The 576,716-nt window shown below is 39.6% G+C and overlaps 1 protein-coding gene, 1 long non-coding RNA gene and 1 pseudogene across 2 annotated transcripts; all 3 read right to left on the bottom strand.

The window, feature by feature from the left end:
* Window positions 1-70,452: 70,452 nt before the first annotated feature.
* On the bottom strand, window positions 70,453-366,215 carry LOC118782284 (annotated as a pseudogene).
* Window positions 109,659-112,167, bottom strand: LOC118781725. The gene is made up of 3 exons (XR_005005119.1): window positions 112,083-112,167; window positions 110,295-110,351; window positions 109,659-109,709 (listed from the first exon to the last, which is right to left on the bottom strand). It is a non-coding gene; the product is annotated as an uncharacterized LOC118781725 (long non-coding RNA).
* Window positions 366,216-442,248: 76,033 nt separating the features above from the next.
* Window positions 442,249-492,161, bottom strand: LOC118782155 (TOX high mobility group box family member 3-like). Its single transcript, XM_036535438.1, has 7 exons — window positions 492,060-492,161; window positions 460,144-460,209; window positions 454,163-454,417; window positions 443,976-444,239; window positions 443,472-443,699; window positions 443,236-443,316; window positions 442,249-443,028 (listed from the first exon to the last, which is right to left on the bottom strand). The coding sequence occupies exons 1-7, from the start codon at window positions 492,159-492,161 to the stop codon at window positions 442,249-442,251; spliced, it is 1,776 nt and encodes a 591-aa protein (XP_036391331.1).
* Window positions 492,162-576,716: the final 84,555 nt, after the last annotated feature.

Here is a 576,716-nt window from a genome sequence, read left to right on the forward strand (position 1 = left end):
CACACAAGCAATGCATACATACACTACTTACTCACTACATTGTAACTTAGCAATTCTTAGCTTGAACCTATTTTAACAATTTAAACCTATTTCAGTAACATTGTTTTAACATTCTCATTGTATAAAATTTAATACATTCAAGTCAATCCCACATGTAAATCCAAAGTAATTCATGTATTATCTTTTTAAAATGAAAACTGAAAATTATCTACAATAGCACTTCATTCACTTGGATGAAGGTAGTTAAAGATAACCTAATTTTTTAAAGACTCTAACTTCAAAATAACACACAACGCCAACGGAATTATGGCTCGACAGGCCCCTAAGCTTTACCATTTAACTCTGAACAGAAAAACAAGCTTACACACCACTTCCTCTGCTTATTGTGTAAGTATGTCAGTGCTGCTCTTACTTACATTGTTATGTTTCTCAGCCTTCTAAAGAACTCTGATCTTTAGGACTTCCAGTCTACCTGCTAAATTCCACCAGAAGAATCTGTTATACAGAGCCAACCGACACGACACCCACAACTGTGACAGGTAACAGAAACGGAAAACACCCTCTTTCACACTATTCGTACTACAGGGATGAAATGCCACAGCAAAGCAGAACAATCACAGAACACCACAAGCTCAACCAATAAAAAAACTTCTTTTCCCTCCTCTTTTTCTTCCTGAAGACATGCAGGAAATCTCCACTTAATTCAACAAACATTTTCTTCAACTCAGGAACTAAGACAGACTTTTAACAGCTTTTTAGAGTGTGTGTGTGTGTGTGTCTGAGTGTGTATTTGCGTGAGTGCATGTTAGTGTTTTGTATTGGAGCAAGCTGGGCTGGAGTGAGAGTGAGTTGGGCCTGTTGACAGGCTGCAGCGCCATCTACTGGTGTCCGGAGTGACTGGAAAGAGGGACAGCAGAGAGTGAGAGAGAGAGAGAGAGTAGGAAGACGTAGATAGAGAGATCAGGCTCCCCAAAAAGTGAGTCATCCCCTTGCCATTTTTCCCACCTATGACATCACACACCCTGTACCTCCTCATTTAAACTGGGACGTGTTCCTCTCACGCTGCACACATTCCTGCTTAGGTCTCCATCACTGTGCTCCCCATACGAAGCTGGCAGTTAGTGAGAGAAGAAAATGACCTTAGTTTTTGTCTTAGCCCCATTTCCTGTAGAGGATTCTATGGACTTTTAATAATGACTTACCAGTAATCAAGCTGATTGCACATTCATCACTGTGATTGGTTTCTTTTTTTACTGAAGAGGGGAAGTGTGTTTTCCTTGGGAAATGAAATATTTAAAAACCTGTTCCTGTGCCCTCTGACTGGACACTGCAGCACACAGCTGAATAAACAGGACCAAAGGCAGGTACCAGGGTGGCTTGGTACACAAATATAACTCCCCTATGAAAAATTATTAAAAATCTGCTTACTTGGGAATAGAGCTCTGGTAATAATATAGTACAATTACAGATAAGATGTGGAATGGCCAAATGCAACATGATGGGAGCGTACAGTAATTCTACTCCTCTGTTCCTTGTGTTGCATGGGACAGCTTCCAGTTTGGCCAACACAGTACTTACTGTACCAGCAGGCGAATAAACAATTACCAACACCCAGTTGTGAAATATAGTATTGGAACTCTCAGGACTCTCTTGCATGTGTTAATAAATCAGCCATCCTTTTTTATGTTCCGTTCATTATTTTCTTAGCAGACACCTTTATCCAGGACAACATAGCTCACATTTGACATATCACACATTTACACAGCTGGATATTAACAGAGGCAATTCAGGGTAAGTGCCTTGCTCAAGGGTACTAAAGCACGACCCAGCCTTACAACACACACATCTAACCTACAACCTTGCTGTGAAATATTCAGTTCAACCTACAACCTTGTGATAACGTGATCAGCTAACCACGACCCCACACATTTGTCCAAAAAATAGCAGTTCCTGAGTGTGTTCTAATTTTAATGTGAAAGAAAATCTGGAAGTGTTCATTATTGGAAATGAGCCTTTTAAGCTTGTTTTTTTTATACAGAATCATACATTACAGCAATACTGTACCACAAAAACATAATTCAGCAAAAAAAACAAATGGGTAACAATTAAAGAAAAATGTGAAATACGCATTGTCCATCAATGCATCCATTTCATAACTGAATTCCATATCCATACTTGAGCATATGTGCTCAAAGTATTGTTGGCCATGTGTATATATTTTTGTAATGCGTGGGAAAATGCCACATATCCCGGCAGCTCTCTCAAAATCTGCCACAGAGAGCTGCAGCCCAGCTGTTTCTCTCTGTGACTATTTCTGCAGTCTATCACAGATGGCAGGAGATCCTGTACTGCTCAGTGGAGCCACAGCCATGGAGTCCTCCTCCAAGTTTAGCACTCTCAGTGTGAAGAGACCAGGAATAATAATGGTGTGAAGAATCCCCTCCAGCCCTCTTGTGTAAGCCTCCAGCCCACGCCGTACTGTTAGAGAACCTCTAGGAGACTTAAGGTCTTCCATCGTGAGCATTTATACCACCTGACAACTTCAAAGCCTGTTATAAGGACTTTTTTTTTTTTTTTTTTGAAGATGATCAGGCCAAGTCTAATCTTAAATGAAAAGGGGCTTTATACGAATATTGTTGGGAATCGATATCTCCTTCAGAGCGAGGAATGGAAGAAAAAAACCTATTAAAAAGTCATTGGGGTATTTCCTCAGAGTAGAAAGAGTTTAAAAAGTTTAACATTTTTGTGGGATTCCAGCAGTTTCATAAAATATGGGGACCAAGACACATTTTATAAAAACAAAACAATATTTGGAATTATTCTATCGACAATCACAGTTGCTTACGAGATGCAAGCAGCAATCGGTTTCTTCATCTCGTCCACCTATGTAATTGAGGATGAATTCAGGAATAAATCTGAAGAAGAATATAAAAAAATATATAAAACAACACTGAAAATACACCGATCGAAATGTAAATGTTAATTCCTGCAATGAAGCTGAGGACTGCAAAAAGGTTTCACAGCTGGGACACTCTGGAGTTCTGTTTTTGACTCATACTCCCTTAAAGACTTTACACCTAAAAACAGTTATTAATATCGAAATGCATTTAACTGCTAATGACAAATCATTTTTTAGAGCCATATGTTCCCACAGTCACACCTTTGCTAAATATACTGGAATCATTTATATTCACAATAAAGGTGCAAAATGTGTTCATGAGGGAGGCAGGCATTCAGAAAAACTTGCCAAACCAATTTTGGTTCACAGCTCTGCTTCACACAGGTAGCTACTCCAATGTTTTTCGTCCCTTCAAAGCCCTGGTTTCGTAAATAGCAAGAAGACAGGACCTGAAAGTCCAATGAGGAGCTTATACCCTCTGACCTAATATAATGAGCAGTTCATTACTGTAAATACTACAGTGGATAATAATGGGATTATTAATGGATAACAGAAGAACAAAGAGTACAGTAGCAGGTAGTTAGATTTGATGGCCATCGCTGATGCAGTGACAGACTACAGTGTCCCCTTGATCTAGATGTGTGGTGTAATAGTGTTACACTGCAACAAACACCAGTGGACATTAGAAATGGAAACTGGCTGCAGTTATCACTTACTGACTGTTTATAAGTTTCACATTGAATGTATTATTTGTGCCCAATCAAAGTCTTCTGGCACCTCTCTCCTAGCCTTCGCTAAATGACAGTTCAGCTCTAATGCACCCATATTGCTCCTATAAGTTTGAATTGATTTATATCGCTGCAAAGCATCCCCAGGCATCAAGGGAGAACCATTGGAACCCAATACCAATTATATGTTTGTTTGGGGGCAAACAGTCACTCAGGACATTGGATCAATGGAGACATCAAAGGTCAAAGCAATACATTTCTTCTAAAAACTTAGGAGTGCTGCTTGATGGCATACCATCAACAGAGTCGGTGCTCACTGAAATCGTTTCAAAAAGCTTTATTTGAAGAAAAAATATAAATGGCAGAGAGCATTCTGCTTCAGGTCAATGTGGAATGTTTCCTTGTATGGGTCCATATACACTCCACGCAGAGTCCCGTATGGTCACTACACACCCATAATGTATATAAATAAACATTATTTCAAAACTATGCACTGCTAAAAAGACCCCTCCTACTACTGACACCCAAGCTGAGGTGAATGGGAGGCTTTAAGTTGAGGGGTTACTGGCCTACCTATAAAGAGATCACACTCCAAACCCTTTCTGTAAGATTTCCTGTAATCTTCCCATTATGGCTTGTGAAGCTGTCATTAATATGCAGATTTGATTTTAAGCCATATTAATCACCCTGGCCTGAAATCCAAAATGAAACCAAAACCATGCCTGTAATGAGGGCTTCCTTTTGCAAGCAAGCTTTATAGATCATCACTTTTTTATCTTTCTTTCTGCAAGTGTCTCCAAGGACCATTTGAATCCATATTAATTTCCTCTGGCAGTTATGTACCAGACTATGTACTGGGCTATTTCAGATTTAATCTGTCAGTAATTTAGTAATGTGTAAACTAATTATGCACAGATATTAATGTAATTGGTTCTGGGAGCTGTAAAAAAAAATCAATGTGTTTGCAGAGAATGCATTAAATTGAATTGAGTTATTATAATCATGTGCCAAACGCTGATTATGTTATGAAACTAAAAGTAGATGTCAGCCACAGGTCAATACAGCAGCCTCCTGGCTCCATAAAATCCATTCTGCGTTATTCAATAATGCAGTGGGGGGGCCCTTGCACTCACTTCAGTGTGCTTGCTTTCTTAAGGGAAGCTTTAATACATTTCTCCCGTAAAATCCCTCATAACCTTTTGTTAACCCTAACTTAAGAGCAAACAGGATTGACAGTTTTTCACGTAAACAGCAGATTTATATTTTGATCTCCCTCTAAGGGATAGTAAAGTAAAAATAAGTAAAATAAGTCTAAAAGGAAAGAGAAGGCTTGTATTTGGTCCATTTCCTATTGACTAAAGATATTGCTTCTCATTGGTGGTTTACTGTATTACGAGTGAGAGAAAATCAACTATCATCTTTATTGACATGCTTTAATGCCTTTGATAATGTATCTGTCCATCCATTATATATTTTTAAATGCCAACTGACAGCAATTTGGTCAATACACCATGACAGTCAATCGGGCACCTGTTTTGAGGTGGCCAATACGTAATACACAGATCACTTGCCCCAGCACATCATAGGCACTGACACCCCCTGGGACAATGAAAGGTAGAGAGCTGACAGTATTCATAAATCTATATTTGCACTTAAAGACCAGGGTGAAAGCCATCACTGCAGGAAAGCACTCATTGATTCACAACACTGGGTAGGATCAAGATGGATGGCAGATATTCACACAGTTTAGAGATGATGCATTCTCAGCACAGGCAGAAACAACAGGAGAGGAACTCACAAGTTCTAGTGTTTCAATCAGAAGGCTGCTCAGTCCTGAGTCAGCCCCTGGAATGTTGCACACTCATTTTGTTGTACACTCTCAAACCTAAAGAGTAGGTGTGTGAATTTTAGCAACTAATACCAATGTGAAAAAACAAAAGTCATTTACTTGTCCTGTCTGAGTTGACTGCCTTTTGGGGTATGTAACAAAGAACCAAAGATCATCAGGTAAACATTTTTGCATGAGAGGAATGGATTTAAAGGTCATTGAAAGTATCTCAGGCATAGTGAATGTAAAAAAAAAATCCATGCCTCATGTACAGCAGCATTATGGGGGAAGCAGGAAACGGGTTGATACAGGCCCTGGTTTGGCTCGGCTTTCCACCTCACACAGCTTGAATCACTCACTGGGGAAGTTGCTGTCTTTTGACAGGCTCTGATATTATTTCAGATTATGAGACAGCTCTGATTAATATGACGCACGTGGAGTGGTGGGGACCACACAGGCACTAGAGCACATCCGTCTTTTAGAGCTGCAGGGCATTCTCCCAGGCTCTTACCTGGACTGGTCAGCAAAGAGAGGCACTAGAGCAGGTTTTATGGTACTCCAGTCCTGCATAGTCATAACTCCCCCAGTGGCACACCAGGTACCACATGCTGCTCCAGCTGCCACCACTTCCTAACAAACTATCTTGTTGTCTTTCCCAGACCACGCAGCAAGCACCAAAAAATACAGACTAATAAAGTGAACTAATAAAGGAAGTATTACAGATATTATTAAGATTAGTCTATGAAAGTTCATGTTTAAAAATTACTATTATTATTTTAATTTTGAGAGGTCTTCCCTGTCGATTCATTGTGCTATTTGTGGAAGCAAACAGATGTGTAACATTGATGTGTGTATAATGAGTCTCGTATTAGCGCTGCTTCTCTGGGAGCAATTACAGCTGTCAAGTAAGTTGTGTGTTATGATTTATAGCCTTTGTTGACAATGTTTAAAAAGGGAGATGAATTTCAAAACATAATTTTGCTGTGTATATAAATAAGCAGAGATTAAGCTGAGCGCTAATCTGCGGAAAATTATTTAACATTCACCCCAAATTGTTTAATATTCAAATAACAGTAACTACAGTTTCCATCTTTGCTGCAAATTGCAGCAGTTTTAAACACACAGCAATACATCTCAATTTTAAACATTTCACTTAATTCGGATGTGAAAATTGGGGATGCAAACACAATGCTCAGTGTACATAAACATATTCACTCGAGAGTACCTCTGTATGCCCACAGAAAAATTGATCAAAATGCTAAATTTGATTTTAAGTAATTTTGGAAATGTGGACGTCCTGAAAAGGTTTCTTGCTATGACGTCCATGCTGTTATATGCATATGTAGGCCTAATACAATTAAATTTTGATTTTGAGACACCAACACAACGGTATAGTTGATAGAATCAAACCAAAGGCAGATTAATTTCATCACTAACTGAAAGAAAAGAAAAACTTCTAGAATCAGAACATACCAAGATGCTTTCTTTCTTTTTTGTTCTATCAATATTTTTCCAAACAAAGACAAACATATGTACACTGTCTGTCTCTTTCTCTTCAATACTTTTTAAGGCACGTCTAGCCAACGTGAGAGTCAATGAAAGTCGATTGATGCCAGTATCCTACAGGGGCGCCATTAAGATGAGACTGTGAATTCTATACTGTGAACAAGGAGTGTATCTTCTTCTCATGGGCTCCCAGAATGGATTTTTGTTTCAACTGGTACTCCAAACTTTTTTCTCCCCCCATCTTCCACTCTCTCTCTTTTAAAAGACTTCTTTGTTCTTTGCTTATGGCTCCGGCTGTCAAATAAACCACTAATGTGGCTTTTCATTAATTATGAATGCAATGATTTTCTCCCCCCTTGTACAACCTTCATTTGTGCAAAGAAGACAAAATGTATGTGTCCTGAACAGGGGAATGGCCTTTCATTATACCTTTTACAAATTCATACCCAGATGTCATTATTTAAGCAAACATGACGCCTGATAAATGTAGAGAGCCCATCTGCTGTGATTAAGTGCTGTAATGAACTTGAGTTCCCAGGAAGGGAACAATGACCATTTTCTCATCTAGGCAGTCAAACTGTACCAACTTGAAACCTCACACTATCTGAAACTGGTGTCTTTGGCAGGGGTTGCACTATTATCAACTCCGTCACATGGCAATACGCTGCAAGTTTACAGGATGAGAAAGATCCTCACTCTCACACTGCACAGCCTAAATCTCCCCTGTTTGACAAATTGCTCCTACTACAGATGCCTTGTCTGGGAAAGCTTGATCAAGCTTTGAAGTCTGAAGGTCACCTAAAGGCTAGCATTTGAAGTCAGTGCTGGGCTATTCTAGGCTGATTTCCTTGGCATTGGGCAGAGAAAAAGAGATTCTGTGAATGTGGGGTTTTGTGTTCTAGGCAGTGAGATATGTTCAAGCCAGGTGATGGATATGGGTAAGGGAAACAGTCTGGTATACAGTTATCAATGTCCAAAGAATAACTTCATTTACTGCTGTGATATAAAAGCACCTGTAATGCCACCCTACAATTTAGGACTCCAAATGTGACCCGCACGCTCACATGTTATTTCATCCCTTGCATTAATACAGTAACACTCTGTACAAAGAGTACGAGGAGTATAAGCTCTGGCCACCCAGCTAACTCCACCACATTCCTTTTACCAGAGGCAACAGTTCAGGCAACATTCAACCCATGTGAATTGTTGTTTGTTCATGACAGCACTGGCCATGAAGAGAGCGACGGTGGAGCACTGCAATCAAAGGCAGGCAACGAGAGAAATCGATCTTAGTTTTGCACTCATCTTGGAAATTATTCCCCTGGATAATTATCTTTCAACCCTGCTCTCCCTGCAACACTTTCAACACTTTGACACGTAAACTGATGTGGAGGAAAAACGCTTGGAAACACCTGAAGCTGTTACTGACAGCTGGGGTGCTGCAGAGGAAACTGGGACTGCGGATGGCCACACCTTCAGTTCACACCATCATGACCCTCCCGCGCCTTTGCTGTTGCGTTCGGAGAAACTTTCAAACGTGCTCTTCCTCACACTAAACTCATTAAAGCTCCAAAGCTGAAGTGAAAGAGGATGGGGTGGTTAATGAGAGGAGGAAAATATTGTCCCTGTGACTCACTCTTTCCAAATTATTGCTTCAATCTCAAACAGTTTCTCCCCGTTCCATTTTGTGTTTAAGTTGTTGAGTTGTGGACCTACAGGATACATGTAGAAACAAAGCGAAACATTTTTTTACACATGTCAGCTGTGTTACACTAAACAAACCCACAGATTTGATAGGACACACAACAAATATATTAACCAAGGCAAGAGGGACAGACAGAGCCAGAGGTAAACTTGATCATCCAGGAGGGAGACTGAGGTCCAGAGGAGTGTCGCCCCAGTGCAGACCTCATGGCACAAAGGGCTAAGTTTACCCCCATGCGCTGGACTGGAGTTTCAGGCGCTGTCAGAAGGAGCCTTGCTATTGATCGGGCTGGAGAGCTATGAAGCTGCCATTAAAACTGCTGCAATAGAACTATACTGGTATTGATTGATGAGGCCAGCCCTGTTAATATTATATATGGAGGAGGACTACATTGCTCCCTAGAAGAAAGCCCCCCGTAATAAGTGGTAATTGATGGCAAGTGAGGCATGGCTTCCCCCTACTGACCCCGGACCAGTGAAAGTCAGATGGATTACATCTAACACAGTTATGATTGATATTATCAGATTACATAACTTGTTACATAGGGTGTGTGGGCCTTTTCAAGTGGATGTATTGATTTTTGATTAGGATGGTATTCAACACATCACAGAAAAAGCCAGGAAAATACATGCTGTAGGCAATGATGCAGTTCATGCTTTCTAAGGGAATCTTTTAGATTTCTTGCTGCTGCTGAAAGAGTTTGCCATAGCAAAATACCTTATATACAGTACAACTGAGGTTTTTACAGAATATAGAAATATATGGTGTATTGTATTCTGTATCTCTCTCAATACATAAGGATCCAGTGGATCCATCTTTTTTTTTTAATTTCAGGAAAAAAAATGTCAGGCTAATTAATTGTTTAGTATTCACAATTTCAACTTGTGTCTTCATACTTTCAACTATCTTTTGTGTGTTTTTTGTCATACAGGTTTGTCTTAAGCAATGCATGAGTTGCTGTATGTACATTTACATTTATTCATGATTTTTGAAATGTGTATTCAATTGCATTTTGCATGTAGCAGTATACTTACTATATAATTCCTGCCATACTGGTGATATATATACTGCTGCTAGGGATAAGCATTGCCACAAGTACTGTCGTAATATGCACAAACTATTATTGCTGTTTTCAGCCACCCACCTTGTATTGGCACTAGTGTGCAATACAAGAATTGATTAGTAATATTCTCTTTTTACTGCTGGTGTGTTTACAGTGTTGCTGTAATAAAGCTGCTGTCAATAATAGTGTACTTGTTTTAATGTCTTAGGTTTTCAGTTATTTTTACATGTTTGCAAGTACATTTATGTGCATTTTCCCCCTTGGTTGTGTTTAGAGTTGGTGTATGGTTCCTGATACCTGTCTTAATGATCAGGTTTCAGTCTACTGTCTCAACCTAACTTTAGGATTGTGATTACTGGGCCTAACTCACTGTGCATTTCATATGGTTAGCACCAGCAGTAGCATTTTGTTAGTCTCTATGTCTATACAATAAAATGGTGCAGCAAATATATTCAATAATTTTCCATCAACATAGACCAAACTGAAAGGCAGACTATCATCACTATCAATGTAGTTTGTGAAGATTGCAGTATAGCATAGTGGTTAAGGAGGAGGACTCATAACTACAATGTTGCTGGTTCAAGTCCCCAAGGGGTCAATGCTGCTGTACTCTTGGGTAAGGTGCTTAACACACAATTCCCTGAGTAAATATCCCACTGTATAAATGGATAACATTGCAAAAACATGTAACTGATGTAAGTCTGCTAAATGCCAATAATGTAATTTAAAAGTTTTTGCAACTGAAAACACTGCAGGTAGGACCAAACACAGCTCCTGGTTGGTAAAGCAGGTTGGATGGAAGTGGCAGTCTATGATATTGTTGTTTTTCATTTTTTATGCAAACATTCACACTTAAAGACTTGGACAAGAAGCAGCATTTAACCGCCAGTTGTCCCACTTTGCCCACTCTTCTAGTGTTCAGTTCTTTGTCAATGTTAATTTTCTTTCTCTAGTGTTCAGTTACACTTCTGCCTCCACCTTCTTGACATAAGCTGCAGCTGTAGAATTTTGAGCACCAGACCACCATGATGGGCACTGGCCATTAGTGTGTCATTTCCTCTTCCTTTTATCTCACTGAAAAGTGACCCTAAATTTGACCTCTCTATCAAAACATCCTTTGTTTAGACACCGTAGAAAAACAGTTATCAACTGTACAGAGCAGACTGATCAAATCCCAATGTCAAGAACTGCACTGATTTCAGAGCTGTCTGTGTTTTCTCTCCCTCTCAACAAGGTGCATTAAATCAGAACTGAGAGAAGGGCTCTTGCTTTCACCTGGTTTGTTTAGTTTGCTTTCAATTGCACAGTCAGTTCTTTGTCCATTAAGAGCAGCATTGGATTTAAATACAGTAAACACAACAAAATGACCCTGTGAAAATAACACGACAGCTCCTACAGTATAACGTGTCTACAATGGCTTCACTGTTGCATGACTAACTTCATGGCTTCAAAAACCTGCAAAATAGCTGTACACAGATGGGTTGTATCCAGAAGGACTCAATGACTTTTTGTGAGTCAGACTTAATTCTGATTCAGGCTGTCCTGGTAGATGAAATTAAAAAATGTATGAAAAACATATTACGGGCTCCCTTGGGACTGAAACTGTTTGTACATTTACAAGGTGTTAAAGAGTAGATTTGGAAAGTGGCTCAGTGAGTATACGTCTCAGGACCGGCGTGATTAATGTCTCCACATGACTTTTCTGACACCTTTGGGCTAATGGCTCCTTATTTTAGAGCGCCTAAATTTCATTTAATTTCATTTAAGAATTTGGTGGTGTGATATTAGTTTTTTTATGAGCACAATATTTAGTCTGCACAGCAGCTGTTTCATATGGAAAATTGTTAGGAGCATGCAGGAGAACAAGTATGCTACACATGCTGAAAGGGACTTAATTTACATATCTTATGATGGTCACTGAATGAAAATAGCATGAAGGTGTTGATATGTATGCGGTTTTGTATGAACCCGGCCATAAAGAAAGGCGCAAAGTTTTAGTTAGATGTTGCAGTGTTACACCTGATTCAAAGTGCAACCAAGCATAAAACTTTTAAGATCTTCAGGGTGCTTGATGCTATGGCAGAATACTACTAGGCACCATAAATCAGATAAATTACAACTAAACACACAAATCTACTCAATATTCTCATTTTGGAACAAAAAAATGTACCTGTGCTTTGTGAACTGAAAATCTTCTGATAGTATGACAGACAACTGTAAAATAGATTCATAATTTTCAATATGCACAATAATAAAATCCACAATAATAAAAATGACATTTAACCTATTCTATTTGAAGTCTGAATATTAGAGTATTTTAGCAAGTAAGGATACTTTAATACCCACCTATACTCAGGCTGCAGAAGTGTGTCCTTGGTGATTATATAATATTCTATAAAATACCACCAGATTTTAGCATAACAAGAATGTTTGTGGATGTTTGTGGTTTTTGTTTATCACTCAAACTTAGTCAACACAATTTTATTATATTGGTTCCTGTGCAGCATTTTTTCTCTAAAAATGAACAGTGAAAAAACACACAATTCTGACAATGACATAAACAGTGAGTTTTATTTGGACCATTTGGCCATTTTCTCTCTAGTTTTAGATTCATCTTGATCTAGGGTCTAGCCATCAGGTAAAAACAATTTATAATGCAATATGATCCCAGTCATAGCTGTTAGAAGGCAATCTGCTCCTTTAGTTCTTCATTTCTATCATACTGCTAGTTTTTTCATAGACCAAAGAAATTATCCCATACACAGAGTAGTATATGAATGGAGCACAAGGAGTTCAATGCCATATGTAAAGGCCTAAAAATAAGAAACAGTGAACAAATAATATCTAAAAATGACTTACCAGGTGACAGGTAAGTGCAATTTTCAATATTGGCAATAAAGTAAATGAAACCGAATTCTAGATAAAAAAAAAAGTGTTCTGAAAGCCCGTCATAAAAATCCTTGCAGAACAAACATACCTTTGTGGTCTTACAGTATTTAGCTTTAGTATTTAGTATTACTTGAGTACTCTTCCATAAGTTGTCTATGGGGATGCATTTCATGTAGTGTATGTTTTCATAAGTACAGGACTGCAATGATTTTAGACATTCCAGGGGTTATGTTCAGATCATAATGCCTCACAAATCAACTGATATGGATTATGTGCTACTACAATCAATAGCCCCTGGATGAGAGTCATGATTTTTAGCTTTCAGATGGACTCAAGACCTTAATTTGTAACACAGCTATAAACAAATTATATCTGAATTCATTTCACTTTTCTAGTGAAATAGGAGAAAAATGGCAGGGAGTTACTGAAGAAACACACTAGTGCAACATCCAAGGCAGCAGCTGTTTTATACTTCACAAGGAGGAGGAAGGTTGTAAGCCTATTATTGTATTTGCATTAAAAGACAAACGATGAAGTCATGTTGTTTTTTTCTACCTGTAAAAAAACAAAATACGACTACAAAAAATAAGCATGTAAGTCCGAAATGGCAGCAGATTCAGATTCAGCTCAGTTTACAAAACTTATTGAAAGAGATGAAGGGGTTAATGAAATGGTGGACTGAGAAAAAAGAGCACCAGGCTAAATAGAAGTAGTTACGTCTAAATAAATATGTGCTCAGTGTTCACTTTTGCAGAGATGTCAGGAAGAGTGCAGCAGGGCTGAGAGAGCTAATACAAACTGCACAGCAGCCAAACGTCACAGGGAAACACAGGCCTGTTCACAGCAGGACAGCCACACATGATTTATTGCCTCCAATTAAGAGGTGGATGGCAGGTTTCATGGATTCATGTGGTCCACCCCCTTAAAGATCATCTCTCAAGGCCACTCTGGATAGTCTAAGCCTCTGTGTCAACAACAACAAAAAACATTTCGGCAAGAGAAGATTCTTTCTGCTGCGCAGAAGAGGTGGCCATGTGTCTAAGCACCCCCATATAAAAAAAAAAAAAAGATTTGAAATAACACAAACACTTTCATGTTATCATATGCAATGGGCCCTTGTGTATTTGAGCACACCCCCTCCCCCTCAATATCCTGCTCAGTTCTTTCTAATATGGACTCTCTACAACTCCTAAGCCTAAGACACACAGCTACCATTGCTTCACTAGAATAACATTTGAAGCAAAACATTACATATCGCTTGCTTGCATTCAACTGGAAACTTAAGCTAATACAATAAACACACTGGAACCTACAGTCTGCTCCAAGATCAAGATGTACAGTAAAGTAGACAGCATTGGTCTGTGTCAGGCAGTGTCATTAATTTTTATGTATGTATAAAATATTTATTATAAATATTAGTCTCCCTACACAATTTTGTCAAATACATACAATAAGAAAAACAATGATTACAAGCTTTAATGTACCACTCCGACCTCATTCCTGTCATCCTTCAAGAACATAAATCCTTACTGTCAATGCCTTCTACTGCCATTCCATTGAATCATCGTCAATACCCATACAGTATCATGATGACAGCTGTGAATTTACTAAATGGCCATTCTTCATCTTGTTAATTTCTCATTCTTCACTGATGTTTATTCATGCCTGGCAGGAGCCATGCGCCGACATTTGGGGAAAAAATACCAGACCAAAGGAACAAATCAATCCACAAAGTTTTGAATCTGCCCCACCATCAGACTCAGTGGGTGATTAAGGCCTGGCACACATCTCTGTTGGGGGAAAATCTGACAGCAATTAAATACAAACCACGTTTGTACTTGGCAAGGAGAAGCTGTTGTATTCTAAACCCAGACAGACTATGGCAGGACGTGGCGGTGCTGTTAAAATGAGGGAGGATGCGTAAACAGCTGTATACGGTGGGGGTTTATGCTACATGCCATGTTCCTTGCTCCCCAGCCTTTTGTAGTCCTGGGCGGCAATACCGCAGCTCTGGCGCTTCTGCCAAACTCTGCTCACATGGCATGCACATGATTGCATGCATTACGCAGGCAGGAGACATGCTGTAGCCGCACGTTTACCATCATCACAACACATCCTACAGCCTGTGAGGGTCAAGCACTGCTGGACACTGAGGGTCAGCAGTCCTGTTTTGAAGACTCCATGTTTGTTTTCCTTCATTTAATGAGACATTTCTGTTGCAGAGCTAAGTGTCATATGGCCTGATGTCAGGGCATGTTTTGGTAATCTGAAAGCAAAACAAAAAGCCCTTCAAAAACAAGATGTGGTTTGTATTAAAATAAAGACAGAGGCTCATTTGCATAATCTTTTAAAGAGCTAGACAGATGATCTCTGGCCACAAAGCAGTTGCAGAAACACTGGGAAAATGTGCTTATATGTATTTATATCTTTATAGGTCCCATCAGTACTATATGAGAACAAGACCACCTGCAATCTGGGAATGATTACACAGGGTCATGGGATAGCCTACATGTAAATCCTGAGTCACTTCAGATGAAATTGGGTGTAAAGATCCCATTTCCTCTCATCGATAAACTAAAACACCTGCACAGAGGATTGGATATGATCTGTCCTGACTTTCCGTCCCCTTGACATGCCAGAATCATTGCTGTCAGAATTCTTAATCAACTTAAAATGTGAGAAGTAAACAAATTACTAGCTGAAAACCTTGTGTTCTGCAAATGTTTCAGGTCGTATTTCTCTCAGCTAGGAATATGCCTAGGATTATGTGATGTTAATGTACTGTATTGCCAAAAGTAGAATTTAGAAAATAAACAGCACATTTAATGTAATCATACCCATTTAGAATACACCATTCTTACCGCCTTCTTTCCCCTGGTTTAATATAGATTGCAGCGGGTAGACTTGTTTCACTTCATTTTACTAAATGTGATCTCATGGAAGAAAGTGAGTCATGTTATTGTAAACTCTGTTTTAACACAAATCAGCACAACATATAAATGACTAAAACCTTAATGATAAAACAGTTCTTGCAGGTGTGGTGCAGTGAGCCTAATGCTGGGCCGTGACACAGGAAAAGACACAGGAAGAATCATACCTTTGCTTCAGCTCAACACACAGAAACCATACTGTACTGTGCAGAGCAGTCCGCACTTTACCATCTTTGCCTGCACCAAATAAGTGACAGCAGTGCTAAATTACAGATATTTTGCAGTGGTCTCTGTCATGCCACAGATATGGCCCCAAGTCACAAATCTATCAACAAGCAGCACAATGATGGAGCTGGATGCAAAGCACCATATTTCACCCCAGCAAAAAACACTGGAGTGATATTGTAGACAGTGTGTAATTTAGATGAAATGGTGCAAAACTGAATATGTGGGGAGAATTTTGTTTATAAAGGCAGCACCAATGCCTTTCAAGGGAGGAGGGCCCTGTGAGCTGGCTGCACAAGACACATTCTTTCACCCTTATGAGAAAACACACACTGACTGTTCCCCCTTCCAAACAACTAAAAAGTCCGATTCACACAATTTAGTGTAAAATCTTTATTTTTTCTTGTCAAACTCATGAAAAAGATTAAAGAACATCTAAGAATGATGGAACTCATCTGATGTAATTTCACCATTATTGTTTATTTTAAAATGGAAAGAAAGTTTAGGTATTCAACATCCTTTTATCCCTTATTTTTCTTATATATAAACTCTGCAATTAGTTTATGCAATCAAGCACATGTATTACAATTATTTTTACTAATGAAAGGTATAAATGTTTACCATATACCCTGATTCTATCATATTTTCACTAACAGTCTTGTCCATGCAGTACTACAGGTGTTTTAAAATCATTGTAATGATACAGCACCTGCCATCAGCGGCCCTGTTGCCAGAACACAATCGCCACCATGATCCCCAGATAAGATAGGACTTCCCCTTTATCACACCTACAAGAGCCAGCATGACTGCCCTAATTCTTGAAGCACACAGATCACTCACATCAGTTTTGGACATGCCTGTGGTCTGGAAAGAGAAATGCAGAAATATCCACATGGAAGAGAATAAAGCTTCTGCTGCTGCTGCTTTAAACCAACACAGATTTAGCACCGTTTTCTGTTCTGTGCCTACATTGTGTTGTCAATTATATTCAGCACAATTAAACTGAAAAAATACTACCCACATGTTTTTTATGGGTATTGGCCTGCTTGGCTTCTGGAGTTAAATAGCATTTGAAATCCCTCTATTAATCTAATTAAATTCCCCTCCAAAATATAAGCTTGTACATTGCTAAAAAAAAAAAAAAAAAAACACTGACATCTACTGTATTAAATGGGCAATACACAAAACTGAAACACCTGCCTGTATCTCTATAGTGAGGCTATACTGTGAATAAAAACTGTGCTTATGGCATTTTGCTATAGCAGAATGGTGAATGTGGTTGCAACTTACTTGGGGCTGGAGAAATAAATGAAACACCAAACAATATGTGAATATTTATAAATTTATAAGGACTTGGTCTGTAGAGCAGCTTCAATTCTTCTTGGAATGCTGTTATAAAAATTTCAGTTTTTTTCTAGGTGGATATTGCCCACTCTTCAAGAAGGTAAGATACTCTTTTTCTACTTTATATGGGGTAATTATTATCTTGGAACATAGGAACATCTTTTTGAAACAATTTTAGCACCAGTGGAATCTTTTCTGAGGCAACCAGGGTGCACTCAATAGCATCCAATGACTCCACAAGATAGCTATGCCCTATGCCATCACAGATGCACCACCATGTTTGATTTGAAACAGGCAATGTGGGTTGCTTTTTCATTACACCAGATTATTCAATGTTGAGCATTGAGCCATTGGGACCATTGGGAAGCTCACAACATGCCATTTCTTGTTGTGAATGAGTCAGAGAGGTGTAGACTTTTTTGTTTGGTAAATTTTAATGCAGTTTTCCTTGTTTAGAGAATGCATTATGATTTTGACACTGCTTGATACGTTCAATTATTTTTGTTTCAGTAAGTGATACACCTGCAGTTTGGGCACCAACTGCCTGACCACTTTCAAAATCTGTTAGATCTGTTTTAGAAACATATGAACATACATGTTGATTTTAACAGAATTATATCATAAATGTGTTTCAAGTTATTATTGACATTTTCATTTGTTGTTTGCTTTATTTTGTCTATCCCATATGATTAATTAATTTGAAACTTTTTTATCAGTAAATACATACACTATATGGACAAAAGTATTTGGCCACACCTGTTTTTCAGGGTTGGAAACCAGAAGTGTGGGAACAGAGACCATGGAAACAGAGTAGTGTAAGAGTAGACATATGACCCATCATGCATTATAGCTGTGACAGTTTATTGTTTGTGTAAGAGCCATATCAATAATGCACATTTTAGAAATAGCTGAATCTCAACTCATAACGTTCTGACAGATGTGCCACAGTGAAGCACAAGACCAGACCAGCTTACATTGGCCATATATATATACACAATGAGGTTATCTAGCACTAACATCTGTACCTCAAAAGGGATTTATTTCATATTTCATATGAACTGAATCAGAGCAAACTTGGTACAATTATTTATGTACAATTAAAACAGAATTGATGTCACAAGACTCACAATGTGGCACCCATTTTTGACCTTATATAATATATTTCAAAGCTTATTAAACTGTGAGAAGCTTGCAATGTTCTCTATTTCACTTGATGTTGCTGACCAGACAATATTTCCACTGACCGATCTGCAACCTTCTTAATTTTTTCCCAGTCTTTTTTTAATGTTGTAGTTATGTAATATGCACTCTCTTTCCTACAGTTCTACAACTGATTTTTGTATTTTTACAAAATTTTCTATAATTTTATGATGTCAGCTGAAGACAGCATTCCAGAGATTCCAACCAGCCACAGCAGATTACTGTGCCTGTTAATTTGGCGAAGTACCATATTAAATACTGCCAGGCCTCAAGTGCCAGACAGGTATATTAGGGCCTAATTTAATTTACATTACACTCTGCCATATTGAAATTATACATGCGATCCTAGAGTTAACACATATTTAAACCTGTTATTCCTTTGTCAGGTCTGTGCTTTCGTGGAGGTGGTGAGAAAAGAAGCAGATGTCAGAATTCCATATATCAGAGGTGTCCCCCCTCCCTGCCTGGGGAATGAGGCAGATGAGCACACCCTGTCCTCAGATTAATCGCTCCCCTCAGCCCGACAGCTGTGATTCATGAGCCCAGCCATACACCACCAGCAGCTCTGGAATGTCTGATAAAATTATATTAATTCTGCAAATTAATGAGATTAATGAATTTATATAGCTTGAAAGAGGGAACAACTTTTTTTGCCTGACTCTGAAATAATAACATACAGGTAATTAAAGTGCATCTATCAATCTGAACCAGACAATGTAATCATTAAGTCATTAATAATAGCTGTTCGCTTTGTCACAATTTACAGGGACATCACCATGAAGAATATCTTTGCTTTTAGTCTAATATTTGAAGTAAATGTTTTGTCACATTGAATAAAATAAAAATGCCTTCATGTTTCAGCCCCCCCGATGATTTCACCCATTTTATGCACGTTTTCTAGTAGAATGCAATTCCAAAGTCCGAGAACTACTGTTTGTGGCTGACATCTCAGAAGCATCCATCTGAAGAGAACCGTAAGTGACAAGAAAACTGCAATCTAAGCCATCACCACATATTTACAGAACTTGCCCATGGCAAAAATACAATGTAGTGAATTTTGTAAAAAGAGAACAAAGGTCAAGAAGCATGTTGAATGTTGAATGGAAAGTGCCTTGTTTTCCACTTGGTTCCATGAAGTGATGTGTGGTTTTCAACCAGAATAAATTCAGATTAAAGCAGGGAATGTGTTTTTCCTCTGTTAACACATTATAAAAATAAATCTAATGGTAGAAGCCATAGTAAAAAAAAAAACTCAAAGTTTTATTGAGTTACAGTAATAATGGCAATTTAGAAGATACAAGAAAATTGACAATAAATCTTGAGGTTTATGTTAGATACCCCTTTTATGTGCATTTCTTCTTCATATTCTACAATATTGCCAAATTTCAGTATCCATGTTTAAGTATCAGTGAATCACAACATCCTGTGTCAACATCATCATCTGAGACATTTCATTTCAGGAACATACTACCTTCACTTTGATGAGACTTGTAAGTTATCACTTATCATACCAAATATCACCAGAACTTGTTGACAAGGGAATTGGAGTGCAATACTTGTGGTCAAGCGTAGGTTTTTGTGTGTGTTTGCCTGTTGCGTTTTAAAAAGCTCATATAGTGCCGCATTACCTCAGACATTTAGAGCAGTAAGAACCTGGTACCTGGCCACTGCCTTGGCCCATTGCTTGCCCATTTCCTGCTGGGTCCTCCTGTGTCATGCAGCCACACTAGTAGGACAGCCACCCACCCTAGCACATATGGCTTTTCTGAAATAAACAGTTTTGCTGTGGCATCTGTGTTGGTGTGGATTTCCAAAACAAGAATGATTATGAAGACAGAATGAGTAAGTTATTTTTTCTTCCGTCATGACAGTTACGAAATATAAGCTCTGGTTCCACTGATTCACATCTGGCCTAATTGTTGGCAGTGTTAGAGGATATGGTTCCTGGTGCTTCCTCATTAATGGTTTTGGTGGGATGGTAATTTCAACACACGTGTAATGTCCCCCAGCTGTCCAAACATCACAATTTAACCCCCTCTCCTCTAACCTCTACTCTACCTGATGATGACAGTCATCAACTTTCAACATCCTTCAGCATCCAGGAAACACTTTGAGATTTTTAACCTTATGCAATAAATTATGTCAACCTCCTCCTTGGGTATTTCTGCCATTGCCCTCAATTGCAGCATTGCACTCATCAGCATAAGTTAGTTTCAAATGTTATTGTATATTCAGCTTGTCATTTATATATTTGACTGAGCTGAGTTTACTGAACCATATCGGCAGTATGCAATTAGCCAGCTACCATTCCACCTTTGTGTAATAAGCTACATTCAAATAAACTAACAGAACTTTAAAAACATAAAAATGGATATGTATTATGCATTTTCATGCTTTGGTGCCATGAATTTATTCTGTAGTTGACTGTCCAAGATTATGATAGTTACTGTTGCAAGGAAATGTATTGACTGAACTTGGTTCTCAATTGTAAAACTGATCCACAAGTTATACGCTGCAATATGCTGAATGCAGCACACTTTAATTTCTACATAGCCATTTAAGTTAAAGAGTCATTCTCTAAGGGCGCTTCTCTTAGGGAATTTTTATTAATTGCCATAATATGTATCAGGCCTGACAACATGTCTGGTGACAAAAGTGTTCAGAAACTAAGTCAATGTATGCACAAAGTTTAAGCAATAAAAAGCAGTGGTGGTATCACCTGCTGAATCAGCACATAGTGGTCATTTCTCTTTCCATAGGGGAAGAGAGGTTAAAACGGACAATGGTCTTCTATGGCCTGTGCATCATCATTTTGTAAAGTACACTGTTGTGATGTATGTAGGGCAGGCTAAAAAGACAGGCCTAACACACACCAAAGCAACAGAACAACAAGCTGAATGAGCACAGTGATACTATACTTCTCTAATTTCACCACAGTCTCCTTTCTGTCTAGTATATGGAATTACTACAGTAATTACCCAAGTCACCCTTTCCACTGGTTTAAGAAGAAACTACCATGACAAGCGGGACAACACACAAATTTTGTCCTATAAAAGCTGTGCTTTCCTGAAAATGTACAGAAAAGGAATTCATACAAACATCTCTGTCCAAAGTGAAATACGACAAGAGGGAAGTAACATTTAAATATTGAATATTTAAGTCTAAAAAGGTCAGTAGTCATAGTCCTTTGATCAATATGTTCTGCCAGCATTACCTGCCTGTTATTCTCTAAGTAACACAGGTTATTCTTTAAGATGTCTTAATTACCAAATTTTTGTTTTTGCTTTAAAGGGACAAGCGGTATGAACATTCAGCATTGCTTTTCATTAGGTATTTTACACAAACAAGCAACTGAATGAGCTGTGATAGCACCCTCCCTAAATCCTTTCAGTGAGAGGATCTTACTCTGTAAGAGCTGATCTGAAGGAGTTCATCTAAACAGTTCAATTTGTATCTGGGTGGCAGATTTAAGGGTAACGTGTATTTTTTAAAAATGTGGAAATCATCCAACCCTATCATCAATGTTATGCACTTTATGTGCAGAGCCCTTGTTATCACCGTAATACATCTTTGTAATGATTATTAAATGTCATGTTTGAATGCAGCATGTCCAGTTTAATGGTTATTCCACCGTTTATCAATGGATTAAAGCATGTTCGGGTAGTTAAGTATAACATTCCATTGATTCAGCAGCCACCATGAATAGCTAACCAGCTGCCAGAGTTTCTGTAGGTGCGGTTAAGTTGACAATACTGTGGATTCTTGACTATCTCACACTTAATCTTCATACTTACCACTTTGGTTTAGGTGTACACATTATTTCTTTATCATTTATTTGGCTGTCATTCTTATAGAGAGTTATTTAATAATATTCCCATGAGCTAATATTCCCATGAGGGTATTTTACATTAAATACATCATAGCAGACATTTTAACAACAATATCCACACAAAATGCAGTTGTATCATTAAGAAATGATTCACAAATAGCCATCTTTTCAAAATGGGCAAACCACAGAACAAAAACCATTACATAAAAATGAATCATACAGGAATTCAGAATCAAGGTAAATTATAAGTTGCATGACTCATCAAGTATTAGTAAAGAGGGGCTTTTATTCAGCTTGTGTTCCAAGAAGACAATAAGAATGGACCTTGATGTTAGATAAGTATGCAGGTTCATTGTAGTAAAAGTGCTAAACACCATCAATAAAAGCAATACAAAAGACAGCATTATAGGTGCAGACAGACCCATCCATTTTATACTTTATTAGCCTTTGATCTCTGCTTCAGCCCCAAAACACTGTTCATTTATACCCTGAGGCCAATTCCCTAAGGGATTGCCAGGATGGAGGTCGAAGTATAATGCTGGCTGACAGAGAGAAGAGGCAAACCCGCACTCAGCCCCTTAATGGGCTTCAGATATGACAATACAGCAAGACAAGTCAGTCTTGTAGTTTGCCAGCCAGTCTGCAAATCCAATTATCATGTGTCAAAATAATGGAGGACTTCAGAGACCCTATGTCCATTACTGCAACTTCATCAATGAGGGGGATAAGGGGGATTTCAGCATTGTATGAACACCAGCTATAAGCAATCTAAGACCAAGCTATCACCTATTAGTGGTTACAATGTGGCTAAATACATAGACATGTGATTATTCTTAATTGCCATTTGAAAGTTGCATTTAAACTGTACAACCATGTTGTGTTTGTCACCTAATGCCCTACAACCAGATCAAGAACAATTATTTTGTGTTCAAACTACTTAGGGCAGGAAAAATAAGTGACAATCACAAAGAGAGAGCAGGTGTTTGAGATTTTTAATAACATCTAAAAACCCATGGCAGTAAAGATTATGCACAAGCCTGTTATTGATTTTGGAAACTATGTGACTCAGGCAAAATGAGGAGGTAGTGAGGGCAGGTTTTAGCCGTCAGGTTTCTGGATCAATCAACATGTCAGAACTAGAACTGAATTCAGTTTCTATTTGACAAAATCCTTTTTTATTTTGGTACCATAAAAGGTGGTAAGAATGACTTTATGGTACTGAATAAAGCTGACAGTGATGTTAAAAGAAATATGTAAACATGCCATTCTCTGCTGATTTATGCAGTTCCTGACATGCCATGATGGTTTTTCATTATGTCTCCTCAGAAAACTATCACAATGTTACCTAAACCCCATATTCCATTATTATTTTAAACTGCCTTAATAAATTGTTGTATATGATTACTTTTAGAACTGTGCATGTATCTGAAAAGAGGGGCACAGTGTACACCAGAGGCAGAGTCCCAATATGCTGGATTAGGATCAGATTTTCCTTACCGACTTACTGAACAAAAAGGCTGATCTTGCCAGTTTTTAAGAACTTGCTCTACCTTCCCCTGCAGTTCAGAGGAGGAACTGAGGAACCGAGCCTGTCCAAATGAAAAATATATGTTACAGATATGTCTTATTTAGCACATTTTAAGTATTCTGTCAGATTTTACTGTATATTTCAAGATACACTATCAAGTACTTTGTTGTATTCCCAAATCTAGGTATAACAGTAACAAATGCAAAAGTCACCTTTGCACACTCACAATTTGTTTTTTTTTTTTTTGGTAGTTTGACATCATAATTTACTGCACATGAGCTGTAAATTCAGATTTTTCAGCATTCTCTTTATTTTACTTGACTGTCTGATACTCATTCCTTGACCACATTAAAAGAGTAAGGAAATATATGAACTCTTTCCGGTCATTCAACCATGAACACAGTCACCAGAATTCCACCTGTATTTTACATTAAATTTATCTCTGTGTCATTGGATTTCATCATGTTCCTTGGAAAAAAATACTATATTGTTACGCCAAAGTTAATGTCAATGTCATTTGTGAGGCTGTCAACAGGACATTGTATTTTCACAACTGCAAAATTATCACCAAACATTAAACTGTTGATAAACTGTTCATAAAATGTATAAAAAGGACATTAAATATTTTACTATGACACTTGCTCTGAGTGTAAAAAAACAAGGTAAATATTCAGATGTTCAGATTAAACTATAATATTTCAAACATTTTTAAGCAAGTAAATTCTGTACAGTTTTTATATTTAGCTTTTATTTGAACAGGGGTATGAATAACAGGGGTATGAATAAATACAGCAGTCTGCTGTACAAGCATATCAGGTTGGATTTTCTAATGGATACACATCTGACTATTTTAATGACAGAAAAAATATGACAATATGTCCACATAATCTAATAGGCTACATCAAGAGAATTGATTAGAACTCTAGTCTTCAAACCATCAGCAAAAAATAAACCTGAGGATTATGATTTGCTACAGAGGACATGTCTTTGGTAAGACTTTTTTTCCTTTCAAGTTAATTATTGTTAGCTTGATTAGCTTACTCACCTGCATGTTGCATTTAATAATGTATAGGTAATTCATGTCCCTATATGTAGTTTTCCAAAGCCTATTGTGCCTTGATGCTTTAGCATATCATTGTCATTTTATAATACAAGGCAAGTCGTATTTTGGTCTGCCTAAAGACAAACTGCATATTCATAAAACAATGAAAGAAATGGCTCAAACTATGGGTAGAAAAAACATTGCATCTTCTCACTTGTCTGAAGATTCCTGTGCAAATTTGATTTCCCAAATAATGAATCAGTGTCTAAAACCCTTTAGGATTATTTAATTGCAGAAGGAAATTATGAGCATCCACATATTGTTTCTTTATGTAAACTTGACTTTGGGTTAGTCAACAGTTCCTGCTTCTCTTCTTAATCATCTTCTCAGCTAATCTGATCAGATTTTCTGTTAGGATCACAAAACAGGATTGGCAGTCTTTTGAGATTGCCCCAGAAATAATAAAAACACACTATTACATATCATCTGTTGTCAACATTGTGAGGAAATACTCCTAATATCTGGCCAGACTGATACATGATCAGTTGACTGAGTTGAGAGCTTCAAGGAAACTGGAAGTACAATTTGCACATGGATGCATATGCACATGGACATGCATTTGACCAGTTCTTATTCATTATTATTATCCTGTCACAGCCAGTGTTTACATACTCACGGAATTTCTATAAAATCTCACAAGCTTTCTTACTTAAGATGATTAGAAATCTGCTTTCAACCAAGAATGTAAGATAAAAAATCCCTCCTAACCCAATGAAGCCAATTAAAGTCCCTCGGTTGTCTGTGTTAAACCTATCATTGGCTGAGGAGAGCACTAAGGGAAAAAAATAAATATGTGTGAAACTTAAGAGTATTCATTTATTTAACTCTCGCTGGAAAAATGACTCTTGAAAATTGATTACACCAAAAAATCCCTTCAGCTACTTGAGTTTAAAAAATGAATCAACAAAGTTATTCTAATGCAACTAGAAAAATGCATTAGACACATTTCCTTTAGCGAATGGAACTGATGAATGAATTGTCACATTGTAATGTAAGAATAATCAATTTGAAAATCCTTATGACAATTAAGAGAGTGAGATAGAGCTTGAAAGCAGGGTGCTTTGTCAGCTTTGATTTGGATTAAACTTGTTCTAATGGGATCATTTTTCTCACAAAAGGTATTCTTTTAAAGCAGAGCAATCAGTTATTATGAATTATGCATGCATTGAATTAAGGTGTAATATCATTAATTTGTCTCATTAATCCCACCCACCCCCCACCCCCCTTCCAAAATCAGTGTTCACAATGAATGGAGCTGCCTTTGCACCGGTGTAAGATTTTGCACATCCCATCTTTGAAAGAATATTGTTTTTTTTTTTGAAATATTTCATTGATGCATTAGTGTCAAGACATCCTATTTCCATTTCTCAGAGAGGAGTGGTCAGATTCAGGTGACAGCCATATGGATGTGCAAATACAGAGCTAAAACAATCACTTAGCTATGACATCATTACTTTCAGGTTATTAATCTCCCTTTTTGACTGGCTTTCATGATGATCTTTCTTGCTTGCTTTTGAACTATGTTAGCCAAAAATAACCATTAAGGAGATGGATGGGGGACATTTTAAAGCCTGATGTGTTTACTTTAAAACAAAAAAAAACACAGTGAAGAGTGGGCAGATTATCATGGGTAAATTTACAGTGGGAGCTGTTGCTTGAATTTGTTGCGCAAGATGCACTCTATAATGGATGCTGCTGACAAAACCAAGAATATACCAGACAATGAAATGAGTTGTCTTGTTAATCATAGTGGTAGCAAGTTTGTACTGAGGGTCCTCCACTAAGGATATGGGATGGTAAGGACACAGCTCATTAGCATTAGTTTCATTGAATGTCCTAATCTGAGATATAGGGGTGAGTACATGGGCATTACATACTCAGAGGAGGTTGCTTCCTAGCATGTTTCCATAGTTAAAAGCCTTCAGCTTAGGTGTCTGGCCAAACAGGAAAAAGATGCCAAAAGATGTATTAATCTTGTAAAGATGTGGCTTTAGGGAACTCAAATAATTATGTAAATGAAGAAGAGTCAGTTACATGTGTTTATGTCAGAGTTTGCACAAGTTGATAATGTGGCAGCATTACAATGTGACAGGGAAAGACGGTCACAGCACAGGGAGCACTGGCCTGCTATGCATCTCATCAGTCAGGGGTGAATGAGGGTCGGGGGGGGGTTGGCTGACACAACTGTGAGCATAGCCTAACAGGGGGCATGAAGGCCTGTTCTGTCTGGACATGTGGGTGGCTGTTGGTATGCCCAGTCATGTCTCTTTGGCCAGATGGCACATAGCCGTGTTTGTTCATAGCTCACTACTGGAGAAAAAGCAAATAGTTGTGAATATTCTGTACATACAGAAACAAGCAGAAAAGGTATAAAAGATATCAATGCTACCTACTTACAAAAATGATCATACATAAGATAAAGACTTTGATAAGTTAAAGATTTTGAGAGTTATTCAGTCATATTCATAAGGCAAATGCATAACAGCAAGCAATATACCTTAGTAATATAGTAATATATCTGTAGTAGAACCGCCTTCCTCAGTCAATGGCCAATGTAAGCTGGTCTGGTCTTGTGCTTCACTGTGGCACATCTGTCAGAATGTTATGAGTTGAGATTCAGCCATTTCTAAAACGTGCATTATTGATATGGCTCTTACGCAAACAATAAACTTGGAATTTTATGAAGTAGAAGAATCTAACACAAACTGACTTAAAACTTATGAAAATCAAGTTAAAAGCCAAGAAAAATATATGATGTTATCTATCACAGAGGAAAAAAAAATACACAGTTCAGATTTGGAAGTGTTGTTGAACAGAATAATTAAAACCCCTACTAGCTGCTGAACCACTCTTGTTTGTGAAGGGCCAAGGAGGCAGGTGAGTTCTGCCCTTATTACCAATGTCAGCGATTCGATTAAGCACAGGGAAGCAAATGATTCCAATGAACTAATGATTAATCAGGCAGGTCTATTTACTAATGTAGCAGAATGCATTAGAAACATAAGTTAATGGTGACAGGGCATCAATTCACATACAAATGAACCAAGTTTGCATTGGATGCTTATTGACCGATGCAAAAAAAAAGAATTACCAAAGGTAATGTATTTATAAACCTCCAAGAGAAAAGAGATATGGTCTCCAAGAAAATTGCAGTTTTACTTTGATTCACTCTCCTGCAGGTTTAACTGTCTAAGTAGACAGAGTTACAAAGCAGACTTTTAAAACAAATACTAAGTCGGATAACACATTAAAAATGTAATTCGGGAAATTTTTTCATACCTAGATAATTTCTGGTTGTTGTCTCTACAGTATAAAAGATCACAGCTGTTTGATCAGTCCCAGCCCCAGCTGATACTGTATGTATTCATGCTTGCTTAAATGGATACATTGTGCAGGGTGGAAAGTTTCCAGGCTCAGATGAGACTCCTGAGACTGGTACTCGCAGAGATGTACTGTTTTACTTCTCTGTTAAAATATTGTAGTCAGAAATCAGCTATACCTGAAACGTGAACTTTGCTTTTATTGGGAGATTAAATGACCATAACAAGCAATAACAGACAATGGCCTCCATGGAATACTACTGCACAGTTTGTGTTTAAATTCAGCACTTGGGCTGAATGACAATTGCATTTTTTGTAGCTTGCTGGACAGAACCTTTTTTGTCATTTTTAGTGATCACCAAAGTATTAAATGTTTTTTCAGCATCAAGCGAGTAGAAAGAAAAACTAATTTAGATTTGTTGGTCATAAGGATACACTTCAAAGTAGGGAGACTGAACAGTCCCTTATTATTGTACTAGACAGTGAAAGAATGAAGATAATATCACAGATGTTCTGTTTCTTATTACTAGCTTTTTCAAGTCTTGGGCTCCCTCTGTCCTCCTTGTTCAAGCTTCTGGTTAGTAACAGGAAGTGTTCACATTGTCATGCTAGCAATGGATGCTCTGTTTTCACTCCCCTTGGATCTAGATCACTCCCCTTCAACAATGTTCAGAATGAGTTAGCAAAGTACCTAAAGCTTCAGCAATGGCAGAGGCAGAAATTTCAACATGAAGCACACAGAATTAACTATGTGTTCATAGCAAACAGAATTCATTGATTTAATTCAATGAATGTCATGTATCATATGATGAAATTCTGAAACAGAAACAATTATTACACTGCTAACAGACACAATGATCTTACTGTGTGCAGAGTCATCTGTATGACCATTATCAAGCAAAGCAGGTTTCAGAGGAGTGGCAGCACTGTGACGGTTCTAAGACATTTCTGCTGGTGCGGCACAGCCTCCTGAGAGATGCTCTAAAACTCTCCTGCTCAGTGGATGAAAGCCTGAGATTTAATCCTTGCTTTGTTCTGGTACACAGATAAACATGAAAGCCTCTTGGTTCTTCCCCTTGAGCTATGGCGCAGTGTCGGACCTGAAATGCACTCTTATTAATAATGCTGCACTCTTAACTATGAGCTTTAATCATGGGGAAATATTTTGGAATTTGACAAGGGTCTCTCCACCCCTCCCTCTCCTGGTCCCAGTGGTAATGACAGTTTTGCTGGTATGTCGAATACTATCTAGTAAGTGATTTTTTTGTGGGGGGAAAAAAGAGAAAGCGCTGGTTGTATTTGATGTTTCGATCCAAGATTGATCTCGGAGGACGGGCTGGTATTCTGAAAGTAGGATTATTGGCTTCTGTGGCTTTCCTCAGATGTGGAAGATCTTTGAACAGTGTCTTGTAAAGTGTGCTACTTCCAGGCTGTCTGTGAACTGCTTATGAACTCATAAAAGAGTACCTGTCTCCATATTAATGAGGCATCTACTTGAAGTAACTAGCTTCCCACACATTGTCACTGTGAGAACAGCTACTGCTTTCTTGGAAGCAGGAAACCAAACACTCAATCAGTGCAATGCCAAATTCTCCTAATTTCAATTCTGAAAGGCAAACACTCACTGAGGTGTTTACGTCTGTGCAGGGTTAAACATTAGCCATTGCCTCACCACCCAGGGCAGGTGAAAGACATGTTTAGATCAGGTAAAACTGGTCAGTGACAAGTGATGATTCAGAGAAAAATTAAAATTTCAGTTCTCAAAATTCTAAACTTTTGTTTGCCCACCATCAGGCAAGTGCATCAGCAGTTGTGTGTTTTTTGTGTAAAAAAGATCATGGTGGGTCACATTGTGTCCTGTGACCAATAGCTCTTGACCAATGAATAGCTACCTGTGATAGTGAAATTGGACTACATTGACCTCTTAGTGTCAGAGTACTAGAAGGCAGGCAGTTTTTTCTACCTTGAATGCATTTCACAGCAGCTCACAGGCTTGTCCTCCATCCTCTACTGGGTCATAAGAGAAAACACTGTCTGTTAAAGTTTATGGATTAGTAATAAGTGAAAGTTTTGATCAAATGATGGAACAGCAGTGAAGCCTACTATTGTGTTCCAGAACTCCTTTTTGACATTGAGGCCGACTGACTTACAGAAAGTTACAGGTGTAACAAGCCACCAAGTTGATTTCATGACTAGCTTCTTATTATGACTTAGTCAGCTCAGCTGGTTATTATCTATCTAGCCAGTTAGTATATAGCTAAACAGCTGGGGAACTAGCTAGCCAGGTAGCTAGCCATGTATTATATCTAGCCAACGATTATTTTATTTCACAGATCATTTTCAGATCACTTTCAGTGAGACAAGTTTAACCAACTTATATTCACATACAGTCAGTCTGGGGTCAGACACTGCTTATTGAGGCACCTAATACAGTTTCCAATGATGTACAACTTCGAACCTGGATTTTGTTCAAATATAAAAACAACTAAAACAGTGTTACTGCCCAATCTGACTTGACTGATTTACAACATTGAAAATCATTAACAATATGTAATCTGGCCAGCAAAACAATACCTGTCTGGCCAGCAAATGTAACCTCCATCACTTATATTATCTACACACCAGTAAATTACCTTTTCAGGAAATATGTCTATCCTCAGGGAGGACATTGTCTGTGAGAAATATTTCCAAAACAGTTAAATTCCTCAATAAATCTAGAATTTAAAAAATTGGGTCTTTTTTAAGTCCATTAAGCCAAAATGTCAACACAAAATACAGACAAGGCAATTAATAAAATGGGCTTGTTAATACATAACATAGACAAACACTAGCAGAGTAAGCTATAATAACTAAAACATTAAACTACTTCATTAGATGCATGCCTGTCCACACAATTCTAACACGAGCAAACTTAACATAACTATTTGGTTAATCTCATATGAACTGCCATAAGGTATAAAAATTATTATTATATTATACACCATGTTTGTGTAAAAGACAACCACCTCCCATATGCCGCTACCGCCTCCTCCCCGCAAGTACAAACCCAAACCACGCACAAATAAAAATAACAAAACAAAACTGACTATCAAAACAAACGTAAAAGTAGGCCAATTAAAACCAGTCCGTAAACCAGCCAACTTCAGCTGGTTTGTCACATTAAGCTAAAACAATTCGGTAAAACAAAAGCTAAAATTTACAATAAGGTTCGCACAGGTAGCCACACTCGGGACAAATAGGACAACCACCGCAGACCGCAGGGCCAATATACACACAATAGGACACAAAGGGCAACAGGCAGTACATGCAACACTTGGGGGGGCGGCGGGGGGGGGGGGGACCTAACACAAGGAAGCCATGAACATAGGCCACCCTGTGCGACATACAGTAACATACACTACATGGTAAAACAAATTTAAAACATAATAAAAGCACAATGACAATACAGCAGCCAGCAATGTCCTTCATTCACCACGAAGGCGGATATTATTAGCCAGGCAGCACCGCTCAGTCTATGTACACCTATAAAACAGACAGCCATCAGATCTGCACCAAGTGTAAGTTGCATGCATGTGCACAGTTTAAAACCTACCTCCAAGACAGCAAGGAAGTTACACATCACGCAGAACACATCACAGGAACAGCAAAAGGTAAGGCTTTTTTTCTGCTACCACCCATACGGTGTATTTATAGCCACTCACCTTGACTGATTTGTGTGATGGCAAACCAGGTAACAGCTACGTTGTCAGCCCTGCCTAGCATGCTAATTAGCTTGTGTGTGCCAGCACATTATATTAGCAATCCTGCTGCACAATGTTATACATTATGGTTATTTTTTTGGATGGCTACTACTTAGATCTGTAAGGATGACCATCCATCAGATGTACTGGAGAGTACATATTCACAGAAGGCAAGTCACAGAAAGGAGAAGAACATGTAGAATGTCCACTCCTAGGATCAGTTGCAACAACAAATATTGGGATTCTCTTGGCACACACAAGGTGAGGTAGATAAGAGACAGAGTTGTCTTGGAACACAAGAGACAGGTTTGCAGGGAGGCAGCCTGCACTGGGATGGGGGGTGCCTGGCAGATGCAGTAGCTTCCCATTCAATTGAGTCCAGTGGCATATTGGCAATCAGGCAAGTTGGTCACAGGTTCAGTGGAGGACAAGCAGTTTAGAAAGGCATGACAGGGAAGTTGTAAAGCAAGTGTGTCTGTCATCAAGAAAAGAATCACCTTCCAGAGCAGGTAGTGAGGTGAAGTGGTGGTGTAGCTGTTTTGGGGGGGGGGGGGGGGGGGTTTCTGATAGCTCTACAAGAGGATCCCTCCTTGCCCTCCAGAGCAAGTACTACAGGGAAATAAACAGCAAGTACTACAAGTAGCAGGTGTTAGGGTGCAACTCAGTAGAGCAGAGATGCATTCTGAAGAGGTGGGTCTTCAGTCTGCATCAAAAGATGGCCAGTGATTCCTCTGTCCTGACCCCTGTGGGGATTTATTTCCTTTGCTGAGTGGCCAGTACAGACAGGGATCATATTTGAGAGGAGTGATCCTGTTGGGACGGGACAGTGAGTTACTCTGTGGATGCAGAGCGTAGCCATCTTGGCGGAGTGTAGGGTTTGAAAACTGAATGTAGCTACGCGGGGATTGTCCCATTTACTGTCCTGTATGCCAGCACCAAGGTTTTGAACTTGATGCAAGTAAAAACAGGAAGCCAATGAAGTGAGGTGAGGAAGGGAGTGACTTGACTATGTTTAGGGAGATTGTAGACAAGTCATGCAACTTTTGATGGTTTGATGGTACAGGCAGGAAGACAAGCAAACATGGAGTTACAGTTGTTCAGGTTCAGGGCCTGAATTAGGAGCTCCCTTGAATATGTAGTGAGGTAGGGGCAGATCCTTCGAATGTTGTACAAAAAGAATTTGCACGAGGACAGTTGGCTATCAATCATTATACCAAGGCTTTTGATGGTGCTATTGGTGTCTAGCCTGAGGGAGAGCTCTTGAAACAGGGAGGACTTGGATGGGATGAAAAGCATCTCAGATTTTGCCAGGTTCAGCTTTAGGTGGTGGTCCGTCATTTCCTGTGAAATGTCGTTCAGGCAAACTGAGATGTGTGCAGGAACCTGTGCGTCAGGTGGTGGAAAAGACCGGAAAAGCTGCATGTCATCAGCATACAGTAGAAGTGGCATGAAAAGCCATGGGAAGAGATGACAGAGCCAAGAGATTGCATGTAAAGAGAGAAGAGAGGGGGCTAAAGTACAGAGCCTTGAGGGACACCCGTTGACAGTCTGTGAGGTGTAGACAACCCACCATTCCAGGGCAACCTGAAAGAGCATTTAGGGAGGTAGGATTCAAAGAAGAACAGAATCCGTGATCTCCAACATAGCCAGGGTACACAGAAATAGATTGTGGTCCACTATGTCAAACTCTACAGAAAGGTCCAGAAGAATCAAAACCACAGAGTGGTATGATGCTCTGACTGATTGAGTAATAGAGAATGACCAGCCCTGAAGCTAGACTGGAAGGGGTCATTGTTCCAGGAGAGAAAGGAGGAAAGCTGGTTAGCCACAGCTCATTCAAGTGTTTTAGACAGAAAGAGAATGAAGAGGCCAGTCGATAGTTCTACACAGCAGATGGGTGCAACTTCCACCCTTTACTCCTGCCACTTTTTCTGTGCAGCGACCATGCAGCTAGCATACAGCCCACTTCCCCCTTGAAGGCCGCTCTTCGACTCTCTTTACATCTCATTTTTGATCTCATTGGCTGACACTCCCAGTGCTGTACCCCCTGCTGGTCAGAGTTCACAGATACAAACTTGCCTTTTAACAGAACTGTTCAAATTAAAGTCATACCAGAAACACATGCATGTGTCACCAACCACTACAACCCAGGAATCCCAGGGCACACACGACAACAAATTTTATTACAAATTCATTTATACCACTTAGACGAGGGTAGCCAGAGGGGAGTCACTGGCGTTCAGTAGCTCTGGTCCAAACAGGGTCTATATGAAGTATGTATATAAAGTTTAGTTTTCTAAGAAAGCGCATGTACTTTCTTGGAAAACTAAACTTTTTTAACGTTAATAACAAAATTCTCATTCTATTTTATGTCTTTTATTGAGAGTATTCTTTGTTATTGTATTGTTTGCTGGTATGGACATTCCAAAATCACTCATAAGAACAAATTGGGAAAAATTGTTAAGATCTGTGGAAAAAACATGGGGCTGCAGCAGGCTGACCTGTATCATCTGTACCTGACCAGGCTGACTGAGAAGGCAGACAAGGTCTGCATGGATACATCACATCCACTTTCAGCAGAGTTCCAGCTACTCCCTTCTGGTCGGAGGTATAGATACCCCAATATCAGAACCAACCGAGCAAAAAACTCATTTATTCCCATGGCAATAACTCAATTAAACAAGATATGGTAGCCATGGGAGTCTGGGGCAAAACATGGAGTAGGGGGGATGCATTTTATGCACTAAATGTCTACCTTGATTGTGATGGTATGTATGATGGCTGCTATGGACTGTTATTTTGGATTGTTGTCTTTTTTATTTGATGTTTATAATGTGTCTATATGTTTTGTGCTGTACCACAAATTGCCTCTCGAAGGACATTAAAGTTTTCTATCTATCTATCTATCTATCTATCTATCTATATATCAGTATAACCCCAAACCACACTACTCCAGATCAAAGAGAGGACTGCAAGATTAGGACAAATCACGCAGTTAATCACAAAAGCCTTACACAGCACACAACTATCACAGTGTGCAATTCAAGCAAGCAAGAAAACCCTATACCAACCAAGAGCCACTTCAGTCATATCGGCCCTCAAAATGGTAGCACCAGGACAACACCAGGGAAGGATGATGGACAAATAACTACTAAAAGATAATAAAAAAGGAAGAAAAAAATGATAATAAGAAGAAAAGGGAAAAAAATTGTCTGTTTGGTCGGGGTCCCTCCTGACCAAAAAAAAAAAAAAGAGTTTTAGTCCCACCAGGGCTACTAAGTGACTCTCCAACTCACGGAAACAAGAGTCTGTCCAGATTTTTATTTTGACGTGCAATGGCGCTGCTGCTCTGCGACTGTCAGCAACAAAAACAAACGTGTGAATAGGCTACAGTGTACAGCCACAATATAAACATCCACACAAGAATGAAGGGGATCACCGTTCCTTTAGTTCGGTTTGAGAGCACTGGCCACACAGTCATCACCTTCTTGTCATTCTCCCGTCGCAGCTGCACAGTAACAGCCTCGGTAGCAACACTCCGCTGTTGTTAGCCAGCATAGCCTACCCTTGAACGGGCTGGAAGAAGTCTCTTATCTTTCCTTGCAGAGTTTCGTCGGTAGCCGGGTCATGGCAAGCAGGAAACAAGACAGGACTAGTCAGCTCTTGATGGTGGCCTGTTCCTCCCAGAGGGTTTTTTTTCACTGCACCCTCAGGTGAACCCCTTTATTTCCCCGTCTCCCCTCTACCAATTGTCAGCTTGACCAACCCCCCAGCGCAGTAATATTATTCAGCCAAATACCCACACTTGTCCGCGCTCATCCCCTTAAGTGGGTAATCGTAGGGAGGACCTGACTGAACACAACCAAACAGAACATCAGAAACACAGGACAACCACAGCACAGCCCAGAACAAAGCCCATTCGAATCGCATGCAGGACAATAAAAAAAAATGTCGCACACCACATGATATTGTCCCCGCACAACACATGCTCTGAGCATTCCAGGAATTGAATGAAGACTGATGAGAATAAAATTGGTTTCAACTGCAAATATGTGTCCATATACTCTACAGTTCACTGCACACTAGATCAGCCAACTCACCCTGGCTAATTAGCTACCCTGCTAGTTAACTAGCCAGCTAGCCAGGATGGCTACCATTATATTTTCTCTTACAAAAGGCAGAGTTTGCACCATGTTTATATTTCTTGTGTGAGCTGAAACAGTGTGATGTAGGCAGGTCAGGCTAATTGGATGGTGACAGAAGCTCAAAGTGGAGCCTGGCAAGAGACTTAAGCCCTCCAGTTGGAACCAGACATCCCCTTGCTCATGTCTCATAAACTGAAAGAGGATGGGGTGAGTGCAGTGACAATTGTTAAGCCACCATTACAGAAAATAATTCAGTAACATTAATCTGTTTAAGTAGAGCTTGTATAATTATGTAAAACAGAACCTAGAAAGCCATGACAACCCCAGGACGGTTCCAATAATTTTCTACATGGGGTGAATAAATTGAAATTACATGAATTGAAATAAATTGCAATTTCATTAGCCAATGAAATGGCCATTTTAATAACTAGAAAAAAACACAAACAAAATGGTACTGTCATTCTCTAATTCACAAAATTATGAGAAAGTCCTTTACATCCCAATCTCCAAAGAAAATTTTGCACTTTGCAATATAAAATTAATCATAGTAATTGTTCACTAAACAAATAACATTTGGAACAAAATGGCCTCAGACACATCCTAAGTCTTGGCTTTTACTATCAAACCAGTGCATCATTAAGCACTAGAGAAACATACAGTACTCTGAATTCCTTCCTGATCCAGCTAAGGAGTTTTAGATGCTATCTAAGTAATTGAAGAGCTCATAAGCTCCAGTCTTAAGGCATGAAAGTGTTGGAACACTCCATGGAAGTGACAGAATGCTCAGTGTGAAGTATAAATGTCTCAGTATCTTGTTGCTATAGAGAATCTTTGCTAGTTTTTTGAGTTTGAGCAAAGGGAGGGTAAAGGCTGAAGATTTATTCAAATAAATTGAATTTCAATAAACCGACTTGGAGTGCAGTAAATAAACAGCTGGCTTGAAACATATGCATATGCCTTGTGTTTTATGGGGGTGGCGGTTAACTTGTGATAGTGCCAGTCGCGGAGCGGGTGGTATAGCTGAACTGTAATTGATAATGTAAGGGCAGATGGGGGGGGGGGGAGTGCCATGGCCGTGGGCTCTCCAGGGAGCAGCCAGGAATCAAAGCAGATGGTCCAATTGCCCTTTATTTATGTGTTGCTGCAAACGACTCCACCCGTGGTATGATGGATCATTATAGCCTGCTGTGCATAAACACCAATATGCTTTTTAATCTGGATAGCAATGCACAAAAAAGCAGAGAGAAAAAGTAAAATATCTCATAGCTCGCTGACAAGCTGTATACAATATCCTGACTTGAAAAGCTTTATGAAAGGCAATTCCATTTCCAGCACCCCTCCCTCTCTTGCCAAAATTTAATGATGATGCTTTTTAAGTTCAACATTCAGAGGCTTATACTTTCAATATTAACTGCCATTGTAAGTGAACTGAAAAGACAGGGCCCCTGCCAAAAGTGGTAGACAGCAACAGCTTTAAAGGTGATTAAAGGGTTCAGAGTCATTGGCAAAATAAGTTATTGGAGATCAACTCATTGTTAATCAGTAAGTGGGAATGAGAAGGAAATGACATTTCATGGAGCCTGTCAACATAAGCTTTTATAAGGGCAATTTTTGGTCAAATGTCATCACTGACCTTCACAGCAGTCTAACATCAGAATCAGCATTTTTTTTTTTCAAAACATGAAAGGCTGTATTTCACAAACTTTTAACAGCAGTTGCTGTTTGATAGGCTATTTTATTCTGCTGTCTCATTTTATTTCACACACACCTACCCACCCACACAACCCCAAAACACACAGAGGTCATGGGTGAAAGTGGTTAGTTGTCAAGTTACAGTGATCAATGTGGCCTAATGTAATAGACATCCTCACAGGGTTAATACTGCTGGGCTGGACACAGACAGATTGGTTAATATGGTCCCCTTCTCTCTATTCGGGTTAACTCTATTAATGCCACCCAGGTCCACTTCCTCCATATTTACCAGACCACTTTTACCTCTACACACAGTTATTGGATTCTTAATGTGAAAGCACTGAAGTGTAGGCAATCCATCTGCCTGAAATGACTAAAATGCTGTTTTGGGGTTCTCATAAAGGCACTTCAATGCTAACCAAATTTCCAAAGTAAGATTAATGTTATCAGTGAACTAAAGTGTTGTGTATTGTCTATTGGTGGACAGAACTACCAAAAATGTGTTTATTAACAAACTAGCAATGTGTTTAACCTTACAAGAAACTTGTAGAAAAAAACACACCCAAACCACAGAATGTGGAATGTGAAACAGACACCCTTATTTCCCCTTCATATATTTAGCATTCCAGAGTGAGGGTGGTGATTATTAATATTTGCTTTTCATTTTCAAGTGCAGTACTGCCCTATGTAGGAGTGTGCAGGGGTATGTATGGACAGCGCTTTCATGACCCCTACACAGGATATTTGACTAGGAAAAATGGTGTGTGACCTGTTAATTAATTTGTATTTGCACATAAATTAATGAAGCAGTTCTGTAAGGCAATTACATTTATGTGAAGCTAAGAATAAAGTCAGATGTCTTCTCCAATCCCTGCATGTTTGGAAAATATACAATTAGCAAGCATTTAAAGGCCTTTTATGTTCATTTTTCCTCCAAAATAATCTATAGCTATAGGGCTGATACTGGGTCTATGAGAGTACTGATGTGTCTTAGGTACCTCTGCAGATCAGTTGTGATAAGTATGAATGAAGCAACAGTGAGCAGTTGAAGGGCTGCATAGATAAAGGGATCCTTCTGCCTCACATATAAGATCCAGATGAACAGTTGGCTACACTGATTGTCACAATGATCTCGGGTTTTCTAAGGAAATGGTAAGGACTGATGTCACGTCTTTCATATGTTTAATTCACATATGAACATGAGAACATCTATAAGTGTCATACATGTCGTGTGTACTCTAATAAAACACATGGAAAGAAGTGTCTGGCTCATAGACAAGACAGGTATGTATGTGTTCTCAGAAGAGCAGTACAAGATTCAGACCTGCTGCTACTTGGCAAAATGGACATTAACATTTTATTCAATGAACTGATGCATCCCACAGACTGTCGGTTGTTTATCAGTCAGCCTCCTGGTTACAGTTGTTTGTTTGTGTGTGTGTGTGTGTGTGTGTGTGTGTGTGTGCAGGTGTGTGTTTGTGTGTGACTGTGAGTGCCAAAGTGCAGACCTATGTGTTTGTGTGTGTGTGTGTGTGTGTGTGTATGTGTGTGTGTGTGTGTGTGTCTACACCCACAATGCTGACACTCTTATGTCTACCTGAGACAGCCCTACTATCCCTTGCATGACAAGCCTCAGTCCAAAAACTGACACATTTACTGGTAATGCAGGTTTACTGCTCACCAATAAGCAGCATGTCTACTGTAGTGTGTATTTGTCTGGGTGCTTGTTCAGTGTCTTTCAGTGTTCTTCTGATGCAAACAGGAAGCTTACTTTAAGCCAAGGGCAAAATAATTACGAAGCATTTGCATACAAACTACAACACATAAAGAACCAGGTAAATATTGGATATCCAGGAAAAGAAAACTGATGATTATTATAAACTTGGAGTTCGTCTGCGTGATATCCCAAGTGTTTGTGTGGTGTAATGTCAAAATGGAAATATTCATTCTGTCATACAGGACTACAGGAAGTGCCCTCACATCACATAAGAGGTTCATCTGCAGCTGATGTTCAGAGCTGAATGTTTCAAAGCATGTCTCCCTCATGACACCCAATATTTTGTCAGTTTTTAAATTTACACTTGAGCAGGAAAAGAAAAACAGGCAAACTTGCATGAAATTGGCAGGTGCTCAGCAACTACAACTCGCAGGAGATGAGAGCTATTCATTTGTGGAAATGTAGACACAGTCTTTAAGGATAAATCTGTTCACATTTTAAATCAATTCTTTAGAAGTTGATAGTTCCACTACCCTTGAGGCTTTGATTTCATTCATATACAGTGTAGTCCACATTTTTACACATCCTAATAAATTCTACAAATCATTGTAATATAGAAGAAAGAATAAAAACAGACAACACATTTCCTGATAAAGAGTTTGAATTTTATTTCAATGTTACTTTTAAATAATAATTCTACCACAAATGTGCCTAATTTATATGTAGGATCTGACATGTTTAAAATATTGATTTGGAATATATCCTCTCCTTCTTCATAGTAGGAGTGAAAGAGTCAAAATATCATTCGCCCAGGAATCAAAATCCCAAGATTCCAACCCATAGGGGTCCTACAGATTTAGGACTGAGTAAGCCCTTTGAAGATGGGATCAGGAAATGCAATATAACACCAAACAGGGAGATGGAACAGCATACCCATTAATACATTTTTCTGAATTTTCATTAATCCAAAATGTAAAAACAAGAGCAGCCCTGGTGAAAAAAAGAAAAAAAAAACATACAAATGAAAGAAAGATGGAAAGACCCTGTAAAAAAAAACGTACAATGTTTCTGATTTTGAATAATGTTGTTAATTTTACACTTCAAAGTCTCAAGTGATTCTGCTGAAATGATGCCTGCTCACAATTTTGGTAAAAATTAAAAACTAAAAAGAGGCTCTGGAAGCAATTTGTGATGGTGAAGCCAAGTTTTTCCTTCTCAGAAAGTTATTGTAACTATTGACCTTTCCAGTGTTTGAATGGCATTTCCAAGCATTCAGAGCTGCCGCTGCTGTTCTCAAACGGAACCTATTAATCCAGTACGTCAGTGTTGTTTCAGGCATTCTCTCCAGATGAAAACCTTTAAATTATTACTGTAAATTCCAACTGGAAAGATGATTAGTACAAGAAATATTATACTTATTTTTTTGTGCTAGTCCACCCCATACACACTTGTGATTTTAAAGAATATTTAAAAGTATTTATAACCTTGTGTGGGCACTTACACAATATATATTTGACATACAGTACTACTGGAATTACTATGAGACTCAATATATGAATAATATTTATTGTATTTAGAATTCATTTTTGATTAATCAGTTGACAGATGTTTTGCTGGAGAGCTTTGTTTATTGATGTATAAGATCAAGCTCACTAAATAAATAAAAAACTATAATGTAGATAGATCAAGTGGCTCTTTGATCATGAAGATCATGCCTTGCTCCCAAAACCTGGTTTAAAAAGATAACATAATCCAGTTTCTTTGACTCTATATATTTAGGCTTTCAGACAGAATGAAGAAGAAAAAACAACTGTCAAAGTGCTGGATTTATTCACCCTTAAATATGAGTGCTATTCCCCTATCTATTACTCTGCTTCCCTCTTGTGGTACAACTGAACATTGTATGCAGGTTTCAAAATCAGACCGTGCTTTGTCCAAAAGACAGTCATTTCCCCCAAAGAACTCTTTTCTGCAAGTCACTAAAATATGAATTCTTATTAAGGATATATTGGCATCTTTCTTTAGAACAACAAATGTATATCATGTGTTCTTTCTACCAGTGTTTGTGAGATAAAGATGAGCTGGTCATACAACATACTTTCTTTGATAAATATGGCCTATAATTCAGTCTATATTATTAGAAATATAGAAAAAAATGGACATTCTGCTTAAAAAATTAAGAATGTTATACATTAATAATGACATTGCACAAAGCAAATTCATATTGTTTACAAATACTCAATAGTCAGTAAGGTCACACTTATTCACATCCCTGTGTGCTTAGTAAATAGTAGTATTTTGTAAATCCTCTTCTGACATTGATTACACTGACAACATGTTTCCTGCATTTTTTATGAGATTCTGACACTTTTGAGTGGGATAATTTACCATATCCCCTGGCAAAATTGCTTTAGGCTTTTCAGATATTTTAGTTTTAGTTTGTGACCTCCTTTCTAGAGTTCAGGCCACAAAGGTTTGACTGGACTGACATCTGGGGATCATATGAGAACATTTATTGTGTGCTTAGTTAACCATATATTTGTAGATTTGGATACTTTCTATCATGGTCATGTTGGAATCATTTTAACCAAGTTTGAGTATCTTGGCAGAAGGCTTTTTCCCAAAATGCCTAAACCTGTTTTGGTACATGCTGGAGTCCATAATTCCAACATAGATCATCATAGATGCCTACAGCCCCAAAATAATCACAGGAATTGTCTAACCAGGTCATTACATATATAGACTAACCTACACCACCCTCAATTAACAGGTAAGGGCCCTGAAAGCAGATAACCTGCACTAGAGTTGGAACACCTCAGTGACAGTGCATGGATGACAGACACAGACTGAAATTTGCCAATTGTATTTAAACATCAACGGTGCAGACATTGGGGGCGATAGCCTGGACTGGCTATGCTGAGATGCTGAGATGACCTACAGTTTCTGCCAACGTGTTACGATTTAAGTGCAGTTATTTCCACACTAAAAAGTGACAACCACAAAGACAAAGTGAATCACACTGGGTAGTATCTACAAAAGAGGCTTTGCGCTATTCTCAGTACTATGCTATTAGCCGTCACCACAACCCACAACAAGCAAATCAACCCAATTAGTCAGCACTACAGAAGGGAGACACCTCCACACCATTCAGCCAGACCAGACCTCCCCAAGACAAGCTAGCAAAGTAAACACAAGGTAAAGCAGTTATTCCAATGACCCAGTCAAGCAGCCCAAATTAGAGTCACAGTAGCCTAAGCAAATTCATATTTAAAAGAATGCAGAATCCATATTAAAATGAGCCCAACACATACAGAAGTTATGAGACTATGTGCACGTAGAGTGAACCAGCTACACAGCACGCGGTGCTGGACAACGCAGAACAGGGAAGCCACCAATGCAATAGAAAATTACCTAAGAACTGATAAAATCACTAGCCAACAGCGAGAACGTCGCTGATCGAGATGATATTCCAAGTCTCAATCAACCAAATTCAATGCTGTAGCACTGAATACAATACTGCATGGAAGACCAATGTGCAACCGCAACCTGCTTGCTCTGGAGCTGATTCCGCCTCACTTATTTCCTAATTCCCCTTTAAAAAGACGCCAAGTTCAGTTTTTGCCATTTCCTGTGATTAGCTAGTATGTAACAGGTATGGAAGTCATGTCATCACTCAGCTTAGCAACTAGAATGTGAAACAACCTGATAAAAGGCAAATCCACGTGGTAGAGCCGCATCTGACAGATAAATTTTAATACACGCATAATTTAAAATGGCATTTGAACATAACGCTGCCCGCTACTACCCTGATACAATTGTACCCATATACATATGTAGCGTAGCAGAGCTAAAATTAATAGCTTGTGTGAGTCCTGTGTAAAGCCAATAGCTTAGCAGGTAGCAGAGAGTTTTCAGCAGTAACGTCTCCCCCTGAGACTTAGCTAGCATTGTTGCTGATGGAAATGGGGTAAATTGCCTTTAGCTCACCTGGTAATGATACTGGCCATTATAATTTAGTTGTGTGATGAGAACTAAGATTCAAATCTCACTTGCCGAGGTGCCAACCTCTTTCACGTTCATTAAGCACACATTGGACTGGTAGTCTATTTTATGTTTGGGTCCTGTGTTTTTATACTTTAGTTATACAATTAGTTTTATACTTCAGAATCTTAAAGGGAGTGGTGTCATTTGAGTGTTGCCTTTATCTTAGCGATGGAATCCTATGGGTTTACATGACTTCAAATCAAATTTCAAATGAACTCAAATGAAACCAAACTGTCAAGCTATTTTTAGAGTATTACACTCAAGCCTCATGTTGATTCACTCACTGGCAATACCCTGGTCATTTCACTGCTGTTCCTCTTGAGACTCCAGCATCACACTCTTCTTCTATGTCCCTGTACAGGAAGTAGAATAAGAGTGCAGCTAGGCAGTTTTTAAGGCCTGCCTAGCTGCCTCATAATAGTGTGAAAATGTGCAATGTGTAGTAAGTATATTTTGTATCCTTGAATAGTTACATACAGATGAAGAGTCATTTTAGCATAACCACTCCCAGTCTGTTTGTCCCTTCCCCTCAGACACAGACCCAGACCACCTCTATCACAAGTACCGGCATCTGCACCCGGCACTCGGTAGCAGCTATCTCTCTCAGCTCTCCAGTCTCAGCAATCAGGTAAATTCCACATTAACACTTAGGAAACAGCCCATTAATATTTCACTAGTTTTCTGTCATGCCTGTTTGTGCAATATATCAATGCCTGGTCGTTCCTTTGAAAGTCATACATTAAAACTATTTTCAAAATATTTCATTGTCAGACTATGGCAGCCTCATTATTTATTAAGATAAGAGGAAAGATGTACAGGAGCAGTTGGCGGCTCAGTTTGCTTTAAAAGCCTCCCACCACCCCCTTACTCCAAGTTCCTTTTAACTTGCAAGGCTGTATGAATGCTGCCACACAAAATTGCCACACATTAGTACCAAGAAAACAACATATGTCTATGATATAATTTACCTTACCTTGGCACTTAGCACATGCTCTTATCCAGAGTAACTTACAGTTTTTTCACAATGTTATCTGTTTGTATAGCTGGATATTTACTGAGGTAATTGTGGGTTAAGTACTTTGTCCAAGCATACAGCAGCAGTGCCCCAGTAAGGAACTGAACCAACAACCTTTTAGTCTTTTAGTCACAAGCCCTGCTCCTTAACCACTACACTACACTGCCATCCTCAACTCAATATATAATGACTCTAATGCTGCATTCCAGGCTTCTTTAGAGAGATGTCTGTGCTTTCAATCAGGCATGCTGACTTCTTATTGATAAATTATATTTATTCTGATTCATGTATACCTTTGAAGTTAACATTAATATCAGTGGAGGAAAATGTATTTGGCGTATTTGTCAGTGTAACAGAAAACTGCAATACTATCAATTTACTTTTCAGAATATTTGAAGCCAAAAAATTTAACACTGGTGCAAAATTACATTGTCACAATGTTAAGAATGCTAATCAGCTCCTGTGTATTTCATGGTTATTGGTGGCACCAAAATATGAACAAAATTTTTCTTGAGTAATTTCTCAAGACATTGGGTTGAGATGGACAGCAATTGTGTAATGACAATCAGAGCTGTTATGACCTTATTTGTGATGCCTATGGCTGATAGCAAATATAACCTAATCAATACAAAATATTTAATTACACATCAGAGATACTGCAATAAAAACATTATTTGAATGTCATATGACTCATTTAATATGTTAAGCAAAAGGGTATCAACCAGTCTACATATCTATTTAAATGAAAGTGTATCATAGGATCCAATACAGCTTTAAATGACAGGTAAAACATAACTGTTGATTGTCTGATTCTCTTAGTTAATATGACATTTTGTCTAACTATAATTAAAAAAAACAGAGAAAATAATCCTTTTAGGTTAAAGTTGAGAGAGGATGCAGATGCAGATATTCAACGTTATCACTAACTGTGTAACTCTGAAGGTCAGTTTGTGGTTAGAGGAAATATATCTGGCACCCATTTCCTCAAATGTCACAAACTGCAGCCAGACAGCTTAAATAAAGTGCTCTTGTCCTAGTGACAAGTCAATCTGAGGGAATTTGCTGACCTTTGCAGGTAGTGAGATTTTATCTGCAGAAGAGTAATGGATATGGCTGAGAGACACCCCTGCTCAAGTCTATCCCGGTGTCAGACATGGGGGAAAAAATTAAGCAGAGAGTCATGTGTCATTTATATACTGCATACCACAACAGAAAACAAAAAGACGGCTAAACAACACTCCAGTCTGTGTAATGGAGCAATCTGATGCTCATTTCCTGTTACCGTCTTCTGGTTTTCAACTATATGCCTGTGAAAGCATGTTTCTAACAGCTTTCAGTGCTAACAGTCTGAAACAAGTCTGAAACACCTGTAAACATTTTAATTGTTATTTTCCAATTGCCATAAAGAAGTGACATTTCTATGTTATTGTGTGCATGGCCTTAACTAAGGTTTTCAAACATATTACATATTAATAAAACACATCAGACCATTTAGCAAGGATGAAATATGTTACTTCACCACTAACATATTTTTTCCTCATTAGCTTCATTGTTTTTTCCACACCAACCTGATGGAGCCTCTCCCTGTAGAGGACAATAGGTCAGCAGGGTTGCAGAGACAAATGCCCTAGCAAAGGGATCTACTGTAAGCCATTACCTCCACAAACCGTCTTCTCTGCACAGTATGTCTCCTGCACTGACATACTGTATTCATGTAATTTTCACTGTTTTCATTTCCATTGCCAGCAATATGCAACTGCATTAATTAATGCATCATTAGACAAAATAATTGTTTCTAATTGTTTTCAAAATTTCTAAATATTTTGTAATTAACTATTAAAAATGAATTTGAATTTTGAAAAAAAAAAAAAAACACCCTGTTCAGGGTTGGTGAATTGCCAGTTACACCGTAGCATAGCAAACCCAGTCAAACCTGACCCTGCTGTCTCTGTGGGCCATGATGTTTTCACTTCTTGTTCCAAATTGTAGTGAGCTGGAATTCCACATAAGTGGACATTTGAAAAGTAATGGCAAATAAAAGACTTTCAATGTCATGTACTCATTTAGTCACCAGACATTTACATTTGAGGGACACAAATGAATGTCATTAAAATATTTTCACACCTTTACAACCATGAAAGAAACTTTGAGAATCAAAATGATTTGATTGTGAATGTATACAACCAGATAAATGTACACCATCCAGTCAGTGAACTGCAGTATATAAGAGTTGAGGGTCCTTTTGGCTATTGAATAATAATGTGTCAAAACAATTCTACAGTGCATTTGAATTTAATAGTGGTAATTTAATTTTAAATAACATTTAGTTCCGTAATAGACTATAATGCTCTAAATACATATTTTTTTTTACAATTTGCTTTAGTCACCTGTCTTGGAGCAAAAGAGGAAGAAAAATGCAATTCTGGGTCCTCTACAATATGTCTATCTGGTGGTTTTAGGGCTAGATTATAGCTAATTTAAATAAGTGGTTGGCATAGTTTTAATCACAAGGTCTTTTGCAATTTTATTACCATGTTGTATGAACTTAATGTCTCCAGCATGCTTCCATGCCTGAGCTCAATTATAAGAAGGAAAGAAAACCTTGTCCCCGCTTTGCAGCACAGGAAATTTGACTGGGCTCCGTCTTTTCAGCTCTGCTGCTATTTATGAAATATCCACTGTATACATGCATCATTTCTGTTCCATTGTAAGGATCCTCAGAAATACTATTAGTGTGGCACCACCTAGAGGTTGGACTCTGACACTCGTTACTTAAATCAAAACGTTATACATCTTCAACTCTTGCCCCCAATACATTTAGGTAATCCTTGATGCACTTTCAATTTAATGAGGCCACAACTATAAATCAGTCTGACACATACTCAGCTACAGACATAACCGTGTGATAAAGCCTTGTATTGGTTTCATCAAATTTTTTAGTGGTAGTTTGAATTTGTCTTAACTGATTTACAGCAGCTCTAACAAATATGACATACTATAATATGCAGTGGATGGTTCCTATATATATGGATGATTCCTGGAGCTGTATCAATACTCTTTTACTCCAGATCTAAAAAAGGATAAAAATCTTCAGTACAAATGAAATATTTATAGTACTCTAAAGGAGAACAGATTCTTCCAAGCAAAACATATGGGCCATTGTAATTAAACAAATGTCCATAAACAACGCAAAGAGATGACAATGAATGGATTTACGTTTACAAAATGGGATATATTTTTCAGCACAATCTTGAGATCTTGAGGTGAATACTTTCATAAACCTTACTTAGGTTTGCCAAGGTTTGCATGAGCCAAAAAAAGAGAGACAGGTAAAGTATGTGGTTTCTTACGTTTTTCAAACAGACCATTAACTAAACTCCATTATCAGCACTCACACTCCAACTATTAGTCATCACCGAGCAGATGACAGGCTCAGAAATACAACATTTGTTATTATCTGGTGATGAATGGTGAGGCACCTTAATGGCCATACATCAACCGTGCAGCTGCAGAACAAGATATCACAGCCACTGGCGTGGGAAATCATAACTTAATATTCCAAACTCACCACCTCTGTCATCGTCTGCCCTGAAATTTCAAAGTGAACATTTTCATTTCCAACTTTCAACTTATTTACTTCCCTTTACCTGTTCATCTAAACATGTAAGATATGTTGAACCATAACTCATTGTGCAAGGTGCATAATTCCCTCTTTCTTAATTAGGTAATACATCAGATGTCACATGTGTATTAAAAATTAAATGTCACATTAATGGCACAATAACACAGGAGATCAGCCAGTACAAGTAAGAAGTTCCTTTCTTGGTTCATTCCAAGAGATTAAAGCAGTAAAGAAAATTATCATTCAGTACTGTGAAAAGTGTGGAATTTGTACCAGAGCTACACAATCAGACAGGCAGTCAGTGCATACACAGACCTGGGTGTACAACAGCAAAGACGCCAACCCTACTGTAGCTGATGTCAAACCTGTTAAATAAATAACAGGGTGGGTTTATTGGGGTTTGCCATGGCTTGTGTAAAACACAAATACTTATTTATATCTCAAAGGGTCTGCTGTTCTTCCTGTAAGACTTATTTGAAATGTAACTATAAGTACTTGTATTTTGCAATAATAATATTATTAATTATTATTATTATTTAAACTCTAAGAACATCACAAAAATAGAAAGAGGTGTAATGTATGTGTGGGGAAAAAATACAAATACAAAACATCAATGTAAAAACAGTAGACAGCAATTAGTCTATTAGTACCTCTAAAATTCATACTGCAGAGGAGGGAATACACACATTTATTTTCACGTGCAGTAATCAATCCACATAATCAGTATTATTACATTTTTGTCACCCAGGTGGTGGAATTGTGATGAACAGGTATGACGAAAAGTCTGATTTAGGTGAAAAACTTTGACAGAAATGGTTTCTAAACATGCTTTAATAAAATTCTGTGAATATGAATACATAAAGAAGAACAGCATTCGAATTTGAATCAACTTTGTGCAATTTCACTGAAATTAAATAAAGATCACATGAAATAAAACCACACCATTATACTATAAACTAATTCAAATGGATTCCATAACTACATGGAATTAAGAATTAAATATTTTTTTAATCAGGCACAATAGCTTTGTGCTCCCTTGGCTGACAAGGTATCCTACACTGAAACTTTATCCTTGTCCTCCCTGCAGAGAATCAATGGAAACAATGCACTTTTCTCTCATCTGACTTTGCTAATTTTCCTTTCTACACCATTAAAAAACAAGCTAACAGATTTCTCTGCTGGGAGTTTGATTGGAACATCATTGGCAGCTCTCCGTGAGAAGGGGCGGACTGCCACCAAGCTTCTCTGAAAATCCAGTTGGATTGTTTGGACAAACCCTTCGCTCTTTCACCAATGTGCTGCCAAACAAGAGAAAACTGACTGCAACAGTGCCATCTAGACGTCCAAGGGAAAGAAATACATGAAACTTGGGTGGAGGAAAAAAAAGAAAGGAAAAACCTCCAAAGCAAATAGACGGCTTCCTTCCGCGGCCTACGGTAACACATCCATCTCTGTCTTTTTGCCAAATTTGATTTTAAATATTTACAATGCCATATATCTTGTGCGAAGCAAATTATCACTGAAGTGCTATTGTCTATGAGACATGGAGTAAGAAGGATAGAGGCTTTAAAGGAAGCATCAATGTTTTATTTGGTAAAATGTATGACCATCAGGTGTACAACTGCAGCTGTTTTTTTTTTTTCACTGATCAAGCTGACCAAGCAGTGTGCATCTTTTCTATCTAAAGTTATGACACTGCTGTTTTTACTCATTTGCAACTTTTATTGTTTTATTGTTATGTTTTTTTTTGTTTTTTTTTTTGTCAACTGTCACTACTTTCCCTGAATACAGAATAAATCTAATTTGAGTTGCTTTTTGTGCTCTGAAAAATACAGATGGTCTGGTTTTCAAAAATTGTGTGAGAATAATCATTTTGTATTTGAATAAGTTGAACATGCTTTACCAATTTCTTCCTTTAATTGTGAATGGACTCATGATATGGCTAGATTGTTAACATCCTTTATTTCCCCAGGAAATCTCATTCGGATTAATATCTCTTTTCCAAGGAAAACCTGGCCTGGAGGGCTCAACTCAGCTATGTACACAGAAACATGTTAAGAAAAGCAATATTACAACTGACAAAACAGCAACAGTACAACAAACACAAAAGATCAGATACAGTATCTGGAACAATGTAAATGTACACCAGAAAATATACATACATAGATGTAACGTTGCTCAAGCAAATGACTTAAACATTGACAACTCTGTTCTATAAAGGACTTTTATTTGCTTTGTACATCATACTATGCTAACAGATAGGTAAGAACAAACTATTTAAATAGCATGAGCTGGCCATTCAGCCCATGTTGGCTCATCGGCTTGAAATACCTTGCATGGTTAAAACGTATTAATCCCATTTAAGGTTTAAATGACTTCCATCAAATCCCCGGAGGCTGCTTCTGATGAGAGTAAAGAGATTAACTGCTTTGGGGCTCTTTTATTAATCATCTGTTGAAGGTCAGGGGCAAGTCTCTTTGCCCATCTCTGTACTTTTCCTTGCCAGGGCTTCCATACCTATAGAGTAATGACCAAAGCAAAACAAACAAGCATGTTTGAATTAAGTAGTCATGTACCACTGATATATGAGGTCCGTTGATTTACAGTCTTTGCTTTTTGCTATATACACCTATATATATACACACATCCCATTGGCATTCTACTGGTTTATTGAAATGTCTACTTCCAGTCAGGATTAATTCTATTACAGTACATCATTTTCATATTGTATATACTCACAGTTTTGGCAAGCCTTCTGCAGACACCTCTCTATAAAATATTCTTTCCTTACACTGCAAATATAATGAATCTTACAATGGTCTTGTTTTAGTAAATTTATGCCACCAACTTGCACCTGGATCAACTTGCATCTGGTTCTGGCCACCCTAATTTCTTTTTTTTTATTTTTTTTTAATACCCAGGATAACCTTTCTAAATATAATTAGTAAATATATTCCTCTGGGAGTTTAAAGGGATTTGATCTACCACTGACAAATGGTTAAAACATTAAAACTCTTGAAAAAATGTTTGAAAAAATTACCATGAATCAAAAACCCCACATCAATGGATCAAGGCTCAGACAGTCTCCAAAACATATCTTTTTTCTTTGTTGGGAAGTTTTCTCCGAAGCAGAGATTGATTGTGCATATAAGAGTAGTGATTTGAAATGCAAAAGCTGATGATCCCCTCTCAGAGGTCAGCATTTTGATGGAGTGAGGATGGATTAGTGGCTTTTGCTGACACTTTTGATTACATAAATCTGAGGAATTTTAAGGATCCAAATTTAGCTCCTATGATCCCGTGTACTTGGCAGGTGTTTCTCTTTGTTACAGACCAAATTCATCGTGTCTGGCCTTGACAATGGCCTGCCATGAAGAAATACTTTCTGTTGTCAAATTTGTGTTGTAACAAATTAGGCTATGTACCACTAGAACACATTCCTTAGTGACACATTTGTTAGGGGTGGTAACTGGTATACACATTTTTTTTGATTGCATGTTTTTATTGGTATGTATGTGTATCAGGCATGATGCTCTCTCTCTCTCTGGTTTTATTTCTGTTTGCCACTGAGTAACACGCTGTTGCAAGTAAGTAGCTGTCCGGAGCTTTGTTTTATAACTGTATTGCTTCCCCCAACTAGCATTCTTCCCCATGGTGTGGGTGGTAAATTTATTTTAAAACTAAGTGTTTTTAAGGATTAACTGTGGTAAATTGCAGATGTATTTACCACAGTATTAGTCAGAGCCGGCCCGTGGCATAGGCGGTATAGGCGAATGCTAGGGGCGCTGTCCATCCATAGGGGCGCCCCAAATGAGGGAAGAAAAAAAATTCTAATTTTTTAACTTTTTATAAATAGTATTTTAACAGTATTATTTCAAAATATTACAAAAAAAGCCGACAACAACATAACTACATAGCATATTTTCTGAGTTGCCTGCTGCATCACCCCAGTGCATCACCCGTATGTTAGGTTGCACATGAGAGGTATAAATTCAGGCCAGCACGTGGTATTGTTTACAGACACAGCAGCTGACAGACTTGTAGTTGGAACGGAATAAGCAAAATAAGTGAAATGAGCAACACCGAAGAAAAAGCAGTGCCCAGGACCAGCTCGAAGGACAAAGACATCGGCAACAAGAAAGGTCACTCAACTTCAGTAGTTTGGAGATATTTTGGCTATTTACAATCCGACAAAAACAGAGCAGTGTGCCCTGAAAACTATACCGAAGACATGTGCCATCAAAGACAGGCAACACCACAAACCTGTTTCATCATTTCAAACAATATCATCCATTAGAACACGCAGAAAGTACGAAATTACAGTCCCCAACCGAGTGTTGTTAGTGGACCCTCGACAAGCACCAGGCCAGCACCCAGTGCAACTACCCAGCAGCAAACGATCGTATGAGCATTTTCCAGCACCGTGCCTTACGACAAAAAAAAAAAAAACAAAAAGACACAAATACATCACAAATGCAATTGCATATTGCACTGAAAAAAAATGCTTCCCATTAGCACTGTCGAAAATGAGGGATTCAAGAATCTTATCAGCTGTCACATGGCAGCTTTAAAACCTGAGACTGTAGACAGACTTGTCTTTCTTCCCTGTAACTTGTAGGATAATGGCTTTGCTTGTTTAAAACTTGTACAGAAGATACTGACCACAGTTGAGATTTTTCTTTTGTCTATTTATTTTATTTACATTGTCAGCTAAAACTATTCTCTATTTATTGTTTTATTTATTGACATTATCCTTTAACACTTTTAAACTTTGCAGTCTGAGTCATCTTACATGCCTGCTGTATCACACTAATTTTTCTATTAAGATATTTATTTTGTTGAGGAAAAAGGACTGTAAAAGGATTTTACTTAATTTTACTCATGCATATTTTGATGCTGAAAAAGATTTTATCATTATAATTGTTTTGAATGTTCTACCTCAGATTTGTGAAATGTTCCACTGTTTGGCAAGTGTTTGTCATGTTCTGACCATAAAGAATGGTTTAAAGCCACAGCCCCAACTGTGGTGGTGGAATTGGCTGCAATGCAAGGGGCACCAGCTAAAATCTTGCCTAGAACACCAAATTGGTCTGGGCCAGCTCTGGTATTAGTAGTATCAGAAGAGTGCATTTCATCAGTTGTGACTGTCAAGTTGAACCTTAAATGGACAAATTATCTGCAAACAAAACTGATTAAAACTAGTGGAGAAATTATAAAGAAGAAAGGAAAAGAAATAATAAGCAACAATGAAAGTAAAAATTCAAGAGCACTATGGCCTAGCACTGAACAAGTTTAGCCATCTCCGGCTTCTGTATGTTTCGGCTACAGTCACAATTCTCCATGAATGGGAAAACAACAGTGGAAAAAGGGCCATGAACTTCCCATGTAAATAAGTGGTGGATTAGTAACAAGGGAGATAATAAACTCACCACAGATCGCAGGTCTGGTCACGGCCAAAAGCAGTGGATTGTTGAAGCAAGGAAATCAATAACTTGATAATATTCATAGAAATACCACAGAAAAAAGTTCAGTGTCTGTGTGGAAAAAGTGGCTGTGCACGTAAGAAATGCGTGCTTGTGGAGAATAGCATTGTAAACGAGAATGTGTCAACTCGTTGCTTAACTGCAAATATGCTACTGGTACGGTAAATTATCTTGATAATGTTTATAAGTACTGTGTTAAAGTACTATGCTATATTAAACACGTTTATGACGAATGTTACAACATCAGTAGCATGCTAATTAGCCATGCTAGCTAGTTCCATTGTTAAAATATCATAGCTCTATCTTCATTGTATTAGCCTAGCCTAGATGTTGTATGCTATATGGAGCATGAGTTAGGTCAGGCTACTGATATGAACATTGTTTAAATGGGAATAATTTCGCTTGCATTTGCAGTAGGATTATCTTGTTTAAATGTAAAATAATTGTTAGTTAGAATTTCATGGATATTTGTTGTGCTTGATATCTACGTTATTGTAATTTTGTTATTTTTCCTTTTAAGGTTATCAATCTAAACGACAACTAACGCTAACGCTAAACTAAACAAACTGAAACTAAAGCTAAAACAACTACCAATGCCACAAGTATTGTCTGCAACTGTTACCCCTGTTGCTGAAGTTATTAATAAAAGAACACAAAAATAAGACTAGGGCTACATCATTCAAGAGTTGATCCATGTGTCGTTTGTAGTCAAGGAAGGCCTTTTTCAAGTTTGGTTAGGAGTTACCCCAGATAACTCGACAGTTGATAACCAAAGGTGTGACAGCATGGACAAGAAGATCAAAGGCTCCAGAAGGTCCAGGACAAGAAAAGGCTTGACGCAAAGGGAAAGTAGTTACGTATATGTCTGCATCAAGATTCTGGTGATAAAAGGTATCAGTAAATTAATTAATTGGACAATAAATAAATAAATAAATAAATAAATAGATAAATAAAAAGAAAAGCCTTGACAGCAAGATGGAAGAGGAGGCCTTGGGCAAAACAGTGGACCATCTTAAGAAGGAGAGGACCACTGCAAAGAGCAACTTCACCAAGCAGGCCAACTTTGTCAGCAGAAGGGCAAACAGCATGGATGAGTCTGGGCTCAGTTCACAAGGCTCTCTGGCAATGCAAGGAAGGTTGTGGAAGCCAATGATGACTACAGGGCTGGATTGCTGGCCAAGATTGAGGTTAAAGCCAAGGATGGAGGCAAGGTGGTGCTAGTGAGGCAACAGGAGGCTGACCTTGAGAAGACTGTCGGTGACTGTGAGGCAAGACTCAACGAGATGAGAGAGATTGTCCAAGCCAACCTATGGACAAGGTACGGGCAAGCCGAGTTGATGGCAACAGTCTTTGAAGCCAAAGAAGCCTGTGAACACACATCAGCATTACCTAGCGATAGCGTCAACCTCGAAGGCTATGAGGTGCAACTGGCTTTCCAGGAAAAGCTCATCAAGGAGGCAGAGAATTGCAGAGGATGCACAGGCTACAGCTGCAATAGGTATGAGAGCAGAACTGAATGCAGCAATGCCGACTGCGCAGATCACACCAATTGTGAAGATCAAACCAACCAGTCTGCCCAAGTTCAGTGGCAGCAAGGGAGATTTCTATCGCTGGACAACAGACTGGGAAAGCCTGCAGTGACAGGGTGAGCCAACCGGATCAGCTGAGGTAAAGAAGATCCTCCTAAGAACTAGAATCCTAAAGAACTCCTTGACAGCTTGGATGACAAGATCACCAAGGACCTCAGGCTGTCTACCTATAACACAACCAAGGATGTTTTCAGAGAGCTGGGGAACTGGTACAGTAATAACTCAGCGATTGAAATTGTTGAAGAGCCAGAGAAGATTTCTGCTGTGAAGGGTAATCAGCTGAGAAAGGTGACAGATCTAATCCAAATTGTAGAGAGGGCCCTGGCGGACCTTACATATCTCGGAAACGTGGGTCGCCGCCGGAGAAGACGTGGGTCGCCGCCGGAGCCGCCAGCCCCCGCAGGAGTGACGCGGGGGCCTTGTCTGGAGTTTATTTAATTTTTTTTGTTTTTTTGGGACGTAGGCGAAGCCCGGCATCGTGGCACAGGCTGAGCTACGTCCCCCCTTATACTTTCGTTTTCGTTTTGTACGTCTTGTGTGGTGTGCGTGTGCGTGCGTGTGAGGAGCCTCCCCCGCAGCGGCAGCACTCCCCCCCCGGTGGTGAAATTGAGCAGTCCTCTCTCTCCCGGTGTCCAGGTGGGCAGGGACGCCAGATCATGGGGTGTTTGCAGTGAGGTTAAGTGTGTGTGTGTGTGGGGATTCCTTTTTTTCTTTTTTTGGTGTGTGCGGTTGGGTAGCGTTCCCGCCTGCCTGTAGGGCAGACAGGGGTGGACAGAAGTATAGGGGGAGGGGCTTCGCTGGGAGAGGGATAGCGGCGTCTCAAATTTTATGAATTGTTTTGTTAAAATTGTGTTTTTTAATCTAATAAAATAAAGAGTTGCTATCTTACTCACCCTGTCCTGGCGTTCTTGTGGCGGGCGGATCCCTAGGAGAGTGAACTGGTTGGGCATTGTGTCACTCCTGACACAAAGAAATATGATCTGGAAGACAGGTGCATTGTGTGTGGAGTTCAGAAGCATAGGGACAGAATCTTCTTCTGCAGGAGGTTCAAAGAGCTAAATCTGTCTGAGAAGAAAGCCTCTGTAAAAATGCTGGGGGCATGCAAAAAGTGCCTAGGGTGTCATGGGGATGATGACAACTGTAGAGACACCTGTGCAAAAACAGAGACTGCAAAAAGGGAGGCTCCTCAGATCACCATTACTTTCTTTGTCCGAAAACGAAAACCAAAAGTGGCAATGAGGACAAGGCTAGAAAAGACAGCAGAAATGAATGATCTTCTCCTGAAAGGTCCAGATGTCCTGAACCCAATCAGGGTTGTCCTTCTCAGGTTCAGAAGAGGAGTATATGCAGCCCTAGGAGACATCAGTTTTCAAATTGATCTGACTCAAAAATAAAGCTTTGCCATTTGCAACAAACAAAAACTTGTCCAGCAAATTTCTCTCTATTGTTGCCTTGGCAAGTATTTTCAAAACAGTATAACAAGGATTTTTGAGTTGCAATTACGGCAGACATATTTTCCTTGATGGAAACCCTGTAGATTGTACAGTCTAGGCTATTTGTCAGTGAATAAATTCTACAACTCCTCAACACCTAAGCCAAGTTCCCATGTCTTGCTTGCCACCTGCTGATTAAAGTGAAGGGGGTTAGCCCCGAAGTTAGCGTCAACTTCGGTGCTGGAGCAGAACACAAAGTCTCCCCTGTGTTTCTCAACTAATGTTACAGTCTGGACGCTGAAGCAGGAAAAAAAATTTTGTACTGCATGTTTCCCTGTTCTCAACAACGTATTTGAAGCAATACAGAAATAAATGTTTTAAAATGATGTATGGAGCAACAGTTACGTCTGTTGTTGGGATTGATGACAGTGACGGAGTACTAATTCTCTTGAGCTTGTGTTCGCTGGCAGTACATTACCTTGCGCTGGCTAGCTAGCTAAATCATTGTAGCTGCCCAGAATAGAGCGAACCGTTACATCGGTTGCTCACAGTGTGAACGCAGGGTCATGTTCATGGAGCCAGCTTGAGATGATGCATGCTTTGCGACAAAGTACATTATCCTGTATCCATTTTAAAAAGTTTTGTGGCATTCAAATGGTGCTGAACTGGTAGTGGCCTAGTGAATACTAACAAAATATGACAAATGACCAGTGAGCGTAGGCCTAAATGTTGACTTTTCAGGCCTTCAACATTGTAAATAAATGTCCATTAGCCATTGTTACAAACTCCCAGTTCGACATTTAGTTATACATATACAAAATATTTTGATATTGTAATTATTATATTTTTAAAAAATAAATATGTGTCAATTAACCAATAAAAATGTTGATTTTTGCAAAAGGAAACCAAGTAACTGTTCACTATAAGAGACTCTGCAAGCTTTTCCTTTTTCTCTTTAATAGAACACTTAAAATTATTTTCCTTATCTGATTACTTGATTAATCATCAGGATAATCTGTAGAATACTCGATTATGAAAACAATTGATAGTTGTGTGGCAGGCGAACATTTCACAAATCTGAAGTAGAACATTCAAATCAATTATAATGATAAAATCGTTTCAACATCAAAATATGCATGAGTTAAATTAAGTAAATTCCTCTTTCTGTCCTCTTTCCTCACCAAAATAAATATCTTCATGGAAAAATTAAGTGCTGCAGTGTGATACAGCACACATGTAAGATGACTCAGACTGCGAAGTTTAAAAGTGTTTTAAAGGATAATGTCAATAAATAAAACAATAAATAGACATAGAAATCTTAATTCTGGTCAGCATGCCAAACCTTTTGTACAGACGGTTTGAAGCATTTTGTAAGTGTTTTAGCTGACAATGTAAACAAAATAAATAGACAAAAAAAATCACAACTGTGGTCAGTATCTTCTGTACAAGTTTTAAACAAGCAAAGCCATTATCCTACAAGTTACAGGGAAGAAAGACAAGTCTGTCTACAGTCTCAGGTTTTAAGGCTGCCCTGTAACAGCTAAAAAGCTTCTTGAATCCCTCATTTTCAACAGTGCTAATGGGAAGCATGTCTTTTGCATTGGAATATGCAATTGCATTTGTGATGTATTTGTGTCTTTTTGTTTTTTTGTTGTAAGGCACGGTGCTGGAAAATGTTCATACGATCGTTTGCTGCTGGGTAGTCACACTGGGTGCTGGCCTGGTGCTTGTTGAGGGTCCACTAACAACATTCATTTGGGACTGTAATTTCGTACTTTCTGCGTGTTCTAACAGGTGATATTGTTTGAAATGATGAAACAGGTTTGTGGTGTTGCCCGTTTTTGATGGCACGTGTCTTCAGCATAGTTTGCAGTGTACACTGCTCTGTTTTTTGTCAGATTGTAAATAGCCAAAATATCTCCAAACTATTGAAGTTGAGTGACCTTTCTTGTCGACCATGTCTTCACCCTTCGAGCTGGTCATGGACACTGCTTTTTCTTCGGTGTTGTTCATTTCTCTTATTTTGCTTATTCCATTCCAACTACAAGTCTGTCAGCCACCGCATAAACAATACCACGCGCTGGCCTGCGTTTATACCTCTCACCGTGCAACCTAACTTGTGCAATGCATGCCTCTGTTCCTGCGACATGATTGGCAGTTCGTGATTCATTTCTGTGCATGCTATCTAAGCATGGAAAGTAATTATATCGAACATTTATCGGACATTTGTTATATCTCTCTCGAGGAAAATTATATCGCGATAATTATTGTTATCGTTTTATCGCCCGGCCATACTTACAACTATTAATTACAAAAGGTGATAGAAAAGAAAAGCATTTTAAGTGACTATAACAAGAAGGGCTAACATTTGCTAACTAGACTAAGATGCCAATAAAAATGTATGCCTGGCTTCTTGAGGCAGACAGTGGATGGTTCGTGCAGCACACTTAAAAGAAAAAGTGTATTTCTCAAAATTATGTTGTAGGTTATGCCCCAAACACCTGAATAGTCTTTCCAACTTTCCCTACGAAGTTAAGGTGGGAGTAACTGACAGTCATTTTAAGCATGTAAGTCCTCTTTGCCTCTGAAATAGAGATTCTCGAAATTTGTGGAAGTGTCAGTTGCCAGTTCACAAGAGATGCATATCCAGTGTTTGAACTGTTCAAGTTGATTGTTAATGCTAAAGTAAAACTTAAGTGTACGTACATGCTTGCATATGCAGTCATTTTAAGCATGCAAGTCCCCTTTGCCTGAAAAAGAAATTTGTGGAATTGTGAGATGGCAGTTCACAAGAGGCACTGGATTTTTATTTTTTGTTTTGTTTTATTCTTAAATTCTTTGACTTAATGTGCTGAAACGGTTGAGGCCCAGTAGGATTTATCACACTGATGTCATTTGATGCATTTGAAAAATGCACATGTTCTGCAACATAACCCAAATTAAGGACATTTCTTGACACAATTAATAAACATCTAGCAAAGCTGCCTTAATCAGAGAATGGTGTCTCATTACATTGATGAGCAATTCACAATGGGCTTTATTCATGTCTTTGTATGTGATTGTAGATGCTAGTACAACAGTGTACTTGTGGAAGTGTCAGTTGCCAGTTCACAAGAGGCACACAACCAACTGTTCAAGTACAGTATTAGTAAAACTTAAGTGTGCGTACAATTTTTAAGGCGAGAGTCTACAGATGAATAGGGGAAAATTTTTTAACTAAAAGGTATCACCATGAAACTTTGCCAGTTGATTACTTTCATTATTATAATTTTTTGTATTGCAAGTTTTCCAGAAATTCACTTTTAAATATGCAAATTAGGCAATATCTCATTAATCAGAAAAATCTCAAAAAATGTCATAAATATGTCAATATCTCATAGATCAGAAAATACTATGTACAGGAATTAAAAATGCATTTTCGGCATGTTTTTAAGAACAAAATGTGTACTAAATCAGAAAATAAGAAATGTATAAACAAATTCTTCTGTAATATCCTCAAGAATACTGTTATGAATGAATATGTAAAGTTTGCTTAATATAAGCGCTCTAGAAGTTGAGATTTTTGGTTCAGAGCATGGAAAAAAAAACTAATTTTGAGAAAATGGCCGTTGAAGATATATTGTGAATTCTTATATTCAACAAGTAGTATTTAATGATTATAGCAACAACAACCCATTCAATGATACCCCTTAACTGCTCATCAAACAACTAAATATATCTAAATTGTATACTTGTATTATTATATTAACTACAACTAAGGATCATAGGCACAGGACCTTCAAATTACTGCGTAGCCCTTTTGTGCTGTACCTGTCTATCACATGTTCTCATGCTGAACTGCGTTATCTTTGTTCTATCCCCCCAATTAATTTGCCATGCCTGCCCCATATGTAAGACCTTCTTTTAATTCCTGCTGGTGTCTTTTGAGCTTTTTAATTGTATCAGAGGACTTTCTCTTATGCTTGGCACCCGCGGCAGTGACAGCTTCGGCTTTTGCAATTCTCTGATCATCCTCATCTGTAATTGCATCAACTATGATGGCAGTGCTCTCAAGCCACAACTTCTCCATCATTGCTGCCATTGCAGAGGGACCCTCATTGAAAGTGGCAATAGCCATGCTGGCTGCAGCCTCAACCCTGCCTTTGCCTACAAACACAGTATTTGGACATCTAGACCATATAACTGAATTCAGACATTCATTTGCATTTTGGGTGCCCCCATGTTGCATTTTCTGTCACAGGCTGTCACATTCTGTGGTAGATGGGCAAAGATTTTTTGCCAGCCTCACGAGATAAAAAGGTCCCTGAATGTTCTTTGTGACTACCTGGATTTCCATCATTCTACATTCTACAGCTCTCAGGTACCAACACCAGGACAATTTGCACCTCGTATGGAGTGGATTTTCATCAGTTGACATTGAGTGGAGGAGACCACCCCATATCACTGCTTTCATTTTTTCAAGAGACCCCTGGTTGTCAATTATTGGCCCTCTGCAGTAGTTCTGTATTTTTACATTTAAAGGCAGTAAGCTTTCCCACCCCTTTGCCACCCAATTTTCCATCTGCACTAAGTTTCCATAGTGCCGTTCCCATGCGCTTGTGAGCATGGTTGATGCATTCTAATTTCGTAATTTCAAAACCTGGATATGGATTCAAAGTAACAACCCCCTTATATGCTGAACTGACACCATCAGAGAGCATTTCAGTGTAGCGTAAGTGGTGGCGATGAACTGATTGAGCCCATATTCATCTAGCTGCCTCCTGCTCCATTGCTTTACTTGAACCAAGGAGGTTCTTAGCACAATCATCATGGGATTGTTTCCAGTTGTTGTACTCTTCCTGTGTGATCCTATTCTCTCTCCTTGCACTGTCTTTCAATACACGAGTGACAATATGAAGACAAAACTTCAAAGTCAATTACCAGACCTGTAAGGATGTCAATACACACACCAATGCCATAATTTGATGTGAAGCCCCTCTTCTGCCATGTCCCATCAAAAGAAACACTGATGTTTATGACTGCAGCTTTATTCTCTCTCAGAATTTCTGCTCCCTGGTCCTTTCCATTGACTCCAGTCCTCTCTCTATTTCTGCCACTAAGACAAATTGTGCACTGTGTCAAAATGATGTATCGATGTCAATATCACCAACTGTTCAATTAATCTGTTAACAAATCAAGTTGTATTGATACAGCATAATTTTGATTTTAGCGGTGGAAACAAAGCAGTGCACTCTATCAAAACAGCGACGGTGCTGAATTCTAGTAAGGATTCTAAAGAAACATTCCGAGACAATAGCTTATTTTTAATCACTATGTTTAGCCTTACTTATAAAATCATTAGCTAACGTTCGTAGTGATATTGGAAGCTTGGAAATCAGTAACTTTCCCATCAAGGATATATGGATAGATAACTTAGTAGCTAGTAAGATGGATTTTTAACCAGGAAATGAATTTAACTATAGCTTTGTAGATTATCTTGTCCAACGTTAATTTGTTATTAACTAATGTTAATTAAATAAGTTATTCATTCAAATATCAATCATCAGTTATTATTTATAAACATTTATTTCACGCTGCTCCAAAAAACAGAATCTAGGGAAAACACTGTATTCCACTATGTATATTATATGTATATATAAATTAATATTACATCCCAAAATAAATTAGATGCTCTGTCTATGCTACTAAAAGGAAAAGTATACGGTATCAATACAACAAACAGGCATTGACATTAATTAAGCAGAATTCACTGAATTCATGAAATTATTATTCTGTCACGGAACTTCAGTTCATTATACAGCACAAATATGCATGCAGTAAAAAGATCGTATTGCATTGCCTGACACTTACTTAAAGCTGTTCATTTCTCAGATCTCTGTACTACACCTGTCACTTTCCTGTCGTGACTCTGATATGTCTTTAGGTAGAGTGATGGAATGCCTAAAACTTTACTGATCTTCCTTAGGACGGCATATCCCAGTCCTAACTCATGTGCCAACAGGACCATTCTAACATTAGCATCAAAAGCTACATTGCCCCTGGCTGACTCCTGAAGACTAAAATTGACAAGTCTGCCCGAGAGTCACGAGGGGTTAGTGCATCAAGGCGCAAAATTCAAGAAATGGGGAAAGCTCAGGGGGATGACAATGATGGACCAGCCACACAACAGTGGCTTATAATGCACATGTCCTGTTTAAATGAGCTGCTGGATGGATTGCTCTGTCCAAGTTGCATGGAAGACGTCTACATATAAATACAGAGCTACAAAACCAAGGGTTTTGTAGCAGTCTTCTGTTAGAATGTATTTTTTGCATAGAAGCAAAATAACCAAAAATCTGAAAATTGATGAGTGGAAGCAAAAACTTTTTGCCTACCGTGTCTCGCCTTAACTGGTCTAGTTCATTGTGGTTAGTGCTCATGTAAAACAATGTATGGGTACACTTGCACAGCCATTATTTTCAGTATGTATATCCTCTGCCTCTGAAGAAGAAATTTGTGGCATTATCAGTATCTAGAGAAGTAACGAGACAAATAAACAAGGTTTCAGCTAACTTTCACTTGTGTGCTCTTTATTTTATTTATTCATTTATTTATTGAGCATTCCTTAAATGCAATTACAGCATAATTAGATGAACAAGTGGTTGGCAGAACACTTGTATAAACTTGTAAACCTTAGTAAAGTCAACAACAGTAGTCAAAAGTTGACAAATCTCAAAAATCTCTTGCATCATGTTGCCTTGATAATTTGAGTTTTCTCAACATTTCCTTTTTACACTGTATGATCTGAGCAGCCTCATCACACCTGCCAAGAAGAAGGGGACCATCCTTGTCAGAAAAGCATTTCGGGAGGCAGGGTGAACCGCCTGAACCGAGACACGTGGAACAAGCTGCTCTCTGAAAGCCTCAGGGAAGCCATCAAGTTGCTGAAAGAGTACTTGCAGCTAGGTCAGATCAAGTTCTATAGGGGGTCTCACACCAGCTGGCTGGAGGGGAAGACCATAGGGAATCACATTCTCAGATGAAAGTGTCAAAACCTACGGAGCAGTGATGTACCTTAGGTGGTATATCTAAAGTGAAAGGCCTTGAGGCAGGAGGTAAATCTGACTTGAATCACCTCATTCTTGACCAGGGTACCTCTGGGAATGAGCAGAGAACAAGGCTGAGAGAGGCTTTGTCAGGGAGAACACCTGATGGCTTAGTAGTAAAGAATCTAGTGGAATTGAACACGTTCAGCAGTTTGACCAGACTGGTCAGGGCAATCGCCTGGTGCGGTGAGTTGCTAAGAAGTGGCTGAAGATGAAAGGCCAGGCCACAGGATTGACAAAGTGGGGGGGCGATGCCTTCAGAGAAAAAAGCCAAAGAAGCTGTGCTGATGGGAAGAGAGTGTGAAGATGCTCTCAGAGATCTCTTCCTTGCAGCCCAGGGGGGTGTGAGTTTTCCTGACTTTTTCTCAGCAGGTTAGCAGTATACAAAGACAAGGACTCTGGAATTTTGGTTTGTGGAGGTAGAATTAAGATCTTTAATGAGGACAAAACTGCAGTTCCAATCATACCGTATGAGGCATGGATATCTACATTGTTAGCCTTGGAAGCCCACAAAGTAAATCATGAAGGAGTAGCAGGAACCTTTGTCACAATGAAGAAAAAATCTTGGGTGATAAAAGGCCAGGGATGAGCCAAGAAAATAGTAGACAGCTGTGTGATCTGCAGAAAGGCTAGGATGAGACAGTGCCAGCAGATCGTGGGTGACCTTCCGTCCGAGCGGGCTGTAACCGCTGTAACCGCTGCGCCAAAATCAAGGACCTGTTTGTAATCAAGGACCTGTTTGGCCCTTACAAAGTGAAAGACGAAGTAAGGAAGAGGGTAAGACTCAAAGTCTGGGTAATTGTCTACTGTTGCATGGCGTCGAGAGCCATACACACCGATGTTGTCAGCTGAGGGATTTATGCTGGTTTATCAGAGATTTACAGCTTTAAGGGGACACCCCAGGAAGTTGTGGTCAGATCCAGCATCAAACTTTGTAGGGGCCAAGTCTGTCAATTTCAGACCTTCCTCTACATGGCAGCCAAGCTGGCCAATGAAAGGCCCATTGATGCTAAGAGGATTGTGTGGGGTACATCAGTCTCAACTCTCTCCTACTTGGACGGGCAGGGCCAAGACGGGACTCAGGAAGCTTCGAGTTCGAAGGCTACCCATACAAATGATTAAGAGTCATCCAGCATTGCTACGATACGCCTGACAGCGCTACTGATTGAAATACTTTCATAATACCACGTCTGTTTTATTCGTAGGGCTGGGCAATAAAACAATAACAAAAAAGCGTAGACCATGAACCAATAGGAGAAGTTGGAATGACTATGGAACAGCAACATAGTGCACGAAGGTTCTGGGGTGACTTCCAGGGAGGGCCAATGCTGAAGGTCTCCAAGGTCACCCACTGTCCTGTAATAGCCCCCAAGATTACCCCCATAGCAGTGTCTTACAATGGCCTATATACAATGTTTATGACCTAGGGTAACCCCCCAGCATTAGTTAGGCATAGACATCATATTACTTTTCAGTAGTAGTGCTTAATGCATACAATATTTTCCACTATACAAAGTATAATAGAATACATATTATTTAAGGCTAACATATTAGATTGTCTGGTTTCCTTATACACTTCCAGACCTCCACATGTACAGTAAAGATAAAGTAAATAGCTAATGTAATATATCAATAACTTCAGTTAATATGTCAATAACTGTGGTTAAAGCTAACATCTGTTGGCAATGCTTATGATGTTTGCTGGCAATAGCTTATTTCCACTATGTAACAAGCTTACATAGTGGGGGCGGGGGGGGGGGGGGGGGGGGTGAAAGTGGCAAAACTCATAATTTACATAAGGGGTATACACTTTATCAAAAATTTTCCACCACATGATACAATAACATCCATCTACAAATTACAAATGAATGATATGTCCACCCTGTGATGTGCATGTCCACCCTGTCGGGTTTAAGTTGCCGAACAGGGTGGACACTTTGAGCTTCAGTTAGCATATTAGCTTACAGCAAACGGTGACTAGCTAACTAGCTAGTCTGGTTGTTGAAGAGAATTTGGTATAGTTAAACTTACATATTTTGACAATATTGTATTCTAATCACTTCCAGCATATTTTATGCCGACAGGGTGGACATGTTAAGCTTTGGCAGAGCAAGTAAGCAAACTTGTACAAAGAAAATGTGTCAAAAGGAAAGTCAGCTACTCACTCACCTCAGCTGTTGAATTTCCTGCCACTGAAGAGAGAAAAAAACTGTTGTTGTGATGTCACTAGAGTGGATGGCCTTTTCTTAAAGGGGTAGATTACCCAATATAACAGGGTGGAGAAATCATTTAAGGGACGCACACAAACACTTCTCTTTTATTATTTATTATTTATTATTATTTAAAATTAAAATGATATGATTTTATTACCAAATGATAAATGCACTTAAATTGAGTAATATCTTATTTAACAGAATAATAATATGAAAACAAAAATTTAAAATTTTATGATTTGACTATATTTTACTCACATTGAAATTGAATGAGCAGTACATGGGACATAGCAAATAGCATACATCCTCTTATACAAAACTGAAAAAAATCTACAAAAAGGATTCTAAATAGCCAAGTAATGCCCAGCGATGGTGCCCAGTAGCCCCCTCTCAAGGTCAAAAAACTTGAGATTGTGTAGGCCTTCTCTTGTCTGGTTGACATTTGAACTGTTGCATAAAAGGACCACAGCATCTTGTTAAGACCCTCAGCATTTAATGATTGAAAATCGTGTTTCTTGTTGTTTTCGACTACCCAGTTTCTTAAAACCCTAATTGCCCATGTTGTTGATTTCTTTCATTTCATCTTCACTGATGGTTTTATGCCTTTTGTTGCATGTTTCCACTTGTTCCCTAATTTTTATTTTGACAGACGTACCTCCTTTTTGGACTGTCCAGTATGTTGGTTTTCATCCAAGTCTGAAAGTCTCCATTCTTGCCAAAAAGGTGCGATGGTGGCGATGTCACTTTGTTGATGCTGTAGATATGTTGTTGCTGTTAACTGTAACGTTATCTAATGTTATTACAATGTTGCCGTTATGTTCGGTTGTAAATGGAATCTTCAGTAAAGTTGAATGAGCTTGCATATTCATTTCGAACGGTGATAAGGCCACTTTCACTGGAACTACTTCATAGCCGTGCATTATTACCGTGCATTTACTGGGAAATAATGCACACCCCTCCAGCCAATCAGAAATGAGTATTTAACCAAGCCATGGTATGTCACAGTAATAACGATCAATTTGACCCAACGTTCTCAGAATATTCAGCAATTTTATTTGCTAACGTTTCAACTTGTTTGTGGTTTTAATCTCCACCATGACATTCACTAACCTACTTCTTCTTCTCCTTTTCCTATCACTGGCGGGCGTGGTGGACTACCTGGAGTGTGTAACATCATGACTTTATAAAGAATACTGGACATTAAACCTGTTTAAATAAAGCCATTTGAACCTGTAATTGTTTGTCCCATTTCTAACAGACAAGTTTGCAAAATCTAACGTTAGAAGGCTAAATTGATTTCAGACAGAAATGTATCAGGTGACTCTTCTGAGTACACAGACTACAGCGATGCAGATTATATTCCAAACTAGGATGGCAGCACCTCAGATAATAGTGGGCCTCTATACCCCATTTCCAAAAGACCCTTGATAAATAAAAGATTTCCATCTTTCTCCGAGAAAAGTACTGAGACAAATGTATTCGACAGTCCTTCCATTACCATCCCAGCATCATCGCAGAGCACAGTACAGCAGAAAAGGGTGTATGACAAAAAGCAATACTGCCTTTTTTGTGGAAAGCCTTTCTATAAAATTGCAAGACACCTTCAGGCAGTGCATCATAATGAAGCAGATGTTGTAAAGGCAACAGTGTTTCGAAAAAACTCGAAAGAGAGAGAAAAGAGTGCAACCAAATCTCCTTAGAAAACGCAGCAACTTTGCTCACAATGCAGACATTGTCAGAAAAGGATCAGGGCAAATGGTTACCTGTTATCGGCCAAGTTGGAGAAGGTCTGCACAAGATTTCATACATTGTATTCATTGCCAGGGTCTCTATGCAAAGAACACTTTATGGAAGCATGTGAAGAACTGACAACTAAATCCAAAAGATAACTATGGATCTCAAGGTGGAAGAAAATATGTCCATTCCCGGTGTGCTTTTTCGATGCCAGTAAGACTTGACATTAGCAAAGGCTTAAAGGATATCCTGTGTCACATAACTTACAATGAGGTCTCATTTATTGTTAAGAATGACAAAAGCATTATGTAGTTGGGCGAGCATTTATTCAACAGGATGGGCTGATGAAAACAAACATGACTACATCAGGCAGAAGCTGAGAGAAGTTGCCAGACTTCTTCAGGCAGCAAGAAAGACCACTCCATTACATAGGATGGAAGACTTCATAATTCCTTCAAACTTTCCACATGTCATATCAGCAGCGAAGACCGTGGCTGGCTACAATGCACAGACAAATTCTTATGGCACACCATCGTTGGCACTCAAACTTGGCCACTCTCTTAAAAAAATCTGCAGTATTGTTGAGACCAATGCCATAATTGATGGAGATCGTAGTTTTGCAGATTCTGCAGGGAATTTCAGGAAGGTCCATCAGGCCAGATGGAATGAATATATCCCTGCAGGGGCTATAACCACTCTGAAAGAGGCAAAGTGGAACACACCACAGTTACTACCCATCACCCAGGATGTGAAGTTGTTGCACTTACATTTGGAAAAGAAACAACAGGAAATGCAGAGTATGCTTAGGATGTGCCCCTCTAGAGATGCTCATTCTGATCTGGCCAAGGTCACGCTTGGGAAGTATCCAAAATGCATGTGAGTGCATTTGTGTCAAGTGATCAGACAGAGCTACATGAAGACATAGCCATCTGCCTGTCTGAGCTGGAGAGAAAGCTGTGTCAGCATTTTACATGTGTTGAAATCAGGGGAAAAAGAGGAAGAAAGGTTCCAGTCCTACTCAGACCAGCAATGGTGTCTGCTATGGAGCTGCTCGTGGAAACACGTGAAAAGCGTGGAGTTTTATGCCAAAATCCCTTCATGTTTGTCCGGCCAGGGCCATCATCTGCTCACAGAGGGACAGATTGTATTCACAAATTTGGAGAGGAATATGGTGTCAAACATCCTTTGTCCTTTATCCTCTACGAAGCTCAGAAAACACATTGCCACCATGTCAAAGGTCTTAAACCTTGACTAAAATGAAGCTAACTAGTTAGCTGACTTCCTAGGGCATGACATTCATGTCCACAGAGAATACTATCGCCTGGTTTACACCTGGGCAGATAAATTTCAACGCAAAACTGGCAGTTGCAAACTGCGTTACCTTTAGTAAATCCAACGGAATATCTAATCAACCACACTTATCATATTCCCTCCTATTATTTGCACGATCCGCCCATAAATGCATATGCAAAAAGCACTGTGCGGTGACACAGCATATGCACTTCAGATAACAGGCAAACTGTGATTAGGCCATTGCATCCATTTGCTAAATACAATGCATGTTGCAAAGAGCAGAATGTGCTTGAAAGGACACGCAAAAGGCATAGTAAATTTGGCCCTAGGTGTTTGAAATAACACTGTTTCTTTAAGATCTGTGTTTATGACTGTCAGTGCTCCGCCTCCTTAGCTGTTGTGTTTTTGTTTTCCTTGCCCATGTGCTTTTGTTTTCCTTGTGTTTTAGTCCTGCCCCGCTCCCCGCCCGGTCTCCGCCCGCCTGAATGCCTGCACACCTGCTTCCCATCCCCTCGTCAGCCCTGCCCTATATCTTCCCTGCTTTTCCCTGTCCTGTTGCTAGTTCTTCACAGTGTGTTTCTCCTGTTTCAGCCCCGCCGTTTGCGTTTTGCTTCGGTCTGCGTTATTCCTCGTTTTCGACTGTCAGGAGTGACACAATGCCCAACCAGTTCGCCCTCCTAGGGATCCGCCCGCCACAAGAACGCCAGGACAAGGTGAGTAGGATAGCAACTCTTTATTTTTTTTAGGTTAAAAAACACAAATTTAACAAAACAATTCATAACATTTGAGACGCCGCTATCCCTCTCCCTGCGAAGCCCCTCCCCCTATCCTTCTGTCCACCCCTGTCTGCCCTCCTCGGCTACAAGCAGGCGGGAACGCTACCCAACCGCACACACCAAAAAAAAGGAAAAAAAAGGAATCCCCACACACACACACACACACACACACACACACACACTTAGCCTCACTACAAACACCCCATGATCTGGCGTCCCCGCCCACCTGGACACCGGGAGAGAGAGGACTGCTCAATTTCACCACCGGGGGGGAGTGCTGCCGCTGCGGGGGAGGCTCCTCACACGCACGCACGCACACGCACGCACACGCACATCACACAAAACGAACAAAATGAAAACGAAACTATAAGGGGGGACGTAGCTCAGCCCGCGCCACGATGCCGGGCTTCGCCTACGTCCCAAAAAAACAAAAAAAATTAAATAAACTCCAGACAAGGCCCCCGCGTCACTCCCATGGGGGCTGGCGGCTCTGGCGGCGACCCACGTCTTCTCCCCGGTAGTAACTCCGCCGGCTCCGCGGGATCACACTGAGGGAGACACAGAGCGGCAGCCGGTCAGCCCTCCCTCTCCATCCCATGCTGGTGACTCACGCACCCTCTTGAGGTTCCGCAGTGCCACCTCCCTTCCAGCTAGGGGATCCACCTCCCCAGCATGCGCTTCCACGGGGCGGGGGCTCTCTTCGACCCTGGCTGCGTCCGGAACCAAGTGATGTTTTCCCCGCTCCCTCAGGGATTCGCCGCTGGAGCTCCTTCGGTCACCGCTCTTCTGAGGCCGCCTAAGACACACAAACACACTCGGCCCAGCACACCAAAGCAAAAAAAAGAAAGAAAATTTAGGCAAACAAAGTAAACTCAAAACCCGCTCTAGGTCGCGACTCCCAGAGCTCAAACTAAACGCAAAGAAAAAAAAAACAGCAAACCAAAAAACATACCCTAAACTCGGCCGTGCCGGCACGTTCAAAGGAAAAAAAGAAAAATCAAAAAACCCAACTTCACACTAAAACCCCATGTGACAACCTCCGTTCGCGTCTCTCTAGTGCTACTCCCACTCACCTGCACCAACACCCGGTCACCAGGCAGCAAGGGGAGGTCCCGGACTCGCCGATCATACCTCTCCTTGTCCCGGCCCTGCTGGCGCCGCACCCCCTCCAGCACCCGCTGGTACACCCGTAGCAGGGTCTGATGGTGATCCTTCACCCATCCCTCCAGGGTCCATCGTCGCTCGGGGGGCGGCACGTTGAGGGCCAGGTCCACAGGCAACCGGGCGTGGCGCCCTGTCAGGACAAAATGCGGGGCATACCCTGTGCTGCTATGGACCGAGTTGTTATAGGCCTGCAACAGGGCCGGCAGGCGCTCCGGCCAACGGGACTGCTCATCCTCTCGCAGTGAGCCTAGGAGAGACAGCAGTGTCTGATTAAACCGCTCGCAGGCCCCATTGCCCTGGGGATGGTAGGGGGTGGTACGGATCTTTGTACATCCATACAGCTCACAGAAAGCCGCGACCATGGAGGACTCGAACGCCGCCCCCCCGGTCAGAGAGGAGTCGCTCAGGGCAGCCCCAGTGCTGTGTCACCGCACCCCACAGTGCCTTGACCGTGGTCGTCGCCGACTGGTCCCTGACAGGCACCGCCCACCTGTACTTTGAGAAAAAATCCGTCAGCACGAGCAGGTAGGGGTACGGGTCGCCCGGGCGCCCCAGCGCAAGATAGTCCATGGCCACCACCTCTAAGGGGTAGGAGGTGGAAAGAGGGACAAGGGGGGCCCAATCTGCCGTCCAACGCCGCACATCCGCCCCCAGACCCGGCCAGTAAAACCGCTGGCTTAAGGCAGCCTCCAGCTTGTTGGCACACAAGTGACCCAGGGCCTGATGGTACCGCTGCCAGACACCCTGGGCCTCGCCCCGGGGCACCAGCACCTGCCACAACGGCTCTCCAGCAGCCCCGTCCTGCACCCGGCGGCAGAGGACCCCCCCTCGTAAATGGAGCCGCTCCCATTCCCTCCACCACCTACCTTCCTCGGGTGAGGCCTTCCTCCGCTCTTCCCGCCGAGGGGGCTCCCCGCTCTCAAGCCGCGCCGCCAGAGCCCGCAGATGTTCATCCCTCCGCTGTAAGGACGCCCAGTCCCACGCACCCTCAGCTGCGGCATCCAAAGCCACCTGCGCCACAACCCCCTCCTCCCCAGGCAACCGAGACAGGGTGTCCGCATTAGCATTGCGGGATCCAGGGCGGTACTTTACCTCCAGATCATAACTTGCTAACTGTGCCACCCACCGCTGCTCAGTCGCCCCGAGGCGCGCCGTTCCTAGGTGTACTAAGGGGTTGTAGTCGGTGAAGACCGTGACCTTAGTGCCCCAGAGATAATCCTTAAATTTCTCGGTCACGGCCCACTTCAGCGCCAGCAGCTCCAGCTTGAAGGCGCTGTAGTTCTGGTCATTCCTCTCCGCGGGGTGCAGGCTCCGGCTGGCATAGGCAATCACCCTCTCCTTACCCTCCTGGACCTGCGACAACACAGCCCCCAGCCCGTCCATACTGGCATCCGTATATACCCGGAAAGGCAACGAGAAGTCAGCATAGGCTAAGACTGGGGCGGAGAGCAGGGCAGCCTTCAACTCCTCGAAGGCACGCTGGCACTCGGGGCCCCACTCCACCCGCTGTGTGCGCCTACCCCGAGCTGCCGTACCCACCAGCAACCGATGCAGGGGAGCCGCGATCTTGGCGAAAGCGGGGATGAACCGCCGATAGTAGCCGGCAAACCTGAGAAACGCCCTTACCTGTCGCACAGTCTCAGGGGCCGGCCAGTCCCGCACTGCAGCCGTTTTTTCCGGATCCGTGGCTACCCCCGCCTGACTGACGATGTGCCCCAGATATCGCACCTCCTTCCTCAGCAGCTTGCACTTCTGAGGCTGGAGCTTGAGCCCAAAGCGCCCCAGGCGCTCAAACACCACCTCCAAGTGCCTCAGGTGGGTGGAAAAATCTGGGGAAAAAACTACAACATCATCAAGGTATATCAGCAGAGAGTCATGCAGCAGGTCACCCAAGCACCGCTGCATGAGGCGTTGGAAGATGGCCGGGGCATTACATAGCCCAAACGCCCTCCGCTCAAACTGATATAAGCCAACGGGGGTAGCAAACGCGGTCTTCTCACGGTCCCGTGGATCCACCGCCACCTGCCAATACCCACTGGCCAGGTCGAGGGTAGAATACCACTCTGCCCGCTTCATCCCCGCTAATGACTCCTCGATGCGGGGCAGAGGGTGGGCGTCCTTGTGGGTAACGGCATTCAGGCGGCGGTAATCAACACATAACCGCCACGCGCCGTCCTCCTTTTTCACAAGGACCACGGGGGCTGTCCAGGAACTGGAACTCTCGGTGATCACCCCACTCTCTAGCATCCCCTGCAACAGAACCCGCAGCTCGGGATAAAGGCCAGGGGGAAAAGGGCGATACCTCTCACGGCTGGGTGGAGCATTACCGGTCGGGATGCGGTGATACACCGCATCGGTACACCCAAAGTCCTCCTCGTGGGCTGCGAACACCCCCGCCCACTTCTGCAGCAGCTCCTGTGCCTGACGGTGCTGCTCCCCCGTGAGTCCCTCCAGCTCCGGCGGGGGCAGTGGACTCCCCACCCCCAACGGCACCTGGACGGTCCCCACAGTCACCTCTACCTCCCCGGGGCGGGGGCTCCGCAGCACCACATCGCACTCACCCTGAATCTGCGAGAGGTCAAGACAAGAAAGGGTTGCCAAGGGGCGTCATCGGCGTAAGGTCAAGGGATGGGGGTGCACGTTCATCACACGGAGGGGAACCTTGCCCCCCCGTGGCCGAACGACGGCCCGGGCCACCTGCCACTCACCACCTTCCTCGAGCCCCTCCAACAGGCAGGGCAGGCCCTCCAGGTGTTCACCTCCCTCCACGCGGACCCACTGCACCACCTCGGAGCCAGCCGGCACTTCAGTGTCGTCGCTCCGACCCAGCCGCAGCGTTCCACGTTTCGGGGAGAGGGCCTGCACCTGGGCCCGGCGGCACAGGGCAAAAGCCCGCTCCCAGGCCCGCCGAGCACGGCCCTGCTGAGAGGCAGAAAAGGTTAGGGCACCAGGCTGTACACCCCTCATCACCTCTTCCCAACACTGGGAGATAATGTTCATCCCCAACAGGACGCTATCTGACCCTAAACAATGGTCCTCTACTACAATAACGCCCTTATCAGGGATGCGGACCCCCCCGACTACAAAATCGAAAACCACATACCCCACAAAGGGTATGTCTAGCCCATTGGCTGCCCGCAGGGACAACCACTGCAGAGCACCCGTGTCCCGCTCGGGAAGGCCCCCAAACCACTTCCTGAAAAACCCCTCACTCATCAGGGTGACCTGTGAGCCCGTGTTCAAAAGACACGGCACCTTAACCCCACCTACCTCCACCTCCACCTGGGGGCATGGCCCCAGGACCGCTATACGCTCAGGGCAGTCTTCGCCAGTACCCCCTTGTACCCCGCCCGCGTGCCCTACCGCGGACGGGGTTGGGAGTTTAACGGCGCACGCTGGAGACAGTGGCGCTGCACATGCCTGGCCTGCCCACATGCAACACAAATGGGCTGGCCATCAGCGTCCCACTGAAACCGCGCCGGCCCCCGACCCTGCCTGGCGGGGCGACGGCTCTCCGGGCCACGGGCCTGGGGCTCCCGTTCCTCTACGGGCGGGGTGGCTGGAGCCTGCGGCCACTGCTGTCGAAGCTCCGCGATCAGTGCTTTGCCCAGTGCGGCCACCTGTTCTTGGAGCTCCTGCCGCATTTCAGCCCGCACCTCGTCCTTCCAGCGCTCCAAGTCCCCTGCCTGGAGCGGAACAGCCAGCAGCCGAGGTTCCTGCGAACGAGAAGCACAGCACATTGCCCCGTGCCCCCCCGGAACTCCAGCTCAAGCTCGCGGGCCTCACGACCCACCTGCTGGAAAGTGAGCGCGGGCTGCCGCCTCACCTGCCTCTGCAGTTCCTGTTTAAGGGGGCCCCTCCGTAGGCCAAGCAGAAACTGGTCCCGCAACACCAGGCTGTCACCATCCACCGCCGGCTCCCGGGCCCGCCATTTGGCGTGCACCTCCCGTAGCTGAAGGAGGTACCCATCCAAACTCTCCTCCCGCTCCTGCGCACACTGGAAGAAGTCCTGGCGAACCACGGGTAGCGGTGTGGGGTGGGCAAACAGCTCCTCCAGCATGGCCCACAGAAGGGCGACCGTGTTGCGCTGCTCCACCGGCACGAGCAGCACCTCCCGGCGGGCACGTCCCTCCAGGGCCCCCATCAGAAAGTCAACCCTTTGTTCCTCTGTGAGCCCTTGTGCCCGGAGCATAGCCTGAACCTGTGCCCGCCACTCCCCATGTCTGACTGCGCCTTCTTCCCCAGAGAACTTAGGGACCCAGGGCGCGCACATAAACCAGGGGACGGGGACACCACCCGGCGGAAACGCCGCACCTGCTCCTCCCCGCTCATCCATTCTTGTGACAAGGCAGATCCTGCCGACTTACGCCAATGTTGTTAGTGTCAGGAGTGACACAATGCCCAACCAGTTCGCCCTCCTAGGGATCCGCCCGCCACAAGAACGCCAGGACAAGGTGAGTAGGATAGCAACTCTTTATTTTTTTTAGGTTAAAAAACACAATTTAACAAAACAATTCATAACATTTGAGACGCCGCTATCCCTCTCCCTGCGAAGCCCCTCCCCCTATCCCCTGTCTGCCCTCCCCGGCTACAAGCAGGCGGGAACGCTACCCAACCGCACACACCAAAAAAAGGAAAAAAAAAGGAATCCCCACACACACACACACACACACACACACACACACTTAGCCTCACTACAAACACCCCGTGATCTGGCGTCCCCGCCCACCTGGACACCGGGAGAGAGAGGACTGCTCAATTTCACCACCCGGGGGGAGTGCTGCCGTTGCGGGGGAGGCTCCTCACACGCATGCACACGCACACCACACAAAACGAACAAAATGAAAACGAAAGTATAAGGGGGGACGTAGCTCAGCCCGCGCCACGATGCCGGGCTTCGCCTACGTCCCAAAAAAACAAAAAAAATTAAATAAACTCCAGACAAGGCCCCCGCGTCACTCCCATGGGGGCTGGCGGCTCTGGCGGCGACCCACGTCTTCTCCCCAGTAGTAACTCCGCCGGCTCCGCGGGATCACACTGAGGGAGACACAGAGCGGCAGCCGGTCAGCCCTCCCTCTCCATCCCGTACTGGTGACTCACGCACCCTCTTGAGGTTCCGTAGTGCCACCTCCCTTCCAGCTAGGGGATCCACCTCCCCAGCATGCGCTTCCACGGGATGGGGGCTCTCTTCGACCCTGGCTGCGTCCGGAACCAAGTGATGTTTTCCCCGCTCCCTCAGGGATTCGCCGCTGGAGCTCCTTCGGTCACCGCTCTTCTGAGGCCGCCTAAGACACACAAACACACTCGGCCCAGCACACCAAAGCAAAAAAAAGAAAGAAAATTTAGGCAAACAAATCAAACTCAAAACCCGCTCTGGGTCGCGACTCCCAGAGCTCAAACTAAACGCAAAGAAAAAAAAACAGCAAACCAAAAAACAAACCCTAAACTCGGCCGTGCCGGCACGTTCAAAGGAAAAAAAGAAAAATCAAAAAACCCAACTTCACACTAAAACCCCGTGTGACAACCTCCGTTCGCGTCTCTCTAGTGCTACTCCCACTCACCTGCCTAAATAGTCCTGGCGAAATCACTACGGACAGGCAACAGGTGCGGAGCACACACCAGGCAGCGAACACCGTCATTAGCCAATAATGCAGCCCTGCTGCACGCCCGAGCCTCCTTGCGCTCCCAGGGAGTGCAGCGCGATCATGTCAGGAGAAACTCCTGACACGACCCTGCTCGTATCCTGACCTCGTTTTTGCCTGCCACCTTGCCACGTTCGCCTGATTGCCTGCCTGTCCGGTTCCCGACCCTGCCTGCTCCGGTTTCCAATCCTCATTCTGTCCATGGACTGCCTTCTGGTTTTTGACCCTGCCCGTTTCTGATTAGCGATCTGCCTGACTATTTCGTTAAAGACGCTTGGAACCCGAAGCTGCCTTGGTTCGCGCCTGAGTCCTTGCCTGAGCCTTGTCAATGACAAACTCATTAAAAATGATAAACTCTACAGCCATATCCAGAACATTGCCCTTAAGTTCAAACAATGCAAACTCAGTGGCGTATTATTCTTACATGTTTAGTAACTAAGGTGAAAGTTTTTGACAACTGATATTCAGATTCAGATTTGAAAAGTTAATGATAACCTAATAATGTGTGTGTTGAATATTATTTGTCTTTATCAGAAAAAATGTATCCATTAAGTGATGACCCAACATTAAGTGCTGAAGAAGAGGAGCATTTTACTGCGAGCACTGCTGCTCTTTCAGAAGAACATGTAGAGGATGACATGCCAGGTCCATCAAAGATTTCTTCTGCTGATACTGTGATGCATTTTAATCAAGGGGAATGTAATATCACATATCTTTTCAGCAAGGAATGTTTAGTCTTGGAGAAGCCATGGAGAATATTTTTTGTAACCATATGTTACAGGACAGAGGGGCTGTGGTCAATTCCATTTCAGATTAATTGAAATTTAAAGGAGAGTTTAACAAAAAATCAACGCGTAAATATGCGATTCCTTATTGTGAAGACAGTTTGGAGGCATATAGTCAACTTTTCCCATGTGCTCTGTAGCTGGAAAACAAATTAGAGGTGTGTTAAGTGTTCACATGACTCTGTGATTTAAGATACGGGAATGAATGCAGCCCTCATTACAAAAGGGGAATTGTAAAATCTGAGAGCTGTGGAAAAAATGAAGCTTACTGCCAAATGAGTTGAACCCGACAGGGTCACTCTTCTCAGTCATGATCCCTGTCTGTACTGGTCCTTCAGTGCTAGAATGAACTCCCCACGGGGGTTAGGACAGCAGAGTCACTGGCCATCTTCCAATGCAGACTGACCCACCTCTTCAGACTGAATCTCGGTTCCACTTCTATCCCCACCCCCTAATACCTGCTACTTCTTGCATTCAATGTTAATTTTATGTGTAGTATTATGATGTGTTATGAATTTGTATTCTAGGACCTGTTGTATCGTAGTATACTTGGCTTTTGTCAGAGTGCACAAGTTAACCTGTGTTAGGGCTTGAATACTGTTATGTTCACATTCACTGGCCTGGCCTGACATTTGTTGCTTGTTTGAATTGAATGCATACACTTATGTTCTATTGTGATGGAAGTCGCTCTGGATAAGAGTGTCTGCTAAATGCATGCAGTGTAAAATCAGCTTTTCTATGTATTGGCATGGGGATTGTTGATGATATCTCATTGTATTGGCCAAGAGCAAATAAATTTGGATTTGGATTTGGATTTCTTTTTTGTGATTTATTTGGATGTCCTTCTGCGTGCTTCTGAGGCCTGGTGGTCAGTGTCTGCTTGCCTGTGATACTGCATAGGATGGCTGTTTACAGGATTGTGTTCTATGTAGCTGGGCTGTAGTGTTACCTGTAAACCAAATAAACTGTTATTTCTGCCAATCGGCTCCCCTGATTGTGTGAATCGTGCAACTTTCAGTATACTGCATATTCCCATGCAGGCGAATGAGCCTGTAACTCAAGGGTCCCTCTCCTAACAGAGTATGGTGTAGTCTGGCTATATTAAGAAAACATCCTGTTTTTCTCTGCCAGTACACATATGTTAAATATAAAATCAAAATAAATCACAGAAAAAACCTATAACTTTCATGTATGGGCTACATATGCATACAGTGCCCTCCATATCCAGTTAACCCATGACAGAACATTAACAGAACATTAATACATTTAAATCTGTTTTTTCCTGCACAACTCTTCCTCACACAAAAGGGTCAGTGTGAAAGTCTTGCAACACAGCCTCTATCATGTGTAAATACGGCATTCTTATTAGACAGGCAAAGAGCTGTGAAAATACACAGATTTCACATTCACATTTTATACTGAGTTTTCAATAAAGTTTTAACCCTTTCGCACGTAAGTTAATTTATGCTATGTAGTGCACCTGCTATGTTACATGGTTTGTTATATTTTCATTAGCGTTATTAAGGTTCTCATAGATTTTACCGCCACATTTGCTATATTTTTTAACATTAAATCGCTGTTTCCTCAAAGCTAAAACTGGCTAGAATTTTTCCAATCTAATCACACTGGTGTGACCGTACATGTGAAAGGGTTAAGCTGAGGGGAGTTTGGGAAGGAATATAAGGTGGCAGGCTTTGGAAACGCAGTTGACAATTACCAGGATGACAGTGTTACCTTGGGAGAGTGGGAGATCTGTGATAAAGTCCACTGAGATGTGGGACCAGGGTAAAAAGGGTATGGGGAGTGGATGGAGCAGGACTTGAAGATAAGGTCCTTGTTTTGGGCACAGGTGGAATAGGCTGCCAGAAAGAATAGGATGTACTTCTCCACCACCTTCTCCTTCTCCACCAGCTTTGCCTCTGAATGAGCTCCAAGATCTTAGTCACTCCTGGGTGCCCCATGAGGTGTAATGACTGTCCCCACTGCAACACCTGAGACCTGACGGACTTGGGGTCAAAGAAGCAGCCTGGTGGGCTGTTACCTGGCCCTGCCTCCCTTAGTTGCACCTTCCTCATGGTAGTTTCAATACCCCAGCACACTGGAGCTACAATTCCGGATCTTAGGAGGATGAGTTCTGAAGTCTTGACCCAATCTGGGGGGTCAAATTGCCTGGAGAGAGCATCAGGCTTCTTGGAATATGGGCAATATGAGAGGACAAAGTCAAAACGATTGAAGAAGAGCGGCCACCTTGTTTGCTGAGAGTTGAGCCGCTTAGCCTCCTGGATGTAAGGCAGGTTCTTGTAGTCTATTCAGACAAGGAATGGATGTTTGGGTCCTTCCAACCAGTGTCTCCATTCCTCCAAAGCCACCTTAACTGTCAACAATTCCCAGTTACATATTTGCCCTCTGCATATTTGCCAAGTGCAAGTATGCAACTTGTTGTCCTTGCTTGACCTTTGGGACAGGACTGCTCTAACCCCCATATCTTAGGCATCTAACTCCACAATGAACAGAACCTCAGGGTCTGGGAGCACCAGGACAGGGCATGAAGAGAATCGCTGCTTGAGATTGTTGAATGCTTTCTCCGACCAGCTGAACCTAGTGGATGACCCCCAAGTCATCAGAGGAGAAGCAAAGGAACTAAAGTTCCAGATGAATTTCCTGTAAAAACTGGCAAACTCCAGGAAGTTCTGTATTTGCTTGATGGATGTAGGAACTAGCTAATTGCTTACTGTTTCGTTTTTGTTGGGGTCCATCTAGATGCTGTTCAGATGATGAAAGCTTGGAAAGGAACTGTTGAGACATGGCACACACTTTTCCAATTTGACAAAAAGGTGGTTTCTGAGGAGATGATGCAGGACTTTTCTCACATATTGGGCATATTACTGAAGGGATTTTGAGAATATAACAATGTCATCAAGGTAGACAAACATAAAGCAGTTCCACATGTCCTGAAGAACATCAATTATGACAGCTTTGAACACAGCTGGAGAATTGACCAATCCAAAGGGCATTATCAAATGCTTATAGTGATCAGTGGGAATGCTGAAGGCCACTCGTCTCCTTCGCAAATTTGGATGATGATGTAGGTGTAGCAGATATTCAAGTTTGTAAATATGGTCACCCACTGAAGCAGCAGACATCAGGGAGGGGGTAACGGTTTTTAACTGTAATTTTGTTCAAACCCCTATAGTCAATGCAAGGGCAGAGACCCACATCCTTCTTACCCACAAAGAAGAAACCAGCTCCAGCAGATGTAGAGGGACCCATGCAGCTCATGGCTATGGCTTCATGGATGTACTCATCCATAGCAGCTGTTTCAGGAGCAGACAGAGAGGATTCTTCCTTGAGGGGGGGCAGGTACGAGGCAGTAGGTCGATGGCACTGTCATGGCATGATAGGGGCAGAGGCAGAGGTAGATGGAGGCAGAGATGTAGCATGCTTCTTCCTCAAAGTCAAAGTCAAAGTCAACTTTATTGTCAATTCTCCAATATGCACAGGACATACGGAGGATTGAAATTGCGTTTCTCTCAGGCCCACGGTGACAATACAACAGTTCGACATAACACAATGACACTGAGAGACAAGAACAAAAACAAGAATTTTCACAGAAAACAAGCTACAAATATTAACAGTAAGGGCATCCAGGCACATGGTAGGTTTATAAATATGAAAAATAAATATAAAAAAAACTACATATTCCACAGGAATATGATGTAGACTGTTTTTATAAGTAAAGTGACTGTGCAGATCTGTGTGAGTTTGCGTGTGAGCAGATGGCTGAGAGAGGGAAGAGAGTTCAACTTCCTAACAGCCTGGTGATTGAAGCTGTCCCTCAACCTTGAGGTACGGGCCTGGAGGCTTCTGAATCTCCTCCCCGATGGGAGGGGACTGAAGAGCTTCCTGAAGACTTTCTGAAGGTCAGTGTACTCAGCAGGCACTCAGGACAACTTAGGAGAGACAGGTGATTCAGGAGGCTGTGGGCATAGCAGGGAGACTCCAACTCAGTCAACATTCCACTGGACTAGTGAAAATGCAGATTGTGGTGGACTAACCAGGGGTACTTCAGAATCAGTGGAAGCTCTGAGTGAAGTAGGTGCAGAGGTGCAGTGTATTTACATACCTGTCCAGAACCCAGGGGTTTTTCCATCCAAAGTGGTTATGGTATATGGTTGGTGAAGGTTAGCCAGAGAGATGCTGAGGTGTTTAGCTATTGTGCCTGTTGTGCCAGAGTCCACAAAGCATTAAGGATGTGCCCTTCTTCAGGGAAGTTGTCAGCAGAACCCCAGAAACAGCAGACTCGGGAGCCATGATTAGCCTTGTCACAGGCCTCCAGTCCCTGAATGAGATCTGACATTTTTTCTGACTTTTTTTTAGATTTCTGACATTTTAGATTGGCAACATGTACGCAGAGGTATTGAAAAGGTCGACCTTTTTACCAAGGTTTTATATTCTCTGAAGAATCTGTTAAGCTTTCATAGATAAAGTGAGTGTCTTGTGATTGTGTTCAGTCATAAGGACTAACAAATCTGTGAGAAAACAACCAGATAGGGAGGAAACTTCACAGTGGAAAAAATCATGCTGCCCATTTAAAAAAATATGTAGGTCAGTAAGTAAAGTCTGAATCTCAAAAACTAGAAGATGCACAAATAATGCGTACAAAAAAAAATTCTGGGCCCTTAAGTATTACTGGAAAATTTTATGGTATAGAGCACTAGTTTTACCATACATGGTACTCAAAGATACAGTAGGCAGAAGTTCTACTGTTGACCAGATGATTGGGAAAGTCTGTATCAGGCCTACTGGACACTTAAAGTTAATACCTTGCAATACAATTCAGTTTTTTAGAGAAAAATTGCCTGTGGGGACAAAGACACTCTGTCAACAGCAGGATAGCTTCAGATAACTGCAGAAAATGGGTTACTGAAACAATGCTTATGTGGCCGAACACTATGAAAGTAATATATAACAAGACACCACACCAAACTACGCCACCTAAGGACTTACACCTTAAGATTTGTAACCATCAATTCGAGTGGAGAGGCTCCCCAGCACGCAGACAAGTTGTATGAGAATGAGACAGAGACGTGTATTCCAGTTGACTGGGCAATTTTATTAAATAAATGACAAGAATTCTGAAAGAAGAATATGTCATTAATAACAAGCCTTTATTATAAAAATAGATCCTATAGATAAAAACACTTTAGCTAAGGACATGGCAAAGAATGGAAATCGCAAGACCAGGGTACTGGCTGTCATAAATAAAAAAAACAAGCCAATGCACTAGAATGTAAATATGGGCCAATGAATGCAGTTACCTGGAGGGGTGGAGGCCAGCTCATCAAACTCACTCCAAGTGTCCCAGTACCTAGGATTACACACTACAAACACACACACAGCAAGCCGTAGTATAATGTGAAGGTGCTTGTAAATATTACGCCTAGTTCACCTCATGCAGTGCAGGGAGAAGGGAACCACCATCCAGTAACCCAAACACCAGCGCAGCTAACTGTCTCCTGCTGGTAAAAGCGAGAAAGTTAGAAATTATGATGAATACCTATGGAGCTGAATATTTAAGCAAGGTGACAAGCCAGTACCCGGAAGCTGAGAGCCAGGAGGAAAAGAGTCCCCCAAATACAGCTGGCAGCAGCTAAAGCATTGCCCAATCAACACCTCTGTTAATATTAACCTAAACATTAACTAAACAACTAAAATACAACAAACAAAAACACAATAGCGAGAAAAAAATGAACTCAAGAGGAAATAAAAAGATCGCATCTACCAGATGCGACAAAGCCCACCATGGGGGCCGCCGAGTGGCCACACAACCACAAAAAAAAAAATACAAAGAAACAAAAAAACAAATACAAGAAAAAGTAAACGAGCACAAAACTTATAATCAGGCAAAACAGCAATGGCAGACACCTGTGAATACGAGCACACGGTTAACGTAAGATGGCCATAATCTTAATTATGGGGCTAATAATTAAGCCATATATTCAGTTTTACCGGGGGTTAATGGCCGACGCATCATACCTCCGTTCCAGCATTCAAGTAGGCACGCACTAACCCGTAGCCCTCATACGCTGCATCAATCTATAAAAGTAATTTATAGATTAAAAAAACGAGCGTAGGCAATCGACATATTTAAACAATGAAAAGACTTTAAATACCGTTGTCACCGTTTCTGATGCATTCCTAAGAAGCCAAGCATGGAAGGGGGGAGAACCGGTAACTGTTTGGGGATACAATACACCATGAATATTATTTCAAAGAAATGTTAAACTAAACTGAAACATCAAATAAGACCAACCTTTCTGCAGTCCTCGTCTATTCCCGCAGATAGAGAGTGGAGTGGAGTGAACGTATCCCGAATAAGCCGAGTCTTCCTTGTTTTAACCTCGCAGACGCTAGGTTAATTGCGGGAACAGAAACAGCTGTAAGAAGGGGGGACTTGCGCTTCCGGTAAACTACGGTGGCCAAAGAGAGACACTTGTCCAAGAAGTGCTGCCACTAGCTGGTTACATTCTACCCCCCCCATCTGAATCGACGTCCCGTCGATGTTTCTACCACGACTCATGCAAAATAAAACAAAACAATACATGGGGGCGAAAAGGAAACGGGATGCTAACACCAAGGTCTAAACACTAGCAAAGGTGTTGTACTAGAGCCAGGTACCCGGGAGGCGGCAGCCCCAATACCCAAACTCACCACTGAAACTGGGAGACGATGTGGGTTGGTATTTTGGCCCGGCTGTTGGGCGATAACTCCTACGTAGAGCCCCTATGCTGGTAGAGGGTATAGCCTGGCTGCAGGTGGAAGATGTACTTGGTCCAGCAATGCATTCGATGTTATTAATGGCAGAATCAGACTCCAGCTTGGGGGGCGAAGGGGGCCTAGAAGGTGAGGGAGGTAAGGGTAGTCCTGGATATTGTGTAGCTGGCACTGAAACCACGACCCCAGGAACGGTGTCCTCTTCCTCTACGGGGTGATGGGCTTCCTGTGGCGATCCCTGTGGCCCCTCAGCCACTTAGGTTATGGTGATTTAGATGTGGAGAAACGTAATTTCCTACAGCCAGAGGTGGACTTTCTTGGTCATCAGATATCTGCAGATGGTATAAGTAGAGGCCCATACAAAATAGCTGCAGTTCGACAGTGGAACATTTCCAGCACAGTCAATGAGCTGAGGTCATTGTTAGGTTTCTGTAGCTATAACTGTCAGTACTGCGGCTTTGTAGCCAGTTTGTTTTTGTTTTTCCGGCCATGTGCTTTTGTTTTCTGTGCTCTCATTTGCCTGCCCTGCCCCTTGTTTCTCCACCTGTGGCTTGATTGTTCATCTGTTTTCTTTGCCCGCTTGTTCACCTGTGTCTTGTTTCCTTGTTAGCATGTGCATTTATAACCCGTCTTTTCCTAGCTCGTTGCCAGTTCGTCCCAGTTATTCTGTGTGGCAACCAGCAATCTACTGTCTCGCTGTTCTGCCTGCCTGCCTTTTTTTTGATCTTGCCTGTTCCTGACCACAAGTTTTTGGATTTGATTCTGTACCATCTTGTTCTGCCTGCCTGCCTGTTTTTGATCTTGCCTGTTTCCCGACAACAAGTTTTTGGATTTGTTTCTGTACCGTCTGCTGCGCTTTCCTGGTTTTTGACATCTTGAGTCTGTTTGGACCCCGTTCTCTGGATTCTCCCTGAGGATTTAAATAAAACCCTTGTGCATCCTCCAGCCCTGTCTGTGCCTGAGTCCCCTGCCTGAGCCCTGACAATAACAGAAAGTTCATAGAAGCCTTCTTCCAGTTGGCTGTCCTTCTTGTGATGTCGTTAATTCTCCTCTCAGAGAAAACAATACTGCCAGATCAAAGCAGCTTTTTAGCTGGTTTAGCTGGCTTTCAAAATGCCCTCCAGCAGTAAAAAGAGAAACTAACCAGAGCCCCTATATTAAGTTATGCTGACTTCGACCTTCATTGCTGAAACCAATGCAAATAGTCTCGTCTTAGGTGATGTCCTCCCCCAAGCAGCAATGGGACAGAAAAAGAGTGATTGGATATAGTTGGAGAAAACATCACTATAATGAAAAGATTGATAACAATTTTAGCAGCATGATGTTTGAGCCCATTGCCCTAAAGTAGGATTTTTCAGAGAAATGTAGAGGTTATCCTCTGACATACAAGTTCACTGTGACAACAGCAAACAACATTTTGAGATGCTTTGAGCAGACAATCAGCAGAGATTTGACACCTCACACCTGTGCAGGACGCTCAACTTACTTCTTTATGGAGTCAGTCCACACCTGTCTGTCACTGCTTTGCTAAATCAAGAGCAATTGCTGGATAAAAAACATGATTGGTTGGTTGTGCATCAAGAGTGTCTGAAAGAAGCACATGCCAGAGTAAGAGTGTATGCTCGACAAAATGTAGCAGAAAGAGTCTCACGGCAAAAAAAAAAAAAAACGAAATGTTCTGATCACCTGCCAGTGTAGGTCAGTTAGATGACTCATGATACTGATTGTTGGGCAAAAACAAGATACAAAGTGCATAGGGACCTACTGTGTCCTAGGTGGTAGATGTGCAGGGTACTACACGTAGAGTTGAACCAGTGGAAGGTGGCCAAATTAAAAGAGTAAATGGGGTTGACTTGTATGAGTCCTGTCTCAGTCCCGAGACTGGCAAGAAACCAGTCCCTCTTTTGTTTCCCCTTTTACCGTTTGTACTAAGTCTGTCAGAATCCTCAGATCCTGGGTTTGTGGTGCTTAACATGGTAATATTTCCTGGAGTGAGTTAGGAAGTCAGCACAGAGAGCTAATAGAAACCACTAACTTTGATGTTCAAGATATTAATGAACAAGAGGTGATTACTGAACCACTCAGTACTGCACCTGTATGTGGTGAACCTGTTGCAGACATCTCTGTCAGTAAGTGTGTAAAGATTAACTGATTTGCAATTATTCTGTTGGCACCACTCAAATTGCTGGCATAGACATCAAGGGACAGAATTCAAATTGTTCAGTGAAACTTTTTTTTTCTCAGAATACTGTACATGTTATGTATTTTGAAAATCAGCACAAGAATCAACTCCTTCAAAATGCAAACTCATCCTTAAAAATACAGAAAATAACACAAAAATACAGAAAGAGATATGTTTTTTAAAATACAGGAAACGAAGGAGAACGTAAAGCACGTCTAGCATATATTATAATGGTCTGCAATTTTCAGGCAAAGGGTGTCACCAATCTCTATACAAAAGCTCATTACATTCTGTGAAAGATTCTGAATAGAAACATTTTTCATGAAACCATCCATGATTGTTATGTTGTCAGAAAGAGAATCCAAAACAGTGTGCAATGAAGAAAATGGGCTAGGAGTCTGAAACCCAAAAACACAAAGAATATGCCATGAGAGACGTTTTAAATCTGCAAGAACAAACGGCATTGTCTGGGTACACATTTCTCAAAAACTACTAAATGATGTTGAGTGAATGAATCTGGATTTCATGGTAGTTACTTTGGGCTTGAATCTGTGTTTCAGCATTCATCACAGCTGCCGGCTTACTGCTGTGTTTGATGACAAACATACGCAGCTCTGTGAAACATGAAAGAGGAGGTTGCCTGAATTCAGTGCTCCCTCTGGTGGATATTTCGGTGTAATGCAATGATAAAATACAGTTAGAAATTCACATCCAAGCAAGGAACAGTATACTGTGTAAACGGCAATCAATAGACTTTACATTGGATGCGACAGAGTATAGAAGATTACTGCAAGCAATTCTGCAAATAGGTAATGTTATTTGATAGAGCAAAAAAGATACTTTAACCTCAGACTTAAACCATGATAATATATGCTGCACATAATTAACGTACTCCTTTTTCATGTGTTTATTAAAACATATCTTTTAATGTATTTTTTCTCTATGTATTTCTATGTTTTTACAAGGTGAATTTGCATTTTGTGGGCAGCAAATTACATTACATTACATTACATGTATTTATTTGGCAGATTCTTTATCCAAAGTGACTTACAAGTGAGGTACAGTACAACACAAGCGAAAAACCATATGTAGTCAACAATATTAGAAGCGCTGCATGACCAGGTTTCAATGGTTGACCAGGCCAGGTGCAAACTAGTAGGTAAAGCTAACAAGTGTGTTAAACCATTAGATTACTTTTTTATATAAAAATATTTTATAGTTTAGTTGGAGACAGATTGTGACATGAGAAGTTCCTTTAGGGGGGTAGTGTTTCAGGTGCTCATGTGAAAGCGGAAAAGCTGTGTCTTCAGATGTTTCTTGAAGAAAGAGAGGGACTTGGCAGAACAGATGAAGTGTGGAAGTTCATTCCACCATTGGGGGACAACAGCGGAGAAGGTCCTGGATAGAGAGTTTACGCTGCAATGCGACAGGACCACCAAACACCGTTCGGTAGCAGAACGTAGCGGTCAGGAGGTTACATAGGGCCGTAGTAGTGAGTTCGCGTAGGTAGATGCAGTTTTGTTGGTTGCCCTGCATGCAAGCATCAAGGCCTTGAACATGATGTGGGCAGCTACAGTGGAGCAGAACCAAGAGAGGTATAACATGAACACTTCTTGGTTGGTTTCCTTCCACAAAGGAAAAAGAGAAAATAATATGTAACCCCCACAAGGTCACTAAGAGTATAGCAGGTGTAAACATTCAATTTAATTGAATAAAGAAAGGGAGGAGGCTTGTGTATAAAAAAATAAATCACTTTAATTTCTGATATTTCAGGTTAAGGGGTGTGCATTCATGTAATTATTTATTTTTATCATTAAAAAATGCAGAGCTTATGGATCAAAACTGTAATGAAGTATACAAAAAAAGGTAATAAATGTAAATAAAAGTCATAAACAGGTCAGCTGTGGCTATACTAACCCGGTGGAGAGACTAAGGGCTGCACCAGAAGTACACCCTACAATAAGGCAACCTTGATGGGAATTCACTACACACTAAATAGGAGCCAAATCACAAAGGCTGTTCGCTACACACCAAACAGGAGCCAAATCACAGAGGCTATTCACTACACACCAAGAAGGAGCCAAAGCCCAAAGGCTGTTCACTACACACCAAACAGGAGCCTAATCATGAAGGCTGGTTCACTACACACCAAGCAGGAGCCATAGGCTACTTAATTAATCTAAGCTTTACACAGCACAGCACACCAAGAAGGTACAGAAACCCAATCTACTTCCCCATGGAAAAGTTCCCAGCCACAGCTACGACCAAAGAAAAGAAAAGAAAATAAGAAAACAAAACCAACAAAATGAAAGATTGGAGGTGGTTTCACAATGAGATTTCCTTGAGGCTACAGGCCCAGCTAGCAGGCACAGTAAAAGTTAGTAGTAGGCCTGTGTAGCCTCCTAAGTTGAGCACTGACTACAAAATAATGATAGGGAAAACAGTGGCTACATAAACATTCTTAATGTTTGTAGTTTGCCTTTGTTTCCTGATCAGGCAGGCACACGGGAATCGTTGATAACCTCTGTAAACTTCAGTTTCAAACAAACGTTGCTCTAAAGTGATGTCCTCCGCTCCAAGTTTCCTCAAGTGAAATTTCAAATCGCTAGGTCTTAAAACTCAACGGGCCCACAACCCGGTCTCAGTTATCCGTTTTTCTCACCGCCAGCACAGCGAACTTGTGCAGATGCTATTCATTCGGCGTTTACCGCCTGAATGAAATTTAAAACAACAAAAGAGAGCCGTGTGCTGCGAACTACCGGTGTCGCGTCATGTCACATGACCACCGTGAGACTACCTGAGATTTAAAGTGAACGTGACCCCCGCCACATAATGATAAAAGAAACACAGTGTTACACATACCAGACTTACAAAAACGAGAACATATGCAACTCAGCCCCAAATACACCAATGAAACAACACAAGGCCTTCACTAATCAAGTTACAAAACATTACACATGTAATCACAGCTAAAATCAATGAAGGAGCACCAAACAAATGAAGCTGTGTAACACAACACCATACAGAAATCATTGGAGTACTGTTGTCGTGTGGTGTGTTTCATTTTTTTTCATTTTTGTCCTGCTTGTGGTTATGGCAGTCTACATTGAGTGCGCTGCTTTGGTGTGACAGGATGAGCTATGTGGCTTTTGTGAATAACTGCATGATTTGTCCTGTTCTATGGAGTGTTCTCTTTGACCTAGAGTGGTGGAGTTTGGGGTTAAAGTGATTTAGAGACCCTAGTCAGACCAGAGCTACTGAACGCCAGCTACTCTCCTGACTACCCTCCTCTGAGTTGTGTATATGAATTTGCAATAAAGATCCATTTTATGGTAATCTGGTCTCTGTGTTGTGGTGTGTGCCCTGGGATTCCTGGGTTAAGCCGTAGTGGTTGGCGACATCCCTTTTTACAGGCGTAGTAGGCAGGATTCCAGTAGTAGGGCAGACAATGCAGACAACCCACCTCCCAGACCAGAAGCAGTTACAGTGAATGCAGTATTGATACCATGGTTTATGGGGGGGCAAATGCTTGAGTGGCCAACAAAGAATAGACTGTTCTGAGTGCATGTCCAGATCGCTATACCCACCAGTCGTGACACTGTGGATAAAATCTTTACCTTGCTGAAAAGCCTATATGGGGGGACTGAGTCAGTAGGACAACTAAGGGCCCAGTTTTTCTAGTGCAGGCACGGGGCAGAAGAAGGGGTGGGGGCTTTCGCACTTCGTTTCTGTGAATTGCACCATCTGAGGGCGACAATGAGATGTTACGGGCACAATTCTCCATGGGCCTGAGACTGGGGCCTGTACATCAGGAGCATTGGTGCAGGCGTACAACAATACCATCCACATTAGTACTGGTTTAATCCCCCATTTTGTAGTTTTTGGCAGGCATGCCCAGCTCCCCATGATTTGTGTGCAGTTGTCTGACCCCCCAGGAGCGGGGCACTTTAGAAGGGTGGATCTGTCAATGTTATCAGACTTTGACTGCAGCCTACCAGCAGGTCGAGGCTTGCACACAGCAGAGGCAGGTCTGGGACCAGTCCCGCTATAACAAGGGGGGCTGGGCTGTCCCCCTGTTGCCTTGGTTAATGAGTGCTAATCCGGAACGTCCGTCGTTGGGCCTGTGAGAAGCTGGAGCCAAGGTGGGTCCCCACACCTTTTGTAGTTTTCTCACAGGTGCGGCCTGGGCAACATGTGTACCACGTCCGTCCATAGGGGAGGGAAGTACCTATCCACACCTTGCATAGGAATAACCTGCGTTCCTGCCCTGCGTGTTTCCAGGATCCCCCTGCCTCTACAGAAAGTGAAGCTGCCCCTGAACCAGAGAGGATAATAGAGGATAGTAGTAAATTTGTTGTGTTAATATAATAATCCAAAATAAAAATTAGGGGTGTGCATCACGCATACATGGGCTACGATACGATTCAGGGACGATACATTTTAATACAATTCGGTGTGATGCGATATGATGCAATCTGATACAGTTCTTAACATTTGTTTAATGTAGACATTTATTTTCCATTATTAATTAAAATAAGCCAATTCTATAAAAATGACATTGCTTACCTTTAAATAGATATGCTTCATAAAAGACCAGGGAATCCCAAGTATTTAACGTTAGCTGTTTAAGTTACTTGAGTCTGTGTATCAAAATTGCAAGTACTGTTTGTACTTAGCTTGCTAACATGTTTTTTTAATGGTTCAAACGTGGCATTGGTTGGCAGACAGGTAGCTATCCACATTATTTTTAGAGTTAATGGGATGGCATCACTCAACATTATTTTTTGGAATTAAAATGTTGTATTGCTGACTACATAACTACAATGTTTTATAAAGCATGGCATTGGTTACCAGTTAACATTATATACATTTGGTTGTATAATTAAAACGATCGTATTACTAGCTACTTATTTTACTTTTCCATCTCCTTCACAACGTATACATTCCAAGATTTGATCATGATATAAAAACATCACAAATTCTAACTTAACCTTCAAATAATAGACAGTTAATATAGCAAGCTATAACTGTAATGGCCTAGCTACAGTGTTTCTCAATCCTACCCCTGGAGCCCCCCTGTCCTGCATATCTTTTATCTATCCTTGCTCCAAACATGCTCTTGATTAAATCAGGTGTGCTCAGCTAATCAAAAGTGCCATGATGAGTTCAGTCAGGTAGGTAGAGCAGGGAAAGATGGAAAACGAAATACCTTTAGATGAAACTGTGTGGAAGGAGGAATGGGGTGGTCCAATATTGTTTTCTCATGGTTTAAAAAACTCAAGGGGGGTCATGACCTTGTTTAAAAATAATTTCAAAATCACTTCTCAGGCTTCAGAAATAGATTCTGAAGGAAGATGGATCATTTTAAACACAATTATTGAAGACAAGCAAGTCTGTTTGATTAACTTATATGGCCCAAACTTCTTTGAGCTAATTTATAACATAAGGGCTGCAAAATTTGCAAATGATTATTATATAATGGTTGGAGATTATAACATAGTTCAAAATACTCTAATGGATTGTAAAGGAAATAACTCAATCAATTACTACCTGCATGCTTCTACAGAAATTACATCTATAATGGACACAATGGACCTGATAGACATTTGGAGATTAAAAAACCCAAAATCACAAAGGTATACATGGAGAAGACAAAACCAGGGAAGTCATATAGATTATTTCCTTATTTCATTTTCTTTGATATCCAAAGTAAAAAAGGTTTTAATTGAAGACAAAATAAGATCTGATCATCAACTTGTAACACTCCATTTAGAAATGACTGAATATCCACGGGGTCGTGGGTATAGGAAATTCAACCAAAATTTACTAGAGGATCAGATATTTGTAGAAAGAACAGAGGAATTTATCTCAGAGTTTTTCTTACATATCATAGGATCAGCAGACCCTCTTGCTGTTTGGGACACATTTAAAAGCGCTTTTAGAGGACACTCAATCAATTTTGCCTCACAAAGACAGAAAAAGTTTAGGTTAAATGAACTAAAAATTAAAAAAGAGATTGAAATGCTTACATCACTTGTGGACAGCTCAAAAGCAAATCAGGATGTGTTTGACAAACTGGACCAGAAACAAAGAGAATTTGAACAACTAATATATGACAAGTCAAGTATTATGTATTACAAAAATAAAGCAAAATGGATGGAGAGGGGGAAAAAATATAATAAATTCTTTTTAAACCTTCAACAGAGAAATAATGCAAAGAAAAATATACAAAAATGAGATAAGAATGATTCAAAAATTATCACTACACCAGTTGATATTTTGAATGAAGTAGAGAAATATTTTAGAGATTTTTTCATTTAAGTCCTTACCTGTACCATTAAATGAAGTCACTTGTAAATTATTTTTTCCTCATACTCATGTTAAAATATCTGATGAACAGAAAGAATCATGTGAAGGCCTAATTACAGATAATGAGCTTTACCAATTAGAGCTGGGGAAAATAATCGCTTTTACGATGCATCGCGATAAGAAAAGTGAAAGAATGCATCGATGCAGAAAAAGAAAATAATCGAGTCTTAAAAACAGTAATTAACCCTTTCATGCGTACGGTCACACCGCTGTGATTAGTGTGGTGCCTATCCTCCGGGTTTGGGCCAGAGGGACCAAGGGCCTTCCTCCACACTTCGGTGCCTTCTGGAAATAAATAAGAGTTCTTACAGAGTCTAATGTAATTAAGGTTTTGGTTTATTGCATATGACGATCAGTCATATACAGCAAACCGGGTTGGTCCGCGGAGCAACAGGTTACAATGCATTCGCAAGCATATCCCCAAGCATTCTGCCCTCCCCTCAACCTGCATCCATCCTTTATGCCTTTTCTCACTCCTCCTATCTCGGACCCCAACTTCCACCTCCTCCCAGGCTCCTCCTTCAAGATCACCCCATCTTCCATTTGATACACCATTATTTAATTTTTAAACTGTTACATTTTCCCCGCCTAGAAAATCCCATAAACACCATAGTCATCAATTGTATATTATTCTTAAACATAACACTTCTGAAATTTCCCATTATTTCCACTCCACACCTATATGATTTTTAAACAAAATTAAATAATACAGAGTTCGTTTTATTTTTAAGCATATATGCCTGGAATATCACCATTATTTCCAGGCCCACATTTAAATAATAAAAAGGGTTAAATAACTCAGTTAGCCAGACAGCGGTGCAGCAGACTGTAAGAAGGCACACAGATATCTATGTGCCATAAGCTACAAGGTTAGGCCTTAAAACAAAGGGTTAATGTAAGAACTAGGCCCCATCTGGACACGGCCCAGGAGATGGGCCACGGGAACAAGACAAAGAAGAACTAAACCCTGCAAAGGGGGGCCGTTAGCTCAGCACTACTATAATGGGCAACTGTGACAAATTGCAGTAAATCCACATACAGTTTGCAAGCATTTGTCAGTAGATGTCAGCTAGGCCAAAGCAGGCAATCAGCTGTTATTTTCTAGCTGTATGACTCCTAAAAGAAAATATAAAACTAAAATGGGATGCATATGTTAAAAGGGGCAAAAACAGGCTGATATGCGGTAGGGGCATGTCAGGGGGAGGAGATACAATAAGCGAAGGTGGCATGACTATGAGTCAGAGGAAAAAGATACAATAAGCGTAGACCGTAAACCAATAGGAGAAGTGAAGGGAGAGAAGATACAATAAGCGTAGACTATGAACCAATAGGAGAAGTGAAGGGTGAGAAAATACAATAAGCGTAGACTATGAACCAATAGAAGTGAAGGGAGAGAAGATACAATAAGCGTAGACTATGAACCAACAGAAGTGAAGGGAGAGAAGATACAATAAGCGTAGACTATGAACCAATAGGAGAGGATGGCATGACTATGAAACAACAACACAGCGCACAAAGGTTACATTTGTCATGTGATTATAGGACAATATGATGGTATCCTCCTTGGGGACAGAGGCTACCCCTGCTTACCCTGTCTAATGACCCCCTACCCTGACCCTGAGCCTGGAGCACAGTGCCGCTACAACCTGGGCCACTGCAGGACAAGAGCCAGGCTGTAGATGACCATTGGCATCCTCAAGGCCTGCTTCCAGTGCCTGTGTGGGCTCAGGGTCACTCCAGAGAGGGCGTGTGACATCATTGTCGTAACTGTGGTGTTACACAATATTGCCACAATAAGAGGAGAAAGATGCTCTCCTGCAGTTGTAGACCAAGATGATGCACCCCCCTGCCACCTTCCTGACAACCGAGATGGCCGGACTGTGAGGGACACAATTTGCAACAACCACTTCAACTAAGTGCAACATCACCCCAACTGCAGTTTTGTTTAAAAATTCATTTATTTTATTGTGCATTCTCAATGAATAGAGCAGTTTCATTTCCTCTTTATGTCCTGCAAATGAAAATGAAAGACCAAGCTTTAATTTATTAACACCATACACACCAATAGAAAAATAAAATCATTTTATAAACCCACCTTTAACTTGTGCTCCAGTAATTCAATTTCACGTTTTGTTTTTTTTTTTAATTTGAAGCTGTATGTGGTCCATCTGGAGGTCAAATTTTTTAATCTGCTTCTCTAGATGGACTTCATATAGATCTTTTACTGGCATCTGGGAAGAGAGACGACATTTTGTTAGAGGAGGTTATAGTGTTCTTGTTTTATGATTTCAGTTAGACACATGGGTGATAGACATATGAAAAGCCATTCTTACTGTGCTAAGATGTTCTCTGGAGTTGGATGGGGATTCCTCCACAGGGGAAGGGGAACAGCCAGCCATGGTCTGACAGGACAATGACAAGCAAGATTCTAATCTGTGACCAAATTAAAAGTTACCCCTCTCAGAATTTAAGGTATACCTCCACAGGCCTCTCTGTAAATGCTGAGAGAGTCTCATCATCTTCATCCTAAAACACAAAATGTTTTAAATATAGGCTACTTGAAATGTATGCATCAGGCAAAATCCGTTGAAAATGAGCCACTTACTGATGGTGGAATGTCCAGAAGATTGAGGACTCCTTCAGTCACTGGAGATTAAGGTGGTTACATGTGTTAATCAGTGATAAGCCTTTATTCAAATATGATAAACCTACCATTTATATAGGCGCTTGTGTGTTGGGGAGTAGTTGGCTCTGATGAGCTACCCCCTGAAATGCCATCCATACATGGCCTTTCTGCGTTCTGTCAGACTGCCAGCTCTTCAGCCGGGGTGAAAGGTAGTGGGGGGGGGGGGCTCCACCCGCTTTATGGGCCTCCACCTTCTTCCTGTTGGCTACAAAGTGAAACTCAACTGTAATGCCTAGGCCTACATTTACAACTGAGGAAACAAATTAGCAATAAAGCAAATGAAATATTACCTGATTGAATTATGTTTTTGTACTTGACCTTTACCTGCTGCCAAGCGCGTTTCACACCACTGGGGTTACATCTGATTCAAAAACATAAAATGCATTCAGTATTAATAGTGTACAATGCAGGCAAAATTGCATCCAAATTCTCAAAAGTTACTTTAAATATTGAATGCAACATAACTACTTTACACAACTTGATAATTTTACGCATTAACTCTGTCAGCAATTTTTTGCCACGCCATCTCCCTTTCCTTTGCTGCTGTCATCGTATTGCTTCTCTTTATGAATATTTGCCAGTAGTCTTGGTATGCTGTCATTATTACTTCTTGCTCTGCTGCCGCAAAAAACATTGCACGTGGTTTCTCCCTGTCAGAATCCATCATTTATCACATCTTCAGTGTTCGACTGATGATGGCTTTTAAAGTTCGCCGCGAACGCACACAATTCAGACTCTGCCTATCCGAGATTGAGTGAACTTAATGTCCGGAATTGGAATCATCCGTTCTGGAACCAAAAATTCAGCATGTGTGGCATTTCACTAACTCAAGTCCAAATTCGAGTTTAAGTTTTTCGATTTTTCCAACCGGCTTTCTAGAACGCACCCCTGGTAGATTCTGATTTTGAATCAAAATCTCCAGAGGACAGACAAGCCAGCTGGAAATGGGCAGCAGTGTAGCACAGTGGTTAAGAACTCTGGATAAGAACATCTGCTAAATGCCAATAATGTAATGTAATGTAATAATGGAAATGGACAAGGTGTTCGCATGAGGTCAAGCTAGTAAAGAAGCTAGAGGCAGACTTTCTTGCTACAATACGTTCTGCAAAGACATTGGCACTACACAAGAAGGAGGATCTGAAGAAGAAGAAAGCTCACAAAGCCTTGACTGTTCTGGAGAGTTGTCATGGTGGTCCCATGACACCAAGCAATTTGGATGATTCATCTAAACTGAGTGAGAAGCAGCTTTTAGCTGAAATCTAAAACTAACGATTGCCCCAGACTTTCGACAGATGAGACGTGTCAAAACAGCAGAGGGAAAGTTCAAGACGGAGAAATTCAGAATGGCGGAACTTCGAACTTCCATAAGAAATGCTTTGAAGTCAGAGGACAATTTCACAAGTGGTATTGACAATCTATTGATTAATGATGCACTGACAAGGAGATAATTTTGTTGCAAATCCTGCTTTTCTGTAGCATGTTCACATTGTAATAATGGTGAAATTACCCACTTTTTACACATTTCAGGCAATAGACATGCTTGAATTGTTCTAATTCCTATATTTTTGAATTCAGCAACCTGAAAAACCTATAAAAAGATGTAGGACTGGACCCGAATATTCAACTATCCAGATATCTGTTTGTTGGGTAGGTATTCGGTTTTCTATTTGGGATTTGGATTTTTTTTTTTTTGCTAAACAAAATACATTTTGTCAGCACATTCTTGTACTATATTTATACTTTTTAAACTGCACTGTTACAATGTGGAAATATATACCATCTCAGCTTGGGCGCCTGACATCCCTCTCACTCACAGCAGTGAACGTCACGGTGATGCGACAGTAGCCTCGAACAGAGGGCATAATGGTTTCGACCGACCCCTAGCTAAGTTTGTCACCCTGGAAGAATGATAGCTGCAGTGATACCATGCTTCTCTCTGCTTCTGGAGGGGCATGAGGCCATTTTTGAATATTGTGGCTCTGTCAGCAGAGACAGCGATCGCCTAGTTCCTATTGGGGCTCGAACAGAGGGCGTAATGGTTTCGACCGACCCCTAGCTAAGTTTGTCACCCTGGGAGGATAGTAGCTGCAATGATTCCATGCTTCTCTCTGCTTCCAGTGGGGCATGAGACCATTTTTAAATACTGTGGTTCCGTAAGCAGTGACAGCGATGAGTGTATAGGGTTGAGTGCAGAGGACAAATTTAGTTTCAAATCATAAATTGGTGGGGGCTAGTATGCTGTTTCTGCGCTTCTGTTTCACAGCGGTTTGTCAGGCGCGCTTTGTTGTCTCTGTTTTGGAGCCTGTTATTATGAGAATTTATGTAGGTCTATAATTTATCCATGATAAGAAAATTGTCACAAGCTGTTATTATGTCACAAAAAGTGCATTGATAGGACCTCGTTCAACCAAACCCATCAGGATTACAAACATGCACAAAACACACCAAAGCTTTTAGAAAATGATTTTTATTAACAAACAACAATACAGCCATGCGTCGCTTAACAGCCACGATACGTTCTGTGATTTGGACGTTGTGCCAACACCATACTATATACAGTATATGGTAGGCCTATACTATGTCCTGTACTATTATACGCCTGGCAGCGCAATCGCTTTATTTCCATGAGGCATGAGATACATGTGTTGCATGCGGGAAGTGTTGCCTTCACTACGGTTATGTCTGCTACGTCCCGTTCTGCAATCGGGTTTTTAAACTTTATTACAACCTTATGGGACTACGGACATTTATACGAATAGACATTGTCCGAATGGATGTTAAGCGGCGCATGACTGTACAAACAATAAAACTGCAGAATAACAGAATCTTTAAAAATTAATACCTTTAATTAAACCGAAAGACACGTGTTATGCTGTCCTCTCAGCCGAGAAGGGAGAAATGTTCTTCCCGAATCATGCTCAGCACCCCCCCCCCCCCCAATGCTACGATTCACTGTTGATTACCACCAAAGCTCCGGAGCTCAAAAAATAGTATTCGGGACAGCCCTAAAAAGATGTATTACAAGGAACAGTGGTAAATTTGTAAAGAAATTTCCTTAAATTTCCACACCCAGCATCATCCTCTGACCATCAATGGTGCAGCTGTGGAGAGGGTGAGCAGCACCAAGTTTCTGGGTGTGCACATAACAGAGGACCTCTCCTGGTCAAACAACACCACATCACTGGCCAAGAAAGCTCAGCAACGCCTCTACTTCCTCCGCAAACTGATGAGAGCCAGATCCCCAGTTCCCATCATGTGCTTCTTCTACCGTGGCACAATTGAGAGCATCCTTACCAGCTGCATCACTGTGTGGTTTGGAAGCTGCACCACTGCTAACAGGAGAAACCTGCAGCGCATAGTGGATGCAGCAGGAAAGATCTCTGGTACCTCACTCCCCTCCCTCCTGGACATCTACAACACACGCCTAGCCGGTAAAGCACAGAGCATTGCTGGTAACCCCATTCATCCATCGCACACGCTCTTCAGTCCCCTTCCATCAGGGAGGAGATTCAGATGCCTCCAGGCCCATACCTCAAGGTTGAGGGACAGCTTCAACCACCAGGCTGTTAGGAAGTTGAACTCTCTTCCCTCCCTCAGCCATTTGCTCCAACACAGAATTGAACTTTGAACCCCCCCCCATACTGAAGCCTGGACTATTCTCCACCCATTCTTACTCCCAACATTAATCACACACAAACTCACACAGATCTGCACAGTCACTTTACTTATATAACAGTCTACATCATATCCTGTGGAATTTATATTTATATTTTTATATTTCTAAACCTACCATGTGCCTTGATGCCCTTGCTGTAAATATTTGTAGCTTGTTCTGTCTCTAATATCACACATTTTATTTATGTCTGTGTTATTGAGCCATTTGTGTTTATTGTATATCTGTGAAAATTCTTGTTCTTGTCTTTCAGTGTCACTGTGTTATGTCAAACTGTTGTATTGTCACCGTGGGCCTGAGAGAAATGCAATTTCAATCCTCCGTATGTCCTGTGTGTAGAGGGGCCGGGGCAATGATTAGAGCTTTGTGTCGACTACGCCACCTACTGGAGGTCTGATCTCTATGTAGGAAATAAGCCTGGTAGGAACTAACCACCGGTTACCAAATACAACCAGCTTCCTGTATAATCCACACCAAGGCACACAGGTTCGTGCAAGGATGAAGCAGAGACAGGGTTCTATTAAAATTGTATACACTCTTTATTTTGATTGATCTGATGGTTACACTTTCATTAGTGGGGCTAAACACCCAGTTAGACACAGAGGAATATCGTACCGATAGCGGATACCGAAGACACAAAATAAACTAGGATGAACAGGAGCGGAGCTTACCAGAGGGAGACCTTGTCTGGAAGGAGGGTCAGAAGGACCACACGTGGCTACACACACACACACTGCACTGCACACCCCGGTGACACTACACTGCAAATGATGGTGGAGCAAAGACACAAATACCCACCACCAGGTGTCAAGCCTCCCTACTGGATGTCCCCAGTCCTGCCAGGAAAGAAAAGAAAGACACAATAATAAGACAACATAAGAAAAAGGGCCCCACCAGTTAGGTCTGAGCCCACAGGGCTGATCAAATAGCAATTATGGACACAGGTAATAACACCAGTACAAATCACAACACATAACACTTCCCCAACGGGCACAACAAGGCGCCTTAACCAATCCTGGAATGTGTGAAAAGTCAAGGTGAAACACACGGGCCCAGGAGGGCAGACTAGTCACAGATGGGGCCTAGCAACAGACGCAAGACACCCAAACCGAAAATAAACAACAGAAAACAACAACCAAGACAGCTAACAAGGAAGATTATGTTTACAATACAATACAATACAATACAATACAATACCACAGTAGATCATTCCTCATGCTACCCACCAGGAAACCCCATACCCGATATCCATACGCACACCACACGCACGAGCATGCACCCCACACCAACACGGAGCACGTCTACACACACCCAGCACCCTCAACACTAACTCAACACAATCACCTGCACGCACACACGCACCAACACACACGATCACACGTTACCACTCAGATGCTCCGGCCACCCTCGTATGGTGCCGCCGCGATAGAGCATTCGCTGAATAAGAGTCATAAAACGAAAAGAATTACTGAAGACAAAACAGCAGCCGGTGACCAAAATGCGGCCTTGATCTTGTGCACTTCCGGTAAGCGACCCACCACGGCCAAAGACGAAGAGAGGTGAACTCCCGTTGCTAAGTACTGACACCGCAACACAGCAAAGCAGCCTAAGTAAAGCAGATAGCAGTAGTTTAGACAAGCAGGTTAAGAATCGCTGACGATAATTCTAAAACACAGAATGGCTACGTACCGGTAACTTAAACAAGGACACGCACACACCGATTGAGTGGTACCCCAAATACGGCACACTGCGAATCACGATAAGGGCAATATTCCAAGTGTTTGGCCCTAAAACAAAGGCAGAAGTTAGCAACCCTAATCTGGCATACATAAAATCACAGCGTCAAGCAAGCGTTGACCAACATACCTTCACGGTTGAGACGTGGGCACCCAACTACTGCTCAACAACGATAGCGACTGGAGCATAAGACGCAAAATGCCAAATTGAGCAGAATTCAAATCGCCTACCTGGCTGCAAGCTAGATGCCGGGCTTTTAAAGGAATCCCACGGCAAACAATTAGCATGACTAGTGTCGCATATCGTGACGTCAGTCGATGGGATGCCACACTGCCGCTGTTGCTTCTGCTTAAAGGTACAGGCACTCCGTTACAATCTACCCCCCGCTTCTTTTATCGTCGGCCCGACGATACAGCTCACGCTTCCCAAAGTTGAACAAAGTGTGGACCCATCGAACATGGATTCGTCAGAGGTCACTGGTCCGCACTCCGCAATGGTTAAGCGATGGGGGTTGGAATGCTGACCTGCTGTGACCCGGGCGGTGCGGCGCTGAGGGTGCTCCCTATCGCCAGAGCAGGGCGCTACTGGCTGAACGCCTATGGATTCGACAGCCAATTCGCTGGGGGGAGGATCCCGGTTACTCATATCCGGGCCCGCAGAGCCCCGCAGCGGTTCATCTTGGGGTGTTTCAGCCATGGCTGGAGTAGGATGATCAGTACTAAATACTTGCTCCCCAAGGAGAACATCTTCCTCGCTAGACAACTCCCCTGGATCGCCCAGGGGCGGTTCCTCCAGTGGAGTTAGCCCCGGGGACCTGTTATAGACCTGCGGCCCCAACACCCTTTTCAACATGCTACGATGCACATGTTTCGGCCAACTCGCATCATTAGCAGGGACAATCGTGTACACGGCCCCACCTTCCAACGGGGCCCGCAGAACTGTGTGCACCACCGGATTCCACTGGTCCTGAATTTTATTACGACCCCGCACCCCGAGGTCACGCACATACACCAACTGCCCTACTTTTAAGGCTGAGCCCCGCACCCGTGAGTCATGTTTGTCTTTGCGATATTCTGCCGCAGCTGCAAGACGCTCCCTGGCCCCATCAAAGGCTACCTGGAGCCGGGTCTGGTGCTCCTGGACCCAATCGCACACCCGGCCCCCAACCGGCTCACGAACCCGCCCAAGGAGGAAGTCCACTGGCAGCTGGGGCTCCTGCCCAAACATCAGGAGATGAGGAGATTCTCCTGTGGCCTGGTGAGGGGTGGTGTTATAACAGAAAACCACATGCGGCAAACAAGTTGCCCAGTCCCTCTTACGGGAGGCAGGCAAGGTGCGCAGTAAATTGTGCAGCGTGCGGTTAAACCGCTCGCACTGGCCATTCCCCGCCGGATGGTACGGTGTTGTTCGAGATTTCCGGACACCGTACATAACACAAAGCTGTTGGATCAGGATACTCTCAAAGCAGCGCCCCTGGACGGAATGAAGCCGGCTAGGGATCCCGAAGCGGTAAAACCGGGCCACAGTTGGGGCCCGCTGGTCACGTGTGGGGACTGCAATGGAGTACTTACTAAAAACATCGGTAATTACCAGTACATTTTCTAACCCCCTCGTAGTTGGCTCCAGAGTAGTAAAATCCACCGCCACCATTTCATTGGGTCGCGATGCCACCAGGTGACCCATGAACGTGGAGGCAGGGGGCCCAATTTCCTTAGCCACCTGACACCTAGGGCATTCCTCACACCATTTGCGCACCTCAGAAAACATTCGTGGCCAGTAGCATCGTTGTCGCACCAATTCGAGGGTTCGATTAACCCCTTGGTGACCATGCTGCTGATGGAGTTGTTGCAAGACTTCTGACCGTAAAGAGGCTGGCAAAATCAGCTGACGACATTCTTCACTCCTGTTGGGGTGAAGAACGCGTCGATAAAGCACTCCCTCACTTTCGATTAACCGGTCCCACTGACGCAACAAACCGAGCACCAGGGACGGAAGTTTTTCCCTTTCCTCGCGAGTTGGTCGCCTCTGGTCCTTCCAAAAGACCAGAGCTGCCCGAATCACGGGATCGTTTTCTTGTAAGGCGCGCAAGTCAGGGGGGGCATGAGCCGGCAACACCGAGACTACCAGTTGGGTCGCCCTAATGCTGTCCCCGGGGGCTGTGACCTGCTGCAGCAGTCCAGGGACTGCCGTCCCTGGAGCCAGGTCCTGCACCCCCTCTGTGTCGGGTTGATACTGCCGCGACAGGGCATCAGCATTGAGGTTTGACTTCCCTGATCGATACTTTAATTCAAAGTCAAAAGACGCCAACTGGGCTGCCCATCGGTGCTCTACGGCCCCTAGCTTTGCAGATGAGAGGTGGCTCAAAGGGTTGTTGTCAGTGTACACCACACACTTCTGTCCCAGCAAATACTCCCTGAATTTCTCCGTGATGGCCCATTTAAGTGCCAGAAATTCCAATTTCATAGAGCTATAGTTGCTCATATTTCGTTCCGTTGGTCTAAGAGCCCTACTGGCATATGCTATAGGCCGTACCCTCCCGTTCTCCTCCTGTGAAAGCACCGCCCCAAGACCACTATGGCTCGCATCTACTTCCAGGATGAACAGCCGGCTAAAATCGGCTACATGTGCATATTGGAGAATTGACAATAAAGTTGACTTTGACTTTGAAAAAAGTCAACTTTTTGCCGCCATTTTGAAAAACTCCTGAACACTGAACCAGTTCAAGAATATATTTTAGGTCCAAGAAATTGTCCAGATTTGTGCTGGAAATCCAGGAAATTGACCACCACATTAAGTTTCCGCAAGATATAACTAGGGCTGCCCCCTAATGCGCTCTATGCACGGAACAGTTCCGGGTTTGCTTATACCGGCAGACCAACTTCCTGTTTACGTTTCCACTACACTGACTGACACCGACCACAAACATCGGCAGACATGGCTGAGTTCTACAGTTGCTGTCTTCAAGACCTACCTCCGCTAACAGTTAACGACATGGAGCAACTTGTGAGAAAGTCATGTGCCACTCCCTCCAGCAAGCAGGAAAAAGGATTTAAAATCTACATCTAAATAAATAAAAGTAAATGTAAATGTAAATATATTGACAACTACGAGGGTAAGTTAAAATGTCAGCCTACATAGTTTCACGTTAACCTAGCAACTAACGTTAGATAAGGTTAGCTATTTAATTCGATTAGCAACAGGCTGCTGTATTAAAACCGACTGACCGGCAGTAAACTATTCAATTGTATTCTGATTTTGTGTCATTTATCTTTCAACAAGCTGTCAAGACTATGGAAAAAGTTTAGGCTACAGTTTCAAATTGTTTGTTCATTTTCCTCCCTCACAGTGTCAATGAAAAACAAGGTGACAGGAGAAGTCAGCATGAGGCTAGTCTGTCATAGATCCATGAGGAAAAATGAAAAGCTACACGACTTGAGAGTAGGGTCAATGTTAGGGTAATGGTTAAGCAAACTAATAGGCTAAGTTCATAACTGATGAGATGATAAGTACTGCATCTAAATATTATGTGCCCTGTCTTTGTGTACTGTCTACTGTGAAAATGAATGGCTAGACTAACATTTTGTGTAACATTTTGTATATAGGCTAGGATACAGTATGATTTTATCTGTTATTTTCCCCCATGTGAACACTTCAGCTGTTAAGCAGTATTTCTCATCTAAGCTTCTACTTCTTCCTAGATGGTGTTAAAACACTCAAAGCCTGTTATTTTGGTGAGCTCCCAGTGTTCCTGTGTGGCAGGGACTGCCTTATGCAATCATTTGGTTGCACTGCTTTACTAGACCGTGCACTACTCCCAGCAAAATATTCCTGCTGTACCCCCAGTGCACAGCTGCACAGATACTGAGCAGGTCTGGCATAAACCAAGGACACTGGAAAGTTACTGATCATGTGAGTTGTACTATATCTATGCATATGTAGCTATTGTGATGCTATGTCAAACATGTCTCTCCTGTCAGGGTATCAATCCAGGCCCGGTGGGAGAAATGGCGATTCGCAAGCCCATAAAAAAGCCCAGTCACTGTGTGAGGTGAGATACATTACCTTTGCCTTATATCTCATTGTAGTTTCACTGGTATTGTGGCAGCAATGCAGTGTAGTGGTTTTCATTTTTTTCTTTCACTGTTAATATTTTTTCAGAAGTTCTCTCTACAACGCCCTGGAGGGGGACATGCCAGATATTACAATGTTGCAAGTCTCAGAGGTGTACAAGGACTTCACTCCATCAGCTGCACCTTTGGTGACAACAATGCGCATGTCAGCTGCAGTCCCATTAGTTCAGTCTGCTTTTGGGGCTGTCCAGGCAGGGAGTGCGTTGTCATTTCAGCTTAAACCACCAGCAGTGCGGGAAATCATCAACATCCCAAATCCCCCTGCCCACCCTCCCCTTCCCATCCAAAGCTATAGGCTCGAATCATCCATGTGTGCCTGTGTTTTATCAGAGCAGGAACTACTACATCTCAAGTCTCTAGAAGTGTCATTCAACATGGCTCACAGGATAGAAGCCACAACAAGGGAACAGAGTTCATGTCAAGAATGGCATCTCTTGAGAAAGATGCGAGTGACATCTACGCGCTTCCACAAGGCATGCCATGTTCGCGGGCATACGTCAGCAGAAAATCTGGCTGACAGAATGTTCAGGGGAACTGTCCAGACCAAGGACATGAGGAGAGGTATCGATATGGAGCCAGTTGCAGTTAAAGAGTACTGCAGTCTTAAAAATGTGAATTATTCACCTTGTGGGTTTATTGTGCATCCTGATGCTCCATGGCTGGGTTGCTATCCCGATGGAGTCATCTTTGATCCGTCTGAGAACCCATCATTTGGTCTCCTTGAAATCAAATGCCCCAATATCCAGAGCTATGTGGATTGTCCCTATGTTAAAATGTCAGGTGGTGTGTTAAAATTTTGGAGGCAGCACAAGTATTATTGGCAAGTTCAGGGCCCGATGCTGTTGACAGGCTTAGATTGGTGTGACTTTGTTGTCTGTGCCCAGGAGGACATGCTAATCGAGCGAATATACAAAGATGTTGAGGTTATACACACCATTAGAGAGAAAGCAGATCATTTTTTTTTACCACTACATACCGAGGTGTTCGCGTTAGGTCACTCAATTGGCCACGGACAACTGGTGGTCCATCAAATTACTGTAGTTGGGCTACAAGAGATTGATTAGCCAACTTTGTAAGGTCTTTATTTATTTTCAATTTCATAATTTAACTTAGCTTCTGCAGCTGTGATGGAATGTTATCAGTCACAATGTCACTTTGTCACAATACAATGCATGTATTGAAATGTATGCTGGATTTGGCCAGATTCAATGTTGGAATGAATTTCAAGGTTTATATTTATTTATTCATATTTATTTATTTATAAGGAAATTCTGTATCTTACTGTTTGTTAATCTGAGTTGTGAATAAAGACAGCAGATTTTGAGAACTGAAATTGTGAGTTTGGGAATTTCTGGTGTAGCAAAAGCAGGTGAGATGTTGGATTTTAGATAAAAATGTTTTTTTATTAACTAACAGACAAAGAAAAATGTAAGCAGGGTCCAAGTCAGGTATCAGTTATGTAAAAAATCCCAGATGAGACAAGGGCAACAAGATCCATTGGTCCATAAAAAGAAAATTCAAGAGTGCACAAAACATAATATTTACAACAGTATATATACAGTATTTGGATTAGCCAAATCTTTGGGAAATCTGCACATTCGCCTTATTCACCTGTCAAACCACAACAAGGCTGAGGTGTATGCTGATGTGATCACTGGTATGTGACACTGTAACATGAACGTGGGTTTGTTCGTAAATGCCATCTGTATGTTTGAAAGAACTTCCGGGTTTTTGTACACCTCAGTCTTGTTTTGATTGGCAAAAAGGCACCAGGTCACAATGTCATGTGCCAGTTCTCACGTCAGTGTACATCTCAGCCTTGTTGTGGTTTAACGGGTGAATAAGGCAAACAGAAAAGGATGAGAGTGTTTAGATTTATTGGCTCCATGCCTTGACAAGTGGTCCATTCTGGTAGTTCACAAGCAAGCATGACACTGTAAACAATTGATTTATGCTACCAGCAACTGACAAGGGGATGACTGTATCAAACAACTTATGCTCCTTCACCCGACGGATAATCCGTTCAACATGAACCCTGAGCCTGGCCACAGACTTTGTGTGACTGACATCCTGAGCATTTGTGTGCCCTTGTTCAGGAAAGCAGGACGGTGGATTCTGCATGGTACCAGGTTATCAATGAGGAAACCTTTATCAACCATTATGGCCATGTCAGGAGTAAGAAGTTTGATGATTCCTGACTGCTTGAACAGCTCCCGGTCACTAATAGACCCCACGTAGAGTGCAGACACAAATGTTACTGCACCATGAGGTGCCATTCCAATCAAAGCCTTGAAGGTGCAGTGAGATTTGTAGTTAGAAAAAACCTCACTCTGTAATAGCAGAGAGGAGGGTGTTTGGCAGCGGACCTCAGTGTAATCCAGGACAACCTGTGTGTCTCTGAAATTCTCAAATTCCTCTGGCAGGTAGGCTCATGTATAAAAACAGAAATAAGTGCATAAAACAAAAGACAAATGTCTGCACGTTTACAATATTAATCTGTAATTCTACAGAACTATCATATTTTTAAAAGATCATTGGACAGTGGAAAAAACAAGCATAGTTCATCAAAATACATAAAAAATAGCTACATTTAAGACCAATCCATCTAAATTAAAAGTATTTAATTATTTTATAAAACTGCCCTGTCTAAAATATTGATTTGTAATGTACAATAACTAAGAAATAATGCATAAAAACAGCAGAAAGTCAATAAAAACAAAGACAAATGTCTACATTTACAGCACTAATCTGTAATTTTACAGAACTATTTTTTTTTAAGTTCACTGGACAGTGGAAAAAACAAGCATAGTACATCAAAATACATCAAAAATAGTTACATTTAAGGCCAATCTCTGTAAATTAGAGGTATTTAGTAGTTGCTCTATGAAACTGTCCCGTCTACCTACAGTTATTTCCTGTAAGACTGTGGTTTCTCCGAGTAAAAAAAACTGCAACACAACATATAAACACAGAATATGTACTTTTAATCAAAATGGAATTTCTGTACATTTACAGTATTAGTCAGTCATTTTAGAGAATTGTAATGTTCAAGAAATTTTCATTGGACAATGGAAACGAAGCACTGTGTGTCAAAATACATGAACAATAGCTACATTCAAACACAATCTCTTTAAATGTACAGTATTATACAGTTATGTTAAGGAATTTCCTATAATATCTACATTAATCCCTTTTAAAAATAAAGGTTTTACTATGTTCAAAACAAGCAAACCGTGTATAAATAATAAGTACCTTCAATGAAACAGAAAGGTCTGTAAATGTATGGAATTAAACTGCCATTTTAGTAAAAAAATGTGAAAACATATTTATTGTTAAAAATGGTAATGTGACAGTGGAAAAACAAGCATAGTATGTCAGAACAAATGAAAAATATCTTCATTAAAAGGCGTTCACTGTAAATGTAAGGTATTTAGCAGTTATTTTATACAATTATCCGATAAAGAGTTGTATTGCCAAAATCTTGGTTTATACGTGTAAAGGGAAACAAAGAAATACATAAAAGGAATAATTCAATATTTTGAACCCTGGGCCTAACTGACATGATTTTGGTCATGATTGCTATTAGTAGAAAGCAGAACTTCGCTTGCTCCCTGCTACGCCCATCCAGCAATGCCAGGAAGCCCCCTCCTACTCTACTGTACTGGCATATGGGACAGTCTTTGAAAACTATGATCAATGTTTTTCAAGCTTACAGTATAATCATACTGTACTGAGTTTGTTATCTTGAAAACAAACTACACAGACACACACACATATATATAATAATAATACATATATATATGTAGACTCTTGTATGTACAAGAGTCACACCAGCTTGGACGTCGCCCGGTCTAACAAGGTTTGCGTCAGGTGACACAACTTGATGAGAAATGGGCTACAAGAACAAGACAATCATGGACAACAGCTGAGAACACCGGACTGCTGGAATGCTACTACACAAGCAACCCCAATGAGAGGGGTTACATGGGGAGGATGTGGGACCTATAGATACTTTCCAACTTCTACACTAACACCAAAACAACTAGTTGCTTGGAACATGCCCCAAGGTCAAAATGGGATACACCTTCAAAGGTGGTTGAGAACGACCAAGCAAAGATCCTGTGGGACGTCAAGATACAGACTGAAAAACTGGTAATGGCTAACCAACCGGACACAGTAGTGGTGGACAAACAAGAGAACAAGGCTGCAGTGATAGATGTAGCAATCCCAAGTGATAGCAACATCAGGAACACGGAACACAAGAATCTAGAGAAATATCAAGGGCTGAAAGAAGAGTTAGAAAAGATGTGGAAGGTGAAGACAACAGTGGTTCCTGTGGTGATTGGAGCCCTCGGTGCAGTGACCCCCAAACTGGGAGAATGACTCCAACAGATCCCAGGAACAACATCCGAGATCTCTGTCCAGAAGAGTGCAGTCCTAGGAACAGCTGAGATACTGCGACAGGCCTTAAACTCCCAGGCCTCTAGTAGAGGACCCGAGCTTGAGGGAAAAAAGTGTATATGTGTATATACACATATACATACATATACATGTACATACATATACGTATGTACATACATACATATATACATGTATCAGGACATAATAAAAATCATCTGGTCCTTAGCAGGTCTTAAATACAACCTCAGATGAACAACACATGACATATTATACCGTGTCATTATTTATTTAACAAAAACTAGGCCAAATGGAGAAGCCATGTGTAAAAAACTAAGTACACCCTTACTGCTTCCATAGGCTCTCACAGCCCTGTCTGTGTGGAGGAAAGCAGAGGAGTCTGTGTTGGCCAGACACACAGGTGCAGAGCAATATACTGGTGTGGACGAGGACAGCCGGAAAACGTGTTTAGCCACCTAAAAGAAGACCCATCTAAAAAAAAAAAAAATCATATCAGTTTAAGTGTACGCTATACTTGGAATACTGTCAGCGCTCCACCTTGTAGTTACACAGCCCTTTCTTATGGCACCACATTTTCTCAACCATAGCGCCCTATTCTTACGCATAAGCACCACTCTGCCTTCTGCGCACTGTATTATGCTGCAGATCAGCTGTTTGGGTGAGAAAGATCTGACTGAAATCAAAATTATATAACAAAATAGTAGGGACAGTTAATATTGATATGTACTTTCACTATCTGTGTACTGCAATAATTTGGAAAGGAGATGCCTTTATATACATATTATCAGTAGATGGTGATATGTTTATTATTCTTACCAGTCAGGAACAGGTAAAGTTGCACACTACAACATCAGACGTTATAGGCTATCGTCAGCACAGTACACCAGTGGCTGTATATGTGATTCCAGCTAAGTTTGCCTATACAAATAGCTAACAGAGTTAGTCTGCGTTGATAAGGTAAACATAGCCTACAAAGCTTCGGTTGTTTAATAATCAGTCCTTGTCCATCTTTGACTATGCCAAAATCAGATTAAAAACAGTCTACTCTTTCCAAACCTGGACTGCCATGGTTGTCTGCTGTAGATCTCCACAAGCACAGTTTTTCCACTTGACCTGAAATCACAAAATAAATATTTTGAAATACTCTGTATTACATTCACACACACCAGCATATGTTCTACAGACACAATGCAAAACCTCAGCCAATTCTAATGATGGTTGAAAAGTAAGGGGTTTAGTACTAGCAAACATCTCCTTCGTGCTTATGACTATGTCTGGAAGCTGAGCAGGAAAGGCTAACAGTAATCTTACATTTTTTTGGCTGCTATGTAACATTAACTAAATTTATAGGAAGCAACGTTAATTACTTGACTTAGCTGCATGATATTAATACCTACTTGTCCAGTGTTAGGAGCATCAGGTACAAGCTTAGACTAAACCGGTGCACAAATTTGTCTTGTGCACATATACATCTTGATAGTTAAATTATATATCTATTTTACTGGCCACTTGCATATGTGTGAGCATCAGTGGGCCCCCCACCACCCAGTTCCCCCATAGAAGAGCCCTGGAGCTCCTCTACCAAAGCCCCAGAAAGTTAAATTGCCCACAGGCAGGATGTAGCCTATGTCACTCAGCCTGGAAACCACACCAATCAGCAAGCTCACGTTTATTCGCTCTCACAGATGGTTCTGGCCCCCCTCCCGTTCAGACAGATTCCCATCCATCCTGAGAAAAGTCAGGCCGATCACAATCATTCATTTAAAATGGGGTGGGTTTGATACGATGAATGACAAGAAATGTCAAATGAAACAAAATATAGAAGAAACACCGAATTATAAATATAAATTGATAATAAATGTGTCATCTCTTTTTTGTAAACGATCTCTTCATACGTTTATAATTCAATGAGCCTTAAGCCCCTGCATTCAGGTGGTTTCCAGTACTATGTATTATAACACACTAGAACAAGATGAAGAATAAAATAAAATAGAATATATAAAATAAAAAAACTCTTTCCAAACCTACAAAACACTTTGAATCCCCATCTCATGTGGCATGCACATTATTTACAACATATTTGAGAAATATACATTTTTTTTGTTTTATATGGTCTAAAAATTGCTCAGTGCTTCTTTAAGCTCATATTTCACTTTTACAGAATGTGTTATAACCAGATTTTTAATACCAAATACGATTAATTAGGTTATGTAGGTAATAGATATCCTAACCAGCACTCTAGTCCGGAAGATAGCAGTAATGCACCATAAAGTTGCTAACCCCCATAAAACTTCGTAAGAAGATGACAAACCTTTATGTGGCCTAGTGCAAGTTCAGTTGGACTGTTTTAGCACCAAAGTTATCTTTTCCTAACTCTTCATGAATTCTCCTTTCTGTCTTTCCTTGACCTCAAGACATTTCCCATCAAGGTTAACGAAAGTAGTAAGTAATTACGACAAAATTTTTTTTAAGTATTCCCTTAAAGCAGTATTTCACTTTAGTAGTACATGTCAAGTGTAAGCGTTATAACTCCATCTAAGTGCATCTTTAGAGATGCACCGATCGGTTGGTGGGTGACCGGAAATGGTTTTCAGCTTGATCGGCCATGACTGGTGGTCAGTCTCAGATATATCCGATTCTGTGCCGGTCTACAAATCTACACGCATGAGCCGCAAGACACAGACAGTAAAGGCTCTGTGCAGATTCTCTCCAGTTACATGGATGCAAGGGTCTGCATCGGTCTGGCATTCCATGTCACAACTGTTCTACTTAGGATTGATAATGGGGCAAATGCAACAAATGTGAAAATCATCTTAGGATACATTCAATGAGGACAATACATACTGTGTGTGGGAAACTTGTCAGATGACTTCATACTGCCTGTTCACCGTCACCTGGCTGCTGGGGCCTCCTTACATACCCCCTGATTATCCATCTGTGGAGAAATAGGCATTTGTTTAGACAATCCATTCAAACCTTTTGGCATTTTCCATTCGTGACAGACAGAAATGTTCACTTCTAATTTGAAAGTTGCTTTTTTTTCTTATCACATGTTACAGATAGGACCTAGGCCATGCTAAGATGGAAAACAATATAAATCTATTCAAATCTGTAATTAAAATTAATTAAGATACAAGACAAACTAAGCTAAACAGTTAGACTACATACAGACAGCTTTTGTTTTAGCTTGTTTGAAATAATTCGCTCTCAGCCTTGCTGTGCTTATGAAAACACAGCAGCGGTGGACGACAGACTGCAAACAGAGCAGACTGAAATACGGCTTTTCTACATGTTTACATGTTTATGCTTGTTGAACAGGTGTATTGATAAAGTACTGACTTTTTTAGGTTTTATTGCACTTACAGTAAGGAATGTACTTGGAGGAGCTCCTCTCTGCTCTCCCAGCCCCTCGGGGATGACAGCTCTGAAACAGAGAGCAGGGGAGAATCTTCAGGGTGATAATACATTACACCAAAACGTTAAAAAGCACCGATAAAAGAACCGGTAACGTCAGAGCTTATCACTACTACAGTCTTTAATAATTTAGCCCCAGGGCCCGTTTAATACCGGGTTTTGGTGTCCATCCCTACATTAATCATAGAAATCCCACCGCAACCCATATATCATCAGCATTAATTTGCTTAACAAGAGCAATTTGGAAATGAAGATAATTGGCTTAACTGTGTTTTGGACATTGACGATTTGCCTTATTAGACTTGCCATTAACTTTAAGGTAACACAGCTATTTTACAAGCTAAGGATAGCTAACACAACAGTAGCTAGTAAGCATGCTAACATTAGCTTCAAGACTGTAAACTTGTCAACAGAAAAGTGCAGCCTCACGGTATGACACGTTTAAAATATCGTTCACATGCGTTATCTGAGACACTTACCTCAACCGGTGACCATCTGACATCTCCGCTGTGGCTTTGTCAAGGGCTACTATGTGTTGTAGGCGCGTAGCAAGCTCGCTGAAAGAGCTCGTCATTTTTTCTCACCTAATTCAAATTGGATTGGACGGACACCCCTAACGCTAACCCCTACCATTTGTCATTCTTCAAACCTGTCAACCTCTGTCAACGATTATGACACACCCAACGTTGGTCGTGGTGGGCGGGTCGAAGCAGACTGAAACTTGTGATCTTACGGTGAATGTCCCAGAACAAGAAAAAGGAGATAAGTCACGCGGGTTGTTCCAGAATCCCGCTTTCGCTAATATTCCTCTGCCCGCACAGCTCAATCGATAACAGACTTGCGCAAGCTCTGCATCCACAGAATAGCAAAGTGTCGACCGGGCTCAGTCACATGTGGTCAACACGGTGGGCAACCAACCTCTTTTAGCTTTAGTCATTTCATGGGAGATTGTATGTTTGGTGACAGTGAGTCGAACTTCAAGTAATTTTACTGTCTCTCCCATGTGCGCTAGCTCGCTACTGGTCAATAGCGTGCCTGCAGCTAGCTAAGTTAGCTAACTTCCCTGAAGTTAGTAGCCTAATTTTAGCAAACTAGACAACCTTAACTTCTTGCTTTATAAAACTGTGCTGTTGCGTCAGTGTTATCTGCATGCAATTTACATGCAACACATGTTCTATCTATAATAAATGTCTCTTTAACAACATATTGCTAGATTTTCATTGGCGTCTTTCCCTAACTTGTTTTCTTTCTTTCATTCAACAGCCGCACCGGTCCTACCATCATTTGCTTATAAGATACAAGTTAACAGGTTTGTGAAAGAATATCTTGTTTCTAAAAAATTGTACATAGTTTCTAGAGCCTTAAGCTCTGTTGTGTTCAAGTCTCTGTTAAGTCTTGTAAGTGTTCTATAGCTCACAGTCGTTACTCTAATGTGAAATGGCAGTTTTCCTCTCTCCACAGAATATACTAGGAAAGAGTATTTCCACAGGAACTCCTCATATGTGCACCACTACCTATTCACCTAGGGACAGGTATGCACAGTACATCCCTCTCAAAGACACTTTGATAGCTATATTAAAAGATCCTGTGGTGTGGCAGGAAAATGTGTGAAACTCAAAATGTCCCTCCCACTGACGTGTTAACTGATGTGTGTGATGGATCTGTTGTCAAAACCAATGCTTTGTGTATGCAGCCAGGTATAAGTTTAAAGCTCATTTTATACCAGGATGCTTTTGAGGTAGTCAACCCTCTCGGCTCAGCAAAGAAAAAGCACAAGCTAGTGGGGGTGTACTTCACACTTGCCAACTTTGAGCCATTCTATCGGTCAAGTGTCAATCACCTGCAGCTGTTGCTTTTGTACACAGAGCAAGATTTAAAATACTTTGGGCCTGAGAAAATGTTTTCAAGGATGCTGTCAGACATGAGAGAGCTGGAAGAAAATGGTCTAGTCACTTCTTCAGGTCATACTGTACGGGCAACAGTCTTGTGCATTGTAGGTGACAACTTGGCATCCCACTACATTGGTGGTTACGCTGAAAAGTTTAGCACTTCTTCTCACTGTTGTAGGTACTGCTAGGTACCCAGAGAGGAAATTGACAATCTGAGCGTCAGGTCTCCAGTGAGGACAGTTGAGAATTACAAAGAGGAAGTGCAGCTACTACAAGAGAGTGAGGCAACAACTGTAAATGGAGTAAAGTTTGACTCACTTTTCAATGGTCTTCAGTATTTTCATGTATGTCAGCCAGGCCTTCCACCATGCATAGGCCATGACTTCTTTGAAGGAGTGGTTGCCTATGACCTTTCCATTTACATACAGTACTTTGTGAAAGTAAAGAAATGGATGACTTACCGGCAACTCAACCAGCAAATCAAACAGTTCAAGTACCTGGGTTCTGATGCTAGTTCAGTTCCTTCAGAAGTCAGTGAACGTGGAATTAAGATTGGTGGGCAGGCAGCTAAGAATTGGTGTTTGCTGAGACTTCTTCCCATTATTATTGGGGACAGAATCAAAGACACCCATGACCAGGTATAGCAGCTGGTGATAATGCTAAAGGAAGTAGTTGAGTTAGTCTGTGCTCCCAAGATCTCTGCTGTCCAGGTTAGTTTCCTCCATGTCCACATTCAAGAATATCTTGAAACAAGGAAGCATCTATTTCCCTCTGACAAACTAAAACTAAAACATCACTACCTCCTCCACTACCCATCATTGATCATGAGGCCTGGCCCACTCATTCGCTTGTGGACTTTGAGGTTTGAGAGCAAGCACTCATACTTCAAACGATGTGTGAGGAGGACACAGAACTTTAAAAATGTTTGTCAGATTCGTGCAAACCATCACCAGCTACTTCAGTCCTACATGAACTCCAGCTCCTTCTTTCCTCCAGTTTTGCAAGTGCAAGCCTCCTCCCCTTACCATGCTGAGCTATACAGCAGTAAGGTACGCAATGGTGTTGAGGCGAGCTTGGTCACACCTGACTTTGTGTCCCCAGAGGTGCGCTTTCAGGGAACTCTCTATAGCAGGCATGTCCAAAGTCCGGCCCGGGGGCCAAATGCGGCCCGTGTTCAAATTTCCACTGGCCCGCAGCCTCTGTCATAAAATCAATAATATGCAGCCCGCCAGCACTGTTGACCACAGTATAAAATACACGCGTACAAAAACATGAAAAACATGTCATGAAAAGATGACATGAAACTACCATGGAATAAAGTCACTGGGATTATTACGGATGGCGCACCTGCCATGGCTGGCGAGCAAAGTGGATTATCAACCCTAGTCTGTAACAAAGTCAGCGAAGAAGGAGGAAAAGCTATAAAACTCCACTGTATTATTCATCAACAAGTTCTCTGTGCCAAACATCTGAAATATGATCATGTTATGAAACCGGTGATAAAGGCTATTAATTATATTCGCTCCAAAGCCCTGTGCCACCGCCAGTTTCAACAGTTTCTACTCGACATCCAGGCTGAATACGGAGATGTTGTGTATTACAACGACGTAAGATGGCTCAGTCGGGGGTCTGCACTGCAGCACTTCTACTCTCTTAGGGAGGAAATCGGACAATTCTAGGCAAAAAAGGGACAACCAATGCCAGAACTATCTGATCCTGTTTGGCTGTCTGATTTTGGATTTTTAGTTGACATAACACGACATCTGAACGCGCTGAACACGAGCCATCAGGGGCAAAATGCAGTGGTAAGCCAACTGTATTCACACATCAAAGCCTTTGGGACCAAGCTGCTACTTTTCCAAAGGGAGCTGTCACAAACGCAGCCCAATACCATCGCTGCAGGAAATAATGACCAGTTTTCCACAGAATAATATCAGTGCGCAAATGAGGAGGTATGCAACAGACATCTCATCTCTGGCTGAGGAGTTTCAACAGCGCTTTCGGGATTTTGCAGCTATTGAAAAGGAGATCACGCTTTTTTCCTCTCCTTTCTCCGTGGACCCTGATGATGCTCCAGGCCACCTGCAGCTGGAGCTCATCGAGCTGCAGTGTGACGCCGAGTGTCACAGTTGGCACCAACAGCTCCCTCTTGTCAACTTTTACCGCCAGCTGGATAAAGGCAGGTTCCAAGAGATTCGAACATTTGCTAAGAAAATGCTGAGCTTGTTTGGCTCGACATACTTGTGCGAGAAGACATTCTCGGTTATGAACATTAACAAGAACCGCATGAGGACGAGACTAAGTGACTCCACCTGCGTGACATCTTGCGCATCAAAACCACTGACTTTGAGCCATACCTGGCCTATATACTGCAGTCAAGATCTCGGTATCACCCTTCACATTAGTGCAGGCAAGTTATTTGTTTAGTCTTCTGAGGTGAATGAAAATCTATGAATTCTAAAATCTCAGAGAATTGATTTTTTTGTGATGACCAAAGCCACAGTTTTGAATGTACACTGAGTCATTTCAATCCATGTATCATTTGTTCTTTTGTTTTTCAATTGACAATCAAAGCGGGTCCCGGGTCTCTGAACCTAGATATGTTTAATCTTTCCGAAAGTTTTTTTTCCAGACAGACTTTTTCTTCATTTTATGTGGTCTTCAAATATGAAAGGCAGAGTGATTTTGGTAAAACCTTGTTTAGATTTATTTGTGTTCTGTGTGAAGAAATGAAAAGTATGCCATTTGCAATAAAAATTTCATAAAATAGTTAATTTGTAGTTAATGTTAATGGTTCAAAGAATGTCAGGCTGAATGGTCGGCCCCCACACATTTTCACCTCACCAAATCTGGCCCTCTTTGCAAAATGTTTGGACACCCCTGCTCTATAGAAAGGGCTGCTTTCTATGCCTTAAAAATGATGAGTCTGTAGAATTTGGACAACTTGAGCTTTTTTTGGTGAAAAACAACAAAGATGTGTATTTTCTTGTGACGCCACACTCATCATCTTACATGCCAGAGTATGGGCTCCATAAAGTTGGAGAAGCTGCAAGGGATGTGCTTTGCATTAATGCTAATCGGTGTCTGGATTTTTATCCACTGGCTGCATACAGTCTGTTTGCAATGAAAGTAATATCCCTGAAGCATAGTGTGTTGGATGTGTAACTATGTTTCCATTTCACTGATCATTTATTTCCCTTTTCTAGCCATGGATGACATAGCCACTCTTATTAAAGAAGCACTACCAATATGTAGCACATTAGCTACATTGCAACCCATTTTGGATGCCCTCCAAGACCTTGGGGTGGAAACGGTTGATGACATGAAGCTTGTCCAGGTAGATGACCTTGCAGGCGTGCTCAAACCCATTCAACCAAGGAGGCTTCTTGCACATGTAAAACGTAAGTCAAGGCCCAATCCATAATATGAGTATGTTGCCACCAGTGGCATTGTTGGGCTACTACATCATTGGAATGAAAACATATTTCACTTCCAAATTGATAAGCCTGAGCTCTGTAATGATTGACAAAATGTGTCAGCAAGTCACCAGCTTCAAATAGGCCTATGATTTGAACCTTTGAATGTATTTTTGATTGCATTGTTTGTAAATATTGACACAAAGGGCCTGTATTTGAATAGAAGTGATATCTATGTATTCCATCCACAATTTCTACAAAGTGATGTATTTACACATGCAAAAATGAATCCCTGTTAAAGGATGACATTGATCTTTTTAAGTGAATGTGGCTCTGTGCTTTTTAGGTGTCTTCTCAGCTCAGACTGATACAGCTTCAAGCCACTTAAACACGGCAGAGGAGCCAAGCTCACCCCAAACTCTTGAAACAGCACCCCAGGTTACTACAAGCCCAAGCACACCCTCTACTTCTCGAAGCTCAGTTGGAAGCCTCATCTCCTCTCCATCTGATACTGACAGCTCTAGTTCCACTACACAACTGGGCAATGACTGGCACTACAAATTTCAAGTCCCTTGGCACATGCTGCCAGCTGTTTTGAGGAAGAAATTAGGTAATCAGGAGCGGCCAACAGCCAGGGAAAGGAGGGAAATGATTTGCATAATTGCATTTGAAATCCTTGCCATTTGCAATAAACCAGCAAAGAGGCACCTAAATGAAGTTGCACGGAAGATGGTCCTAGCATATCCAAAGTCTTTGAAAGACATGATAGAAGATTTAGTTGTTGGAAGTGGCCATGATTCTTTAACAAAACAACTTCAGTGTAGAGTTGATAACTATAGGTGAAATGAGACGCTGTTTAAGCAGGGCGCCACTCCAGATGACAGCAGCACTATTCCAGAAAATAAGAAGCAATGGAAAGACTCCTATGGCTGTATTCAGTGGGAGGCTGGGCCTGTGAATGTGAAAGAACAGATGAAGAAGAAAAAAGACATGCAAGAAATAATCTTGGATAATGAGAGGAAAAAAAAATAGAACAGTTAATCTCAGACACCTTTGTATCTCAGAGAAATGACATAAGGTCTGGTAAGGACACACAGGACCAAAAAAAGGTCAACCGCAACTGCCTGATACATTGTGCTCGTAATGACCGCGTCAAGAATCGTTTGAGTTCACCAACTCAAGTCAAGTTCCCATCAAACTGTGCTCAGGATACGTGCATGGCTTTATCAACATTCCAAGCACAGCATTGGTGCGTTCTTGGAGTATTTGCCACAGACAAGTGGCTTACATGCCTGGCAGACGTCACAAGTTTTGTTCCCTGAACATCTTCCGATTTGGCATTGTCTCCTTTTCGCAGGCGGAGAAGGAGTTTCAGGCATAAGTCGCTTACGTGCTGTTGCCCCCGTTGTCTTTGCCATTTTCTGGTGTGCACATAGCTCTTTAGCCAGCTCGAGAATAATTTTTGATTACAGCATATTACCGTGGTGATCTGTCCCAGTTTAAAGTGAATTGGACTTGCGGCAAAGCCTGCGTTAAGTCCCAAGTTTTCTTGTTTCCTTTTGGTAAAATGGTAGATGAGAAATGATGCATTGCATTGCAAACAACACTCTATATAAATCATAATTTTCATCAAATGTTAAGCAACCAGAGAGATTGTCATATGTATTGACATATAATAGATTGTGTAAAATAAATAACTAACCATTTTATGATATGACAGTGTTGTTTTTTCACTTGAAGCCTCTACTGTATGTACAACCTGTGTGGCTACTGTATTTTGCTTAATTTTTATTGTAGTGATGGAGTTCTACAACAGTGTTCCTATGCCATTTAGTAGGTTTATTCAATAATTTGACATTTACTGTTGAGGAAGCAGATTGTCTTTGTCTTGTGTGCAAGTTTATTACACCCCAGTGATTCGTTGCATCGATTACACCGATATTTTTGGCAGACCTTGTAAGCATGCTCCTTTTCAATCAATGACATATGAACACTATTAAAGCAGAGGTATTAAAAGCCAAAATCACTCTTTAACATGAGCATTTGCATGTGTGTATGTATTTGCATATAATTCCTAGTATTTACTTTAAAGTGCATAAAGTCCTAGATGGTTTGCTCTTACAGTATCCAGAGGGTTCATATAGTCACTATGAAGTCCGGTATGCAATATTAACTTTCAAAACTTTCTAGAGTTTCCAAACTTTCTATATTAATCAGTAAGGTTAAATGGACAAACATCATGCATCTAGTTTGTGCTGGGATAAAAGGATAAAAGTGGAATTTGCAAGGTTTAGTATAGGTTTATTTAGCATAAATCTATGATTAACTTTGTAGTTATTGTACTCCACAACAAGTCAGATACTCTCTAAAATCAGGAATACCAGCTCTACTGGGTGTCTAGAGAGCAGTTTGCTCATAAGCAAAAATTTTCAGTCTCTCATAGACCATATTTCTTTCTCTCATTCATGCAGTTTCAGTCTCTTTTGTGCATTTGCTGAGTCTGTCTCAACATCTCGCAGATAAACCTTCCACTTCCTTTCTCATATCCTCACTTTCTCAAAAACTTGGCACAAATATTTAAAGCTATGTATGCAGGGACCCAGTGCTGCCCCTCACTTTCTCAACTAACCTCTTCCAAAATCAACTCCCCAGGACTATCGCACATGGTGGCACAGATATTTTGCTAACTTCACTGGATGAAAATTCCTCTGGCTAGGACCAACCTGTAAAGGAAAGATTCAGTTTTTTGTTTGTTTGTTTTGTCAGTATTTGTATGAAGTATGTCTCCAATCAAGGTAGTGACTTGCTCATCTGCTTTTCACGTAGGTTATTTGGAAATTAGATTTTTGCTTTATGGTTTAGTTGAACGGTGCCTTGTGCAACTTTGGATACAGTGAACTAGATTTTCAAATATACTAAGAATTCCACCACCTTTATATCAGCCTTCTTCCATAATGCCTCCCTGATTCCTCCAAACCAGGTTGATGCATATATTTGACTTCTGATGACCATATTTGACTTTTTTATCAAAGTGGTTGACATCAAGGAGGTTTCCACATAGAAACAGCACTTGAAACTAGCAACCAGTACACATGCCCTTACCTGTCTCCCCTGCGGTCCCTTATGTATCTTTTCTTTGAAATTGTTTAGATTGGTATGTTATTCTGTGTTGATGTTTTGTTGATATCTGTCCTACAGGTGCATTTTTAAGATCAATCCTGACAAGGGCTCCAAAGTAGAGCATTAAGAAAAGAATAAGAGCAATGCGGTGAACCCGAATGTCCTGACCCTTATTACCCGCATTTTGGAGTTTGAGTGGACTTGTTAATGGGTAAGTTGCTTTTGGTCACTTTGCATGGATTAAAGCTCTTAGTCAACATGACTGATTTCAGTCATTTTGAACTTAGTTTTTCAAGGCAGATGTTTTTGTTGAGCAGAAATACAGATGCAGAAAGGTGTTTCTGAGTTGACTCTTCTGGATGTGTGCAAAATGCACTACCAAATTGAACAGTGATTTGTGATTGGTCAAAATAGAAGTGGTTCCAGAGGATGTCTTTCCCCTTCCTCTTCTCTGTACTCCATAGCCAGCTGTCTCTGGAATATTCAAAGATTTTAGAAGAAAGAGGCTAGCTTGCAAGACTATTTTGAACCTACAGAGGGCTTTTTTGAGAACAGTGTAGATTTACAAAAATATTTGAGGCCAAATTCAAAATATGTCTCAGTTATGCAGTCCAGCCAACAATAGATAGGTGAACTGAAAAAACAGGAGTTGTGAAAAGGAACACTGGTGGTTTCTTAATTACTCAACCTTTGTATTATTAAATAGGCATCATTATATCAGTCTGTCAGTGTAGTCCATAGCAATGAAGTGAGCAGTAGGTGATAATGTAGGATACAGACTGAAATATAGTATATACTACTATCATTTATTCTAACTTATTCTAGCAAGCATCTAACATCCTTCACAGTACCCATTTGAATTCAATTAACATGGCTCTGTAGCACAATGCCATCAAAATGTCACAAGCATGATACAATGAAGTTTGTTTATTATGCATCGTTTATTTATTGTTAAAGTTTTACTCAGTATATCAACTTCTATATTGAGTAAAAAGGGACATTATGAAGGGAAAAAATAATTGGCATACATTACTAGACAATATACAGAAGATAACAGATGATCAATAGAAACTGTATCCACCCATCTTGGGAAGACGAATCTCTAACATCTTTCAACAAATATATGTTCTCTAGCTCCAAGGATGATAACGTGCATGGTACAACTGCTTACTGACAACATAACTTTAAAACACATACACAGTAAACTCCCAGCACCACCCTGTGTCAACATATGACACTGATAGTAAACTTGATTATCATATGTACTAAAAGTGAACTTGGAAAACTGGTTTATCACAATTGTTAATCAGTGCAAAAGCATTCGAATTTGCTCTGGGATACTGTGATTAATTGCAAGCCAAATATAAATCCAGTAATTAATCTGTTTATGGCTCACCTGTACATTTTAGGGAAATATTTGTAATCACCACACATTTCTGTAAGTTCAGTTTCTTCAATATCTAGAAAAAATAATAAAATATATACTGTAAGATAATATATTTTAATTGTCTTTCTACAGTAACTTACAGTAAATTACTTTTGTGTCTGTACAAGTACTATTAATTACTTAAAACATAAATTCACTTTAATCACACGTTTAATGACCTGCAATTTTAATGAAAACACTCTGAATGACTACTTATTTCTGTAATTTTACATACATTTTTGTTATTAGCATGTCACATTTTATGTAAAATTACACTGTTAGTCTGTAAAAATACAATAAATTGCCATTTAAAAACATAATATTGATGTCATCTTAAATTATGGTTAATTACCTGTAATTTTAAGGGTAAAACTTAAAATTATGGCAAATATCTGTAAATCCACAGGCATTTCCTTGATTTATGGAAAAAAAGGGAAAAATCTGTAAAAAAATTACTGAATATTTCCAGTAAATTCAACCTCAAACATGACTTATCATCTGAAACATATAGGGGAGAGCCGGTACAAAACTAACACGGGACGAAAGTAACACAGCGATTTTCTCTGAGCCCATACAAGTCTGATATGCCTGACTGCATCAGCATGTACGGCATGCAACACTTGCCAGAACCCTGAAAAATTGCATGGAGTGGTGTAGTTGTGAACTTCAGGTTGGACAGTAACCTCTTTAATATCAGGAGGCTCCAAGCAACCACCAAACTTTCTCTCTGAGGACAGTAGCATAAACAAGGAGGTCGACAGCAGAATAAACAAAGCATCAGCTGCGTTTGGAAGACTTCGGCACCGGGTCTTCCAAAACAAAACCTCCACATCAGTAAAAAGGTCTCTGTCTATCAAGCCATCTGTATCACCACCCTCCCCTACAGCTGTGAAACTTGGGTCACTTACAGTCGACACATTAAGTGTCTGGAACAATTTCATATACGCTGCCTACAGCGCATCCTCGGCATCACCTGGTGGGATCGTGTACCTCATTCTGAGATACTCAGAAGAACAAACTCCCACAGCATTGAAGCCATGATCACCCAACATCAGCTACGATGGCTGGGGCACATTGTAAGAACGACTCCAACCCGGCTGCCCCACAGAGTGCTGTACGGCCAGCTAAATCTTGGGCGACGCTCTGCCGGAGGGCAGAAGAAGCGCTATAAAGACCAGCTAAGGATCACCTTGCAGAAATGTAAAATCAGACCTGGGGACCTGGAAGACCTTGCTACTGACCGCAACACCTGGCGGCAACTGTGCCTGGAGGGGACCCAAGTGTTAGAGGAGGAAAGGATAGACAGGAAACAGCAGAAGAGGTTCAGGGGAGGCACAGCCACAGTTGCCCCAAACACCTCATACACATGCCACATTTGCAATAGAACCTGTGGATCCAGGATAGGACTTTTCAGCCACCAAAAAACTCACCAATAAAGACGTGGACGTCATCATCGGATACGATGGACAACCGCAAGCAAAGCAAGCAAGTGTCTGTGTGTGTCAGATGTGTGTATTTGTCTGTAAGAGAAAGGGGGTGGTGGTGAGAGAGATTGGTGATTTTGCAGAATGTCTTTATCTGGGATTTTGCAACCTTATGTTATGGCTGTCGCATCTAAATAATTTCATTTCTGAAAAATCACATTTTTCTGTCAAACAAACAATTACAGGTTCAAAGGGCTTTATTTAAATGTTTAACCGAAACAGGTTTAATATCCAGAATGTAACTTCTATATAAAGTCATTATGTTACACGCTCCGGTACAGTAGGTGGCAGCATGCACCTTTAACGTTGTTTTGTAGTCCGCAAGTAAAATTGAAGAAGACAAAGATACCTCACCAGCCTGTTACACTGGTTCAAGTTCTGCTGCAGAGTCAGGTGACGCAATTTTCTCTTGGTTGCAAGCATGTGTGAATTCGAAGGGCTGTTGTTGAGAACTGGGAAAGTTTGTAATCAGTTCGACAGACATTTTTCACCTGTTACTTTTTTTTCCCACTCGAGGAGCTGTTTGTGAGCAGTGAAAAACGTTGTTTTAACAGTTTGATGGGACATTTTTCACCTGTTAGCCAACTTAGCTACCATTCTCACTCGAGGGGATGTTTGTGAGCAGTGAAAAACGTTGTTTTAACAGTTTGACGGGACATTTTTCACCTGTTAGCTAGCTTCTTTTCTGCCTTGCATGAACCGGGCCCAACAGGCACCGTTTGGCACACACTGCCCCGCATTGAACCCCTGCCTGGCATCACACGAGGCGCCGCGAACGAGTGTCCCAAGAGGCAGGCCACACACCGCGCATCCAGTGGAGGAGAGAGGAGGGCGATGGGACGACTGCTGTACCAAGGTCTACTGAATCTGGTGAGTGCCATTAAGTTAACGTTAGCAACCACATTGTATTTTGAGATGGCTAATGATATACCTCGATATACCTCACCCGCCCACTACACTGGTTAGCTGCTGCAGAGTCAGGTGATACAATTTTCTCGTGGTTGCAAATGTGTGTGAATTCGAGGGGCTGTTGGTGAAAACTGGGAAAGTTTGTTTTAACCAGTTTGACAGACATTTTTCACCTGTTACTTTTTTCCACTCGAGGGGCTGTTTGTGAGCAGTGGAAACTTTGTTTTAACGTTAACCAGTTCAACAGACATTTTACATCTGTTAGCTAACTTAGCTACCTTTCTCACTCAAGGGGCTGTTTGTGAGCAGTGAAAAATGATGTTTTAACCAGTTGACAACTGGTTAACAACTGACATTTTTCACCTGTTACTTTTTTTATCCTTTTTTTCCCCCACTCAAGGGGCTGTTTGTTAATTATTTTTTCCCTTAATTAAACGCTGGCAAAATGGTTAATTTTATGCATGTGACAAAGCAATGACGTTGTAATGTTAAATGTCCAGGTGACTCGACCATATTAACTACCATAACGTAACATTACTTTGCTAATCAGAAGGGAACATTAGCTAAACGTAGAGTCATATGGCCTTAACGTTACCCAATTTCAAGTAACAGTCTCAAAATACAGAATAAATGCAAAATACAGGTACATTGTTTTGGTAAACTAGCTTAACTTAAATTCCTTGTCTCTTATTTGTTTTTATTGTGTTGCAGATCACAGGAAGAGATCCTTTGGAAGTGTAAGTATTGCCCTCTTAGCTGTGAAAAGAGAGAGAGCACAGCTATTTAAACATTATAGGCTAAAACATGGAAGTTATGCAAGAACAGAACCATTTCCTTGTTTACATCAGAATTGTCTATGTACATTTAAATCACTCAATGCACTATGTTACGGCCAACCATGCAATAAAACCCAGCACGTTGTTGCAAGGAAAACGAAACCAGTATTTATTAAATCATTCAAAGGTAGTGGATTTAACAGAAAACCTAACCAAGGAAAACAGAACCAGACCAAAGAAAAACCGTAACCCTGGCAGGGAGGTAAAGGGGTTCCTCGCACCTACCCACAGTGCGACCCCAGGGCTGTGGATGGCAGGAGCACCCCACTGTTCCTGATGGGCGGCTGTGCGTTCAAAGATCGCCAGGTCCCATTCCATACCGTAAAGAAAATAAAAACATACCACTACACTTATGAATAACTGAAACAAGAACAAAGGGGAACACAGAAAATCCAGAAGAAATTACAGTGGAGCTGGAGTGGTGCATCCGCCTTGAGAGAGACGACAGCTCTCTGCCACTATCATTTAAACTTTTGGCTCTGCCCACCTCGCTGCATCCACCTGTCACCTAGCGTCTGCAAAACAGGGAGGAGACAGGAGCAAAGGGGAGCGGTGCATAACACACTAAAACGTACACTTATCCCGCCTTCACACCAAAACTCCAGATCAGCAACCAAGCGTAGATGTACCAGTTTACCAAGTTTTGCTGTCTGTCATGCGAGTTTGCTGAGTCTTGTGTTGAGACTGACTACTTTATTCACCTGCATACTGCACACTTAAAAGTAAACCATAAAGTCAGGTGCCCTTATAAAGACTGTAACTTTGAAAGCAGTATCTACTCCACTTTCAAAGCACACAAGAGTAAAGTACACAAAGAACAGAACTGGAAGAGGTTCAAGTCAGAAATCAACTGGTGATCATGTAAGCCATGACAGTGATGCTGCACAAGAGCAAATGTCACATGCTGATGATATGGAGGGATTAGAAGAGGTGAGTGAAGAAGCCAGTGAGAATGATCTTTGCGATTTAGAAAAACAGCTTGAGCACAACTTAGCATCTCTTCTGTCAAAGATTGGAATATATTGGGCTTGGAATATAAAATATAATGTTAAATTATACGATTGAACTATAGATTGTCAGTGTGTGTATGCCCAAAGAATCCTTTCTTATGCTATTGCAACAAATGATTTTCTATCTCCACTGAGCTATGGCTAACGTTACCCATCATAGCTCAATACTAGCTAGCGAGCTAACGTAGCATAAACTTCCATCTCCACTGAACTATGGCTAACGTTACCCATCACAGCTACATTATGCTAGCTAGCTAACATGATTCACTTAAGATGTGGTGGTATTGTTTTTTGTTAGTCTTGATTTGGTATGATGTTATACTGTCGTAGATTACAATTGATAGATGGGACAACGGGCGTTCAATTGGACAAGGATAAAATGTGTTTTCAGCCAAGTGTAACTTAGCCAAAATGTATATCAAAGCAACCAGCAAAGCACTAGTGGATTTTGTAAAATTCAGCGTTTAAAATTTCTTTTCTTCTCATGCAGCATGCCTTCAGCTTATATGGTGCAGTTATCAAAACCAGACCATTTCATTTTCTGATAGATAACATGTAAAATCTTTTTACAGGAAATGGATGAAGATTACAGAAATGATTTGGATGACGACAGTGACAAAGTGGACAGTGGAAGTGAGTCTGAATACTTACCATCTGGAGAGAATTCTGGTTCAGAGAGCACTGATCAGCGAAGGTCACCTAAAAGAAGTGCTCCTATCCAAATGATAAATGATGATGAAGAAAACGCAGAAAACAAAGAGGGTACGTCTGATGATGTTACAGTAAAACTCTGCATGAAGAAAGAGGGGGGAGGAAGGAAGTGGGACAAAAAAACTTTGCATTTACTGTGGGAAGGGACAGAGCAAATTAGCAAGACACCTAGAAAGGAAACACTATAAAGAAATCAAAGTAGTACACGCTTTAGCCAAACCAAAGGGATCAAAAGAATGGCGTAAAATATTTGATAATCTTTGGAACAAAGGGAATTACCACCACAATCATGAGGCAATGAGATGTGGGAAAGGTCAAATTGTAACAGTGAGGCAGCCAAGCGAAAAGACCAACTGCAAAGACTACCTCCCATGCCAACATTGTTTAGGGTTTTTTAAGAAAAAGGAATTGTGGAAGCATGATGCAGTTTGCACACACAAAGCTCAGAAGGATGAGAATGAGAACTCAAGAAAGAGGAAGAGGGTCCAAGCGGTATCATCCAGATGCATCCCAATTGCTGCTGGTGTGTCTGAAGGATGCAGAGACATCATACAAAACATGCATGTTGATGAGTTCTCATTCCATGTGAGGTCAGAGCCCCTTATTTGCAAATTTGGGGACATGATGTTTGAGAAACATGGGCATTATAAAACACAACATGGCTACATTAGCCAAAAAATTAGGGAGTTGGGGAGGTTTATGCTGGCCGTGAAGGCATTAGATCCTAGTGTAAAGCATCTAGTTGATGTTTGTGTGCCAATGTTATTCAAGCTAGCCATATTGGCAGCAAAGCAAGCAAGTGGATTTAATCAGTTCAAAAAGAATTACGACACTCCATCGCTTGCTTGCAAACTAGGATATAGCCTGAAGAGAGTTTGTGAGATAGCTGTTGGTGAGAGTCTCATGAACGATGATACTGAGGCATGTAAAAAGGCACAAAACTTCATCAAGTTACTTGACTCTGACTGGAACACATATGTCTCAAGGCGTGCAAGGACCAATCTTGAGGTGAATAAGTGGAATTAGACAGATGCCCTCCCTTTAACTGAGGATGTAGTGATGCAGCAGCGGTATCTCAAAGATTTGGAGAACAAATCTAAAGCACAGCTCACTGACCACCCAGATTATTTGGCATGGAATAGTCTTGCTGAAAGTGTCTTAGCCCAGATCATCGTATTTAACTGGAGTTGTCAGGGTGAGGCTGCAAAGCTTTCAGTTGAAACGTACCAGAAAAGAAGCACCACTCCCCTGAATTCTAACGTCCTGCAAAGTTTGTCTAAGCTTGAACAAGATCTCAGTGAGAAATTCACAAGATTGGAGATTCGCGGTAAGAAGGGCCGTAAAGTACCTGTTCTCCTCACTGACAGAATGTGCTCATCTGTGGAATTGCTTATACAGTACAGGTAAAGAGTTGGAGTGCCTGCAGCCAATCCATACATATTTGCCACTAAAGATGAAGATGGCTATATTAAAGGATCAGATTGCCTTCGAAAATGTGCAAAAGCTTCTCATGCCAAGTTCCCAGAACTTCTTACATCAACTAAGTTGAGAAAACAAGTGGCTACTTTGTGTCAAATCATGAATTTGAAGAAAAATGAAATGGACCAAGTAGCCAAGTTTCTTGCTCATGATATACGCATCCATAGGGAGTACTACAGACTGTCTGAAAACACACTTCAACTCATCAAAATGAGCAAACTGCTCCTGGCAGTTGAGCTTCTGCTGGTCACAACTACTTGTGTTGGAGCTGCCAGACATATCCATTGACTGAGAATCTGCCACAAGCACGTCTTTCACCACCTGTAAATTTAATTAGCCATGTAGGGTAACTCTCAGACAAAATGCACAAATCCATCTTCATTGCAAATACAAACTATCAAGTACACTTGATTGATTGATGAAGATTGTTTGAAAGCTGTCTACACAGTCATAAAGCTGCAATCAGTTCTCAGAACTATTCCTCATCAGCATATCTGACAAACCATGTTCAATACACTGGAGAGTTCACCGTAAACATGCTAAAGCATGAGTACTAAAATCAAACTCATTGCACTCACAAATAGTAAACTATCATTTTTTCTTCTCAGGTGAAGTGTGCATATTAGCTATACAGTTCCTATGTCTTTCTGCTTTAATAGGTACACTGCTAACATAGACCCCAAACATTGAATAGCCTATGCCCATTAAATAAAGAAATTAAATCAATTATTTCAAACATGCTTTTATTGAACAAATTGCACATGAACACCCAACCAATTAAACAGATCATTCATTTAAATTCATTTAAATTATAGTTCATTACAACTATAAGAAATTAAAGTTTAATTTCCCCTGCTCCCTTTAAAATATTTTCTTCTAAACAAGAGGTGCCCAAATTCTTTCCTACGAATGGCCAAAAATTAATCTGGATGGAGGGCTGTGTGCCAATTGATGTTATGTGATATTACATTACATTAAAATGATTTTTATAGAAAATTGACATTCTAAATCTAAAAATTTCAAAATAATAAACACACTACTTTAATCTGCTTAACAGTAATTTTATTAATTTGCAGGGATGATTGTCAAAAACATAAAACATCCATATGCTTCTTTTTGGGAGCATAAACATATTTAAAAGGAAAGACACCTTTCTGACAGAAAGTGCATGCAACTCAAGGTGCTTTTTTTATAAAAATTAAGTTGAAACAGCTGTATTGTCCACCTTTGTAATCAGAGTGGAAATTTGACTTCAACTTGAAAAATTGACAAAAATATGAAGTTAAACATCATAGTGACAACACTGAATAACAAATCAATATCGGATATTAAGTTTACATTGAGTAACGTTTAAGGTACACCATCACAAAATGCCCCCATATGTTAGCTAATGAGCCACAATATCAAAACGTATCAACGAAAATTAGCTTCTCATTCACTGGGTCACTCGGAGCGATTTGGTAATTTCGTTTTATAGTAACGTTGGCTAACTAATAACACCAACAGATCAGAAACACAACAGAATCCACTAACCCGGCTTCCTTTGGCATAAATATTTTGCCTAACTGGTAGTGATTTCACACTGACTTGTGTGACTGAAATGGCAATGGTTTGGTTTCCTTACTGAGATCGCGTAGGCTCGATAGGTGATCACGTCAGAGATCGTAGCTAGCTAGTAGGAATAGGAATTCCCTACAGACCTTAAGCATTACCTTCTCCCTTTGAAGGTATGAATCAATTAAATCCAATGTGATAAAAATGTCTGTGTTTTCAGTTGTCTTGCCATAAGCTTGAACTGCCAATGTGACCTCATTGTTAAACTTAGTGATATATTTTAGACATCAAGAGAGCAACTTCCATTTGGCTGGTATAAACTTAGCTAGCTATGTTAGCTGACTATGGCTCTTTATCAGTATTTGTGTTAGTGGTAATTTATAAAATTCATCTGAGCAGTCTTTATATATGTTATTTTTTCGAATGACAGTAGCTAAATTTCATTTAATCGAACGTTAGTTACTTAAAACGTGAATGCCAGTAAATTCTTCTGTGATTCGCTTGTTCTGTCGATCACAGTAACTGTCATTATGGTGACTTTTTGAGTATGAAAACTGGGATGATTAAAATTTTCAGTGAGTGTAAGAAGAGGATATTAAAGTTAGGAGTAGCAAAGCCAATTCTTAACATCCTGCTATACCGAGATCAGCAGCACAGCGTGGAGAGAATGGATGTCTCAAATCAAGGTAAGCAAAGTTTTTTTTTTATTATTTTATTTTAAATCATGCCAGGTGTCTGTCACAAACAAAAATATAAGATGTTTAAATTAGCCCCTTTGCTGTCCAACCAGGCCCAGAGCTAGCTATCTAGCTAGCTAGGTACCTGAGTCAGTAACGTCTCTGCTTGCTCGCTAGCTAGCTAGCAAGTTAGCTGCCTGAATACCATTTCTTCTGAAATTATAAAAGATTGTATGTGGAGGTAACATTACGTAGCTAGCTATATCAGACGTCAAGCGTGACGAACGCAGTTATAATTAGGATCTGTGGAGGCCATGTCAGGTCCAACTCTTATCAAGTTGCTCACACAAGTTTAAATAAAACTTATCATATGTTAATAATTTAGCTACTTGGTTAACCAGCTAGCAAGGAATAGCCCAGCAAAGGATAATTTAATGTAGTTCAGCAGACTGCTTAACAGTTGGTCCGTGTGTTATGTCATCAAGATGGTAACTGTCAGCTGCCCTTAATAAACAATGCAGAAGGCGTGGAGGCAAAAGCCCTGGAGATTTGTACGCATAGTCACCTGCTTGATAGAATAAGACATTCAATGTCTCTCTCACTCAAATTTACAATGCATATTGCTTGGGACAGTAACTCAATCCTTCTAACTCATCTGCTTACCCTTGAAAATCTGCAGAATATGTATATTAAAGATTTTCCACAGCTCTTTTTATGAGAGTATATCAGTGTGTTTACAGTAATAGTAATAATGTAAAATGTAACCTGAAACCATTTGTTTGCCTGAACGCAACAGGATTAAAACGGAGGACACGGTTTAGACCAGAAAAGGATGCCAGACATTATCCCCATATATTTCTGACACTGCTCCACAGTAAATATTTCTAATGTTTATTTGATTCAATGACAGATAAACTTGCCTCAATTCTGTGGATGCACAGTAGATCCATTCAGTCACTCAGTAGACATTGATAGACCATTCTCTTTATTGCTTAAATGCGCCAATTGTTATGCAAAATGTATTGCAGCTAGCATGGAAAACTGGTTGAGGATGCAAGTAAAAAGGAATGTGAAAGTGGATAGTTTATTTTGACCTTTCTGATCCCCGATAGTCTCATGAGTGATGTTGTCTAGCTTTATGACCTGGTGGAGGAAATTGCTCTGGCTTGGGCCTCATGACATCATTTGATACCACTATGTAGTAGTGTATGCTTAATTGTGATTTGTTTCACACATTCATCTTAAATGTCTGGCTTGCCACAGCTTTCAAGAAAAAAAAGAGATTGAAGGTTGCTTCAAGTCATACAACGTTTGCACTTGTAATTGTTTCGTATTGCATTAAAAATAGAAAATAAAAATATTTGATCTATAAGCTCCAATAGGTTTTTCCTGATATGTGGTGGTTGAACTCGGAACACCTACTGGAAAAATTACATGGAATGCAGTGGCTACAATGTCTTTTACAATAACATTACATTGACAAGCTCTGCTGTACAGGGAAGCTGCACAGATTTATCTACACTGTACTGTACTATTGTGTTGTGCCTTTCTTGTAATTTGTTATATTAAATTATAATTTATATATTCATGAATTAAACATGAATGGTTGTACATTTTTTTTGTGTTTGTGTACCCATGTTATACCTCTGACCATCCCACCCTAAAGATTTTTGTTCAACTATTTATATACACCCACATGATGTGACAGGTGTGGTCTGCCTGATTTCTTATGTATTAATTCTTCAATATCACTCACACAGACCTGATGAAGACCCACTAGGAAAGATTTCTGCCCCATTGAAACCCATTATAACATTTTATTTTCAGAAGTAAAAAATAAGCATGATCTGATTACATTTGTGTGTATACATTGCAATGAAAAGATTTATTGGAAATATTCAGGCCCAAGATTGGTAACATACATCATAATTCTTGCAAAAAATATTATTCAAATTATTTACTTTTTGAGCTTTTCCTATATCAGCATTTATTTTATTTGATACCTAGGACATATTTCACTCCTTGCTTTCAGATGGGCCTTGCTCCAAACCTGTTGTCTTTGTCCTTGTTAATCAACTGGCAGAATTTTACATATGACATGGGGCTGCACAGTGGTCAGTTTTGAACACATATAGCTAGTTTATGATGACAGTATATTCAAATTGATGCTCAATCAGAAAATATGCTTTTAATCCATAGGACGAGGTGTTCTCAACAGACACATTTTACAAGGACGAATTTGTACTTGAATACCGAGATTTGACAGAAAGAGCAACTTCAGTGCAAAAATCTTACAGTCCAAGCAGTGTTTACATATTTGATTTCTGTTGGAATGGGAAGACGTGGTGGTAAGCATTTTAATTGAAATTAATCTTGGCAAACTGTGAAAATAAGTCAGTTCTGTTATTTCTAAACAAGATCTTATTTTGCTTATTAGAGCGTTCATTTTACCCACCACCTTATCCCTGAACTGTTCATTATTTGGCATTGTATAATTGTTTAATTATTTGTAATTTAGTTAGTTTAAATGTGTAGAGGATCTTCATTCGTTCTTCTTTTGTCTCCGTTTCCGTCATGTTAAATAGATCTACCAATAATTAGTTCAACTCAAACAATTCGGATGTGTTAATTATACTGAATTGTTTAACAGTCAAGTCCACTGTTTATCCTTAGACCAGGATAATTGGTTACAGTTATATACAGGTGTGTGGTCACAGTGAGACTGATTTCAGCGAGCCATTTTGTGTTTGCTGAGGCTGTTCAAGCTGGTTCTTGTGTTTGTTGGTTTTAAAACAAATAAGTAAATTTTTCTCAGAGTTTTTAAGTGTATGTTTGTGAGAAGCATTCAGCCAGCTTCATCACATTTTATTATGATATATATTTTTTAATTTTTCTTATATTACTATTATTTGTACAGATATTTCAGTGTACATTATGCTCAGGAACTTTTGATAAATGAAGCCCTGTAAGTGGTGATGATACAATATCTGTTCATTCATACATGTATTTTTCCCTCTCTCTTTCCCCCTTAATGTGTATAGCATTGATGCCACAAATGAAGATGGATCATTTGGCAGGCTAGCTCATGACGATCACGAAGAACCAAACTGTAAAATGAAGAGAGCAAATATTGAGGGCAAACCACACCTTTGCCTTTTTGCATCAAGGGACATTGGCCCAGGAGAAGAAATAACTTATGATTATGGAGACTCCTATTGGCCTTGGAGAGAGGTTTGTGTATAGTTACTTAGATAAGAGATTGCAAGTATCTCAGTCAGGCATAGCACTAGCAGCCAAGGTCTTGATACAGCACATACACTATGTGAATTTTATGGACTTCAGGGGGAAGACACCAACCTTCAAACAGAGTTGAGAGTCTTCCATGCGTCGTACAAGTGTCCCAAGAAGACAGTCAAGGCTATGCTTGAAATATTCAAGGAAAACAATGCTCACATCATATTCCCCACACTGTTCAAACTCATTAAAATATATGCCACTCTACCCGTCTCCACTGCAACAGTAGAACGTTCTTTCTCAAAGCTGAAGCTGGTAAAAACAAGGCTCCGAAATCAGTGTGGTCAAGAGTGGCTGTCTGACCTCCTCCTGCTGGCCATAGAGAAGGACATAGCAATCGACAAAAACGAGGTTCGGAAGATTTTTGTTGAAATGGCCCCTAATAGGCGGCTTCTCCTTTGAAGCTTTGCATTCTCAATATGTAAATTTGGAGAAACTTATCAGTGACTTGATAGGATATTGTTTTCAATTATGTTTCAATTAGTAGTAGTTAGGGCGATTGAGTGCTGTATGTCAGTGGTTTACTTATTTGTATCAATATATTAATAAAGACCCTGTGCTTCATATAGCCTTAGCATAGCTATAGCATTGTTTTTTTTTCCCGAGGCGGGGGGGGTGCCCTTTCTTCAGGTCAGAGCAACTGCCCCTCAAAATTCCTGTGCACGTCCCTGCTTATAATTAATATTTGGTAAAGCCTCCTCAGGAGAGGATAACGGCACTAAGCCTCTTCCTGTGATGTCTAACTGGGTTGGAGAAATGTTTTTGAGGGAGCTTGGACCATTTCTTCATGCATTTCTTCATATTCTTAGGTTCATGCTTGTGGACTCCCCTCTTAAATTCAGTTTTTCCAACAGCTCAAGTCCAGAGACTAAGCTTGCCATTGCAAAACATTCATTTTGTGCTACAGCCATTTCTGTGTTTTTGATGTATGTCTGGGGTCATTGTCTTGTTGAAAGATCCATTTACAACCAGGTCTCAACTTCCTGGCAACCAGGCTATGGGCTAAAATATCCTGGTACTTAGCAAAACTAATTATTTCATTGATCTTAAGATCCCCGGGACCAAACAGCACCAAAGCATCAATGATCCACCACCTTATTTTATTGTGGTTATCTTGTGCTTTTCCTTGTATGCAGTCATCTGTCAAGCATGCCAATGGTGTGCATGTTATATATATTTTCATATCAGTTTCCTGATTTTTGTAGGTCAACAATCATCTTTCTCTTGAGGGAAAGCTCTTTGGTTTTCCCTATGGTGATGGATGACAAAGGGATTTTACCAACTAAAAAAATGTATAGAATTTTATTGCAGATGGCACTGTTTGGTTTTAAGTATTCCTTAGGGGTGCCAATTGACCACTGTTTTTGCAAAAAAAAAAACTATTACCCAAACAGGTTTTTTTTAAATATATTTTAAGAATGAAGTGTTTGAGCAGAAGAATTGGATCATTATGTGCATTTTATACAACCATTTTTGCTCATTTTAATCAAGGGTACCAATGATTCTGGAGTTTACTGTATTAATTCAACTGCTTGTTTTTTTTAAAGATTCTGCTGTTTTGGGTCACAATGTAGTTTGACACTGCTGTTGAAAGCCATTGACGTATTACCAGATGTTGATCTTTGTCTCTAAATCTGATTTGCATTATATCAAGGCAAACAACTAACAAGCCTCCATTCCTGTCATTCAAGATTACAGTTAAATTAAGTTTTGTTGTTTTCCTTAATGTGTATGCAACTTTCTTTGAAAAGTGAAAAAATACTGTTCCCTTCAAATAAGGTAATCACCAGAGTTAAAGGCAATTGAAATCTAACTTCTCCTTGTGTACCCCTGCAGTGGTTTGTACATGAACTATTTGTGATTTATGAAAGCAAATAGCCTAATTGATACATGTTTTGCGACAGGAAGCTTGTAGACAGCCATGATAATTAAGACAATTCTAGGTTGATAATTCTTTGACTGAGATACCTGCCCAAACATTACAATGTAATCATATATACATATAATAATGTAAGAGAATCTGGTTTTATCACCTTCCACAATTTTCTCTAATTTCAAACATTTTTCTGCTTTTAGTCTGTTCCAGAGTATGGCATAAACACTGTTTTTACAAACTATAAGAAACTGTTAACGCTAAGTTTGTCTTGTCGCATGCCAGGTTTACTGATAGGTAGATATACATAAACATTTGCAAGTATTTGTATTGCAAGTTAATCGAATATCTGGACATTTTTAATTACATACAGCTGACTTGATATTACTTGTGTATATATAGCACAAGTCAGATATTAGTTATATATGATTGCTACAAGGAAATGGGACAGTCTTCCCTTCCCCTGCAAAGAGGTGCAAATCACTCAATATGAATGTGTACCTCCCCTATTTTTAGTTGAATCAGCCCCTGTAAGAACAAGTTGCTGATCATGCATCCCTCATTTCAGGAAAGGACTGAATCCAGTTCTGATGAAGACCCTTCATCAGGTGAGGAATACATACCTGAAAGTGAAAATGAGGAAAGCAATGTCTCTGAAAGTCACTCAGCATGTTGCTCAGATGGAGACCACATACTTTCCACCAATGTACAAATGAAAAGGTTTCCAGACTTGGAGAAAACAGCGAAGATTAAGGGCAGCTCTGATGAAAATCCAGCATACTGCAAAAAAAATGATTGCTATGTTTGCGGCAAACCAGGCAAAAATTTCAAGACACCTTATGCAGCATACAAAAGAGGAGGCAGAAATTTCCCGAGCATTTTCTCTTCCAAAGCATTCAAGGCAGCGACAAAGTTTGCTAAATAAACTTTGAAACAGAGGTAATCACCTGCATAATGTGGAGGTCTTAAACAGTGGGATTGGATCACTGAAGGTAAAAAGAAGATCAAAGAACATACAAGGCCAGAAATATGTTCATTGTCTCTTTTGTAAAGGTTCCTTTGTTCACACCAAGCTCTGGAGACACATGTGCAGATGCCCTTTCAATGATAGACTGCACCACCAAGAAACTGGAAAGACTAAAGTTTTGGGTTTGGTATCTCTTGCAGAGCATCCACACTCCCTCCACAAACCATTTCTCAAGAAGTTTGGAAAATGATTGGTAAGATGAAACAGGATGCAATTGCATCTGTAGTGAGAAGTGACTTCTGCATTTTGCAGATGGCACAATCTCTTTACAACAGACACAAAGTTGACGCAACAAAATTTGAGTACATAAGACAAAAGCTGCGGGAAATGGGGAGGCTTTTGTTGGTCCTAGGGAAAAAAGGAGCGTTATAAAGCTTAGAAGAAGCTGTTAAGTCAAGCAATTTCTATAAAGTAGTGGAGGCAGTCAAAGAAGTGTCTGGGTATGATGGGTATCACATGGGTAGCCTTGCACTAAAGTTGGGATATTCACTAAAAATATCTGTGATATAGCGAATTGCAGGGCCCTCATTGCTGAAGATGCTACGCTTGCAAAATCCATGTTTGCATTTAAAGAGCTTTACAATGCAAAGTGGGCAGAACTTGTCTCACATACTGCTCTTCATACTTTAAATGTAGCTAAATACAACAAATCATCTACTTTACCTTTTACTAGAGATGTTCAACTCCTCAACCAGCATCTTGAGAAGATGGCAAATGCAGCATTTCAGAGTCTGACAAATAACCCATCTGAGAAGAGCTATGCTACCCTGACAAAGGCAACACTGACACGTATAGCTGTCTTTAGTCGAAGGCATGCTGGTGAGGTATCAAAAATGAACCTTATGGCTTTACAAAACCGAAACCAGAGAGAGCTACATCCAGATGTTGCGGTCGGCCTGTCTCAGTTTGTAACGTGTTTATAAAGTGTTTATTCAATGACGAATAGGTCTACATGAAGTTTGAACCATAAGACGGGCAAAGGTGAAACAAATAGGCAGACGACTCGGTCTGCCTATCATTATAGTAAAGGCTAATGTGAGTAACTTAGACAACAGGCGAATTGCTCCTAAACTGGCAGCATGTCACATTCAGTGACAAACGCAATAATGATTGACATAATGATGTTGTCTTTAAGAAACGTTCAAAATGGCCTCATCTGAAGTATCCCTTCAGGGTACAGTTCATCATGTAATGTGAACACTGTTCACATAACATTATTGGTTGTTTAAACAAGCTAACTAGCACAATCTGAACGGTATCAAGAGTAAGTAGCCTAGGACACAAGCCAAAACATTTCAAATCAACTTTGGGAATGCAAGCCTAGCCTACACCCCCTATTATTTATTTAATAGCCTACTGTTAGTCTGAAATAGCGTTTGTCTCAACAAAGTTTATTCATTACCTGGTTTGGTCTGGCAAATACAAAGACTATTCTTGTGTTTCATATTCTAATAGGTTACTAGGTTATGCTAATAAGTGTCCATTAAGCTACTAGCTATGCAAATCAATATGACAACTATTGCCTGAGTAGGCTATAGTTACGTTGTGATAGTAGATAGCCTCATTTTTGTGAGCTTTTTAGAGCCAGCTATCAACACACAGATAAAAGGTGTAATGTGACAATACAATGCGTAAAGTCTTCAAGTGCGGGCTGGGGTGAAAATAAGCATAGGCTATAGGCCTATGACATCTTTCAAAAATGTCTAATAAAGCAAAGAAAATCTCTGTGCGTGGAGTTAAGTCCCTTAATCCCCTGATCAACCCTGGTTGAGGCATATTCACTTTGGCCTGTACAAAAACATTCAGTCAAATTTATTTTTTTAGTGTAGGCTGAAATCCCTGCATACACCTAAACAAGTATTTCTACTGTTGTCATATTCTCAAATATTGTCATTATGAAATATGTGTTTACAGACAACCACCATTACAATGAATGCCACAATGGAGGAGGACTCCCATCATTTCCTCTTGCCAAAGAGTCAGGTGGATGATGCTATTAATCAACACAACACCCCTGATCAGGTACGTTCATATTCATCATTTCTGGAGGGGGATAATCCCAGTTTAAGAAAATTCTGCAAATATTCCTTCTGCCTGCACACTTCACACAGGTAGTACCACTAATTAGCTGACTTAAGAGTTGTGCTAATTATGATCAGCTGGTTTACCAAATGTTTAGAACAAATATTCAGCACGAATTTAACTTTCTGAACCCGGGATGTCCACCTCTGATCATTTCACATGTAATTCCTCAGCCTCTCTTTGTTTTACTGTTTGATTTTTGTCTAATTTAAAGCAGTTAAATGGAGGAAGGAACTGTATTATCAAGGAAATCTGGTTCATCATCACTTCATTCTGGACACTTACGTCGTCCCCACAGCGCAATTTCACACACTTTCTAAACACAAGTTGTGAGTGAAAGCTTGTTGTTGACACAGTTGGTCCCCACAAGGAACTGTAGAATTGTGTGTTAAATGTCCCCACAAAGATTGTTCAAGATGCTTGAATGTAGTTAGAACTTGGTTCTGGAAGTAGCATTTAGGTAGCATATTACTGTCAATTTGAATTTTCCTCACTGACGTCTTAAGAGATACTGTGTGAAGAAGTGGTCAATCTTTATTGTGGATATGTAATGTAGTATTAATATAAATCTGATGAGTTATTTCCACTGTTGTCATATTCACAAATGTTGTCACTATGAAATATGCGTTTACAGACAACCACCATTACAGCGAATGCCATGATGGTTGAGGACTCCCATCCTTGATATGATGGATGTTTCTGAATCAATGAGTTCCCCTGACTATGAAACCACAACATCAGATAAAATAACCTCTGACAGCCACAACCATACATCTCAGGCGACTACAGAAGAACTACGCTGTTCAAGCCAAATCATAAATGATGGCATAGTTGTTAGTGCATACCAAAAGAGAGGTGGCAAAAGAGTGCACAGCAAGAGACATTACTGCTTGTGAAATGGGAAGGCTAATTTGTAACACTCGAAGGGTCACCAAATTAAGAAAAATGGAAGATCTCATGAATCCAAACAACTATATGGAGGCTGTCAAAGCGGTCAGGGTTATATGTGGCACGCAATAAAATGAGAAGAAGTGGAGAATCCTCTGACATAAAAGACACATGCCCCTTTTACAATGAACTGGACAATATTCTGTGTGGAAGCACCTGTGCCAACCCTAAAAATGTCATTTAAGGGGGAAGTGTTGACCAGCAGAGTGATGAAGGTATGGTAACGCTAGTTATCTCTCTCTCTCCCTCTCTTAATGTAATTAAACTACTTTCATTGTCATGAAGTACAATTGATTATGACAAAGATTTTGTGATCAAGGATGATGGGAAAAATAATAAATGAACAGCAGTAAGCAAGTAATAACAGTAGGGTAATAATAATACATAACAGTTCCCTCAACCCACCTTTTTCCCTCTCACTCACTCACTCTTTCTCTCTCTCTCCCACACACACACACACACACACCTTCTCTTATAAGGTTGTATTTGTTAATGATAATGCAGAAGCAGGCCTATTGTATTGTATTACAGTATCATTTAACTTTCTACTTCACAGAAATGGAGAGCAGTGTTGGTGAGTCGAGCAACAATGATCCCGAAGACAGTGAAGATGGAGAAGGGGCAGCAAGCACTTTACTTCAGATCCTCCAGGTGAAGTGAGGCGCAAACCACCTGCTACATCCAAAGCCATCACTGGTAGTCCTAAAGCTAGCACTGCCACGAAGATCATTGTGAAGGAGTTAACCACCCTAATATTATCAGTGATAGAGCTACAGTGGTGAGAGCATGAGCTGTTCATTCTCAAGGAAGACGAACGTCTTTGCAGAGAGATGGAATTAGAGTGAGAGCGCTATAAGCTCCAAATGGAAATGGAAGAAAGAAGGCGACAAGCTCAGGCGGAGAGTGACCAGGCCATGATGTGCATGATCACCCAAGTAATGACCACTGTTGCGCACAGTCCTCCAGCCTTTCATGCACCACCTTACCCTAACCAGTCTCTCGCAGCTATGTACCATAAGAACCATCATTTCACAGTCTTTCCCGATGTAAGCATCGATGACTCACAAGTAAAAAAAAATGTGACCAAACAATTTTTGTCCTTTTATGAACAATGCACTTTTTTATTTTTGGCTCTTTGCTCAAAACATTTTTAGTGTATCGCCTGACTTGTGCCCACGTGCCTATTTGCTGTTTACTGTTAATGATGAAGTAACTCTGGCAACTCTGTATTGGTAGCAGAAGTTAAAATACCTACGTTGGTTTACTTTTTACATTACAATGTAGCAATAAAGTACATTAAAACAAGGTTTTGAAAGGTGTATGTTTCTTCTATCCAATACAGTAGTAGACAAAACAACTGCACAGAACTGCATGACCTGAACTATAGGAATGTTATAATCCTTTTCTGGACCCATGGCAGCAGTTGATATGCTGCATCAGCAGCAGGGAAAAGTCTTCCAGACTGGCCTCTCTGGAAAAGTGTAGAGTTTGCAAACACTCACACATCATGTACTTTTCCAGACCAACCTACATTTATGTCACAAAACTGCAGTTTATGGTCAACTACAGTCTGCAGTATTACTGAATATTGGCCCTTACAATTGTAATAATCTGCTTTGTTGACATGTGGGGCTATAATAGGCACATGTGTGCCATAAATAGCCCCTGCACACTGAAGAAAACCCCATCTACCCCTGAATCCATTAACAATGCCCCTCAAAGCAGTCCCTCTTAAGACTTTGATGATCATGCAGGCAGTGGAGAGGCCTATACCAAACAGGTGTGAGATGGAATGGTATACTATGTTAGTGGAGAGCCTCCATAACGCAACAGCAACGCGGTGCTCCACTGTCAAAGGTATCCTGTACCGAGTTCTGTGCCGCTCAAGGTAAGGTCTCAACTGCTGGCAGAGGTAGAGGAATGTGTCCCCGCCAGTTCTGAAATTCCGACGCCAGTCAGTGTCAGTCCAGGCACTTGTGGTCTCCCACCAAATATGAGACCTTGGTTTTGTCCAGCATGATCTGTTATCATAGAATCAGCATGTGAGTCAAACTTAATTGTCAAGTTAATAAGCCTGTTTGACTCAAACACCATCACCGAAAAGAGCTAATGTTTGAAGCATAGTTTTTACACTTCTGTTAATTTGTTTTACCATTAGGATGTTGATAGTGGTAGTATAAGAATTAGCTAGGTATGCATTTCTGAATTAACTTTTATATGTAATGCCTACCTTTCAGGTGAAAGCTAAAGTGTCACAAGTGTTGCTCGTAGCATCGGATGTTGCCCGATCAGTTTGTCATGTCGTGCAAAATTCTTCTCCTCCATGCCTGTCTCCTTTGCAGTCTCCTCAGTCACTTTTTGTGTTCAAATGTACAATCTATGTACAATGTACAATGATCTGAACAATTCTACTCTGGTTTTCCCTGTCTGTGGGCTAATTTAACCAAATACCACAGGAATGTGGATAGGACAAGTATAGCAGCAGCCATCTTGTTCCAAGTGAAAGCTACCCATAATCCAAAGCAGCAAAGGTCTGAGTTCAAAACTATGCACATAAGATGGGGGTAAATGCACTGTGGTAACTGAAACATATTAAATGTTACATAAATTACATTAGATGGATGTTACATCTTAAATGTTACAATGTTAGAATTGCTGTGTTAGTGTAATTGCATTCTTTACTGTTTGCTATTTGCAGAAACACTAAAAAGGTCAGTGTGTTCAATCTTATGCTGCGCTTACTAAATGTTTTCGTGTTTTGTTTTAACAATGCTGTTATCACTTTGCCTTGTATTTCTCTTCTGTGCAACGATGATTTTTAGTGAATTAAATAAACATGGATACATTCCTGGTGCCTCTCTCTTTGTATAAAACACAGGGTTGAGTTTTTCAGTGCATCTTTGTTCAAGAGCCTCCCAGAATTTTCTCTTGTAAAAATCCCCAATTTCATTTTAATGGACTAAGGTTACATCAGGAACCTCATCTTATTTACTATATTCCTTTTTCAGAAATTTCTGAACATTTTTCACTTTTTGCCGGTACATTTTGGGTAAGAAACTCTTATAAATAGGTCCGTCACCAATGCCAATCCTCAACTGAAGCAATTATTAAATGATGCAAAATTTTGATTTCTTTTGAGATGCATATCTCTTGAGATACAACAATGAATATTCATTACTGGCTGCATGCTAGTAAAATAATGAAGTCAGGTTATTTTAAAATTTTTCACTGTTATCAGGTATGACGTTTTTGGTGGGGAAAAAATAATTTATTCATTAAAAAATGCATTTAAGATAGTTTTAAGGAATAAAACTTATTGTAATATGTGCAATACAGAAATTTAAAATGACCAATATTTCAAGCCAACGAGATGCAGCAGCGAAACTTGGTGTTCCTCAAGCTACTTTGCGTAGTCTACTTAAACAACGAGAAACAGTCCTGGCTGCTAATGATGGAGGCAGAAAACGAATGCGCACGGGGAAAGCACCTGTGGTTGAAGCTGCTCTCGTCAAGTGGCTGAATATTTTACAAATAAGTTTGCTTTCACTCTGCTACCACTTTGTCATTGATAGCCTACAGTTTATTTTCAGTTCTGTTAAAAATTGAGAAATGAACTGAAACCCCGGGCAAGCCATGTTTTAGCCTGTATTTGCACTACTGACGTTACTGTATTTTATAAACCGCACAATGTTTTAGGCTATAGTCTAATTGTAATCTGAAGTACAATAAGCTATATTTTATATACAGTACTGTACTGTATTATAGTGTATTTGAATTATACACAGTTAAGTAAGTTAATTTTTACAGTACTGTATTTTGAAAAGTGTTTGAAACAGCTGTACTGTATTTTGAAAGAGTCAATAAAATTCAGTGAAGAGCGACACTGTTAGTTCCATTACTATATGTTCATGTAATACATATACAAATGTCAATTAGATGGTAATCTGTATGCACTATATATATAGTTGCACTATATATACAGCACTATATATGCAGTAAATATATAATTGCCGCGTAAGTTAAAAATGGTCTCACTTCCCTCCGGAAGCAGAGAAGCTTAGCAGCACATAACTAGCATCCTCACAGGGTGATAAACCTTGCTAGGGGTCGGTTGAAACCATTAAGCCCTCTGTTCAAGTCCCAAAGCACGAGCTTGGCGATCGCGGGTTGTCTTGTTTTATTTCCCACTGCCGCCTCTGCCTCCAGAGCCACGTTATTTATTTTCTCACGCCCCCTCCAGAAGCAGAGAAAAGCTTAGCAGCACATAGCTACCATCGTTCCTGGGTGCAAAACCTAGCTAGGGGGTCGGTCGAAACCATTAGGACCTCCGTTGGAGTCCCAAAACATGAGCTTGGCGATCATAGGCTGTCTTGTTTCATTTAAAATCGCATTCTCTCCTTACGGGGCCACGTTATTTAAAAATGGTCTCACGCCCCTCCAGAAGCAGAGAAAAGTTTAGCAACACACAGCTAGCATCCTCCCAGAGTGAGAAACTTAGCTATATATTTTACCCCTCTTCGCATCGCTGGTGCTTTCCAAGCATTGCACATAGCAATTTTGTTATCCGTTTCAGATACTTTGAAATACTTCCATACAGCTGACATGTTGAAGCGTGTTGCTGGCACTCACAATAAACATTCAGCGTCATCACGTGTGCATAGACTATGCGGCATAGTTAACGCATCACCTTATCAGCCAGGCACCTCAGCAGAAATTTTCGTATCTGCCGATGCCGATAATTAACTTCTTAAGTTTTTATCGGCCGATACCGATATCATCGTGTGTCCCTATTTTAAATACTTGAAAGCTACATGCCACTGTTGTTCTTTTTTTAATGTTAATGGTCAATTCATTTTATTTATTATATCTGTTTTTTATTCCATATTTTTTAATGTCTTAGCCGGGTACTACAACTGAAATGCTGTGCCATCATAAAAAGTTGATTGTTTGTAATTAAGCACAGTATTGTTTGTTTTAAGTACTTGAAGGCTACATGCCACTGTTCTTTTTTGTAACGTTAATAGTTGTTTTTGTATTTATTACTTGAAGGTAGGGGTGCAACGAATAATAGACGTAGTCGACTAAAATCGATGACCAAATTAGTTGCTAACTTATTTGTCAATTAGTTGGTGACGTCATTGGGTGTGTTTCTCGTGCTGACTCGGAATGCTCAGACATGTAGCTTAAGCTATGTACTTTGCTTTACTGGAGTGAACAATAGAGATGGCAACACCTTCACGACCAAAGACCTCAAAAGTGTGAGCACATTTCACTCTTAACCCTGTCTCACGTCACTTATTTTATGCTATGTAACGCGCGTGTTATGTTATATGGTTCATTATGTTATATATGCTATATTTTTTATTTTAAATAGCTGCTTCCTCACAGCTAAAATTAGCTAGCACTTTTCCAATCTCATGTTCTAATCACAGCGGTGCTAGCATACGTGCTAAACGGCTAATCACACTGGTATGACCATATGCGCGAAAGGGTTAATTCTGCAAAAAAGGTTGTGATCTACAGTATTTGCAAACCTGACCTTGTCTGGCATGGGAGCACACCAGTTATGCTCAAGCATCTGAAGAGGTGGCACGCTGGCTCTCTGGATGATGAAGACTCGTCTCATTAAGTTAGTTAGCTAGCTAGCATAGCTAATATTAATGTTAAAAGTTACTTCACGTTATTAGCTGTAATGTTTTCTATTTTGAAATACATTTTCTCTTGATCAATAAATTATTAATGAGGCTGAATATTTGTGTGGGCTATTTTTGTCCCCCCCCAAACTAGTTCCCCAATAAAACAGGCCTGTGGTATATAAATTAATTCCTCTAAAAGAGTAAAAACATTATTTGTAGTCATGTCACAACAATAAAATAAAAGTTTAATTTGGAAACGGAATATTGTTCTCCCTGATCACGTTTTGTGAGCGTGCCACTAATGACTGGATCATTATCAACAAACACACAAGCACAATCAACTTGAACCTAAGCCTTAAAACATGGACCCACCCCCCAGAAAAAGAAAAAAAGAAGATACAGACATTAGATCGTTTTTTGGAGTAAAGCCTATTGTAAGTATGGTAGATGATAGTGATAGGCATGTGTGGATTTATTTAGCAACCAGTTTCACGTTAGTCATCTTTTGAATAATTTGGCAGCAGCGACTGTAGCCTAGGCTATTAGCTAGCTAGTTTCTGTGGGCTACTGTTGAAACTACTGTACATTAAATAAAATTTGATTTCAGGATATGTTGAATTCCTGTTAAATGATGACCACAAGCATAGTAAACCCATTTAATGGGTTTTTATTTCCTAAGATAACTCAGGGCTCCTGCTCGTTGACACAGCTGAGGTAAAGTTAGTATCAGATAGCTAGCTAGTAATACCGGTGGGAGAATTATGTGCTTATGTAACCTGCACATTCAAAGTATCACAGCTCAATAAGCTATGCTGACAACCAGGGACCAATTTCTGTATCAACTGTTGCGTTAGCTTGCTGGGCACTAAAATGAATGTAAATGGATAACCTAAATGTCTAGACTGAATAGTTGGCTGTAAACTGACAAAACAGTAGGACTAACCCATAGTCACAGACATAGCTATTTATTTTTACACAACAAAATCTGAAACTGATGAAGCTCTGGTGTTAAGACAGATCAGCTACCCGGACAGTAAACAGTTGTGTAGATTTGTAAAAATGTTTTGTACAATAAAATTGAACCTTCTTGTTTCAAGCCATCCTAATATTGTTTAATTCTTCTATCAACATATATGCTTCTTTAAGGACTGGGATTATGTATATAGACATAAAATTCATAGCAAGTTGTGCCCCCCCCCCCCCCAATATCAAACTCTCTCCTACGCCCTTGGTTGAACATACAGTGTAGCAAATAATAACCTATTATTCACAACGATCCTGTTCACATTCCAAATGTGCCCTAACTTTACAATGTTAAACCAGATCCCGTCTGCTATTTAGAAATTCTCTGCTTCAGCACTGCATCGTTGTCATGCAGACATTTATGGCTGGAGATAGTGTTGCTGCCGAGTGCACAAGTTTAGAGAACACTGGAGAATTTGACACTTTCTAAATCGCAAAAGATTTCTATAACTCGTGTCTAGGCGTGCATAGCCAATGTGGTTTGCATTCAAATTAATTCGAATGAGTTATGGGTTTGTTGGCTCTTGTAATGCTACCATGGATGGCTTTCTTCAAAGGAAGCAGACTTGTACTCCCCAGCAAGCAACTGCCCTCACTGAATTAGTCGTAGTAATCATTCATTAAAATATGTATTTTTCAATGAAGTTCTTATCTTTATTGTCTTTATTGTTACTTAGCTTATGCCTAAAACAACCTCAAGTTAAATATAACAGTCGATAAATAAGAGCCATTGAGTAGCCTAATTGTGCAATACATAATCCGAATAGTCGATTATCCATTTCAATAATTGACAGATTATTCAACTATCAAAATAGTCATTAGTTTCAGCCCTACTTGAAGGCTATGTAGCAGAGCTGAAGTGAATAGCTCATGTGAGTCCTGCGTGAAGTCTGTGGGGTAGCGGGTAGCAGGTAGCCGAGCAGCTGCAGCCACTATGTCAATCCCCGAGACCTGGTTACCTAGCGTTGTTGCCCCTAGGCTAGTGGCAATTTGCCTTTAGCTCAACTGACAACGATGCTGGCCGTAAGGGGTTGGCAGTGAGAACTCCAGCTCGAAACTCGCTCACTAACTGACCCATGTAACATCTAATTGAACACAACGCAGATCCCACCGGTTACATTGGTGCTGTGACCCGGACCACTGGCTAAAGCACATCCTGGCCGCCACTGGTCACTGAGGAGTCAGATGAGGTCAAAGGGGGCTGAGTGTAGCAGAGCTGAAGTTAATAGCTTGTGTGAGTCCTGGGAGCGAGCAGTGAGAACCCCAGTTCGAAACTCGTTCGCTCGCTGACCCCCGTAACATCTAATTAAACACAAAGCAAAATTCCACCCATTACATCCACATGGCACTGTTATTTTTTTATAATGTTCAAATGATTTTAATAAAGGAGTGTATGTGGAAGTACATGGGATTTATTGTTTTGTTTTTGTTTTTTTACTGTGGTATCGAATTGGGTGTCGAGAAATGTGGAATTTCACTGGTATTGGTATCGACCACTAAATTTCTGTTATCGTGACATGCCTAATACGAGGTATGACATATGAAGTTTGAACTCAATTTTGTCACCTTGGTACACAGTTGTGTGATGAAGTGAAAAGTAGGGGAGAGCCGGGACAAAAGTAACACTTTTCAGATAAACGTCTGAAAGATAACGTTACAGACAGAAACTAATTTTCATTGTGATCAACAACTCTCATGCGTCTTCTATCAATACCAGGTGCTATTTTGTACAAATGCAGAACAACTTCGGTATAATTTGACTTTGAACGGAAGTTGCGCATAGTTACTTTTGACCCCGTCAGTCGGGATGGTAATGCAAGTAACGCAATGGTATAAACTTGAATTGTTTATATTATTCTTGTTTTTATTAAATATGTCTGACAATGTCCTTGTTAATATGCAATTGCAAACATATTATGTCCTTTATCTTAATAAAAAATTATTACATTTCATTTTTAGAACATAGGGTATAACAATCAATGATGCGCATTTGGTGTTTTCTTCCCCAGACCTATGTAGATCAGCCCATTAACACATCGCATTTCCTTAAATTCCTGCTTCGAATCATATTGAGTGATTTACAGTTAAATATAATTTATTTTAAGATGAGGTCAACCAATCACTTCCTGTCTCATCTTTATATTTGTCACTGAGATGTCACTGAGATCAGTCATCGATAGGCAAGTAGGCTAACTTGTTTTAACTTGTAAGTTATTGTAATAATCAACATCATTAATATTACTTCAAATGCAACAAGTGGTGAGAGTAGCCAGACATCGCTCACTAATAATAAAATCTATCAATAACTTAAGGCAGCACATGGTCGCCAGCTGCTTACAATTAAGCTAATCAGCCAAACGATGCAAAACAGAGTTTAAAAACATAAGATATGTTTTAATGTGAAAAACATCAGCCTCTAAACACAATATATGTCAAGAAAAAAGTCATATCGACATATGATGGTTACTGTCAAAAACAACTGACTAAACAGATGGAAGACTAAGACAAGATTAGCCGTGACAATGACTAGGCCTACTCGTCTCACAAATAATACAACAGTATAACAGCGTGTAACTGTGTAAAAATGTAAAAACAGTGTATAACAGTTTAAAAATAACATTTCATTTGCTGTATTACTAGCAATTTCTCTTTTTTATTCATTGTCACAGTTGTGACAGATATAGTGCTCTGAACCCTCAGTGCATGCCTCATGGGACCAGTGCAGACAAAAGAGACACTGCACCCACACTTCCCCAGGCAAGGATGAGCTGAATGTCTCCCCACACACAAGACATTCCTTATCCTGGGAAATTGTTAGTGCAGTGGTTTGAGAAGAGCAGAGCCTCTCTGGAGATCTGGATGGCTTCTGGCCCCTTCGTCCCTGTTCGTCCTCTAAAGCCGCCTCCATGGGAGTGTCGATGAGGATTGCTGTTGACCTGCAACATTCAATGTAAGAATAATGATTGTCAACATTTATTTAAATTTACAGGCACAGTTATCAACTTGCTTTTATATAACTACACTCATGTGCACTGAATTCCACATTGTTTTCTACCATTAAATCCAAAAAATGAGACAAAGCAAGAAAAGAAAGACATGGCAAAAACCAAACTCTACTCACCTCTTTTTGCCTCTTCTCTTTGTGTCCTTTCTAGGACCAGCCTTTGGAAAGGGACGGACAACTTCCGGACAGAGGGACTGGAGTTTTCACAGTCTTTGTGTCCCTGGGTGGCTGTGGTGGGTCCGCTTGCAGGCTCCCGTGGGATCTCGAGCGGACCATAAGATAAAGCTGGCCCATCAGGGATGGCAGACACCGGTGAGGGTGCAGGACGGTCTGTAAGAGAAGTCTGCCTCCGTAAAAATATCTGGGTTCAAGGGCCAGATGCCAGTGCACTCAAAGCCAGATATAATGTTGGTTGATGTTGCCACTGGAGGCAGAGCTTTGGCGACAAGGCTTGGAATGTTATAAATGGTGAGCGTTTTTCCAGGGTGTGTTCTCATCCAATTGTCTGCTGCACTGTTCTTCTGCTGCACAGCGCTTCAGTGGACCGAAGACGCTCGTATCTAGCAGCTGGAGACGATGGGAGCAGTGGGGTGGGAAAGATAGGAGGACTATGCCGTGTGACTTACAGAAGTCGACTGCTGCCACGGAAAGGTGTGACGGGTGGTTGTCCAGGAGGAGCAGCACCTTAGACTCTGGGGTCACACAGGTGTGTCTGGCAAAGTGCTGCAGAAAGGCCACAAAGTCTGCCTCCTGCATCCACCCTGAGCTGTTGGCAGAACCAGCAGAGCTGACACAACCACCATTCAGGAAGTGGTCCTGGAACTTCTTCCTGGGGAAGATGAAGTATGGGGGAACACAGCTGCCTTGTGCATTCCCGGCGAACGCAATGGTGACTAATGTCCCCCTCTCCCCAGAGGTCACCGCACTGACCTGGCGCTGCCGCTTGGTGGCAATTATTTTATCAGGGACTTGGACAGTAGTGGTACCTGAAAAGGAATTAAGAACTTTGAATGTGTGTGGGTGTGTATATAGTAGGTGTATATAGTTAGATGTGTGTGTATATAGTTATATATTTATGTATTTCATTGTTTTACTATCTGTATGTATATAGTTATATATTGCAGGATTTGTAGTTTAGTAGTTCTTGTATTTTGTACACTACTGAATTTGTCTTTATGTATTAAATCATTGAATCGCTGTAGCTTTTTAGTTTTAATGAAATGTAAATTTTACCTGTCTCATCCATATTCCAAATGTCCTTTGCCTCAAAATTGTAGCAGGTAAGGACTCCTGTAAGTTGTTAAAAAAAAAGCAGTCACATTTGTCTTAATGAAGCTGGTGCGACGGGACATGCTGGTGGTTTGAGGTCGGCAAATGGACAGGGTGGTGTTGCGTTCAAGGAAGGAGGTGAGCCAATCCTTCCCAGCCATCTGGGTTCTATCCCATGAAGTGGGATACTTGCAGCCAAAACTGCAGGCAAGTTCATATGCAAACTTGCGCACCTAAAATGGTACAAAATTAAGTGAGCATGTTTATGAACTTCACATGACTACACGTGAATTTAAAATAGTTTTTAGTATGAGTGAGTAGTGTAAGTGAGCTGCATCAATTTGCAATGATGTATGTAGGCCTATATATACGTATTTATACATTTAAATAAATAAATGAATAAATCCAAATATATTTTTGTATTTAAATGTACATATTAATGTAATGAATTTTTGTGTAGTGTAGTCTAGCCTACATGTTGGGTTTTTTTGTTTTTGCTACACTGACCTCCTTGGGAGTCAGGCCAAAATAGATCTCAGCTGCCCTCTTAATCTATGCCTGAATCCTGCTCTCCTGGTCCACCGTGAAGACCGTATTGTGGGGCCTGTATCCTGGTGGTCTACTCTGCAGCCTACTGGTCTCTGCCCTCCTCCTGCAGTATCTATACAAAGTCACATGGCATATGCCATGTGCCTTTGCTGCAAATCTGATACTGACGTTTTGGTGAGAAACGTCAAAAAACACCCTTTCATAAACTTCTGGGTCAACCAGACTTCTCGCTGTCGTTCTCACCCTGATTCTTGGCATATTCTGTTGGTGCAATATGACATACACATGTTTTAATAAATGTTATAACACACACAGTGTGCCCGCATTAGCAGCGGGGCGAAAGAAACGCTCGTTGTTACTGTAGAGCAGGGGTGTCAAACTCAATTGCACAGGGGGTCAAAACTCAAACCACACTTTAGGTCGCGGGCCGAACAGGATAAACATTTATTGAATACACTAAAACTGAATGTTTTTTGAACATAAATATGAATAAAAACAGACAGGAATATTATTACAGAATAAATAAACTTAAACTTTAAATAACTCAAAATACTTTGCTCTCCATAAAAATATCTCCTGTCAAAATTATACAAATTCAAAATATGAAAAAAATGGAAATATAAATAAAATTTGTGCTTTTCACCAAAAGTTAAAATAACAAATCAAAACATTCAGTTTTCTTTGCTCATGCCATTTTGTCAGAGCTGGATGCTTGGCATCTTTTTTTGGCAACAAGTTCGTTTAGGTTTGGTGTGAGGTCCTGTGTTGTGGAGATTCTCAGGATGGATTGGCGATCTCCTCTGCCACAATGAAACTTGCTTTCACAGCGGCTTCACTTTGGGATTTTGCTCTGGTGAAAAACGTCTGCTGGAACGTCATATTCTTCTTTAATTCTTCTACTTTCTATATCTTCTGCTCTGCATTCAGGTTTTTTAGCTTATCCTGATGTTTTGTCTAGTAGTGCCGTTTTACATTATATTCCTTAATTACGGCCACATTAGCCCCACAAAGAAGACACACGGGTTTACCGGCAATGTCAGTAAACATATACTCAGCTTCCCATCGGTTTTGAAAGGCTCTGTTTTCAGAATCAACTTTTCTCTTGGCCATTGTGAGGGGCTAGTATCGCGTAGCGTACAGCAACAGACACTTAGCTAACTTGATTGACGCGGGAATGTTTCAAGGTAGCCTTGCGTCCGACAAGGCAGCTGAACCGCTGCATTGTGGGATCTGTAGTTTGAGTGATATCGGCGCTTCATATAGCCGGGCCTTTATAGTAAATCTATATAAAATGATTTCGAGGGCCGGATAAAATTGTACGCCGGGCCGGATGTGGCCCGCGGGCCTTGAGTTTGACACATATGCTGTAGAGGAACGAAAGAAACAGCTGTTACAATCGTCCCGACAATGACTGCTGACAGTTAAACGTGACTTGCTTCTACACTGAAAAACTCACTGACATGGCAAACTTCAGGATGTGTTAAAGTACTAATTAATCTGTCAAATGACCATGACTATGACACATGAAACAATGAACACAACTTGTCATTCAAAAAAAAAATACCGCTTGAGTAAATTTACTTACCGTGATCGAAAACAGCTTCGCGGGTATAACTCCTCGAAATTAGACGTATCCACTCGATTTTTCGCGGGTCTGGTAAGTGTTGCGTGCTGTACGTGCTGACGCAGTCAGGCATATCAGACTTGTGTGGGCTCGGAGAAAATCGCTGTGTTACTTTCGTCCCGGCTCTACCTTATGTTATCAAGGAAATCTGTCAACCCAATGCTCTCAACAAACATGCCAAATTAGGCAACCCACTAAATGCAAAATAGTGCTATTAATCCCCACAAAGGGAAGGAAAAAAACAATAGGTTAAGTGGTCAGGTTGCAATGAACACCGATTACAATGCAAAACACATTAAATACACAGTCAAAAGCAGTTCAGCAAGTCTCTATTAAAGTTAAAAAGCTTGCAAAAAGACGTTGGCGCCCATTACGTTGGTGCACAGGAGAAAATTAGTTCGTGCTATTCCCAATAGCGAATGAAATTCAATAGAAACGAAATAAAAGCCCACTCAGGCTGTTACAGTCATGTTCATCCAGGGGGATGAAAAGTCAGTGTAGGCTACTCACAGGTTCAGCAGATACGTGGCGAGCAGGATGAGGCTTAATTCTTGTAGTAGCAGGCAGTATCCAGACGATATGAGCCTTTAACGTGCGCGCTGTTCTTCCAAACGCGGCTTCGCTAGTTCGTTTTCACTCAGTCTGATATTTTCTTGCAATAAAGAAAGTTCGAAACATGACAATTATACTTGCATTAACTATGCTACAGCACTCGGTATTTCGCGAATGAAGAAAAAAACACGAAGATGATTCGCTTGCTATCACACCTAAAAGACCTCAGACAAAACAGAAACAAACAGAACAAAACCCTCTGGAGCATATCACTACAGAACTAATTAATATTTGGGCCAGTATATTAGCTATATGAGTCTCCAAAATGTTAAACTAAACCTCCGATAGCAAATTCACCAGTTTAACATCTCAACTCTGTCACCATGAATTTCATGGCGCGACCTCCTTATGCGTAGCAGTGCAGGGGGCAGTAGATTCTAGATTAACACATCCCAAATTGTAATTGGCCTAATACACGTCACTACTTCTAAATTTACACAGGATTGGTTACAAAATAAAGTTTTTTTTTCTTTATTTACAGATTCCAGCAGGAAACATGCATTATTACTAAACGGAAAAAAGAAAGGAATTATGGTAATTGTAGTAATTTTCAGTATACATAGTATATGGTGTTAATATCAAATAACATATTATTAGTATTGGAAAGGTATTAATAAAATAAATCCTCTCCTAAAGGGCCTTACATAAAGAATAGATGTTCTATTAGAATCGACACGCTATATCAGTTTCTTGCAAGCAAGTTTTCCGGTAGGCTATCCAAGCAATATCTCATCCAGCGTGAAAAAGACACTTTAACCTTTAACGACAAACTTGCATTTTAAGAACACCGAATGACGTGCTGATTTCCAAAACACCCAAGATGTACAGTACGTTGAGATGGAGTCTTTCCCTTTGAAGTTGTGCCAATCCCAGCAATGTGAAGTAGGCTATGCCATGGAGGTCTTTAATTCATAAATAAGAGTAGGCTATGTAAGACAATTATATTCAAGCATGTGGGAATGAATGAAATGTATTATATGCTTTTGCCAAGGTTAGTTAACGGAGGAACAACTCTCAATTACATTAACTAAATACTTAGTATTTTAAAACAAAAGATTGACATCCATTTAATCCATTATTTGCAATTACGTGTTGAAGAAACATACGCTCATTTACAACAGACCACTGGAGTCGTTAGGTCCGATCATTCAGGGCTATAGCCCAGAATATTTTAAACCTAATCCCGAATATTTTCACCCTGAAAAAGATGGTGTATATCAAAACAACTGATAGACTGTGTCAGAGGGGAATTTGACTTACAGCGTCCGAAGTGTTTATGTATTATAAAGGTAGATTATAACCTCCCCAACCTCCCGATGCCGATCTCCCTTCAAAAATAAAAAAAGACAAGTCCCTGGCAAACAAAATAGTTTCTTCTATAAAAAAAAAAACCTTGGCATACCTGGGTAAGGTTACAATACGGTATACCGTCACAGAGCTGGCCCGTGGCATAGCAAATATAACAAATATAACAAATGTTCGATATAATTAATTTCCATGCTTAGATAACGTGCACAGAAATGACTCACGAACTGCCAATCATGTCTCAGGAATAGAGGTATGCATTGCCTAGCTTGGTTGCTCTGAGAGGTATACATTCTGGCCAGCAGGTAGCGTTGACAGGCTTGTAGCTGGAGCGGAATAAGAAAAATAAGATAAATGAGCGACACATATGGCGTCAGATTTATGTCAAAAGTCGCCAGCGCAGAAAACATGCTGGCGCACAAAGCAGCCACCACACAAGAGAGAGTTTTTCTGCTTGGCGAGTGCTGAAGAGCATAGGCACTAGGATCTTTTGGCTCCGTTCCTTTTCGAGAGCCATTCAAAAGAACGACTCATTGTTCTTCTTTTTTTTAAAACTAGGCTGCTAGGTTATCTGCTTAATAATCATATCATATAATGATATGACTAATAGGGTAAGATTTGGATCAGATTTAAGCTTAGACATCCCACCAATATAATTTCTTTTCGCATGTGTGGACTAGGTTTAGAAGCACTAAATTAGGCCTACTCCTATTGCCAGACTTAATGATCATGCATCAATGATCTGCATTGTAAACATTACACAAGGTGATGCCATATCTCTCTGTTTTGTCAGTGAATTTACTACTTTGAATTTACCCTCTGTATGAAATGTCTTACGTAAATAAAGTTGCCTTGCCTTGCCTTGAATGCAATTCATGCAACACTTAATATTAGAAAACTTTTTATCGGCACAATAAAAAACAAGTATAATTGACAAAAAAGATTTACTTACTTATAAACAATAACATAACACAATAAAACAAGACTCCAACTGCCCTGAAATGTGAGGCAGAGAAAAAAATCTATTTTTTCTCACAGAAAAATGTATAACTTGTAAAGTATAAACTGTTTATTTACCTTTCAACTATAAGTCACCTTAATGCTTTTACTAGGTCAACATTTTAAAGCAAATATCCTACATTATTGTTTATCCAACACCTAGTACAGATAGTAGGTACTTTGTTATCCAACACCCACTGATACTTTTTTCCTTTGTGTAAAGAAACCTGATTCAAATCTGAGGCTTGCTACATCTCTCAGCCAGCCAAACTACTACTCAAGCAGCATGCTTTATGCCATCATCTATGGCAAAGTGAAAGCAAGTTCCTTCACTTTTGCAGGCTTAATGCGATTTTCCCTCTCTGATTTGTCCAGTCTTGGAGAATACTCTCTCTGATGGAACTGACGTTGCCACAATGCAAAGCCTTACCACCATGAGCTTGGTGAGCCTGGGTTACACGGTAGCCCGACTGTCCCACCACTTGAGAGGGTCTGAGGATTTTGGAAGAAGGGGCTCCTCTAGGTAAGACCGCACCTCCATGACATTTGTTGTGGGATTCCTTATTGACACTGCACCAGCTACCCGCTCATAGAAATGGCTCCAAACATCTGATCCTTGTGCAGCACTGCCTGCTCATTCCTGTTGACCTGGTTGCTGGCTGAGTTCGCTGCTGTGTGTGACTCTTCCTGCTGCAATGGGTATTCTCTGGAAAGCCTCATCTGCAGCTCTGGCATCCCCAAATGCCACCTTTTTGAATCTTGGGTCAAGCGCAGCAGCATCTCCAAGGGTGTGGTTATATTCCATTCTATGGAATGTACCTGCCATGTTTGCACATAGAGAGTTCACCAAATCTGATGCTTCTTGTGTTTTTACACTTCTCTGGTAGTTGGCTGTGACTCTCTGCAGTCCCTTGGCCAGCAATATTACCTTTGAGGCAGTCACGTAGCTATTGGGAAGAAAAACAGGGAATATTACTATACATAGTGAGACAATTATTATAAAGTGTTACCAACAATGACACACTATACTACACTGGTATCTATATCATATTATATAATACAAATAAACGTCTCAAACATGGGCTCAAACATTCATAATCTGTTATCAGATATTTTTGCATGCATGCTATAGAAAGCTACAGCTGACCACCTGTTAACTATGGAATAACATACCGTTGTGCACTGATTTCCACAGTGACTTCTTGAAAGGGCTCCAGGATAGTGCACACCTCCTGCAGTATGCTCCATTGTTCTTGGGACAAAAGGCTGACTGATGCATTTGTGATGGCCAGGGTGGAGATAATGGCATCCTTAGATTGCAGAAAACACTTCAACATATCATATGTAGAATTCCATCTTGTGATGCAGTCCTGTTTGGGTCGTAACTTTGCCATCCCCATTTGGATCTGAGCGGCCGTCAGTTTTTCTGCACCCAGTGTGCTCCTGTGAAAGTATTCCACTACCTCTTTCACTTTATCTAGAATGTGTTTTAGGCCGTTGAGGGCATCTCAATTGGCAATCAGATTGATGGTATGTGCCAGGCATGGAAGGCGGGTCCATTTTGTGATTTGTATAGCCTTCGTAATGTTAGCAGCATTGTCAGTTATGCAGCAAACCACTTTCCAATCTTTTGCAACATTGAGAAGCTTTTAGGCCAGGTTTTCTGCTGTGTGCCAGTCACTAAATTCAAAACAGTCCAATAGGCAGGAGGACATGTGGAAATCTTCCATTAAGTGGCATGTTACTGCCATAAATGTCGTTGTAGCCCTTGATGTCCAACAATCTGTGGTTAAGTAAACTGCTGACACTTTAAACACCCTTTCCTTCAGTAATGGTGCTTCTCTCTGATAAATGTTTGAAACTGTCTGGGATACTGTCTTCCTTGATGGAAGAGTGTAGGAAGGGTTGAGAGGGTTGCAGTATCGCTTGAATCCTTTGTCGTCTACGATTTTGAATGGCTGGAAGTCAATGGCAATCATTTTAGCAAGCTCTTCATCTATCTTCCCCTGTCTCAATTGGTTTATGACAGGTGCTGCATAATCGTGGAGAGATGTCTGTCTTGTTTTAGGTCTTGTGCCTTTATGAGAGCCTGGTTCTTGGCCAGACAATGATGTAGGCCTATGTAGCAGGATGGATGTGGTATTCCTGTTCGTTCTATTTAAGTGGCACTGCTCTGCTTTCTTAACCACGCCGCAATTACCAGCCAATCGTTATACGTGGGTACTCCTATATAAGGAAAGGTAACTTGTCTAGGTTCACACTCGATGTCAAGTGCACGCCCCGTTTCCTGTCTACCTGATTTCCGCCTTGGTCGCAGGTATTGGAGTTTTATCCGCGTTTCTCTGCTTCCGTTGTTTATCGTTTACTCTTGTTATATTGGCTGCTTATGATTTCGCAGGTCCTTTTATGGTGGATCTCCCCTGGAAGCTACCTATTTACAGATCATTGCTGGTATGTGCCCCTATTTCCCTTGTGATGTTCCCTTATGTTGCACGTAGTAAACCAAGTGTTTTGTTATAGGTAACCGCGGTTAGTAGCCGAGTAAGCGTAATGGGCTCTCCCCTTCCCTGAGCAAGTAGACGCCGCCTGATCGGTATGTAGCGTATTATGGCGCTAGTTTTAATTTCTTTATCATCTTTGTTTTTAAGCCTGACGTTTTATGTATTACAGGGACTATAGGCCGGGGTTGGTGTCTCGTAACGACTGGGGAATTACGAGTGCTACTGTGGCTCCCGCTGCAAGAACGCTGCTGCTTTGCCTACAGCTAACGTCCATATAGCTGGCTTCGTTTTTTAGCTGCTTGTGCTTCAGACCGTTGGTTTGAAACCCTTTTTTTCCTTCGTGGTGTTAGTTGCTTGCTACCCCCGTGGGTCTGTGCAGTTGCATGCATGTGAGGGTGCAGTGCGAGTGGGGCTTATTCCTTTTAATTATCTCCTCCCCTCGCTAATGTGTAAATTGCTTGTTTGACCATCTTGGCAATTGATATTACTCTGTGTAGTGTGCCTTTGTTTTTTTGTTATCTCTTTTTTGTATTTAATTTCATCTCTGGCAGGAGGCCATTTTACTACAGTTGCTGAGAGCCAGTGTCACTGTTTCAGCCCTTGGCCTACGCCAGTCTTTCTGGTTTTCTTTTCTTTTATTTTGTGTTGCACCACTGGCAGGAGGCCTTTAGTTTTATAGCTGCTGATAACCAGTGTTTATTGTTTCAGCATTTGGCCAACTGCAGTTTCGGTGCGCTGGTTGTTACGTGTTGCCCCATTCATTGTATGCATTCTTTTCCCTGTTTTGCAGAAGCTGAGAGCCTAAAGTGGGGGGCGGGCTGGTTTCTTTGGTGGCGGTATCCCCCTTTCCTGTGTGCCGTCTTCACCTGTACATCGTTGGGTTGACCCTTCACCATTGTGTGTGTGGATGTGTGGGCACGTGTGATTTGGGGTGGCTTCTCTTTGGGATACCTCCCTTCCCCTAGCTAGCCTGCCCCTCCACCGGTAAGCCTCAGCTCTCAGGATTAACCCTGTCCCTCTGTGATCTATGGTGGATTGTGTCACTGAAGGCCTTTTTTTTATTATTATCGCTTAATTTCTTCTGTTAATAAAAGATCATTCATAGATGGAACCACGTCTCTTGCTTATTAGTATACGGACCTGAGTGCCTTTTTGGTTAATGGGGCTGATTTAGGTAAATATTTCCTTGGGTGAAATTCCCAGGGTGGTGTAGTCGGATCCTTTACACGGGTTAGTGCCCTATAATACTACCGCTTGCCACACCTAGTGCTAGTTTCAGAGGTAGATGCATGGGTGTCACTGTTAGCTGTTAGTGACAGTGGATGACTGACTTGTACTTGAGATGGTAGTGGTTTCAGCTGAAGCACTGGCGCAGTCGTTATCCCCATATGTAAATTATGAGTGTTGCCACTTTCACCCCCCCCCCCGGAGAAAAGCGGAGCTTGACTTGGTACGATTAAGCTCGTTACATGGTGGAAATAAGTTATTTCCAGCAAACATCATAAGCATTGCCAACAGATGTTAGCTTTTGATTTTAACCACAGTTATTGACATATTAACTGAAGTTATTGGTATATTACTTTATCTTTACTGTACCTGTGGAGGTCTGGAAATGTATAAGGAAACCAGACAATCTAATATGTTAGCCTTAAATAATATGTATTTTATTATACTTTGTATTGTGGAAAATATTGTAAGCATTAAGCACTACTACTGAAAAGTAATATGATGTGATTCTATGCCTAAGTAATGCTGGGGGGTTACCCTAATGTAATGCATGTAGGCCATTGTAAGACACTGCTAGGGGAGTAATCTTGGGGGCTATTACAGGACAGTGGGTGACCTTGGAGAAGGAACACTGCCTTCAGCATTGGCCCTCCCTGGAAGTCACCCCAGTACCTTTGTGCACTATGTTGCTGTTCCATAGTCATGCCACCTTCTCCTATTGGTTCATGGTCTATGCTTATTGTATCTTCTCTCCGTTCACTTCTCCTATTGGTTTACGGTCTACGCTTATTGAATGTTCTCTCCCTTCACTTCTCCTATTGGTTTATGGTCTGCGTTTATTGTATCTTTTTTCTCTGGTTTCATAGTCATGCCACTTTCTCATATTGTTTTACAGTCACGCTTATTGTATCTTCTTCCTCTGACTCATAGTCATGCCACCTTCGCTTATTGTATCTCCTCCCCCTGACATGCCCCTACAGCGTGTCAGCATGTTTTTGCCTCCTTTTAACATATGCATCCCATTTTAGTTTTATATTTTCTTTTAGGAGTCATACAGCTAGAAAATAACAGCTGATTGCCTGCTTTGGCCTAGTTGACATCTACTGACAAATGCTTGCGAACTGTATGTGGATTTACTGCAGTTTGTCATAGTTGCCCATCATAGTAGTGCTGAGCCAACGGCCCCCCTTCGCGGGGTTTCATTCTTCTTTGTCTTGCTCTTGCGACCCATCTCCTGGGCCGTGTCCAGACGGGGCCTAGTTCTTACACAAACCCTTTGTTTTAAGGTCTTACTTTGTAGCTTATGGCACATAGATACCTGTGTGCCTTTTTACAGTCTGCAGCACCGCGGTCTGACTAACTGAGTTACTTAACCTTTTTTATTATTTAAACGTGGGCCTGGAAATAATGGTAATATTCCAGGCGAAAATGCTGTGTATTATTTGATTGTGTTTAAAAATCATATAGGTGTGGAATGGAAATAATGGGAAATTTCAGAAGTGTTATGTTTAAAAATAATATACAATTAATGACTATGGAGTTTATGGGACTTTCCAGGCAGGGTAAATGTAACAGCTTAAAAATTAAATAATGGTGTATTAAAATGGAAAATGGGATGATCTTGAAGGAGGAGCCTGGGAGGAGTTGGAAATTGTGGTCTGGGATCGGGGGAGTGAGAAAAGGCATAAAGGATGGATGTAGGCTGAGGGGAGGGCAGAGTGATTGGGGAGTGTTTGTGAATGTATACACACCGCATATATACCTGTTGCTCCGCGGACCAACCCGGTTTACTGTATGTGATTGATCACCATATGCAATAAACCAAACAAGCATGATTACATCAGACTCTGTGAGGACGGCATCAAAATGTGGAGGAAGACCCTCGGTCTATTTGGCTCAGACCAGGGGGATATCCACCACACTGCCACCTCAATAGGCAGTTCTTGCTGTCCCAAAAAAATAGCACAATAAATGATTAATTTGAAAATTTCTCTATTCTTGCATACCTTTTTCGTTGTGAAAACTCTTCACTCTTCTCATTTGTTCACTCAACTGTAAATCCACTCTTGTCCTACCAAAGGTTTGCAAATGAATAGCAGCAATAATGTGCCTTTCTGAACACTGATATTTGTTGGGAGATTTGGTGAGGGAGCTCAAATTGCAATAGCCATTGCTGTGCCATGTCCCCCTCTCTGAGTTGAATAGCAAACAGTCCCAGCAAAACAACTTTTGCAACTCTGTGCTAGCTGTTAGCCATTTGAAGCGATTATAATTAGCCTCACTAAAATGCGTTGTGAATCCTTTGCCTGGTTGCTGGAGTCTCAACTTTAGTTTTAGTCTCCCCCTGTTAACAATTTCAAGCTTCTCAGCGAAATTTCTTTGAGTAAATGGTATACTTAAACTACTGACAAAATCAGTTTCTGTTGCCATCTCTACAACATCAGGCATTTTTTTTACATTTGCTAAAACTGCTAGCTAATGACTTCGCTTTAGCCTGCACAAGCCTCTGATTGGTCAATAAAAACATGATCACAGGGTCCGCTACAGAATATTGCATACCCCGTCCCCACACAAGGCATTTTGATTGGTTGGTTTTACTGTCATGCTTGACTTTATTGGCACTGTATTGTACAACAAGGGTACTCTGTTGGGCTTAGAGAATCCCCTGTGCTGAGTGAGACCAATGAGACACTGCTATATTATCAGCCATCAGGTGTGGTTGTTAGCCTTCACAGTTCATTCGAACAGTATATGCAAAAATTTTATTAGAAATATAAAAAATAACTTATAGAAGTAATACAGTTCACAATTTTTGTACTTTTATGTAGCCCGGTAGACTCAATCACAGCACACAAATATCTTTAGGGTTCTTTATTTTGAAACTGCCCTATTTGTAGGTACAGCGGCCAATTTAGAGAGGTTCTGAGACTTGTTTTGAAATAAAAACAAAATAAACAGCTATCAAGTGCTGTGTGCAATTTGTTATAAAAAAAAAAGAAAAAGGAACTAAAATGTATTTTCACCCCTAGCACAGAAGCTATTATACATAAGACTCCATTCACTCAAACAGAAAAAAAAAACTAATCAACTCGTCTCGTGTGCTTTTCCCCACAGCGCGGTGACATAACCTCAAGTAGGCTTCTAGAACTCTAACTTTATTGTAATCTAGCTTTCAGAAAGGCACTTGTTAAAATAAAACATATTTTTGGATAAACAAATCTCCTCAAGAACTGAACCTGCTTGGCTTTACCTTGGAATGGCTACAAGAATATAACAATGAGCTAAACAGTGAAATAAAATACAGTACTGGCCTCTGTGACATGCACACAGAGGATATGTTAACAACCACTAGCATGGCGATTGTACACATGTCCACATTTTAACAAGTTGAACAGTATTTGTTACGGCTACTAGCACACAGACACGGGAACATGTGTCTTCCACCTAAGCAACTGCAATAACAATGGATTCATGCTTCTTATGCTGACAAAACTAAACGTTGCATTCACAGTTTTACACAAAAGTAAGAACCCAAATGGCAGCTAGCCCACCGTAGCTTAACAGTTTCATGTCTCATAAAACAACACTGTGAGTGTCAGATATTTAACACTGTTAAAGACTTAAAATATTAGCACTATCCAAAGTGTAATTTTAACTCAGTGAGAATTATATAAACATTGGGATTTTGGTAATTTTAGTACTATATGAGTTGAATTAACACTGAGGTTTTTGCAGTGTAGCTAGCTAAGTAGCCTATCCTAAACCCCACCAGAAACGCTCCTGTCAACGATAGTAAAACTGTCAAAAATAAATGCAAAATGATATTTTTTAATATTTCAATTTTAAATTATATATATGAGAAAATGTCACTATGATCTAGTTTTCAAGCAAGAGCCCTTCACTGTATAATTGTCATTTAATTTTTCTGACTCCAAATTTTGTCCAGGCAACCAATCATAAATCGGAATAGTTTGAAATCGTTGAGCTAGCCAATGATATTGACACCAGGGGGGGGCAGAAAAAAGTGATACGCCTACAAGATTCCAAAGGGGGATAACTGTTCTAACAGATATACACATGGTTCTGGCCAGAACAATGACCAGTCATTTGCATGGGCAATGCTAAAATTTATGTAGGCAATGCCCACCTCTGGGGCTGGCCGTGACTGGGACGCAGTCAACTTCTCTGCCCACCATTTGGTCTGAACACCTAACAAGCCAGAAAGAAAATGGCGTGTTTAAAGGCTATCTCCAGATTGAAATGTCGTCCTCCGATCACTAGGTGTATTCAGTATGCCCATAAGTGTATTGAATCTTGCATGGGAAAACAGGGAAAACGTAATATGTAAAAGTGAAATATATAAACACCAATTGCTTTGCACTATACACTTTAATGATGAAGGCTGAGCAGAGTCTTCACATTAAATAAAGGTGTCAGGGAATCCAGCTGAGCTGTATCAATGCTTCTGTGTACATACTTCAGATGAAAAATATAGTTATCAAAATCATTGTTCGTTTAAAAAAGGAAACACGGCTGTGAGGTGTTTGCTAAAAAGTTTATGTTGCAATGTTCATCAGAGAAATACCATGGGGATATCATATGCATTCCCACAGAGAGTGAGTATTTATTTATTTATTTATTTATTTGCAGAATTGATTGATAATATCTGTGTCTCCGGACTACGTAGGCCTACTTACCTGGCAAAGCTGTCACACACGCTTGCAAACTCACATCTATTGTGCAATCGGCTGCCCTGTCTATTCCAAATTCCACATCCCATTTAACTAATATGGAGCACCGTTGTCAAGAAGACAACTAAGTTGTGTCTCCCTCCAGTGGACATTCTGGAGTAATGCCCAATTTAAAAACGTATCGAACGTCGCATCCAAGCAAGGCAAAGAAACCTCTGCAAATCTAGTGAATAGATTTTCAGTAAGAATCCACATGTTATAGCAGGTTCTTGCAAACAAGTTTTCCGTTATCCAAGCAACGATATCTCATCCAGCCTGAAAAAGATATTGTAACCTTTAAAGATTAACTTGCATTTTGAGAATACCGAATGTCCTGCTCATTTCAAAACACCTAATACGAACTACTGTACGTTGAGATGGAGTCTTTCTCATTGAAGTTGTGCCAATCCCAGCAAGGTGGAGTATGTCACGGAGGTGTTGAATTCATATTATAAGTGCACTAATGACAGTCTTTTCAAGTATGTGTCAATGAATATAATGTAATATGTGCTTCTGTCAAGGTTACTTAACGGAAGAACAACTCTCAATTAAATTAAATACATACGACGTAGCCTAATTATATTTTAAAACAAAAGACCGACATCCCTGTCATCCATTATTTGCAATTACGTGTTGAAGATACAGACGCTCATTCACATCAGACCTGTACTACCTGGTAAATGGAAACAATGGGTGAGGTTATCGTGGATAGGGTACGCCCTTACGCTTTTACATTTAAGACCATTTGTGCCTGAGTTCAGTAGCCTAATGTACGTAAGGCATGGTCTCTCTCCACTTCACCCACGAAACTGTTTTCAAACTCTTGTCGCCAACTCAGATAGTTATACGTAACCAGTCTCACTGAGCTCCTTACAGCAGCAGCATACACGCGATCACTGGAGCTCAGATGTGTTTAATCTGGATTGACTAATATAACACAATAGATACACCGTCGGTCACCTCCAGCCCCGCGTTCCTCTGATCACTGAAGTGCCTGCAGATTCCATATTCCAAGCAAAGTAAACGAACAGAAAGATATGACCGTGTTCTTTTGGTTCGGTTCCATTTCATCAATTCATACAAGCTCTTCATTGTTATAAAGCGTATCTTCGCCTGCATGAAAAAACGATTAACCAAATATTATCGGAGCTGCCTACAGCGCCCATATTCCCATTCCATGCATTTCAAGATATAAAGAATGCCATAGTTTTGATTTTACTCTTTCATAGCTTGTCAATGAATATGAGATCAACATTTTTACAAAGTGTGACCACCGCATATTTAACAATACTTAACATTCTTCTATAAAAAACCATGGCATACCTGGGTAAGGTTACATTACGGTATACACCATCACTTATAGCTTGCACAACTTCACTAGCTCCGCAACATGAAATACTGTAAAACTAAGGATCCCACATAGCGAGAATGCCACCAGTGAAACAGTAGCTAATCTCACAAGATCGTAATTATCTGAAATACGGTAGGCTGCTATGATAGCTACTATAGCCAATCTAGCAGTAAACTGAAACATTCATTCACTTAATCAAAACAGGCAGGTAACGTGATGTATTCGACGTTAGTGCGTTACTTTATGTTCCACGCCGTGTATTAGACCGTTTTGATCACAATTAACAACTGAATATAACACTGAAACTTTGCACTGGGGCGCAGACAACTTCTTTGCCCACCATTTTGTCTGAACACCTAACAAGCCGGAGAGAAAATGGCGTCTTTAAAGGCTATCTCCAGATTGAAATGTTGTCCTCTGACCGCTAGGTGTATTCACTATGTCCGTAAGTGTATTGAATCTTGCATGGGAAAATAGAGAAAAGGTAATACGCAAAACTGAAAAAATATAAACGCCAATTGCTTTGCACTATACGCTTTAATTATGAAGTCTGAGCAGAGTCTTCACGTTAAATAAAGGTGTCGGGGAATCAATCGGCTGCCCTGTCTATTCCAAATTACACCTTCCAATTAACTAATATGGAGCACCGTTGTCAAGAAGACAACTAAGTTATTTTGACCATCTCCTTTTTCACATGACAACTCCAAAGTACAGCGCATTGCCACTTTCTTCTTTACTGTTGGATTTGCAACACAGCTCTTGTCATCAAATCAAACCTTCAATCTTCCAGTAAGGCCGACCAGTTTTTTCACCACATTGAAGATACACTTCACAGTAAAACACAGTCTCGGCTTGATATCTTGAAGTATTTTTCACATATGCGGAGGCTGGGCAAATGACGAGCTCCCTCCAGTGGACATTCTGGAGTAATGCCCAATTTAAAAACGTATCGAAAGTCGCATCCAAGCAAGGCAATGAAACCTCTGCAAATCTAGTAAATCGATTTTCAGTAAGAATCCACATGCTATAGCAGTTTCTTGCAAGTAAGTTTTCCGTTATCCAAGCAACGATAGGCTATCTCATCCAGCGTGAAAAAGATATTTTAACCTTTAAAGATGAACTTGCATTTTGAGAATACCGAATGTCCTGCTGATTTCAAAACACCGAATACGAACTACTGTGCGTTGAGATGGAGTCTTTCTCATTGAAGTTGTGCCAATCCCAGCAAGGTGAAGTATGTCACGGAGGTGTTGAAGTCATAGGCTATTGTAAGAGTAATAAAGACAGTATATTCAAGCATGTGTGAATGAATTGTAACGTAATATGTTCTTCTGCCAAGGTTACTTAATGGAAGAACAGCTCTCAATCATATTAACTAAATACGACGTTGCCTAATTATATTTTAAAACAAAAGACCGACATCCCTGTTATCCATTATTTGCAATTACGTGCTGAAGAAACACGCTCATTCACATCAGACCGATAGACTACTATCTGGCAGGTGGAGACAATGGGCGGGGTTATCGAGGATATAGTACGTCCTTACTCTTTTACATTTAGCCTTAGACAGTTTGTGCCTGAGTTCAGTGATGGACGTAAGGCGTGATCTCTCTCCACTTCATCCACGAGACTGTGTTCAAAGTCTTGTCGCCAACAGAGATAGTTATATGTAACCATTCTCATTGAGCTCCTCACAGTAGCAGCACACACGCCATCACTGGAGCTCAGAGGTGTTTAATCGAGATTGTCTAGTATGACACACAATACACTGTCCGCCTTCCTCCGACCAAGTAACTGAAGTGCCTGCAGATTCCATATTCCAAGCACAGTAAACGATCAGAGATATGACCGTGTTCTTTTGGTTCGGTTCCATTTCATCAATTCATACAAGCTCTTCATTGTTATAAAGCGTATCTTCGCCTGCATAACAAAATAATAAACCAAATATTATCGGAGCTGCCTACAGCGCCCATATTCCCATTCCACGCATTTCAAGATATAAAGGATGCGATAGTTTAGATTTTGGCTCTTTCACATCTTGTCAATGCATATGAGATCAACATTTTTACAAAGTGTGACCACCGCATATTTAACAATACTTAACATTCTTCTATAAAAAACCATGGCATACCTGGGTAAGGTTACATTACGGTATACACCGTCACTTATAGCTTGCACAACTTCACTAGCTCCGCAACATGAAATACTGTAAAACTAAGGATCCCACATAGCGAGAATGCCACCAGTGAAACAGTAGCTAATCTCACAAGATCGTAAATATCTGAAATACTACCGGCTGCTATGATAGCTACTATAGCCAATCTAGCAGTAAACTGAAACATTCATTCACTTAATCAAAACAGGCAGGTAACGTGGTGTATTCGATGTTAGTGCGTTACTTTATGTTCCACGCTGTGTATTAGACAGTTTTGATCACAATTAACAACTGAATATAACACTGAAACTTTGTACTGGGGCGCAGACAACTTCTTTGCCCACCATTTTGTCTGAATACCTAACAAGCCGGAGAGAAAATGGCGTCTTTAAAGGCTATCTCCGGATTGAAATGTCGTCCTCTGACCGCTAGGTGTATTCTCTATGCCCGTAAGTGTATTGAATCGTGCATGGGAAAATAGCCTATAGAAAACGTAATATGCAAAACTGAAAAATATAAACATTAATTGCTTTGAACTGTACGCTTTGATGATGATGTCTTCACATTAAATAGCCTAAAGGTGTCAGGGAATCCAGTTGAGCTTTATCAATGCTTCTGTGTACATACTTCAGATGAAAAATATAGTTATCTTATTCATTGTTCGTTTAAAAAAGGAAACAAGGCTGTGAGGTGTTTGCTACAAAGTTTATGTTGCATTGTTCATCAGTTAGAGAAATAGCATGGGGATATCATCTGCATTCCCACAGTCTGATTATTTATTTATTTATTTATTTATTTATTTATTTGCTGAATTGATTGATAATATTTCTGTCTCCGGACTTAGGTACCTATCTGGCAAAGCTGTCACACACGCTTGCAAACTCACATCTATTGTACAATCGGCTGCCCTGTCTATTCCAAATTACACCTCCCATTTAACTAATATGGAGCACCGTTGTCAAGAAGACAACTAAGTCATTTTGCCCATTTCCTTTTTCACATGACAACTCCAAAGTACAGCGCATTGCCACTTTCTTCTTTACTGTTGGATTTGCAACACATCTCTTGTCATCAAATCAAACCTTCAATCTTCCAGTAAGGCCGACCAGTTTTTTTCACCACATTGAAGATACACTTCACAGTAAAACACAGTCTCGGCTTGATATCTTGAAGTATTTTTCGCATATGCGGAGGCTGTATAAATGACGAGCTCCCTCCAGTGGATATTCTGAAGTAATGCCTTTTTAAAAAACAAAGTCGCATCCGAGCAATGAAAAGAAAACTCTGCAAAATCTAGTGAATGCATTTTCTAATAGCATAGACACGCTGGGGGAATTAAATGTAAGCTATTTTGCCAGTATCCAAGCAATGGCATTTGATCGAGCATGACAAAGATACCTTAACTTTTAAAGATTGCATGTTGAGAACAACGAATGACGTGCTGATTTCCAAAGCACTTAATATGTATAGGAGGTTGAGATCGAGTCTATCTCTTTGAAGTTGTGCGAATCCCAGCAATGTGAAGTATGTCACGGAAGTGTTGAATTCATATTATAAGAGCATTAATGACAGTATTGTCAAGTATGTGTCAATGAATGTAATATAATATGTACTTCTGCCAAGGTTGCTTAACGGAAGAACAACTCTGCAATTAACTAAAAGAAGAAATTGTATTTTTTTTTTTTTTTAAAGACAGATATCCATTTTATCCAATATTTGCAATTACGTGTTGAAGAAACAGACGCTCATTCACATCAGACCTGTACTACCTGGTAAATGGAGACAATGGGTGGGGTTATCGTGGATAGGGTACGCCCTTACGCTTTTACATTTAAGACCATTTGTGCCTGAGTTCAGTAGCCTAATGTACGTAAGGCATGGTCTCTCTCCACTTCACCCACGAAACTGTTTTCAAACTCTTGTCGCCAACTCGGATAGTTATACGTAACCAGTCTCACTGAGCTCCTTACAGCAGTAGCATACACGCGATCACTGGAGCTCAGATGTGTTTAATCTGGATTGACTAATATAACACAATAGATACACCGTCGGTCACCTCCAGCCCCGCGTTCCTCTGATCACTGAAGTGCCTGCAGATTCCATATTCCAAGCAAAGTAAACGAACAGAAAGATATGACCGTGTTCTTTTGGTTCGGTTCCATTTCATCAATTCATACAAGCTCTTCATTGTTATAAAGTGTATCTTCGCCTGTAGGCCTATAACAACAATAATAAACCAAATATTGTCGGAGCTGCCTACAGCGCCCATATTCCCATTCCACGCATTTCAAGATATAAAGGATGTGGTAGTTTAGATTTTGGCTCTTTCACATCTTGTCAATGCATATGAGATCAACATTTTTACAAAGTGTGACCACCGCATATTTAACAATTTACTTAACATTCTTCTATAAAAACCCTTTGCATACCTGGGTAAGGTTACATTACGGTATACACCGTCACTTATATCTTGCACAACTTCACTAGCTCTGCAACATGAAATACTGTAAAACTAAGGATCCCACATAGCGAGAATGCCACCGGCGTAACAGTAGCTAATCTCACAAGATCGTAATTATCTGAAATAGCCTACAGTAGGCTGCCATTATAGCTACTATAGCCAATCTAGCAGTAAACTGAAACATTCATTCACTTAATCAAAACAGGCAGGTAACGTGATGTATTCGACGTTAGTGCGTTACTTTATGTTCCACGCCGTGTATTAGACAGTTTTGATCACAATTAACAACTGAATATAACACTGAAACTTTGTACTGGGGCGCAGACAACTTCTTTGCCCACCATTTTGTCTGAACACCTAACAAGCCGGAGAGAAAATGGCGTCTTTAAAGGCTATCTCCAGATTGAAATGTTGTCCTCTGACCGCTAGGTGTATTCACTATGTCCGTAAGTGTATTGAATCTTGCATGGGAAAATAGAGAAAAGGTAATACGCAAAACTGAAAAAATATAAACGCCAACTGCTTTGCACTATACGCTTTAATTATGAAGGCTGAGCAGGTGTCTTCACGTTAAATAAAGGTGTCGGGAATCAATCGGCTGCCCTGTCTATTCCAAATTACACCTTCCAATTAACTAATATGGAGCACCGTTGTCAAGAAGACAACTAAGTTATTTTGCCCATCTCCTTTTTCACATGACAACTCCAAAGTACAGCGCATTGCCACTTTCTTCTTTACTGTTGGATTTGCAACACAGCTCTTGTCATTGAATAAAACCTTCAATCTTCCAGTAAGGCCGACCAGTTTTTTCACCACATTGAAGATACACTTCACAGTAAAACACAGTCTCGGCTTGATATCTTGAAGTATTTTTCACATATGCGGAGGCTGGGCAAATGACGAGCTCCCTCCAGTGGACATTCTGGAGTAATGCCCAATTTAAAAACGTATCGAAAGTCGCATCCAAGCAAGGCAAAGAAACCTCTGCAAATCTAGTGAATCGATTTTCAGTAAGAATCCACATGCTATAGCAGTTTCTTGCAAGTAAGTTTTCCGTTATCCAAGCAACGATAGGCTATCTCATCCAGCGTGAAAAAGATATTTTAACCTTTAAAGATGAACTTGCATTTTGAGAATACCGAATGTCCTGCTGATTTCAAAACACCGAATACGAACTACTGTACGTTGAGATGGAGTCTTTCTCATTGAAGTTGTGCCAATCCCAGCAAGGTGAAGTATGTCACGGAGGTGTTGAAGTCATAGGCTATTGTAAGAGTAATAAAGACAGTATATTCAAGCATGTGTGAATGAATTGTAACGTAATATGTTCTTCTGCCAAGGTTACTTAATGGAAGAACAGCTCTCAATCATATTAACTAAATACGACGTTGCCTAATTATATTTTAAAACAAAAGACCGACATCCCTGTTATCCATTATTTGCAATTACGTGTTGAAGAAACAGACGCTCATTCACATCAGACCGATAGACTACTATCTGTCAGGTGGAGACAATGGGCGGAGTTATCGAGGATAGAGTACGTCCTTACTCTTTTACATTTAGCCTTAGACAGTTTGTGCCTGAGTTCAGTGATGGACGTAAGGCGTGATCTCTCTCCACTTCATCCACGAGACTGTGTTCAAAGTCTTGTCGCCAACAGAGATAGTTATATGTAACCATTCTCATTGAGCTCCTCACAGTAGCAGCACACACGCCATCACTGGAGCTCAGAGGTGTTTAATCTAGATTGTCTAGTATAACACACAATACACTGTCCGCCTTCCTCCGACCAAGTAACTGAAGTGCCTGCAGATTCCATATTCCAAGCACAGTAAACGATCAGAGATATGACCGTGTTCTTTTGGTTCGGTTCCATTTCATCAATTCATACAAGCTCTTCATTGTTATAAAGCGTATCTTCGCCTGCATAACAAAATAATAAACCAAATATTATCGGAGCTGCCTACAGCGCCCATATTCCCATTCCACGCATTTCAAGATATAAAGGATGCGATAGTTTAGATTTTGGCTCTTTCACATCTTGTCAATGCATATGAGATCAACATTTTTACAAAGTGTGACCACCGCATATTTAACAATACTTAACATTCTTCTATAAAAAACCATGGCATACCTGGGTAAGGTTACATTACGGTATACACCGTCACTTATAGCTTGCACAACTTCACTAGCTCCGCAACATGAAATACTGTAAAACTAAGGATCCCACATAGCGAGAATGCCACCAGTGAAACAGTAGCTAATCTCACAAGATCGTAAATATCTGAAATACTACCGGCTGCTATGATAGCTACTATAGCCAATCTAGCAGTAAACTGAAACATTCATTCACTTAATCAAAACAGGCAGGTAACGTGGTGTATTCGATGTTAGTGCGTTACTTTATGTTCCACGCTGTGTATTAGACAGTTTTGATCACAATTAACAACTGAATATAACACTGAAACTTTGTACTGGGGCGCAGACAACTTCTTTGCCCACCATTTTGTCTGAACACCTAACAAGCCGGAGAGAAAATGGCGTCTTTAAAGGCTATCTCCGGATTGAAATGTCGTCCTCTGACCGCTAGGTGTATTCATTATGCCCGTAAGTGTACTGAATCGTGCATGGGAAAATAGCCTATAGAAAACGTAATATGCAAAACTGAAAAATATAAACATTAATTGCTTTGAACTGTACGCTTTGATGATGATGTCTTCACATTAAATAGCCTAAAGGTGTCAGGGAATCCAGTTGAGCTTTATCAATGCTTCTGTGTACATACTTCAGATGAAAAATATAGTTATCTTATTCGTTGTTCGTTTAAAAAAGGAAACAAGGCTGTGAGGTGTTTGCTACAAAGTTTATGTTGCATTGTTCATCAGTTAGAGAAATAGCATGGGGATATCATCTGCATTCCCACAGTCTGATTATTTATTTATTTATTTATTTATTTATTTATTTGCTGAATTGATTGATAATATTTCTGTCTCCGGACTTAGGTACCTATCTGGCAAAGCTGTCACACACGCTTGCAAACTCACATCTATTGTACAATAGGCTGCCCTGTCTATTCCAAATTACACCTCCCATTTAACTAATATGGAGCACCGTTGTCAAGAAGACAACTAAGTCATTTTGCCCATTTCCTTTTTCACATGACAACTCCAAAGTACAGCGCATTGCCACTTTCTTCTTTACTGTTGGATTTGCAACACATCTCTTGTCATCAAATCAAACCTTCAATCTTCCAGTAAGGCCGACCAGTTTTTTTCACCACATTGAAGATACACTTCACAGTAAAACACAGTCTCGGCTTGATATCTTGAAGTATTTTTCGCATATGCGGAGGCTGTATAAATGACGAGCTCCCTCCAGTGGATATTCTGAAGTAATGCCTTTTTAAAAAACAAAGTCGCATCCGAGCAATGAAAAGAAAACTCTGCAAAATCTAGTGAATGCATTTTCTAATAGCATAGACACGCTGGGGGAATTAAATGTAAGCTATTTTGCCAGTATCCAAGCAATGGCATTTGATCGAGCATGACAAAGATACCTTAACTTTTAAAGATTGCATGTTGAGAACAACGAATGACGTGCTGATTTCCAAAGCACTTAATATGTATAGGAGGTTGAGATCGAGTCTATCTCTTTGAAGTTGTGCGAATCCCAGCAATGTGAAGTATGTCACGGAAGTGTTGAATTCATATTATAAGAGCATTAATGACAGTATTGTCAAGTATGTGTCAATGAATGTAATATAATATGTACTTCTGCCAAGGTTGCTTAACGGAAGAACAACTCTGCAATTAACTAAAAGAAGAAATTGTATTTTTTTTTTTTTTAAAGACAGATATCCATTTTATCCAATATTTGCAATTACGTGTTGAAGAAACAGACGCTCATTCACATCAGACCTGTACTACCTGGTAAATGGAGACAATGGGTGGGGTTATCGTGGATAGGGTACGCCCTTACGCTTTTACATTTAAGACCATTTGTGCCTGAGTTCAGTAGCCTAATGTACGTAAGGCATGGTCTCTCTCCACTTCACCCACGAAACTGTTTTCAAACTCTTGTCGCCAACTCGGATAGTTATACGTAACCAGTCTCACTGAGCTCCTTACAGCAGCAGCATACACGCGATCACTGGAGCTCAGATATGTTTAATCTGGATTGACTAATGTAACACAATAGATACACCGTCGTTCACTTCCAGCTCCGCGGTCCTCTGATTACTGAAGTGCCTGCAGAATCCATATTCCAAGCAAAGTAAACGAACAGAAAGACAGGACCGTGTTGTTTTGGTTCGGTTCCATTTCATCAATTCATACAAGCTCTTCATTGTTATAAAGTGTATCTTCGCCTGTAGGCCTATAACAAAAATAATAAACCAAATATTGTCGGAGCTGCCTACAGCGCCCATATTCCCATTCCACGCATTTCAAGATATAAAGGATGTGGTAGTTTAGATTTTGGCTCTTTCACATCTTGTCAATGCATATGAGATCAACATTTTTACAAAGTGTGACCACCGCATATTTAACAATTTACTTAACATTCTTCTATAAAACCCTTTGCATACCTGGGTAAGGTTACATTACGGTATACACCGTCACTTATATCTTGCACAACTTCACTAGCTCTGCAACATGAAATACTGTAAAACTAAGGATCCCACATAGCGAGAATGCCACCGGCGTAACAGTAGCTAATCTCACAAGATCGTAATTATCTGAAATAGCCTACAGTAGGCTGCCATTATAGCTACTATAGCCAATCTAGCAGTAAACTGAAACATTCATTCACTTAATCAAAACAGGCAGGTAACGTGATGTATTCGACGTTAGTGCGTTACTTTATGTTCCACGCCGTGTATTAGACAGTTTTGATCACAATTAACAACTGAATATAACACTGAAACTTTGTACTGGGGCGCAGACAACTTCTTTGCCCACCATTTTGTCTGAACACCTAACAAGCCGGAGAGAAAATGGCGTCTTTAAAGGCTATCTCCAGATTGAAATGTTGTCCTCTGACCGCTAGGTGTATTCACTATGTCCGTAAGTGTATTGAATCTTGCATGGGAAAATAGAGAAAAGGTAATACGCAAAACTGAAAAAATATAAACGCCAACTGCTTTGCACTATACGCTTTAATTATGAAGGCTGAGCAGAGTCTTCACGTTAAATAAAGGTGTCGGGAATCAATCGGCTGCCCTGTCTATTCCAAATTACACCTTCCAATTAACTAATATGGAGCACCGTTGTCAAGAAGACAACTAAGTTATTTTGACCATCTCCTTTTTCACATGACAACTCCAAAGTACAGCGCATTGCCACTTTCTTCTTTACTGTTGGATTTGCAACACAGCTCTTGTCATCGAATAAAACCTTCAATCTTCCAGTAAGGCCGACCAGTTTTTTCACCACATTGAAGATACACTTCACAGTAAAACACAGTCTCGGCTTGATATCTTGAAGTATTTTTCACATATGCGGAGGCTGGGCAAATGACGAGCTCCCTCCAGTGGACATTCTGGAGTAATGCCCAATTTAAAAACGTATCGAAAGTCGCATCCAAGCAGGGCAATGAAACCTCTGCAAATCTAGTGAATCGATTTTCAGTAAGAATCCACATGCTATAGCAGTTTCTTGCAAGTAAGTTTTCCGTTATCCAAGCAACGATAGGCTATCTCATCCAGCGTGAAAAAGATATTTTAACCTTTAAAGATGAACTTGCATTTTGAGAATACCGAATGTCCTGCTGATTTCAAAACACCGAATACGAACTACTGTACGTTGAGATGGAGTCTTTCTCATTGAAGTTGTGCCAATCCCAGCAAGGTGAAGTATGTCACGGAGGTGTTGAAGTCATAGGCTATTGTAAGAGTAATAAAGACAGTATATTCAAGCATGTGTGAATGAATTGTAACGTAATATGTTCTTCTGCCAAGGTTACTTAACGGAAGAACAGCTCTCAATCATATTAACTAAATACGACGTTGCCTAATTATATTTTAAAACAAAAGACCGACATCCCTGTTATCCATTATTTGCAATTACGTGCTGAAGAAACACGCTCATTCACATCAGACCGATAGACTACTATCTGTCAGGTGGAGACAATGGGCGGAGTTATCGAGGATAGAGTACGTCCTTACTCTTTTACATTTAGCCTTAGACAGTTTGTGCCTGAGTTCAGTGATGGACGTAAGGCGTGATCTCTCTCCACTTCATCCACGAGACTGTGTTCAAAGTCTTGTCGCCAACAGAGATAGTTATATGTAACCATTCTCATTGAGCTCCTCACAGTAGCAGCACACACGCCATCACTGGAGCTCAGAGGTGTTTAATCTAGATTGTCTAGTATAACACACAATACACTGTCCGCCTTCCTCCGACCAAGTAACTGAAGTGCCTGCAGATTCCATATTCCAAGCACAGTAAACGATCAGAGATATGACCGTGTTCTTTTGGTTCGGTTCCATTTCATCAATTCATACAAGCTCTTCATTGTTATAAAGCGTATCTTCACCTGCATAACAAAATAATAAACCAAATATTATCGGAGCTGCCTACAGCGCCCATATTCCCATTCCACGCATTTCAAGATATAAAGGATGCGATAGTTTAGATTTTGGCTCTTTCACATCTTGTCAATGCATATGAGATAAACATTTTTACAAAGTGTGACCAACGCCTATTTAACAATACTTAACATTCTTCTATAAAAAACCATTGGCATACCTGGGTAAGGTTACATTACGGTATACACCGTCACTTATAGCTTGCACAACTTCACTAGCTCCGCAACATGAAATACTGTAAACTAAGGATCCCACATAGCGAGAATGCCACCAGGTGAAACAGTAGCTAATCTCACAAGATCGTAAATATCTGAAATACTACCGGCTGCTATGATAGCTACTATAGCCAATCTAGCAGTAAACTGAAACATTCATTCACTTAATCAAAACAGGCAGGTAACGTGATGTATTCGATGTTAGTGCGTTACTTTATGTTCCACGCTGTGTATTAGACAGTTTTGATCACAATTAACAACTGAATATAACACTGAAACTTTGTCCTGGGGCGCAGACAACTTCTTTGCCCACCATTTTGTCTGAACACCTAACAAGCCGGAGAGAAAATGGCGTCTTTAAAGGCTATCTCCAGATTGAAATGTTGTCCTCTGACCGCTAGGTGTATTCATTATGCCCGTAAGTGTACTGAATAGTGCATGGGAAAATAGCCTATAGAAAACGTAATATGCAAAACTGAAAAATATAAACATTAATTGCTTTGAACTGTACGCTTTGATGATGATGTCTTCACATTAAATAGCCTAAAGGTGTCAGGGAATCCAGTTGAGCTTTATCAATGCTTCTGTGTACATACTTCAGATGAAAAATATAGTTATCTTATTCAGTTGTTCGTTTAAAAAAGGAAACAAGGCTGTGAGGTGTTTGCTACAAAGTTTATGTTGCATTGTTCATCAGTTAGAGAAATAGCATGGGGATATCATCTGCATTCCCACAGTCTGATTATTTATTTATTTATTTATTTATTTATTTATTTATTTGCTGAATTGATTGATAATATTTCTGTCTCCGGACTTAGGTACCTATCTGGCAAAGCTGTCACACACGCTTGCAAACTCACATCTATTGTACAATAGGCTGCCCTGTCTATTCCAAATTACACCTCCCATTTAACTAATATGGAGCACCGTTGTCAAGAAGACAACTAAGTCATTTTGCCCATTTCCTTTTTCACATGACAACTCCAAAGTACAGCGCATTGCCACTTTCTTCTTTACTGTTGGATTTGCAACACATCTCTTGTCATCAAATCAAACCTTCAATCTTCCAGTAAGGCCGACCAGTTTTTTTCACCACATTGAAGATACACTTCACAGTAAAACACAGTCTCGGCTTGATATCTTGAAGTATTTTTCGCATATGCGGAGGCTGTATAAATGACGAGCTCCCTCCAGTGGATATTCTGAAGTAATGCCTTTTTAAAAAACAAAGTCGCATCCGAGCAATGAAAAGAAAACTCTGCAAAATCTAGTGAATGCATTTTCTAATAGCATAGACACGCTGGGGGAATTAAATGTAAGCTATTTTGCCAGTATCCAAGCAATGGCATTTGATCGAGCATGACAAAGATACCTTAACTTTTAAAGATTGCATGTTGAGAACAACGAATGACGTGCTGATTTCCAAAGCACTTAATATGTATAGGAGGTTGAGATCGAGTCTATCTCTTTGAAGTTGTGCGAATCCCAGCAATGTGAAGTATGTCACGGAAGTGTTGAATTCATATTATAAGAGCATTAATGACAGTATTGTCAAGTATGTGTCAATGAATGTAATATAATATGTACTTCTGCCAAGGTTGCTTAACGGAAGAACAACTCTGCAATTAACTAAAAGAAGAAATTGTATTTTTTTTTTTTTTAAAGACAGATATCCATTTTATCCAATATTTGCAATTACGTGTTGAAGAAACAGACGCTCATTCACATCAGACCTGTACTACCTGGTAAATGGAGACAATGGGTGGGGTTATCGTGGATAGGGTACGCCCTTACGCTTTTACATTTAAGACCATTTGTGCCTGAGTTCAGTAGCCTAATGTACGTAAGGCATGGTCTCTCTCCACTTCACCCACGAAACTGTTTTCAAACTCTTGTCGCCAACTCGGATAGTTATACGTAACCAGTCTCACTGAGCTCCTTACAGCAGCAGCATACACGCGATCACTGGAGCTCAGATGTGTTTAATCTGGATTGACTAATATAACACAATAGATACACCGTCGGTCACCTCCAGCCCCGCGTTCCTCTGATCACTGAAGTGCCTGCAGATTCCATATTCCAAGCAAAGTAAACGAACAGAAAGACAGGACCGTGTTGTTTTGGTTCGGTTCCATTTCATCAATTCATACAAGCTCTTCATTGTTATAAAGTGTATCTTCGCCTGTAGGCCTATAACAAAAATAATAAACCAAATATTGTCGGAGCTGCCTACAGCGCCCATATTCCCATTCCACGCATTTCAAGATATAAAGGATGTGGTAGTTTAGATTTTGGCTCTTTCACATCTTGTCAATGCATATGAGATCAACATTTTTACAAAGTGTGACCACCGCATATTTAACAATTTACTTAACATTCTTCTATAAAACCCTTTGCATACCTGGGTAAGGTTACATTACGGTATACACCGTCACTTATATCTTGCACAACTTCACTAGCTCTGCAACATGAAATACTGTAAAACTAAGGATCCCACATAGCGAGAATGCCACCGGCGTAACAGTAGCTAATCTCACAAGATCGTAATTATCTGAAATAGCCTACAGTAGGCTGCCATTATAGCTACTATAGCCAATCTAGCAGTAAACTGAAACATTCATTCACTTAATCAAAACAGGCAGGTAACGTGATGTATTCGACGTTAGTGCGTTACTTTATGTTCCACGCCGTGTATTAGACAGTTTTGATCACAATTAACAACTGAATATAACACTGAAACTTTGTACTGGGGCGCAGACAACTTCTTTGCCCACCATTTTGTCTGAACACCTAACAAGCCGGAGAGAAAATGGCGTCTTTAAAGGCTATCTCCAGATTGAAATGTTGTCCTCTGACCGCTAGGTGTATTCACTATGTCCGTAAGTGTATTGAATCTTGCATGGGAAAATAGAGAAAAGGTAATACGCAAAACTGAAAAAATATAAACGCCAACTGCTTTGCACTATACGCTTTAATTATGAAGGCTGAGCAGGTGTCTTCACGTTAAATAAAGGTGTCGGGAATCAATCGGCTGCCCTGTCTATTCCAAATTACACCTTCCAATTAACTAATATGGAGCACCGTTGTCAAGAAGACAACTAAGTTATTTTGCCCATCTCCTTTTTCACATGACAACTCCAAAGTACAGCGCATTGCCACTTTCTTCTTTACTGTTGGATTTGCAACACAGCTCTTGTCATTGAATAAAACCTTCAATCTTCCAGTAAGGCCGACCAGTTTTTTCACCACATTGAAGATACACTTCACAGTAAAACACAGTCTCGGCTTGATATCTTGAAGTATTTTTCACATATGCGGAGGCTGGGCAAATGACGAGCTCCCTCCAGTGGACATTCTGGAGTAATGCCCAATTTAAAAACGTATCGAAAGTCGCATCCAAGCAAGGCAAAGAAACCTCTGCAAATCTAGTGAATCGATTTTCAGTAAGAATCCACATGCTATAGCAGTTTCTTGCAAGTAAGTTTTCCGTTATCCAAGCAACGATAGGCTATCTCATCCAGCGTGAAAAAGATATTTTAACCTTTAAAGATGAACTTGCATTTTGAGAATACCGAATGTCCTGCTGATTTCAAAACACCGAATACGAACTACTGTACGTTGAGATGGAGTCTTTCTCATTGAAGTTGTGCCAATCCCAGCAAGGTGAAGTATGTCACGGAGGTGTTGAAGTCATAGGCTATTGTAAGAGTAATAAAGACAGTATATTCAAGCATGTGTGAATGAATTGTAACGTAATATGTTCTTCTGCCAAGGTTACTTAATGGAAGAACAGCTCTCAATCATATTAACTAAATACGACGTTGCCTAATTATATTTTAAAACAAAAGACCGACATCCCTGTTATCCATTATTTGCAATTACGTGTTGAAGAAACAGACGCTCATTCACATCAGACCGATAGACTACTATCTGTCAGGTGGAGACAATGGGCGGAGTTATCGAGGATAGAGTACGTCCTTACTCTTTTACATTTAGCCTTAGACAGTTTGTGCCTGAGTTCAGTGATGGACGTAAGGCGTGATCTCTCTCCACTTCATCCACGAGACTGTGTTCAAAGTCTTGTCGCCAACAGAGATAGTTATATGTAACCATTCTCATTGAGCTCCTCACAGTAGCAGCACACACGCCATCACTGGAGCTCAGAGGTGTTTAATCTAGATTGTCTAGTATAACACACAATACACTGTCCGCCTTCCTCCGACCAAGTAACTGAAGTGCCTGCAGATTCCATATTCCAAGCACAGTAAACGATCAGAGATATGACCGTGTTCTTTTGGTTCGGTTCCATTTCATCAATTCATACAAGCTCTTCATTGTTATAAAGCGTATCTTCGCCTGCATAACAAAATAATAAACCAAATATTATCGGAGCTGCCTACAGCGCCCATATTCCCATTCCACGCATTTCAAGATATAAAGGATGCGATAGTTTAGATTTTGGCTCTTTCACATCTTGTCAATGCATATGAGATCAACATTTTTACAAAGTGTGACCACCGCATATTTAACAATACTTAACATTCTTCTATAAAAAACCATGGCATACCTGGGTAAGGTTACATTACGGTATACACCGTCACTTATAGCTTGCACAACTTCACTAGCTCCGCAACATGAAATACTGTAAAACTAAGGATCCCACATAGCGAGAATGCCACCAGTGAAACAGTAGCTAATCTCACAAGATCGTAAATATCTGAAATACTACCGGCTGCTATGATAGCTACTATAGCCAATCTAGCAGTAAACTGAAACATTCATTCACTTAATCAAAACAGGCAGGTAACGTGGTGTATTCGATGTTAGTGCGTTACTTTATGTTCCACGCTGTGTATTAGACAGTTTTGATCACAATTAACAACTGAATATAACACTGAAACTTTGTACTGGGGCGCAGACAACTTCTTTGCCCACCATTTTGTCTGAACACCTAACAAGCCGGAGAGAAAATGGCGTCTTTAAAGGCTATCTCCGGATTGAAATGTCGTCCTCTGACCGCTAGGTGTATTCATTATGCCCGTAAGTGTACTGAATCGTGCATGGGAAAATAGCCTATAGAAAACGTAATATGCAAAACTGAAAAATATAAACATTAATTGCTTTGAACTGTACGCTTTGATGATGATGTCTTCACATTAAATAGCCTAAAGGTGTCAGGGAATCCAGTTGAGCTTTATCAATGCTTCTGTGTACATACTTCAGATGAAAAATATAGTTATCTTATTCGTTGTTCGTTTAAAAAAGGAAACAAGGCTGTGAGGTGTTTGCTACAAAGTTTATGTTGCATTGTTCATCAGTTAGAGAAATAGCATGGGGATATCATCTGCATTCCCACAGTCTGATTATTTATTTATTTATTTATTTATTTATTTATTTATTTGCTGAATTGATTGATAATATTTCTGTCTCCGGACTTAGGTACCTATCTGGCAAAGCTGTCACACACGCTTGCAAACTCACATCTATTGTACAATAGGCTGCCCTGTCTATTCCAAATTACACCTCCCATTTAACTAATATGGAGCACCGTTGTCAAGAAGACAACTAAGTTATTTTGACCATCTCCTTTTTCACATGACAACTCCAAAGTACAGCGCATTGCCACTTTCTTCTTTACTGTTGGATTTGCAACACAGCTCTTGTCATCGAATAAAACCTTCAATCTTCCAGTAAGGCCGACCAGTTTTTTTCACCACATTGAAGATACACTTCACAGTAAAACACAGTCTCGGCTTGATATCTTGAAGTATTTTTCACATATGCGGAGGCTGGGCAAATGACGAGCTCCCTCCAGTGGACATTCTGGAGTAATGCCCAATTTAAAAACGTATCGAAAGTCGCATCCAAGCAGGGCAATGAAACCTCTGCAAATCTAGTGAATCGATTTTCAGTAAGAATCCACATGCTATAGCAGTTTCTTGCAAGTAAGTTTTCCGTTATCCAAGCAACGATAGGCTATCTCATCCAGCGTGAAAAAGATATTTTAACCTTTAAAGATGAACTTGCATTTTGAGAATACCGAATGTCCTGCTGATTTCAAAACACCGAATACGAACTACTGTACGTTGAGATGGAGTCTTTCTCATTGAAGTTGTGCCAATCCCAGCAAGGTGAAGTATGTCACGGAAGTGTTGAATTCATATTATAAGAGCATTAATGACAGTATTGTCAAGTATGTGTCAATGAATGTAATATAATATGTACTTCTGCCAAGGTTGCTTAACGGAAGAACAACTCTGCAATTAACTAAAAGAAGAAATTGTATTTTTTTTTTTTTAAAGACAGATATCCATTTTATCCAATATTTGCAATTACGTGTTGAAGAAACAGACGCTCATTCACATCAGACCTGTACTACCTGGTAAATGGAGACAATGGGTGGGGTTATCGTGGATAGGGTACGCCCTTACGCTTTTACATTTAAGACCATTTGTGCCTGAGTTCAGTAGCCTAATGTACGTAAGGCATGGTCTCTCTCCACTTCACCCACGAAACTGTTTTCAAACTCTTGTCGCCAACTCGGATAGTTATACGTAACCAGTCTCACTGAGCTCCTTACAGCAGCAGCATACACGCGATCACTGGAGCTCAGATGTGTTTAATCTAGGATTGACTAAGTATAACACAATAGATACACCGTCGTCACCTTCCAGCTCCGCGTTCCTCTGATAACTGAAGTGCCTGCAGATTCCATATTCCAAGCAAAGTAAACGAACAGAAGATATGACCGTGTTCTTTTGGTTCGGTTCCATTTCATCAATTCATACAAGCTCTTCATTGTTATAAAGTGTATCTTCGCCTGTAGGCCTATAACAAAATAATAAACCAAATATTGTCGGAGCTGCCTACAGCGCCCATATTCCCATTCCACGCATTTCAAGATATAAAGGATGTGGTAGTTTAGATTTTGGCTCTTTCACATCTTGTCAATGCATATGAGATCAACATTTTTACAAAGTGTGACCACCGCATATTTAACAATTACTTAACATTCTTCTATAAAACCCTTTGCATACCTGGGTAAGGTTACATTACGGTATACACCGTCACTTATAGCTTGCACAACTTCACTAGCTCCGCAACATGAAATACTGTAAAACTAAGGATCCCACATAGCGAGAATGCCACCAGTGAAACAGTAGCTAATCTCACAAGATCGTAAATATCTGAAATAGCCTACAGTAGGCTGCTATTATAGCTACTATAGCCAATCTAGCAGTAAACTGAAACATTCATTCACTTAATCAAAACAGGCAGGTAACGTGATGTATTCGATGTTAGTGCGTTACTTTATGTTCCACGCCGTGTATTAGACAGTTTTGATCACAATTAACAACTGAATATAACACTGAAACTTTGTACTGGGGCGCAGACAACTTCTTTGCCCACCATTTTGTCTGAACACCTAACAAGCCGGAGAGAAAATGGCGTCTTTAAAGGCTATCTCCAGATTGAAATGTTGTCCTCTGACCGCTAGGTGTATTCTCTATGCCCGTAAGTGTATTGAATCTTGCATGGGAAAATAGAAAAAAGGTAATACGCAAAACTGAAAAAATATAAACGCCAATTGCTTTGCACTATACGCTTTAATTATGAAGGCTGAGCAGAGTCTTCACGTTAAATAAAGGTGTCGGGAATCAATCGGCTGCCCTGTCTATTCCAAATTACACCTTCCAATGAACTAATATGGAGCACCGTTGTCAAGAAGACAACTAAGTTATTTTGCCCATCTCCTTTTTCACATGACAACTCCAAAGTACAGCGCATTGCCACTTTCTTCTTTACTGTTGGATTTGCAACACAGCTCTTGTCATCAAATCAAACCTTCAATCTTCCAGTAAGGCCGACCAGTTTTTTTCACCACATTGAAGATACACTTCACAGTAAAACACAGTCTCGGCTTGATATCTTGAAGTATTTTTCGCATATGCGGAGGCTGGGCAAATGACGAGCTCCCTCCAGTGGACATTCTGGAGTAATGCCCAATTTAAAAACGTATCGAAAGTCGCATCCAAGCAGGGCAATGAAACCTCTGCAAATCTAGTGAATCGATTTTCAGTAAGAATCCACATGCTATAGCAGTTTCTTGCAAGTAAGTTTTCCGTTATCCAAGCAACGATAGGCTATCTCATCCAGCGTGAAAAAGATATTTTAACCTTTAAAGATGAACTTGCATTTTGAGAATACCGAATGTCCTGCTGATTTCAAAACACCGAATACGAACTACTGTACGTTGAGATGGAGTCTTTCTCATTGAAGTTGTGCCAATCCCAGCAAGGTGAAGTATGTCACGGAGGTGTTGAAGTCATAGGCTATTGTAAGAGTAATAAAGACAGTATATTCAAGCATGTGTGAATGAATTGTAACGTAATATGTTCTTCTGCCAAGGTTACTTAACGGAAGAACAGCTCTCAATCATATTAACTAAATACGACGTTGCCTAATTATATTTTAAAACAAAAGACCGACATCCCTGTTATCCATTATTTGCAATTACGTGCTGAAGAAACACGCTCATTCACATCAGACCGATAGACTACTATCTGTCAGGTGGAGACAATGGGCGGAGTTATCGAGGATAGAGTACGTCCTTACTCTTTTACATTTAGCCTTAGACAGTTTGTGCCTGAGTTCAGTGATGGACGTAAGGCGTGATCTCTCTCCACTTCATCCACGAGACTGTGTTCAAAGTCTTGTCGCCAACAGAGATAGTTATATGTAACCATTCTCATTGAGCTCCTCACAGTAGCAGCACACACGCCATCACTGGAGCTCAGAGGTGTTTAATCTAGATTGTCTAGTATAACACACAATACACTGTCCGCCTTCCTCCGACCAAGTAACTGAAGTGCCTGCAGATTCCATATTCCAAGCACAGTAAACGATCAGAGATATGACCGTGTTCTTTTGGTTCGGTTCCATTTCATCAATTCATACAAGCTCTTCATTGTTATAAAGCGTATCTTCACCTGCATAACAAAATAATAAACCAAATATTATCGGAGCTGCCTACAGCGCCCATATTCCCATTCCACGCATTTCAAGATATAAAGGATGCGATAGTTTAGATTTTGGCTCTTTCACATCTTGTCAATGCATATGAGATAAACATTTTTACAAAGTGTGACCAACGCCTATTTAACAATACTTAACATTCTTCTATAAAAAACCTTGGCATACCTGGGTAAAGTTACATTACGGTATACACCGTCACTTATAGCTTGCACAACTTCACTAGCTCCGCAACATGAAATACTTTTAAACTAAGGATCCCACATAGCGAGAATGCCACCGGTGAAACAGTAGCTAATCTCACAAGATCGTAAATATCTGAAATACTACCGGCTGCTATGATAGCTACTATAGCCAATCTAGCAGTAAACTGAAACATTCATTCACTTAATCAAAACAGGCAGGTAACGTGATGTATTCGATGTTAGTGCGTTACTTTATGTTCCACGCTGTGTATTAGACAGTTTTGATCACAATTAACAACTGAATATAACACTGAAACTTTGTCCTGGGGCGCAGACAACTTCTTTGCCCACCATTTTGTCTGAACACCTAACAAGCCGGAGAGAAAATGGCGTCTTTAAAGGCTATCTCCAGATTGAAATGTTGTCCTCTGACCGCTAGGTGTATTCATTATGCCCGTAAGTGTACTGAATAGTGCATGGGAAAATAGCCTATAGAAAACGTAATATGCAAAACTGAAAAATATAAACATTAATTGCTTTGAACTGTACGCTTTGATGATGATGTCTTCACATTAAATAGCCTAAAGGTGTCAGGGAATCCAGTTGAGCTTTATCAATGCTTCTGTGTACATACTTCAGATGAAAAATATAGTTATCTTATTCATTGTTCGTTTAAAAAAGGAAACAAGGCTGTGAGGTGTTTGCTACAAAGTTTATGTTGCATTGTTCATCAGTTAGAGAAATAGCATGGGGATATCATCTGCATTCCCACAGTCTGATTATTTATTTATTTATTTGCTGAATTGATTGATAATATTTCTGTCTCCGGACTTAGGTACCTATCTGGCAAAGCTGTCACACACGCTTGCAAACTCACATCTATTGTACAATCGGCTGCCCTGTTGTGGTGGAAAATTTTTGATAAAGTTTATACCCCATATGTAAATTATGAGTATTGCCACTTTCACCCGCCCCCCAGAGAAAAGCGGAGCTTGACGTGGTACGATTAAGCTTGTTACATGGTGGAAATAAGTTATTGCCAGCAAACATCATAAGCATTGCCAACAGATGTTAGCTTTTGATTTTAACCACAGTTATTGACATATTAACTGAAGTTATTGATATATTACATTAGATATTTATTTTATCTTTACTGTACATGTGGAGGTCTGGAAGTGTATAAGGAAACCAGACAATCTAATATGTTAGCCTTAAATAATATGTATTCTATTATACTTCGTATGGTGGAAAATATTGTTTGCATTAAGCACTACTACTGAAAAGTAATATGATGTGATTCTATGCCTAAATAATGCTGGGGGTTACCCTAGGTCATAAACATTGCATGTAGGCCATTGTAAGACACCGCTAGGGGGGTAATCTTGGGGGCTATTACAGGACAGTGGGTGACCTTGGAGAAGGAACACTGCCTTCAGCATTGTCCCTCCCTGGAAGTCACCCCAGAACCTTTGTGCGCTATGTTGTTGTTTCATAGTCATGCCTTCTCTTCTCCTATTGGTTCCTAGTCTACGCTTACTGTATCTTTTTTCCCTTCTCTTCTCCTATTGGTTCCTAGTCTACGCTTATTGTATCTTTTTTCCCTTCTCTTCTCCTATTGGTTTACGGTCTACGCTTATTGTATCTTTTTCCTCTGACTCATAGTCATGCCACCTTCGCTTAATGTATCTCCTCCCCTTGACATGCCCCTACAGCATGTCAGCCTGTTTTTGCCCCTTTAACATATGCATCCCATTTTAGTTTTATATTTTCTTTTATGAGTTATACAGCTAGAAAATAACAGCTGATTGCCTGCATTGGCCTAGCTGACATCTACTGACAAAATGCTTGCAAACTATATGTGGATTTACTGCAATTTGTCATAGTTGCCCATCATAGTAGTGCTGAGCTAATGGCCCCCCTTTGCAGGGTTTAGTTCTTCTGGCCCATCTCCTGGGCCGTGTCCAGACGGGGCCTAGTTCTTACATTAACCCTTTGTTTTAAGGCCTAACCTTGTAGCTTATGGCACATAGATATCTGTGTGCCTTTTTTACAGTCTGCAGCACCGCTGTCTGGCTAACTGAGTTATTTGACCCTTGAATAAATACAAATAATGGTGATATTCCAGGCATATATATGCTTAAAAATAAAATGAACTCTGTATTAAAATGGAAAGTGGGATGATCTTGAAGGAGGAGCCTGGGAGGAGTTGGAAGGATAGGAGGAGTGAGAGAAGGCATAAAGGATGGATGTAGGCTGAGGGGAAGAGGAAGTGATTGGGAAGTGATTGGGGAAGTGATGGAGGAAGTGATTGGGGAGTGTTTGTGAATGTATACACACCGCATATACACCTGTTGCTCCGCGGACCAACCCGGTTTACTGTATGTGATTGATCACCATATGCAATAAACCAAACAACCATGATTACATCAGACTCTGTGAGGACTTATTATTTTCTGGAAGGCATCAAAATGTGGAGGAAGACCCTCGGTCCATTTGGCCCAGACCAGGGGGATATCCACCACATTAATTGGCGACCACGAAGGGACAGGCTCGGGGCGGCCGAACGCCTGGATGGACGTGCTGATTCTCGGTGCAACAGCGGCCGCAAATAAAAAGTAAGCAGCGCTTTCTTCCAAAGTCTGCTAGTTTGTTGTATCCGAGAGCAGTGTCTCCACCCAGGCCAAGGCAGTGCTCGCCTCTCCTCAAAAGAACCTGAAGCAAAAGAAAACCTACTTTTATGGTAAGAGAAGTTAAAAACTAAATCTGTTAAATTGTTAAAAACTGGTGACCTAAATGTATATTAAGAGAAATTTAAAACTAAATTTGTAAATTGTTAAAAACTGGTGAAAAGAGTCTGATGTAATATTGTGTGCATGAGTAGCGTGGTGAAAGGGTATGTGAGAAGGCATGCTTGAGTGGGAGCTAACAGAAAAAACAGTGTGTTGGTTTATTGCCTGTGTTGCCTTTGTAGGGGGTTTGGTTTATTTGTTATTGAGGCATCTCAGGCAAAAGTAAGGGATAGAACGGTAGAAGGGTGCACTGGTGCAGTTGTTAAAATGATCAGAGGAGTTGGTGTTCTATGTGAACTCAAAGGAGTTGGTGTTCTATGTGAACTAAAAGGAGTTGGTGTTCTATGTGAACTCAAAGGGGTTGGTGTTCTATGTGAGCAATACAAATTTTGGCAACTGTTTTGGGGTACTCTGAAGGGTGTTTTGGTGTGAAGTCCTGTGGATATCGCTCTCTCTCTGTGTTATGGTAACTGCCTTCTCTGTGTAAGGGAGGTGTATCAGGATGTGACAGCCTTTCCCTGTGTAAGGGAGGTGTATCAGGATGTGACATTGTCTTTCCCTGTGTAAGGAAGTGTATCAGGACGTGGTGTTGTCTTTCCCTGTGTAAGGAAGTGTATCAGAGTGGGGTAAAAGTGAAATATATCAGAGGGAGAGGTCTGAATGGGCAGGCATTGTGTGTGTGCATGAAGTGTTAAAGAGAATAAAGAGTAAAAAGAAGTAAAGAGTAAAAAGAAATAAAGAGTAAAAAGAAGTAAAGAGTAAAAAGAAGTAAAGAGTAAAGAGAATAAAGAGTAAAAAGAAGTAAAGAGTAAAAAGAAGTAAAGAGTAAAGAGAATAAAGAGTAAAAAGAAGTAAAGAGTAAAAAACAAAAGACAAAAAAAACGGGCAAATAAAAATAAAGAGCAAAGAATAAAGAGTAAAAAGAAGTAAAGAGTAAAGAGAATAAAGAGTAAAAAGAAGTAAAGAGTAAAAAACAAAAGACAAAAAAAACGGGCAAATAAAAATAAAGAGCAAAGAATAAGAGTAATATTGGCCAAAAGTAGCGTATGAGTGTGCCGGCAATTGTATGAATGGGTATGATTGAAGAATGAATGAGGAGACTTTGTTGTGTTGTCTGTCATATGTGTTAACTCAGCTGAGCAATTGGGCACTTGAAAACAAAAGACAGGAACCTGCATGGATTTGGAGTCATAATTCAAATATAGAAGTGCATGCATGGGAGTATTTTGAAATTGGAAATATCTTAATAATAAAATTAAGGGTTGAATTTGATCTAGATCTAGAAGTGTCGCTGAAGGTAGCGATGAGGAGAGCACACAGAGTAGACAGGAGACGTGTGATTAGGAGAACAATAAAGGTTGTAAAAATTTGTGTGGGGGATAGTGTAATTTGGAAAACCCATGGGAAAGAAGCAGAAAGGGAACTGAGCTTACTGTCAACGGGTTATCCCAGCAAATTCTCATTTGAAACAGATAGTATACTGTTAAATACTGATTCTGTTTCCCTAGGTAATGCAATGGCAGATGAAGCTGCAAAAGTGGCCGCAACCACTCCAGCCTCCCCACAGATGGTGTCTTTTCCTGAACCGCTTAACCCCTTTTCTCTTAATGATCTTTCCGTTTTGCAGACGGCAGCCGAGGAACGAGAAAAGACCTTGAGATGAAAGGACTGCATCTGAGATGAGGGCCATAAATTTTGGCCCAAAAGGGCAAACCTGTTTTGCCGCGCGCTGCGTTTTCTTTCCTTGCTAGGTTTCGGCATGATCAGGACCATGTGTTAAAAGGGGGGTTTGTGTATAATATTGTAAATATGCATTGGTATGCATTAGGGTTTTTAAAATATTCTGAAAATTTCTTCTTATGATGTATGATATGTGTGACTAACAATGTGGGAAAGGGCATTTTTGTACCTTTGTTGGTTCATCTAAGACTTGAGGGGCCTTTTGAACATTTAATGATGGACTTTATTGAGGTGACACCATGCCAGGGTAACCGTTATTGTTTGGTGATAGTAGACATGTTTTCTAAGCGGGCAGAATGTTTTCCACGTAAAAGAGCTACAGCTTAGTCTGTGGCTAAAGCACTGATGAGAGAAATCATACCCAGATGGGGCCTGCCCACAAAGTTGATAAGTGACAATAGCTTGCATTTTGTAAATACAGTCATACAGAGCCTTTCTGAAAGCCTTTAAATTGATTTGAAAGCCCACTGTGCTTCCCACCTGGCCAGTGGATGTACAGTGGAGCAGGCAAAACTAAACTTTGAAAATTAAAACTTACTCAGCTGATGGCAGAAACTGGACTGATTTAAGTGTTGCCTTTAGCACTGGTGTGCATGCGTGGGCAGCCCCATCGGATCACTGGGTTAGTGCTACATGAAGTTCCTACAGGAAGACCGATGCGCATGATAAATACCCCTTTTTCCCAGAACAGGTAAACGCAGACTGGACTGGATGACAAGATGGTACAGTATTGTAGTGCACTTAATGGTGTTTTGAATTAGGCTGGGTTGCTGACGTGGCTGGGGCCATAACAGGTGTTGCTGACAACCCTGACGGCTGTCTGGGTGGCTGAGAGAGATGCCTGGATACATGCTACTCACTGCAGGAAAGTCAGCTGTGAGGGGGCCACCTCGACAGACCCCCCTGAGAAGCAGTGAAAGGATGGGACCCTGGAGCCATGCGACAGGATTCCTGGTTGGGGCCCTCCTCCTATGGGCAATGCGAGCAGCGTCAGTCCAACGGCAGGACTTAAATAATAGCCGCTCAGTCCAACGGTGGGACTCTAAAGATAACCGCACAGTGATGAGTGCCCAGCCAACGGCACCACCGCAGGGTCGGAGTAGTACCCCAGAAGCAGATGAACCGAGGTGCACGGGCCTACTAAATGCAAACACACACACACACACACACACACACACACACACACTGACTATGCTAAGTGGGAGAGAAGAGCCTTGAAGTCTCAATGTATATACTCACACACGGAAAATGACTGGTGGAACTGGTATAATCTGACTGCTTGAACATATCCTACAGTGAAAGACTCATGTGATGTGTGCACTTAGGTGCCTTATTCAGCTCAGCAACTCTGACCTATGGCAGATGGTTAAATACACACACATTTTTTCCTGCACCGCTGCTGAGAAAAATCATGACCAGCAACGGCTGAGTGATGTGCTAGGAACTTCTCCTCTGTCCATTGGTCCAACGCCCCGGTGAGGACTTGGAGGAAAAGAAGATGTCACTCTGCGAAAGCTGTCTTGCGTGATTTAATATTGTTTTGCCTAGATTTAATGTTTAATACAATTACTCGGGTGATTTTACTACTGTGATTTGAAATGTGATTGATCAAAACTGATTACACCGTGGTTGGTCCCATTACTGATGTAACCATGCTTAGCAGGTGATTTATTTGATGTATTTTAGTATGTTTTTTGATAGGATTACAGTGTATGCAGGTCGGCCCACATCAAGCCTCGTTGAGTGGTACTGATGGCCATGATTTGCCCTGTTGCTGTTGTCCTGGGGGCCTCAGGTGGATGATGGCCAAGAGCCTGATGGCGGGGCGACAATTGCATCTGATATCCATGTGGAGGGGGGCCACATGACATTGTACAACATACTCTTTTAAGACACGGGGGCCATGCCCTGGCGGCACACAGCGGTAAAGCCTGCATCTGGCCTTGGTACTCCTGGGGGTCCTGGGTGACGACTGCTGGGCAAATTGGTTTACTGGTGGCCTATGTAAGTGGCAGGAAGGCCGATTAGGGAGCCTGCCTAGTTGTTTAACCCACTGGGGGTTGATTGGGGCTGACTATGTTTATGTTTTCATATCTGACTGACTATATTTCAGGTTCTTATATCTGACTAAGTGTTATGTGCATTATGCCTTACTGACAATGATTTCTGTTTATTGATCTTATATGATTTAGCTTGTAATAACTCTTATTGATGATGATATTGTGTAGGGACAGGTACACAGTGTGGTTTTTACCCGCGCCCCGCAGGGACGGGATGTTTTCCATGATGTGTTGCTTAGGGATAGTTTAATGGTGTGACTTATAAGTCACAAAGGGGGGAATGTGGTGGAAAATTTTTGATAAAGTGTATACCCCATATGTAAATTATGAGTATTGCCACTTTCACCCGCCCCCCAGAGAAAAGCGGAGCTTGACGTGGTACGATTAAGCTTGTTACATGGTGGAAATAAGTTATTGCCAGCAAACATCATAAGCATTGCCAACAGATGTTAGCTTTTGATTTTAACCACAGTTATTGACATATTAACTGAAGTTATTGATATATTACATTAGATATTTATTTTATCTTTACTGTACATGTGGAGGTCTGGAAGTGTATAAGGAAACCAGACAATCTAATATGTTAGCCTTAAATAATATGTATTCTATTATACTTCGTATGGTGGAAAATATTGTTTGCATTAAGCACTACTACTGAAAAGTAATATGATGTGATTCTATGCCTAAATAATGCTGGGGGTTACCCTAGGTCATAAACATTGCATGTAGGCCATTGTAAGACACCGCTAGGGGGGTAATCTTGGGGGCTATTACAGTGGGTGACCTTGGAGAAGGAACACTGCCTTCAGCATTGTCCCTCCCTGGAAGTCACCCCAGAACCTTTGTGCGCTATGTTGTTGTTTCATAGTCATGCCTTCTCTTCTCCTATTGGTTCCTAGTCTACGCTTACTGTATCTTTTTTCCCTTCTCTTCTCCTATTGGTTCCTAGTCTACGCTTATTGTATCTTTTTTCCCTTCTCTTCTCCTATTGGTTTACGGTCTACGCTTATTGTATCTTTTTCCTCTGACTCATAGTCATGCCACCTTCGCTTAATGTATCTCCTCCCCTTGACATGCCCCTACAGCATGTCAGCCTGTTTTTGCCCCTTTAACATATGCATCCCATTTTAGTTTTATATTTTCTTTTATGAGTTATACAGCTAGAAAATAACAGCTGATTGCCTGCATTGGCCTAGCTGACATCTACTGACAAAATGCTTGCAAACTATATGTGGATTTACTGCAATTTGTCATAGTTGCCCATCATAGTAGTGCTGAGCTAATGGCCCCCCTTTGCAGGGTTTAGTTCTTCTGGCCCATCTCCTGGGCCGTGTCCAGACGGGGCCTAGTTCTTACATTAACCCTTTGTTTTAAGGCCTAACCTTGTAGCTTATGGCACATAGATATCTGTGTGCCTTTTTTACAGTCTGCAGCACCGCTGTCTGGCTAACTGAGTTATTTGACCCTTGAATAAATACAAATAATGGTGATATTCCAGGCATATATATGCTTAAAAATAAAATGAACTCTGTATTAAAATGGAAAGTGGGATGATCTTGAAGGAGGAGCCTGGGAGGAGTTGGAAGGATAGGAGGAGTGAGAGAAGGCATAAAGGATGGATGTAGGCTGAGGGGAAGAGGAAGTGATTGGGAAGTGATTGGGGAAGTGATGGAGGAAGTGATTGGGGAGTGTTTGTGAATGTATACACACCGCATATACACCTGTTGCTCCGCGGACCAACCCGGTTTACTGTATGTGATTGATCACCATATGCAATAAACCAAACAACCATGATTACATCAGACTCTGTGAGGACTTATTATTTTCTGGAAGGCATCAAAATGTGGAGGAAGACCCTCTGTCCATTTGGCCCAGACCAGGGGGATATCCACCACACTGTCTATTCCAAATTACACCTCCCATTTAACTAATATGGAGCACCGTTGTCAAGAAGACAACTAAGTCATTTTGCCCATCTCCTTTTTCACATGACAACTCCAAAGTACAGCGCATTGCCACTTTCTTCTTTACTGTTGGATTTGCAACACAGCTCTTGTCATCAAATCAAACCTTCAATCTTCCAGTAAGGCCGACCAGTTTTTTTCACCACATTGAAGATACACTTCACAGTAAAACACAGTCTCGGCTTGATATCTTGAAGTATTTTTCGCATATGCGGAGGCTGTATAAATGACGAGCTCCCTCCAGTGGATATTCTGAAGTAATGCCTTTTTAAAAAACAAAGTCGCATCCGAGCAATGAAAAGAAAACTCTGCAAAATCTAGTGAATGCATTTTCTAATAGCATAGACACGCTGGGGGAATTAAATGTAAGCTATTTTGCCAGTATCCAAGCAATGGCATTTGATCGAGCATGACAAAGATACGTTAACTTTTAAAGATTGCATGTTGAGAACAACGAATGACGTGCTGATTTCCAAAGCACTTAATATGTATAGGAGGTTGAGATCGAGTCTATCTCTTTGAAGTTGTGCGAATCCCAGCAATGTGAAGTATGTCACGGAAGTGTTGAATTCATATTATAAGAGCATTAATGACAGTATTGTCAAGTATGTGTCAATGAATGTAATATAATATGTACTTCTGCCAAGGTTGCTTAACGGAAGAACAACTCTGCAATTAACTAAAAGAAGAAATTGTATTTTATTTTTTTTTAAAGACAGATATCCATTTTATCCAATATTTGCAATTACGTGTTGAAGAAACAGACGCTCATTCACATCAGACCTGTACTACCTGGTAAATGGAGACAATGGGTGGGGTTATCGTGGATAGGGTACGCCCTTACGCTTTTACATTTAAGACCATTTGTGCCTGAGTTCAGTAGCCTAATGTACGTAAGGCATGGTCTCTCTCCACTTCACCCACGAAACTGTTTTCAAACTCTTGTCGCCAACTCGGATAGTTATACGTAACCAGTCTCACTGAGCTCCTTACAGCAGCAGCATACACGCGATCACTGGAGCTCAGATATGTTTAATCTGGATTGACTAATGTAACACAATAGATACACCGTCGTTCACTTCCAGCTCCGCGGTCCTCTGATTACTGAAGTGCCTGCAGAATCCATATTCCAAGCAAAGTAAACGAACAGAAAGACAGGACCGTGTTGTTTTGGTTCGGTTTCATTTCATCAATTCATACAAGCTCTTCATTGTTATAAAGTGTATCTTCGCCTGTAGGCCTATAACAAAAATAATAAACCAAATATTGTCGGAGCTGCCTACAGCGCCCATATTCCCATTCCACGCATTTCAAGATATAAAGGATGTGGTAGTTTAGATTTTGGCTCTTTCACATCTTGTCAATGCATATGAGATCAACATTTTTACAAAGTGTGACCACCGCATATTTAACAATTTACTTAACATTCTTCTATAAAACCCTTTGCATACCTGGGTAAGGTTACATTACGGTATACACCGTCACTTATATCTTGCACAACTTCACTAGCTCTGCAACATGAAATACTGTAAAACTAAGGATCCCACATAGCGAGAATGCCACCGGCGTAACAGTAGCTAATCTCACAAGATCGTAATTATCTGAAATAGCCTACAGTAGGCTGCCATTATAGCTACTATAGCCAATCTAGCAGTAAACTGAAACATTCATTCACTTAATCAAAACAGGCAGGTAACGTGATGTATTCGACGTTAGTGCGTTACTTTATGTTCCACGCCGTGTATTAGACAGTTTTGATCACAATTAACAACTGAATATAACACTGAAACTTTGTACTGGGGCGCAGACAACTTCTTTGCCCACCATTTTGTCTGAACACCTAACAAGCCGGAGAGAAAATGGCGTCTTTAAAGGCTATCTCCAGATTGAAATGTTGTCCTCTGACCGCTAGGTGTATTCACTATGTCCGTAAGTGTATTGAATCTTGCATGGGAAAATAGAGAAAAGGTAATACGCAAAACTGAAAAAATATAAACGCCAACTGCTTTGCACTATACGCTTTAATTATGAAGGCTGAGCAGGTGTCTTCACGTTAAATAAAGGTGTCGGGAATCAATCGGCTGCCCTGTCTATTCCAAATTACACCTTCCAATTAACTAATATGGAGCACCGTTGTCAAGAAGACAACTAAGTTATTTTGACCATCTCCTTTTTCACATGACAACTCCAAAGTACAGCGCATTGCCACTTTCTTCTTTACTGTTGGATTTGCAACACAGCTCTTGTCATTGAATAAAACCTTCAATCTTCCAGTAAGGCCGACCAGTTTTTTCACCACATTGAAGATACACTTCACAGTAAAACACAGTCTCGGCTTGATATCTTGAAGTATTTTTCACATATGCGGAGGCTGGGCAAATGACGAGCTCCCTCCAGTGGACATTCTGGAGTAATGCCCAATTTAAAAACGTATCGAAAGTCGCATCCAAGCAAGGCAAAGAAACCTCTGCAAATCTAGTGAATCGATTTTCAGTAAGAATCCACATGCTATAGCAGTTTCTTGCAAGTAAGTTTTCCGTTATCCAAGCAACGATAGGCTATCTCATCCAGCGTGAAAAAGATATTTTAACCTTTAAAGATGAACTTGCATTTTGAGAATACCGAATGTCCTGCTGATTTCAAAACACCGAATACGAACTACTGTACGTTGAGATGGAGTCTTTCTCATTGAAGTTGTGCCAATCCCAGCAAGGTGAAGTATGTCACGGAGGTGTTGAAGTCATAGGCTATTGTAAGAGTAATAAAGACAGTATATTCAAGCATGTGTGAATGAATTGTAACGTAATATGTTCTTCTGCCAAGGTTACTTAATGGAAGAACAGCTCTCAATCATATTAACTAAATACGACGTTGCCTAATTATATTTTAAAACAAAAGACCGACATCCCTGTTATCCATTATTTGCAATTACGTGTTGAAGAAACAGACGCTCATTCACATCAGACCGATAGACTACTATCTGTCAGGTGGAGACAATGGGCGGAGTTATCGAGGATAGAGTACGTCCTTACTCTTTTACATTTAGCCTTAGACAGTTTGTGCCTGAGTTCAGTGATGGACGTAAGGCGTGATCTCTCTCCACTTCATCCACGAGACTGTGTTCAAAGTCTTGTCGCCAACAGAGATAGTTATATGTAACCATTCTCATTGAGCTCCTCACAGTAGCAGCACACACGCCATCACTGGAGCTCAGAGGTGTTTAATCTAGATTGTCTAGTATAACACACAATACACTGTCCGCCTTCCTCCGACCAAGTAACTGAAGTGCCTGCAGATTCCATATTCCAAGCACAGTAAACGATCAGAGATATGACCGTGTTCTTTTGGTTCGGTTCCATTTCATCAATTCATACAAGCTCTTCATTGTTATAAAGCGTATCTTCGCCTGCATAACAAAATAATAAACCAAATATTATCGGAGCTGCCTACAGCGCCCATATTCCCATTCCACGCATTTCAAGATATAAAGGATGCGATAGTTTAGATTTTGGCTCTTTCACATCTTGTCAATGCATATGAGATCAACATTTTTACAAAGTGTGACCACCGCATATTTAACAATACTTAACATTCTTCTATAAAAAACCATGGCATACCTGGGTAAGGTTACATTACGGTATACACCGTCACTTATAGCTTGCACAACTTCACTAGCTCCGCAACATGAAATACTGTAAAACTAAGGATCCCACATAGCGAGAATGCCACCAGTGAAACAGTAGCTAATCTCACAAGATCGTAAATATCTGAAATACTACCGGCTGCTATGATAGCTACTATAGCCAATCTAGCAGTAAACTGAAACATTCATTCACTTAATCAAAACAGGCAGGTAACGTGGTGTATTCGATGTTAGTGCGTTACTTTATGTTCCACGCTGTGTATTAGACAGTTTTGATCACAATTAACAACTGAATATAACACTGAAACTTTGTACTGGGGCGCAGACAACTTCTTTGCCCACCATTTTGTCTGAACACCTAACAAGCCGGAGAGAAAATGGCGTCTTTAAAGGCTATCTCCGGATTGAAATGTCGTCCTCTGACCGCTAGGTGTATTCATTATGCCCGTAAGTGTACTGAATCGTGCATGGGAAAATAGCCTATAGAAAACGTAATATGCAAAACTGAAAAATATAAACATTAATTGCTTTGAACTGTACGCTTTGATGATGATGTCTTCACATTAAATAGCCTAAAGGTGTCAGGGAATCCAGTTGAGCTTTATCAATGCTTCTGTGTACATACTTCAGATGAAAAATATAGTTATCTTATTCGTTGTTCGTTTAAAAAAGGAAACATGGCTGTGAGGTGTTTGCTACAAAGTTTATGTTGCATTGTTCATCAGTTAGAGAAATAGCATGGGGATATCATCTGCATTCCCACAGTCTGATTATTTATTTATTTATTTGCTGAATTGATTGATAATATTTCTGTCTCCGGACTTAGGTACCTATCTGGCAAAGCTGTCACACACGCTTGCAAACTCACATCTATTGTACAATCGGCTGCCCTGTCTATTCCAAATTACACCTCCCATTTAACTAATATGGAGCACCGTTGTCAAGAAGACAACTAAGTCATTTTGCCCATTTCCTTTTTCACATGACAACTCCAAAGTACAGCGCATTGCCACTTTCTTCTTTACTGTTGGATTTGCAACACATCTCTTGTCATCAAATCAAACCTTCAATCTTCCAGTAAGGCCGACCAGTTTTTTTCACCACATTGAAGATACACTTCACAGTAAAACACAGTCTCGGCTTGATATCTTGAAGTATTTTTCGCATATGCGGAGGCTGTATAAATGACGAGCTCCCTCCAGTGGATATTCTGAAGTAATGCCTTTTTAAAAAACAAAGTCGCATCCGAGCAATGAAAAGAAAACTCTGCAAAATCTAGTGAATGCATTTTCTAATAGCATAGACACGCTGGGGGAATTAAATGCAAGCTATTTTGCCAGTATCCAAGCAATGGCATTTGATCGAGCATGACAAAGATACGTTAACTTTTAAAGATTGCATGTTGAGAACAACGAATGACGTGCTGATTTCCAAAGTACTTAATATGTATAGGAGGTTGAGATCGAGTCTATCTCTTTGAAGTTGTGCGAATCCCAGCAATGTGAAATATGTCACGGAAGTGTTGAATTCATATTATAAGAGCATTAATGACAGTATTGTCAAGTATGTGTCAATGAATGTAATATAATATGTACTTCTGCCAAGGTTGCTTAACGGAAGAACAACTCTGCAATTAACTAAAAGAAGATATTGTATTTTTTTTTTTTTTTTTAAAGACAGATATCCATTTTATCCAATATTTGCAATTACGTGTTGAAGAAACAGACGCTCATTCACATCAGACCTGTACTACCTGGTAAATGGAGACAATGGGTGGGGTTATCGTGGATAGGGTACGCCCTTACGCTTTTACATTTAAAACCATTTGTGCCTGAGTTCAGTAGCCTAATGTACGTAAGGCATGGTCTCTCTCCACTTCACCCACGAGACTGTTTTCAAACTCTTGTCGCCAACTCGGATAGTTATACGTAACCAGTCTCACTGAGCTCCTTACAGCAGCAGCATACACGCGATCACTGGAGCTCAGATATGTTTAATCTGGATTGACTAATGTAACACAATAGATACACCGTCGTTCACTTCCAGCTCCGCGGTCCTCTGATTACTGAAGTGTCTGCAGAATCCATATTCCAAGCAAAGTAAACGAACAGAAAGACAGGACCGTGTTGTTTTGGTTCGGTTCCATTTCATCAATTCATACAAGCTCTTCATTGTTATAAAGTGTATCTTCGCCTGTAGGCCTAAAACAAAAATAATAAACCAAATATTATCGGAGCTGCCTACAGCGCCCATATTCCCATTCCACGCATTTCAAGATATAAAGGATGTGATAGTTTAGATTTTGGCTCTTTCACATCTTGTCAATGCATATGAGATCAACATTTTTACAAAGTGTGACCACCGCATATTTAACAATTTACTTAACATTCTTCTATAAAACCCTTTGCATACCTGGGTAAGGTTACATTACGGTATACACCGTCACTTATATCTTGCACAACTTCACTAGCTCGGCAGCACGAAATACTGTAAAACTACGGATCCCACATAGCGAGAATGCCACCGGTGAAACAGTAGCTAATCTCACAAGATCGTAAATATCTGAAATAGCCTACAGTAGGCTGCTATTATAGCTACTATAGCCAATCTAGCAGTAAACTGAAACATTCATTCACTTAATCAAAACAGGCAGGTAACGTGATGTATTCGATGTTAGTGCATTACTTTATGTTCCACGTCGTGTATTAGACAGTTTTGATCACAATTAAGAACTGAATATAACACTGAAACTTTGTACTGGGGCGCAGACAACTTCTTTGCCCACCATTTTGTCTGAACACCTAACAAGCCGGAGAGAAAATGGCGTCTTTAAAGGCTATCTCCAGATTGAAATGTTGTCCTCTGACCGCTAGGTGTATTCTCTATGCCCGTAAGTGTATTGAATCTTGCATGGGAAAATAGAGAAAAGGTAATACGCAAAACTGAACAAATATAAACGCCAATTGCTTTGCACTATACGCTTTAATTATGAAGGCTGAGCAGAGTCTTCACGTTAAATAAAGGTGTCGGGGAATCAATCGGCTGCCCTGTCTATTCCAAATTACACCTTCCAATTAACTAATATGGAGCACCGTTGTCAAGAAGACAACTAAGTTATTTTGACCATCTCCTTTTTCACATGACAACTCCAAAGTACAGCGCATTGCCACTTTCTTCTTTACTGTTGGATTTGCAACACAGCTCTTGTCATCGAATAAAACCTTCAATCTTCCAGTAAGGCCGACCAGTTTTTTCACCACATTGAAGATACACTTCACAGTAAAACACAGTCTCGGCTTGATATCTTGAAGTATTTTTCACATATGCGGAGGCTGGGCAAATGACGAGCTCCCTCCAGTGGACATTCTAGAGTAATGCCCAATTTAAAAACGTATCGAAAGTCGAATCCAAGCAAGGCAAAGAAACCTCTGCAAATCTAGTGAATCGATTTTCAGTAAGAATCCACATGCTATAGCAGTTTCTTGCAAGCAAGTTTTCCGTTATCCAAGCAACGATAGGCTATCTCATCCAGCGTGAAAAAGATATTTTAACCTTTAAAGATGAACTTGCATTTTGAGAATACCGAATGTCCTGCTGATTTCAAAACACCGAATACGAACTACTGTACGTTGAGATGGAGTCTTTCTCATTGAAGTTGTGCCAGTCCCAGCAAGGTGAAGTATGTCACGGAGGTGTTGAAGTCATAGGCTATTGTAAGAGTAATAAAGACAGTATATTCAAGCATGTGTGAATGAATTGTAACGTAATATATTCTTCTGCCAAGGTTACTTAACGGAAGAACAGCTCTCAATCATATTAACTAAATACGACGTTGCCTAATTATATTTTAAAACAAAAGACCGACATCCCTGTTATCCATTATTTGCAATTACGTGTTGAAGAAACAGACGCTCATTCAAATCAGACCGATAGACTACTATCTGGCAGGTGGAGACAATGGGCGGAGTTATCGAGGATAGAGTACGTCCTTACTCTTTTACATTTAGCCTTAGACAGTTTGTGCCTGAGTTCAGTGATGGACGTAAGGCGTGATCTCTCTCCACTTCATCCACGAGACTGTGTTCAAAGTCTTGTCGCCAACAGAGATAGTTATATGTAACCATTCTCATTGAGCTCCGCACAGTAGCAGCACACACGCCATCACTGGAGCTCAGAGGTGTTTAATCTAGATTGTCTAGTATAACACACAATACACTGTCCGCCTTCCTCCGACCAAGTAACTGAAGTGCCTGCAGATTCCATATTCCAAGCACAGTAAACGATCAGAGATATGACCGTGTTCTTTTGGTTCGGTTCCATTTCATCAATTCATACAAGCTCTTCATTGTTATAAAGCGTATCTTCACCTGCATAACAAAATAATAAACCAAATATTATCGGAGCTGCCTACAGCGTCCATATTCCCATTCCACGCATTTCAAGATATAAAGGATGCGATAGTTTAGATTTTGGCTCTTTCACATCTTGTCAATGCATATGAGATAAACATTTTTACAAAGTGTGACCAACGCCTATTTAACAATACTTAACATTCTTCTATAAAAAACCTTGGCATACCTGGGTAAAGTTACATTACGGTATACACCGTCACTTATAGCTTGCACAACTTCACTAGCTCCGCAACATGAAATACTTTTAAACTAAGGATCCCACATAGCGAGAATGCCACCGGTGAAACAGTAGCTAATCTCACAAGATCATAAATATCTGAAATACTACCGGCTGCTATGATAGCTACTATAGCCAATCTAGCAGTAAACTGAAACATTCATTCACTTAATCAAAACAGGCAGGTAACGTGATGTATTCGATGTTAGTGCGTTACTTTATGTTCCACGCTGTGTATTAGACAGTTTTGATCACAATTAACAACTGAATATAACACTGAAACTTTGTCCTGGGGCGCAGACAACTTCTTTGCCCACCATTTTGTCTGAACACCTAACAAGCCGGAGAGAAAATGGCGTCTTTAAAGGCTATCTCCGGATTGAAATGTCGTCCTCTGACCGCTAGGTGTATTCATTATGCCCGTAAGTGTACTGAATCGTGCATGGGAAAATAGCCTATAGAAAACGTAATATGCAAAACTGAAAAATATAAACATTAATTGCTTTGAACTGTACGCTTTGATGATGAAGGCTGGGCAGAGTCTTCACATTAAATAGCCTCAAGATGTCAGGGAATCCAGTTGAGCTTTATCAATGCTTCTGTGTACATACTTCAGATGAAAAATATAGTTATCTAATTCGTTGTTCGTTTAAAAAAGGAAACAAGGCTTTGAGGTGTTTGCTACAAAGTTTATGTTGCATTGTTCATCAGTTAGAGAAATAGCATGGGGATATCATCTGCATTCCCACAGTCTGATTATTTATTTATTTATTTGCTGAATTGATTGATAATATTTCTGTCTCCGGACTTAGGTACCTATCTGGCAAAGCTGTCACACACGCTTGCAAACTCACATCTATTGTTCAATCGGCTTCCCTGTCTATTCCAAATTACACCTCCCATTTAACTAATATGGAGCACCGTTGTCAAGAAGACAACTAAGTCATTTTGCTCATTTCCTTTTTCACATGACAACTCCAAAGTACAGCGCATTGCCACTTTCTTCTTTACTGTTGGATTTGCAACACAGCTCTTGTCATCAAATCAAACCTTCAATCTTCCAGTAAGGCCGACCAGTTTTTTTCACCACATTGAAGATACACTTCACAGTAAAACACAGTCTCGGCTTGATATCTTGAAGTATTTTTCGCATCTGCGGAGGCTGTATAAATGACGAGCTCCCTCCAGTGGATATTCTGAAGTAATGCCTTTTTAAAAAACAAAGTCGCATCCGAGCAATGAAAAGAAAACTCTGCAAAATCTAGTGAATGCATTTTCTAATAGTATAGACACGCTGGGGGACTTAAATGTAAGCTATTTTGCCAGTATCCAAGCAATGGCATTTGATCGAGCATGACAAAGATACGTTAACCTTTAAAGATTGCATGTTGAGAACAACAAATGACGTGCTGATTTCCAAAGCACTTAATATGTATAGGAGGTTGAGATCGAGTCTATCTCTTTGAAGTTGTGCGAATCCCAGCAATGTGAAGTATGTCACGGAAGTGTTGAATTCATATTATAAGAGCATTAATGACAGTATTGTCAAGTATGTGTCAATGAATGTAATATAATATGTACTTCTGCCAAGGTTGCTTAACGGAAGAACAACTCTGCAATTAACTAAAAGAAGAAATTGTATTTTTTTTTTTAAAGACAGATATCCATTTTATCCAATATTTGCAATTACGTGTTGAAGAAACAGACGCTCATTCACATCAGACCTGTACTACCTGGTAAATGGAGACAATGGGTGGGGTTATCGTGGATAGGGTACGCCCTTACGCTTTTACATTTAAAACCATTTGTGCCTGAGTTCAGTAGCCTAATGTACGTAAGGCATGGTCTCTCTCCACTTCACCCACGAGACTGTTTTCAAACTCTTGTCGCCAACACAGATAGTTATACGTAACCAGTCTCACTGAGCTCCTTACAGCAGCAGCATACACGCGATCACTGGAGCTCAGATATGTTTAATCTGGATTGACTAATGTAACACAATAGATACACCGTCGATCACTTCCAGCTCCGCGGTCCTCTGATCACTGAAGTGCCTGCAGAATCCATATTCCAAGCACAGTAAACGATCAGAGATATGACCGTGTTCTTTTGGTTCGGTTCCATTTCATCAATTCATACAAGCTCTTCATTGTTATAAAGCGTATCTTCGCCTGCATGAAAAAACGATTAACCAAATATTATCGGAGCTGCCTACAGCGCCCATATTCCCATTCCACGCATTTCAAGATATAAAGGATGTGATAGTTTAGATTTTGGCTCTTTCACATCTTGTCAATGCATATGAGATCAACATTTTTACAAAGTGTGACCACCGCATATTTAACAATTTACTTAACATTCTTCTATAAAACCCTTTGCATACCTGGGTAAGGTTACATTACGGTATACACCGTCACTTATATCTTGCACAACTTCACTAGCTCGGCAGCACGAAATACTGTAAAACTACGGATCCCACATAGCGAGAATGCCACCGGTGAAACAGTAGCTAATCTCACAAGATCGTAAATATCTGAAATAGCCTACAGTAGGTTGCTATTATAGCTACTATAGCCAATCTAGCAGTAAACTGAAACATTCATTCACTTAATCAAAACAGGCAGGTAACGTGATGTATTCGATGTCAGTGAATTACTTTATGTTCCACGCCGTGTATTAGACAGTTTTGATCACAATCAACAACTGAATATAACACTGAAACTTTGTACTGGGGCGCAGACAACTTCTTTGCCCACCATTTTGTCTGAACACCTAACAAGCCGGAGAGAAAATGGCGTCTTTAAAGGCTATCTCCAGATTGAAATGTTGTCCTCTGACCGCTAGGTGTATTCTCTGTGCCCGTAAGTGTATTGAATCTTGCATGGGAAAATAGAGAAAAGGTAATACGCAAAACTGAAAAAATATAAACGCCAATTGCTTTGCACTATACGCTTTAATTATGAAGGCTGAGCAGAGTCTTCACGTTAAATAAAGGTGTCGGGGAATCAATCGGCTGCCCTGTCTATTCCAAATTACACCTTCCAATTAACTAATATGGAGCACCGTTGTCAAGAAGACAACTAAGTTATTTTGCCCATCTCCTTTTTCACATGACAACTCCAAAGTACAGCGCATTGCCACTTTCTTCTTTACTGTTGGATTTGCAACACAGCTCTTGTCATCGAATAAAACCTTCAATCTTCCAGTAAGGCCGACCAGTTTTTTCACCACATTGAAGATACACTTCACAGTAAAACACAGTCTCGGCTTGATATCTTGAAGTATTTTTCACATATGCGGAGGCTGGGCAAATGACGAGCTCCCTCCAGTGGACATTCTGGAGTAATGCCCAATTTAAAAACGTATCGAAAGTCGCATCCAAGCAAGGCAATGAAACCTCTGCAAATCTAGATGAATCGATTTTCAGTAAGAATCCACATGCTATAGCAGTTTCTTGCAAGCAAATTTTCCGTTATCCAAGCAACGATAGGCTATCTCATCCAGCGTGAAAAAGATATTTTAACCTTTAAAGATGAACTTGCATTTTGAGAATACCGAATGTCCTGCTGATTTCAAAACACCGAATACGAACTAATGTACTTTGAGATGGAGTCTTTCTCATTGAAGTTGTGCCAGTCCCAGCAAGGTGAAGTATGTCACGGAGGTGTTGAAGTCATAGGCTATTGTAAGAGTAATAAAGACAGTATATTCAAGCATGTGTGAATGAATTGTCACGTAATATATTCTTCTGCCAAGGTTACTTAACGGAAGAACAGCTCTCAATAATATTAACTAAATACGACGTTGCCTAATTATATTTTAAAACAAAAGACCGACATCCCTGTTATCCATTATTTGCAATTACGTGTTGAAGAAACAGACGCTCATTCAAATCAGACCGATAGACTACTATCTGGCAGGTGGAGACAATGGGCGGAGTTATCGAGGATAGAGTGCGTCCTTACTCTTTTACATTTAGCCTTAGACAGCTTGTGCCTGAGTTCAGTGATGGACGTAAGGCGTGATCTCTCTCCACTTCATCCACGAGACTGTGTTCAAAGTCTTGTCGCCAACAGAGATGGTTATATGTAACCATTCTCATTGAGCTCCTCACAGTAGCAGCACACACGCCATCACTGGAGCTCAGATGCGTTTAATCTGGATTGCCTAATATAACACATTACACCGTGGAATGCCTGCACATTCAATATTCCAATCCCATTGATTGAACAAAAAGATAGGATCGTGTGATTTTGGTTCGGTCCCATTTTATGAAGGGCTACGAGCTCTCATTTTTGTGAAGTGTCAGCTTGCCTGTGTAACAAAATAGTTCACTAAATATTGTTGGCACTGCCAACAGCATCCATATCCCCGTTCCAGTACAATAAGATGCGATCGTGTACTTTTGGCTCTTTCCCGTTTTGCCAATGCCTATGAGTTGTAGGGTACATTTTTACATTGTCACCGCCCCACATTTAACAAAAGAATTAACATTCGTCTGTAAAACACTTTGGCACACCTGCGGAAGGTTACATTACGGTGTCAGGGTCATTAAGTTTACGCAGTATTTCTAGGTCGGCAACAAATACTGTAAAAGTAAGCATCTGGCATAGCTAGCATGCCGTGGACGAAACAGTAGCTAACGTAGCAGCAGCTTGACTGTCTGCAGTGTACGATAGCTATGATAGCTACAATAGCCAAACTAGCAGTAAACTGAAATATTCATGAACTTCATCAAAACACGCAGGTAACGTGTCGCACTCCACGTTAGCGCAGCGCTTTATGTTCCAGGCCTTGTATTAGACACCTTTGGACACAATTAACAGCTAAATATAACACTGAAACTTTGTACTAGTGCGGAGACAACTTTTCTGCCCACCATTTTGTGTGAACACCTAACGGGACTGGGAGAAGATGGCGTCTTTAAAGGCTATGACTACCCTTAAATTTCGCTCACTGACCGCTAGGTGTATTCCCTGTGCGTTTAACGGTATGATATGTGGCATGGATAATGTAGAAAACGTATAATAAAATCAGTAATACAAACTTCATCTGTTTTATCCTATATACGTTAACTATCAAAGCTGAGGATATTTTTCTCAGAAACTAAAGCCGTTCTGGAATGGAAATGAGCCTTTGGAATACTTCTGCAAACACGCGTCATATGAATTATATCAGTATAGGAATTTTGTGTTATGAAGTTAAGAAAAAAAAAAAAAACAACGCTAAATATTTATGTTATTCCACAGTGTTCATCAGATAGAAAAATAATACACCCGTGACGAATTGCATTTTCCACAGACTTTATTCATTTATTTAATTATTTGTTCTACTTATTCATTCATTTTTCTAGTTCGTTTGACTGATTGATATTGTTTGTCTCTGCAGATTTCGCTAGCTATCTGGCGAAGTTGTCGGAGACGCTCCACAACTGCTGTAACACACTTCTACTGCACAATAGGCTGCCGTGTCCTGTCTGGAGAAACACCCCCCTTTAAACAATAAGGAACAGTCTTGTCCAAAATCCGACTAAATCATGATGCCGATCTCCATTCTAAAACGACAACACCAAAGTACACTGCATTAATATATATCCATATATTATTATTATATTATTTATTATTTATTTTTTTTGCAAGCAACTTCCCATGCTACAAGTACAACCCACGATCTTCACTACCGATTCACTGATCCTAGGAAAATAACAGCGTTTAGTGTGGGACAGAAAGCGAGTTGTTTTACACAACATTGTACGACAGGCGACATTACTGAAGGTGTGCGTGCATGGATCAACACAGGGTGCCTTTTAGGGCAGACACACTAGTCGCACCGATTGAATTAATTATAAAATATCCAGTAATCAATGCACGCATTCCAATGATACATTTCCTCGACTTTCTGTGACTCCACATTTCAAACCTTAAGAATATGATGCCATGTCTGACTAAAGTAAACGTTCACCACTTTATTGATAATTCAATCACATCTACTGAAATGTCCCTTGAGCATTTTAACCGCACGTAGCCTGTCCAATTTAGGATGTCCTTTTTACACATGATGGCTCATTGTGGTGCAAGTCTTATTTGATCTTTTTTTTTCGTGTCAGGAAGGGTTGTTTTCTTTGCTCTGCAGGCTACACATGCATCATGGTTGGATTTGCAGCAAACAATATGGATGCTTTTCACTGCTTCAGTTTCTAATTCCAGTGAAATTAGTTGTTACACTGCACTCAAGATTGCATTTAAACATTCCTTTGATTTTCCAGCACACTCTGTCTGTGTTCCAGTAAAAACTACCACTATATCACCAATACTGAACAGTCAAGCACAGTCTCCGTTTGATGCCTTAGAGGATTTTTCAGAAATTACGGAGGCTGTGTGAATAAGGAGCTCCCTCCAGTGGACAACTTTGTGTAATTCCGTTATTAAATACATCTTGAAAATCACATCCAAGCAAGGAAAAGAAAACTCTGCTGTGTGAATAGATTAGAATCGACAGACTATAGGAATTCACTGCGAGCGATTTTTGCCATTATCCAAGCAATTTTATTTGCTTGAGAATGAAGAAGATACTTTAACCTTTAAAGATGAAATTGCATTTGGAGGGCAACGCGTGTCGTAATGATTTCCAAAACACCTCATTTGTACAGTACGTTGAGAAGGAGTCTTTCTCTTTGAAGCTGTGCCAATGCCACCAATTTGATGGATGTCACGGAGGTGTTGAAGTCATATTGCAGGACTAGCCTATAAAAATACTGTATGTTCAAGTAAGTTAGAATGAATGTAATACAAAGTAGCCTATGTTTGTTTGTTTAAGGTTGTTTAAAGGAATAACGACTCTCAATTAAATTACTTAAATACGAGGAAATTCTGCTTTCTAAAATCAGTGCACTAATTTCATCCATTATTTGCAGCTCCGTGTTGAAGATTCAGAACCCCATAACGTACCTGCTTGCGGGCACGTGGAGAAGGTGGGCGGGGTTATCGAGGATTGAGAAGGTCCTTATTACTTTACATGTTAAGACACTTTGTGTCTGAGTGCAGTACTGGAAGGTCATAACGTGTGAACTCTCTCCACTTGCCACTCACCTGTCTGTGTTCAAAGTTCAAACTCTTACTGCGAACGAACATATATATGCTGGACCTGTCTCAGTCCGCTCGTCAAGGTAGCAGCAGACACGCGGTCACTGGAGCTCAGATGCGTTTAATCTGGATTGCCTAATATAACACATTACACCGTGGAATGCCTGTACATTCAATATTCCAATCCCATTGATTGAACAAAAAGATAGGATCGTGTGATTTTGGTTCGGTCCCATTTTATGAAGGGCTACGAGCTCTCATTTTTGTGAAGTGTCAGCTTGCCTGTGTAACAAAATAGTTCACTAAATATTGTTGGCACTGCCAACAGCATCCATATCCCCGTTCCAGTACAATAAGATGCGATCGTGTACTTTTGGCTCTTTCCCGTTTTGCCAATGCCTATGAGTTGTAGGGTACATTTTTACATTGTCACCGCCCCACATTTAACAAAAGAATTAACATTCGTCTGTAAAACACTTTGGCACACCTGCGGAAGGTTACATTACGGTGTCAGGGTCATTAAGTTTACGCAGTATTTCTAGGTCGGCAACAAATACTGTAAAAGTAAGCATCTGGCATAGCTAGCATGCCGTGGACGAAACAGTAGCTAACGTAGCAGCAGCTTGACTGTCTGCAGTGTACGATAGCTATGATAGCTACAATAGCCAAACTAGCAGTAAACTGAAATATTCATGAACTTCATCAAAACACGCAGGTAACGTGTCGCACTCCACGTTAGCCCAGCGCTTTGTGTTCCAGGCCTTGTATTAGACACCTTTGGACACAATTAACAGCTAAATATAACACTGAAACTTTGTACTAGTGCGGAGACAACTTTTCTGCCCACCATTTTGTGTGAACACCTAACGGGACTGGGAGAAGATGGCGTCTTTAAAGGCTATGACTACCCTTAAATTTCGCTCACTGACCGCTAGGTGTATTCCCTGTGCGTTTAACGGTATGATATGTGGCATGGATAATGTAGAAAACGTATAATAAAATCAGTAATACAAACTTCATCTGTTTTATCCTATATACGTTAACTATCAAAGCTGAGGATATTTTTCTCAGAAACTAAAGCCGTTCTGGAATGGAAATGAGCCTTTGGAATACTTCTGCAAACACGCGTCATATGAATTATATCAGTATAGGAATTTTGTGTTATGAAGTTAAGAAAAAAAAAAAAAACAACGCTAAATATTTATGTTATTCCACAGTGTTCATCAGATAGAAAAATAATACACCCGTGACGAATTGCATTTTCCACAGACTTTATTCATTTATTTAATTATTTGTTCTACTTATTCATTCATTTTTCTAGTTCGTTTGACTGATTGATATTGTTTGTCTCTGCAGATTTCGCTAGCTATCTGGCGAAGTTGTCGGAGACGCTCCACAACTGCTGTAACACACTTCTACTGCACAATAGGCTGCCGTGTCCTGTCTGGAGAAACACCCCCCTTTAAACAATAAGGAACAGTCTTGTCCAAAATCCGACTAAATCATGATGCCGATCTCCATTCTAAAACGACAACACCAAAGTACACTGCATTAATATATATCCATATATTATTATTATATTATTTATTATTTATTTTTTTTGCAAGCAACTTCCCATGCTACAAGTACAACCCACGATCTTCACTACCGATTCACTGATCCTAGGAAAATAACAGCGTTTAGTGTGGGACAGAAAGCGAGTTGTTTTACACAACATTGTACGACAGGCGACATTACTGAAGGTGTGCGTGCATGGATCAACACAGGGTGCCTTTTAGGGCAGACACACTAGTCGCACCGATTGAATTCATTATAAAATATCCAGTAATCAATGCACGCATTCCAATGATACATTTCCTCGACTTTCTGTGACTCCACATTTCAAACCTTAAGAATATGATGCCATGTCTGACTAAAGTAAACGTTCACCACTTTATTGATAATTCAATCACATCTACTGAAATGTCCCTTGTGCATTTTAACCGCACGTAGCCTGTCCAATTTAGGATGTCCTTTTTACACATGATGGCTCATTGTGGTGCAAGTCTTATTTGATCTTTTTTTTTTCGTGTCAGGAAGGGTTGTTTTCTTTGCTCTGCAGGCTACACATGCATCATGGTTGGATTTGCAGCAAACAATATGGATGCTTTTCACTGCTTCAGTTTCTAATTCCAGTGAAATTAGTTGTTACACTGCACTCAAGATTGCATTTAAACATTCCTTTGATTTTCCAGCACACTCTGTCTGTGTTCCAGTAAAAACTACCACTATATCACCAATACTGAACAGTCAAGCACAATCTCCGTTTGATGCCTTAGAGGATTTTTCAGAAATTACGGAGGCTGTGTGAATAAGGAGCTCCCTCCAGTGGATAACTTTGTGTAATTCCGTTATTAAATACATCTTGAAAATCACATCCAAGCAAGGAAAAGAAAACTCTGCTGTGTGAATAGATTAGAATCGACAGACTATAGGAATTCACTGCGTGCGATTTTGCCATTATCCAAGCAATTTTATTTGCTTGAGACTGAAGAAGATACTTTAACCTTTAAAGATGAAATTGCATTTGGAGGGCAACGCGTGTCGTAATGATTTCCAAAACACCTCATTTGTACAGTACGTTGAGAAGGAGTCTTTCTCTTTGAAGCTGTGCCAATGCCACCAATTTGATGGATGTCACGGAGGTGTTGAAGTCATATTGCAGGACTAGCCTATAAAAATACTGTATGTTCAAGTAAGTTAGAATGAATGTAATACAAAGTAGCCTATGTTTGTTTGTTTAATGTTGTTTAAAGGAATAACGACTCTCAATTAAATTACTTAAATACGAGGAAATTCTGCTTTCTAAAATCAGTGCACCCATTTCATCCATTATTTGCAGCTCCGTGTTGAAGATTCAGAACCCCATAACGTACCTGCTTGCGGGCACGTGGAGAAGGTGGGCGGGGTTATCGAGGATTGAGAAGGTCCTTATTACTTTACATGTTAAGACACTTTGTGTCTGAGTGCAGTACTGGAAGGTCATAACGTGTGAACTCTCTCCACTTGCCATTCACCTGTCTGTGTTCAAAGTTCAAACTCTTACTGCGAACGAACATATATATGCTGGACCTGTCTCAGTCCGCTCGTCAAGGTAGCAGCAGACACGCGGTCACTGGAGCTCAGATGCGTTTAATCTGGATTGCCTAATATAACACATTACACCGTGGAATGCCTGCACATTCAATATTCCAATCCCATTGATTGAACAAAAAGATAGGATCGTGTGATTTTGGTTCGGTCCCATTTTATGAAGGGCTACGAGCTCTCATTTTTGTGAAGTGTCAGCTTGCCTGTGTAACAAAATAGTTCACTAAATATTGTTGGCACTGCCAACAGCATCCATATCCCCGTTCCAGTACAATAAGATGCGATCGTGTACTTTTGGCTCTTTCCCGTTTTGCCAATGCCTATGAGTTGTAGGGTACATTTTTACATTGTCACCGCCCCACATTTAACAAAAGAATTAACATTCGTCTGTAAAACACTTTGGCACACCTGCGGAAGGTTACATTACGGTGTCAGGGTCATTAAGTTTACGCAGTATTTCTAGGTCGGCAACAAATACTGTAAAAGTAAGCATCTGGCATAGCTAGCATGCCGTGGACGAAACAGTAGCTAACGTAGCAGCAGCTTGACTGTCTGCAGTGTACGATAGCTATGATAGCTACAATAGCCAAACTAGCAGTAAACTGAAATATTCATGAACTTCATCAAAACACGCAGGTAACGTGTCGCACTCCACGTTAGCCCAGCGCTTTGTGTTCCAGGCCTTGTATTAGACACCTTTGGACACAATTAACAGCTAAATATAACACTGAAACTTTGTACTAGTGCGGAGACAACTTTTCTGCCCACCATTTTGTGTGAACACCTAACGGGACTGGGAGAAGATGGCGTCTTTAAAGGCTATGACTACCCTTAAATTTCGCTCACTGACCGCTAGGTGTATTCCCTGTGCGTTTAACGGTATGATATGTGGCATGGATAATGTAGAAAACGTATAATAAAATCAGTAATACAAACTTCATCTGTTTTATCCTATATACGTTAACTATCAAAGCTGAGGATATTTTTCTCAGAAACTAAAGCCGTTCTGGAATGGAAATGAGCCTTTGGAATACTTCTGCAAACACGCGTCATATGAATTATATCAGTATAGGAATTTTGTGTTATGAAGTTAAGAAAAAAAAAAAAAACAACGCTAAATATTTATGTTATTCCACAGTGTTCATCAGATAGAAAAATAATACACCCGTGACGAATTGCATTTTCCACAGACTTTATTCATTTATTTAATTATTTGTTCTACTTATTCATTCATTTTTCTAGTTCGTTTGACTGATTGATATTGTTTGTCTCTGCAGATTTCGCTAGCTATCTGGCGAAGTTGTCGGAGACGCTCCACAACTGCTGTAACACACTTCTACTGCACAATAGGCTGCCGTGTCCTGTCTGGAGAAACACCCCCCTTTAAACAATAAGGAACAGTCTTGTCCAAAATCCGACTAAATCATGATGCCGATCTCCATTCTAAAACGACAACACCAAAGTACACTGCATTAATATATATCCATATATTATTATTATATTATTTATTATTTATTTTTTTTGCAAGCAACTTCCCATGCTACAAGTACAACCCACGATCTTCACTACCGATTCACTGATCCTAGGAAAATAACAGCGTTTAGTGTGGGACAGAAAGCGAGTTGTTTTACACAACATTGTACGACAGGCGACATTACTGAAGGTGTGCGTGCATGGATCAACACAGGGTGCCTTTTAGGGCAGACACACTAGTCGCACCGATTGAATTAATTATAAAATATCCAGTAATCAATGCACGCATTCCAATGATACATTTCCTCGACTTTCTGTGACTCCACATTTCAAACCTTAAGAATATGATGCCATGTCTGACTAAAGTAAACGTTCACCACTTTATTGATAATTCAATCACATCTACTGAAATGTCCCTTGTGCATTTTAACCGCACGTAGCCTGTCCAATTTAGGATGTCCTTTTTACACATGATGGCTCATTGTGGTGCAAGTCTTATTTGATCTTTTTTTTTTCGTGTCAGGAAGGGTTGTTTTCTTTGCTCTGCAGGCTACACATGCATCATGGTTGGATTTGCAGCAAACAATATGGATGCTTTTCACTGCTTCAGTTTCTAATTCCAGTGAAATTAGTTGTTACACTGCACTCAAGATTGCATTTAAACATTCCTTTGATTTTCCAGCACACTCTGTCTGTGTTCCAGTAAAAACTACCACTATATCACCAATACTGAACAGTCAAGCACAGTCTCCGTTTGATGCCTTAGAGGATTTTTCAGAAATTACGGAGGCTGTGTGAATAAGGAGCTCCCTCCAGTGGACAACTTTGTGTAATTCCGTTATTAAATACATCTTGAAAATCACATCCAAGCAAGGAAAAGAAAACTCTGCTGTGTGAATAGATTAGAATCGACAGACTATAGGAATTCACTGCGAGCGATTTTGCCATTATCCAAGCAATTTTATTTGCTTGAGAATGAAGAAGATACTTTAACCTTTAAAGATGAAATTGCATTTGGAGGGCAACGCGTGTCGTAATGATTTCCAAAACACCTCATTTGTACAGTACGTTGAGAAGGAGTCTTTCTCTTTGAAGCTGTGCCAATGCCACCAATTTGATGGATGTCACGGAGGTGTTGAAGTCATATTGCAGGACTAGCCTATAAAAATACTGTATGTTCAAGTAAGTTAGAATGAATGTAATACAAAGTAGCCTATGTTTGTTTGTTTAAGGTTGTTTAAAGGAATAACGACTCTCAATTAAATTACTTAAATACGAGGAAATTCTGCTTTCTAAAATCAGTGCACTAATTTCATCCATTATTTGCAGCTCCGTGTTGAAGAATCAGAACCCCATAACGTACCTGCTTGCGGGCACGTGGAGAAGGTGGGCGGGGTTATCGAGGATTGAGAAGGTCCTTATTACTTTACATGTTAAGACACTTTGTGTCTGAGTGCAGTACTGGAAGGTCATAACGTGTGAACTCTCTCCACTTGCCATTCACCTGTCTGTGTTCAAAGTTCAAACTCTTACTGCGAACGAACATATATATGCTGGACCTGTCTCAGTCCGCTCGTCAAGGTAGCAGCAGACACGCGGTCACTGGAGCTCAGATGCGTTTAATCTGGATTGCCTAATATAACACATTACACCGTGGAATGCCTGCACATTCAATATTCCATTCCCATTGATTGAACAAAAAGATAGGATCGTGTGATTTTGGTTCGGTCCCATTTTATGAAGGGCTACGAGCTCTCATTTTTGTGAAGTGTCAGCTTGCCTGTGTAACAAAATAGTTCACTAAATATTGTTGGCACTGCCAACAGCATCCATATCCCCGTTCCAGTACAATAAGATGCGATCGTGTACTTTTGGCTCTTTCCCGTTTTGCCAATGCCTATGAGTTGTAGGGTACATTTTTACATTGTCACCGCCCCACATTTAACAAAAGAATTAACATTCGTCTGTAAAACACTTTGGCACACCTGCGGAAGGTTACATTACGGTGTCAGGGTCATTAAGTTTACGCAGTATTTCTAGGTCGGCAACAAATACTGTAAAAGTAAGCATCTGGCATAGCTAGCATGCCGTGGACGAAACAGTAGCTAACGTAGCAGCAGCTTGACTGTCTGCAGTGTACGATAGCTATGATAGCTACAATAGCCAAACTAGCAGTAAACTGAAATATTCATGAACTTCATCAAAACACGCAGGTAACGTGTCGCACTCCACGTTAGCCCAGCGCTTTGTGTTCCAGGCCTTGTATTAGACACCTTTGGACACAATTAACAGCTAAATATAACACTGAAACTTTGTACTAGTGCGGAGACAACTTTTCTGCCCACCATTTTGTGTGAACACCTAACGGGACTGGGAGAAGATGGCGTCTTTAAAGGCTATGACTACCCTTAAATTTCGCTCACTGACCGCTAGGTGTATTCCCTGTGCGTTTAACGGTATGATATGTGGCATGGATAATGTAGAAAACGTATAATAAAATCAGTAATACAAACTTCATCTGTTTTATCCTATATACGTTAACTATCAAAGCTGAGGATATTTTTCTCAGAAACTAAAGCCGTTCTGGAATGGAAATGAGCCTTTGGAATACTTCTGCAAACACGCGTCATATGAATTATATCAGTATAGGAATTTTGTGTTATGAAGTTAAGAAAAAAAAAAAAACAACGCTAAATATTTATGTTATTCCACAGTGTTCATCAGATAGAAAAATAATACACCCGTGACGAATTGCATTTTCCACAGACTTTATTCATTTATTTAATTATTTGTTCTACTTATTCATTCATTTTTCTAGTTCGTTTGACTGATTGATATTGTTTGTCTCTGCAGATTTCGCTAGCTATCTGGCGAAGTTGTCGGAGACGCTCCACAACTGCTGTAACACACTTCTACTGCACAATAGGCTGCCGTGTCCTGTCTGGAGAAACACCCCCCTTTAAACAATAAGGAACAGTCTTGTCCAAAATCCGACTAAATCATGATGCCGATCTCCATTCTAAAACGACAACACCAAAGTACACTGCATTAATATATATCCATATATTATTATTATATTATTTATTATTTATTTTTTTTGCAAGCAACTTCCCATGCTACAAGTACAACCCACGATCTTCACTACCGATTCACTGATCCTAGGAAAATAACAGCGTTTAGTGTGGGACAGAAAGCGAGTTGTTTTACACAACATTGTACGACAGGCGACATTACTGAAGGTGTGCGTGCATGGATCAACACAGGGATGCCTTTTAGGGCAGACACACTAGTCGCACCGATTGAATTTATTATAAAATATCCAGTAATCAATGCACGCATTCCAATGATACATTTCCTCGACTTTCTGTGACTCCACATTTCAAACCTTAAGAATATGATGCCATGTCTGACTAAAGTAAACGTTCACCACTTTATTGATAATTCAATCACATCTACTGAAATGTCCCTTGTGCATTTTAACCGCACGTAGCCTGTCCAATTTAGGATGTCCTTTTTACACATGATGGCTCATTGTGGTGCAAGTCTTATTTGATCTTTTTTTTTTCGTGTCAGGAAGGGTTGTTTTCTTTGCTCTGCAGGCTACACATGCATCATGGTTGGATTTGCAGCAAACAATATGGATGCTTTTCACTGCTTCAGTTTCTAATTCCAGTGAAATTAGTTGTTACACTGCACTCAAGATTGCATTTAAACATTCCTTTGATTTTCCAGCACACTCTGTCTGTGTTCCAGTAAAAACTACCACTATATCACCAATACTGAACAGTCAAGCACAGTCTCCGTTTGATGCCTTAGAGGATTTTTCAGAAATTACGGAGGCTGTGTGAATAAGGAGCTCCCTCCAGTGGACAACTTTGTGTAATTCCGTTATTAAATACATCTTGAAAATCACATCCAAGCAAGGAAAAGAAAACTCTGCTGTGTGAATAGATTAGAATCGACAGACTATAGGAATTCACTGCGAGCGATTTTGCCATTATCCAAGCAATTTTATTTGCTTGAGAATGAAGAAGATACTTTAACCTTTAAAGATGAAATTGCATTTGGAGGGCAACGCGTGTCGTAATGATTTCCAAAACACCTCATTTGTACAGTACGTTGAGAAGGAGTCTTTCTCTTTGAAGCTGTGCCAATGCCACCAATTTGATGGATGTCACGGAGGTGTTGAAGTCATATTGCAGGACTAGCCTATAAAAATACTGTATGTTCAAGTAAGTTAGAATGAATGTAATACAAAGTAGCCTATGTTTGTTTGTTTAAGGTTGTTTAAAGGAATAACGACTCTCAATTAAATTACTTAAATACGAGGAAATTCTGCTTTCTAAAATCAGTGCACTAATTTCATCCATTATTTGCAGCTCCGTGTTGAAGAATCAGAACCCCATAACGTACCTGCTTGCGGGCACGTGGAGAAGGTGGGCGGGGTTATCGAGGATTGAGAAGGTCCTTATTACTTTACATGTTAAGACACTTTGTGTCTGAGTGCAGTACTGGAAGGTCATAACGTGTGAACTCTCTCCACTTGCCATTCACCTGTCTGTGTTCAAAGTTCAAACTCTTACTGCGAACGAACATATATATGCTGGACCTGTCTCAGTCCGCTCGTCAAGGTAGCAGCAGACACGCGGTCACTGGAGCTCAGATGCGTTTAATCTGGATTGCCTAATATAACACATTACACCGTGGAATGCCTGCACATTCAATATTCCATTCCCATTGATTGAACAAAAAGATAGGATCGTGTGATTTTGGTTCGGTCCCATTTTATGAAGGGCTACGAGCTCTCATTTTTGTGAAGTGTCAGCTTGCCTGTGTAACAAAATAGTTCACTAAATATTGTTGGCACTGCCAACAGCATCCATATCCCCGTTCCAGTACAATAAGATGCGATCGTGTACTTTTGGCTCTTTCCCGTTTTGCCAATGCCTATGAGTTGTAGGGTACATTTTTACATTGTCACCGCCCCACATTTAACAAAAGAATTAACATTCGTCTGTAAAACACTTTGGCACACCTGCGGAAGGTTACATTACGGTGTCAGGGTCATTAAGTTTACGCAGTATTTCTAGGTCGGCAACAAATACTGTAAAAGTAAGCATCTGGCATAGCTAGCATGCCGTGGACGAAACAGTAGCTAACGTAGCAGCAGCTTGACTGTCTGCAGTGTACGATAGCTATGATAGCTACAATAGCCAAACTAGCAGTAAACTGAAATATTCATGAACTTCATCAAAACACGCAGGTAACGTGTCGCACTCCACGTTAGCCCAGCGCTTTGTGTTCCAGGCCTTGTATTAGACACCTTTGGACACAATTAACAGCTAAATATAACACTGAAACTTTGTACTAGTGCGGAGACAACTTTTCTGCCCACCATTTTGTGTGAACACCTAACGGGACTGGGAGAAGATGGCGTCTTTAAAGGCTATGACTACCCTTAAATTTCGCTCACTGACCGCTAGGTGTATTCCCTGTGCGTTTAACGGTATGATATGTGGCATGGATAATGTAGAAAACGTATAATAAAATCAGTAATACAAACTTCATCTGTTTTATCCTATATACGTTAACTATCAAAGCTGAGGATATTTTTCTCAGAAACTAAAGCCGTTCTGGAATGGAAATGAGCCTTTGGAATACTTCTGCAAACACGCGTCATATGAATTATATCAGTATAGGAATTTTGTGTTATGAAGTTAAGAAAAAAAAAAAAACAACGCTAAATATTTATGTTATTCCACAGTGTTCATCAGATAGAAAAATAATACACCCGTGACGAATTGCATTTTCCACAGACTTTATTCATTTATTTAATTATTTGTTCTACTTATTCATTCATTTTTCTAGTTCGTTTGACTGATTGATATTGTTTGTCTCTGCAGATTTCGCTAGCTATCTGGCGAAGTTGTCGGAGACGCTCCACAACTGCTGTAACACACTTCTACTGCACAATAGGCTGCCGTGTCCTGTCTGGAGAAACACCCCCCTTTAAACAATAAGGAACAGTCTTGTCCAAAATCCGACTAAATCATGATGCCGATCTCCATTCTAAAACGACAACACCAAAGTACACTGCATTAATATATATCCATATATTATTATTATATTATTTATTATTTATTTTTTTTGCAAGCAACTTCCCATGCTACAAGTACAACCCACGATCTTCACTACCGATTCACTGATCCTAGGAAAATAACAGCGTTTAGTGTGGGACAGAAAGCGAGTTGTTTTACACAACATTGTACGACAGGCGACATTACTGAAGGTGTGCGTGCATGGATCAACACAGGATGCCTTTTAGGGCAGACACACTAGTCGCACCGATTGAATTTATTATAAAATATCCAGTAATCAATGCACGCATTCCAATGATACATTTCCTCGACTTTCTGTGACTCCACATTTCAAACCTTAAGAATATGATGCCATGTCTGACTAAAGTAAACGTTCACCACTTTATTGATAATTCAATCACATCTACTGAAATGTCCCTTGTGCATTTTAACCGCACGTAGCCTGTCCAATTTAGGATGTCCTTTTTACACATGATGGCTCATTGTGGTGCAAGTCTTATTTGATCTTTTTTTTTTCGTGTCAGGAAGGGTTGTTTTCTTTGCTCTGCAGGCTACACATGCATCATGGTTGGATTTGCAGCAAACAATATGGATGCTTTTCACTGCTTCAGTTTCTAATTCCAGTGAAATTAGTTGTTACACTGCACTCAAGATTGCATTTAAACATTCCTTTGATTTTCCAGCACACTCTGTCTGTGTTCCAGTAAAAACTACCACTATATCACCAATACTGAACAGTCAAGCACAGTCTCCGTTTGATGCCTTAGAGGATTTTTCAGAAATTACGGAGGCTGTGTGAATAAGGAGCTCCCTCCAGTGGACAACTTTGTGTAATTCCGTTATTAAATACATCTTGAAAATCACATCCAAGCAAGGAAAAGAAAACTCTGCTGTGTGAATAGATTAGAATCGACAGACTATAGGAATTCACTGCGAGCGATTTTGCCATTATCCAAGCAATTTTATTTGCTTGAGAATGAAGAAGATACTTTAACCTTTAAAGATGAAATTGCATTTGGAGGGCAACGCGTGTCGTAATGATTTCCAAAACACCTCATTTGTACAGTACGTTGAGAAGGAGTCTTTCTCTTTGAAGCTGTGCCAATGCCACCAATTTGATGGATGTCACGGAGGTGTTGAAGTCATATTGCAGGACTAGCCTATAAAAATACTGTATGTTCAAGTAAGTTAGAATGAATGTAATACAAAGTAGCCTGTTTGTTTGTTTAAGGTTGTTTAAAGGAATAACGACTCTCAATTAAATTACTTAAATACGAGGAAATTCTGCTTTCTAAAATCAGTGCACTAATTTCATCCATTATTTGCAGCTCCGTGTTGAAGAATCAGAACCCCATAACGTACCTGCTTGCGGGCACGTGGAGAAGGTGGGCGGGGTTATCGAGGATTGAGAAGGTCCTTATTACTTTACATGTTAAGACACTTTGTGTCTGAGTGCAGTACTGGAAGGTCATAACGTGTGAACTCTCTCCACTTGCCATTCACCTGTCTGTGTTCAAAGTTCAAACTCTTACTGCGAACGAACATATATATGCTGGACCTGTCTCAGTCCGCTCGTCAAGGTAGCAGCAGACACGCGGTCACTGGAGCTCAGATGCGTTTAATCTGGATTGCCTAATATAACACATTACACCGTGGAATGCCTGCACATTCAATATTCCAATCCCATTGATTGAACAAAAAGATAGGATCGTGTGATTTTGGTTCGGTCCCATTTTATGAAGGGCTACGAGCTCTCATTTTTGTGAAGTGTCAGCTTGCCTGTGTAACAAAATAATTCACTAAATATTGTTGGCACTGCCAACAGCATCCATATCCCCGTTCCAGTACAATAAGATGCGATCGTGTACTTTTGGCTCTTTCCCGTTTTGCCAATGCCTATGAGTTGTAGGGTACATTTTTACATTGTCACCACCCCACATTTAACAAAAGAATTAACATTCGTCTGTAAAACACTTTGGCACACCTGCGGAAGGTTACATTACGGTGTTAGGGTCATTAAGTTTACGCAGCATTTCTAGGTCGGCAACAAATACTGTAAAAGTAAGCATCTGACATAGCTAGCATGCCGTGGACGAAACAGTAGCTAACGTAGCAGCAGCTTGACTGTCTGCAGTGTACGATAGCTATGATAGCTACAATAGCCAAACTAGCAGTAAACTGAAATATTCATGAACTTCATCAAAACACGCAGGTAACGTGTCGCACTCCACCTTAGCGCAGCGCTTTATGTTCCAGGCCTTGTATTAGACACCTTTGGACACAATTAACAGCTAAATATAACACTGAAACTTTGTACTAGTGCGGAGACAACTTTTCTGCCCACCATTTTGTGTGAACACCTAACGGGACTGGGAGAAGATGGCGTCTTTAAAGGCTATGACTACCCTTAAATTTCGCTCACTGACCGCTAGGTGTATTCCCTGTGCGTTTAATGGTATGATATGTGGCATGGATAATGTAGAAAACGTATAATAAAATCAGTAATACAAATTTCATCTGTTTTATCCTATATACGTTAACTATCAAAGCTGAGGATATTTTTCTCAGAAACTAAAGCCGTTCTGGAATGGAAATGAGCCTTTGGAATACTTCTGCAAACAGGCGTCATATGAATTATATCAGTATAGGAATTTTGTGTTATGAAGTTAAGAAAAAAAAAAAACAACGCTAAATATTTATGTTATTCCACAGTGTTCATCAGATAGAAAAATAATACACCCGTGACGAATTGCATTTTTCACAGACTTTATTCATTTATTTAATTATTTGTTCTACTTATTCATTCATTTTTCTAGTTCGTTTGACTGATTGATATTGTTTGTCTCTGCAGATTTCGCTAGCTATCTGGCGAAGTTGTCGGAGACGCTCCACAACTGCTGTAACACACTTCTACTGCACAATAGGCTGCCGTGTCCTGTATGGAGAAACACCCCCGTTTAAACAATAAGGAACAGTCTTGTCCAAAATCCGACTAAATCATGATGCCGATCTCCATTCTAAAACGACAACACCAAAGTTCCCTGCATTAATATGTATATACATTTTTGTTTATTTACGTTTTTACTTTTGTTTTTGCAAGTTGCTTCCCATGTTTCAAATATAGCAGTTAGTGTCACTTTTAAATAGGCTACCATTTTAAATTATGTGCGTATTAAAATGTATCTGTCGGATGCAGCTGTATAATGTGGATTTGCGTCTTGTCAGGTTGTTTCTCTTTCTGTTGCCAAGTGATGAGTGATGATGTGATTTCCATACTTGTTACAGATTAGCTAATATCACCTTGGCGTCCTTTTAAAAAAGGGATTGGAAAATGTGTGAGGTCGAATCAGCTCCAGAGCAAGCGGGTTGCGGTTACACATTGTGCATCCATGCGGTATTGTATTCAGTGTTACAGAATTGAATGTTGTCAATTGAGACTTGAATTATCATTTCGTTCACCAACATCTCGATGTTGGCTAGTGGTTTTATCTATTTGTAGGTAACGTTCTACCGCGTTGGTGGCTTCCCTGTTCTGCGTTGTGCAGACAGCGCTGCGTGCTGTGGAACTGGTTCACTCTACATGCACGTAGGTTTATATTAAAAAAATCTCTCATTTTTACATGGATGCTGCATGCTTTTAAACATGGAATTGTTTGGGATACGGGGACTCTAACTTGGGCTGTTTCACTGGGTTAACGGAATACCTGTTTTTACCTTATATATTTATAGGCCTACTTTTTTTACTTGTCTTGGGGAGGTCTGGTCTGGCTAAATGTTGTAGCGGTGTCTGCCTTTTGTATTGCGGTGACGGCTAATAGCGTAGTACTGAACCTAATGCAAGGCTTCTCTTGTAGGTATTTCCTGTGTGATTCACTTTGTCTTCGTGATTGTCACCTTTTAGTGTGGAAACAATTGCACTTAAATCGCAATCTTTTGGCAGAAACTGTTGGGCATTTCAGTATTGTCAGCCAGTCCAGCACCCCCCCCCCCCCCCCCCCCCCCCCCATCCACCCCAAAGTCTGTATTTATATTGTAAATAAAATTTTCAAATCTCAGTCTGTGTTCTGTCATCTAGGCACTGTCACTGAGGTCCAGGATATCTGCTTTCAACCCTGGTGCAGGATATCTGCTTTCAGGGCCCTCACCTGACTGAGGGTGGCGTAGTTTAGCTCCTACATTGTACGGCCTGGTTACACAAATACAACCTCAAATAAGACCTACCAGTATATCATAAAGTATACTTTGAAGAAACAGTGAACAGTCATACACAGTCTCTCGGGTTTTATTGCTGCAGAATTTTCCAGACCGATTGAGGTGACATTAGGGAAGACCTCCATCCATTGGACTTTTTGGTGTAAGCCGTGATGAAATATTTTCCAAATTCACATCCAAGGGAAAGTATCTGTTGCAAACATCATTTTAAGACATACTTTTTTCTTAGTTGTTTTCTGTCTTCAAAAGGTGAGATTGCATGTTGAGGGCACAGAATCTAGTGCTAATTACCAATATACCTATCACGAGCAGTCTTTTTAGAAAAAGATGTGCCATTGAGTTCAGTGGATGGAGCTTGTTGATGTGCCTTTGAAGCAGGGCGAACCTCACCAAATTTAGTGGTGTAAACAGTGTGATCCAATCATATTGTTTGAATATGAGAAAACATTTTATGTTTTGTATATTGTTTCACCCTTGTGTTGTGGTCATTTCATGTTACCTACCTGTTCCCTGTCAGAAATCACCAATCTCTAATAACTGTTTTTAAATCTCTTATCTCTTATCTATATTTTATCATTAGATGTTGCATTATATGCTTTCATTAACTTTATTTCTAGTACTTATGACAGGTTTTTATTTGTATTTGGAACTGTTGGCCAGTAGGCTTCATTGACCTGATCTTATACAAGAGTCAAGAGTGTGAATAGAGATTTTGTCAGCCCATCCATATACAGTATACAGCAGGGTTGAAATAATGGTGCGTTCCATTTGAACTCGGAAGTCGGAATTTCCCAGTTGGAAATTTCAACTGGAATGCTCCCTGAAGCCGGAATTCCAACTCGGAAAGTCGGAGGAACCTCACCAACCCCGACCTCAAAATCCAAGATGGCTGCTCCGGGCATCAACAGAACTGAAAGCTGTAGTATTATACTGTTTATTAGCACTTCTGTCTCATTTGTGTCTCATTAAATCAGTCATATACACAGTACTGTCTAACTTCTATCTGTGAACATGTTGCTATGGTGTCTGTATGTGCAAAATACCACGTAATGCTTTATCAACTGTTATTGCTAACAATGGCTAACAATAACAGGTTGGGGTAGCTAGCTAGCTACAGTAAAGTTGTCACAACAGGTTGCTTGTAGTGGCTGTTGTAAAATTAACTATTTGGTCAGAAGAAACGTAATGAGGCTGTACTAGTTTGATAGCTAACTAGCTATCAGTAGGCTAATATGACAGTTGATCAAATGCGTGAAAGCCAAAAGCGTAGAAAGCTACCCAGCATGTGCGATAACTTGATTTTCTCCGGAATACCCAAACAAACACCAAGTAACCCAGAAGCTGCAATCAAACAATTCATGCAATCAGCCCTGAAATTACCATTGGACACATTGTAACCCATTGTAAACAAAATAATGTTCCACTGAGTTCACCCCCTTGGCACAAAACTCACCAGCAATGAAAGACCGAGAGCTATTGTCACAAAATATGAACATTACAAGCAAAAAGAACTTGTAAAAAGCAATGGAAGGGAACTGAAAGGGACTAATTATGGCCTCAACGTTCAGTTTCCTAGAGAAACACAAGACAGAAGAAAAAAACTTCTACCGATCCTGAAGGAATTTCGGGAGAAGGGAAGACAAGCTGCATTGACTGTGGACAAGTTATATGTCAACAGGCAGCTCTACCGTGACCGCAACATCACTACCTGGATTTAATTACCCAAAACATACAATAGCCCATACGCCAATATGAAAACAAAACCTTAAATTTACACCCTGCTCTCTACTGCTAAACAAACCCTACATTTATAGTTGACTCTGTAATTACTACCCGTCTCTCTTTATCTCTCTCTCTGTTTCTCTTTCTCCATTTTCCTCTCACTCTCTTTCTCCCTCTTTCTCTCTCTGATTTTGTCAGACTCTCCTCTTATGTTTAATATCAGTCTCTGTCTTTGTGTCTCTCTATGTCGAACTGTTAAAGGTAACTTTAGAAATATGTGTAAAGGGGAATTTGTATGGTGTTGTAACGGCGATGATTATGTTGAACCTGTTGCACAGAGATGTCAATATATCTACTTTTACCTTTTTTCCTTTCTTTCTTCTTTTTACCGAACTGCTATCCACTATCACAGATATATCAATGTCATTGCAAACTGTAATACAAATGCGGCAAGCTAATGTCAAAACACCACACACTCGCCTTAAATTTTTGCACTCATACCCACTATATATTCCTAATACACACAAACATCTACACACAACACATAGCTGTAAAATCGATCCTAAGCCATATCAATGATTTCACTCAAATTTGTAACCTGGAACATCCGCGGGGTTAGTTCACAGGCAAAGAAAACTAAAATTATAGACCACCTGATCAAATTACAAACAGACATATGCCTGATACAAGAGAGTCACTTAACAGAATCTGAAAATCAGAAATTGAAAATTCCACAATTTAATCAAGTATACTCATCAACTTACAATTCTAAGAAAAGATCCATTAATCTATAACACTACCATCACTGATCCTGAAGGGCGATATGTAATCATCAATGCCACCATTAACAACAACAACTTCACTATTGCAAACATATATGGACCTGATACTGACGACCCTGCTTTCTTCCATACATTCTTCAATTCACTATCCAACTTATCAAATTCTACAATTATAATTGGAGGTGACTTCAATACAGTTATTAATCCCACTTTAGACGGATCATCCACCACCACTAGAAACTGGCACTCCACAGAAACATTAAAACAATACATGAGTGATTTTGTTCTTGGCAACAGTTGGCAACTGAAAAATCCATCAATTTGAGAATACTCACACTTTTCACCGCCCCATCAATCATTCTCTCGTATTGACTTTTTTCTCACCACTAACTCAATTATATCTGATATTTCAGATTCCAGAATTCATCCCATCTTAATCAGTGATCATGCCCCTATATCATTCAATCTAAACACCAGACAACTCAAACAACCTATCACCAGATGGAGATTTAACAGTTCTTTGCTAGAAGATCCTGATTTCAAGACATTCTTCACAAAAGAGTGGGCATCCTTCATGGAAATAGACAATTCTCCAGAAATCTCATCCACACTACTTTGGGAAACAGCAAAGGTAGTAATGAGAGGAAAAATTATATCATACTCATCATACAAGAAAAAAAAGGAACAGGAACTCAAAAAATCAAAGAACTGAATGACACATACGCTAAAAATCCTACAGACCAAGTTCAGAAGGAATTAACAGAAACTAAATCACAGCTCAACAATATCATGAATAAAAAACCCAATTCCTGATACAAAGATTCAGAAATGATAATTTTGAACACAATAACAAATCGGGAAAATATCTGGCAAACCAACTCAAACAAAATAAAGAAAAGTCAACTATATCAGTCATAAGGAACTTGGCATGGAAAACCATGCAGTCACCCCAAGAAATAAATGATGCATTCCGAGAATTTTACAGCAAATTATACACCCCTGACAAAGAACCCAATTCAATAGATATTAATTCCTTCCTCAATAATATAGAATTACCCCAATTTAATAAGGAACAAGCAGATGAACTAGACACACCTTTAACAGGTAATGAACTCCACACAGCACTCAATAAGATACCAAGCAATAAAGATCCAGGACCTGATGGCCTCCCTGTCGAGTTCTTTAAACATGTTTGGAATACAATCTCTCCACTGTTTTTCAGAATGGTACTTAACATTAAACACAACTCAGCAATTCCACCACACATGAACACAGCAATCATCTCAGTACTACTGAAACCAGTGGTGGATGGTGAGCTGGAAACAGGGGAGGCTGAAACATTACCTTTAAATCTATCATTACTTTCAACCTGTTCCCCTTTGTCCTCCTTGATTAACAATAAAACAGATAATTCAATCTCACCTTGTAGCTTTCACAAGCACACAAACTAGACAATCTGCGCTGTTTCGTGAGCATAATCATTTACTCCATTTACACGATTGGTGTCAATTATTCTGTGAATAATTTGTTTTATTGTTAATCAAGGAGGGTAAAGAGGAACAGACTGAAATATGAAGATTTAAAGGTAATGTTTCAACGTCCCGTTTCCACCTCACCAGCTGCCACTGACTGAAACACGATAAAGACCCAACTCTCTGCTCCAGCTACCGCCCCCCATCACTCATCAATACAGATCTCAAAATTATCAGTTAAGCACTAGCCATCCAAAATTTGTAGCCATCCAAAATTTGTAGCTTGTTTTCTGTGAAAATTCTTGTTCTTGTCTCTCAGTGTCATTGTGTTATGTCGAACTGTTGTATTGTCACCATAGGCCTGAGAGAAACACAATTTCAATCCTCCGTATGTCCTGTGCATATTGGAGAATTGACAATAAAGTTGACTTTGACTTGACACTCATCAAATAACATTCACAGATTATTTAATCTAATTAATGTATCAAAACAATACAAAATGAAAACAATAATTGTATCATTAGATGCAGAAAAAGCATTTGATAGAGTAAATTGGAGATTTTTATTTTAAACACTACACAAATTTGGTTTCGGAGACTCGTTTATTCAGTGGATAAGAATACTGTACAGTTCACCAATGGCCACAGTTGTTACTAATGCATTAACATCACAGAGCTTCATACTGTACAGGGGAACAAGGCAAGGATGCCCACTCTCTCCATCACTTTTTGCCCTGTTCATCGAACCTCTCGCTCCTGCAATACGTCAAAACAACAACATCAAGGGAATCCAAACCCTCAACACTCATCACAAGATTAGCCTTTATGCAGATGATGTTTTGATATATCTGCAAGAACCATCAAACTCTCTACATGAAGTCTTCAACCTCATTAACTGAACTTTCCGACTATGCTATAAACTGGACAAAATCAACCATTTTACCCATATGTGGTGATGACTGGAATGCTGCAGCTCAGAGCCCACCTCTCCCCATTCCCACTGGTAATATTATGTGTATGGGCATAAACATTTCTTCCAGACTGTCAGAGTTGTTTCACCTAAACTTCACTCCATTAATAAAAACAATAGAAGACGACTTAAACCGCTGGATAAATTTACCCCTATCATTAATTGGCAGAATAGCAACTGTAAAAATGATCATACTACCAAAAATTAATTACCTTTTCCCAATGAGTCCGACCCAGCCTACCACTAAATGGTTTAACTCGGTAAGCTCCATAACAAGCAAATTCTATTGGAAAAATAAAACACCCCGAATCAAATTGGTCACATTACAGAAACACAAAACTCAAGGAGGATTAGAAGCTCCAAACTTCCAAAATTATTATCTGGCAAATCAACTACAGTATATCACCAAGTGGATTCACCTAGACATACAAAACATGATCTACCATTTCTCAACACCACTATAAAACACCATAACTGCTTTAACAACACCGTAATTTCAACAACTCTGACAGCCTGGTGGAAAATCAACAAAATCTTCAAATCTACAATGAAACCCTGTAAATACACTCCAATATGGCACAACCCAGACTTTATGCTGAACAAAACACCACTTATCTTCAACACATGGAAACAAAGCGGTATCACACATCTTCACCACCTTTTCCAGAATAACAATTTCATTACTTTTCAAGATTTGGTCCAGAAGTAAAATGTCGGGAAAGGACAATACCTTCAGTAACTCCAATTAAAGTCTGTCCTAAAATCTAAACTCAATATATCAAATAACAAGTTACTCCTATCCCCACTAGTAGAAGGAATCAACAAAATAACCAACCCAAAGAAAATTCTTTCCAAATTATATAAACTAATATCCACCATAGACTCAACAATTTCCATCCCAATCACAGCCTGCGAAAAAGACTTATCATTCACTCCCGATACCGAATTCTGGACCCAAATCTGCAGGAACACCTTCACAATGACTAACAATACTAACCTACAACTAATACAGTACAAGGTAATCCACAGAGCACATATCACCCAGGACAAGATGTATAAGATGAGACTCACAGACTCCGACAAATGCTCACACTGCACATTAAACACCCCATTATCTCCACTCCACCTGGCTCTGCCCACCAACTCAACGTTTCTGGCAAGAAGTCACTATCAGAATTTCTGTTATTATGAGCTGTAACATTCCACTATCTCCATCCCTCTGTCTACTTGGAGATCTCTCAATAATAAACCCACCAATCCATAATTCAAAACCTATACTCATCGCCTTAACTATTGCCAAGAAAACTATCCTACTAAATTGGAAAACTAGAAATACATTAAACATCACGCAATCGTTAAACCTCCTAATGAGAATACATATCCATGGAACAAATTACATTCCAGCACTAAACCCTACACTTTGAAAAAGTTTGTGACTCCTTTATCATCTCATTAGACTTGCCTGTTAACTAACCCCACCAACACCAACACACACACACACACACACACATATCACAAACCCTCACCAAAATCTTATTCTCTTCCTTTCTTCATCATACTGTCTGATCTCATCTACATCAGCAACTAAACACCCCCATTAAGTTTCATACAACCCATTGCATGGAATGTTTGGTCTTGTCATGTCGGTCTGTATGTCTGTCTGTTTTTGGGTTGTTTTTTTATCTATCCTTTTATCTATTTTTTCTCCCCTTGTATTCTGGTCTGTGTCATTTCCCTGCTGTATTTGTGCACTGTACTTGTTTTAAAAACTTAATAAAAAAGCTAGGCCTATGTGTTTGTTTGCAAGGGGATATTTGTATTTTGTCATCGGAATGTGGTAGTACCTAGCTAGTTACGTCTGTTGTTTTGTTTGTATTGTGGCTAGCTAGCTAAACTTGTGTTTGTAAGGTGGTATTTGTGCTTTTCAGCTGAATGTGCAAGAAGCTAGCTAGTTAATTTGGCTTTCACGCACTTTGCTAGCTAGCTAGCTATCAAACAAATTCAACTTCATGATGTCTCTTCTAAAGAAATAGTTAATTTTACATTCATACTGCAAGCCGAGGTATTGACTTCTGATGTTAAGTACCGTTTGCTTGCTAGCTAGCTAGCAACTTAACGTTAGTTAACTAGCTAGCGTTAAGTGCACCAGGCCATTCAGTCATTACTGGATATAACTTCTACTATGATGTTTTTGAGGTGGACCTCATATTTGTTCTGTAGTTGTCTGTATTCCGAAGAGCAAGCACAACAAAGGTTTTCCTGTAGGCGTCCACCTTGGTTTTCCGACTTCTCATACTGGAACACATCGACTCAAGTGTGATGTCATTCCCAGCTCCGACTTCCGAGGCAAATGGAACGCAGCATAACGTTTCCCTGGGACCCTTGGTGCTACATTCAATCAATTGACTAAATACACAATACTATTAATAGACAATACATAGGCAAGATGACAAGAAGATAAATGGAAAAAATAACAAGACATCAAAATGTAAAAGTGGCAGGCAGAAGTGTGCAAGTAGCCTAAATAGTTAAATGCACATTCATTAGTTCAGGGGTGTCCAGACCTCTCCTGGAGGGCCACTTGTCCTGCATGTGTTAGATCTCTCCCTGCTCCAACACAGCTGATGGTCAGGTTTGGACACCCCTGCATTAGTTACTAGGTCCTTGACGAAGCAGCAGAAGCGCTGGCGTTTCAGCTCAAATGCGTAGCGCAGAACACTACCTCCGCATTTTCTTCTAACATAGTGAGGCGGAGTCCGTAGGCTACGATCAGTTTTGCTTCTTTTCCATATTATCCATGCATATGAACTCTGCATGTTTATAAAGAGTGGCCAATGAGTAGGCTAGGCTATATAACAAAAGGATCAACTAAATATCCAAATATATAGACTAATGCACTTGTATATCTGGTCATATAGCCTACCTATGCTACATCGTAGTCCAGTTTGCGTAGCGTCTCCAGCTCTGTTAGTCCCACTCTGAAAAGGTAGCGTAATAGAGTATCCTACGGTTTCCTTATTTCACTTCTAGTACATGAACAAAAACATCGTTGGATCTGCTTCATGTATGAATGCATAGGCTATGATCACAACATTTTCATAAAGTGAAAATTGCCTGAAAGATAATAATCAATAAATCATTCTCCTTTAAAACACATTGGTATACCTGACTAGTATAATATAACTCGTTTTACATAGGAGCTTCTGCTCTGCTACGAAAGAACTTTGTAAAACTAACAGGTATAAAGTGTCATGTGCGTTACAGCGGTTAATGAAATGGCAAGTTAAGTAAATGCAATATACGCATGGTTCATTTGACGTTACTACATCGCCTAATGTTCCACATGTTGAGATATTGTCGGTCACAATTAACAACTGGATAAAACACCAAAACTGTTATTGGAGCTGAGCCAATTTTTCCGTCCGCCATTTTCTTTCAACATTGGACTGCGACAAAATGGCGACGTTAAAGGTTATATAACCACTGAAAAACACCTCCCTAATGGCGTGGTACATTCATATACCCTTCCTTGTAAGTTATGCTACATGTATAGGCTACTATAGAAAACTCATTATACTTAAGCACTTAATGGAACAGTAGGCTATTTACCTTACTTTACAGTTAAATTATGACAGCTCAACATATTTTTCAGAGAAAATAGAGCCGTTCTGGAACCAAGATCAGCCTTTTAAATACGTCTGTAGGCCTATACGTGTCAATATACGATAGGCTATGTTTTGGCTATTTTAAAAATGGAAACCCAGCTAATTTCATAATGTCTAAGAGGTGATCGAATCATGCTGTATGACTATCTAAAAATAAAGTATCTTCAAGTATGTTTTTTCTCGCTTGTTTAAGACAATGACAAGTCTCAAAAACATAACGTAAATGATAGAAAATTGTTATTTTACGCAAACACATTTATTTTATCCGGGTATTTCTTAACTTCGGATATATGAACAGCCTGCTTAAAAGACACAATTGGATCGGCTTGTAAAGGAGGTGGGTGGGTTATGGAAGAATACTGGAAAAACTGTGACGTCTAAACTCTGCCCACTTTAGGATCACGTGGCCTTGTTCAACCTCTCCTTGTCGACCAGAGCATCCATGAATAACAGTTGTTGCTAGGTCCTCCAAGAAGCAGCGAGAGAGAATTGTTCCAGTTGAAATGCGTTGTGTAACGCAAAACACGAAGCCACATTTTCTCATAACATAATGAGACGGGCTATAGAGTGCGTACGAACAATTTTGATCATTTCCCATATTATCAGTGCGTATGAACTCTGCACTGTGACGAATTAGTATATAAAAAATGATTAAGCAAATATCCCAATATATACTTGTACACTTGTAGGGCATCATATAAGCTATTACACTACACCGTAGTCCAGTTTGCACAGCGTCACCAGCTCCATGGTTACTCTGAAAAGGTAGGCTAGGGGAATTTCCTACGGACTCCTTATTTCACTTCCAGTACATGAACACAAAGTTGTTATACCGTAAGGATCTACTTCATTGTATGAATGCATACCATCGCAACATGTTTATAAAGTGTGACATTGCATGAAAAGAACATAACAAATCTCCTGTAAAGTGATATATCCAGTGGTATATCTGAGTAGTATAATACAACACAGTAGCCCTCTCATTTTACAGAGGAGCTTCCGCTCCGTTATGAAATAATTTAGTAAAACTAACCAACTAACGTGTCTAGCCTGTCATGTGCGTTACAGTGGTTAATGAAGGAACGTTAACTAACTGCAATATAGGCGTGGTTTATTTCACGTTAATACACTGCCTAATGTCTGCAAGTTTAGATAATGTTGGTCACAATTGAAAGTAGTATTGGAGCGGAGCCAACTTTTCCATCCGCCATTTTCTTTCAGCACATAAGACTTCGAGAAAATGGCCACGTTAAAGGTTATATAACCACTGAAAAACACCTCGCTAACTAAGTAGTTGACATATATCCTTGACTCTAAGCTATGCTTTATGTACACTATAGAAAACCTATGAAACTTGATGACATAATATGCAACAGTATTTACTTCATGCTTAAACTATTAAAGCTGAGAAAATTATTTAGGAAAAACAACCGTTTAAGAACCAACATTAGACTTTTCAATAGGCTACGTCTGTATGCATAGTCAGATATACCACTATGTGATATATTTTGAGTATTTTTAAAATGGAAACCCAGCAAGTTTGATGATGTCGGAGAGGTGATCTAATGACTATCTAAAAATGTAGTAGGCAACATTCAAGTATGTTTTTATTGATTGTTTAAGAAAATGACAAGTCTCGAAAACATCCGGTAAATGATAGGAAATTGTTATTTTAAACAGAGACATTTAGTTTATTAATGTGTTTTTCAATTCCTTTTTTAACAATCAGCCGCATATAGGTAATCCGAAAACCAATCGCTTCTGTAGAAGGTGGGTTAGATTATGGAAAAGAAAGAGTGCTGAATTGTTCAGTTTTTTTCAGAATCATGTGCTTGAGGGCGGTACTGAACAACTGTGACGTCTAAACTCTGCCCACTTTAGGATCACCTGACCATGTTCAACCTCTCCTTGCGAACCAGAACATCCACGATTAACAGTTGTCGCCACGTCCTCGAGGAAACAGCAGCGCCGCTGTCATTTCAGCTTCATGCGATGTGTAGCGCAGAACTCCAGCTCCTTATTTTCTCCTAACGTAATGAGACGGGCTGCAGAGTCCGTACGAACAATTTTGACTCCCTTCCATTTTATCAGTGCTTATGAAGTCTGCATTTTGATAAATACTGGCAAATCAATTTATAACAAAATGATCAAGCAAGCATTCGAATATAAAATACACTTGTATATCTGGGTCATGTAATAGCCTATAGTATCTTACACCGTAGTCCATCTTGCATAGCGTCTCCAGCTCCGCAGTTTCTCTGAAAAGGGAATAGGACTTCCTACGGATTTCTTATTTCAGTGTTTTAAACACTTCTTTATATGAATGCATACGATGGAAACATTTTTATAAAATATGAAAAATGCTAGTTAAAATATTCTCCTTTAAAATACTGTGGTATGTCTGGGTAGTATAATACAACACAGTACGCCCTCAGTCATTGTACACAGGAGCTCCCGCTCCTTTATGAAAGAATTTAGTAAAACTAAACAAGGTGTCTGTCATGTGCGTTACAGTGGTTAGTGAAATAGCACGTTAACTAACTGCGATTTAGGCATGGTTTAGGGTACTTGAAGTCACAACATCGCCGAATGTTCCACACGTTTAGATAATATCGGTCACAATCAGGTTAACGCTATATCCTTACCGTTAAGTTATGCTGCATGTACAGGCTACTATAGAAGACCTATAATACTTAACGACGTAATATACAACAGTATTTACTTCATACTGCAAGCAACCATAGCAGCTTAACAGATTTTTTGTAGAAAAAAATAGAGCCGTTTTGGAACCATGATGAGTCTTTTCAATGCTTCGGTATGCATGGCCAAATAAAAAATACCACTATGTGATTTTGAGTTTTTAAAAGAATACCCAGCAAGTTTAATAATGTCAGAGAGGTGATCGAATGATATTGCATGACTATCTAAAAATTGTGTTTTTCTTCATTCTTTAAAGCCATGACAAGCCTCGAAATCATCAGGTAAATTATAGGAAATTGTTATTATGAATCATTTTACCCAGGTATATTTTAATTCCATGTTTAAGTATCATTGGCTTCTCAGAGAGGTGGGTGGGGTTATGAAAGAGAGAGAGTGTGTGTGTGTGTGTGTGAGTGAGTGAATGAGTGAGAGAGAGAGAGTGAGAGTCCTGATTGGTTGTTTTTTTTTTTGTTCCCAAAGTCGTCATGTGCTTGAGGGCGGTACTGGAAAACTGTGACGTTTAAACTCTGCCCACTTTAGGATCACGTGGCCTTGTTCAACCCGTCTTTGAGAACCAGAATATCCGCGACTAACAGTCATTGCTAGGTCCTCAAAGAAGCAGAAGAGCGGTTGTGTCGGCTCAAATGCGTTATGTAGCGCAAAACACTAGCTCCGCATTTTCTTCTAACATAATGAGACGGGCTGTAGCGTCCGTACGAACAATTTTGTTTCTTTCCCATATTATCAGTGCATATAAACTCTGCATTTTTATAAAGAGTGGCAAATGAGTAACAAAATAATAATAAAATGATCAAGCAAATATCCGAATAGGCCTATATAATGCACTTGTATATCTGGTCATATATTAGCCTATACTACACCGTAGTCCAGTTTGCGTAATGTCTCCAGCTTCGTAGTTAGTCCTACTCTGAAAAGGTAATAGAGTATCCTGCGGTTTCCTTATTTCACTTCTAGTACATGAACAAAAACTTCTGATAGCATAGCGTTGGATCTGCTTCATTGTATGAATGCATACGATCAAAACATTTTCAACATTTTCGAGTAGTCTAATATAACTCAGTACACCCTCTGTCATTTTACATAGGAGCTTCCCCTCCGCGAGGAAAGAATTTTGTAAAACTAACAGGTCTAACATGTCATTCGTTTAGATATTGTCGATCTAACTGAGTGAAGCGCTGAAATTGTTATTGGAGCGGAGCCAACTTTTCCGTCCGCCATTTTATTTCAGCAGATATCTGCACCGACTGCGACAAAATGGCGACGTTAAAGGTTATATAACCACTGAAAAACACCTCCCTAATCATGTGGTACATTCATAATGCTTTCCTGTAAATTATAGCCTATTGTAAAAAAACTCACACTTAACGACGTAATGTTGAAAACTATTTACTTTATAAGCCTACTTCAATTCTGACCGCTGAGGCCAGTATTCCGAGAAAGTAAGAGCCGCTTCCGACCAAGATGAGCCTTTTCAATACGTCTGTATACATGGTTCAAATGAAAAAATGCACTATTGTATTTTCAGTAGGCTATTTTAAAAAAGGAAACCCACAAAGTTAATTATGTCGGGGAGGTGATGAACCATGCTGTATGACTATCTAAAAATATTGTACATTCATGTATGTTTTTTATTGATCATTGAAGAGAATGACAAACTCTGAAAACAGGTAAATGATAGGAAATTTTAAACAGACGTTCAGTTTATTCGTGTATTTTTTAGTTCGGTGTTTAAAAACAACACCTTGTAAACCGACGACGGATGGATTTCTGGGGGAGGTGGGTGGGGTTCTAGGAGAGGAAGAGAGAGAGAGAGAGTCCTCAGTGCTCAGCTTTTTTTTCAGAGTCATGTGCTTGAGGGCAGTAATGAACAACCATGACGTCTAAACTCTGCCCACTTTAGGATCACGTGGCCTTGTTCAACCTCTGCTTGTGAGTCAGAATATCCGCCTCGAACAGAAGTTGCCAAGTCCTCCACAAAACAGTAGAACCGTTGCCATTTTAGTGCAATGCGTTGTGTAGGGCAATACACGAGCTCCACATTTTCTTCTAACATAATGAGACGGGCTGCAGAGTCCGTACGAACAATTTTGACTCTTTTCCATATTATCAGTGCATATGAACTCTGCAGTTTTGTAAAGAGTGGCAAATGAGTACATAAAAATGATTAAGCAAATATCCGATTATAAAATGCACGTGTAGCTTATATTTGGGTCATATAATATAATACACCGTAGTCCACTTTACACAGCGTCTCCAGGTCCGCAGTTTCTCCGAAAAGGGCATAGGACGTCTTACGGATTCCTCATTTCACTGTTGTAACTGCTTCATTGTATGAGCGTATACAATGGCAACATTAAAAATATGAAAATTGCGTGTGAAGAAAATAATCAACAAAATATTCTTCTTTAAAATACTGTGATATATCTGGGTAGTAGGCTATAATAGCCTAAAACACAGTGGCCTACGCCCTCGGTCATTTTACACAGGAACTCCCGCTCCGTTGTGAAAGAATTTTGGAAAACTACCCAACTAAAGTCTCTAGCCTGTCATGTGCGTTACAGTGGTTAATGAAGCGGTATGTTAACTAAGCGCAATATACGCATGGTTCATTTGACGTTACTACATCGCCTAATGTTCCACATGTTTAGATATTGTTGGTCACAATTAACTGGATAAAACACCAAAACTGTTATTGAAGCGGAGCCAAGTTTTCCGTATGCCATTTTCTTTCAACATATATGTAAATGATAGGAAATTGTTATTTTAAAAACCGACAATCATTTTATCAAGATCTTTTTTAATTTCGTGTTTAAGTTTCGGCTTCTCAGAGAGGTGGGTGGGGTTATAGAAAAGAGAGAGAGAGAGAGAGAGTGCTGATTGTTCTGTTTTTTTTTTAGAGTCTCACGTGGTTGAGGGCGGTACTGAACATCTGTGACGTCTGAACCTTGCCCACTTTAGCATCACGTGGCCTTGCTCCACCTCTCCTTGAGAATCGGAATACCGATGCCTTGCAGTTGTTGCTCGGTCTGCAAAGAAGTAGCATAAGCGGAGTTGTTCTCGCTCAAATGCGTTGTGTAGGACAAATCACGAGTTTTCTCCTAACATAATGAGACGGGCTGCAGAGCGCGTACAAAGAAATTTGGTTCTTTCCCATATGATCAGTGCATATGAACTCTGCATTTTTATCAATACTGGTAAATGAGGTTTTAAAAGTTTGTGAAAAGAACATAATGAAAATATTCTCATTTAAAATACATTCGTATATCTCGGAATGATGATACAACTCAGTACACCCTCAGTCATTTTACATAGGAGCCCCTGCTCCGTTATGAAATGATTTTGTAAAACCAACTAGCGTGTCTAGCTTGTCATGGGCGTTACATTGGTTAATGAATCAATCGTTTGACCTTACTACATCGCCCAGTGTTCCATACAACAGAATAAAACACTGAAATTGTTGCAGCGGAGCCAACTTTCCCATCCGCCATTTTCTTTCAACAAATGACAGGACTGCGACAAAATGGCGACGTTAAGGGTTATATAACCTCTGAAAAATACCTCCCTGTGTAGCACATTCATATATCTTTGCCTCTCAGTTATGCTGCATGTATAGCCACTATAGAAAATTTAGAATACTTAACGACGCAACATGCAACAGTAAGCCTATTGACTGTATACTTCAATTCTACCAGCTGAGCAGATTTTTTTAGGGAAAATAGAGCCCTTTCAATATGTCTGTATGCATGGTCAAATAAAAAAATACCACTATGTGATATATTTCGACTTTTTTCACGTTTATTTTTCTTGATTCTTTAAGACAATGACAAGCCTCGAAAACATCAGGTAAATGGTAGGAAACTGTTATTTTAAACACCGTCATTCATTTTATCCAGTTTTTTTTTATTTCGTGTTTAAGTATCAACCGCTTGTACAAGACACACTGAACAGCACCTTGTGAGTGAAGTGGGTGGAGTTATAAAAGAGAGTCCTGAATTGGTCAGTTTTTTTTCAGAGTGGTCATGTGCTTGGGGGCGGTACTGAACAACGGTGATGTCAAAACTCTGCCCAATTTAGCATCACGTGGCCTTGCTCCACCTCTCCTTGAGAACCGGAATATCCATGTGTCACAGTTGAAGCTAGGTCTGCGAGGAAGTAGCATGAGGGAAGTCGTTTAGATCAAATGCGTTGTGTAGCGCAAATCAGGAGCTTAGCATGTTCTTCTAACATAATGAGACGGGCTGTAGAGTCCGTACGAATAATTTTGACTCTTTTCCATTTCATCAGTGCATATGAACTCTGCATTTTTATAAAGAGTGACAAATAAGTAGGCTTATATAAGAAAATGATGAGGCAAACGTGAATATAAAATGCACTTGTATGTCTGTGTCATATATTATAGTGAACAGGATGGATAACTTACTTCACTTTCAGTACATGAACAAAACCTTGCGACAAAGTAGCCCACTGTTGGATCTCCTTCATTGTATGAGTGCACATGATCGCAAGGATTTGATTAAGTGTAAAAACTGCCTGAAAAGACCTTAGGCTAATCATCATCATATTTTCCTTTAAAAATACAGTGGTATGTCTTGGTAGTATAATACAACACAGTATGCCATCGGACATTTTTCACAGGAGCTCCCGCTCCATTATAAAAGAATTTTGTAAAGCGAACCAGCGAACGGTATAGCCTAGCATGCCATGTGCTTTACAGTGGTTATTGAAGCAGCACGTTAACTAACTGCAATGGGCGTTGCTGTTTTGACGTTACTACATTGCCTAGTATTCCATAAGTTTAGATAATATCGGTAACAGTTAACAACTGAATAAAACGCTGAAACTATAATTGGAGCGGAGCCAACTCTTCCGTCCGCCATTTTCTCCTCACCACATAAGACTGCGAGAAAATGGCGACGTTAGAGATTATATAACCACTGAAAAACACTTTCCTTCCCGTTTAGTACATTCATATATCCTTGCCCCTAAGTTATGCTACATGTATTCTATAGATATAGAAAACCTATTAGACGTAATGTGCAACAGTCTTTAAGAGTTTTTTTTAACAGTTTTCTTTATGTTTCAGGTATGACTGAGCAGATTTTTTATGGAACCAAGATGTCTTTTCAATATGTCTGTATGCATGGTCAAATGAAAAAATGCCACTATGTGATATATTTTGACTATTTTAAAAAGGAACCTCAGCAAGTTTAATGTCAGAGAGGTGACCAATCATATTGTATGACCTATCTAAAAATATTCTATATTCACGTGTTTTTGTTGATTATTTCAGAGAATGACAAACTTCGAAAGCATCAGGTAAATGATAGAACATTGTTAGTTTAAACACCGATATTTTATTCAGATATTCTTTAATACCCTGTTTAAGTAAAATTGGCTTGTACAACACATATGGAACGGCTTGTGAGGGAGGTGGGTGTGTTTATAGAAGAGAGAGAGAGAGTCCTGAATGTTCAGAGTCGTCACGTGGTTGAGGGCGGTACTGAACATCTGTGACGTTTGAACTCTGCCCACTTTAGAATCACGTGGCCATGTTCAACCTCTCTTTGCGAACCAGAACGTCCACGAATAACAGTTGTTGCTAGGTCCTCGAGAAAACAGCAGAACTGCTGTCATGTCAGTTCCGTGCGATGTGTAGCGCAAAACTCCAGCTCCGCATATTGTCCTAACATAATGAGACGGGCTGCAGAGTCCGTACGATCAATTTTGAATGTTTCCCATATTACCAGAGCATGTGAACTCTACATTGCTATAAAGAGTGACAAATAAGTAGGCCTATATAACAAATGAGTATATAACCGAAAATAATATGTCTGAATATAAAATGCACCTGTATATCCACGCAATATATTGTAATATTCCATAGTACAGTTTGCATAGTCTCCAGCTCCGTACTTACAGTTGGATCTGCTTCATTGTATGAATGCATATGATCGCAACATTTTTACAAAGTATGAAAATTGCGTGAAAATTACATAATTAAAATATTCTTTTAAAATACATTGGTGTATCTGGGTAGTATAATACTTCACAGTACGCCCTCTGTCAGTTTACATAGTAGCTCTGTTATGAAACAATTTTGCTAACATTGTTGCTAACATATCTAGCCTGTCTTGTGCATTACAGTGGATAATGAAGCGGCATGTTAACTTACTGCAATATAGGCGTGGTTTATTTCATGTTAATACATTACCTTGTTTTTTTTTAGGGAAAACAGAGCTCTTTGAGAATCAAGATGAGTCTTTTCAATACGTTTCTGTACATGGTCAAATAAAAAATACAATTATGCGATATATTTTGTATACTTTAAAAAAGGAGACCAAGCAAATTTAATGATGTCGGAGAGGTGATCGAATCATACTGTATGATTATTTTAAAATATTGTGCATTCAAGCAGGTATTCAAGTATGTTTTTTTCTTGTTGGTTTAAAGAATGTCTCGAACACATCCATCTAAATGATAGGAAATGGTTATTTCAAATATAGACATTCATTTTATCCAGGTATTTCTAAATTCCGTGTTTAACTATCAGTCGCTTGTAAGACACGGGTCAACTCGTGATAGAGATGGGTGGGGTTATGGAATAAAAGAAGGTCCTGATTGTGCAGATCTTTTTTAGATTCGTCACGTGCTTGAGGGCGGTACTGAAACAGTATGATGTCGAAACTGTGCCCATTTTAGGATCATGTGGTCATGTTCAGCCTCTCCTTGTGAACCAGAATATCCATGACTAACAGTTGTTGCTCGGTGTACGAGGAACTAGCGCAGTGCTGTGTAGTGGAAGAATCAAGCTCTGCATTTCTTCCTAAAGTAATGAGACGGGCTGCAGAGTCCGTACAAACAAATTTGGTTCTTTCCCATATTACTCTGCATTTTTATAAAGAGTGACAAATAAGTAGGCTTATATAAGAAAATGATGAAGCAAACGTGAAGGATTTTTATAAAGCGACAAATGAGTATACAACAAAACAGAAGCAAATATGCGAATATAAAATGCTATTTTACATGTGCGTTATATATTATATTCCATCATACTACAGTTTACATAGCGTCTCCAGTTTCGTAGTTTCTCTGAAGAGGTAATAGGACTTCCTATGGATTCCTTATTTCACTTCCAGTACGTGAATATGAAGTTATGGTAGTATAGGCTACTATTGAAACTGCTTCATTGTATGAATGCATACAATCGAAACATTTTGATATTGACGTGGTTTATTTAGATAGATATATTTATTTCTGATATTGTCGGACACAATTAACTGAATACCACACTGAAACTGTTATTGGAGTGGGGCCAACTTTCCGTCCGCCATTTTCTTTAAACACATAGTACTGTGAGAAAATGGCGACGTTAAAGTTTACGTAACCACTGAAAAACACCTCTCTAAAGGTGTAGTACATTAATGTATCCTTCATTGTAAGTTATGTTACATGTATATTATCTAAACCTCATAATACTCAACGACGTAATATAGAACATTTCATTTCATTTTTGTTTCATATTTCAGTTATGACAGCTCAGCATATTTTTAGAGAAAATACAACCATTCTAGAACCACAATCAAACTTTTCAGTACGTCTATATACATAGTTCAAATAAATAATTTCAGCATACACTATATTTTTTAAAGGAAACCCATGAAATTTAATTATGTTGGAGAGGTGATGAATCATACTATATGACTATCTAAAAATATTGTATATTCAAGATTTTTTCTTGATTGTTGACAATGATAAGTCTCAACATCACGTAAATTATAGGAAATTGTCATTTAAAGATAGACATTCATTTTATCCAAGTATATATATATTTTAAATTTCATGTTTAAGTATCATCCGCTTGCAGGGCACAGACAACGCGGCTGGTGAGGGAAGTGGGTGGGGTTATGGAAGAAAGAAAGGGTCCTGATTTTTTTTTTTTGAGTCGTCATGTGCTTGAGGGCGGTACGGAAAAAATGACAAATGGAAATGGAAAAAATGTCTAAACTCTGCCCACTTTAAAATCACGTGGCCTTGTCCAACCTCTTCTTGTAAACCAGAATATCGATGTTTAGCAGTTGCTGCTAGGTCCTTGACGAAGCGGTGGGAGCGCAGTTGTTACAGTTTAAATGCATTGTGTAGCGCAAAACATCAGCTCCACATTTCCTCCTAACATAATGAGACGGGCTGTAGACTCCGTACGAACAATTTTGTTGTTGTTTTTTTCCCTTATAATCAATGCATATAAAGGCTGCATTTTATGTGGTGACGAGTGACGAATGAGTATATAACAAAATGATTAAGCAAATATCTTAATATATAATGCACTTTCATATCTGCATCATATATTACACCGTAGTCCAGTTAACATAGCGTCTGAAACTATAATTGGAGCGGAGCCAACTTTTCCGTCCGCCATTTTCTTTCAATACATAAGAGGACTGAGAAAATGGCGACGTTAAAGGTTCTATAACCACTGAAAGAAACCTCTCCAACCGTGTAGTACATGTATATATCCTTCCCTGTAAGTTATGCTACATGTATACTGCATAAAATGTATAATAGCTACTTAACGTAATATAGAACAGTATTTACTTTAGGGTATACTTTAAATATGACAACTCAGCATATATTTCAGTTAAAATAGAGCCGTTCTGTAACCAAGATGAGCCTTTTCAATATGTCTACACATGGTTCAAACAAATAAAGGAAACCCTGCAAATTTAATTATGTCCGAGAGGTGATGGAGTCATACTGTATGACTATCTAAGACATGTACATTAAAGCTGTTTTTTCTTGATTGTTTAAAATAATGACAAGTCTCAAACATCACGTAAATGATAAGAAACAATTTTAAACACATTCATTTTCTCCAGGTATTTTTAAACTCCGGATATCAGCTGCTTGTAAGACACAAATAATCGCCCTCTGAGGGAGGTGGGTGGAGTTATGGAAGAACGGCAGAGTCCTGATTGTTCCAACATCAGGTAAATGATAGGAACTTGTTATTTTAAAAACCGACAATCATTTTATCCAGATATTTTTTCAATTTCGTGTTTAAGTTTCGGCTTCTCAGAGAGGTGGGTGGGGTTATAGAAAAGAGAGAGAGAGAGAGAGAGAGAGAAAGACTGCTGATTGTTCCGTTTTTTTAGAGTCTCACGTGGTTGAGGGCGGTACTGAACATCTGTGACGTCTAAACCCTGCCCACTTTAGCATCACGTGGCCTTGCTCCACCTCTCCTTCAGAACCGGAATATAGACGTTTCGCAGTTGTTGGTGGGTCTGCGACGAAGTAGTGCAATCAAAATTGTTCAAGATCCAACGCATTGTGTAGCGCAAATCAAGAGCTCAGCACTTTCTCCTAACATACACTTTTGGTTCTTTCCCATGTTATCAGTGCATATGAACTCTGCATTTTATAAAGAGTGACACACATATAGAGTATATAACAAATTGATTAAGCAAACATCCGATTATAAAATGTACTTGTATATGTGGCACGTTATAGTACACCGTAGTCCAGTTACATACCGTCTCCAGCTCCTATTATAATAGGACTTCCTACGGATTGCTTATTTCACGTCCAGTACATGAACTAATACTTCTGATAGTATACTGTTGGATCTGCTTCATTGTATGAATGCATGTGATCGTAAAATTGATCGTGGCATATCTGGGTAGTGTAATACAACACAGTACGCCTTCTGTCATTTTACATTGGAGCTCCAACATATGTAGCCTGTCATGTGCATTACAGTGGTTAATGAAGCCGCACGTTAACTAACTGCAATATAGGTGTTTTCTTTTTTTTTTTTTTACTACATCGCCGAATGTTCCATACGTTATCAACAGAATAAAACGCTGAAACTGTTACTGGAGCAGTGCCAGCTTTTCCGTCCGCCATTTTCTTTCAACAAATGACCGGACTGCGAAAAAATGGCGACGTTAAAGGTTATACGACCACTGAAAGAAACACTGGCCGTGTGGAACATTCATATGTCCTTACCTGTATGTTATGCTGCATGTCTAATATATAAAAGTCATAGTGCTCAATGAGGTAATATGTAACACTATTTACTTTATTTATGACAGCTGAGCAGATTTTTCAGAGAAAATAGAGCCATTCTGGTACCAAGATGAGACTCTTCAACATGTTTGGGTACATGGTTCAAATAAAAATTTATTAGTACTTATGCAATATACTTTGACTCTTTTAAAAAAAGGAAACCCATGAAATTTAATGATGTCGCAAAGGTGATCGAATAATATTGTATCAGCATCTAAAAATATTGTACATTCAAGTATTTTTTTTTTTGCTTGTTGAAAATACTGAGTCTAAAAATATCACGTAAATGATAGGAAATTGTTATTTTAAACAGAGACATCCATTTCATCCAAGAATATTTAAACTCAGGATATAAAGAAAATCAGCCGCTTGTAACACAGACAGACAGGCTTGTGAGGGACGTGGGTGGGGTTATGGAAGAAAGAAAAGGGTCCGGATTGTTTAGTTCTTTTTTAGATTCGTCACGTGCATGAGGGCGGTCCTGAAACAGGGTGACGTCTAAACTCTGCCCACTTTAGGATCACGTGGTCTTGTTCCGCCTCTCCTTGAGAATATCCATCTCTGACAGTTGTTGATAGGTGTATGATTATGCAGCAGAAGCGCAGTCTTGTGTAGTGCAAAAGACGAACTCCACATTTTCTTATATCAGAATGAGACGGGCTGCAGAGTCCGTACGAACAATTTTGGTTCTTTCCCATAATTGCATTGCATATGAGTGACAAATGAGTAGGTCTACAAAACAAAATGAAGCAAATATACTAGCCTAATATAAAATGCACTTGTATATCTGCATCATATATTACAGTACACCGTACTTCAGTTTACATACCGTCTCCATCTCCGCATTTTTCCCGAAAGGGTAATAGGACTTTCTACGGAGTCACCATTTCACTTCCAGTACATGAACACGAAGTTACGATAATACACTACTGAATCTGCTTCATTGTATGAATGCATACGATCGCAATATTTTTATAAATTGTGAAAGAACATAATTAACAAAACAGTCTCCTTTAAAATACAACCGTATAGCTGGGTAGTATAATACAACACAGTACGCCCTCGGTCATTTTAAATATCTCCCGTTCAGCCGTGAAAGAATTTTCTAGAGCCACCTAGCCTAACTTGTATAGCCTGCCATGTGCGTCATAGTGGTGCATTAACTAACTGCAATATATGTATGATTTATTTGAATTTCCTACATGTCCTAAAGTTTCATTCGTTATTTTAGCCGTTGTCAGTCACAATTACCAACTGAATACAACGTTGAAACTAGGATTGGAGCGAAGCGAAGATTTTTATTTATTTATTTATTGGTCCGCCATTTTGTTTCACTACATAATAGGACTGCGAGAAAATGGCGACGTTAAAGGTCACATAGCCACTGAAAAACACCTCCCTAATCGTGTAGTAGGCTACATTCATTTACTGTTCCCTGTAAGTTACGCTACATGTATACTATAGAAAACCTACGATACTGAACGACGTACTGTAGAAAAGTATTTACTTTATACTTCAGTAATGACAACTGAACATATTATTCATAGAAAATGAAAGCCGTTTCAGAACCAAGATGAGCCTTTTCCTGATTCAAATAAAAACAGGCCTTCCACTATGCGATGTATTTTCACTACTTTAAAAAGGGAAAGCCACAAAGATACTTCTGTCGGAACGTATGATGGAATCACATTGTATGACCATGTAAAAATACTGCACGTTGAGTAGTTTTTGATTGTGTAAAATACTGACTGAAGTCTCGAAAACATCAGGTAAATCATAGGAAATTGTCATTTAAACACAGGCGTTCTTTTAACGCATTTTTTCTTCATTCCGGGGTGGGTGGGGTCACGGAAGAGAGAGACTCATCAATGTTCAATATATTTTTTTCTGTTTTAGATTCATCATGTGCTTGAGGGCGGTAGGCTACTGAAAAACTGCGACGTCTAAACTCTGCCCATTTAGGATCACGTGGCTTTTTTAACCTCTCTGTGAACCAGATTACCCACGCCTACCAGTTGTCGCTAGCTTTTCCATGATCCAGATGCAGCTTAGTGATTTTAGTTGGAATGTGTTATGTAGCGTAAACCAGCTCCGCATTTTCTTATAACATAATGAGACGGGATGCAGAGTCAGTATGAAGTACAGTATTTGGGTTTTTTCATATTATCAGTGCTTACGAACTCTGCAGTTTTTTGTAGTGACAAATGAGTATGTAACAAAATGATTAAGGAAGTATCCTAATATAAAATGCACTTGTAGGCTATATCTGCGTCATGTAGGCTATTATAGCCTACTACACCGTAGTCCAGTTTGCATACCGTCAGCAGGCCTGCAGTTAAAAGTGTGATAGTAGGCCTATCCTGTTGGCTCTGCTTCATTGTAAGTCGCAGACTTCACACCATCGCAACATTTTTATAAAGCCTGAAAACTGCGTGTGAAGAACACAATTAACAAAATGCTCTGCTTTAAAATTCAGTGGTATATCTGGACAGTATAATCCAACACAATACGCCCTCGTTCATTTTACATAGCAGCTCCTGTTCCGTTATGAATTAATTTTGTTAAGATGCAGATACGTTAAGTTAGGTCGCTAATGTGCTGTCGTAAATTGCTGTGCTTTTTAAATTGTGCTTTTAAATTTTGTCTCTTGTTGCCGCCTTAACCCTGACGCTCATTGTGCCGTTTGAAGTTGTTGAAGTTTGCCGTTCGAAAGTATATCGTACTAGTTGCCCTTTAGGCTGTAATTGTAAAAATCTGATAGTACTGCGTCCTCAAACAGACCTTGCTCTCAGCTGAGAACTGTCTCATTGTGGAACTGTACACATCCTGTCCCCGTACTGTCGCTGTACCTACTGTATGCACTTTTGTAAGTCGCTTTGGATAAAAGCGTCTGATAAATAAATAAATGTAAATGTAAATGTAATGTAACTGATAACTTTAAAGTTAGCATTAGATGACGGGATAACGTTAGCTAGGATCAGTTGTTATTTATATATAGATAAAACCTAATGTTTAATAAATAGGGTTATAGACATATTTCATAACATTTATCCTGGATGTAGATAAAGCAGGGAATATTTTTTAACAATATTTTGAAGTATTAGGCCTAATAGTAATTTGCTGTGGTTTAATATCGGTTGAAATACCATTGAAGTCCCGTTAATCTTTATGATTTCAATTTGTTTCCCCCACGCAAGAGACATTTCATGTTTGTATTTGTATTATCCTGTAATAGGAATGGTTTTCAGAGCTGCTAGTTCTAAATGCAATGAAATTAGCTGTTATACGGTACGTAAGAGTGAATGTAGTCATTGCTTTGATTTGTTGGCACACGTTGTGTGTGTGTGTGTTTCAGGAAGAACTACCAGCATATCGCCACCTTGAAAATATACGGAACTGTGAAACAGTCTTCCATTCCTGATTGCTGTCGAATGTTCCATAAATATGACAGTCACATTAAGCTTGACCTCCATCTAGTGGACCTTTGGTGTAACGCGATGGCAAAATATATTCTGAAATTTACATCCAAGCAAGGGAAGTTTCTGGTGTAAACTTGTTTTAAGACAAACCTTTTTTCGGTGTTCTTTCCCATGTTTAAAAGGTGAGGTTGCATTTTGAGTTCACCGACTGTGGTGCTGATTACCAATATGCCTAAAGTACAATATTTTCAAAAAAAGTTGTGTAATTGAGGTCAGTGCCTGGATGCCTGTTGACATGTGAAGGAGAGACTTCACCACCTCTTCCTTTGACTAAATGTCAATTGTTGTCAATTATTAGCTAATTGTTGTCAGTCATTGTTAACTGTGTGCACCTGATGGTGATTTGTTTAGGGAGCCATCTTATTGGATAATGAGCCACAGCTTACTAATTGAAGCCTGATTAAATACAGGTGTGGCTGTGGAGCAGGGGAAGGCTTGTTTGTCTATGCTGTTGGTGTAGGCTGTTTTTTGTCTTTTGTTCATTGTATTTTAAAATAATTTTTGTTTTAACCTTTTGTTCTTTTTGGGCGTGTAGTGTTAGGCTTCTGTTGTTGTACCATACGTCACACGCATCTTACGTGCGCGCCCGCCCCCTTGTTTGTCAGTTGAATAAAAGTTACCTGAAGGGTTTACACCGTACCTTCTGACCCTCTCATTATTAAAGATAAAGTATAAGCCGTCTTAACATGGTGTCACAATACTCTGTGACATGACATGACCAAAGACACGTGTTACTGTAAAAGGAAAGTATCCACATGTTTTTGAGTTTAGTTTATTTTGTAGTTTAGCTATTCTAGCTGAGGGTTGCTAATGCTAAGTGTTGGCTTGCAAAGTTAGCGATTACTCCACAAGAGCAATGGAACGGTTTCACGTTCCCCCACCTGCAAAGTTCAGCTTCACAAAGCCTGAGGAGTGGCCAAATTGGATCAGATGCTTTGAAAGGTTCAGGATTGCTTTGGGGCTGGAGCTACAACCAGATGAGAACCAGGTGAACACTTCGATGTACATGATGGGGGATGAAGTGCAGGATGTTGTTCAAGCACTTCGCTTATCAGAGGAAGAAGCAAGTGAGTACAATACTGTCAAAACAAAGTTGAATGAGCATTTTATTGTGAGGAGAGACGTAATTTTCGAGCAAGCTAAATTCAGTCAGAGACAGCAAAAAGCAGGTGTAAGGTTTGAGAGACCCCATACAGGGTCTCCTCCATTATCCCACAGACACAGAGTCACACAGATACACACACATGCACATGCAAAGGCTGCCATAGACTGATGTTGGAAAGAGCAGTTACCTGTGTTCAGCAGAGTGAGCTTGTGAAAAAGCAACAGGATATGCTGAAAAGTAACTTTAAATTGGATTTGACTACAAATGTAGACAGGGTCCACACCGAACAGAGACAATTCAAACCTAGACAGCAGCAGTACAAAGTGCCTGAGAGACAATATGTGATAAACAGTGCACATACCCATCGCTCCCAACCTGGTCTACCCTCACCATGCCAGTGGTGTGGAAGGATGCAGCCTCATAGCTAAGTGCAGTGCCCAGCCATGGAGGTCTTCTGCAATCAGTGTGGAAAAAAGGGACACTATGCAAGAGTATGTAGGTCTAAGGCAGTAGATGAAGAACATACTACTAGCGAGGAGGACATTGCTCTTAGGCACAGAGCAGGAGACTGTATTCAAAATTGACAGAGGAGCAGATGTAATAGTGCTATCAGAGGATACCTACAGAGAGGGAGATTTTCCAAACCTGGAGGAAACAAACAGAATACTACAGGGTCCAAGTCAAAAAGCAATACCTGTGAAGGGAAAGTTCACAGCCAAACTTAGAACAGACAGTAAGAGCACAGAACAGGAAGTATATGTAGTACCAGGTCTGAAGTCAGCATTGTTGGGGTGCCCAGCTATCCAAGCACTAGGCTTAGTGGCCCGAGTAGAGGCCATCTGAGTCAGTGACACAGGAGTTTCCAAAATTATTCAGTGGGTTAGGGAAACTAGAGGGGGAGTACAAAATTGAGCTCAAGGCAGACGCCAGGCCATTCTCCTTGTCAATACCACGGCATGTACCACTACCTCTCATACCCAAAGTGAAATGAGAGCTTGCTTGTATGGAAGAGCTAGTCATCATTTCGAGAGTGGAGGAACCCACAGACTGGTGTGTGGGCATGGTGCCTGTGCCTAAGCCTAACAGAGACAAAGTGTGCATATGTGTTGATTTGACAAAACTGAACGAATCAGTCAAGAGGGAGAGTCACATGCTTCCATCAGTTGAGCACATACGGGGACAGTTAGAGGGGGCAAAAGTGTTTTCAAAACTCGACACAAACTCAGGATAAGAAATTCCACTGAGCAAGGAGTTTGCGCTTCTCAGCACGTTCATCACGCCTTTCTGGCGCTTTTGTTTCAATCACCTGTGTTTTGGCATCTCATCAGCTCCAGAACACTTCCGAAAGACGATGTCTCAGATCCTGGAGGGTCTGAATGGCATTCTGTGCCATATGGACAATGCACTGGTGTGTGCTGACACACAGGCCAGACATGACGTACGGCTGCTCATAGTGCTGCAGGAACTGCAAGAGGCAGACATGTAAGGTGGGAATGGGAGACGCCTGACAACATATGGACTGTGGCACACCAAATAAGGGACTGTTGCTCAAGTAAGCATTCTTGGGCCATAAATGACAAACCACCTGGCTGAGGAATGTGTCCCACACCAAGGAACTGTATGATAGGATGGGTCACCAGGGGGTAGGCAGAGTCAGGGCACGGGATTTTGATGATCCCAAATCCCTCAGGGACTCTTCCTCCTGACCAGTGGTGAAATCCCAACCTGCAGCTATCAACTATTATTTCTGCATATTCTGTTTGGTTCAAGGTACACGTGTAAGGAAAAACAAGGCGCAATTCCAATCTTCGCAGAAAAGACTTCTATATTTACAGGAACGGCAGTTGTCAGAAATACGTGAAAACGCACTCTGGGTTCAGCGGAGTCAATCTGACCCCCGAGCACTCAGCGAAAGCATTCTTTATACTGATACAGAGCTTTGATCAGGATCGACAATAGTTAGCATACAGGTGGTGAAATACAGGAGGTCTGGTAATTGCATTATCTTCCCTAGCAAGAACAGTTCTCAATAACCCATAACCGGTTTCTTTAGAAGTACCAATTGCTGCAATGGCCAGCCACGGCCAAAGTGACAATTGAAGTCTGTGAGCAGAACTGTGGTTACAATAAGGCCATCTAGACAAATGAATACAGGTATTAGCATACCTTAAGTGAGAGGATCTGTGCTATCTTATGCTGCACTGAGTGAGTTAGTTTAGGGATCTGGACCAAAATCTTACAGTCCCCCCTTTGATGCTTATATGCCATAAAGCATCACCCATTCCAGGTATCCTAGTGGCGGTGCTGTCCTGCCTTAGGTTGTCATCCTTTGCACAGACAATCTTACCTGTCATTGGACCAACACCTCTTTCCACTGGATCACTCTAAGCACCACATCCTCAGGCCCGATGAAGCTTTATTACAACCACAGACTGCTCACCCTAACCTTTATTCAATTATCTACTTTTAACCAGGATAGAAGACAGAGAACTACTCCAGCCAAGGAGACTCCTTAAGAAGGTTATTGGACAGATTTGTTGTAGGAGTGGGAAGCAGATTATTTAAATACTTTATCCAACTGTGGTAATTCACAATCGAATTCAGAAATGTTTTCAAATCTTCTGGTTTGGCATATACAGTTTGCTGAGTCACACTGACATACAGGGAGTGGTAATTTCCTATTGATCAAGCTGAGCTGGGTACAATACAGAATGAAGTGGAATTAACAGGTTTGGAGCTCTTCTGCAGACTGGTCCATAGATGAACTGGTGGCTGCTGCACTATGGTATTTCAGGAGTGCTGTTGTCAGGAGGTCCTTGTACATTCCAGTCACCCTTTCTCCCTGACACTGCTCATCAAGCATGGAGACCACGCCGTCAGGTTCACCAGGACTGGAACATGGACCCACTGAATGTTGTGGATCAGGACCCCAAGATTGTCAGCACGCCGGACTGGGGAGCTGGTTGTTGCTCTGGACATTCTGCAGCACCACAGCAATGGTTAGAATTAACCTCAGGACACTGCGCCACATCTCCTTTTTGTTGTTGTTGGTTTGTGTTGTTGGGATCTGTAAAACGCATACAAGAAGAAAGAATCCCCCCCCCTTTCTCCCCACATGGGCATGACATTTGACAAACATACAGCAAGACAAACACATAAGAGTTTACCAACAGTCCCCCAATTTCTTATATGGTTTCAGTTGATCCACATAGAACCATTTCCTTGTGGAGTGTCCAAATTTTGCCTTGTCCACCTCCTTTAGACCAACAATCTCTTCTGAAGTGGCCTATTTTCCCACAGTTGTGGCATCTGTCTGTAAAAGAGCTGTTTCTAAATCTCCTGCGTCCATTTCTCTGTGGTGGTCTCTGCCCCCCCTTTGCCCAACAGTGCCTCCTAATGTGCCCCAGTTTACCACAGTTGTGGCATATAACCATGCCATTTGAATTACGAAGTGGGGGCATAAAGTTTGGTCAAATAACACAGTCGCTCAAATAACGCTATTCAATGTTCCAGTGCATTGGACACAAATAGCCTAGTCTGGCCAGCTCCGTTAGGCCATTCAATGCCCCACTGCTTCGGGCATAAACCAATGTGCTTCAGACACAGCCACACTACTTCGGGCTCACGACACTGTAAGTTTCAGTTGCTTTAGAAACTTACACTATGGAATCACTGCCCCAGTACTTCGGGCCCAGCAAATTCCCATGGTCCAGTTACTTTAGGGCTGACCTAATATAATCACTGCCTCAGTACTTCGAGCGCAGTAGATTAACAAGATCCAGTTACTTTAGGATCTTACAGGCACTTTGTTTCAGTTACGTAAGAAACTTAATTCTGAAACAACTCTGTCACCACAGTACTTGGGAAGATTCAGTGACTTTAGAATCTTTTACAGAATTGTAAGGAATTAGCCTGCGACTCCTCCTGCTCGTATCTAAATAAAGATGAAAACCAACAATTGTCCCTGTCCTTAAAAGTCCTGTCTTGGTAAGGAAAAACAAGGCGCAATTCCGATCTTCGCAGAAAAGACTTCTTTATTTACAGGAACAGCAGTTGTCAGAAATACGTGAAAACGCACTGTGGGTTCAGCGGAGTCAATCTGACCCCCGAGCACTCAGCAAAAACATTCTTTATACTGATACAGAGCTTTGATCTGAGGGTGTTGCTGCATGTCTTTGAATCAAAAATTGTAGTGCCCAGATTTCTCCAGTCTATCTGTGTGCGCTGTTTCACATTTCGATTCAAACAAGGTGTAATGGCTATAAGAAAAAAAGGAGGATGCAGAAGAAGAATGCGGTGTTGATATGAAAGTCTTTAATTCAGTAGAAAACAGTATCGAAGCACTCAAAAAACGCAAACTTCGGGTTCAGTGGTGTCGGAGTGAACCCCGATCATTCAAACTAATTTCCATATATACAGTTTAGGTTGTTCTTGATGTAAATGAACCAGACCTATTGCCTGTATGATAATGAAGTCAGAGTGCTGGTTTTGAGTAAGTCAGGATACCCCTTTGTTTGAGAAGGTTCTTGGTTGCCCGCTCCTGGTCCCATTCCATAATTTTGTTGTTCCCCCTCCGTGCAATGACAATAAAGTCTATTCTGATTCTGATTCTATAATTGTTTGCCATCTTGCTTGACCAAATTGTTAAGGTGTCGACAAAGGTATGGACCATCCTGTCAGAGTCTCTATGATCTCAAGCCCTTTGGGATGCTGCAGCTATTCAAATTAGATCATGCCTGGTGGAATATACCTTCTGGGGCAGAATGCTGTAATTTCTTACAGTCCCCCCTTTGATGCTTCTTGGCCTGAAAGCATCATATTTGACCATTTAGATCATAACACCCTCTTGCTTGGACAGGTGGCCAGTGGCAGTGGGGTCCTGCTTTAGGTTGCCCCTCTCTCTAGCCATTGAGGAGTCTTACCCATCTTAAGACCATCACCTCATCACACTGGCAACCACTCTATCCCATTAGGCTAATCTTATCATAGGTTCCCTCTTAAATTTGGTACTAAACAAACAACTCTTTCTTGGGTTTGGGAGAGGAGCATTCAAGAATAATCACAGACAATGTGACTGTCCCAGAGTGATCATCAAGGTATCTGTAATCTGGCGTCACAATACCAGGCACAGGCAACATAGCATCACACAATGGTATATACGAAAACTGTGCACAATATAGTTCCTTCTGCATGCTGTTGAATGCCTTTTTATTCTAATGAGTGATGATAGATTGTGTGGATGCAATGGTGTGGATGTCCTGTACAGTCTCCTTTTCTTCCCTTAGTCTCTTCATGCATCCAGGACTTAATGTCCTACAAGGGCCTTATTTGAGTTCATCCTGTCAGAGGACCTATGCACTTATCCAGTTGGATACTCTTTGAACCCATCCCAGTGGCTCCAAGCATGCTATCCATGAACCCCAGTAGGTTTTGTCTAAGATGGCTTGTTGGATGCTCCTCTGCTAACTGGTCTGTGGATGAGGAGGTTGTCAAGAGTCCTTGTACATCCTCATCACACTTTCTCCCTGGCACTGCTCATCCACATCTGGAGACCATGCCGCCAGGTTCACCAGGACTGGAATATGGATCTACTGGATGTTGTTGATTAGCACCCCCTGATATGATGTCATCACTACACCAGATGGGGGAGCTGCAACTTTATGTATGCAGCTATGTAGGTTTACCATCTGACTTGTATGCTATTAGCTGATTGACATGGAACCATTTCCTCACAGACTGTCTGTTCTTGGCCTTATAACACGCTTTATAAATGGAGTCAAAAATAATACGCAGCTCACTATTCTCCTTACTCAACCTGTCCACAACAGCCTGCATACTACTCAACGGTTGGGTCAATTCAGAACATAGAAATGCTTTGGAAGCTGTTCTCCGCAAAGTGGACTTGCACTCTGTAGCAATATGGCCCTGTTTGCCACATGAATAACACACAGGGACTGCATCAAGGGTTGTAACGTGGTGGTCTCTTTTCTGTCTTTGTAAGTATGTTCCTCATTCTTCCAAGAACTTTTCCGCCCTGCATTTTGGGAGTTCCTACCACTTATCACTGCAACAGGATGCGATATCTTTGAGTTAGCCTGACTATTGTAAAACTGAGTCATCTTCATAATTATGTCATCATAATCAGAAGGATGGGTCACGTGCATTGCCAAAGCAGAACGGGTAAGTGGGTCACATTTGTTAATGAGAGCTGACTTAAAACTAAGATCATCCTGTGTAACATTTGAATTACCACTGTAGGTTTTAAAGGCATCTAACAATATTTCTGAAAATGCCACGGGGTGCTCCCCTTTTCTCATTTTCACCTCTGTTATCTTGTCCAAGTTAACTGACACCATCCCCAAAACAATGCCTGTTTCCTTTCCATTTTATTTGCAGTTTTACTTTTCACCTTTCCTGTTAAGGCTCTGGACAGAGTACTGGGTAGGCACACACGGCACGGCGCCCAGAGTGAGATTTCCCTCCCCCCACACAGCAACTTTAGACACCCCACATTCTACCCCTGTGCACTCACACACACCACACCATGACCACAGACTCTCCTCCTGCGCCAGCCCTGGAGACGAGACCCCTCTTGGCCGCCCAAGGGGTGGGTACCACCTGCCAGGGAGGAGTGGGTCCTCACACACACGCACACAAACAAGAAAAGGGTGGGACGCAACTCGGCCCACGCCTCTATGCCGGGCCTCGCTTACATCCCAAAATAAAAAAACAAAACCCAAAACAAAGACGGAGTGCTGCTGATGCCCTCGGTTCAGACCGCTCCCTCCCGATGCTGATGTTCGCCGCTTGTCCTTCTCACGCAGCTCCAGAGCAGGCGCTATGGCCGCGCTGGGGGGGGAAGAACACAGCGGCATGAATCACCCACTCTGCTAGGCTGGGCAGGCTGCAAAAGGGCACGCACACACAAATGGCAACACCACCAGTCACGTCCCTTACTGCACAGGGACACCACCCTGATTCGCCTCCTGCCCAGCCTGGGGCATCATCTCTCCGCTGTTCCAGCCTCGCTTCTCTTCTCCTTTCCCCACCAACTTCCGCTGCCTTGCCTGCCCTGGGCGTCACTCCTGGAAGTTTTTTAACAAAAATATTCCTGAAACAAAAGAAAAACCCAGCTGAAAACGTCAACCAAAATCAAAACCAAAAACAACCAAAAGCAATAAAAGAAAAATCAAACCAAACCAAAATTAATCTTCCCCAATAAAACCCGCGATGCAGAGCGTTTCCTTCCCAAGCTGTCTGTCTCCCCGACTGCCCGAATTGTTGTGTTTTTATACCTGTACTTCCACTAATCATGACAATTCAGAACAGCCGCGGACCCCACCGGTTCAGCAGCGGCAAACATTCAATATCCCTGCACCAAGCACACACCTGTGGTTCCCAATTAATTCCCCTAATTGCGGCGCTCAACACGGCGGCAACTGTCGGCTTACCTCCCAACACTTACTCAGTGCGATGACCCCCGATTGTTTCCATGGATCTTGGTGCAACTGTAAACTTTATTATCCATGCCATGTAACAGTTGAGTTAGATACATGCCTTCCTGAGTAGTGGTTGCTAGACCGATGTATTCAGCCTCCCAAGTAGACAGTACCACTGTAGGCTGCTTCTTTGACTTCCTGGAAATAACAGGGCCTTGTTTGGTCAGGCTAAAACAGTACCCTGTAGTGCTACGTCTGTCTTCCAAAGAAGATGCCCAATCAGAATCACTGAATGCTATTAGATTTAAATCTTCATCAGTTTTCTTGAAGCACAACTCATGCTCCACTTTTTGTTTTGCCAGTGTTTGTGACAGTTTGCTAACAATCCAGCTAATATCAGGTCTGGTACAAGACATGGCATAAATCAGACTGCCTATGAGAATATTTATGGTATTCTTTGTGATTAACAACCTCATTGCTGTCACCCTCCAATTTTAGCTCACAAGGGGTAGATCTAGGTTTACAATTTGACATTCTAAACCTTTCAAGTATTTTTAGAATGTACCTTTTCATTTTGATTTCCTCTTCCTTTTGTTCAAACTGAATGTCCAAGAGGTATGCTATTTCTCCCAGATCTTTCATGTTAAATTGGGACTTTATGGTGTTTTTAAACCTGTTGAGCAAATAATTATTGCTGGCTGCAATGATTAAATCATCAACCCAGATGATTACAACAATTGTCTCATTGCCTATCTGTTTTCTGTCCACATGTCAGGAGTTTCTCCTGACAGTGGGAACTGTTCACGATGTACTCCCTGGGAGAGCAAGGGGGCTTGGGCGTGCGGCAGGGCTAATTCAATCATTGAATCATTGGGTTTTTGACGGGATTCGCTGCCTGGTGCGTGCTCCGCACCTGCTGCCTATCTGGTTCAGGGGATGCCAGGACTATTTAGGCAGGTGAGTGGGAGCAGCATGCTAGAGAGATGCTGATGGACGGTGAGTACACAGGGTTTTTAGAGTGGGAATTATTGATCGATTTATTTTTGTTAAACATGCCGGCATGGCTGGATTTAAGTTGGTGATTTTTGGTTGTTTTGTTTTCTTTTTGTATTTGATTTGCGCTCTGGGAGCTGTGACCCAGGACAAATTTTGGAATCTCATTTAGTTGGTTAATTTCTTTTTTTTTTTTTCTTTTGGCGTGCATGGGCGAGTGGCTGTCGGTGTGTATTTTAGGTGGCTCCAGGAAAAGCCATGACCAGAAGAGCTCCGCAGCAAGTCCCTGAGGGAGGAGGGAAGTAACTAACAGTTCCAGGACTGAGGAGAGCCCCCATCCCGTGAAAGTGCATGCTGGAGAGGTGGATCCCCCAGTTGTGAGGGAGGTCACACCGCGAACTGGCAACTGTGTGTGTATGACTCCCTGGCACAGGGTGGAAGGGAGAGGGCTGACCGGCTGCTGAACTGTCTCCCTCAGTGATCCCATATTTGTAGGACTTCCCCCTGGTATGGAAAAGAGCGGTTCTCTCTCTCCCTGTGCATGGGTGGTGGGGGCACCAGATCAGTGTACTGCAGTGGGGCACGTGTGCAGATGGCTGTGTGGTGTGTGGGTTTGTATTGTGTGGGGTTGTGTACCTGCTCATCTGGGTCCGGGAAAGGGAGGATGTGAGTGGGTAGCAGAGCAGGGGAAGGAGAACAGCTGCAGGCGGGAAATGTAATTGCATCTCTGTTTTTATGAATTCTGTTTTTTTTTTTTTTTTTTTTTTTTTTAAATAATTTTGTACAATAAAGAGCATGGTTATCCTACTCACCTTGTCCTGGTGTCCTTTTGTGACAGGCAGATCCCCAGGAGGGACTGAACCGGTTGGAGTGGGGCTGGGCATTCTGTCCACCCCGACACACAGTGGTCAGATTTCTCACAGGGTCATTCTGTTCTACATGATCACAAGTTTGTACCAATTCCTCCCAGATTGTTTCAGGCCGTAAAGGGATTTCTTTAACTTGCATACTAATTTCTCCCCTGTCTCTGTCTTTTCAAAACCCTCTGGTTGTTCTCAGAAAACTTCTGTATCAATTAGAGCATGTAAGTATGCCGTTTTGACATCCATCTGATGAGCAATGAAGTCGTTTTGCGCTGCTACTTGCATCAATGCCAGTACTGAAGTAAGGTTTGCTGTTGGGGCAAATGTCTCATGGTAGTCTATGCCTTCCATCTGGTTGTAACCCTTAGCAACGTATCTGGCTTTAAAGATTTTCCCTCCTTCAGCATTTTCTTTAATGACATAGACCCATCTACCCCCACTGTATTCCTACCCTCAGGTAAAGAAGTCAGTTCAAATGTGTCATTTTCCTTAAGTGAGTAGAGTTCTTCCTTCATAGCGCGTTCCCATCTGGGCACCTTGGGTGACATCAAGGCTTCTCTATAGGTTTGGGGAATTCTACATACCTCCCTGTAATAATCAACACTTGCATGGGTTACATTGTTATCTTCAAAGTCTGGTAGGTAGTCATCTAGGTATTTTGGGGCTCTTATCTCTTCTTGGGTAGCGCTTGTGTTGAACTGACTAGATTTGGGATCTGCACTGTTTTTGTTTTCATTTCTGTAGTTTCATCATGTTTTGACACATCTGTATTATCTGCGTTCACATTCTCCTCATTCCCATCTAGGACCTGGTTCTCTGTACTATCCTCACTCTGTGGCACATCAAAATTTAGTCTTATTACCAGGCTCTCTGCCTTCATATCCCTGGATTTCTAAATCATTTTCATCAATTTGTATCTGTTGTTCAACACTGTTCTTTCTAACGAATTTCATCAGTCTGTGCTTTGACACCTTTTCTGTATGTGGGTGATAGATCAGGTAAGCCAGGCTGTTCTTACTGTACCCTACAAATATTCCCTTCTCACCGGGGGTCCAGTTTCTTATGTTCATGTTTGTACGCATAACAGTTTGATCCAAACACCCACATTTTTGAGAGATTCGGCTTTCTTCCTATTAACATGAAATATGGGGTATTTTTAGTCCTGTAACATCTATTATGAATAAGAGCAGCATTTTGAACTGTATAAAGCCACAATACCTCTGGTAGTCCCTTTTCTAATAATAGACACCTTTCCTATAAGGTCCTTCACTGTCTTTTGGCTGTACCATTTTGATGGGGAGATAAGGGGATGATGTCTCATGTATTATACCTTTATCCCTTAAAAGTGACTGAAAAGTATTGCTCCTGTATTCCTAATTCTATTTTCATCTCTGTCGAAAACTAACCTCTGACATCTTTCTCCTGTATCACGTCTGGACCCATAACCTATTGAGTTTTCAGTTCTGTTCTCCGTGTTAAGAAAGGATCACGCAGAAGATATCTTCAGATACAATCAATTTATTCTTTTACATGCAGCACTGGAAAATTATCAGTTGCCTTTTTTTTTTTTTTAAGTCAATGTCAGTTAAAACCAGAACGTATTGCATATAATACATGCGCGCACACACACACACACACGCACAAAAAAATGTGGTTGGAAACCATGAAATATGGGAACATATAATTGTAGCAAAATATATATAAAATATATTAAATATCTTATAACTTAACAAATAATATAACAAATATAACAGATGAGAGCACATAACTTAACAGTCGGGTTACAGTTTTAAACCTCACAGAACCGTGGTGCGTCAGGCTCGTAACAACAGTTAAAGTTTCCATTACTTTCGAAACTTACAGCAACTTCGTTTCAGTTACGTTACAACCTATAATTCCGATACAACTCTGCCACCACAGTACTTCCAACTGATTCAACAAAGACTAAGCAAAGTAATCTTTCCAACTCTATCCTTAAAACTCTTGTCTATGTTCTTTTATATGAAGGAATTACCTGAAAGAAATTTTGCAGTAGGTTAGTAGTGTACTCACCTTCCCTGCTTTTTTTTCCAGAAAAATCCCGTGTTGGGTGGCTGGAGGATGGAGAAGAAGAATGCAGTGTTGATATGAAAGTCTTTAATTCAGTAGAAAACAGTATCGAAGCACGCGAAAAACACAGACTTCGGGTTCAGTGGTGTTTGAGTGAACCCGATCGTTCAAACTAACTCCCATATATACAGTTTAGGTTGTCCTTGCTGTAAATGAACCAGACCTATTGCCTGTATAATAATGAAGTCAGTGCTGGTGTTGAGTGAGCCAGCATACCAGTGTTTGAGTAAGCCCAGATAGGCCCACCTTTTTGTTTGAGAAGGTTCTTGATTGCCCAGTGTAAAGTCACTGATGCAGAGAGAGGAGCAACAGCACTGTTGCTGTGCTGACCTTGGCATCTCTTACTCTACTTGCACACACCTACACATATCATAGCACTAACCATTCAGCAGTATACTCAGAATTGTAATGGATGGACGGATAGAAACACAGGCAACCTACATACTCTCACAGGCATGAACATGCATGTTTGGGGATGAATATCCTTTATATATGTAGAGGAGCCAGACCAATGATTGGAGCCTTGTGTCGACTACGCCACCTACTGGAGGTCTGATCTCTATGTAGGAAATTAGCCTGGTAGGAACTAACCACCGGTTACCAAATACAACCAGCTTCCTGTATAATCCACACCAAGGCACACAGGTTTGTGCAAGGATGAAGCAGAGACAGGGTTCTATTAAAATTGTATACACTCTTTATTTTGATTGATCTGATGGTTACACTTTCATTAGTGGGGCTAAACACCCAGTTAGACACAGAGCAATATCGTACTGATAACGGATGCCGAAGACACAAAATAAACTAGGATGAACAGGAGCGGAGCTTACCAGAGGGAGACCTTGTCTGGAAGGAGGGTCAGAAGGACCACACGTGGCTACACACACACACACTGCACTGCACACCCCGGTGACACTACACTGCAAATGATGGTGGAGCAAAGACAAATACCCACCACTAGGTGTCAAGCCTCCCTACTGGATGTCCCCAGTCCTGCCAGGAAAGAGAAGAAAGACACAATAATGAGACAACATAAAAGGGCCCCACCAGTTAGGTCTGAGCCCACAGGGCTAACCAAATAGCAATTATGGACACAGGTAATAACACATGTACAGATCACGACAAATAACACTTCCCCAACGGGCACAACAAGGCGCCTTAACCAATCCTGGAACGTGTGAAAAGTCAAGGTGAAACACACGGGCCCAGGAGGGCAGACTAGTCACAGATGGGGCCTAGCAACAGATGCAAGACACCCAAACCGAAAATAAGCAACAGAAAACAACAACCAAGACAGCTAACAAGGAAGATTATGTTTTACAATACAATACAACAGACCATTCCTCATGCTACCCACCAGGGAACCTCATACCCGATGTCCATACACACACACACACGCACGAACATGCACCCCACACCAACACGGAGCACGTCTACACACACCCAGCACCCTCAACACTAACTCACACAATCACCTGCACGCCCACATGCACCAACACACACGATCACACGTTACCACTCGGATGCTCCGGCCACCCTCGTACGGTGCCGCCGCGGTAGAGCATTCGCTGAATAAGAGTCATAAAACGAAAAGAATTATTGAAGACAAAACAGCAGCCGGTGACCAGAATGCGGCCTTGATCTTGTGCACTTCCAGTAAGCGACCCACCACGGCCAAAGACGAAAAGAGGTGAACTCCCGTTGCGAAGTACTGACACAGCAACACAGCAAAGCAGCCTAAGTAAAGCAGATAGCAGTAGTTTAGACAAGCGGGTTAAGAATCGCTGACGATAATTCTAAAACACAGAATGGCTACGTACCGGTAACTTAAACAAGGACACGCACACACCGATTGAGTGGTACCCCAAATACGGCACACTGCGAATCACAATAGGGGCAATATTCCAAATGTTTGGCCCTAAAACAAAGGCAGAAGTTAGCAACCCTGATCTGGCATACATAAAATCACAGCGTCAAGCAAGCGTTGACCAACATACCTTCACGGTCGAGACGTGGGCACCCAACTACTGCTCAACAGCAATAGCGACTGGAGCAGAGGACGCAAAATACCAAATTGAGCAGAATTCAAATCGCCTACCTGGCTGCAGCAGTGCCGGGCTTTTAAAGGAATCCCACGGCAAACAAATGGCATGACTAGTGTCGCATACAGTGACGTCAGTCGATGCGACACCGCACTGCTGCTGTTGCTTCTGCTTAAAGGTGCAGGCACTCCGTTACATATACAAGTGTATTTACAGATGTCCCACTTCAAAGAAGTGCTTTTATTTATTTCAGTGAGTAAATGGCATATTATGGCTTTTAAATAGTGGATTGAAGTCCAAAGCCTTCACTGCAGCAGAGACATCTGTTCAATGTGTGCACAAAAACTGGAGCTATTGAATTTCCCTCAGGGAAAAAAAAAAAAAACATTACTGATGTTGCACTTGGCATTTTTCAGGAAATTTAAAGCAGTTCCTACTGTAAGCTTGTGACTCATATAAGACCTGTATCTTATATGGGATGAATTGGTTTGGTTTTTGGTATCAAGTTATAATCATGTTCTAGCTTTTCAAATGATGTATATGCCTTACAACTCCAGGAAAAGCCTCTGAGGTACAGGCTTTATTGCTGTACTAGTGTTCTTTTGTTGCATTCTTGAAGAACAGATAAGTTTTGCTTAATTTCCACTTTTCACAGATGTGTAACACACACTAAAAGGCCAAGCCAGCAGCACACTCATGACAGGGGTTATTAGTCCTTCTTTGTACCACTGTGGTCTGCTGACCTTTCAGATATATTCTTAGAAAACACTCGGTTTCTGCTCACAAAAACTCAATTATTTTCTTTCCTTTGTATAATAGCGGAAAAGACAGTGATATGACATTGTGAGGATATTTCCTGTCTATACTGCCTTCATTTCTCTTCTGTTGACTGTCCCTAGCCAGCTCCAGAGCACTGCCTCAGTAGGTAGGGGTGGGAAGCTGGAGCCATGTGCTATTGTGATATAGACCACGGAAGCAGAAAATGCCTGGCAATTGTCGTGCAAAGTGACTTCCCTACCACCAACAACCCTTGTTTTTATGCCCCTTTCCATTTTATACAGGTTCGGACCCCTTGGAGGCAACAAACACCAGGCTGAGGTAAGTTCTGCAAATCTTTATTAACACACAGGTCACACGGCATACACACAAGGTAAGGCAGGCAAACTGTTCACACTGCACACCATGGGGTCAATACCGGACCAGCTGTAGGAGCCCCAGTCCCATATACCACAAAATCAGAGTGGCAAACATTGGTACCGCAGGAATCAACAGCACAAGACAAAAAAAGAAAAAAATAAATTAAAAAAATAAAGAAATGAGTTTGAGTAGTACTATACAATGTGAGCCAGGTTAACAATAACCAACCCCCTACACCCTACATAGCACAGCACACTTCAGATTTCCTGAAGTCCAAGGGGTCGATCCATCTTCTCTTTTTGGTCAGGGGAGATAGTGGGAACCTCTATAATATCAAAGAAAGCTGTTAGTAGCAACTGGTCATTAGGTGATTCTGACATACAAATTGGAGTAATAATTTGAAAAAGTTCTTTGAGTCTGAAGAGCAATTCTTTCCTTATAGAGCTCAGGAGTACGAGATGTGGAATAGAGGTGATCTATTTCAAGTATAGAATTTAAAAGATTGTTGTTTTTTCTTTTTCTTTCTATTAAGATGAGTAGAGTATGAAATAATTTCCCCCCAGAGAACCACTTTGAAAGTCTTCCAAAGGAGGGAGGGAGAAACAGAGTCTGACAAATTAGAGTTTAGGAAATTATCAACGGAGGTTGATTTTAAATTGCAAAATACTTTATCTATTAATAATGTGGTATTAAAATGCCATGGAGGACAGCTGATATAGCCAAGAGAGAATAAAAGATCAAGTGGCACAGAAGCATGGTCAGATTCCACAATGGCTGAGTAATCCCCTTTTTTACGGAAACTAAGGAGGTTTCTGTCCAGAAAGAAATAATCAATTCTAGAATAGGAGTGATGTAAATTTGAAAAAAGAGAATACCTTGCTTTCAGGGTTGAGAAAGCGCTAGGGATCTATGTACCCTGCTTGACTCATAAATTCTGAAGATTTTTTAGCCATTTTAGAAGGAAGATGTACCTTAGGGTTGGACCAGTCTAATATTGGGTCCATAGCACAGTTGATGTCTCCGCCCAGTATCAGGTAATGAGAATTCAGGTTGGATAATTTAGAAATTATCTTATGAACAATCCCCACATCGTCCCAGTTAGGGCCATACACATTCACGAACAGGACAGGAGTAGTGAAAAGTTGTCCAGAGACAATAATGTGGTGGCCTTGCGGGTTAGCTATGACTTCAGAGACTGTAAGATGAATTTTTATGTATTAATATAGCTGTTACTCTTGCTTTGGTATTAAACTCAGAATGAAAAATCTGGCCTACCCATGATTTCTTTAATCTAAGGTGATCTGAATTATGTAGATGTGTTCCTTGAAGGAATGCAATCAGTTTTCAAATGTTTAAGGTGAGTGAATATTTTGGCCCGTTTCACAGGACCATTTAGTCCTTTTACATTCCAAGAAGTAAATCTAATGGCTGACCCTCCCATCCCTATCCCACCACCTGATCCACTAATGATGGCTGTTCACTGAAGTTAACTTCAGTGCAGTGCTCGTGACTCAGTATTTTAATATGTAAGTTTCATACCATGCTCAACAGCCACAGAAGACTGTCAAATAAAATGCAGTAAAACAAAACAAAGAGAAAAACATAAAGAAAAAGGCAGTCATTAATCTGAACATCCCCAAAACATTCCCTGCTGTGTTTGCCTCCCCTACTGAGGCAAGCAGTACTCTTCCTTCATATAAACATTCGCAGTCATACATTTTGCTTAGGCTTTGCTCCAGAGAGCTCTCAATAGTTAACAACAACAACAACAACAAAAAAGATGCATTTAAATTCCCTCAATAGTCCCAAAATATAAGACATCTTACTAGCAGCAAAAATAAATATTAATCCATCCACGTCAGACTATTGACGCCAACAGATAGTGTGGAGTTTTCTTTCATATGCACATAAGTGGTTAATAATTCTGTGAAGTGTGTGTATGTGTTATAGCGCCCCTAGCGGCGATGTTCCCGGGGGGTTTATAGTACTGTATAACTCTGTTGTTGCTCACTCGCGTTTGACCGGCGAAGCTGAGCTGTTGACTACCTAACAGGCTACAACTATAGCTACAGCTAACAAACTACAGCTAACAAACTACAACTATTACTACTGCTAACTACTATCTTTTCTAACTTCTGTAACCCTGCTCATGTGTGGATTGTAGAATAAACGTGAAAAAGGACAGAAGATGTGTGGTGCTTGTGAACGCTGTTGAGTGGTCGCTGTCTTCGTCGGTCGAACGACCCCGTGCGGTGGGAGTTGAGGCAGGTTAAAGCGAGTAACCCGCTAAAACCGTACAGTAGTCAACACTGAAGCCAGCCCCGCGACGGAGAAGCGGCGGCAGGACGGTGCTAGCAACAGCGAGCTACAGGAAGCTAGCGCGGAGAACAGGACCTGGAGGAGCTTTCCGGCCGATCGGCGGAGCCTTGGAGTCGGCTCGAAACATCGGGAGGGAGTTCGTGTGGTCTGTGGCCGTGCTTGTGACTGTAATTGAGACTGTGCTTGTGACTGTGTGTAGAGCGACGGTACAAGATAAGCCGTTCGCCGAAGGTTAGCTTACGCCGCGATAGCATGCTAATTAGCCGCTAAGCTAACGGAAGTACTTCGCCGCCATTGTGGTCACAGTGAAGCCGACCGGAAGTACGTCACCGGAGTGGGAGGAGCTGTAGTGACGTCAACATGGCGGACTTGGTTCATTTAAAGAAACAGCGCTCCAAGGCGCAAGGAGCATTCAACAGGAGGGCAAATACCATTGATTTTAATATTGACTTGTTCAACAAACATGATTTAAAAACAGAACTGAGAGCTCTTAAAAGCAGCTATGATGACATCTGTAATATCAGCTTTGACTTTATTGCTGCTTTGGAGGAGGACGATGAAAGTGCACACGCAGAAGATATTGTTGAAATAAAGAAAAAACTCAATGACTGTCGCACAAAATTCCAAGTTACTGAAACGAAAGCAAAACAGACTTTGTGGTCCAGCTGTGCATCAGGCCAGTATAACAGCCTGACAGCTGGCCTTAAAGACGCTTTTGATCAGGCCGACACACTCCAGTCAGGGCACATGTCCAGTGAGCAGTATGATATGGTGCACACTGCACTGCGGAGCAGGGTGGAAGCACTGGAGGAGTTTGTGCGGGACTGGGAGCGTTGTGTTCCAGAAAAGCAGGTGAACATTCTGCGTACTTACCTCAGAGACTGTAAAGAGAAGAGGGCTGTGACCACAGTGGTGCTGGCAAATTACATGCACCAAGGCACAGGCACACATGACGGTGACGCCGGTGAAGGAGCAGCGGCCAACACTGACAGACCCTGTGGACCTTCAGATGGAGCTGGAGGTGACGACGCACCCCTCTCTGATGGTGCTCGAGGTGCAGGCGCAGACCCGATCGCTGACCCAACCACTACAGCGGCTGTCAGCGCCAATGGGGCGAGCGCCCCATTGGCGTTTCCCTGGGTGCCACAGCCGCAGCAAGCCCCACCGTGGTCCATGGGCTCAACGTTGGACCCCAGCACCACCAGTGCATCGCAGCAGGGGCAGCGGGGAGCGCGCGCGCTGCAACCCGACGGTGTTGGAGGGGGACGAGGCACGTCTGCCACCCCGCAAGGCTTCTTCGGGCCCAGGATCGCACTCGCACCCCTAAGCCTGCCGAAGTTCTCTGGGGACAGGAGGAGCTACTGGCGGTGGAAAGAGAACTGGTCGACTCTTCAGGCGTTAGCTGAACCCACAGGCTCTCCTGAGTGTCGTCTCTTTCACCTGTTGGACAGCATCAGTGGGCCAGTCAAAGGTGAACATCGACTGTCTCATTGTAGATCTGCAGACGAGGTCTTCCGGGTCCTGGAGGACTGCTACGGAGATACGTCGCAGATAGCGGATGACATCATACTGGAGCTGCAGAGCCTTCCAGCCGTGAGGAACAACCAACCACGTGAGGCGTTGCAGTTGATTCAAGCGGTGGAGCGGGCGCTGTTGGACCTCATGGATCTGGGTTGTGAAGATGCCATAAAGAACCAGTTGGTAATCCGATCGCTGGAGAGTAAGCTCCCAGACGGTCTAAAAGAAAGATGGCTGTTGTACCGGTGTAATGCAGCCAGCGACGTCAACCCACGCAACCGGTTCGATAAGCTGTGGCAGTTCCTGAGAGATCAGAAGACTATTCTGGTGCAGCTGGAGCAGCTGCAGATCGCCAAACAGCCGAACTCTGCCAGAGCAGGTGACATGACCTCCAAAGAGAAAGTGAAAGTGAAACTGTGGGATCGAAAGCCAGAGAGGCGTTCCTTCACCAAGGCTACGGCAAGCGAGATGAAGGGTGACCTTTCAAGTGAGCCTTGTGTTGTGTGTGGTGAAGAGGGTCACGCAGGTCGCTTGTACCGCTGTAAGGCTTTCAAGAAGTCCAGCCCATCAGAGCGCAGAGCCCAGGTGAAGAAGATCAAGGCCTGCTCCAAATGCCTGGACATTCACGTGAAAGACAGTCCATGTTATGGAAACTTCCTCTGTCGCAACGTTGGATGTAAAAGGGGCGACGCCCCTCCAGATCACCATTTCTTTCTGTGTCTCCTGAGATCACCAGCTAAGAGGGACACTATCAAGGGGGAAAAGAGGAGAGAACCCCGCGGTCCAACTGAAGAGCAGGAGGCTTTGTTTGCAAAGATAGGCCTGACCCCGGAGCAACTGGAGGCCGTCCGGAACGCCTGCACGAACAAAGTGTCTTCGACCGTGTGTGCTGGTAAAGGACTGGTGGATGAGCGTGGTCCAAAAGAACTCCCGGTCCTCATGATGTTGATGGAGGTCACGACCAAGAGAGGGGATTGGATCGGTGCGCTAATTGATTTAGCTTCCGATACCAACTACATTACCCATCAAGCAGCTGAGAGACTTGGACTGGTTGGCGAACCAATCACACTGGTGGTGTACGGTGTGGGTGGTATGGAGATCAAGGAAGAAACAAAGAGGTACCGTGTGAACCTGAAAGTAGCCACCAAGAAGGGGACTTGGAGGCTCCATGAGTTGCTCTGCTACGGCCTGAAGGAGATCGCCAAGGTGGACAACATCGTGAACTCGACGCGCCTGGAGAGATTCTTCCCTGGTGCCGTCAAGCCAGGTGAACTGACTCGCCCGGAGAAGGTGGAGTTGCTCATCAGTACCCGGGAGGGCCGTCTCGCCCCCCAGCGGATGATGAGGTGCGGCGACCTGGTGTTGTGGGACGGTCCGCTTGGGAAGACCGTCAGTGGTGTGCATCCTGACCTCTTTGAGGGCATCGAGGTCACTGCACGCCACTCTTCTACCCACTTCGCATGTTCCATGAGGGCGGGGTCCAAGAAGGTCGAGGTTCTCCACAACCATCGCCTTGAGCTGAGGCACGCCATGAAGGTGGGAACCGCAGCTGCAAGCAACGCTGAGATCGTCAAGTGGCTGCAGTGGGACAGTATTGGCGCCGCTTGTGACCCGCTGTGTGGCGGATGTCGTTGTGGGAAGTGTGCCCCTGGAGGAAAGGAGATGTCGCTCGCCGATGAGAGAGAACTAGAGATCATCAGGAGAGGACTTACCTTCAGACTGAGCGACCACCACAGCGACGAGCCCCACTGGGATGCCAGTTATCCCTGGAAGGAGAGCCCTGCTACCTTACCCAACAACCGCGAAGCTGTCAAGACGGCGTTCCTAAAATCGGAGAAGCACCTTGAAAAAGATCCGAAATGGAAGGAAGCTTACGCCAGGCAGGTGCACGACATGGTAGCAAGGGGGGCAGCTATCAAGCTTTCCAAGGCTGTGATGGACAGTTGGAACGGAGCTGTGTGGTGGGTGAACCATCTGACAGCGCCCAACCCGCACTCTGTTTCCACTCCAGTGAGACTAGTCTGGGACAGCAGCCGTGAGTTCAAGGGTGTCAGTCTCAACGGCATCTTGTTGAAGGGACCGGACGTCTTGAACCCCATTCGGGCGGTTCTGCTCCGTTTCCGGGAGGGAGAGTATGCGGCCATCGGCGATGTGTCCAAAATGTATAACTCAGTGTGGTTGGAGGATCAGGAGCTACACGTCCATCGTTTCCTGTGGAGAGACTCACCTGCTGAGGACATTGAAGACTACGCCGTGGTTCGAGTGAACATGGGTGATAAGCCGGCTGGATGTATCGCTCAGGTGGCAATGCGGGAGACAGCCTACTTACCTCAGTTTACTAACAAAGTGGAGGAGAGACAAGTCATTGTGGACAATGCCTACGTGGATGACATTCTCGTGTCCCACAACGACCCCCATAGACTGAGCCAGATCCTGAAGGGGGTTGAAGCCATCCTCACCACCGGAGGGTTTCACCTCAAGCCATGGCTACGATCTGGCCAAAGTGGGAGGCAGGGCGGCCTTCCCGCTAAACCGGAGACCATCGTCCTGCCCAATCAGTTGGGGGACGAGGAGAACAAGGCCCTTGGCGTGGGTTACCACGTGGGGGAGGACAAGCTTTTCCTCATGGTGGCCATCAATTTCTCCACCAGGAAGAAAAAGATGCGCACGGAGATCAACCTCACCGTGGAGGACATCGAGGAGAAGACGCCTGATCCTCTCACCCGGCGGATGTTGCTGAGCCAAGTAGCAGGACTCTATGATCCCCTTGGTCTGTCGACCCCCCTGAAACAGAGAGGTGTCATCCTTGTCAGGAGGGCCTTTCAAGAGTCGGGGACCTTGACCAAGGACACGTGGGACAAGCCGCTATCCCGTGAGCTGAGAAGGAAGGCGATTGAGCTCTTCAAAGACTACGCCAGGCTGAGTACCATCACGTTCCCCAGGAGCATTACCCCTGCCGGCTGGTTGGGTAAACCCTGGGGGGTAACATTCTCCGATGGGAGCTGCGACTCTTATGGGGCGGTTCTCTACCTGCGTTGGGAGACTTCAGAGGGCGTCGTGACCCGGCTCGTGGAGTCAAAGGCCAAACTGACACCATTGGATCAGAAGGGTGATGCAGTTAAAGCGGAGATCTGCGGAGCCGTCTTCGCTGCCCGACTGAAGTTGTACGTGCAGAAGCATGGTCGGCTGGAAGTGGCGAGGTGGTACCACTTCGTGGATAGCCAGACCGTGCTAGGAGCCATCCAGCGAGAAAGTTATGGGTTCCAAACTTTCTTCGCTAATCGCGTCGGCGAAATACAGAAGGCCGGACCTGTGACCGATTGGTGGTGGGTTCCCGGTCAACACAACGTAGCTGATCTGGTCACAAGAGGTTGTTCCACCGACCAGCTTGATGGTGATTCCCCGTGGCAGAGAGGTCCTGAGTTCCTGTCCAAGGCGGTTGAGGAGTGGCCAATCAAGTCTGCAGCCGAGGTGGCCTCGAGTACCAGAGAGGTTGTGAGTAAACTCCAAAGGAAGGCTTTCACCGCCATCACCACGAGGGCCCAGGCCAAGAGGTCGTCAGCTCCAGATGGTTCGAGCGGGGTCGACACCGTGGGTGGCATCGAAGCGACGTCGGTGCCTCCTTCGGCCGAATCCTCATCAGATGGCGCTACACAGTCTTCTCCAGCAACTTCGAAGGCCTACCAAAAGAGGAGGTTTTGGGGTCTGGCTCTCGTAAGCCAGCTGGACCTCTCGAGGTTTGCGACGTTGACCAAACTCTGTGGGACTGTTGGATACGTCCGCAGAGCGGTGCACTTCTGGTTACTTGGTGAAGATCGAACCAGTAAGCAAGAACAGTGGGAGGCAGTACTCACGGTCCAGGAGCGAGAGGAGGCGTTCCAGGACTTGTGTCTCGCCGCCCAAGCAGGCGTGACTTTCCCCACGACGACGCTTCATCGTCTGGTTGTGAGCAAAGACAATTCTTCGGGTCTCTTGTTGTGCCATGGTCGGATCCAGTCCGTCGATAAGGAGAGACCAGGGGTCCCGTTGATCCCCTACAAGGAGCGGATCAGCACCCTTCTGGCCGAAGAGGCTCACCGTACCAACCATGAAGGCTTATCTGGCACCCTACTTCGGATGAGGAAGAGGGCCTGGGTGATGCAAGGCCCGAGACTTGCGCGCAAAGTCATCGATTCCTGTGTGCATTGTCGAAAGTGCAGGGCGAAGTTGTGCTCTCAAGTAATGGGCGACCTTCCTTCTGTACGCACCGGGCCAGCAGCTCCGTTCGAGTACACAACGCTCGACCTGTTCGGTCCATACGTGGTCCGAGACTCTGTGAGACGACGCTCGAAGAAGAAGGTCTGGGGCATCGTCTTCAGTTGCATGGCCTCAAGAGCAATCCATGCGGATTTGGTTGAAGATCTATCTACTGAGGGTTTCCTCAAAACATATCAGCGATTCACTGCCCTGAGGGGTCATCCCAGAAAACTCTGGTCCGACCAGGGCACCAACTTTGTCGGGGCCAGACCAGCGCTGGAGGAGCTCTACAGCTTCCTGGCAGGTATCGACAAGCAAGAGGTCCAAAGGAAAGCAGTGGCGGCTGGGACTGACTGGGTGTGGGAGTTCAGTCCTGCAGACTCACCACATCGAAACGGGGCTGCGGAGGCAGCGGTCCGTGTGTTGAAGAGGTCGCTGTCCAGTGTTGGTGGAGAGGGCGATTTGACCACCCTGGAGTTCCAGACCCTCCTGTACCTAGCTGCCAACCTCTCCAACGAGCGGCCGATCGGTGCCAGGTCTCAGGTCCAGGAAGAGACGGTGGAGGTCGTGACGCCGAATTCGTTGCTGTTGGGTCGAGCAGGTCCAAGAGGTGACACCCAAGGGTTCGAGTTTCCTACCTACCCATTCAGTCGTCTACGAGCAGTCCAGGTGGAAGCGGACAAGTTTTGGCGTCGTTGGAGTCAGTTGGCGGGGCCTCACCTGTATATCCGGCAAAAGTGGCATGCTTCAGCCCGGAATGTCTCAGTTGGAGACCTTGTGTGGGTCGCGGACCAAAACGCCCTCCGAGGTCAATTCAGGCTGGGTCGTGTTGAAGAGGCGTGTCCAGATGTCAAAGGTGTCGTCCGTGATGTCAAGGTGAAGATTTGCCACAGCCTTCCCATCAGCTTGTCCCAAGCCAAGAAGGACAAGGAACCGTGTCTTTCCACCATACTACGCCGAGATGTGAGGAGGCTGGTGGTGTTGTTACCAGTGGAGGAACAGTAGGGGGCGTCGTTCATCCCCCCTAACTACTTGGGACTGTGGACACTTGAATACAGGACTCAGATGAAAGTTGTGTTTATGCATGTTTATTCTGTATTTGAGATTTGAATGTTTAATCTGTTTACATTATTTAGGTGAATGTTGTTGTTGTGGCCTACTTAGTCAGAGACTAGTAGCCCAAGTGGGAGGTGTGGAGTTTTCTTTCATATGCACATAAGTGGTTAATAATTCTGTGAAGTGTGTGTATGTGTTATAGCGCCCCTAGCGGCGATGTTCCCGGGGGGTTTATAGTACTGTATAACTCTGTTGTTGCTCACTCGCGTTTGACCGGCGAAGCTGAGCTGTTGACTACCTAACAGGCTACAACTATAGCTACAGCTAACAAACTACAGCTAACAAACTACAACTATTACTACTGCTAACTACTATCTTTTCTAACTTCTGTAACCCTGCTCATGTGTGGATTGTAGAATAAACGTGAAAAAGGACAGAAGATGTGTGGTGCTTGTGAACGCTGTTGAGTGGTCGCTGTCTTCGTCGGTCGAACGACCCCGTGCGGTGGGAGTTGAGGCAGGTTAAAGCGAGTAACCCGCTAAAACCGTACAGATAGAAATCTCACCATAACTTCAGGACTATATGTTGTTTAGCTGCTACCACTGATCTAAGGTGGCTGTCAAGCCATTATGGTTATGACAGTAAATTTGTAGCTAACGTTATGTTCAAGGTAGATGGCAGCGAGCTAGGCACAATACAACAAGCTAGCTATCAAGCATTGCCACTATCACCAGTCATTTCAAATAGGCTAGGTACCAGCTAAGCCCAATGCCAGCCCATAGTCAGAACTAGCCTGCTGGTAGAACAGCTGTCCATTGGCCCAATCTGTTCCAGTCAGCTGCTTCACTGTTCTAGTGTAGCTTCCACCTCAATCCGCTGAGCATAGAAAGCCTCGGCATCCATTGCATTCTCGAAGGCAGTTGTCTCCCCCCCATAAAAGATTTGCAGACGGGCAGGAAAAAGAAGCCTGAATCATATTGCCTTCTGGTATAGAGCTGCTTTGATGCTCTTAAAAGCTGAATGTTTCTTGGAGAGGCTTGCACTTAGGTCGGGATAAAGTCTCAAAGTCTTCCCCTGTTACTATAGTTCATGTTGCCTGGCCCAGTACAGCGCCCGTTCCTTTTCTTGATAGCAGTGGAAACAAACGATAATGGGTCTGGGTGGCTGACCCTTTGTGGGCTTTGGTGCTAGTGTACGATGCGCTATATCAAATTCAGGTGGCTTTTCAAACACCTGGTCCCCCATCACATCCCTCAGTAAGGCGGATACAAATGTCACCATTTCACCCTTATTTTTCGCTGTCCTCAGGCACATATACTATACAGAGATTTGCTCTGTGCAAGTGATTTTCCAAGTTGTCAATACGGTCCATGAGAGTTGCATTCACTGCTTTTAGTTCACAAGTGCTGAAAAGTTGTCACTAGCAGTGCCTTCAACAGAGTCGAGGCATTTCCCAAGGGTGTCAACCATTTCATGGAACGCAGCAATAGGTGCATGAATAGGAGCAAGGGAGGATTGGATCAGTCCGGTCATATCTTGTTTAAGGTGTTCGTGTTGTTTCTCCAGCTCCGCAGTCAGCATACTCACAGAAAGTTCATTGGTAACTGAAGTAGCCGCCATATTTGCTATTTTGCTACTTAGCATAGCTTTCTCTGGATCTGGATCAGCTTTCTTTTTCGAATTGTGCATTTCACCATAAATGAAAAGTGTATATATGACCGAATACTGTAGAGACAGCTGGCTTTAAACTCTGCAGTGGACCCAAAGTCTATACAGAGGCATGCCTGTCCAAATTGTAAAATGGACCTGTAATAATAATGGTTCATTGTATCATTCCTAATGACTTGTCCTCAGATCCAGGCAATAATAGTAATACATAGTCTTCCAGCCCCTTGTAATACCAGATTCATTACTGCGCAGGGCCCCTGCATTTTAAAAGGCTGTTTGCATTTTTAATTTCCCTCAACTTCCACTTCCTGCAAACATGTTAGGAATATTTCTGTGGTTTCAGTTATTGGTGTTCAAATAGCAGGAATGCATTCAAATGCGTTTAAAGGCAGTGGGGGTGGAGAGGTGAGAAAATGTGGCATAAATATTTACAGATGTTCATGAAAGTTCATTGGCATTGACTGTGGAAAAAATAGATGGAAAGTGTCTGTGACGGAAAGCAATCACGAGCATGATTCCTACTCCTATTATCCCTTTTGTTGTCTTAGGGGTCAAAAATGACCTGATTCTGAGCAGAGAAAATATTTTTTTCAGCATGAAATTTGATGACTTTTCCTATAGTGACCCTACAATTAGAAAAATCAAAACATCCTTTTTTACACTTTTGTAAAAGCTGTACACCGTCAGGGTATGAAGTAGCAGTGTAGCATAGTGGTGAAGGAGCAGGACTAATCAAAATGTTGCTGGTATGATTCCCCATTGGGGCACTGCTGCTGTACCCTTGGGCAAGGTACTTAACCCAGAATTTCCTCAGTAAATATCCAGCTATACAAATGGATAACATTGTAAAAAAGCTGTAACCGATATAAGTTGCTCTGGAAAAGAGTGTTTGCTAAATGATAGTAATGTAATCAGGGTACAAATATTGTCTTCATCTCTTTTTTAAGTACACAGGGAATACTGATAAATAATATTAAAAATACATGAATTAAAGCAAAAAAAAAATCAATTATCATGTGTGTTTTGTAGTAAAGACAAGTGGTGTATATTGAAAAAATACAGTCTCTCTGCACTGTGAAGTAGGAAACCACAGTTATTCACTATGATGTTGATGAGTTGTGGGTTTAAAATTCAATCAAGAGGTTTTATCATGTGGATGTGGCAAGGGTGTGTCATGTTTTGACTCTAAGGACAAGGGGAGTATATAGACTATGAAAATTATACAAGGGTGTGTATACTGTGGCCTTGAATAAATCACCATGTTGTCTGTAGATACAAGCATGTTCTCCAGATTTCAGGTATTTTCAAAAATACTTGATTTGCATCATTTCTAATGACCTTTACACAATTCCAGGCAATAACAGTTTAACATAACATTCCAGCTCCTTATAATACCAGTTACATTACTGCCCAGAGCCCCTGCCTTGTTGTTGTTTTGATTTGGGTGTGTTATATTTTGTGTAGAGAGGCCAGAAAAATCAACACTGATGTCTTTGTGTAAAGTATAAAGAGGTTGCTGTAAAGCTGCTGACTGCTCTCACCATGGCTGCAATATCATATGTTAACACCCAGACACAAATACAATAAATTGTTGTCTTGCAGCTACTTTTATCCAGTAAGTTGCCTTGGCTTGGCCTTGTTAAGATGAACACACATTTCTCTCATGGCGCCTCTGACAGCCACTTCAGTTTGGTGCTCTCTCATACATTTTGTTTGTTTTTGTCTGTCCCATCCTGAGTGAAAATTTTAGGCTACTTTCACCTAAGGTTGCCAACTTCCTGAAATGGAAATAAGGAATGTGGGTGGGGGGGGGGGGGGGGGGGGGGTTGGACTGAGGTGCTCCAACTATTGTGGACCTATAAAGGGTCTTACACCTGTATTACCCTTCAGTAGTAGACTTACTGAATCTAAAGATATAACATAAAAATGTCCACATACTTGGTTGTGAGAAGTCCTATACCATACATAATCACATCAAGGAAACTGCAATGGCTTCAACAATTTACCAGACATGTATCTGTAGGCTTAAGTATTAAGACAAGCAAACACACAAACCTGAATTTGATCAGTTTTGTATGTTTGAGCGATAGGAATATGTGTGTAACAGATTATCATTCAAGAATTTTATTTGGGCTGTGCAAAACAAATGTTTAACATATATTATTTTCTCATTCTTTAGAATAAAACAGAACTGTATTTTAAGAAAAACAATATATATAGAAACTACATTTGATGGAGCTTCTTGAGTCCTGTAACGAAGGGCGAAAGCAGTCGCCCTGCCGGCTTTGAACCCGGGTCTACGGGGTACCAAACATACGACTTTGACCGCGACGCCAAAGAGCCAGGCTCCCAGGTTTGGGATGACTTGCCACGAGGCCATCGGAGGCGTGCCCGGTGTGTGAGCCGTATGAGGGACCCCCAGGTTCAGTTGACCCCAGTGTGTGAGGGACCCCAGAGATGGGTGAAGCACAGTGTGAGGGACCCCAGAGATGGGTGAAGCACTGGTGAGTGGGGCACCCTGGGATGGGAGAAGTACAGAAAGAGAATGCGTGAGAGACGCCATGGTGCGTGAAGTGGTTGCGGTCAAAGTCACATGTTTGGTACCCCGTAGACCCGGGTTCAAGGCCGGGCGGGGCGACTGCTCTTGCCCTTTGCTACAAGTCCCTCATTTTTGAGAGTGCTAATGGGAAGCATGTCTTTTGAAACGCAATATGCAATTGCATTTGTGATGTCTTTGTGCTTTTCGTTTTTTTTTTTTTTGTCGTAAGGCAAAGTGCTGGAAAACGCTGATACAATCCTTTGCTGCTGGATAGTTGCACTGGGTACTGGCCTGGTGCTTGTCGAGGGTCCAGTAACAACACTCGTTTGGGACTGTAATTTCTTACTTTCTGCGTGTTCTAACAGGTGATATTATTTCAAATGATGAAACAGGTTTGTGGTGTTGCTTGTCTTTCATGGCACGTGTCTTCAGCACTGTTTGCAGTGCACGCTGCTCTGTATTTGTTGGATTGGAAATAGCCAAAATATCTCCAAACTACTGAATTTGAGTGACCTTTCTTGCTGATGATGTCTTCGTCCTTTGAGCTGGTCATGGGCACTGTTTTTTCTTCGGTGTCACTCATTTCGCTTATTTTGCGTACTCTACTAGCTAGCCAATTACTAGCCTCTCAGCCACTGTGTCTGTAAACAATACCACGTGCTGGCCTGAATTTACACCTCTCACGGTGCAACCTAACATGCGCAAAGCATACCCCTATTCCTGTGACATGATTGGCAGTTTGTGATTCATTTCTGTGCATACTATCTAAGCATGGAAAGTAATTATATTTAACATTTATCGAACACTTATATTTCTATCGAGGAAAATTATATCGTGATAATTATTGTTGTCATTTAATTGTCCAGGCTTACATGCAATACGTCTACCTGGGTTCCAGTTATGGACCATATTGTGGAGCTATTGAGAAATTCAAGAAGCAGCAGAATCTGCCTCTGTGTTAATGAAGATTGGAAGGTTGAAGGTTGAAGATTACCTTGGAATATTAAATCACTGTTTCCTCAAAGCTAATGTTAGCTAGAATTTTTCCAATTTAGGGTTCTAATCACACCAGTCTGACCATATGCTCGAAAGGGCTAATCACACCGGTGTGACCATATGCACGAAAGGGTTAAAGGATGCCTATTGCTCTGTCGTGTGCACAGCTCTGGGACTCTGTGATCACTGCCTGGTTCATCTTTTCCTAAACTAAACTAAACTAAAATCCACCAAACCTGTGATGAACACGGTGAAATGGACCGGCGAGGCCAAAGGCAGCGTACAGGCCTGCTTTGACTGCACTGATTGGAGTGTCTTTCAACTAGCAGCCACTGATCTGGATGAGCTTACTGACACTCTAACATCATATTCAGTTTCTGTGAGGGCATCTGCATCCCCGAAAGGATTCCTCTGAGTTATACAAGAATTCCAATATAGAATTCAAAGATAAACATATATGGCAAAGTGTTAAAAAAGTATAAAGTAAAAAAAACAAAAGCACAATAAGAAAGACACAGAGAAGGTCCCCAGCCTTGTGCTCAATCAAGACATGAATGAAGATGACACACTACAAAAGTCACTAATTGTTCAGACAGTTTCTCCAACTAAAAAACAAAGTTAAAGCCTCCAAGCATGACAAAGATTGTTGTAAAAAAGGAAGATTGGTTGTCCAACGGCAAATTGGAGGACAAATATAGGACCTCCGAAAAAGAAAGTCTCAGAGCTGTATAAAGGAGAAGACAAAGCAAACAAAGGATTTGACAAAGGAAAAAGCAAGCAAGGAGCAAAAGGAAAAAACTTTCAAAGAAGAAAGACACCTCAGGAGAAAAAGTGGAAGACTCATAATGATTAGAAAAAGAAAAAGTCCAAGCACAAGTATTCTAAGGCAGACAGAAAGAATGGAGGAAAACATCTGAAATTGGAGAAAGTGAAGAAACCAAAGTAGGACAAAGAAAAGTAGGAAAAAAAGGAAAAGGCAACCAACGAGGCATGTGAATATACGGTTTTTGATATAAAGAATCATTTTTAGATCAAAGGGACAGCGGCTTAATGAATTTCATTATCCCAATGACTGATGAGTGTCAGTAGTTGGTCAATAGTTGGGATTCTAAATGGTGTCAATAGTTGGGATTCTTAAATCAAGGCGGACAAAGAATACAAAGCAAACAGTACAGTTAAACTGATTGTGGAGACTGTAAAAGAGGAGAGCCAAGATTTGAATGAGGAAAAAAAAAGTCAGGAAGAAGATGAAGAAGAATGATAAATACAGCAAAAAAAGGACCAAAAAGAAGGAAAAAGATCATTCAGAAAGGGGAAAGATGGTGCAGAGTCATTTAAAGACTAAAAGGAAAAAGATTCGGTGGACAGCAGCAGGGACAGAAAAAGATTCATAGGAATTCAATAAACAGGAGGAAGACAAAAAAAATGAGTAGATTAGAAAGAGGATGATGATGAAAATTTTAACAGTGCAGTCATTGAAATCAGTGATTACCTTAAGATGTCAGAAACCCTCTATAAGGATGCAACACCTGACAGGGATGAGGCAGAGGCCCTATGAAACAAAAGACAACTGAAAGTACTTGTCGCCAATCACTACAACCTGGAAATCCCAGGACGCACAGAACACAACAGATAAAGAGTGATCAGTGTAGAATGACAAAAGCCACCATTTTCTCTCAGCCCCAATGTGTTTGCATAAAATGGAGAGCAGAGAAGTGGTCTCTGCTGCAACAGAAAGTTGTAGTTTTACATTTAGTGGATGATTCTGACCAAAATTGTGTGAGTTGGTAGAGCTGAGGCAATACAATGTTTCAGGATCGCACTCTGATCACAAACTCATTTAAGCCAATACGATCATCAGGATTGTTTCTGGTTTCGCTAACCTCACCCACCACGTTGTCCACAATCCACCTTTGTTTCTTGTGAGCGGCTGATTCTCATTCATGGAATTAGTCATATGCGCATAAAATATCCGTCTGTGTTATAATATCTGTTTCATTTTGTATGATTAATAAAGGTTTCGGTGTGGCACAGTAAAATTTCTCTACGTTTATCTTTAAACAGGCTAATCATGTCTAATAGTTCATCTTTATGCCGAAGTGTTGTAATACATGCGGCTTGTATGTACATAGAACCTACTATGCTGTGACATGTTTTTGCTGAATTGCTGGCTTACCATGTGAAAAATGTAAAATAAACGTTGATGTAAAAACACAAAAGTGTTTTGCATTTCTGAAATAAAAGAAAAATGTATTAAGACATTCTTAAATTTAAACATGTATGCAGAATTATTAAAGTACCTACCTGTCTGGGCTACAAATCGACTTGTGTTTTTTTTTTTTTTCTCGAGAATCTGCTCATCATACATACTTGAGGTATATAGCTTAATGCAAATACCGTGTATGTTACTTGTGCGTTCTTGAAAACTCTCGTGCAAGACAGGTACATGAAGCCACCTAGCGGTCAGAGGACGTTATATCAATGTAGAAATAACGGCGAACGCCACCATTTTCTCTCAGCCCCATTGCGTTTGCAGAAAATGGAAGGCAGTGAAGTGTTCTCCGCTGCAACAGAAAGTTTTACTACTATATTTAGTGGTTAATTGCGGACGAAACTGTGTGAAACAACATGTAGACATAGAAGAGTGTAAATACGTCTAATCGATCAAGTAATATGCATGTTGTGCTTATAGCTGAAGGAATATTTCATTTTGCCGCTAGCTTTGGAGTTACAGCTGGCAAAGCTGCTGTATTGTAGCTAGTAAGGAACCTGCTAGATTGGGAAGCCGTTGTTGCGCACATGTCATGCCAGACATTGTACAGCTGATTTGTGTTAAGATGTTCTTTTGCAGAGGAGCTGGGGACGCTATGTAAACTGACGTATTGGTTACTGTGTCATAGTATATTACGTGGGTGCCAGAATACAAATGATAACCGACAAGAATATGTATTTTCTTTTACACGAGTTTATCACATTACACAAAAATGTAAAGGTGCTATAGAATGATAAAATGCGGTTCAACCAAAATCAAAACTTTTTCTTTATATACTGGAATTTGGAATGTGGACTCTGTAGGCAGTCCCCTTATATGTTCAGACGAAATGCAGAGTTGGAGATAATAGGTTATTTGAACTTGCCCACGCTGCATTATGTTACATTATATTATCCCGCACCAAGGAAATGCATCTGAGGTGGAGTGACTAGGTGTCCCCTGCTTCCTTGACGGTCCAGTGAGAGGGAATATACTCAGCTAGTCCGGCCACAATGACAGCTTGAACACAGCCATGCGGATGTAAAGTGGGCGGAGCAGAGGCAATACAATGTTTCAGGATCGCACTCTGATCACAAACTCATTTAAGCCAATACGATCATCAGGATTGTTTCTGGTTTCGCTAACCTCACCCACCACGTTGTCCACAATCCACCTTTGTTTCTTGTGAGCGGCTGATTCTCATTCATGGAATTAGACATATGCGCATAAAATGTACGTCTGTGTTATAATATCTGTTTCATTTTGTATATTTTATTAAGGTTTCGGTGTGGCACAGTAAAATTTCTCTACATTCATCTTTAAACAGACTAATCATGTCTAATAATTAATCAGTATGTCGAAGTGTTGCAATACATGCGGCTTGTATGTATAAAGAACCTACTATGCTGTGACATATTTTTGCTGAATTGCTGGCCTACCATGTGAAAAATGTAAAACAAATGTTTAAATATTAACAAAAAAGTTTTTTGCATTGTTGAAATAAAAGAAAAATGGATTAAGACATTCTTAAAATTAAACATGTATGCAGAACTACTGAAGTACCTACCTGTCTGGGCTACAAATCGACTTGTGTTTTTTTTTTTCTCGAGAATCTGCTCATCATACATACTTGAGGTATATAGCTTAATGCAAATACCGTGTATGTTACTTGTGCGTTCTTGAAAACTCTCGTGCAAGACAGGTACATGAAGCCACCTAGCGGTCAGAGGACGTTATATCAATGTAGAAATAACGGCGAACGCCACCATTTTCTCTCAGCCCCATTGCGTTTGCAGAAAATGGAAGGCAGTGAAGTGTTCTCCGCTGCAACAGAAAGTTTTACTACTATATTTAGTGGTTAATTGCGGACAAAACTGTGTGAAACAACATGTAGACATAGAAGAGTGTAAATACGTCTAATCGATCAAGTAATATGCATGTTGTGCTTATAGCTGAAGGAATATTTCATTTTGCCGCTAGCTTTGGAGTTACAGCTGGCAAAGCTGCTGTATTGTAGCTAGTAAGGAACCTGCTAGATTGGGAAGCCGTTGTTGCGCACATGTCATGCCAGACATTGTACAGCTGATTTGTGTTAAGATGTTCTTTTGTAGCGGAACTTGGGACGCTATGTAAACTGACGTATGGGTTACTGTGTCATAGTATATTACGTGGGTGCCAGAATACAAATGATAACCGACAAGAATATGTATTTTCTTTTACACGAGTTTATCACATTACACAAAAATGTAAAGGTGCTATAGAATGATAAAATGCGGTTCAACCAAAATCAAAACTTTTTCTTTCTATACTGGAATTTGGAATGTGGACTCTGTAGGCAGTCCCCTCATATGTTCAGACGAAATGCAGAGTTGGAGATAATAGGTTATTTGAACTTGCCCACGCTGCATTATGTTACATTATATTATCCCGCACCAAGGAAATGCATCTGAGGTGGAGTGACTAGGTGTCCCCTGCTTCCTTGACGGTGCAGTGAGAGGGAATATACTCAGCTAGTCCGGCCACAATGACAGCATGAACACAGCCACGCGGATGTAAAGTGGGCGGAGCAGAGGCAATACAATGTTTCAAGATCGCACTCTGATCACAAACTCATTTAAGCCAACACGATCATCAGGATTGTTTCTGGTTTCGCTAACCTCACCCACCACGTTGTCCACAATCCACCTTTGTTTCTTGTGAGCGGCTGATTCTCATTCATGGAATTAGACATATGCGCATAAAATATCCGTCTGTGTTATAATATCTGTTTCATTTTGTATATTTTATTAAGGTTTCGGTGTGGCATAGTAAAATTTCCCCACGTTCATCTTTAAACAGGCTAATCATGTCTAATAGTTCATCTTTATGCCGAAGTGTTGTAATACATGCGGCTGGTATGTACAAATAACCTACTATGCTGTGACATGTTTTTGCTGAATTGCTGGCCTACCATGTGAAAAATGTAAAACAAATGTTGAAATAAAAACACAAAAGTGTTTTGCATTTCTGAAATAAAAGAAAAATGTATTAAGACATTCTTAAATTTAAACATGTATGCAGAACTACTGAAGTACCTACCTGTCTGGGCTACAAATCGACTTGTGTTTTTTTTTTTTTTCTCGAGAATCTGCTCATCATACATACTTGAGGTATATAGCTTAATGCAAATACCGTGTATGTTACTTGTGCTTTCTTGAAAACTCTCGTGCAAGACAGGTACATGAAGCCACCCAGCGGTCAGAGGACGTTATATCAATGTAGAAATAACGGCGAACGCCACCATTTTCTCTCAGCCCCATTGTGTTTGCAGAAAATGGAAGGCAGTGAAGTGTTCTCCGCTGCAACAGAAAGTTTTACTACTATATTTAGTGGTTAATTGCGGACGAAACTGTGTGAAACAACATGTAGACATAGAAGAGTGTAAATACGTCTAATCGATCAAGTAATATGCATGTTGTGCTTATAGCTGAAGGAATATTTCATTTTGCCGCTAGCTTTGAAGTTACAGCTGGCAAAGCTGCTGTATTGTAGCTAGTAAGGAACCTGCTAGATTGGGAAGCCGTTGTTGCGCACATGTCATGCCAGACATTGTACGGATGATTTGTGTTAAGATGTTCTTTTGTAGCGGAGCTGGGGACGCTATGTAAACTGACGTATTGGTTACTGTGTCATAGTATATTACGTGGGTGCCAGAATACAAATGATAACCGACCAGAATATGTATTTTCTTTTACACGAGTTTATCACATTACACAAAAATGTAAAGGTGCTATAGAATGATAAAATGCGGTTCAACCAAAATCAAAACTTTTTCTTTCTATACTGGAATTTGGAATGTGGACTCTGTAGGCAGTCCCCTCATATGTTCAGACGAAATGCAGAGTTGGAGATAATAGGTTATTTGAACTTGCCCACGCTGCATTATGTTACATTATATTATCCCGCACCAAGGAAACGCATCTGAGGTGGAGTGACTAGGTGTCCCCTGCTTCCTTGACGGTCCAGTGAGAGGGAATACACTTAGCTAGTCTGGCCACAATTACAGCTTGAACACAGCCATGCGGATGTAAAGTGGGCGGAGCAGAGGCAATACAATGTTTCAAGATCGCACTCTGATCACAAACTCATTTAAGCCAATACGATCATCAGGATTGTTTCTGGTTTCGCTAACCTCACCCACCACGTTGTCCACAATCCACCTTTGTTTCTTGTGAGCGGCTGATTCTCATTCATGGAATTAGACATATGCGCATAAAATATCCGTCTGTGTTATAATATCTGTTTCATTTTGTATGTTTAATTAAGGTTTCGGTGTGGCACAGTAAAATTTCTCTACATTCATCTTTAAACAGACTAATCATGTCTAATAGTTCATCTTTATGCCGAAGTGTTGTAATACATGCGGCTGGTATGTACAAATAACCTACTATGCTGTGACATGTTTTTGCTGAATTGCTGGCCTACCATGTGAAAAATGTAAAACAAATGTTGAAATATAAACACAAAAGTGTTTTGCATTTCTGAAATAAAAGAAAAATGTATTAAGACATTCTTAAATTTAAACATGTATGCAGAACTACTGAAGTACCTACCTGTCTGGGCTACAAATCGACTTGTGTTTTTTTTTTTTTCTCGAGAATCTGCTCATCATACATACTTGAGGTATATAGCTTAATGCAAATACCGTGTATGTTACTTGTGCGTTCTTGAAAACTCTCGTGCAAGACAGGTACATGAAGCCACCTAGCGGTCAGAGGACGTTATATCAATGTAGAAATAACGGCGAACGCCACCATTTTCTCTCAGCCCCATTGCGTTTGCAGAAAATGGAAGGCAGTGAAGTGTTCTCCGCTGCAACAGAAAGTTTTACTACTATATTTAGTGGTTAATTGCGGACGAAACTGTGTGAAACAACATGTAGACATAGAAGAGTGTAAATACGTCTAATCGATCAAGTAATATGCATGTTGTGCTTATAGCTGAAGGAATATTTCATTTTGCCGCTAGCTTTGGAGTTACAGCTGGCAAAGCTGCTGTATTGTAGTTAGTAAGGAACCTGTTAGATTGGGAAGCCGTTGTTGCGCACATGTCATGCCAGACATTGTACAGCTGATTTGTGTTAAGATGTTCTTTTGCAGAGGAGCTGGGGACGCTATGTAAACTGACGTATTGGTTACTGTGTCATAGTATATTACGTGGGTGCCAGAATACAAATGATATCCGACCAGAATATGTATTTTCTTTTACACGAGTTTATCACATTACACAAAAATGTAAAGGTGCTATAGAATGATAAAATGCGGTTCAACCAAAATCAAAACTTTTTCTTTCTATACTGGAATTTGGAATGTGGACTCTGTAGGCAGTCCCCTCATATGTTCAGACGAAATGCAGAGTTGGAGATAATAGGTTATTTGAACTTGCCCACGCTGCATTATGTTACATTATATTATCCCGCACCAAGGAAATGCATCTGAGGTGGAGTGACTAGGTGTCCCCTGCTTCCTTGACGGTGCAGTGAGAGGGAATATACTCAGCTAGTCCGGCCACAATGACAGCATGTACACAGCCACGCGGATGTAAAGTGGGCGGAGCAGAGGCAATACAATGTTTCAGGATCGCACTCTGATCACAAACTCATTTAAGCCAACACGATCATCAGGATTGTTTCTGGTTTCGCTAACCCCACCCACCACGTTGTCCACAATCCACCTTTGTTTCTTGTGAGCGGCTGATTCTCATTCATGGAATTAGTCATATGCGCATAAAATATCCGTCTGTGTTATAATATCTGTTTCATTTTGTATATTTTATTAAGGTTTCGGTGTGGCACAGTAAAATTTCTCTACATTCATCTTTAAACAGACTAATCATGTCTAATAGTTCATCTTTATGCCGAAGTGTTGTAATACATGCGGCTGGTATGTACAAATAACCTACTATGCTGTGACATGTTTTTGCTGAATTGCTGGCCTACCATGTGAAAAATGTAAAACAAATGTTGAAATAAAAACACAAAAGTGTTTTGCATTTCTGAAATAAAAGAAAAATGTATTAAGACATTCTTAAATTTAAACATGTATGCAGAACTACTGAAGTACCTACCTGTCTGGGCTACAAATCGACTTGTGTTTTTTTTTTTTTTTTTCTCGAGAATCTGCTCATCATACATACTTGAGGTATATAGCTTAATGCAAATACCGTGTATGTTACTTGTGCTTTCTTGAAAACTCTCGTGCAAGACAGGTACATGAAGCCACCCAGCGGTCAGAGGACGTTATATCAATGTAGAAATAACGGCGAACGCCACCATTTTCTCTCAGCCCCATTGCGTTTGCAGAAAATGGAAGGCAGTGAAGTGTTCTCCGCTGCAACAGAAAGTTTTACTACTATATTTAGTGGTTAATTGCGGACAAAACTGTGTGAAACAACATGTAGACATAGAAGAGTGTAATACGTCTAATCGATCAAGTAATATGCATGTTGTGCTTATAGCTGAAGGAATATTTCATTTTGCCGCTAGCTTTGGAGTTACAGCTGGCAAAGCTGCTGTATTGTAGCTAGTAAGGAACCTGCTAGATTGGGAAGCCGTTGTTGCGCACATGTCATGCCAGACATTGTACAGCTGATTTGTGTTAAGATGTTCTTTTGCAGAGGAGCTGGGGACGCTATGTAAACTGACGTATTGGTTACTGTGTCATAGTATATTACGTGGGTGCCAGAATACAAATGATATCCGACCAGAATATGTATTTTCTTTTACACGAGTTTATCACATTACACAAAAATGTAAAGGTGCTATAGAATGATAAAATGCGGTTCAACCAAAATCAAAACTTTTTCTTTATATACTGGAATTTGGAATGTGGACTCTGTAGGCAGTCCCCTCATATGTTCAGACGAAATGCAGAGTTGGAGATAATAGGTTATTTGAACTTGCCCACGCTGCATTATGTTACATTATATTATCCCGCACCAAGGAAACGCATCTGAGGTGGAGTGACTAGGTGTCCCCTGCTTCCTTGACGGTCCAGTGAGAGGGAATATACTCAGCTAGTCCGGCCACAATGACAGCTTGAACACAGCCATGCGGATGTAAAGTGGGCGGAGCAGAGGTAATACAATGTTTCAGGATCGCACTCTGATCACAAACTCATTTAAGCCAATACGATCATCAGGATTGTTTCTGGTTTCGCTAACCTCACCCACCACGTTGTCCACAATCCACCTTTGTTTCTTGTGAGCGGCTGATTCTCATTCATGGAATTAGTCATATGCGCATAAAATATCCGTCTGTGTTATAATATCTGTTTCATTTTGTATATTTTATTAAGGTTTCGGTGTGGCACAGTAAAATTTCTCTACATTCATCTTTAAACAGACTAATCATGTCTAATAGTTCATCTTTATGCCGAAGTGTTGTAATACATGCGGCTGGTATGTACAAATAACCTACTATGCTGTGACATGTTTTTGCTGAATTGCTGGCCTACCATGTGAAAAATGTAAAACAAATTTTGAAATAAAAACACAAAAGTGTTTTGCATTTCTGAAATAAAAGAAAAATGTATTAAGACATTCTTAAATTTAAACATGTATGCAGAACTACTGAAGTACCTACCTGTCTGGGCTACAAATCGACTTGTGTTTTTTTTTTTTTTTTCTCGAGAATCTGCTCATCATACATACTTGAGGTATATAGCTTAATGCAAATACCGTGTATGTTACTTGTGCTTTCTTGAAAACTCTCGTGCAAGACAGGTACATGAAGCCACCTAGCGGTCAGAGGACGTTATATCAATGTAGAAATAACGGCGAACGCCACCATTTTCTCTCAGCCCCATTGCGTTTGCAGAAAATGGAAGGCAGTGAAGTGTTCTCCGCTGCAACAGAAAGTTTTACTACTATATTTAGTGGTTAATTGCGGACAAAACTGTGTGAAACAACATGTAGACATAGAAGAGTGTAAATACGTCTAATCGATCAAGTAATATGCATGTTGTGCTTATAGCTGAAGGAATATTTCATTTTGCCGCTAGCTTTGGAGTTACAGCTGGCAAAGCTGCTGTATTGTAGCTAGTAAGGAACCTGCTAGATTGGGAAGCCGTTGTTGCGCACATGTCATGCCAGACATTGTACAGCTGATTTGTGTTAAGATGTTCTTTTGTAGCGGAGCTGGGGACGCTATGTAAACTGACGTATTGGTTACTGTGTCATAGTATATTACGTGGGTGCCAGAATACAAATGATAACCGACAAGAATATGTATTTTCTTTTACACGAGTTTATCACATTACACAAAAATGTAAAGGTGCTATAGAATGATAAAATGCGGTTCAACCAAAATCAAAACTTTTTCTTTCTATACTGGAATTTGGAATGTGGACTCTGTAGGCAGTCCCCTTATATGTTCAGACGAAATGCAGAGTTGGAGATAATAGGTTATTTGAACTTGCCCACGCTGCATTATGTTACATTATATTATCCCGCACCAAGGAAACGCATCTGAGGTGGAGTGACTAGGTGTCCCCTGCTTCCTTGACGGTCCAGTGAGAGGGAATACACTTAGCTAGTCTGGCCACAATTACAGTTTGAACACAGCCACGCGGATGTAAAGTGGGCGGAGCAGAGGCAATACAATGTTTCAGGATCGCACTCTGATCACAAACTCATTTAAGCCAACACGATCATCAGGATTGTTTCTGGTTTCGCTAACCTCACCCACCACGTTGTCCACAATCCACCTTTGTTTCTTGTGAGCGGCTGATTCTCATTCATGGAATTAGTCATATGCGCATGAAATATCCGTCTGTGTTATAATATCTGTTTCATTTTGTATGATTAATAAAGGTTTTGGTGTGGCATAGTAAAATTTCTCTACGTTTATCTTTAAACAGGCTAATCATGTCTAATAGTTCACCTTTATGCCGAAATGGTGTAATACACACGGCTTGTATGTATATAGAACCTACTATGCTGTGACATGTTTTTGCTGAATTGCTGGCTTACCATAAGAAAAATGTAAAATAAACGTTGATGTAAAAACGCAAAAGTGTTTTGCATTTTTGAAATAAAAGAAAAATGGATTAAGCCATTCTTAAGTTCAACTATGTATGCAGAACTATTGAAGTACCTACCTGTCTGGGCTACAATTCGACTTGTGTGTGTGTTTTTTTTTTGTCGAGAATCTGATCATCATACATACTTGAGGTATATAGCTTAATTCAAATACCGTGTATGTTACTTGTGCTTTCTTGAAAACTCTCGTGCAAGACAGGTACATGAAGCCACCTAGCGGTCAGAGGACGTTATATCAATGTAGAAATAACGGCGAACGCCACCATTTTCTCTCAGCCCCATTGTGTTTGCAGAAAATGGAAGGCAGTGAAGTGTTCTCCGCTGCAACAGAAAGTTTTACTACTATATTTAGTGGTTAATTGCGGACAAAACTGTGTGAAACAACATGTAGACATAGAAGAGTGTAAATACGTCTAATCGATCAAGTAATATGCATGTTGTGCTTATAGCTGAAGGAATATTTCATTTTGCCGCTAGCTTTGGAGTTACAGCTGGCAAAGCTGCTGTATTGTAGCTAGTAAGGAACCTGCTAGATTGGGAAGCCGATGTTGCGCACATGTCATGCCAGACCTTGTATAGTTGAGTTGTGTTAAGACTCATTTAAGACAAAACGAAAATAGGGAATGTTTCTTCCTTCAATAACCCCACTCACATTCGCCACAATCTAAGTAGCACAAGTTTGATTCTTATAAGCAGCTAATTCTTACGCATGAAATGACACACAGATCCATACCTCGGATGTCTGCTTTTCAAATAATTTACTCTTGCGTGAGATTGCGTGTTCTCCGGATGCAACCTGGCATTTTAAGAACAGAAAACAGTAGAGTACTTGATTCAGATGTCTGCAGTTTACATTTGATTACAATTTCCTGTCAGGGTTTACATTTGCTAGGCTATCATCTGGCAATATTAATAAAGTTCTTTGTGAATGTGATCATTTATAAGCTGATTCATACCACTAAAGTTCTGCCACGGAGAGCTGCTCACCTGTTACTGCAAAGCAAATTCAGGCATGGCCTGTGTAAGCGCCAGTGTGGGAGATGCACGTCTTGGGTGGAGTTTGCCCAAAACAAGGGCACTTTGCTCAAAATGTGGGTTTGTCGAATTAGTTTCCAAGGCACAGGCATTATACCTGGACACGTACATCTTTTTTTTCAATTGTCCACGACCTTGGCTCACAGAAAAAGGCCCAACAAGTCTTGCTCCACAGCTGCCATCTTGTCTCAAAACAACATTCTAATTAGAGTGACTAAGCACTGTGAAAACGCACATAGGAAACTTCATGAGTATAAAGCAAATGTTGTTATATCACTTATTGTATTATAAAAGCTCTATGTCACGTACGCCAGATATCATCCAGTTACAGGTAAACGCAGCCACCTAGCGGTCCCACGGTGTTATTTCATTGTATTTATATAGCCATTAACGCCGCCATTTTCTCACAACCTCTTTGAACGTTAGCACAAAATGGTGGGTTGAAAAGCACCTGGTTTGTGCTCAAAAAGAAAGTTTTACTCTCATATGTAGAGGTGAATTTTGGAGAAAAATATGTAACAAACAATGGAACATTCAACGATGCACTAACGTCAAATACGTTACAGGCCTTGTGCTTAAGTGATTGAATATTTCAGTTTTTTTACTACCTTGGCTATTGTAGCTAGCATAGCTACTGCAGTTTAGTTAGGCTGCTCCTAGATCATAAGGCGCATGGGATGCTAGACGTGTCACTTGATTGGCGTTACGAATTTTTTTCTGTCTTTTTTTGTAGCTGAGCAGGAGGTGCTATGTAAACTCACGGACTGTATACTTTGTTACAGTGTAGCCTATCACGAATGTATATTATAAAAAACATTTCATTATATCATTTTCTGCGGGCTTTTCACAAGTTATTAAATGTAAAACTCGTGCGACACAACCTAAAATATAGGCTACGATCAAAATATATGCTTTTATGGAATGGAATGTGGAGTGTAGGCATTGCCGTAAAGTTTTGACAGAAAGCGCAGAGTTGGAGATGCTAACGTAAAATGACGGACGATGTCCTGTGTTGCAGCGTATGACGCAGGTGTGCGAATGCATGTTATGGAAGAATATTGAATTATTTCGTTTTCCTGTGCGTTTGTCACATTTTATGGAAATCTAAAGCCCATACACGTTGATAAAATGCCACAGAACCTAAAGTATACGATAAAAAAATAGCGTGTTTACGAATTGAAATGTGGTCTCTGTAGGCATTGCCCCAAAACTGTAGATGCTAAGTAAACTGACCAACGGTGCATTGTGTTACATGATATTATTATCCAGTTAAAAGTAAGCGCGTTTGATCTGGAGCGACTGGGTGGCTGCTGCTTCCTTGACGAGCCGAGTGATAAGGGCAAGGGATACACATGGTATTTTAGTTGACAGTAAGAGCTTGAACACAGCCACGTGGATGTAAAGTGGAGGAAGTTTAAAGGCTGCATCCTCTCACTACTGCGCTTGAGCGCAAACTGACTTGAAAATGGGGTATTCAGGAGATTTTCTTTCTTCGACAACCCCATCCACATGCAGCTCAAGATAATGAGTATACGTTTGATTCTTATGAGCAGCTGATTCTTACGCGTGAAATTACACACGTATCCATACCTCGGATGTCTGACTTTCAAATAATTTCCTCTTACTTATTTGATGTAATTGAAAGTTGTATTTCCCTTATAGAGGAAAACAACCAAATAATTCACTGTACATTTGTCATGTAATCAGCATGAGATTGCCTGTTCTCTGGATGCAACGTGACATTTTAAGAACAGAGAAAACAGTAGAGAAAATACGGACAATAAAACATGTGTTTGTAAAACACAGGAATGAAGAAGTCAGTAAAGTATTTGAACAGTATATTATCATGTTTTAAGACAGAGGTTAAAGTATCTGTCTTGATGCTCTACCACATAACATTACCTATATATACTTGAAAATTTGCTCACAGTAAACGTCTATCCTCTGACGCCTTCAATGTCAAGTCTATTCACTTCAGATTACACAGTATACGGTCCCTTGCTTGGATGTGAATTTCTAAATGTATTTTATCATGCAATTACATGGCAGTGTCCACACGGGGGAGCTCTTGATCCGTTCAGCCTATGTATTTCTCATGCATCCTACGGGCCACGGAACAGAAGCAGTGTTTCTCCGTTCAGCATATGTTGCAGATTCTGACAAACTGGTAGGTCTTACTGGGACACAGATAGAATGGGCTGGATCAAGACAATGATGAGATGCAATACTGAGTACAGTGCAAGAAGGAATTTCACTGGAATTAGAACTAACAACACTGAAAAGCATTGATATAGTGTACCAAATGTAAAACCATGATGTGTCTGGAGCTTGTAGAACGAAGAAAGAAGAGATTCCAAATATTAGCAGCACATCATCATCAGATATGATGCAATTCCACATATTCCCTTTTTTAGAGTGAGCCCTGGGAACACATCTAGGCCTCCTGAGACTGAAACTTTATCATTGTCCACTTTTTCATAAGGATGGAGGCACTGAAAAGTGACATGATTCCCCAGGCCTGTAATGGCTTATGTATGAAAGCAGGCACACAGCGAGTACCCCACGGGCTGTACGGCTTACGCATAAGAACAGGCCCACAGTGAGTACCCCATAGCGCCATAACGGGCTATAAAAGATAATGACATCTTCACATACAGAGGAGTTTGATTTCCAAAAGCGAGGCTCCAGTTATTTAAAAACAGAAAAAAGAATAAAACAAAATCTACTTGTTTCAGATGTCTTCAATTTACCTTTGCTTGCAGTTTCCTGACAGGGTTTACATTTGCTAGGCTATCATCTGGCAATATTAATAAAGTTCTTCGTGAATATAATCAATTAAATGCTGATTCATACCACTAAAGTTCTGCCACGGAGAGCTGCTCACCTGTTACTACAATGCAAATTCAGGCATGGCCTGTGTAAGCGCCAGTGTGGGAGATGCACGTCTTGGGTGGAGTTTGCCCAAAACAAGGGCACTTTGCTCAAAATGTGGGTTTGTCGAATTAGTTTCCAAGGCACAGGCATTATACCTGGACACGTACATCTTTTTTTTCAATTGTCCACGACCTTGGCTCACAGAAAAAGGCCCAACAAGTCTTGCTCCACAGCTGCCATCTTGTCTCAAAACAACATTCTAATTAGAGTGACTAAGCACTGTGAAAACGCACATAGGAAACTTCATGAGTATAAAGCAAATGTTGTTATATCACTTATTGTATTATAAAAGCTCTATGTCACGTACGCCAGATATCATCCAGTTACAGGTAAACGCAGCCACCTAGCGGTCCCACGGTGTTATTTCATTGTATTTATATAGCCATTAACGCCGCCATTTTCTCACAACCTCTTTGAACGTTAGCACAAAATGGTGGGTTGAAAAGCACCTGGTTTGTGCTCAAAAAGAAAGTTTTACTCTCATATGTAGAGGTGAATTTTGGAGAAAAATATGTAACAAACAATGGAACATTCAACGATGCACTAACGTCAAATACGTTACAGGCCTTGTGCTTAAGTGATTGAATATTTCAGTTTTTTTACTACCTTGGCTATTGTAGCTAGCATAGCTACTGCAGTTTAGTTAGGCTGCTCCTAGATCATAAGGCGCATGGGATGCTAGACGTGTCACTTGATTGGCGTTACGAATTTTTTTCTGTCTTTTTTTGTAGCTGAGCAGGAGGTGCTATGTAAACTCACGGACTGTATACTTTGTTACAGTGTAGCCTATCACGAATGTATATTATAGAGAAACATTTCATTATATCAGTTTTCTGCGCGCTTGTCACAAGTTATTAAATGTAAAACTCGTGCGACACAACCTAAAATATAGGCTACGATCAAAATATATGCTTTTATGGAATGGAATGTGGAGTGTAGGCATTGCCGTAAAGTATTGACAGAAAGCTGCAGAGTTGGAGATGCTATACGTAAAATGACGGACTGATGTACTGTGTTGCAGCGTATGACGCAGGTGTGCGAATGCATGTTATGGAAGAATATTGAATTATTTCGTTTTCCTGTGCGTTTGTCACATTTTATGGAAATCTAAAGCCCATACACGTTGATAAAATGCCACAGAACCTAAAGTATACGATAAAAAAATAGCGTGTTTACGAATTGAAATGTGGTCTCTGTAGGCATTGCCCTTACGTTTTCAGAGAAAACGCAAAACTGTAGATGCTAAGTAAACTGACCAACGGTGCATTGTGTTACATGCTATTTTTATTCAGTTAAAAGTAAGCGCTTTTGATCTGGAGCGACTGGGTGGCTGCTGCTTCCTTGACGAGCCGAGTGATAAGGGCAAGGGATACACATGGTATTTTAGTTTACAGTAAGCGCTTGAACACAGCCACGTGGATGTAAAGTGGAGGAAGTTTAAAGGTTGCATCCTCTCGCTACTGCGCTTGAGCGCAAACTGACTTGAAAATGGGGTATTCAGGAGATTTTCTTTCTTCGACAACCCCACCCACATGCAGCTCAAGCTAATGAGCATACGTTTGATTCTTAGGAGCAGCTGATTCTTACGCGTGAAATTACACACATATCCGTACCTCGGATGTCTGCCTTTCAAATATTTTCCTCGTTCTTAGGCTAATTGATGTAATTGAAAGTTGTCTTTCCCTTATAGAGGAAAACAACCAAAGAATTCACTGTACAACATTTTGTCTTGTAATCAGCATGAGATTGCGTGTTCTCTGGATGCAACGTGACATTTTAAGAACAGAGAAAACAGTAGAGAAAATACGGAAAATAAAACATGTGTTTGTAAATCACAGGAATGAAGAAGTCAGTAAAGTATTTGAACAGTATACTATCATGTTTTAAGACAGAGGTTAAAGTATCTGTCTTGATGCTCTACCATGTAACATTACCAGTATATAATTGCAAATTTGCTCACAGTAAACTTCTATCCTCTGACGCCTTCAATGGCAAGTCTATTCACTTCAGATTACACAGTATACGTTCCGTTGCTTGGATGTGAATTTCTAAATATATTTTATCATGCAATTACACGGCAGTGTCCACACGGGGGAGCTCTTGATCCGTTCAGCCTATGTATTTCTCATGCATCCTACGGGCCACGGAACAGAAGCAGTATTTCACCGTTCAGCATATGTTGCAGATTCTGACAAACTGGTAGGTCTTACTGGGACACAGATAGAATGCGCTGGATCAAGACAATGATGAGATGCAATACTGAGTACAGTGCACAAAGGAATTTCACTGGAATTAGAACTAACAACACTGAAAAGCATTGATACAGTGTACCAAAAGTAAAACCATGATGTGTCTGGAGCCTGCAAGACAAAGAAAGAAGAGATTCCAAATATTAGCAGCACATCATCATCAGATATGATACAATTCCACATATTCCCTTTTTTAGAGTGAGCCCTGGGAACACATCTAGGCCTCCTGAGACTGAAACTTTATCATTGTCCACTTTTTCAGAAGGATGGAGGCACTGAAAAGTGACATGATTCCCCAGGCCTGTAATGGCTTATGTATGAAAGCAGGCACACAGCGAGTACCCCACGGGCTGTACGGCTTACGTATAAGAACAGGCCCACAGTGAGTACCCCATAGCGCCATAACGGGCTATAAAAGATAATGACATCTTCACATACAGAGGAGTTTGATTTCCAAAAGCGAGGCTCCAGTTATTTAAAAACAGAAAAAAGAATAAAACAAAATCTACTTGTTTCAGATGTCTTCAGTTTACCTTTGCTTGCAGTTTCCTGACAGGGTTTACATTTGCTAGGCTATCATCTGGCAATATTAATAAAGTTCTTCGTGAATATAATCAATTAAATGCTGATTCATACCACTAAAGTTCTGCCACGGAGAGCCGCTCACCTGTTACTACAATGCAAATTCAGGCATGGCCTGTGTAAGCGCCAGTGTGGGAGATGCACGTCTTGGGTGGAGTTTGCCCAAAACGAGGGCACTTTGCTCAAAATGTGAGTGTGTCAAATTAGTTTCCAAGGCACAGGCATTATAACTGGACACGTACATCCTTTTTTAATTGTCCACGACCTTGGCTCACAGAAAAAGGCCCAACAAGTCTTGCTCCGCAGCAGCCATATTGTGTCAAAAGAACATTCTAATTAGACAGACTAAGCACTGTGAAAACGCACATACGAAACTTCATGAGTATAAAGTAAATGTTGTTATATCACATATTTTATTATAAATGCTCTATATCACGTACGCCAGATATCATCCAGTTACAGGTAAAAGCAGCCACCTAGCGGTCCCACGGTGTTATTTCATTGTAGATATATAGCCATTAACGCCGCCATTTTCTCACAACCTCTTTGAACGTTAGCACAAAATGGTGGGTTGAAAAGTACCTGGTTTGTGCTCAAAAAGAAAGTTTTACTCTCATATGTAGAGGTGAATGTTGGAGAAAAATATGTAACAAACAATGGAACATTCAACGATGCACTAACGTCAAATAAGTCACGGGCCGTGTGATTAAGTGTTGGAATATTTCAGTTTTTTGCTACCTTGGCTATTATAGCTAGCATAGCTACTGCAGTTTAGTTAGGCTGCTTCTAGATTAGGTAGCGATCATAAGGCGCATGGGATGCTAGACGTGTCACTTGATTGGTGTTACGAATTTTTTTCTGTCTTGTTTTGTAGCTGAGCAGGAGGTGCTATGTAAACTCACGGACTGTATACTTTGTTACAGTGTAGCCTATCACGAATGTATATTATAGAGCAACATTTCATTGTATCGTTTTCTGCGCGCTTGTCACAATTTATAAAATGTAAAACTCGTGCGACACAACCTAAAATATAGGCTACGATCAAAATATATGTTTTTACGAAATGGAATGTGGACTGTAGGCATTGCCGCAAAGTATTGACAGAAAGTGCAGAGTTGGAGATGCTATACGTAAAATGACGGACTGTGTACTGTGTTGTAGCGTATGACGCAGGTGTGCGAATGCATGTTATAGAAGAATATTGAATTATTTCGTTTTCCTGTGCGTTTGTCACATTTTATGGAAATCTAAAGCCCATACACGTTGATAAAATGCCACAGAACCTAAAGTATACGATAAAAAAATAGCGTGTTTACGAATTGAAATGTGGTCTCTGTAGGCATTGCCCTTACGTTTTCAGAGAAAACGCAAAACTGTAGATGCTAAGTAAACTGACCAACGGTGCATTGTGTTACATGATATTATTATCCAGTTAAAAGTAAGCGCGTTTGATCTGGAGCGACTGGGTGGCTGCTGCTTCCTTGACGAGCCGAGTGATAAGGGCAAGGGATACACATGGTATTTTAGTTTACAGTAAGCGCTTGAACACAGCCACGTGGATGTAAAGTGGAGGAAGTTTAAAGGCTGCATCCTCTCACTACTGCGCTTGAGCGCAAACTGACTTGAAAATGGGGTATTCAGGAGATTTTCTTTCTTCGACAACCCCATCCACATGCAGCTCAAGATAATGAGTATACGTTTGATTCTTATGAGCAGCTGATTCTTACGCGTGAAATTACACACATATCCATACCTCGGATGTCTGACTTTCAAATAATTTCCTCTTACTTATTTGATGTAATTGAAAGTTGTATTTCCCTTATAGAGGAAAACAACCAAATAATTCACTGTACATTTGTCATGTAATCAGCATGAGATTGCCTGTTCTCTGGATGCAACGTGACATTTTAAGAACAGAGAAAACAGTAGAGAAAATACGGACAATAAAACATGTGTTTGTAAAACACAGGAATGAAGAAGTCAGTAAAGTATTTGAACAGTATATTATCATGTTTTAAGACAGAGGTTAAAGTGTCTGTCTTGATGTTCTACCACATAACAGTACCTATATATACTTGAAAATTTGCTCACAGTAAACGTCTATCCTCTGACGCCATCAATGGCAAGTCGATTCACTTCAGATGACACAGTATAGATTCCCTTGCATGGATGTGAATTTCGAAATGTATTTTATCATGCAATTACACGGCAGTGTCCACACGGCGGAGCTCTTGATCCGTTCAGCCTATGTATTTCTCATGCATCCTACGGGCCACGGAACAGAAGCAGTGTTTTTCCGTTAAGCATATGTTGCAGATTCTGACAAACTGGTAGGTCTTACTGGGACGCAGATAGAATGGGCTGGATCAAGACAATGATGAGATGCAATACTGAGTACAGTGCAAGAAGGAATTTCACTGGAATTAGAACTAACAACACTGAAAAGCATTGATATAGTGTACCAAAAGTAAAACCATGATGTGTCTTGAGCCTGCAGGACGAAGAAAGAAGAGATTCCAAATATTAGCAGCACACCATCATCAGATATGATACAATTCCACATATTCCCTTTTTTAGAGTGAGCCCTGGGAACACATCTAGGCCTCCTGAGACTGAAACTTTATCATTGTCCTCTTTTTCAGAAGGATGGAGGCACTGAAAAGTGACATGATTCCCCAGGCCTGTAATGGCTTATGTATGAAAGCAGGCACACAGCGAGTACCCCACGGGCTGTACGGCTTACGCATAAGAACAGGCCCACAGTGAGCACCCCATAGCGCCATAACGGGCTATAAAAGATAATGACATCTTCACATACAGAGGAGTTTGATTTCCAAAAGCGAGGAGTCAGCAATTTAAAAACAGAAAAAAAACATGAAACAAAATCTACTTGTTTCAGATATCTTCAATTTACCTTTGCGTTCAATTTTCTGACAGGGTTTACATTTGCTAGGCTATCATCTGGCAATATTAATAAAGTTCTTCGTGAATATAATCATTTAATGGCTGATTCATACCACTAAAGTTCTGCCACGGAGAGCTGCTCACCTGTTACTACAATGCAAATTCAGGCATGGCCTGTGTAAGCGCCAGTGTGGGAGATGCACGTCTTGGGTGGAGTTTGCCCAAAACGAGGGCACTTTGCTCAAAATGTGAGTGTGTCAAATTAGTTTCCAAGGCACAGGCATTATAACTGGACACGTACATCCTTTTTTAATAGTCCACGACCTTGGCTCACAGAAAAAGGCCCAACAAGTCTTGCTCCGCAGCAGCCATATTGTGTCAAAAGAACATTCTAATTAGACAGACTAAGCACTGTGAAAACGCACATACGAAACTTCATGAGTATAAAGCAAATGTTGTTATATCACTTATTGTATTATAAATGCTCTATGTCATGTACGCCAGATATAATCCAGTTATAGGTAAACGCAGCCACCTAGCGGTCCCACGGTGTTATTTCATTGTAGATATATAGCCATTAACGACGCCATTTTCTCACAACCTCTTTGAACGTTAGCACAAAATGGTGGGTTGAAAAGTACCTGGTTTGTGCTCAAAAAGAAAGTTTTACTCTCATATGTAGAGGTGAATTTTGGAGAAAAATATGTAACAAACAATGGAACATTCAACGATGCACTAACGTCAAATAAGTCACGGGCCGTGTGCTTAAGTGATCGAATATTTCAGTTTTTTGCTACCTTGGCTATTATAGCTAGCATAGCTACTGCAGTTTAGTTAGGCTGTTGCTAGATTAGCTAGCGATCGTAAGGCGCATGGGATGCTAGACGTGTTACATGATTGGTGTTACGATTTTTTTTCTGTCTTTTTTTGTAGCTGAGCAGGAGGTGCTATGTAAACTCACGGACTACATACTTTGTTACAGTGTAGCCTATCACGAATGTATATTATAGAGCAACATTTCATTATATCATTTTCTGCGCGCTTGTCACAATTTATAAAATGTAAAACTCGTGCGACACAACCTAAAACATAGGCTACGATCAAAATATACGTTTTTACGAAATGGAATGTGGACTGTAGGCATTGCCGCAAAGTATTGACAGAAAGCGCAGAGTTGGAGATGCATACGTAAAATGACGGACTGTGTACTGTGTTGTAGCGTATGACGCAGGTGTGCGAATGCATGTTATAGAAGAATATTTAATTATTTCGTTTTCCTGGGCGTTTGTCACATTTTATGGAAATCTAAAGCCCATACACGTTGATAAAATGCCACAGAACCTAAAGTATACGATAAAAAACAGCGTGTTTACGAATTGAAATGTGGTCTCTGTAGGCATTGCCGTTACGTTTTCAGAGAAAACGCAAAACTGTAGATGCTAAGTAAACTGACCAACGGTGCATTGTGTTACATGATATTATTATCCAGTTAAAAGTAAGCGTTTGATCTGGAGCGACTGGGTGGCTGCTGCTTCCTTGACGAGCCGAGTGATAAGGGCAAGGGATACACATGGTATTTTAGTTGACAGTAAGAGCTTGAACACAGCCACGTGGATGTAAAGTGGAGGAAGTTTAAAGGCTGCATCCTCTCACTACTGCGCTTGAGCGCAAACTGACTTGAAAATGGGGTATTCAGGAGATTTTCTTTCTTCGACAATCCCACCCACATGCAGCTCAAGATAATGAGCATACGTTTGATTCTTAAGAGCAACTGATTCTTACGCGTGAAATTACACACGTATCCATACCTCGGATGTCTGCCTTTCAAATAATTTCCTCTTACTTAATTGATGTAATTGAAAGTTGTATTTCCATTACAGAGGAAAACAACGAAATAATTCACTGTACAACATTTTGTCATGTAATCAGCAGGAGATTGCGTGTTGTCTGGATGCAACGTGACATTTTAAGAACAGAGAACACAGTAGAGAAAATACGGAAAATAAAACATGTTTGTAAAACACAGGAATGAAGGAGTCAGTAAAGTATTTGAACAGTATATTATCATGTTTTAAGACAGAGGTTAAAGTATCTGTCTTGATGCTCTACCACATAACATTACCTGTATATAATTGCAAATTTGCTCACAGTAAACTTCTATACTCTGACGCCTTCAATGGCAAGTCTATTCACTTCAGATTACACAGTATACGTTCCGTTGCTTGGATGTGAATTTCTAAATGTATTTTATCATGCAATTACACGGCAGTGTCCACACGGGGGAGCTCTTGATCTGTTCAGCCTATGTATTTCTCATGCATCCCACGGGCCACGGAGCAGAAGCAGTATTTCACCGTTCAGCATATGTTGAAGATGCTGACAAACTGGTAGGTCTTACTGGGACACAGATAGAATGGGCTGGATCAAGACAATGATGAGATGCAATACTGAGTACAGTGCAAGAAGGAATTTCACTGGAATTAGAACTAACAACACTGAAAAGCATTGATATAGTGTACCAAAAGTAAAACCATGATGTGTCTGGAGCCTGCAGGACGAAGAAAGAAGAGATTCCAAATATTAGCAGCACACCATCATCAGATATGATACAATTCCACATATTCCCTTTTTTAGAGTGAGCCCTGGGAACACATCTAGGCCTCCTGAGACTGAAACTTTATCATTGTCCTCTTTTTCAGAAGGATGGAGGCACTGAAAAGTGACATGATTCCCCAGGCCTGTAATGGCTTATGTATGAAAGCAGGCACACAGCGAGTACCCCACGGGCTGTACGGATTACGTATAAGAACAGGCCCACAGTGAGTACCCCATAGCGCCATAACGGGCTATAAAAGATAATGACATCTTCACATACAGAGGAGTTTGATTTCCAAAAGCGAGGCGTCAGTTATTTAAAAACAGGAAAAAGCATAAAACAAAATCTATTTGTTTCAGATGTCTTCAATTTACCTTTGCTTACAATTTTCTGACAGGGTTTACATTTGCTAGGCTATCATCTGGCAATATTAATAAAGTTCTACGTGAATGTGATCATTTAAAGGCTGATTCATACCACTAAAGTTCTGCCACAGAGAGCTGCTCACCTGTTACTACAAAGCAAAGTCAGGCATGGCCTGCTTAAGCGCCAGTGTGGGAGATGCACGTCTTGGGTGGAGTTTGCCCAAAACAAGGGCACTTTGCTCAAAATGTGAGTGTGTCAAAGTAGTTTCCAATCAAGGCATTATAACTGGACACGTACATCCTTTTTTAATTGTCCACGACCTTGGCTCACAGAAAAAGGCTCAACAAGTCTTGCTCCACAGCGGCCATATTGTCTCAAAAGAACATTCTAATTAGACAGACTAAGCACTGTGAAAACGCACATACGAAACTTCATGAGTATAAAGTAAATGTTGTTATATCACTTATTTTATTATTAATGCTCTATGTCACGTACGCCAGATATCATCCAGTTATAGGTAAACGCAGCCACCTAGCGGTCCCACGGTGTTATTTCATTGTAGATATATAGCCATTAACGACGCCATTTTCTCACAACGTCTTTGAACGTTAGCACAAAATGGTGGGTTGAAAAGTACCTGGTTTGTGCTCAAAAAGAAAGTTTTACTCTCATATGCAGAGGTGAATTTTGGAGAAAAATATGTAACAAACAATGGAACATTCAACGATGCACTAACGTCAAATAAGTCACGGGCCTTGTGCTTAAGTGATCGAATATTTCAGTTTTTTGCTACCTTGGCTATTATAGCTAGCATAGCTACTGCAGTTTAGTTAGGCTGCTGGTAGATTAGCTAGCGATCATAAGGCGCATGGGATGCTAGACGTGTTACATGATTGGTGTTACGATTTTTTTCCGTCTTTTTTGTAGCTGAAAAGGAGGTGCTATGTAACGGACTGTATACTTTGTTACAGTGTAGCCTATCACGAATGTATATTATAGAGCAACATTTCATTATATCGCTTTCTGCGTGCTTGTCACAATTTATAAAATGTAAAACTCGTGCGACACAACCTAAAGCTATAGGCTACGATCAAAATATGTTTTTACGAAATGGAATGTGGACTGTAGGCATTGCCGCAAAGTTTTGACAGAAAGCGCAGAGTTGGAGATGCATACGTAAAATGACGGACGATGTACTGTGTTGCAGCGTATGACGCAGGTGTGCGAATGCATGTTATAGAAGAATATTGAATTATTTCGTTTTCCTGCGCCTTTGTCACATTTTATGGAAATGTAAAGCCCATAAACGTCGATAAAATACCACAGAACCTAAAGTATACGATAAAAAACAGCGTGATTACGAATTGAAATGTGGTGTCTGTAGGCATTGCCCTTACGTTTTCAGAGAAAACGCGGAACTGTAGATGCTAAGTAAACTGACCAACGGTGCATTGTGTTACATGATATTATTATCCAGTTAAAACTAAGCGCGTTTGATCTGGAGCGATTCGTTGTATGTTGCTTCCTTTACGAGTCGAGTGATAAGGGGACGGGATACACATGGTATTTTAGTTTACAGTAAGCGCTTGAACACAGCCACGTGGATGTAAAGTGGAGGAAGTTTAAAGGCTGCATCCTCTCACTACTGCGTTTGAGCGCAAACTGACTTGAAAAATGGGATATTCAGGAGTTTTTCTTTCTTCGACAACCCCACCCACATGCAGCTCAAGCTAATGAGCATACGTTTGATTCTTATGAGCAGCTGATTCTTACGCGTGAAATTACACAGAGATCCATTCCTCGGATGTCTGCCTTTCAAATATTTTCCTCTTTCTTAGGCTAATTGATGTAATTTAAAGTTGTCTTTCCCTTATAGAGGAAAACAACCAAATAATTCACTGTACAACATTTTGTCATGTAATCAGCATGAGATTGCGTGTTGTCTGGATGCAACGTGACATTTTAAGAACAGAGATAACAGTAGAGAAAATACGGAAAATAAAATATATGTTTGTAAAACACAGGAATGAAGGAGTCAGTAAAGTATTTGAACAGTATATCATCATGTTTTAAGACAGAGGTTAAAGTATCTATCTTGATGCTCTACCACATAACATTACCTGTATATAATTGCAAATTTGCTCACAGTAAACTTCTATCCTCTGACGCCTTCAATGGCAAGTCTATTCACTTCAGATTACACAGTATACGTTCCGTTGCTTGGATGTGAACTTCTAAATGTATTTTATCATGCAATTACATGGCAGTGTCCACACGGGGGAGCTCTTGATCCGTTCAGCCTATGTATTTCTCATGCAATCTACTGGCCACGGAGCAGAAGCAGTGTTTCACTGTTCAGCATATGTTGAAGATGCTGACAAACTGGTAGGTCTTACTGGGACACAGATAGAATGGGCTGGATCAAGACAATGATGAGATGCAATACTGAGTACAGTGCAAGAAGGAATTTCACTGGAATTAGAACTAACAACACTGAAAAGCATTGATATAGTGTACCAAAAGTAAAACCATGATGTGTCTGGAGCCTGCAGGACGAAGAAAGAAGAGATTCCAAATATTAGCAGCACACCATCATCAGATATGATGCAATTCCACATATTCCCTTTTTTAGAGTGAGCCCTGGGAACACATCTAGGCCTCCTGAGACTGAAACTTTATCATTGTCCACTTTTTCAGAAGGATGGAGGCACTGAAAAGTGACATGATTCCCCAGGCCTGTAATGGCTTATGTATGAAAGCAGGCACACAGCGAGTACCCCACGGGCTGTACGGATTACGTATAAGAACAGGCCCACAGTGAGTACCCCATAGCGCCATAACGGGCTATAAAAGATAATGACATCTTCACATACAGAGGAGTTTGATTTCCAAAAGCGAGGAGTCAGCAATTTAAAAACAGAAAAAAAAACATGAAACAAAATCTACTTGTTTCAGATATCTTCAATTTACCTTTGCGTACAATTTTCTGACAGGGTTTACATTTGCTAGGCTATCATCTGGCAATATTAATAAAATTCTTCGTGAATATAATCATTTAAAGGCTGATTCATACCACTAAAGTTCTGCCACGGAGAGCTGCTCACCTGTTACTACAATGCAAATTCAGGCATGGCCTGTGTAAGCGCCAGTGTGGGAGATGCACGTCTTGGGTGGAGTTTGCCCAAAACGCGAGGGCACTTTGCTCAAAATGTGAGTGTGTCAAATTAGTTTCCAAGGCACAGGCATTATAACTGGACACGTACATCCTTTTTTAATTGTCCACGACCTTGGCTCACAGAAAAAGGCCCAAGTCTTGCTCCGCAGCAGCCATATTGTGTCAAAAGAACATTCTAATTACACAGACTAAGCACTGTGAAAACGCACATACGAAACTTCATGAGTATAAAGCAAATGTTGTTATATCACTTATTGTATTATAAATGCTCTATGTCACGTACGCCAGATATAATCCAGTTATAGGTAAACGCAGCCACCTAGCGGTCCCACGGTGTTATTTCATTGTAGATATATAGCCATTAACGCCGCCATTTTCTCACAACCTCTTTGAACGTTAGCACAAAATGGTGGGTTGAAAAGTACCTGGTTTGTGCTCAAAAAGAAAGTTTTACTCTCATATGTAGAGATGAATTTTGGAGAAAAATATGTAACAAACAATGGAACATTCAACGATGCACTAACGTCAAATAAGTCACGGGCCTTGTGCTTAAGTGATCGAATATTTCAGTTTTTTGCTACCTTGGCTATTATAGCTAGCATAGCTACTGCAGTTTAGTTAGGCTGCTGCTAGATTAGCTAGCGATCGTAAGGCGCATGGGATGCTAGACGTGTTACATGATTGGTGTTACGATTTTTTTCTGTCTTTTTTTGTAGCTGAGAAGGAGGTGCTATGTAACGGACTATATACTTTGTTACAGCGTAGCCTATCACGAATGTATATTATAGAGCAACATTTCATCATTTTCTGCGCGCTTGTCACAATTTATAAAATGTAAAACTCGTGCGACACAACCTAAAACATAGGCTACGATCAAAATATACGTTTTTACGAAATGGAATGTGGACTGTAGGCATTGCCGCAAAGTTTTGACAGAAAGCGCAGAGTTGGAGATGCATACGTAAAATGACGGACTGTGTACTGTGTTGCAGCGTATGACGCAGGTGTGCGAATGCATGTTATGGAAGAATATTATTTCGTTTTCCTGGGCGTTTGTCACATTTTATGGAAATCTAAAGCCCATACACGTTGATAAAATGCCACAGAACCTAAAGTATACGATAAAAAACAGCGTGTTTACGAATTGAAATGTGGTCTCTGTAGGCATTGCCGTTACGTTTTCAGAGAAAACGCAAAACTGTAGATGCTAAGTAAACTGACCAACGGTGCATTGTGTTACATGATATTACCCAGTTAAAAGTAAGCGTTTGATCTGGAGCGACTTGGTGGCTGCTGCTTCCTTGACGAGCCGAGTGATAAGGGCAAGGGATACACATGGTATTTTAGTTTACAGTAAGCGCTTGAACACAGCCACGTGGATGTAAAGTGGAGGAAGTTTAAAGGCTGCATCCTCTCACTACTGCGTTTGAGCGCAAACTGACTTGAAAAATGGGATATTCAGGAGTTTTTCTTTCTTCGACAACCCCACCCACATGCAGCTCAAGCTAATGAGCATACGTTTGATTCTTATGAGCAGCTGATTCTTACGCGTGAAATTACACAGAGATCCATTCCTCGGATGTCTGCCTTTCAAATATTTTCCTCTTTCTTAGGCTAATTGATGTAATTTAAAGTTGTCTTTCCCTTATAGAGGAAAACAACCAAATAATTCACTGTACAACATTTTGTCATGTAATCAGCATGAGATTGTGTGTTGTCTGGATGCAACGTGACATTTTAAGAACAGAGATAAGAGTAGAGAAAATACGGAAAATAAAACATGTTTGTAAAACACAGGAATGAAGGAGTCAGTAAAGTATTTGAACAGTATATTATCATGTTTTAAGACAGTGGTTAAAGTATCTGTCTTGAAGCTCTACCACGTAACATTACCAGTATATAATTGCAAATTTGCTCACAGTAAACGTCTATACTCTGACGCCTTCAATGGCAAGTCTATTCACTTCAGATTACACAGTACACTTTCCGTTGCTTGGATGTGAATTTCTAGATGTATTTGATCATGCAATTACACGACAGTGTCCACCCCGGGGGAGCTCTTAATCTTTCAGCATATGTATTTCTGACGCATCCTACAGGCAAATGAGCAGAAGCAGTGTTTCGCTGTGGTGGCGTTGAAAACGATTCTTTTTAGTCAGTCGGTTCATTTCGTTCAGTTCAATAAAATAATTCGAATATATTTGACTCACTGAATCGTTCATTTCCATATCCGGTCGGGTGGCATACACGAATCTGTAAATAGTTTTCTTGTATTTTAAAAGTTACTCTAAATTGTTCCAAACATCATGTTCATTATTAGCCTGCTCTGCAGCAAAATAGCACGTGTGAAACTAAATGTCAATGAAATTAATGGTAATTAAATCGCAATATTCATTATGTGAAACTGCACCATGCTATTCAAACAATCATCCAGCCGCAAAGTATACTTCGTCTTTAGGACGGTAATGGAACGCCACATTTTAACGCGCATAACAGCCTAATTACATGTAATTTGCTAAAACTAAAAAAAAAATGCACCGAGGAAAAAGCCACGCTTATATCCGAAGCGAATAACTTAGTTTTGTAAGTTTTGAACTAACCCAACCCAAACATTTTAATTTACTTGTAGGTCTAGTCAGTCGTATTTTTATTTGTTGTTAATGTAGATATAGTATATGCTACAAATGTGATGCATAGGCTTTTGCATCACATTTCTGTTTTGTTTTGTAGCCTACTGTGTTGATTTGTCAGTATTTATTAATAAGGACTTGTGATGAAATGTGATGTCAACATTAAATACATCCTACGTAAAACTGCAGTTGTGATAAACAATAACTGCGATACATTGTGCGCGCCTAAAATACGCTACTAAATATAAAATAATATTGCAGGTAGATGAGCAAAATAATATTTAATATTGTTTTTAATTTCTATAGTAATGTCACGGAAGTGCTGTGATTCCTTTTGCATCGTCACAGTCAATGGTGGATGTAGTCCAAGCCTCCTATCCTGAGAACTTGCGATTCTGGCAACACGTGGTCACCAGGTCTTCATTGTCAGGGAATCTTTGGAGTCCGAACGAACTGGTGAACTGAGAAACTTGTCAGCATAGTCACCAGTTCCTTTGAGTCCAAACGAACTGGTGAACTGAGGACTCAAAGGAAGTGGTGAACTGAGGACCTTGTCAGCATAGTCATCAGTTCCTTTGAGTCCGAACAAACTTGTGAACTGAGGACTCACAGTTCCTTTGAGTCCGAACGAACTGGTGAAGTGAGGAACTTGTCAACGGTTCATCAGGTCAGCAGGTGGAGTTTAGAGTCTTCGTAGTCACCAGATCTTTTGCATTGTCCCACATCATTAGCTGTGCTGAGACGGCCAGTGGGAGGTGCTTTGAGACTTTTAGCATTTCAGCCATTGGCTAGTTGTTGTCATGCACATACTGCTGATACAGTTTTGTGATATGCGGTCTGTACACCGATTGGTCTGCGACTGAGTCCTTGCCTGAGCCCTTACAGATTTGTTCATTCATGAATTGCACATCACTATTTCACTGTTCAGCATATCTTCAAGATGCTGAGGAACTTAGAAGTAAGTCTTACTGGGACACAGATAGAATGGGCTGGCAAATCAAGACAATGATGAGATGCAATACTGAGTGTAGTACAAGACGGCTGACTCCGGATGATAAGCACCGGAAGGACAATGCTTAATCGCAAGCTGTTCAAGTACCTGAGCAAAAATCTTGGATATAAACACTGAAAAAATAGCCCTTCAAAAATAAGAAATAAAATAATTAATACAAGGTGTTTTTTTGCTAGTAATAAGTGAAAAAATCTGCCAATGGAACTAGTGGAAATACACAGATATTCAAGATGCACCGTCTAAAAACAAGTCCTTGTAGCTCAAGGAAATTTTGCTTGTTTGGTGACTGTGTCTTATATTAAGTGTAAAGAGATATTTTGACTTGAAAAGAGATAAATATGCTTGGTGAGATTTGGATTTTTTGCAGTGAAGTTTGTCCCCTAGTCAGACTGAATAGCCTGGGGAAGACTAAACAAAGAAAAGAACCTAATGAGTGCTTCAACGATGACCAGCGCCGCTATCTTTCGCAAAGGTATCGCCTCAGGAAAACGAGAAGCTGCACACATTATGGTAAGCAAGTACTGGTTACTTGATTTAGTCTGTGGCAATGGGCCCACACAATCAACAAGTACTCTTTCAAATGGCTCTGCAACCACTGGATTGAGGTACAATGGAGCCGGTGGAGTCTTTTGGTTTGGATTCCCTGTAATCTGGCACACCGGGCAGGTCTCGCAGTATTTGACGACATCCCTCTTCAGACCAGGCCAAAAGAAATGCCTTAGCACATGGTGATACGTTTTATCCATGCCTAGATGACCAGCAAGACAAGTATTTCCCTGTGATACGCAGATGGAACCACAATCTAGTAAATAACGTGACAGGAGGATTTCTCAGACAGGGGCAAAACATCCTCCAAAATAAAAGATTGCACCACACTGGTATCCCTCGGTATCTTAACCGGTCTCTGAGAACCAGGCTCACCAGTTAGAGACACAAAACCATCCATAATGAATGGTGCATAGTCCTGCAGAGCACTATCCTCCTTATGTGGTGAAGTTTCACTAAGTCTAGGCTCAGGCAAGGACATTTCACCAGAGATGCTCCTTTTAAGGCGTTATTCTTCCTCTTCAGGGCCACACAGTTAGCCATAATATAGCCAACTTTTTTACAAAAGTGGCACACCACTTTTCTTTTGGTTTCCAATGCCTCCTGTTTCCCACCAAGAACGGGAGTATTGGCCTTTAACGGTTCGACGGAGCCATTAAGGAATTCCCTTTGAGGAGTGACGTTGTCATGACGTACCTGGGATTTCCCAGCAGATGAGTTTGGATGCATAAGTGAAAACTCGTCTGCTAACACAGCAGCCTGCGCGACCTGAGTCACCTTATGCTCTTTAAATAGGTGGCGACACATTCAGGCAAACAATTCTTAAACTTCTCCATGATCATTAAATCACAGAGTTGTTCAAATTGTTTAACCCCCTGTGCAGCACACCACTGGTTGAACATGCTTTCCTTCTCACGCGCAAACTCGACAAAAGTTTGGCTGTCAGTTTTCCGATAGCGACTGAACTTCTGTTGATAAGCCTCTGGCACCAACTTGTATGCCCTGAGCACAACAGCTTTCACTACCTCATAGTCAAGGCTCTGTTCCAAAGACAGTGACAAATAAGCAACCTGGGCTCTACGTACGAGCACGCACTGTAACAGCAGTGGCCAGGCATCTTTGGGCCACTTGACCGTGATGGCCACTCCCTCAAACAGGGAAAATAATTTTCTACTTCCGCCTCATGAAATTGGGGAGCCATCTTAATATGCCTACTGACGTCAAATTCGGGTGGTTGCATTCTGCAACTGCCACTAGCCCGAATAGCTTCCACCTCTAGCTCTTTTAAACTCCTTCTCTCTCAGCTCTAAGCGTTTCAACTCCAACTCGAGTTGCTTGCACTGAACCACATTATCAGAGCACTCGCCCGTAACAGGAGTAGATTTAGCTATAATAAGGGTCGATTACCCTGGGTCAGCACCCACAGTACAGCAGTACAACACCTCCGTTGCCTTGGCTTTGATTGCCCGTTGCGTCCCAGTGTGGACTACATCAATATCAGAATATTCCGCGATCAACAGAAGGTCAGCTTTCCCGCAGCTGTCCAACTGTTCTAATGTAGGACCATCAACGACCTTCTCAAGATCAAAGACCAAGGTAACTATCACCCGAAACGCTCAGTTCGAAAGTAAAGAGAATAGAGCTCTCTTACTGATGCTTTTGTCAAGGGCAACATAAACACTCAGCTGGTACAAGTGGCAGGTGGTAGACAGTTGCTACAAAGTAACACAGAGTAGCGTCCAAACTGACACAAAGCTAATGCTACAGGCGGGACCAAATGTGGTAACAAGCAACAAGATAACACAGTTATGAGCACACAGAGCTAGCACTACGAATTACACACAGTAATACAGCACAAAGTAGTAAGCACAAAGTAACCGTGTATCACAAAATGTATATCATACGTAAAGCGAAGCTAGTGTCGGGAGGTAAACTGACAGTTGCCGCCGCGTTGAGCACGACGTCTGGGAATTAATTGGGAACCGTGGGTGCGTGCTTGGGCTGGGGCTGCTGAATGGCTGCTGCTGCCGTGCTGTCGGGGTCCGCGGCTGTTCTGGATTGTCTTGATTAGCGGGAGTACAGGTTAAAAGCATGACAATTCAGGCAGTCGTGGGAACGGATGGCTCGGGAAAGAAATGCTTTGCACCGCAGGTTTTACGGGGGATATATTTGCTTTGCTTTGCTTTGCTTTCTTTTGTGTTTTTTCGGTTTGGATTTTGGTTACCGTTTTTGACCGGGTTTTCCTTTCGGTTGGGGAATATTTTTTGGTTAAGTTTGGTTTTGTTTCTTTTGTGTCTTGGGGAGAGATCCCAAGAGGGGATCTCTTTTAATAGGTGCGGGAGTGAGGAGTGAGTGACGGCGGAGCGCTGCAGATCCGGACCGCTTCCAGGAGTGATGCCCGGGGCAGGCAAAGCAGCAGAAGCCGGCGGGAGAAGAGAAGCGAGGCTGGAACGGCGGCACCCCAGGCTGGGCAGGAGGGGAATCGGGGCGGTGCCCCTGTGCAGTAGGGAACGTGACTGGCGGTGTTGCCACTTGTGTGTGTGTGCGATCCTGATTGCAGTCTGCCTAGCCTAGCAGAGTGGGTGATTTGTGCCGCTGTGTTCCTTTTCCCCCAGCGCGGCCATAATGCCTGCTCTGGAGCTGCGCGAGAAGGACGAGTGGCGAACATCAGCGTCAGGAGGGAGCGGTCTGGACCAAGGGCATCAGCAGCACTCCGTCTGTTTTTTTGGTTTTGTTTTTTATTTTGGGACGCAAGCGGAGCCCAGCATAGCAGCGCGGGCCGAGTTGCTTCCCATCTTTTGTGTTCATTTGCATGTGTGTGTGCGGACCCACTCCTCCCTGGCGGGTAGAACCCCCCCTTGGGGCGGCCGAGAGGGGTCTTGTTTCTGCCATCAGGGCCGGCGCTGGAGGCGAGTCTGTGGGGTCATGGTGTGGAGTGTGTGTATGTGCACGGGGTAGCGTGGAGTGGCTGGGATTGCTGTGTTGTGTGTGTGTGTGGGGGGGGGATTGCTGTGTTGTGTGTGTGTGTGTGTGTGGGGGGGGGGGGGGGGGGGGCAGCAATCTCGCTCTGGACACCGGACCGAGTGAGGAGAGAGCGGGACGAGGGAAGGGCCGCCATAGAGAAGGGGGAGGAGGAAGGTTAGGAGGGGTGGGGTCAGGAGAGCGTGAGCCGTCCCTGCATGAATTGTTTTTAATTAATTTTCAATAAAGCTTTTGTACCCATACTCCTGTGTCCTGGTCGTCTGTGGCGGGCGGATCTATTTGGGAACCTGAGTTGGGTGCCGGGGGTCAACCTTGGCGGTTGTGGCTCTCGACGCCCCCCTGACACGAGCACCACATAGCCCCCAAGCTAAAAAAGCAGAACAAATCTGCGGTTCTGTCACGGACGAGCCCCCAATCTGTTATGGGCCGAAAATCCAGCAGTGTTGCAATAACAAAGTGGATGAAAACTGCCGTAACACTAATCCACCACAACCACAGCACAAAGATACAGTTGAGTACTCAGCAGTCTATAAAAAGTAAATTTGTGTTCATTAGTCACAGAACTAGAGGGCTTTCCTAATCTAACAATGTAAGTTTATTCTAAACATACGAATCTCCAAAAAGCAGGTCACAAAAGCTCACCGAGCAGCCAGTGTAGCAGTTTGAGTTCACGCTGAAATTGGTCCACTCCTCAAAGTCCAACAACAGGTGTCCCTTGATGTTTCACAGCACAAAGTTATTACCTACTGAACTGCCGGTTACAGCCTGCATGTAAACTTTAGCTTAACAGAGTCAGTAAATGTCTTTTCCAAAAGTAAGCGATCTTACTAAAATTTTAGTCACGTCGTTTTCAGTAATATGTAAATCATCAGTCTCAAGTCAATGACAAAGTCCAGCTCTTAGTCCTGCATTTTTTTAAAAACCGGCGTCCCCGTTTATGGCATCCTCTTGTCAAGTTGCTATGCGATGACGGCGGCGTCCATGTCTCCACGCATCCTCCAAATCTTTTCCTCTGCTACAGTTCTTGGTGCATCCTTCTTCAGCTACCGTCGTTGGTGCGCCTTCCCTACCATATCCTCTGGTCAGGTTTCCCAGCAACAATGATGCATCCTCACCTCCACCTGTATAGGGACACAAACAAAACACAATAGCCCCCCCCCCCCAAAAAAAAAAAACAAAAACAAAAACAGTACAACAGAGAAGGACATAACAGAGGAAAACAACCAAATAATTAATTGATATAGCATTGACACAGTGTACTGAAAATACAACCATGATGTGTCTGGAGCCTGCAGGACAAAGAAAGAAGAGATTCCAAATATTAGCAGCACACCATCATCAGATATGATGCAATTCCACATATTCCTATTTTAGAGTGAGCCCTGGGAACATAGCCAGGCCTCCTGAGACTGAAACTTTACCATTGTCCTCTTCTCTCCTCAGCTAATTTCACTGTATATAGAAGTAGCAGTGCTAGAAAGCATTTGTATTGTCTGCTGCAAATACAACCGTGATGCACATGTAGCCAGGGGGCCAAAGATAGATGAGCTTCCAAACTGTAGGACCACATCGTGTTCTTATGTGATGCAACTCCACATGCTCCCTCTTTGGAGTGACCTGTGGGAGCACAGCTGGGCCTCCTCAGACCAAAACTTTATCATGGTGTTCTTCTTCAGAGGGATGGGGACATTTAAAAGTGACATGATTCTCCAAGCCTGTAATGGCAAGCTGAGGCCCCCTGTCATGTGTTGTTCTGTCATAATAAACAGACGAGTCCAACACTTTCCGCCTGTATGTTCCAGTGGTAAGTGAATCAATCAGATTTTAAGATCGCAGGGTTTCTTCGAAAACCATACCTAATTTTCAAATAATAAATAAATAAATATTTTTGCAATACATTGCACTTTGAAGCGTCTTTTCAAGGTACTTTAAAGCAACGACACAGCATGCTTTTCCTGTTGAAAACAATGAAAACATTAGACACTGACAGTTTGTATTTCAACCATGTATGCTGAAGATTTGAAAAGGCTCATCCTGCTTGCAGGACGGATTGATTTTCTCTGAAGACCCTGCCGTTTATGTTACTCACTTCATTGTCCATTTTTTTAATGTATACCATACATTGAAGATAACATAAAGTTAGGGGTATGAGAAGACACCTACTGGTGAAAGGTCGGTATTTCAGTCTAGATATAGCCTTTATCATCGCCATTTTCTCGCAGTCCGATTACCTGTTGAGAGAAAATTGAGGAAGGAAACCTTGGCTCTGCTCCAATACAACGATTTGTCATTATATTTGCTTGAAAAATGTCACTAAAACAACGTATAGCACATTGTGCAATGTAGTAATCTTAAATAAATCACGTTATATGAATATTTTGATTCAGTGAGTGAATATTTCAGTTCGCTTCTATCTTGGCTATAATATCTCGCATAGCTACTGCAACTTCGGTAAAGTGTTGCCAGATTATCCTTTGTTACACACATGGAATGTCACACGTGTCAGTTGCTTCCTTGTGCGCCTTTCTTTTGTAGCGGGGCTGGAGATGCTGTGTAAAATGACCGACAATCATTTGTGTTACATTAACCAAGTATGTGAATGTATTCAAAGGAGGAATATTTGGTTAATTGTTTGATTCTGTATACGCATACTTTGCCTACTCGTATGTACTTATTGGTCATCCTTTCACTCCGCCCCCAAGTACTGTCCCCGTCGTACGTTTTTCTGTCAGAAAAATCGCTATGTGTCCACACTTTGCGCTTTTATATTTTAGCCGTACGTGAGTAATTGGTGAAGATCGCAGGTTTCCCTTGAGCACTATGCCTAGTTGTCAAATTCGACATAGCCTACTTTTATTATAATACACTGTACTTTGGAATTCATGTTTGAAAGTACTTTCAAGCAAGTGCACAGAGGGGATTTTGCTTTTTAATGAAACAAAAGCTATCAAGCGGCCATTTTCTCTCAGCCTTGTTGTCTTCTTGAGAGGAAATGGTGGACAGAAAAGTTGGCTCCGCTCCAATACAAGTATTAGCGTTATAATTAGTTGTTATGAGTGACCTAACGTATATAAAACAACCCATGTAACAACAGGCATTGCAGTAACGTCGAAAAAAATCACCCCTGTATTGTTGTTACTTAACTTGTTGTTAGAATATCCTTGAGACGCAAATGGCAGGCTAGACATGTTATCCGACTGGTTTCACACATGTCTGTTGTAGCGGAGCTGGACATGCTATGTAAACTGACATAGAATGTATTGTTTTGTAATGTACTACCCATGTATGCGAATGTATTATATGGAAGAATATTTGGTTAATCATTGTGTCATCCACGCAGGTGTTACACTTTATAAAAACGCCGCGCTGATGTGCATTGACAGGATAAGACAGAATCAACAGTATCACAGCGTTTTGTTCTCGTATTGGAACTGGACTATGGACTCCGTAGACAGTCTGCTTATGCGGTGGGAGAAAATGCGGAGCTGCAGATGCTACGTACACCGACAGACGGTGTATTATAGTACACTACAATGGCATGCCAGTGCGTTTTAGCTTTATGAGATTAAGTACTCATTGATTTTGTTATATACGCACTTATTCGATTTCATTAAATGTGAAAAGCTCACAAGCGTTAGTAAGATGGGACAGAACCAAAATGACATGATCAAAACTTTTTGATCATGTACTGGCATTGGAATATGGACTCTGTAGCCAGTCTCATTACGTGTTAACAGAAAATGCAGAGCTGAAGACAGCATATTGCGCCTCGCACCAACGACACGCGTTTGAGCAAGACTGCCTGCGCTTCACCTGCTTCCTCGCCAAGCCCACAGAGAAATGCTACAGAAAGATACCCTAGTTGGCCAGGAGGAGTTGAACACGGCCACGTGATCATAAAGTGGGCAGGGTTAAGACGTCACAGTCTTTCAGTAACGCCCTGGAACACCAGATCTCTTTAAAAAAAGAAGGACCAGAAGCCTCCCTTTTCCCCATAACCCCACCCATCTTCTCCCAAAGACGATGAGCGTCCGTGTGACTTTCGTAAACCCCCGATTCTTTAACACGGAATTACATATATAGTGATAACATGGATATCTGTGTTTCAATTGAGTTTCCTCGTACATAAATGATTTAATTGACATTTTCATTCCATTAAACAATCTACGAAAGAAAAACATTCGTGAATGTAACGAATTTTATATAGCCCTACAGTATGACTCGGTTAATCTCACCTTTTAAAAGCAAAGAAAACAAGACAGGAAAAAGTAGAGAACAATGATATATTTTTAAAACGCAGGAAAAATGGAGTAAGTAAAGCTAGAGTAGTATACGTTATATGTAACCATATTTAGTGATAGGTTAACGTATCTGTTTTGATTCTCTGTCCAATATCATTACCTGTATACGTGTAAAAACGCTCACAGTAAACTTCCACACTTTGACACTTCCAGTGGAAGGTCTGTGCAATATGGCTTAAACGGTAAATTTGTGCTTGCTTGCCTGCGAATATCCAGAATATAAATTTTATCAGCGCATTACACCAAAATGCCCACTTGGTGGAGCTCTTTTTATGTCAACCTCCACGGTTCTGGAATATTCTGTAGGAAATCAGAGAGTGTATTGCACTGTTCAGTGTATCTTCTAGAGTAGGTAGGTATTTTTGGAGCAGAGAAGAAATGATCTTATAATCTAGGCAGTGACTAGAAGCAATCTTGAGTACAGTACAGCAGCTAATTTCACTGTATTTAGAAGCAGCAGCGCTAGATAGCATTTGTATTGTCTGCTGCAAATACAACCGTGATGCACCTGTAGCCGGGGGGCCAAAGATAGATGAGCTTCCAAACTGTAGGACCACATCATGTTCTTATGTGATGCAATTCCACATGCTCCCTCTTTGGAGTGACCTGTGGGAGCACAGCTGGGCCTCCTCAGACCAAAACTTTATCATGGTGTTCTTCTTCAGAGGGACGGGGACATTTAAAAGTGACATGATTCTCCAAGCCTGTAATGGCAAGCTGAGGCCCCCTGTCATGTGTTGTTCTGTCATAATAAACGGACGAGTCCAACACTATCCGCCTTTATGTTCCAGTGGTAAGTGAATCAATCAGATTTTAAGATCGCAGGGTTTCTTCGAAAACCATACCTAATTTTCAAATAATAAATAAATAAAAATTTTTGCAATACATTGCACTTTGAAGCGTCTTTTCAAGGTACTTTAAAGCAACGACACAGCATGCTTTTCCTGTTGAAAACAATGAAAACATTAGACACTGACAGTTTGTATTTCAACCATGTATGCTGAAGATTTGAAAAGGCTCATCCTGCTTGCAGGACGGATTGATTTTCTCCGAAGACCCTGCCGTTTATGTTACTCACTTCATTGTCCATTTTTTTAATGTATACCATACATTGAAGATAACATAAAGTTACGGGTATAAGAAGACACCTACTGGTGAAAGGTCGGTATTTCAGTCTAGATATAGCCTTTATCATCGCCATTTTCTCGCAGTCCGATTATCTGTTGAGAGAAAATGGAGGAAGGAAACCTTGGCTCTGCTCCAATACAACGATTTGTCATTATATTTGCTTGAAAAATGTCACTAAAACAACGTATAGCACATTGTGAAATGTAGTAATCTTAAATAAATCACGTTATATGAATATTTTGATTCAGTGAGTGAATATTTCAGTTCGCTTCTATCTTGGCTATAATATCTCGCATAGCTACTGCAACTTCGGTAAAGTGTTGCCAGATTATCCTTTGTTACACACATGGAATGTCACACGTGTCAGTTGCTTCCTTGTGCGCCTTTCTTTTGTAGCGGGGCTGGAGATGCTGTGTAAAATGACCGACAATCATTTGTGTTACATTAACCAAGTATGTGAATGTATTCAAAGGAGGAATATTTGGTTAATTGTTTGATTCTGTATACGCATACTTTGCCTACTCGTATGTACTTATTGGTCATCCTTTCACTCCGCCCCCAAGTACTGTCCCCGTCGTACGTTTTTCTGTCAGAAAAATCGCTATGTGTCCACACTTTGCCGCTTTTATATTCCAGCCGTAGTGAGTAATTGGTGAAGATCGCAGGTTTCCCTTGAGCACTATGCCTAGTTGTCAAATTCGACATAGCCTACTTTTATTATAATACACTGTACTTTGGAATTCATGTTTGAAAGTACTTTCAAGCAAGTGCACAGAGGGGATTTTGCTTTTTAATGAAACAAAAGCTATCAACGCGGCCATTTTCTCTCAGCCTTGTTGTCTTCTTGAGAGGAAATGGTGGACAGAAAAGTTGGCTCCGCTCCAATACAAGTATTAGCGTTATAATTAGTTGTTATGAGTGACCTAACGTATATAAAACAACCCATGTAACAACAGGCAATGCAGTAACGTCGAAAAAAATCACCCCTGTATTGTTGTTACTTAACTTGTTGTTAGAATATCCTTGAGACGCAAATGGCAGGCTAGACATGTTATCCGACTGGTTTCACACATGTCTGTTGTAGCGGAGCTGGACATGCTATGTAAACTGACATAGAATGTATTGTTTTGTAATGTACTACCCAGGTATGCGAATGTATTTTATGGAAGAATATTTGGTTAATCATTGTGTCATCCACGCAGGTGTTACACTTTATAAAAACGCCGCGCTGATGTGCATTGACAAGATAAGACAGAATCAACAGTATCACAGCGTTTTGTTCTCGTATTGGAACTGGACTATGGACTCCGTAGACAGTCTGCTTATGCGGTGGGAGAAAATGCGGAGCTGCAGATGCTACGTACACCGACAGACGGTGTATTATAGTACACTACAATGGCATGCCAGTGCGTTTTAGCTTTATGAGATTAAGTACTCATTGATTTTGTTATATACGCACTTATTCGATTTCATTAAATGTGAAAAGCTCATAAGCGTTAGTAAGATGGGACAGAACCAAAATGACATGATCACAACTTTTTGTTCATGTACTGGCATTGGAATGCCAGTGACACACCAACGACACACGTTTATAGACTGCCTCCGCTTCACCTGCCTCCTCGCCAAACCCACAGTCAAATGCTGTAGAAAGATACCCTAGTTGGCCAGGAGGAGTTGAACACGGCCACGTGATCACAAAGTGGGCAGAGTTAAGACGTCACAGTTTTTCAGTAACGCCCTGGAACACCAGATCTCTTTAAAAAAAGAAGGACCAGAAGCCTCCCTTTTCCCCATAACCCCACCCATCTTCTCCCAAAGACGATTAGCGTCCGTGTGACTTTCGTAAACCCCCGATTCTTTAACACGGAATTACATATATAGTGATAATATGGATGTCTGTGTTTCAATAGAGTTTTCCTCGTACATAATTGATTTAATTGACATTTTCATCCCCTTAAACAATCTACGAAAAAAAAAACATACGTGAATGTAACGAATTTTATATAGCCCTACAGTATGACTCGGTTAATCTCACCTTTTAAAAGCAAAGAAAACAAGACAGGAAAAAGTAGAGAACAATGATATATTTTTAAAACGCAGGAAAAATGAAGTAAGTAAAGCTAGAGTAGTATACGTTATATGTAACCATATTTAGTGATAGGTTAACGTATCTGTTTTGATTATCTGTCCAATATTATTACCTGTATACGTGTAAAACCGCCCACAGTAAACTTCCACACTTTGACACTTCCAGTGGAAGGTCTGTGCAATATGGTTTAAACGGTAAATTTGTGCTTGCTTCCCTGCGAATATCCAGAATATAAATTTTATCAGCGCATTACACCAAAATGCCCACTTGGTGGAGCTCTTTTTATGTCAACCTCCACGGTTCTGGAATATTCTGTAGGAAATCAGAGAGTGTATTGCACTGTTCAGTGTATCTTCTAGAGTAGGTAGGTATTTTTGGAGCAGAGAAGAAATGATCTTATAATCTAGGCAGTGACTAGAAGCAATCTTGAGTACAGTACAGCAGCTAATTTCACTGTATATAGAAGCAGCAGCGCTAGAAAGCATTTGTATTGTCTGCTGCAAATACAACCGTGATGCACCTGTAGCCGGGGGGCCAAAGATAGATGAGCTTCCAAACTGTAGGACCACATCATGTTCTTATGTGATGCAATTCCACATGCTCCCTCTTTGGAGTGACCTGTGGGAGCACAGCTGGGCCTCCTCAGACCAAAACTTTATCATGGTGTTCTTCTTCAGAGGGATGGGGACATTTAAAAGTGACATGATTCTCCAAGCCTGTAATGGCAAGCTGATGCCCCCTGTCATGTGTTGTTCTGTCATAATAAACAGACGAGTCCAACACTATCCGCCTTTATGTTCCAGTGGTAAGTGAATCTGAGTTTTAGATCGCAGGGTTTCTTTGAAAACCATACCTGATTTTCAAATAATAAACAAATAAATGAATGAATAATTTTTTTTGCAATACACTGCACTTTTAAGAGGTCGTTTCAAGGTACTTTAAAGCAACCACACAGCATGCTTTTTTTGTTGAAAACAATGAAAACATTAGACACTGACAGTTTGTATTTCAACCATGTATGTGAAGATTTTAAAAGGCTCTTCCTGCTTGCAGGACGGCTTGATTTTCTCCGAAGACCCTGCCGTTTATGTTACTCACTTCATTGTCCGTTTTTTAATGTATACCTTACATTGAAGATAACATAAAGTTACGGGTATAAGAAGACACCTACTGGTGAAAGGTCGGTATTTCAGTCTAGATATAGCCTTTATCATCGCCATTTTCTCGCAGTCCGATTATCTGTTGAGAGAAAATGGAGGAAGGAAACCTTGGCTCTGCTCCAATACAACGATTTTTTCATTATATTTGCTTGAAAATGTTACTAAAACAACGTATAACACATTGTGCAATGTAGTAACCTTAAATAAATCACGTTATATGAATATTTTGATTCAGTGAGTGAATATTTCAGTTCGCTTCTATCTTGGCTATAATATCTCCATAGCTACTGCAACTTCGGTAAGGCGTTGCCAGATTATCCTTTGTTACACACATGGAATGTCACACGTGTCAGTTGCTTCCTTGTGCGCCTTTCTTTTGTAGCGGGGCTGGAGATGCTGTGTAAAATGACCGACAATCATTTGTGTTACATTAACCAAGTATGTGAATGTATTCAAAAGAAGAATATTTGGTTAATTGTTTTCTTCTGTATGCGCATACTTTGCCTACTCCTATGCACTTATTGGTCATCCTTTCACTCCGCCCCCAAGTACTGTCCCCGTCGTACGTTTTTCTGTCAGAAAAATCGCTGTGTCCACACTTTGCGCTTTTATATTCCAGCCGTATGTGAATAATTGGTGAAGACCGCAGGTTTCCCTTGAACACCATGCCTTGTTGTCAAATTCGACATAGCCTACTTTTATTATAATACACTGAACTTTGTTTGGAAGTACTTTCAAGCAAGTGCACAGAGGGAATTTTCCTTTTTCATGAAACAAAAGCTATCAACGCGGCCATTTTCTCGCAGCCCTGTTGTCTTCTTGAGAGAAAATGGTGGACAGAAAAGTTGGCTCCGCTCCAATACAAGTATTAGCGTTATAATTAGTTGTTATTAGTGACCTAACGTATCTAAAACAACCCATGTAACAACAGGCAATGCAGTAACGTCGAAAAAAATCACCCCTGTATTGTTGTTACTTAACTTGTTTGAATATCCTTGAGACGCAAATGGCAGGCTAGACATGTTATCCGACTGGTTTCACACATGTCTGTTGTAGCGGAGCTGGACATGCTATGTAAACTGACATAGAATGTATTGTTTTGTAATGTACTACCCAGGTATGCGAATGTATTATATGGAAGAATATTTGGTTAATCATTGTGTCATCCACGCAGGTGTTACACTTTATAAAAACGCCGCGCTGATGTGCATTGACAAGATAAGACAGAATCAACAGTATCACAGCGTTTTGTTCTCGTATTGGAACTGGACTATGGACTCCGTAGACAGTCTGCTTATGCGGTGGGAGAAAATGCGGAGCTGCAGATGCTACGTACACCGACAGACGGTGTATTATAGTACACTACAATGGCATGCCAGTGCGTTTTAGCTTTATGAGATTAAGTACTCATTGATTTTGTTATATACGCACTTATTCGATTTCATTAAATGTGAAAAGCTCATAAGCGTTAGTAAGATGGGAGAGAACCAAAATGACATGATCAAAACTTTTTGTTCACGTACTGGCATTGGAGTATGGACTCTGTAGCCAGTCTCATTACGTGTTAACAGAAAATGCAGAGCTGAAGACAGCATATTGCGCCTCGCACCAACGACACGCGTTTGAGCAAGACTGCCTGCGCTACACCTGCTTCCTCGCCAAGCCCACAGAGAAATGCTACAGAAAGATACCCTAGTTGGCCAGGAGGAGTTGAACACGGCCACGTGATCATAAAGTGGGCAGGGTTAAGACGTCACAGTTTTTCAGTAACGCCCTCGAACACCAGATCTCTTAAAAAAAAAGAAGGACCAGAAGCCTCCCTTTTCCCCATAACCCCACCCACCTTCTCCCAAAGACGATTAGCGTCCGTGTGACTTTCGTAAACCCCCGATTCTTTAACACGGAATTACATATATAGTGATAACATGGATATCTGTGTTTCAATTGAGTTTCCTCGTACATAAATGATTTAATTGACATTTTCATTCCATTAAACAATCTACGAAAGAAAAACATTCGTGAATGTAACGAATTTCATATAGCCCTACAGTATGACTCGGTTAATCTCACCTTTTAAAAGCAAAGAAAACAAGACAGGAAAAAGTACAGAACAATGATATATTTTTAAAACGCAGGAAAAATGGAGTAAGTAAAGCTAGAGTAGTATACGTTATATGTAACCATATTTAGTGATAGGTTAACGTATCTGTTTTGATTCTCTGTCCAATATCATTACCTGTATACGTGTAAAACCGCCCACAGTAAACTTCCACACTTTGACACTTCCAGTGGAAGGTCTGTGCAATATGGTTTAAACGGTAAATTTGTGCTTGCTTGCCTGCGAATATCCAGAATATAAATTTTATCAGCGCATTACACCAAAATGCCCACTTGGTGGAGCTCTTTTTATGTCAACCTCCACGGTTCTGGAATATTCTGTAGGAAATCAGAGAGTGTATTGCACTGTTCAGTGTATCTTCTAGAGTAGGTAGGTATTTTTGGAGCAGAGAAGAAATGATCTTATTATCTAGGCAGTGACTAGAAGCAATCTTGAGTACAGTACAGCAGCTAATTTCACTGTATATAGAAGCAGCAGTGCTAGAAAGCATTTGTATTGTCTGCTGCAAATACAACCGTGATGCACTTGTAGCCGGGGGGCCAAAGATAGATGAGCTTCCAAACTGTAGGACCACATCATGTTCTTATGTGATGCAATTCCACATGCTCCCTCTTTGGAGTGACCTGTGGGAGCACAGCTGGGCCTCCTCAGACCAAAACTTTATCATGGTGTTCTTCTTCAGAGGGATGGGGACATTTAAAAGTGACATGATTCTCCAAGCCTGTAATGGCAAGCTGATGCCCCCTGTCATGTGTTGTTCTGTCATAATAAACAGACGAGTCCAACACTATCCGCCTTTATGTTCCAGTGGTAAGTGAATCTGAGTTTTAGATCGCAGGGTTTCTTTGAAAACCATACCTGATTTTCAAATAATAAACAAATAAATGAATGAATAATTTTTTTTTGCAATACACTGCACTTTTAAGAGGTCGTTTCAAGGTACTTTAAAGCAACCACACAGCATGCTTTTTTTGTTGAAAACAATGAAAACATTAGACACTGACAGTTTGTATTTCAACCATGTATGTGAAGATTTTAAAAGGCTCTTCCTGCTTGCAGGACGGCTTGATTTTCTCCGAAGACCCTGCCGTTTATGTTACTCACTTCATTGTCCGTTTTTTAATGTATACCTTACATTGAAGATAACATAAAGTTACGGGTATAAGAAGACACCTACTGGTGAAAGGTCGGTATTTCAGTCTAGATATAGCCTTTATCATCGCCATTTTCTCGCAGTCCGATTATCTGTTGAGAGAAAATGGAGGAAGGAAACCTTGGCTCTGCTCCAATACAACGATTTTTTCATTATATTTGCTTGAAAATGTTACTAAAACAACGTATAACACATTGTGCAATGTAGTAACCTTAAATAAATCACGTTATATGAATATTTTGATTCAGTGAGTGAATATTTCAGTTCGCTTCTATCTTGGCTATAATATCTCCATAGCTACTGCAACTTCGGTAAGGCGTTGCCAGATTATCCTTTGTTACACACATGGAATGTCACACGTGTCAGTTGCTTCCTTGTGCGCCTTTCTTTTGTAGCGGGGCTGGAGATGCTGTGTAAAATGACCGACAATCATTTGTGTTACATTAACCAAGTATGTGAATGTATTCAAAAGAAGAATATTTGGTTAATTGTTTTCTTCTGTATGCGCATACTTTGCCTACTCCTATGCACTTATTGGTCATCCTTTCACTCCGCCCCCAAGTACTGTCCCCGTCGTACGTTTTTCTGTCAGAAAAATCGCTGTGTCCACACTTTGCGCTTTTATATTCCAGCCGTATGTGAATAATTGGTGAAGACCGCAGGTTTCCCTTGAACACCATGCCTTGTTGTCAAATTCGACATAGCCTACTTTTATTATAATACACTGAACTTTGTTTGGAAGTACTTTCAAGCAAGTGCACAGAGGGAATTTTCCTTTTTCATGAAACAAAAGCTATCAACGCGGCCATTTTCTCGCAGCCCTGTTGTCTTCTTGAGAGAAAATGGTGGACAGAAAAGTTGGCTCCGCTCCAATACAAGTATTAGCGTTATAATTAGTTGTTATTAGTGACCTAACGTATCTAAAACAACCCATGTAACAACAGGCAATGCAGTAACGTCGAAAAAAATCACCCCTGTATTGTTGTTACTTAACTTGTTTGAATATCCTTGAGACGCAAATGGCAGGCTAGACATGTTATCCGACTGGTTTCACACATGTCTGTTGTAGCGGAGCTGGACATGCTATGTAAACTGACATAGAATGTATTGTTTTGTAATGTACTACCCAGGTATGCGAATGTATTATATGGAAGAATATTTGGTTAATCATTGTGTCATCCACGCAGGTGTTACACTTTATAAAAACGCCGCGCTGATGTGCATTGACAAGATAAGACAGAATCAACAGTATCACAGCGTTTTGTTCTCGTATTGGAACTGGACTATGGACTCCGTAGACAGTCTGCTTATGCGGTGGGAGAAAATGCGGAGCTGCAGATGCTACGTACACCGACAGACGGTGTATTATAGTACACTACAATGGCATGCCAGTGCGTTTTAGCTTTATGAGATTAAGTACTCATTGATTTTGTTATATACGCACTTATTCGATTTCATTAAATGTGAAAAGCTCATAAGCGTTAGTAAGATGGGACAGAACCAAAATGACATGATCAAAACTTTTTGTTCACGTACTGGCATTGGAATATGGACTCTGTAGCCAGTCTCATTACGTGTTAACAGAAAATGCAGAGCTGAAGACAGCATATTGCGCCTCGCACCAACGACACGCGTTTGAGCAAGACTGCCTGCGCTACACCTGCTTCCTCGCCAAGCCCACAGAGAAATGCTACAGAAAGATACCCTAGTTGGCCAGGAGGAGTTGAACACGGCCACGTGATCATAAAGTGGGCAGGGTTAAGACGTCACAGTTTTTCAGTAACGCCCTCGAACACCAGATCTCTTAAAAAAAAGAAGGACCAGAAGCCTCCCTTTTCCCCATAACCCCACCCACCTTCTCCCAAAGACGATTAGCGTCCGTGTGACTTTCGTAAACCCCCGATTCTTTAACACTGGAATTACATATATAGTGATAACATGGATATCTGTGTTTCAATTGAGTTTCCTCGTACATAAATGATTTAATTGACATTTTCATTCCATTAAACAATCTACGAAAGAAAAACATTCGTGAATGTAACGAATTTCATATAGCCCTACAGTATGACTCGGTTAATCTCACCTTTTAAAAGCAAAGAAAACAAGACAGGAAAAAGTAGCAGAACAATGATATATTTTTAAAACGCAGGAAAAATGGAGTAAGTAAAGCTAGAGTAGTATACGTTATATGTAACCATATTTAGTGATAGGTTAACGTATCTGTTTTGATTCTCTGTCCAATATCATTACCTGTATACGTGTAAAACCGCCCACAGTAAACTTCCACACTTTGACACTTCCAGTGGAAGGTCTGTGCAATATGGTTTAAACGGTAAATTTGTGCTTGCTTGCCTGCGAATATCCAGAATATAAATTTTATCAGCGCATTACACCAAAATGCCCACTTGGTGGAGCTCTTTTTATGTCAACCTCCACGGTTTCTGGAATATTCTGTAGAAATCAGAGAGTGTATTGCACTGTTCAGTGTATCTTCTAGAGTAGGTAGGTATTTTTGGAGCAGAGAAGAAATGATCTTATAATCTAGGCAGTGACTAGAAGCAATCTTGAGTACAGTACAGCAGCTAATTTCACTGTATATTAGAAGCAGCAGCGCTAGATAGCATTTGTATTGTCTGCTGCAAATACAACCGTGATGCACCTGTAGCCGGGGGGCCAAAGATAGATGAGCTTCCAAACTGTAGGACCACATCATGTTCTTATGTGATGCAATTCCACATGCTCCCTCTTTGGAGTGACCTGTGGGAGCACAGCTGGGCCTCCTCAGACCAAAACTTTATCATGGTGTTCTTCTTCAGAGGGATGGGGACATTTAAAAGTGACATGATTCTCCAAGCCTGTAATGGCAAGCTGATGCCCCCTGTCATGTGTTGTTCTGTCATAATAAACAGACGAGTCCAACACTATCCGCCTTTATGTTCCAGTGGTAAGTGAATCATGAGTTTTAAGATCGCAGGGTTTCTTTGAAAACCATACCTGATTTTCAAATAATAAACAATAAATGAATGAATAATTTTTTTGCAATACACTGCACTTTTAAGAGGTCGTTTTCAAGGTACTTTAAAGCAACCACACAGCATGCTTTTTTGTTGAAAACAATGAAAACATTAGACACTGACAGTTTGTATTTCAACCATGTATGTGAAGATTTTAAAAGGCTCTTCCTGCTTGCAGGACGGCTTGATTTTCTCCGAAGACCCTGCCGTTTATGTTACTCACTTCATTGTCCGTTTTTTAATGTATACCTTACATTGAAGATAACATAAAGTTACGGGTATAAGAAGACACCTACTGGTGAAAGGTCGGTATTTCAGTCTAGATATAGCCTTTATCATCGCCATTTTCTCGCAGTCCGATTATCTGTTGAGAGAAAATGGAGGAAGGAAACCTTGGCTCTGCTCCAATACAACGATTTTTTCATTATATTTGCTTGAAAAATGTTACTAAAACAACGTATAACACATTGTGCAATGTAGTAATCCTTAAATAAATCACGTTATATGAATATTTTGATTCAGTGAGTGAATATTTCAGTTCGCTTCTATCTTGGCTATAATATCTCCATAGCTACTGCAACTTCGGTAAGGCGTTGCCAGATTATCCTTTGTTACACACATGGAATGTCACACGTGTCAGTTGCTTCCTTGTGCGCCTTTCTTTTGTAGCGGGGCTGGAGATGCTGTGTAAAATGACCGACAATCATTTGTGTTACATTAACCAAGTATGTGAATGTATTCAAAGAAGAATATTTGGTTAATTGTTTTCTTCTGTATGCGCATACTTTGCCTACTCCTATGCACTTATTGGTCATCCTTTCACTCCGCCCCCAAGTACTGTCCCCGTCGTACGTTTTTCTGTCAGAAAAATCGCTATGTGTCCACACTTTGCGCTTTTATATTCCAGCCGTATGTGAATAATTGGTGAAGACCGCAGGTTTCCCTTGAACACCATGCCTTGTTGTCAAATTCGACATAGCCTACTTTTATTATAATACACTGAACTTTGTTTGGAAGTACTTTCAAGCAAGTGCACAGAGGGGAATTTTCCTTTTTCATGAAACAAAAGCTATCAACGCGGCCATTTTCTCGCAGCCCTGTTGTCTTCTTGAGAGAAAATGGTGGACAGAAAAGTTGGCTCCGCTCCAATACAAGTATTAGCGTTATAATTAGTTGTTATTAGTGACCTAACGTATCTAAAACAACCCATGTAACAACAGGCAATGCAGTAACGTCGAAAAAAATCACCCCTGTATTGTTGTTACTTAACTTGTTTAGAATATCCTTGAGACGCAAATGGCAGGCTAGACATGTTATCCGACTGGTTTCACACATGTCTGTTGTAGCGGAGCTGGACATGCTATGTAAACTGACATAGAATGTATTGTTTTGTAATGTACTACCCAGGTATGCGAATGTATTATATGGAAGAATATTTGGTTAATCATTGTGTCATCCACGCAGGTGTTACACTTTATAAAAACGCCGCGCTGATGTGCATTGACAAGATAAGACAGAATCAACAGTATCACAGCGTTTTGTTCTCGTATTGGAACTGGACTATGGACTCCGTAGACAGTCTGCTTATGCGGTGGGAGAAAATGCGGAGCTGCAGATGCTACGTACACCGACAGACGGTGTATTATAGTACACTACAATGGCATGCCAGTGCGTTTTAGCTTTATGAGATTAAGTACTCATTGATTTTGTTATATACGCACTTATTCGATTTCATTAAATGTGAAAAGCTCATAAGCGTTAGTAAGATGGGACAGAACCAAAATGACATGATCAAAACTTTTTGTTCACGTACTGGCATTGGAATATGGACTCTGTAGCCAGTCTCATTACGTGTTAACAGAAAATGCAGAGCTGAAGACAGCATATTGCGCCTCGCACCAACGACACGCGTTGAGCAAGACTGCCTGCGCTACACCTGCTTCCTCGCCAAGCCCACAGAGAAATGCTACAGAAAGATACCCTAGTTGGCCAGGAGGAGTTGAACACGGCCACGTGATCATAAAGTGGGCAGGGTTAAGACGTCACAGTTTTTCAGTAACGCCCTCGAACACCAGATCTCTTAAAAAAAAGAAGGACCAGAAGCCTCCCTTTTCCCCATAACCCCACCCACCTTCTCCCAAAGACGATTAGCGTCCGTGTGACTTTCGTAAACCCCCGATTCTTTAACATGGAATTACATATATAGTGATAACATGGATATCTGTGTTTCAATTGAGTTTCCTCGTACATAAATGATTTAATTGACATTTTCATTCCATTAAACAATCTACGAAAGAAAAACATTCGTGAATGTAACGAATTTCATATAGCCCTACAGTATGACTCGGTTAATCTCACCTTTTAAAAGCAAAGAAAACAAGACAGGAAAAAGTACAGAACAATGATATATTTTTAAAACGCAGGAAAAATGGAGTAAGTAAAGCTAGAGTAGTATACGTTATATGTAACCATATTTAGTGATAGGTTAACGTATCTGTTTTGATTCTCTGTCCAATATCATTACCTGTATACGTGTAAAACCGCCCACAGTAAACTTCCACACTTTGACACTTCCAGTGGAAGGTCTGTGCAATATGGTTTAAACGGTAAATTTGTGCTTGCTTGCCTGCGAATATCCAGAATATAAATTTTATCAGCGCATTACACCAAAATGCCCACTTGGTGGAGCTCTTTTTATGTCAACCTCCACGGTTCTGGAATATTCTGTAGGAAATCAGAGAGTGTATTGCACTGTTCAGTGTATCTTCTAGAGTAGGTAGGTATTTTTGGAGCAGAGAAGAAATGATCTTATTATCTAGGCAGTGACTAGAAGCAATCTTGAGTACAGTACAGCAGCTAATTTCACTGTATATAGAAGCAGCAGTGCTAGAAAGCATTTGTATTGTCTGCTGCAAATACAACCGTGATGCACTTGTAGCCGGGGGGCCAAAGATAGATGAGCTTCCAAACTGTAGGACCACATCATGTTCTTATGTGATGCAATTCCACATGCTCCCTCTTTGGAGTGACCTGTGGGAGCACAGCTGGGCCTCCTCAGACCAAAACTTTATCATGGTGTTCTTCTTCAGAGGGATGGGGACATTTAAAAGTGACATGATTCTCCAAGCCTGTAATGGCAAGCTGATGCCCCCTGTCATGTGTTGTTCTGTCATAATAAACAGACGAGTCCAACACTATCCGCCTTTATGTTCCAGTGGTAAGTGAATCTGAGTTTTAGATCGCAGGGTTTCTTTGAAAACCATACCTGATTTTCAAATAATAAACAAATAAATGAATGAATAATTTTTTTTGCAATACACTGCACTTTTAAGAGGTCGTTTCAAGGTACTTTAAAGCAACCACACAGCATGCTTTTTTTGTTGAAAACAATGAAAACATTAGACACTGACAGTTTGTATTTCAACCATGTATGTGAAGATTTTAAAAGGCTCTTCCTGCTTGCAGGACGGCTTGATTTTCTCCGAAGACCCTGCCGTTTATGTTACTCACTTCATTGTCCGTTTTTTAATGTATACCTTACATTGAAGATAACATAAAGTTACGGGTATAAGAAGACACCTACTGGTGAAAGGTCGGTATTTCAGTCTAGATATAGCCTTTATCATCGCCATTTTCTCGCAGTCCGATTATCTGTTGAGAGAAAATGGAGGAAGGAAACCTTGGCTCTGCTCCAATACAACGATTTTTTCATTATATTTGCTTGAAAATGTTACTAAAACAACGTATAACACATTGTGCAATGTAGTAACCTTAAATAAATCACGTTATATGAATATTTTGATTCAGTGAGTGAATATTTCAGTTCGCTTCTATCTTGGCTATAATATCTCCATAGCTACTGCAACTTCGGTAAGGCGTTGCCAGATTATCCTTTGTTACACACATGGAATGTCACACGTGTCAGTTGCTTCCTTGTGCGCCTTTCTTTTGTAGCGGGGCTGGAGATGCTGTGTAAAATGACCGACAATCATTTGTGTTACATTAACCAAGTATGTGAATGTATTCAAAAGAAGAATATTTGGTTAATTGTTTTCTTCTGTATGCGCATACTTTGCCTACTCCTATGCACTTATTGGTCATCCTTTCACTCCGCCCCCAAGTACTGTCCCCGTCGTACGTTTTTCTGTCAGAAAAATCGCTGTGTCCACACTTTGCGCTTTTATATTCCAGCCGTATGTGAATAATTGGTGAAGACCGCAGGTTTCCCTTGAACACCATGCCTTGTTGTCAAATTCGACATAGCCTACTTTTATTATAATACACTGAACTTTGTTTGGAAGTACTTTCAAGCAAGTGCACAGAGGGAATTTTCCTTTTTCATGAAACAAAAGCTATCAACGCGGCCATTTTCTCGCAGCCCTGTTGTCTTCTTGAGAGAAAATGGTGGACAGAAAAGTTGGCTCCGCTCCAATACAAGTATTAGCGTTATAATTAGTTGTTATTAGTGACCTAACGTATCTAAAACAACCCATGTAACAACAGGCAATGCAGTAACGTCGAAAAAAATCACCCCTGTATTGTTGTTACTTAACTTGTTTGAATATCCTTGAGACGCAAATGGCAGGCTAGACATGTTATCCGACTGGTTTCACACATGTCTGTTGTAGCGGAGCTGGACATGCTATGTAAACTGACATAGAATGTATTGTTTTGTAATGTACTACCCAGGTATGCGAATGTATTATATGGAAGAATATTTGGTTAATCATTGTGTCATCCACGCAGGTGTTACACTTTATAAAAACGCCGCGCTGATGTGCATTGACAAGATAAGACAGAATCAACAGTATCACAGCGTTTTGTTCTCGTATTGGAACTGGACTATGGACTCCGTAGACAGTCTGCTTATGCGGTGGGAGAAAATGCGGAGCTGCAGATGCTACGTACACCGACAGACGGTGTATTATAGTACACTACAATGGCATGCCAGTGCGTTTTAGCTTTATGAGATTAAGTACTCATTGATTTTGTTATATACGCACTTATTCGATTTCATTAAATGTGAAAAGCTCATAAGCGTTAGTAAGATGGGACAGAACCAAAATGACATGATCAAAACTTTTTGTTCACGTACTGGCATTGGAATATGGACTCTGTAGCCAGTCTCATTACGTGTTAACAGAAAATGCAGAGCTGAAGACAGCATATTGCGCCTCGCACCAACGACACGCGTTTGAGCAAGACTGCCTGCGCTACACCTGCTTCCTCGCCAAGCCCACAGAGAAATGCTACAGAAAGATACCCTAGTTGGCCAGGAGGAGTTGAACACGGCCACGTGATCATAAAGTGGGCAGGGTTAAGACGTCACAGTTTTTCAGTAACGCCCTCGAACACCAGATCTCTTAAAAAAAAAGAAGGACCAGAAGCCTCCCTTTTCCCCATAACCCCACCCACCTTCTCCCAAAGACGATTAGCGTCCGTGTGACTTTCGTAAACCCCCGATTCTTTAACATGGAATTACATATATAGTGATAACATGGATATCTGTGTTTCAATTGAGTTTCCTCGTACATAAATGATTTAATTGACATTTTCATTCCATTAAACAATCTACGAAAGAAAAACATTCGTGAATGTAACGAATTTCATATAGCCCTACAGTATGACTCGGTTAATCTCACCTTTTAAAAGCAAAGAAAACAAGACAGGAAAAAGTACAGAACAATGATATATTTTTAAAACGCAGGAAAAATGGAGTAAGTAAAGCTAGAGTAGTATACGTTATATGTAACCATATTTAGTGATAGGTTAACGTATCTGTTTTGATTCTCTGTCCAATATCATTACCTGTATACGTGTAAAACCGCCCACAGTAAACTTCCACACTTTGACACTTCCAGTGGAAGGTCTGTGCAATATGGTTTAAACGGTAAATTTGTGCTTGCTTGCCTGCGAATATCCAGAATATAAATTTTATCAGCGCATTACACCAAAATGCCCACTTGGTGGAGCTCTTTTTATGTCAACCTCCACGGTTCTGGAATATTCTGTAGGAAATCAGAGAGTGTATTGCACTGTTCAGTGTATCTTCTAGAGTAGGTAGGTATTTTTGGAGCAGAGAAGAAATGATCTTATTATCTAGGCAGTGACTAGAAGCAATCTTGAGTACAGTACAGCAGCTAATTTCACTGTATATAGAAGCAGCAGTGCTAGAAAGCATTTGTATTGTCTGCTGCAAATACAACCGTGATGCACTTGTAGCCGGGGGGCCAAAGATAGATGAGCTTCCAAACTGTAGGACCACATCATGTTCTTATGTGATGCAATTCCACATGCTCCCTCTTTGGAGTGACCTGTGGGAGCACAGCTGGGCCTCCTCAGACCAAAACTTTATCATGGTGTTCTTCTTCAGAGGGATGGGGACATTTAAAAGTGACATGATTCTCCAAGCCTGTAATGGCAAGCTGATGCCCCCTGTCATGTGTTGTTCTGTCATAATAAACAGACGAGTCCAACACTATCCGCCTTTATGTTCCAGTGGTAAGTGAATCTGAGTTTTAGATCGCAGGGTTTCTTTGAAAACCATACCTGATTTTCAAATAATAAACAAATAAATGAATGAATAATTTTTTTTGCAATACACTGCACTTTTAAGAGGTCGTTTCAAGGTACTTTAAAGCAACCACACAGCATGCTTTTTTTGTTGAAAACAATGAAAACATTAGACACTGACAGTTTGTATTTCAACCATGTATGTGAAGATTTTAAAAGGCTCTTCCTGCTTGCAGGACGGCTTGATTTTCTCCGAAGACCCTGCCGTTTATGTTACTCACTTCATTGTCCGTTTTTTAATGTATACCTTACATTGAAGATAACATAAAGTTACGGGTATAAGAAGACACCTACTGGTGAAAGGTCGGTATTTCAGTCTAGATATAGCCTTTATCATCGCCATTTTCTCGCAGTCCGATTATCTGTTGAGAGAAAATGGAGGAAGGAAACCTTGGCTCTGCTCCAATACAACGATTTTTTCATTATATTTGCTTGAAAATGTTACTAAAACAACGTATAACACATTGTGCAATGTAGTAACCTTAAATAAATCACGTTATATGAATATTTTGATTCAGTGAGTGAATATTTCAGTTCGCTTCTATCTTGGCTATAATATCTCCATAGCTACTGCAACTTCGGTAAGGCGTTGCCAGATTATCCTTTGTTACACACATGGAATGTCACACGTGTCAGTTGCTTCCTTGTGCGCCTTTCTTTTGTAGCGGGGCTGGAGATGCTGTGTAAAATGACCGACAATCATTTGTGTTACATTAACCAAGTATGTGAATGTATTCAAAAGAAGAATATTTGGTTAATTGTTTTCTTCTGTATGCGCATACTTTGCCTACTCCTATGCACTTATTGGTCATCCTTTCACTCCGCCCCCAAGTACTGTCCCCGTCGTACGTTTTTCTGTCAGAAAAATTGCTATGTGTCCACACTTTGCGCTTTTATATTCCAGCCGTATGTGAATAATTGGTGAAGACCGCAGGTTTCCCTTGAACACCATGCCTTGTTGTCAAATTCGACATAGCCTACTTTTATTATAATACACTGAACTTTGTTTGGAAGTACTTTCAAGCAAGTGCACAGAGGGAATTTTCCTTTTTCATGAAACAAAAGCTATCAACGCGGCCATTTTCTCGCAGCCCTGTTGTCTTCTTGAGAGAAAATGGTGGACAGAAAAGTTGGCTCCGCTCCAATACAAGTATTAGCATTATAATTAGTTGTTATTAGTGACCTAACGTATCTAAAACAACCCATGTAACAACAGGCAATGCAGTAACGTCGAAAAAAATCACCCCTGTATTGTTGTTACTTAACTTGTTAGAATATCCTTGAGACGCAAATGGCAGGCTAGACATGTTATCCGACTGGTTTCACACATGTCTGTTGTAGCGGAGCTGGACATGCTATGTAAACTGACATAGAATGTATTGTTTTGTAATGTACTACCCAGGTATGCGAATGCATTTTATGGAAGAATATTTGGTTAATCATTGTGTCATCCACGCAGGTGTTACACTTTATAAAAACGCGGCGCTCATGTACATTGACAAGATAAGACAGAACCAACTATCACAGCGTTTTGTTCTCCTATTGGAACTGGACTATGGACTCCGTAGACAGTCTGCTTATGCGGTGGGAGAAAATGCGGAGCTGCAGATGCTACGTACACCGACAGACGGTGTATTATAGTACACTACAATGGCATGCCAGTGCGTTTTAGCTTTATGAGATTAAGTACTCATTGATTTTGTTATATACGCACTTATTCGATTTCATTAAATGTGAAAAGCTCATAAGCGTTAGTAAGATGGGACAGAACCAAAATGACATGATCAAAACTTTTTGTTCACGTACTGGCATTGGAATATGGACTCTGTAGCCAGTCTCATTACGTGTTAACAGAAAATGCAGAGCTGAAGACAGCATATTGCGCCTCGCACCAACGACACGCGTTTGAGCAAGACTGCCTGCGCTACACCTGCTTCCTCGCCAAGCCCACAGAGAAATGCTACAGAAAGATACCCTAGTTGGCCAGGAGGAGTTGAACACGGCCACGTGATCATAAAGTGGGCAGGGTTAAGACGTCACAGTTTTTCAGTAACGCCCTCGAACACCAGATCTCTTAAAAAAAAAGAAGGACCAGAAGCCTCCCTTTTCCCCATAACCCCACCCACCTTCTCCCAAAGACGATTAGCGTCCGTGTGACTTTCGTAAACCCCCGATTCTTTAACATGGAATTACATATATAGTGATAACATGGATATCTGTGTTTCAATTGAGTTTCCTCGTACATAAATGATTTAATTGACATTTTCATTCCATTAAACAATCTACGAAAGAAAAACATTCGTGAATGTAACGAATTTCATATAGCCCTACAGTATGACTCGGTTAATCTCACCTTTTAAAAGCAAAGAAAACAAGACAGGAAAAAGTACAGAACAATGATATATTTTTAAAACGCAGGAAAAATGGAGTAAGTAAAGCTAGAGTAGTATACGTTATATGTAACCATATTTAGTGATAGGTTAACGTATCTGTTTTGATTCTCTGTCCAATATCATTACCTGTATACGTGTAAAACCGCCCACAGTAAACTTCCACACTTTGACACTTCCAGTGGAAGGTCTGTGCAATATGGTTTAAACGGTAAATTTGTGCTTGCTTGCCTGCGAATATCCAGAATATAAATTTTATCAGCGCATTACACCAAAATGCCCACTTGGTGGAGCTCTTTTTATGTCAACCTCCACGGTTCTGGAATATTCTGTAGGAAATCAGAGAGTGTATTGCACTGTTCAGTGTATCTTCTAGAGTAGGTAGGTATTTTTGGAGCAGAGAAGAAATGATCTTATTATCTAGGCAGTGACTAGAAGCAATCTTGAGTACAGTACAGCAGCTAATTTCACTGTATATAGAAGCAGCAGTGCTAGAAAGCATTTGTATTGTCTGCTGCAAATACAACCGTGATGCACTTGTAGCCGGGGGGCCAAAGATAGATGAGCTTCCAAACTGTAGGACCACATCATGTTCTTATGTGATGCAATTCCACATGCTCCCTCTTTGGAGTGACCTGTGGGAGCACAGCTGGGCCTCCTCAGACCAAAACTTTATCATGGTGTTCTTCTTCAGAGGGATGGGGACATTTAAAAGTGACATGATTCTCCAAGCCTGTAATGGCAAGCTGATGCCCCCTGTCATGTGTTGTTCTGTCATAATAAACAGACGAGTCCAACACTATCCGCCTTTATGTTCCAGTGGTAAGTGAATCTGAGTTTTAGATCGCAGGGTTTCTTTGAAAACCATACCTGATTTTCAAATAATAAACAAATAAATGAATGAATAATTTTTTTTGCAATACACTGCACTTTTAAGAGGTCGTTTCAAGGTACTTTAAAGCAACCACACAGCATGCTTTTTTTGTTGAAAACAATGAAAACATTAGACACTGACAGTTTGTATTTCAACCATGTATGTGAAGATTTTAAAAGGCTCTTCCTGCTTGCAGGACGGCTTGATTTTCTCCGAAGACCCTGCCGTTTATGTTACTCACTTCATTGTCCGTTTTTTAATGTATACCTTACATTGAAGATAACATAAAGTTACGGGTATAAGAAGACACCTACTGGTGAAAGGTCGGTATTTCAGTCTAGATATAGCCTTTATCATCGCCATTTTCTCGCAGTCCGATTATCTGTTGAGAGAAAATGGAGGAAGGAAACCTTGGCTCTGCTCCAATACAACGATTTTTTCATTATATTTGCTTGAAAATGTTACTAAAACAACGTATAACACATTGTGCAATGTAGTAACCTTAAATAAATCACGTTATATGAATATTTTGATTCAGTGAGTGAATATTTCAGTTCGCTTCTATCTTGGCTATAATATCTCCATAGCTACTGCAACTTCGGTAAGGCGTTGCCAGATTATCCTTTGTTACACACATGGAATGTCACACGTGTCAGTTGCTTCCTTGTGCGCCTTTCTTTTGTAGCGGGGCTGGAGATGCTGTGTAAAATGACCGACAATCATTTGTGTTACATTAACCAAGTATGTGAATGTATTCAAAAGAAGAATATTTGGTTAATTGTTTTCTTCTGTATGCGCATACTTTGCCTACTCCTATGCACTTATTGGTCATCCTTTCACTCCGCCCCCAAGTACTGTCCCCGTCGTACGTTTTTCTGTCAGAAAAATTGCTATGTGTCCACACTTTGCGCTTTTATATTCCAGCCGTATGTGAATAATTGGTGAAGACCGCAGGTTTCCCTTGAACACCATGCCTTGTTGTCAAATTCGACATAGCCTACTTTTATTATAATACACTGAACTTTGTTTGGAAGTACTTTCAAGCAAGTGCACAGAGGGAATTTTCCTTTTTCATGAAACAAAAGCTATCAACGCGGCCATTTTCTCGCAGCCCTGTTGTCTTCTTGAGAGAAAATGGTGGACAGAAAAGTTGGCTCCGCTCCAATACAAGTATTAGCATTATAATTAGTTGTTATTAGTGACCTAACGTATCTAAAACAACCCATGTAACAACAGGCAATGCAGTAACGTCGAAAAAAATCACCCCTGTATTGTTGTTACTTAACTTGTTAGAATATCCTTGAGACGCAAATGGCAGGCTAGACATGTTATCCGACTGGTTTCACACATGTCTGTTGTAGCGGAGCTGGACATGCTATGTAAACTGACATAGAATGTATTGTTTTGTAATGTACTACCCAGGTATGCGAATGCATTTTATGGAAGAATATTTGGTTAATCATTGTGTCATCCACGCAGGTGTTACACTTTATAAAAACGCGGCGCTCATGTACATTGACAAGATAAGACAGAACCAACTATCACAGCGTTTTGTTCTCCTATTGGAACTGGACTATGGACTCCGTAGGCAGTCCGCTTATGCGGTTGAAGAAAATGCGGAGCTGCAGATGCTACGTACACCGACAGACGGTGTATTATAGTACACTACAATGGCATGCCAGTACGTTTTAGCTTTATGAGATTAAGTACTCATTGATTTTGTTATATACGCACTTATTCCATTTCATTAAATGTGAAAAGCTCATAAGCGTTGGTAAGATGGGAGAGAACCAAAATGACATGATCAAAACTTTTTGTTCATGTACTGGCATTGGAATATGGACTCTGTAGCCAGTCTCATTACGTGTTAACAGAAAATGTAGAGCTGAAGACAGCATATTGCGCCTCGCATCAACGACACGCGTTTGAGCAAGACTGCCTGCGCTTCACCTGCTTCCTCGCCAAGCCCACAGATAAATGCTACAGAAAGATACCCTAGTTGGCCAGGAGGAGTTGAACACGGCCACGTGATCATAAAGTGGGCAGGGTTAAGACGTCACAGTTTTTCAGTAACGCCCTCGAACACCAGATCTCTTAAAAAAAGAAGGACCAGAAGCCTCCCTTTTCCCCATAACCCCACCCATCTTCTCCCAAAGACGATTAGCGTCCGTGTGACTTTCGTAAACCCCCGATTCTTTAACACGGAATTACATATATAGTGATAATATGGATATCTGTGTTTCAATAGAGTTTTCCTCGTACATAATTGATTTAATTGACATTTTCATCCCCTTAAACAATCTACGAAAAAAAAACATACGTGAATGTAACGAATTTTATATAGCCCTACAGTATGACTCGGTTAATCTCACCTTTTAAAAGCAAAGAAAACAAGACAGGAAAAAGTACAGAACAATGATATATTTTTAAAACGCAGGAAAAATGAAGTAAGTAAAGATAGAGTAGTATACTTTATATGTAACCATATTTAGTGATAGGTTAACGTATCTGTTTTGATTCTCTGTCCAATATCATTACTTGTATACGTGTAAAACCGCTCACAGTAAACTTCCACACTTTGTCATTTCCAGTGGAAGGTCTGTGCAATATGGTTTAGACGGTAAATTTGTGCTTGCTTGCCTGCGAATATCCAGAATATAAATTTTATCAGCGCATTACACCAAAATGCCCACTTGGTGGAGCTCTTTTTATGTCAACCTCCACGGTTCTGGAAAATTCTGTAGGAAATCAGAGAGTGTATTGCACTGTTCAGTGTATCTTCTAGAGTAGGTAGGTATATTTGGAGCAGAGAAGAAATGAGCTCATAATCTAGGCAGTGACTAGAAGCAATCCTGAGTACAGTACAGCAGCTAATTTCACTGTATTTAGAAGCAGAAGCACTAGAAAGCATTCGTATTGTCTGCTGCAAATACAACCGTGATGCACCTCTAGATGAGCTTCCAAACTGTAGGACCACATCATGTTCTTATGTGATGCAATTCCACATGGTCCTTCTTTGGAGTTACCTGTGGGAGCACAGCCGGGCCTCCTCAGACCAAAACTTTATCATGGTGTTCTTCTTCAGAGGGATGGGGACATTTAAAAGTGACATGATTCCCCAAGCCTGTAATGGCAAGCTGATGCCCCCTGTCATGTGTTGTTCTCTCAGAATAAACAGACGAGTCCAACACTATCCGCCTTTATGTTCCAGTGGTAAGTGAATCAATCAGAGTTTTAGATCACAGGGTTTCTTTGAAAACCATACCTAATTTTCAAATAATAAACAAATAAATGAATGAATAAATATTTTTGCAATACATTGCACTTTGAAGCGGTTTTTTCAAGGTACTTTAAAGCAACCACACAGCATGCTTTTTCTGTTGAAAACAATGAAAACATTAGAAACTGACAGTTTGTATTTCAACCATGTATGTGAAGATTTTAAAAGGCTCTTCCTGCTTGCAGGACGGCTTGATTTTCTCCGAAGACCCTGCCGTTTATGTTATTCACTTCATTGTCCGTTTTTTTTTAATGCATACCATACATTGAAGATAACATAAAGTTACGGGTATAAGAAGACACCTACTGGTGAAAGGTCGGTATTTCAGTCTAGATATAGCCTTTGTCGTCGCCATTTTCTCGCAGTCCGATCATCTGTTGAGAGAAAATGGAGGAAGGAAACCTTGGCTCTGCTCCAATACAACGATTTTTTCATTATATTTGCATGAAAATGTTACTAAAACAACGTATAGCACATTGTGCAATGTAGTAACCTTAAATAAATCACGTTATATGAATATTTTGATTCAGTGAGTGAATATTTCAGTTCGTTTCTATCTTGGCTATAATATCTCGCATAGCTACTGCATTTTCGGTAAGGCGTTGCCAGATTATCCTTTGTTACACACATGGAATGTCACACGTGTCAGTTGCTTCCTTGTGCGCCTTTCTTTTGTAGCGGGGCTGGAGATGCTGGGTAAAATGACCGACAATCATTTGTGTTACATTAACCAAGTATGTGAATGTATTCAAAGGAGGAATATTTGGTTAATTGTTTGATTCTGTATACGCATACTTTGCCTACTCGTATGTACTTATTGGTCATCCTTTCACTCCGCCCCCAAGTACTGTCCCCGTCGTACGTTTTTCTGTCAGAAAAATCGCTATGTGTCCACACTTTGCGCTTTTATATTCCAGCCGTATGTGAATAATTGGTGAAGATCGCAGGTTTCCCTTGAACACCATGCCTTGTTGTCAAATTCGACATAGCCTACTTTTATTATAATACACTTAACTTTGTTTGAAAGTACTTTCAACCAAGTGCGCAGCAGGGGTTTTTCTTTTTAATGTAACAAAACCTATCAACGTGGGAATTTTCTCGCAGCCCTGTTGTCTTACTGAGAGAAAATGGTGGACAGAAAAGTTGGCTCTGCTCCAATACAAGTATTCGCGTTATAATTAGTTGTTATTAGTGACCTAAAGTATCTAAAACAACCCATGTAACAACAGGCAATGCAGTAACGTTGAAAAAAACCACCCCTGTATTGTTGTTACTTAACCTGTTGTTAGAATATCCATGAGACGCAAATGGCAGGCTAGACATGTTAGCCGACTGGTTTCACACATGTCTGTTGTAGCGGAGCTGGACATGCTATGTAAACTGACATAGAATGTATCGTTTTGTAATGTACTACCCAGGTGTGCGAATGTATTTTATGGAAGAATATTTGGTTAATCATTGTGTCATGCACGCAGGTGTTGCACTTTATAAAAACGCGGCGCTCATATGCATTGACAAGATAAGACAGAACCAACTATCACAGCGTTTTGTTCTCGTATTGGAACTGGACTATGGACTCCGTAGGCAGTCCGCTTATGCGGTGGGAGAAAATGCGGAGCTGCAGATGCTATGTACACCGACAGACGGTGCATTATAGTATACTACAATGACATGCGAGTGCGTTTTACTTATATGAGATTATGTATTCATTGATTTTGTTATATACGCGCTTATTCCATTTCATTAAATGTGAAAAGCTCATAAGCGTTGGTAAGATGGGAGAGAACCAAAATGACATGATCACAACTTTTTGTTCATGTACTGGCATTGGAATGTCAGTGACACACCAACGACACACGTTTATAGACTGCCTCCGCTTCACCTGCCTCCTCGCCAAACCCACAGTCAAATGCTGTAGAAAGATACCCTAGTTGGCCAGGAGGAGTTGAACACGGCCACGTGATCACAAAGTGGGCAGAGTTAAGACGTCACAGTTTTTCAGTAACGCCCTCGAACACCAGATCTCTTAAAAAAAATAGAAGGATCAGAAGCCTCCCTTTTCCCCATAACCCCACCCACCTTCTCCCAAAGACGATTAGCGTCCGTGTGACTTTCGTAAACCCCCGATTCTTTAACACGGAATTACATATATAGTGATAACATGGATATCTGTGTTTCAATTGAGTTTTCCTCGTACATAATTGATTTAATTGACATTTTCATCCCCTTAAACAATCTACGAAAAAAAAACATACGTGAATGTAACGAATTTTATATAGCCCTACAGTATGACTCGGTTAATCTCACCTTTTAAAAGCAAAGAAAACAAGACAGGAAAAAGTACAGAACAATGATATATTTTTAAAACGCAGGAAAAATGGAGTAAGTAAAGATAGAGTAGTATACTTTATATGTAACCATATTTAGTGATAGGTTAACGTATCTGTTTTGATTCTCTGTCTAATATCATTATCTGTATACGAGTAAACCCGCTCACAGCAAACTTCCACACTTTGACACTTCCAGTGGAAGGTCTGTGCAATATGGTTTAGACGGCAAACTTGTGCTTGCTTGCCTGCGAATATCAAAACTTTTCCAATTAGACAATTTATTTTGATAAAGTTTCCCTTGAGCACCATGCCTAGTTGTCAAATTCAACATAACCTACTTTTATTATAATACACTGTACTTTGGAATTTATGTTTGGAAGTACTTTCAAGCAAGTGCACAGAGGGAATTTTCCTTTTTCATGAAACAAAAGCTATCAACGCGGCCATTTTCTCGCAGCCCTGTTGTCTTACTGAGAGAAAATGGTGGACAGGAAAGTTGGCTCCGCTCCAATACAAGTATTAGCGTTATAATTAGTTGTTATTAGTGACCTAACGTATCTAAAACAACCCATGTAACAACAGGCAATGTAGTAACATCGAAAAAAATCACCCCTGTATTGTTGTTACTTAACCTGTTGTTAGAATATCCATGAGACGCAAATGGCAGGCTAGACATGTTATCCGACTGGTTTCACACATGTCTGTTGTAGCGGAGCTGGACATGGTATGTAAACTGGCATATAATGTATTGTTTTGTAATGTACTACCCAGGTATGCGACTGTATTATATGGAAGAATATTCGGTTAATCATTGTGTCATCCACGCAGGTGTTACACTTTATAAAAACGCGGCGCTCATGTGCATTGACAAGACAGAACCAACTATCACAGCGTTTTGTTCTCGTATTGGAACTGGACTATGGACTCCGTAGGCAGTCCGCTTATGCGGTGGGAGAAAATGCGGAGCTGCAGATGCTACGTATACTGACAGACAGTGTATTATAGTATACTACACTGGCATGCGAGTGCGTTTATGAGATTAAGTACGCATTGATTTTGCTATATACGTACTTGTTCCATTTCATTAAATGTGAAAAGCTCATAAGCGTTGATGGGACAGATGGGAGAGAACCAAAATTACATGATCACAACTTTTTGTTCATGTACTGGCATTGGAATATGGACTCTGCAGCCAGTCTCATTACGTGTTAACAGAAAATGTAGAGCTGAAGACAGCATATTGCGCCTCGCATCAACGACACGCGTTTGAGCTAAACTGCCTGCGCTTCACCCGCTTCCTCGCCATCCCCACAGAAAAATGCTACAGAAAGATACCCCTGTCGGACAGGAGGAGTTGAACACGGCCACGTGATCGTAAAGTGGGCAGAGTTAAGACGTCACAGTTTTTCAGTAACGCCCTCGAACACCAGATCTCTTAAAAAAATAGAAGCATCATAATCCTCCCTTTTCCAAATAATCCCACCCACCTTCTCCCCAAAACGATTAGCGTCCGTGTGACTTTCATAAACCCCCGATTCTTGAACTCGGAATTACATATATAGTGATGATATGGATATCTGTGTTTCAATAGAGTTTCCTCGTACATAATTGATTTAATTGACATTTTTATCCCCTTAAACATTTACATCTACATTTACATTCATTTATTTAGCAGACGCTTTTATCCAAAGCGATTTACAAAAGTGCATACAGCAAGTATAGCGACAGTACGGGGACAGGATGTGTACAGTTCCACAATGAGACAGTTCTCAGATGAGAGCAGCGTCTGCTTGAGGACACAGTACTATTAGATTTGTACAATTACAGCCTATAGGGCAACTAATACGATACACTTTCAAACGGCGGACTTCGACAACTTCAAACGGTGCAATGAGCGTCAGGGTAAAGGCGGCAACAAGAGACAAATTTAAAAGCACAATTTAAAAAGCACAGCAATTTACAACAGCACTGATTGGGGGGGGGGGTCACCCAATGTGTGCTGGGTCAGTCCAGGTAGAGTCTGAAGAGGTACGTCTTCAGGCCCCGTCTGAAGGACTGGGGTGAAGAAGCTGTCCGTAGCGAGACCGGGAGCTCGTTCCACCACTGGGGAGCGATGTAGGTGAAACGCCGATGTCCGCCAGAACGAGCACCTCCTGCCTTGACCATGCAAGGAGCGAGGCGTCCAGTTGCTGCTGAGCGCAGGGGTCGGGCTGGTGTGTAGGGCTGGATGAGTTCTTGGAGGTAGGCAGGGGCTGTCCTGTTGACTGCAGAGAAGGCGAGGGTCAGGGTCTTGAATCTGATCCTGGCAGCGACAGGAAGCCAGTGGAGGGATTTCAGCAGGGGAATAACATGGGAGAATTTGGGGAGGTTGAAGATCAGTTGGGCAGCTGCATTCTGGATGAGCTGGAGAGGCTGGGTGGTGCATGCTGGGAGGCCTGCAAGGAGAGCGTTGCAGTAGTCCAGTCGAGGGACAGTCTACGAAAAAAAAAAAACGAATGAATGTGAATGTAACGAATTTTATATAGCCCTACAGTATGACTCGGTTAATCTCACCTTTTAAAAGCAAAGAAAACAACACAGGAAAAAGTACAGAACAATAATATATTTTTAAAACGCAGGAAAAATGAAGTAAGTAAAGATAGAGTAGTATACTTTATATGTAACCATATTTAGTGATAGGTTAACGTATCTGTTTTGATTCTCTGTCCAATATCATTACCTGTATACGTGTAAAACCGCTCACAGTAAACTTCCACACTTTGACACTTCCAGTGGAAGGTCTGTGCAATATGGTTTAGACGGTAAACTTGTGCTTGCTTGCCTGCGAATATCCAGAATATAAATTTTATCAGCGCATTACACCAATATGCCCACTTGGTGGAGCTCTTTTTATGTCAACCTCCACGGTTCTGGAAAATTCTGTAGGAAATCAGAGAGTGTATTGCACTGTTCAGTGTATCTTCTAGAGTAGGTAGGTATTTTTGGAGCAGAGAAGAAATGAGCTCATAATCCAGGCAATGACTAGAAGCAATCTTGAGTACAGTACAGCAGCTAATTTCACTGTATATAGAAGTAGCAGCACTAGAAAGCGTTTGTATTGTCTGCTGCAAATACAACCGTGATGCACCTGTAGCCAGGGGGGCAAAGATAGATGAGCTTCCAAACTGTAGGACCACATCATGTTCTTATGTGATGCAACTCCACATGCTCCCTCTTTGGAGTGACCTATGGGAGCACAGCTGGGCCTCCTCAGACCAAAACTTTATCATGGTGTTCTTCTTCAGAGGGATGGGGACATTTAAAAGTGACATGATTCCCCAAGCCTGTAATGGCAAGCTGATGCCCCCTGTCATGTGTTGTTCTGTCATAATAAACAGACGAGTCCAACACTACCCGCCTTTATGTTCCAGTGGTAAGTGAATCGATCAGAGTTTAAGATCGCAAACCGTACCTAATTTTCAAATAATAAATAAATAAATATTCTTGCAATACATTGCACTTTGAAGCGGTCGTTTCAAGGTACTTTGAAGCAACGACACAGCATGCTTTTCCTGTTGAAAACAATGAAAACATTAGACATTGACAGTTTGTATTTCAGCCATGTATGCTGAAGATTTGAAAAGGCTCATCCTGCTTGCAGGACGGATTGATTTTCTCTGAAGACCCTGCTGTTTATGTTACTCACTTCATTGTCCGTTTTTTTAATGCATACCATACATTGAAGATAACATAGAGTTCCGGGTATAAGAAGACACCTACTGGTGAAAGGTCGGTATTTCAGTCTAGATATAGCCTTTGTCGTCGACATTTTCTCGCAGTCCGATTATCAGTTGAGAGAAAATGGAGGAAGGAAACCTTGGCTCTGCTCCAATACAACGATTTGTCATTATATTTGCTTGAAAAATGTCACTAAAACAACGTATAGCACATTGTGCAATGTAGTAACCTTAAATAAATCACGTTATATGAATATTTTGATTCAGTGAGTGAATATTTCAGTTTGCTTCTATCTTGGCTATAATATCTCGCATAGCTACTGCATCTTCGGTAAGGCGTTGCCAGATTATCCTTTGTTACACACATGGAATGTCACACGTGTCAGCTGCTTCCTTGTGCACCTTTTCTTTATAGCGGGGCTGGAGATGCTCTGTAAAATGACCAACAATCAATTGTGTTATATTAACCAAGTATGTTGTCATTCACCACTATAGCTTGTAACTTTTTATATTGTTTTGTAACATCTATTTTTTTTACTTTTTTGCGTGTTTACTGTTTGCTGCTGATACAGTGTTATTGTTTTGATAATTAGCTGGGCATGGAAACTTGGTGGCAGATCTATTTAGTTAGAGGCTGTTTAAGCCGCAGAGTGTTTCCACAAGCTGCATTATTACTTAGGTGCAGCATTTAAGTAGCAGGGGTGATGGTACAGCGGCAGCTGTAATAGCAGACTTAGTTGGATGAAGGAAAGGGAGACTATCTGTGGGAGTCCATGAAGGGAGAACACCAATGCACCATGTGTCTCCAATTCCCGTCACCATTTCCTGCAGAATGTGTACTCGCTGTCCCTGTCCTTCTCGGTCTTGCTTAATCTCCAACCTTATATATCCCTCATTGGCCCTTACCAACAACATGCCTGTTGCAGGAGGTATGATGATAATGATGATGATGGTGATGATGATGACGATACTTAATTGTCAGACAAGTCTTAAATTTTTCTTGCATTTACAGCAGCTCTATGTGGAATGGAACTGGTTTGTGGAACTGTTAGTCTACAACCCGGCAAGATGACTCCATTACAGACTAGATCTCCCTCCTCTCCCTCCAGTTCCTCACCATGACAGAGACTGGGTTCTCCCTGAAGAACACCACAACCCTGGCCTCCCTCTCTGTTGCATACTCCTTCTCCCACACATCCTAACCCTTTTGCCAGGGTGGTCGAGATTGGGTTGCTCACATCTCAGTCCTGAAAATGATCTGTTCTCCCTCTCTCTAACCTCTGTATCTCCTGTTTGAATTTCATGCTGTTACTGTCACTGTCCCTCTAGAATGTGCATTGTTGTTGTTTACAGACCACCTGGCCCCTGGGAGACTTCCTTGAGGAACTGGATGTCCTCCTCAGACTTCACCCTAATGAAGTTTCCCCTGACACAGAAGGCACGGAAACATCTGGGCCTAGTTTGCCTGAGGGACTGCTCCACTTCAGACGTCAAAGTTACCCCTGTCCACCTCTCGGATGACTACTTTGTCTCCTTTTCTCTACTTCTTCCTCCACGACCCTCTTCTGTGCTTACCTTTGTTACTTCTTGTCATAGTAAATGCAACTTCTCATCTATAGCTTTTTCTTCCACAGTACTCACTTCTTTCCTGTCCCTTGATGCTTTCACCAGACTACTGATTCCGGTGTCTCCACCTTTCTCTCCTATCTGTCATCTTGCCTTAATTGTCTCTGTCCTCTTACTTCAAGGCCTAACAGATTCACTGCCCTACAGATTCACTCTGTGAGAACAGGACCAAACTTTGTGCCGCAGAACAGAAGCAGAAAAAAAAATCCAGCTCCTCTGCCAATCTGCTGAGCTATCAAGCTTTCCTCTCTGCCTTCTCTTCAAATGTGGCTTCTGCTATGGCTTCTTTTAATGAATCCAAGTTTCAAAACTCACTTTCTAAACCACATAGACTGTTTTTCACCTTCTCTTCCCTCCTCAATCCTCCCTCTCCCTCATCCCCTTCCTCTTTTTCCTCAATCACACTCCCCTACCCTCCTCTCTCTAAATTATTCTACTTTCAGATGTTGATGTAGCTCATCTCCTTCTATCACATCAGCCTGTGCCCTGGATACCATTCTCTCACCTCTCCTGCAGACTGTCATTCATCTCCACTGCAACCATAGAGCATCCTATCCCGACAAGGTTGCGCCTTTCAGACATGATCCCTCTCTGTACTGGTTCCTCAGTGGTGGATGGGGGGGGGGGGGGGGGTGAAAAAATGAAAAAATCAGGAAAAGTTGAATGTCTTCAGCATAGAAGTGGTATGAAAAGCCATGGGAAGAGATGACAGAGCCAAGAGATTGTAGATGTAGGGTGTGGTCCACTGTATCAAAGGCTGCAGAAAGGTCCAGCAGCTGGTTGCACCAGCAGAGCGTAAAGTCAATCGTAAGTTCGGGTGTAAAGTCCATCTTAACCTTACGTTCGGAGTAGCTAGTTTCAAACTAGTGCCGCACTGAATTTTGGTTGCACCACGATCACGTAAGACGCAACTTAACTGGTAGTGCGTAAAGCGATCCTTAATCAAAATATTGTACCATTTAATGACATTTCTGTTGTTTCAAGCCAATCAATGGCACCATACAATGTAAACACGAAATGCGGCATTTTCGACATTTGCTGTGCACCGTAGCCTGCATGTGTCATTGTGCTGATTCAATTGTTCCAGCCTTCCGAGTCAGAGGGAAAAAGGCCTGTGTCTGTCAAGTTGGTAATAATCATCATAGACAATTTTTCCTTTTTTAACCTTTCATACAAGCCTGCTGATAGCTGCCCGACTGCCCTACGTGAATGTACCCCGTTAGGTGTGTGTCTTACAAGGATGGCGGTGTATCTTACAATACACTCCAATAGAACCAAAATTATATGACCACAACAATTTATGTACTGGAACTGGAATGTGGATTCTGTAGGAAGTTCTATTATGTGTTCAGAGAAAAGGCAGAGCTGGAGATGCTATCTAAACTGACCAATGGTGTGTTGTGTTACATCATATTATCCAGTACCAAGCAAACATATTTGAGCTTGAATGACTGTGGCTGATATTTTCTTGTCAAGCCGGAATGAGGAAGGTTACACATAGTTATCTTAGTCCACAATGAGAGCTTGAACACAGTCATGTGGATATAAAGCAGGGAAAGCTTAGACACCTAGAGTTTTAATACTGCACTCGAGCACAAACTGGATTGAAAAAACAGGATAATCAGGACCTTCTCTTTCTTCGATAACCCCACCCACCTTCTCCATGGGGTAATTAGCATATATTTATTTCTTGTGAGCAGCTGATACTTTAAGTTGTCCTCCCCTTAATCAACCTGGAAAAACATACTTAAATGTATTCAGTTACATCATTGGCATCATTCAACTTTCTGGGATTGGTACTGCTTCAAAGAGAAAGAGTCCATCTTTTACCTGTCACGTCAACACACTGATCTTAATTTTATAACTTTTTTTTCAAAATACGTGGTAGGTGTTTTGGTAATCAGCATAAGATTTGGTGTCCTCAAGATGCAATCTCACTTTTCAAAAGCAGAGAACAACAACAACAACAACGACAACAAAACAGCAAACAAAGGAGTAAGTAAAGCATGTATAGCATGTATTATCATGTTTTAAGCCAGAGGTTACAGTATCTGTTTTGATGCTCAATCAAATAACAATACCTGTATAATTGCGAAGTTTCTCACAATAAACTTTCTCTGATGTGACTTTCTAAATATATTTTATCATCGCAATACATCAAAATTTCCACTGGAGGGAGCTCTGTATTCATTTAAACATGCGCATTTCTGGAAAACTGTGTTTCACCGTTCAACGTATGTTCATGATACTGACAGACTGGTAGGTCTTACTGGAACACTAAAAATATATGCTGGAAAATCAAGGCAATGACTAGATGCAACCTTGAATACAGTAAAACAGCTAATTTCACTCAAATTAGAACTAGTGGCAGTGTAAAGCATTTGTGCTGTATGCTGTAAATACAAATATAATGCATCTCTAGCCTGCAGGGCAGAGAGAACAGAATCCAAATTTCAGCACCACCCCATCATCAGAAATGATGCAGGTCCACCTGCTCCCCACTTTAGAGTGACCCATGGAATTACAGCTGGCCTCCTCAGACTGAAACGTCATCACTGGAGTATAAAAGATAATAACATATTTACAAACAGAGAACTTTAAAAAATTGCAGTCAAATGGTATTGATCTCCCAAAAGTTGGCTGATAGCTGGAGAAAAAAAGCCAAAAGCAGAATCTACCCTTCTCAGATTTTTGCAGTTTACCTTTGCGTACAATTTTCTGTCACAGTTAACACTTGATAGGATATCATCTGGCAATAAAGTTCTTCATGAATTTAGAGGCCAATTCATACTTGAGTTACGCATGTTTAAATCCCATTTAAGTGCTTCTACAAAGAGATCCGTCCCTGTTACTGAAAACATCATTCTAATTAGTCAGGCTACATGCTGTGAAAATACACATTGAACATTTCATCACATTTGTTAGAACTGTCAACAAAATGGAGGAAATTAGCTTTTGTGCAACTTGGCATAATATTATGAGGGTCTCAAATGTGGATACACACAAAGCAGATTGAATGCATCATTGAGACACATATCATTGATAAATGGAATTTTGATAATTCAGTCATTTGCCTACCCTGGTTATACACGCACCCCCTGAAAGAAACAGAAAACAGAAAGAACAACCAATATAATATTGTGAGGATACAAGTGACTAGCAGCCACAATTTAGTTTGCTAGCTAGTAGCTGAACTGCGTGCCTTTTTAGCAACAAACTGCCTCACTAATTTGCCAAAAGAATGGAAAACACAATATTGCAACATACTTGCACAATGGGACATACACAACAATACTGAGGGTTAACCTAAATGGTGGAATTATGCCCTGTTCGCTGTTATTTGCTTGAATTAAAAGGAATAAAAAGTTTCTTATGCAACCTAGCCACATGCATATACTTGTGGCTAAAGCTAAACATTACAATTACCAAAATACTCATGTAGATAATGTCTCCTCATCAAACCGTGTGACACATTGCCAACAAAAAAGGAAATAACTACTTAAATCACTATAAACACATCAACTGAGCAGTGTAAGCAGGTCCTGAAGAGCCAGCTCAATGAGATGAACAAGATCAAAGCCATCAACACCTATGCAATACCAGTCATTAGGTATCCAGCTGGTATAGTGAGCTGGCCAGTGGAGGAGATGGAAGGTGCTGATATCAAGACCCAGAAGCTCCTCACAGTGCTTGGAGGATTCTACCCAAAGTCAAGTACTCAGGGACTGTACACCAACCGGAAAGAAGGGGATTGGGGCTTAGTGAGTGTCAAGGCCACTGTCCTGGATGAAGCACAAAGCATCCACAGGTACATCAGTGAAACAGCTCCCAAGGATGAACTGCTAAGAGAATATGTCTGGCAGCAGTAGATAGAGCCAGTGGTGGATAAAGCCAAGACAGTGGAAGTGCCCTGGCAAGACAAGCCCCTACATGGGATGTACCATCAGCAGATAGCGGAGGTGGCTGAAATTCAGAAGTCCTACCAGTGGCTGGAAAAGGGCGCACTGAAGAATAGTAACGAGGCACTGATTATAGCAACACATAAGCAGGTGTTGTGCCCTTTAAAAAAATGTGCATTACAAACTTAGAAGAAATGTAAACCCTCAACTAAAAAGGAAACGTTTTAAAAAAATCTTTGTTTCATTTCTTAGTATTTTACATATTTGAACAGAAAGCCTTAGTAATGTTGTTACATAAGTTACGGTCATTTTAAAATATTTACATTTTGTGTGACTTTAGCTAGTGACCATGATCCTTTGTTAACCTGAAGGAATGAGGAAGCAAGAAGGAGGAAATGCGTTACAAAAAAAACTTGTTGATGTCGAACCCAGCCTTTATTAAAAAAGTTGCGTGGAAAGAAGGATCTGCCTTGTGAGTGTCTTTCTAAGGGTGCAACACAGGCACTGAGCACCAGGTCAATAGAAGCAGGGGTGTACCATACCCAACAGGATCCAACTTGCAGATTGTGCAAAGAGGCCCCCGAGACAATCCAAAACATAGTGGCTGGATGCAAAATGCAAGCGGGAACAGCATACACCAAGCGGCGCAACCAATTGCCAGGATAGTGTACAGAACCATCTGCACTGAGTGAGGATTGGAGTTTCCCAAGTCTAAATGGGGAACACCTTAAAGGGTGGCTGAGAACAACTGGGTCAAGATCCTGTGGGACTTCAAGATCCAAACAGACAAGCAAGTCCTGGCAAACCAACCAGACATCCTGGTGGTGGGCAAGGACCAGAAGACAGCAATGGTGATAGACATAGCAGTTCTGAATGACAGTAACATCAAAAAGAAGGAATACAAGAAGCTGTACAAATATCAGGGATTGAAGGAGGAATGTAAGAGCCAAAGTTGTCCCAGTAGTGGTGGGTGCCCTTGGAGCTGTGACACCTAAGTTTGGAGAGTGGCTCCAACAGATCCCAGGAACAACATCGGAGCTCTCAGTCCAGAAGAGCGCAATACTAGGAATAGTGAAGATACTGCACAGAATCCTTAAGCTCTCAGGCCTCTGGTAGAGGACCCGAGATTGAGAAAGAAAAAAAAGAAAATATACCACCCCTTAGAGCAGTGGTTCTCAACTGGTGTGCCACGGCAATGTTTTGTTATTTTATTGTAGTATGTTGCTGTTAATGATTCCGCACTATGTCGGACAAGTTCTTGCTCTGATGCACTTCACTGCCTTTTTAATAAATTATATGACTGCCTGTCTGATTTAACTATCTGTTTTATAATTATTTGACAGTCTGCTGTCTTGCAATATGGATCAAATCTCGCTAATGACATTATAGCCTATCATAATGTGTGTGACATTCTTCATAATCGATAACCAACTTTAAGTTGGTGTGCCTTGACGTTTTGGTTTGACCTTTGATGTGCCTTAGCCCCAGAAAGGTTGAAAACCTCTGCCTTAAGCCCCTTTCAGACATGCACTGAAAGCTGGAAAGTATCCGGCCCTTACCCGGAGGAGCTGTATGTGAGAACGCAAATGTCCGAATCAGTCGGACCGGACATGTGACGGACTTCGTTCTGCCAGCTCCCTAGTACAAAGTCCATCTCATGTCGGAGTGAGCCCATGTGTGAATACAGCAGGTCACGTTCTGGAGAATTCACTGCGAGCGAGTGGGCGCGTTGATGACGTTTCTATCTTTCTATCATGCGACGGGTGCGAAACTGGAAGAATACAAACATCTGCCTCCTACTCTTTTCTGCGTGCCTGTGAATTGCTTTCCACTGACATTGCGGATACCTCCAAATACATGCTATTTTGAGTCCAATGATCGTAAAAGAGATAGTTAGCTATAGCTATAGTGCCAAAACTTGTCTCTTACGATGATTAATAATGTTGGTTGTAGTTTATTATCTGGTTAGTAGCTAGCTAAGCTGTAGCTAAGTAGCCTAATAGTGATAGGTATAGTGAGATAGGTAAATTGGTGACCTAACATTACATAGTGAACAACAAAAACTTACCTTCCTGTTATAATAAATGTATAATTAATAATAAATTATGTGTACCGGTAACACCATTTGGATGGCTATGTGTGATTTTTTTTATAGGCTACCCAAAAGTACAATAGCTATATTCGCCTTCTCCTCCTCCATGCCACATTATGTGCCACCGAAAGGTAAGACATTGAAAAGAAAACACCTGAAAACACTTCAACTCGGGAGTGCTTTTTATGAACTCATCATACCACAAGGAAATCTGGATGTTTCTAAACTCGCAATGATTTCAAGTGACAATGTAACATACTACAAATGTTATTATTAATGGTACATACTGAGTACTACACTGAAAAATAGCATGCAGTATGCAGTATATACTTGTGTAGTACGCAGTACACAGTAGGCAGTTTCGAATACAGCCACTGCGATTTCTGCCACGTACTTTTTGCGTCATGTCCTGCCTCCTGTATGCTCTACCCAGGTGCCACCCCTCACCTAAACCAAACCGGAGTATTTCCAGTAGGTGTGAACGCGTCTGTCACAGACAATCTCCTGTTGTGTGCTACATGTATGAAAGGGCAATTCCAGCCAAGTTGCGGACCTGATTTCCGGACCTTGTCCGGTGTTCATATGTGAAAACGGCTTTAGAGTCAGGGATACAACACAAACTGAAGAAAAACTCCATTGTCAAAACAGAAGGGGTCAATGAGATACACATAGGCGATGTGTTAGAGGATCAGCAAAACACACATCTAACACTCATGTCCACTCCAGTACCAGCACAGACACAATGCTATTGCGAATGACCCAGTGAGAGCTGAAAAGGGGAAAAGAGTTTCAGCAGCCACACACACATCTGAGACAGATCTCCATGCCATTGTCAGCAAGCTTAGGGCAGAAATGGCAGAGTTGAGGAGTATGTGCTTGTCAGAGATAGTTGTCCGCCCTTTTTCCTACATGGAAAAAGGGCTGTAGAGAATGTTGGGAACAGGGAGAAGGAGACAGCTGTAAACACTGCTTTAAGTCTGGCTAAGCAGGACATGTATGATGTGGGTGGTGGGCATTTTGTGAGTATCACAGTAATGAGACAGGGTTACTGTCATGAGACCAACAGAACCCACCGGCCGATATCCCAGTATCTCCACGACAGTGACAAGAATAACTCAGAGATGAAATGTTTGTTCTTCTGTTCTGTATTGTTCCAAGGCATTTGAGACAAAACACATGAAAGGAGTATCATCTACTGTGTAATGCAGTTGACCAACTGGAACTGAGAGCAGAGAGTGACAACACATTGAAATGGACCCCACATAATGTACGCACAAAGAATTAGCTCACTCTTAAACAAAACATTAAGATAGTTAACTTAATTAGAAGGAAATGCAAAGTGCAGTGTAGTTTAGACAACATCACTGTTTCTGCCCTGTGGAATACTGAGGCCTAAGCAAGCCTCATCAGTGGAGTCTGGAGACGTAAATATCTCCCCCATACAACAGGTAAAAGAATGATGACCTGCTCGGACCAGAAACTCTCACAGGTATGGCAGCCAATCGCATGACAGTTCCATTCATTGGGTGGATAGCAGTGGAGTTCAAAGAAGGTTGACGACATTAAAGAATGGCTTTTTATATTGCTAATATCACTTGTATCTATACGTCGGTTAACTTACCTATTAGCTTTGAAAAACGCATAGCATATGTTTTCACTCTTTATCTTTGTAGCCATGTGTTTCTATCCACCACATGGAAGCAGCATAGTGCTGTTGCTGTGATATCAACATTGAATAGATATGAGTGGCGTCTCCCCCCCCCCCCCCCCCCGCCCCCGCCCCCCGCAGCATTTCATGTGGCCTTGGAAAACTGGAGGTGTGCTCCCGCATCAGGTATGACTAAAGGGGAAAAATACTGGAAGAAACCTTACACCACATGCCGGGGATCGCTGTTATTGCACTAGCGTTCAGGCATTTAACCCTTTCGCACTTATTTTATGCTATGTAGCGTGTGTTACGTTATATGGTTTGTTATGTTTTCATTAGCATTATTAAGCTTCTCATAGTTTTCACTGCAGCATTTGCTATATTTTTAACGTTAAATTGCTGTTTCCTTAAAGCTAAAATTAGCTAGAATTTTTTCCAATCCAAGTGTTCTAATCACACCGGTGTTATACACGCTAAATGGCAAGTCAAACCAGTGTAAAATATTACCCTTGAAAAAGACTTTGACAGATTTGCATCAATTTGTCTGTAAATGTATGAAAAAGTGGCAGTTTAAAATTGTACTCCATTTGTACTCCATGTTAAATGTGCAAAAACTGTGCAGGATAAATCAGTGTATACATTTTTACAAATGGCGCCCCATAGACTACAAGGCTTAAAAGTGTTTAAAAGGATAATGTCAATAAATAGAGAAAGAAATCTTAATTCTGGTCAGCATGCCAAACCCTTTGTACAGACTGTTTGAAACAGGCCTGGTGCTTGTTGAGGGTCCACTAACAACACTCATTTTGGACTGTAATTTCTTACTTTCGGGTGATATTGTTTCAAATGATGAAACAGGTTTGTGGTGTTGCCTGTCTTTGATGGCATGTGTCTTCGGCACAGTTTGCAGTGCACGCTGCTCTGTTTTTTTGTCGGATTGTAAATAGCCAAAATATCTCCAAACTACTGAAGCTGAGTGACCCCTCTTGTCAATGATGTCTTTGTCCTTCGAGCTGGTCATGGGCACTGCTTTTGGTGTCGCTTATTTTGCTTATTCTGCTCCAACTACAAGCCTGTCAGCCACTGTGTCTGTAAACAATACCATGTGCTGGCCTGAATTTATACCTCTCACTGTGCAACCTAACTTACGCAATGCATACTTCTATTCCTGTGACATGATTGGCAGTTCATGATTCATTTCTGTGCATGCTATCTAAGCATTCAAATTTATTATATCGAACATTTGTTTTATTTCTATTGAGGAAAATCATATCACAATAAATATTTTTATCGTTTTATCGCCCAGCCCTACTTACAACTACTAATTACAAAAAGGGATGGAAAAGGAAAAGGAAAAGCATTTTAATTGACTATTACAAGCAGGGCTAACATTTGCTAAGTAGACTATGATGTCAATAAAAATGTATGCCTGGTTTCTTGAGGCAGACAGTGGATGGTTCATACAGCACACTTAAAAGAAAAAGTGTATTTCTCAAAATTACGTTGTAGGTTACTCCCTAAACACCTGAATAGTCTTCCCAACTTTCCCTAATGAATTTAAGGTGGGAGTAACTGAGGTTAATTCTAGCTATTTATTAAATTAGTGAACGTTACTATCATCCAAAGTAAGCAAGTAACACTCTGCTCCAACAATAACTACTATGCAATAGATAAACTATTCATTCATCACATTACCTCTGTTTGCTTCCTGTTTTCCCTCCTCTTCTCTTCTTTTTCTTCCCTGGGCACTGGAAGGCTTTGGTCTTTTTGACATGATCTATACATAGGTGTTATATACAGTATGTGTGGGTATATCAGTGGCTGGTGAGCTGGAAACAGGGGAGGCTGAAACATTACCTTTAAATCTGTCATTACTTTCAACCTGTTCCCTTTAGCCTCCTTGATTAACAATAAAACAAATAATTCACAGAATAATTGACACCAATCACATAAATGGAGTAAATGATTATGCTCACAAAACAGTGCAGATTGTCTGTAGTTTGTGTGCTTGCGAAAGCTACAGTGTGAGATTGTTTAGTTAACAAGGATGGCATTTATCGATTTAAATTACATTAAATGCTCATGACACATCACAGCTTTTGTGAGGTCAACCTAACCTAATTTCACAGTAATTTAAATCGATCTAACTAAACATGGCTCCGTTTTGTAATTTGAATTTTGTAACACAAGAAAGCTATAATGTGAAACATTTAAGAGAAAGCTTTGGGATTGCTTGCCACTTAATTGTTCAAATCCACGAAAGCAAAGGCTGTTTGAACTTTCGTATACATCAGTATTTCGTGGACACAATGCTAACGCGTTTGTGTTTTTCGTGGTTTCACGCGTTACAGTGTTACATGGTTTCGTAATGAATTTTTGCGTTTTGTAGCACAGAAAGCATTCTGTCTGCGGAGGCAAAACATTGATGTCTATGAAAGTTCCAGCAGCCTTTGCTTTCGTGGGTGGAATGTCTTCTGTAACTGACAGAAGGCATTTCGTCCACGAAAGCAAAACACTGATGTCTACGAAAGTTCAAGCAGCCTTTGCTTTCGTGGACGGAATGCCTTCTGTAACTGCGGAGTCACGGAATATATTGTGCTAAATCCCTTTCGTGCACATCATACTTTCAGTAATATAGCAAAACAGTTAAGTGAACAAAATGAACATTCGATGGCACGGAATGATGATAGTACAGCGCATTCTGCATTTCGTGCCACAACAGCATAAATGCTGGCCTAGGACATCTGTTACGTGGACAGAATTACTTTTGTCTACAAAATGAGTTTCTTTTGTCCGCATAGTGCCAAGTGCATTCTGCCTTTTGTCCACAAAATGAAAAGCGCAACGGTCAATTCAGTGCACGAAAGGAATTATCCGTTTTGTTTTCTTTGCATGAAAGTATGTGCTCTCTTCAATATTTCGTGGACACGCGTTTGTGTTTTTCGTGGACAAAAGGTGTTTCGGTGTTATATGGTTTCGTAATGAATTTATGTGTTTCATAGCACAGAAGGCATTCTGTCCACGAAAAAAGGTCTGTTACATTTGGCGCCCCATAGAAGAGTGACATCAGGTTGAAGCACCTTTTTGCCACTTGTTCTCTTGCGACCTTCTGGGTAGCATTGATGCGGGAATATCCCCAACTCGCGGATGTGGCCTTAAAACTTCTCCTCCGTTTCGCTTCAACATACTTGTGCGAGGCAGGCTTTTCCAAACTGATCATGCTCAAAACAAAATACTCAGAATTGAGGACGACCCAAGGCTGTGTTTATTCAAAACTGCGACAAGAATTCAACAGCTTTGCAGAACAAAGCAGGCTTATGTTTCACATTGAGCTGAGACTTAGCATAAATTCAGGCTTTGTAGGAATGATGATTATAATAATAGAGGCTAATAATAATAATAATAATAATCCTAAATATCTTAACTATACTACTACTGCTGCTACTACTACTACTAATAATAGTTATTATCTATCTATCTATCTATCTATCTATTGGGGGGGGGGGGGGGGGGGGGGGGGGGGGGGGTCCAAGTACAGTAGAACAGGGGGGCCCCGGCTTGCAAAACTTTGAGAACCCCTGAATTAATGTGATTCATTTTCCTAGCCTAACATACTCAATGCTCATACATGCACACACCCCCTCCCCCCCAAATAATGCCCCCTGTCATGGTGTTTTGTAAGAACAAACTGGCATGTGTCCCACACTATGTGCTTTCATGTTCCTGAAGTAAGTGGTTGGTTGGTTAATTGGTGGTTAAGATTTCAGGTTTTCTTTGATAATAGTAACCAAGTAGCAAATACAAAAGTAAATAATTCTGTTGTGATACACTGTATGCTGGAGTTTGAAAGGGGAGATAATAATAATAATGCTTCAGTCGTCTTTTTGACAACGATGCTCCCTATTATTTAAATGGCTATGCACTTGTGTCTCGACCAGCTAACTTGTACCCTGTCTGGCCAACTATTGAAACTTGGTCATGCAGCACTTCTAATATTGTGACTGCATGTATGGCTTCCACTTGTGTTATACTCTGCCTCACTTATAAGTTGCTTTGGATGAAAGCTTCTGCCAAATGAATAAATTTAAATGTAAATGTAAATGTAAATGGTAGCTATAGCTCCAGACAGGACACAGCAGCCTACAGTGAAACAGCTGGCACAGATAGAACAGTTGGAAAGTGTCTGCAACCTCTTTGCCAGCTAGCTACCTAGTTCTGGAGAAGCAAATACTATAAAAAGAAAAATACTTTTCTCTGTGGGAATGCAAAAAAGCTGAAATCTGACACAGTTCACAGTGGGTGAAGTGAGGGTGATGCATGTATGAATCCACAGTTTAGTTTGTCATGGGTCTGTTTAGTTTGTATAGGGCTGACAGAGTGTATCCATTGGTTTTGTCTGAACTCTCCTCTGACAACCTGGAAGCCACATATCCACACTAGAATCCCAGTTATGCTGAAAATATCACTCTTGGTCCTGGCCACAGCATCGTTTCCTAGTGAGTTCTTTTCCCCAACAGAGTCGGGAAATATGGGCCACTTTGCAAGCCAGCTAACAGTATAAGCTAATTTTTTTTCAGGCCACAGACAACCTCATCTCCGTCAGTATACATTTGCTTCAAGCAGTTTCTGTGTGGGACAATAAATGTTCTCTACATTCAATTTTAAATTCACTGTTTCATATAATTAATTCATCAGCACGTTCAGATACTGTAATAGATATACCTCATATGTTTATACAATCTAATATATTGTGTATTGTTTTAGCTGTATTAGATTTCTACCTGTTTAATAATGTAAGATAAACTTTGATCCAAGTACACAGCAGTGTTTTTCCTTTTTTAAATAATAAACAATTGGCACTGACCTTTTTTTAATTTGAACCATGTATACAGAAATATTGAAATTCTCATTTTGGTTCCAGAACAGCTTTATTTTCTCTGAAAAATCTGCTTTTCATAGTTAACATATATAGTATGTTACTCGCCTCAAGCTGAGGGGGCTGGCAGCAAATCATTCTAGATTCTGTATAAAATAAAGAAGGAATACAATTTAGAAGGAAGACAATACACTGAATATTTAGGATGTGACAGTCAGGTTTATTCTGAAGCATATTTGCTTTTTTTCTTTTATTCTTATGTTTAGTTCAAGTTCAGCATACATGGAAACAACAAACATGTTCATGAATTCAGCACATTCTCTTTCAACTGATTACATTAAATATATTCTGGGGAAGTGCATTGCTTTGGTTTCTCTCGCATTCATGCACTAAAATTACAAAAGCAAACTCTATAAACTGTTCTTTCAATTCACCATATTCAGAAAATACACATTGCATTGACTAACTAAACAACAGCATAGCATGCTGCTACAAAGACTCATGCAGAAACTAACACAATTTTCCCTTTGCTCCTCATACTAAACTAACTGACTATGTGAGCAAAATAACCACTCTAAAGCACTCTTAAATATGTAGGCAAAACATGGTTTTAAGTTAGATATACTACGAACATTTCCTATAGCATATGTAGCACCCCCTGAAGGGAGGAAATTGACTATGCCACCCCTTGGTGTGTATATATATATATATATATATATATATATATATATACCAAGGGATGGCATAGTCAATTTCTCTGAAATATTCCATGTCATCATGTAGATTGTTCAGCACCACTGATTTCAATTTACTAGGGAGAACCAACTGTTTTCATTGTCCAGCCTGCCTGTATATTCCTTTGTCTAGAATGAGTCTGTTCCATTTGTGTACTTGTCTCCTTGTCTCTCGTCCCATTTGTCTTTTCACTTTCTCATTTGGATTCCATCCCTTATTTTTCAGGGCTATTATCTCCCTGATAGCAGCATCCTCTTAACTGTGCAGCTCTGATGTCCTCAGGTGTGACAGCAGACACACCTCCTCATAATGAATCAACGTCAGTGGAGTTAATCTGCAGTGCCACCACCCATGGCACATCCTCATCTCAAACAGTTTTGCTCCCCTGCCAGATGGCTGAGACAACATCTGGTGACATAACTTCATTGTACTCACTGATGTTGTCATGAAGATTGACAGGACAACATGACAACATGTCAGCATATGCATTCATCTTCTCTGGCCTGTATTTTATATCAAAGTGAGTCAGCTAACTCCCCAACCCATTGGTGACCTCAGAATCAGAATCAGAATAGACTTTATTGTCATTGCATGGTGGGGGTACAACGAAATTGTGGGTGGTCTGCAACAACAGCGCACTGTGGAACATTTATATAAACACAATACAAATAAGGCACACGACATAGAAAAAAATATACAAAATATACAATAAAATACAATAAATACAATAAAATACAAATTTAAAAAGAAGACACATTGTAAATAATAAGAAATATAAAGAAAAATTCGTGCAATAATATGGCCTTTTAAAAACTACTTAAAGTGCACAGTGGAATTGCACAGTTGTACTGAGGTAGAGGGTTGACCTACTGCATTTAGCCTGGCTGTAGTCAAAACTTAGGTTAATGGTTTGTACACGGTATAGTGGGGGCACAGCAAACTTGTCACAGATTGCGCACTTAAGTGCATTTAAGGGTTAAAATCTCAAGATTGCCAGAATGGTAATTTTCTCAGCTGGTGTAAGCGTTCTGGAACCATACTCAATGGCACACAGCTTACCTACTGGCTGTTGGCAAAGAACAGCCCCTAACCCGTTGTTGGATGCGTCTCTGTGCAAAACAAATGGCAATTCAAAGTCTGGGTATGCTAGAATTGATGAGATAGGCAGCATGTCCATGAGCTTTTCTACAACAGTGCTATGTTTAGGCATCCATTGGACTGGTGTCCTTGACAGCAGATGTCCATAGTTTTTCATTTGCATTTAGCCTCTGGCTCAGACATGACGGCCCATCCTTTGGCTTTACCTGCACTTTTTACAAGCTTGAACCATGGTGGTGCTAGTCTAGAGAAGTCCTGGATGAATGAATAGTAGTAGCTAAGAAAACCCAGCAGTGCTCTGCCTTTCCAACTGTCTTTGGTTTACTCACCTTTAAGTGCAACAGAGCCTCCAAGTCTTTGGGATCAGTCTGCACTCCATCACTAGACACCATACAGCCTATGTACCTTATTTGATGTTTAAAGATTTCATATTTCTTTGGCCGTAGCTTGATTCCATACTCTCTCATCCGACTCATGCTCTCTCATCTCGTCTCAGGTCCTCCACGAGTTCACTGGACATTTTAGAGAAACAGAGCACATCATCTAAATACAAAAAACAACAAAATATCGCACAAGCCTCCTAACACTCCTATACACCTCTGAAACACAGCAGGGGTGTTGGACAGGTCAAATGACATGTTACCACTCATACAACCCCCAGGGGGTTCTAAAAGCTGTGACATGTCTTGAGCTTTCATCCACAAAGCCTTGATGGTAAGCATTGCCTTGGTCAAAGATAGAAAACCTAGTGTATCCCCCCAGATTGCCTAGCAGGTCTTGTATCTGAAATAATGGGTGCTGCTCAGAAACTTTTGCTTTTTCAGTCCTCTGAGGTCAACACACCAACACAGGCTACAGTTCTTTTGAGCAAACAGACTAACTGGAGACGAGTATGCTGATGTGGACTTCTTTATGGAGCCTTTGTCTAAAAGTTTCTGTACATATTTTACCTCTGTACAGGGGTTTTGGAGTGGCATTGTAACACTTCTGGACAGGTGTGTCATCCCATATCCTTAATGGGTACAGCCAATATCGCTGTCTTCCCTTGACAACACATTGGGGTCTTCATACAACATGCTTCTGACTATTCCCTGTTCATCTTCCTGAAGTTGTGATACATCAACAGGTAGATGCCATTTTTCTTTGGTGTTGACTTTCTGTCTGTCATTTCCCTGTTCACTGCATTTTTCATGGACTGAGCTGAGCATACTTGCCCTTCGGGCAACCAAACTAATTATAACTTGTATATTCAGTTGTCACATTTACCAGCATTGTATTGTGGTATCAAGTAAACACATTTGAGCTTGAGTGACTGTGTGTCTGATGCTTCCTTGATGAGATGAGTGGGAAGGGATACACATAGCATACACATTGTAGTTCACAATAAAAGCTTGAACACAGCCATGTGGATGTAAAGTGGGGAAAGTTTAGAAGCTGCATCCTTTCAGTACTGCGCTTGAGCGCAAACTGACTTGAAAAATAGGATATTCAGGACTTTTCCTTTTTTGATAAACCCACCCACCTTTTTCCTCAAACCAATTAGCATACATTTGATTCTTATGAATGGCTGATTCTTAAACATGGACTTACAAATAAATAGATAAAATGGGTGTCTGTGTTTTACATAACAATTTCCTCTCATTTAATTGATTTAATTTAGAGTTGTCCTTACTTTAAACAATAGAAAAAACATCCATGAAAGTACAGTATTTTTATACAGTCCTACAATATTACTCAATTACTTCATTGACACCATTCAGAATGGGATTGGCACTGCTTTTAAAGAGAAATCCTTCTTTTACTTGCCATGTCAACAAGCATCTAGGCACATCTCAGTTGCACAACTTTTTCTCAAAATACTAGGCATGTTAGGTATTTTGGTAATTAGCACAAGATTTGTTGACCTCAAAATGCAATCCTACCTTTTAAAAACAGAAAACAACACAGAAAGATAAAGAAAAAAGATACGTTACAAAAAGACAGGAAACAAAGGCGTAAGTAAAGCATGTGTAGTGTATGTTGTCATGGTTTATGTCAGAGGGCTGTCTGCAGTTTTAAGGCACAGGGTGTCAACCATGATTATACAAAAACTGATAAGATTCTGAATAGGAACAGTTTCCACTGACCCATCCATGAAGGTTGCTTTGTCAGAAAGAAGGTCCAAAGTAGTATACAACGTGCTCTAAGCATAATGCTTTAGGAAACTGAAACTCAAGAACAACAATCATAGATATTCAGTATCTGCAAGAAGCATTGTCTGGATGCATGGGTCTAAAAAACTACTAACAGATATTGAGTGAATGTACCTCGTCTTCATGGGGCAGTTACAACGGACCTGAAACTGTTTTATCCATGTCAAACGTTTAGCTTAAGCAAAATACTGCTGTGCTTGCCAACAAATATATGGAGTGCAGTGAAACATGAAAGAGGAAGTGTTTTGCTTTATGGAGGCTTGACATCCTCTCATCCTTATGCCCTTATTCAAGGAATGGTGGATTAAAATGTACAGATGAAGCTATCCAAATGTCCTTAAAATCCGTGGGAATTTATGCTTGCCAACACACATCATTATCCTTTTTATCTGGCCCACTTTACAAATTGTGTTGTGCTCATATTTTTTTCATCAAGGGATGCATATATTTCACAAGAACAGACTCATATACTTGTTTAAAAATATTTTGATCAATAAGCTTTGTAGAAAATGGACATTTCAGTACCATATACTCAAGGCATACACACATGCATACTAAGTAATAGTTTAGGTAACACAAAAAATATTCTGGACTGGTAACTGCAATCCAAAGACCTTGCGGCAATGGATCTACAGCATTTGTGGTTCAAACAAAAGAGCACCATTCACAAGCAAAAATGAAGACATCTGAAGGAGCTACAGAAGCATTCAAAACCCTCTCTTCTATCAAGTCAAATGAATTTAACAATCTTTCATTTTGAAAAGCATGTAATTACTTCTGATGCTCTGTGTTGTGTTGGTAGTATTAAAACAGCACATATTTTCATTCAGCTGTGGAAAATATACAATGACTAGATGTGATCTTGAGTACAGTATAACAGGTAATGTTAATATTTCAATATAGTATGCTGCAAATACAATTATGATACATCTCTAGCCTTCAGGGCAAAAAGAACAGATTCCAGTTTTAGCACCACACCATGATAAGAGATGATGCATTTCCCCATGCTCCCCTCTTTAGAGTGACTCATGGGACTAAGGCTAACATGGCTCAGATTTAATCCATCCCTTTATCATTGTCTTTTTCAGAGGGATGGAGACATTTAAAAGTGACATGATTCCCCAAGCCTGTAATGGCTTATGTATAAGAGCAGGTCTACAGTGAATCCCCCATGCATGTCCCTCTGCACTCTACAATGTGGTGACATACAGATAACTGTGGCACTGAAAGCCAGCCATCACACTGGCTCTAATGCAGATAAATTGACAAATAGTCTACAAAAAGTTAAATATTCAGACTGCTGTATGCACCCAGAGCTGAATACAGCTGTCAGTTGAAGTGGTGAAGAAAGCCATAGCTTCCCAGTGGTCCAGGCAGACAAGGAAGGCTAATTTTCTTTTCCCACGGATCATGGATTATTCATTATAGGATCAAGGGTAACTACACAGTAGAACAACAAATTTATTTGGTAATACAGGTTACAGACTGTAGATATAATTATAACAACAGAAGCAAGGGCAAACAGAATATTTTAATATTGTTGTTAATCTTTAGTTTTAGATGAAACCATCTGAACAGTGGAAAAGCCTTGGAGGCAGGAATGAATTACTGATGTTAATGTAATTATTTCACAATGATTTGTAGAAGATCAGTTCTCTCTTAGGTGTAATGTGTACTCCAATAACCAGCAATGTGTCTCAAACCTAGAATAATTAGAATTTAAAGGATTAACAAAATGGTTATTAATTACAAACAAGGAGGATCAATTAGAGCAATGTTACAATACATGTGTACTTTAATGGCGGTATAAATTAAGTCCATATTCAAATCAAATAACAAACTATGCAGTTTAGAGAAGACATGCAGGTTGTACACACGTTTTTCCAATTGTCCAACTGTCAATTACATGCTTATGTAAATGGTTACTGGAGAGAGTAATATTAGACAAATGGGCTGTGTTGTGCATTTTCCATTCAGACAACGCTAGATGGCAGAAGAACCACAGGAGCCTTGCAGCAAACCAGAAGCCACTTTGCAATCGATAGGATATGGTGACGTATATCTCCTTTCCCTCAACTAAAAACCTAAAAAACAGCAGTTCCTATTAATTGGTACATAGAACAATGCTCTCAACACCCCTCTGAATGATTTCCAACCAGTATATGCCCATATATTTTAAATTATGTACTATGTCCACATTATAATGTAGTAGACCTGTGGTCATTTACAGGTACCCCCTATGTCATTGACATATTCTGCTCCATACTACATGCAGTTTATGGTATAATGTGGGTTTTTGGATTGTAATTACAGTGCAGGTAAGGCAATTACCATGCACCTCTACAACTCTTAGAATTATCATCTGATGTACATTTCAAGGGCAAGACACATACAGTGTCTTTTCCAGCATTTCCAGCACTTTCTAGCAATGTGAACCTTTAAACACACTGGAAAAATTGGAAATTACTATAATAACATCTACTATATCTCAGGGAGATTCTCTACTGGTACAATATTAACAAACCTGAAGAAGCGCAGCATTAGGTCCATCAAAGTGTTGCAACAGACCACTATGAACCAGAGCATACTGACACCTAGAATGAAATACATGGCATACAGCTTCATTAAATTTGGTCATAAAATATCTCTTGGGCTCTTAATGTCAATAATAAACAATATGACGGAATCACATCAGTGGGCATTAGATTTAATTTGCTTGGCATTTCACAGGCAGGAATGTACTCATGTCAGAGACGCCCACAATAGTAATCACAGAACAAGGACACAAGAGAGCATGCCTCATTATACCAGCCTCTGTGTTACCACAGAATGACTTGAGTTTCAGTACACACAAGAGAGGAGAATTCCCAGAATGGTTTTTTCTGCTCCTGGATTCTGAGCTCTTCATTCACATGCTGCAAATACCAATGGTTTATTTCAACAGATTATGTTCCCAGAATTTAATTAACACTATTCTGTTCTACAAAAAACTGGCCACAGCTGGTTTCAGCCCAACCTAAGATAAGATTTGCTGACAACCCATGAGCATGCCAACTGATATGGGAACAATAAATTAAATAATGGAGTCATTTGTCAACCACTGCCAAAAAAAAACACCATACAATTTTTAATGGATTTTCAGATTTATTATTGCCTATATTATCACAGGCTTTTTTCAACTGATGAGGTATTCATTGGAAAAAAAACCCAACATTAGCTAGCTGACTAAGAGCAAAATAACAGCTGATAAGCAGTAATGAAGGGAATGTTGAAAGGGCTATGAAGCAAACAAGTGTACAATGTTTAAATTTAGAAGCAGTAAATTGGTTCCTCATTCTCTGTGATACATAGCTTTCAAAGTCTGAGTGTAAACAGACTCTTGTCTCTCTTTTAATTGGGTAAACAATCAGGTGACAGACAAAGCTGCAAAGCAGAAACTCATTCCACTGCAATTTATTTAGCCATTTACAATTCAGACTTTATACACTCCCTTGAAGATACAAAATGAACAAAATGAAACAAAAACTATGGTTATGATTCTCAGAAAGCCCAACTTCTGAGTGAAAGAAAGGTTTTGGCTCTGTTTTCTTTTTGCAGTAATTCCAGTTGCAAAATGCTGTGTTTTGACAGCCCCTTCAGAGGCAATCTCTGATTTTGCCCAGAGTTAGCTTGAGATGAAAAAATGCTTGGAAACTGCTGCATAAAAAACAAAGAGTGAATCGGTTCAAATGCTGGGAATCTGCAAGCAACAGTACAATTTCTGCTACACCTATTTCCAGTTAAATTGGCTGTGACTTGCACATGACCCTGGCTGATGTTCACAGGACGATTAAACCTCTTGCAAAACAGGGGGATGTTCAAATTAAGATCTTCCTGTCACTGCAAAATTGAGCTATTTGCAGAACAAAAGACATTCTCTGAAAACATTCCCAGTTGTTCCCCATTAAACCCCAGACATAATAAACAGAATTTTGCATGATTAGTATAGCTTTTCAGAGGTGAATTAATCAAAGTAGCCCTGCGTTTTCCTTATCTTTTGTCTGCTCCTTACCCTTGTCATCTGAAAAGGATCATTCAGGAGACGTCAGGACAACCTGTGATCTTCGGAAGAACTGGATTCTATGAACTGGATTCTCACCACAACTGGAAAAAACAGCCTGTGTCTGCCAGCATAATTAATTTGCATAATAAGAGAGGGCCTACAATCTACTAAGGGTCCAGTGCTGTATAGTTCATGTTTTGGCCCTAAAGATCTACCACTGCCTTAAACAGTCCAGATCAGCAGTGACTGTAGACGAAGTGTAGTTTGCCTTTATATGGCACACAGTACTTTAGGACACTGCATCCTCACCACCAGAAATCACAATTCAAATCATAATCAAGCTCCTTTAAGTTTCATCAATGGCAGGTAAACAAAGGCAAAACAATTAACTTGCACAATTACCAGGACTGCTATATCACACCAAACAGCTATAAAAACCTGTTAACAAGGTTAATTCATATCAGATATTACACAGGCCAGGTTTGAAGTATTTTATTTTCATTAGAGTCAAAGATGCATGCATAATGGAAAAAACAGTTATGTGACTCCAGTAACTTGAATTCTTGCTGTTGATAGTGCTTTTACTTTGTGCTATTTATTTTGCAGGTGATAGTATGCATATGCATCCAAATGAAAGAAAAACAGCTTTACCAATGTACAATATAAAATACTGTGTGGCAAACAAATTAAAATAAAAAGTAAAGTAAAATTTCATTTTAAATGTTTCAGGAACAATATGAACACATTTTGCCACAAGTAACTTAACATTTCTCATTTTCAATCAAGTCTTATACAGGTAGTGCACAATCAACCAAATAAAATCAATTACATGTGTTACTTTTTTGCATGACCCCCCCCCCCCCCCAAAAAAAAAAAAAAAAATACAATGAAACAACTAAACATGATAAATACAAGATACATCTGGAGATTTATTTTGTGAACTGTTCTTGCTTAATTTGTTTCCTATTAGTAGTATATGTTTCACACTAACACTACAGATACTTTTGCCAAGTCTGTTACGGTCACCACCCGCTCACAGTCAGCCAGCTCAGCACGCCCAGTTCAGCCTGGCTCAACCTCACCTACTCATCAGACGCGACCTTGGACTCGTTGTTCCACTCAAGTCTGGACTACTTAAGGACTCAGTTTGTGTTGCCTCATTGTAAGGTATTATTTCCGCAACACTGTCAGGCCTACTCTCTGTCCGTTCTGACTTTTGACTGCCGTGTTGACCCTTGCTGTTCTTTGGACCTTGCTGTGTTTTTGGATCTGGTTGTGTTCTGCTGTTTCCCGTGACTGACCTGTTTCGTTTTGTTTGCTCAGAGGTACAAAACCCCACCTGGGCATCAAACCTACAGCTGTTTGGTTACAAGCATGTTTCTTTAACCGGTACAGCACTCTTTCTCCCTGAGAAATATTACTGCGCCAGGTCATAACAATAATATGAACACTGTGCATGATATATTTTGAAATCCGTATTGAAATTAACGTTTAAAATACGTGTTATCCTAGATTATACTGTCTCCACAGTGCCTCAGGCTAGTGCTATAGTCCATGCAGTCTGCTTCACATAGTAATGTATTGTAGAACTGGTAGTTTCTGAGCAGTGTAGCTAAATTTAATACTGTTGTCATGAATTATTAAAACTATTTTATGGAGCTTTCTTTAGTGGGGAATATCAAGAACTGTATGCCTGTAGACATCAAATGGACTCCAGAGCAATATGAACTGAATCAATACTAAATGGATTCCAACTAAAAGTATGACATTTTCCAGGCCCTGAAAAAGACTTATAATTTCACATTCGGGTAAAAATGTAAAAAAAGAAAACATTGAGACAGAATTGGTTTTGCTGGGACAAAGAAGTACAGAATTTTATGAAAAAAGGACTGAACCACAACTGAGTGGTTCTCCCAACCTTGACCTTCAACAATGTGTTGAGCTCTGTCAATGCAACTGTGTTGGGTACAACATCCATCTCCATGTATGTAAATCTGTGGTAAAAGTGATGTATTTGAAATTTTAAGTAAAAAAAGTATAAAGAATGGGCAATTAACAGGGTATAGGCCTAAACAAAATAAGGTAAAATCATTCCATGGTAAAATAAAAGACGGTCACAGAATCAAGAGGGTATCTGTTCACAGTGAGCCCATTTACAAAAAAAAAAAACACTCAAAATAATGGATTAAACATTAGGAGTTATACTTGTAGCAAAAGTTACCAAACTTCCAACCATTAACTTGTTCACCAGTAAAATATTACATGCATTCTTCCCTCCAAGGCTCAGAGGGTATCTTTCTTAGATCTATCAACAACTCCTCCTTTAGACTTCTTGTTGAGAATCACTGAATTCCCTGTCCGGCAAGAAAAACATGCACTCATCTTGTTGAGCAGAGAATATGTTTCTAAGGTGTCTGTATTTACTTGTGTTCTCACAGCTTCATCTAAACCAGGCAGAGACTGGGTGAGTAAGAGAGTCTAGAAATGGGGAGATGTCCATTCTGAAACTGTTAAAAAATGTAGGAATGCCATAAACAGGCATTCCACAAAAACCTTTGTGGCTCTCTCTCTGTCGAACCTGGGACACAAGTTTGAGAAGTACTATACTCCCCACACCCATAACTTCAAAAAAGCAGCATGTTTCCAAATGATTCTCAGGTCACTTCCAGACGGCGCTAGACTGACCACAAGATCAACACAATGACACAGTAAAAAGTATGCTTCAACATCATTGTAACCCACGCAAGTTATGCCATTAGAAAAGACTCATGTCCCAGGCCACCAATTTGGTTGTACATGTGTGGATTGTAAAAAATGCTCCACATAGCTAGCTGGCTGGCTATGTAGTCAGTTACCTGGGTATCTGATTTTAACCCTTAATAAAGACAGATAAATCTATAAGCCTCCTTGATCTGTTGCACACTTGAATACACACCAACATCAGTATCAGCAGCCCTATTTCCAATTCACAAGGAAATTGGGCTATAGGCCTAGATGCTTATATTGAGAACTGCATCTATACCTCCATGAAACCAAAGAACCTACACCACATATGCTTTATTTTGAGGGAGCCCAAGAGGGAAGGGGGGGGGGGGGGGTGGACAGTGTAGGCTATATCTGCATGGGGAAGAAGCTTAATCTAGCTACCATACATATACACAGATGCTTTGTCATCATTACATCATTATGGGGGAGGGGGCGACATACACAGTGGAATGCACCTGTAGAAATTTGTAACTATTTAAAATACAAAATATAAAAGCAAAACTAAATTTTACAAAGTAAGTAATGGTAAAAATTTCTTTAAATGCCATTCATGTTAGACAGACAGCTATTTCAACTGTGGGTTTTGTTTGAGTTTAAGTAAGTGACTGTGCTTTATTTATTCATTTAAATTTATACAAAACAATTTTAATTAACTTCAGAGTTCACAAAGCTTGTAATTAACAATGTATCCCAGTACTGTTTGTAATTGAACCGACTAAACCACACTGAAATTTTACATTACATTACATGCATTTAGCAGACACTCTTATTCAGAGCAACTTCCTGTACAATAGAACATAAGTGTATGCATTCAACTTAATTGAGCAACAGTCTCAGACCAAGCTAACAGCACTCCCAGACTAGTGAGTGTGAGCATAACACCATTCAAAATACATCACTCACTAAAACAGAATTTAAAACACATCCAAAAATTACATGTAAAATTAACATCAGATCCTACAAGTATAGAGGTATTAGGGGCAGGGACTGAGGTGGAATCAAGACACAGTCTGAAGCGGTGGGTCTTCAGTTTGTGATAGAAGATGGCCAGTGATTCCACTGTCCTAACCTCCATGGGGAGCTCATTCCACCACTGAGGGACCAGTGCAGACAGGGATCATGTTTGAGATTAACAACCCCATCTGGATGGGACAGTTAGTTGCCCTGTAGTTGGAACATAAGGTTTAAAGACCAATTGTAGTTAGAGGGGACTGTCCCATTCACTGTCCTGTATGCCACCACAAAGGTTTTGAACTTGATGTGAATGGTAACAGGAAGCCAATGAAGTGAAGTGAGGAGGGGAGTAAATTGACTACATTTGGTGCCTCTTATCAGCTCTGACAAGGCGAAATATACTTAAACACAACTATTTAATGTTCTACTATGTTCACAGAGAACCACACTGAAACTTACCTGTCATGCTCATCTGCCTATTACACCACTCAATTGTTTACATATTTTAGAACTTTATTCACTTGCAATGAGGTATGCTCGGTAAACGTTGTTGGCTCTGTTGAAATCAAGCTCAGAGAGTCGCTATCATGCGATGGTGTGTGGATGATACATGTTTCCTGGGGTTTGTTGATCTGTTACTGTGTGTGTGTGGTGTAATGATGCACTTGTTAAATGATCAGCATGTGTAATTTTTTGGGTTAAGTCACTGCCCCCTCTCTGCATTTCAATTGCCCCCCGATTCATTTTCCACTGGCGCCGGATCTGTATCAATCTAAGACCAGACCAATACAGTTTTCAACATATTGGATGAAACCAGGAAAACACCAAAAACCAACCACCAAAACACCATGTCACAGGTTTCATGTTCACAGTCTCTCATCCTTACATAAGGATTTTAATGAGAGCACTTTGGGTACTAACAAATAGCATTACTGAAACAGGTTCCAAAATGAAAATAAATATAATATATGAGAAATATGATGTTCAGCCTGAGAATATACTGCAAATGGGCTACATTTAAAAGATATAAAAGACATATAAAAGGCATATATTACAATATACCAAAATGGCAATAATTTACACATTTTCAAAATTCATTATTCATGGAGCTAAAAAAATAAAATTTCTAAAATACACTCTCTCTCTCTTGCTCTTTCTCTCTCTTCTCTCTCATTTACAAAATATATCATTGGTCAATCATAATGCACCACAGGTACCTTAATTTAATTAAATAAAACATGACACCATTGCTGTATTCATGGAGATGAATGTCTGTACTCTGAGCAACTCAGAGTCTGATAATGACAAGCAAAAGACAGTTCATGGTTTGGCTTTCCAGGCAGATAAATTCAGTGTCATGAGTTAACACCTTTCCTGGGAAGAAAATGATTGTCCAATGTGCAAAAATGGTGAACTGTCATAAATTAAAAGAAAAAAAAAACAGATTGAAAAAGCTATTCATTTTCTACAGAATCTCTCCACTCTACTGAATGTGTCTATAAAATTCAGAGAGAAAAGTAGGTTGCTAAAATGCACTTAATTTGGCATGATAGATTGAGTCCATGCTTCAGTGAGTGTAATTGAATCTGTGACCTATTTCTTTAGAAGAAAATTGTCTCTTGGGATTTTGTCACTACACATTTTAATGAGATTCAACAGACAGTCAAAAAATCTGTACATTTTCAACTAACTCAATGTTCTCCTTTTCCTTTTTTGCATGTTTTTGTTTATCCCTATTTGCATAACATGTGATTGGGATGTTTGCACTGCAAGATACATCTTTCAAGACAACCTCTTCATAAGATCACTCCCTTGATCAATAAAACACATTTGTTCAGTTTTCATTGGTGTACAGACACAGCACTAAGCTTTGGTATTTCATTGGTCATATATAGTGACTTAGCATACAAAACTGTTACATTGATAGTTTTTCCTGATGAACTACAGTAAATAAATGCCAGTGAAAACAAAAACTACCATGGTCAGTTGCTCTAAATGTGCAGCACAATGCAGGACTCTGATTATATCAGCCGCAGTGCTTTTTTATTATATACAGTGCCTTGCAAAATTCGGATTTTCACATTTTACTGAATTACTAAAGATACAGTGAAATTTTGTTCTGTGTATTTTTTTCAAAAACAATCTGAAGGAAAGTGCAAATGAAGACTAACAGAGCTTTCCACAGAATTTACAGGCAAAGTAATACAAACTGCATAAATAAGGAAAGAGCACCGCCGTGAGGATCTGTTAGACTAACAATTGGGAAGGGAAGCTGTATCACACTGCCCAGGCACTACCTTGAAAAGGCCATCCCTCCGGAAAAACTTAAACATCCAACGGAGACCTGTGAGAGAAGCCATGGAGAGGCCAACAAACTTGATGGAGCTACAGAGCTTCAGCTGAGAGTGGAGTAAAGGTGCACGGTAGCAAAACAATCAACACTTAAAGACTTCGCATAAACTGGCATTGTAGGAGGGTGGCAAGAAAGAAGCCATTACTCAAAAAGAATGCATCTCAAGCAAATTTGCAGTTTCCAGAAAGCAGACCAGCTAAGCTGGAAAATATTTGTGGTCAGATGATAGCTTTTTTTTGGCAACATACTGCGTGTTGCCAAACCTACATCGCCCATACCTCAAGAACACCAATTCCCTACCAGTGAAGCTGGCTGGTGCCAGCATCATGCTGCGGGGATGCTATTCATCACAGTGTAACTGGGCAACTTGTTAGGAAACTGAAGGAAGAAATGGAGCAAAATACAGGAAATACTGCAAGGAACCTGCTTTAGTCTGCTAAAAGCTTGGGAGAAAGTTCATCTTTCAGAAGGACGATGTCAAAAGTCAAAACTCAAAAGACAAAAAAGTTTCAATCTCACTGAGAATCTGTGGCACTATTTGAAAATTGCGATCCACAAGCCTCATCCAAACAATCTGAACAGCCTTGATCAAATCTACCAAGAAGGACAGGCAAACATCACTCCTAATCACTGTGAAAAACTGGTAGACACTTACCCCAAAAAACTTGCTGTTATTGCATCAAAGGGTAGCTCTACCAAAATATTAATGTGTGGGAGTTGAATAATTATGCAAACAACATTTTTCATTTTTAAAATTGTTATTATTTTTTTAATTTTTATATTCTTAAAAATATTTTCTAGCATTCTAACTAATGTCACCTTAGAATACTCAAATTTGAATTTCATTGATTTTAAATAAAATATCACACAGAACAAAATTGCAATGTATTATTTGTAAGTGAGTAGAATGTAAGAACTGGTCAAGGGTATGCACTTTTGCAAGGCACTGTAATAAAAAATATGAAATACATTGATCTAAATATGCAAGCTGAACTCTCACCATCAATATCTACATTTATCCACATATGTCTGTGTCTCTTTCTTTCTCTCCCTCTCTGTCTATACACAAATACACACATGTGCACACACAACATATTTTATATGTTTATATCATATTTTTAATGTTAGTTTTACTTGTTTTTTAGTTATCTTATCTTATTTATGCATTTTGGTTAACTGTGTACCAGCTATAGAGCATTATTAATATGCATTTTCTCATCATGATCATCATACAAACAGCAAACATTCAGTGTAATCAGCAGTTTATTAAATTGAATTAAGTCTACTGTACATTTTTAAATGGATCCAATTTTACTGGTTTCTCAACAGGCCTAATCCAATTTAATTTAGGTTCCTCAGATAGTTTCAATATGCAATAACTTCTGGGATATCAGATGCGGCCAAATGCAAAATATACAGATTCATAGACTCAGTCTGAAAAAGGAACTGTGAGAGCTGCAAGACTCATGAGGGTGACTTCCTTTACCTACTTAACAACAGGGAAATCCATCAAGATGGTGATGAAAATTCAAATATGGACAATAATATCATGTCAACACAAATACATGACAGGAGAACAACTTACTACCCTCCAGTTCCAGTCACCCTCACTTCAACTCAACAATTCAAGCAGCCTAAAAAGGTCAACAACATAATAATTTGTGTCATACATAAAAGGGAGTAATCCGTAAGCAGCAGTAAAGAAATTTATGTGGTACGCTATGTACACACTATCATCATTTAATTTCACAGTGCATCTTTAAATTTCCCCAAGAGCTGCAAATATTATTATATGTATTAACTGTGTGACTGAAGACATTTTGCATACGTTGGACAAAATACCTATGTGTACAAAACACTCATATTGTCTAAACAGCAGTACACTGAGGATGAAGTTTTTCATAAATAAAATGCATCTATAATCTCTGACTCAGTGAGAGGTTACCTAACTCTACATGCACTCTATGAATCTTGAGATAATAAGAAGAAATGGCAGAACCAGTCAAACATTTAGAAATACAGGGGAGAAGAGAAAGAACACCTGATCAGCGTGTGCCTGGGGCAACTTCTACCCTTGGCAGCAAGCATTTTTGATAGGCTCTTAAATTAGAACTGAATATCAAAGTTCTCTATTCATTGAAACAGAGAGCATGCAATGTTTCACTGAAGAGTTAGCATTCAGCTGTGTTTAATAATGTATGAACCTGCCATAGTGTACATATTTCTAAATGCATCTCAGGAAAAAACACTATTAAATTAAGAGAGCAGATCAAGACAAGAAGGTCATCAAACTAGCTAGGTATGTAGTGTGCCTAACAACCGTGAGTGGCCATCACACACATTCACACATTGAGAGAATAGATAATGCAATAAGTATTAAAGCACCTGGATGTCATACTACAATCAGTGAAAAAAATGGCTCATGGGGCCAGGGTCAAAGTCCATTACTGCACAATTATGATGCAAATGTCCATTCACAACTAATGCTCACTGTATAGACATATAGTTATTGATTTGCATTGAAAGAGTTAGTAGAAAGTACTTACTACACAGTATGCAGTACACTAGAATGTGATTTGGGACACAGGTACAAATAGTCAACACCATTAAATGCTACATACATCTGGACAGCATCTCCCCATCATAGAACTGCAATTGATTAGACAGTCAACCTGGCAACCTTAAGAGGTGGCCATAGCAAAATGACCAAGAAGTCCACGAGAGCATGATACTGTACAACAAGTGGGCAGCACAGCCCCTAACAGCACTCATTCACCCTCTCCTTTTCCCCTTTCTCCTTAATTTTCATTGCAGGCTCCTCCGTGGCATGCCAGATGAGATGAGCCAGCCTTCAGTCCATAACTCCTAGGAGCTCACGGTACTAAACCCACTGCCTCTATGCTTGCAGACACTTCTCTACCTGTTCATTTTCCATTTTGCTTAATGATATTTTGGCACAAAGTCCTATACAACCCCTTTATGTTAATACCCACTTTTGGTATAAATAACAGTCCTATGGTTGTTTTTTCCTCTCAGACCCCTGCATGCACTCTGAAACCACCCAGACCTGCCCAACAGAATTAGGTTGTTCTCTGTGCACTCCTTAAATTAGAGTTAGAATGCTTTATCCTTCTGGAAAAACGTAGTTCATCATGGACAGTGCAATTGTCCACAGTCCTACACCAAATAGGGAATATGTATATAAAAATTGTCCAACCAGGAATTAGGAATGGATTTATATGCTGAATCCAGATAGGTTGGTGGCCAAAATGTATTTTTGATTCTCAAAAATAAAAACAGAAAGTGACACTATGTTTCACTCTATACTTACAGCAAAATTGTTCCAAGTCATTTTGAATTTATATTATGTAGCAGAATACTGATGTTCCTATTCACCAACACTGTCTGAAATGGTGTGCTAAGTAAAGCTGTGCTATATATATATGTCCATACTATTCTGGCTCAGCTGGTAATCTCCACCTACATCTATTAGATCAGCAACACAACGACCATGTAATCACTTTTTTTAAAGTCCACCAGCATACATGATTTCATTTGACTCATGGCGGAGGTAGAGAGTGGTTTCCAATTGTACAGACTTTCTTGGTTACTGTTTGGAATCTAAACAGAAGCAGAAGCATATCAGATACCTTCATGCTGCATGTTATTTAATGCCCCAATGTGTCCTCCACTGCAAGAACACTGGAGTAGGCCAATAAACTAAGAAGTGATGTTGTCTTGTGTTCAAAGTTTGTCTTTATAATATGCAATTGTAGATATTGCCCTTTGGGAGGTGAGAGACATTAAAACAGCATGCAGCAAGACTGAACAGACACATCTCTTTCACATCGTCTTCAAGATGAAGAACACTTCCATGACAAACTTACTTGAGTTATTATACATCGAGATATATTACTTTGGTGTATAATATCCCTATCAATGATTCAAAAATCTGTTAATGCATCCATGACAAAATCAACATGCAAGAATGTGTCACCCACCAACAATGACACATGATAGGACTAGTATTAGGTTTCTACAGTGCATAACCACTGCCACATGCTCTAATGCCACCATACCCAGTGAATTCTGCAATGTATGTAGCCAGGTATACTACAATACAACAGTCCCTAGAACACAGAATCAAAATACAACACAATACTACACGTTAGATCATCTTAACCTCTGATTGCTCTTACACGATCAACATTATTCATGATTTAATAATGAAGCAGCAGCACTAACCAAGAAATCACTTGAAAATGAAATAAAGCCTTTGTTCTTTCTTGATGAAACACAGAATCACCTTGTAGTGCAGTTTGTTTAAATCCTCTAACAGAAGGATAATTTCAGTTGAAGTGGAAGCCAATGCCAGCAGCTAGGTTTCCAGCTGTTTTCCTGCTGTAGGTCTTTATCCATATGGAGAACATCCTCACAATGGAGGGTGTGGGTAGCAGAATAGTCAAAACTAGATGCACTGTATGAAAAATTAGGCAGGGTCCCCAGGCAAGTAACTTCCACCATCATCTTTAAAGGTATTCTACACCATGGATTATTGTTGTTTTAAAAAAAAAAAATCATCTTCGATCAAGACTGAATGATGAGGTAAGGAATAACTTGATATACTTGATATAATAACAGAGTAGTCCTATATGTCCAGTAAATTTGTTACCAACGAATTATGTAAGAACATAAACTAATTTCTTAAAAGTACAGGACATGCACTTCTGATGTGATGTGATGATGTAAACTGTGTGTCTTTAGGAGGTGACAAAAGGTAATAATAGCCTCAGTGCTGTTTAATCCTCTATTGTAGGGGAAGATTAGAGTCTACCCACAGATGAAGGTGTGAGGTTGAGTGCATTAAGAATGGGCAGCAGATGAAAAGAAGCAGAATGGCAAATGCAGTAGCAAGCAAGAATGACTGACCAGAAAGCAATTCCAGCACCAATGACAGAACTGAACAAGAGTCATAGAAGAAAATGAATGAAGAGGGGAGATTCGGAGTTCGCAAATATTTACTAAATTAGTCTTGCTCCGTCTCTTAAGTGCACGTGAGGATAAAACTTTAAAATTCAACATAATCCATAAAGCATGTCCATAAAGAATCTTGATTTAAAGGGTTATGAAGTAGTGAAGTCCCTTGATCTCTGTTTCCTCTGCTCTGCAAGAGAAGACAGAATTAAAGAAAAAGGAAGCACTGCCTGGAGGAATCAAACAAAGCAATATTAATTTTCATTTCAGCACCCTGAGAACAGAAATGCAGTATGGATATAATCTTCCACTTGACTAGTACTTTCCAAGAAAATGATTGTCCTCATCATACAAACAGCTTAGAGCTATGGTGTAAAATGCATATATTTATTTTCCTGAAAAGAGCAGTTTGTCACAATGATTACTCTCCAGAGCAAAAATGTACCTAGTTGCCTTGGCTATTGTAGTGTAAATCTCCAGTTTGTTTGGCAGCAGCATTCCAAATTTTCAAAAATTATTTTAGCAGTGACATATGAGGGTTTACTGCCAGAGACCCTGGTGATGGCCATTATTCTTCTTTAACATATCTTAAAACACACAGCCTCCAAATAGACACTTCATCAGATATGGACTTTGTTCCATGCCTGTAGCATACTGTCAGACAACCACAAATAAATCAACAACAATGCCTATATACTTATCTGCTGAGATGACTGAAGGGGGAATAAAATAATAGCAACCATCTACTGAAGGCCATGCAGTATGGTGAAGAGATGAGAATATTCCGCAAGACAACATCCTGCTGTTCCTTTCTTGACAGAGTCCCAATACACTTTAATACAATGTCTTTGTTTATCTATGAGAAGGCATGCCTGAAGCTGCTTTGTCAAATGATTGAGGTTTAATGGAAAATGCAGTGAGCAATACAATATTTGGCTTGCACATAAATATTTAACTCTTCCTTTCAAAATGTTTTCAGCATTATGTATACTTGCACAAAATTTAAAAATACATTTCAATGAAACCTACTGTGCATTGAATGTGGATAATTGAGTGACTTTAAAACAGGCATTTAATAAACATTTCCGTGTTTTGTAATTAGATTTAATCTCATAGCGAATAGCGGCTAGCGCAGTCATTGTAATTATTAATCGCTACTGTGTATACAGTACGGTTGCACTCCAGTGTTTTCTCCAGTGTAGGCCTATTTACCTAAAAGTTTATTCATTTGTTAAGATGATTGTTAATTAATTGGAACTGCTACCACAGGTAAGCCTTTACTTGCATTATAGCTAGCTAGTGCATGACGCAACATTTAATTCACTACAGATTACAGAATGCTTGCCCTAAAGTGTAATTTGTAATGTATTCTTTTATTGATTTATTTGATTTTATTTATCCTTTATTTAACCAGGAAGGTCCCATTGAGATACAATATCTCTTCTGCCAGGGAGTCCTGGTCAAGATGGGCAGCAAAATGAGATTAAAAAAGTTTCATATAAAGGTACAAACAGGGACAGATAACAGGACAAAAACATGTCAAAAATACAACAGACACAAAACGTACAGGGATCAGGGGCTAAGACGGATCATGGAAAATAATGGCAAATGTTAAAAGCAATGACATTGTTCTGTAAAAACTGATTTTAAAATATTTTTAAGCATGTTGAGAGAGGGTAAAGATTCCAAGTTAAGTATGCCTTGCAGCTCATTCCAAGTTTGCGGCACATGAAAGGAAAAGGCAGATTTACCCAGCTCTGTTCGGGTGGTTGGGACCATGAGGAGAATGTTCTCTGATGATCTAGTGTTATAGCTACTGGGGCAATATATCAGCAAGCTAGATATGTACTGTGGTAATTTACCCAGTAAAGGTTTAGCAATAAAAATTACCATATGGGTTTTCCTCCTTAAACACAGTGAAATCCATTGAACCATTTCATATAGGTCACAATAATGTGTATGGGCACTTGCACCAGTTACAAACCGCAAAGCAGCATGATACACTACATCTAGTTTTTCAAAAAAGATGAAGATACACACATATAAATTACATCACCATAGTCTAATACTGACAAAAAGGTACTTTGGGCTAATCTTTTTTCTAGCAGTAAATGGGAAACATTTTTTTAAATGAAAATAAAAACCCAACCTTGGTCTGAGTTTTTTTTAGGTGGCTATCAATATGGACACCAAAGGTCAACTTGTCATCAAGCCAGATGCCAAGGTATTTATAAGAGGTACCCCGCTCAAGATGAGTGCCATCTAGTGTTAGGACTGTACAGTCAGAGGGTGATGAACGGGAATGTGTAAAAACGATAAATTTGGTCTTTTTAGAGTTTAATACCAATTTTAATTTGACAAGAGACATCTGCAAGTCAAAAGCAGTCTATAAAGAATCCACTGGCACTCTTAAAGATGGTGCCACGGTATAAATAATAGTGTCATCTGCATAGAGGTGTACCTTTGCTGGATTTAACCCTACACCAAGATCATTTATATAAATAGAAAATAAAACTGGTCCTAAGATAGATCCTTGAGGAACACCCGTCTTTACTATTAGAGGAGCAGAGTTATAATTGTCCATGGACACACACTGAGTTGTCCCAGTCAAATAGTTTGAAAACCAATTCAGCACAGGGTCACTAAAACCTATACGTTTGAGTCTTTGCAGGAGAAGACCATGATCCACTGAGTCAAACGCTTTGAATAAATCAATAAACAGTGCAGCACATGATTTTTTTTTATCATCCAGAGCAGTAATAATATCATTTGTAACTGATATGCCTGCAGTTATAGCAGTTGTCTAAAACTTGACTGAGTTTGACTTAAAATATTATCAGACAAAAACAGGACAGTGGGATCTCCACCTTTTAATAAAGGAAGGACAAACGCTGACTTCCAAGAGCTGGGGATCAAGCCACAGCTTAGACTGAGATTAAAAATGGAGCCAATGGGTCTCGCAATCAGATTTGCAGCTGTTTTTAAAAAAATAAGACTCAAATTGGTCAGGACCAGCAGACTTTTTACAATCAAGACTTGATAGAGCTTTGTAAACTTGAAAGATCGGGAAGAGTAGAGGTTGTCATAGACCCTGAAGATAATTTAACTTCATTTGCATAATGAAGAAGAAGTGCATAAAGAAGTGCAAAAGACGAAGAAATGCATGAAGAAATATAAAAAGAAATGCATAAAGAAATGTAAAAAGAAGAAATGCATAAGGAAATGTATAAAGAAATTTAAAAAGAAGAAGAAATGCATGAAGAAATGTAAATAGAAATGCAAAAAGAAGAAATGCATAAAGGAATGTAAAGAGACATGTATATTATTTTTCGAGTCATTTATTTATTTCTTTATTTATTTTGATTTTGGCAGCTTTTGTCCTCCATAAAAGAGAACTTACTACAAGATGCTTCTTCAGGTTAGAGGTCGACTCTTTTGAAGTGGATAGCAGTTTGTTTGCTGGTAAACACAGCTTGCATTGAACAGTTATGTTGTGACCTTTGCCAAATTTGAAAGTAAAATGGTCCCGGTATTTCCATGACAAAACGCGTTGCGCTGGTTGCTTTCTGTCTCACTCTCCATTCTACTGTCTTGTGAGTCAGGCAGGCTGCACGCTTTTTTCTTATTCTTTTTTTTTTGCCGTGAGAGGCATATGGGAGATACACCCCAGAGTTGCGTATCATTGGATAGATTTTCCAACTGAATAAACATTAACTGAAAAAAATGAATGAAATCAAATGAAAACAAAAATCCAACGTAATCCCTTCTGTAAGCTAAATATTTCTAAAATATAACTGTAATTTGATTACCATCAATTTAAATGGTAACTGTAACGGAATACAGTTACACATATTTTGTATTTTAAATACATAACACCATTACATGTATTTCGTTACTCCCCAACCCTGCTTGTTAGCAAGCTATAAGACATAGCTAGGCAGCTGGATGACTGGGTATATTTGTCCAGCTGCCTAGACAGTAATTGGCTTGCTGGCTGGGCATACTAACCATCTGAGCTAAATATGTTGCACTAAGGAGCTAGCTATATAACTATCTAGGTGGCTCCTTACCCCCGTAACTGTCTGTAAATCCATCAACCTAGACATCAAAAATGACATCTGCAATAGTAGGTGCCACTGCTGTTTGTTACTTCATTAAAACGTCCACTTCATAAATATTAACAGACGATGTTTATTAGGAGGGCTATTTGTGAACAGTGGCAAAACAGAAGGCCACAGTAGCAACAAAGAGGGCCACATCTTATTTTTTATTTTATTTTACAGAGATAATTCATGCCATGGCTCATTACAGTTACAGATGGTAATGAAAACTGATAATGATCCTCCTTGGCCAAAATGTTGTCCTATGTGCTCTGCCAAAATAAATAATTTTTTTGGAGCTGACAGTGTGTGAAAATATGGTTATTTCTGATTTTATCTGCCTTTTATCTCAATGCCATATAAATAATGCATCTGGAAATGTTTATCCAGATGACAGCAAAAATGTCAGAAAATTCTTATATTCTACTGTGTCATACCCCCTGATGTGTTAAAACTGGTAAATAGTTGAACTATGGTGTGAATTTCATTTCAGTCAAGCCCATTTTGCTGCCTTCAGACAATTATTCACCACAACATTTCAGCAAACAGCTTTTATGACCTGTATACACCTTTTATGGTATGTTATAACTGTGCAACATTCAATAATAACTGAACAGGATAAAGTAATGTTTCACTAAAATTGTATTCCAGATTGGAGAAAGTTTGACACATGTGCTAGTTCAATACATTTTTTGCAACACTATTTATTGGACTTGGCAATTGCATAGTGGGTTGGTCTTATTGCAACAACCTCTGTGTTCATGCAGGAGCACAGAGTAAGCACAAGGTGCCTAAGAGCTGTGAGACAAGAGGAAGCTGTCTGAGCTACCCACCTGTTGAACCCCAGTCATCAACAGTTGATGGCATGCCTAGGATTGAATTTAAGCACTTTAATCACTAAGCTTCTCTGGAACCCCTTCAATGCAATTTTTATCAAGAACAAATTAGGCTCAACAATTTACAATAGCAAGATTTTAGGTGCTAAGACACCCCAAACACCAGGATTTATTGATCATAACTTTGCTACACAGGCCCAGTGCTTTGGGGGAGCATAGGGGTGCACTGCACGCCCAGACGGACCTCAGTGCACCCTCAGTTGCCTCATTATAGAAATCTTAGAAAATTCTTACATGGTATGAAATAGTAGCTAAAATAAGCTAATTAGTTTGTGTTCACCAATCATTCAAATGACCATCTTTACCCAATCATATCCATACCTTCATAATGTAAGAAAATGTGAAAGCATGATATCCTGAACATCAAGGAATACATGATCTTATTCAGATTATTTCAAATTGCATGCATGAATCATAATTAGCATAAGTTCACTAAAAACAGACCTACTTTACACATTCAGATTGATCTCAATGAATTTAATGAAGAAGCAATTAATTTTAAGTTGTGTAAAGGCTTTTCAGTTTGAAAACTGCTGATATTTGCAGTTTTTCTTGTAGCACTTGATTGGACAAGAATTACTCTAACTACAACATACTGAATTTCACTACACCATGTTTTGGAGCATAAAAGCACCAATGACTTACTGACTTTGTACAATGAACTTCTGCAAACAGTGAGATCTAAGCTCTCCACTTATTTCTGAAGAAAATAAATTCAATGTAATATTCAGCTGATTCAGTTCAACTCTACAAGAGTCACGTTGGCGCTTTGGTGGTATATTGTTAGATAACATCAGTCAATACCCTCAGTACCCTATATTCCACACAAAAGTGCAAATATCAGGATACTTTCTAAAGCTGAAGATCCACATCTATAAATATTGCTTCTGTGGTTATTGTTTAATATGTCCTGTAGCAATTATAATCATACAGCTGTTCAACAAGATGCCAGCACACTCTGCTCACACATCATTTTCCCAAATTAAATCCAGCATAAATGTTCACTCTGCTTCATTATCTCAAGAAACTGTCAATCAGCAAGAATTGCATATTGGCATTTTATGAGGAACGCTATTCAATTACATGAAAATGAATAAATATTTAATACAAAACAAGAACTTGTCCTTTTGTTGGTATAATTACACACAGATTACAAGATTATTTGTGCCAGAGAAACTGTTGTACCATTTTGTCTGACAGTTATAGGATACCTGCCAAAAACAAACAATATGAAGTTCCAGATTTTCTGAAAAATCAATTCCTTCCATGCTTCTTGTGTATAGAAATGACAGCCATGATGGTGGCACATGCTCAGGGTAAAAAAGACTAAACAAAGACTTATCTGAAACAGTTATCCATCATTCATGAAGACAACAGACTTGACTTTATTTGAGAAAAAAAAAAGTTTCTAAGAATTAGTATATTTCTAGTACTGTGATCTGAATGTTGCTAGGTATAGCAGCTTGTAAACATATTGCTACCAGCGCCTCCTTGGACCAACTACTACCCACCACCTTGTCATTTCACATACTTGAAATACAAATAAAATGATTTCTAAAATAATATCTAGATATTCATTCAATGGATACCATTACACATTTTCTATTGCTTCTTATTTGGATTAATTTGATATTTACAGTAATAATTAGCAAGCCAGCAAACCACCCCCAAAGTAAGTTATGAAAGCTTAGGTGCAGTAAGTTGCAGTAAGGTGCAGTTAGTTACCCAACAAACATTCAACTACTTATTTGAGTGTTTTAGACATCATACTTACTGTCGTACAGTAATTTAATAAATTAAAATAAATAAATCCAAAAATAAATCCACAATTCATCTGTTCTGCTGAGCCCCTCCCTGTCTTCAAGAAACATCTGAAGACACAGCTCTTCTGTTCTCACCTGAGCGCCTGACACACCACTCCCTAGAGGATCTTCTCATGTCTCAAATTGTCCCCTACTGATCTATTAAAAAAATGTAATGTAATGGTTTAACACACTTGTTAGCTTTACCTGCTGGTTTGTACCTTGCCTGGCCATGCAGTGCTTCTAATATTGTTGACTCCGTATAGTTTTTCGCTTGTGTTGTATTGTAAGTCACTTTGGATAAAAGCGTCTGCCAAATAAATAAATGTAAATGTAAATGTTAAAATGTTTGCCCAAACGTCAAAGAGAAATGGTTAATGTAGAACTGTACATTGAGTACACTGCTACATTAACAAATACAAATACCCTCTTCTAGCAAAATGGCCGAGAAGGGTCTGGCCAGTCAGTAGCACTAAATCGACATTTGGGGATAAATGTGCATTTAGCTGGAAATACTAATGTTAGTCTCTCATGATGCATACAAACTATAACTCTTAAACAGATTTTATGCACTCATATCACATCACATCACATACATGTTTGTTGCCTCTGAAGGCAGCTTCAGTTATCTACTAGTCAAGGTTTGGTTTCATTTATGTTGGGAGTCTCAAATAAGACAAAAATAATAATAGAGGGTGCAGGATGCTCATGTGCTGTCTTGATTACTGTTAAATCAAGCTTGGTCTGTGAGAAAGGCAAGACTGCAGAACCATGGATCAATTCAATTGCAGACTTTGCAATGAGTATAAGAATGGGGTGACTATTTTACAAGATGCACTATATTGCATAACGCATTTTGTTCCTGATGACAACTATTAATGAACAATTTATATGCTATTCTAACATTAATTATTTAAACAGTTTTGAAATCCTGGCAATCCTAAAAATGTGCAGTCAATTTTCAATCCTTCCTTGAACCTATTCAGTTTTCTGTTGCTGCCTTCCACGAAGTGGTTGACACCTTTGGGAAGCGGCTCATCTCTGTTGAAGCCACTGCTAGTGAGAACTTTTCAGCACTTGCTAAAGCAGAGATGGCTATTTCCGAACTAAAAGCGGTGAATGCAACTCTCATGGACTGTAATGACAACTTGGAAAATCGCTTGCGTAGAGCAAATCTCCTTACAGTAACTGTGCCTGAGGACAGCGAAAATAAGCGTGGAATGGTGGCACTTCTCTCCTCTGTACTGAAGGATGTGATGGGGGATCAGGTGTTTGAAAAGCTGCCTAAACTTGATAGAGTGCATCGTGCACCAGCACCAAAGCCCACAGAAGATCAGCCACCAAACCCCTCATTGTTTGTTTACACCTCTATCAAGAAAAGGAATGGGCTTTGCGCTGGGCGAGGCAAGACAAACTATAGTACCAGGGGAAGACTTTGAGACTTAATCCCAAACCAAGTGCAAGCTTCTCCAAGAAACATTCAGCATTCAAGAACATCAAAGCAGCCCTCTACCAGAAAGGAATCCGATTCAGCCTTCTTTATCCTGCCCACCTGCGAATCTCTTACAAGGGGGAGACAATTACCTTCGAGAGAGTGAATGCTGATATGATGGGATGCTGAGGCTTTCTACGCTCAGGGGATCGAGGTAAAAGATACACTAGGATAGTGAAGGGATTGACTAGAACAGATTGAGCCAATGAACAGCTGTTTTATTGGTAGGTTGTGACTAGGTTCTGACTAGGCGGGTATTGGTCTGACTGGTATTGAAATGACTGGCCAGTGTGGCAGCGCTAGATTGCTAGCTTGTTGTAGTGTAGCTGGCTTGCTGGCATTTACCTCAAACATAACATTAGCTACAGACTTACCGTCATAACCGTAATAGCTTTGTAGCCATCTTAGATCTGCAGTTGCAGTTTAACAATGCATAGCCATAGTTCTGGTTAGATTTCTATCTGTTGCCGTTAATAGTTTGACATGGATTAATGTTTACTTTGCATCTACTAAAACATCTTATATTTTGAGATTATTGAAGGATTTTAAATGAATCTTTTTTGTTAATTATCAGGAGCTCTCTGGAGCAAAGCCTAAGAAGGAAGGAAAAATGTATCACTGGAAGTGTTTGTATGAAGGAAGAGTCCTGCTTCCCTCAGTTGGGGAGGCAAACAGGAGGGAATGTTTTGGGGATGTTCAGATTAATGACTGCCTTTTTCTTTATGTTTTATGTAATCTCTTTATGTTTTACTGTGTTTTATTTGACACAGTCTTCTGTGGATGTTGAGGATGGCATGAAACGTAGACTGTTACATATTAAAATATTGAGTCATGTTAACTTCAGTGAATAGCCATGATTAGCAGATCAGGTGGTGGGATAGGGATTAGAGGGTCATCCATTAGATTTACTTCTTGGAATGTAAAAGGACTAAAAGGTCCTGTGAAACGGGTGAAAATATTCACTCACCTTAAACATTTGAAAACTGATGTAGCATTCCTCCAAGAAACATATATGTAATTCAGATCACTTTAGATTAAAAAAGTTAAAAGTAGACCAGATGTTATATTCTAAGTTTAATACAAAAGCAAGAGCGACAGCTATATTCACACATAAAAAAAATCAGTTTACAGTCAATAAATTCGTAGCTGACCCGCAAGGCTGCTACATTATCGTTTCTGGACAGCTTATCACTATTCCTGTCCTGTTAATGAAACTGTATGGCCCTATTTCGGTTGATAGGGGCTTTATTCAAGTTGTTTCTAAGTTAGCCAACCAGAATTCTCATTGCTTGATACTAAGAGGAGACCTCAACTGTGCGATGGACCCAATCTTAGACCGATCCAACCCTAAGGTGCATACTCTCTCTAAAATGGCCACAAAATTTTCACAATTTATGAGTTAAGCAGAGTGTGTAGATACATGGCACTTTCTTAACCGTAACAGCAAGATATTCTCTTTTTTTTATAATGAACATCACTCCTATTCTAGAATTGACTATTTTTTCTGGACAGAAACCTCCTTAGTTTCCGTAAAAAAGGGGATTACTCAGCGATTGTGGAATCTGACCATGCTTCTGTGCCGCTTGATCTTTTATTCTTTCTTGACTATATCGGCTGCCCTCTATGGTGTGTTAATACTAAATTATTAACAGATAAAGTATTTTGCAATTTAATATGATAATTTCCTGAACTCTAATTTGTCAGACTCTGTTTCTCGCTGCCTCCTTTGGGAGACAACTCAAAGTGGTTCTTAGGGGGGAAATTATATCCTAATCTACTCATCTTAATAGAAAGAGAAAGAAAAAACAGCAACATCTTATTAATTCTATACTTGAAATAGATCACCTGCATTCCACATCTCCTACCCCTGAACTCTGTAAGGAAAGAATTTAAATCTGCTTCTCATCTCTCAAATTCAGGATACATAAGGGGAACTGACTATGAATCCTCTTCAGATTAATGAAAATTTTAAAAATTATTGCTCCAATTCCCGGGAAAACATGCGTACGTCTGCGCATGGTCTCGAGGTGGCGTACGAATTAAATTTGTAATTTGCAGATAGGCAACACCAAGAGGAGCTAATTTTGATGCAAGTAAATGGGTCTTGTGTCAATCATTGATGAGTGTTATCATGGTCAGGCTCGGCACCAGGATGAAGTGACTGAGTGGGCAGTTAAAAATGGTGAGGGTGCAAATCTTTTTATATAGTAAAACAGTAGGTTATCATCCTGCTATGCCTATTTCTGCATTTTTCTTCATCCTGCGGGTGGCAATATAGTGGTGTTTTGACTAGATGTGAACAATTCCTTGCCTTAACCTTTTCCATGTTTCCGTGTTTGTGCGTCATGGCCATAATATGAAATAGGAATATTTGGGGCAGATTGCCAGGTCACCACCTAAAATTGGTCTGGTGGTAGGCTTACTGAAATTCATTGATTTAACCATGATTTAACCAACACTAAATAACAACAACACAAGACTACTGTTTCAAAATCAAATAATACATTTATTTCACAGCAGTGGTGAAGACAGTATTAAACCTGAGCACTCGTAATGTATGTCTACAAGATGCAAAATAATAGAATTTATGAACGATTCTAACCACTAAGAGATGACTGCTAAAAATCAACAAAATAATAGCCAACAGCGTCAGGGTCATTAAGTAAAAAAAAAAAAGAAAAGAAAAAGATGATCAGATCGTTTTGTCTGTCTTTCTACTCATGCCATGCAGCTCTCTCGCTCTCTGTCCCTCTCTCTCATTGACCGAAACTTCACTTCCCCTCTTGCCCCCGATGCAGACACACTGGTCCTGTGTGCGCTTATTCATTTTTTGGCCTCTCTTTTAAAATCCGACCACTTCTTCTTCCACCGTACATCCTGCCATTGATCCTCAACATCAATCTCTGAGTGAAAATCATTTCACTCAGATTTACCTGTGATCTTTAATATGCTAATTTGACTAATTAAAGGCATGTCTTGGTCCATATAAGAACAACTGTGGGAGTGGACATTAAGCGCGTTCATGTGCACATAATCTCATGCTAATTTGATTTATGCTTTGATTTATGAAGACAATTAGGTGTATGTGGTGTTTGATAACTCTGACGAAAACTGTGGCATTGTGTGTACACATGGTCCTACGGCAAGTTGTACACAAGGATTGATACACATGGCCTAGAGTCACTTAACAACTAGTTGTTACTGACAGATTTCTTTGATTAAATAGAGGTTCCTACTATCTCCCCTGACCAAAAAGAAAAGATGGATCAACCCCTCAGAATTGAAGAAATCACCCACACAATTTCCGCAATGCAAAGTGGTAAGACTCGAGGCCTGATGGCTTCCCTACTGATTTCTGTAAAATAATTTTCAACCCAATTAGCCCCCCTGTTACTTAATATGTTTAAACATTCTTTATCTCAGGGCGTACTGCCAAAATCCATCACTGAAGCCTTGATAACCCTTTTATTGAAACCTGGCAGAGATTCATCTGAATGCAGTTCATACCATCCAGTTTCACTACTAAATGTTGATGTGAAAATACTAGCAAAATTATTAGCTCTTTGATTGGAATTTCCTTTAGTTAACATCATTTCAACTGATCCAACAGGTTTTATTAAGGGACAGCTATTTTCTAATGTCTGCCGTCTTTTCAATGTGCTTCACACCCCCTCATCTCATGATATCCAGGGTTGGGGAGTAACGGAATACATCTAACGGTGTTACGTATTTAAAATACAAAATATGAGTAACTGTATTCCATTACAGTTACCATTTAAATTGATGGTAATCAAATTACATTGGCGTTTTTTTTTCATTTAATTTCTTTTTTTTTCATTTAATGTTTATTCAGTTGGAAAATCTATCCAATGATAGGCAACTCTGGGGTGTATCTCCCATATGCCCCTCACGGCAAAAAAAAAAGAATAAGAAAAAAGCGTGCAGCCTGCCTGACTCACAAGACAGTAGAATGGAGAGTGAGACAGAAAGCAACCAGCGCAACACGTTTATGCCATGGAAATACCAGGACCATTTTACTTTCAGATTTGGCAAAGGTCGCAACATAACAGTAGGCTACAATGCAAGCTGTGTTTGCCAGCAACCAAACTGCTCTCCACCTCAAAAGAGTTGACCTCTAACCTGAAGAAGCATCTTGAAGTAAGTTTTCTTTTTCATTATTTAAGCTAATAATGATTGCTAGCTAGCTATCTTACATAGTTTGTCTGCACTGGATTAGCTATTCAGCTAGCTAGTAGCTAGTAGGTGTAGTATTAAAGCTAACTAGCGAATGAGTAGATACAGTGACAAAACCAGTGAAATTTCACATGTTCTAAACTGCGATTACACCAACAATTTTACACTATGCATATTATATATTAAATTGTTAAGCTACTTCTTTCTCACTCACAATGTATTTAGGGTGGCTCGTGCCTTTTCTAACTCATGTATTCATGTAATGTACAGTTTTTGAATTAACATTTACAGTTCTGAAGAAACTGCACTGAAATGCCCATAGACTTAACATGGGGGTGCCAAAATGTTAGCCACAACAATGCTACGTGAACATTCTAAAAATAACCATTCAGAACCTTAGTCGGATGAACATTCTTTAAAAAAACCGATGTATCAAATGAATCGGTTCTTCATGAATTTGAACTTTTGATGAAATGAATACATGAATCAGCTCCTTAATGCTGTATCCTTGTTATTTTTGCTGGTGAAATTGAATACATTCACATTACTGTAACATAAAATCTCATCTTCAGTAATGGGGTTGTCATTACCATTATGCATGGAAAAAAATTAAATATTTCTGTAGATTTCTTTACAGGTGAATAAGTAGTAAAATATGAGTCATACTTATGTTGTTCATGTATGTAGGCCTACTAGAAATATTTGCAATTGACAAAGAAATAATTTGAAAAAATGGTACTTCAAATGGCTTCTGTATTTCAGTAATGAGAGAAATTTTATTTAAAAAGTATATTAAAATATTTTGAAAACTACGTTTAATGTACTGCTGTGATCATTTCATGTGCCTGTTTGTCTAAATATGAAAAGTTCAGTAAAATAGACCTTTTAATTAGTCTTTTTCCTTCATCATAAAATATATTGGTAATAAGAATTATACTGGTGCACGTCCTTATAAAACTTTCATAAAATGCTTTAGGCCTTAATGTTTTTTTTTTTTTCCATGTGAAATGTTATCATAATCAAAAATATATAGACTGTATTTTATGTATTTTTACATTTATGTATGTAAAAAAATAACTCAAGTTTAGCTATTTAGATTTTGACATCACTTGGACATGGTTTGTGAGAATCACCCAACCAGTAGCATATATGCCATTCACACTTATACTTACATACTTTAAAAATTAAAAACACAGTGTTCAGAAAGTAATCCAAAATATTTAGATTACGTTACTCACCTTGAGTAAACTAACAGAATACGTTACAAATTACATTTTAGGGCAAGTATTCTGTAATTTGTAGTGGAATACATATTAAAAGTAACCCTCCCAACCCTGATAATATCCCAGACGTTATTGTTTCATTAGATGCAGAGAAGGCATTTGACAACTTAGAATGGGATCATCTTTTTTTGCTCTGGCAAAATTTGGTTTTGGTGCCAAATTTATTGAATGGGACCGTCTTCTCTATTATTCTCCACAAGCATCTGTTGTTACAAATAAGATGCACTCCCGATGTTTTACCTTATGGAGGGGTACACCACAGGGTTGCCGTCGGAGTCCTCTTCTGTTCACTTTAGCAATGGAACCATCATCTTTGATGCATAAAACTACACCTTCAGTCCGCGGTACTCACAGATGGACAGTAGAGCATAGGCTTTCCCTATACACAGATGACCTGTTGCTCTACATTTGAGACCTGGTATCATGCATCACTGACATTACTGAATTGTTACGGCTATAAGCTAAACTTGTCCGAGAGTGAATGCCTACATATAAATGACTTGGCCATGCAAATCCCAAATAATGCTTTACATTTCATGTATCAGCGTCTGGTTTCAAGTATTTGGACATTAATATCACACAATATAACTTTAAAGGTCTCTTAACTTTAAACTTTGCTCCGCTTTTAACTTAACTAAAATCTGATTTCCAAAAATGGGGTATTCTACATATGACTTTAGCTGGCAAAATGAACTGTATAAAAATGAATGTTTTACCAAGGTTTTCATATCTATTTCAGTGTCTCCCTATTCTGCTCTCAAATTTTTTATTCAGTCAGGCAGACAAATTAATCTTGGGTTTCATATGGAGTGGAAGAACTCCTAGGATTTGTAAAGGCTATCTCCAAAGACAAAGAGTAGGGCTTAGCCCTCCCTAATTTCATGTACTACCACTGGGGAGCAAATATACAAAAAATGTTTACTGGATGCAATCTCCAGATACCGATTGGTGTGAGTCTAGATCATGTACAACAACCTCTCTCCAAGCCCTGATCACATCAAGAATGCCTATCAAAACTTTGCAGTACGCATCCAACCCTGTTGTCTTTTCTGCTCTTAAAATATGGACTCAGTGGCGTAAACACTTTAACTTAATAAAATAAATAAATAAAACTCCTTTTATAAAGCCCAATATGCAAGAATCATAATTTCCTCCCAGGTAAACTAGACACTGCCTTTACAATATGGCAAAAAAAGGGTATCCAAAAATTTGGTGACCTCTAGGCTGATAGTATCCTTTCCAACTTCACAATTTATGCCCCAATTATAAGCTTCGCCAGATAGATTTATTCTCTTATTTTCAGTTTGCTCAAACTCAGTCCATTGTTCCCTAGCGTCTCAATAAGGTCCCCAGCAGATTCTCTCTTAGAACTACCCTTCTGTCTAAAAGGTCTTATATCACGTATTTATTCAATAATTACGTCAATATATAATATTGTATTGGATGAGACCAAAATCAGTTGGGAAAAAAGAACCCGGAATTGAGCTTTCAAATGAAGAATGGATTGACGCATTGCAAAGAGTGAACAGTAGCACCTCTTGTGCACGACTAGGTCTAATTCAGTTTAATGTCTTGCACTACTTGCATTTCAGCAGAGCTAGGATATCCACATTCTACCCTAATGTTGATAAAAGGTGTATAAGATGTCATATAGATGTAGCAGACTTGACACACATGCTCTGGTCATGTCTTAAACTGGCAGGATACTGGTCAACTATATTTGAGACAATTTCTAAAGTGCTTGATGTGGTTATAGAACCATGTGCTGAAATTGCCATATTTGGCATTCCAAGTGGAGATGTGAGCTTGACTCAAAAACAACATGATTTGCATTGCATTTACATCCTTATTAGCCCACAGACAAATTTTGTTGCATTGGAAATCAAGTGGTCCTCTTATTGCAGCACAAAAGCTCCAGACGTGATGCTGTTCTTACATTTGGAGAAAATTAAACATGTAATCAGAGGATTGACCAGATTTTACTCTTTTGGGAATCCTTATTATCTAGTAGTTAATTCATTGCAAGTCTGTATTATTGCCCTGTTCTCTGAAGCGATTCAACACTGATTGTGTTGCGACTGCATTCTGCAATGAAGACCAGTAACTCTGTCAGAAGTTCTGTGTGGCTGTCAGGCTTTGGGTGGGGAGATGTGGTGTTTGAGGGCAATTTACATTTATTCACAGCTTTGTACCATCCATTTTCAGATAGGCCTGTGTGTAAGATAAATCTGAATCCCAAAAAATAGAAAAACACACAAATGAGGCGCGGAAAAAAAAAACATATGAATTGGCACCTTAATGATCAGAAAGCTATATGCAGAGAAAGAATCTTTTTTGTATTTTTGCCCATTCACATGGTTTGAGAAAGCTCAGTCATGCATGATCAAATTTGAGACATTTTACAAAACATCAACAGCAGCACAACAAAAAATCAAAATGGGAGTATACCTGATTTCCTGTTTTTTTTTTTAACAAAAATTTTAGTTCTTGTGGCCTACTTTTGGCAAACTTGGGACAGTTTACTGAGCTGTACAAGAAAACCAATGCATATACTTAAAATGGAGAAGCAAAAAACTATGACAAATATACTTAAACTCACAGTAAGAGGATGTTCTTTGGCCATGAAACCAACTTTCCCACACAAAAATATGAATATTGAAAATGGTCTTAGCAAAGGCCTCCTCTAAATAACAAGTCTTGTCCACTATTCATGCATATAATCATAACTCTCCAAAACAATTAGAAAACATAAACAGCAGAATTCCAACGGGGCAATAAATCTCTTGTGTTCCACCATGTTCACAAAAATAGCTGAACTCCTCAAAAGTTATTGCTAATAATTACAAATTTAAAACAGCTTACAATCTTTAATGCATGACGTAACTTATTTCAGTATATGGTCAATTGTAACATTTCTCATTCTACTCTTAACATTTACAGCTCTTAACATTACTCCTTGCCTTCCCCATTTACAGTTCTTTTTTTTTGATGAAACTGAGCCTAATTCTGTGTATTTCCTTGTACTTCAAAAATATGTAATTATATTTATTGTTCAAAGGTTCTTTTGAAGCTGGCCATAATGACAATAACTCACAAGTCACACCCATGCCAGAAAAAAAATCCTTCTAAATAGAATTTTTGTGATGAAATAGTGAAAATGAAACCTGTCACTAAAATACAGGAATTGAAATTATTAATTAGTGTGCTGTTGTGCCCACATGATAATGCAGCAATTCTAAATCAATGTAGGCTAACGATTGCAACTCAGTGACTGTCACATCATATGAGAGAATGAGCGATGACTGACACAATAACTTATGATTGTATACAGTGCATACCATGAAGGGGTGAGTATGAATAAATTGACTGAATAAATAAACCTGACTTTTTCGTTTATTTCATTTCGTTTATGCATACATTTACTGTTTCAACTCTAAGCAGTTGTACCCTGCAGGGGAAGCTTACACCATTAGTTATGGCTTATAGGCTATACTATATAAGAATCTTTTTTCTGCATTTCAATAGGTATCAATATCGTCATCATCAACAACAACAGCTTAATATTTAGATTGCTAACAACATTTTTATGGAGGTAAGGCATGATTTGTAACCAGGAGCACACAGACACAAGAATCTCAGCTGCTTACTTAAAGGTTAAATCCCATTCAGACATCTAATTATACAGTATCTACACAGGATTGTCAGGTTCAAATATAACTCTTTTTGAATCAACAGATGTTTGCCTTTTCATTGCAGCTGTCAGGGATGGGCATTTGCTGGCTTGTAGCACTGATAGTTGCTGTAATTGAGAGGTAGTTCTACTTGTCAAGTGAAAAAACATATCTGTCATGCTACAGATCTGCTACACTTACAGGTAGTATTTATTGATAAGAACTGAAGGATTTAAAGGATCTTGAAAATAATTTTAGCTGCTTCATGGATCCCTGTGCTCAGTAGATTCATACAGCTTGACCTCAGAGGAGCTTTAAATATCTGTCCTTTAGCAGCCTGTATCCATTTTCTTCTGAGATACAATGACTGACTGCAGGTTTGAAGATCTGGAGTTATCTTAGACATTGGCAATGAGATTATACTGTATATCAATATGAATGCATTAAAATATAATGATTTTCTTGCAGAATTTAATAGTAAAACATCCTATGCAACATTTTGTTGACCATAAAGTCTACTCATTGAACTAAAACACACAGTTTAACCAGCTGTTTAAAATCCCACTACTTTTTTCTAATTTGGAGGAACAGTCAGTGCTCTGGAAAGTGTGTTCTTGCGTCATTTAAGAAAATGTCTCTAACCCACAGTACTCAGCAGAGGTTTTGCAGGACATGGTTTATTTGCATCAAAGGGAAGGGTAGTGTGTTTTTTGAACTTGCAATATTTTCAATGCTGAACTTGAAATATTTTCAAGTGGAGCAAAGCTGTTTATCTAAGGCCAGACAGGATAAGTAAATTTACTTTTAACACTACTTATAACATCCAGTGTCCCGGGCATCATTAAATTAATATCAACTGACGTTAACTCGTGCTATATTTTAATTCAATATGTAGGCAGCACAAAATCTGACAGTATAACCGTATAAGAGCCATTTCAGGGAATGCAAAGAACTTCAATGAGCTACATAAACATTTCCCTAAGCATGTGTCAGGCATGACAATCTGCCCAAATATTTACAAGAGTCCACATGTTTCAGGAATCCCTTGAATGTATACTTGAGGTCAAATCACAACAAGATCTTCACATGTTGAACATGCTTATATTCCCAGTCCTTTGTAGATATGCCAAAGTGGCTAAAATTGACAAACAAAGACCACAGCCTATGAGACAATCCACCCGGTGCTTTATGAACAATGCAGTAACAGATACAATTCAATGTGGCAGCCCTCAAAGTCACAATGGTAGGTCTTAAGTACTGGCATTGAAATGATGCAGCAGGATAAATAATTCATAGTTGTTTATGATGGATCTGTAATGAAAACAGACTGGGATCCAAGTGTGGTCAACAATTTAATCACGGAAGACAAAGCGTAGTCAGGGACGAAAACTGGTCGGTAATGGGAAGCAGCAGTACAAAACCAGATACAAAACACAAGCAAGGTCCAAAGAACAGGCAAGGGTCAAAAACGGCAGTCAAAACACAGAATGGCAGGCTTGGTAGTGTTACAAGAAACAATATCTCACAATGAGGCAACACAAACTGAGTCCTTATGTAGCCAGGAACTGATTGAATAACAAGCCACAGGTGCGCTTGATGAGTAGGTGAGGTTGAGCCAGGCTGAACTGGGCGTGGCTGAGCTGGCTGACTGGGAGCGGGTGTGACAGATGTGCATTTTTCTGTACTTTGTTATGGGCCTATAATAACAGATGCTAGCTGTACAGTTATTTGGAACATCAAGTCATGGAAGCAAGGATGAGCACATTAAGTAGAGCCTATTCAAGGCATCATTTTGCTTTACTTCTAAGGTCTGCCTTGTTTTTTCACTCCAGTTTACTGTAACATGAGGAGACAAGGGACAAGATGATTTGTTGCTATTCCAAGAAACATCATTCTTAGTCATTGATGAGCTGGCAAAAAAGACTCAATGCCCCAGTCTGCCTCTGGCTGTGATAAAAATGTCTGTCCATTACAGTTAGGAGTCAAGCAATCATTGCTGGGGTGTCTGACCTGCAAGGATCTTATGCACAGGCTTGGAAAATCCTTGGAAAATACTTCATGTCTATATAAAGAGCAAATTCTTATTGAAAATGCATTCACAGAAATGAATGAAGTGGCTTTATACCATACACCACAAAAAGATGTTAGACACAAGAGCAAAACTGTAAATTATAAGGAGGAAATATTCCTTCTTGTTCTATTGAAATATTTTGCTTGTATAAACCTGAGGATGATGTGTCAGTATGAACAAAAATGACTGCATGATACATTTATAAATAAACTGTGCAAACATATCATAGGTACAGTATAACACAAAGATAACATTAACAACCTTTTAAAAAAATTTATAATCATTTGGATGAACCAATAGGTAGGTTTGCTCTTTTGACTTTGCTTGTACATCCAGACAGTAATTATGTGCAACATTAATAGAGAACATACTAATGAAAGGCTATTTTTTAATTCTTTGTGTGTTCAACCAAACACTTTCCTTGAATTCTTTTATTTTTGACAGAATTCTGCTCTTTTACAGCCATAAAAGAGAATATTGCTGCTTGTCACATATACTGCATATACCAAAGTTATTACATTTTTAGAACAGGTAGTATGTATATATATGTACCTGTGGAACATGAACATTACATGTGATATAGTGGTATCTGTGCTGCTCCAAAGAAATATCTTGAAGATGTGTTTTCATAATGGCTGCACTTTAGGGAGCGCTTCTGTTTGTGTGTCATGACGTAATGACATAATTTGTGACTCCTGACATTCTAACAGTTTCATTGTGCTTAGCTAGCCGGGGTGCCAGTTTGACAGCTAACATTAATGTGCCTTTAGCAGTTTAAATTCAATATAGATAGCTCTCCATATTGCTATAAAACAGTTCTATTTCTTTAGCTCCCCATAGCTCTGCTGATTGTTGGGTATGTTTAGCTTGTTCATACACTACTACAGTGATACAAAATACCAAAAAAAGATACATGCACCTAGTCTACCAAAAAGATACATGCACACACTCCACACAAGCTGCACTCCCTGTTATGACTAACAATACAGGACTTACAGTTAACTGTGCACTTCCTGTCAAAATGTGAACCTACTCTGGAGCACTCTCAAGCATTCTCTTGGGAACTGGTGAAATCCATGGTGTGGACTGTGGTCAGGCATGACCAATTCACCAAATAACAAGCTACACCAAGCTTAAGCACTCCAGAGGGCCATACGTGAAGGTAGCACACTTTTTCAATATTTTCCCCTGTATGGAAGATAGAGGTGGAAAACATGAGACTGAATTGCCTCAAATAGATCACAGACAGAATGTTTTATGCTTTCGAAAGTATTGAAAAGCTTCAAAAGAACATGTTGTTAACTTCCTCTCTATTCTTACTACAGTGGAAAATTATATTCACTGCTGAAACTGAAAGAAGGCAATTGTACTATCAAAGAATGTAAAAGCTAAATGTCAGATAGAATAATTGTAGTAGAAGGTCCATGATATATTTGGTGACAGGAGATATAACTCAAAATAGGACAGCCCATTTAATATCTCATATCACCTACTTGGAGTCAAATTACATAATATATCTTACACAATATATGTGATTCAAAAGTTTCTGAAATAAAAATTTGTTTTTACTTACATAGCAATGCCATGATTTTATACTGAGCAGAATGCTGTGGCCTTACAGAAGAACACATGTTTACTCACAATCTCTAATGATTTCCCCTCCACACACAGTTATGCTAGACTACACTGAGATACAGATTACTGTTGCTTGTATGAGGCACTAAGGAACTCATGTTTATAAAATCTGTGAAATTAGCCACATTCAGGCAGGCTGCTCACCTGTCCAATGTTAATCCATGAAGCATCTGCTTCACTGAGTACCATGAATAAGAGCAGCAAACTGCACCTGTCTTTTTGTTACTTTCTTCCCTGAAGGGATCTCTTCATGTGTACCTCAGTACGCAGAGACCTAGTTTGTAGGTTTATCCTTTTGGTTCCACAAGAGCATTAGGATGATTTGAGAGCAATCTCCACTTAAAATAAATATAAATAAAAACGTGTCAAAATTGTCATTAGCATACAAAGTTACACTTTAGGAAATTTCCTTTCACTCAGACACATACACCCACACAGGCATGTGCACATGCACACAAAGGAATATGGTGACCTGCCAAGTCAATTACCATTCATACCAACCGTAAAAAGTCATTAGAAGGGAAATGTCAAAATTATTATTTTTAAATTAAAATTGTTCCTCATCAAGGCAACACTTCTATAGGCAGTGACTGTGACAAAGTATATATTTTACACACACAATACACAATAACTCTGCTGTACAAATCATATTTTTATGCAATCATGTTTATCATAATTTCAATTTATGTTTGAATTTATGTAAATTAAATTTCACTTATTTGCTTTAGGTAGGTTATTTCATAGATGGTGCACCCTAAAGCGTATTAAGCCATCATTAAAAGAAATTGTCTTGTCAACACCTCATTAAGTTTGATTCAGTACTTTTCATAATAAGATGTAAAAAAAAATGTATTCCAGTGTATTCCAGAGTGCACTTATTGAGGATTTTGTGTTCATATCAGGAGACTGGGACAATTATTAAATAGTGATATGGCAACCTGCAACTACAACAGCTATAACTGCGTGAAGGGGGGATTTTTTCTGATAGGTTCATGTGGTCCCTTTTTTCTTAATCGCATGCATTTACACTGGATGTATTCATGTAATAAAAATAGATTTTTTGTTAAAATGCTGAAAAAGTGAGCATTGTGAGTGCACAGCCTTATAAATTCTGCAGTAATCTCATTTTGTCCATTTTAGCCCTGCCCTGCCCTGGTTTTAGACCTGCCCTGGGAATGTGAGAATTTCAGATTCAGTGCTAAACAAATTAAAATTTTAACAGACCAGGGTTTTACTTTTAAATATTAGCCTTGAACAACTAACCCTTGAAAAGCATGAAGCTAACAGTTACAGACTTGAGGCATTAATTCCTATTCTGCTTGCAGCTGCAAGAGAACATCTTGATTCATCTCTCATTGAGGAAGTGATCTGTACAGTACTCGCTACAGAATTTAGAAAGAAAATCATTAATCAACAGAAACTTTCTACTCTATCTACATGGATTATTTCAGTTTAGGAAAATAATAATGAACAATAAATAACCTCCCAGATGTTTCTACTCTAGAGAAAATACATCTAAAATATCAAATTACAGACAAACATAAGGCTCTGATTAAGAATGCCAAAAAATAAATACATTGACTGTGGCTGAAGTGATACACTATAGCTTGGATGCAATGAACAGGGGATTATAATGACTCCACCATGGTAATCGAAATGCCATCCGCCACCACATAACCACTCTGATAATCAAACATGCAACTCTTATATTCAAAGCTATTTACAGTAACTAAGTCTAAGCTAAGGGACCATTACTATGGCAGTTCTGTATTTTGAGATATAATATCTCATTCATATATTCTCTAGGAATTACACAGCTGAAGGGAGACACTGCGTAAAGTAATTGGAGTGTAAGCGAGATAATTATAACAGTATTACACAGGCCAGCAAACCATGTTTTGATTAGTAGACTGAGTGTACAGTGTGTGAATACCTCATGCTTGGCTGGGTTTTAGTGAAGCCACATGTTCATTAAGGTACAACAGGTAGCAGAATCACATTCATGAAGTAACCATGGCAAAGAATAAAAATCTCAACTAGTGAAATGTCATTTTGATAAAGGTATGTCTCAGATGTGTAATGATATTGCCTGATAATTTCCACAAGCTAAACTATGAAAAACATATACACATGTCCTGCACACACCTGACAGTATATTCTAAAGAAATATCCAAAGTTAATATAGATTTAAGGCAAGTATCCATTTGGTGGGTAGACCAATGTTATACTTCAGTGAAGGTAATATTCAGGAATGCTTGACAATTGAATATGAACTGTGCTTTAATGTATATGTTTCAATGGCAGAGCTGTTAAAGAAGAACAGAAGACCTATTGTGGAATGATTTTACATTTTTGGCAAGCTACAATACTGCAAAAAAATAAACATTTGACACTGTGGATTACTAGCACTCTGTATATCAGGAAATCGCAAAATCACCACCAACACACAAATATGAATATTAATACAGTATACACCACATTACTGTAGTTGCTAAAGGTGTGGTAACATTCATTGTTTACTTGCATAAACTTGACGAACATTTAAAAAATATCATTGTTGATACTGATTTTTTCTTTTTGGTTTTGTGCATTTACAGCATATTTCCAATGTGAATATTTAATGTGCTGACATTTTTGCACAAAAAGAGGTTTTGTTACACATTTTTATTATAAGACAATTTACTTTCTAATTTGTTTGTGTTTGCATTTGTTAAGTGACATATCAACAGAATGCAGACAATCTCAGTGTTATGTGACGCCTACCTTATGGAAGTTGCAACGCATGGATTTTACACAACACCTTATGTTGGTGTGTGGCGCATTCAAATGACACCCTTTTTACATTGCCTATTTCATAAACACAGTTAAGTAGTACTTCCATGTAAGTGCCAGATTCACAGACTTTTATATTTATCTTTTTTATTTTTAGGAGGCATATGTAAAGTGAAGTTTACACATGTTGAGTGATATGTAACACAAAAACAGCCTGCATTACAGCCTGTTTACAGACCACCAAAGTAGCCATTTATACACTACATATGGGCATTCCTTTGGCTATTGTATTTCTACAGTTACAGCTCCTAGCCTTTAGATGTATAGTTCTGCAGTCAATATTTGTATTTTTTACATTTCCTCCCATTAAGTGTGTTTACCACTGATGAGCCTCCAGCCAGTTGCAGAATATATTCCAGTTAATTTGTGTTTGTCTGGATTACAATACTGGATGACAGTCTGGACAAGTCTGAGGCAGATGGCTCTTTATATATTTTTTCATGGCATCAGTTACAGTTCTTACAAGAGAATTATTTTTTTCCTTGACAGTGAATCATTAAAGCCCCATTTTCAAAATCTTGATTACAGTATGCTGCAAGGCAGATGTTGAACAAGGTGGGCTCAACAGCTTGTCAGGCTTTGTTTGCTGGTTAGCTAGGTTGTTTCTGATTTAAAAGACTTCAGGTTCAAGTGCCATGCATCAATGCTCTGTTGCCTCACCTTCTCTAAGTTTAACCACTGTGTCCAAAGGGCATGCTTTGTCCTTCCAACCTTTAATCTACATGTAAAGATGCACAGTGCTGCTGTAGTTTATGGAAGAATTTTCTGTAATCTCACTGTCACAGGCACTATTTAAAAAAGAGAAACTCAAAACAAAGGCGGGTCTGTTGTAATACTGAGGCAAGCTGCAAGATAGGGAGCAGCTGACTAAACAGCCTGTGAAAGGCATGAAGACTCCAGCTGCAGCTCCTGCAGGAACATTAAAATTTCTCACCAGCAAGCAGAGTGGGAGCTGCTTTAATCTGTGTGTGTTTCCCTTCCCATACTGCAACTATTTAATGCTGTGACGTACACTGTGGCTGTATATTTAACATTTATTAAAACCCATAATATTTAAGATATTTATTAAGCCATACTGTACAATCTACAATGTGGATCTTTCATTTGATAATTAATTGTGTTTACAGCTAATGCAGCATTTGGAACCATGTAATTTTAGAAAGCTAAACCCTCTTAAGAGTAAGTACTCTAGATTTCTTTATCAAATATTAATCAGAAGGTGCTCATTTCCACAAGTACTAAGGGAAAAGAGCATTTCAGTCTTGGAACAATTTCTCATTTCAAGCAGGCATAAAGGAGTACAAATAAATGCATACAACTCCTTTTGACAAACGGCCATATCCTTGACGAGTTTGGCTGATTCACTCTCTAAACTGTTGAGTGAGAATTATTTCTTATTGACATGTCCAGATAATGTCAGAAATAATTTTATATCCATTAAAGTGACTAAGCTCATTTTTTCTTTACTCATCATTTGATTTGGCTTTGATTTAAGTGTTGAGCTAAAGCAAGTGAGTGAACTAAATGAAACATCATCAATGGTTAAATTTTGTGACCACAAAAAGCTTAACTATAGATGTATATTTTGGCTTGACATTTGTGTTCTTGAGTACAGATCAAATGAATGTTTATTTTAGTTTTTAAAATGGGGAACACCATAATTACTCTGATTTGAATTGGGGGTATGGAGGTGGGGGCATAAGAAGTAGTTGTTGAAAGCTGTTGACAACGATAGCTGGTAATTGTGTAATCCAAACAAAACAAACATTCTGCACAATGTTGTTTACACTGAACACTTACTTTTCTCCTGTCTTGATTACAACTTTGTCTACTAGTCACATTTGCATGTACTGCAAGCAGAATAGAGCTGTATTAGTGGGATGACCTGATTCCATTGAAATGAAAACCCTGTGAAAACTCAAAACACCTGGTAAAACTTACTTCTGTCTGTTGGAAGAGGAATACGTTTTCCTCACAAGCAAACTGGAGGGCTGGCCAGTGTTTTTTAATGTACCCTGTACCAGTGGAACTTAGTGGTTAGGAGATGGTGTTGTACCCTTGGGTGTTGTACCCTTGGGCACAGTACTTAAGCAGAGTTGGCCTCAGTATATATCCAACTCCATAAATGGATAAAACATTTTTCAATGAACAGCAGATCTTTACGGATTACATATACTACATGTACGTTTATGTCTAATGTCACTACCAGCCACGTAGGATAGCAAGATAGCACATTTAACAGTAAAAAAACAAACATGCAAACTAAGTCAGATCCATCACTGGATCACCACATCCTTGTAGTAAACCCAGTGGGTCATTCAATAATCAAGTAGCTGCTGATGAGTGTACAAATATCTGTCACTGTGTAGTTATCGGTTTATGCTTTGTTCCTTGTGAGACCATAAGACCATACAGATTTGCTTTCTTGGATATTCATTGTAGCTACATTCAAAATTAGCACTACTAATATATTGATTAAAGCAAGCTCAGACAAAGTCCACAGGAAAATTTCATTAGGAATGGGGCACAGACACTTTGAGTCTCTCAACAGTCACTCAACTGGCTACCGGTTGCAGCAAGGATCAATTTCAAGACCTTGTTACTAACCTTTAAGGCACTCAATGGATCAGCCCCTGTTACATACAGGACATGATAAAGGCCTACGAGCCATGAGAGCGCTGCGCTCTGCTACCTCGGGTCGTCTCTCTGTCCTGAAATATAAGGGCAGCATCTCTCGGACCCGCCTCTTCTCAGTAGGACTTGCTCCACACTGGTGGAATGAGCTTCCTGCTGAGATTCAAAGAACATACTCCCTGGGTGCCATCAAGAGAAAGCTGAAAACTCATCTCTTCAAGATGTATCTCTAGTCTACCTTGCTCTCTATCCTATATACCCCTATTTTCTATTAAAAAAGCACTCTACACTAGTTTAGCACTTAACTCAGTATTATACTGACCTCTTGTAGTACTTTTCGATAACTACTCTTAGCACTGTGGTGCAATTATTTGGAAGTCGCTCTGGATAAGAGCGTCTGCTAAATAATGTTATATATATGCACTTGAGGCAGCCTTCCAAGTAAGCATAACAGGTGAGCCACTGATCAGAAGAGGGAAAAATTGGAACTGGAAAAGTCACATTGGTGTCCATTGCATTGTTGCAATTTGGGTTTAAGAGTATGCAAAGTGCTCTATTGTGGTGAGGCCAGTAAACAGCATTCATTGGTGTGTAAAATGATTCGTTTCCTTCATTTTGAATATCTTTTTTGGAAGGTGGAATTACAGCAGTCTTGGCTCATGGATAATTCTCATACATATATGATAGAAAAATGCAGTTTCTAACATTGAAGTCTTGGTATTGAAGTCTTGAAATTCCCAAGTAGAAATATTTTGCCATTTTATTCTTGTGTACACTTGTGATTGGATTTTGTTACAAATTTATACAATTTTCTATATTGTATTCTCATATAGTGTTATAGAAACACTTGGATATACAAATTGTGTGTGCTGTTAGAACTGCTTGGGATAAAACTGTTCGTGATCTCCTCATTAAGCAATATTGCTTTCTTGCTTTTCTTCGCAAGGAGGGACAATGAAAACGGCTTTTTTTAAAGATGGTCAATGGTGCCTTGGTTACAGTACATTTGTGAATCACATAAGAGAATAGGCCCAGGCATTATCCCCATGCTGAGTCAGTATGAAAGGATAAAATACAGCAGCTGCTGGTTTCATGGATAACCTCCAGCTGCAATGCCAGCCAAAAGCAGTTAACAAGCTGTACAAAATCTCACAGCTATATCATTTTACCCTGAGCAACCTTACTGGAGGAGTAGAAAAAACTGAAGAGGAAGGATTGGTTCAAATGTTTTTAAAAGGGAGAGCCAGCAACTTATTCCTCCACTGATTAGGACTTTCAGTTTGCTATACCTCACTGAGAATGACTAAGAAGTTGTTCTAGAAAAAGAGCTTATCTGATGTTACAAAGATAAACATCCTGTGAAATTGTTGTATACTGTACATTAAAACAACTAAAACAAAGGGTCTCTTACCAGAATTTGGCTTTAGAGCCTCATAAAGAATAGACTTGAATACCTGTTTCATGGAAAACACAGCTGAAAACATGTCAAAAGTACATTTCTTTTCTCAGAATAGAAACAGTATGTGTATAGCCCAGTTGTGCTGAAACCTCTCGCACGCTAATGGTAAACTGTTAAAGATTTACAGTTTAGATTGAAGAGAGACCTCATTCTCTGTTCAAAATAGGGGAATTAATTTTATTGTGGTGAACATATTTTTACAGATAAATTAGATGAGAGGTAAAAAAGCTTTTCAAATTCCTTCAGGCCATATTCAAACTCATTTGATGTCTCTCAAAGCTTATGCCTGTTACAAACAACAAGAGTGTTTCACTTTTTCTCTGAGAGTCAATGCAGCTGGGGCCTCAATTCCTAAATTATGACCTGGTAGTGTCAGTGTGCAGGTTGAGACACAAGGGGGTCTGAAAGAGTTAGGGGTTATAATATGGGATTGTGGTGACCTGAGAGGTGCCACCACCAGTGTGTCTGTTCCCTGTTGTCATAATTAGTCCTGAAGGCCACCTGATTCCCTTAGGTCAGACAGTCCTGCATGTTATCTGTCCTCCAGGAGGAATATTAAAACAACACATTGTTTTGGTTTAAATTTTGAATGCCAAAATCACGGTTTAAAATGCCAAAAGTGATTTGATTGGTTGACTGGAAGGGCATCTGGGCCTTGGCAGACTATAACTCCTGATATTTAATGTGTTATTGGTACTTTTTGTTTTCATCATGTGGGCACACTATGCTTCTTTGTGATTGCACTGTGAAGAGATACACTCTGGGTTCTGTGACTGTCTTTTATTTCACCACGGAGTGATATTGCCTTATTTCGTTTATACCCTGTTAATTTTTCATCTTTTCTCCTCAGCTTTATGCTGCATCTGTGTGTTTTATGTCACTATTTGAAGCCCCTGCATTCCACGCGCATTCCAGATTCTCTGAATAAAATTTGAGCAAGATCACATTGCTGACCAAATTACCATTTACCACTTGAAACAATCTTGAAAACTGGATATTGTGGCTATGAAATCAGAAATAAAGACATTGCTAAATAATGCAGTATTGATCAGTTAAGGTAGGTGTCAGGATATTTTCTGGACATTGATGAGATTAATTATTTCCTATCTAGTATTTTAGTCTAGTTTTTCATTTTTGTGTAAGGAACCCATGAGGAGAAATCAATGGTTTGCAGACCATACTAGCTGTAAATTTGGTTTCTGATTTGATTGCTTCTGGGCCACCAGAGGGGTGCCATGTGACATCTGCTTATTTTAATCATTTTCTCATATTTACTTATTTGTATACAACTTAAATAGGGGCTAAGCTTTCACCTTAAGGAATAGTCTTTTCTCACCTTGAGAAGAAAATCAATGCCCCACCATTTTTTGAAATCAGGTTCCTAGGAAATCATGTTGTGGCTGTACTTTAAAATACTATGTTACTTTTATGCGTTTAATGCTATTTTGTACATTTTTCCAAAATAATGAAATCTCAAGCTTGGGGGTATATTTACCTGAGTATATCCAAGCTCCCAAATCACCCTTCAGATGAAAATGTACAGCTTGCACTGGAGTCTACCTTGCAATGGACATAACTGTACCAAAATTGTGCAAGAATGTACACAAAGCAACTGATTATATCTGGTACTAATACCAAGTTTGTATCGTACAGTGGCACTGGAAATATGTGAAGATACTGCAAGATCTGAGTATAAATTTGATACAAAAAGTGACAAATTTAACATATAATAGCAATTCTACATTTAAATCGTACTATGAATTTGATCCTGAAAATAAGCCTTCTTTTTGTTACAAAGCTTACATTTTTAATATCACACTTCATCTATTTAGTGAAGCAAGGGCAGTTAGACTGCTTAGAGTCTGCTTCTGTTTGTGAAGAGAAGCACACTTTCCTGTGTTATAATTACATGGTATCATTTGCATTCTTTGTATAACATCCTATAAAGTTATTTTAATGTTTGAATAATTAAAGACTAAAGCCAGACAAAATGAAACCAAATGAATGGCAGAATGCACTCTTGACAGTACTCTGTACTAGTATACATTTAAATTGCTTATAATGCAAAATAAATTCCCTGCTAGGAACTTATATTCTTATCATTTCATTACTAAAATCATTAAGGAATTTGGAGGACTGATTGGCATGTGGTACAGTATAAGTGTTATACAATTCAGTCAAGAGTGATACCTGAACAGTGCACACCGAAGTGTTATTTGAAATATAAGTGTAATTGGAATATAAACACCCTTGTTTATTCTCAGAGCTCAGATGAACACATTTCCTTGTGTTGTATGTTAAGACCATGAGAAGAAAGAATGATTAAGTCTTTATTATCTCTCATAAGTACCATTATGTGACTAGCTATTCCCATCTCAATTCTCTCTTTGTTCAAAGACAGCTTTTATCAAAGGCCGAATGGGAAGGGTGTTGGGGCATTTGAAAAGGCAAGGCTGTATCCATCCAATTCTGGTTTAGCATTTTGATAACATGTATAGCATATATTTAATATATATTTTGAGCGCTATATCCTTTTCACCACTAAACTAAAACAAGCACAGAGCACTATTCTCTGTGTTTCCTTTGATGTGGTATCCCTGAATAAGAAAAATAATTTGTCTAAAAATGCATATTATTCCAATTTAAAATGTTCTTAAAGATTGCTTATTTTGAATGCCATAAAATCTTTAACTATGTACAGTACAGAACGTGAAAATATTTCCTTTGCCACTAACGCTTTGTTATGAGTCTCGGTTTCTCAGGTGTGTTAAAGTTTTTTATTACGCGATTCCCTAAACACTTTTTAGATTGTATATTTCTGTAGGCGATTATGTATATGGTGCCGTCCATATGGACTCATAACTAAATGTGATCTAACAGATGAATGTATATTTTGATTCACTTTACAAAAATTGTATACTTGCACAGTGCTACTAAGATTAAAGTCACATTGCGCATAAATATTTCATTCCAGAAAAGACAAGGGTCATATTTACTCACATTATGATTCGTATTGTGTAAAGCCTCATCTAGCATGGATGATACTGACATTTCAGTAACTTTTTAATTTAACTGTAAAAAAGGCACCAGCATTCTGTTTTTTGAAGTTCAGTGGAAACTTCTGGAACTAGAAGCCTCTACAGGCTTGCTGTTTCCCTGGGGAATAACATTCTTTTTGTTACCTGAAATAAAATTCAATATTTGTGAATGACATGACAATTCGCTCTCTGTAATGCCTTTAAGATTAAAGTGGCATTGCACAGAGTAAGTACAGTATCTAAAAAATCTTGTAAGATGTTTTTGTTCCTATTTGATGAGGGCGCAAACAAATATAAAGGATACTACACTTTAAAGGGATGGGTAAGCTGTCTTTTCTAGCATTAGCATGCCTCACTTTTTATACTCTTGTCTCTCACAATCAGCTCAGAGTGGCCTTGAACAATGGAATAAAGCCAATGAAAACAACCGCTTAAAAACATTTACATCTTAAATAGAATAATGGAATGGTAAACTAATATTAGCAATTGATAATGCTAAAACTAAATCATTTTAAAGCCTAAAATGGATGAATTACTGAGATTCATCATAGCTAGATAGATAGATAGATAGATAGATAGATAGAGATAGTACTTTATTGATCCAAAAAGGAAACTGTGTTGCCAACAGAGAAGCATGTTGGGAACATGCATACATTGCATAAAATAAACATAAAACAATAGGACAATAAATACTGCAACTATAACTGCACCATTAAAGTAACAAGTTGCATAATTGACACTGTAATGACAACAGAGTGCAAACCTATGCAGGTCTTTGTGTTAAGGCTCCTTCCTGTGTACATATACTTAGGGGCAGGTTGTGTGTGTGCTGCTAATGAAACAAATCAGAGTTAACCACAGCTGTGAAGAGTCTTCCCTTGTGAAACCAGTTGTCCACCAGTGTCAGTGGATTTGCTATTCAGACGTGTCTGGCCTTATCTGAGTAATTGAGCAGGTGAAACCTCAGGAGATTTCAGCAGGCTTATCAGGAAAATAAGCACACTAATAAAGCAACCACCCAGACTGTTAAAACCACTCATTCACAGATGGCCTGAACTCTTCAGACACAGCTCATCATTTTTATTCTTTTTTCCACAATTTACATCCCAAGGCAATGAGATTCCATCAACTATAAATTTCAGACAAACTCTTTGTTATTCGATGATGTCTGATAAGCCTTAGCAGTGTGCATTGTCAGAACCTTAGCCAAGCCCCACAGCACATTTTTATAGTTTGTGAAGCAAAGGCGAAAGCTGGTTCCTTGAGGGAAGTGCATAGTGTGAAATGAATCCAATGAAAGGAAGTATTATGTATGAGGTATCCAGAATTATAAATGTGGAGCATTTAATTTGTCTAAGGTAAAATGAATTGGGATGGTTCATGAATCAGGTCACCAGATCAGATGCAAATAAACTGACATAATTTACGATAAATATACCACCATATTAGTTTATAATAAATTAATCAAGTGAATCTATTTATAAATGGGTTTGTGTAATATTACTCTAGTCTGGCAACATAAAAAACAATATTCATTTATTTATGCTGTGAACATCTGTTTTATGTATGGTAATATATTGGAAAAACAGATATAAATCATGTTGAAACGCAACTGAAATGCAACTGACAATGGCATTTTTACATATTACTAATGATGCATCTTTTACTTAAAGATATGAGTGTGATTTGCAGATGCCTTTTTGTTTAAAACGTAATTTCACTCCAGTTGCATTTCTTTCTGTTTAAACCAGTGAAAAAAAGCAAAGATTAAGGCTGTATGAGGTTGGTTGAGGATTTGTTTTGCACTGTTCTATGACAGAGATGCAACACTGTCACCTTTTGGAAAGATGTAAGACTGTCTTGTTTTCAGTGGAATGTTCAGAGTTTTGGAAGTATTATGCAGGCCTCAGACCAGGACAATTTGATTAATAGTACACAATGTGATTAATGCACATTTTGTGCACAACTCTTTAAATGGGGTAATAATAACAAATTGTCATACTTCATGCTCATTTAGAGTCACCTTCAGTAAGATAGAAGAGCACACATATGTCTTGAAACCACATAAATAACATAAATACAGCTAGGTAAATTGTATATCAGTATGCCATAAATTGGAATAAAAAAAACATATTAAGATGGCTTTTCAAGGTCTTGCTGAAATGGCTAAGGCAGGGTCTTATGCATGGCATAAACAATTTGCCCAAAGGTTCACGAAAGGTTGCCCAAATGGAATATTGAATCCAACAGTAAGAACATTTTTTCATTTTGTGCATTGGACATACCTCATGGCTTGGTCCAAGATTGCCACAGAAGGAGGTCTTCTCTTTCAACAACAATTCTGGAGGATAGGGAGCTCAAGGTCACAAAATGACCTCCTAAACAGATAGGCAGCCAACTGCTGCTAAAGACTAGTGCTAAATCACTTCAGAAACCAAGCTGTCGTAGGATTTAGGGAATTCTGTACAGTGTGTAGTCTCGTGTAGTCTCTAGCATGCACTAGTATTCATCTGAATGGCGATGATGTCACATTTACATGTCCTTCATAGGTACAACTCCATCTACTATGCTGTCTTTTTTGAATGAGCCACTACTTGGTAGAAAAAGGGGGAGGTCAAGGTAAAATTTAGATACTCTCAAAGAAAGCACATGTAATTTATTTGTCTCTGTAGTTAGTAATGATTTGGACAAGTCAAGGAAGATGTCAAAGAAATGCAAAGCAAAGTCTTTTTTTTGTCATTGTGTCCATTCTGCTGGTTAGCCTTTAACACCACCAACAACATTCAGGTTCGTGCCATGCTGTTGATACACAAAGTATAGTATACTTTAGAAGAAATATGTTTGAATTAGCTAGGGAACCCGTGTTTTGTTTTTAGTTAGACAGAATATTTGTTGAAATTTGCTTAACCAGCCATTATTCACAAATATTATATGTATTAGCTGTGGAAGATGAAGTTCAAAGAAGTAAAACAAATGTATAAGATAAAAGTACATTCATCCAAACCATTTTTAAGGAATCCTTTAAAAATATTGATAGCTACAATTATGGTTTTATTCATATAGTGAAACATGTTTACAACTGAAAGCAAAGTTCATAAACCATTGTGAATCATACTTCTTTCCTCATATCACAGTGATATGGACTCCAGGGAATCACTTTCAAGAATTCTGTGAATGGAGTTTACTTAATGATATATTAAATCTAGAACTAAGGACTGTCCGTGAAGTGAAAAGATTGGATTCTTTTTGTATGCAGCACAGTTGCTTGTGTTTCTTTTCAAATAACCAGTTAGTACACCTGCCTCATGTTTATTTATTTTATTTTATTTTATTTTTTTATCACCATCCACTCTCCACAACTGAGATTTCCATTTTTAGCCCTTTTGTCACAGTAGAGCACTGCTCAGTCTATCAATATTCTATGGAAAATATTGACCTTGATAAAAGATGTGGTTTGTATATCATCTATAGATTGTTGACACTGATTCCTCCAAACACTTGTGTCTGTCACAACTCTATGATCTGACAACCTTTCCAGAGTTTTGATGAACTGATCTCTCTTGATTTCTGATCACTTCACATAGTAGATGCACTGAGTGTAGACAAGGGTACTGAACTGTGTAGGACTCACAGTGTCAGGTGGTGTGGGAGTGCAGATCACTATTATTGGAAGGGAATGAACTGCTGGGTTCAGCTCAGCCAGTCTGACTGTGTTCCTTCTGATGTGAAATGTTCCCTTGGCTGACATTATCCAAGTTCCAACTGAAAAATAATATGGGCAATGGAGCTCAGCTGTCAAGATGAGTGAATATGCAGACATTGGCTGCATATGAGCTATATTTCTTAAAAGATTTGCCTAAAAATCAGCAATTTTAGTAAAAACCTTCATCTACAATTAACTAGACAAAATGTGATGCATTGTGTTTTGCACAATCATTTAGTCTCATATTTAAAAAAACAGTACTTCATTCATCTGACTATGTAGAGGTCATACAGATACATGTACTGTATGTTGGTACTATTTTGTCTTATCAAACCACACACACACACTGCTACTCTACCTCACAGAAGGCATTCTTTGCTGATTAATTGCCTCCATAAAAGCTGTACCCACTCACCTTACACATGGCATGGTACATGTACGGAGCGTGCGTGTGAGCTCACTGACATTTTAAACCTGGAATCTGCTCATTCGTCTGGCTGTCTTGAAGCATATTCACCATTGTTAGTAAATGCAATTGTCTTAATTAAATGTCTCTGCGTACCAGCATGGACAGAGATAGTTTTTATTAAACAAATGTTATCACAGCGGGTTGTCCTTAGAGGAACAAAAGAGAAAAGGCGTGAAAAGAACAGTAATAAACAAGTTTTCCATCCTTTGTACTGCCTAATGACAAATTAGATCCAAAATGGAAATGTGGGAGGCATGCAACAGATTTCAGTGCTTTTGTATCCCCATTTATCCAATGAAGATCAGCACTTTGGACACTGCAAACACTGTAAGAGCAATATCTGTCAGCAACTGTCAAAAACACAGAATAAGGAATGGCCAGCCTGACATTTTTCCACACAGACTAAATTGCTAAATGACTTAACACATAGCCTGTGTGCTTGAGGAAATAAACATGAAGGGTGTGGCTATACTTGTAGGCAATACCCAGGCAAGTGGCAAATGAGTACATTAAAAAGAGAAAAGCTGGCAGAATACACTGTCCAGCAAAACCAAATCTAATCCCTTTAAGAATCAATAAGACTCCGATCAATACCCAGAGATGCAATTAACAGTACAGTCCTTCACGGCCTCAGAGTCAACATCACACAGTTAGGCCAGTTATACCTCCCAATTCAAGTCTGCAGCAGGACTCTAGCCAGCCTCTGTTTTAATTGTGCTTCCAATTAAGCCCCAGGTTTTGTTTTCACCTACAGAACATACTAAGACGCCAGATATGAATATGTCATCACATTTACAAGGTCTTTAAAGGCACTGAGATCATGATTCCGGGCTCCTGTGGAACATTCTGACTGTGGCTACTTAAACTGACAACCACTTCCATTCAATTATTCATTTCAAATGAAATCACCCAAGCTCATGGAAGGTCAGGTTAAGTGTAACTAAAATTAATTGCATGTCAGAGTAGTTAATTGGGTCACAGCCCTGCATTGGACTGTACTGTACATTAATTATGGAAAATGGAAAACTTACAAGAGCTTTGCTCTGACATATAAGACCTGTTCAAATTTTTACTCATAATGGTTGAAAAGTCACACCCACCACCCACACTTGCACAGACATCAGATAAATACTTGTTATACATACAATGTTTCTGATCAGCCAACTGAAAAACTAATTTCATTTTCTCATTAGATGTCTCTGCCTGAGGCATATTCTCATGTCAATTTTTATTACACTGAAAAAAGAAAATTAAAATCACAAAAATAAAATCTGTTTCTGAATCACTGCAGTGAATCACCATTGCTAAAACAAGAGGAAAGAAAGACTGAAAATAAAAATTAACTGATGTCTTATTGTTGTTATTGTGCAATGAATTTCAAGTATTTGCGACCTTTTGTTTTAAAGCAACTGCTGTCATGCAGTCTTAGACCACATTTGAAATGCAGCATCATGTATTGATTTTACATTTGGGAAACGAAATATATTATTTGGAGAACAATAGGCTCTAAGTCTGATTTGTCATTGGCAATAGACCCCCTTCTCTTGATTTGCTGAAAATCTTGCCACTAACATCTTAAATAGGATTTTCTCCAAAAATTCATTAAGTTGATATTTACTGCTTGCTTCTACAAGGGGTTCTGAAGTCCATGGCCACATATATTATTTATTACCCTGAAAAAATTTACAAAGGATTTTGAACAGCTACACTACTTTTATATGACAGCAACAGAAATGTTTCTGCATTAGAGATGTCAAGGCTCAGGCAAGGACTCAGGAGCGGACCACAGAAGTTACAGGTTCTGTGCGACTTTATAAGGAAGATGACAGCGTAGCAAAAACGAAAACAGGCAGGGCCAAAAACCAGGCAGACAGTCCGTGGGCAATTCCGGGGAAGGCGATCGTGGAGTCAGGCAGAGTCAGGAACCAGGCAAGCAGGCAATCAGACAAACAGGGCAAAAACGGCAGGCAGAAAACCAAGGTCGGGTGCAGACAGAATCGGGAACCAGAAAAACGAACAGGCAGGAAAAAACGGCGGGGACGAAACAGGAAAGATACGCTGTAACGAACTAGCAACGAGACATGAAACAAACGGGGGAATATATAGGGCTGGGGTGACGAGGAGATGGGAAGCAGGTGTGCAGGCAATCAGGCAGGCGGAGACCGGGCGGGGAGCGGGGCAGGACTAAAACACAAGGAAAACAAAAACACAACAGCTAAGGAGGCGGAGCACTGACAGTACCCCCCCCCCTCTACGGACGCCCCCAGGCGTCCTAGCGGGTGCGCCAGGATGCCGGCGGTGGAAGTCCCTGATGAGGGCAGGATCCAGGATGTCCCTGGCAGGGACCCAACACCTCTCCTCGGGGCCGTAGCCCTCCCAGTCCACCAGGTACTGGAAACCCCGCCCCTGGCGCCGAACTCCCAGCAGACGACGGACAGTGTATGCCTTGGTCCCGTCGATCAGGCGAGGAGGCGGAGGAGCCCGCGGAGCCGGACAGAGGGGGCTATGGACGACAGGCTTGACCCTGGAGACGTGGAAGGTGGGGTGGATACGGCGGAGCGAGAGCGGTAGCTTAAGGCGGACCGCCGCGGGACCGATCACTTTGGCAATAGGGAACGGCCCGATGAAGCGAGGAGTGAGCTTGCGGGAGTCCGCCTGAGGGGAAGATCCCTAGTGGAGAGCCACACCCGCTGACCCAGGCGATAGCGGGGGGCTTTGGAATGGCGGCGATCGGCGAGCCGCTTTACCTGAGCTGCGGAGCGAAGCAGGGTGAGCCGTGCACGTCTCCAGGTGCGGTGACATCGCTGGATGAAAGCAGCTGCCGAGGGGACGCCGACCTCCTCCTCCTGGGCTGGGAACAGGGGGGGCTGGTAACCTAGACAGCACTGAAAGGGGGACAGTCCCGACGACAATGAGGGCAGGGAGTTGATGGCATATTCAACCCATGGCAGTTGCTGGCTCCATGTCGACGGCTCTTGGGAGGTGAGACACCGCAGCACAGTCTCCAGTTGCTGGTTCGCCCGCTCGGCCTGGCCGTTGGACTGGGGGTGGAACCCAGACGACAAACTGACCGTGGCACCCAGCAGCCTGCAAAAAGCCCTCCAGAAGTGAGAGGTGAACTGGGGACCCCGATCAGACACCACGTCTGTGGGCAGCCCGTGCAGCCTGAACACGTGGTGTAAAAGCAGTTGGGCGGTTTCTCTGGCAGAGGGGAGTTTGGGGAGTGGGACGAAGTGGACGGACTTGGAAAACCGATCAACGATGGTGAGGATGGTGGTGTTACCATCAGATGGGGGCAGACCGGTGACGAAATCCAGCGCGATGTGGGACCAGGGTCATCGGGGAACCGGCAGGGGTTGCAGCAGGCCAGCAGGCGGCTGGTTAGATGTCTTGTTCCGGGCGCAGACCGAGCAGGCAGAAACAAAGCTGCGGACGTCCTCTTTAATGGTGGGCCACCAGAACCGCCGACTGATGAACACCGCCGTACGTCGGGCGCCGGGATGGCAGGCGAGTCTGGACGAGTGTCCCCATTGCAGGACCTGGGATCGGACAGAACGAGGAACAAAGAGGCGATTAGGGGGACAGGAGCTAGGGCCCGGTTCGGTCCGGAGAGCGGTGTGGACGATGGTTTCGATGTCCCATTGCGCTGCTGCGACCACACATCGGGCAGGCAAAATGGTGCTGGGTTCCTGGATCTCGTCTGCTGGCGCGAACTGGCGAGACAGAGCATCGGGTTTCCCATTCTTGGTTCCTGGTCGGTAGGACAGAGTGAAGTCGAACCGAGAAAACAGCAGGGACCAGCGGGCCTGTCGGGGGTTCAGACGCTTAGCCGACCTGATGTATTCCAGGTTCTTATGATCGGTCCACACCAGGAACGGCGTCTTCGCCCCCTCCAGCCAATGCCTCCACTCCTCCAGCGCCAGTTTAACAGCGAGTAGCTCCCGGTCACCGATGTCATAATTACGCTCAGTGGGTGAGAGACGGTGGGAGAAGTAAGCACATGGGCGGAGCTTGTTGTCAGAAGCAGAGCGTTGTGAAAGGACGGCCCCCACTCCCACGTCCGAGGCGTCCACCTCCACGACGAACTGTCGGGCAGGATCGGGCTGGGTCAGAATGGGCGCTGAGGTGAAGCGGCCCTTCAGGTTGCGGAACGCCTCCTTGGCTGCCGGGGACCAGGTAAATGCCCTATTGACAGATGTCAAAGCAGTGAGGGGAGCCGCTACCGTGCTGTAATTCCGAATGAAGCGGCGGTAGAAATTTGCAAAGCCGAGGAAGCGCTGCAGCTCTCGACGGGAAGTGGGGCGAGGCCACTCCTCTACTGCTCGCACTTTCTGCCGGTCCATTTGGATCTCTCCCGCTGTGATCATGAAACCCAGGAAAGAGACGGTCTTCTGATGGAATTCGCATTTCTCCGCTTTCACATACAGGTGATTCTCCAGCAGGTGCTGGAGAACCCGACGGACATGCTGAACGTGTTCGGACAGGAAGCGGGAGAAGACGAGTATGTCGTCCAGGTAAACGAACACAAACCGGTTCAGCATGTCCCGGAGGACATCATTTACCAGAGACTGAAACACAGTTGGGGCATTCGTTAACCCGAGTGGCATGACCAAATATTCATAGTGCCCGGATGGAGTGTTGAAGGCCGTCTTCCACTCGTCTCCCTCACGGATACGGACCAGGTGGTAGGCGTTGCGGAGGTCGAGTTTGGTGAAGACGGTGGCCCCTTGCAACGACTCGAAAGCAGTGGACAGGAGCGGTAGGGGGTAGCAATTCGGGGCAGCTGCAATCGGGCTGCCAAGCCGGCATCAATGAAACTCCCGTCGGCCCCCGAATCGATTAAAACAGAGACAGCATGGGGATGACCCCTGATGAGCAGAGTGGCCGAAAAAAGAGGACGGATCTCAGGGGACTGGTTTAAAGGGGTCACGCTCACCTGTACTCCCCTTGCTATGGGTGAGCACTGGCTTTTAACGGGGCAGGTTGCCACAAAATGCCCTGGCTGACCACAGTACAGGCTGGCTCCGGCGCTGATCCTCTTCTGTCGCTCGGCAGGGGATAGGCGAGTCATGCGAGTGTGGTCTACTTGCATTGGCTCCGGGGAAGCAGGCGGCAGAATGGCGGGGCTACGCGCAACCGGTGCGGGCAGTTCTTGGAAGGGGCTCAGCAGTTCACTGGCTCCTCTCTCCCGGCACCGCTGCGACAGGCGCTGGTCGACACGGATGGCCAGATCCACCAGGGCGTCAAAGCTGGCCGGCAGTTCCCCTGGCGAATCCTGAGCATCTCCCTTGCAGCCTCGCGACCGTGTCTGGATCGGTCGAAGACCTTCTTCATCTCCTCTGCAAAGGCCGTGAAGGAATGGCAGAAAGAAACGCCGGCGTCCCAGACCGCAGTGCCCCACTCCCTGGCACGTCCCGTCAGCAGGGTAATCAGCAATCTTCGCCCGGTCCGTGGGAAACGTGGAGGGCTGCAGTTCGAAAACCAGGGAGCACTGGGAGAGGAACGACCGACAGGTTCCTGGATCCCCCACGTATGACTCGGGAGGGACTCGGGAGACTGGGAAGTGACGCTGGTGAGGCTGGCAGCGAAGCCCTCCAGGGACCGGCTGATGGTTCCCAGCTGGCTTTGGTGGCCACCCAACAACGCGCCCTGCAGCTCCAGCGCAGCCCTCAGCTGGGGTAGGTCCGCTGAGTCCATGATGGTTAGTTCGTCCTGTCAAGGCTCAGGCGAGGACTCAGGAGCGGACCACGTAAGTTACAGGTTCCGTGCGACTTTATAAGGAAGATGACAGCGTAGCAAAAACGATAACAGGCAGGGTCTAAACCAGGCAGGCAGTCCGAGGGCAATTCCGGGGAAGGCGATCGTGGAGTCAGGCAGAGTCAGGAACCAGGCAAGCAGGCAATCAGGCAAACAGGGCAAAAACGGCAGGCAGAAAACCAAGGTCGGGTGCAGACAGAATCGGGAACCAGAAAAATGAACAGGCAGGAAAAAACGGCGGGGACGAAACAGGAAAGATACGCTGTAACGAACTAGCAACGAGACATGAAACAAACAGGGAATATATAGGGCTGGGGTGACAAGGAGATGGGAAGCAGGTGTGCAGGCAATCAGGCGGGCGGAGACCGGGCGGGGAGCGGGGCAGGACTAAAACACAAGGAAAACAAAAGCACATGGGCAAGGAAAAACAAAAACACAACAGCTAAGGAGGCGGAGCACTGACAAGAGATTTATACCACCAAAGTAACATTATCATTATATACTTAATGTTGTTATATATTTAACATACCACATGTGCTTTTTTCCTTATTCTAAAAATGATTGATTTATGGATATTTCTCACAGACTACATACAGATAAAAGGAGTCCCTTCAGAGAACACTTCATCATGAATATGTGAAATCCTTTTAAATATTTGCACAGTTCCAATTTTCAGCCAAAGATCTTGAAATGGAAGACCAGACTGGTTCTGTATGTAGCTAACCAATAGAAGGTAATACATATTCACCACAGCACAACTGATGAGACAGCTTTTTTCAACCACAGAGAAAAATGAAAGACCCAGAACATCAGCTTTGACAAGAAGAAATGTAACATGACTTTATGACTGTTCACTGGTGTACACTTGACAAACAGTGTTCTGAACCATTATGAAAGTGCAGACAATTCATCCTGAGTCCAATCATCTTATTCTGATGGCCCTGTCTCTCAGGAGCATCTGTATAATTGAGCCACAGAAAATCAAAACAGATAGTAAGCCTCATCTCAGACAGCACAATGTACACACAGAACATGAAGGCTGTGTTCTCAAGTGTTCACCAGATGTGAAGTGGACTGATCATTGGAAGGGGGTCTAAACTGAAGTTGTGAGACCAATGCATCATCATCAACATCAGCACATAACTTATATGTCCAGTGACCAAAATGTTATAAAAAATCTCACAACTGAACAGGATAAAGGATCACAAAATATCTTTCTCTCTAAGGCTGGGTAAAACAATTAAAATGGTCAACTTTCTGTTATCTGTTGAAAATCCTTATCTTAGAACAGTCACTCATGTTCCCTTTTAAGTCATCAGAGTGTGGGTAATTGATTTGGAGCTTTCACTGATCTACAGTGCCACAAACTTGACTCTCTCTCAGACCAGGCCAGAGTAAGAGTAACTTTAGAACATAAGAGGTTTAATGAAAAGAACAAGCCATTCAGCCCTGCTCAGCTCATTTTGATATTAGTCTATACAGTATCTATTTAACACTGTGTCGAGCCTAGTGTCTAACACTTTGTCTCTGCTTCCCCTGTGAGCTAAATAAAAAACACTTCCTGGTGTTTGCATGAAAACATGTGAGTAGAAACGGGCTGTGGAGAAACACGCAAAAAACAGGAGGGTTTTGGAATGATTGTGTTGTTGGGACCCCCTGCACTGAGTAAACCTGTCACTTCTCAGCCTGTTGACATTAGATGAGAATTGGCTGCACATTCCTCAGAGGGACCTGTTGGCATGCATGAGGATATGATCACAGGATGGAAAGGCAGTGCAGAGCATTTTTTGCAGCTCACTCATTTTCTAAAAATGTTTGAAGCTTTCCGTCTGTTCCCCTCAATAAGATTTTGAGTCAGGCAGTGCATTTTGATTTTTGATCAACTTAAGACCTAAGTTGCCTTAGGTTGTTGACAAAATATGGATGTACTTCTTCAACAAATATAGCAATTTAAAGCATGCCTTTGAATTTAACATTAATTTGGCTGGTGTCTTAATGACTTGATATCAACATTGGCCATTGAGACCATAGGGAGTATTGTGTTCAGCCTTGTGAAGCTCTATTTATATGTGAAAATAATCATAATGTTTTAAAAAAGGAACTCATAACTTGTAACATTAAAATCTGTCTGTTACTGGTGACAATTAAAATAATTTGTGTCTTCTTTAATCAAAATACATAAACAAATGGATGAGTTAGAGCCTGGATACTGAAAAACCTACCTGTGTGACACACTGCCATTTAAGATCTGATCTGTATTTCAATAGCATTCTGGGGACATGAAGACAACATTTGTGTAACATTTCATCACAATTTGTGCATGGATTGGCCATGTTAGATACAAACAAACAAACAAATTGATTGAGCTAGTCACGCAAGCATAGAGACAACTGAAAGCAGCCATTTCTGTGGGGCATAATAACAAAAGACACTAGACTAAAAATGATTGTTTACTAGTGAGAATATTAAGGAATGAAGAGTGATCAGAACTATTACAATCTGTGTATAACAGGCTTATATCTATCAAATCAATCTGCAGTGTGTATATTTTCCATTTTAAGAACACCACAGCTGTTACAATGCTTGAATTACAGTGAATTACAAACTGTTAGACTCCCAACCACAATCCAGTGACCCCAAAACACATTCACTGATCCTCAGAGGAAATAAATATGATTTATGTAGCTTTCATGAAGCCAGAAAACAGGACGTGAACTTACAGGGCACTACCACACCAAACCTTGACCGCATGTATAATTCCTGTTATTTCCCTCTGTGGCTCCAAAGAATTCAGTTGCTACTGAAACCACTGACATAAAAGGAGGAATTCATTTCTGTCCTGAGACAACAATGTTAACATTACATATGCCACAAAACTCTATATTTAAACTCTTGTATGGAAAAAGAATGACTGATATTCCAACCTGATGCTGCATAATAAGCACATCGGCATAATCAGTACGTCGGCATAATCCTGTATTAACTGCACCTTTGCTCAACAGCTACACTATGAGCTACCATATTTCATGACACTAAATTATATTGTGCAGTCAATTTATGATATAGTTTTATTTCTGTTTACCTTTGACCTTAGCATGGCAAATACCACTTTTGCCCAAAACCCATACCTGATTTATAAGAAATATGTATCTTGACCTTTTCATAAAGAAGCTCTATTTACTGGTTAATGTGGCTCATTCTGCGAGGTACCCTGCTCTCATCTACAGTAAAGGTCAAAGAAAATGCTCATATTTGGCTTGCTTCAGTTGAATTTGCTTAGTCATCTTTCATAATTTGAAATTGCAGAATATGGTTTGAAAGGTTTGCTCGTAGAGTTGCACAAATCTGTCAGTATTAAAAAGACACCTCTTCACTTTTCTGTTCAATACATTTTGCAGAAAAATACAGTATTGTTAAATGATTGAGGGTTTATACATTATTAAAGCTTGCCATCTCAAAACATACCTTTTGTATGATACTTAAAAACTGAAACATTCAAAATGAGAGAAACATGCCAATTTTAAGCAAATGCTAGGTCATCAATGCATGCTCATTAATGTTGATTATGCACATTAGCATCATGCAGCACGCATTGTGAATACTATAACCAATATCAGTATCTAGTCCACAAGGAATGAAAAAGAGCCTCAATGAAACTGGAGGGAATCACTTAGTCATTCTACAATTGTTCTAAATGAAGTGTGTTTTAAAACTAATGGAAACACTAAAGATCTAACTCATCATTAATGATGATGTCCAGTTCTAGAGGAAGGGAGCTAAACAATTCTAAATAATTGAAAAGTGTGAAAAGATGTCTCCTGTATGCAGAGTTCTTCAGGGATGGAGGGGGAAAGGGGATGGGAGAGGGGGGACTGTCAATGTGACACTGATTTATGATGCTGCAATAGATTATGAACACAGAAATAGCACATTAAGGACAATATGATAAATAGACTGGCCTCTTCTCTTGAATCACATGGAAACAAAAGAGAGATTACCAGCACATACTGAATAATCCATTTCATATTGTTTTTAAATGTCACTTTGCAACACCCAAAAACATTACTACCAACTCCCCAACATACTTCACACGGGCAATCCATACTTTCCATACCATTACTTACTGTCAATACTTACTTACCATAAATAAGCAATGAATAGGAATACATGCAGGAGGGTAGGGATTACATGTTACTTCATTGAGAGGGTCTAATTAAACATGGTCATCATTGACCTCTGCAGAAGCCAGGGCTTTTACAAATGGAGTAAAGTACTGATAGTCTCAACTCTAGGAGTAATGGTAATATTATCTATATGTGGTACATGGATTTTCAGTGATCCCAGCTGACTGTGAGACAGTGGCTCTTTATACTGTACCTTGTGCTGACAAAATCAATATGATTGAAGCAAAGCACTGTGCTCATGTTAAAACACGTTAGGAAACTGTCAGGTGAGAGTTTATGTCCTACCTCATAAATTGTAATAATATAATACATTTCATTTTTATATCTTAAGGAAAGAGGTCAGTTGCAAAGAATATCAGAGACTTCTTACACAGATATGAGTTACCAGAAACACCAGGTTAATCTCCAGTTGTACACCAAGTTCAAAATGATTGAAAGTTGAAGCTAAGGTTAATCTTTCCTTTCCACATATATAAGTGAGCTAATGTAACAATCAACATATTAGCAAAATAGTTTCACAACATTTAAGAAGAAATAGCATAAATACTGTAATATAACACAAAGGGGTGGTGGCTATAATAGTTCACTTTAGGAGAAGAAGTCAGCACACCTGTCTATGCATATGTCTCTGTATGCATATGTATATGTATTCCGGTGTCCCCTGTTCACAAGAATTGTGATTGTCTCTTCAAGTAATAGTATCCATCTTCAGAGAGAAAAAAAATTCATCCACAAATACAGTTACAGCAGGTAAATAGTTGCTCTGCCCAGACCATTGATATTAACTGTCCTGGTCTAAGATAGAGGCCACAACTACTCTGATTTCTTGAACTGGTTTGGGGATGAGGTGGGTAGTTAAGGAATTGAAAATTTGTAATTAAATCAGTACAATGTACAGTGTACAATGCAGTACAGTGTACAATAATTGAACTGTGTTAAAGTGTGGGTTTATAGTACCGACAAATGCAAGGCAGTAACATTAAACTGTGATTGAACTGTTTTGACTGATTACATTTTTTTGCATATACTCATTAGTTTGGTATTTGCCAAGAAAGAATGATTATGTCTTTATGAGTGTGTGTTTTTGACCAGATGTGTGATATGCACATACAAGAGAAAGAAACTGCACGGCTGCAGAGTATGAAAGCCTAAGGACAGTGTGCAGGCCTGCTGGTGTGAAGGTGTGGAGAGTGCTGTACTACCCGCAGAAACAGACTCACAGTTCCTTCTCCCCTGCGCTGGCCCCCTCCCCTCTCCTCTTCTCTCCTCTCCTCTCATGTACAAACAATGAGAGAGTACAAACAATGGATCACTCCCAGCACTCAGTGAATTCTCAGGTCAAGCACTAAACTGCTTTTGACAGAAACACAACCCACAATTGTTCTCCTCAAGAGTGAATGGCCCTCCTGGCAAAGTAATAATGAATGCTGTTCTCTACATTAAGCACATTAAACTGGGAGGGACTGTGCTCAGTTTAATAAATACCAGAAATAAAAACAGGATCACGGCATGTCTCCCCCCCCACCCAAGCATGTAGTGCAGATAGTTATGACTGAAAAAAAAAACAAGAATGGACAATGTCAAACAGATGGAGAAAAGTTACAACCAGTCTAAGACAGACAATAACCTGATCCTTGGCCATTGGACAAAAAATGATGTCAAACCTATGCTGGAAGATTCCTAACCAAACCCTTGAGAGAGAAAAAAGTCTCCAACAGTTCTGTTTTCACAAAGAGTGAAGCCCATGATGTGCCAAGGAATTACCAACAGCAACTGATGCATCTAAAGGGGTTGTAACCTCAACAACCAGAACTGTGATTATTGTTGTGCGTGGTGGCTCTGCTATGATGGCAGTGATGTCCATAAGGAATCACAGCAGTGGCAAAAGTCAGCGCAATCTGCCAGGTCATCTGAGGTCTGAAGGCATGCAAGCTGTTGTAGTGTCTGACGCCTCCTGGTCACCACTTCTGTAGGTCAGCAGCCATACATTACATGGGGCTGGCCTTTTGGGAGAGAGAGGATAATGCAAATGATGCCACAGGTCAACAGTGGGAGACAATGGGTAATTGAGCAATTCAAAGTCAAAGTCAAAGTTTTTTATTTGTCGTATGCCAAGGTACAATGTACAGTGCAGTGAAATGACGGTCGGCAGCAGGACAGAATATATAATAAACAAAAATATATAATTTACTCACAATCACAACTCACAATAGAAAAAAATATTAAAAACTATAAAAAGAAATAACTTAAGGAAGATATAAAACACAATAGACAAATGTGCAAGACATAGAAAAATGTGCAAAACGAAGTTAGACTCCAGTATGAGCTGCATTTAGTGTTCTAAGCGATGGCCTGGGGGAATAAGCTCCTATGGAGCCTCTCAGTATTGGCCTTGGGGTTGTGGAGGTGTCTGCCTGACCACAGCCACTGAAAGAGTCCATGGTTTGGGTGACGGGGGTCCTTCATTATCCTACCGCTGCACTGCCTGGTATACAAGTCCTGGAGGGGAGTTAGAACGGTCCCTGTGGTGCGCTCAGCTAGTCGCACCACCCTCTGCAGGGCCATACGGTCCTGTGAAGAGCAGTTCCCATACCAGGCAGTGATGCTTTCTGCCAGAATGCTCTCGATGGCACCAGAGTAGAAGGTTTTTAGAATCTGTTTTGGCAGTCTGAATTTCTTTAGCAGTCTGAGGTTATAGAGGCGCTACCATGGCTTTTTTCCCCAGGGTGGTAGCGTGAGTGGTCCATGTCAGGTCCTCATTGTTGTTCGTGATCAGGCCCACCACCATAGTATCGTCCGCAAACTTTATGATGTTGGAACTACTCTTTGCCACAAAGTCATGTATGTACAAGGAGTACAGCAGGGGACTGAGGACACAACCCTGAGGAGCACCAGTGTTGAGGGTGAGAGAGGTGGAAGTGAGGCTGCCCACCCTAACCACCTGTGGTCTACCAGTCAGGAAATTTAGGATCTATTTGCACAGAGAGCTATGCAGATGAAAGTCCAGAAGTTTACTGACCAGTAAGGGGGGATTATAGTGTTAAAAGTAAAAAGAACTGTAGTCAATGAACAGCATTCTAACATAGTTCCCTCTGCCGATGTCGAGGTGGGATAAGGCGGTGTGCAGTATGTGAGTGACTGCATCATCAGTGGAGCGGTTGGGGCGATAGGCGAACTGAAGGGGGTCCAGAGCGCATGGTCATAATCCTCTCAAAGCTTTTCATTATTTCTGATGTGAGGCCTACAGGGCAGTAGTTGTTTAAGTTGGTTGGGGAGAGATTTTTGGGCACAGTGACAGATTTTTTGAAACGTGGGTACTACGGACTGGGCCAGGGAGAGGTTGAAGATGGTCGTTAACACAGGGGTTAGCAGATCTGTGCAAGTTTTTAGCATGCACCCAGGAATGCCGTCAGGACCCTGTAAGGTTTGAGATACCCCACACAGAGTCTCTTTGTCTATCCCGCCAACACCCTAGGTGCCAACACACTCACACAGACACACACACACTCACACACAAATGCTGCCATAGACTGTTACCTGACTAGGCCTCTGGTTGAGGCCTGAGGGTCAGACCCCCTGCAGACCAGCAGGAAGCAGGTAACAGAGGTGATGGTCAGAGTTAAGAATGCCAGATGCAAGGATCTAGCTGGAATACACATTTCTGTTTCCTACCTCTGAGGACAAAGAACTCAGAGAAGGTATATAAAGTGCCTCAATGTATCAACCAGTGTTCAATTACTCCGCGAATCCAAAGAGACTGTTTTTCTGTGACACTTTGCCGATCATTGTAAAACCTTCTTGTTGCAACTGCTCGAACGCCAATAAAAATATACCAACTTCCAAACTACATCAGACCTGCGCCTCTTCAATTCTTACAACCCGCTGCCTTCTTAGTGTTTACAAGTCTCAGTTCTCTTGACGTCATAATCTGAGACAGTGAGTGGGTGCTCTCCCCCCGTAGCAGGGCTCAATTCCCAGGCACTAGTCTCTATGCTAATGTTAGCATCATTAGCATCAAACCGTGCAAAGAAAGAGTTAAGGTTGTTAGCGAGAGAAGCGCCAGCACTCACCATAGAGAAAACATTGCCTTTATAGTCCGATAATGCCCGTAGTCCTTGCCATCCCATGTCTTCCTGAGAGAAACTAATTGCGAAATGGCAACATCATCTTTACACATTTATGAAAACAGTTTTTGATAAGATGTAATTATTTGACTCACTACTCTACCAGGTTCCTAATATGTTTAACTATAGTGTTTTTTTCACCTTACATTGATTTATACATGTAATACACATCCACCATTACTGATAACATATTTTCATAATCAGTAGTATTTTTTTGTGTGTGTGTGTATATGAGTGTGTATATGTGTTTCCACAGGCAACAGATTACATGGAATGCATTTTACATGTTTTCACTGCCATCACAATGTTTTGAGGCATATTATGTTTGGTGAAAAGACTAAAGCCGTTTTCTTACATGAACTCCGGACAACGTCCGGAGAATCAGGTCCGGACATTGTACGGAGTTGCCCTTTCACACATGTAGCACACAACAGGAGATTGTCCGTGTCAGACGCATTGTCACCTACTGGAAATACTCCATTTGGTTTAGGCAAGGGGAGGCGCCTGGGGAGAGTGTGCAAAAGGCAGGTCATGATGCAAAAAGTACACTGAAGAAATCGCTGGTTTGTAATTTGGTCATAAGCAACCGAGTCTCTTGCTGTTCCTTGAATTTGTCTGACGATTTCAGCGTCGGCCCTTTCCCACAGAAGTTCCCGAATCTTGTCATCTTTTCGTTGGCATCTTCATGTAAATGGCCCTTCTTCTTCACCCTCGGATGTTTGTATACTTCCGATTTCGTGCCAGTCGCATGATAGAAACGTCATCAACATGCCCACTCACTTGCTGTGAATTCTCCGGACAATTACCTGCTCTATTCACACATGAACTCAATTGGACATTACATGGGCTTTGTACTAGGGAGCTGTCAGGGTAAAATCTGTTTAATGTCCGGTCTGACTGATTCGGACATTTGCGTTCTCACATACAGCTCCTCCGGATAATGTCTAGATGAGTTCAGGGTTACAGTGCATGTCTGAACGGGGCTTAAATCATCAAATACTGGGTTTTCTTTTACTTCTTGGAGAGGGTTCTTCTTTTTTGAAACAATTATACTTTTCAGGGTCACACCATGCTATCTCTCTATTACATTCACTCACATTACAAAAGTTAAGACTGTGTCTGTTTAATTTACTGGTGTCTCATTAATTTTCATCCCCCTAAGAACAAAAAAAAAAACTGAGGTGACTATACATAGCCTGTATTTCCTGCCATTTACTATCACCTGACCTGTTGAGGTTAGATGTTAGTCCCTGGCAGATGGATTAAATGTCTAGTGTTTAACCCCTTCCCTTTGCTTTGCCCAATAGATTTAATTTTTTTCTCTGAACATCTGAAAGACAACAGTTTCGATCATCCACTTCACATAATATTGTTCCACACTGGACTTGTGTCTAACCTTTCCCTTGCTCCTTTGTTTGGCTTTTGTTTCGCAACAGCTGTTATCATGCTTTTTTTTGGTCAGCTGTGATTGCTTGAGGCAAAACAGGAGCAGATGGTGTTTTGCTATGCATGAATTGAGCGTTAGAAGAGATTGGGCTGAATAGGCCAAGCCTGAATGGTGTCTATGCAGCACCTGCCCCCTGTAGCAGAGAGAACACATCACAGTAGCATGATCTGTCTCAGTTTCCCTAGCATCAGATGGGGAAAACACAGAGAGAACCTTGTTGGGTCCTGTCCATACTTATTGATCTTCCTTGGAGTGGTGGCATAATATGGTATACAGTCAATTTGAGTTAATTGGATATGACACAGCATGCACATGCAATCTATCATTTTGGTCTCCTGGTACACTTTATCAGTTTTGTTGCCATAGAAACATGTGAGCTCAGTAATAGCTTACATTAACAGACTAAGTAAGTTGCAAGAGAGAGCAATTTCAGAGTATGGGTCTGCTAAGAATACAAAGCTTATAAAAGACCAATGAAGGGGACTGCATATAGACAAAAGGGTAAACAAAAGTTGGATGCAAAAGGCAAAAAAAGAAAAAAATGAAACCCACAAAAAGAAACTGCAGCATCTCTCATACCTTTGAGTGACAATGGGTGACATTTTTCTGATCCCTGGTTAATGTTCTATCATAACACAGCAAGCATTCTTGAATCAATGACAGCTCGCAGTACTGAGACACAAAATATAATAGACTAAATGGATAACTGTGGAAATAAATAAAAATGCTATGCCTAAACAGACTTGTCTCCAAATGTATGTCTATTCAGTGTAAAGTAAAAAAGAATCATCATTGTTCAAATGGTGTAAAACAGTACTAAATTTAATCCGTATTTCATGTGTCTCTGGGGGAGGCCATTTTCTGATAGCATCTGTAATTGCAAGCTGTAAATTTTATTCTTGGTTGACAATTTTTGATATACAGGAGTTTAAACACTTTATGATGACCCTTTAAGGGTAACACTGGTGGCTATTTAATCTATCACTGAAGATCTATCACTAAGAAATTTGACCTAGCTGCAGTGTGTACCCTTAATCTTTGCTGAAAGCTTGCAAACAGGCTTCTGTAAAATCAGTTAATGATGTGCTCTGACTGCAATAGGAGGATTTTGAGGACAAGAGAACTCAGAGAACTAATGAAAAAAAATGTTTCAGTAAGAAACTGCATGGATCTGGACATGGTTTTAAATGTACTGCACTTCAAGTGACATGTATAGGTAGATCAGTCATGATAGCCCTCTTCACACCTGGCATAAACATTTTGGCAGAAATTAAGAAATTATTAAATCATAAATCCTCTTTAAAAATATGATTTTAACTTTAGAGGACCAAACCTAGAACCGGCTTCCTAGCATGTAATCCATCTCTTCGTTGTGATTGGTCATTTGGTACGTGTAGCCTATGTGTACGTGTTTATTTGCATATAGAGTGGGGAAGTGAGATCCAATCACAAGTGGTCACTCAAGACGCATGTGGAGATGAATTCTAATGCTAGGTGTGAACTGACATACTTAAAGTTGTCCACTTGTGATCGGATCACCCAAGACGCATGTTAATGCCAGGAGTGAACAGGGCTGAAAAAAGGGATAAGCAAGTGAAACAGGTGGCCCCAGAAGGCTATGAAATATATCATATTCAATCAGAACTTACAAACTCGTCATGAATCCATTTTCAAATACAAATTAATGTGTAGTATTGGTACAATGTCTCCTAAAATGTATAGACAACTTATCGTAAAGAGTTCTTTATTTATCTTAAGTCTTGGAGTAAATTGCCTGAGTGTAAGTTATTCACTAATGCCAAAATCAAACCTGATGAAAATATCAAATTAAATTAACAACAGCCACTGTGTTTTATAAGACAAAACACTGTTTCACATTAAGGAGTTCAGCCTGAAAATCACAAACAACATTATCAGTGCATGTTTCATAGTGCATCTTCAGAACCATCTTTCAGAACCAGAATGAAATGTAGTTCCCAAGATGATCTCCCTTAACACAGGAAAGCTGCAGAGGTTCTTTTCAGATATCAGCTATGGAGAAATACTCTCCCTGACTTTTCAAATCAGTGCTGTCCATTTCTGCTCTCTTCAACAAATCAGAAAATGTTTGAAAAGAGGGAAGCAAGTTTTCTTTCCATTGGTGACCTCATATTAAAAGCACAAGTTATATTTGAAATAACTTATAATTATTTACCACAGCAATAAAGCAGCAGGAGTTATAGTAGTAGTGACAATAGCAGCAGTTATCATAATAATAGCACTAACATGTGAAGTACACAAAGAAAAAAAAACCCCGAAAATACAGCAATATTACTAGTAATAACATTGTGACTTCACAGTAACCGGTGCTGTGAGAAAAATTTTTTGGGGGTGGGGGGGTGGGGCAATGTAAAAGCTAAAACGACACATTTGCTAAAATAGAGCCGGGTGATGTAGAAATGTCTAGGTGGAATAAAAAGGCAACACACATTTTCTGCTCCTGTCAGAGTTGCTAATCATCATGAGATAAGAGCTACTTGGGGGAAAAGGTAAGCTAAGGACGGGTCAACTATCTTGCATCTGGTGTCAGATAAAGTAAGTCTTGCAGAGGCCTCACAGGGAAGTTCTCTCCCATTACCCTTTGTAAACGAAAGCACAAACATGCACATTCATTTTCCTAATTGGATGTCTTCAACAACAGTTCGTTTGACCTTTCTCAAGCCTTGCCAATTTGTTTGCTTTGCTTGTTTGTTTCTGAGCCAAGATGTCTCCATCTCAGATAATGAAGTGTACCCAAAGATGCAATCCCTTTCCTTGGTAAGTGGCATACAGTACCACTGCTCTTTGTTACACTGTGTCCTACATCCACTGTAAGGTCTGATTCATATGACAGTATGATGATGTAACAATAGTGCTATCCTGAACAAAACAGACACCAGGTTCATTTGCAAATTGTTACAAAAAAACTCAATCAAAGGACATTAAATACACACTAGACTGATGAAAGGAGAAAAGCCCTATGCATTAAACTGAGCTCTTGCTAAAATACCACATGCAAAATTGAACATACATTTTAGCATATTGCTAACCTTTTACAATCACAGCACTGATCACATTGTCTGTTACCTGGATAAACTCTTTTGGATATCACCAGGCTGAAAGACATCAACAACTTAATGAGCAACAGGTTCTTGCACAATGCTCAAACACAATTAAATTTTACAAATCTATGAGATACACTAATGAACTCAGGTTCTATATATTTCATTTGAATTAAATGACTCATAAACAGCCACACTAATAATAATAGATAGAAACAGCATGATACAAAAATTAATTCAAGGGTTTTACACACACCAAAATATTCAGAAGTTGCTCTGGATTCTGGATTATAGTATCTGCTAATGTAAATGTAATGTAATGTGTTCCTTCTGTTGGCATATTAGCATTCCCTGATGATAACTGCTTTTATTGAATTAGTATTTTGCAGAGTCTAAAGATGAAATTAGTATTTTGCAGAGTCTAAAAAGAGGTAGTGGAAATGAAAATGTTTTCTTTTCTTTGCAAAAATGTTGTTTGCATTCATTAGCTCTGCCAAAAACATCAATGGATGACATGGCTAATACAGATGTCAGGCTCCTGGAAATCCCTGGTTCTTAAATACGATCTTGAACTTGAGGAGATGTTTAACCTTGTCAAGTCTTACCACCTTAGATTGTGGCTACAATTATTACCACTACTGTTAAGCATGGATCATGAATATTTTTTAAGAACAGAACTTCATGTCAGCACATTACTGTTTCTACTTATTTATTGTTACCTACTGTTTCTACCAGCTATAATAGTTGTTTTTGTACTTGTCCTGCTTCAGCTGTTTGTGCTGGTATGTAGCTAGATCTGAGGACAGATGAAATAAACAGTCCTATTCCTGCCAAATCTCACTACTCATCTTCACCAGCTGTTCAGCTATATTTTTGCCTTTCTTCTCACATCTTGTTCAGATTAGCTTGCTTTTTTCTTTGTTTGTTTGTTTGTATCCCCACATCCCTCTCTCATGCACAAAACAGCTGGTAATATGCTGCATTAGATTATTGAAAATTACCAGAAATTGCATGGGTGTATACCCACAGCAGCAATTACTATAACCAGGCTTAGGAGCCTCATTTCAAGGTCACAAGAGAAGATGATGTCTTTCAGCCAAAAAAGACATTACAAGGCCAAAAAAAGAAAGGAAAATTATGTCTGCTTTGGGAAAATAGTCAAAAAAGGACCAAACAACTGCCAAATTCCAACTATTTACAAATGAATCAGGAATGAGACAATCTTGGTTTTGGTTTTTGCCAACATACCGAATGACTTTTCAGTCCAAGAAGTGCAACAAAAATAAACAAATAAATAAATAAATGGGAAAACAAAACTGACAGTCCTAATTATAGCTCATCATGATCAAGCACCTGAAACATAACCAGATGTGTGTGGATCAGCTGTTACACCACAACATGCCCACTATACGCTCAACACAGATATCTGTGTTTACAGGTGTAGTTCATATACTACTAGCCCAGCAGATAAGTGACCAATTAGGTGGTATTGTGTACTCAACAAACATTACATTTATTAGGATTACCTAAAGGAAAGTGTTTTTTTTTTTTTTTTTAGCTACGGGACTGCCACAGAAAACAACTGTGAAACAGCAATCATTTTCCAAGATAGCCGCCAACATGTTTAATGGAGACTTCAGAATTAATGAATTTGTTATGTTACAAAATAGCATTAAATATTTGTATATATTTGCAACCAATAAATGATGGGGATTATGTATATAAGGACTTATTTTACAATACTGAGTCCTTATAACAGTAAAAATAGTTATTAATACAATTCTAGATTTAAGTAATCCATCACCAGTTGGGAAGTCCCTACCCAAATGTTTGACACTGAGCCTAATAAAGATGGGAAAATATATGACCCTCTGACATGCTTTGGTGGTGTTCAGTACAATAACAAGAGTTTTAAAACTTTTCAAAGTTAGAATTATGATTAATCATTAAACAGTAAGAGGGGTGCCGAATTTGTCATCAGTGCAAATGAATGCAAAAACACTTTATATATAATACTGACATTAACAACCTAGTATACATATATGGAACCAGTTAGCTAGGTAGCTGGCAAATTGTTGTTCAGGTTGTTCTATATGGACACCTAAACACTAAGATAGCTTATTAGCAAACTGAGGAGGAGGAGCTGAAGTCAGGATACCTCAAATTAAATTTGAACAGGCTGTTTGCTACCTATGGAGATGTGCATATAGAAAGCTAGATAACAACGCATATTAACAATAAGTTGTGTCATCAAGCATGTGATTTTTTTCACTGCTTTCAAACTCAGTAGCAACTCACAAAGATCAGCAGTGAGTGTTTAAAGTTCAGGAGCGATAGAAACCACACCAAGCAAAGAATTAATATGAATATGCAGAATAAGTGTTACACTGCAAAAATGATTAAAATTACATTACGTTTTAAAGGAGAACAAAGTCAACATATGATTTGTATTATTTAAATAAATTATTTATCTGAGCTTTGAGAACATATACCAGCTAGATTGGACAGAAATATCTGTAACTTCTGGAACTACACTGACTGTAAACTGATAACTGATAACACTTTAGGCCTGGAATTATCCAACAGACCTACCATACATCATCATGTATTCTCTACTGCAACAACCTGCAAAATACTAAAGGATATTAGTAAAGGATGTTAGCATCCTTCCTTCAGACTTCTGGATGTTGTGTTCATCACTCCCCTGAGTCATGCCTTTGAAAGCAGAAACAAATATCTGGGTGTAGTAGGATAAAAGTAACACACAGTTACAGACTGAACATCATTTGTTTGAATTTGTGACACTGTCATAGCAAAAACTATTATTCTTTTTTATGGTGCTTGCATAAATATTCGCAATCAAGCCACAATCAGCTTAACAAACAGAAACCCAGCTGTTACAGTCATTTGCAAAATGTCAAGTGACAAAGCTTGGTGGCAGAATTCCATCCCCTACTTGTCAATGTTTTCATTTCCCAGACAGAATCTATTAGGCTTTTGCTACAAGGATCTACCAACAATGACATCAATTAATTATGTTATCATTGTAATATTTAACACAATACTTGCGTTAACAATGTTATGTTACTGTATAAATATTGCAGTATTCCCAGTTTTCTAAGGTTAGGTGTGGATGTAAAAAATGTGCTCAATCAGAAGTCCACAATCCTCTCAGCAGGAGGAGGTGTTTAGAGCTGTGGACTGATTTGAATAAGACAACTGATTTGGGTCATATGATTGCAATAATGGATTTAAGACATAAATATAAATGGCTATTCTCTAGGAGGCAATTTCCGTTTTAGCTATGGTCTTCTCTGTTTGTAATATTTATCCATATTTGTGAGGACAAAAAAAAAATCAAAGTTATTTTATATCTCCTTTTAATTATAGTGAATTAGTGTAATTTGTAATCTTGACCAGAACCTAAAAGGACAGTATACCCATCTCTTTAGTAATACAAATATTCAAAAACACTTTCCCCAACAATATCCATTTTAGATTAAATGTATAAAATTATTTTTAGCTGCATTTTTTTCTACATGTGAAACACTACTATCTGTAATCTTCATTAACCACTGCAAAGCCAATTCTTTTGCTCTGAAAGATTTTGTCATAGTGAACCCAGTGATCTGTGGTGATGAAGTTAGGAAGAACATACATTATTAATATTCTTCATCATAAATCTGTTCAGAATAATAAATGCCACTTCCCAGTGCCCTGTTATTGTGTTTTTAAATCTTGTGTTTGGTAGCCATGGACACCTATTTCAACATTCTTTTATTCCCTATTAAGATTCAGGTCATGTGCAAGACTTGCTGTTTCTAATTTTCATTTTATCATAAGCGGTTTAAGATTGTTGCCAGTGCTTATTTGCAGTTTTCCAACAGCCCTCTTCACTAAAGATTCTGACAAGACAGATGCTGCAATTAATCATGCAAGAGAAATGGGAATTGCAGCCACAATGAGCTGAAAAGGAAATCATTACTGTTGTAGCTTTTGTTCCAAATCAGAATATATTTTAAAATAAATGAATTCCAAAGTGCATTTTACAATTCTTACTGTTAACAATATGATGATGGACTTATTTTTCAGAATCTGTGCTTCACTCAGTCTCTGAAGCAAACCTATTTTGTCAACCAGAAGCACACAAGTCCAGCTGCTCCACACACTTATTGTGGATTTATGATAATAAGTGTTTGCCATCCATCCCTCCCCCACTCACCTGGATGACATTCTTATTAAGATACATAGTAAGCCAGAGAAATAAATTGAAGGACTGGTGAATGAAAATGGGATAATTATTCAGACAAGTATGTTACATGCTGACCCTGCCCAGTCAGACCACCCTTTTAACATCAGAAATTAATTATACTTTGGTTGTAACCAACAGAAATCAAAATAACACACAGAGGTGACAAATGTTGTAGATCTAAATTCATCGCCCTTGTAACACCTCATTTAAACGTTTGGTGTGCTGCATGCAAACCTTTTTTTCAACTTTAATTCAAGGCTTGAATTAGATGCCTTCAAATAACATTTTATGATTGTTACCTTTAAAAGCAAACAAGGACACAAAAAGAATGTTATACTTAATACAATACTGTATATCAGTGATAGAATGTCTTTCATTTTTACTTCACAACCAAGCTACACTGTTAAATTGATTTTTCTATTAAGAGCTCAAAAGGGCAATTTTTTATCCTGAAGTTCATTTATCCTAAAGACAGATTTATAAAGTGTGTTGTTTCTCTTCTTTCTCTAGGCAAAGTGCATAGTGAATTGCTTCTACTGTACCACATAAAATATAAGAACAACAGAAATGTACTATACAATGTCATGTCACCAATGTTTTAATTAAAGCTTCACACATGAAAACTTAACATGTGATATGAAAAATGTACATCGTCTCTTTTTATTTTTACAGATTTCTTTACAGCTGGCACAAAATACTCCCACACCTTTGTAGTTGGCTTTGACAGTGCAACAAAATGGTTCTGCTGTGTCTTTGTGGTTTCAAGGAAAAGGTTAAAAAGTACAGCAATCATGAAATCATCAGTCTAGAACCTGCAATTTACACTTATCATAAAATATTAGCTTCTCAACACAAAATAAAAAAAAAATAGAATCATAATTTAAGGGTCTGTTAGAAGTCAAGAAAATACAGCACATATATAAAACCATCTTTTGTTGAAATGTTGTTAATGAATCAAAGATTTTAAAAGATATTGTACTGCAAAGTACTTTCAATCTGATTTCTTCCTCCCTCCAGACATATACCGCAGATTACCATTACAGCTTACAAATGTACAATGTGAAAGATCTGTTTTGTTTTTTAATTTGTCCATCAATCTCTCTACTTAACCCCTTTACTCAAGGTTTGTTCAAACTAAATACATGATCTGAAGTCATTTCAAATGATAAATGGACTCTCATGTATTATGTCTTGAAATGCTTTATTTAGTGAACATGGATTTTTCACTGGGAATTGAGTAGTATGACCTGTTGGAATGTTGGGGGAAAATACAGAAAAAAATGTGAAAGTTTCACAATATACTGGCCAGTGATGATACTCCAGTTTTACTGGACATGAGACTGGCTACCAGTATTGTAGCTAAATCATTTAGTCCTTGTGTTACACTTTGTTTGAAAAGTTTGTTTCAAAACAAATCATAGAACAGTCTCAACCCCGAGAGAACTTCCAAAAATGACGCTGACCTATCCAAATTGTCCTTTAGTGCACAGACATCATCCTCATAAATAAAGCTTTGCCATTCCAAACAAACAGAACATCTTGTTGCAAATGTTACAGTGTACCTTTCCCCTTACATGCCCCCAGTCATTTTTCAGTTTAAGACTGAGAAAACTGAGAAACAAAAAAAACAATTGACTTGCAGTCTTTGCTGTTTTTCAAGAACAGCCTATTTTTTGGACAAAATTCATCTCAGAGCTTTGCCCTGTTATGCATGTCTGCATATTTGTCAAAAACAATGAAAACATACTAATTCTTACACACTTCTTAAGTGCAACTTATAAAAGCAACCTGGAATGGTGCTTTTTATTATATTCCTCTTCTTTGAATAGATTTTGGCTCAGTAGATGCTGACCTGCGACAGGACTTGGGCATGGGCATGGGCCTGTATTTGGGACTGCTGCTGCTGCTTAGACGTGGGTTGGGGGCTGCCCAGGGAAACTGAACCCCCCACTGACTGGGGTGTTGCAGGGGAATTCTGGGGTGGAGAACATTGCGATGAATGCTGCTGCTGTTGGAGTTGTTGAATTTGTTGCTGGTGCAATTGTTGCATTTGCATGTGTTGTAGCTGCATTTGTTGCTGCTGCATTTGCTGCTGCTGCTGTTGTTGCTGCTGCTGCAGGTGGTGCTGCTGCAGTTGCTGCTGGAGGTGCTGCTGGAAATGCTGATGCTGCATCTGCTGCTGGATCTGCTGGTGGTGCAGCTGCTGCTGCTGCATCTGTTGGTGCTGCAGGTGTTTCTGCAGCTGCTGCATCTGGTGCTGTTGCTGCACTGCCTGCTGCATGGGCGGACTCATCTGTGCCACAGCAGCACTTGAAGCCCCTGGCGCCATCACCCCGCTGCTGCCCATCTGGCCCATGAGCTGCGAGGGCACATTGGAGGGCATGCTCTGATTCGCTACCGTCACAGAGGTCACAATCTGGCCACTTGGTAGCCTCATTTGCAGTGGCTTGGGGGCGATGGCCCGTGGAATGCCCTGCTGCAAGGCCTGTGTGGCGGCAGACATGGATGGGTGCTGGGCCAGTGGTGAGCTGAGGATCAGCGAGGGGGATAGGTTGGTGGAGGCCAGTGTCTGCTGGACGGAGCGTATGGTCTGTGCTTCTGCTGATTCCGCAGCTGCCTGCAGGGAAGAGGTGGAGAAGACACCAGTTTAACTCCAGGTTAGGCTATTAGGCTTTGATTTTGTTTCAGTGCAAGTCTGTGTGAGATGAACCACTACAATTAGTTATAATCGGTATCACAGATTTATGAAATTGAATGATGGTGGAATTTTTATTAAAGATTTAACTGTTTGGATTTCTTCTCTGTTTCAGTATAAGAAACCTACCTTTGATACCAGACTGGCACGGTATGCAGCAAGGGCTTTTAAGTAGTCTTTTTTGGCAGCTTCTGTTTTGCTTTTATAGACCTGCAGCAAAGGATAGGACATTACATAACTCAGTGTGTTCAGGTTGAATGCAAACAACTGAAAAACTCAGGCATATGTGAAAAGTGAGAGTATGATTTGTGCCCATCTGCATGTTTTTCAGCCAGTATCAATGAAACAAATCCTTGAGATGTTACCTGCTTCTGTTCTTCTCCAAGGCCATCCCACATGGAGGCCACAATTTTAGACACCTCCCCAAAGGTGGCATTGGGGTTCTGGCCCTTGATGGCAGCCTGGGTGTCCCTGAAGAACAAGGCATAGGCAGAGACAGGCTTCTGTGGCTCATTGGGGTCTTTCTTTTTCTTCTTCTTGGGTGTCTTGGGCTTCTTAGCTGTATCTGGGGCAGGGCGCTTCTCTCCAATCACCTGCTGCAGACCCAGCAATCATGTTTGCTAAATGTTAGCATCTCTTGTTCAAAGTCAAGCAACCTTTCAATTGACCATGGCAACATTAAAGCCCCATGAAATGTGCAGTTCATATGGTATGAAAGTATCTGGACACTGTACTGTATCCAGTACAACGCTGTAAAACTGAACATTTGTGACAACATGAAAAAATCAACATGAATTCAGAACATGACACAATTTTCACTTAAAACAATTTTTTTAAGCATGCCAGGGCTGAATGTCATATGCACTGACCCTATTGCCATCATCCTGGTCTTCTTCATTGATGGAGCTGGAGGGGGAGGGAGTGGCAGACTTGCTAGCAGGAGGAGATGGTGAGGTATGGGGAATATTTGGTCCACTTAGGTTTAACCCTAGTTGCGCATTGAGCTGCGATTGGTTGATTGTAGTCAGCTGGTTTCGTGACATCATGGCAGAAGGGTTGTTCATATTGATGATAGATCTCATGACCATTGAGGGGTTGGGGTGATACTGTCGAAGATGGGCTTGGCCAGTGCTCTGAATCAGAAGGAGAGAGAGAAGGCATGATTTTTGTAGTATAGAAGCTGCTTTGAATGAGACAAAGAAGTAATTTCAGCACAAGTCAGATCACATAAGCAGAAGAGATTAATGGCACACTGCAGAATGCAGTGGCCCATCATGACAATACCTTCAATAACACAACATTACAATGTATTGTGCTTGTGGTTCCCATTTATCAGTTTCTCTATGATAAGTCATTATTTGAATTTTGTACTTGTAATAAAGGAGCACTGTACCAAGTTAGAATGTTTCACAGTGATCGGTATAAACAATTTGGTAAGCAGTACTGCACATAGATATGGATAGTTTAATTAAAGTTCATTTTGTGTGTTGAGAATGATACTGTGATTTGTCAGATCAGTCAATGACTAACAAGACATATTCACCTATTTCAGCTTGATGAATGCTCACTGGAGACCTAAAATAACTGACCCATGGCTACCAGTCAAAACACAGTCTAAATCTGTTCTGCATCAACATACAAGGGGCTAGAACCCGACTAGAGATCTATCACAACCAGGGATGGCCAGCAAATCATGTTTTATTATTGCCCCTGTCAAATACCATTAAATACATCTCCACATTACATTAACAATGAATATAACATGAGCAGTGCTAAAAACTAATATAATAAGTATCTCTGCCTGCAAAATGTTGCCAATAGGATGTCAAAACCTCATGTACATATGATTGTAGCAACATATATTAGCATAAAAAATGCAATTTTGTATTTACTTGTTTTGGTACAATAAAAAGCAGTAGCCATCACAAAAATTCCACCCACAAGCAAATATTTATGTAAAACATCAAAGCCAATTTTTCAGTTACACTAGCACAAAATGCCTTTGGCTATTATTAGTTAGTATTAGAAAGAAATAATAAATAAATTACAGACTTTAACTATTCACAACAAATCTCCAACACAAGCAGACCAGACCTCATTCTTTAAATTTCATCCCTATTGGTAAGAGAGAGACAAGTTCCCCCTGGAAACTATCTTTTATAAAAGAAAGCTTAGGCCTATACAAATATGGCAGAATGTTATTAGGCTGTCGGCTGCCTTGTGATATTATGCCATCTTATTATTTTACATAAATGCTCCTGATGAAACATTTTAGTTTTCAAAAGCTTTTATGGAAAGTGAGGGGAGATGGTCGCATTGATTGCACTGAAAGTGAAATTACTGGTGCTGCCACTCTTGCAGAAAGAAGACGGATCAAGGGGGCACAAATGCTGACAAGCAATAGTGAACACAACAAAAAGGTGATTTGTTCTCCCTCAGCACATCCATCTGGTATTCACCAGCATAAACTCAATCTCTTTCGACATCAACACAATGTCAAGAACGCATGCGCCTGCTTTTATTGAAAAGACCTCATGATGTCCTTAATTCATACAATATTCTGTATACATCTTTTCAAACAAAATCAATTTATTTTTCAGCCTGCTCTTTCTTTGCATGTGATATTCATGAATAGACAAGGCACATTTTGCAAGCCAACATTAGGGCTGTGCGATATGACGATATACACTATATGGACAAAAGTAGTTGGCCACACCTGTTTTTCAGGGTTTGGGCTAGGCCCCTTATCTCCAGTGAAGGGTAACCTTATTGCTTCAGCATACCAAGACATTTTGGACAATGCTATGCTTCCAACTTTGTGGCAACAGTTTGGGGAAGGCCCTTTTTTATTCCAACATGACTGTGCCCCAGTGCACAAAGCAAGGACTATAAAGACATGGTTTGATGAGCTCGGTGTGGAAGAACATGACTGGCCTGCACAGAGCCCTGACCTCAACCCCATCGAGCACCTTTGGGATGAACTGGAACGGAGATTGCGAGCCAGGCCTTCTCATCCAGCATCAGTGCCTGACCTCATAAATGCTCTACAGAATGAATGGGCACAAATTCCCACAGAAACACTCCAAAATCTTGTGGAAAGCCTTCCAAGAAGAGTGGAAGCTGTTATAGCTGCAAAAGGGGGACCAACTCCATATTAAAGTATGTATTTGATTACAATGTCATTACAATGGTCAGGTGTCCAAATACTTTTGTCCATATAGTGTATATCGTGTGACGATAGAAAAACGTCTATCGTTTCATATTATGCTCTATCGTTTATTTCGTTGTGTTGCAAATCACAAACTCTATGGCAATATTTTTTGTCATTTGGATGACGCTTTGCGTTCTTCCACATGGCATGGATACAGGCAGGAAATCTGCATGAAGGCAACACAAACAGACATGGTGGAGAGTGAATGTGACAGAACTATAGTTGTTTTCTCTTTACCTTTTTATATTTTATATATTAATATTTTATATTTTGTTACATGCTTAACCCTTTCGCACATAATTTTTTTTTATGCTATGTAGTGTGTTACATTACATGGTTCGTTATGTTTTCATTAGCGTTATTAGGCTTCTCATAGTTTTCAGTTAGCATTTGCTATATTTTGTAACATTAAATCGCTGTTTCCTCAAAGCTAAAATTAGCTAGAATTTTTCCAGTCTAGTGTTTTAATCGCACCGGTTTATAGCATACACACTAAATGGCAAATCACACCGGTGTGACCGTAAGCACGAAAGGGTTACGTCTTGTTTCCACAAAGTTTTGTTTGGTGTCCGTAATTCAGTATAATATACGAAATATTCCCTCTAGTGTTCAACGCAAGGAAAAGGAGATGGATCAAAACGTAACTCTCACTGGTGTCGGTGTCATCATGGAATGAATGCAATGGTGAAGCAACCTCTATACTTCAAATGAGCGGCAATATAATGGAGGGAAATCACAGCGGTAGAAGGGGAGGGAGATCAAGTTTTCATACCAAAGTGATAAAGATGATCTGTATTTCTTAAGATTATTGGTTAAAGCACAGTGTTTATGTCGATGCAAAAGTTTGCCTGATTACACAAATTCTTTCTTCAAAATATGTTTAATGAACTCTCACTATTATTTAACTTCGATCACTAGTCAAGCAACTCAATTTAAGGAAATAGCCCGTTAGCTAATTTGTTTTTCCAATGCCATTAACTTCCTGGCACACAGCATACGGTCTCTCTGAAATCTGCCGCAAAAGTTAATTTTTTCAACGCACTCGAAGGCAAATTCTGGACCTTAAAAAACGGAAGGAGGAGTTTCGCAAACACATCGGAGATCACAGAGGTTCCCATAGGAATGAATGGACTTCCGGTTGACTCGCATACGTACAGAGCTATATGGTAACGAGGTGTAAATTGAAAATTTGCACAAAGGTTCTAAATAAAATGAGAAAAATAATCAAATGTGAGTAAGTACCTTTTATTTGTCGAGTATATAATTCAAAATGTAATAAAAAATAGGCCTTTCCATGTGGTCATTTTATATAAACTATTTATTCATTGAATTTACAGAAAATGTGCTATATCGTGATATGTATCGTTATCGAGATATGAAATCACCTATATCGGGATATGATATTTTGGTCATATTGCACAGCCCTAGCCAACATAACCGAAATGCCTCCATTGCATCACTTATTTAGATATGTATACATTTAAATATAAGTTTTAGACTTTATCTATATCTATTTCAACATTTTCAGGTACTTGTAACCTTTTTCTAATTACATAATTGAATTTGCTTATATAACACACATCTGAGACAATTTGTGTATTTAAACCTCTCTCCAAGTCTACTGCAATGTGGATATTTTCAGCAATAAGAATAAAACATTGACACAGATGCTCAGAAAATCTACACACTATGCAAATTAACTTGTGAAAAAAAAACCACTAGCTCATTTACAAGCACACAGTAGCAACATAAAAAAAAATTCCTACATTCAATGAGGTCAGGGTAACATTAAGGAAACTGGAAAACTAGCACTCAGCAGTGAGCTGATTGTAAGCCAGCCATTACATTTGTTGAAAAAGAGATGCATTAAAGAATGAATGGACACAGGGAGAGGTTTTGGGGTCACAGACAGCAGTGAACATGTCTTGCCTGAGTGAGGGGTACTGTGTGACAGCAATGTAGAGCCTCACAGAAATTGCACTGTATGCTTTTCAAGGAGAGTGAGGTGCAGAGGCATTTGGAATGCAGGTGTAAAGAAATGGCATGTCAGTGGTGGAGAGGTCACGTGGCTCACACACTGGGAGCACTGACCACCTCCTCTGTATGTAGACTAATGGCTGAGTTTTCTCAGGATCACTTCAAATTGTATGTTTACTTGCCAAGAGTTTGTGATAGAATCAGGGCACTCAACATGTTTACTTTTAAAATGTGCACCAGCAGCAAAGTCAGCACTCATACACCAACAAACTATGTGTGAATTAAGTAAGGAATTACATAAGCACAAACATCACCTGAGGCTGTTTGATAAATGATTGTTTGCATAAACTCCATGTACCCACCTTCTCCTTTCCATTAGAATTGGAGAGCAAATGTGAGATGCAAAAATATCTTGATACCAACCATAAAACAGAGGCTAATAACAGGCCAATTGGAGTGAGAGTTCAATGAGTCATTCAAATTTACAAAACCACAAAATCTTGATGAAGAGCCTAAGGTCTGTTGTTACAGATACTGGAACAAGAACTTAAGATGGTGGGGAATTTATTAAGGCCAACACTATCTAACCTATAACTGGCTGAATAGAATGCTAACAAGTTCAATTTTCATTTAATCAGCAACAGTGCTCTTGGATATGTTTCATTGCAGGAGAGTAGTAAAATCATCTATATGGTAATTATGAAGATGAATCCCCAGTTACTTTCACCAGCATGAAAGGTCAGTCCTATTAAAGATGGTTTATCAGTCTCCTACACATATTTCCTTTACTGAGATTTTAAACAGGCATGCCATTTTATTTCCACTACTTCTAGCTACCTGTAGAATTCATTTTTGTTACTGGTAAAAGCTACAATAGGATGAGGACACATGGTTTTGCTCCTCCTTCTCCCTATGCATACGCCTCACACTTTCTACTCTTCCATCAAACACAACCTGAACCTTAGTCCTACATTTTTTCCTCTCCTGCTTTCTACCCCTCCCCCATTCCTTCTTTTTTCATGGCCCTGATGGTTTCTTCCCCTCCCCTTACCCATTTCTCCTGGTGCACTATGGGTATTTAAAACTTGTTCAACATGATTTCATTTTATGTCAGACACTGCCTATAAAAACTAAATTAGAGAATCAATCACAGAGAGGGTCAGACTTCATTACACATACTACATGCTTGCATGAATATCTTTCATTTCTGACTGACCCAATACGTCAAAATAGCTGTCTGGTAAGGGGTAAAGGGAAAAACAGTCTCTCTGAAGGTGACGTACAACTAATGTCAGAGCTGTACAGCTTGGACAGGAGATAACAAAAAACAAGGTTAAAAAACCCCATTTCTCTTTCTTAAGAGATGATCCATTCAGTGTCCTGTCACTTTCTGGATGGTTATGTAAACAGACAACCTGCAGGAAACATGTTTCCCTTTTTAATTGCACAAAATATAAGCCAAATTAAATTCCCCATCAGAATCTTGAATATGATTTTTGCCTTGGTGCCAAGAGTTTATTTTCAGCACAATGCCGTGATTAAATCTAATATAAATCTGAAGCACAATAGCAGTTGGGTGATGGTAATAAACAGAGTGAGTAGGTCACTGTCAGCCAGCTGCTCCTTGTCAAGGTGGATGTGTTCCAGCAAACTTGCAGCCAAGCCTGTGTCACCGCACACAGGGGAAAAGAACCACATCCTATATAACTGGGTTAGATTCCATGGTCAGCACTTTATAGGGTTTCAAAAGGCAATTCTGACAATTTAGCCATTAAGAAAAATTAATTTAGTGAAAGTGTGGGTTCAAAACAATACTACTCTTTTTCAGTAGGCTTTCAGTTAGTTTTCCATACATAACAGAAGGAAAAAAATGTTTTATAATTTGTCTGATTTATTGATTTGTTTTCATTACGAAGTCAATGATGACTATTTTGGTCACTTCCCAAGAAGGTCATGGCTAACTATGGATTGGAAATACCAGGATCTATAACTAACATTCATAAATTCTAGCCACGTTATTCAAAAACAAAAAAATGAAACAAAGCTCTAGTTCTCTGACGTGTTTTATAAATCAGGGCAAAGTAGCCATGGTTTTCTGAAATAGCATCTGCAGGTTTGTGTTCTGTAACAAAAAAAGCATGAAGAGGGATCAAGACAAACCAATAGTGACAGTTTTACCTCCAAGAGTACTGAGCACAAATGAATCCAAAACACAAATCAGCAGATCTAACAGGCTGGGGGAGGCATGCAGGGAAACGAAAATGAAAGTCAGAAGCTTGTTAGGCAAGCAGATTAAATAAATAATGACTCCAGATTCTGGGTTTCCATGAGATTTCTACAGCAGAGAGCATCTGTAGCCAATTTGCAAGACATACGCAGTGTATTAGGGAGAGAAGCATTACTGCAGCACTGGGCAATTTGTCTACAAAGAGGTAATTTGAAAATAGCACATGTATGCTGATTGTTATCCTGCAAAAATCTCAACTCAGGATGAAATGCCCAGCTACCTGGATGAGCAAAGAATATGATGTGAACACATACCAAATGTGTAGTTTCTTGGACAATTATTCTGAACCCTGACAAAATGGTTTTATTGAGACAACCACATAGTCTATCATTTTCTTTGGTACCTTTATTATTGGTGCATTAACAATGTATGTATTTAATAGTGTATTGGAATAGAACAATGGATATATTGTAACTATTGCAATTGTAAAGAATCTGCAAGAAGCTGCATATTATAACAACAACAATACCATGAAGTTAGCATGAAGCAGAATCAGTGTGAGCTGTGTAAGTAACGCCTACACACAATCTAAAACAAAGCATGCATGTGGTGTTTAAGACAATTGACATTTTAAATCAAATGTACAATTCTCTCAGAAGTCATGAGAACAGTCGGGAGTGTAATTGTTGTAGGGTTCCATTTCTTCCAGATGTAGAAAGCTTAACTGACCATGAAATGAAAATTCTTTAGGTGAAAGCCTGTGAGGCTCCATTATGCTGTGCAGATATTTTAAAACCTGCAATTACTTTATGAGCCAGCAGTGAGGGGCAGGGGGGACTTTAAAAATTTACAATGCGTGCAAAAATTGTAATCTAAATAAATATGCCTATAGTAACAGTATAATTTCCCATATATGAAGCAACATGTGTTTTTAGGCTCGATTGTTCCCAGTTTAAAACGTTTGAATAGGACCGTGTTACTGTTGTCAAAGGTTGTCATGGTACACAACAGAATCTTTTGCACACATACCACTTCCAAGCTCTTGACATTTCAGTAGTGTAGAAAATCATCCAAATTTCTGTAAATGTAAAAGTGTTCCTTAAATTACAAAAGACTGACATATTGTTCAAAATTATTTTTAGGTCTGTGGTTTTAAGGGTTGCTTTTTCACCCTAATTTTAGAATCTGGAAATGATAAAGCTATTTTGCTTACTTGGCACTGCCACTGGTAATATCAATGACAGACTGCTTCTGAAATGACAAAGAGAGCTGCCAAATCTGGAATTGGATCCATCTTAAATATTTTCAGCTGTACCCATGCAGTCAATCATGATAGTCTTTCTTCTGAGCAAAAGGTACCTTTCTTTATTCTTAGAGATGAATTACAGTCTGTGCTTGAGATGGATGATATTTTTGGATGTACTGATCTAGCTACAGTAAATACATCACAGCATGTCCTCAGATGCCTATTTGTGGTATGGGTTAGATATATCCAAACCAGGAACCTCATTTATCAGGCATGTGTATGTACAATTTTTAACCTAAAGTATGCATTGGCTCATTGTTATGCACATTGTGCAATTGTTTAAAGTTTTTAGCACTTGTGGCCCTACATTCATGCACAATGTAGACTGCAATAGAACATTTCCTTGGGGTTTTGTGACAGTAGTGCAGGGAGCATGAACAACCTAATTCAGATGTTGTGAGGAATGAGAGTGGTCTGCTTGTTACTTCATTTGTTATTGTAATGACATAATAACAAAACAGTTAATTTGTTATTATAATGACAATTGACGGTGTGATATTTGATGTGCTGTTGGGGGGGGGGTCCTAAAATGCTAATTGTGCACATACTCAACAGATGTGGAACCAAAGAGGCCCCCCACATAATTGCCCAGGATGACAAATTATTTTGTCTATGAATCTTTAATCTTCTGGTCTGTCTTATAGATGAAATTGTTAAATTCTTCTTTACCACAATTATTATCAGATCAGTGTATATATATATACATACACACACACACACACACACACACACACACATATATATATATATATATATATAGCACAGTAAATATCTGAATGTTGGTTATCATGCAGTAAATCAATACACAATTTTGTGAATGCCAACATTGTTTAAAGTTATTGTGATTGTAAAATTCAGTGGTTTTGACTAACATGAGAAAAAATAAATATATTTTCTACTGCTTCACCTCAGACAACACTATCTCAACTGGTCTCAGAGAAAAAGGTTTTTTCATTTCCTTGATTCCTCCATATTTCCCACAGGCCATATTGGCTTGAAGCGGTTGCAGTAGTAGTTCCCAAGCTATCTGAAAGGTTTACCTTCATTGCTTCTACCAAATAAAGGAGGTTAGGGGGATTTTTGATGTTTAACTTCAAAATGCTTTAATATGTATGAAATGGAAGTATAACTTATGACCTATCAAAACTGATACTAAACCCTTGTAGACTATATCCAAATCACACGTGATTGATGAATTAGGCATACAAGCATTCTACACACAAATTGATAAACGAGGGCCCTGGATACTACATTAAGTCTTGGTTGGACCTGCTTTGACTGAAGCCCAATTTTGAAGTTCTAACACACTCTTTCTACCCCACAGCCAAAGAGGGGGCAGAGAAAAGAGAAAGAGTGGGCAGTGTAAACAGTCACACGAGAGGGGATTTCCCCCCGCTGGCCATACACTGACATGATTCATGGGATGTAGCTTCTCTTTCACATTTATGAGCTGCACTGTATAGTGTCTTCTCATCAAGTTAAACTTCCACAGATTGGCAACTGCAAGAATTGCTAGAACATGTGACATAACATTAAGCTGTGGCCATTCATTGACTTGGTCCAGTCAACTGAACCAAGAACAAGAAGAGGTGGCTACCAGTTGAACAAAATAGGCCCCAAATCTATTGATAAAGATGGTGCAGTTTTCCGCTGTCTATAGAGCTCCTGATAATTGGTGTGCAAAGCTATCCATGCCCGCTGCTGACTCTGCATCCAAAAACTACAAGTATTGTGTCTTCACAAAAATACTGCCCACATCTCCCCAAACAAAACACTGTGGAACTGTGCATTCAAAAGCTGGGTTGCCTACTACCCAGGCCTCCAAAAACCTCATGTGGCAACAGACTTAAACAATGCATCAGCATTTTAAAGGGCTTCCAGAAGCACCATGAATAATATATGGACCCATAAAACATAGAAGCACTTGTGAGTTCCCACTTTACTCCTGGGTTGTAGATGGTGCATGTGAAATCAGTGCAATATGAATGTAAGTTTTTAATGCATCTACATTTTCTATATTGACAGTCTTTCTCTAAATTTCTTTATTCCCTTCCATTATCTGATGTAAATTAACAATTTTAACATTTCCCTTTCCACCTCAAGTAAAAAGTTAACCATACTGTAACACAGAAGTCAGCATTTAGATTTTGCACAGTTCCTCTGTTTTGAATTCAGTAATTCCATCATTGGGTTACTGCATTTCATGACAAGACCTAATCATTTGGGTAACAGGCTGAAGACCACCAATGTATCCTGCATTCCAACAGTAAGTAAGGGAAACTCAGGAACTGTGTTATACTTAGGAAAGCTGGTTTAGAGCCGTGTGTCTACTCACCACTGGCAGGCCATTGCCCAGTATTGATCCCTCTTGGTCCATGAGGTTGCGAGAGATGGTAATGGAGGGAAGCTCCAGGCTCTGAGGGGGGAATTGAGGGGTGAACTGGCCCCTCTGTAAGGGCAGGGGGTCTGAGAGAGCTGGAAAGGGTGAGTCCATCTCCGACATCCCTAGACTTGACTCAGTCTCCGGTGGGGGTGTAATAGGTGGAATCTCAAATTCTTCATCCCCCAGGCTGGGTGTGTGGAATGTTTGCTACAAGAGGGATTAAGGTGAATACAATCAGATTTCTGTTCCATTAAATTCCATGCATTCGCACAATGAGGTCAATTATACAGGAGAGTAAGAGAGCACAAGCATTAATACAATTGTGTTGCTTGTACCTGTACGTAATCAGAACGGTTTATTGGGATTATAAAACAAATGTATTAAAAAGGAGATTACATGAAGTAAACATGCATCTGATACATGCAGCAAAAAAGATCTGAACATGTCTGTTGAGATTATGCTTGATACTTCAGACAAAAAGGAGCTGAACTGCAGACTCCTAAAATAACAACCATCAATCACTGAGGAGGGGACACATGATAAAGCCTTTAATCTCTGAGTTATGAGATGTTTGGTTGAAGTGTGGAGAAAATACATGTTATCAAGAGATTAAATAATGTTTTTTGAAGATTCTTCCTCTTTGCCCAAAGTGTTTCCCTTTTTTCACCTTTGCTTGGACCTTTAAATCTACTCATCAAGCAGCTTAATCCCACTGCCTCAGAATTAAGTCTTCTGGCCACGCTTAAATTGCTTATTTAGCTTTTTCATGGTGGAGTTCCTCACCGACTCTCATTATGTCTAGAGTCTGCAGATACATAGTAGTCATTGAACTACTCTGTAATGAACAAGACCCTTCTGTTACCCATTAAATGTCAAATACTTCCAAATATAGTGGCAGCTTTACATCTGCACTTCAATCAGAATTATTAGCAATGTGAAATGTAGTTGTACTGAAACAAGTTTGAGAATCAATTTGACACAGGGTAATGGACAGAATTGTTTGTCCCCATACATCAGGGGTTAAATCAGAGCTAAAATATGCCTATTTCTTTGGGTCACTATTAATCTGGACTCACTATCTAAAAGGCAGAGCAGAAGACATAATCGACAGTCTTTGTCTTCAGATCATGTTACCCAAAAAAAAAAAAAAAAAACTGAGGTGAGAGGCACTGGGAATATGTTAACATATCCTTGATTAAAGTGTATTAATATTGCTAGCATTGCTTTAGCACACTGACACTTGAAACTAATTCATTGCCAACTCTGAGAGCCACTTTCTTGGGTGAAGCAGTGATGAAACGTACTTGCAGAAACAGTTAATAGCGTTTTCTATTTTATACAGCAATTCACATTTAACCCATTTTTTTTTTTACAATCATCAATTTTTTTTTCTACATTCACCAGTATAGGCTGTGCTCATCAGGGTTCGCCCCATATGTGGTGAGTGCCTGACGAATTCCCACCTGTGTGATCAGAAATTGTTCACTGTGTGGGTCTACTACCTCTCACTTCAGCGTAATGTATTTTTACTTCAGTGTAATGTATTTCTACTGCCGATGAAAGATGTGTGAAACAGAAAAAATCTTTATAACATCAAGGTTTAAGGAAATTGTCTTATAGCAACTGTGGACTCGTGGGACAAATTACAGAGCGTAGATTACTGCAGTGATGTCAGATTCAGAGCCTGTCTTTCACACCAAACCTGTTTTGTTAGATGGTTCTGACATACCTCTACATATGTCATGCTTTCCAAGCATCAGAAGATATTACTGGTCTCCTTTATCAATCAATATTTGATCTGCTTATAAAGAAATTTCATAATGAAAATTTGTTTAAGAATTTTATTAAAGTTGGCTATGTAAGTAACTGTCCATGTCAGCAGTATTGCAGCTTTGCATCAGAAACTATGCACAGATCAACTACAGGAAATGATGATGTTGCCCTATCTGGTGGTATGCTATGATATCAATAATAATGTTGTGGGGGGATTTGATACAAATCAGCAATATGAGCTTGACATAAGGTTCAATGATCACTGGAAGATACAATTTTCCTTTTTTCCCCCACCAGCCAAACAGTATGCTATTGTAACATTTCAGCCAGACAATGAGAGATGCTTGAGGACAGAAATTGTGGGCAGGGTATTTTGTGACACAACATACCCATAGTGGACGAAGAAGAATGAGACAATTATCAAAGAACACTAGTGTGTCTCTAAAGTTGTCATACCCCATGGTTAATGATGACATAAATCAACATCTGCATGAAGGGAGCTGAAAATTGAGAGATAGCAAGTTAAGACTAGAGTTGGGTATAGAAGGTGTCAGCTGTCATTTTTGATCGCTCATTCACAGTGATGAGGTGCCAGACTAGCAATGCCTGGTGGAGCAGAGTCTGAATTGTGCCACACTTGCTATTGGTGTCACTTCACATAAGGCTTGCCTAATTCTGCACTGGGAGAGGCTTACAGCCCTCTGATCTCAGATTAAGAGATGCAAAATCCATTTTCTTCTCATCATCTGTCTGATTATCCATTTAAATTATTCTGAAAGCTCAGTAAGGCCCATGGCTAAACCAGACATTTGCTCTGCAGAAGAAGGGATATTTTAAAGGTTGGAAATGGAGGAGAATGCCCCATTCTCAATAGTGGATACTGCTGATGAAAATCATGCCATGGCACATACTTATGAGAATCAAGCCAAGCTCATAATGACACAACCAGCCACAGCACACACACTGAGCATCCCTTGACCACTGTGATTGTGATATGTATTTTCAATGTATGTGTGTGTGTGTGGGTGGGTGAGGAGGAGGGGAGTGGTACTGAGTAAGACCAGGGAAAGGGTTGCTTTGTGGTCTGTGACAAATTCACTAGGTCACAAATGTACTGCCTCTTGCAGCGCTGTGGCAGAATTATGGTATTAGTCATCTATTAAGGTGGAACAATTAGGCCTGGAAGTAAAACAGCCATCAACACTATAAAGGCAAATGAACCGCCTTTGAGGACATCTGCTATGCCTCCCTATAAAGCAGCTTAACTTTTCCTAAAGCTGAGAACATAGTTGAAAGTGTTCAGAGACTGTGAGATTAAGGAACTCAGTTCCATAAAACCGTGTGGTATTAACACTACCAGAGTTGGCAGAGGTGTGGACTTGAATGCAATTATGACTACATTTGGACTTCACCTATTTCTTATGATGTATTCCTGCACAGCTGATTGAAATCAGAGGTTCAGTATGCTGCTGCCAGTATAAGGAAACACTTAAAGTTCCACTATACATTTCCTACATTAATAATACATTAATAGTGCATGGCCTGCCAAAAACAAACAGAAGCAAAAATTACATTTACAAGCAATATCTTCAGTCCTTCAACAAATACTGGAAACCAATCCAATATTGACATAATCAGTGCTTGTAGTTAAATGTGGCACAAGGCAATTCCTATTTAATGCAAAATAATAATTATAGTTGTGAGATTGAGACACAATTTATAATATGTTCTGATTGCAATGTGCAATGAACGGTAAAGGAATTTTAGTTTTGCCTTCACTGTTTGGGTTCACTAGTAATTGTATACTTGTAATCTGCATAAGACCAATAGTGAAGGATTTGCCCTGTTTCAAAGCAGTTTTCACACACTTATCTGTATCATCTTCCTTAATACTGTAAATGCAATAGGTAGAGATGCCTTTCAAAAAATCTAATTCTACCTGTTCTAAATAGATTTGGACTGTTTTTAAAATGAGTTTTGAATATGAACTAAGGGAATACTTGTGGACTCATGTATTTGCAGGGGCTTTTGGTGGGAATGGAAAAAAGATATGAAATATAAAATAGCAGCAGAGCATTGAGCTGAAAATAATGTTTGGTTACATTTCAAAGTAGTACCTAGTAGATCATTTTGCTCCTCTAAAAATGAAACTGCTCTGATCAGCTTCATGGTCTGCTGTTAAAAATCGCTCCCTTGCTATTGATGATGACAGATGACATTTTGACTAGAGCCAGCACAAAAGCCATCCCTTCCATTAATACCCCCGTATTGAGTACTGACACACTAAGTGGATTATTGTAACATTTCAGCAGAAAAGGACCCTCATTTTAGTGTGAAATTACAGGACTCAAAGAGGAAAGTCATTTTAATTCCTCTCCAGTTCAGGTCACAAGAAACAATATTTCATGACTTAAATCCCGCTTTAATTAGAAAATAAAATCTGAGCTATGTGGTTACTTTTAATATTGAAAATGAACCCTACAGCAGAAGGCCATCTGCAGCGTAACACTGAAAACATTTGTTCCTTTTGATAAAATGCAAATCTGCGGGGCTGTTATATCAACCCCTAACAGCCCACAGCCTGACACACTGCGTTTTCACAGCTGGGATTAAATTGTTTCTGAACAGCTGGTGCTGGCTGGGCTCTCCATGACGGTTGACTCCAATGTCTAAATGTGAAAAAAGAAAAAAAGAGGGGAAAAAGCCCTTTCGAATCAAATGAGGAAAAATTACCCCATCACACTGCTCCTCCTGGTTTGGCTTTGTGTTCAGATCTTTGGATCAGCAGCCAAACCTTGACACACCATGCTTCCATGAATGTTATTTGGCCTCTTGACTACCAGTGATGCAAACTAGCTATCTGAATAAGAATAACAGCTCTCTCTGAAGAGAGCTTGTATCGTATGCTCAGAGAGGCAAGATCTATTACACATAATTCAGCCAATTCTTTTTAACCATGCTTTACAAAATTGTGTCTCAGAGGCTTTGAGCATCAATGCCATTTCAACGTCTCTTAAATCTAAGAGGTTTTGAGCAATGGTGAAAAGGTCTTCATGAATGGTGGAAAATGATATGTATAAATGTGACATAATATAATGCAGGCAGAAAAAGAGGGTTGAGGGAATACATTATGTAGTTTCTATTCAATTCATGTATGTAACATCTATTCTAATTCTTGAATCATTATTCAAATAAAAACTCAAGGAAAGGTTAATTTAATAACAGAGCAGGTTGTTTCCCTAAAGCTTAACATGATGGTGTTCTCTCACTTGAAGTTTAAATTTTAAATGAAGCTCAAATTATTTTACATTACATCTCAGATTTCAGTTCTGGCAGCAAAGGATTCATTTCATAATTAATGCTACTTACATCTCCACATGCTTCTTGATCATTTGTCTGCACTACAGTGAAAACAGGCATTTACACCCAAACTTTCTGAGATTTAGCACCTTTCTGGTGAAGATAAATGGAATAAATTTATCACAGAGCTATCCGAATATGGAAATTTTACAAATGCCTTATCTTAACACCTAGCATACTTTTAGCCATTATTATTTAAAATAACCAAAATGGTGCAATTTTATTACCCAGATCTAGTCTTAAAGGAATGGAGTAAAATACTTAAAGGTAATTCACTACAAGGAAGATGATGTAGTTATGCGTTTCTTTCTGCTTTTATCTCAATAACCTATTATAGCCACTGCAATATGTATCCAGATTGTATTTTACTACAGCTTTTATTGAGCTTTTAATAACATCATGCCTGGATTTTCAACAGAAATCTTTTTAATGCTACTACAGCAACCCTTTTAATTCTCATGCAGATGTTTTCTTGATTTTCCCACACACCCACATCATGTGCTCAAAGTTGTTGCTTCTCTGCTCCTCTCCTTCAGCTATCACAGCCCTGCATTGGCCAAGAGTACATAAGCCAACAGAAGGACAGCGTGGACTGCTGTGTAATGGAGAAGTGTCAGCTCTTCCTGTTTCTCATTAAACCCTCTTTTATGTTTCCTTCATAGGGAAGGGAAAGAGGTCTGAAAGCTGGCAATCAATCTCATTTGTCTGCAATGCATCTCAGCACAGTACACAAAGGACCAAATGAAAAGAGAGAAAGAACAAGAGAAAGAAGGAGACTGAAGGGGTGAAGAGGTACTTACATCACCAGCTGCAAGAAGGGCCCCACTGGCCTCAGCCATGTTCATGTAATTATTATTGTTCCCGAACTGCAAGAAACACAAAATTAACATTAGATTCTATTGTTTTATAGTTTAGATTTTAAAACTACACACCATTGCAGTTTCACACTTCACTGTACACACAGTATCTGTAAAAATTCAAATGTGTTGTGAATACACCCATGCCACTGAGGTCAATACACTTAAATAGCACTGATCTGTTTTACTGTGGGTTAAACCGATGCATTTATTTAGTGTTTGTTACCCTGTTGTCAAAGAGAGATGAATGGAGGGGCATACCCAATTCAACACAAGATAGAGAGAATCTACTGGCTACCTATGAGATGGCAATTAATGACCTGTCTGAATCACAAAGCAAAGTAACAAGATGCAGTATCAGCTTATTAACTTTCCATAAGACAAGAGGGAGGATGCAGTTGAGGTACTAAACAAGCAGGAGGGAGGACACTGCTAAAAGGACAGTGCTTGTTTAGCACAGAATGCAGGCACAGAAGCGGGGGATAGCATAATTGAAGTGCAGTTGGCTGCTTTATAAGACATGGTACAGTATTCTCAAAGCAACCCCCAACACCCACACAGCCCTCTGGCAGTGTGGCAGACATTTCCTTTCTTCTGAGACACAAGTGTACCGGCGGGTAAGAACAATGGAACATGGAATGAAGAATTATTGGCCAGCCTCTGGGCCATGCTGTGCCCTTCTGTGACCAATGGAAATATCTGCAGTGTAAATTCAACAGGGATGATGGTTTATTTTTCTGAGGCTTTAGGTAGAAACACATTCCAGTATTAACCAAAACTAGGAAAATTCTTTGTGTGATTTAGCTAAATTTTCCTGCTATATAAATGCTTCTTACTATATAAATGCTTTTTAGCTTAAGCTAGAATTTTTTTTTCCATAAATTTCAAGAAGGCTAAATAATATCAGAAATGAATTAAGATGAGAGTCAAATAAATTAATTTGTATTCTTTTTTCTCCTCTCTCTTTCTTCTGAGAGGTTAGTGTATGAATGCAATTACTGTAAGAACTGCAGTTAATCAACTGCGAATGCTATCCATTAATTAGTATATGCCCTGGAGAAAGGGGGTGGGGGGTGGGGGTGGGGGGGGTTAATGGGGAGAAATGTTAACAGTGTAACACACTGAATGGGCCCACAAGCATTTGGCAAAGCAGGTTGTTTCAAAAATGGTTCAAATCATTTACAGAAACACTTTTCCATTTAAACCGGATCAGTGGCTTGAGCTCAATGCATATTAGCAATCATCAACCCCGTGAAGGCATGCCTGTCGATCAAAAATGTTAAGGTTGTGAAATCAGTCGCTCCTACTCAAACCTTCCTTGAGCATTTCCTTACCTCCTTCTGCAACTTTTGATATCAAGGGACTAAGCCATACTAGCTTATGTGCTATATGAGTAGGTGTAACAGTAAACTTACAGAAGTTTGCCTGTTAGAGGTACAGTGAGCCTAACTTCTACCTTTGATTAACAAATATAAATTTATGAAATAAACATCTCTATTCAAACACAAAGAATACTGTGATGAAAAGAGTTCGATGTACTGTTGTCAAGGTTCAGGTTTCACAAGAACATGAATATGAGAAGCAGAAAGAAAGGAGTTCTTTCAGAATTCTGATAGAATAGAAGAGAAAACAGTAAGTGCTTCACTTATACTACAACACAAGTAATTTGAGATGCTGATGGAAACATATGAGTTTTCTTTCAAAGGTTGGGTTCAAAGTTATTCATTAACACCATCAACACAAATCTAATTACCTGCCATTCATGACTTTTCTAGTGTGTAGTGTTGTGAACACATGATAAATTAGTCCCTCAATAATATTTACACATCTTGATAAGAGAAAAAGGAATGCGTACACAAATAGCGCACTGTGCATTTTGTCTAGAACACAGACATTTGAGAAACATATCTAATTATGGCCCAGAGTCACCGACATTAATCTTAACCATTAACAGCTTTGCCAGGACAAGAGCATATATGAAACCTTAATTAAGAAGAGTAGCAAGTAATTATTTTTAATTCAGTCTGCGATTTCATGTTATGTTCATGTTCACAGTCTGATTGAGCCAAATGCCAAATTAAATTAAGTGTGATTGGAATGACTGGTCTGCTGTCGGCAGAGCACTCACAAAAATGGGTCAGTGCAGACAATGCACAGCCTGTAATTAAAAGATGAGAAGTTGTTTGAATGCTACTTCAGCCTTATTAGTAGAAACAATACGGTGTGCACGGAAGGCCTTTTGGCAGCAACAGGGCACCAGTGATCAGGAAAAGAAATGTTAACTGAAAAGAAAAAAACTGAGACAGGCAGATACGAAATCATTAAAATCATTAATGTGCCATTTTCCAGCATATTAAAGGTAAGAAGGTAGCTCTTGCAGACACAGTATCCTCAACAATATCCTTGACCAGTAATGCCGTTTTAAAATCAACAGGATCACAGCAGCAGTAGTTCAGTAGGCATAGTAAGAGTGTATTAGACATTTCCAGCTCAGTGCACTTAGCACACTTGTGATATCTCTTTTTTCTGGAGGGCTCTGGCAGCAGAGAGCAAGCAGCGAGCATGGATCAGTTTAAAATAGCCATGGGATATGAGGCTTTTATTAACAGGGTGGCTCAATAGCTGAAGGAACTCTGTAATTTGAGCCTCTCTGGGAGCCAGACATGACTGAGCAACAGAGGAAACATTGTATTTCCAGTGTTTTGTTTTTACCTTACCAGAAAAGATATAAATAAATATATCAGGCAGCAAATTAAAAATTAACAAGTGCTTCACTGCAAACAGAAGGTTACTTATTTTCTACACAGTCTTTGAAGGACAAGAAGGAAGGTGGTTTCTTTCACATAAATTAACTCCTGAGATTAATTTCTTTTATTTTGAGTAAAATCTGTCAAAATCAGCCAATAAAGTCATGAACAGCAGAAACCTGCTGTTCATGACTTTATTGGCTGCTAACCTCATCTTGATGCTAGATAGTATTTATAAATAATATTATGCATAAATAGTCTATGGTAAAATACTCTTAAATGAATTTATTTCAACGGGGAAATGAGCCCTTTGGTCACAAATGCAACAAACAAATGCTATGTAGCCAGGATTCTTCTTCACCTTAACATAGACACAGTTTTGTCATGTTTACTCTTAAATACAAGCCAGAATTGGTCTCTCTTATCTTCTGTGACACTTGATAGGCTTACAGTTTAAAACAGACATTAAGTAGGCACTTAATGGTGGTGGTGATGCTGTGGATTAAGAAATTGGGACCTTGACATTTACAAGCTGGGAGGCAAATTGCATTTTACAATACTGTGCTACAATTCGAAACATTACAAAGAAGGGGGCAACATATTTAAAATTAATTTGATGACTACTTTTAATATTCCAAAGAAGTAATAAATGATGTTTCCCTGACCAATACACAGGGAATACACAGAGCTCCCTAATAATAAGGTTAATTTGCATAGGTTGAAGTGCTGATTTAAACAATTATTCTACTGTTGTGTTGCTGCAGTGTATCTAAGACAGAAAACTGAGTCAGACAAATGGTGCACTTTAAAGCTGAAGAGGCAATGCATGCATCATGACATTCATAAGTTTATAACACCTTGATCTGGACTATTCTTTCACTGTGCAAATTTGGTTATAATGGTGGTGTCATCACTTACTGCCCTTTGAAAATATCTTTGCTCAGAACTCTTCTGAATGTAATGCACAATGAGCTTTATATTCATCTTTTTTTTTTTTTTTACTTGATATCGATTTCAACATCTTGACAAAGCAGCTGCAACAATTACAAAAAGTTGAAAATATGTAAAGATGCAAGGAATTCAAATGGTTTAGAGATGAGAATAATCAAGAAACCAGTGCCATCTAACTCTCAGACAAAATATGCTATAGTATGTAAGCATTTTCATATAACACACCAATATACGATTCCTTGACATGGCAAAATGATTTTTTAAAAATGACTTTTTATTGATTTTCAAAAATAACAAGAAACAGGAGCCAGCACAAAACAAGCAGACCTAAACAAAACCAAGTCAAGGTATACAGCCACACAGCAGGAACAAGATCTGCACAGACACCAAAACAAAATTGGGGTGCTATCCTCAGCTGGTGTTTATAATGTACATTATCATATATGATAGCATTTTTCTATGCTGTAGTTCACTGTGGGTTCTAACACAACACTGATACCCTGCTCTATAACATGATTCCTATCAGCATAAATCTCAAAAGATCTCCCAAAAGAGAAGCCCTTACTGCAAGGTACCTCTTAACATAGAAGCCTGAGTACAATAGAGACCACTGTGTTTGTCTGCTGTGTTTTTTAGTTAATTTAATATTTTGCTAGTAGATTTGGCATAATGACCACTTAGATCTCTTCATTCAATACAAGGAACAATATGACTGAATAGATACTGTACCCTCTGCTCTTCCAACCCATCTGCTGCTTGGATAAATACAAGCTCAGAGAGATACCTCACATTGCAAAACCCTCTCAGTCAAGTACACACTCATTTACAACCTAATTCACCATAAAACCTGGCCAGCTGCCCTACCAAGATCATTGGGGATACTCAAACCCAGCTAGAACTTACAAAGGTGGCAATTTTTTGTGTGGGAGTCCATTTATAAAGCAACATAAAGCTCAGCATGTCCATTGAGTCAAACACAAGCTCTGTTTTGATCTGCAGTCAGAACTGATTGCTAACATTCAGTTTAAAACAAAAATCATGGTTCCCTGGTACTGAATGATATATCCCCCCTAGAAGGCTAAAATGAATTCTCTCAAATTTCACAAGCAAATACTGAAACATCAGAGCCAGCTTCTTTTTTCTTCCAAAAGCAGACAGGGCCAGACTATTTGTATTTCTCCCCAGGAAAACCAAAGTCAATGTGGGTCAAACAAGATGATACACATAGTCTCAGTATGAAAATGAAGTGTCCTCTAACTCAAGGTCACTTTTTTATTTTTCAACCTTGGCTAGGTCACAGCTAGAAAAGAAAACTATTTGGAAATACATGACTGTTGTTTTTGAACTTGGCATTCTCATAAGCTCCCACAAACATTTCTCTACAAAGTTGAAGCTGGACAGGTTATAATGCTGAAACACTCAGCACGGTAAAATTTCCCACTGGGATTAATAAAGTACATATCAAAATCACCAAAAACATGTGCGTGGGACAGACCTGAGAAAAGACTAACATTATCTCAGAGGCAAGCTGGAGCACATCACCCAGGTGGCAGTTTATCAGTCTTCAGTCTATGTTTTAGTCATTTCATTTTATCAGTACAGTGATATAGCTTTATATTGCTTCACTGTGGGTGTTCTGATATGGCTCAGAATGAAACATACTTTGACCTTTTGCTGACAAACTAAACTGTGGATAAAATATACCATCATGTGCTGTTTGTATTCAATGTCTCCTTGAGTCTTACATTATTTTTTCTCCTGATACATTAAGCTGAAATTTCAGTGTGCATGCTTCAAAATACAGAGCTACACATCCCTTTGTCCTTTTTGAAAGGGGATGCTTATAGGCATGCTCTTGCTTAATTCTGCAACAAAAATTCCTGATTTTCCAAAAAGTAAAACAAAGAGAGCAAGAATTCCATTTCATGGTGGCCACACTGGATACAGTTTCAGCTAGTATGCAAGAACTGAGCAGGATTTTTGTCAAACATTCTCCCGATCAATGATGTACATTCTTCCCATGTACCTATATCAGCATACAAGTACACATTTTCTCAGGCCAACTGCTACATTATGCATTTATACATCCACAATGTGCCCCTGGGAATAGTCTAAACACCTCAGTATGCCAATCAAAAACAAATTAAAACTAAGAATACTTTTAAAATCATCCATTTAAATTAGCATGTAAACCTACATGCACACTTAACAGGCAATCCAAAAGGGACTTCAGGCAGTTGTTTTCAGTTCCCCTCAAACAATCATGCTTTCACTGTGAAATGGTATTTATGTGTCCAAAAGGCTTGACAAAGCATAGCAATGCCCACAAACATCAGGCCACTGCAGGACAAAAAAGGTTTGCCAGACAATTCATGTTACATTTTCCCCAAAATGACCGACAGGAAATTCTGTTAGCTCCAGCAAAGAGTATGCCTTTTAGAGACTGCTAGGATTGTCTCAGATCTGAATGCCAGCACTAAGATAAGGTTCTGCATTGTTCTCATATCTTTTTTTATTATTTGCTAGACATTCCAGGAGTTATCTTTAACTGTTATTTAACTCTTTTTCAACCACTGTTGGAAGACCTTGTTCTGCAAGTTATTCACCAACACAAATTGGGATTCAGTTATTACTACTTATGTTGATGTTTTATTTTAATGTTTTTATTTAATACAGAGCTTGTATTCTCTGTGTGCTTTGATTGGACTGGAAAATGTATTATTGTTGCAGTCTGTATTTCTAAAAATGCAAGAAGTAATCTCAAATGAAATCCATATACATGAGTTTGAAGCTGTTGAAAGAAACAATAAATAAGTCTGTGTCTCCTGGATGCAATACTAGCAATCCTTAAGGCTTCCTTATTTTACTACTTATTTTACTTATTTGACTGCACAAGATGGCTTCTCTCTAAAACATGCAGCAAATTTATAAAGCAGGAATTGCTCATCAGGAAGAAGGCACAGCTGTTTTTTTAACATTAAATTTTACATGTTTAATGCAGAATAATTGAAGATGCTTGATAAAATGTTCTAAACAGTGAAGTGTTTTAATAGGGGTGTATTTTATATACTGACACAGAGGGCTCCTTTCCAACTCTGTGCATGAAGAGAACAATGCAATCACATTTGTAATGTTCTACAATAGAATGCAAACACTGCTCAATGATAAAGGGTCATCTGGAACTTTTCAAAGTAGAAAGTACAAATTCCAAGTCAGCCCAGGTACATAAGTGGGTTTAAATACTTTGCAGAGCAGCAGTGTAACACTTGGAGGGATTTCCATTTGCAATAATCTCACCAAGAGAATGAGCAAAATGGCTGAAGTAAGGTTAAAACCATATCCTCAGATTAGTGCCTTGATCAGAGAAATGGATACAGTTATAAAGAAAAGGTTAAGTTCTGCTTTATTGGATTTATAAAATGAATAGCATCAATTTCCCTATTCTTCTGTTATTCCTCTGTGGACACCCAAATGGCAATTTGTAATGACTTTAAAAATTATGCCTATATTCAGTCTGACCACAACTCCCTTTGTTGTTAACTTAAATAAAGGAATTTCAGTGAGGGTTCAGTTTATGTCCTCATCTCTTGCAATCCTTAACTCCTTTGGTTGTAGTCAGTTAAACCTATGTTACACCACCTAACACCCTATAGAGGCCCAGTCACCTCTCTTGTTTAAAAGCTGTGTTTGATATAGACTAAGGTGGAACTAGTCACTGCCTTGTATGTGGACAGTGTGTCATTCTAGATCATTACCCTCTTGTCAAATTGTTGCATTTCAGGTCTGCCATCTCACGGGCTTCTCAATCTAATGTCTGGTTGTGCTGGTTTTCCCAAGAGTAAAAGTACACACAATGTTTCACCTTTGAACAAGTGGGGATCAGAACCATTGGCCCTTCCCCACAAAAGGGCTTAGGCACCAGAGACCCTAAAAATCCCTGTGCTGGCATCCCACAATGGCAGAGGAACAGAGACACCCTTCTTTCGGAAATGAAATGTGAACTGGGCACCTGGTAGTGTTGCTTTGCTTTTGCCTTTGAGCGATGTTCCTAGGTTGTTTACGATGGACAGCTTTGAAGTGGGTCCAGTGAAAGATGTTATCAGAGGCATTGATTTAAATCATGGCAGGCTTTTTTCCCCCTAAGATATCTACCCAGAGGGCCCTGCAGTCTCAAGGGGATTTAACACCCCCATCTGAAGGAGATCTTAGCAACAAAATAGCATTACTGTTTTGAAATGTGTTGGTTGTTGGTATAGCTGGTGTGCTTAGTTCGACAGGTGAGGAGGGTCTCAGAAATGAGTTCTAAACTGAATCTATTTGACATTTACAAAACATACTGTTGCCTTTCATTGCTTACGCAACAGACAGATATTTCTTACCTATGACTCAGTTACAGGTTAATTAATGGCAGCTTCCAGACAACCACAATGATGGAGTAAAGTGTCTATCTCCTGATTCCCAAAAGCTTGATCATACAATAAACAATAATCCATTTTAAATTATAATTGTATTTAATGAAATGTCACTAAATTTTTCAAGTGCATGACTCTACAGGTGAAAAACTATATTGAACCGCCAACTATAACCAACCGCCAATCTACTTGTATTTTCACACAAAGAATTTGTTTTGAAACATACTTTTTTAAGAAACAGTTGTGATTTGGAATGGATGAGTTAGGCCTATGTTGGCCTTGGTTGTGCTGCCCTTAACATTGTTTTAGAAGACAAACTACAGTCACTACAAACCTGACCAGTGTTAAATCTTTATAAATCTGAGAAGCACAAACTGCTGAGCGGTGACTCATACTGTATATCAGTCCATTATACACTACAGGGCTGACTGTATTAAACAAATGGATCTGCCTGCAGCTGGAAAAGAGAAGCAATATGGGAGAGCAGAGGTTATTGTCTAATTTAAATCTTGGCTGCCTTCCCAGAGCTCTACAAGATTCCAATTTGTGGCTGTGTTGCTTGGCGGTACTGACAGAGGTCCTGCTGCAAATACAATTGGGCCCTTCTCCAGAAATGTGTCTGGAAACAGCCGATCAACAAGTCGGTAAAGATTAACAGTATGACTGGAGAAAATTAGTTTAAATTATGGAAACAGATGGCCAAGGATGTTTTCTTTTTGCTTAATTCTAACAGCAGCTACAACATTTTTGACCCACACTCCATTAAGAAACATCCCCTTTTGACTACCCTTTACATGACATTATCGTTCTTCTATACTCTGGTTTTGTTTAACTATTTAAAAAATGAGATTCAACATGGAGGACTGCAGTGAAAATTGAACAGCTGCTAATCTCTTACCTGTATAAAACAGAAGATGAGTTATTTCAAGCACCCAATCCAAATAAATTACCTTTCATCTAATCATTTCTTTGCCAGATGCTTTCTTCCAAAAGAACTTAAGAAAATAACTCAATACCTGATGTAAGGTCTGGGAAACATTTACAAGTCTTTTTCTTTGTTGAAGGAGAAATTGCCTACTCATAATGTATATTATGTTTTTTCCATAAAAGTATTTTAACATTTGGCATTCAAAATAAATAACATTCTACAATGGCATTAACTGACTTCACTTACCAGCCTCAACAATGTACCATTACATAAATCAGAGACTCCATCAAGGAGTCTTTTTCTTCTAAACATGGCAGAATTGCTCTATTTCTAAATACAAAAGGCAGAAAAAATGTCATGGATAAAAGGCACCTGCAAAATGGCAGTTTTATATATCAATGGGGCCCAGCTGTGTTTTAGAGGATTCTCTGAGAAAAAGCTTTGTTGAAATAGCCAGGCATTCATTATAGAGAGGGATGAGAAAAGAATGAAAAATGTCTGACAGAAGTAATTCATTTGAGGTGCTCCACTGGAATGGCAAGGGAACTATCATAACAGAATCCTTTTACTTTCAGTGCAGATTTCCCATAGGAGAACATTAAGTTAAGCATTTACATTAGTCACTGATGTATATACCAATAGTGCTCAATCATATTACCCTGTGTACTAAAAGGATATTCAAACCACAGACCAGCATCTGGACTGATGACAAGACATGGTCATTACATTAGATACATTTTTTTTAATCTGAAGAAATTCCATATTAAATCCAATTCCAAAAGTAAGTCTACATTACAGAGGGTCCAAAGCAAGTGTTTGGGGAAAAAAAAAATCAATGGATTCCACAGAATCCATTTCTATACATGGTATCCACAATTTCATGGAGTTTTAAATTATCTCTGAACACTCAACCACCCCTACAATCCTGATTACAGGCTCTTCTACAGTGTTTGTTGTACAATTGTAGTACTGAATATACACACCCATAGACACACACACATACATACAGCAATACTACCACTATTGCTAATAATAATAAGATCATTAATAAATTATTTCAGTTTTTCCACAGTTCCTCATTTTCCAACAGCACATCACCATTGAAGTACAGAGGGACATGCCTACATCAGGGTCTGAAATTAACACCACTCTGGCGGGTGCTTTCATTCAGAAAAAAAAAATTCAGCCTACTATGTTACTAAAAGAGCCCTTGTAAAATGTAAGATGCCCAAATACATGTCCTTTTACACCCAGTTCCTACTTTTTTTAGTATAAGTCAACTGCAGGAACCCTCTGTCAGTTTACTGTAATAAAGTTTTAAGTTGGCCATATCCATATAGTCTCTTACTGTTCGATCACAAGCTACAGATGACAGCATGATGTAAATTTGTCTACCGTGGGACAATTCAGTTTGATTTTACAGCTAACCTGCTAGTTTATGCTGAGGTAGCCTACTTTGCTACCCTTTACTGTATCTGTCGTTCTTTGATAGTTGGATCTACTATCGACTTAAAAATGTGGCGATACATTCCGGGTATCAAGACTGGCTGGTGGACCAGAAGTTAATTTTAGACCCAGCATTACTGCACAAAACCAACTAAAGTGATATTACATTCAGCAAGGTCATAAAATGTGTAATTTGTGTCAATGTCATCCATAAAGTGATGACACAATCTCATTTCATAGACAGAACTGATTTGCTTTTTTCCCCTTCATTTCTTTCTTTTGATAGCTAACATTAAAACATTAAAATTTCTCCCTGTGCTCTACAGGTCACAGGAAGGGAGTATTCTGTTTTCTTCAGATGTCCCAGACAGGAAGTGAGAAACATTTAATTAGCCTAAATCAGTGTTTCCCAAACCTCTCCTGGAGGACCCCTTGTCCTGTATGTTTTAGATCTCTCCCTGCTCTAACACAGCTGTTTTAAATGAGCAGTTTGTTATTAAGCAGCTTCAGGAGTTCATAACGAGTTGATCATTTGAATCAGCTGTGTTGGAGCAGGGAGAGATCTAAAACATGCAGGACAAGGGGTCCTCCAGGAGAGGTTTGTGAAATGCTGGCCTAAATCATTTAAATTTAGCTAATGACAATGCATGCACGTGTCAGATGTAATGTTATTATCAATGTGAATTTGCCATGCCAGATAAAAGGACAATATTATACTGAGGAAATAAATCACGGTAGGCCACGATAGATCATGGTTACTGGTATAGCCTTTTCAATGGTGCAGCCAAATAAGATACTCTCTGCAAAAACAATTCATTTGAGGCCAAAAACCTTACCATGCAGACATATCTCCTGTGTCACGGTTGAGGAACACATTAGGGCATTCTTTGTTTACAGGAGATACAGACTAGGACAGTTCCGATTTGCAAAGTGTTTGTTATGGGTTTGTTAGCTGTTTAGTTAAGTTCTTTTCATTGGCACCATCTGTTGTCCTCTCCCCTTTCCCTGTGTATATCTGTCATTGTAAATAGCTTTGTAAATATTGTAAATATATCGCACAGCCTTATACATTGCTCCCGTGTCCCGTGTTTCTTCATCTCTTTACTGTCCAAGCCAGCAGTGGTTGGTTGTTTTCTTTTGTGTTGCATCCCTCACCCATACCTCTGGACGCCATTACACATCTGGGACCTAACAGTGTTGCAGATATTGTCTTTCATGCGTTTTACATTCCAATCACCTGAGGACATGTTGTGTCATTTCTCATGAGATTGTTTGAGATCATTCACACTGTGGCAACATATATCTGTCTGTGGTTCAAAGAGCACATTTATTGTCAATTGCTTTTTAACAAAAAAAAAAAAAAAAGGAAAAAAGCTGACTTGTTTTAAGAGTATGTGTTGTAGGCATAGTTTGATTTTGATCTTAAAGTGATAATTTCTTTGAAAGCCATGCACTGTGCACCTTCCTAGTAATGTTCTATGTATACATATTTAACTATGATGCTCATACTTTCAAAATATCTCTTTAATGCAATTTGCCATACCATATTGTCTAAAAGCAAAGAGCATTTCTAATGTATGTAACAACATACTTTGATCTAAGCATGTCCGCTTTTGTTTTACCTGTCTCTGCAGTCCAACATTCAAAAACTAAGGGTAAAGGTCCATATTATTGTTAAGATCCTTCACTTCCAGGGAAAACAGGGATAGCGGTGAAAACACTCCATGAAAATATGGCACTGATGAATGAAGCTGTGAGGATCCATGGTGCACTCTACAACCCGAGCTCAGTTCCCACCACATGTACAGCAATTCTTCTTCATTCATCTTCATTAGGCTTTCGTTTGACCTGCTTTTTCGCATCTCTGTCAGCGACCAGTCTGCAGGGAGCTGTTGTATTTCCTAACAATGTACCCTGGATCTCTTCAATGTGATCTTCAGGATAGGTCTTAATCAGAGGCTCTTTCAAAGGTAATGAGAGACATGTGCTTTTTCAGCAAGATAATGATCATAATGATCAGCCTGTAATCCAAAAAACAGGATGCTCAGAAAGGGAGATATTTCCTATAAAAACCTTGTTAAAAAGAAAACCTCACTCCTGTCATAATCTGATTTACCTTAAGAGAGACCAGTAGATAAATTCTCCTTATGTGACCAGTGTATCTTTCCATTACATTCCCAGCTAAAAATATCAACTGATTGAAATCATAGTTAATTGCAGTCTCTTAATCCCTTCTGTGACTGATTTTTTTATTTAGGATTGAATGATATTTTAGTTTGTGGGTAAATCAAGCACTTAAAAATGACAGACAGTAATACTGCCAATTAAAGTGACTTAAATTACTTCCTGCAAATCTGTAGGTCACATCTACATGGTATTTTAAGTGGTACATAAGAGTATTTCACCTTCATTTGGTTATAGCATCCCCTCTGTTCACAAATCCCTCCAATGGCTGTTGGCTACTGATTTCAAAACTCAAGAGCAGGCATTCCATGTCTTAAGCCACACTGCTCCTATCTCCTATATATCTCCTAGCATGATTATATGTCCATACACTACTCTTTAGTGATGTGATTCCAAAAACTATAGTACGATAGGATGAAGATGTGACGGAGGAGCACATGACATTTATTGGTTATATATAAAAAGGGGATTCAGCAGGGTTTTGTTCACAGTGGTAGTCATTTTAATGTCTTGTCAATGTTTATGCTGTCTTTGTGGAATGCTGTCTGTGTGATATAAAACAATGATGCTTGCATTACTTACAACTACATTGACAGGAGATCCATGTAACACCTAATTGCAACCCTGATACGTGCATTATCATTAATACTTATAATACCTTTTACAATACCATTAATCATTGAAAACATGCTATATATAGTATGGTATCATGTATGCAATATATGTCAACATATATATAGAAAATGTGTACTTGTACACATACTGGTACACAATAGGTATTTGAAATATTTCCTCTCATATCCTCTCATCTCATTTAAAAACAAAATATCAGGCAGCCTATTTTTCTCATAATATACAAATAATGCACTGATCAACATTGTTATTCAGGACTTGCTCATCTACAGTTAAAACTAGAACCTTCTGGATTTTAATTAACTGTGAAGGTAACCCAAGGGCATCTGCACTGGTAAAGAGAACCACTTTGATTTATGCACTGCTTTGTTATTGCTGTTTGAGGACTGTCTGTTACACCTTTCATGAGGAATATGTAGATAAAGCAATTAAACTATTTGTCATTTAGTTCCTGTTAACAATGTTTTGCATTTGAAATGGATAAACTCTAAATACAAAGATGTTCCTTTATCTCAAGTCTCCAAGCAAATCCAGTTACATTAAATATATTTTATATACTATAATAAAACATTGCTAGAAAACTGACAACATTCAAACAATAACAGCAGCAATCATACAGCAGTAATGAGGTTGACAGGATTCATTAGCACTCCACCTTGTAGCTACCCAAATGAGTTCTGCTAATGCAAGCAGCATTAGCCCACACTCTTACTGAAGTGACATCTATATCATCACATTTGTTTGGGTAACCAGACAAAAAGTACTTTAGCCAATGGGAATAATATATGGAGCCATCGTCAAATAGCAGATATTAATAGAATTAGGGCTTAGGGCTGTGACGGTAATGATTTTTTCTTCCCGCGGTAATAAAGCAACAAATTACCGCGATTTAGCGGTTTAACACCCCCCCAACCCCCACCCCCGCGCCGCCCTCCGACCCCTGCGCAACACAAAAAGCCAACCTGTAACGTTTGCACATGAACAACTTGTTTATTTTTCTGCAAAATTCTCAGGAAGGCTGATTACAACTTAGAAAGTGATTGCAAACTTACAAATATTTTTATACATTAAATACATTTTAACATTTTATATTTTAATTCACATAATTCTGTAGGCTATACAATAATGGCGTCTGAAGCAGCATGAACAGGTAGGCTATATGTAGCCGCATTAAAACAGTTTTAATTATTTTTCAAATCAAATGACAAATAAGAACATGGTAAGGGAACATTAGGCTAATGGTTTTTAAACATGCAACATAATTGAGCATTCATGATGTCGGTAGGCTGTCTACTACAATCACTGCTTGTATAAAGTGCTGCAAAAAAATCGGAATGTACTCATTCTTCATTTTACGGTCTTTTTATTTTATGTGGCAAACGCAGATGTGCTGAACAGCAAATTTTGTTTTAACCTTTTCGCACGTACGGTCTCACCGGTGTGATTAGCTGTTTAGCGCATATGCTTAAACTGGTGCAATTAGAACACTAGGTTGGAGAAATTCTAGCTAATTTTAGCTATGAGGAAACAGCGATTTAACTCTAAAAATATAGCAAATGCTAACTGAAATCTATATGAAACTTAATAATGCAAATGGAAACATAACAAACCATATAAGGTAACATGTGTGCTACATACCATAACACATAAGTTACATGTGAAAGGGTTAAAACGAAACTTGCCATTCAGCACATCTGCGTTTGCCACGCCTTTCAGCAATTCAGCCAGGTAAATATCCATGCTGGAATTACAGAAGGAAGTTGCGGTCAAACTTGATAATATGATTAATTTGCATTAAAACATTAATGTGTTAAAGTTTCCAGATTAATCGCGAATGAGCGTTAACGCTGACAGCCCTAAAATAAATAAATAATTCCGGTGATGCGGTAATGAACTCAACCCCGCGGTAGGCGTCTCATGACCGCGGTATTGCGGTGATGCGGTTATCGTCACAGCCCTATTAGGGCTGCAACTAACAACTATTTTGATAGTCGAATAATCTGTCACTATTGAAACGAATAATAGACATTCGCATTATGAATCACACAATTACTCAGTGGCACTTATTTATCTATTGGCTTTTAGATTTAGCTTGAGGTTGTTTTGAAGCATATGCTAACTAACAATAAAGACAATAAAGATGAGAACTTTTTTACTTCAAAAATACGTCTTTTAATGAATGGTTACTAGGACTAATCCAGTGAGGGCAGCTACTTGCTGGGGAGTACAAGTCTGCTTCCATGGTACCATTATGAGATCCAACAAATCCATAACTGGTACGAATTAATTTGAATGCAACCCACATTGGGCACGCACGCCTAGACACGAGTTGTAGAAATCTTTCGCAATTTAGAAAGTATCAAATTCTCCAGTGTTCTCTAAACTTGTGCACTTGGCAGCAACACTATCTCCAGCCATAAATGTCGGCATGACAACGATGCAACATTTAAGCAGAGAATTTCTAAATAGCAGACGGGATCTGGTTTAACATTGTAAAGTTAGGGCACATTTAGAATGTGAACAGGTCATTATTAATAATAGATTATTATTTGCTACACTGTTTGTTCAATGTCATTAATAATTTATTGATCAAGAGAAAATGTATTTCAAAATATAAAGTGTTACAGCGCATAATGTGAAGTAACATGGCTTTTAACATTAGCTATGCTAGCTAGCTAACTAACTGAACGAGACGAGTTTTCATCATCCAGAGAGCCAACGTGCCACCTCTTCAGATGCTCGAGCATAATTAGTGTGCTCCCATGCCAGGGAAGGTCAGGGTTGCAAATGTTACAGTTCACAACCCTCTTGGTAGAGTTAACCCTTTCATGTGTATGGTCACACTGGTGTGATTAGCCGTTTAACGCGTATGCTAAAACTGGTGCGACTAGAAAACTAGACTGGACAAATTCTAGCTAATTTTAGCTTGGAGGAAGCAGCGATTTAACATTAAAAAAATATAGCAAATGCTAACTGAAAAATATGAGAAGCTTAATAATGCTAATGAAAACATAACAAACCATGTAATGGAACACGCGTGCTACATAGAATAAAAAATAAGTTACGTGCGAAAGGGTTAAGAGTGAAATGCTGCCACACTTTTGAGGTCTTTGGTCGGGAAGGTGTTGTTCACTCCAGTAAAGCAACGTAGCTTAGGCTACATGTCTGAGCATTCCGAGTCGAATAAAAACACATGGGATGACGTCACCAACTAATCGACAATTAAATTCATTGGCAACTAATTTGGTCATCGATTTTAGTCAGCTACGTTGATTATTCGTTGCACCCCTAAACAGAATATACCTAAAGCTGGAGTAGCAAGCAAACTTCAAGATAGTGATACAAACTTAAAAATAGACAAAACACATAAGACTTTAGTACCCTTTTTTCAATAGACTTGAACAGATACCAACAGAATAATGTAAATGCACATTTGAAGGTTCATCATATTCAAAAACACCTCTATTAAATATGCCATTCCCACATTCTTTATTCCATTTAATTTTGCAGCCTGATCTATTTACATTTTAATATTGCCACTGTAATTTTATGACATAGGAGTCAAACCACAAATTCGCTGATAATATACAGTATTCCTTCAACAGTGAGGGAAAATGTATGCAGCCATATTACAAACACAGATGAATGATGAAAGAAGCAAAAACAGACCCTGGTCATCCTGACAAAGGCTACTGGAATACAACCTAATCTGCTAGACTTCAAAAGGAGTCAAAGCTCTGAATATGACCAGGTTCATTGTGTGCCCACAAATATTAGATCTCCACAATATGTTCAGAGGCTAATAAGGCTTTCCATGAAAATACAAGTGCACTGACGGTTCATCCCATTGAAATTTTCCAACTGTTGAAGGTCACTGTGGCCCTGTTAAACAGCCATGAACCGCCATAAAACCATGCAGTGTATCATTATTTTCACTGTGTCATTATGGAGGGTTAACCTTGGAGAACTCCAAATGAACACTTTAATCAACTGCCTGTAATCAGGCTGATAAAATGATTAAACTGTGTTTCTCTTCCCCTTTATCAACTTGTGGAAAAATATCCTGTGGCTCATTAAAAATAACTCATTTTCCAGCAGCTTCAGGTGTTTGAAAATGGAGACCTGTAATAAAAGGCAGAAGTGAAGGTTCAGTTGGTCATCAATAGGTCCAATTAATGCTTTTCAAAATATGATTTCCACCAATTTCTTAATCCCCACAATTTACTCACAATTATCCCAGTGCTTTGTATTTCATAATTTCTGTCAGATTGATAGTGATTTTAAATTGCTGACATTATTGCCGGGTAACTATGAATATTTTTTCTTGTAGTAACCACTAGCAGCAGCAGTAATTCTCATGCTGCCACTGATGGCCTTCAAGTAAATAACATCCAAAATGTTTATATATTTTCTGCTCTGACAGCATTCAGTTCATTTCAATCCATGTATCTGTATTGATAGGAATAACACTGCAACATAAATACCCACAAAGGACCATTGAACAATGTGGTTTTCTCAAAGAGTGATGCTCTTGGCTCCCTGGTACATCAAGCAACCACTCTTATGTAATTGAACATTTGCACTAAAAACCAAAGATGTGCTGCACACCTTAATTGTGTGGTCCATTTCTCACTGTATAAAAGTCAATGAAAACCTATTTATAACTGTCAGAATTTACTGCTGCTGAAAGTGCATTCCTGAAAAGAGACAATGTTTTCTGTTAAGCAGATGTGCCAGCCTGGATACATCCAACTAAATAATGCTGTGCCTTGTGATGTGGATACATTTTAAAATCACAGCCTCTGGATAGGGTCTTAGCTGAATTATTTACAATAACTGACCATTAGGAAAAAATAAATGTTTTGAACCTTATTAAACAAAAATTCAGTATAATTGGATAATGTTCTAATCCTCCAAAGAAACAACAGACAGGAATAATATTCATGGTTAAACAGTGTCTATATGCTATCAATCAACATGAGGACAGCAATGATTAATTATTGTCTAAGTTGTTATTTTAAAATGTATATTATATTTGAACTAAATAAAATATCTATATCAAAGGCAATTGAAAAACTTCAAACAATTATTGACTTCATCAGCAGCTTGTAGGTTTAAAAAGGCATTAGTCATTGTTGAGCAAAGGAATGAATAGATAAGATTTCAAGATTTCCAGAGCAATATCCAAACACTCAGAGGTCCGTTTCCACAGTTCTGCATTCCCTTAGCTGTCATTTCCACACACTGCTTCCCACACCATGCACAAGATCTGGTCTGTTCACCAACTCATTCATTACACCAATGAAATGTCCCTCTGGGCAGATTCCCAATCAGACAGGCCTGGGAGCTAGGCCCATAGCAGTGTTTGGAATAGATCTCAAAGAGTGCACAGTCCAACAAGAGCCTGTGAAACCAGCAGGGATTTGAGGAAATATCCTCAGAGAGAGATGACCCAGTGATCATTTTATACGGCACACAGAAACTAATTTGTGTCATTTGGCTGTCTGCTTCAATATGAGGCATAAGAATTGAAATTAAGGCACAGAACATACTGAAATGAGAGCAGCTGCTATGAACACTTGAACCTTAAACTGTTAGCATGACAACTTCCTCGCAAGGCTGCGTCAAACCTTGAAAATAAAGATGGTATGACAGCTGCACTATTTCTACAACATCAAGCAAATTGCATCATTTTTAATGATTACTCATCCAATAATTCCTCTCTTTCTTGCTCTCTCACTCACTTGCTCTCAATCTCATTAATTTCCAAAGCTGGTTTATTTGTAAAATTTCTGACATCAGATTTGAGTGGCAGTGTGTATACTATACAGGAGAACTCATTTTTTGCAGTTTGCAGGACTTGCAGAGATCACTACAAATTTTCAGAATTAAAAAAGAAAAAAAAAACTCATGATGAAGGGAGCAATTTCATCAGCAACTGCTCATTATTTAGTGACATAAACGAACAGCATTTTAACAATTGGGGGCTGAAACCTACCTTGTTTACATTATGGAGATGCAAAGCAGACTAAATCAACCCCGTGGTGACTATCTGGTGCCTTCACACTAATACCGCTTTCAAAGCCCAGATGGAGGCCAGCTGCATTGTAACCCTAATTGGGTCTTTATTAGAACATCCTAAATGCAACATTCAATTATGTCCGCAGGAAAGAGTGGGTTTGGTTTCTGTTTAAGATTCTTCTGAGGCCAATAAAAATCACATCAGCAGTGAAGCAATCACTGCACAAGTTTTGGAACCCATCTACAAAGCAACCACTTTCCCCTTTTAATACGCATATGAAATAAAAATTAGAGCTGAGCCAGCACTGACAGAAAACATATGGTTGGTGGCTATGAAATGAATGACTTTACTAGAATTACCTCAGTTTTTCCCCATGAACACAGTGGTTTCTGCGAATCATCAACAGCATTTTTTTTTCTGATGTTCATTTTTTCACTGTTGGTTAGCAACCCTATTATTTAAAAAACATACAATATGCTCCAGGAAAACAACAATCAGAAACGCAAAAGCAGAGAAACCCTAACCAGTCTGTAAAAACCATCAACAAATCAACTGAAAATGAGGAAACAGTCACAACATATCTGACATAAGCTCAACTCTCTGTGTTCACAGGGAAATAACTAGACTTGATGACAAAAGGACTCCAGCAGGTAGCCTTGGATCATTTTGTATATAATGGCACTGACGATGGCTAAACCCATTATTGCCTCTGTGAGATGAACTAAATGATTTTCTAAAATGCTTCTATTTTCCATTCTTTTGTTCATATTACTTTAATACTGTGCCTCACCATGTGTCTTTTTTCCACATGGTAGCCACATGATTAATTGCTCTGGGTTGTACAGTCAAGCTCTATAAAAGACAAAGCATCAAAATGAGCTGCCGGGTTTTAAAACAAGGTGTCCTTGGACCTGCAATGGATGTGGTGCAGAACTGTGATTGCATTATGCTTCAGCAGAAAAGGGAACATAAAGTATATTTTGAATGACACTTTTGAGTTAAGACAGCCTTTTAGAGAGAGGGGCCTGAGCAAAACAAAGAATAAATATGATACAGCAACAGCATTTTATGTCATCAGATTTAAATCAAGCTGTACAGGAGAAACCCAAACATAAAAGCGTATATTGAGAGAACAAATCCTCCAAATACTGGCTCTGCACTATCAGTAGCTGATGCACTCAGCAAAAAGCAGAACACCTGGGTGACTGTGCCATGTTATTTTACAGTTTGCTGTACAATGTTTTGATTTGCAAGATATGGAGTCTTTTGCAGGGGGGGAAAAAAACTAACATACACATTACTTTCACAGAAAAACAAAAGATTGCTTGTAATAGAATACTCTTATCAGTCCAATGCACATTGATAAAAAAATCCAATTAAAATATGACAGAGTATGATGGTGCTTTTTCTATTTATATTCACTTTCATTGAGGCTATTAAGGTATATTTATAGGGTGAAGCCACTGTAAAGGCAGCATTAATGCTAGAGCAAATTGGATTAGCAGAGACTTTAATAGGGTAGCCACCCTGTGATATATGGCTGCCTTCACACTGTTGGGGCCATCTACCATTTCTCAGTGTGAACCCAGACAAGTATGATGAGGAAGGGTCTGGCAGGGGGCTGTATGTAAGGCTAACTTACAAAATGACAAAAATTGCTATTCTTTCTTCCCCAATCATCGGAGCTGCTTTCTATTCAAATGGGTAATACTACTGTACTGGAACATTATCTATGATTACTTACTAAATTATGACTCTCTTGTGTTAGTTCTGATGTTGCCAGCCATTGATATTAGTTGAATTCGAAGAGGATGTATACTGCATAGTCTGTTGCTTAGAAAATAGACAGGATTGGAGATTCTCTACATGAAAATTGAATTTTTGATATGAGGCATTACTGATCGCTACTATAAAATTAGCTTTAAGACGCACCATACATTACATTTACATTTATTTATTTAGCAGACGCTTTTATCCAAAGCAACTTACAAAAGTGCATACAGTAAGTATAGCGACAGTATGGGGACAGGATGTGTACAGTTCCACAATGAGACAGTTCTCAGCTGAGAGCAAGGTCTGTTTGAGGACACAGTACTACAATAACAATAAAATATTTTAATGTGTAAAGAGCAAGTGTACTGTCAGCATTTGTCACCCAGCTAGCTCATTACCATCATGCTCTCAAAACCTGTCAGGAGCTCAGTCAAAAATGATCTCACAGTGCACTGCCACAAATTTTCTATAATATGGACCAGATATTTAGCTCTCAAAGTTCTACCTCTGCCACCGTCAAACCGTACAACTTCTGACGTATAGACACTAGCTTGTTATGAACATCCTTAAAGCGTTGTGTTCTGAATCAGGACATCCATAGTTATGCACATACATATTTTGCATATACATTACTCATTGGATCTTACTAACATTTGAACTAATGCCACTCTCACCCAGAGAGCTGGTGTTGTGGCTTAAAGCATTTTTAGATAATATAATAATACAATATAAACTACCGATTACTGCAATTTGAGTACCAGGAAATTTGAGTTTTGCTCTCTTGCCATATCAATTTGCCCAGTCCTGCAGAACAATATCTGCACTAATAACTAAAATGTCAGAACTGTGGTTTCTCCTTCCAAGAAATAAGTGATAGCTTTATTTTGAAAATGCTAGACATGATACAGAGAACTAATGAAAAGAACACAGTTTTGGAAAATCATTGGAAACAAAGCCAATGATAAATCAGCTGGCATTGTTCTGACAAAAGAAAAAAGAGGGCAAACAATACTTTAAGACTTCCATCAAAACATTATAATCCATTCTCCAAAAAGTCTACGAGAAGGAAACAGTTTCCTTGTATTAGCATGACATTCACTAAGATGTTCTTTCTTTTAAAAAAAAGAGAGAAACACTTTCCACCAAATTCACAGATTTAGCAGGGGAGGCATTTGTCTCTTTCCAAATTCTGTGGTTCCCACAAAGCAAATTACTTTGCGATTGTCCTCTTCAAAGGTTGGCTGCAACAAAAGAAGAATTTCAATTGAACTGCTGTAATTGACAATGAGAGGCACAGATCTGAGTATCTGTAGGTCATAATATAGCTCTGTTTACCACAATGGGTGAGTGAGCAGCTCATTGACTTGAGCATAAGATTTATAACCACCAGTACACAGATTAGGTTTAATGCTTTCATAATGCGCATTATGAGGCCTTTCACACATGATTTAAACTGCTGAATGCTCAGTCCAAACTATGCCCTTCTACAATCAATAATGACACATAAAAACAAGCTTCAAAAGGCACTTTCAGTGTACACCAACTGTGGAAATGTTGTGTGTTTTTGATGTGTCATTCTGTAAAGCACACACAGACATTAATCTCTGTTCTTCCATGAATGAAATCAGTACATGGTAGTTTGGGGCTATAATAACTGATGCCCAAATATGTTGTGCATAACCCTAAGTAAACATAAATATTTCATTTAATTTCAATGAACTAACTAAAGATTGGGGCTGCTTGACACCAAATTCCCGGGCTGCTTTTTGTTGCCAGTCCGCCCCTGCCACTTCCACTTAAAATTTGTCAGTGGCTATAATTTCCACCATGGTGAACCATTGACAAACCATCAATCAGAATCAATCCCATGGGATAGTATGGAACTGTAATTTGACATTTTCACAAACTCATTACAGAATGTGTAGTCAACAGGAGCTGGGTGTAACATAAACTATGTTGACTGTTTTTATGCAGAAAAGATTTTACTGTTCAATAAATCCATAAATGTCCATTGAAGAATACACAACAATAACACTGAAAGCATGGCAGTTGGGTCATAATAAGAACACCAACAACACCACTGAAAAGATATAGCCTTGTAGAAACTTGTAATAAAATAAGGAACAGTTAGAAAATAACAATGAAATGATATTCCTAAAATGGCATTTTAGTATTTGACTGTTTTGAATGTCATGTTTTGCTTGACTGTTTCACTATTAGCCAACACCTTTCAAAATCCTGACGAGTGGCCACATAATTAGAGTAACATAAATGGACCTGATCCAATCATACTGTATTGCTGTGATCTTACAATAATTTAAAATAATTCAAAGTGTTGCGTTGTTGCTTTCCTTTTCTTCTAAAACAGTGTTACATGCTTAGAGATCACTTATGTTATAAAAATATGATGAAAAGGGCAGGCCTACATTCCTTTTATGAAAGGCTAAATGGCTTGTGCTATAAGTTTAAAAATAAGCGCATAACATCAGACTCATATGCCTTTGTATGTTTCATATTTAAAAGTTCAATCAAGGAAAATATGAGGAAGACGTGCCTTTAAAAAAAGAATCTCCACTTTCAGGAAAACAAGGAAAAAGAGACTAGTACCATTCAAAGCTTGCCATTTCTCTATTATTGTGTAAGAGTCCTGGTGCTTACTGCACAATATACAGTGGCTACTTCACTACAACATTGCTTTTAAAAATTGTGTGTCTTAGCTGTAAGGCTAACCGTTTTGTAGGACAAAACACTTACTAAGTCACCCATGGAGAAATGATTGACTTGTCCTTTGAAAACAGCTTAATTCACAGCAAAGCCAGTTCCTAGGGAACAAGGAATTTTCTCCAGTAATAGGTCAGTGAAGTTGATCCTGTCAGAGATACAGCAAGACAAAGCCAGAATGGAACAGCTTATCACAGGCAGAAAAAAGACTGGGGGGAAAAAAAAAAAAACTTGTGGAAGACATTTGTCTGATACTTATAGATATACAAGTCCATTTGAATCACTGTGGAAGAAAAATGACAGTGGGTTCTTTTTTAATGTCGTTACAAACATTTAGCCAAGACAAAGACAAAGACATTTGATGTCGAGCCACAAGCATATGGCATATTAGGCATATTAACATTTACATCTATAAATAAGCATTAATTGCACCAGGGATAAAAGATAATCATGGGTAATCACTTTAATTGCAAGCATCATTAAAATTATAATGATGAAGTAGTGGTCTGTAATAATTATGGTGTAATAATTATGAATTCAAAAACTGTAGACTGTGGATGAGAAATTGGTAATTAAGAAGCCATTTTCAACTAGGTTTAGTTGTAGAGACCTACAATGATTGTTGTTTGGTCTCTAATACAGGTACAGTGTCAACTTAGTGTCAACACAAAATTGTTTTGCTTATTAGTAAATGAATGTGTCACTGCATTCATTATTCAGAAATGGAGGCAGGTTTTTCCAAAGGTTCAGGATGCCTTCCTCTGACTGAACTCCTTGACACATGCCTTTTCTGAATGCATCTAATGACATGCATGTTTAACTGCAAGAGCACAAAGAAAGTCATTTAAATTGAGCTTGAGATTAAAGTGACCCCTCAATATGAATAGTTTACCCATCATTTCAACCAGTGAGATAGTCAACAGACCAGACTAAATCTAGCTCTAATACTCAAGAAAAATAATGGTCTTGTAAATAAGCAGTATTTGTGACCTCACACACTCTTCAAACATTCTGGGGCCCCAAGGCATAGTAAAGAGCACTAACAGAACTGCCATGACACTGTTGTTTCTTGAAGCATCACAATGAGGCTCAGAATCATGGAAATTTATGACATACTACATAAATAATACCTCTGCGGGAAAAAGCACTGTATGAAGAATAGAGTCATTACTCACAACAGCACCTTGAATATCATGTGGAATAATGTTTTTATTTTGATTAACAGTCAGCACATTCAGTACAATTCATATTCTAATTGTACTTGAGTCAGAATTTCAACATATACAGTAGGTAAAATAATTATATAATAAAGATATAACAATTCTGATATAATAAAGATCCTCACATTTTTGTTTTATTTACTTGGGGCACAACAGCTCAGGTTTTTAAAAGATTTCATGGTGTCAATTTATGAGCAGTAGTGGCATTAAGGTCTTGATGTCAGCTAGAGCTTTGTCAGCAGAATGTCTACATATTCATCATTGTCCCACAGTTCTCCTAGAATACCTCATAATGTTTCACAATGGCACAATAAAGAGAAAAGACCCTTTCCTACTGATCTAACCTTAAGCATATGCTCACACCCACCTCTTCTACACAGTATGCCACACTATAATGTGGCACTAAACTGTGTATGCACTGTATGAGCATATTTTTGGAAAATTCATGCAAATTGACTTGAAAGTCTAGGCTGAGGAGATGAAAAAATGTATTAATGTTACACAGACCATCTCTAGTGAGCCTCATGTGAAATATGTCCGCTTCAGCAGCCAAACAACAATTCTTTCATACTGACAGGACAAGCATATTATAGCTATGCTCATCTGAAAGATAAATCACCCAAGCCTGAACTAGCTTATTTTTACCTTGTGTGCAGTGTTGTTGCATGTTGACATTGTTCATCTGAATATGGTGCAATGTCAGTTTACTGGTGTGAATTTACACCGAAGCAGATCTTTGTCAGTACAAGTACAAATATATTGCATCGGAGAAACCCTGCAATTCAAGCAGTGACAACAAAATAGCTGGGGTTAAAGCATTCAGCATTTTTTCCAACAAAAAAGATGACTGTTTCAAAGAGATAGAAATGAAGGGTAAATAATGAATGAACACCACTTACATTTAAGTGAAAGCATATCTATCATGTCAGAGTTAAATTTTCAACTAATTACATTTAGCTTATACATGGTACTTATATATATTTTTGATATACTTTTTCAAACCCACTTGCGATAGAAGCAGAGACCTAGAAATGTTGGATTTCCATGAATTGTTTTCAAGCTTTAGCTTCTCTGTTTTCTTTGCTCCATTACAAAGACTGAAGCCCTCTCATTCCTAAATCCCGTCACAGCTTCCATAGCAACCAGTTTTAATGCAGAGTGAGACACATGATGGGAGCGTCCTGTTACTGAAGCTCATGATGGGAGTTCAGAGGTGAGAACAAAAACAGAAGCAAACAGACAAAGACATAGTTTTACTACACTGTGCATGAGGGCTGTGTTTTTATCCCAATTTAACAGGAAATTTCATTTCCTGGCCAATTAAATAACACACAAAAAATAAGTTAGTCTTTTTTGGCCGCACAGAAACTGCATAAAGGATCTATGTATCTAGCTTGGTACAGTTCAAAGGGAGACTATGAAGAACTACATGCCAAACCTTATAAGGCCTATGTGAAATAGATGTAGCATTCACTTTCTGCACTATTATATAACATAAAACATAGTAACAGAAAAACCTGTGATTTCATTGGACTGATTAAACTTTACACTGCCTGATGAACCTCTCATTGAATCAGTGTTAGAAGTCCTGCTGAGTATGCTCAGAATGTGTGCAATGCTCTGCAATGAAATGGCACCAGCTGTGCACACTACAAAGTTACACAGTGAGTGTGGGAAGTTCTTTAACCCCTCCATTCCCAACTTGGAGTGTAAGCACAGAGTCTGAGACATCTTTGGATATGGGGACTGTAATTTAGTATCCCTCACACCTCTTTGATTCCTTTTCACTACATATTTTATACCAAAAAGATTTTTGACAATACAAGCTAATTCCTCTGTCCTCAGTCCTGGCTTTGTTTTACCATTGCAACATTTAGTCCTATGAAGACCTGGGCTGCAGCTTTAATATTTAGATTATTGTACTTTTCTGCATTTCCATATACAGTTCATTGGTGTTGCACAGTTAAGGATGGCACAACATGCATATGGTATATAAACACATACCGAAAACTGTGGTTTCAAAATGTTTCACAGCCAGCATTATCCCTTTAGAAATCTTTAATGTTTTAGTAATCAAATGATGCACATCATACTATGAGAACCCGAGAATATAAAGACTGCAATGCAAGTTATTAACACTCTTCATCATGTGTGACATCACTAATTAGCAGGACACTTTCTCAGAGTACCTTAATAAAATTATTCTGGCTTACAAAGTACCAACAGCAATATGGGTGGGACCCTTTAACTTCCTACCATCTGGCATTAATGGCTGCTTCCAATACAACCAATGAAAGTCAGCGCATAAAACTTGCGCAAAAAGCCATTAAAATAAACAGAACCACAATGCCAAAAGTTCATCTCTGTTTCACTACTGAATGTGCCAGTAATAAACAAATAATCTTTATGGGGGCAAGGTATTTAGATAATCAAAAAGGGAAGATAAATCAATGCATAATAATAATAATAATTTAACATACAGAATTACGCTGTTGAAGCTTTATAGAACCATTATACTGTAAAATGTCAAAGCAATTTGAAAATTTTCATAAGAACTCACTTTTGTGTCAAACTTACAGATATGGCTCATATTGTCACCAAACTAGATAACTGCACTTGTGCACTTGAAATGTATCAGTGTTTTCTGAGAAGTTCAATGACCACTGCCAGATGTGCGTGTTATATAAACCATAGTGCATATAAATAAAATCTAAAGGCAGAGGCATTATGCCCCATTCACTGAATATAATGCAAAACGACAAACATAATTGTACATACCAAAGGCTCTGGAATGCCCACAACATTGGTTCCTTTGTGTTAAAACTTGTATCAATGCATTTTATTAAACGGCATACCCTGCTGTGACAAATCTGCCAAACATTTGAACACAATCCAGATGATTGAGTATTAAATACAATGATAATATATGGGTCTCACTGAACTCCACTGAACTCCAAGGCATATCACAGCACTAGTTTGAAGAGTGTTTTAAATCAGTCTTTATGGTTCTTTTCATCAGGGTCTTTGCTCAATTCTCTTATAGTACTTCATTTTCTTTGAAATATGCAGGCCAACAAAGTATTCAGCTCTGTGAATTATGACATTTCCATATCTGCCGTTTTTCATCAAACCATTTTAAAGTAACGACCCCAGTTTATTGGTCATGACTGCAGCAAAAATGAGGTCTACATCTGACAGATTTAAAGAATTCTGTGATGCTTGAAAGTGATTCAGAACCCTTCAGTCTTGATTGTCATGAAAATTTAATTATATCACCAGCAAACTTTTGAGAAGGAATTATTCATTAATCAAATTTAATAATCAACAGCACTTCTTTATGCAGAGGCAGCTTAACATCAAAAGTTAAAGTCAAAGCTATAAAAAAGATTATTATGGTCAATAGACATAAGACCTGCAGCATGCACATTATCAATACAATATGCCAAGAATTTTAAAAGCATTTCAAACTGGCTAATAAAGATTCTGAATACTCTATCATAAAAATTGCATAAGTGGGGAAAAAACATAAACCATATTATGTTTTGCATGCACATCATTGAGCTTTGCACATAACAGAGGTGTACATGTCTTGCCTAACAAAGATACTGCAAGGGAGGAGTATACAACAATACAGGAAAAATACAAAATATCTGCTGTTATGGATCTTCATGATCAAAATGATCAAATTCACTTTATGCAGGGTACCACCAGGACTTCACTCCCTGCACAACCTGGGGTATTCTTAGTCTATTGTTTTCTTCCTTTTCAATTTACAGATAACTGCTGGTGCAATTTCTTACAGCCATAAGACTCTACTTCCTGTAGGGATTATAACCAATGCCTTGGAAAAAATGCTTTCCATCAGGAAATCTAAACAACTTTCATACTTGTTGATCCAAAACAAATCACAGAATTACCCTGCAAAGGTGAGGCAGACGGCTTGATTATAGGTTGCTGCTACATCGATTTTTGTCATTCAAGTCTCATCATAACAGAACCCAAAAGTAAACTGCAGAAACTGGTTACTGCTGTTGTTTATGTGTTAATTGCAGACAAAAAGGGCTGCAAAGGTTACACTGATTTCAGAAGTTGTAGTTGTAAGAAAAAGCTAAACTCTTTTTAAGCCAAATGATTTTGTGGTTGCATGTTTATGACTTAAAAAGATCATGTATGATGACAGAAGGTAATAATCACATACAGTACACTCAGACACATACCATTTGTTTCCAATAACACTGTCTGTTAGATTTAAGAAGTAGGTAACAACTGTTTTTAAAAAGGGTTTCTTATGGAGAAACTTTGTGACATTTGCATTGCTACCTGATGAGCATCCTGCATGACACTTGTCTTCAAAGTACACAATTCTGCATTTTACTGTAATAATGAACTTACAGCGAAATATTTCATTGTGAAGAGACATGCCTGCTACTACCCGACAAAATGTCCCTTCACTATCTATGCACTCAGACCCAATCTGCATTCAGCATACTCCATCCGTCTCACAAGTGGACACTTTGAATTATACTTTACACTTCACAGAGCACCAACTTTGCTTACAAATGGAAGAGACAAGTTTAAAAGCCTTACTCTGGGACACACTGATGCATTATCAGTTAGAGCCCTATACCATTATTGTAGTAAAACCTCAGTGATGAGGTTAACTGCCCATGAAACCACTGACACATAATGCTGAACAAACCCCATTTTGTTGTGGGGATTGTACCTAGAAAATGTCATCCCTAAAGGACTTTACTTGCTACAATCAAAAGCGGTTTGCACAAAGCCTGCTAGCTTCGGTTAGCTGCATTTTCCCCCAAATGTGACCTTAATGTTAATGGATCTAGTGGTCTAGCTAGCTTGACCATCAGAGATGCAATCATCTGGACATCATAGAACACTTAATAACTTATCAACTCTCGACTACACTTAGAATGTCCCAGTTTTTAAAAACTTTGCTGTAAGTTCACTTGGTCTTATAAGTGTAAGTACTTTTATGAAGAATATCCTCTGTTTTCCATTATGACATTACCGTAGTGTGTTAGCTTTCCTGCTCCAACATGCTATGGCTATAGCAGTATCAAGTAGAAGATCACTGACAATTGGTGTATTTACATCAGCAAGCAAAAACATCCAACAACATTCATGATCCCGATGAACTGATGTCCAATACCTTCTATAACATACAAGGTTTACTTGCTTAGAATCCCCATATGATTTTTAAAAGGCCACTCATAAATGGCACTGTGACTCTTTAGTGAATATTTGTGGAGTCAAGGGTGATTTTGGTGCTGGGCTTGGAGAGGATCATTCCCTCTAAAAATATCACACAGCACTTATGCATTTGCTGACTCAGTGACATCCTTTTGCATCCATTTACTGGAATAATGTTTGTTGATAGTATTGGCATACCACCCACTGTTCTGTACACACATAAAATAAAACATTTACATGTGACATGTGATATTCTGTGTTCTCTCACAAAATGACTTTGGCTTCATGAAACCATTTTACTGTTAATTATCAGAGCCTTCCTGATAGCAGAAAACAAATCCAAATGATCCAAATGATCAAGTCATAAAACATAGGCTTCTGAAGGAAAAAGGTTTAGTTATGTGTACATGTTAATGGTTCTTCAAAGTATGAAGTAACACTCACCCACTAAATTACACCCATATGTGCATGTATACAGTTATCTTGATAAACACTGATGATAGTATAGCCATGTCATGGCACTGGAGAGAATGTGTTATACAAACAAATGGCAATTAACTTGTCTTTTTCAAAAGATGTTTGACTTTAGTGGGCAGGAAACAGAGTGACTTCCTCTTTGAAACTTTCACACAGACACATAAAAGGAGGTAAAGCTGACACCGGTAAGAATTTTAGAAAAGCTCCAAGTAGTTTGGTGTTCCAGGAATGGAAAGTACAAAAAGGCTACAATAAAACTTCATTTTACCCCACACTTCAAATCTGCCACTGTCCTGCAAACTGGGCATTATACAACTGACAGTTATGTGTTCATTTAGCTCCTCAGGCTAGCACATCTTAGAAAAACGGAGTTTTCTAATGAAAAATAAGACAACTGAGTATTTTAAACACAAAGTGTTTTGGAAGACTACTACTTAAGTGAGTATTATGTATATCAGTGAATCTCTGCCTTTAGCCTCATCTGTAACAATCTGTGAGGGGAAAATACATTCATATGTTTTGTTTTGTATTTTTGTGTCTTTCCTTTTACTTTTTAACAATGACTGGCTTCTCTGAAAGTGCAGTGACTCATGAGCAACAAGTTGGTACAACTATATCCTTTTTTCCTCATTTCCAGGTCATTTTAGTCTCCTCTAGAACTGTTTGACAGCCAATGTTTTCAATGGAACACACTTTAGAGTAACAGGTAAAACATGCTTTCCTCTTATATTAGAAATGCACATGATAAGACTGTCACTCTTTCTAGGAAGAACACTAAAGTACACAACATGAATGAATTATTTTGACCGAGGTGGCAAGTTGGTTTTACACCTTTATCGCTACAAAGAGGGAAAACAAATACAACACAGAGTAATGAATGAAATGAACATGGATATTCAAAGATAAATGCAGTCGGCACTGAACACTGCTTCAGTCTTACATGATCTCTCAGATAGGGCCAGTTATAAAAAGCACAGACGCCAGTTCTCATGAACTTCAAAATAATAAAAGGCGCTTAGCTCGCATAAACGTTAACATTTGTTTAAAACCGCAAGTCAAAGCAGAATGAGACGAGGACGTACATACGCCGACACAACCGTGCTGAGCAATGATTAAAGAATGCAAACACTTCACCTTATTGTAGTTGTAGTAACCCAGGCAGTGGGGAAAATCCAGGTTCGATGGTTCTCCTGGAATAGGATTCCCACTAGCAGACGGATAAAATCTTACATCCATGATGTTCCAGAAAGGAAGGCAGGGAAAGGCTGAACCGAGCTTGAATTTAAAACGTGTTTCAGGTTCACTTCTTTTCCTCTTCTATTGCAATCCACGCACTGCGAGTTTGTAAAGAACGACTGCAACGCTCTCGTTGGGACGGTTCAGAGGGAGAGACGGGGAAGGAGGATAATTGTGAAGTTTTAATAATCCCCTCGTAGCTGCAGTAGTTGTTTGTAGTTTTTAAACTCATATACAGATAGGGCAGTGTTCAACCTCTTCCTTGAGGACTGTTATATCCGTGCCAAGCCGCAATGTTTGCCCATGCATTTAGGAGCAGCTGCTGTACACAAAGAAGCCACGCGACCGGCACAGAGAGCCTTTCCACAACCTCCCAGGCTCAGCGATACTGGGGACTGACAACACAGAAATAGAAAAATATGTAGTATTTTTAAAATATATACTAAAGCTCAGACCACACAGATTAAGAAAGTCCGTAAACACTCTCACGCACCCTTTAAACCCCAGTATCTCGTTTCAGTTTGTTCGTTTTCTGTTTTTAAGTTTGTTGTCTGGTGTGTAAATGCGACTCGAGTAATAGCATGTCTCTTTTTCCGCGATTACGATTTCAGTCCCTTCTAAAATGATTACTCGATTTTTCTCTCGTAAACAGCAAAGGTCTTCCATACAACGGCCACAGATTGTAGTTTTTAAGTGCCGAAGTGCCCCACTCTGTCTCTGGCAAAGATCCTGCACATTATGAATAACTCAAACGTGTGAATAACTGGGGCCCCTCCTCAAACGCAGCTCGCCACTCCCCATTTAGCCTGCAGCTGCCTCAAGGTAAACACACAGTGGAACACACGCCCAGTTACTGTTACAGTCCTGCAACCGATTAATTCCGCAACTCATGTTTGAATTTCAAGTTATTTTGTTAACACTGCTTTTATCATCTTGCAATCTATCCCCAAATTCGAATACAAACCGCCATAAATTTATACGATGGCCGTCAGCTTTAAACGCGATAAATAAGTACATAAATAATTACACACATCCTCACGTGTTTCATGGGGACGAACAGAGAAGATACAAATATGTTCTGCAGTTCTTGTCCACTCTTACGGCCATTCAGTGGGCAATTGCAACTACTACCCTAACAGACAAGTTTTTGTGTTTTGTGTTACCTAATGATGGGGTCAATGTTAAGGTTTTTTGGGGGGAGAAAAATTTTAGGAACATAAATGAACTTAAAAGACTCTACAGAAGAAAAACAAAGCCTAACCTGCACAAAAAAAGGGGTGGGGGGGGGGGGGGGGTTACGACGACACGCATTAAAGACACATCTGTCGCAAAAGCCAAGTAAAACTTCTTCACACATATACTGTTACCTGCTCTTTCACTTAAGTGTATTGCCAGATTCTCCCTTATGTTGCCCAGTAGACAAATTAAAAGTATGTTTTGTGCATTTAAAAGTACTTGCATCTTTATGAACCCATGGGACATTTCCAAGTTCCAAAGTCTGGCACTATGATTCACTCTGTACAGTACATAACAAAATGAATGCATCAAACCTTGTCCTTGTTATCTATTTTCAATAAATGATCATTGCTTTGAGTGCATTTAGTGACAAGTTGAGTCCTTATGTCCAGTCATGAAAAATACACACCTGCTAACACATCTACCATGGCTGGAAAGAAGGAATGAGTGCAATGAAGGGTGTGGAAATGAAAATTAATGGTGTTGCTCATTAGCTGCCACAAAGAGACCCCTGACAAAGAGACTGCAAAAGCTCATCCACTCCCCAGGCTGAGAGGCCATGTCGTCTCTCCTCTGTGGGTGTTTTTTTCCAATACCCTGACCATGCACCCTGCTCGTCACTTTTACATGTGTAATTTAAGTTAAAATCTGTTACCTCCAGGCGTAAAACAACCATCACACTATTGACATTCTTACACATGATTTGGTGCTAAAAAAAGAAACAGTGCATGGAAAAGTCTGTAAGTTACTCTGTTCTGTATGCTGAATCCATTTGTGTTCAAACATACCCCCTCCTCCCCCATTTCGACCTGCAATGCCATAAACCTCAGCAGGAATTCACTCTACTTCCTGGGTCATTCTTTTATGAGGGAAAGAGGGAAGTCAGTGTGAGTGTGTTTCTCTTTTAATAACAGAATCCATCTGTCTTTGTGAATATGGTTGTGTGGGAGTGTATGTGTACATGCTCCAGATACATTATGCACACTGAATGTGAGATGTGTTTTGACTTTATTTCCCCCAGATTGAATGAAAGAGGTGTAAAATGTGTACATATGCTAAACTACAGTGTGGTTGCCATGTTGTAATCTTGAATGTCTGCATTTAGCTGGTTAACAAAGATATGTTGCAACCCATTCTTACCCATCTTGAGCAACATTAACAAACATGACTATATGTTGATGATACTTACTTTATTGTAATTGATCTTTTTGCCATTACATACAAACACATTTTCCATATTGTGTAAGTAGGATTTTGGATTTCAGTTAAATGCACCAAACTTCTTTTTGGAATAATGTGTCCATTTTGGAATTATGTGTCTTTGGTTCTGATTTGCATAAAGTTACACATTAGTAATTTGTTTGCATGTGTGATTGTTTACTTACGTGTTTCATGTTTTCTGTTATTCCTGTATGCAGTATTAAAGCTAATATAGTTTTGTGGCATCAGTGTTCCAGACACCTCAATTATGCTAAATTTAACATGTGTCTTCCACTCAGCCTGGCTAAATTGTCACCATTCAGCAACCTGATAACAAATTATCTTGTGTTGGCCTCAGTTCAAATTTAATTAAAATGGTGCAATGTAATTATCAATGTACAACATTACAGTAATGAAGTAAAATAATTCATTAACCTAATAATCTGTATTTATGTACCCCTGTAATTAGCATACCGTTTTCTGATCATGGGAACTACACTAAAATGTTTGCTGTTGCATTCTTTTGGCAGCATGTCTACAATATTGTTGTGAATTAGAACTTTATGAAGCTTGTTACTGGTCTCATGTTTTGTTAAACTCAGAACTCTATATCAGTACTTTGTTTATCACAAATGTTTTTTTTTTAATTGAAATGTCCAGACGATGTGTTATTTTACACTCATTAAATATAAATAGTGTGCAATGTAAGCTTTTAGAAAGAAGAGATGAGAGTTTTCAATGGCTTTCAAAAGTAGGGAGAAGTGAGGTGATGGTGAGAACTTCAGTAAAGCAGCATATTGGGTTAAATTAAATGGTCATCAATACAAAGGAGTCTGCAAACAGGAAGCCCGGAAACAATGCATGCTGCAGTAGTTGCAACAATCAGTATTCCAAACCAAGAAAATGGTCAATGTGTGATGACACTGATGAGAATGCATACATGTGAATTGCAAACAGTCTTGTTTGGGAAGCTGTGCTAACGAATACATTGCATCCAGAATTACTGAGTTGGGCTGTGAAATTGTCCTATCCCATATTTGGTAAACTAGTTAGTTTATATAATGCAATGCAGACTTGAATTTCAAATGAACATGAAACTGAGTTGTGCCACATATCCAATGTAATACCCCCCAGGTATGTCAACTACTCCTTCCAGCCTAACTAAAACCAGCCATCTATGCTGCACTGGTGAATACAGAAAGCTCTATTGCTATAGGTATTAGGATGGTTACAGATCTCAAACTTTACCTTGCCTATTTTCTGCTCTTTGCTGTGTTGCTTTAATGTGCTATTTTCTGCAACACTAATTTACTTCCATGTTCATTCAACGACTTGATTTCTGTTCTATGACACCTAGACAGTTATAAGGTCTGCATGTAATTCTGTATGTATGTATGTAATTTTGTAAGTCATTATTGTTACTGCTTATTGTAAATAAGTTTGAAGTTATTATGTGCAGAAAATTCATACAACTATACATTCCCATCTCATTTTAGGAGACAAACAAATAAAACCACAGGGCTGTCTGTACAAGTAATTCTGTGATATTTTAGAGGGTAGCACTCTGGTAAAGCGATCCATCTCTTACTACACACATATCTCTGACAAATGGAAGTCTGTCAAAGACTCACAGATAAACCATTGCCTGAAGCAACTGACGGATAAACATGACAGGATAATGCAGCCTGAACCCACTGAGACACCATCCTGTAGAAAGTAATTTAGAATCTTCTAATACCATCCCCCTGCTCTTTTGGATTTCAGCTGCCAAAATAAATAAATAAATAAATGTGATGACCCCTATGCCAATTATAAGCTACATATTCTCTAACAATAATAATTTTTTCTCTGTTTTAAAGGATAGAAGTAAACCAGACTCAATGAATAGTCTGGATTGATAAGCAGGTATAGGTGTCTCAAAACAAAGACAGTGCAGTCATGTGTTCCAGAAATATGTTCCTGCAGTATGTTATTTGATTTAAAGCCTGCTTTATGGTATCAGTTAATTCCCTCTTATGTATTCATTTATGCCAAATTCAGAATTCACTGTTTATATTTTAGGATGTACTGTGAGGATTTATGTAAGTAAAATATCACACATTCAAACACCCACCTTCTTAGAGGCTTTTTTTAGGCAGAATACTGTATGTGTGCTAGACAGTGCTGTAAGGGCTGTTGCTTCCATTACACAACTCAGAAATAATTTATATGCCAAAACAAAGAGATTAGAGGTAAAAAATAAACAGTTCTGTTAGATGTACAATGTACATACTTTGGATATTTGTCTTATAAATTAATAATACCAGCAAGTATATTTTTGTGTTATACAGTTATACAGATTATACAGTTTTACATGAAGGCTTTAAACCATGTTGTGCTACATAAAACATAGATCATGTTTGCTGTTGATAACATATTCTGTATTATTGTCCCCTCTGATTAATTTACTACTTAATTCTGACATAATATGCCAGATTACTTCAGTGCAAAGAAATTTGACAATTATGACTCTTGGAGATAATTTGCTCTTCCTAATTAATATGATTTTTGTTAATGATGGCTTGTTGTAATGGAGTTAGATTTACTTCCAGAAGTATCTGTAACTGTTTGAGATTGATGGGTGTTGCTGTCAGTAAAACTGGATTCATCCAGCTTCAAAGAAAGCTTTGCCAATCCTTCTTTTTCATAATCAGGATCATCCTGCACCTCTCACAGTATCTTAGAAATAATGACAAATCACCCATGTGGACTGAGAAATTTGCTGAATACTACATGATATCACTCACAATGAAAAGCTGTCTTTGCAGCATTAGTCATTTTAGCACTCTTCATTCATACTAATTAGTTGGGGCATCTTCATTGCCTCTTGCTGGAAACTGACGTTTCAATATTCCATTAAAGAATGCAGAAATATGGAAGTGATTGACATCCTGTGAAACTTTGGCTGTAATTACATTACACGCTTCAGTATTTTCTCTACATTTTCATATTTCACCAAGCTTTTCAGCAGTGATTTGTGTGTGGATAATTAAGATGCACAATTCCTCCAGGCAAGCTCTAAATTGAAGGATATGTAAAATCAAATGAAACAAACTGACATCCTGCAATTGCACTGCAATACTAGCCAGATATTTAGGCATCTTGTTCACTGTGATAGAGAATTTTTTCTCTCCAAGTGGCAACAAGTTCCTGAAAAATTTGAATTGCAGTGATATATGGAACTGTATTGTAAATGTATTAGAACTATAAAAATATCTGTCTTGTTAACATTCTTTATACTCAAAGTTGAGGTCAAAGTACTGCATCAGTCAAATCAAATGCTTTGCTATGACTCTACATTGTCTAAAATGATGGAAGGAGTAAAAAAGAAACAACAAAACATAACATGAAGGGGAAGACATACAATTTACTTATAAACACAGTTTTGGATATTGAAAACAATAAAGGGAAAACACTTCATATCACTCTTTGCAGACAAGTTTCACTGAAGCTCATATAATTGCCATTTTTCTGCCTGTTTCTAACTGACCAACATTGATCTTTATTGCCAGCCTGTCATATTTATTTGACTGGTCGAATAAACCCAGCTCCAGAGGTGGACACCCCGGCTTCAGAAAGTAAAAGTCCTACCATGTATTTGTTCTAGCCATTCACTAAACAAGGTGATTTCACTGATTAGCTCCTCTACCTGGCTGAAGAGTTGTGCTAATTAAATTCAGTTGGTGTAGTACATGGGTGGAACAAATACAGTGAATACAAAAAATCTACACACCCCTGTTAAAATGGCAGGTTTTTGTGATGTAAAAAAATTAAACCAAGATAAATCATGTACAATAACCTGGTTGCATAAGTCACAAAAACCTGCCATTTTAACAGGGGTGTGTGGACTTTTTATATCCACTGTATGTGGCAGGACTTTTACTTTCTGAAGCAGGGGTGTCCACCTTTGCCCAGCTCCTAGTACAAGGCACTCTGGAGTGATGTTACAAACCACAAGATGGCTGAGAGGTACAACAGGAAAACAGGAGAGGTACTGTTGAGAGGGGCAGTTATGCTAGCCTTATACTGATTAAGGAAAATATTGACTTATTGCAGCAAGGCACCCCACAGGAATAGTGGATCTACATCTTTTTCATATTACATAAAGCATGGAAGAGAGGTCAGTGTAAGTAAAGGTCACATATATCATTTATCAAAAACAAGTTGAACTTTCTTTGTAACTAAATATGGCCCTGACAGATTGATGATGCAATGATCTTTGAAGCTGATAAGTCAACTTCAAACTTTGGTGTTTTTTATCTTAATTTCTATTAGAAAAGAAAAAAATAAAAGAGTGTTACAAAGTTTGTTTGTATATCAATGTGAATTTAATTTGATTTGACAATAATACTGAATTTTAGGCAAGATGCAAAAGAATTACTGGTAAAATAAACAGATCTTACTTGTATAATACATCTGTAAACAGAAACACACAGTTTATCCTTTGAGAGTTTAGGAGTAGCTTGGCACAGAAAAAGTTAAAGGGAAAACATTATTTCACTGAATGAAATAGGTGCAAGCAGTCTGCCGGGAGAGAAGAAAAGGCAGCAGTATTTATAATGGAAGAAACCTCAATGTGACATGTTGAGAATGAATTGTTCACTCAACCAGAAATTACCTTGTTCTAATGGCCTGGGACATTCAATGGCATGTTCTCTTTTTCTATATGTGTGAGTGTGTGTGTGTGTGTGTGTGTGTGTGTGTATGCAGCAATTATCTTAAAATTCTCCTATATGCCTAACATGAACTAATGTAATGCATTAAATCATTATTCACAATTTTAACTATGGTAAAGATACTTCTGGTATCTTGTTATCTATTGCTATCTATCTATTGCTCCTGTTGGTGGTCATAAACAGTAGACTGTAAAATTAAACTTAAGTGGTCCATAATAAACTTTATTGACCCACAGAGAGGATATGATTGAATGAGTATTAGCAAGCTCTCCAGTAATGGCTCATTGCTCTTTCTTTGAAAAGTCTTATACTCCAAAAGATTACCCTTCTAATAATATCAAGGAAATCTCTTTACATGCTCTACAAACAGCTTCACAGCTTTGAAAGTAAGTGTTCCATAACCAGCCAGGTTCTCCAAAGCACTCCTGCAACTCCCGAGACCTTTCTCTGAAGAATCACATGGCACATTACATTTATATAGCTCAGCGTTGACCAGGTTAAACCAGTAAAGCAAGATAATAAAATGGGCTGATTTTATACACTTTTTTGGAGACGGAGACGGATGATCTTAATAATATTAATGGGTGGACTTTTCCTCATATCTAAATGAGACTTTCACATGATGAGTATAGACGGCTATGTATTAGGATGGTGTGTGGCACCATTTTATATTTTGTTTGCATTTTCTGATTTATAGAGTTTTGTGATCTAATTTATCCAGAATATATTGAGGCTAACATTTGATTGAGGTAACCATGGTCTCTCCTAGCTTATGAATAAGTTGGGTTAAAACCAGCCATGTACAAACAGCAAGCATCATGGGTAGATGGATGGGTTTATGGGAGAGCTGATTGATGGATGGATGGATGGATGAATCTGTGCATGTTTCCATTCTTTTGTTTTCCTTAGTAATTACATGACCTGTGCAGTCTGGTCAAGAAGATACGAGTCTCTGTGTTGTGTTTTCAGGAGGTAGCACTCCAGCTGTCAGGAAGGTATTTACCATTCTAACTGAAGCTGCAGCATTACCCAGGCCTCACCTCATCCTACTGTGATTAATGTTGTTGTTTCACTCTTTCCTGCCTGTTCCTCCTCCAGACTGTGCACATGGTCAATAGTGATTTTCAGCTCCCATTAATCGTCACTCGACAGCAGGAGACCTGTTGTTTCAGGAGCAAAACAGCAACACCTTTCACTGGTGTTTACTCATCTGGCCTAACAGCATTTTCAACCATTTAACCTCTTCATTGTTTCCTGATTCCCAGAGTTACTTCACATATTGCTGGAGAATGTGTGTCTGCTACCAGTTGTCTGCAAGCATGCAATGAAAAATTAATCATGTTCTAAAACAATACAACTGCTACTATGGTATTAATAATGAAGTATTTTGGAACTACATGGAAGTATCCAAAGACTTCCCATTTCCCTTTGTTTTAAAAGGAGGTAACACCGAGAAGAGATTAATCAGTGGTATGTATTAAAATGGTAACGGTCAGAGAGCTCTGTGAAAACTACAGATAAACTAACAAACTGGAAAATTGCTGTAAAGAAAATCAGGAAGAGCTGAACCTGCCACATTCCAAAGCAGTGTCCACTATTAAGACATTTAAGGGTACTGGTGAAGTGACAGCTATGAAAAGGATAGATGTCTATCTTGTCCCCATGGACTGTGAAACAAGTGATTACTGAGGAAACTGTAAATCCAAATGCAACAGCTGGACATCTCATACATATACAAACAGACATCTTCCAGTAATAAAGCGTACAAAATAACCATTCAAAGAACCCATTCCCACTGTGAAATTTGTTGGGGGTTTATTATGGTTTGGAATTGTTTTGGGTCCTGCTAGATGGAGTTATGAACTCCGACATATCCATTGCGATTTTGGCCAAAAACCTGTTTCCCTCGGTCAAGAAGCTCAGAAGTGGCTGAAAATTGACATTCCAGCATAAAAATGATCTGACATATTCATCCAGATCTGTAAACAAATTATTAACCTTGCACAGATTGAATATTCTCAGCTGATCATTTTAATCTCCAGACCTCAATCCAATGGACATTTGTGGACCCAAACCAAGCAGGTAGTTCACCAAGTGAAAAGATCTGATGGACCAATGACAATTATGTCTTTCTGTTGGAAAACTGAAAAATCTGACTTCAGAAAAATCTGAGGAACAAACACACACACACACACACACACACACACACACATGAACCACAAGAAAAAAATTGAAGTTATCTCTTCCCTTACAGATTCTCTGTATGTATGCGGTGACACACTATACATACACACACACACACACGTGTTGTACCATTTTGATGAAAACAAAATACACCAATAACAGACTAAACATCAGGGGTGTGTTCCAGAAAGCAGGATTTGCGAGTGAACCAGATCTTTTAACTCGAAATTCACGGAAATTCACGGAAATTTGGAATTTTCGATTCCAGATACAAAGATCAGAGTAAGTCCAGTTCAGTTACTGTGACAACTTGTGCTCCAAAACTAACCTGAAAAATGACAGATTGTTTGAGTTAAACCCGACCATGCCTGCAGTGTTTAACTACCAGAGAATTCAATCAGATGTTTCATCTGTTTTGATAATGATGTGCCCCTTCATTGAAGGTCCAATTGACACGGTGGCTCAAATTATTTGCCCAGCACTTCGCCAATAAAGAGCTATTAGACCTCTTTGTGATATTCTGTCATTTTCAGAGGAGTTTCTTTACGAGCGTTATCGTTTTTCATCACTAATCTACCTCAACAACCTTCTTAAACCTCACACCTCGAACGTCACTCATCGTTGCGCTCACATCATTACAAATTCTGTGCATTACCCTTCGTTTTTTTTTCATTGGTAGCTTTCTATATAACATTGGAGATGCTGAACACATTGGGAAAGCAACAGTATGCAGATCCATCCAAAAAGTGTGCCTTGCATTTAAGCACTTTCTCCACATTTTCATTGTTTTCCCGGGACATAAAGCAGTAAGGGTTATCAAAGAGGAATTCTACAGAATAACAGGTTGGCTAATTTTATGTAAAAATCTATATGAAGGGTTAAGGTACTGAGCTGTTTGAACAATGAATAATCATGATCTAACATTTCAGGATTTCCAAATGTAATAGGCTGTGTGGATGGAACACAGATTCCTATTAAAGCTCCAAGTGTGAACAAAGGAGATTATGTGAATAGGAAATCTTTTCACAGCATCAATGTGCAGGTAATGACAAAGGGTCAAGTGTCTAAGTCAAATCTTCATTTCAGATAGTAATCCAACTCATTCTCTATTGTCAAGATAATATGTGATGCCACCCACATCATCACAAATGTGGAAGCCAAATGGCCAGGGTCTGTACATGATTCAAGGGTGTTTTGTGTGTCCACCTTGTATAACAAGTTTGAACAGGGTAAGTTACCTTTCAAATAGTGATTGATGCTTCAATTCTTACTTTTACTTTTTTGTTATGTTACGTGTATATCCTATGGTTACTTTTGTCATTTGATTATAGGCAGGATTGGGGAGTAACGGAATACATGTAATGGCGTTATGTATGTAAAATACAAAATATGAGTAACTGTATTCCGTTACAGTTACCATATAAATTGATGGTAATCAAATTACAGTTACATTTTAAATTTAGATTATTGAAGGGATTACATTGGAGGTTTTTCATTTAATTTCACTAATTTTTTTCATTTAATGTTTATTCAGTTGGAAAATCTATCCAATGATAGGCAACTCTGGGGTGTATCTTCCATATGCCCCTCACGAAAAAAAAGAAGAAAAAAGCGTGCAGCCTGCCTGACTCACAAGACAGTAATGGAGAGTGAGACAGAAAGCAACCAGCGCAACGCGTTTATATCATGGAAATAACGGGGACCATTTTACTTTCAAATCTGGCAAAGGTCGCAACATATCAGTACAATGCAAGCTGTGTTTGCCAGCAACCAAACTGCTATCCACTTCAAAAGAGTCAACTTCTAACCTGAAGAAGCATTTTGAAGTAAGTTCTCTTTTTCATTATTTAAGCTAATATTAATGGCTAGCTAGCTATCTTACATAGTTTGGCTGCACTGGATTAGCTATTCAGCTAGCTAGTAGGTATAGTATTAAAGCTAACTAGCTAACGAGTAGATACAGAGACAAAAGTGAAATTTCACATGTTCTAAACTGCGATTACACCAACAATTTTACACTATGCATATTATACATTAAACTGTTAAGCTACTTCTTTCGCACTCACAATGTATTTAGGGTGGCTCGTGCCTTTTCTAACTCATGTTTTCGTGTAATGTACAGTTTTTGAATTAACATTTACTTTTCTGAAGAAACAGCAATGAAATGCTCATAGACTTAACATGGGGGTGCCAAAATGTTAGCCACAACAATGCTAAGTGAACATTAATTTTTCCTCGCACCACAACCACGGGTACTGCGTTAGCTATTGTGGTTGAAAATAATACTTTTTCTATTTCTTTTTCTTTTTCTAGGTCTCTCCCTGCCTGCACCTGCACTCTCATCATCAGTTGTGATTGAGCTGGCTCTCCTGCTCCGGGCTCCTGCCTGGAGCTGTAACTCAACCACCACTTTGGGACCCCCAGCTCAGCTTCCTCAACATCATTCCTGTGGAGTCCTCCATATACCAAGAGCTGGACCCCCAAGGACTACATGCCATGCATATTCTGCTGTATAACTTTTAAGATTTACCAGACTCATTATGTTTTATGCACAGTATATTGCTGTGTCTTACTACCTACATGGTTCACCACATCATAAGTACTGTTAATAATGGGGGCTCCCGAGTGGCTCAGTCGGTAAAAGCACTCGTTCTCAGTGTTCGACTGATGATGGCTTGTAAAGTTCGCCACAAACATGTACAGTTCAGACTGAGCGAACTTAATCTCTGTATTTGGAATCGTCTGTTGTGGAACCAAAAATTCAGCACATGTAGCATTTCGCTAACTCAAGTCAGAATTCGAGTTTAAGTTTGCCATTTTTTAACCCTTCTCTCTGGAACACACCCAAGGAGTTATAGTCTGCTGAGGCCCTGACACCCCTTCATAGTTAACCAATCAAATTTTTGGCATTTTATAATCCCTGTGTCATGAGTATCCTTCAGGTGGTCCTTCAGAACTTAAACCAAAACAATGAATAGTCTTGATCTTGATGTTCCCCTTTACGTCTTATTAATATTGACATGATATATTCTTAGTGGTGTTTATATTTTGTCTTCTATTCTTGAAATTTATACATATATGACATACAGTGAAATGTATTACTGCCAATCTGTGGAACTCTTATCATTTTCTAAAGTAAAATGTAAAGGAACAAGATACATATCCTTGCAAATACTGAGTTTTCAGCTGTGAGAACATAACAATAAACATTCTAAATATCCCTGCATTATACACAGATAGGTAGTATATGACATTTGGGAATCTTAGAAATATATTTTCAGTATATGATTGTTGTGCATGGCACTGAAAAATCTATAGCAGTGAAACACTTTATTCTGTTTCCCAAGAATAAAAATGATGACTTCAACATTGGAAACCATTTCTGAAAAGATTTAATCAATGCAGATCTTCTCTGCAGACTTGGGTTTCCTGTTTACATTAGTGTGACGGTGGATTTGTTGCAGATTATTTATGTAATGATTTCTTCCTTCCCATCAGCAGGTTTTGTGGAGACAGACACAGCATACAATCTGCCCACAGGCCATTTCAACTCCCAGGCAAAAAGTAGGGACAACTGTACAGCTGAATGACAGAAGGCTCCATATTCATTTATTCAAGCACTGCATCTCAGTGTGTGTACTTTTCAACCTGCTGTGGAAAATGCACTACTTGAGTCTATTTTCTGATTACTGACTACTAGATCTCAGTAAAAGAAATACATATTCATCAATTCATGTGCTGGAAAACAACACACTGATGTCCATTTATGTACAATAGCACTACTGATTACCTATCTGTCATTTTTTTGTGCCTAAACACTAATTATTTGCCATATTGGTCCATGAGAGAGGAACCTTAATGAGCGACAGTGTGGCATTGAATTGGTAACAGCATCACTACCATCCTGCAATATTTAAATCACCATTTTCTGTTCAAATGGCCAGACCTTGTATGCAGTGTTAACTGTGATCTGATTCTCTTAACTGCATTAACATCAAATGGGGATAAAATGTTTTGCAAAGCAGTAGAGAGTAAGACTTCTGCTCTACAGCACTGTCACACAATGTTTTGATGCTGCACCATTAGTCAAATCTCCATTGCTGAAAAAATGCATGCATAAATTCTACACATTTGTTCCCATGGCAACAATTCACCATGTCATTCACATGTCAAGCTGCATCAGTGGAGACGAAGCCCATTGTCTTGTATCTGACAGATTTCTCTGTATCAGTATAGCTTCCTGAAAATATTCAGAGCAGCTCCTTTTATTGCTGCAGAAATTTAGGTCATTCAGTGAAGCATTATTTTTCTTTAATGCACATTCAGCTAGTTTTCAGTGCTAATCACACAACAAAAACAGCTATGGAGAAAAGGGGGGAGAGTGCACAAGCCTTGCTGTTTCTCCTTCAAAAAGACGGATTAAGGAAAATTCAGAGGCAGTTCTTTCAGATCACACCTCAGAGACATTTCTTTTCTCTTTTTTTTTCTTTTCTTTTTTTTTAGATGGGGAGGTGGGTGTGATAGGGGTGTGTGTGTGTGTGTGTGTGTGTGTTGGGGGTGTTTTAACACTGTCTTACCATCTTAGATTTGCCTGTCAAGGTGGATTTTACATTCACAATTGAGAAAAAAGCATTTGCCCTTTGTAATATTTACCAACAATGCATGCTATAAAATTGGAAAATATTCTTTTTCCTCACATTTTCATCCTAAACAAAAACCCACACAAGTCTTACTCTGTTGATTCCATATCCATTGTGTTTGCTTTCAGCCTACTGCATTAAAACTACATTGTAAACTCACTCCAGTACATAACACAAAAACAGCCATTTTGTATTTATGAAGAGAGTTATCATTTAAAAAATGTTGCATTAAAATAATGAAGTTTTCTCTGTAAAGTGTGTTATGAAAATACCACATCACAGAATTAATATATGAACCATCACTTTAGCACTTCATGCTACAGTAGAGAAAGTAGTGTTTTAAACAGAGTAGATATTAAAACATGACATTTTTGTTGTTCACATTTAGTAGTCTAAATATAGCCATGTAAATATAACCATTGTGTGTGCGTGTGCGTGTGTGTGTGTGTGTGTGTGTGCGTGCGTGTGTGTGTGTGTGTGTGTGTGTGTGTGTGTGTGTGTGTGTGTGTGTATGTGTTTGGGTGGGTGGGTGGGGGTGGTTGTTTTGGGGGAGGGGGGGGGTATGAAAATACACCCTCAAACACTCATGAATATTTATAAAAACAGACTGCCAGGCAAAATGGTCATGATCTAAATATTTATGTCTTATAAAATCATTTTATTTTTGTATTTCCATTATCAAAATGTATTGTTAAAGTCTTTTTATGCTCTTTGTTTATTTTGTATAAACAAAAATTTTGTCATCAAAATGATTGCAAGGTCGTTGGACCCACCTTTAAACCGTATAAACAAACATAAAACTGTGCAGCCAAATCTCCCCTTTGCTTTTGTAACAAACAGCTCCAGTTTGAATATCAATCTAATCCAACATACAGTGACTATTTCATTGGTCTGATACTTCTTCCATGCCACCTCTGATTAGATAAATAAATTTACGTATGTGAAATTTCCCATGTATTCATACTTTACAAACACCTTTGTCCCTGCAATTCAGCGTCATCTTCCCATTTACTACTGACTAGATTAACACATTAAAGCTTGATTTTGTCATTCTTCATACTGTGCTAACATGCATTCCATTCCAAACACTAACATTCCTGATATTGCCCATGTCTTTCCGCTGACCTCATTTCTGGCTTATGTAACAGCCCGGCATAGAGAAGCCAGGTTTAGATCAAGAGTAAAGGGAAGATTGGGTTGCACAGCTGTTATAATACTGCTGATATGGATGATATGTGGCTCCAAGGGAGTGGTAGAGTGTTGTGAGACCTTGCCGTTGCTTTCATATCAGACAAATACCATTACCAGCATCAGCTTTTATGTGAAAGCATTTTCTTCAATGTATTTATTTCTATTAAGGTGTATTATTTGTACTGACTGTTGTTTCAAGTAAATACTGTAGGTGTGGTATTGTGCAGACTGAATTTACACAATGATGTTATGCCATCATCCCAGGCTTCTTGACTGAACCATGCCATCTGCATAAATACATCTGAAACATAAATATTAAAAACTAAAGATTCTACAACTTAAATGTAAATTTCATATATTAATATTTAATGTTTTTGCTTGGGATTTTCTCATTTGAAAAAAAAAAACAAGATTATTTTCTAATAAGCGCAGTGAACCCCGTTGTTTTGCACATTCAGCATCATGCTCCTGAGATCCAGTAAGTTGTTCCATTTACAACAGCTGTGTAGAGATCTAATCCAGCAGGAAATGAATCGATATAACATGGGGATGTGGCTGGAAAAATGAATTACTCCAGCCTGATTGTGTTTGTTACGCTGATGGGAGTTACTTTGTGATTTTGATGTATAAAATGCCACTCTGAAACAATGAATCAAAATGACAGTAAAACTAGAGAAAAGCTTTGCATTGACTATGTGTTGTTCGGTACATCCATTGCTTTGATTTGTGCAGATGTTCAGTTTGTTATTAAGCTTCAGGAGCTCATAACGAGTTGATCATTTGAATCAGCAGGGTTAGAGCAGGGAGAGATCTAAAACATGCAGGACAAGGGGTCCTCCAGGAGAGGTCTGTGAAACACTGTTCTAGACCATGATACAATGAAGCAAGGATCTATGTAAATTAATTCTCTGAGGGGGTCCTTATCTCTCTGACAGAGACATATAATAGCTACATGTATAACACGGGGAAATAATGATACAATGTACTCCTCTAAGCCACAGTGATACCTTGAAAATAATGCATTTCAGGCAACATTAGTTTGTGCGGTGCTGTAGCATTTTAGTCCAATCTGGAACGTTCTATAATAACTCTGATAGCTGCAGGTACTGCACAGCTACACATCGCACTCAAATAGATTAAATCAAGATCAGCAGTAGTATAAGATGCTCCTCAAATGCTCATATCTCAGAGCAGATTTTCATTCTTAACCAAGACAAAACCTTTTTTCTATTCAAAGATATTACCACTATGATTGTGCAGTGTAATGCATATATTTTTAGTGTAGGGCATATGCAAAGCCGGCCCTGACCAATTTGGTGCCCTAGGCAAGATTTTAGCTGGTGCCCCTTGCATCACAGCCAATTCCACCACCACTGTTAATTGTGGTTTTAAACCATTCTTTATGGTCAGAACATGGCAAACATTCACAAAACAGCCTTCACAAATCTGAGGTAGAACATTCAAAACAATTATAATGATAAAATCTTTCTTCGACATCAAAATATGCCTGAGTAAAATTAAGTACAATCCTTTTTCAGTCCTTTTTCCTCAACAACATAAATATCTTAATAGAAACAATGTTGTAAAAAGTGCTGCAGTGTGATACAGCACACATGCAAGATGGCTCAGACTGCAAAGTTTAAAAGTGCTTAAAAGGATAATGTCAATAAATAAAACAATAAATAGACAAAGAAATCTTAATTCTGGTCAGCATGCCAAACTCTTTGTACAGACGGTTTGAAACATTTTGTAAGTGTTTTAGCTGATGATGTAAACAAAATAAATAGACAAAAGAAAAATCTCAACTGTGGTCAGTATCTTCTGTACAAGTTTTAAACAATCAAAGCCATTACCCTACAAGTTACAGGCAAGAAAGACAAGTCTGTCTACAGTCTCAGGTTTTAAAGCTGCCCTGTGACAGCTGATAAACTTCTTGAATCCCTCATTTTTGACAGTGCTAATGGGAAGCATGTCTTTATGCAATTGCATTTGTGATGTTTTTGTGTCTTTTGGTTTTTTTTTTGGTCATAAGGAATGGTGCTAGAAAATGCTGATACGATCGTTTGCTGCTAGGTAGTCACACTGGGTACTGGCCTGGTACTTGTCGAGGGTCCACTAACAACACTCATTTGGGACTGTAATTTCTTACTTTCTGCGTGTTCTAACGGGTGATATTGTTTCAAATGATGAAACAAGTTTGTGGTGTTGCCTGTCTTTGATGGCACATGTCTTTGGCACAGTTTGCAGTGCACACTGCTCTGTTTTTGTCGGATTGTAAATAGCCAAAATATCTCCAAACTACTGAAGTTGAGTGACCTTTCTTGTCGACAATGTCTTCGTCCTTCGAGCTGGTCATGGGCACTGCTCTTTCTTTGGTGTCGCTCATTTTGCTTATTCCGTTCCAACTACAAGCCTGTCAGCCACTGTGTCTGTAAACAATGCCACATGCTGGCCTGAATTTATACCTCTCACCATGCAATCTAACATGCGCAATGCATACCTCTATTCCTGCGACATGATTGGCAGTTTGTGATTCATTTCTGTGCATGCTATATAAGCATTAAAATTAATTATATCGAACATTTGTTATAATTCTATCGATTAAAATTATATTTTAATAATTATTGTTATCGTTTCATCGCCCAGCCCTACGTTACAACTATTAATTACAAAAGGGGATGGAAAAGGGAAAGCAAGAAAAAGTGTATTTCTCAAAATTATGTTGTAGGTTATTCTCCAAACACTTGAATAGTCTTTCCAACTTTCCCTAATGAATTTAAGGTGGGAGTAACTGACATTAACTCTAGCTATTTATTAAATTAGTGAACGTTACTATCATCCAAAGTAAGCTAGTAACACTCTGCTCCAACGATAACTACTATGCAATAGATAAACTATTCATTCATCACATTACCTCTGTCTGCTTCCCGTTTTTCCTCCTCTTCTCTTCTTTTTCTTCCCTGGGCACCAGAGGGATTTGGTCTTTTTGACATGATATATTTGAATTTGGCTACTGATGTTAATTGTATCACGTTTCATGGTCAGTGTCACTCACTAGTTCAGATAACTTGCCCAACTCCCACAATTAGGTAAGTCTAATTAAGAGCGGGGGTGATGCTGTGGGCAACCCCATTAAATAGGCTATGTAGTTATAGGGTAGTTATATATATATATATGTAGTTGTAGGGGCCGGCTCTGGGCATATGACGTTGGTGAAAATGCTTATTTTCTTCAGTACTCTTAACATAAAAGTTGAGTAAACTCAGTTCAATCAGTACAAAAATTATGTATTCCCATGCACACAGAGAATGTATAAATATTACACAAATGTATTGTTCATAGTCGAAATAAACCCAAAAGGATAAATACATGTACTCTGAATTCTTCTTTTTGACAGCATGTAATACCATCATGACTTTGGGCTTCAGGCCTCTTTTTCAGCTAGTAAATCCTGCAGTGCGTTTTTCTTCATCTCCATTTTCAATCAATTTCTATCTTGGGAGAGGCGGCAGAAAACCATTTATTCTCTGAAATAGTCCTTCATGCAGGCATGAGAAAGTAAAGTATTACCACAACTAAAATCCAAAAACTAACATGGAGTCACAAGAACCTTCACGCACAGAATCTCTCTGACATTAGAGGAAAATTGTTCAGTAGTTATTTATAACCTTTGAAAATGAAAATTCCATCAAATGTATACAGAAGATTTCTTTTTCCAACAGTGGTCCAGCTCCACACAAAGGACATAGAGATGATTAACTCAGCACAGGAACTGGAAAGCCAAATAAAGTAGAACTATATTTTCTGTATTAAAAATGAAACACAGCGGCACAGTTATATAATAATATACAACCACGTATCCATGGAAATGGAAAGTAATTGATGTGCCCTTGCACTGTGAGTGATTTTTATATACCCAGTTGAATACATGGGGGAAAAAAATTCAATCAGGAAACCTCTTTTATATTCAAAATCTGTTATACAACTTGTACCAATGAATCCTGTGTGCAGCTGTTTAACAAGACAAAGTGAATAATACTGCATTACATTATGAAAATTGCATGTATCTCTGTTTCTCAGGGGCTGATTCAGGCGTCCTGCAAAGCTTTTAGGACTGTATCTATGACCCAGTGCACTTTGCTAGAATCATTTTTATCTTCGTATGTGGTGTCAAAATTCATTCTTGTTCTCATGTATACTGTAGTATAACTGTATATAGTATCATACAGCAGTAAAATAATCTTGGATTACAGTGATATTTCAAGTTTTGAGGTGGAGGACATTTTGCCATTATCTCCACCAACGCATCATAATGTTGGAAAATATTTTACAGTTTATAGGAAATATTTCTTCCACCTAATTATGTGTCTGTAGGAACTTCATTTGTTCACAATCTAGTTTCCTTTACTTTGTTCTTCACCAATAAAATAAGTACCTTTAATGACAGTTAGGATCTAGTCAGCTATAGATACTCACCAGTTTCCTGCTAGCATCTAGCAATTAGAGAAGTTAAAGTTTAATGCTGTCCTGTGTAAAAATAGTTAATGATATTGTGAACTATTTTTACTTTACAGTCATTTTATTTCTGCATAATAAAATGAAGGAAACACCTTCTGTTCACAGAAGCTTTTCCCAGAACTTGGCAAAGAAGGTCATTCCTGACCACCACCCTACTTTGTACAAAGAACTCTCTGCCAAGATAAGTAAATATAAGGCTATATAATGCCAAACAGAATGCTTCATGGACCGAATTTTTAAGTTACTTTACTGTGAGAAGAGATTTATAATGTATGTAAGCATTTATAAGCATCTATCAAAATGTATAGATATTTCAGGAAAGATTCAAAACACTTTAATTGGGAGAAGATTTTAGAGGAAAAGTCATAGTAAAAAATGCATAAAAAAGAGGAAAATCATTTAAAGGTGTATGAACACACTGAAAGGTAAAATGCTAGATAAATCTGAATATGTCAATGGATTGATGATGAATCCTGAGAGAAGGTAAGGGTTTGACATTGAGGTCATGAGAAATTGTAAACCAGGACTGCTTTTGATCAGTTCTTTCATGGTTGGGTTTAGAGTGGGATGACTGGGCAACAAGGAGAAAGACAGCAACACCAGGCCATCACAGGGCCAATTTCAGATCTAATGAGGCATTAGTCAAAGGTGTGGGATGGTCCCCATTAAAAGTACTGCGTCCGCAAAGCACAATAAAGATGGCAACAAAAGACGGCTGCAAATCAAAGGCGCGCACACAAAAAAATGAAAAGACTTTTGAAACCTTTGTCAAAAGAGTTTTTTACATTTTATTTCAAGCCTACATTCAAACACTAGCAGTTCTACGTTAATGTTCTAAGCAAACTCACTGAGACTGTGAGCTGACCAGTTAGCAGCAGGGGTAAAGATGACACAAAAAAGGTGAAGTGCATTTTTTTTTTTTGTATTAGCTCTTTTCTTTTGCAGAATAGTGGTAAATGTACTTGTTGATGGTTGTTGAATTTACATGTATTCACTTGTTCACATATTCACATTTGGATAATTTCCTATGAAATACACAAATGTCTGCACTGAGGTCTTGTTTGTAAGCCATTTTATCCAGTAAAATACTGGAGATTATATTGTATTTTTAAGATCTCATGCTGAAGAAAGTCATCATGGACCCACTTTCTTATGTAACTCCTTCTTTGCCATCAGCCCTGGATTGGACAATGATGGAGGAGAGACTGCATTTCTTTGACTGCATGTTCTAGCAGCTGCAGCCATTCAAAATCAGCCCACCCTCAATCCTTCCACATCAAATGCATTTCAAAAATCAAACTCTACCCCTCAATCAAGGAGAGAGGTCTTTGCAGATTGATTGGCTTTTGTAGACCCTCATCTAAATAGTCTCTCTTTTGAGGCAACTGTCATTATGTCAGCTTGTGCTTGACCCGTTGCACTGAATTTGAGGCTATTAAAATGCTACCATTTGCTTCCATTGTCTGAGTACAATATAAAAAATACTCTATCCTCACAACACAATACAGCTCACAAGTAATCTAAATCTCCAGGATGACACATGGTGCTGAAAATAGGTGCCCCAACTGCTGCCTGGTGAAATATATGGACCCTTTGTGGATTACATTTATTGTATTCTGCAGATATACCTGCTGGGAGGGAGCTTATGAGAAATAGAGACAAATTTCAGTGGTTCAATCACTTGGGCATGCACTTCGGAACAAAGCTGGGCTACGCCACCTAAAGGATAAGTAAGAAGTGAGCGACACAAAATTCTACTTCCACACAAATGTGGTTAAAAAAACATTTTGTATCAAAATAATACTTGTCATGTGTATGTGCACCTTGGATGCAAAATGCATCAAATGTGTAAATGGAATTATCATGTGTCACATCTATCCAGAGGTCATACAACAGGCATAAAGCCAACTCTCCCCATGCTGTGAAGTCGTGCATCACTGATCATGGTTCTACAACCATGTGTTTACGATGTTAGCAGACATGGCCCTTCACCCTAACAATGTGGCAGAGTCTATCCGGACATTGGGAATCCAAATTAAATAGATTTTGATGATCATTTGATGCAGATTTAAGTGTAGGGACTTTATCTCTCTTGTCCTGGTAGTGTACTGTGACAATATACTGTACACAAACTCAACTCTTTCCCCACCCCTACCCTCCCTACATCTTCTCTTGGCACAGGAGGGTGTAGCACACAGCTCCAAATAACCCTTGGGGACATTATAATAAATTAACCATTACTTTCTGCTCAATGAGATACTGTATGGAAATTTACTCTGTACTTAATCATAATTTCCTGACTGTATGTGAGTTATGTCCCTTGAATACTAACTGGATGAAAAAAAAACTTGAAGTAATGTAAAGTAGGCACAGTAATGACATTTTAATTACAACCTGGATTTCTAAATGGTTTTTTGTCGAATTGCTCTAGTCCTATACCTCTCCATCTGTGAATGGTTAACAATAAATGAATGAAGACTTTTAGGCAAATTAGTACTACACTGTCTGTGAAATCAACAGGTAATCAAAATATGTGTGGCAAATAGAAAATCCTCAGTTGCCATTACATTACATTTACATAGTGATGCTCTTATCCAGAGCGACCTCCAGTACAAGAGAACAGAAGTGTATCCATTCAAGTTGAAATATGCAATAGTGTCAGACCATGGTAACAAAACTCCCAAACCAGTAATGGATTCAGCTAGTCATGTTCAAACTTTAACGTGATGTGAAAATATGGAGTGCTTTATGTGCAAGGCCATAACATAAGCGGAGGAAATGTTATGAACATGCAAGGTTAAGAATGCAAATGTATGAGTTTCTGAATGTGAAATCAGTATGAAATTTGAGTATGTCTCTGAATGTGCTTGTAGTGTGTCTCTATGGTTTGCTCCTATGAGTGTTTGTTGTGTACCCTTGTCTGTGTGTGAATGTGTGTTTCTGATTGTGTTTATTTGGAGTTACTGAAAGTGTGTAAAATTGTGTGTTAAATTATATGTATGCGTGTGTAAGAGAGCGATAAAGAGATAGATAGAGAGATAGATAGATGGACAATATGGGTTTCATAAGGCAAGTTAAAGCAGGTTTTGCTGTATTGATTACACATTGCTCACAGACAAAATTCCATAAAGCCACAAAAGACATTAAGCTCAAATGGCAATTTCTTTATAGTTTCTGGTTGTAAAGATAATTGATGGGGAAATTGTTTAATTTGCTTTCCATTCATGCACATCAATGATACAGCTATAGATTTAAACGATGCAACAAGAATGATGTCAGTTGAAATGAAAATGTATTTTTAAATCAATGCCAACTATATAAGAGCATAATGCAAGATGTTTCCAGTTCATAAAATGTCTGTGTTATACTGATTGTTTTTTCTAGGGAGTCTCATTTCTTCACATTGCATATTAAAATGAAACAATATACAACACAATTCAAAAGTAAATATGCATAACATAATAGTGATAAAATGGAAGGAAAAAAATATGCAATAGCTAGAAAAAGAGAACATATTTCATTTGCTGTAAGTGCTCATGAATACACCAAGGCCAGAGCTGACAGGCAATTGGGGCAAACATAATTAATAGGAAACACACTCCATTACTACTGCCTTTCTTCCCTGTTTGCTAGAATATCCAGGCCCTTGAACATAAACCTGTAGCTGAACATTAGATGTTTTTACATTTCCTCATGAAATTGCCTTTTGATTACTTCTATTATTACACTGATCCTTAGCTGCTGAGCAACAATGCTGGAGGACTGTCTTTACATAAAAGCACGAATTGAAAATAATGAAGACTGAATCCACAAACATGGAGTGCTTCACAACAAAAAGTAATAATACTAATACTTCCTTTCCGTATCTTCCTTTTGGTACAGACAGCAGTTAGAATATCGAAGTCCCAAATACAGTCCTGAGGTACTATTATCTTATTCTTTAAGATGGTTAACTGGGGAAATTATGACAATTTGTAAAGGATGGATACATTTCCCAATTTGCATATTATTATATTGTTTCTTATGTGATGTTATAAAGCAGAAAAATTCCACACACTCATCTGTGTTGAACAGTATTTCTTGCAGTGATGGCCCAATTGATATTTTGTGACATTCTAAACAAACAAGTAAAGTATTAGATTTGCAATTGCATTTCTCATGAAGATATATTCATTTCACATTAATAACACATGCAAAGCTATTAGGATAGCTTGTAAAATGTGTATTGGAATGGTTGATCATCATGGCTGTTTGATCTACAGTCAATAGAAGTGCTGGGGAACATTATGGTCCCCTCAAGTTCATTTGTGCACAGTATTTCTTGGTAATGGCAGTACCTTATTTTTCACAGTGAAGTCTACATCTTTTGTTAACCTAAATATTGAGCTACTTAAATAGTGTAATTCAATAGCAATATGGGAGTTAATTTTAAAACACATTTCTATTGGTTAGCTGAAACTTGGCAACTACTTTCCCATCCCTTTGATGGCTGCAATGACATAAATCCTAGCAGCAGTTTTATGAATCCAGAAAATCAATCAACCATCACAGAATATTAATGGGCAGCCGGGAGTTACTAGCTATTTTAATGAATAACCCCCAAAGTCACATACAATCAAGGGTAACATTAATACTTTGACATGAGGAAAAAGGGAAAAACCATAAGCAATCCCCAGCTTCCATGCACTATAAAGCTTTGCTTTGTGTATTTGAGCTTTCTGTAGTAATTTGAAGGTGGAATTGCAAGCACAGGCAAAAATTGGTGACACTACTGTTTTTGTTCCACTCTTTCTGCCAGAATCACAGATGGAATTCCAGAGTCCAGGCCACATTGTGTACAAATGATATGTACTCTCCCTGCATCAGCATAATTAAAACAGAGCTTATCCCCTCGAACATCTTACACACACTCTGCAAGATCCTGTTACACTTGCCCCAACATCAGGGGGTCATTTCTTCAGGCAGATGAATTGGAGAAGGAGCAAAATGGAGCCAGGGGTAGCAGATATGGGTATCATCGTTCCATTTCAAATGAACTGTGAACTCGTATTGTGTGTGTATGCAAAACATGGGACATTTTTCATGTTGTTTAGCAATGCTAACTTATTCACCAGTTCACTCTATGTGCATTTCAGCAGAGATCTAATATCACTGCAAAATAATAAACCAACCTGCTAAGTTGATTGTGTGGCTTTATCTTCACCACGTATACATATGTAAATTGATACAGAGGCACTATTTTTTTCATCAATCTGAAAGTTTGATGAATTTACAAACTTTACTTCTAGCGGTTAGAATTTTAGAATGTCCATACTGTGCTGCTGTCAACCCATCCCTAGAAAAATGGAAGAAGGAGTCAAATTGAACAGTAAATTGAACAATAATTAAACATTAATTAGAACTTGAGCCATGGTCTGTGCGAATAGAATAGAATGTCTTATTAAAAAGCAGTCAATAATGTAATTAATACCTACTTTGATTGTACCAGATACACTGAATACAGGAGCTACAATAGTTCAAAAAACAAGAATAAAGTAGTGAATTATTGACTGAAAAGCCGTAGGTGCACTATCATAGCAGTCCCCATATAAATGTTTATAATTGCACAATGACAATTCTATGAATAAAAAGCAGTCACAAACTTGACATTCAAGTGCATAATGACTTTCACTGATGAGAGCACAATATCTACATCTGATGCTGTGATGTAGTTCTTAGATAATGTATCAACATGCCACAGCATGAAAGTCAAAATATATTGTCCATTTCACCATAGCTGCTCAGATTTTATTACCTTGAAAACACTTTGAGATGCAAAAATTGTAAAACTAATGATGAAAAAACAAATCTGCCCCTGTTTGCCACTGCTTAAATCAGCTGAAGACATTGATCACTTCTACACTTGAACTAACCTCTGAGCATTTTGGGCAAGGTTTTAACCATCCTAATCATCAGAGTACATCTGATCATCTATTGAAATCAGCACCATCAAATAAATGACAAGTAGTTACTTGGGGGCAGAGAGTAAAAGATCAATGTTACAAAACTTACATGAGGCTACATTCCAAGAAAAAAAATCAGTTTCCATCACTCTTGACTGAGTAAAGCAGTAAAGCCATTTTTATAATACTTAGGCAATAAATGAATGAATGTAGTTATCATCCTATTTCCTGAAATTGCATGTGTTTAAAGTATAGTCTGTGAGTGAAAGATATTAATGTCATCAGATGTGAAGTTCAGGCCTGATAAGTGAAATCCATTAGGATGAAATCCAAACTGGATCTGATGGTAAATATAGGTGAATTTGACAGAAGCAGTCATGTGTTGCACTCCAAAAATAAATGTGTCTCTGACGGTTTGCGTCTGAGTGTGTGTGTGTGTGTGTGTGTGTGTGTGTGTGTGTGTGTGTGTGTGTGTGTGTGTGTGTGTGTGTGTGTGTGTGTGTGTGAAAGTGTGTGTGAAAGTGTGTGCATGGGAAAAAGGGCTGTGTGAAAGTAATATCCATTAGATTTATCGTGCTGCAATTCCCAGTCTCTCTAGTTTTGCCTGAGGGGGACTATATTACATTTCATCACAGTTTCATTTTCTCTGGCAGATGAGAAATGGAAGTGTTGTTGCAGTAATGTAGTATGCTTACTTTAAATCTGATTTCAAATAAAATCAAACACATCACAGCACTTTTGCAAAGGAGGGCCAGCAAAAGGAAATTCCAACTATTAACACATGAATACCAGCTAATTAAAACATAAAAATCAAACAACTGCCATTTTGGGTACAGGAAATATAATAAATATAGGAGGAAACAGACTGTAATCATAGAATACAAATGGAACAGAAAAGCTATACCATGTCCAGGCTCCCCCATGGAAATGATGGCCTGTTTTGAAAACAATCAACAAAATTTTCTGAAAACACCGCAGACAAGCATTCATACATAAATAACAATATGAACAAGCATGTGTTTAGACATTTTTGTGCAATGAGTGCCACTTACTGTGGCTGTTGACTCTAAGTCAGAGGTTTAAAATGGAACATAATGTTGCCCTGTGGTGCATGTATAGTAAAATTTTGGGATCCCTGGATCAACACATGTACCCAGAAATTACATTTCTGAAAACCCTTTAGGATCCTAAAATAAGAACAAGGATAAATACTGACAAACCAAATATTTTAGCACATTTTTGTCAGGAAACATCAGCTTGTACAAGTTCAGTGGTAATGGCCTTGATGAAAGTTTGTTTCAGTAAATTTGATTGGACTGCTGGGCAGAAGCACATGAACTTGTCTGAACTGTGCATGTGTGCTCTCAAGGAGAGGTGAAAAAGCTAAACCAGAGAGCATGGACAGCAGACATCCTTCTCAATATTCTCAGCTTGTGGCAAGTCAGAGACACTGACCTCTTGCTCCAGAGATATGCTGTGCTGATTGTTCTCTCTCCTTTTTATCCTGAGGCCTCAGATCCTCTGAAGACAGTACACACTATATCACAAAAATACCAATAAATCTCCTTTCTTTATATATTGCTGCTGGGATTTGCAAGGAAAGCTTGATTCCTGCACACTCACACTCATTTAATGACCTTTTTGCCTTGGCAAGTTTACATCCACAGCTCTATTCATTAATATTAAGTCTATGCATAAAATTGCATGCCAAGGCTTATTAACTGTCTTATGGCTTATTGACTGTGAAACATATTAAACATAATTTTCAATCTGGCAAAACAAGACCAGACTACCATTGCCAACAATTTAAAAGTAAAGGCTAATGCTTAAAATGAAGGTGCTTATGATAGTCTGACTATGATAAGCATTAACACCTTGCTGTATTGCTTTTTTAAACAGAAATACTGACTTGTCATACTTGAAACCAAATGTTTCTCCAATCTATTTCAGTGTTGGAAGAAAACTAATAATTTAACTTAGATAACATAAGAACAATACATTTAACATATGTATTACTGATAGATTACTATTACTTACTTATAACTATGATTATTAGCAGTGTAACTCCCATAAAACAATAAGGAGAAATAAGAAGTATTTCCTTATTGTAATGAATGCAATCTAATTCATATCATGTTTTAAAATGCTTTTCTGTGAGACTATGCCAGAGTCATTCATCCTGGTTTAGGGGCAATGAAAGTAATTATGATGCAAGTTTCACATGGTGTCCATGATGTGGTTTCACCTTGACATGTTAGGAGATATTCATATCTTCTCTGCATATTATGTCCACCCTTTTCCTGCCATGTGCTCTATGCAATAAAAACTTCTTTTTTGTAAATTCCTTCCCACATACAATAGTGCTACATTCTCCCTACATGCATCTCCATAGTTGGTCTACTGCATTTCCTAAACCTCACTAGAAATGCCAGATATTTGCTTGAGGGCCTGATTTGGGATTTAGATCCAGGGATTGAAAAACTGAGAGCCTCCTCCATCTAATTGCATAGATAATTGCATAGATTGCATTTCAATACTGTTACAATAGCACCTTGTCATTTAAATGCAAGTGGAGTTTACATACAGTTCAAAGACTGTTTAAAGAGAATGTAAATGTTTAGAGAATACACAAAAACTGTGACTGAAGGTAAATACCATGGCTGACTTAGAAAAGCCCACTGATACCCAGTCATTGACTATATTAATATAGCTATAGAGTAGAATCAATGTATGCATGCATGTGTATATATATATATTTGTGTGTGTGTGTATAGTGTGTCACCGCATACATACAGTAAATTTGTAAGGGGAAGAGATAACCTCAATTTTTTTCTTGTGGTTCATATTGTAACAGTACCTGCTCAACCAATAACATCCGACCCACACAGTGATGTTTTAGCAGGCACAAGGAAGTGAAATATGTGACAAATGAGGTCAAAGGTGGGCTGAGCTAGAGGTGTTAACCAAAGGAGGTATGTCTGTTGAATCTGTCAAAAATAGAACATCATTCTGTTTCAGTAACGTGACAGACAAACACATGGGGAATGGATGGATGCATATGACAGAATATTTTGCAGCTTATAGTGGAACACTACATTCACATAATCATGTATTTTACTCTGTGTACATTGCCCCTACACATTACGATACCATTTTCCATTTGCATGAAGACCATGATAATTGTGCTTAAAGCCTCATAGAGCTTCCCACTGACTGTGCTAGCTCAGACACAAATGAAAGTGAAATGGGGTGTTTACCTTGTACAATACCTCACCTACATACCAAAATCATTTTAAAATTAAAGATAACAAAAGATTCACTACTAGGGTATGATAACAAGAGCAAATTATCTTTTGCATCATTGTAACTGTGTAGTGTTTTACTTTGCATTTCATTGGATAAGAAGCGAGCTTGCCTCTCAAAACCTGAAATCTTGCTAAGGCTGATATTTATGCTTAAAATTTCACTGGGAATGCAAACACGGACATGGGACTGCCCTCCGCCAGTTGAGGACCCTTCATGCTGATTGGATTTTCACAGAGTAGTATGTGGCCATATGTACCAACCACAAAAACAGTTCAATTTGACCTATTGTGCCTAGTGGTGAATGGGTGGTGACAATATTCATCATCATTGTCAAAGGCACCGATCTTCCTGTCATCAGAAGGGCCCTTTGCATTGTTACAAAATCTGGGAGGTGTGTGATGGAAAGGTTTGGTTGCAAATGATCTCATTTCATTCCTGCCATAATTGTGGCCATGCTGACCACAAAAAGCATACTTCAGCCCTTAATGAGTGATTTTGTTAGCTACCTAATAGTCAGCGATGCATAGTTGCTCTGCCTTCTTGAATATTATCAAATATAGATTTTTAGTGTAAGCAGAAATAACTACCAATATGTGTGCTTTCATTTGCTTTCAAACAAGCAAATAGCATATACATATTCATATAGTTGCTGTCTGCACTGTTTCTACTACATGCCTCACTTGCTAAACTGGGACATTTTGTTGCTCATAAAGAATAATAGTTTATTTATAATAATTGGAAACATTTTAATCTCAAATATAATTCTTTAATTCAGTGTGTTTGCCTGTTAACCATGTTGTTTCATGTTGTTTGATATTAGCATTTATAAATAGTGCTATAATGAGAATTTTTCCAACTTAGCATTTTTGTATGTTTTTCATTACATTTCCTCTTCAGAGTACAGAACACCACCTCTGGACCAATTTTATGTCTCTAGCCAATTTTCAAAGAACTTGCTAAAATGAGCTTTTCAAGAGAAGTAGTTTTTCACTGGAGACATAAAACTAGCGGGTTTTGTACCTCATGATAAAGCCAGGCAAATGGATTAAAATGTATGAAATGTCAAAATTTAAAGCTGGTGCATAGGGGCCAGGGGCATTAAGCAGTTTGATATAATGGGAAATTCAGTCCTGTCTTGTTTGCCTGGAAGCTGAACAACTCCACCGCTCTGCTTATGTGTGCTCTAATTACAGACAAGATTGGTAAAGGCAAATTAAATTGCTACAAGCAACTGTTTGTAATTGCTACAAGCAAATGTTTGTAATTATGAACAGATTGCTTCACTGTCGATAATTGAAACAACAAAACTTACTTAATGACTGTCTGGAGATGGTACTCTAAGATTGACAATAAACCAATGGAAAATTATTCCTCTCTCTCTCTGTCTGTCACTATGTGCACATGCGTGTATGTATGTGTTGTCTCATTCAATGATTATTTTGTAGAAGACACTACCATTAATTCATATCTAATCATTACCAAGGTAGAACATTGCCAATAATTCAGCTATTGAATCTTCTTTAAGCACATACCTCTTAGGTTCTGTTTACATTGTGTGCAAATTTTGTCAAGAAATGTATTTTCATTGAGAGATGTGACAGTCACCTGCAACCAATTATAGAAAAGCTGGAATGATTCATTTACACAAAATGGAGGTATAATAACACTTTGTAACACATTTTCACCTTTTTCCAACCTGGGTAGTAAGTGTTATTTCCTAATTGCTTATGCCTAAAAGGTATAGAAAATGGCCATTTTTCCCTTCAGACTTTGCTTTTGTGACCAGGACAGTGATATTTTGAAATTTACCTATTTGAATTTTGCTATGTCTGCAGCCAATTTATCAAGACAAGAGCGAAAAAGTACTCTGTGGCAATTGTTGCTCACTTGGATGGCCTTATGAAACAATTTGTCACAGCTCTAGATAAGTCTGCAGCCTTCAAGTACCTTCAAGACTTCTTCCCTAAGCTGTCTGAGGCAAAGGTCAAAGCCGGTGTCTTCGTTGGACCACAGATAAAGAAGATCCTGGAGTGCAAGGAATTCCCCAAGAAGCTCACTAGGAAGAAGAAAGCACCTTTAGACGGCTTTGTCGCAGTGGTTTGGGCCTTCCTGGGCAATGACAAGGCCAAAAACTGTGGAGCTGTTTGAAACTCTGGTGAAGAACTACAGCAAAATGGGCTGCAGGATGCCCCTCAAAGTCCATATCCTTGACGCTCATCTTGAAAAATTCAAGGAGAACATGGGAGCGTACTTGGAGGAGCAAGGTGAGCACTTACACCAGGATATACTGGACTTTGAACACCGCTACCAGGGAGCGTTTAATGAGAACATGATGGGAGACAATATTTGGTTGCTGATTTGTGAAAGTGATTTACAGTATAATCGTAAATCTCGAAAAACTACTCATTTCTAAATCTTTTGTGGTCACTTTTGTATAACTTTAGTATAAACACGTTAATTTTGATTCATATGTTGTTTTTTCTGACTTTATGTGAATGAAAATGTGCAAATTTGCCTGTTTTCCCATTGGAAATAGGTAACACAAGGTCTGGTCACAAAAGCAAAGTTTGAAGGGAATAATAGCCATTTTCTATACTTTTTAGGCATAAGCAATTAGGAAATAAACACTTACTACCCAGGAACAAAAAAACCCAGTAAATATTAGTTAGTGTTATTCTTCTTGTGATTCTCATTCAGATCAAGGACACATCAGATCATACTTTCATTCATTCTAAGAGTACATCTAAGACTGGAATTTATTTATGTTCAATCAATAGGGAACTGTGGGTTGCATCACATTGACAGTATCATCACAATGACAGTACTAGATATTTACAGTGCAGGCCATATAAATTGTCCAGGACCAAGGAATATGCTTGATGTTTACTCAACATCCACGTTAAAAAAATCTTAAAGGGAGGTCACAAATTTAATGTGTGGTGCAGCAAGCAGACGCAAATCTCATTCAGGTTTCAAAGGTTCAAAGGTCCATCTTTTAATGGCACCATTGTTTACATGCAGGCTATTTTATACCTGGGGAGGATCTTAGGAAACTGTTCCTCTTTTTATAGAGATACTGTACAATAATATATTTCCTGAGCAGGAAAGATTGTCTTTCTAGACATTTGTAAACATAGTGACTAAAGGATTGTCTAATATTACACCTCATTTATAATTAGAACCACATTCCTTTTCCATATTACTCTTTTGCCATCCTTCTTATAAATCCTGCTACAAAGGGCACTAAAGTAAATGAATCTTTTTAGCTGGTTTCTGGGCTGCATGTGCACCTGTAGCTCAGATAGCAAGAGGGAGATGAGTAATGAAAGAAAAAAGAAAAAGAAGTGGTCAGAATAGGAGGGAAAGACACTTGAGCACAGTGTTGCCTTGGCACTTGGCACTTTGTAGCCTAAGCATGGATAGACTATGCCACTGTAATCAAGAGGTCAGAAGTAAGGTTAGAACTTGTAGTCATGAAGGTAATCTGCGATTGCTCACAATAATGATGCTGCAAGCGTAGTGTCTAGCACGTGAATTTTCTATAGCCTCACCCAACCCCCCATATCAGTATACAAATTAAAAAGCTGTATTTTGTTTTTGTTTTGACTTGAAGTACTCCATGTAAAAAGAAGTAATACTGTTACACCTCAGTTGCAATTCAGGTGTTACTACTCCAAGGTCGTTTTTGTTTCAGAGCTTGGAGTTCACCTGTTCACTCTGTATCAGATCGTTGTGATAGCGGCATTAGTGATAATGTTGCAAGCGCAGTTGTTAGGGTATATATTATGCTTGCAAGCTTCACTCCACTCTTGATGTTCTTTTGTCATGGTCAAGAGCATGTCAGCTCCACAGCACCAATCTGAGAAAAATCTCACTGTGGAGGAAAAGCAAATGGCCTGACAAACTAGAGAGTGTGTCTATCATGTATCTACAACACACATCCTCTCGCATGTCAAATGCATGTCTATCTATCGTTCTGTAAGGTCAGCTCTGAGTGTTGTGTCAGGCTGCACTGAGAATTCAAGAGGACAAGAGACAGAGAATTACAAGGAATTCTGGGTTGTGCAAAATGTCTCACAGAAATATGGCTCCATAGGATAGTGCCAATTTGTTTTATTTATATGTGCAGCATCTGATTGCAGATCTCTCTACAAGCAGGATGACAAAAGAGTGTACATTTCCTGAAGTGTTTATATGAACAATGATTTTTTTGCACACATGGTGACATAGTTGCGAATATGCGCACACACACATACACATACAATTACAGGTGCATGTGTGCGCGCACACACACACACACACACACACACACATACAATAATGAACTCCAGTACTGCATGTTTCATTTTTCACCAGAACCTCATTTTGTTCTGATCTGAGGCTTCTTTTCTTCAGATGATAGCTTTAATTCCCCTCAGAGGGTGCTTGATGGAAGGCTAACAGCATTTCATATTGTTGATACACTTCTGACTTGGGCTGCATGCTCTCAATTACAGATGGATGATAGCTGGTAACCTGGTAACAAATGGGCTGCGCTGTTTAGATGATGTCAACTGCCTTTATCACAACACACTCAAAATAGGCACCAGCAGACTGGCTTCGTGTTCAAGAAAGAATTTCCTCTAATGTTGTTGAAGAGTATGTTATTTCTGGATCTGCTGGCTCAGTGCAATTGCAATCATCAGAAATAATTATTACTCTCGCTCCTGGTGTTGACACACAAAAAGTATTAACACTTATGTTTTCTCTAGGTTATTAAATCAAAAAAGCTAGAATTTTGATAAAGCTGTCAGGATAATGGCTGGAGTGTTTTGAGTATTTTGTGCTGCCCTGGAAAAAATAAAGTCTGCTGTTAAAGAGGTCAGTACCTATCAAAGGAGTGGAAAAGCACCAGTCTTTTAATAGTCTACTAGTTACTCCCCAGCTATTACGCCCAGATTGGATTTCAAATTGAAATTCCTTTCACTACCGGTGTGTGTTACATATGCAACAGTGAGCAAGGGATCCTGTAATTATTACAGCAAAAAAGTTGATATCTCCAGAAAGATATCAGAAACCAAGAAAAATAATGCCATATCTGAATTACCTTTTCAGAGGTTGCTGTAAAAATTGCATTTATGTGTTAGCATTTTTCCATTAGGTCTCAGGAAGAATAGGGTGAGAGGCTAAAACAAACAAATTCATTTATAGGTGAATCTCTGAATGTTTTGATCTCCATCTAGGGTCTGTGGCCTGAATACTAATGAGAGCTGTTACATAATGAATGAGACCTTTACTTGGGGAATTAAGATTAGCTGTTGACCCATTGACGTCATCATCTTATTTCAAGAACTTAAACCTCCTGGGCTTTCATACTGCAAAATGGTCCAGGATTTTAAAAAGTTCATTCCTAAAATAGGAAAGAAATAGGGGAAAGAAATGATATTCTTTACACATGAGGAGCAACATTTACTAGAGATATATGTTGCAAAATTTACCATTGAGGATCAGACAACAAATAACAGGCAGCTATTTTGAGACTCCAACGAATAATTCTTAAGTGCACACCCAACACCCCCACTACCATGCCCAGGGTTTTTAAACTCATCTCTCTACTCTTGGTCATCAACACATCTGCTGCTTTCAAATGTCTTTCCCCCTATTTTTGCTCACATTGTCACACTGCCTCTAAAAGGATGGAGCACTGAACAATCAGGATCTTTGCCAACAGAAATTAAACTCTTCAGAAAAGATAAACATCATATTACTTCATTACCCTTTTAAAACATATGCAAATGAAAGCCATTATTCCCCTCTTTTTTCAGTGAAATGAAGTTCATCTGGCTGGCATTCAATGGATTCTTTTGTCATGACTGGCCGTGAATGGCTGAACTGTGTGTGTCAACGTCGCCCATTTCCCATCACTGAATTAAACATTAATTCGACTTGACAGCAATAAATAACATTTATCACAATAGGGATCTAATAAGGATTCTGCTGGCTGGGGCTGCTCATCGCAGCCTTTCTGCTGACAACTGCATATATGTAATTAGCATAACAGCTGCCTATGACAACTGTATCTAAATCATTTTGATGCAAGACAACTCTTTGATCTCCTTTTCGCATTAAATTAGAGCTAAGTGCTAATTCTCATTCCACTCCGTTCTGTTCTTTTTTTTTTCCTCAATCATCATCTTTATCAGTACCTTTACTATTATCATTAGACCCATCATCTTCATTAACATGTCAAGTTTAGTATGGAATTTATACTCCTGAGAATCCTTCTAAGAATGTGCCATTCACCAGAAATCAGGTGGAAAGAACAGAAACTTTGACACTAGAACCTCTACTCAATCTGTCTGTGTTCAGCTGTTACTGAAATAAATAAAAAGCATTGCATCAGAAATGACAAAACACTATGATCAGCATTTGACAACAACTCAAAGTTAAGGACATCATATGCTTTACAGTAAAAGTCAGTTGAGGCCTGAATCTCATTTCAGACATGGGATTGTGTCAGTGTGATGTACATGGTTTCTCCATGTATGAAATGGACATCTCATTTGTCTTAACCGTGTGTGACAGAACAATGGCCAGCATACCAAAGTGACACTGAGACTCTGCATGGGGAGAGAAGAGGCATCACATCTCATCCCAAAGACTACATGTGAGATACCTTGCCCTAGACTGTCATGGAGGAACAGCCTTACCTGTTCTTTGCATGAAATAACTGCTCCAACAGGATATTCTCATAACACAACAACAATAAATGATGAAATATTTTAATCACAATAAAGCAATTATAACTGCCTAATACATTCCTCAGGTTTGATGTCATGAAGATAAGAATATGTTTTCAAAATATAATCTAATATGGTATTTGAGAGTCAGAATGGACAGTTCATTTTGTACAGCAAGCCATACAGGTCATGAAATTTTGAAGAATATACATTCACACTACACTTAAAACACTACATAATTTTCTTCATTCTCACTCTCTCTAATCCTTTTCTGTCAAATAATTGTGTACTGCATTATAAGACCTCTCTCACATTACATTTCTAAGCATTATCTAACAAAAGTAATCACTTGTTATTTATTCAAATATAGAGAGTTGTTCTCTCACCACGTTGTATTCACATCTTATTGTAATAACATCAAATGTATTTTATAATCCTTGTACAATACACACAATCTATATTATGACATGATAATCCCATGTATTCACATTAAAACAGTTTTGCATTATGCTATTAGATTTCTTTAAAAAATAATGTAATTGGGTTTTAATACATCCCTTGTTAGTTGACATATCTTAGAGTTAAGCTAAAGTTTACACGCAGGCTGTAACCAGCAGTTCAGTAGTTAGTAACTTTGTGCTGTGAAACATCAAGAGACACCTGTTGTTGGACTTTGAGAAGTGGACCAATTTCAGCGTGAACTCAGAAACTGCTACACTGGCTGTCCAGTGAGGCTTTGCGACCTGCGTTTTGGAGATTCTTATGTTTAAAATAAACTTACATTGTTAGATTAGGAAAACCATCTAGTTCTGTAACTAACACAAATTTACTTTTTACAGACCGCTTAGTACTCAACTGTGCCTTTGTATTGTGGTTGTGGTGGATCAGTGTTACAGCAACTTTCGTCCACTTTGTTATTGCAACACTGCTGGATTTTTGGCACGTAACAGTTGCAATAACAAAGTGGATGAAAACTGCCATAACACTAATCCACCACAACCACAGCACAAAGACGTAGTTGAGTATACAGTGGCCCATAAAAGGTGAATTTGCGTTTATTAATGAATGAAGATGGCGCCGCGGATGGCAGGCTTGGTATCCATCAGTTTTCATAAAACCGGAAAGTTTGTTGGAGATCTTAGTTGGAGGAACAGCAGCTCTCTGTGGGGCATGGAGGAGACGCAGATGGGGGAAGCGCAACGGTGAGTGAAGCTCCGACAGCCGGGATTTCGAATTGTGCTACCATCTATTCACCTCAAGGATCTCCTTGCCCAACAAAATGGACAGGCTGCTTCTCCTCAATGGGACTAACAAGGACTTTGCACGGTCTGCTGCCCTATGTTTCACTGAAACCTGGCTCAGTGGATCCACCCACGACAGTGGATTACATCTGCCAGGCTTCCACCTACATTGAGCGGATCACGTAACGGAGCTATCAGGGAAAACGAAAGGCAGCGGAATTTGCTTCTACATCAATGAAGGTTGGTGTACAGATGTCACAGTGCTAAGGAAATACTGCAGCCTGTACTTGGAGGCATTTTTCATAAATTGCAAGCCATTTTATTTACCGTGGGAGTTTTCATTCTTCATCCTTCATCCTGGTTGGCGTTTACATCCCACCCTAGGCCAGCGAGAGTGGCACTGCAAACCCTGGCCGATCAGATAACCGACTTGGAACAAAAACACATGGACCCACTTTTCATAATCCTTGAGGAATTTAACAGAGCAAAATTAAACCACAAACTCCCAAAATATAGACAGCATATTAATTGTCTCGCCAGGGATAATAACACGTTGTACTACTGCTACACTAAAGATCTCTGTGCCCCGGGCAGCTTTGGGGCACTCTGATTGCTGCTTGGTCCATCTTATTTCAACCTACAGGCAGAAACTAAAATCTGCAAAGCCTGTGGTCAAAACAGTGAAGAAATGGACCAGCAAGGCAAAGCAGGAACTGCAAGACTGTTTTGACTGCACCAATTGGAGTGTTTTTGAAGCTGCAACTGGCAACCTGGACGAACTGACTGACACCGTGACATTGTACATCAGCTTTTGTGAAGACATGCATGTGCCAACCAACACCTTCTGCACATACAACAATAGCAAGCCATGGGTCACAGCCAGACAAAGACAACCTCGTCAAGCCAAGGAGGATGCCTACAGAAGTGGGGATAGAGCCCTGTACAAGCAGGCCAGAAACTCACTGACAAAGGAGATCAGAGTGGCTAAAAGAAGCTACACTGAAAAGCTGAAAAACAGGTTTTCAGCCAAGGACCCTGCATCAGTGTGGAGAGGCCTGCAAAACATCACAAACTACAGAAGACCACCCCCCCCGCTCAGGCAAACAAACACCTGGCTGACGACCTGAATGTCTTCTACTGCAGGTTTGAGAGGGACAACGACAATAACCCCCATCACACCTCTGCCAGCCCCCCTACCACCCCCCCTGATACTCAGGCTGCACTCAAGATCCCCCGCCTGTCTTAAAGCCTGTGCTGACCAACTGGCTCCAATCTTCACGCAGATCTTCAACAGATCCCTGGTGCTGTGTGAAGTCCTCTCTTGCTTCAAATGCTCCACCATCATCCCCATCCCCAAGAAACCCTCCATCACAGGCTGAATGACTCCAGGCCTGTTGCTCTGACATCTGTGGTCATGAAGCCTTTTGAACAACTAGTGTCGGCCCACCTGAAGAACGTCACAGGACACCTGCTGGACTCCCTGCAGTTTGCATACCGGGCAAACAGGTCAGTGGATGACGCAGTCAACATGGGACTGCACCACATCCTGCAACACCTTGACTGCCCAGGGACGTACGCAAGGATCTTGTTTGTGGACTTCAGCTCGGCGTTCAACACCATCATTCCAGAAATCCTCTCATTCAAACTCTCCCAGTTCACTGTATCCCCCACCATCTGTCAGTGGATCACCAACTTCCTGACAGGCAGGAAACAGCAGGTGAGGCTGGGGGAAGTCACTTCTGATATACAGACAGTTAGCACTGGTGCTCCCCAAGGATGTGTCCTCTCCTCACTGCTCTTCTCCCTGTACACCAACAACTGCACCTCCAAGGACCCGGCTGTTAAACTCCTGAAGTTTTCAGACAACACCACAGTCATCGGACTCATCCAAGATGGCAACGAGTCTGTATATCGGCGGGAGCTTTAATGGCTGGCGCTCTGGTGCAGTCAGAACAACTAGGAGCTGAACACACTCAAGACTGTGGAGATGACAGTGGAATTCAAGAGACACCCCCTCAGCACTGCTCCCCCTCACAACATCTAACAGCCCTGTGTCAACTGTGGAGACCTTCAAGTTTCTGGGAACTACCATTTCCCAAGACCTGAAGTGGGAGACTAATATCAACTCCATCCTCAAAAAAGACCAGCAAAGGATATACTTTCTGTGGCAACTGAGGAAGTATGGTCTGCCATAGGAGCTGTTGAGCCAATTCCACACCGCAGTCATTGAATCCGTCCTGTGCACATCCATCACGGTCTGGTTCAGAGCAGCCACAAATCAGGATAAGAACAGACTGCAGCGAACAGTAAGGACAGCAGAAAAAATCATTGGTGCTCCCCTGCCCACCCTTCAGGACTTGTACTCTTCAAGAACCAGGAAATGGGCAGGGAAAATCATTACATATTTCTCTCACCCTGAACACAACCTTTTTCAATTCCTCCCCTCCGGCAAGCGCTACAGAAACCTGTACACCAAAACCATAAATGTAAACCGTAAATTCATGTAAATTTTTTCTTTTATACTATCTGTGTATTGCTTGTATATTGTGTATTTTGTCTGTAAATAAGATGTACATTGTCTCTGTACATTGTCTCTGTATATTCTGTATATTGTCTGTACTGCTGAGAGACACCAATGGCCAGAACCAGATTCCTTGTGTGTGCTAACATACTTGGCCAATAAATCTGATTCTGATTAATTACAGAACTAGAAGGTTTTCCTGATCTAACAATGTAAGTCTATTCTAAACATAAGACTTTCAAAATGCAGGTTGCAGAGCCTCACGGGGTAGCCAGTGTAACAGTTTCTGAGTTCACGCTGAAATTGGTCCACTCCTTGAGGTCCAACGACAGGTGTCTCTTGATGTTTTACCAAACAAAGTTGCTAACTACTGAACTGCCAGTTACAGCCTATGTGTAAACTCTAACTTTTAATTAATAGTAATTGGTACTAACAGAATTAGTAAATATCATTTTCAAGAGTAAGTGATCTTAGTAAAATTGCACAGAGTAACGTAGCTTTTGGTAGCAGGTAAATAATCAGTCTCCCCGTCGATGACAATGTACAGCTCTTATATAGTCCCGCATTATTTTAAAAACCGCTGCTCCACAATAGTCCTCGGTGTCCCTGGCTATGGCATCCTCTCGTCCAGTTGCTATGCGACGACGGCGGCATCCATGTCTCCATGCATCCTCCAAGTCAGTTCCTCCGCTACGGTTGTTAGTGTGTCCTTCCCTACTGCATCCTCCGGTCAGGTTTCCCAGCAACGTTGATGCATCTTCAACTCCACCTGTATAGGGGAACACAAATAAAACACAGCAGCCCAGGGCCAAAAACCCAAAAACAGTAAAACAGACCGGGACGTAACAGGTGTGAAGGTAAAATAAAGGTTCTACAAAGTACAAGCTCATCAGTCATTTCAAACAGTGGTAGTAGATTAGGATGTGATGGCTAAAAATCTCTGACAATGCCTGCCATCTTCTTGAAAGACCACTAACTTAAAAGTCACATTATCTAACTAATCTAGAGGACTGACAGACCTTTATCAGCAGTAATCTTGGGTTCAATCATGATAACTTCACCAGATCATAAGTGGTAGAATATACTTTTTGGTTCACGCTCTAGTTTGGTGGTTGCTGAGTATTGTAATATGTAAAGTGTTGCAAGAAATGGTAAAAAGAAAAAACCTGATTAAATTCCTCTCTGAAAGAAAGAAAATCAATGAATATTTGGGTTGTAGAAGTCAATCAAATCAAGCACATACTGCTAAATATCATATTTCATTCTGTACAATTTTCAAATGGACTTTATAATGTTATGATTCAGATAGCACAGTGCTGAAATACCCATTAGTAATACATGCATACAATATATGCAAAGGCTTTACATACTGTACTTAACATTTATTATAATTTCCTTCAAATAAATATGACTGCACAAGTTTGTTCCTTGAGAATCATTCTGGAGCAACAACTGAACAGGCTGCCTGACCTACAGTATTTCTATAGAAAAAAGCATTGGTGGTGGTTAGTAACTTTAGATGAATGCTTAATGATTGTTATTGTCTGGAATTTCTGTGGGTAAATCCCAATGGTAAACTGTGGTTAAATGTTGTAGCAAATTAGTATTTATAGTTACATTAGCAGTATGCTATGATGGTTTTCAATTAGAAGAATTAATAAACAGTTATAGGACTCAAATTACATCTATTTTTCACTCCCTCACTCTTGCTCCTAAAAAAACAATGACAAAAAAAACCATTCACATATTAATACTGCCCTCATTCTACATGGCCCCAGTTTCAATACAAAATTTTTAGGGATAGCAAAATATCATTTTCAATCATAGCTCTTTCACACATACAGAGTAGAGCTGTTTTATTTATGTGACAATAAACAGCTCCAAAGTGTTATAAAATGAAGGTAGAATATTTAAAAGAGGCGGGGGTTTTGAATGTCTAGGGTGAGTTTCCAAAAATAAGACACATTTTCATAAAGTGGATATGCATTTTAAGTTACACTTAAAGACAGAACTGATGTGGAACATTTCAGATAGGTTTCCTTGTTGCATTCTTCACAAACGTATGTATATACAAAAGGAACTGTGTGAAATTAGCAAAATATGCTGTGTAACACTGTGGAGCACTGTGTCAGAGAAACACAACCCACATCTGATATGCACAAATACTCACCTATTCACACACACACACACACACAAATATCAATATACACTTCTTAAAATAAACAATATCTAGTAATAGAAATATACATCATATATGAGAAATCACTTGGTCAAAGTTTTCAACCCTAAAGCTTTCTATGTCCTGTTCTACTCCTTTATTGTTAGTGCAAAAGAACTGCCTAGGTATAAGTTTGACCTTGTTTTATTCTTTTTGGGTCTCCAGAAGACTGCAGGGTAATCCATTTTTGACTGAGAGTAAATAAGGTTCAAGCAATATTATCAATCTTTTGAATTTTGGAGAAAAAAAATATTATTGAACACAAATGTCAGCCATGCTATTAGCAAGATTAATTTGTGCCATTTTACATTAACAATGTCCCTACAAGAACAGCATTGATTCCCTGTGTATGTGTCTGACATAATTTCCTTCCCCCTTTCCTTCCATAATTCGAATGTAAAAAAGTGTATTAATTTAACATTGCTGGAAGGGGCCCACACTGTACCAGTGAATAAATCTCTGTTATTACTACCCACAGCTCCCTGTCAGGCCCATACATTTTCTCAGCACATCATAATTAATTGCACCACTAAACTATTCTGTTCAATTAACCATGAGGGGTATGGAGTAGACTGCCTTGTTTTAGGGCCAAAACATAAACAGCTTTTACATAACTACCAATCTGCTCTCTGAGTGCTCTGCGTTGGCACTGTGTATCACCCATGTGGTTCAAGCAAAGTCAAAGGACATTGTTTGAATTGACCAAAAATATTATGACTTTTACCTTTCTGTGAACTATGATAACATACTGATATATATAATGATAACGATATATATTTTTTTATATATATATTTTCTGGTACTGGAAAATGCTGTCAGAATTCACTTTACAGTTATTTACACTACTAACAGTATGTGTAGTATACCCAGTATACACAGTATGAGCACTATACACCAAAGACGCTGCTTTTGACTTATTATACTATTATACTAACATATTTAATCAGAAACAACACAACCACACCCACCTCACAAGTGTAAGCACACATTCACACCCACCTATCTATGCACACAACCACAAAACAGGACACCTCCTTGAATAACTTCTAAAAGGTTAGTTTTCCATAAACTAAAACTAAAAATTCTAAAACTAAAATTAATCCAAAATCATACCATAAACAAAATATTTTTCATCATTTATCTTTAAAAACCCATGAAGCATTTGTAATTAATCAGATGATAACTTTCATCATTTATCTTTAAAAACCCATGAAGCATTTGTAATTAATCAGATGATAACTTTTAATAACTAATATTTTTTTCTGTTGTGAATGTGACTGATAGATTATGTATTTCAAGCGCATATAAATCGTCAGCATTAAATGCTTTGGCAGAGAACACAAAATATTAACACTTAATATGTAGCATGTAGTGCCACCTGAGACAATGCACTGTAAATTTGCATTTACATGCATTTACAGTAAATGTCAGTAAATACACTGTACAGATGGCAGTTTAATCTGAAATTAATCATATTATTATTATATTAATATTTTATTTGGATTGACATTTTACATTTACATTTGCATATTTCATTTGGCAGACGCTTTTATGCAAAGCATACAACACAAGCCAAAAACTGTAGGGAGTCAACAATATTAGAAGTGCTGCATGAACAGGTTTCAATGGTTGGTCAGACAAGGTACAAGATAGCTGGTAGAGATAACAAATGTGTTAAACCATTAGATTAGATTTTTATAGTATAGTAAGAAACAGTTCTTGACATTGCAACGTGTTGGATCTTACTGATGTATATAAATGGAACTTTTGTAACCATCCAGTACAGTACAACATGCGTTGTATACATTACATTCATTTACTGGACTAAGGCAGCACTAATTCCAGTGCTAACGGTAACTGCCTCATTTGTTGGCTGACAGTTTCTCTGATAAACCCCCCAAACCCAAACTGACCATTGCAAATTGGTAATGAATGCTTGGCAAATGTTTATGCATTGTTCTGCACAGTTTCACGTTAATCCTGGTGACATGTTTGTCTCAGATAGCTTCAACAGACATCCACCTGTGCTAACTTTATGGTTCATTGTGAGCTGGACCCATAGAACATTTGCAGTGAATCACAAAGATGGATGTATTCCTATTGAACAGATAGAGAAAGATCAAACAGCCATCATAAAGCAGTACATTTTCACAGTGTGGGTTTCTGTTTGGATATATTTGCGTATTACACATGGTCCCAGTGGTTTGTTTGGCAACAGTCAGGGAGAGTGAAAGGCAGCCTTAATCCACATTAATCTGGGCCAGAGGCGAAACTGTGAGAGGAAATGGGGGTGAGGGCAGTGCTATTTTAAGGTTCCCATTCAATCATCCAGACCATTACAGAAACTGCATATCCAATTTATCAAAATAAACACCTGTCACATTTTCTGCATGATTGAAAATATCTATTCTTTCCCTGCGACACATAGGACACCAATGCATTCATATTTTTTGCATAGGAAGTAGCAGTGGTTGGTAATGAATCTATGATCAGCACAACAAGGTGACTACTGGTTACACCACTGTGTGCACTACTGTTACCATAGGCAACTCCAAGGAAGGCACCACATTTTCAGGATTAATCAGATATGTTTGACGAGTAATTAAATGCTTTACTACAATGTCAGATTTCATGGCCAACTTTGCCTTGAATCATTCTAATTAAACACTGTCATGACACTGTTTAGAGATTTTTTTTATCATCTGTGTTTTAAAGAAATGAAAGCTCCACGCTTATCTGTGTGCTGGGAGGACAGCAGAGAGCAGCCCAAACTATCACCCAAACATACCTTAACATAACTCATGATTGATGATTTCTATCATCTTTCCAATAAATTGAGTGTACAGTGTTTTTATAGTACTTTTTTACATTCCTGTTTAATGAGAATTGTTAGAAATATTTATGTGCCTGGGGTGGGAGTGAACACTAGGATGCTCAATTGTTTCAGTATTAAAATATACGGGTTATAGCCGATGCATTTCATTTCAGCTTGGTATGCAACATAATGACTACAACTTCAACACATAAAAAATATCCTTGGAAGTCATCTCAGAACAAATGTGCTGTGTAAGGACAAATACATACATAAACGTACTATTCCATTCAACAATAACAATTATAGCTATGTCCTTCCAGGTTCTGCCGAGGCATCACAAAACCATTCTCACTGAAAAGCATTATTGTAGTGTTCAGGCAGGCCTGAATAGCACAAACATACAAATGTACCATGGGAAGCAGTGCAAAATTAAAAGAGAAGGGAATAGGATAGTCTATCTGATCAGATCATTTAGGTGGAAAATAGATGGAAATGATCACTCTGAACAGCAGGTCTCCCTGCAGACATGCACAATTCAGAGTAATGATTCTTGGGATGTAGTTGTCTCATTTCTATGGTTGTACCAGTCACTAGGGTCTGAGATTCCATCTTGCCTCACTACTTCTCAAAAGTGTAACCCCTGCACCCCCAATTTCCCCCAAAGAATAGTGTACAGTATAACCTCTTTTACATGGGATCTTTGTGTACAATTTTTCAAAGGCTTCATACTTTGTGAGCCTAGTCAGTCACGTGGGCAGGCAGAAAGGTAAATTGTTCCACAGATATTTATCTGAAAAGCCAACATATTGGAGTGGTGAAAAGAAAAAAAAAGATATGATGCTGCATGGAGTAAATCTATAATTTAAGCTTGATCAAACCACATTTGCACTCCTTTCACCACTTAGCATTTTAATCTGTCTGCAAATTTGTTATGAGACTATGCTAAACAGAATGATAAAAAGGTCAGTCAAAGATCTATGAATTGGTCATGTAGATTTTTTTTTCATTTACCATCCTCAAGCTTTAATTGACTTCATTAGAATTAAATTGAGAAAAGGAGGCTGAAGGGTTTGTATTTGATCAAAAGTAGATTATATATGTTGAAAACCTTATTTCTATTACAATTCCATTATTTCTCTATTAATCACACATTCATTTTCTTTAAACTAACACTTGCTTATTCAATATTAATAATCATTCAAAAAAAGATATTGGCAAGGCCATCAGCAATGTTTAATTTATGGCAGACAGTTCCAGCTTCTGGCCACCAAGAAAACCATGTTATGTTTTTATCAGTGCATATAAAGTCATTCCTAACATGGCAGTTGCCATGGAGGCTGTCTTTTTCTTGTGTAATTGTGAAGGGAATCATATGTCTTTTTGTTCTTCTGTTCTTTCATTGTACAACTAATATTCATTAAGTGAGAGGAGATTCAATGCATACTGATTACTCTAGAGGCTTTGGGGTCTAGTCATGGAGAAAGCAGCAATTAAGGTATTTTCATTATCCATCAACTGCACTTTTAGATAGCTGGGCAAGACTATGCATGTCCAATTCATTCAGAATATTGTTTGAAAAAGTGCATATATAGAAGGAAAATAATATAGATCTTAACTCCATAATCAAAGGACAACATACAGTCTACACTACAGATATGTTGCTGCAATATGTGCATAGAGACTTCATATCGCACACATAGACATTAGTACTCTCACATCAGCTGGAACAAAACACTATAATTATACCACAAAAATAAAATTGAGAGGGAAATTGATTACATGTATCAAACATTTCCAAATTAAACTGAATTCGGCATTATACAAAATGTTACTTAGCCAACACACATTTCTAGACGGTACTATTAACTGGAGTAAAAGAACAAATAAAAATGCTTTTCCACACAATATACTTTTTGTATATCAATTTTACACATAATAAACATAAAAACAAACTGATTTACTTGCACTCTCAAAGGTTTTGAAGCTGATGGTGTATACTAGGCCTACACATAGTACAAAATCGTTTATGCAGAGACTATCAAAGTATGTGTTTCACACAATACGAATGTGTCTCACATTACAAGATTATCTGTGAGACTGAGGGCAATGCCAGAGTCAACATCTGAAGATTAAGCAACTGACAATTCATGAAAAATTCAAGTCCATTGGTATGTACCGTATTTGCTGTATGATTAATTTGAATTTTATGCAATATGGCTGCCTATGAATGTGACCCAAACGATCATAATTCATATGTCTAAGACTTAATCCATTGTGTACATATCTCTAATATGTGAGGGTTATGTTAGTCATAGATAAAGAGAAATTTATTTCAGGCACATCTGTTTACTTTCTCTATATACACTATGTGAATTTGTGACTATTGCCTGCACATCCAATGGTGTCACATTACAAACTTTTTTGCATTTAAAATTTGAAATACAATTCAGCCAAATGAACATATATTCACCATATGAATATGGCTGCTAAAACATTTGATCTTGCCAACTGCCTACTCATATTCATATTTCAAAGTGAAATCATATTATCAATGTCTTTTGAGTTTGTGAGTTACAGAATAGCTGACATGGTCATAAACCCACAGATGAGTTCAGCATGTACATGATCGTTGCTAAACAATGTCTATTAATTTGATCGGTGATACATTGATTATTGTATGCTATCCTTTTTAACTAACTAAATAAATAAATAAATAAATGTGAGTCCTACTGTTACAAAAAATATTCCACACACAGCTTTTGAATACATTTAAAAAATCAGAGTAAAACTGGACAGTGCTGTTGACAGTTTTGTGAGTGAAAGAACAGAAGATATGGCTGTAAGCACAGTATTTGAGCAAACCCAAGCAGTTTTGTCAAGAGTTATGCATGTCAGCAAAACAGGACCACCCAAAATGGTTTTTAGTGGCTTACAGTACATTATGAGTCTTTATCCTCAAACCATAAAACATATGTACTACAATATTTTTTCAACTCTGCATTAGACATTATATTTGCTTCACAGACACTCTTATCCAGACATAGTTTACAATCTTTAAATGTTATCTGTTTATATATTTGGATATTTACTGGGGCACTTCAGGTTAAATACCTGGCCCAATTGGAATCACTGTAGAACAAGACATCAGTAATTGTATAAGCATACCCAGCTACACCCAACATGCACTATGACTTATCATTTTCAGTTTAAAAGCAGAACTGTATATTTGAGTCTAAAAATGTATTTACTGCCATATCAGACATGATATAAAGAGTAAAGGCTCTCAAGAAGTAATATGCATATCATCATATCACCCATGTCAGATTATGACAAATTCCATTGAAATCGGTTATGGCAACAACAAATGATACAGCCTAGTTTTTGCAAGGAGATGGAAAAATGGCAAGAACAATAGGTTTCCATGACCTGAGATGTGGGAGGTGCTTCCCTTTTAAGTTTTGAAAGTTGAAAGAATGCAGTGATGAGTGCTAACACATGAGATGCAAGAGAGAGAAACTGAGCAATACCAGCTGAACCACGTGAAATTATCTGCATTATTAACATAGTCTGATACAATGCATGTGGAATTATAATAATAATAATAATAATAATAATAATAATCATTATTATTATTATTATTATTATATTAGGAGGAAAATAGAGATCAAGTACAATACAAAATTTCGTATTTTGTAGTTCAGCATATTTTAAGCTAACAATATATATTTCAAAATATTATTGAAAATAAGAGTATCTGTGTTTCCACTTGGTTTTCCTCTTGTCACACATATAGTGTTCTTTCTGGTACAAACAAGACTTGAGTGAATCTGAGTTTGAGTCCCTCCCTTTGTTACACAGGCTGGTATAATTACCACAAAGTGATCAGATTCCCAGGCTCCTTGTTCTCACAACATAAAGGATCCATGGTTATTCTTGCATGTAATTTAATCACAATTTATGTTCATACATCAACTGTCATACGATTTTTGTTTATGTACCCTGATAATATGTATAAAACTATGTAAAATCACACTCTTTTTTAACAAACCTTTTAAGTCAGAAAAGAACATTAAGAAATATATTAAACTAGAGAAAAATGATTAATTAGTATTAACATAATGAATTAATATTTCTTGAAACTCGTCTGAGAAATTATTGAAAAATATTTAACTCTTCTGTTTGCAGACTTTTGTGCTCTGTGCAGGGTGGCTTTAGTAATATCAGCCACCTACTCTAATGATAACAGCCTAAATCATATGGCTTAGATATACTATGTGATAATAGCTCTCAGAAGCCAGTCACAGGCAATGTGTGTCAGCACTAAAAGATGAGGATTTGTTTTAACTGTTCTCTTTGCTGTATGAGTCCAATTTTCTCTGGAGGAGGCAGCTCTTACTATAAATACAATGATATTTAACACTAATGTTCAAATAGAGAAGCACAGACTTCATCGACTCAATCCTCAGATTATGTTACTGTGTATACATGAAGAAATTATCATATGTTATGTTGTATTTATGTGATGTAAACACAGAGATATGATGTACAGCATGCCAAATGTGGCATTAAAGCACAAACATTTCTGTTTACATGTTCTCAGCTCAGTGCCCTATTCCCTAGGACAGCTCATAAACCACATTTAAAATGATGCTTTAGCTAAATGCTGTAAAAAGAGCAAAACTAATTATGCTTGCATGTCACATTTGGCTCTCTATAATCATGAAACTAATGCACAGGGCTCTTGCATCAAAGCTGAGATGGGGATGGGGATCATTATGGCACAATGATAAAGGTGCATATCCAGGTCTCCAACTGAAGTAGCCAATAACTTTTTCATATCCCATTCACCCCCTTGCTTCCAAGTATATTAGGAACATTTTTCTTTCACTAACACCCTTGGACATTAGAGGGAGAAATCATAAAAATCTGACATTTACATTTCAGCTGAATCCTTTTCAAATTAAATATACAGTTTCATTTATCTCTGCCTCTGAGCACACAATGTACCACAGAAGCACAGCATGGTTTGATAAGGATAGATGTTGAGTGGAGTGGGCAGTTGCCTTGGCTTTGAGGTAAATCATTGTCATAGAGGTAAACTGACTTCATTAAATGTAAACAGATGGATTGGTTTGTTTCTAGAGTATTCTGGTGGTTCTTGATAGGAGCAAACAAAGACAATACAGAAGGCTCTGCTGGTGTAGTCATACTCACCAGGGATTCATGTAAACACAATTTAACTGTTCTTTCTCCCCTTCATCAATCATTAAAGATATGACAAGGTCCTTTGTTTCACACAAAGACTGCAAACACAGCTGCCACTGCTGACAAGACCTTCCTCTCCCTGCTACCGCGTTTACACCTGTCAGACATACTGCATCAAAATGTGATTTACAACGCTTATTATCCAAATGGTACTAATGTCTCTATCATTGCACCCACTCCCCCGCCCCGAGAGTATAAGTCACTGCACAAACAGAATAAAGAATTCAGTTATGGAATGCTCTTTTATTAATGTGTATGTGTGTTCAGTTGTGACAATATATAATACTCTATATTTATTCATTGACTTTACTAAATAGGAACAAAAACATACTATAAAGTAAAAATATACATATTTGACAAGTAAAAATCTAATCTTAATGACATTACATATAGAAAAGTCATCAGTAGCATGCATTATCATGGTTAAGGTTAGAGAGCTCTTCGAAGGCTGCAGGTAAGGACACATTGACCTCCACATGTTGGGGGATGGCTAAAGGAATTCATCAAAAGCATAATTTACCATTTTTCACTGTAAAGAAATTTAAGGCTACTCGTTTCGACTTGCAACTCTACCAGGATGGGGTGCATATACTGTATATCATATACTGTATATTGTGAGACAACTGGTTTGGGAGGCAACTGTAAATCCAGAGGCACCAGCTGAAACATGCTAAAACACTGAAAAACACTGACATCTACATGTTTCAAAGCGTCAAGTGTCAAAAAATATCCATTTAATGCTGCATGAATATTACATTAACATTAGACAGAAGTCTGTTTTAAAGTCAAGCCACAGAGGGTGGCAACTTGAATTTGTAATGAAGTGGAATTTTACCTTTTTGGACATGCTCAACATCTTTATGTTTGCTATAAAAAGCTGAAGCATATATTGAGAATGAACCCATGTCCAATGTGAAATATTGTCGAATCATTATGTTTTTGGGAAATTTGCATGTATATGTCCTAGAGCCCTTGTTCACATAAAGACAGTTACAAACCCCTACATTTCCCTGAACATTTTGGCCAAAAGCCTGGTTTCCTCTACTAAGAGTCTCAATCTTTATCAAAAATGGACATTCCCTCATGACAAAGATTCAAAGTATTCATCCAGATGTAACAATAAATGGTTATGTGAGCGCAACAAATGTTCTAAATTGGTTGACTCAATCTCCAGACTGCAATCCACTTGGCCATTTTTCAATCAAATCAAGAAAAAATTATACAGATATTTTCTGGAATATGACATGTTATTTATATGGGCTTTTTAATCACCACATATTGTGTACATAGAGTAAAGTGCTAAATACTTAATCTGTGGCATTACATGTAATAAGACAATGATCGAATGCTTTGTTTTTAAATAAATCAAAAACTACATACTTTTCAGGTTTTCACAGTAAATGTAAATTGCAGTTGTGATGGACTGTCAACTCATCTCTTTTGAAAAAAAAATTTCATCATCTTGATTAAAAACAAAACTATCTGCAGATAAGAGGTGATATATTTCAATTAGTTACTTCAACAAATCAACCAGATCATATATTAATGATGTGCTAAAATCCAATGCAGCACCAATGACAGAAGCAGGGTGTGAAATACAGGGGATCTTACAGGGTCTGAGACCCCTTGATTGACACTTGAGACCCCCTGAAAGCCTCAACAGCAAAATTTGGGGGGTCTCTGTAAAAATGTTTAAAAAATTATTTGTCACTTGCAATTGTCACTAAAAATGTCTTTTAACCCTTAAAGCCCGACACGTGCAGCCTGCGTCTAAATTCACATCCTTTCTTCTTGATTGAATTGCTCACGAAGTATTCATCGCTAACGATGCTAGTTACTTGTCTATGCGGTGAAGTGTTGGCGAGAAAAATAATTTTGAATTTACATCAAATTTAATCATAGTTACAATCTGCATACAGCTCTGCGTCCATCTCCACACCCATTATTCTTGTTTGAATTACTCATGCACTCATCATTGCATAGATATCACAAGAAAGAGCGTAACCGGAGCTTTGTAATGACACTGGTCACATATTTGTACATACTGAAGTAATCACGTTATGCAGACAAATCAAACTTCTGCAAAGTAATATCTTACTAATTTCTTCACCCATTTTCACACTCCTGCTTCTTGGCTGAATAAGTCACAAAGTCCCTATTGCTTCATAGCGTAGCCTACCGCATATCAAAATAAACAGCAGAATAAGCCTGGGTGATGTGTGTATAGCCTAATTGATTGCCTTGGCTTGCATCCATGAAACACGCCACCCCCTGTATTTTGAAACCTACCTATATTTTGAAACCTACATGTTGCCAGGTATGGGTAGGGGGGAGGACCCCCCTACTGCCACTGGGTATTTCACACACTGGACAGAAGTGAACACTTAGAACATATTCAGATAGAAAAGAATGATTCTGTGCTGTATTGACGGAACCATGATGCATCAAGGAGACTCTTTATCACATTTGTGGAGTCCAAATCCATTTCATTTAACCTTGACTTCCATTAAATCCGGAGTTATCGGGCTGCCTTGAATATAGTTTATAATGTCTGTCATGGCGCAATAACTCTGATTTAATCTGGCCTCTTGTCATAAAATGAACCTTAAATCTGCTGAGCTGAGGTTACTTGTAGTATCATCAGTTGGGCCTTGGGAAGAGAATTGAGCGGCAATTTTCTGGAACAGTTAGACATTACAATGAGTGTTTTGGAATAATTTTAAGCATCCCCACCAATCATCTGAAATGAAAATGAAACATGAAAAAAACATTTTTTTCATAGCAATAATGGAAATTATTTGAACATTAGAAATTTGATGAGCAATGGAAATGTAAAAATGTGAACATTCAATAGATCTACATCACAATAAGGAAATCCCTCATGCTATTTTTTATTTTATGCATATTGCAACAAATCAGAGTAAATCACATGCTGAGGGGTCAGGATTACCTGCATTCAGTTCCTCCTTGGCTGGAAATATTTTTTATGTTGGTTGTTCAGGAATGACTGCCAAAAGTAAAGTTTAAGGGTTTTTGTGGCATAGATAGCTTGCACACCTAATTTCCTTGTTTGAGTCTGAGTTTGAGTATATCACTACCGTTGATGTCAGGGACAGAGCCGATGGCTCATTGCAGAGGGGGCGAGGACCTGTAGTGGGCCCTTATACAGCCTATTATAGGGTGTATGGCGATGCAAGACAGATCCAAAGGGAAACTTATGGAGACGGAAGGGCGGAACGGAGAGAAATGCGGATTACAATGTGCTATTTCAGCACACCTCATTCCGTGAAACCATTTTTAAATACCGTGGCTCCGTCAGCAGTGACGGCGTGATGGGAAATAAAACAAGACAGCCGGCGATCGCCTAGTTCCTACTTTGGGACTCGAACAGAGGGCGTAATTTTTCTGTTTGTACACTTACACAAGGATACTTGACAGCGAATAAAGTTTTCTGTAACTCTGTTGTGTCTCTGCTCATTCAAAATAAATATTAGCTAGGGGTCAGTCAAAACCATTATGCCCTCAGTCTGACTTTTATTTTTTGCCGCAATCAAGACACAAATTTTATTCAAAATATTAAACTAAACAACAAAATGCATGTTGAGTCAGGCAGATTGGGCCCAAGGTGGGCCCCTTTGTAACTAGAAGAACCGTGGGCCCGGGGCAGCCGCACCCTCTGCCCCCCCTGGTCGCTCTGCTGCTGACTGATGTTCATGATTTAGATGAGTCATCTCCTGTCCTGAAAAGAGAATGAAAGCCAGAAAACTTTAGGGGTAAACAATGTTGCAGTTCAATCAAAACTGATCTGAGACTACCTTGTGCAGTTGCAGTAGGTTTTCGGTGCTACAAATAAATGAACCAAGCTGAAGCAGTAAATTAACACTGATCCAAAATGTCCTCTTCATTCAGACTTTGTATAGTTACACAGCCAATAAGCTGACATCAATAGTTGAGGAGAACCATTCTGGTTGTCATCACACAGCACAGGTGGTGTCAATAGATAATCAGCCCTTATTCCAGATAAAAATGCACCAATAACCAAGCCAAATATATTTAGCTAATTTACTGGAAATTTAATCCATTTGGGTGCTGGTAGAGCAGAGAGGTCAAGAGAGCGATAGTGTATGATTTTCATACTGGTTTCAACAGCCAATATAAATCCTGCTGCATAAGCTAAAAAAAGTGGACAAAAAGAAAAAAGCAATCAAAAATCCTGGTAGCTCAGAGGCATTCATATTTACCACCCCCCTGCCTGAATACCAGCAGCAAACTGCCAGCTCTTTTCAAAAATCAATTTGACTTCTCAGAGATGACATATCCATAATGATAGAAAGAGCATAAAAGTAAAAAAGATCTTACTGAGTTTCGGGAAGGTTGTCAAATGTGTTGCATTCAGACAGAGATAGATTTCTCAGGCACCTTCAACTGAAAGTGCATGTGTATGGTTATCTTAGCCCATATGAAAATGGAATGAACAGCCCCTTTCCATCCAAAGGCTCAACTACATGTCAAGTCTACATAGCGTTCACAACATGATGCGTGCACACAGCAGCATCCCAAGTGCTCACAAGAAACAACCACTTTTCTGTATCTAGATAGCAGGTTCGCCGTGGCAGATAATGATTGGCAGTCACAGGGATTTCTCAGAGGAGAGCTAAAGTGTGGAGAGAATGGTTTGAAGGCAGCAGTGAAAAACCTATTTCCTTGAGTCCAAGTTTTAAGCGGCTAGATAGCCAGATGCTAGATGGAGTTGTAGAACCATAAAAATTAGCATTAGGCTGAGACAAATTTTGAATCCAACAACATAATTTAAATATATCTGAGCAGACCTATGCATTGTTTTTTGTGGAAAAAAAATGTGACTTTGAAGATTAAATCAAATACAAAAAAATCCACTGTTTTCACGGATGGCCCTTAAAAAACTGTTACTGAACTGAAATTCTTGTTATGTCCAATTAAACACTTTTCCTGAGTTTATGTTTTCCAGGAAAGCATCCTTACCCTGTGTCCTCCTCAAGCATTGCCTCCAAGGCACATGGCTTCACGATTTGGGAGGGAGGAGTGCTGCTGTTTCTTGAAGATCTTGTTTTTATCTCGTATAATTGAGGCAAATCCAGAGACAGAGTACAATAGTCACAATCAAAGTTTATTGTTACAGCTGATTACAGGAATCAATCAGAACATACTGTCACATTCACATTCAACATTCACAAGGCCCATAAGGCAGTCTCTATTATTTACTACATCACAACCTCAGCTTAGACATGCATAGACCTGTGTGCAGAAAGTGTTTCCAGATATCTTAAACAATTCTTTTTTTTGTCTTCAGTTTCCCTTTCCTTTCCATTATTATGGATTCAGCCTCCACCCCAGGTGAGCCTCAGTGAATTGACTGGCATAGCAGGTCACCTACAACAGAGTAAGAATAACTTGCAAAGGAGGATTTAAATTCTTATTATCTAGTGGGCTTTTAAATTTATCAAAGATGGCTACCAGATGTATTCTTTTCCATCCATCATTTTATTTTCTTTTTATGCTGTTGTCCTCCTCTCCTCTCTTCCTCTCTCTGTTAACTCCCCTTTCCCCTCTCTCTCTGTTTATGTTGTCAATCTGCCAGGTCAGCCCTCTGCTTGCCATCTGTAGAGTGATATGAATCTTCCTCAGGTTCTCTATGTTTCCTTTCTTATCTCAATCAGAGGAGGAGGGGGATTGTATGACCAGAAGCTCCACTTCCCAGGTTACAGTAAACACTTTGCCAGTAGGTGTGGCTTTTGTTTGGGGTTTGGCATGCTGATGGCTACACCACAGAAGGCTCTCCATAGCACAGCAATAGATGTTACTAAGAGACAAACTGGCTGCCTGACAAACGCTCTTCATTGAAAGGGCCAGTCTGTGTTACACATATTAAAAGGACATGTGATATGACAAACCCCCGACCAAATGCTATTGTGAAACTTGATTTACGTCAGCCCTCTTACCCAGGCAACTGCCACTGTGATAAATATTACAATTGCCTATTTTCATCATTTAAAGTGCTACTTTGCATGTTTCTTTCAACATCTAGGCATGTTTTATCCAGAGGATGGATGTTTTTAATTGTAGAGGCAAAAACTCATGTTTCCATTCAGGTGCCATTTTTTGAAAAACCTTCTGACTTGTAATGACTGTTCAAATATACCATTCAAAAGTGAATTCAACATGGCCGATGTCCAAGGTATATCTTTCTTACACATCATTTATGTCATAGTGTAGGGCTAATGTGATTGATATGACACCTCCATTTCAAGGTATTGACAAACCACGTGATTACTTTGACTTAAAATTACCTTTCAATCAATTATCTCTTGTTAGCTTTGTATTACAATGTATTTGTTTACTCATGATTTCCCCTGCCATGCTACATTGACTAAAGCCTGAAGTTGTAACCCAAAATGCTTCATTTCCCTCTGAATAAAAAACCTCATGTAACCTCATTACTTAATAAATAAACATATACTTGTAGCACAAGATCATTTACCCACAATCCCTTATGTAGTTGAATAGGAGTAACATGGCTGCTACTGCACTGTCCATTCTTTTTGTATCCTTTGCATTAATATGGTCTTTGTTCGCACTTTGTTCCTAAGAATAGAACCACACCCCCGGAGCACAGCACCCCCCGGCCCACTCCCCTAGACTGAGCACCCCAAAATTTAAAATGTACATAGCCACTTTAAAAAATGTAATTCTGTTTACAGATTTACTTGCACTCTTTTGCCTACTACCTTTTCCATTTAATGTTTTGTTATTTTGTTTATTTATTGTCTTGTGTATTTATTCATTGACTGAATGTAGCACCATGGGCCCCAGGGAAACATTATTTCAACCCTACTGTATACTTGTATATGGATGGGCTGATAATAAAATCACTCTTGACTTGACTCTTGATGTGCCACAGAATTGGAAGAGCAATCAAAGCTCCATTGGAACCAAATGTGCACATGTAAACATGGCCTAAAACTGAGACTCAGCAGATGAGATTCCTTTCTCTGTTATTCATTTCAGTTCCAATTTAAACAGAATGATGTACTGAAGACTTCGCACTGCATCCTTATATTAAATGTGCTGAAAAGTATCACACCTTAATCACTGATGAGGTCAAAAGCAATCCTATGATTGACAGTATAATCAAAGGACTCAAAACTGAATCCTTAGGAGGCACATATGCTTCAATTTATCATATCTTTTGCCATTACAATAAAAGAAGATGAATATATTCCCAAAAAACTAACTATGGTAAATAATCCTGAGAAAGAGTTAAGGTTTCTGCAATTGGAGGGAAAACATAGATAATTCAGAACTTTAATGTTACAAATTATTCAGTAATTTCCAATGACAGTAAGTACAGCATAAAGAAGTACTAAAAACTTTTAAAAAATAAAATTTCAAATACCTGAACTGATGATCAAAAGTACAGAGCCAGGCAGGTTTCATACACATGAAGATAAAACATACCTTAGGAAAAAATGTTATCAAAGGTACTGTATAATAACTACTTCAAGAGACTTGGATACAATAAAGTGCATACAATAAAGTGTCCATGATCAAATAAAGTTCAAAAATACACTTTAGGTGTCCAGATGTCCAGGATTCAATGTATTACAAACTTGAAACAGCTATATAAAATAGGAAGTCTGTATCTGTTATTGCCTCAAGGCGTTTTAAGGCATTCTGTTTCCTGTAACATGAAAAGCTTTGTTGCCATCAAAAGGGTACAGTAGCTAAAACTGGAACTGCTGCTTTTAACAGTGCAACTCAAGACGTGGGCAATTCTGTAGCTCCTTATGCTTCAAAATGCACTGTCATGTTCTGCCTATTTGTTTGGTTGGATTTGTTTTGCAATGAATTATGTATGGATGAAATGTGTTAGGCTTTTCCCATTTTAACCATTTTACCATACCATACTTTTACCATTTCACCATACCATGTCATATTTTTCCCATTTTGATGCAATTTACTTCAGTGTTTTTCTTCTTTTTTGCTTGCATTTTCAAATAAACAAAAGCATGCAAGGGCAAATCCTTAAGCAAACCCCAAAAAATGCAAAAAAAATCACAGGTTATACCATTATCCAAAACTGCTTTTAGCTCCAGCAGTCCTGTCAGAAGAATGGTAGCATTTTATCTTCTCAATGACCAGAAAGTCACTACATTTAGAAAGCACATCAGCCGGAACATTGATCGTTCATTTTTATTCCAAAATATCCATTAGACAGATTCATGTTTACTCAGATCAACTGGTATGCAATTTATGCAAGTCGTTTTGTAAAACTGGCCGTTTAATATCAAAAACGCACTCTACTTATCTATATCATCAATGAACTTAACTCTGTTTGCACAAATAAGCACTTTATCAAACAATGGATTTTTCTTAAACATACACTAATAAGGACACAGTGATTGTACAAATGAAGGCAAGAGCCTGAAATTGTGGCTGGCATATGATTCTTTAACAACTATGCCCATATGGATGCAAAGAGCCAATTTTTCAGAAGTAATGACAGCAAACTTAATTCAGGTCATTTGTGATGGTCAGAAAATGTATATGCATGGGGAGAGTAAAAACAAAGAATCTGGTGGAGTCTGCTGCATGTAGTGGCAGATGAAATAATTAACCAACAACACAACATATTTCAGTGAGAATCACAATCTCTTATAGGCTGTGCACAGGAGGAGAGCCACTGGACAACAGGCTGTAATGACATCACCACCATAGACTATTACACCTAATCAAAAATTGAACTGAAGCACAGGACTAACCATCTGTTTATATGACTCACGTGAACTTTAGCTCACTGTGAGATCACAGAAAAAGTGAGTCAAATATGCAACACTTCTATACTGCCAGGGCCTGAGCAACATGCCACATGCTCTACAAAACAATCTTTTTTACGTATGCAAATTTGAGTCTGCAAAGGGACAGGGACAAAGGTCCAGATTAATTCAAAACATGACCCTGGTATGACCAAATACACCCAACCTTAACAGTGTGAAGGTGGGGAGTGTGAACCAAGAGGCCTTAGTCAAGAAATAATATCCAATGTCATTACCAGCTACATAAGTGTTGCCCTTTGATAGGGTATAATGGTGGAGGTTAGGCAGTGCCTTTCCACAAATTAGCAGTATTTTGTTATATTCACAAAAGATATTCACATAAGTAATACGGTTTGTTTTAAAAGTGTACACTGGTTGGCATGAAGACAACAGTAAATTCTAGAGAGATATGTTGCTATGCTTGCATTATTGAATGGTACTTAATCCTACCCCGCTGTTTAGCACTGAGGTTTTATTCTTTTCATTTCATTGAAAAATGATCACATCTGTGGTGCAAAGACCCTGCTGTGTTGCTACAAGCTGTATATATAAAGATGCACACCCATTTTCTTGTGCAGACTGTGTTCTAGTTTTTCCCCTGCCACACCAGCATGATGGTGCTTCAGGCTCAAATCTCAATTTCTTGGCCCTTGAATAGACAGCAATTGCATGGAGCTAACTCAATTGAGGAGACAGAGCTGCACAGCCACTTGAATAAATTGGGGCCTCGGCTTTAATTCAACCTCACTCATGTAACACACAAACACATTGCAATTCCATTTTGGCTACAACACCTACAATTGGATGGCTTTAAAAGCAAACTGTGCTCATTATATTGTACAAACTCTATGAATATGTTTATCTGGCAACCTGGTTATTTATGTACAGCTGCAAATTAAATCACAGCTGGCTTGCTGGATTGTTGCTATTCCTATAGTGTTATTAGACATGTTTTTGTTGTAACACAATTTAAAAAATGCCTGCAGCAAATATTCACTGAAAACAGGAGCTTGTTTAAATAAATCAGAATCAACTGACTGCATAAAAATTGTTATTGTATGTAGTCACTGCTGTTTTCATTTGATGCAAGTGAAATTCTTGGTTTATTTGAATTATGCATGGTAAAATATTTAATTTGTTTGCAATAGTTTTGCCTCTTGTGTATAGGGGCTATGGTATGATAGGATACTCATGCTGTCACCATTTCCCATCTTATTCCAGGCTAACAACATCAATTACAATGACTGCCTAGAGTATATTTTGAAACAGCTTTCTTCAACTGGCAAAATTTAACATAAACTATTTCAGCCATTTTATTAGAATGTTTGCTATATTTTACTTAACAGTTTTGACTATGACAAGCAACAAATTGCAACCACGGCTGCAAAAATCTGTGCAGTCGACTACCCGGACACATTAGCATTTTCATCAGTGCACACTTTTCCCTCAAATACCAAAAATTTACTCAACAGTTTGCTCTTAAAATTTCAAATGATCTGTAAGTTGAATAATACCAGTGCTTTTTCCTAACAGAAAAATCATAGGGGGCTTTAGATTCTATTAGAATGACTGAAATGTTGACTTTACTCCCCCATTGGATTTAATGTAATTCATATAACAACATGCTAACATTTTATGGCCTGAGACCCTGCAGTAACATCCAAACAGATGCTGACCCCCAGCCTCTCCTACCACCTCACTAAACTGTACCACCCCACCCCACAGCAGTGTGTATAGATTTCAATAGAGATGGCACCATTTCAATAGAGATGGCACCATTCGTTCAAGGGTTTCTGTCTAATATTGCTATATTTGTGTGTGTGTGTGTGTGTGTGTGTGTGTGTGTGTGTGTATACACACACACACATACATATACATATAAATGACAATGTGAATGTGCACTTACCTGTAACAGTATGCTTACTACTTACATATAATATACATATATGTCAATTATTTATATTTTGGTATATCACATTATATTTTTGCTTTGGATTAAAATAAATATTAATATATTTTAAATGCATTTGCTGTATACTCTTGGGCTTCTGAGTATATTACAATATATTTCATTTTTGTATAGGCTCATATATTCTAAATATCTGAATATTTCCTGTTTTGCCCATGCACACGTTGTGCATTGTTCAATTACTTGGATTATTAATGCAGTGAACTTTTTTCACAAGAGCACTAGCTCTCTCTTCTCCTATGCTGAGAGAAGGCTCCTAAATGGCAATGGTGGAGAACATTTACTACAGGGAGTGCTGTGTAAACAATGATAAATTATTCAGTGCAGGTACATTGAATCAGTAAAGTGCTCTGCAGTAGCACTATAAATCTCCAGCTGCTCCAAGGACTTCCAGTTTGCTACAGATATTGTTACAAGCTCTTCATTACCAATGAACTGTGCAGCTAGCAGCTTCAAGAAGAAGTGAAAGTTCTCCCAGGACATGATCGAACTTGAATGTTGGTTTGTAACATGATCATTCTTTGAGAGACTCAAAGAGCATTTTTAAGCATTAGTTTGTGTATTGCTTAAATATTTATCATACATTGGCTCTTGAATGGTTGACTAGATTAATACATTTTTCAAAGTATAAATGCAGAATTATGAATTCTCATGATTTTTCGGTGGCCTTCTGTCTTTTAACTAGACCAGTCATAGCTCTTGTGTGGAACTGGGGGACTCTTATGAGGAATAGCTTTCTGACCTTTTCTTCGTTATTAGAAACTGAGCACTAAAACATGGTATTAAAAAGACACAAACCATAACTATATATGATACTATAGAAAAAGGGTGAGTGTTATAGAAGTAAAATCATTTAATATTTCAACCATGTAGTTATATAGGACCTTTAAAATCCTAATAAATAATTCAACACCTTCATGCATTCTGAAGGAAGCTGTCCACAGTCATTATTTGGAATAGTTTGACTGTTTTATAATCCTGGTGTAAAATCACAGCCAGTGCTAACTCTAGGCCGCTAAGCACGTGCTCTGTATGTAGTATGATGCACCTGTTTATGATACATCATCTAAAAGTACTTTTCTCTCATTGAATCAATCACACAACGGAGCTAAAATAGTTTCTTGTAAGAGCAGCCATGCTTTACTTGAGCCCTCTCTGTTTTAAGCATTTAGTTTTGAGGAGCACACTTACAATCAAAGGCAGAAAAAGCTATGAAGATTGAGGAAGGTATGAATAATGGGATGTGTCATTCTTAGATCCCACTACAAGGTTAGAAGTGCATGCATCTGTGAAAGTATGCTCAGTATCCATGGGCTTCAGCTGCAGGTCTGATAATAGTCATCAGCACAGTGAATTCAAATGTGGGAATTATTAGGTTATGAATACTCTGAACAACACTGCGATTCACTCTCTGCTCCGTGAAACAACATTCTGCATGGTGCTAATTACATGTGCTTTGCATGAAAGACCAGGCATAACCCAAAGTGCCTCATGCAGTACACATGAATGAGTTTGGCAGTGGTGAGATATATTTCCATGAATGCCATTAATAGATTTTAGTCTTTTTTAATCCATTGCAAATGATGAAATCTGCATCAATCCAATCCCTCCTACCTGGCAGCCCAGCACTGGAATAATAACAGACAAATTAACTCTTGTGCTGCCACAGCGTATGAGGAGCAATCCGACCAGAATAACAACAAGGGTAAATCTGAAAGCCGAGGATTAATTATGAACTGGTCTGATTGAGTGCAGCCATTAAGGGTCCACCTGTCACCAATCATTCACTGAATAAAGGGCTGCCGTGCATCAGTGTGCTTTGCCTCTGGGGTACTTTCTCCCATGTGTCAGTCTGTCTGCTTCTCATCCTTGATGATCTGATGGTAGGCAGACAGGTAATGACACTTCAGCACTGGCACTGGAATCGAGGGGCACCTTTATCGATCCATCACACCTAACTGCGGCCTTGAAGACGGTGGCCAATTTCAGCTCTTCAACACAGAGTCTTCCACCGGGGAAAATAAACTTAATTGTGTGCATGTTACACATCTCCACTCTTCTCTTTTTAAAAGTCACCTGCAGTGGTTCTGTGAAGAAATAAAGTGAAGGAAAGTGACTGGTTATTGGACAGAATAGTGAGCCAGTGTGTATTCAGCATTGCAACCTAATCACTTTCACTGGGATTATTTTCAGATACACAATGATTATATATTTCCTGAAAAATTCAACTCAGTTTCAAGACTCAATCATGTATACATGTTAAGCAGTACTGGCAAAGTACTGACAAGCTTTTGGAATGGATCTAAGTGCGCTTAGAATAGGTATTGTACAAATCCAAGAGTACATATAACTGTCATTTTATGAGATGGCTTCTAAGTGATTTCTTAAATTATAAATGAGTACAATGAAGATGAATGAAGCAGAATATCTTGCTGGAGTACTGTACACCATGGCATCTTAATCAACTTAAGATAAGAGTCCAGGACTCTAACTATTACAATAGTTTACCATTTATTTAAATGGGAACACTGGAACACTGCTATAACCCTTGGAGCCAAAACAATTCAGAATTTAAATACATATTTGTTTACATGTCTGATAGAGGAATATAAAATAATTTGAAATGGCAACTACTTTAGCACCAACTTAATTCCATTTCAGAATCTTAATTTCAATTTATTTTGCGACATGGATTGGTTTTTGAACATCAGTTATTTTTTTTAATAGATTTGTTCCAAAAATGGTAACGTATATGGATTTTCAAACATGGATGCTACATATTGCTGTTACATGACTAATTGGTAACCTTTAAAACTGTCTATTTTAAAACATGGGTGCAGTGATCCTAAATCATTCAGAATGATGGCTTTGTGTTCAATGACATACAAAAAATACTACATACAATTAGAACTCCAATATGATTAACCTGTCCTTTTTCATAACAATGTCAATATCTTATTCTAGCTTAATATAGCCTATACATCAGAGACAGGATATATATTTCATTTTCTAAAGGAAATAATAATAATAAAAAAGGACACGTTAATGGTCTTCCCCTGTGAGCACAATTTTAATTATAGATTTTTTCAACATGATTGATTTGAAGAAAGCCAAAGTAATACAATTTGTACATTATAATATATTAAATATTTGATATCCATTAAATTTGTATGAGTAATGTCCCAGAATGAATTGGTTGCTTTACAGGCTTTGGTTTTATTGCAGTCTAAATTAAAAACTTTCTTGCTCTTTAAGGGACAGAACCCAAACTTCAACATTTTGTCTGGAATGCTACCAATTTTTAGGTTTATCCTAATCAACTAAAAGTAACTATTTTCTGTGTCACAAAATCTACTTAGATACAGTATATATCATTGTCGAACTGCTCAGTCTTTTTTGTTTAAACAGTCTCCAAAGAGTTTCCTTTTAAAGCACAGCAACACCACATTGCAGAATTTTATGAGCCAACTTGGCTGAAAGAATGAGTTACAAATGTCAACATGTCAGTCATGTAAATTTTAATGGTACTAGTTACAGTTCTTAAAATACTTACAGATTTATGATGAGGCAATTATATCCTCATTACACAATATTGTTAATGATCCACTACATTCAGCACAGTTGACCATCAGGCCCTCTTGGCCAAACTGGGCATTAGAGTCACTGCCCACAAGTGGTTTTCAAATTACATTCTGGGAATGCTAGATAATAACCTCTCCTTCAAAATGAATTTAACATCAGAGACACAGAGCTGATGATTCCTACCATAAAACAGCCATAGATGGATCATCTGTTTCTTACTACCAACTCAGCACAATTCTTGCTCCAGGGCCCAGGGCACCCTGGACTAGACTACTGCAATCCTCTTCTTGCTGGCCTCCCTGCAAGTGCATTCAGGCCTCTCTGGTTGATCCAAAATGCACTAGCTCAGCTGGTCTGCAATGAACCAAAATACTGTCATATTATGGCTCTGATAAAACTCTGGTTCAATCTGTGAAGCCATATCAAAAACATCTATTGTCAAACCCCACACACCTGCACCCACACTATCATTTCATCCTCAATCATGGCTCATCTCTGCTCTGAACTTCAAGTGGTGGAGTGAGCCCCCAACAAAAGTCAGGAGAGTGGGGTCACCCTCCATTTTTCAGCACAGAATGAAAAGCCACCAATTCTTGGCTCCCCACACCCTGATGCCTCCCCCTCCTAACACTGCAGTAAATGTTTGTGATAAAACTTGATTATATACAAGCAAATTATAAGCATTGTAACCTAGTTACAGTATATGCTGTAGAAACACCTTGTGGTCAAACCTTTGTGGTGACAGGAGCTTGTGGAAGTACAACCTTGGTGGCTGAAAATGGTGATAGTAGTATATGTTTATATGCCTTATGACAGAACGTATTATCACAACATTTCCCACAATGGTGCTATATTACAAGAATGACTCAAATAATCCAGTATCTACACAGGTACATGTCTGTTCAGCACTAGTGAGTGCACGTTTTGTAAGTCCCTCTGGATAAGAGTATCTGGAAAATCAACAAATGTAAATATAAATATTTTTAAAGCCACCAGGGTTCTGATCAAGTTCAAACCCATATTTCAACATGGCCACGTTCAGACTGCAAGAATCTATTTAATGCATCTCAAATACACTTGAAGACACACCAGCTCAATTCCATGCTTAGCATTCAGACTTGTAAGACAGTGTGTAGGAGATATTAAGCATATGCGTTTTATATTTATTTCTTACCATAAATCAATTTCAGTTTTGTGATAGCAAGTACACACACATTGCACCGTACAGTATAGTTTCATTTATTTTTTCATTTTCAGTGAGTCATTTCATCTTGACCATTTACCGAATAGAACTAGCTAGTTCATTATCTTAAAAACACTGGCATATAATTGTCACAGTTAAGGACAAATGCTGTTTGAAACCAGGGGCCTCATTTATCAAATGTGTGTGCACAAAATGGTGTGTGGATTTGTATGCGCATTCATTCACACAGAAAAAATGACCAATCAATAGGAAATGTTTCAGTGAGTTACACAGGTTTTCACATGTGCCTCTGTCTATGTGACACACACAATAGTTTGTGGTGAGAGCTACAGCAAAGATAATCCCACACCAGTTCTTGTCTTGTCATGCATGACCAAAAACTTTGTGTTTATGACTTTATTCATCAAAATTTTACCTTTTTTTTCTTGAATTGGTGTATATAAATGGGGCTTGTAACGATGAGTTCTGGCGCCCATGATTAGAATACATAAATCAGGTCAGGTAGCCATCATTTTAAATACTGCTCAATGCAATAGTGACAGTATCATTTGTTTTGATGGAATTTTGTGTGGAGCCACTGCATAAGCATCTTGCATTCGGTGCTGCACTGGCTGTCAAGGTATCAGCCAACCCAGTGTTCCATGATGAACCAGTTATATCATTCAAATAATAAAGGACAGTGCAAATAAACTGGTATCATTCTCTTTGAAATGGAGGGGGAAGTGCCGTGTCATAGGGGTTTGAATTAAAGAAGCTGCATGAATTTACCATCAGTTTCTGATGTGCATAAACCATCTGTGTCACATCCTGAGATGATAGCAGTTACAACTGTGTCCCCAATTACCCCTGCAATTCCCTGGCAATATGATCACCAACTGTCAAGTGGAGCTGACTCAGTCCACCTGCAATGACTATTTGGCTATACTTTTGCACTGCATTGTACATCATAGTTAAGTTCCAGTCAAACCATTTCTTTTTCATTTAAGCAGCCTTATACTTGTCTGAACTGGCACCATTAATATCAATGGTCATACATTGCAAAATTGTATTTTTTCACACAGACACTATCATTTTTATTTTTGTATCTGAACATTCCTTTCTTTCTTCCAGTCTCCATTTTTCCCATACGCAAACAGGGGGGCCTCAAGCCTTTTTAATGTGCCATTGCTCAAAATTTAAATGAACATACATGTTTGAACAATTATGTACAGATTGAAATTTATCAACACTGATTCTAAAAAAACCTGCATGACCTATAATAAATCAGACAATATATCAAGCCCACCAATGTAAACTCAGCCTTTTTGAATTAGATAGGATCAGCCAAAGAAATATATGAAAAAGGGTATCTGTATGTGGATATGATACTCCTACTGTATTAATAAAATTGCAAGGACCCATGCATTAAGACTATACATTCACTTTGATACTTGTATATTGATTTGGACTATAGACTCTTATGGTAGGTATGACATGTTTCTACTGTGGTATTGGTCATAAGGCTGAAGTGAGAGCTAAATTCATTATGAATCCCCATGACAGATACATGTCTAGTTGTAAATTATGTTTAATATTAACAGCCGTTTTTTTTTGTTTTGTTTTTTGCTGTAGAGCAGAAACCCATTTGTTTGAGTATGGGGCAAGTAAAATATTGCACAAAAATTGATTTTTTCTTTCCTTCCTGAGATATTGGATCATGGTCAGGCAAAGTTGTTTGCTTGATAGCTGAGGTTTCTCATCTGGCATGAGAAACATTAGTGGGTAATATTACAATATTCCATATTGGAGTACACTGGGATATTAGAGAACAGCAAAAATCACTCCTTAGGTTTTACCCACAGACACTGTTCACTTCTAGAGGGGATATTAAAAAAACTCTCTATCTGCAGCATCTGCACCAAAGACAAAAAATGTATTTCCTCCAGTAACCTCAGAGATGTAAATTGTATTTTTATATTGCTTTCATTAGAAGTAGGAAAAACAAGTTCCACAAGGAAAAAACCTTCCCCTGCTAGATATGGATTTTACCTTTTCTTTTTTACCTGACATCACTGATGCAACATTTTCCTATCTGCCAGTTCATTACCATCTATAAGTCAGCTACCTTATATCTTTCATCTGTGCATCATCCATTCCAAGCACAGTACCTTTCTGCAAAGTAAACCAATTTGGTTTTTCAATTGCAGATAGTATTAAACAATGGCCTCAGAGTACAAAGCTGTCCGAATAGGAATGATTTATTACAAAGACAGAAGCCATTGCATCAGGTTGGAGAGCTCAGCAGTGTAAAATAAACTCATTTATATTCCATATTGCCAGACCACCACACTTAATATTCCAGTCAGCTTCCCAGCCATGCATTCTGTTGAATTTGACAGCAATAAAGCAGATGTCTTTGAGAAGTGTAAAAACAATATCAAACATGTTTCATCTGATTATTGTCATGCCACAGCAACACCTCTCATGAAAAGAAATAGGGCAAGTGCACACCTCAGTCCATGGTCTGTCTATGGCTTAGTGTCCCTGAGGTGCTTATTTTGTCATTGTCAGTACAATTAGCTTTGTCAGAAAATGTTTTGTGTCAGTAAGTGCTTGGCATTCAGCTCATATGAAGGACCAGCTAAATCATGGAGAATTATCCACTGCCTAATTTTAAATATGCTCCATAAATATATTCTGCAGATTATTTATCACTGACTACTTTTGTGAATTACTTGAAGACTGTGATGGGAATGACTTTTCCAGGGCATTGAGGTCTTTCAGCAATGCCAAATGTACGCACATGTATGCGCATGTATGTCCAGGCAAGTGACGAATATGTGCATTGCAGCTGTTTTTTGCATCACACTATAGTTTATCTATCTAATATATAGAAATACCCGACAAAATCTGGAATACCAGATTGAAACGCTTATACCTATGATCTAATTTAATAAGTGACCCGTTTTCATTTTATACTTGGCCTATATGGTCACAGAAAACTGCAATAGTTAGAGCAATTGCCCATAGGCTATTTAAATTAATATCCTTCCATGTCTATCACACACTGTTTATTATACTGGATGTTTAGTAATCTAGAATACTACAGTACCACAATAAATCAGGTCATTAAAACTGAACTTAATGACTTGCAAAAATATGTAAAGTGGAGTGACTTCCATAGCTCATCATAACTGTGGTTATGATTATTAAAGACAAATGAAAACAGTCAATCTCTTCAATACCAATCTTTCACTTTACTGCCACAGTCCATAATGCTTTGTTTTGCTGCCATCAATCTTGCCTCTAATTAGCAAAGTCAGATTGGGCTAATTGCTCTTCATGAACTACAAGGTTGTCATTGAAATCCCCCCACAATATGATCTCTGAATCCCATATAAATTGATAATTAATGCTCCAGGTGAATGACTTCAGGATTGATTTATTATAGAAAAGGCAAGGGGGTGTCATTTTAAAGCTTGCTTTCTTGTTGTTTTCACAGTCAAAAAAACTTGTCCCAAGTCCAAATGAAACCTGCCATACAGAATAAAGAAATACCATTTCATCAATAGACTTGCCTTAGGCATGGCAAACAAAGGAGGCAACACTCAACTGATGAGTTCAACAATAAATCAACACAAACTCCTCATCTCTGATGCCTACTGCAGATACCTGCAACAAAAGTATATCCAATAGTCCACTGGATAAGAGCCAGATAAGAAGCCTGTTAGCCAGGTGCTAAGAAAGAGTGGGTTTCTAACACAAAACAGCAGCTGCACCACTTGTACAACTATTGTAAACTTTTTGGAAATAAAACAAAAAGAAGGAAGTTACATTCATGTTTACAAGTGCCAGATACTGTTTGTGCCTTTCAAAAAGCACAAGCTGATTTACAGCCCATTCTTTTCAAGGAAAATTTCATGTCCCTTGAGAACAAATCCAAGATCCTGCACTCTCTCTGTATTATCATTAAATTAAAAACCCATCTATTTACATTTGCATGAATTAACATGGAAAGAAAGCCACAATACCACGACTCCAATCCCACCCCCTTATAGAAGATAACAACTTTGTGGTTAGCATTACAATCAAGTGATTTAATTGATACAAATCGAGAAATAATGTCCCATTGGGATGTTTTTTTTTTTATGTTTGGCTGTGCAAAGTACAGAGGCTGGGCCCTAATTGGTCTGGCTTGTCTTCTGAACACTGTACCCCTCCTCTAGGATTAGACTTGTTCCATTATAATTCACTCACAGCAGCACAATGTACTTTAGTAGTGGCCCATGCACCGCTATTAATGATACCAGAATATAGGGGATATTGCCTGTGCTGAAATACATAGCTTGAATCAAAAGTAACTTTGTAGATCTGACCTATTTCTTTCAGTAACAACAGTAAGGGAAGTGTTATCTGCTCCCATTACAAATCATTTTAAAATCTGTAAAATCCAAGGAATGGCTTTGACAAATAACAACATGCCACAATATACACTAATAGTGTGTGCCTGATTTTGAAGGCACAAAACCACAAGTCCCTAATGCAAGTGCAACTGTAAAGCATGAGTCGGAAGAGGTGTGGCCTGTGCAATTGTGGTATTTTGACAAAGCGTAAAATGTGGTTCAGGTGGCAGCAAAAATGGAAAATGGGCAAGGGAGCACTTTCTAGTTTGAGGTGCAAGGAAGGTGTGACTGTGTATCCGTGTGACAGTGACCTCATAAAATGAAGAGAAAGACAGCAGTAAAAGACAATAAAAATGAGCCAGTTGGCCAATATCCTGCCTTATTAAAAGCAGTAAACCAAACACTGTATCTACTTATTTCATTACACCTGATATTACCCGACAGATACAGTATATACATATACATATACATATACATATACATATACATATACATATACAGGTATAGGTATGATATTTTACATAGTCTGTAGTGTTTTTATTGTGCATGGACCTGTATATGTATATGGTATGACTCAAATTATGGCAGCCTCATGGGGAAATCTCTCTACAAATAGGTGGAGAGACATAATTATTTTGATAGCACATGTTTGCATTATCAATATCACCCCAATGTTTGTTTTGAAATTTAGTTTTTTTTCCAATGAAAGCCTTCAAGGGCACACATAAACATGTAAAAATAAGTTATTATTAACTACAGCAAATAATACAAATTGTAATTCTGATCTAATCAATGAGCAAGTTGAAGACCAATATTTTCTGGTAATTTTATTGTTCCCTGTGATCTACCAATCCATGAAATCTGTGTGAATTCATATTTTGTGTCAAACACCAATCATATCAACACGACATCATTTACACTATAGGACACATTAAATGAGTACCAGGAAAAAATATTGTACTGTAGTTATAATGCTGAGTTTAATTTTCTTACCTCATCACACTGATTTCATGCATGTTTTCCCACAGTGGTGCAGCATGAGATAAAAACAGAAATGTCAAGTGCTGGATTAAAACATGTTTTGTCTCAGAAGCTTTTCACAACTGGCTGCCCTGTACCATAAGTGAGTAGACACAGAAGACAGCAAGTTAGACAGTAAGTCACAAGAATGTAAACTGATTTTTGTCACATTTATAGAAAGATATGCGTGATCCATTATCTTTTTGTGGGATCTACAGGGGACCCTACCCTTGGATAAGATTTGTGATTTGCAGTTTGCTTTATTACATAGTTCATACTACAAATGCAGTAATTCTGTGTCAAGGATTAGTCCCCTTTTGCATATTAGTCTTCAGTATTGGATACAGTACAGTGTTTGTGTATTTTCCTGGAAAAATTTACATGTCCCCCCTGCAAATAATATAAATAATATAAGTATCATGGAATATAAATGTGTTTATTCCCTGTATTTGCATGGATGCAGTCTGTTATGACCTACCTGACCTAACCCTATGTCTTATATCCAAGGAACAGCTTGTCAGTTCACACATGTGTATAAACAGCTTTAAGAGCATGTACATAAAGTGAAACCACAATAACAACTAGCACAATTAATTGTAAAGGCAATTTTCACTACTTTAATATTGTTGATTAAAATAAATAGCCAACAAGAAAGCAATGTTTTTAAAGCACTGCAAAGCATTCTAGATTAATGGTGTCAAATACTGATGGACTTTCAGTGCATATAGTACAGTAACTATTACATTGAAAAAAAACAAATGTTAAGATTAAATGGCATGCTTTTCAAACTGATTAGCACTTTGCGGAACAGAAAGATGAAAGCTATTTTTTACATATCAATATGAAATAAAAGTAAAGAAGAAAAAAAGATATTAAACGTGATGCTGTCAAACAAAACTGAGAGGGATTTATTACTCAAAGTGTGATATTGCTAGTTTGAAAGGATCATTTATTTCCAGTTGTAAAATTTAGGCAACTTACAATGCCTCTGTAAGTCAAGTTACTGTACTTTAAATGAATAGCAATTGCTTTCTCTGATTGTCTGTAACCCACATTTGGAAAGGCTAAGAAGTGTATGACAGTGAGAAAGCTGCTGTCATGCAAGCTTAATATTAGAGTGAAATATTCTGGGAGGAATATAGGGGTTTCAAATTTCAGCCACAACTCTGAAAACTCTGGTTAAAGTAAAATCAAAACCACTGAAATCCAACCATTCCATACGACAGGAGGTAGCACAGGGTGCCATGAGGGTGACAGGCAAAACATTGGAGCATTCAATTTTAGCAGGAGAAAGAGATGGTGAGAACACCTGGGTACTCTGCCTCCAAATCGAAGCCTATCACATGAGCTGATCAATATCCTCTCTGATCCCCTCTTTGATTAGTCAGCCATGCTTCCTTCAAAAGGTTTGGGGATTTGGGCTAGGTTTGTGGAGGAGGGCTTATTGACCAGTCTTCCAGTGCGGGGGGTCTCTGAAGTGCAATGTTCACACTGTACTATCTAATTTTGTGTGTAAATCCTTTTAAGGAGGCATGTTAGGTTAATAAAAATGAAGCTTGGACAAGTGGGAAAAATAGCTGAGAAAATTGCGCTCATTCCCATCTCTTGAGTGAGAGATGGAGTCTGAGTCCAATTGCATACACTTTCACTGAATATATTATGTCTGACATACTTACTGTATGATCTCTGTGGTTAATTTACTTTTACAGATCTGTAGAAAATTGATCAGTTTTCATATGAAAACTATACTAAGGGTTATAAACATGAAGCTGTGCTGTCTGATGTAAATGTCAATAATTACAACGGTGCTGCATTTTGGTGGAATGATGGCATGATTATTTCATGTTACACCCATACCATAGTGCAGTCTCTGGTTTTGCAGTTTCTGTTCAGATCCATCTCTGAGGTTTTTTAATTCAAACCCTGGCTGAGATCAATAAAGATGATAACATGGGCTGTATAGTGCTGTGTCCCAAAGGAAAGCACCTTATATTTTAAACATTATATTACATTATGCATATGGATCATACATTTTCAAACTACTGCTTCATGATACACAGTGACTAGTGTATACAAAGATGTGCTCTCCATACCAAAGTGCTGTAGCTGACTTTAGATTTGTATCTCACATGTTAAAAGAATAATAAAATCAATACACAAAGAGGAAGAGAAAGATAAAAGTGAGACAATAAACAATTTGACATCTCTAGGGTGCAAACAGGAATTTTCCCTTTGTTGTTTACGTTGTGGTATTGCCAGTTCTCTTGTGATCCAGCTCCTTAAAAAAATCTTTGCTCAGGGTGGGAAGAAAGGAAAAAAGAGAACTTCAGACATCCTGAGGGTGGATGTTGATTTGAAGAGAGAAGAAGAATGATTGTCTTCACTGTAAAAAAAGAAACAAGACACTGGTTATAGGCTTTGATGGGTGAATGTCAGGAAACAGCAGATTAATTGGGGTTGTAGTCTCCATGGAAAGTCAGGCAGCAGCTTCCTATGATTGACTTATTTTCCTGGAAAAACATGACAACCCACATAAAAAGTATAGGTTGATGCTTTTTAAAGACTGTTTCTTTTAGGTTAGCCATAAAACGAAAATCATCTGAAGGTGAGTGTAATATGGCAATGATGCTCAATAAGAGAACATTTGTTTTTATCAGGACACTGAGCTATTGGTCAAAGAGACATATAATTATTACAATTGTTTTGTTTCACTGTCTAAGAAAGTGGCCCATAAGAGAGAGTGGTGTTGAAATATTTATATGTTGTGTGAATATGAGATCATAACTCTAGTATTATTGATACTTAATCAACTCCATAAAATCATAATCTGATCGATTCTTACCATATGGGCAAAAACAACAGTAGAGAACGAAAATACACACCATGACACATGAACCAAGGAACTAAGAGGCTTAGTGTAAATATAGTCACAGAGATGCTGTTGTATTATGCCAAGCCCCATTTCAATTTCATAACCCATTCACATTTCCATGAATGGCATTATACAAATTATGCAAAGTCACATCACTGAGACTATTTGGAAATGCAAAGTGTCATGTAGCAATGACAGAGACAGATTCATGAATTCCAGGAGGATCGCTTTTCATTTCTTAGAGTGCCCAACATCCAACATGGCCAGAGCTACAGTGAGGACAGTGTCCCAAGCCAGGAGCCTGTCTTCATATGTCATCTTTTTAGGAAGGGAAATTGAGGACCATATGCAGCCATAGTTTATCAAAACAGGAAACTGGGATTGGGTCAGATATCTCAGTAGTGCATCATTCTAAATCAGCCAAAGTGTATTAAAGGTTTATCCTTGGCTCAGCATAATTTGTCAAGATCTTTATGATGTCAATTGACCTGTTTTCTAGGTTTTGTAACTTTAACTACAGAATAGATGGACTTGGATCAAATGTAAACAGACCTGACCACCTGAATCATCATGGATTAATATTTTACCATTTAAAATCAATCATATTTACTCAAAAAGGGGCGTAATTAATCATTTTCATAGAGTACTTCACAGATGACAGAGAGTTATAAATGATATAGCATCAACTGGAAAGAAACAGCACAACAGCATAATCTTTAAAGAATTATCTATTTTGAAGCTGTGTTGGTTTAGCAATTTAGGGGATACCTTGCAATACCTTGAAATAGAAAGATCTTAGGCATTACATACATGTGTATGTCAGTATATTTATTTAACAATACAATAATAATCAATATAATAATTTATTAAATAATCAATATAATCCAATTCCTTTATAACGTCAATTCCTTTTTTCTGAAATCATTTACCCAACCCTGGCACTTAAAATAATGGTAACAGCTGTGCACAGTGGGATAGAAAGACTAAAATAAAAGTCCTGTGGCTCAGGAGTACTGTTTAACATACTTCTATTTCCATTCTCCTGTGAGAATGGATCAACACTATGATTGTTGCATGTCTTCAACCAGGCCACAGGATAATTATTATGACAATTTGAATGTGTGTGTGTGTGTGTGTGTGTGTGTTTTTAACAATGCTTCATTAATAATGCATTATAAATAGCTGGATGAAGGGAACAGCACTGTGTGTGATATGAAGTGACCTCTTGTTATTAGCATTAAGAGAAACCATTAGTGAGTTGCCTTAACCTGTTTTAATGAGGTCTTTTCGCTCTGGGAAAAAGGCAGAATTGCTCCATGATTGAGGAGTGGAGGCATAATTTAAACCATGTGTTAAGTGCACAGTTTACCCTCAGTCCTCCATGTTTCATGGCTGTATCTACTCTATCTTTCTCAAGGACGTAACACCAGGGATAATATCTGGGATTAAGGGTACAAAGTCTTTAATCCTAGATACTGTCTAGATACTTCATACAATGCATGCAGTATATTATTCTTAGATATGAACACAAGCACAAATCATACTGTTGTCATCTAGTCACACTGAGGTATTGGTCACAGATGGCTCTAGCTTCCCAGTCTACAGGGCAATGACTTGGACAGGGTAGATATTTGCTTGTTAAATAAATAAATAAAACCAACACATGGCTGTAAAAGGATACATCATTTAGATAATGGAGGGCTATAAAATTAATGAAGTGATCAGAGTTAATTAAAAATGTCCCTCTTGTTATCACCATTACCAAGTGACAGACATTGTAGCTGTCATATAAGAACGAGTCAAAAAAACTGAGATAGGCAAACATTAACTTTAGCAATCTCAGCTTATGTGGTGTGAGGGGGGGGGGGGGGGGGGGGGGGGGCAAGGACAATGTACCCATAGGGAGCATGCTGTCTTGACAAGATGAGAAGACGCCAGGGCATTTCACTGCAGACATGTGATGGAGTCTCATTATTTGAGCACCACTAAACTAGAGACTTTCTCAAGAGTGTTTATTACATTCGGCTGAGGGGGAAATCAATATTAAATGACAGCTGTTTAGTCCACTCTTGAAGAACTTACTGCTGCCCTGTATAGTCTGTGACTGCACTCACCCAGGTGACAGTTCCCATATAGAAGAGGGGGCCTGACTATAGCAGGCAGCTGTGGCTTGTGCAATGGGCTCTATTACCCTGCTAATACAAGACTGCCACTGCACAGCAAACTGCACACAGGTTTGAAGGCACAGCATTAATTCAGCATCCTGGGAATCACAAAGAATGTTCTCTGATAAATCGAGTCTGATGCTCAAAACATATAAGCCTCACGTTCACAGGCAAAGCTCTTTAGCAAGTGGGGTCATCTGAACTCAAGGTGGAGTACTGCTGTTTGTTGTGAAGGACAGAGGGCAGATTAGCTGACAGCAGAGTCAGAGCACAATAATATAGAAATATGACAACATTACACTTTTGAGAAAGTCTCTAGGTTAGCAGTACAAAATCAAATCAACTCATTTCTTATTTGTCTTTCCAATGGCAATCAGTAATTTTCATTGTATTCATTTCAACAGTATCAGATTGGTTCACACAGAGGATTTAATATTCCTGCAATATTATGCAGTATAATGATTTGCCACTACATCTGGCAATCATATGTTCTTTTCTTATAGGTTTTATAAGCATTCTCTTAATACAGTACATGACCCTCCATGGTATCTGCTTTGGCAGACATTTTCTTCAACATTCCTCAAATGATGTGGTACTTGATATTGTCCTTGTCTGATGTGGCTAAAATTGCCTAAGTGAGATACCCTGATATTTCTGCAGCTAACCAATAATTTACCATTTAGCTCTTCAGTGCACATCAGCTTGTAACATGAACAATTCTGCTCTATTTTAATTGCATCCTTACTGTTAAAAAGCATGTGTTCCTTGATAACTTTGATGTCAAAACAGACGGAGAGGAGCGCTGTAAATTTGTCAACCAGTGTTTTTCTTTTTGCTAGCAGCATAATTATTATTTATATATTGGAACTGGAAGTTAATGATGGTAAATATTTCTCTTCCAGCCAAGTAGAACAGCTTGTGTTGGTCCTGTAACATGCTAGTGCCCCCTGCTGGTCCACCCATGAAATGTGTAATTGTTTATTCTGAGTCCATATGGCAGATGGCAAACATAGACAGTATGAGTTTATGGAATATTTTCCACATTAATTTCTATTGACTGTTTTTTGTGACTGCCAAAATATTTTTGTCATCGCCCACATCTTCCACTCTAGTGATCTAACCTAATCTCCACTTTCCATATTTAAGTTCTCCATACATGTTTGACAACATGACCACTATAATGGAAATAGGCTTTACTGAGTATTAGAACAATGTTGTAGCATGAAAATCACACAAAAAAATCACAAAAAAAACAGATGGGTGTCTGTTCTGTGAATCAATCAAATAATCTGAAAAGGAAGGAAAATGAAAGGGGCACCAGAATAGCTCAGTAGTTAAGGTGCTCGCCTTGAGCACAAGCTGAATTTCCCAGGTTGAATCCCAGCCATGTTGTCAGCTAATGAGGACAGGGAGATAAGAGGTGGGTGTGTCAGCTGTGGAAGAACTCTTGGATAACCCTCAGAGTTGCTCTGTTAACTTCAGCAGAGTGGTGCCTATGCTCCAATGAGTGCCCATTCTGCTGTAGTGCAAAAATAGCCACTGGCTCCTTATGAGTGTATTGGAGGATTGCATTCTTCTTGCAGAGGTTTCCTGTAGTGAGATGAGCCCACTACTCTATACAACCGTCAATTCCAACATAGGGTTGCATAGATGGGAAAAGTGTAAAAAAGAAAAAGACTGTAAATTATATATAGATGACATGGCTTTGAATTAAGCTGCATAAAAATGTATGTGTACCTTCTGCGCTGTCAAAATATCTGTGATGATGTAATTAATTTTGAATCAAAGAACAGTCTATGACAATAACTAGAGACTGCAGATTTAGCTTAGCGTGTTAGCTTCTTCTCATGAAAAATAACAGCAAAATTGTCAGTGTTTCACTGAAGACCACTACTCCATCTGCTACAAGGGATAAAACAACAACCAAACTTATGATTGCTTGTCAACATACAAAACATAAAGGAAGGATAATGCTAGATCAAAAACTGTATGAAGCCTCGTCTCTTTAACAAAGATGCTGTTATAAATTATATACGCTGACCGGAATCCTAGGAGCTTTTCCCTGGGGACCCACCAATTGTACAGGGTAGGAATTCGGAGTCCTGACTCTGCCGAGCCGGTGCATCTTTATTTACAGTATTCAAAACATAAATAGACATAACATTTTACAAAATATTTGCTAACTAACAGTAGGTTCTTTTGTGTTTTTCAAATATAGGTCAACTTGAGGTCTGATTAAGCAACTGAGTGCTTAGATGGAATGAACAAGCCTAGAGAAAAAAAGCCAGGGAAGACAAAGGGATCTTTTTACATGGTATCTAGATCACAGAGATGTTGCATATCTTTAACATGAAGAGAAAATAAACAGTTGCATTTGCTGTAAAGAGAGGTATACATTACAGTTGTTTCAACATCAAATCTCCATTAGCCATTATACATACAGCCTATCGTCCCAGATAGGAGATGGTATCCTGATAATGTTTCAGGAGAGCTTGGATCACATGAAATTATCCCCCTTGATGACAGGTCTCTTTTGGACAGTACCAATGCATGTATCAGCTTACAAGATGGTCATAGCCTGTTAGCAGTGCACATATTCCAATTGCCAAGCACAAGGGGAGCCATGTTAATGCTAATCTGTTCTTTGGACAGACAAAATAAACAAAGCTATTTCATTTATTGCATTTTCAGAGACTGTATTTTCTGTATTTTGGGACAAGTTCATATGACCACAACCACCAATCAAACCAGACAGAAAGGAATGGTCTCACTGGAGTTTTCCAAGGTTCCACCTGCACTTGAATACAAATCTGTACTAGTGACAACTAGACAAGACCATTTCTATTCATCAGATAAATGGAATGCCTGTAATGACAGGGGCATTTTTAAAAGTCTTGTTTTAATCTCTGTAGATTTAAAGGTCACTTCAATTCCAAATACCATGTTCCCAGCTGTCGTATCAGATTTCAGTATTACCAAGTTTGTCCCCAATGCTACAAGGAAACAGACACATGAAACACACACACACGCACACACACACGCACACACACACGCACACACTGCATATGTAGCTGAAGGTTTTGTTGTTTGATAATTGTTGTAGCTGTTCAAGACAACTTGTGATTAGCGGTCATTAGTGAATCATCCCTATTTCTCTTTATCCTTTATTCCTTGGTGATGATTTTAAATGAAAATATGATCAGTAATGTAACACATTATCTTATTATTTAATCTGCTTGTTTAATCGGCCTTGACCCATATGCATCAAAAATCCCACCTCCAGCAAAGAAGCAGCATTTAAAGGACTATTGGTTCTTTGATACAGAAACATTAAGTGTATCCTATATAACACATTCACAGGGCCTCTAGCTGTACTTTATGTCTCCTACAAAACGTCACAAATTGGTTTGCTTTGTCCTTCATGTTAAACTAGGTTCTACTTTTATGGCATGATGGGACATGCCATTAGTCATCAGGACATGTTATTTATTTATTTATATTGCTGGTTACAAACATCTTAAAAACTTGAAATAGATGCAACTTTGATGTCAGATAAGAAAACTGATGATTAAAATGAAACATTTCATTTACTGTGCTCAAGAATGCAGGTTACCAATCTAGTTAATTAGTCAATTTCACACAGTCATTCCAAGAGCCAGTGGTCTTAAATCTTAAATCTTATGCTTATAAATCTTGTGCCCATTCCAAGCAGTTTGTTAAATCAGAAAAGTAAATTAGTTATTAACTGACTACATTGAATTCTTTGTAATCATGGTTAGCTAACTAAGAATGCACAAGAATTCTTGGTGAAAGTTAGGTTGCAACTGATTCTTTTGTTACCACAGTAACGTTATGCTAAACCAGATGTTAGCATACATTCAGTTTAGCCTGCTAGCTTAGTTGCAGTAGCAAGAAACATCTTGCAGACAGCAGCTAACTACTTGCCCAACAATTGAGCACCACAAAACAGAGTCAATAGCTCGGTACATGGAAAAACTGTGTGACCATTCTTATTTTTATAAGAAATGGATGATTTATTTATTTCCGTTTAATTAAAACAGCACTTTGGCACAGCACTCTGTTGTTGTTTACTTGTAGCTAGCTAACTGGTAAATGTGCATAAGATACCATTGCAGGGATCATATTTAAAGGCATACCTACATCAGAGTGAATGAAAGCTCGCCATACATTAATAATTTCCCTACACCATTTAATCAGTCAGCTGTAAGAAATTCTTTTCATTTAATGGCTTGAGCAAACTCAGTGTAACTACACATCTTTTCCCACTAACATGTTCTGTTACATATAGTATGTAGAATACTAAAAGGACACATCTGTTTTTACATGAGGGGGTAACTGACTTTCAAATGTGTCTCTATAATTTCAGCACTTTCAGTTCATCTAGTAATAATTGCCACTCACTAGCCAGAGTTAGCCAGTGAGTGGCACTTATTACAAGATAAATGTATTCATGCGATATATACATTTCATGTGCGCTCATACAGGAATACATTTATTTCTCAGATAAATATCAATGTATCATACCTGAACATAGTAATAATTTACTCACATGCTGCCATACACTTTTGTGTTCAAGATTAGAGATGAGACAATACCTTCCTAATACTCACCATCGTCATCTGGTATTTTAAAAGTGCGGGGCTAAAATTCTCCAAACACAACAGCCAAAAGTATGCCTTTTAAGCTGGCCCTAAGGTTCCAGACTCATTCAATTCAGCATATTTATATGACACTGAATTGTAGCCAGCTGTTGCAGGTAGAACAATTAGACCAGACATCACTCAATGAAAGCATACAACATTTAAATGAAAATTGTCAACAAACCAATCTTTGAAAAAAAATTAGATACTTTGTTCATTTGTAGCATACTTGCCACATGCATAGTACAAGTCATATTTCACACCATGTATTGCATTTGAAGCTTAATTCGAACAACCATACAAAACAGTGCAAATTTCCTTTTCACTAGGACTTTTTTTTCTATTCCAAAGGTGCTGATCACCAGCAGTAAACAGTGTTGTGTTCCAGTCACAGTAACAGGACAATTGGTAATGTCACCCACCAATGTCATTTCATGCTTGGTTAAGTGTGAATCAATTTTATTCCAGGGAACAATAATTTGAGATTTTATAACATTTGAATCAGTAGTCAGAAAAGTGTAATATAGCTTTGATTAGAAAATTCAGGCCTGTTTTAGGCACATCTCAATTCAGATATGTTAGTGTTTATCACATTTTTGTTGTTTGTTTTCACTATGATAAGCCATTCTAAGAATGATGGCACTGTCAATCTAAAATATCATCTTACCATCCTGACAGTACATGGCTAGTTAGCTGAGTGTATTTGATATTAAATTACATTACTTATATATTTGCTTATCCAGGGGAAGTGGATAAGCAAATATGCCTCCTACATTCCACATACAACTGGATTTTAACATATGTGATTCAGGTAAAATTTGCTAAAGTGCACAGTAGTAGTGCCCTATCTGAAATGTGAACATGAAACTTTATGGTCATAAGTTCAGTTCCTTCCCTATTATTCCAAACCTCAGTACAGATAACCACTTTCCATCAATGGAAACAAGAACACATTCAACTTTGTCTTATGCTGAGATTCCTACATGAAATAAAACATGAATTATTTATTCTTTACAAAGATTCAATGATACTTATAATAATGAAATATATGCTGATCTCAGAAATGTTCTTGCTGTAAACACATTCCCATACATAAGAAAAATACACTATATCTTATACATAACTATCATATGCGTGATGACCAGTATATAATAACTGTCATAAAACTATGAGACATATGAAAATTATTTATGACTAATACACTAAAATCATGTCACATGCCCTGTGACAAACCAATCACTATTGTCTGTTGATTCTCTTTCCTTCTTTCTTTTGTTAAAGAATGACCCACTTCAGGTTGAGCTCTACTGTATGTAGTCAGTCATATATCCTTTGATGTATAGCATTAAATTTATTTTAATATTTGTTGTTTAAATTATGTCACAAAAGTATGCCTTACTGGAACTCTTCCAGTTTTTTTCCCAGAACATACTCATTTTGTAACTGAGATTATTTCATTATATTACCCTGATCAAGGTAGGTCTTTAATAAATGATAATCATTTTCCTTCTTGTCAAAATGAACTCAGGCTTTCCAGGCCTGAATTAGATTTAGCACAGGAAGGTACACTTCCACGGGAGAGAGCACCTCTTACAACAGGAGAGTGATGTATGGTGGAGGGCCCTATTTATCATTTATAGGCAGTCTCCATGCCTGGGTCATATTTTAAGATACATGCTGGATAAAATTGCAGCTTAAAAGATATCATAAAGCTACAGTTTCTGATGTTCACTTTGCCAATAACCTGCACCCAGCAGGAACAATTGAGTAATGGCCTCCTTTCACAGTTTTCTTCCAAGAAAAAGGAAAAAAAATCCTCATGGAGTTATTAATAACAGCTCTTTCTGTCATTTCTTCCTGGAAATGCCCACTCTGGCACTTCGACTCAACTCTCTCTTCACTCTCTCTCCTTCTCTCTCTCTTTTTCTCTGTGCTTGCCGCTTTACGTCTCACATAGGGGCATCCAACAGCTGAAAAGATCCAGCTGATACACTGTAAGTAAACACTAGCAAGAGGGTCACGAATGGCAAGCAAGAGTGGAGATCTGTATGCTCCTGCACGTCCCTCTCTATGTTAAAGTAGAGGGGGTGCAATAATAGATGTCTCTGAATGTATGTATTTATGCTCTCCTATTACTCCCCCCTCCTAGATAACTGCTTCTCCAGTGCAGGGCATAGCATACTACTTGCTGTGCATTGTGTTACCCTGGCAATATTTCTATTTATGCCATCAGACAGCTATACAAATAGATGAGGTACAACAACATGACATTTTCTGTACTTCAATTACTTTGCAGGGCTGGGCCATGTGGGTTAAAAGGCAACAAACCATAACTTTCCCTGACATTTCCTCCCCCCCAGTGACCATTGATGGATTCTCCCTGACAAAGCATTCATTATCACAAAGGACAGAGTGTACACTAAACTCTTTTTTCTGTTCCTGTTTCTTCTCTTTTTTGTTCTTCCCTTTTGTACTAGAAATGAAACAAACACTGGTGTGGAATGAAATGGATTCCTACCATTAGAACAAAGTGTTCCCATCTGCTGGGAGCAACTGGATCCTCTCCAACAATCAACAATAAAGATATTTTATTGTGTTTTAATACAAATGTTTGTAATGGTGTGAAATGCTTCTCAAATGCAAACAAATGCTGTGTGCTGATAACAATTTCATCCCATTATAAAGGAGAAAGGGAGATATGGAAATGAAGGATGATCCTGGGGTGTCTTGCTGATTTTGGCAGGGTTGGATATAAATTTGCCAGAGGACATTTCATCAGAGGGTTTCAGACCACTTCCCTTTTATCATTTATCTTCAAGTGCCATGCTTAAGAGCTTAGAAGTACCCAAAACCAAGCCTTTTCTTACAGGCACACAAATTGACTACCACAGCGGGTGACATCCAATCAAACATCATCCTAGTAAAAATAAAAAAAAAGCCTAAAACTAAAAAGTATCTCATATGCTATTGAAAAACAAATCAACTAGTTCCCATATCATCAGTTAAATTTCATATTAGAGGCTAGTTGAGATTTTTTGGAAATTGCAATAACTGTGAATTTAGTCTGAATCTTCAGGTTATCAATACACATAAACTTCACATAGAGATTTCTATTCTCACAGAATTGATATTGTATCATAATATTATTGTGGTATTTTTGTATGACATTTTTTCTGTGTTATACATAACAATAATGTACTGTAATGTAAAGTAAAAGGCTTCATGTTTTTAAGAATATGTGGTACATGTCTTTTTATGTAAAGACTATAAATGGCTTCCAAATACCATAAAGCACCCTGAGGTAAGGATATCCTGTTAGTTGGCTCATTGCTTCTGATTACTAGGACCTGCTGATAATGCAAAACACTGCCTTCATCACACTTTCTTCAGGCTTACAATAATTACAACTACTGGCATGTAACACATACAACTAATATATCAAACATTATGTTTAGCCTAATTAAATCAAGCTCATTGCTTTAGCAAAATAAAATTGAATTCATTAACAAAACATTACTTTTGTGTTCGAGTTTAAGCCTAGCAAAAGCCGTAAAAGACATGTAATCAATGATATTACCTGTGCATTAAGTTTAGCTTAAGCACTGTTAAGGCTTTTCAGCACACTGATTTGCTGACATGCTATGGTAACTGCTGAATTCCATATCAAACTCATCCTTGATAAGGGGCTATTTAGTCTCTTGTACTTTGTTCCTGATCTCAAGGGTGGTTCATTCGTGCATGACAAAAAGATTCCTATTTTATTATTAGATTGAAAGTTTTTAGTTAGTTATTAGTTACATTTATTTACGTTTACATTTATTCATTTAGCAGATGCTTTTATCCAAAGCAATGTACAAAACTGCATATAGTGGGCAAACAAGTTTCGCTAGTTTCGCTTGTGGTAACTTTACCATGGCTTTATAAATAAATCCCCAATGTTATTGTATGCTTCCAAATTGAAAGTCTTTTTCCATTTAATTCTGTCTTGAGTTAAGGCAACGAGTCCATACATTTATACGTAAAAATTTCACAGAAAGGGCATGATCTAAGTCTTCCAACATAGTGTAACAACAAGTGTGATAGTGCCACATCATGGTCATATGTGACTTTCTTCTTGAGATGGACACTCACACCATT

Source organism: Megalops cyprinoides, chromosome 8, assembly GCF_013368585.1.
Source record: "Megalops cyprinoides isolate fMegCyp1 chromosome 8, fMegCyp1.pri, whole genome shotgun sequence".
NCBI classification, from domain to species: Eukaryota; Metazoa; Chordata; class Actinopteri; order Elopiformes; family Megalopidae; genus Megalops; species Megalops cyprinoides.

Bases quoted from the DNA above. Each gene is read 5' to 3' on its own strand.
- LOC118782155 (XM_036535438.1), bottom strand. From the start codon at position 492,161: ATGGATGTAAGATTTTATCCGTCTGCTAGTGGGAATCCTATTCCAGGA. The intron at 444,240-454,162 runs GTGAGTAGACAC...CTTCTGATTCAG, and splicing joins TGGGCAATGGCCTGCCAGTG to AGCACTGGCCAAGCCCATCT. The intron at 443,700-443,975 runs GTCAGTGCATAT...GGTCTGCAGCAG, and splicing joins ACCAGGATGATGGCAATAGG to GTGATTGGAGAGAAGCGCCC.